Source organism: Macaca mulatta, chromosome 17 (genome assembly GCF_049350105.2).
Source record: "Macaca mulatta isolate MMU2019108-1 chromosome 17, T2T-MMU8v2.0, whole genome shotgun sequence".
NCBI lineage: Eukaryota > Metazoa > Chordata > Mammalia > Primates > Cercopithecidae > Macaca > Macaca mulatta.
This window is the reverse complement of record NC_133422.1, coordinates 20,363,128-20,832,500: the sequence shown is the minus strand read 5'-3', so window position 1 is coordinate 20,832,500 and position 469,373 is coordinate 20,363,128. Positions and strand designations below refer to the sequence as shown.

At 40.0% G+C, this 469,373-nt stretch overlaps 6 protein-coding genes, 1 long non-coding RNA gene, 1 other non-coding gene and 5 pseudogenes across 20 annotated transcripts; 10 read left to right on the top strand and 3 right to left on the bottom strand.

Annotated features, from left to right (window-relative positions):
* Positions 1-37,737: 37,737 nt before the first annotated feature.
* NAA16 (N-alpha-acetyltransferase 16, NatA auxiliary subunit) lies at positions 37,738-104,246 on the bottom strand. Of its 5 annotated transcripts, XR_013407579.1 has the most exons (21): positions 103,916-104,230; positions 98,262-98,346; positions 96,318-96,422; positions 94,414-94,571; positions 92,062-92,196; positions 89,722-89,875; positions 85,834-85,953; positions 82,925-83,020; positions 77,214-77,320; positions 59,699-59,771; positions 56,553-56,722; positions 56,068-56,220; positions 52,944-53,072; positions 52,228-52,370; positions 47,162-47,375; positions 45,532-45,725; positions 42,464-42,572; positions 41,939-42,037; positions 41,021-41,164; positions 39,952-40,049; positions 37,738-39,344 (listed from the first exon to the last, which is right to left on the bottom strand). XR_013407579.1 is itself a non-coding variant. In NM_001266616.2 (20 exon segments), coding segments are annotated over 20 exon segments (2,595 nt in total). In that variant the 5' UTR covers positions 103,970-104,246; the 3' UTR covers positions 38,742-39,146.
* Positions 104,247-109,216: 4,970 nt separating this feature from the next.
* Positions 109,217-285,764, bottom strand: LOC114673428 (uncharacterized). Of its 2 annotated transcripts, XR_013408038.1 has the most exons (5): positions 285,648-285,764; positions 255,204-255,344; positions 118,657-118,748; positions 111,515-111,697; positions 109,217-109,278 (listed from the first exon to the last, which is right to left on the bottom strand). It is a non-coding gene; the product is annotated as an uncharacterized LOC114673428 (long non-coding RNA). The 2 variants fall into 2 exon arrangements; XR_013408037.1 differs by lacking the exons at positions 109,217-109,278; positions 111,515-111,697; positions 118,657-118,748 and adding an exon at positions 232,457-233,658.
* Positions 124,530-126,698, top strand: LOC100424075 (ras-related C3 botulinum toxin substrate 1 pseudogene; annotated as a pseudogene).
* On the top strand, positions 146,180-192,795 carry MTRF1 (mitochondrial translation release factor 1). Of its 4 annotated transcripts, none has more exons than XM_015120894.3 (10): positions 146,180-146,423; positions 148,547-148,969; positions 153,702-153,793; positions 155,294-155,375; positions 155,572-155,679; positions 168,323-168,495; positions 174,521-174,638; positions 182,285-182,421; positions 185,493-185,591; positions 191,942-192,795. In XM_015120894.3, the coding sequence occupies exons 2-10, from the start codon at positions 148,555-148,557 to the stop codon at positions 192,053-192,055; spliced, it is 1,338 nt and encodes a 445-aa protein (XP_014976380.1). In that variant the 5' UTR covers positions 146,180-146,423; positions 148,547-148,554; the 3' UTR covers positions 192,056-192,795.
* Positions 215,552-220,045, top strand: KBTBD7 (kelch repeat and BTB domain containing 7). The gene has a single exon (XM_015120968.3). The coding sequence runs from the start codon at positions 215,861-215,863 to the stop codon at positions 217,916-217,918; it is 2,058 nt and encodes a 685-aa protein (XP_014976454.1). The 5' UTR covers positions 215,552-215,860; the 3' UTR covers positions 217,919-220,045.
* LOC114673630 (small nucleolar RNA U13) lies at positions 230,850-230,945 on the top strand (annotated as a pseudogene).
* Positions 238,410-238,843, top strand: LOC698463 (calmodulin pseudogene; annotated as a pseudogene).
* Positions 285,765-285,926: 162 nt separating the features above from the next.
* On the top strand, positions 285,927-288,779 carry KBTBD6 (kelch repeat and BTB domain containing 6). The gene is given in 1 exon segment (NM_001266403.1): positions 285,927-288,779. A coding segment is annotated over 1 exon segment (2,025 nt). The 5' UTR covers positions 285,927-286,192; the 3' UTR covers positions 288,218-288,779.
* Positions 288,780-293,804: 5,025 nt separating this feature from the next.
* On the top strand, positions 293,805-294,746 carry LOC100423795 (eukaryotic translation initiation factor 3 subunit E pseudogene; annotated as a pseudogene).
* Positions 294,747-323,132: 28,386 nt separating this feature from the next.
* WBP4 (WW domain binding protein 4) lies at positions 323,133-347,407 on the bottom strand. Its single transcript, XM_015120967.3, has 10 exons — positions 347,241-347,407; positions 346,217-346,289; positions 343,869-343,931; positions 343,660-343,783; positions 339,936-340,109; positions 336,515-336,561; positions 335,233-335,308; positions 331,852-332,045; positions 326,928-327,091; positions 323,133-324,413 (listed from the first exon to the last, which is right to left on the bottom strand). Coding segments are annotated over exons 1-10 (1,128 nt in total). The 5' UTR covers positions 347,243-347,407; the 3' UTR covers positions 323,133-324,202.
* A 124-nt stretch (positions 347,408-347,531) lies between these two features.
* Positions 347,532-461,858, top strand: ELF1 (E74 like ETS transcription factor 1). Of its 5 annotated transcripts, none has more exons than XM_077973578.1 (9): positions 347,532-347,815; positions 414,350-414,649; positions 437,530-437,710; positions 442,401-442,508; positions 443,890-444,057; positions 450,523-450,606; positions 451,322-451,514; positions 453,056-453,505; positions 459,873-461,858. In XM_077973578.1, the coding sequence occupies exons 2-9, from the start codon at positions 414,578-414,580 to the stop codon at positions 460,474-460,476; spliced, it is 1,860 nt and encodes a 619-aa protein (XP_077829704.1). In that variant the 5' UTR covers positions 347,532-347,815; positions 414,350-414,577; the 3' UTR covers positions 460,477-461,858.
* On the top strand, positions 348,049-348,120 carry TRNAE-UUC (transfer RNA glutamic acid (anticodon UUC)). The gene has a single exon. It is a non-coding gene; the product is annotated as a tRNA-Glu (tRNA).
* On the top strand, positions 403,365-404,102 carry LOC100423701 (regulator of G-protein signaling 17 pseudogene; annotated as a pseudogene).
* Positions 461,859-469,373: the final 7,515 nt, after the last annotated feature.

Below are 469,373 nucleotides of genomic sequence, written 5' to 3'. Positions count from 1 at the left end.
CTTCACCCTGTCATAGCCATGTGACCTTGCCCACCTGGCCTTTCCCAGCTTCATTTATCCCAGGTCATAGAGAGGATTACAGAGACACCGCAGCGCCAGGCACATAATAGCCAGATGTGTTGAACCCTAGATCTAACACACAGTTTTCAGATGTTCTTCACTCTCACTAAACATGCTCTTAAGGGCAGCCAAGCCTTTCAATTTGAGTGTGATATTAACAGAGCTTCTGCTTAGGTTGCTTTTTATATGCTAGATGTAATCTGCTTTTCTTTGAGAGTTCATTCAAGCTTACATTTTTCATTCCTCAAACCAGTTATTTTCCCCACTTTTTTGTTTTTGTTTTTGTTACTTCACTCCTATGCTTGCCATCTCTGCCACTCCTTCCTGTGGACCTTCTAATCATTTGTGCTGTCTTTTCTATTGGGTATATATATTTTCAATGTTTTCTTTAGGCATAGATTGGTGTATGTATTTTAAACAGAGTTGTATTTGATATGCTGTTTATAACCTGTAACCATATGATCAGTTTCCATGCCTTTAAGTATTGTTTCTCATCATTTTAATAGGTATGTGAATAAACTGGAATTTAATCAGTTCCCCATTTTTCAACATTTGGATTTTTACTTTTTCACTATTGTAGCTATACTCTGATAAATATTCTAAGAGCTATATTTTTAGAATCATCTATGATTGTTTCCTTAGAATAAATGTATAGATATTAAATTGCTGGGTCAGAGAAAAATATAAAATTCTAAGCCTTTGAGTGTGTATTTTCACATTACCTACAGAAAAATTATACCAAATTATGTTATAGCTTTCTGCAGAAAACATAAGGCAATCTTACCATGTTAATGAATTTCGTGTGGACACTCTTTTACTGATCAATCTTTAGAAATATTAATATTTTCAATAAAATATTAACATTATTTCCTGAATATAAATAAAATGCTGAGCTCACATTTTACCAATCTGATACAAAAGAAGTGAATACTCTCTGAAATGTCACCTTTATTAAACCAGTGCTTGTAAGGGCACCTTACAATGTGGTACCTGGTGTTTGTTTTTTTAACTTTTAAATTGATACATAATATTTGCACATATTTATGTGGAGGCATGTTTCATAAAAGCTCATTCAGTTGACTCGGAGATCAGTGTGTGCAGTGACCTGTGGGCATTCCTATCCCCTTGTTGCTCTGATTTGCCTGAGCAATGCCGACTAAGCACTTTGTTTCAACCACAAGGGTCTGGGCTCTGCATAGCTATACCATGCCTTTTAGATTAAATCTGATTTCTTCCTTCAAGTGAGTGCTTTATTCTTATAGCCAACAGGGCACAGAGTTCAGAGAAAGAAGATCATGTTCTATAGTGTTTATTAATACCTTAAAAGCATGTACCCATCTGTTTCCAGTTTGAAAGAAATCAAAGTTAGGCTTATAGAAAATCAGGCACTGTGAATCAATCAATTAATTATTGTGAGTGTTGACAATGTGCAATAACAAAATTCTTGTTATTACATAAACAAAATCAGAGAGTAAACTTAAAATACATTGGTAAATATTCTACTTTCTTTTATGTTTACTTTTTCTGGAATATTGAATGAATACTGGTTGAATTTTTTCCCTAGATGCTTATTTTCCCTTAACCTGGAATAAGAAGACCATAAAATATCCTGTTTTTCCTCAAAGAATTGTTTTTCCTTTTAAAATTGAGGCAATAAAGTGTCTCATCATATAAGTATTAGCCTTATGTGTTTCTTCTGTAAATACCAATTTATGTATTTTGTGTATTTTCCTGTTGAGTTGTGTTCTTTTCTTATTGATTTACAGGAGTTCTTAAAATTATTTTGATATAGAATTTTTGTTAAATGTGATACATTCTCTCTGTTTGTAGCTTATCTTTTTACCTTATTTAACACGTTGCTGATGAACACAAGTTTTTAATTGTAATATAATGAAATTCATCACACTTCCATTCTATAGTGGGCTTTTTTGTGTCTGATGTTTAAGAAAGCCTTCCCTGCCCTCAAGATCTAAAGATATTCACCACTTTTTCCTTCTGAAAGTTTTAAAGTTTTGCTTTTGATATTTGAATGCTTAATCCATCCGGAGTTGATTTGCATGTCTGGTGTGAGATAGAAATCTAATTTACTCTTCATATGGATAGTAACTTTTTCCAGTGCCATTTATTGAACTCCTCATAAATAACTCTGGAAATGGAAATCGAGACCATAAAAAGACACCAGTTTATATCCATTTGATTGGCAAAAATTAAGTCTGGCAACACCAGATACTAAAGTGGATAGATGAATAAGATAGCTTAAACATTGCTGGCAAGGGTATAAATTGCTACAACTGCTTTGGAAAACAGTCTGGCATTATCTTATAAAGTTGACATTCACACACCCTACCACTAACCCAGCGTTCCATTCCTAGGTAGAAACCAAGGAAGACTCCGGCATGTGTGCACCATGAGAGAGAGCCCCTTATGAGAAAGTTCACCACGGTGATGTTGATTACAGCAACAAATGGTAAAGGCTACACTCTGGAGTCAAGAAGGCCAGATGAATAAATTACGGTATATTCACACTGTGGAATACAATACAGCGGTGAAGATGAATGAATCACAGCTAACCACAACAATATGAACGACTCTTAGTAATAAAAAAAAAAAATAAGTGGGGAAAAAGTCCCAGAAGATGATATGCAGCATGATATCTGCAATGCACTAAATTTGTGTGCTTCCCCCGCTGCACCAAGAATTCATATGTTGAAACCCTAATCCCATTGTGGGCCTGTAGGAGATAATCAGGTCATGAAGGTAGAGCCCTTTTGGATGGGGTTAGTACCCTTACAAGAAGAGGCCCAAGAGCCAGATAGTGCTCCTTTCACCTTTTGAGGATACAGCAGGAAGATGGCAGTCTGCAACTCAGAAGAGAGTCCTCCCCAGGACCCCACCAGGCTGGCACTCTGATCTTGGGCTTCCAGCCTCCAGAACTGTAAGAAATAAATTTCTATTGTTTATAAGCCACTCAGTCTACAGTACTTTGTTATATCAGCCCACACTGACTTCAAAAAAATCTTTTTTATAAAAGTCAAAAGCAATTAAAATTAATCATTGTATTATTGACATGCCTATATGTGTGCTAGAAATATATTTGAAATCAGCAAGGAATAAAACCACAAAACTGAGAATACACTATGTCGGGTGGGCAGAGGAGGAGGGAAATGGGCTAGAGTAGGAGCACATGGAGGTGTAAGTTATTCATGTGGTAGTTCTCTCATTGGATAGTGGGTTCGTGGGTGTTCCTTGTGTTATTCACAAATAAACTCATAAGTGCATAAAATGAGGTCCAAGCATGGACCAATATGAGAGTGGGAGATGAACTGAGGAGGATGAGGACTTTGACTAAGTGCACCTGAGGTCCTTGGAAAATAAAGTTGGTGGAAAACAAATCAGCACAAGCCCTGTGAGAAATGAGCTGGTCTAAGATGTGGAGTGATGATATTAAAACCAAAGATCAAATAGCTATTAATCCAACTATTAGTAAATCAAAACTTCTATTAATTTTTTATTTAATTGAGTAATTTTTTATTAATACCTACCTATTAGTAAATCAAAACTAATTGACTTTTTGATTTACAGATAGTTAGGTATTAACAAAAATTACTCCCTGCCACTACAGTTGCAGTGGTACAGCCCTAACAGCCCTCGGGCTGGGAAGAAACAAAGGGCCTAGTCATGACGCTGGCACTTCCAGCACACTGCCACCACCTTACGGAGAAGAGCCAGCCCAGCCCCTCTTCCTAAGAATCCACACCCCTAGTCTTTACCAGGCAAGGCTCCCGGCTCATGAACGCAAAATAGTCACCACACCCACGGCTGAGCATAGCCACTGCTAATGACTTGGCGTTTCCCCCAGAGAGGCTCCCAGAGGCATACAACAGCCCTTCTGCCACTGTCACAGTAACAGTTCTATCCCTGCTGCTCTTGGTCTGGGAAAGAAACGAAGAGCCTGAGAGTTATACCCAAGCTTATAGCACACCACAGCCACCATACAGAGAGGATATCGATCTCTCTTCCCTGTGAGTCTTCAGTCTCCTGCTCCCCAACAAGTGGAACCCCAAGCTCCCGCCAGCAGTGCAGCTGCCCCACCTCACCAGCTGAACACCCCAGTAACAGTGGCTCTGCGTTTCTTGGAGGTGGAGCCTTCAGGAGCCTCTGCAGTTGAACTGCCCTTGCTACCCTCGGCCTAAAAAAAGAGTAAAGATCCTCTTTATCCACACCTCCAACAAACTGTAGTCAACCCAAGGAGAGGAGGCCAGTGTGTCTCCCACAGGTCCCACCTATCCCTGCTGCTCATCATCAGACAGGGAACCCTCACCTTGGGCCCACAGCACAGACCCTCCGTCCTGGGCTGATTGCGCTGACGATTGCTGACCTGCATCTCCGGGGTGGAGCCCCCAGGAGACAAGCAAAACTGGCACAAAGGCTCCCTTGCCAGGGCCCCTTCCCCAGCCCCTGGTCTAAAATGTGAAGTGACCATCTTAAAATCAAAGATCAAACAGCCATTAATGTAACTATTAGTAAATCCCACTTACAATTGCCACAAAAAGAATAAAATACCTAGGAATACAGATAACCGGGGAGGTGAAAGAGCCAATGAGACAAAATACTGCTCAAAGAAATCAGAGAAGTAACAAACAGGCCGGGCACTGTGGCTCACGCCTATAATCCCAGTACTTTGGGAGGCCAAGGTGGGCAGATCACTTGAGGTCAGGGTTTGAGACCTGCCTGGCCAACATGGTTAAATCCCATCTCTACTAAAAATACAAGAATTAGGTGTGGTGGCGGGCAACTGTAATCCCAGCTACAGGTTGAGGCTGAGGCAGGAGAATCACTTGAACCCATGAAGCAGAGGCTGCAGTTAGCCAAGATGGCACCACTGCACTCTAGCACTCCAGCCTGGGGGACAGAGAAACACTGTCTCAAAAAACAAACAAAAACAAACAAACAAACAAAAACAAAACACAAACAAATGGAAAAACATCCCATGCTCATGGATAGAAAGAGTTAATATTGTTGAAATGGCCACGCTGCCCAAAGCAATTTACAGATTCAATGCTATTCGTATCAAACTGCCAATGACACTCTTCAGAGAACTAGAAAAAACTATTTTAAAATTCATATGGAACCAAACAAGAGCTCAAATAGCCAAGGCAATATTAAGCAAAAGGAACAAACCTGGAGGCATCATGTTACCTGACTTCAAGCTATACTACAGGGCCACAGTAACAAAAACAGCATGGTACTGGTACAAAAACAGGCACATAGATCGATGGAACAGAATAGAGAGCCCAGAAATAAAGCCACACACCTATGACCGCCTGATCTTCAACAAAGTTGACAAAAACAAGAAATGGGGAAAAGACTCCCTATTCAATAAATGGTGCTGGGACAATTGACTAGCCATATTCAGAAGATTGAAACCGGACCCCTTCCTTATACCATGTACAAAATCAACTCGAGATGGATTAAAGACTTAAATGTGAAACCCAAAACTATAAAAACCCTAGAAAACAACCTAGGCAATATCATCTTGGACATAAGAACAAGCAAAGATTTTATGGCAAAGACACCAAAAGCAACACAACAAAAGCAAAAATTGATAAATGGGATCTAATTAAACATAAGAACTTCTGCACAGCAAAAGAAACTATCAACAGAGTAAACAGACAGCCTACAGAATGGGAGAAAATATTTGCAAACTATGCATCTGACAAAGGTCTAATATTCAACATCCATAAGAAGCTTGAACAAATTTACAGGAAAAAAATAACCCCATTAAAAATGGCCAAAGGACGTGAACAGACACTTTTCAAAAGAAGACCTACATACAGCCAACACACATATGAAGAAAAGCTCAACATCACTGATCATTAGAGAAATGTAAATCAAAACCACAATGAGATGCCATCTCACACCAGTCAGAATAGCTGTTATTAAAAAGTCAAAAAATAACAGATGCTGATGAAGTTACAGAGAAAAGAGAACACTTATATACTGTTGATAGGAGAGTAAATTAGTTCAACCATTGTGGAAAGCAGGTTGGTAATTCCTTGAAGAGCTAAAAGCAGAACAATCATTCAACCCAGCAACCCCATTACTGGGTATATACCCAAAGGAATATAAATTATTCTATTATAAAGACACATGCACGCATATGTTCATTGCAACACTATTCACAATAGGAAGGACATGGATTCAACGTAATGCGCATCAATGACAGATTGGATAAAGAAAATGTGGTAAATATATGTCATGGAATACTATGTAGCCATAAAAAGAATGAGATAATGTTCCTTGCAGGAACATGGATGGAGCTGGAGGCCATTATCCTTAGTAAACTAATGCAGGAACAGAAAACCAAATACTGCATGTTCTCACTTATAAGTGAGAGCTAAATGATTAGAACTCATGAACACAAAGAAAAGAACAACAGACACTGGGTCTTACTTGAGGGTGTATGATGGGAGGAGGGAGAGGAACAGAAAAAATAACTATTGGATACTAGCCTTAGCACCTGGATGATGAAATAGTCTGTACAACAAACCCCTGTGAAACAAGTTTACCTATATAACAAACCTGCATATGTATCCCCAAACCTAAAATAAAAGTTAAAAAAATTACTAAGGAGAGAAGTTTTGACTTATTAACTATTAATAAATCAAAATCAATAAGTTTATTAACTATTAACAAATCAAAATCTTTCTCATTAACAATTTTTTCACCAGATCCTGATTAGATGTTAGTTAATAAGTCTTAGTATTTGTATTAGTCCATCCTCGCACTGCATACAGAAATACCTGGCCTGGGTAATTTATTTAAAAAAAGAGGTATAATTGGCTCACAGTTCCGTGGGCTGTACAGGAAGCATGGCAGCATCTACTTGGCTTCTGGAGAGGCCTTGGGAAACTTACAATCATAATGGAAGGTGAGGGGGAAGCTGGCATGTCTTACATGGCCAGAGCAGGAGGAAGAGAAGGAAGGGGAGCGAGTGTGACACACTTTTAAAAAACCAGATTTCATGAGAACTCTGTCAGAAGAACAGCACCAAAGGGATGATGCTAAACTATTTATGAAGGATTCACTCCCGTGAACCAATCACCTCCCACCAGGCCCCACCTCTAACAATGGGGATTACAATTGAACATGAGATTTGGGTGGGGACACAGATCCAACCATATCACTCCCTAAACTCCAAGTTCTTTCAGGTTTGTTGGACTACAGTGAAAAATAAGGAAAGAATTTCTCTTTGGGGCATGGGAAAGAATTGGTAGAAAGAGAAACAAGCTGACTAAGAACACCCTAGATTCTTTTAAGGATTTCTGTTATATCACAAGAATAAGTTGAAGACTATGACATTTCCAAGCTTCTAATATCAGCTTACATTTTTCTAGAATTTTACAGTTTACATACAGTTCTCCTGTACACCTTTCATGTAATATGGGAAAAACAGCCTGAGAACTTACAAAATCAAAGCTGTCAGATGTTTGTCCAGGAAAGGAATAACATTAAAGTAAAACCGTTCTGGTGTTATTTCAAAGCCGAGTCTCAATAAAAAGTTAACTGAAGGCCAACAAAAAATGGGACTTAAATCTGTCAGCATCATCTTTTTGTGCTTCAATTTCTTTAAATCTGAATCTAAACTGGAGGTTATCCTACTGTTGTTCTAAAACTCCAGCTTAACGAATATTTTGAGTTCCTAAAATATGCAGACACTGTTGAGACCTAAAAACCGAACAATGAATTAGAAAGATTATAGCTATGGAGCTGTTGATAGTGTTTAATAAAATTAATATATTTCTATTTTGATTTTTAAAACTGCACCATCAAGCATCGTATCTTTTATGAAACTTTACTTGGCTTTACTTGGGACATGGCCATAGAGTATATGACCTCCTTTCTGTCTCCGCGGTCCCTTGTTGTCCCTCCCTTATAGTAGTCATCATGCTGAATTGCAATTATTCGTCTACCCATGTGCAGCAGACATCTGTTACTTTGTTCTGTCCAGAATCTTTTCTTTCCAGGGACTGCCCTTTCCCACCTTCCAAGGCTGTAATTCCATGGCCTCACCTCCCCTGCCCACAACATGCAGGCTGGCCACACAGAGGAGGTGGTTCTGTGACCCAAGCAGAGTCCTTTTTGGAGTCTTAATGCAGATGCTGGAAGAGAAAGAATTTCTCTCCCCTCCTAAAATTACTAGTGCTAATAATGATGGAAGTCTAGAGCTTTGCTTCCATGGGAAAATCTAAGAGCCTAGAGAAGAGCAGAGTTGTGAAATAAAGAGAGAAACTAATCTAATTATATTCTTTAAGCCTAAATCCAGCAGTGTCTGAAACCCATAACCCTGGAATTCCCAGTTCAAAGGACCAATACAACGACTTTTTACTTCATCTTGTTAGGTGTTTTGATTCTTAAAACGGGAAGTCCTAACTAATACTGTGTGTGTCTACTAGATTGTGAGCTTCTAGGAGTACCTATGTGTAAGGACCTAAATGGCACCACTGTTTACCTGGTGGCAGCTCCTCAGGCAGCAGGCACAATGTCTAGATGAAACTTCTCAGCTTCCAGAGCAAATGTGTGTAACCCTAGATCCACAAACTCCTAGGAGCCATCGGGCACTCAAAGGAATCTGAAATCAAGAAAGTCTACAAGCTCTCGCTGGTCTAAAGGCTGTGGCCTTCACTCTCAGCCCGATTTTGGTGATAACAGCCATCACATCTGAAGACGTGGAGCCAGGGGATAAAGGGCTTTGCTAGAACTTTCCTTCAAACCTAGAGTATGCAAAAGTTTCCTGTGTTCCAGGTAAAAGCACGCCGGGTTGGTTTGGTTTTGTGAAGCGTGCGAGGATGTTTTTTTCTGGTTTGTTCTTCTAAGCCCACTGAGGAATACAGATGGGGAATGTGTAGTAGAAGGAGAAATCCAGTCCCCCTCTGGCCACAGCCTTGCAGTGTCTCCCATAACTGGCCTCTCTCCCAACCCGTGGTCTCCCTTAAGCACTGACTTAACCTATTTCCATTAGTAAGCTCTAGTTTGCATTCTTTTCTTTTCTCTTTATTGTGTTAAAATACACAGAACCTAAAATTTACCATCTTAACCATCTTTAAGTGTAAAATTCGATGGCATTAAGTGCATTCACAATGTTGGACATCCGTCACCACCATCTATCTCTACAACACTTTTCGTTGTGCAAAACTCGAACTCTGTACCTGTTAACCAGCAACTCAACCATTCCCCCTACCTCTAGCTCCTGGCAACCACTGTTCTACTTTCTGTCTCTATGAATTTGACTGCTCTAGGGTTCTCATATAAGTGGAATCATATAGTATTGTCCCTTTGTGTCTGACTTATTTCGCTTAGCATCATGTCCGCTAGGTTCATACCTGTTGTAGCCTCTAGTTTCCATTTTGAGCCGCCTCTAGGTGCGATGAGTTGGCTTCCCAGACCTGCCCTTTCATGGCTAGCATGTGGACTGGCTCGCAAAGAGGGAGGACCAAATGCTGAGCCAGACACTGCAAATCCTGCCTACGCCACCCTGGTACAATAAGCCTCTCTCAGAGGGTTCCTGGGGAAAAGAGATGGGAAAGTTCATTCCTCCAGGAGTGTCTGGTCTCCAGGCACTGCCTTCACCATCAGTTCTGCTCTTCCCAAATGTCTGACCTGCTGTAGAAGACTGCCAAATAATCTTTGGATATTCTTATATATATCTGCTAATTCTCCCCATCCATATTAATCAAATATTTATTGGATGTCTACCATGTGCCAGGCTGCTCTGCTGCTGGCCTAGGACATGACATGAGAGCTGGAGTCCCAGCTGGAGACATTGAAGAGAAAAGCCACATTCTGAGGTTGATGGAGCATGAAGACAGGCACCTGTTTCCTTGTTGACACCATGAAGCCACCGCATCAACCAAGACTATCGTAAGGCTTCTGTTGAGTGAGAGAGAAATAATCTATTTTAAAAAGAGTGCTGACCGGACGAAGTGGCTCACGCCTGTAATCCCAGCATGTTGAGAGGCTGGGGCAAGTGGATCCCAAGGTCAGGAGTTTGAGACCAGCCTGGCCAGTATGGTGAAACTGCATCTCTACTAAAAATACAAAAATTGGCCAGGCGTGGTGGCACACGCTTGTAGTCCCAGCTACCTGGGAGGCTGATGCAGGAGAATCGCTTGAACCCGGGAGGCAGAGGTTGCAGTGAGCCAAGATCACACCACTACACTTCAGCCTGGGCAACAGAGCAAAACTCTGTCTTAAAAAAAAAAAAAAAAAAGTGCTATTTTGGGTTCTCTGCTACATGTAGCTGAACCTTATCCCAACAAATGCAGTACTAGCCTTCAAGTATTAAGATTACTTATATCTTGCTACTCAGTATACTGCCCTTGGACCAGCCCAGTCAGCTTCCTCTCTGAGCTTGTTAGAAATGCAAAGTCTCAGGCCCCACCCCAAGCCTACCAAATCAGATTTTGCATTCTCCCCAGAAGATGTGCATGCACAATAAAACTTGAGAAACACTACTTTAAGCCATTTAAGGAGACTGACTCTCCTTCCATAACCTTTTGGTTATGTTTTACTATCTTGCAGAAACATTGGTAATTATCCATATTAATTCATATGGGATTTCTTGATGTTTTGTTTTTCTTCTTCTTTTTCTTTTTGGAGGCAGAGTCTTGCTCTGTCACCCAGGCTGAAGTGCAGCGGTGCAATCTCAGGTCACTGCAACCTCCGCCTCCCAGGTTCAAGTGATTCTCATGCCTCAGTCTCCCGATTAGCTGGGATTACCGGCACCTGCCACCATTCCCAGCAAACTTTTTGTATTTTTAGTAGAGATGGGGGTTTCACCATGTTGGCCAGGCTGGTCTCGAACTCCTGGCCTCAAGTGATCCTCCCGCCTCAGCCTCCCAAAGTGCTGATATTACAGGCGTGAGCCACCGTGCCCAGCGGTGTTTTTCAAAGATGAAAGACTGACCGTTTCTGCACATCCACATGAATCAAAAAGGCTATGAGGTCTTTCATTAGATGAGGTCAGAGCAGGTTCTGGTAACGCTCTAGTGAGCTCCAGAGGGAAAGCTAATGAAGAATCAACCAGGATGTGGTACAGTCTGGAAATGTCAGCTTCCTTCACTGGAAAAGCTGGACTGGAGAACACGGTGAGACCTCCTACTCCAACCCCACCTGATTGAAAGCAATCAGACCCATGGCAGGGCTAAGAAGTTGGAAAGAATGGACCTCTCCTTAGAGGGCCTAAGACTGGAAGCATAAGAGCCATTCTGCCTGAACACAGGCAAGTCCAAGAGGGGACAGGCAAAGGATCATGCCACACAGAGGGGCATGTGGCTCTCGATGCATCATCCCACCCAACTGAGAATCCCGATCAAACTTCGCAATCTATAAGTCACTCCTCTTCTAATAAAAAGGAGCAAGAAAAAGGCTAAAGAGAAGGCGACAGTCAAAGTGTTGGGGCTAGCCACTTCTCTATGGGCTGAGGCAGGAATGAAGAGAAAGGAGGAAAATAAATCCACCAGGCAAATTCCGGAAAAGCCAGCCTAGCCGTGCCCTGCAGCAGGGTCTTCAAACAGGAGGTAGCAAAGGCTTCCCAGTACACTGGCTCATGGGAAGTTTTAAGGAATTAATTCCCATATCCTCGGCTCTAGTTTGGTTTTTTTCTTAAAATTGTTCTGCTGGGGAGGAAGTGTGACCAAAATATTATGCTGGTGCTATATTTCTATCTCCTCATTCTCAATAGTGCTTCTCCCACTTAACAAAAAGAATCAATCTCTGACTCATCTTACTTAGAATGGTGCATCAGCAGAGTATAAAAATCTCCAGGCACCAAAGGGCAGTTCAGAATATTGGTGTTGATGAGAAAATTAATAACACTAAAGGAGTGTCTTAGTTTCCCGTGGCTGCATTACCCCAAACTGGGTCATTTACAACAACAGAAATTATTCACTCACCATTCTGGAGACCAAAAATCCAACAGCAATGTGTTAGCAGGATGTGTTCCCTCCAGAGGCTCTAGGGGGAAATTTTTTTTTTTTTTTTTTTTTTTGCATCTTCCAGTTTCTGGTAGCTCCAGGAGTTCCTTGGCGTGTGGCTGTATAACTCCAATCTCTGCCTCTGATTTCATGTGGTCTCCTCTTTGTGTTCTCTCCTCTTCTTTCTCTTATAAGGACACTTGTCTTCGGATTTAGTGACCCCCAGGGGAATCCAGGATGATCGCATCTTGAGATTCTTAATTATATCTGTAAATGCTCTTTTTTTCAAATAAGATTACATTCACAAATTCTGGGTGTGAGGACACGGACGTATCTTTTGTTAGGCGGAGTCACCATTCAACCCATTGTAGCTGGATTATTCCAGAAGCATTGCCAAGATCAAGACTTGATTGCAAAAGCTATACTAGGGAGGCAATCCCGGTGGCCTGTCTGGAGCAGCCACTGCAGGGACACCAGCTGCAGTAGGGGAGGCACGGCCAGGGCTGTGCACTCTACAGAACCGGCAGGAGCTGGGAACAGGTGGGAGCTCTGCGCTCCCGGGTACAGCTGCAGCCACCCAGCTGTGGCTCTGGTCCCAAGCACCCCTGCACTCTCAGGGGTGCCCTGGAAGTCCCCAGCCCCTACAGGCTCAGAAGTGCCTACCCCAGCTGCCTGGCCTCTCTCTGTTCCTGGCACCCATTCCAGAGCAGAACAAAGTTGTGGCTGAGCCCAGGCAATTGTCATAACCTGGCTGGGTGTGCACATGCTCAGGGTGACACTGACACACCAGCCCCCTGCCACCTCAGCCCCCTCCAGACTTTGGGCACCAACGAGCACAGGAGGGAGGCAAGGTGTGCTGGGGGCAGCTCTGTGAAAGCCTGTAGGCGCCTCTCAACACAAACAGCCTGGGTGACATGGAGGGCATGTTGATGGCAGGAGGCAGACAGGTTCCTGGGCAGAAAGGAGTGGGTCCCTGCAGAAACCCCACCTTCAAGCTGGGAAAGGCCTGCAGCCTGGCGGCTGGGCTGCCAGTTCCAGGTGGAGTCTGCTGCAGCGAGTGAGAACTTATGGTGCTTTTTCCAGGCCCACCCATGGCCACCCATGGACTAATCAGCATGCACTTCCTCCCTTCTGAGCCTATAAAAACCCTGGACTCAGCCAGACTCAGAAAATGTTGGGACTACCAGCTGTGGGAACTAGTTATCCATTCGGTGGGTCCTGAGTTGTTGTCCCACATCTAGGAAGAATGAGATATGCAGACAACTGGAGGGTAAGGAAGGCAGAGAGGAGCTTCACTGGGGGACAGAACACCTCTCAGGAGACCCCAAGTGGGTAGCCCCTTTCCGAAGGCAAGTCATCCCACAGAGTTGAGGACACCCTAAGTGGATAACTAGGAGGCACCAGAGGGGAGCTGGAAGTGATTGTGAAGAGAAGGAAGCTGGCACAGAGTGCCTTACTGAGCACATTACCACTGAGAGGCTGGGCCTAAGCTCAGGTAGGAGACTCTGGGAGCTGCTGTGGAGCACTCAGGGCTACTCCACCTGACAGGCTGGGAAGCTGGGGTGTTCATCCTCCAGATCTCCCTCATCATCCACCGAGGACTGGTCCCAAGGCATTACCTCCCTGCCACTCATCTCCCTCACACTCAGGCAAAGCAGACTCTCTCCCGGGGACAGACATGTGTATTTACAGTCAGATACCCCCTAGCATGTCCTGATATGAACACTGCCAATAGGAGGTGGGTGGGGCACTGAAGCCTCGGCTACCAGGCAAGTCAGGTCACATCCACTTCATTGCTTATATCAAAATTGAAGAAGGCACTACTCAAGTTGTCCACAGATAGATGATTAAAAAGGCATTCGATGGACATCACTCCATAATTTTTGGCATAAAACTGAGAAAAGTTTTAAATTATTGAATGATATTGATATACAAATTACTTCTAATCTTCTCTGCTTGACTTTTTATTGATTGATTGCTTTTTAATATATACTTAAAATTTTTTTTACTGCAGATATTTAAGTTTGACAACATGGGGTGTTTGATATAATGAAGTGGTTAGTACCATCAAGTAAATTAACATAGTCATCATCTCCTATAGTTACCTTTTATGCATATTTATTGGAATAAAGTTAATTTATATATTGATTACAGCTATATCTCTGTAAAAATAGAGATAATAGGAATGAGTGATAGTCATCAGTATGTAATATTTAATCATTGGATACATGAACTAAAAGTTTAAAAGGCCAATAATATTTTACTTTTATATTGAATATTTATGAAAATATGTAGTATATTTAATTTGCTTTTAACATGCTTAGAGTCTTATGGCTACTGAAAAATTTTGAATTTCTAATTTCAGTTTACATAGGAATTTTCATTCTGGAGAATCATGTAATTGTGATCAATTAAACAAATGGAGAATTTGGAGTGGAACTATAGGTTTAAGGAGAAAAAATTATGTAACATGTCCTATTGTAATTCAAAAAAACTGAAATCATACCAACCACATTCTCAGATCGCAGCACAGTAAAAATAGAAATCAATAGTAAGAAAATCACTCAAAATTATACAATTACATGGAAATTAAAATGTCCTGCTGTTAATAAAGTGCTTGTTTTTGTTTTTTTAATGGATGATGAATGGGTGGATTTAATGGATGAATTGAGACTCCACTGGATATGGATAAAAGAGTGATGTCATTATTATATTTTAAAATGTAAGTATATGTGGAACCCAGGAAATCACCTCTTTTGCTATTAATCCTATATGCTTACAATGAAAAAGTTTAAAAGTAACCCCAAAAATATTTTAAGGAATTGATTACCTTTAAATCCCAATCCCATATTCCTGGAAAGTGGGTGTGATTGGCCCAATGTGGACCAGAGAGCTCCCCCTGGTGGAATCAGTTGTGGCCGGGGAGGTGGGGTCACCAGGCTTGCTGCTCATCATAATGAGTCGCAGAGTGCATGATCTAAACAGTTCCCAAAGACGAGGCAGGGATTCCCAGCCAGGCACCCCAAGAAAGCTTGACTATTTAAGAAAGCTTCCTACTTAATATGATAGCGTTTCTTATACATACGACCCCAGTGTACTGATTTTTGTGCTGAAACCATTCTTTTAAATATATATATTATATTATATATTATATTTTATATTATGTATATTTTATATATATAATATTTTACATATATATATATATGGAAGAGACTGTGACCACTCAGTAATACAACTCTTCAAAAACTCTCTTGGCCCAGCGTGGTGACTCACACCTGTAATCCCAGCACTTTGGGAGGCCGAGGCTGGTAGATCACCTGAGGTCACGAGTTCAAGACCAGCCTGACCAACATGGTGAAACCCCCGTCTCTACTGAAAATACAAAACTTAGCCAGGCATGGTGGAGTGCGCCTGTAATCCCAGCTACTCAGGAGGCTGAGACAGGAGAATTGCTTGAACCTGGGAGGCAGAGGTTGCGGTGAGCCAAGTTCATGCCACTGCACTCCAGCCTGGACAAGCAAGACTTCATCTCAAGAGAAAAAAAAAAAAAAAACTCTCTTAGGCACATGGATTTTCAGAGATACTCGAGGGTGCCAGGCATGTGGCCAGCCCCCACTGCTTCTGTTTGCCTCTGCGCATGGTGAGAAGCAGATCGGCTCTGTGTTTACAGATGGGAACACTCGGAGCGTGAAGTGGTACATGAACCTCTCTCATGACATAAATTCCTTCCTTCCATTCGGGCAGTGGCCCAGCGTGTATTTTAGATTCCTTCTTTTGCATCCATCAGCACCTCTACCACTCATTTCATAAGCCAACCTATATTTTGCTCTTTTATTTTTAATCTGATTGAGTAATACAGCTACCAGTCTAGGCCAAAATTGGATTGATTTACTTGTGACTGTGAGTAACACGACAGAGAATAGAAAGGAAACACATACAGACAGTTTGTCTCTAGAGAGGTACATGAGATACCCTGAGGAATGTTACGCTCCAATTCAGAGTTTCCCAGCATTTTGGGCACTTTTGTACTCAATTCATGAGCTTCATTATATCTGCTTAGTACTTTTATTTTAACAGCTGTATTAAGATAGAACTCACCAATTTAAAGTGCACGATTCAATGTTTTTTAGCATATTCACAGAGTTCTGCAACCTTCACCATAATCTAGTTTTACCTTATTTTATTTATTTTTGAGACAGGGTATCACTCTGTCACCCAGCCTGGAGTACAGTGGCACCTTCACAACTTACTGCAGCCTTGACCTCCTGGGCTCAAGCGATTCTTCCACCTCAGCCTCCTGAATAGCTGGGACTACAGGCTTGCACCATCATGCCAGGCTGATATTTATATTTTTTGTAGAAACAAGGTTTTGCCACATTGCCCAGGCTGATCTTGAACTCCTGGGATCAAGCGATCCACCTGCCTTGGCCTCCCAAAGTGCTGGGATTACAGGCGTTAGCCACCTTGCCCAGCCCATAATCTAATTTTAGAACATTTGTATTCCCCACAGAAGAAAGTTCGGATCATTAGCAGCTGCTTCCCATTCTTCACACCCCGCTCTATACACACACCCCTCAACTCTGAGGAATGATTAATCTACTTTTGTCTCCGTAGATATGCCTAATCTACTTTTGTCTCCATAGATTTGCCTATTGTGGATATTTCATACAAATGATTCATATGATTTGTAACTGGCTTCTTTCACTTAAATAACATCCATATTTTAGCATGTATCAGTACTTCATTCCTTTTTATTGCCAAATAATATTCTATTATATGGATATACCACGTTTTATTTATCCATCCATCAGGTGTTGGAAACTTGTGTTATTTCCACTGTGTGGTTATTATGAATAATGCTGCTATAAACATTTGTGTTCAACTTTTTATGTGAACATATGTTTCATTTCACTAGGAGTGCATTTACTAGGTTAAATGATCACTCTTTGACTAACATTTTGTGGAACTGCCAAACTGTTTGTCAAAGTGGCTGCACCATTTTACATTCCCACCAGCAATGTGTAAGGTTCCAGTTCCTCCACAGCTTTGCCAATACTTATTATTATTTGTCTTTTTTATTGTAGCCATCCTGGTTGTTGTGAGGTGGCATCTCATTGTGGTTTTCATTTATTTCCCTGATGATTGATGACATCAAGCATCTTTTAATATGATTATTGACTAGTCTTCTGTATATCTATCTTCTTTGGAGAAATATCTGTTCAGATCCTTTGTCTATTTGTTTTTTGTTGTTGTTTGTTTGTTTTTTGAGGTGGAGTCTTGCTCTATCACCTAGGCTGGAGTGCAATGGCGCTATCTTGGCTCACTGCAACCTCCACCTCCCAGGTTCAAGTGATTCTCCTGCCTCAACCTCCTGAGTAGCTGGGATTACAGGTGCGCACCACCATGCCCACCTAATTTTTTGTATTTTTAGTAGAGATGGGGTTTCATCATGCTGGCCAGACTGGTTTCGAACTCCTGACCTCGTGATCCACCAGCCTCAGCCTCCCAAAGTGCTGGGATTACAGGCATGAGCTACCATGCCCAGCCTTTGTCCATTTGTTAATTGAGTTATTTTTCTTTTTATTATTGAGTTGTAAGAATTATTTATATATTTGGAGTACAGGTCCCATATTAGATACATAGCTATGGGTTGCCTTTTCATTTTCTTGATGGTATCTGATAAGGTTTGGCTCTGTGTCTCCACCCAAATCTCATCTCAAACTGTAATCCCCATGTGTCAGGAGAGGGACCTGGTGGGAAGTGATTGGATCTGATAGTGGTTTCCCCCATGCTGTACTCATGATAGTGAATGGGTTCTCACAAGATCTGATGGTTTAAAAGTGTATGGCAGTCCCCCCCCTTGCTTTCTCTCTCTCTCTTTCTCTCTCTCTCTCTCTCTCTCCTGCTGCCATGTAAGATGTGCCTTGCTTCTCCTTTGCCTTCCATCATGATTGTAAGTTTCCTGAGGCCTCCCCAGCTCTGTGAAACTGTGAGTCAATTAAAACTTTTTTCTATATAAATTACCCATCCTCAGGTAGTTCTTTATAGCAGTGTGAGAACGGACTAAAACAGGATCATTTGCACCATAGAAGTCTTACTTTTGATGAAATCCAATGTATACATTTTTGTTGTTTGTGTTTCATATGTGAGAAACTGTTGCCTAACCCAAGGTCTTGAAATTTACTCCTAGTTTTAGCTCATATATTTGGATCTAATTGTGAGTTAATTTTTATGTGTGATATGAGGAAATAATCTAACTTCATTCCTTTACATGTGGTTATCTAGTTAACCCAGCACTATTGGTTGAACTTATACTTTCATTTACCTAATTTTTCCTCGATTCAACTAATCTTTTTCATGTAAAAAATATTTTGAAGAAAACTTTCTAGCGTTACTATAAATGTAAAATGAATATAATATGCCATAAAAAGGAGAATATAAATACTAAAAAACAACAACAACACTGTGGTGGGGGTGGTGGCTCATGCCTGTAATCCCAGCATTTTGGGAGACCAAGGTGGGCAGATCACTTGAGCCCAGGAGTTCAAGACCAGCCTGGGCAACATGGCAAAACCCTGTCTCTACCCAAAAAATACAAAAATTAGCCAGGCATAATGGCATGCGACTGTGATCCCAGCTACTTGGGAGGCCAAAATGGGAGGATTACTTGAGCCTGGGAGGTGCAGGTTGCAGTGAGAAGAGCAAAAAAAACACTGTAAGATTTTAGTTACAGTTACAAATGACTGTGGAAGGCCTAATTCCTTTGTTAAAAAGGGGGATCAACAACAGTTAGGGAGGCATTAGGGATATACTGTCAACAAGCTAAGATATTTCCAGTGAAAAGGACTGAAAGAGGGAATTGGAAAGGATGCGTGTCTCACTAAGCAATTTCATGTGAATTAGGGCCAGGTCCCCATGCCACTAAGCATGGGTCCCTCCTTTTGGGAGACAATTCTCTGTAACACTGGTGTGTGCACTAAAGGAAAGAGCCTGGCCTGGAGAGGCGGCCCAGCACGGGTTTGAATCTCAGGCTCACCACTTATTGTCTGAATCTGGGCAAGTTTCTCAGCCTCATTGAACCTTGTTTGCTCAGCATAGACAATCTTTTCCTAATGGGTGGTGTAAGGATTCTGTGCTACAGTAGACAGAAGGCAGACCAACATGGGGTAAGCATATGGAAAAGTCAGTGCCCTCTGGGTGTTCTTGCTACTTCAAGAGAATCTGATGCCCGAGCAGTGCTCCTCAGAGTATGGGTGGAGGCCTGAGCTACATAAGAATACCCTGGGGGAGATATCCCCCATCCAATTTGGTGACTATGCTGCACACAGTTTGGCAACCACTCCCGTACACCTGCTGCGGGTCTCAATGGCTGTCCCTGACAGACTGGCCTTGGCAAATTTTCCCAGCAGAATCCGAATCCATTCCACTCCTGAAGGCACAACCTCTGACAACCACTTCCAAGTTTCTCTCAAAGCCTGGAGAATTTGGTTTTATCCATAATAGGAGAAAAAAAAGCTAAAAGCACAGAGAATCCAAACAAAAAGGCTGAAAGCATGAAAATCCAAACACATCACCAAATGATCAGCCTTCCCAGAGGCAGTATGGTGGCTGCAGCCGGTCCCACTCTCTTCCCCTCCCCAGCCTCCTCTTGTAGATACTTTCTGCAACCAAGGTCATCCTGGGCTGCAGAAAGGAGGGAATGGAAAATCCCCACCAATAGTAATCCGTCCCTGAAAAACCACAAGTCCACTCATGCCATGAAGAACTAGTGAGCCCCTCCCATGGCCACAGCGAGGATGTTGAGGGGTCTATATAGATACATGAGGGGATCCAAGAACCTGCATCTAGAACCTCACTGCCTGGCAAGGGAGAGGAAGCACACTTCAAGCTAAGCATTTCACAGGAGAGGCTTCCTGAGGCATGACATCTGATATGGTTTGACTCTGTGTCCCCACCCAAATCTCATCTTAAACTGTACTCCCATAATTTCCATGTGTTGTAGGAGGGACCCCATGGGAGATAATTTGAATCATGTGGGTGGTTACCTCCATACTGTTCTCGTGGTAGTCAGCAAATCTCACAAGATCTTACGGTATTTATAAAGGGTTTCTGCTTTTGTATCTTCCTCATTTTTCTCTTGCTGCTACCATGTAAGAAGTGCCTTTCACCCTCTGTCATTATTCAATTAAACCTCTTTTTCTTCCCAGTTTTTACATATAAAGTTTCAATGCCGCAAAAGAAGTAGCAACTTGAATATAAAATTTTCTTTTAATTCTCAGCAAGCCAAGGTACTTCTACAGAAGGGTGCACCCTTACAGATGGAGCAGTGGTGAGTGCACAAGGGTGCACCTTGGACAAGGGAGGGAAAGGGGTTCTTATTCCTGATGCACATGGCCCCTGCTGTTGTGTGTTCCCCTATTAGCTAGGGTTAGATTGCACAGGCTAAGCTAATTCCAACTGGCTAATTTAAAGAAAATGACGGGCTGAGTGCTTTGGCAGGAGTCAGGGCAGAGCAGGTAGCAATCGGAATGAGTCAGGGTGGAGCAGGTAATCAGAATGAGGAGCAGGTAATCGGAATGAGTCAGGGTGGAGCAGGTAATCAGAATGAGGAGCAGGTAATAGGAATGAGTCAGGGTGGAGCAGGTAATCAGAATGAGGAGCAGGTAATCGGAATGAGTCAGGGTGGAGCAGGTAATCGGAATGAGTCAAGGTGGGACAGGTGATCAGAATGAGTCAGGGTGGAGCAGTTGATCAGAATGAGTCAGGGTGGAGCAGGTGATTGGAATGAGTCAGGGTGGAGCAGTTGATCAGAATGAGTCAGGGTGGAGCAGGTGATTGGAATGAGTCAGGGTGGAGCAGTTGATCGGAATGAATCAGGGTGGAGCAGGTGATCGGAATGAGGAGCAGGTAATTGAACTGAGTCAGGGTGGGACAGGTGATCAGAATGAGTCAGGGTGGAGCAGGTGATTGGAATGAGTCAGGGTGGAGCAGTTGATCAGAATGAGTCAGGGTGGAGCAGGTGATTGGAATGAGTCAGGGTGGAGCAGTTGATCGGAATAAGTCAGGGTGAGGCAGGTGATCGGAATGAGTAAGGGTGGAGCAGGTGATTGGAATGCGTTAGGGTGGGACAGGTGATCAGAATGAATCAGGGTGGAGCAGGTAATCGGACTGAGTCAGGGTGGAGCAGGTGATTGGAATGAGTCAGGGTGAGGCAGGTGATCAGAATGAGTCAGGGTGGAGCAGGTAATCGAAAAAGGTTGTTTTACAGGGAAGTTTAAAAGTAGAAGACAAAGAATTGAACACACCGACATACTGATTCCTTGAAAAGAAATTTAGAACCCATATCTAACACAGTCTTGGGCATGTCTTTATCAGCAGTGTGAAAATGAACTAACACAGTAAATTCGTACCAGGAGTGGGTGAAAAGATAACTGAAAATATGGAAGTGACTTTGGAACTGGGTAACAGGCAGAAGTTGGAACAGTTTGGAGGGCTCAGAAGAAGACAGGAAAATGTGGGAAAGTTTGGAACTTCCTAGAGACTTGAATGGCTTTGACAAAAATACTGATAATGATTGCACAATGAAATCCAGGCTGAGGTGGTCTCAGATGGAGATGAGGAACTTGTTGGGAACTAGAGCAAAGGTGACTCTTGTTAGGTTTTAGCAAAGAGACTGGCTGCATTTTGCCCCTGCCCTAGAGATTTGTGGAACTTTGAACTTGAGAGAGATGATATAGTGTATCTGACAGAAGAGATTTCTAAGCAGCAAAGCATTCAAGAGTTGACTTGGTTGCTGTTAAAGGTATTCAGTTTTATAAGGGAAGCAGAACATAAAAGTTTGGAAATTTTGCAACCTTACAATGTGATAGGAAAGAAAATCCCATTTTCTAAGGAGAAATTCGGGCCAGCTGCAGATATTTGCATAAGTAAGGAGGAGCCAAATGTTAATCCCCAAGACAATGGGGAAAAACGTCTCCAGGGTGTGTCAATTACAGCAGCCTCTCCCATCACAGACCTAGAGGTCTAGAAGAAAAAAATGGTTTCATGGGCGGGGCCCAAGGTCCTCGTGCTGTGCATCTGTAGAAATACCATATAATCCAGCGATCCCACTTCTGGATATTTATCCAAAGGAAATGAAATCAGTATGTGGGAGACATATTAACTTTTTCATGTGCATAGCAGCAGTATTCACAATAGCCCTAAATGTCCATTAACAGAAGAAGATATGGTATATACATACAATGGAATATCATTCAGCCTTAAAAAAGAAGGAAATTCTGCAATATGCAGCAGCATGGATGAAAGTTGAGGACATTATGCTGAGAGAAACAGGCCAGTCTCCTTGCTCTGATAAATTATTCCTTTATGATAAATTCCCAGGAATGGGATTCACAGGTCCTTATGTTACAAGATCATTTTAGAAATATAAACACCAGAGTTAAAATAGACAGTGGAAGGGCATCCCTCTACTACAAGAGAGGAAATCAAGTCTGTCCATCTTGGAAATGGCAAGCTGAAAAGATACCCCAACACCTGTTACACAGACACACACAGACACACACACACACACACACACACACAAGTTGGGTTAGTGGCCCCCCTGAAGGGTGTGAGGTGGTAGCCTCGAGAGGAAGGGCTCCAGGACGGGCATGGTGGCTCACGCCTGTAATCCTAGCATTTTGGGAGGCCAAGGTGGGTAGATCACTTGAAGCCAGGAGTTCGAGACCAGCCTGGCCAACATGGTAAAACCCCATTTCTACTAAAAATACAAAGATTAGCTGGTAGTCCCAGCTACTCGGGAGGCTGCGGTACAAGAATTGCTTGAACCTGGGAGGCGGAGGTTGCAGTGAGCTGAGATCGCACCACTGTACTCTAGCCTGGGCGACAGAGTAAGAATCTGTCTCAAAACAAAAAAAAAGAGAGAGAGAGAGGGATGGCTCCATAGCCCATCACCAAAGTCCCCAACCCTCTAGCTTCAAATATCTCAAATGTGGGTGTTCACCATTATAAGTATTCTGTACTGTTCCTTCCCACCCTGACCCCTTTTCCTTTGGGAAATTAATGGAGATCTCTCATCCGTTCAGCCAAGAGTCAACATACCCATTTGTTGAACTCCTACTATGTGCTATTTTAAATCATCAGTATGGAATTTGCTGTGGATTTTTCATTGTTGTTATTAATAATTCCTTATGTGAAAATAGTGGAACTGTAATATTTCTTCTGGGTACACTTTGTAGTAGCGTGCTGTGGCCAGCTCATGCAGGCTCTGGAGAGCCCACTGTGGCTTCTCTTCACAACTCCCCAGTTCTGTGGTCAGTAACAGTAAGCTGGCAGCTGGAAATCAGCCAGATGTGCAGTATTTATACCACAGAACCAGCAAATTCTCCCTAGCAGGGCTTTCTCCCCTCCCACCCCCTACAAACCCCTAGAGTCAGTTATTAAACATTTACCAAGCTGGGTGTGGTGGCTCATGCCTGTAATCTCAACACTTTAGGAGGCTGGGGCAGGAGGATTGCTTGACCCCAGGAGTTTAAGATAAGCCTGGACAATGTAGCAAGACCCCATCTCTACCAAACATTTTTTTTTTAATTAGTTGAGAGTGGTGGTGCGCACCTGTAGTCTCAGCTACTCTGTAGGCTGAGGCAGGAGGAACACTTGAGTCCAGGAGGTCGAGGCTGCAGTGAGCTAGGATCACACCACTCTGCCTGGGTGACAAAGCAAGACTCTGTCTCAAAAAAATATAAAAAATTACCAGCATATACTTCTTCTTGTATATACTTCTCTACAGTTTTTCTCTATACTGCCCTTTACCATGAACATTTTACTCATGAGAAACGCCAAGCAAAGCCACTAAGTGATTATACAAAACTGAGTGTAAGTCACAGCCTTGCTCTTGTGACTTCTTTCCTCTACACCGCATGCCCTGACTTAAGCCACCTCCTCCCACCCACACCCCCAGGTGCGATCGGCAGTCCCTCACTACTTCTCACCTTTTCCCTTCACCTCTTCCAACTACATTTTTTTATCTTTTAAAAAATAATTTAATTTTTAAGTATTATGAGTACATAATAGTTGTACATATTTATGGGGTGCATGTGATGTTTTGATACACACATACAATGTGTAGCTAGATTTTAGGGGCAAGAAAGCATGCCACCAAAGATGAGGGAGCTAGCTATAGCTGTAGGTAGCTGTAGCTACCTCATCTCTTGTGTCATGCTTTCTTGCCCTTAAAATCTAGTTACACATTGTATGCATGTATCAGTGCAGCAGTGGAAGTGGAGCTAGCTACAACATTTTTTTGTTTGTTTTTTGTTTTTGTGACGGTGTCTCACTCTGTCTCCAGGCTGGAGTGTGGTAGTGCGATCTTGGCTCACTGCAACCTCCACCTTCCAGGTTCAAGCGATTCTCCTGCCTCAGCCTCCAAAGTAGCTCGCACTACAGGCACGTGCCACCACACCCAGCTAATTTTTGTATTTTTAGTAAAGACAAGGTTTCACCATGTTGGCCAGGAGGGTCTCGATCTCTTGACCTCATGATCCACCCACCTCAGCCTCCCAAAGTGCTGGGATTACAGCCGTGAGCCACTACGCCCAGCCGCTACACTGTTTAAAAAATATACTTTTTAAAAAGTAGAGAACAGAAGTAGCCTACGCCCTGCAGAGCCACACTTGTAATGGGCCCCATTATGAATCAGGACCCTCACAAGCTCGTTCTGAGGATTTCATAGTATGTACTGAACAGGGTGAATTTGGACAGTGGTAGTGACAGCTCTAAAGACCAGTAGGAAATGACAACTGAGACTGAGCGCAGTGGCTCCTGCCTGTAATCCCAGCACTTTGGGAGGCCAAGGCGGGCAGATCCCTTGAGCCCAGCCTGGGCAACATAGCAAGACCCTGTGTCTACAAAAAACGAGCTAAGCATGGTGGCATGCACCTGTGGTCCCAGCTCCTTGAGAGGCTGAGGCAGAAGGACTGCTTCAGTCCGGGAGGTCGAGGCTACAGTGAACTGTGATTGTGCCACTGTACTGCAGCCTGGGTGGCAGAAGGAGACCAACCCTGTCTCAAAAAAAAAAAAAAAGTAAATGAGAAAGGAAAGAATTATTATAATAGCAATAGATCATTTATATTTCATATTTCAGACAATAGAGACTATAGGTATGAGAGAGCAACTGACTAGATTTTTACCTATCTCCCCATATCTCTGAATCTGATTTCTTTCTTTTTTTTTTTTTTTTTTTTTTTTTTTTTTTTTAATTTTCTGAGCACCTAAGTGCTATGAGAAATCTAAAGACACAAGCTTAGAATGCCTGGCTTGAAGTTTCCAGACTGGCTCTAGTTTTAGATGATCAAACGTTGTATCAAAATCTGAAATCTGCACATCTTTGCATTAAAAGAAAATTACGGTCAGGCGCAGTGGCTCACACCTGTAATATCAGCACTTTGGAAGGCTGAGGTGGATGGATCACTTGAGTCCATGAGTTTGAGACCAGCCTGGGCAACACAGTGAAACCTCATTCTACTAAAAATATAACAATTATCTGGGTGTGGTGGTGCATGTCTGTAGTCCCAGCTACTCCAGAGGCTGAGATGGGAGGATCACCTGAGCCCAGGAAGTCGAGGCTGCAGTGAGCCGCGATCATGCCACTGCGCTCTGGCCTGCGCTACGGGAGTGAGATCCTGTCTAAAAAACAAAGATAGAAAGAAAAATTATGAAACGTTACCTAAAGCCATTGAATTTTTCTCTTTATATAAGCCTTTTTATTTAAACATTCACAATTTTTTTTTTAGAGATGGAGGTCTTGCTATGTTGCCCAGGCTGGCCTTGAACTCCTGAGCTCAAGGCTTCCTCCCACCTCAGTCTCCTGAGTAGCTGGGACTACAAGTACACACCACCACACCCAGCTTAAACATTCATGATTTTTCATATGCTTTTTGAGGTTTAGTCTGGCTCTTTGGTCTTTGGTTCAGGAAACACTGTCAGGGGTCTTTGGGGCTATGGGAGGAGCCATCTGGAGCCTCTGATTGCAACCCCCAGCCCATACACAAATTGCTTTTAAGACACAATTGCCTCCTTAGGCTCAGAAGGTTCTAACCAGCTACCTAACAAACAAACAAAAAAATATTTTTTTAAAGGAGCTCAAATGCTTACTAAACTAAGGATAACAGCTCCTGTCTATAGAGTGCTGCCAGATGGACTACAATAAGACTACAATTAGAATTGATGCAAATTCTAACTGCATCACTCAGGAGATACAGTGGATAAATGACTTGCCCAAAGTCACCCAACTTGAAGGGCAGCACCAAACCCATCTTACTCCAAAACCTGTGTTCTTTCCTCCACGCCCTAGTCTCAGATCATGTGCTGGGAAGAGATTCAAGAACTAGGAAGACGCTTTCGGATACAACAGTGAATGGCCTCCCTTGATCCTCCTGCTACTCCCCCACCCCCAACCCAACGCAGCCTCTCCACCTTCTGCAAGCTCTTCATCTCCTGTCTTGTCACCTCTCAGAGCAGAGGGTCTCAGTCCCAGCTGCACATGAGAACCCCGGAGGAGTTTTTAAAAACAAACCACACCCAGGTCCCACCCTGGTCAGATCAGTTAGATCATAATATCCGGAGTGAGAGTCCTGAGCATGATACATATATTTTTAACTCGCTCCAAGAGATTGGAGTGTGCAGCCAGCATGGAGAATCACTGTCCCAGAGCCAAACACTGGTTCTCCGCCAGGGCCACACTGGTTTTTAAAAGAAATGTCATTGCCCAGCTTCTATCCCAGGCCAAGTAAGTCCAAACCTCTGATCATCATCTTTTAGAGTATTTCTCTCTACAGTTTAATGTAGGGTGTTGATAGAATCACTAGACTTTGTAAACCTGCTTTCTTTAGTTGGCTTATGGAATATAGTTAGACCATTACTACACACTGATAATTACGAAAAAAATAATCTCTGTGAAGGGCCCGGTATGGGTTTCTTAAGCCCCCGAAGATGTTTTCACAGTGTTCAGTTTCCTTCCGCGTATTAGAGCACTGGAGGCCTCAGAGGTCCCAGGAGAGGGGCTAGCCACGGAGTTCCTATTGTCTAAAAAAATAATAATAACTCAAGGCACAATGGAAAGCCACCTTGATCTGTAGAATCCATTAGGAGCCCAAGTCCTTGTAGGAAGCCAGAGCCCTGGCAAGGCGAGGTGGGAGATACAAAAAGAATAATAACAATGATGATGGCAATTAAAGTGCTTGACATACATTTAGTCCTCACTGCAGTCCTGTGAAGAAGGTACCACTGTCCCATTTTGTAGATAAGGAAACTGAGGCATAGAGATGTTAGAGGCATTTGAACCAGAGTGACTCCATCTTGAGCAGGGGCTGGGTGAAATAAGGCTAAGAGCTGCTGGGCTACATTCCCAGCCAGTTTGGCATTCCAAGTCACAGGATGAGATTGGAGGTTGGTACAAGACACAGGTTGTAAAGAACTTGCTGACAAAACAGGTTGCAGTAAAGAAGCCAGCTAAGACCCACAAAAACCAAGATGGCGACAAGACTGACCTCTGGTCACCCTCACTGCTACACTCCCACCAGCACCGTGACAGTTTACAAATGCCATGGCAACATCAGGAAGTTACCCTATATGGTCTGAAAAGGGGCAACACGAATAATTCACCCCTTGTTTAGCACATAATCAAGAAATAACTATAAAAACGGACAACCAGGAGCTTTCGGGGCTGCTTCTGTCGATGGAGTAGCCATTTCCTACTCCTTTACTTTCTTAATAAACTTGCTTTCACTTTATTCTCTGGACTTTCCTCGAATTCTTTCTTGTGCAAGATCCAAGAACCCTCTCTTGGGGTCTGGATCCAGACCCCTTTCCGGTAACAGAGAGATTCACTAACACGCCAAAGATCACACCTCTGCTAAGTGGCAGAGAAGGGATCCAAAGCCAGGCAGTGTCGCTCACCCTGGCCCTAGGAGCTTACAGTACAGTAGCAGTGATAAGACATGAATCCAGATAACGCCCCAGCAAGGGAGTGTGCGGAAAATGAGGTATGTAAGTGCTGTAAGGTAGCTCAACACATATTTGAAGCAGATTAACTCCATCAGAGGCAGCAGACCAGCCTTAAAGGTTTAATGCAGTGGTCCTCAAGCTCTGCTCCTGGAGGGTCTGGGCAGGTTTTCAGCTAGATACAAATGTTTGCCAATGAAATGGAATAATGGCAGCCTTACTCTATTGGTGGGAAATAAACAACTAATGATGTTTTTCTTCCATTTCAACTTTTTCTGCCACAAAATATTCCTGAAGCTTTTATTCCTGCTACAACATATGTGCTCATAAATGAGGGGGGGGAAAGTACAAATTAATATTAATGAAGGTCACCAACAGATAATCCTGCTTAGTTCTCTTATTTTGTTTGTTGTCAATGGTTGCCATTTCACATTATGTAGATAAGGTTGTTATCATTTCTTCTTTTTTGAAAAACATATTCTTTTGTTATTTCCCTGTTTGGAAAACTCAGTTATCATTTCTGCTAATGAAATGACTACTCTTGTAAGTAGAGATAAACAGATCAGAATCTTACGATGCTCTCAAAGTATACTCTGACTCCAGGTGCCTCTCCCTGACTTAGGTGAGACCCTCACCAAAGTGGTAGTAAGGAAGGAGACCACTACTACTCCTGCTGCCCTCCTCCCCCCACCTTGCCTAGCTCACAAGACAGGAGGAAAGCAAGAAAGAAACAAAAGTAAGATAAATAGCCAGACAACCTTGGCACCACCACCCGGCCCTAGGAGTTAAACAAAGTAATAATAATAACATCAACCCCTGGCCTAAACTACTTGTGTTATCTGTAAATTCCAGACACTGTATGAAAAAACCATATTAAAACTTTTTGTTAGCTGATGCATGTAGCCCCCAGTCACGTTTCCCACGCTTGCTCGATTTATCACGACCCTTTCACGTGGACCCCTTAAAGTTGTAAGCCTTTAAAAAGGCCGAGTATTTCTTTCTCGGGGAGCTCGGCTCTTAAGACGCGAGTCTGCCGACACTTCCGGCCGAATAAAAAACCTCTTCCTTCTTTAATCCGGTGTCTGAGGAGTTTTGTCTGCGGCTTGTCCTGCTACAGTAGAACATGCTCCAGATTAAACCTCTCCCCCACCAGTACGCATGGAGGAAGATGAGAGTGGCTAAGAACCCACCGAATGAGATACTCAGTTATCCTGGCAAACGCGCAGACAATCATCACTTTTGGGAGAGGCTGGGTCAGGTTCACATGACTCTCAGATCCCCCAGCGACTGAAGCTGAGGATGCGCAGTTGTGCTGAGACACATTCCTCAGGACCTGCAGACAGATAGATGCCTTGCAGCAAAGCCAAGAGGTAGACCTGGGGATGCAAGGGGGAACCTAGAACCCGCATGTGCAGGATAACTGTTGGAAGCTAAACTCACACATAGACAGGGTTGCCATATTCTTCTCTGTGGAACAAGTCACATTGCTGCATTAAAAGACTTGGTTCACTTTTGTCCCATATTCATAACTCCCATTGTCTAAACCCAGGAGCCCGGAAGAGGCCTGAATTGACTACATGGTGCACAGAACCATTACTGGCCCTACTCCGTCAATTAGGAGACGGCTGCTCAGGCATAACTCTTGGGGATTATGATTTTGTGATGTATAGTAAGAAATATAAATAGCTGTTCTTTGTTCCGTTTCCTGGCACACGATCCCTGAAACTCTTGAAATCTCCAAAGTGTTGTGTCAGCGTCTTCTTTATGCTAATGAGGTGTCTGGTGGGCGGGGAACGCTGGTTACCAGCCACGTGATCAGAGGATTGGAACTTTGAGCCACCTTCCACCTCCAGGGATAGGGGAGGACTGAAGGTTGAGTTAATCACTAATGCCAGGGATGTGATCAATCATGCCTAGTAAAGAAGCCTCCATAAAAACCTAAAATGACAGGGTTCGGAGAGCTCTCCGGTTGCTGAACACTTGGAAGTGTTGAGTGGGGCACCCAGAGATGGCGGGGAAACTCACGCCCCTTCCCACATCTTTCACTCTGTGCGTCTCTTCATCTGTATCTTTTGTAATGTCCTTTATGATAAATGGGAACTATAACTGTTTCCCTGAGTTCCGTGAGCCATTCGAGCAAATGATGGAACCCAAAGGAGTCATGGGAAGCCGTGACATATAGCTGGTCGGTCAGAAGGAGCAGAGGCCTGGACTTGCAATGGGCATCTGAAGCGGGGACCGTCTTGTGGGACTGAGCCCTTCACCTGTAGGGTCGGATGCTGACTTCAGGGAAACAGTGTCAGGATTCAGTTGAATTGTAGGACACCCAGCTGGTGTTGGAGAATTGGTTCGTGTGTGGAAAACACCTGCACATCTGGTCACAGGACTGTTCTGTGTTGAGGGCTGAGTGAACTGTGGCAGGGAGGGGACTTGTGGCGTAACCAAAATGGGTCTGACACAGTCTTTGACTCTCAGAGCCTTCTGGTTTGAGGGTCCAGAATCATGGGATGCTGTTACCTAGATAATCCTCCTCATGCTACAGGCAAGGAATAGGGGACCAGGGAAGTTGTGACTTGCCTGCAACCAGTCCCCATTCTTTCCACTCTCGTATCAGGACCCTCTCCCACACAAAACTGCACTCAGACACATCAGCCAGGTCATGGGCTTTACACATAGCAAAGGCTGTATCTGGGATGCTTAACCTCTGCAGAAGGCAATGATCAGGACATATTGGATCCGAAATCTATATATTACACAAGGAGGAAATACAGACACTTCCAACACATGGCAACAATCTCATTTCCCTGAAACAATTAAAACAAAAAACAACTCTGGCCAATGTACGGTCCTTCTTTTCATCCCCAAGAAATCAGAAAAGTAAAATTTGAGTTGGAAAGCTTGCCCTCCAGTGGAGAAATAATGAACTAACCACACACTTCAAAGATTCAGAAAAACAATTACCATATGCTAACCAAGTGTTAACTGGAAAATTTTTTAAAAGTATAAATAAAAGCTAAGGAAAGAATATGAGCACCTGCTGTGAGCTTAGCCTGGACCCTGCCTTTAGAGAACCTCTTGTTGAAGAAACAAGACTTTAAACACACACAAGACCAGGAAAATGAGTAAGACACGGCATGATTACTGAGCATCTGACAGAGAGGAAGGAACACTCAATTCAAAATTAGAAAGAGTGGGTTTGGATCCTGCTTTGTACTGAGAAACTGTGTGGCCCTAGGAGAAGCTTACATCCTATCAGTTGAGTGTCATGGAAAATGGGGATGATAATACGACCTCTTTCACAGGGCAATGGTGAAGGCAAATAAGAGATCAGAGAAAATACTTAGTGAGTGTGAGTGTTGATCAATGACATTTATGAATATTTATTTTGCGCTGAGCTCTGTGATTCATACTCAAAACAGACATGGTTTGAGACCTTATGGAACTTAAAATCAAACTAAGTAAGTGGTCATCACAGGGCACCCATAGGTCCTTGCAAGATTTGAAAACAAGCTGAAAAACGATGCCCTTTCTGAACATGCTTAAAATGCTCGTGGAAAGAAACCAGTAGAGAGGAAGAGACTGAAATGGTACAGGACGTGATCAAATCAAGTACCCTAAGACCTGAGGGAAAGAAATTCAGAACACAGGGAAAATTACCCTTTTGGGGAAGAAAAATGTGACAAGAGGAAAGGAGGAAAAAATTCTGCCATCAGAAATAAGTTTATAGATTTAGTACAGGAAAGATTAAGAATTTGAATCTGATGGCTTCTATTTTTTGTTTAAATGGGAAGTGAGATTATAATTTCCTTATCTATCACCCAGTCTGTGGTATTCCATTACAGCAAGAGAAAACAGACTAAAATAGATGGAGATGAAAAGCATTGACACCCGGGAGATCAAGAAACTGAGAGGCCAGAGTATTGAGTGGGTGCACCAAACAGATGCCGAAACCACCTGGAATTTCGGCATGATTGGAGAGAAGGGAAAGTCTGTGAGTCAGAGAGATGTATAAATGACAGCAACAAAGAGTTGTCAAGAGTACAGCCCAATAGTGTTATCCTCAAAGAAGCAAGGATTTGTTTGTACAATGGTGAAGAGTGATGGGCTAGAAATGGTGGAGAGTGAAATGCTCTGAATGCTCTTTCCAGGGAGATGGTGAGAGAATAAACAGTCTCCACTTGAAAGGGCTGCATAATGGGTAGAGATCTGTTACGATTTTCAGTTAAAATTAAAAGATAAGGGGAAATGGTGAAGGCAGAGATTGAAGACGTATGGAACTGCGAAAACAGATTTAGTACAAGGAAGATTAAGAATTTGCATCTGCCAAAGTCATGCAGTTGAATATTTTTAGAGGGTAAATTGCAAAGAACACAAGGAAAGGGTATAGAGAGGGGCTGACCTAAGGAAGAGAAAACAACAGATGGGGATGAGAGGATGGGAGAGGAAAGAGAACCAGAGGGCGCTTATGCCTTGAGTGGAACTCAGAGGTGGTTACAGGTCTGCCAAAAGTATGATCCCTGCAGATCCCTGGTGGATTAGGAGTAGGGGGTGGGGCATAAGGGATAGGGGAGTAGTCCTGAATAAGCTCCAGGGTGGGTTGATCATATGGCTGTAGGTTCACAGACTCCCAGAGGCTGAGATTGAGCCAAAGCCACTCAGGGGCTGGCTGTGAAGCCACTTTAGCTACTTTAAGGTAAAGAACTTTCACTTACCACAACGGCTATCTTACGTAGGGGGTGGGGCATAAGGGATAGGGGAGTAGTCCTGAATAAGCTCCAGGGTGGGTTGATCATATGGCTGTAGGTTCACAGACTCCCAGAGGCTGACATTGAGCCAAAGCCACTCAGGGGCTGGCTGTGAAGCCACTTTAGCTACTTTAAGGTAAAGAACTTTCACTTACCACAACGGCTATCCTACAGATGTAAAGTCACAAAGTGCTGCTAAAATATTAACAGACACCTGTGTTCTAGAACTAATATCTACACATTCTGGGAAAGAAGAAAGGGCTAGTAGGCTTTTCCTACCATCAGGGATTAAAATAATTTTCTTTAACAAGATGTTAACCAAATCTGTTAATGAGACTATCTGCAAGAGTAAAACTCAGATCTCATGACTATCCTCTCAGAGAACAGGAGCCAGGAGGCGCTAAAATCCATTGTAATTCTTATACTAAGCTTCTTAGTTACTTAAATTTACTGTCCAAATGTTTTCTTTCTCCTGCCTATTAAGGAACTTAAAAAGACACACTGCAGGCCAGGCGTGGTGGCTCACGTCTGTAATCCCAGCCCTTTGGGAGGCCCAGGTGGGAGGATCACAAGGTCAGGAGATCGAGACCATCCTGGCGAACACGGTGAAACCCCATCTCTACTAAAAAATACAAAAAAATTAGCCAGGCCTGGTGGCAGGCACCTGTAGTCCCAGCTACTCGGGAGGCTGAGGCAGGAGAATGGCGTGAACCCAGGAGGTAGAGCTTGCAGTGAGCCGAGATTGTGCCACTGCACTCCAGCCTGGGCAGCAGAGTGAGACTGCATCTCAAAAAAAAAAAAAAAAAAAAAAAAAAGACACAGTGCAATAGTAGATATGGAAATAACCCAAGTGTGCATCAACAGATAAATGAATGAAGAATATGTGGAATATCAGCCTTAAAAAAGAATGAAGTCCTGCCATTTATGCCAACATGGATGAACATGGAGGACATTATTCTAAGTGAAATAAGCCAGTCACAGGACAAATTCTACATCATTCCACTTACATGATGTTATCTATAATAACCAAGCTCGTAGAAGCAGAGAATACAATGGTTGCCACGGGTTGGGAGTAGGGGAAGTGGGGAGTTGTTCAATGGGTTAAAGTTTCATTTATGCTATAGATGAATAAATTCTAGAGATCTGCCGAACAACATAGTGCCTACAGTGAACAATATTATATTAGGCACTTCAAATTTTTAAGTGTTAAGAACGCTTCATGTTGTGTTGTTACCACAACAAAAAGGACACAAGGGAACTTTGGGAGGTGCTGCATGTGTCTCTTTCTTTGATTGTGGTGATGGCATCACAGTGTTTGCATATGTCCAAACTTAACAAATTGCATACATTTAATATGTGCAGCTATTTGAATATTGCCACCAGGTCACCTATTCTCATCTCAAGACCTTTGCCCCTCCTAGTCCTTCTGGAACACTCTTCCCCTAAATATCTGATCTGCAAAGCTGGCTTCATTTAGATATCTGTTCAAATTTCATTTCATTAGACAGGCCTTCTTGGACCATCCTACTTAAAAACAGTAAACTCTTTCAATCACTCTATTTTGTGTAGAGGTTTTATTATTTTTATTTTTAATTATTATTAAAGAGATGGGGTCTTGTTAGATTTGAACTGTTGGGGCTCAAGCAATCTTCCCCCATGAGCCTCCTAGCTGGGACTCCAGGTGTGTGTGCCCACACCCAGCTTGTGTAGACTTCTGTATAAATACTAGCTCAAGCTAATTGTACCTTCAGCAACTCTACTCTGCTTTTTCGTTGTCTGCTTTATCTTCCAGTTGAGAGGGAAAGGGGCGTATTACGATCCTCAACTACATTGTTGGCATTTCTATTTTTGTCTTCAGTTGTCTGTTTTTGCTTGATATACTTAACTTTGTGAAACATGGTCTCATTCTGTCACCCAGGTTGGAGTGCAGTGGCACGATCACAACTCATGCAGTTTCAACCTTGTGAGCTCAAGTGATCCTCCAATCTCAGCCTCCCAAGTAGCTGGGATTAGATCTTGCTATGTTGCCCAGGCTGGTGCTTGATATACTTTGAGGTTGCAAGTGCATGTAAGTTAATGATGGTTTGTATCTTTTTGTTTTTGTTGTATTTTTTAAAACCAATGTATAATGTGTCATATTTTGCATTAAATTCTATTTGGACTATTACCTCAACTTTATTCTAGTTCATATCAGCCTTGTGTTGCCAGTCTTTTATCTCAATTTTTGCTTTCAAGTATGCATCTTGTAAAGAACTTTTAATACAGCTTGAGAATCTGAGTCTTAATTGGCTAACGTCTAATCAACGTTTATTGTAACTAGTGCTACATCAGATTTTTTGCCATCTTATTTTCTATTTGTTGTATTTAACATTGCTCCAAAAGTATTTTCCATGAAGATCTTGGTATGTTACATCTTCTGAGATTCATATGCATGAGTATTTTTAACGTGTTGTCACAGTCTAAAGCTAATTTAATTGGATTTAAATCTAAAACTCAGTTATTTTTCTTCAATGCTTTTTAAAAACCTTCCATTTTCTTTTTTTTTTGAGATGGATTTTCACTCTTGTTGCCCAGGCTGGATTGCAATAGTGCAATCTCGGCTCACCACAACCTCCGCCTCCTGGGTTCAAGTGATTCTCCTGCCGCAGCCTCCCAAGTAGCTGGGATTACAGGCCTGTGCCACCACGCCTGGCTAATTTTTTGTATTTTCAGTAGAGACGGGCTTTCTCCGTGTTGGTCAGGCTGGTCTCAAACCCCCAACCTCAGGTGATCTGCCGGCCTCAGCCTCCCTAAGTGCTGGGATTACAAGTGTGAGCCACCGCTCCCAGCCTAAAACCTTCCATTTCCTTACGTTCAGTGCTTTAGAGAAATCTGATGTCACTGATTCTCTTAGAGAGTAATCTTCTTCTGTTATGTTTTTAGACTTTTGATATTCTTGAATTTCACTTTAACCATGTTACTATCTATACTCATACTCTGACTTATCTTCACAGAAATGATCACTGCTTGATATTATGTATTTGTTTCCATCTCTCACCCAACTGGAAATATAAACCCCAGGAGAATAAGGACCTAATTTTCTTCATTACTGTATCTGTCATACCTAGAACAGTGTCTGAAATATAAGTACTCAACAAATACAGACTGAATGATTCTTTCCTTCTTATCACAATTTACTAGAATGTGAGCAATTCCAGTGATTTTGTCGAATTTTTCAGTTATCCTCGACATATAGGAAACTGCCTGGCATGTAAAAGGCACTCAGCAAAACACCTGTAATCCTTAACTTATAGAAAAGTACCTTGCACATGAAAGACACTGTTAGGATGAACATACTGAACAAAAGGAGAGTCCTATCACCTAGCAAAGTGTCAAGATACTTGGATTACAATATATACATAAAAGTCATCCTGGCTTTAGGAAGGAAAAAAATTGAATTCACAGGTATTTCTAATATTTCACTTTGCAGAAACTTTTGTAGCTTTAGGGTCCACAAACTACAGCCTAGCCTGAAAGTCAAATCTGGCCCATAGCTTATGTTTCTAAGTAAAATTGTATTGGTACACAGTCACACCCATTAGTTCTGGCTAGGCTGCTTTTACAGTACAACAGCAGAGTTGAATTGTGAGAGACCAGTATGAGGCCTTCAAAGCCTATTTACTGCCTGGTCCCTTACTGAAAGTCTGCTGGCCCTTGTTCTAGCTAACAACTCAATCCAAGATCTACTATGGCTCTTGACTCTGTAGACTTCTGCCCATTACATTCATTCAGTTCCTCAAGAAACAAATCACAGAAAACCTGAGGCCAAATTCTTAAATTATCACCCTATGCCTGGAATCTTTGTGCCTTTTCCTACCTGTTCTGGTAAACTTGACTGGATCACCTGGAAGAAACGTTTTTCTTGTGAGACTAAAGACTTCTCCTTTGGGGCTGGCCTATTCTCCTTTAACTTTCTGGAGACTAAAAAGGCCTCTCCCAAGGTTGGGGGAATGGTGAAGGTAGAGGGTGGAGAGACACGACACATCCTGCCTTCCTCATCCTAACGAAGATTCCTGCCCATGCCCCAGGTTTATGATGTTTATTTTATACTCGAAGTAGAACGCAGACAGGAAGAACAGAATCAGTATATACTGACCAATACACTGTTTTCACTAATTTCCATATCCCTTTACCTTGCCTCCCATATGTGTACCTCAAATTCTACTACTCACATCTCAACTGCATCTGCCCCAGAACTCTCAAACTCTAAATGGCTCCAATGAAATACTTTTGAAAAGGCTGTCGCTGAAAGCACAATTTCCACATTATGAGTGACATATTTTATGCAAATGTCATTTTGCTGAAAGTAACATGAATTATGTATGTGTCAGGATACTTCTGACAAAGATGAACTACAGATGTTCCTCGACTTATGCTAGGGTTATGTCTCAATAAACCTGTTGTGAGTTGACAATTTCATAAATCAAAAATGCATTTAATATACCTAACCTGCTAAACATCATAGCTTAACCTCGCCTACCTTAAATGTGCTTAGAACACTGACATTAGCCTACAATTGGACAAAATCATCTAACGCAAAGCCAATTTTATAATAAAATACTGAGTATCTTATGTAAAAGTACTGTATTGTATATCACCAGCCCAGGAAAAGACCAAAATTCAAAACTCGAAGTACCGTTTCTACTGAAGCATATCACTGTCACACCATGGTAGAGTTGAAAAATCTTACACCATCCTAAGCCAATGATCATCTGTAGTTACAAAATTATTAAAATACTAAATGACAAGCTACTGCAGCACAAAAATATACTGGGTAGGTGGTTACTGAGAATTACATTTTTTATAAAACTTGAAAAGATTAAGGTGATTAAGTTTTTACTTCCTCGAAGAATATTTTGCAGAAAATATTGGTAGTGTGAAGCAGTAACAAAACACAAACATAAACATAAATAAGCAACTGTGTACAAAATAATTTATTATAGCATTATCTACGTTGGCATTATTTTACAGTGAGTTTTTCCTGTCGCAAAAAGTATGAATCTAAATAGATTAGGGTGAAAGAAAACGTGTGTCTAAATAAAATCTCCCTTTTTGAATGTATATTTGTCTTAATAAAGGGAAGCATTAATATTACAGACATATTTACAAGGTTCTGAACATAAGTGATTCCATTACTGTTTTCTGTACAAGATAGAACAAAAAGCTATTCACCCATCCCCCCCAAAAATACTGTTTAACAACACTATGTTTTAATAGTTAAACTAATGAGTTTCAAATCTCATTCTGCTGAGATATAAAAATGCATTTAATGGTCAATGCATGGCTATAAGAATGTTTCATTTTAATTTGTTTTCTGCCCTATAATGCTCCCCTGAAGCATACCTCAGTATAAGCTACTTGTTAACACTGAAGTAACTTAGTTAAGAAAGCATTAATTCTTGCCTGTGGGCTTTTAAGACTGGGAGAGAGACGCAACAATTTTACCAGTGAATTTCCATGACTGACAGGCAAAACAGCCTTCACATTCTGAAATCATCTACATAAAACTAGAGTACCCCTATTCAACCAGAAAATACAATTTTTATGAATACTACAAAGGAAATAGTAAACCACGAAATATTACAATGAAAAAAAGGGCGAATTAAATTTTAAAATAAACTTCAGTATCTGCCAAGAAGAATTCCTTTTTTATGAGATGGAGTCTTGCTCTGTTGCCCATGCTGGAGTGCAGTGGCGTGATCTCGGCTCACTGCAACCTCCACCTCCCAGGTTCAAGCGATTCTCCTGCCTCAGCTCCTGAGTAGCTGGGATTACAGGTGCGTGCCACCACGTCTGGCTAAATTTTTGTAGTTTCAGCAGAGAAGGGGTTTCACCATGTTGGCCAGGCTGATCTCGATCTTCTGACCTCAGGTGATCTGCCGATCTGGGCCTCCCAAAGTGCTGGGATTACAGGTGTGAGCCAGCCTCCATATTGTTTTTAACATATAGTTAACACTTTAAAACTGATGCACTTTAATTAAAAAGCAAGCAAATAATAAAACAAACAGATGAGGAATCAAAGCACAGATCCTGAAATCAGAATCTAAAGAAAATAATACAGTGGGGTTGTATACAACTTAGCTTAGTAAGAAATTATCATATAGAAGCGACAGCTACCACAAAACTGTGTAAGAACAAACAGGTAATTTTAACAGATGGTTGTGTAAATTGGCAGGTCAGGTAAAGGATAAAATAAGCTTACAGAATATGCCATTTAAAAATCCTAACCAAATATTTCATTTCATACATGTATTAAAATGCACCCTGGAAAAGAAACCCTGATCTCAATTCAGCTTTGAGTCTATAGGTGTCTACCTTCTAGGAGATTTCAAATTTCATTTGCCAAGACATCATAATTAGCTGTATGGTTCAGTGCCACATTAGGATTGTCAACTTCATTCACAGCAGGCAAGAAGGCAGATGTAAAAGGAAGCAGGTTATGACAGGCCATCCTATATTCTTCATATTGGGAACTACAGTTCCCAAAGCTGCCATCAAGCAGTGCTTCAGAAACCTTTATTAATGTCTAGTGAAACAAAGGGAAAACACAAATTATTTAAAAATAATAAGCTCGCAATTAATAACCACTTTAATCAAAAGATGCAATGTGTTAATCAAACTGAGAAAAGCTGCCCCAGTCTAAAATAATGCCTTGCAATCTACACAGCAAGCGATCACCTCAAAAAAGGCACATTAAAAAATCAACCCTGAAAAAGGCAGTAAAATTCCAATAACTGAAAAACAGAACCTTTTAAAACTGTGATCACTAAAAATCAAAGTGTCCTTTACTAACAATAGCTCACATTTACTGAGTACTTAACAACGTGCCAGGCATAATAAGCACTTCACGTTTTATTATTTCAGTTAACTCTTACATGGATTCTGTGAGAGCAGTAGTATTTTCACCCTCATCTGAAAAATGAGGAAAAAGAAGCTAAGAGACATAACTTGCCTAAAGTTACACATCTCATAACTGATAGAGCTAAGAGACATAACTTGCCTAAGGTTACACATCCAGGCATAACTCTGAACATCCAGGTGTAACTCTGAAGGCTTACTTAAGAATTATGCTGTAAAGACACGTTTTGTTAGACCACAGTGTAAGCATAAATCAGCCAATGAAAAAATCTTACCTTTACATTTTTATCTTTTATAGTTTCATCCAGTCTAGTGGCTATAGCAATTGCTTTCTCTTGCCTTGACTTGTCCAGAAAATACATCATTTTAGCACCTGAAATACCAAGGCATTTCAAAATGAATTAAACACCTATACTTTACATTTTATGTGATATCAAGTGGCCAGTGACTTAAAATATGGTTTTAAGTGTTTAAACAGTGGTAAGCTGGAGCTGGCTCCTACCAGCTCATGAGAGCCAAGTGTGACATTTCTTTCCTACCTCCTATTTAGTAGCATCCCATTGATAGCTTAGGCCATGATCAGAGTATTTATATCATGAAAATACACTACAAATCAGAGCTTTTCCCTTCACAAAAGGATGGTTATTAAACATCTATCAGATGAACAGTGATTTAACAACTTCCTTCCCTTAGAAATAAAATTCAAAATGTAAATATGGACTGCCCTGTGGTATCAATCAGTATTTTAGCCAAAACTATGAAAAAAGATATTCTAAAATAAAACATCTAAGGAATTACTGTCACAGAGGAGGAGAGTGGGGGTGGGGAAAACAGGAAAATGTTTGCATATTCAAAAACAAAGTAAAATTTTAAAAAATAAAACACAGTTTATATTTCTCCTATAAATTAGAAGAAAAAATATACTCCAGCTTGGGTGACAGAGTGAGGCTCCATTTCAAAAAAAAAAAAAAAGAAAAGAAAAAAGAAATCATTCATAACCACACACCCCAAATCAACATTAAAGCTTTCGTAGACACTTCCTTTCAGCCTTTTTCCCATGTACAGTTGAGATTACATTGTATGTTCAATCCTGCACATGTATTATGAAAGTATTTGCCCATTATTACAAACCCTTTAAATAAACATCACTTTAAATCTGATATTACATCCTATGAATCCATCACTGTTTCCCCTATTATTGAACATAACATTAAATTTGTCCACATTTCTCTCCCCATACTTACAGTAAGTACTGTTCATTTGCTTTAAATTTTGGGGGTGTCAAAACTTTCTCTTTGTTCGCTTTTTCCATAGGCATTTTAACCCTGGGGGCTACATACAAACCTGAAAGTAGATGCTGAAGAGAGGTAGCATTATGTTTCAGAAAATCCTCATTAAAACTTTCCAAATCCTTGTTGACAAATATTTTCTGCATTTCTTGAGATAGAACTTGGCTCACAATGTCTGGAAGATTACTATGATTAGACACTATAAAAACAAAAACATTTGGATTTTTTGTTTTTGATCTGTCCTTCGGGGGAAAAAAAAAAACCTACTGAAAACCCTTTATGGCCGGGCGCGGTGGCTCACACCTGTAATCCCAGCACTCTGGGAGGCTGAGGTGGGCGAATCACTTGACGTCAGGAGTTTGAGACCTGCCTGGCCAACATGGTGAAACCTCATCTCTACTAACAACAAAAAAATTAGCCGGGCGTGGTGGTACGCGCCTGTAGTCCCAGCTACTCAAGAGGCTGAGTCAGGAGAATCGCTTGAACCCGGGAGGTGGAGGTTGCAGTGAGCCAAGATCATGCCATTGCACTCCACTGTCTCAAAAACAACAACAACAAAAACCCTTTATTATTAAACTTGATTTTACATAGTAAAATTATTGTTCCTTTGGAATATAAATACATCCTAGCAAATGCACTCATTTCTACCATCTCCTGGTAACATGTCTATTTTATAGACACATGTTCATTTAACTATGTAAATTATTATTTATTTTGCTTTATGTTATTGCAAATCTCTTTAATGTCCACCAGCTTAATGTAAAACAACTTATATTTGCTTCTCTCAGTGGCATCCCATTGACAGCTCGGGCCATGATCAGAGTATGTGTATCATGAAAATACAAATCAAGGCTTTTTACTTCACAAAGAGAGGGTTATCAAATATTTATCAGATCAACAGTGATTTAACAATTGCCTCCCCTTAGAAATGATATAAATCATAAATGTAAATATGGGCCTTTTTTATACTTACCAGATTTAGAAAATCTAATTAAACATTCATGTAACCACGGGTTATTACTGTTAATGGCAAAAGCTCGTTTGACAGACTGCAGCATTAACAGAAACTTGCCTGTGTCAGAAAAAATACAAAAGTAATAGCATTAATACTTACATGTTATTTTCCTCAGTTTATTTTAGTCTCACTTAAGTCCAATAACAAAATGCTACCTTTTTTATAACACTCTTAAGCAAAATTTAAAGTTGACTCTGGCTATCAAAGTCAACTATGGCTTTCTAAAGAAAAGCTTGAAAAATCATAAAAAATTGCTTCAGGTAGACAATTTGTATGATTGTTCAAACTATTCTTACACTGGATTTGATAGTACTATTCTAATTTATTACCCACTTAAGTTTTGAGTAGCCAAGGAAAAGAGCCTTTGTAGAAGGCTGAAATGGAAATCTAAGAAACAAAAATAGAACTAACTGACAAAGATTACACTGAATATGGTCACAAGTATAATTAAAGATTAAAAACTGAATTCAAACTATTTATTACCTTTTCTAAAATATATTTCAAATGCTAACAGATGAGTGTCAATGTTATCAGCAACAAGGTTCTTAAGAGGTATAAGGAACTTAACGGCTTCCTCTAATGGATTTTCTACCTATTTTGAAACAGAAAGGAAAATTACTTAAAAAACATCAGCACAAGTCAAATTTCCCCTAAAATTTTATATTAACATATGTCTAAAGTAATTTAGATGGCTTTCTTTATAAAACTAAAAAACAAGAAAACATTTAAAAATCATCTGTAAATAAATTCAAAGTATACAATCAATACTTTTCAAAACAGAAATAGCTTTTTTTCTGGCTACAAAATCAAGATAATTTTACTAAAACAAAAAAATACATAAAGTTATTCCACAGACTTAAAGAGATGGTACATCATGTACTGACAGTCCCTTATATACTATACATATCTAAAGTAAGGAGACAAATAAAATGGCATCAAATAGTAAAGAGACGTTAATAAAATTTAAAATGCTTATAATATAGTTGACCCATGAACAACAAGAGCATTAGGGGAGCTGACCCTCCCCCATGCAGTTGAAAATCTGTGTGTAACTTCTGACTCTCCCAACTTCACTACTAATAGCCTATTGTTGACTGGAAGCCTTACCAATAACATGAACAGCTGATTAACACATATTGTATATATTATATACTATATTCTTACAATAAAGTAAGATATAGAAAATAAAATGTTATTAAGAAAGTCATAAGGAAGAGAAAATATATTTGCTACTCATTAAGTGGAAGTGGATCATTATCCTTGTCTTCATGTTGAGTAGGTGAAGAGGAGGGGCTGGTTTTGCTACCTCAAGGATGGCGGGGATGTAGGAGGTAGAAAGGGAAGCAGAAGAGGCAGGCACATTCCATCTAACTTTACAGAAGTACACTATAATTTCTTTTTTGCTTTTTTATTTATTTAAAAATGTTTCAAATGCTAACAGATGTGTGTCAATGTGCCAAATGTACAAAGATGTACCAATCTTTCCACTGTTTGCTTTGGTTTCAATGCCTGTATCATAGAAGGGTCCATGTCATAAAAGTCAAAAATAGTCTTGAATAATCGGAACTCTTCTGCCAGAATGTCTAATGTCCGTCTGTTTTCCGGCACTACTGCTTCTATGTCTTCTTCCTCAGCATCTGGCAATAGTTTGGAAGCACTCATCTCCATCAAGTTGCCTTCTATTAACTCCTCTGTGGTGGCATTTATTAGCTCTTGAATTTCTCCAGGTTTCCTAATCTTGAAGCCCTTTACCGCCATCTCCACTTTTTTTGTTTGCCATATCCACAATCTCTTTTATGATTTCTTTGATTGGTTCTGTCATAAATCCTGTGAAGTTGTATACAACATCTGGACACCAGCAGGGACTTATTGTTTCAGGTTTGATGGCTTTCAATGCTTTATCTGTTAAAAATGACGGCATCCTCAATGATGTAATCCTTCCAGACTTTCATAATGTTCTACTGGCGTTCTCCTCCATAGCGCTGAAAATCCTTTCCACAGAGTACCAGACATAATGAGTCTTAAAGGTCCTTATGACCCCCCAATCTAATCTAGAGGCGGAATTAGAGACATGTTTGGGGTCAGGTAGGCCACTTATACACTTTTGGAGTTGAACTCATGAGGTTCTGGATGGCCAGGGGTTCTGTCCAGTTATCAAAAGAACTTTAAAAGGCAGTCCGTTACTGGCAAGGTACTTCCTCACTTCAGAGACAAAAAGCATTAATGGAACCAATCCAGAAAAAGGGTTCTCACTGTCCAGGCCTTCTTGTTGTAAAACCAAAAGACTGACAGCTATTATCTTTTCCCTTCAAGGCTCAGGGGTTAGTAGCTTTATAGATAAGGCCAGCCATGGTCATAATCCCAACTGCATTTGCACAAAATGGTAGAGTTAGCTTATCCCTTCCTGCCTTAAATCCTGGTGTTCGCTTATTTTCCTTACTAATAGATGTCCTTTGTGGCTTTTATTTTTCCCTGTTATAGAGCACTTTTTGTCTACATTAAAAATCTGTTCAGGCAGATACTCCTTCCCCTCAAGGATTTTCTCAATAGCATCTGAAACTTCCCTGCTGGCTCTTGGTGAGAAGTTGATTGTTATGTTATCTGGACATTTTTTAAGCCAAACATCTTTCTAAAGTTATCAAACTGTCCTTTGCTGGACCCTCGAAGTTCAAACCTATGTTGTTCAAAGGTCAACTGTATTAGACTTACAGTGAATAAACCAAAAAACTAAACACTTCCTTAAATCTGATCTCAAAACAACTATTAACACTTGAGAAAATCCTGGAGGTACTATCTCTTTGTAGCTAAAACATTTCTAATAAGACATATAAGGTGAAATGATTCCATATGTAATGGACAATTGTACTGCTGCTGTAACAAATTACCAAATATTTAGTGACTTAAAACAACTTACTATGTTATAGTTCTTATAGGTTAAAATTCCAACATGGGTCTCACTGGGCTTACAATCAAGGTGTCAGCAGGACTGCATTCTCTTTGAAGACTTGAAACGGGAATCCGTTCAATGCCTTTTTTAGCTTCTCTAGACTGCCCACATTCCTTAAGCTTGTGGCACCCTCCTTCCATCTTCAAAGCCAGCAACAGCAGGTTGAGTCCTCCTGACACTGCATCATTCTGACCTCTGCTGCTAGCATCCTCAACTTTTAAGGCCCCTTTTGATGATATTAGGACCACATGGACAATCCAGGCTACCCTCTCTATCTTGAGGTCAATTCATTACAACCATAAATTCCATCCCCCACCTTAATTCTCCCCTGCCATGTAAGGTTACATATTCACAGGTTGGGGGGATCAGAACACAGACACCTTTGCAGGGCCATTACTTTGCCTACTACAATTACAATTCTATGTACAACCTGCATTAGCCAAAATTTGTACATTGTCACTCAAAGATAATTGACAGCTATTGTTAAAACCTTGAAATATTTCAAATGGCTTCTTACAGATTTAAATAAATCATGTTAACTGTCAGAACAGAACCAAATAAAATAAATTTTACCAAATAACAAAGACAGTAAAACCCATCTCACCCTTTCTAATTTTTCAGGTATAAGTTCTTCCTTAAGGCCACTGGCTTCTTCTTCTTCTTCATCTCTTTTTTTCTTTTGATTTTTCTGTTGACGTTCTCTTTCTGCATGCTTTCTTTCTTCTTCTAGCTTAGCCTTTTTCTGGGCTCTTCTCTGCTTGCTAAGCATTTTCTTCAATTCTTTGGCTGACAGGTTTTCTATAAATATCCAAATGAACAAAAATTCTGAGTCAATGTTTGCATTTTCCTCGTATTCTTCTGTAATACATACTGTTAGTATGGTTGTCCCTTGGTATCAGTGGGCAATTGGTTCAGGACCCCCAACCCCCCCACCCCAAAACATCCACTGATACACAAGCCTGTGATATAAAATGACACAGTCTTTGCATACAACCTATGCACATCCTCCCGTATACTTTAAATTAGATCAGCTTTTAAATCTTTCACCTTCCTTTTGCTTTAAGTTGCATATAATGATTTCACTTTTTCATAAATTATATTATGGTCTATAGGTATGCCTAAAATAATGTAAATGCTATGTAAACAGTTGTTATACTGCATTGTTCAGGAAATATTAATAATGACAAGAAAAAAGTCTGGACATGTTCAGTGGAGATGCAATTTAAAAAAACATATTTTTGATTTGTGGTTGATTGAATCCACCCATGTGGAACCCACAAAAATGGAGGGCCAGTTGTATACTTTTTTTTCTGTTTTTTTGGCTGGGCAAGGAGGGACGCAGAGGCAACCCATATAAAAGTTTTTAGAAAGTGTATCCCCAGTGACTAGCACAAAGTTGGGCACACAAAGGATAGCCAGTAAATGTTGCATTAACTAAAATTGACCAATTGTAGCCCACTTCTGCCTCCTACACAATACATGACTCCAGGCAAATCACTTTATCCTTTTCAATATCAAGTCTTTCAAGAATAAGTGAGAATACATAAAAACACCTGTGATCTCTAAACACTATATATTAGAAATGAATACCTAGGAATATTTGAGATAGTTATCTAGGCACATTTCATGCTAACTATTTCTCAAATATTCCTAGATATTAACATTCTAGTGAAAACACTGTACAGATATTCTGATATTATTTTTAATAAAGTAGGTACTAGAAATTTTAAGATTATATATTTTTCCCGAAAGAGCTCAAAGCTATTTTCAGTTACAATTTTTTAAAAAAGAAAGAAAAAAACTAGTTCACAGACATATCTATGTTTCCTAAACTTGTCTTTTTAAAATTGTTGTAGCGACAGGGGTAATGCTATGTTGCCCAGACTGGTCTTGAACTCCTGGCGTCAAATGATCTGCCTGCCTTGGCCTCCCAAAGTGCTGTGGTAACAGGTGTGAACCACCACACCCAGTTCCTAAATTGGTCTTTCAGACAATAAAAACAAAAAGAATTCTAAGTTATTCCATTAAACTAATTTAGAAGCATCAGCTACAAAATATCATCCCACTTTTTTCAACTCTCTCCGCAACATTTTTGTTTTTTGGCATATGACTTATCTAATGTTTGTCTTCAACTCCAAAGACAATATATTAATATTTTTCTATGTGTTGTGTATGCTAATGGCATTCTGAAATTTAGTGTCCTTTTAAAATCTTTTAAGTTCCTATTCAGTTACCTGAGTTTATTTCTTGTTGTTTGCTTTCATTGGTTAAGGGATTATCATACAATTTCAAGTATATTTCAATCGCTGATCTAGCAGCCTTGAAATAAAAGGCATGTCTTCTGAGTATATCTTCTAATCTCAAAAGGTCAACATAGGCACGAAGGGTCATCTTTCTCATGCAGTATGTATGGAAGTCGAATTGGTCATCGGTTATCTCAAAAAAATGCTTAAAAACAAAAATCACAAAATTAACCTTTACATTTATGTCAATAATGTCTACCTTGTGAAAAAAAAATTGTAAAAAGCCCAAAAAACAATTTAAACAGTCACAATTTTCACTTAGCTGCCCTCTCCAATGTTTAACACTATAAAGGATATGAATTTTTTTTTGCATTCGACTTGAACTTTCTCTTCCTACAAACCATGCCCATTCCCTACAAATCATGTTTTGTGATGATACTCAACTTCTATATAAGTCAAAAGATCAGGTTATTTTTTTAACCTGAAAATTAGTATATATTAATGTTTTAGTTTTAATGAAATACTCTTCCTCCATATTCCCTAAAAACCAGCATGGCACAGTTAAACAGAACTCTAAATGAAGACTAAATATGTGTAGGTTCACACTAAATATTTACAAATCTACTCAACTCTACGCTTTTCAAGGGCAATCCTTACCCACTGCCTGCCACAGGGCCTAATACATAGCAGACATTTAATAAGCACAGTATTTGCCCACTCAAAAGATAAGCTTCTTATTAGGGATGAGATCTTGAATTAGCCATTTAATTTCCTAGACCCTTAATTATGTAATCTAAGTTAAGAATAAAGAAATCCATACAGCCAATTTCTTAAGGTTGTTAAAAGGATCAAATAATGTATTTTAAAGTTCATTTTCAACAGTAAACTGTTACATAAATATAGAACTTGATGGTTTTCTCTTACTCAATAAGCTCCCATTAACTACCTACATTCCATTTTAGCAGAAGTTCTGAAACTGGAATCTATATATAAACAAGTATAAAAACTTCTTCCTAAGGAGAGAGCTCAAAAGCTTTCATCCAATTTCCAATGGATCCATGGCCAAACGAGGTTCAGAACTAATCCCTTCCATGAAAGGTGAATACTAACCCCCTGCCCCTCCCCCAACAAAACAATCTTACACTTGTACTGTTTCCCTTGCATGCATTTCCATCTCTGACTTCTTTTTTTATACTTTAGTTTTTCCAAAATCATATAGAAAAATGAGTGATTTAATACACCAATATAGATCAAGCTTTCCTACTAGTTCATGTTCCCTCTGTCCTGGGGATAGTTAAGTCACTGTGCAGAGGACACATTAGTAATTATCCATAATCATCTGATAATTATCTTGGTAATTAGAAACACACTATATACAGAATTACATTAAGTACCTGAGACTTTAAGAGAAAAATTATAACAAGAATAAAAATACACAGTATGGAGGGCAAGAAACAGAAAAAGTGAACATTTCACATTAGTTTATGACTAAAAAGCCACGCTTTAATGATGTTATATTTGAAAACTGCATCTTTCCCACCAATAAAATGAAATCATAAATATTAACATGAACTTTTTTTTAAAATCAAAGGATTACATATTTCATAAAGTTGTTAGTGGTTTCTCTTAATGTAAATCAAGTTATAACTAGCACAAGAATATTTTAAAAATTCAATACAGTTAACTAAAGAAAAAAGGCGGCGCTAAAGTCCTGGAACACATAATCAGATGAAAACATCTAAGAGATTACAGGACATTCTTTTAGGTTGAGAAACATCTGAAAAAGGCAGATGACAAACTTCAAGAGATATTCCTAGCAGCATTAATACAGATTTTAAGTCAAGTCTTGGAGGGGGCCGTATGTAACCACAAATATTTAAGCCACCTCTTTATCAGTAACAGCCCATAGGCTGCCTCTCTCCAGTTAATGTCTTCCATAAATTGGGTGACCAACTTATCCTAGTTTGCCAGAGGTTCTCTCAGTTTTTCCACTGAAAGCATTGTGTCTTGGGAACCCACTCAGCCTCAAGCAAACCTGGCTTGTTAATCACTCCATAACAAACTAATGGTGATAGACAGAATATGGCTACATTAAAAACAAGTGGGATACTGCAGCCACAGCTGATTATAATATTTGCTTTTGAAAAAACAGTATATTGCAGAACACTATATAGAAACAACTAAATAATCTTGGGTTGAATTTTTTTTAACTTTTTCTTTGGGGTTATAGATACAGAGGAAGTAGCAAAGATGTATATCCTTCCCTCAGTTTCCCCCAAAGGTTATAGCCTACGTAACTACAATACAGTATCAAAACCAAGAAACTGACATTGGTACAATGTTTGTATAGTTCTATGTGATTTATCATTTGTAGATTCATGTAACCACTACCATAAGAAACAGAACTAATCCATCACCATGAAGCTCCCCCTTGGGTTGATTTTTCAGTCTCAAAACACAAAAATATGCTACACAACATCAACAGATAAAGTTAGTTTCCCTGTACCTTTTGGCCAAACATGAAGGGCGTGATAAAAATCACTTAGCTCACTGCAGAAAACTAAGTATTCAAATCTTAACATACAGCTCATGCCCTTAACTCTCTCCCTCTAAGCAAGAATTAAGAAAAGCCGTTCAGGCCGGGCGCGGTGGCTCAAGCCTGTAATCCCAGCACTTTGGGAGGTCGAGGTGGGCGGATCACGAGGTCAGGAGATTGAGACCATCCTGGCTAACACAGTGAAACCCCGTCTCTACTAAAAAAGACAAAAAAATTAGCCAGGTGTGGTGGCGGACGCCTGTAGTCCCAGCTACTCGCCAGGCTGAGGCAAGAGAATGGCAAGAACCCGGGAGGCGGAGCTTGCAGTCAGCCGAGATAGCGCCACTGCACTCCAGCCCCGGCAAGAGAGCGAGACTCTGTCTCAAAAAAAAAAAAAAAGCCATTCTTTTTTATTTTTATTTTATTTATTTATTTATTTTTTTAAGACAGAGTCTCGCTCTGTTAGGACCTCTCTCCTAGCCCAGATTCTCCTTCCCACTACCTCTCAGGGTTCCCAGATGTGACTAGTAAGAGCTTATACAAAGAGAGGCAACAAAAACCTCTGGATTTAAAAAATAACTAGGTCAACTAGGAAAATAAGCAACTCAATTTACTTAATAGAGAATCTGTTGTTATAAAGCATGTTGTCAATTTGATAAAGATTAAGATACAGTAGAAGACAAAGTTATGATCTTCCTATGTTTAGATCTATCAGAAGTCCTAGGTCTTATTAAAGAATTAGAAATATATATATTGTTGCCCTGTTTCATATCTAAGTCAGCACTCTAAAATAATGATAATCCAATCACCAGAAGTCTAACAGTAAAAGAAAAAAAATGGAAAGAAAGAAAACCCAATTCTTGAAAGATAAAATAGGTTCAAATGTTATTCTGAACACAAGTTTAAATCTAACATTTTGAAGAACGTTTTGTTTTAATAAAACTCAAGTTTCAAACATCAGATTGGGTTGGACTACAAAACCTTAAAATATAACCCTAAAATCTTATGAGGTTGGGCAAGATGAAAACAGAAAAGATACTACACTAGCTTATTCTAGAATTCCAACTTTTCAAATCCAATTACTAAGAGCTCAAAGCAGTATGTATCCTGGCTGAAACTGCCTTCAACAAAAGAACTCCTGAATGACTTCTTCAAAGCAGAATAAAGACCAAACCTTTATTTGAACTTATTTCACAATTCACTAACCTTCTATTTAGAAGGTAAACTGCAAAGTTTTATTTCTGAAAGGTGTACGTGTCCTTATTAAAATATTTAAAACCCAGGCATAAGGTAACTCATGTAGATACCTATTATAATAAATCTGAAGCTTGTAATTATTCCTAAATCCTTACAATTTTATCATTAAGAATTTGAGATATTAGAAATTAAGCATTAATCATTCCATCAACCTATTTAGTCACCCTATTTATACGAAACACGTTTCTACATATAACCACACATGTAGAATATACATAGTATCTACAAAAGAGATGCCTTATTTGCTTTTAGTATGGATATATTCATTTTAGACTAGCTTACAAGTGGCATAAGAGTAGGTTCTTTTCTAATGTTTCTACTTCTTTCTTATCTCAAATGTTAACAGTAAACCCTAAAGCTTCCAGCGACAATAATTATGTAACATGACCAGAGGGTGATGATTTCTGCCATTTTAATCTATGACAACCAATGATTTTCCTATAGTTTCTTTCTTCAAAAATGCTTTTTACCACTTAATTTCTTGAACCATGTCAGTAGATTTTCTGACATTACGGAATTTTTTTCCATGCAACTCAGCCAAAATCACTAAAAATTTAAGGGAAAGTGTAATCTAAATGAAACTTAGTCATGGAAGATCTACTTATCATATTCTAAAAATTCTCAAAATTAAAAAGAATAAAGCAATATAGTCATCAATGTTAGAAGAAATCAAATTTAAGTTCAAGAAGTTCAGAACTATAATGATCCTTAGGATATTCAAATTTCATTTAAACAGAAAATCTGGTAAATTTCTAGTTATGGTCTTGCTGAATTACTAATTCCTAAGTGCCTATAGCAGCCTCTTCATAAGGGAAACAATTTACTTCTCACTGAGAATGTCCTAGTTAATAAAAATGTATCTTTCCTTAATAACAAGCAGAATGCTCTTAAAATAATGGTCCTCTAGGGAGTGTAACAACCTAGTGATCTGCGGTTTCATCAAGGAAACAAGAGCCTGATTTAACTAGAATGCTTGGATATTTCACCTATCATCCCAAGGGCTTCATATTTTTCAAGGAGATGAGGAGGATTTTCCCCAGAGATGCAGCCATCAAGCCCAGGCTTAAAAGGGCATGAAAAACAAACAAACAAAAAACAAAAACAGCGAAAATTAGGTTATTTCTAAAAATGCTTGGGTATAATCCTAGTTCCAGTCCCCATCAAAAGCCACCCCCTAAAATTTAGACTTCCTTGTGGGTAATCTCAGAAGTTTCACATGGGAAAAAGGCCAAAGTGACTGCCACGGTGCAGACATCAGGCTCACCTGACTACGATGCCTGTGGTTCTATACTGCGTCAGGATGGGAACAGTGGTGCCGATTGCCCCCACAACTGAGGGCTGCTGAGGACTGCCTCAGGGGTGCATTTGCGGCTCTTTTCCTCCTGTGGTCCATGTGGAAGGAGAGTGCTTCAGAGATGACAAAGAACAGGAAAACAAAAATTCACACAAAGGAAAAGAAAAGTCCCCTCACTAAGGCACATCACACACATAATCCTAAAAGCAAGCAATAAAATAAGCCTGCAAACTGGCCATAGATTGTTATACAGAATACTGAATGTGAGAGCAAATATCCTGGGAAGACAAACTGGAGAGAGGCTGACTGCGGACCAGATCCTGATGTTTTAAAGGGGAAAGAGGTTGCCATCAGCTGTGTGTCCTCTTAGGGTGGTGATGAATATCAAATAATGGCCTAATTAGGGAACAGAAATTTTGAATTTATGTTAATAGCAATAATAGTTTACTAACAATCTTTTTCCTCCAGACAAAAATATATAGACATGTCAAAAGCATAATCACTTGAGGATCAATAAAGCAATCCACTGTTTACAACTTCTGAATGTAAAGAAGGTTAAAGATCAAGAATTTTTTTCACAATGAAGCTCCCAGAGAAGTTAGAAGAGGCAGATGATCCCGTGTAGAAATCTACCTGCTTTTTATCACCTTACAGAGAAAACTGAAGTCGAAATTCTAACAACTTACCCTTTCTACTTCATGACATTTTTTCAAGGCATCCCCATATCTCCCCAGACGCTGATAAGCTGAAATGCATTCTGTCTGAAACCACATACACTGCATTTCATTTAGATTTTCCATGGCAGATGTCCCTTCCTGAAATGGAAGCATTCAAAACTATAGAGAGCAACAATGAAACAGATCCTAAAAATCATTTCCTCTTTACAACTAGGGCTACAGTACTATCATGACAATAGCAGCAATTAGCAAATATATCAGTATGTTTCCAAACATGGTTTTACATTACAATAGTCTCCCCTTATCCAAGGTTTCGCTTTCCATGGTTTCAGTTACCCACAGTCGACCATGGTCTAAAAATATTAAAGGGAAAACTGCAGAAATAAACAATTCGTAAGTTTTCAACTGCATGCCATTCTGAGTATTGTGATAAAATCTTGCACCGTCCCACTCCATCCCACCCGGGACGTGAATCATCTTTGTCTAGTACATCCACACTGTCTGCTACCGACCTGTCACTTAGGAGCCATCTCAGTTATCAGATGGAAAACACACATATACATGATGTCTTATTTACCCAGCTCTGCTGGGGTATTCAACACTCTTCATAGAAAAGACTCCAAATTACTAAATCTTAGTTTTTCAAACACCAAAGTTTTTATTTCATCTATTTAAGAAAGTGTCATATGAAGTATTGTCTATTTTCTCCCTTCAAGCAAAAGCTATTTCAGCCTTCCTTGCTGACTCGGGGTCACTGTTATGTATATTCAGTATTTGTCAAATCTGTTAGTAATAGTTGCAGGCCTGTTTTTTGGTTTCCCAGTGTCCCTCCTCCATTGTCACTTTCTTTGTGCCCGTGTGTCTGCTTCTATCAGCATCTCCTGTTTCATGCCAACTCTTCTACTTTAATATTTCTCCTTTGCAGTGGGCTGACAAAACCAAATAACTGAATTTGTTAATTCAGGCTCAATAAAAATTTTGAGAGGAGTGTGAGACATAAATTAACCAATATTAAGTGCAAGGATACTCAAGTTTTGTCACAGTTTAGAAGAGACATTTAAAATATATTTTGACCCCAGGAAACGATGGCAAAGGTACGCTTACATAGATGATTTCAGGCTACAGTTTTTACTCACATTTTGTGTATCAGTTCAATTTTCAGAACACATTAAAAGTCTAAAAATTAGTTATCTCTGGGTGAAGAGAAATGTTGATGTATTTTCTGTCTTCACTATGGTTGTGTTGTATTTTCCATTTTGTTAATGGCCACATATTTTTATAAGAGGAATGTATTACTTTTCATTTCAAAAAGTTTATCAACTAGAACTATCCAACATGCATCAGCAACTCTGTACAAAAATTCTAAACTGAAAAATCTGCGAGAAGGAAATATGCGCCCTTCACTCATTTATTAGCAAGCAGATATATCCTGATTATTCCAGGTCATTTGCAGTTTTCTTCCCCTGCCTCATTATGTTGTTCATCACACATTATGGATTTGCCTGGCCAACAAACTAGTGTGGATAAAGTGAACAACCTTGCCATATAGCATGGCAACTTGTCAAAAGTGGATGATCAGACGCAGTTATGATGAGCAAGTCGAGCCACATATTTTGGTGACTACTCTCCTTAAATAACCAACTCTCACCTTCTTTCTCATTCTCCTGTGCCTTTAAAGTCGCATCCCAGTATCTCTGGGTTTTTTTGTTTTCTTAAAAATCACTAGATTTAGTATCACTTATCAGAAATGTCTGGAACCAGAAATGTTGCAAACCTTCTCGATTTTGGAATATTTGCATTATACTTACTGGTTGAGCATCCCAAACCCAAAAATCCAAAATCCAAAATGCTCCAATGAGCATTGACCACCATACCAGTGCTCAAAAAGTTTCAAGTTCTGGAGCATTTTGGAATTTGGATTTTAGGTTTGGGAGGCTCAACCTGTATACTTCATATTTAATTGTATTTTACTTCTGATTGCTACCTTGGCCTTCCATGTGGTACTTTTCTCTGAAAACATAATTGGTTTTATGTTTATTCCTTGTACTCTCTTCTTAATTTCAAACCTGTGATATAGTGGAAAGGGCACTGAAGATTTTGAACTTAGTGCTATTTCCCATGTGGTAGCTGGGACTACAGGCACATGCGACCATGCCCAGTTCAATTTTTCTCTTCTACTTTACATGCTTTTGGTGTCAAGAAATGCTTCCTACCTCAAGCATAAAGAATGCTTCTTTATCCTAAAGATAAACTCATATATATTTTCTTCTATAAGCTGGAAAGGTTTGCTTTCCATATTTGATCTTGGAACTGATTGTGTACAGCAAAATTTTAGATTATGTTAGATTATATTAGAATTAGTTTATCCTAAAGATAAACTCCTATATATTTTCTTCTATAAGTATGAATGGTTTGCTTTCCATATTTGATATTTAATCCACCTGGAACTGATTCATGTACAGTGACAGAGAGGGATATTGGCGGGTTTTTCCCCCAATAGAAGTAACTAATTGTCCCAGCAATATCTTTTCATCTCTGATTTTTATGGTATCTCTGGGTATATCCCATTTTCCAAATATGTGTGAAATCTGCTTCTGAGCTTTCTACTCTGTTCATTAGTCTACTTATATTTTTAACCATAAACATGTATTATAACAGAAAGTCTATGTGGAAAAGGATATAAAGGAATCATGAAGGAGGGAAAAGGGATGGATGTGTAGCCCATCTCAGGAAACTTAAATTCCTGAATGTCACAAAGACTAGTTCACAGCAATTATTTCTACAAAGAAAGAACTCTATGAGCAAGTAAAAAGTAAGACAGAATTAAAAAGCAGTCACAAATTACTAGGGGGACAAAGAATTTGAGATATAAATCAAATTTTACACGTAAGTGCTAAAGTATGGCATACTGTTTATATATGTACCAAGATATTTTGCTCTTGCTATTGTTTAACCATCCCCTGCCAGATACACATACACAGATACACAACCACAGTAAGAAACCATTCTTAGGATACGGGTTAAACGGGATTTAAAAAATAATAACAAAAATGAATTTTTATGAACTTCAGTGGCAAACTTCACAAATCGTCTTAATTTAGACAATTATATGTTCATGTATGCTATTTCCTACCCTTGTGAACTTGGAGCACATTTCCTCTGCTTCTTTTATCATATTTGCTCGAAGCATGTATTTTGCACATTTGGAATTGATGAATCTATCAGCTGTGTCCAAAGACTGTGCTTCATCCATCCACTTTGCAGCTTCTCTGAGATTACCTATATGCTACAAAAGATAATTAAAGGAACCACAATTTATAATCAAGAGAATATGAGTACAATAAAATGGAAAATAATTTACACAGACCAAAAAGAAATCTGTCACCATTTCTGTCAAATTTATTTAGAAATCAAAATTACAGTTCACACTAAGAGCTCAAATGATTACACATCTAATTACACACCGATTATACAATTAATATAACATGAAACTACTCAGAATTATTAGAAAAAGATTATCAGGGTGCCCTAGAACTTATTTCCACAAAGAAAAAACTCCAAAGATTCTTAAAGTAGCTGAATTCTTCAACTACTCAAAAAGCAGGATTCTGATTTTACCTTGTAAATTTTTGCCTTCATATAGAATAATTCTATTAGAGTTGGAGTACTAGCAATTGCAGCATTAATATAATCCAAAGCCAGAGAATACTGTCCAAGTTTATCAAAGTGCTGTGCCAGGAAATACTGAACCCAAAGTAGTGTTGTCGGGGGTTCCTTCTCCCCATCCTCTGCAATCAAACAAATATTAAATTATTATAGGAAGAATGTAAAGCAAATTGCATACTTTCTCTCTCCTAACTCATAATGAAATTAATGACTATTGCAATAATAACAAGCAGGAAAAACTCAGCAAAAACTAATTTCAAAAGAAAGAGGTATGACTTCATAAAATTCAAAAAGTGGTAGCCACGTAGAGAAACAAGATTGTACTTTGACAGGCTTCTAACCCCAATCTCACTCCAAAGAAACAATGCTGGGGAAAAGACATACATCAATCTAATTCTGTGAACTCTCAGCCTGAAAGCAAAAGGGCAGCAAGACCAGGAAAAGTCAAGGAAAATAACTTGGCAAAGAGATTTCCTAACTACCACTGCAAGATTTCGGAAGAGGCAAGAACTGCCAAACTGCCATGGCTTACCATTTTCCAGGCTTCAATACTAAATCAGGGATACCCAAAGTTGAAGATTATGACCTATAGGAAAAAGACACACCTGACAAAGTAGCAACAACCCTGCCATCTGACAAAAACCTAAGTAGAAAAAACACAGCCCAGTCCTCTTAAAAAAGCAGTCATATACATACACTTATCTGAGTTCTATCCTGTTCCCCATCCTGTACCCTCTAACTACAGAGGAGCAGATGAAAGATATACCAAGCTCTCAAAATGGATTTCAGAAAGGAAGACATACTGGTGTAAAAATGAGGAGGAAAGAGTGAATAAACCCACACTACATCAAAACAAACCGGTCTCCTACATAGCTGACCAAATGACATGATAATGTAAACATACAATAGCACACATTAAAACACAAATAATAAAATAAAGGCAATGAGTTAAGCATCCATTCTGTTCCTCTTATATAAACTATATTTCAAGGGAACCAAGTATTTGATGAAGGAAAGTTCTTTATAAGAAAAAATCCAGCTAACAAATGCAGAAGAAATTACTACAATCAACAACAGATCTAGGCAATGATCTTCAATGGCTGAGAGGCCAATGAGGAATTTTTGTCTTGTTCTGTCACCAAGGCTGGAGTGTAGTGGCATGATCATAACTAACTGTAGCCTGGAACTCCTAGGCTCCAGTGATCCTCATGCCTCAGCTTCACAAGTAGCTGGGACTACAGATGAGAACCACCGAACCTGGCTAACATTTTAATTTTTTGTAGAGACAGAGTCTCACTTTGTTGCCCAGGCTGGCCTCCAAATCCTGGCCTCAAGAGATCTTTCTGCCTCAGCATCCCCCACAGTGCTGGGATCACAGGTGTGGAGCCACCATGCCACCCCCTCGGCTGTCATGGATCTTTTTAATGAGTATAACAGGCTGACAACATCTGAATCTTTATCAATGTTAACATCAAAAAAGAGAGAAAACCAGAATGTCTCAAGCTTCCTGATATGACACAACAGGAAATACAAAGCACCACCCGTGTTTAAACAGAACCTGAATCTAATCCAGCATGTAAACCTAACTATAACTTACAAGAAGTATGAATGACAGTGAAATACAGAAAATGATACCATGAGAAAAGGCAATCAACCAAATCCAGAATATGGGATATGTAAGACAAATGACCTTTCAACAAATCACTGTTGTTTTTTTTTGAAAGGGAGGGGAGAGTTATTGTTCTAGATTAAAATAATGAGACATAACAATCAAATTATGGAGACATAATAACCAAATATTTGGTGTGAACCTTTACTGGATCCATACTCAAACCAAACACAAAGACTTCTTTTGGATAACGGGGGAAATCTGAATGCAGACTGGGTATCAGATATTATGTTATGAGGTTTTGTGTGACATAGCACTGCGATGACTTCTTCTGTTTAAGTGTTTTAAATACAGATGCACACTAAGGTATTTACAGATGAAACAGTAAGTCTGGAATGTGCCTTTAAAAAACTCAAAGAGAGTGTGGCGGCTCACACCTGTAATCTCAGCACTTTGGGAGGCTGAGGCAGGCAGATCGCTAGAGCTCAGGAGTTCAAGATCAGCCTGGGCAACATGGCAAAATCCCATCTCTACAAACCCCCCCCCCCACGCCCACCCCCATCCCCCCTCCACACAAAATTAGCCAGGTGGTGGCACATGCCTGTAGTCCTTGCAACTCAGGAGGCTGAGGTGGGAGGATCACTTCAGCCCAGAAGTTCAGCTTGGGCAACAGTGAGACCCCGTCTCTCAAAAAACATTAGAAAAATACTCAAAGAGTAATGACATGTAAGGGACACATAAGGAACCTGGAAGTTACCATGTGCATGATTGAAAACATCACAGAGTGTTTTCTAAAGTAAGCTGCCTTGATTTATATATGCCTCTACAAATATAGAAACAAAGGACCTACCTAACAGGATTAAAAGTAGTAAGAGGGTAGAAAAAGCAGAGAATTTAGGGATTCAGGAAAAACAGGTTCCAATATAAACTAACTACATGGTCTTGGGCAAGCCATTCAACCTCTCAAGTCTGTTTCCTCATGTTAAAACAAGGTTAAGGCCAAGTGTGGTGGCTCACGCCTATAATCCCAGCACTTTGGGAGGCTGAGGCGGGTGGATCACAAGGTCAGGCGTTCGAGACCAGCCCGGCCAACATGGTGAAACCCCATCTCTACTAAAAATACAAAACTTAGCCAGGTGTGGTGGCAGGCACCTGTAATCCCAGCTACTCAGGAGACTGAGGCAGGAGAATCGCTTGAACCCAGGAGGCGGAGGTTGCAGTGAGCCAAGACTGTGCCATTGCACTCCAGCCTGGGCGAAAGGACGAGACTCTGTCTCAAAAACAAACAAACAAAAACGCACAAGGTTAACTCCCATCTCACAGGATTATGGAAAATTTAAATTAAGTAAGATTGAAAGTGCTCTCATTTCATTCACCAATTTATTAAGTAGCCATTAGGTAGCATACACAAAATATACATAAAAGAGCATTACTGTGATTAAAAATGAAATGAGTAATCAGATTCCAATTCAATCTAATTTAAACTTACCATATGGGCTAAAAAAGTCACACGTTTTAAGAGAGGCTTCATAATTAGTAACAAGTTCCTGGATTATAGAAACCTGTTAAAGAAACATATTTTGAAAATTTAAAAATATCTTATTGAAGGTATTTTTACCTATTATGGTTTAAATTACATTTGGAAAATATACAGCTTATTGTAGAACTATACATTAATTAAAGTATTAGGGTATCTGCTTTGTCCCCATTCCTAATATGAGTATTTCCCTTTGGAAAAGGGGTTGAAAAAAAAAACCAAAATAATGGACATTGCTATATATACGGACCACTCACAAGACAAAAAAAATAATAATAATAATGGACCACTGCTATAATGGACAAATGCATCCATTATATAAATATTCAGGTTTTCAAAAATGTCATGCATTACAAAAAAGTGAAATGATTCAAGGTTTGAAAACAAGTGAAATTTAAAAAGACTCTTTTGCTTATTATTGTTAGCAACCCTACAATATAATAATTGTATTGTACTTACTACAATTATGGGGTTTCTTAACCAATTTACTTATCTACCTACTACAAAATAAGGTCTGGTGCTCACTTCAGCAGTACATGTACCAAAACTGGAAAAATAAAGAGACTGGCATGGGGAGGACACACACATTCATAAAGCGTTCTGTATTTTAAAAGAAATAAGATCTGACATATTTCTTAAGTGTTTTGTGAAAACTGGGGCTTTAGACATCTTTATTTTCAGAAAAACAACTATATTTCTCTTATTTCCCTCTTATTACGCCTCTTTACAAACTAACCAAAATTCACTATGGTTCCCCTGACACTGAAGTGATCATGTGTCACAAACTCAACAGATTTTTGCATATATGGCTACAAAAGAAACCTCTTCACGCATACCATTTAATATCAGAAGGTATAATTTAATTAGCTTTATTTTGAATCCAGATTACTCCCTACGCCACAAAGACACGGGACAGTGTCCATGAAACCACTGACCATCCTAGACACTAGTCAAAACACAAGGCCAAATTATAACACTTTTCAGGCCTACATGATAGCTTTCTCACAGGATGCTGCAGTATACAGCGGAATTCTCTAGTAGAGTTCAATGGACAGACAATGCAGAAATAAAGTAGGACTATACATTAACAGTAAGAAACGTGTAAATAACAGAAAAAGCAGAATGTGAAAAAAAATGTACACATACTATGACTTCACTAAAACATGTATGTACAGGTACCACATACTCAATGAAAATATGACCAAAGACATTAGGGTAGGTAGAAAATGGGTATATTCTTTTGAAAAAAAAAAAAACAAAAACAGAGATTGTTTATTTTAAAAACAGTGGTTCAGAAAGTGTGATCTTCAGATTATTAATAAAAATACTGTCAACATTAGTGTCACCATCACCTAGCAACTTATTAGAAATACTATTCTGTACAATCTGTTTTGGGGTGTGTGTGTAAGAGACAGGGTCGCCCTCTGTCACCTAGGCTGGAGTGCGGGGGTGTGATCGTCGCTCACTGTAGCCTTGAGCTCCTGTGCTCAAGCAATTGTCCCACCTCAGCCTCCCAAGCAACTAAGACTACAGGCAGGTATTACCATGCCCTCATAACTTTTTTTTTTTTTTTTTAAGAGACAGAGACTCACTATATTGCCCAGGCTTGTCTTGAACTCCTGGGCTCAAGTGATCCTCCCACCTCTACCTACCAAAGTGCTGGGATTACAGGTGTGAGCCACCATGCCCGGCCTGTACAGTCTGTTTTTAACAAGCCGTCTGTAAATTCTGATACACAATTAAGAATTTTGAGAACCACTGATAAAAACAATTGCAAGAAGACTTTTACTATAAAGCAAAATTAAAGTTAACAGACATTTTTAACCCACCATAACCTCTCCACCAATCTCACCTAGAATATCTATAACTTAAAAACCTTTTTTACAAACTTAGAAATTTAGTACTCGTTAAACTTATGAAGGTAATTTTCATCAGGAACTTGTGCCATCTACTGGTAGTTGCTAAAACTGCAACCTAGAGGTGGCTTTTAAAAAGGCGGACCTTTATGCATCTCTAGGGTGAAATCTATGTTTTTGTTTGTTTGTTTGTTTGTTTGTTTGAGATGGAGTCTCACTCTGTCGCCAGGCTGGAGTGCAGTGGCGCGATCTCTGCTCACTGCAACCTCTGCCTCTTGGGTTCGAGCAATTCCCTGCCTTAGCCTCCCGAGTAGCTGGGATTACAGGCACCCGCCACCACATCCGGCTAATTTTTGTATTTTTAGTAGAGATGAAGGGACAAAACCTATTTTTAAATAAGTCAATTTTAACAATAAAGGGTACCACAAAACATACAATGAAGTTACACATAATCCTTCAAAAAAGAATATAAATACTTCTGAATAAAACAGATCTCCAGATTCAGAATTTCGAAACAAGATCTGATTACGAGGAGAAAAAGATAATGGAAAATTCATAGGAAATCTCCTACATAAAAAAAAAACAACAAAGGACTGATCATTCTGGTTCATTAGGCATACTTCTTGAATATATTATTTATATATATTTTTGTTGTTGTTGTTGTTTTGAGACCGAGTCTCACTCTGTTGCCTAGGCTGGAGTGCAGTGACGTGATCTCAGCTCACTGCAACCTCTGCCTCCCAGGTTCAAGCAATTCTCCTGTCTCAGCCTCCTGAGTAGCTGGAACTAAAGGTGTGCGCCACCATACCCAGCTAATTTTTGTATTTTTAGTAGAGATGGGGTTTCACCACGTTGACCAGGCTGGTCTCGAACTCCTGACCTCAGGTGACCTGCCCACCTCAGCCTCTCAAAGTGCTGGGATTACAGGCGTGAGCCACCGTGCCAAGCCAAAATTTACATTATAGTTACTTTATTTTTATTTTTTGAGACAGGGTCTCACTCTGTCACCCAAGCTGGAGTGCAGTGGCATGAACTCGGCACCCTGCAACCTCCACCTCCCAGGCTCAAGCCATCCTCCCACCTCAGCCTCCTTAGTAGCTGGGACTACAGGCATGCACTACTACACCTGGTTAATTTTTTATTTTTTGTAGAGACGGGGTTTTGCCCTGTTGCCCGGGCTGGTCTCAAACTCCTGAGCACAAGCGATCTGCCCACTTTGGCCTCCCAAAGTGCTAGGATTACAGGCATGAGCCACCACCCCCGGCCTTACAGTTACTTCTCATTCAGTAATTAAGTGAACAATTTTCTAAATTTTCTATGAAAGTGAATCTAAGAAGTTTTACTGAAGTATAAGACTTATTTTGCCCAAGTTTACTTACCATTTATATTTAATTAGGTAGTGTGTAATATGACAAATTAATATGTAATAGCTATTCTTCTTTAAAACAGTGTTTTGCCTCCGTTATTTTAAAATCAAGAAAGCCAATCCACTTAAGTATCTGAGATCACAACAAAAACATAAATGGCCACCTTAAATTTTATGGCCCAAATTTTTCCTACAATGTGAAAAATTTTCCAAGTTCAGCCACCTTCTCCTGGTTTACTTTCTTCTAACAGCTACATTAGATCAAGATAGAAGAAGCTTTTTATCTTGGTTAACAAAATCTAACCTAAGATAGTACTATAACTGTTATAATTTCCTAAAGTAGGTCCTTGGTGACCAGCTTCTACGTAAGAGTTAACTCTTTATTAATCTTAAAGACAAAGTCGCACAACATCATATCTGATACACATTTTTTTCACAATAAAGAGACAAATCACAGGTTTAAAATGCCACTGCAATATGAAAGTTACTAAATTAAGTATACTCGTTTATCAACAAGGACCAAAATTGCTGAATTAGGTTCTGATACAAGCACAACTACTAGTGATAATTTTGGTGCTAAAGAGGCTAGTTACAGAGGTAAACTGTCCAAGAACAGTGACAATAAAATGAAAGTAACTACAGAGATGAGGTGTGAGAAGGGTGGGACTTACCATTTAATTTAGAGAGTAAGGGGAAATTACCATTTCTTGAACATATTCAAACCAAGTACTTTACAAACTTTCTCATTTAATTAAAACACACATCAATGCTTTATGTATTTTCCCCAACTTTGTGAAAATACAAATATTCATATTCAAAGCACATGAGCACTGATGTCCAACTTCAATGGAACCAAAGGCATGTGTACCAACCCAGGCAAGCGTGGATGTTGACTCACTGAACGTCTTCACTTAAGAGCCTGACACTCACAAACGAATGGCTAAAAAACAAGTACTTCCTATCATCAGTGAATATGGAAGTCCAAAATTAATGTACACCTCTTCTTAGAGCCTTTAAACATTTTGGGGCTGGGTGCGGTGGCTCACGCCTATAATCCCACAGCACTTTGGAGGGCTGAGGCGGGCAGCTCACTTAAACCCAGGAGTCCAAGACCAGCCTGCGCAACATGGTAAAACCCCATCTCTACAAAAAAATACAACAAAAAATTAGCTGGGTGTAGTGCCCATGCCTGTAGCCCCAGCTTCTTGGGAGGGGAAGGCAGGAGAATCGTTTGAGCCCAGCAGGTGGAGGTTGCAGTGAGACAAGATCGCACCACTGCACTCCAGCCTGGGCAACAGGAGTGAAACTCTATCTTAAAAAAAAAAAATCAAAAAACTGATTTCCTTTTCTGGCCGGGGAAGCAGGGAGACAGGGTCTCGCTCTGTTACCCAGGCTGGAGTGCAGTGATGCACTCTCAGTTCACTGCAACCTTCACCTTCCAAGCTCAAGTGGTTCTCCCACTGCAGCCTTCCAACTATCTAGAACATGCCACTGCACTTAGCTGATTTTTGTATTTTTTTTGTAGAGATACTGCCTCACTACATTGCCCAGGCTGAACTCCTGAGCTCAAGCGATCCTCCTGCCTTGGCCTCCCAAAGTGCTAGGATAACAGACCTGAGCCACCACACATGGCACATTTTGGTTTCATGTATGACTTTTTTTTTTTGAGATGGAGTCTTGCTCTGTCACCCAGGCTGGAATGCAATGGCGCGATCTCAGCTCACTGCAACTGCCCCCTCCCAGGTTCAAGCGATTCTCCTGCCTCAGCCTCCCAAGTAGCTGGGACTACTCCACCACGTCCAGCTAATTTTTTTGTATTTTTAGTAGAGATGGGGTTTCACCATGTTGGTCAGGCTGGTCATGAACTCCTGACCTCAGGTGATCCACCCGCCTCGGCCTCCCCAAGTGCTGGGATTACAGGCAGGAGCCACCACACCCGTCCGTGTATGACATTTTAAAAAGTATATAGACCGTTACCTCTAGTTGAACAAAAATTCAACCAAATTAAACCAAACTAATTTTACTAATTATCTTTTTGTATACAGATTTTTATTCTTCAAGAAAACCTGTTTTTCCTCACTAAATCAGCAAAATAAAAGACAAACATATGTAATACACAGCACAGATAAGGAAAAAAAAAAAAAAAAGGACCACTGTGGCTCATGCCTGTAATCCCAGCACTTTGGGATGCCTAGGTGAGAGGATCACCTGGGCCATAAGTTTCAGACCAGCCTAAGGCAACATAGCAAGATCCATCTCTACAAAATAAAAAACTTAGCCAAGCATGGTGGTACATGCCTGCAGACCCAGCTACTTGGGAGGATACTGTAGGAGAATCTCTTGAGCCCAAGGGTTTGATGCTACAATGAGTTACAATTTCGCCACTACACTCCAGCCTGGGTGATAGAGCAAGACTCAGTCTCTAAACAAAGATTTAAAACAGAAAAAGAAACACTAGAAAAAAGAACAAACTAAACCTAAAACAAGCAAAAGGACACAATAAATTAAAAATTAATGAAATAGAGGAAAAAAGTCAACCAACCCAAAACTTGGCTCTTTGAAAAGATCAAGAAAATTGGCAAACCTTTAGCTAGACTGACAAAGTAAAAAAGAGAGAACACTCAAAATATTAAAACCAAAAATGATAAGAGGGGATATTACCACTGACTTTATAGAAATAACAGACTATGACACACATACGCCAATACTGTATAACTTAGATGAAGTAGACAAATATCTAAAACCATAAATTTCCAAAAGCCAGTCAAGAAGAAATAGAAAATCTGAATAAATCAGTAATGAAGAGTTTGAATACATAATTAAAAACTACCCACAAAGAAAAGTCCAGGCCCATATGACTTCACTGGTAAATGGTAAGTTCTACCACACATTTAAAAAAGTAGTAATACCAATTTTTCACAAACTCTTGCAACAAAAAAAAGAGAGAGAACACTTCCCAACTCATTATGAGGCCAGTATCACCCTGATAGCAAAATCTGATAAAGACATCAAAAGAAAACTAGGCATTTATCTCTTAGGAATATAAATGCAATATCCTAAACAAAACACTAGCAAATTGAACCCATCTATATGGAAAAAAAACTACCCACCATGACCAAGTAGGCTTTCACCCAGCAATACAAGACTGGTTTAACATCAGCCAGGAGTGGTGGCTCACGCCTGTAATCCCAGCACTTTGGAAGGCAGGGTGTATCACATGAGGTCAAGAGTTCGAGACCAGCCTATCCAACATGGCAAAACTCCATTTCTACTAAAAAACAGAAAAACTGGCCAGGCATGGGGGTGCACGCCAGTAGTCCCAGCTACTCGGGAGACTGAGGCAGGAGAATAGCTTGAACTCACGAGGTGGAGGTTGCAGTGAGCCAAGATCGCGCCACTGCACTCCAGCCCGGGTGACAGAGTGAGGCTCCGTCTTGGGGGGGAAAAAAATTGGTTTAACATCTGAAATCAATTAATGAAAATATACCATATATCAATAGGATTTTTTTAAAAAACCTACATAATCATCTTAATACAAAAAAAGCATGACAGAACTCAGTAACAGACTTTCATGATAAAAATGCACAATAAACTAGAAACTGAAGTGAACTTCCTTGACATTACAAAGGACATATATGAGAAACCCACAGCTAACACAATACTTAGTGGTGAAAAATCTAGATGCTTTCCCTCTAAGAGCAAGAACAAGACAAAGAACTCTCACCACTTCTAGTCAATATTGTACTGAAGGTACCCAAGGCAATTAGTCAAGAAAATAAAATAAAAAGGGTATGGATTGGAAAGAAAGAAGTAAAACTTTCTATTTGCAGATGACATGATCTTGCACACAGAAAATCCTAAGGAATCTATTAAAACATCTATAACAATAAACAAGTTCAGCAACATTTCAGAATACAAAATCAACATATAAAAATCAACTGTATTTCCACATACTAGCAAAGAATAATCCAAAAATGAAATTATGAAAACAATTTCATCTAGACTACCATCAAAAAGAATGGCATGCTTACAAACAAATTTAACATAAGATGCATAAGACTTGTACAATAAAAATTACAAAACACTGGTTGAAAGAAATCAAAGACCTAAATACAATACAAAGAAAGACATCCCATGTTCAAAGATTGACTTAATATTGTTAAGTTGAGGATACTTCCAAATTGATCTGCAGATTCAACAAAATTCCTATTAAAATCCCAGATGGCTGCTCTACAGAAATAGAAAAGCCAATCCTAACACATTCAAATAGAAATAAAAGGAACCCTCGATAACCAAAATAGTCTTGAAAAAGAACAAAGTAGAAGGAGTCACACTTCCTAATTTCTTTCTTTCTTTTTTTTGAGACAGAGTCTCGCTCTATCGGCAGGCTGGAGTGCAGTGGCTCAATCTCAGCTCACTGCAACCTCTGCCTCCTGGGTTCAAGTGATTCTCCTGCCTCAGCCTCCGGAGTAGCTAGGACTACAGGCGCCCGCCACTACGCCGGCTGATTTTTGTATTTTTAGTAGAGATGGGGTTTCACTACGTTGACCAGGATGGTCTCGATCTCTTGACCTAGTGATCCACCCGCCTCGGCCCCTCAAAGTGCTGGGATTACAGGTGAGAGCCATTGCACCCGGCCCACACTTTGTAATTTCAAAACTTACCACACTGCTACAGTAAGCAAGACAATATGGCACTGGCACAGACGGACTTTTAGCTTTTCTTGTATACTGATGTTTAACATGTTACAGAACCTTTCTAGCTATTTGAAAAACTGTCCCTCCAGGGTCTTGGCAATTCTTGAAGATAACAAAGGGTCCAACCAGGAGTATGTCTTTAATATGCAAGCTATTCAAAACCCAGAGACATATCTCCTCTATCTGGCTCTTATACCCCAAGAGGCACTATTCCTCTGCTTAAACATCCCAGGGCCAGGTGCCAGGCAACTAGAGACCACCCCGCCAGTCTAAAGTATGCCAAAATTATTCAAACTAAACTGTTCACCCTGCCCTGCCCTAAGGAAACCTCAATGAAGGCAGCAGCCTAATCCTTCCCCTCCCTCCTAACCACCGTAGTGTCTTCCCCAAGTGGCCCTGCATGGCATGGCACAGCATGCCTCCTGTCTCTAGGACGTGTATGATAAACTTTGTTTTTTTTCCTGAGCCTCTCCAGTGTCTCCTATTTTGGCTGCACCTGAATAACAACCTCATAAAAGAATAATACAAAACAATAAAGACAGTTATACACATCAGTGGAACAGACTTGAGAGTCCAGAGGTGAACCCTCGCATTTATGGTTAATCTCTTTTGGACAAGGCTGCCAAGATCATTCAAAAGGGAAAGAACAGTCTCTTCAACAAATGGTGCTGGGAAACTGGACAGTCACACACAGAAGAATGAATTTGGACTCCTACCACATCTTATACAAAAATGAACTCAAAATAAGAGTGAATGCCTCAATGCAAACTTATAGAAGTAAACATGTTTATAAATCTTCATGACCTTGGACTTGGAAATGGTTTTTAGATAAGACACAGAACGCAAGAGCAACAAAAGGAAAAAAAAAAAAGATAAGCTAGATTTCATCTAAATTAAAAATTTTTGTACATCAAATGACACCATTAAGAAAATGAAAAGACAACCCACAGCAGAACGGAAAATATTTTCACATAATGTATCTGATGAGAGACTTGTATCTAGAATATATTTTTAAAACTTCTGGCCCCGCATGTTGGCTCATGCCTGTAATCCCAGCACTTTGGAAGGGTGAGGCGAGCAGATTGCTTGAGTCCAGGATTTTGAGACCAGCCTGGGCAAATGGTGAAACCCTGTCTCTACAAAAAATGAGCCAGGTATGTTAGCGCATGCCTGTAGTCCCAGATACTCAGGAAGTGGAGGTGGGAGGATCACCTGAGCCCAGGAGGTCAAGGCTGCAGTAAGCTGAGATCGCACCACTGTACTCCAGCCTGGGTGACAGAGTGAGACCCTGTCTCTAAAAAACAAACAACAAAAAAACCTGAAAAAAACCCACAAAAACAAAACTTCCTTAAACTGAACTTTATAATAAAAAGAGAAATAACCTAATTATAAATGGGCAAAGAAACTGAAAGACATTTCTCCAAAGAACATATACAAAGGCCAATAAGCACATAAAAGATAATACCAACAGTAATCACAAAATGCAAAGCAAAACCTCAAGAAATTACCATTTCACACCACTATGATGGCTATCATCAATAATAACAAGTGTTGATGAGGATGTGCAGAAATCAGAACCCTCATATACTGCTTGTGGGAATGTAAAATGGTGGAGGAACTTTGGAAAAAGAGTCTGACAGTTCCTTAAAAGTTTAAACATAGAGTTAGCATTTGACTCAGCAATTCCATTCCCAGATGTACACCTAAGAGAAATGGAAGTACATCTACACAAAAATGTGTACACCAAAGTTCACAGCAGCATTATTCACAATAACCAAAAGGTAGAAACAATTCAATGTGGTATATCCACACAATGGAATGTTACTTGGTCATAAAAGGGAATGAAGTACTGATTAATGCCACAATTGTGAATAAAAATATTAAGTAAAAGAAGCCAGACCCAAAAAGACTATTAATAGATAAGTCCATTTATATAAAAGGTCCAGACTGGGAAATCCATAGACAGAAAGTAGGCTAATGGCTGCCCATAGCTGAGAGGGATATGAAGGTTGTGAGAGAATCACAGCTAAAGGATATGGAGTCTCTTTGGGGGATGACAAAATATTACACTGCAGTGATGATTACACAACTCTGTGAATATACTAAATATCATTGAACTATATACTTTCAATAGGTAAATTTTATGATATATTAATTATATCTCAATAAAGCTGTTACCAAAAAAAAATACTGGTGGGGAAGCTACTGACATCCTGATGGTAGAGGCCAGGGAGTTTGCTAAACATCCTACAATGCACAGGACAGACCTGCATTATAAAGAATTATCTAGCCCAACATGTCGACAGTAGAATTCTTCGTTAGGAAGGCTGTCCTGTGCCTTGTGGAATGTTTAGCAGCATCCCTGGCCTCCACACACTGGATGCCAGTAGCACACCTCACCTCACTGCAGTGACAATCAAAAACCTCTCCAGACATTGTAAAATGTCCCAGGAGGAAAAAATCCACTCCCCAACACCCTCATTAAGAAGTATTGCTCTAAAGAGGACTTTCCAAGATGGTTTTAAAACAACAGATGAACTTTCACAACAGAAATAAAGATTACCAAATCTGGTTCCACTAAATTTTAAACATTTCTATGTTAAAACAAAAACAGAAAAACCAACACAAGACAGGAAATATTTCAGGCACACTGCTAGTGGGAATACAAATTGATGTTTACAACCTTGTGAAAAACTAATTTATCCGTGTTTATCAAGAACCACAAAAATGTTCATGCCCTTTACCCACTGAATGAATCTGAGAGAAGAAAATATGAGAAGAAAATAATCCTAAGCAAAGCTAGTATAAAGATATTTAATAATAATAACTTGAAAAACCAAATTCAACAATGGAGGGATGGTTCTAAAAGGTTATGTAATAACTAAAAGGGATAATGAAGATTATATAACACCACAGTAAAAGCTTATGAAACTGCTGGGGCAGGGAGGTGGGTGCAGGTAGTTCATACCTAGAATCCCAGCACTTTGAGAGGCCAAGGCAGGCAAATCTCTCGGGTCCAAGATTTTGAGACCAGTCTGGGTAACATAGTGAGACCCCATCTCAGGTGCGGTGGCTCACACCTGTAATCCTAACACGTTGGGAGGCCGAGGTGAGCAAATTACCTGAGCTCAGGAGTTCGAGACCAGCCTGGGCAACATGGTAAAACCCTCTCTCTACTAAAATACAAAAAAAAATAAAATAAAATTAGCCAAGCATGGCAGTGTGCGCCTGCAGTCCCAGCTACTCCAGAGGCTGAGGCAGGAGAGTCACTTGAACCCGGGAGGCAGAGGTTACAGTGAGCTGAGATAGTGCCACTGCACTCCAGTCCCTGGTGACAGAGCAAGACTCCAAATAAAAAACAAAAACAAAAACAAATTTTAAAAAAGAAACTGCTAGGGGGAAAAAGAAGAACAAAATTTATGGTCAAAATGACTACAGCTACATAGATACACCATGATTAAATTCACAGTTAAAAAAAAAAAAACTGTGAAAGGAATTACATTAAAAATGTTCTTAGAGCTAGGTGTGGTGGTTCGCACCTGTAATCACAGTGCATCGGGATTCTAAGGCAGGAGAATCACTTGAGGCCACAAGTTTGAGATCAGCCTGAACAATACAGCAAGACCCGATCTCTACAAACTAAAAAATTAACTAGGCATCGTGGCACGCATCTGTATTACCAGCTACTCAAGAGGCTGAGACGGGAGGATCACTTGAACCGAGGAAGTCAAGGCTACAGTGAACTATGATTGGGCCATTCATTGCTCTCCAGCCTGGGAGACAGAGCAAGATGTTATTTCATTTATTTATAAAATAAATAAATAAATGTGTAAATGCCTTTAAATTGTATAGTCATGAGGTGGTTTATAACTGGGTTTTGTTTGGGCTTCCCTCCCATTTTTTAAGATCTTTCCTCTGTTTTCCAAATTTTCTATATTGTGATTATAGCACTTTTTTGATGAAAAATTACTTCTAAACTTTTGTGCCAAGTTACTCAGCACTTTTACTATTTGAGAACATGGAAACTGATGGAAGAGTGCTACAAACTTACACAAATGCCAACAGAAAAGTGAGGAGATAAGATTCCTTATAAATATCATCAATGTGAAAAGTTAATACACAATACATATTAGTTGTGTACCATATCAAACGGCTGGTCAAACATCTGACTCACTGTCCCACTGGACAGCTTATCTATGAGCATTACAGAAATAATTTGTTGGCATTATGACTCAGACCACCAGCAGACTATGGTACATATAAAATCTTCTCATTAAACTGCTACAGATGTTGTGAATACTATGTTAGTCGTTTCCAGTTTTGATTTTTTATTATTGCTGTTAATGCCAACTCTGGAACAGAAGGACTCTGAGGCCCAATCAAAAATACTACTAGGCAAGGTTCTTTATTCACACTTAGAAGAAATGGACACTATTTTATAGAGCCAGTAAACAATTATTTACAATAAAAGTTTGATCTGGGCTGGGCGCAGTGGTTCACGTCTGTAATCCTGGCACTTAGGGAGGCCAAGGATGGCAGACTGCCTGAGCTCAAGAGTTGAAGACTAGCCTGGGCAACACAGTGAAACCCTGTCTCTACTAAACTGAAAAATTAGCCAGGCATGGCAGCGTGCACCTGTAGTCCCAGCTACTCGGGAGGCTGAGGCAGGAGGCTCGCTTGAACCTGGGAGGCGGAAGTTGCAGTGAGCCGAGAGTGCGCCACTGCACTCCGGCCTGGGCAACAGAGCAAGACTCCCTCTCCAAAAAAAAAAAAAAAGTTTGGTCTGATACAATATGTGAGAGACTACAATACAAAACAGATGAAAACATCTGTGCACTTCAAGTATATAACAGTTATTTTCTAAAAGTAGGAGGTGTTCTTCATTTTTTTTTTCCCTGAGACGGTCTCAAGTCTGTCGCATAGGCTGGAGTACAGCGGCCTGATCACAGCTCACTGCAGCCTTGTCCTCCAAGGCTCACGGGATCCTTCCACCTCAGCCTCCCAAGTAGCTGGGAGAGAAGGCACATGCCACTATGACCAACTAATTGTTTTTGTTTTTTGTAGAGATGGACTCTTGTTATGTTGCCAGGCTTGTCTTGAACTCCTGGTCTCAAGTGATCCTCCCACCTCAGCCTCCCAAAGTGCTGGATTATAGGCGTAAGCCACCATGGCTGGCAAGTTGTCCCCTTTTTAACTACTCATAAGAAGAAAACAGTACATATTACCAGAACATTTAAAGGTGGTTATTACCTATAAATACACAACTGATATTTTCAATGAGATGACATCCACAAAAAATTAAGTTAGAAATACTCTTACCATTATCTTTAGTAAAAATGATACGATTTCAGTAAGGCATGACAGACACTGGAATCCCTATGCTATATATAGCAACCTAAATTGTTTGTTTAGTTTAATACTACTTAACAGATTTAAGGTACATAAAAAATATCTTCTATAGGTTAACAAGGATATCCAGGACTTGAACTCATCTCTGTACCAAGCAGACCTAATAGACATCTACAGAGCTCTCCACCCCAAATCAACTGAAGATACACCCTTCTCAGCACCACATCGCACTTATTCTAAAACTGACCACATAATTGGAAGTAAAGCACTCTTCAGCAAATGTAAAAGAACACGAATCACAACAAACTTGTCTCTCAGACCACAGTGCAATCAAATTAGAACTCAGGATTAAGAAACTCACGCAAAACCACACAACTACATGGAAACTGAACAACCTGCTCCTGAATGACTACTGGGTAAATAACAAAATGAAGGCAGAAATAAAGATGTTCTTTGAAATCAATGAGAACAAAGACAAAATGTACCAGAATCTCTGGGACACATTTAAAGCAGTGTGTAGAGGGAAATTTATAGCACTAAATGCCTACAAGAGAAAGCAGGAAAGATCTAAAACTGACACCCTAACATCGCAATTAAAAGGATTAGAGTAGTGAGGGCAAACAAATTCAAAAGCTAGCAGAAGGCAAGAAATAACTAAGATCAGAGCAGAACTGAAGGAGATACAGACACAAAAAACCCTTCAAAAAAAATCAATGAATCCAGGAGTTGGTTTTTTTTGAAAAGATCAACAAAACTGATAGACCCCAAAGCCTCACTCAAAGACTGGCAATTTTTTTTAAGTACTTTTCAAAACAAGTAAGCAAATGTATATCATCTCAGCAAGTTATCTGTTATGGACAGGACATCTATATTCGAACCAATAAGAAAACAATATTAACTTTAACAAAATCTAACTTAAAAGGGGTATAAATATATTTTTAGTAACATTTTATTCTTATTTACAAAAGAAAAGAACACCTTGATATCAGAATTTATAGATTCTATTTCAACATTAAAGAAAGCTGGGAAAATGAAAATTTCTCCTTTTCTTCACCAAAGATTCCTTCCAAAACCTCACTGACAAAAGTAAAATGAGGGCCATTTCAAATACCTACCTATGTTTTAAAAAACCTTATGGAACTTGGCCGGGCGCAGTGGCTCATGCCTGTAATCCCACACTTTGGGAGGCCAAAGTAGGCGAATCGCTTAAGGACAGAGTTCAAGACCAGCCTGGTCAACATCATGAAACCCTGTCTTTACTAAAAATACAAAAAATTAGCTGGGCATGGTGGCAGGCACCTGTATTCCCAGCTACTTGGGAGACTGAAGCAGGAGAATCGTTTGAACCCGGGAGGCAGAGGTTGCAGTGAGCCAAGATAGTGCTACTACACTCCAGCCTGGGTGACAGAGCGGGACTCCATCTCAAAAAAACAAAAACAACAACAAAAACGTTATGGAATTTGTCTGACAATCACTCATTGCCTTCCACTCTACCCAAACTCTAGTTTGTCAAAAAAATTAAAATGCTGGAGACATTTAAGAAATACATTTCTTGCAAATGTACTACATTTTAAACTAACTTCAAAAGACAATTTCATTTTCATGCTACCAACATGAATTACTCTATAATATTTGGAAACTTACAAACAATAACTGTTTATCAGACTTCACCTCCTTGAAATCCTTCCTTGAAAGTTAAAAATCCACCTAACTGCCAAAAACAGGTTTCACTGCTGATTAGAAATGTGCAGTTTTTTAAATGGTTTCATGGGGTGCAGTGTACACTGCTCAGGTGATGGGTGTACCAAAATCTCAGAAATCACCAGTAAATAACTTATCTGTGTAATCACACACCATCTGTTCCCCAAAAACTACTGAAATAATTTCTTTGAAACTACAAAAAAAGTCAAACACAAAACTTACAAAATTTAACTAAAAAATATTAAAAAATAAATAAATAGGCTGGGCGCGGTGGCTCAAGCCTGTAATCCCAGCACTTTGGGAGGCCGAGGCGGGCGGATCACGAGGTCAGGAGATCGAGACCATCCTGGCTAACACGGTGAAACCCCGTCTCTACTAAAAATACAAAAAGAAATTAGCCGGGCGTGGTGGCGGGCGCCTGTAGTCCCAGCTACTCCGGAGGCTGAGGCAGGAGAATGGCGTGAACCCGGGAGGCGGAGCTTGCAGTGAGCCGAGATCGCGCCACTGCACTCCAGTCTGGGCGACAGAGCGAGACTCCGTTTCAAAAAAATAAATAAATAAATAAATAAATAAATAAATAAAAGGTTCTCATAAGTAATTACAGATACATGTGGCCAAAATTATTTGAGAAACAGTTCTTAGACTTGCAAATTTTTTCTCACTATACTAAATTGAGATAACTTGAGCTCAATTTTCTGCAGTTTAATTCATTTTGCAAACACACTTGGTCTTCTGGCATTTCTAATAGCATTCCTGTTGCTTGCTTTAAAATTAAACTAAAGAGATGGTTCCTATATGAATTAGTGTATTCTCAGTGCCTTATTCAAAAATATAATTTTCATGCTTTATATAAAATACCAAAAAAATGTTTAACATTTTTGTAATGGCAACTTTGGATCAATATTGGAAGAATTTTTAAAAAGTAAAAAGCCTATGCCTGCGAACAACACCCTGTGAAAGCCCTGTAATAGCTTAAGAGAAACAAATCCTTTAATGTCCACTGCAGTCAGCAGCTGCTGCAAGACCGTTATAAAAGAAGTACTCTAATTCACATACATAAGATTTCTTTCTATTTCTGACATTTTATCCAACCTTTCTTCTCTGTCACCCTCACCAAAAAGAACAAAAGAATTTTACCCAATGTTAAATAATCTACAGAAATTATTGGCAGGCACTGGGTACACGTTTACATAGGAATCAATCACTATTTCTCAAAAAACTGACAGCAGAAACACTGCAGTCAAATAGACCATACAACAGACATTAAAGAATCGTTAAGGGTTTTGTTTTTGTTTTAACATAAATGATGTTTTATTCTAATTGGGTACTAGAGATCATCAGTTGTTTCTTTTGTTTATGAAACCTGCTGCCACCGGTAGGAAAATGCCAATCAGCTATATCTACAACTGATATTTCCAACATTGTATTATTCACAATCAGTGCAAATTTACAAATTATTATGAATCAAAGCTAAATAAATAAAAAATGAAAGAAGCTTAACTAAAAATTGTTTTGGCATTTCTAATAAAATCTTTTCCTTATCCACTAGTAACTTTAAAAAACTGACTACAGAAAAGACAACAAGATTTTAGACTTTAAAAAGTAAGAAGCAACACTTGGAAATAAAAGTATAACTTGCTTTCTATTAACTTTTAATTGTCTTTCTAATTTAAGACCAAGATTTAAGTGCCTATTTTCTAAAAAAAATTTTTTTTTGAGACGGAGCCTCACTCTGTCACCCAGGGCTGGAATGCAGTGGTGCGATCTCAGCTCAATGCAAGCTCCACTTCTCGGGTTCCCGGCATTCTCCTGCCTCAGCCTCCCAAGTAGGTGGGACTACAGGCGCCCGCCACCATGCCAGGCTAATTTTTAAAATTTTTATTAGAGATGCGGTTTCACCATAGATGGTCTCGAACTCCTGACCTCGTGATCTGCCCACCTCGGCCTCCCAAAATGCTAGGATTACAGGCGTGAGCCACCGCGCCTGGCCTATTTTCTAATTTTAAAAAGCAGAAAGACAATTCTTTATTCAAGAACTAGCTAAATCTGTATTTATTAAATGCAGCCTACTGATTAAAACTAGTAATTTACACCAGTAATTTGACCAAACTGCATTTTACTGTTGCACTAACTCAATTACTCAAGCTCTAACTTTAAACGCATGCATAACTAATTTAAAAATCCATAATCGTACCATAAAATAATAATCATAGAATAAATATATACCTTTGGTAACAATGTCAAATTTAAAATGCTACTAAAAGAAGTATATCCATTAAAAATAAACAATCTTTATAATTGTAGTGCTTTCATAAACCCTCTTACTTTGATATCACTTATACTACAGGCATATAATTTCAGTACATTATTAGACTGAAAGTAAAGTAACATTACTAAAACAGAGAAAATGCTTAAGTAATAGCACATTATTTACATGGACATCTTTCTACAATTTAGTAAAAAGACTAAAGCAAATCTGAATAAATACCAAATTTTACCTTTTCTGTATTGTAATATAAAGATTTCAAAGTAGTAAACAAGGGTGGGCATCCTTTACTGAAGTTAACCCTCAGGAACTTATCCATTAGTTCTCTAAATCTTTCACCTAGAAACAAAAGCATACTTTGTTATTCTTTGGTTCATGCAAACAATTCTTAAAATGATTTTCTAAGCAAAAATAAAGCTCCCTCAGAAACAATTATGCTCCTATCCAATTTATAAACCAAAAAAGTCAAACAGTTTTAAGTAGAGTAAAAGTTATCAACTATCCATTCTGAATTTAGCACAATATCAAATATCTTTCCTAATCTCTCACTGACTAGCACACTCAGTCTACAGCTCAAAACCCTGCAGATATGCAAAAAGCACTCTGCAGCAGACTATTGTAACCAGCACTATATTCAAGTGATAGCCACAAGATCTTTTTAAACACTAAGTTGGTATTTGCAAATGTCTTCCCAAATCAATTTGTCATTTACTTCAACATTCATTCATTCATTCCACAATGATGTGTCAAGCACTTACTACATGCCAGGCACTGTTCTAGGTATTGGGGATATAGCAATGATTAAAATTTAAAAAAAAAAAAAATTAATTCTACCCTAGAGAACTTAACATCTCAGTGAGTGAGGCCAACAATAAAGTAAATTGATGTTAGACATTAGACTAAGCTCTGGGTATTCTAACATTAGAACTAAAATAAACAATCTGTTTGCAACATCAAGTACATAATTCTTTCATTGCTAAACCCCTACAAATGATTTTTGTCATCACCTTTTGAAAGCAGAGAGTATTCAAAGAATTTTAATTTTAAATACAGAGATATAAGAACTTTTTGACAGTATGGACTAATACATAAGGACATGGATTTACATAATCATTTGGGAAAAAAAAACCACATATATGTCATGAACGATTTAGCCTCAAGTAGGATGATTGAAAGGACCTCCTAAGATTTCTTAATGAATCACAACACTGCACAACAAAATCTAACAACCCAAAATGGTTATTTTTATTTGTTGTGACTGACCATGTTGAACAAAACATGCATGCATACTCAATATAATTAAATGTCATACAAAAATTTAACTCGATTAACTATAAAGACTGTATTCAGATAATCTCTAATCTCTTAGATCATACACAAAATACTGGGGTGTTTTTGTTTTGAGACAGAGTCTCACACTGTCACCCAGGCTGGAGTGAAGTGGTGTGGTCTCAGCTCACTGCAACCTCCACCTTCCAGGTTCAAGCAATTCTCCTGCCTCAGCCTCCCAAGTAGCTGAGACTACAGGCGTGTGCCACAACGCCCAGCTAATTTTTGTATTTTTAGTAGAGACGGGATTTCACCATGTTGGCCAGGATAGTCTTGATCTCTTGACCTCATCATCCACCTGCCTTGGCCTCCCAAAGTGCTGGCATTACAAGTGTGAGTCACCACGCCTGGCCAATACTGGTCTTTTGAAAAATCACAGATTACGAAGACAACATAAAACTTCATCCTGGGTTAAATTACACACCATTGCTTCTTTAAAAGTCAAAAATAGTTTCAGAGACTGCATCTTTCCAGTAATTCCTCTGGTGTACGACAAAAGCTAACAATATTGTGGGAGACAATAAGAGACGCTGTTTCTTAGAGGAATGCAGACTTCTCCACTTAATTGTGTGCAACCTTGGGCAAATAACTTGTCCATTAAAAACCTCGGTTTTATCACTGTAAAATGAAGGCAATACCATCACTGGCCTCAAGAGTACACTTGTATGGCTCAAACGAGGTAAGACATAACAATAAACAATGTCTTCCATATAGTAATCACTCAATAAATGCCTCATCTTCTCTGATATCTGACAGTTTTTATATTTTAGAGTTAATATTTTGTTTTCTATACTTGCAATCAACCGCTGAGAAAACAAGCCTTTTATCTACACGGCAGAAGCCACTCTGAACTCCTCCTTGGTCAACTTTCTCAGTCTATTCAGATCACATTGGCAAATCTGATTTATTAGATTGTGCAGGTATGAAAAAAATGACGAAGCTCTTTAAGTGCTGATCCAGGACTAATCTCCAAATACGGAGTTAAGTGAAAAGAAAACCCAGGTTCGCAGCAATCCATCAATCCATGCTACCGCATGTTTGCAAAAAGCAGGGTGAGGGGTGTGACCTTAAACAAATCTCCTACACATTTTTGCTCACACATGCACAACATATTTGTAGAAGAATACACCATCAGCTGATCACAATGGATGTCTGCAGGGGAAGTAAACTTAGTTGCCAAGGGACAGACAAGAAAAAGACTTCATGAACTTATAAACTTTTTACCTAATTGGCAACTGTGTGAATTTATCACCTAAACAAGAAGCCGACACAGCTACCCAACTGCTTAGTCACACACCATATCCCCAAATTACTTATGATTTATCCATCTCATTTTTTTCATCAATTATTATGTGCCTCTTTAGCATTACTGCTCACAAAACAGGTTACCTAAATAATTCTCAGATAGATACACAGAATGATGTCCCCAAAACATGATGTCCCTGTTTATACTAATTCCTAAAATAATTAGTGTAAACAGCAAGAATAGTCTGTTTCTGATTCACTGGAAATCCATTCTAAATAATGGAGCAAAATTTAATTAGTATACTATGTTTAATACTCTGGATTATTTCCTTCCCTCTCTCTACCCTTCAGCCAGTGCATAATAGAACATGATGAATTGAACTAATTATTTTGAAAAGTACCTTTATCCCTTCATTATTTTTAGAGCACTTAATATTTTCGGGTGTTAGAAAATTTCCTTCTTGTTCTGTGGTATGAAGCCCTTTTATCTAAAAAATGGAAAGGCTTTATCAAAACTTTCACCTTGCATTCTCAAGATGCATCATTTTTCTTGAGGAAGATCTTACTGCTTTTGATAATGCCAAAATGGTTTTCTAATTGATCATGAAAGCATTTCTAGACAGGCAAAAAAATCATGAAATATTTGGCTTTGCACAGATAAAATTAAATATTTGAATAATTTTATATATATTCACTGGAGCCTTGTAAATACACATATGTCAGAATCTCAAAGCGATGATGACCTTGAAAGCCCATGCCATCAGACCCCTCCACTGAGACCTGTTTTGTAAAAAGATTTTTATGACATTTCAAAGACAGCATGTCCAAGAGAGTCTAGGATGGTTCCACTTTAACCTAGATCACACTTTACAGTAAAAAAAACTCTAGGCTCTTTCAGTAAAAATGTATTTCCTACCCTATACTGCCACGTATTGAGGGCTTTTAGCAAACTCATATTGCCTATGGAAATAAATGTAGGCAGTATAAATCTGAAGCTCCATGTTCCAAATGAGAAAAAGAGAACAAAGAAGTCTTGTTCGTAATCTTAAAGCTAAGCGAGGTTTCTTTATTTCCCAAGAAGCATATGAATGCAGTTTAAAGCTCCCAAGGAAATATTCCCCCCCACACACAATATATTGTGAAACACAAAATATACGTTGAGACCAATAAAAGGAGGAGAAGTCAGGCACTAAAGACCACATATGGTATGATTCCATTTATTTGAAATGTCCAAAAACAGGCAAATTCACAGGTACAGAAAGTAGACTGGTGGTTGCCAGCTACTATGGTTGAGGGGTGATAGAGAGTGAAATAGGTATGGGGTTTCTTTTTGGGGTCATGAAAAATTTCTGAAAGCAGACAGAGATGATGGTTGCACAACATGATTAATATACTAAAACACTGAATTGCACACTTTTTAAAAGTGAAGTTTATGGTATATGAATTATATTTCAAAAAAGCTATTATTTTTTAAAACAAAGAGGAGAAGGAAGAAATACAGAAATGTAAGCTTAAGCATCTTCCACAAGACACTTTTATTAGCGAAAATACTCCTCACTACGCATATACTCCCATCTTTGAAATTCACAAAGTGTATATTAAAAGCTCTGAGAAGTCCTATAGAAACCTGATAGCTGTGTCTAACCCAGTTTCCCAAACTTACTTGGCTGAAGAACAGCCCAAGCACAAGCACACCAACAACCTCCCCACCAAGCCTATTAATATCCACTTGGACTTAATGTTCCCTGGAAAACATTAGAGAAATTTGCTCTCTGTATTCTACAAAAACAAAACAAAAAAATGGAGGATCAGAAAAATACTATTCTTCATATGTGGAACTGAAATGCAATAGTATAAAATGAATTTTTAAAATCAACTTCTATCTACTGTCTAATCAAATACATTTCTAAAGGGTATTTCACATATTTCACAAGCCAACTAAAAATTTTTAATTTTCATCAATCTTTTGGTAAAAATAAACTTATAACCCAAGAATTTAAACAAATATTTGCCACTCTGAGAATATAAAATATACTCCTTACCTCTCCAGAATACGTTTAAATGATATTAGCTTTGTAGAGTCTGACTTGTATCAAAATACCAGAAGTCCCAATATACAATTCATAATCTCTAGTACTTACAACTAAAAATAAAGACTTCAACAAAAACATATACTTTTTAAAAAAGTCAACAAAGATATTAGCTACCTGAAGAGCTAATATACTGTCCACCTCCTATGTAGCCCAAAAGTAAATGAGTTCAGCTACATACAATAACTCGACTCAAGGTCATGAATATCCTATTGTACAATAAAAGCAAATCACAGAATACGTACCAGAGTACTCCTAGTTATATAAAGTACAAAAGCTGTTTTTATTTTCAGGAATACAAAATACATGGAGCTCTAAAAATAAAAGTAATGGCATGATAAAAAGCAAAACTCAGGAAAGTGGCTAACCAAGTGAATGATGACATTCTGTTCTTAAAACACTGTGGTGGGTGCAAATAGCTCACAACTATTTCTTTGAATGTATGCTCAAAAAAGAAGATATAAAACTGCAAAACTATAGCTTGAGCCCAGGGGTTTGAGGCTGTAGTGATTGTGCCACTACACTCCAGCTTCAGCCTGGTAAGACCAGGGCAAGACTGGGCAAGACCTTGACTCAAAAAAAAAAAAACTTCAAAACTTTTACCACTCAAATCATGATACTACATATAATTTGTCACTAATTACAGGGAATTTACCTTCTAAATATGGTGTTTTAAAAGTCACATAAGACAAGCAGTTTTTCTACCAATACATAATATTTGTACATACTTAGGCAGTACATGATATCGTTACATACACAGAACGTGTAATGATCAAGTCCGGGTATTCAGGGTATCTATCGCCTTGATTACTTATCATTTCTATGTGTTGGGAACATTTCAAGTCCTCTCTTTTGCTATCCTGAAACATACGATATATTGTTCTTAACTACAGTCCCCTTACTCTGCAAACACTGAAACTTATTCCTTCTATCTAACTGTACGTTTGTACCCATTAACCAACCTCTCTTCATCTCCCCCCTACACCCTCCTTGCCAGCTCTGGTATCTATCATTCTACTTTCTACCTCTATGAGATCAACTTAAGAAAAGCAGTTTTATATTTATATAGATAACTTCAAATATTAAAATCAACATTTAGCTACACATTGAAGTATAACACTCTTATTAACAGATAAATAATAAATTCACAACTGTTCACTCCCAACTCCAAGACTGCTGTAGACATAAACTCCCTAACAGAAACACGTTTCCAAAATATAAATTAACATTGAGTAATTTCGGCAAATAATTAGTATTATAAAAGACATCCTAATATTACCTGGGACAAGAGTCAAAGGTAATCTTCTGGGTGTAATTGCTTTGGGGTGCTGCTTACTAATTTCTTCATAAATTTGAAGCCTCTCTTCCAAAGTGCCTATTATCAGTAAATATGGGTGAGATTTATAGCATCAAAACTTTTATCCATGGTAAAATGCTAACAAACTTTTAAAATGTCATATAAATAAAACTGCATTAACAATATTAAAGCTGCTTTCAATTTTGGCAAAAATGACATGTAAAACTCTGTGGTGGAGAAATACTATAATCAGTTAAGTCACTGTTTTAAACTCATCTCCAGAGAAATCCAAAACTTGTTTCATCGCAAGATTCTAAATACAACCCAAATCACATATACAAGCCATCACAGACTCAAGATATGCTGCACTTCTCTATATTCCTTTAGCATACAACTCATGTAAAAGAAAATCTTTTTATAATGTATCTCTAATAACATATCTTACATAAACACTCTGAACCAAAGAAACCTACATATATCCCCATAAAAGCCTATAATGTCTGTTGATTAGGCTCAAAGGAGCAACACTTTTAGGATTATGATTGCAAATGTTTAAAATATAAAAAGATAAACTAAACTTCCATGTTAACATTAACACTTAAAATCTTCAATGAAAGTCCATTATCCTTCCAAAAGACAAAATTATACTTCTAACAGAAAGTTGTATCTTCCCTCCCAAGAGCCACCTAATTTTATAGTACCACATAAAGGATGTATCTATACATAAACTACTTGTTACTCTGAAACAACAATATGCAAGCAAACAGGATCTGGGTGTAGTTTATCTTTCTAAAATAATGTCCTGCATAATTCACAAAAAGAGATTTATAAGCTATAAGATAATTTATAGTGGAATTTTAAGAAAAAGCAAACCTGTTTTAGAACTATAACGTTTTAAGTAGATCTTAATCCAAATTCTGTCGTCTAAACCACAGAAAAATAACTATCCTAAGAATAACCCTGGGTGCTAGCAAACAAGGTATCTCTGTAGTGAATGTAGTGTTTATAAGTATTGACACTCAACATTAATATCAAGCATCAAGATTGTAAACACCATGCTTGAAGAGGTGTGATCTTGTTTAGACTCATTCCTTCCCCCAATAATATGTTTTGGAGCTCCAATTTGGTTGGATTTTAAGACCAAAGATATGTGTGGGGGGAAAAAAAAACCCCTCATTCTCTGTTAGTAATTTGGAGACTTCACAAAATATTAAAGACCCTTATACTAATACATAAATGCTACTGCATATAAATATTTTTAAAATATTCTCATATTCATGCCTCATCTTAGAGAAAGACAAGCACCAAGTATGAAAAAAATTCTCCACTACCCTAGATATAACAAGCCGTATAAATGTAATCAAATTAAGACAAAACTAAACAAATTCAATATCCTAAAGTCACAAGTTGAAGCTCCAGAACTTACTATGAGGAAGGAAAGGTCATAAGCTACCTAAAACAATAAAGTAGTGTAATTAGTTTTGTAATCAATACATTTTATAGTAACCAAGAATCCTGATATATGGAACATATTATTCATTTTAGTAAAACATTAAAATATTTTTATTAATTGTAATGTTACTACTTTAAAGAAAAATCATAGTTAACCCATGTTTTCAACCTTCATGCATATGAATTTTGCTGTTCTCTTCAGATTATTACTTTAATCAATATTGTGATTTTAATCATTTTCTTAAAAATATTTAAGAAAATAAACTTTTAACAATTTGCAGTGTAAAATTTTAAACATAAAAAGAACATCTGAATTAATTAATACTAGTGAGGATACAACAATTAAACTTTTCTTGTAGCTTATACTACTATAAATGAATATGGGTAGCTACCTATTTACCAAACTTTTTTTTTTTTTTTTTTGGAGACGGAGTCTCCCTCTGTCGCCCAGGCTGGAGTGCAGTGGCCGGATCTCCGCTCACTGCAAGCTCCGCCTGCTGGGTTTACGCCATTCTCCTGCTTCGGCCTCCCGAGTAGCTGGGACCACAGGCGCCCACCACCTCGCCCGGCCAGTTTTTTGTAGTTTTTAGTAGAGACGGGGTTTCACCAGGTTAGCCAGGATGGTCTCGAGCTCCTGACCTCGTGATCCGCCCGTCTCGGCCTCCCAAAGTGCTGGGATTACAGGCTTGAGCCACCGCGCCCGGCTTCACCAAACTTTTTAAATTTAAAAATTCTAAAAAATAAATAAATAAATAAAAATAAAATTCTGCTGTTTCAACATCTTTGAGCCAGTTTCATAATTATTTCAGGAATACATTTATTCATAAGTAAATATGATTTTAGGAATATTAACAGTTCCTACCAACACTTAATTATGAAAAATTACAAAAGTCTTGGACTCACACTAGATTTCTAAAAAGGTCAAAGTTACCTAATTTCAAAGGAAGATATGTAACATTTTGCTCTACACAAATTAGCCTAGTTTGAAATCAAAGCAAATACCCTCAACAGTAATTGTTTGGCCCAATTATTATTTAGAGGTTGAGGGTAATGAATGTCTAATGGTTTTAAAATATTAAATAGTTACAACACTTCCCAGAAAGGGAATGCTCATTTTCTTTCCCATGTCTCTACTCTAAATTGGTATTTTTTTTTTTGTTTTGGTTTTGCTTTGTTTTGGTTTTGCTTTGTTTTGGTTTTGCCTCACCTCCCAACACCATCACAGGTAAGGGTCAAGGAACCTAAAATATCTGCAAGCACTTACACTTAAGTGTAACTATTTGAATTCATTTTCACTCCCATGTTTAATCTATAATTTTACTAAATGGAAAAATGAATACTAATGCTAAAATTGTTTGTTCTCAAGTATTATTACAACTTTACATTTTATTATACTTCAAACAGTAGTTATGAGAAAAAGGAGAAAAATCATTACATACTAATTTGTAGAGCTTTTTCCAAGCCTTCATAATAACACCAATTTTCTGCATTCCGATCAATCAAGTTTTTGAACACTTCACTGGCTTCTTTTAATCTTCCCAATTTCAACAGTATTTCCCCTGAAATTAAGTTTAAAGACATATTCATTTTAAACATTACCTATCTATCTGACCCCAGGGACTTCACTAAGCATTATCAATGAAGAGATGGTTAAGAAAACACAACTCTGTATGCTTCCCCTTTGGACGTGTAGCAGTTTATGCAACTAAGCATAGCTTGCCTTCAGAAGTGAACCTTCATTTTTGGCTCCCTGTTACACTCCAAACACTTACGTAGGACATTAATTTGTTAGTAAAAAAACTTTTGCATTACACACATATCATACCCTTTGAATTAACTAAAGACACACACAAACACATCAAAATTAGACTGGCAAATAATTCTAGGGAACATTCCTATCTTCCTACTACAAGATTTGAATATATCTTTCCTATCAGTTCATATATTAATTCTCCACTCAATTCTCATTGTTTCCTTTCAAGATCACTAAAACTGGAGAAGTTTAACTCAGTGAAATTATAACATTAAACACCGCTTTGTAATAGGAAACCACACAAGCCATGTTCATGTACAGATTAGCTGAGTGGGTCGGTAAAAGGTCAAATCCTTTTACTAAGCCACACAAATTAGGAGGAGGTGTGGAGAATGAGGACCCAGACTTCTCTAATACGATGGAAACACACCTAATCCAAGATAAAGGGGACAGTCTCAAAAAAGAACATACCTCAGCTTCCTGCCCTCAAGATTACTCATTCCTCAAACAATCTATTTCAAGCAACCCTTTAAAATGTCTTCAAGTCATCCTATTTCTCCTTTCATCATGTCGGAGGAGGCAGTACATTATAGCAGGTTTTATGTACTATTATTTTACTATTTTTATATATCACTCAAACTCTACAATTAGACTGAACCAGGAATAATTACCAACTCCACCACTAACTAGCTTTGTGACGGGGAGAAAAGTGGGTAGTTAGCACATTGCCTGTCACATAATGAATACATATAAATATCTGCTACTGAAAACTTTAAATGTGCCCAATTCCTCCACGATTATCTTCTGGCCAATTGTTACCCTGCTTATCCCAGATATAATAAGACAACAGCATATTTTTCATTTTCAAAAAACATCTGTTATTTGCTACTACCATGAAGCAAAGGAATGCTAGGACAAATATATATATATATATACATACATATACACACCCCTACATATTCATACATAAGCAGAAATCTCCAACTTTTAAAGCTTTTTAAAGGATCGTAAAAAGTTAATGACCACAAAGAAAACTGTGTGAATATCAAAGGTCTCTGGACCTGCAAAGTTCAGTGAAAATCTAAAAATAATACCATGATCTGTCTCTGTAGATAATGCAAAGCATGAGCTATGTATTCAAATTAATGGCCCCCAAATTACCCTCACTAGCAATATAAGGATAAGTGTGACTATAGGCAATCTGCAGATTTATTTTTGTTTTTTGAGACAAGGTCTTGCTCTGTCATCCAGGCTGAAGGGCTAGTGGCACAATCACAGCTCACTGCTGCCTCAACCTCCTAGGCTCAAGCAATCCTCCCTTCTCAGTCTCCCAAATAGCTGGGACCACAAGCATGAACCACCACACCCAGATATTTTTTTTTGTTGTTTTGTTTTTGTTTGAGACGGAGTCTCGCTCTGTCGCCCAGGCTGGAGTGCAATGGCCGGATCTCAGCTCTCACTGCAAGCTCCGCCTCCGGGGTTTATGCCATTCTCCTGCCTCAGCCTCCCAAGTAGCTGGGACTACAGGCGCCCACCACCTCGCCTGGCTAGTTTTTTTTTTTGTATTTTTTAGTAGAGACGGGGTTTCACCATGTTAGCCAGGACGGTCTCGATCTCCTGACCTCCTGATTCGCCTGTCTCGGCCTCCCAAAGTGCTGGAATTACAGGCTTGAGCCACTGCGCCCGGCCCCAGATAATTTTTTAATTTTTTGTAGAGATGGAGTCTCACTATGTTGCCCAGGCTGGTCTTGAAATCCTGCACCTCAAGCAATCCTCCCGCCTCAGCCTCCCAGTGTTGGGATTACAGGTGTGAACCACCATTCACGGCCTATACTAACTTGAATTAATTTCACTGTACCATATTTACTTTTCAAAAACTGCATTCCCTATTTGTTTTTATTTTTAAGATTAAATAATCTAACTTAACTGCATTCCCTATTTTTTTTTAAGATTAAATAATCTAACTTATGGATTATATTGAATGCATTTCCTATTGATGCTACAGGACAAATATCAAGAAAGAGAAACAGCAACCCAAGGGAGTTAAGATTTAATCACGAAACGACAATAATATTTCAGAAAGGAAAAATAATTGCCTTTTTTCCTCTTTGCTCCCATCAATAAGTAATGGAACAAGAGAGAAATCAGAATATTTAATTATTTACCCATATTTTGTCAATAACTTTTAAAAGTGTCATTAATATTGGTATTAATATTAATAATAAAAACTAAATCACTCATGTGCTATACATTAACCAGAAAGAGTATACTGGTTAAAAGTAAGAAGCTCATGAAATGGGCATAGGAAAAAGAGCATATATTACTAAGTGAAAGAAGCCAATCTTTCTCAGGCAAGAAATGATCTGGCAAAAATAAAACCAATCTGAAAAGGCTACATACTGTATGATTGCAACTATATGACATTTTGGAAATGGCAAAACTATGCAGAGGGTAAAAAGATCAGTGGTTGCCAGGGGTTTGCAGGAGTGAGGGATGGAAAGGTGAAACAAAGGATGTTTAGGGCAGTGAAACTACTTTGTATAATACTATAGTGGTGAATACATGTCATTATACATTTGTCAAAACCCACAGAGCATGACAGTGGGAAAGGCTATGGGTATACAGAGATATATGGCAACTCTCTGTACCTTTTTCTAGATTTTACTGTGAATCTAAAACTGTCCTGAAAATGTCTATTTTCTAGAAAAAAGTAAGGGCTCTGAAGTCAGAAGGATGTGTTGATGTGCTTGGAAACTATAACTCTACCACTTAAAAAGCTGGATGACTTTGGGCAAGTCCTTTACCTCTCTAAGCCTCAGTCTCTTCCACTATAAAATGGGGTTAATAAATAGTATCCATCTTAAAAGTGCTAAAAAATTAAATGAAATAAAGCAGTTTAAGCAATTACCATGCTCAAATAGAAGGAGAGTTTTAAAATATATATTAGCTATTATTTTTATTAAGCTTCAGACTTCAGAGGTCCTACAACTGTATGAAACTTTAGTTCTAAACTATTATTTTAGCTGGACATTCAATTTAATACAATATTGCTCAGGTAAAGAGAACTAATGAGCAAAGCTTTGTGAAAATTTTTTTTGACCCTTTGTTGATGAATGCTGTTAAAACTATAGGGATCCTGTCTTCATAATTAGCCCATAATGAAAATAAATGACCTTTGTGTTCATGATGATCCCAGTATCATCAATTATGGTTCTCATTGTATTTCATTAACTACATATGGATATACAGAGATACATACTCAATATGAAGGCAGAATAATATACCGCTTAAGAGAATGAAATCTGGATTCAAATCCAGCACTCTCCAGTTTACTAAACTGTATGACTTGGGGTTAGTCAATCTCTCAGTTCCTCAGTTCCCCTCATCTCCAAAATAGATATAATAACTACAACATAGAGTTGTTATGAGGATTAAACTAGTTAATAATGTCTTAATAATAAAGTGTTTGGAACCTTGCCAGATACATAACAAGTGTCATGTAAGACGTAGAGAATAAAATATGTAGCTTTTTGTTTTCTGTTTGAGGCCATTAAAAAAAGGGAAGCCAACTTACCTTTAATTTCTTCCACCAAAAGTTTATCACATATTTGTTTCTCATATGTTTCTATATGTTCCAAAGATTCTTGAAATAGATCTGCCTCTCTCATCACTTGATTCTGGTATAGTATCAGTTCACTATATTCATAATCTATTTTGTTTGGAGGAACCTGAAAAAAAATGACCAAATTACTTTAATTGTATAATTATATAAAGCAGTTACAGACCTTTAATTAAACTGCCTTCTCAGGAGAGTCATTCGCACAAACAAGAAGGCAACCCACAAGCAGATACAAACAGAAGAGTGATTAACAGCACCAAAAATGAATGCATTATTTAAAACAAATAATGGGGTGGGACTTCTGTCTACCCGCAAGTGATACAGGTCAACAAATCCTAAATACAAATATAAAAATGGTTGAAATACTACAAAATCTACCAAAAAAAAAAAAAAAACCTACTAGAATTAATAGAAGTGTTTAGCAAGGTCACAGAATAAAAGATCAATGAAAAATTACAGGTATACCTTGGAGATACTGTGGGCTTGGTTCCACACCACCACAATGAAGTGAGTGACACAATTTTATGGCTTCCTACCCTTGTTCTTTGACACCACCAGCATGTAAGTTCCACTGGCCAGGCACGGTGGTGCACGGCTGTAACCCCAGGTCTTTGGGAGGCTGAGGTGGGTGGATTACCTGAGGTCAGGAATTCAAGACCAACCTGGCCAACGTGGTGAAACCGCATCTCTACTAAAATATAAAATTAGCCTGGCGTGGTGCGCATGCCTGTAATCCCAGCTACTCAAGAAGCTGAGGCAGAAGAATCGCTTAAGCCCGGAGGTGGAGGTTGCAGTGAGCTAAGATCTTGCCACTGCATTCCAGCCTGGGCAACAAGAGTGAAACTCGGTCTCAAAAAAAAAACTAAACTAAAAAAGTTTTATTAACACTATACTATAGTCTATTAAACATGCAGCAGCATTATGTCTTAAAAAACCAACGTTGCCAGGCACAGTGGTACACCCGTAGTCCCAGCAATCCTCCTGCCTCATACCTCAGTCTCTGGAGAAGTCCTAGCTAGGATTTCAAGTCCTAGTCGTAGCCTAAGAGTTCAAGACTGTAGTGCATAGCCACAGCACTTCCGCTCTGGCAACACAGTCAGACCCTGTCTCAAAAAAAAAGTAAAGAAAAGAAAATAGAAATTGGCCAGGCACAGTGGCTCACACCTGTAATCCCAGCACTTTGGGAGGCCGAGACAGGTGGATCACAAGGTCAGGAGTTCAAGACCAGTCTGGCCAACATGATGAAACCCCATCTCTACTAAAAATACAAAAATTAGCCAGGCCCAGTGGCAGAGGCCTGTAATCTCAGCTACTCGGGAGGCTGAGGCAGGCAGGGTAACTGCTTGAACCTGGGAGGTGGAGATTGCGCCACTGAACCCTAGCCTGGGCGACAGAGCAAGACTCCGTCTCAAAAAAAAAAAAAAAGAAAGAAAGAAATTGCAAGCACCTAAATTTAACCATCAAAATGTCATAATTTTGTGTTTAAAGGAAAGTTTTTTATCAAGTCCACCAAATGTGATACAGTACTATCTTTCGGTCAGAACTTGATTCTTGGATAAAAACAAAGAACCACTCTAATCAAGAATTCTCTGGTGTGAGGTAAAAAGCTAAAAACCTAAGTAAAGACGGCGGCCTTACTACACAGTTTATTTCCTCCCTTAAGAGAGTAAAAATAGCAGATTAAAAAATATAAAAACTCATAAATAGAAGATACTATATAAGACTTCAACAAATTTCTAGAAAACAGAATGCAAAGCAGTAAGTGAAACAGGATGGAAGAAGCCCAAGTCTAGAGCATCTACAAAGAAGAAATTACTACGGAGAATGCCTATCTGTTCTGGAAAACTCCAGACAGGGTCAAGATTATGAAATGACAGATAAACAGAGGAGTGGAAAAGAGACTCAAGGTTGGGGATTAACTCTAAGTGAAGTGACTCAATCCGCACCATCTCCATCAACTTGCAGCTGAATCCACATGTAGAATACTCTCCACTGAAACGTGGAGGCAGGCGTGGTGGCTCACGCCTGTAATCCCAGTACTTTGGGAGGCAGGATGATCATTTGAGCCCAGGAGTTCGAGACCAGCCTGGGCAACATAGCAACACTCCGTCTCTCCAAAAAAAAAAAAAAAACAGAGAGAAGAAAAATCCTACATTTTAACTGTTTCCAATTATGTAAAAAAGTTTTCCAGTTTTCCATAGGTCTCAAATACTTCAAGTCACATTTGAGGGCAGGGACAATTAAGAAGTCAACTACTCCGTTTGTGAAGGTAGAAGAAAACGTTAAAATTCTTACTTGCTGAGTTTGTCTAAATTCTTCCAACAGTTTTAGGGCCATATCATAATCTTTCAGCAAATGGTATGCAATAGCATATCCAATCCACGAAGCACGCTGTGTGGGGCGCAACTGAAGAAGCTGGTATCTTGTCTCCTAAAAAAATACATTTTAACTTGCTAAACATTCTCATTATTTCATTAAAGAAAACAATCTAACCTTTAACACAATTCTAATGAACTATATCAACAAAGATCAGTTTCAGCATGAAATAAAAGTACTTTTTATGTTTCTTACCTAAATTACTAAAGTTCTAGAATATCCTGTAATAGTCAGTGTGAGGCTGTCACTGAAACATCTTTGGGGCCCATGCCTTTGGACTGCCTTATTAAATTACCTTTAAATAATGAGGTGTTTTTTTTTTTTTTTTTGGTAACTAAACATTCTGTAAGAAGACTAAGATGGTTTTTTTTAACCACATTTTGCTACTTATAAAACTATTATATGAATTACATGTACTTACAGTGTAAATACATTGTAATAATTGGCCAGACACAGGACAGACACAGCCAGGGGAAACACCCAAACATCTGACTATCCCTTATTTTTACTGTTGGATCTCTGTCATTCCCAAATCCTTTATTAAAGCGTAGGTCAGTATTATTTTCTCTGCCAACTCTTGGCGTTACCCTGGGCAAATGCAAAACTAATGTGTATCACCCATCCCACAATCTATCCTCTAAGTCCCAAGATTTTCTAATCTTTAATGATTTTCTCCTCCACTCCATTCAGAGGCCCACTCCCACAGCCATACCCTACGAGTTACTGCCACCCAGAAATCATAAATTTAGGTATCTCACTCTCTACCCACAGCTCCCATGCTGCCAACACTATCATTTGGTGACATTCCTACCCTTGTTCTTTGACACCACCAGCATCTATACTTCCTGGGTCCTTCACACTTTCACCACCAGCTCTCCTTTTTTTCTTTTAGAGACAGAGTCTCCCTATGTTGCCCAGGCTGGACTAAACTCCTGACCTCAAGCGATCCTCCTACATCAGCCTCTCACGTAGCCAGGACTAAGACATATAATACCAGGCCTAGCTCTCTTTCAACTTAATTTATTTCACAATCCACTTTAGCAACCATTGTTTGGCCAATATTCTTAATTTCTATGCCTCATTCCTAAAGATAACTGATTTTAACTCCAACTGCATCTAAGCTGCTAAGCACAGCTGAAGAAAAAAATACACACTTTGAAGAGTGGTGCCATTATTATTACTAAGTTCAGCAGACCCCTTAAAGTGGCTGCAAAAATCTAGGCATGGGGTATGAGGGCTTATATGGCAGTAGAGGGCAAAAGAAGTGTGTAAATAATGTATTTAAAGAAAACTGTTAGAACCTAGTGACCTCCTTCTCATAAGAAAGTAAGAGAATTCCATGCTGGACATAGTGATTCTACGATACTAAGTGGAATAAGCACATGGAGATGTCCAGGAGAGTTGAAGATGCAAATCTGAAGAGGTCTGAACTACAGAAAGACTGATTTATGGCAACCCTTCTAACATTTTTAAAATATCTACTAACCAATAATTTTTAAAAGCTACTTTTATGTTTAGGTTTCAATTATAAAAGCCCTATTCGTTTACCAAATTTGTAAACATCAAACCTACAAATAATCTAGTATAGCAGCCGCACACAGATATTCCAGTTAAACAGCTATGGCTAGGCATAGTGGGTCATGCCTATAATCCCAGCACTTTGGGAGGCTGAGGTGGGAAAATCACTGGAGCCTAGGTGTTCAAGACTAGCCTGGGTAACATAGCAAGACCTTGTCTCTTTTTAAAAAATAATTAATGAATTAAAAATGTTTTAAAAACCAGTTTTGTTTTTGTTTTTTGAGAAAAAGTCTTGCTCTGTTGTCCACACTGGAGTGCAGTGGCACAACCATGGCTCACTGGAGTTTCAACTCTTAGGTTCAAGGGATCCTCCTGCCTCAACCTCCTGGGTAGCTGGGACTGCAGGTGTGAACTACCATGCCCAGCTGATTTTCTTATTTGTAGAGACGGAGTCTGGCCTATGTTGCCAAGGCTGGTTTCTAACTCCTAACCTCAAGCGATCCTCCCACCTCAATCTCCCAAACTGCTGGGATTACAGGCGTGCGCCACCGCACCCCACCAGTTATCCTTTTTTGATACTCAAGTAAAAAGTGCCATAACTATGACTGAGGAGGAAGGTCCCAAGTGACATACACCTTCTAACAAACAATCAAATCTACGTGATCTTGGCTTATGATCACCTCATTCTGAATTCACATGCTCTTAAATTATATCTACTGTAAAGTCACGTACATTTAAGAATGAAGTACTTACTCGGTAACCTTCAAGGTCTCTCATTTGGATCTGCAACAGTGAGAGATCCCTCAAAATTTGCAGGTTATCTTTATCTAATTTGAGGGCATTTCGGTAACATTTTATAGCTTCATCGTATTTCTTATCAGAACGCTGCAACAGTCCATATACATGCCAACCTATTAAGTTAAGGAAACAAAGACATACACAGACACTAGAATACACTATGCTACATATCTAATATAAAACTTACATTAAGGAAATGGTATTTTGCCTGGAATTTGTTTCAGAATGATCTGGCGTCTGGGAAAGGGGAATAGTGAGGGGAAGTTAAAGAGGAAACCAGATCAGGCTTGGTTGATAATTGTCAAATTGTTGAAGCTGGGTAATGGCCACATGGGGAGGGGGGTCATTATTCTGTTCTCTCTGCTTGTGTACATGTTTGAAATTTTCTGTAATATTTTAAGTAACCTTAAAGAATTCTTGGCAAAAATTCTTCACATTTTCTACCCTCTATCCCATCACTTTCCTACCCCAGCAACCTCAACATTCACCTATTCTTCATCATGATGTCTTGAAACAGAATATATACAAAAACTGCAACTACCTTTTGAAACAAATTTACAGTCAACCAATTCTAAAGTAACGTGTAACTATCATCTAATTTCCTAGTTTATATTAAAGGCCACAAAAAATAAGTTTTATTTCTTATAAATTAAAGTCTTAGTATATCTTGGAGTCAAAAGCCCCACAAAACTATCATACTTACATGCCCTTCTCTTCACTCTGGGGTAAGCACTGGGATAAAGAAATAAGTATTTAGTAATTTGAGAAAACCCTAAGCTAAATATGTGAAAACACTACTGAGATTATTTGTGTTCAATACCAGTACATGGCTAAGTGAATTAAATGTAACAAATTAAAATGCAAGGGCAATATGTGAAAAAAAATGCAGATAAACATATAGATAAGCAAAACAAATGAAAGTCAAATTCAATGATCCATCCTTTAAAAAAAAAATTTCTTTTGGCCGGGCACAGTGGCTCATGCCTGTAATCCTGACACTTTGGAAGGCCGAGGAGGGTGGATCACCTGAGGTCATGAGTTCGAGACCAGCCTGACCAACATGGCGAAACCCCATCTCTACTAGAAATACAAAAAGTAGCTGGGCATGGTGGTGCACACCTGTAGTCCCAGCTACTTGGGAGGCTGAGGTTGGAGAATCGCTTGAACCCAGGAGGCAGAGGTTGCAGTGAGCCAAGATCATGCCACTGCGCTCTAGCCTGGGTAACAAAGACTCCTTCCCCAACCAAAAAAAAATTTTTTTTTTTTTTACACACTGGGATATTGCCCAAAGAAAAACACAATTATAAAGATCAAATTAAGTAACAGCTATGTCTCCGTGTTAACAGAAACCAAGCTGAAGAACCAATATCATACTTAATATTAAGCAAAATCTGTTTTAAAATAAGTTTTTCTTCTAAAATGTCTAGAAGAAAGTTTAAGACACACAAATTTTAACATACGATTAACTAAAAGTCAGTATTTGGAGTAATAGGAAAGTATCATCCAGTTAATTATGTTTAAGAAAAAAATGGGTTTCAAGTCACATACAATTATCAAAGTAACTTTTCTCCAACACTAAGCACAACAGAAGTAAACACATTTTATAAAGATTTCCTCTAAAATACTCCAATAAACAAACACAGGGTAGAGAACAAATGAAACTAATATTGGAGGACGGGCACAAGCAAAAACGAAACTAATATTACAAAATGTTGATAATGATTATAGTTGAGTAATGGATACACAGAGTTCATTAAATTCTCTCTTCTACGTACATTTGGAATTTTCATAGTACAAATTTAATTTGAATTAAGAAAAAACTAGTTAAAACAAACTATTTAACTACCGCAAAAGGATACAGACATGACTCTTGACATCATTACGAAGTCCTTTACGAACAAATTCATAAGCTTCTTCTTTTTTTCCTAAACAGTTCAGTGTTAATCCTTTCATAGCCAAAGTCTCTGAAAAATAATTTTTAAACTCTATTTACAAATGACAGAAAATGATTATCTTAATAGTACTTTAATAGTTGAGATCTGAAGGATTACTACAGCTCCAATTCATCTTTTTAATCTCACAGTCTGAACTTCCCTCCAAGTAGAAAAAATAAAACTACATTTAAATAGCTACTTAAAGCTTAGCAGCCGAAGTCCTCTGAAATTCCACAGTTTCAAAGTTGCTAAAATGGCTTCTGCCCTTCACAAGACTCTGTAAAAGTGGTTGATATTACTCTGCTGAAAAAAATTAACAAAGCAGGCCAGGCGCAATGGCTCACACCTATAATCCCAGCACTTTGGGAGGCTGAGGCGGGTGGATCACCTGAGGTCAGGAGTTCGAGACCGGCCTGGCCAACACAGCAAAACCCCGTCTCTGATAAAAATTAGCCAGGCATGGTGGCACGCGCCTGTAATCCCAGCTACTGGGAAGGCTGAGGCAGGAGAATTGCTTGAACCCAGGAGGCAGAGGTTGCAGTGAGTCAATATTGTGCTACTGTACTCCAGCCTGGGCGACAAGAGTGAGACTCTGTCTAAAAAAAAATTAACAAAGCAGACCTGAGTCTTATGGAATTAAATCTACCATAGCAGTCCCACAGCTCTTACCTAAGGTCAATTCTAATCAATCTGATTTACAACCACACAAAAACACTCAATTTACCTTAATAAAGATACATACATAATTTAAACCTCACTTTATTCAATATTGGAACAGACTTCATTTTTGATAGCAAGTTTATTCCAACAAATTCCACTTAGGCTAATTACATCAGTTCACATTTCAAGACCACAACACTGGATGATGGTAGTGGCAACAAAAAATATGTAAGGAAGTTAATAAAAGATGGTTTAGAATGAAATAATTCTCTGAATTATCCACAAGGGAATTACGCAAGAAGAATGATTTTCAAACTGATTTCCGCAGACTCTATGGTATTCAGAAGCTGGTGATCCTGTGGTCCAAACCCCTCTCCAACACCTTTTATCTGTTTCACATATTGAACTTTCCCACAGGCTCCATTTGGACAAAGGTTCCACAGCTAAAAAGCTTGAAAACAAGCTTTAAAATTAATTCTATGAAATGAAGATTTCTTTCCAATTCCTTCAACGAATCTTTTAAATGGTGTTAGAAAAGTGAGCAAGGTCAGCCTATTTTCCCAATAAGATGATCTCAACCATTACCCAAGTCTGATACTGAGTAACCTCAACCAGCATTGCTATGCTACAGGATCGTAACTTTCATGTCTATCCTGATCCATCCTTCTAACACTGGCTATGACTGAAAAACGATACAACAAGAAAATACAAACTTTATTAACACCAGTGTTAGAAAAACAACTCGAAATATGCAATCTAATGGTAAATTAGTAATATCATATGTAAATGTCAGCACATACTAAAAAAAAACCACATCTACCAAAGAATAAAGTGCAGGTGACCATATCTTCATACTTTTATATCGCAAATTTTGTCCTAATTTTACACACAGGAAACCAAGGTATAAACTTAAAATTCTATTCAAAGTAATAAAGGAAATCAGGTCCATAAACATACTGATACATACTTTCTCCAATTTTTCCCCAATAGATAAACCAACCATCCTAATCTTATCCTTCAGTACATATACTTAAAGATAATACCGGTAATCTAGAAGACTCATATAAAGCATTAAAAAAATGCTGAACATTTATGCACTCTAATAGAGAATGGCAAGGCCTTGGAATCTGGGAAATACTCTTCTTTCACTGTTAATCCCTGGTTTTAGAATTTGATTTCCCTAAAGCAATCTCTCACATGAGACAATACCTCCATGTTCAGCAAATTTTGGGTTCGACAGAATCATCTTGCAAAACTTGAGGCCATTTTTGTACTGCTTCTGTTCATAACATTTCTGTAAAGAAATATGAACAAAAGTTATTTTATCAAATGAATACACAACGGGTATCATATATTCTTTTCACGGCATCATATATTCTAAATTCAAGATCCAAAATTAGGTCTAAAACGTGATGGAAAGGATATCACTTACAAACATGCAGTGTACTTTTGTTACCTATTCTTGTCAAATTGTTCTAAAATCTACATATTTTCATTCTTATAAAAGACTATGAAAAAAAGACATTTAAAAAACAGAAAATTTGGCCGAGGAAGGTGGCTCACGCCTGTAATCCCAGCACTTTGGGAGGCCAAGGTGGGTGGATCACTTGAGCGCGGGAGTTCGAGACCAACCTGGCCAACATGGTGAAACCTTGTCTCTACTAAAAATACAAAAATCAGCTGGGCATGGTGGCATGCACCTGTAATCCCAGCTACTCAGGAGGCTGAGGCAGTAGAATTGCTTGCACATGGGAGGCAGAGGTTGCAGTGAGCAGAGATCACACCACTGCACCCTAGCCTGGGCGACACTGCAAGACTCTGTCTCAAAAAAAAAAAATTATAAAAATTAGCCAGATGTGGTGGCGCATGCCTGCAATCCCAGCTACTTGGGTGGCTAAGGCAGGAGAATTGCTTGAATTCAGGAGCTGGAGGCTGCAGTGAGCCTAGATCATGCCACTGCACTCCAGCCTGGGCAACTGAGTGAGACCCTGTCTAAAAACAACCAGAAAAAAATGGCAATTCAATCAATACTGCCACAGAATTTTTTAAATTTTGTTTCCCTTTCCTAGTACACAGAATTTTTGAATTCAAAATAATTCCAATGCTTTGGGAGGCCAAGGCAAGAGGACTGCTTGAGCCCAGGAGTTCAACACCAGCCTGGGGAACAAAGCAAGACCTCATCTCTACAAACAAATTAAAAATTACTCAGGCGTGGTGGTGCACATCTGTGGTCCTACTACTTGAGAGGCTGAGATGGGAGGATCACTTGAGCCCACGAGGTTGAGGCTGCAGTAAGGCATGATTGTGCCACTGCACTTAGCCTGGACAGTAGAGCAAGACACCGTCTCAAAAAAAACATTTAAGCAAAAACATGTGGCAACAGAAAAATACCAGAAACTGCACTAAAAGCCTCTGCTACTGCAAGAATGAAACCAAAGTGCATGTATAGGTGCATGCACACACAAATACTACCACTTATTGAGCAGCTATTATATGTCTGTATAAAATTTGTAATCTCTTAATACCAATTATTTAAAGTAGGTGTCATTACTTCCACTTCAGAGATGTGGAAACTGAAACTCCAGAGTTCAAAAACTTGTTTATAAGCGGCTCAGCTGCAAACTCTGGTCTTACTCTAAAGACCATCATTAGTCCAATGCAAGGACAAGCAACATCTTTATTTCTGAATGCCACCAGCCAGGGTACGCAATTAACATCTCTCCCTGGCAGTCACTGATGCGGACAACACCCCATTGCTTTCTACTCTTCCCTGGCTTAAGTTGTTCAGTCACATTGGGTGTTACGTTACTCAACATGCCAAGCTTATCCCCACCTCAGGCCTCCTATACTTGTGTTCCTTACACCTGAAATGCTTTCCTAGATCTTCCCATGGATGGTTCCTCATTATCATCTAAGTCTCACATGTCCCCTACTTGCCCACTTTATCAAATACTCCCATCCTCCTTCCTTCCCCAACATACTCTCTACCATATTACTCTATTTTCCACACAGTGCTATCATTTCCTGAAATCTTATTTTGCTATTATCTAGTGTCTGTCTTCCCCACCATCATATAATGGATCCTTAGAACAATGACCTCACCTATCTTTATTTATTTATTTATTTATTTATTTATTTACTTTTTTTTTTTTTGAGACGGAGTCTCGCTCTGTCACCCAGGCTGGAGTGCAGTGGCCGGATCTCAGCTCACTGCAAGCTCCGCCTCCCGGGTTTACGCCATTCTCCGGCCTCAGCCTCCCGAGTAGCTGGGACTACAGGCGCCCGCCACCTCGCCCGGCTAGTTTTTTGTATTTCTTAATAGAGACGGGGTTTCACCGTGTTAGCCAGGATGGTCTCGATCTCCTGACCTCGTGATCCGCCCGTCTCGGCCTCCCAAAGTGCTGGGATTACAGGCTTGAGCCACCGCGCCCGGCCTCACCTATCTTTATTTTTTAGAGACAGTCTCGCTCTGATGCTCAGGCTGGTGTGCAGAGACACAATCACCATAACCTCAAACTGCGAGCTCAAGTGATCCTCTCACCTCAGCCTCCTGAGTGGGTAGGAAGGACTACAGGTATGTGCCATCACGCCTGGCTAAATTTTTTTTTTTTTTTCTTGGTAGAGATGAAGTCTCGCTATGTTGTTATGTTGTTCTTTTGTTCCTGGGCTCAAGTGATCCTAGCTCTCACCTCAGCCTCCCAAAGTGCTGGGATTACAGGCGTGAGCCACTGCGCCAGCCTCAGCCTATTTTAAGTACTGCTGCACTGCCATGGCTAAACAAATAAGAAACTGCTCCATAAATACAGCCTACTAAGTTCAAAGCAAAATGCCACTAACAATAGATGAGACCGTCATTAAGCCCTGCAGCAGGGGCTGGATGTGGAAGGAATTAGAAAAGTCTTCACAGAAAAAAAGTTTATATTGAGGCCTCTTGACAGCCTCTGGGGAAGGGAACTAGGTGGCTCTGGGATAAGGATAGGAGAGAAACCTAAATTTTGAATGATGTGAATATACCACCTATTCCAAAAATATTTTAAAATAAAAAATAACAATCTGAGTTTGACTACAAGAGTCTGTCTCACACATACAAGAAAAAAAACAAGTGGAAGGAACTACTGAGAAAGACAAAGAGAAATACTAGTTTTTCTGACTTACCAAGTGATCTGAAAATAATAATCATACTGCCAATAACAGTAATAATAGTTAACACCTACTGGAAGCATTTACTATACGTCCAGACACTGTTCTTATTTTTTTCCTTCATCCCATGACAGCTTATTTACTCTTTATTTAAATCCCAGGAAAGCCTATGAGATGCATGATATCCCCATTTAGATAGAGAAACTGACACACAGTTACAGAGTTTATATAACTATTAAGTGCCAGAGCCACAACTCTTAACCAGGTAGTCTGGTCCCAGAGTCCAAGCACTCAGGTAAAGAAGACAAGTCTACCTGTAATCTCAGCTACTCAGGAGGCTGAGACATGAGAATCGCTTGAATCTGGGAGGCAGAGGTTGCGGTGAGCTGAGATCTTGCCACTGCACTCCAGCCTGAGCGACAGAGCGATACGCTCTTGCAAAACAAAAAAAAAGACAAATCTACATTCACTCAGCAACCATTATATAGTAAATAGAAACGATAGATTCTAGTCTCAATTTTGCTAATACTCAGACAGAGAACCTTAGCCCCTTGGTTATTTACCATCCTTAGGTTTGTCTCTTCCTAAAACAGGGCATGGAATAGCTCCAAAATTCAACGAACTGCAATGCTAATCAATATCCAGTCTGGGGAATAAGACATAGAGATACAAGCCACGTGGAACATGTAAAAAACCAGCTGGTCAGTTTGTGTAGATGTGTTTAAGTTTTTTCAATAGAAAACTTTTACTGTTGGTAGCAAAGCACTTTAACCCACTAAACTTTAAAGATAATTTTATTATAGAGACTTCCGTTTGCTATGGAATTTGTTGTAGCCAAATTTTACCCACATTTATTGCAATTGTGAAATGATAAAATCACCCACTTATGCAGAATCCTCCTAAATTCATGCAGCCTTATCAGAAACATTACATACTTAGATTTAAAAATGTTTAGCTTGGCTGGGCACAGTAGCTCACATCTGTAATCTCCGCAATTTGGGAGGCTGAGGTGGGATGATCACTTGAAGCTAGGAGTTCGACAGTAGCCTGGCCAACAAGAGACTTCCATCTCAAAATAATTGATTTTTTTTAGTGGTTACCATTTCCCAATTTATCTGGGGATAAACTTTACCTTTTTTGTATTTGAGAATAACAAGTAATGTAACGTTTTCCTTATGACACTGATTCATGATTTGAACTACAAAAAATTCATATAGAGAGAAAAGAAGTGCTGTCATCTTTAAAGTATGATGCCAAATGTCCTGAAATCCAACTAGCGATTTATAAATGATATTCTCATTAATGTTTCAGATTCCCGGGGCGAAAAAAAATTAAAAATAAAAATAAATAAGTTACTTCTCCAATTCCATGCTGTGTAAAATAGAAGGGCATGAGAAAAAGTAAAATTTAAAAATACAAAGCCCAATGAAGCAACCTGCCACATGCTTTAATTACTCATATTTTTAATGTTCTCACACTTGTCTCTTATTGGTTCAAAACTAAGCACCACATAATATTTAAAATTTTTATCCCTAACTATGTATCTTAACGTTCTGAAGACTAAGTGTGAAGGTTCTATCGGCTTGAAACAGAACAGCTACTATGAATTATCTGCCGCTGTTAATACTTAATATTACTCTAAAATCAGTATTTTACTTATAGTAAAGTTAAGCAACAACTAACAGCTATATAGCCAACCCAGCTTTCAATAAATTCACCTTTAAACCTAAATGCATGTTTAGCAAATAAAAGCTTTTCTTCCGGTGAAAAGATAAACTAGAAAAGACAGTTACCTACTAACAATATTAGTTTGAAACCTAGGGTAGCCAGAGGATACTGAGGAAAGCAAAGGCATGCTGCCTCTTCTTAGAAGAACAGAACCTGGAAAGCCACCAGGGACGCTGGCACACAGCCCACAGAAAACTGCCCACCCGGCTCCGCAGCGGTCATCACTATGGGGCCATTATTCAGGGTTCTGCTCCGCAATAAAATAAAAACGCTCCCCTTAAATGCAAAACCAGCCAGTCCACGCGGCTTTAATTACTCAAGCAAGGCCTGTGCGACTAGAAAGGAAAGAGCTGTGTTGAAGTTGGTGACAACTCAGTAAAGCACTTCAAGTCAACTATTCACTTCCAAAGAGGTACATTATAAACAGGCAAACTTTTTTCCCAACGGGAGGTGGTGCCAAGCTTGGCTTCCTAGAGTTGCCGGTTTTATTTCCTTGTAACCAGGAAAAATTCCACCATCGCATCGATCCCGCTTTAACAGGTATGCGGGTGCGCCGTGCAATCGAATTAAACGCAAAACAGAGAATGCAGAACGCAAAACACCTCACCGAGGGGAGACTGGCAAAATAAACCAACCAGGGAGGATCCCTGAGGGACTGCTGCGAGCCCGGCGTGGCAGAGCGCACGGCAGCCACTACCAGCCGAGGAGACTGTGCCCAGGCACTGCGGAGGGCGGCGTGAAGTTTCTGGAAAGAGCGCGGCGGGGGTGAGGCAAGCCGCTGCAGACCGAGGAAAGGAAGCGCGCGGAGGAGCGGCGTGGCTGCCCCCGGGGCCGGTCGGAGCGGGAAAGTGGGGTCCCGCGAGCTCCGAGGTAAACAAAGAGCGGTGGGCAGCGGAGGCCAAGCCCGGCCTGCGCCGGCCGCCGCCAGACCGCTTGCCCTTAAGGCCCGAGGACCCGGAGACTGGGGGGCGGCAGTGCGGCCTGTGGTCACTCACCAAGATGCGTTTGAAGAGGTTGCTCTCCTTGGGCGGCAGCAGCACGTTCGGCATCGTGGCCGGCGGGGAGGCTAGGTGCCCGGGCACTCCGTTTCGCGGGGGTGGGCACCGGGACGAACCGCTGCTGAGAGTCGGTCTGCGGGCGATGGATTAGTTCATTGGCCTACAGTTGCAGTTGGGCAGCCTGGCTGTTCGGCACGGTGGCAATGGAGAAGGAAGGCTGTCTGAGCAGGACACGCTTTCGCCAGGCTCCGCTTTTTGGCCAGCGGCGGCGGCGGTTCCCGCGCGCTGCAAGATGGCAGCCAGGGTCCGCCTCCCGAGCCCGACCCCGTGCGCATGCGCGGAGCGCCCTGCGACGAGGGGCTGCGGGTGACTACGGGGGCGTGGCGGGGACCAACTGCGTGGATTTGCCTTGGGCTGCGGCTCCCCTCGCCGCAATCTCGGCGCCCCCTGGGGCTCTGGCGAGCTGTCACCGAAACCTTGGAGTCCCATGGGGTGGTGAGTCACCACCCTCATTCGCCATTGCTCCTATGCATCAGAGCCCCTCATAAAACTCCTACTTATTGTCTGCTTCTCCTTGCAATAAAGTAATAATAAATAAAAATGAGAATTTTCTTTAAGTAGAAAAGAGAAGACACTGACTTGTATTGCACTCCTGATAAGCTTGTGGCCCAAGATAATGTTAGTTATGACTCTGAAGAGTCAGTTTTTTGCATTTCTCCCCATTTAGGAATTTGGGTGTCCGACACAAAGTAGACTTTTGATGTAAGATGAACTTGTTTTCCTTCCTTTTCCTCCTTGATTCAGACTCTGAGGAGAAGCCTTCTCTCTTCAGTGCAAACCAAACAAATATTTACAATCTTTGTTTTTGTTTGTTTGGTTGGTAGGTTTTGAGAGGGAGTATCGCTCTTGTAGCCCAGGCTGGAGTTCAGTGGCGCTATCTCGACTCACTGCAACCTCTGCCTCCCGGGTTCAAAGATTCTCCTGCCTCAGCTTCCCAAGTGACTGGGATTACAGGCATGCGCCACCGCGCCCGGCTAATTTTGTATTTTTACAAGAGACAGGGTTTCACTATGTTGGCCAGAATGGTCTTGATCTCTTGACATCGTGATCTGCCTGCCTCAACCTGCCAAAGTTCTGGGATTACAGGCGTGAGCCACCACGCCCGGCCGGAATTACGGTTTTATAAGGCCACTGGTCTTCTGAGACCTGAGACCAGAAAAACCTACCCTTTCTCTTCAGATGGTTCCCCTTCCTACAAGCCATATAATAATGGGAGAAACAGGCTTCAAATGCGGGATCTTCCAACTCTGGGGTACTTTCTACAACAAATAAAAGGCAGCATAGTGATGGTAATATGTGAGTCTGGAAAGATACAAAGGTGGCAAGAATAAACCATACATACAGTGTAGGGTTAGTATTAAAGTGTGTGTAAACATTAGGTACATAAGCTTATTTATACATGTGCTGAATCTTAATGGGTGCATATTTCTGAGACTATAAAGTAATTGATGAGTAACTGCATTTAGTGGGCTGTAATCAGAACTGGGCTGCCCTTTTTTATTTTCTTTCTTTTTTTCTTTCTTTCTTTTTTTTTTTTTTTTTTGGAGACAGTGTTTCCCTCTTGTTGCCCAGGCTGGAATGCAATGACTCCATCTCAGCTCACTGCAACCTCCGCCTCCCAGGTTCAAGCGATTCTCCTGCCTCAGCCTCCCGAGTAGCAGGGATTACAGGCATGCACCATCACCCCCGGCTAATTGTGTATTTTTGGTAGAGACGCGGTTTCTCCATGTTGGTCAGGCTGGTCTCAATCTCCCGACCTCAGGTGATCTGCCCACCTCGGCCTTCCAAAGTGCTGGGATTACAGGCGTGAGCCACCATGCCTGCCTATTTGATTTTCCTTCTTTCTAGCCTAAGTTGGTTGGAGATGAAAGAAAGAATCATAGGAGTCTTTTTTTTTTTTCTTTCAATCTCCTACGTTTCACACAGGATCATAGGAGTCTTTTAAAATAGGGAAAGTACTGTCATTAAAATTGGGGGTCCACAGCAATTCCATTGCTGGGTATATACCCAAAGGAATATAAATCGTTCTACCATAAAGACACATGCACAGATGGCCAGGCTAAGTGACTCACCTGTAATCCCAGCACTTAGGGAGGCTGAGGCGGGTGGATCACCCTGAGCTCAGGAGTTGGAGACCAGCCGGGGCAACATCACACACACACACACACACACACACACACACACACACACACACACCACTAGCTGGGCATGGTGGCGAGTGCCTGTAGTCCCAGCTACTTGGGATGCTGAGGTGGTAGGATCAATTGGGCCTGGGAGTCAGGTTGCAGTGAGCCAAGATCATGCCACTGCACTCCAGCCTGGGCAACAGAGTGAGACCCCTGCCTCAAAAAAAAAAAAAGACTCATGCACGTGTATGTTCATCACAGCACTATTCACAATAACAAAGACATGGAAGTAACCTAGATGCCCATCAGTGGTGGACTGGATAAAGAAAATGTGGTACATATACACCATGGAATACTACACAGCCACAAAAAAGAGCGAGACCATGTCCTTTGCAGCAACACAGATAGAGCTGGAGGCCATTATCCAAAATGAATTAATGCAGGAACAGAAAATCAAATACCACATGTTTTCACTTACAGGTGGAATTATAAACACTGAGTACCCATGGACACAAAGAAGGGAACAATAGACACTGAGGCCTACTTGAGGGTGGAGAGTAGGAAGAGGGCAAAGATTTAAAAACTGCCTATAGGGTATTATGCTGATTACCTGGGTGACAAGACTATCTGTACACCAAACCCCCACAGCATGCAATTTACCCCTGTAACAAACCTGCACATGTACCCCTTGAGCCTAAAATAAAAAATTGAAAGAAAAAAATAAAATAAAAGTGGGGGTCCAAGGGCCTATGTGTACTCTGCAGAGCTCCCAAGCTGCCCAAACTGTTAGGAAGTAGGCAAGTATAGCTGCTTTGGGAGCTTGCCTGAGGTGCACCTGAACTAGTGGCAGTCCTCCACCCAGAGAACTGAGCAGGCACACAGAAATGCCTCCTCTCAGCACCCTCATACGCAACAACCACTGCCACAATTCTACCCACAGTTTGCTTACCACAGCATTACTAATTCCTGAAAACCCTTTGGCTTCCAATTTATCTAGTCATTTATCTACATCATTGGAAGTAAAGGGTTACTTATGGGAAGAGCCAAACCTTCAGTGCTTCAGTCAAGCCCTCACTTGACCCTCATAGGACATCGACTTTTCTAGACCTATTTCAAAATGACAAATTAGATTTTTTTAAAGAAATATACAAGAGAAGGGAAGAAAAGCATAGTACCAAATGTAAATATTTTGAAGACAAGGAATGTTTGTCTATTATGAAAGTTTCCTGTGGGCCTCTTCCAGCCTTATTTACTACAAATCATTAACTATTTCACTCTCTGTGGTAACAGCTAAATCGTCATCCTCATTCACCATTGCTCTCCCCAACCTCTAAATCAGCAGCCCAGGAAGGTTCTTCATGAGCACTCTGCAGCACCTACCCACTGCCAACTTTCCCTTCCCATGACACACAGCTCTGTGCCAGCATCTCCCAGGGAAGCACAGTCATGCAAAGAAAATCTGCAATCCCAAATACTAGAAAGCAGCACTAGTTTGCTACTAGTCATAAACTATAGTTATATATAGTTATAAATACTCATATTTAATATTTTCTTCATCTGTCTTTCATATACCATACACACATGCCTTTTGTATTAGTCTGTTCTCACATTGCTATAAAAAAATTACCTGAGACTGAGTAATTTATAAAGAAAATAAGTTTAATTGACTCACAGTTCTACAGGCTATACAGGAAGCATGACTGAGGAGGCCTCAGAAAACTTACAATCATGGTGGAATGCAAATGGGAAGCAGGCACGTTCTACATGGCTGGAGCAGAAGGAAGAGAGTAAAGGAGGAGGTGCTACACACTTTTTTTTTTTTTTTGAGATGGAACCTCACTCTGTCACCCAGGCTGTAGTGCAGTGGCATGATCTCAGTCACTGCAACCTCCACCTCCTGGGTTCAAGCAATCCTCCTGCCTCAGCCTCCTGAACAGCTGGGACTACAGGGATGCACCACCATGCCCAGCTAATTTTTGTATTTTTAGTAGAGACGGGGTTTCACCATGTTGGCCAGGCTGGTCTTGAACTCCTGACCTCGTGATCCACCTGCCTCAGCCTCCCAAAGTGCTGGGATTACAGGCATGAGTCACCATGCCCAGCAGTGCTACACACTTTTAAACAATCAGATCGTAAGAACTCATTATCATGAGAACAGCAAGGGGAAAATCTGTCCCCATGATCCAGTCACCTCCTACCAGGCCCCTCCTCCAACACTGGGGGTTACAATTCAACATGAGATTGGGGTGGGGGGGCATGAATCCAAACTATATCACCTTGGTTGTCTACACTACTGTGGGGGTAAGGGGAGAGGGAGGGAATAGAAAAGAACACCAATCATGCTGCTGGTAGTTGTCATCCTGAACCTTATGTGTTTAAAAGATGTAATGTATGCACAATCAGAAAGCCTAGATTAACCAGTAACTTTAATCTTATTACTGACTTCCTGTTTAGTCTGGAACAAATCTTATTTCTATCTTTCAACAGAAAATGGGGTTATAATAACATTATTATAATGTGTTTCACAGCAGGGTTATGTGAATTTAATGCTTAGTCATTTCAAAGCCTGTGATAAAAAACAAATACTGTGTAAATCTGAACTCACTGTCTCTGAGGAAAAATGCCGAAGTCCCTTTGGAGCCATCATGGACATCCACCCAGATGCTCCTTCCTGGCGCTTCAGACGGTGCATACCTCCTTTAGAATCATGCACAAAGTAAAATAACAGTAACCACATCTGTAAAGGCCTTTGCAGTTCCCAAAGCCCATTTTACATATATAGTATGGCCACTGATTCTTCTTATTCAGCCTAGTAAAGACAAGGAAAAAAGAATCTGGAAAAGGATTTTCTCCACCCCATACACATGCATGTCTTCCAGAGCCAGCTGGCAACCTAAAATCAAATAGTTTGCTGCTATTCCCACAGCCAATTTAACTATGTAATTAAAGGCTGATGGGAAAATAACTTGTCAGGTTACACAGCGTGTTCCACCTCAGACTCCCCGATGTTTCTGCTCTCTTCCATGTTCTTGGCGCTTCTTTCTGAGAAAGAAAGGTACTCTCATTCCTCCCTTTGAGTTCTTCATCTCATCCCTTTTTTCTTTTCCTCAAATTTTATTCATCAGTTACTCTCCTCCCAGTTTGCATGTTCTCTCTCTTTAGATAGTTTATATCCTAGTGGGAGGAGACAGATTATAAACGCGTAAACAAATAGACAAGGTAATTCCAAACTGTATGAAGTCCTATGAGGGACATAAAGCAAGTCCTATGAGGGAAACAAAGCAAGATCATTTGAGAGCAATGGGGGCTGAGGGAAGGACAACTTTAAACCAAGTACACAGGAATGAGAACCCTTTGGGGAGGTGATAACGACAATTGAACAGAAACCTGAGGATGAGAAGGATGGGATGGCATATTCTAAACAAAGGGAACCATATGCAAATATCCTAATACAGGAAGAAGATTGGTATGATGAAGGAATAGAAGGGAAAGGTGAGAACTTGTCTCTCTTCTCTGGTTAAAGGTCGTGGCTGGAGTGTAGTGCAGGAGAAGTAAAGTGGTATGCAGTACAGTTGAAAATATAGGCCAGGTTGTGCAGAGTTCGTGGTCTCAGGCAATGTGGATTTGTTTTGTTTTTTAAATCTTAAGTTCAATGGGAATCTACTGAAACATTTTCAGAAGGCAAGTTACATGATCTGATGATTTAATTTTTTAAAAGTCATTCTGGCCAAGCACAGTGGCTCACACCCATAATCCTAACTCTTTGGGAAACCAAGGCAGGAGGATCACTTGAGCGCAGGAGTTCAAAAACAACCTGGGCAACATAGTGAGACCCCGTCTCTACAAAAAAATTTAAAAATTAGCCAGACATAGTGGTATATGCCTGTAGTCCCAGCTACTTAAGAGGCTGAGGTGGGATAATAGTTTGAGCCTGGGAGGTCAAGGCTGCAGTGAGCCATTATTACACAACTGCATTAAATCACTCTGACTACATGGGGAAAACAGATGAGAAATAGTAGGGTATTTTTTAGGAAAGTGGCAACTCTATTTATCCCTTAAGATTTGGCTTCTGTGCCCAACAGTTTTCTGAAAGTGTTTTCTGAAATATCATCAGTTCATTTGTTCTGCGTTGTGAAACCTGAAAAAGCCAATCCTTCAAGATAAATCCTTAGTGTCTAACTGGGCCTGAATTGAAAATAGAGCCAATTGGCCATTTGCTGATTAGAGATCACACATGTACTCTGAGTTCCTTACAGGCTTTTGCTTAACTTTTCAGCTTTCATAGCTGCCAGTTCCTGTTTATACTCCAGAACCAACCAATAAGCTGTAACCTGTGTCAAGCAACCAAAACTCAGCAAAATCAACCAATCAGAACTAAGCAAGTTTGCATCCTTCATTTGCATAAATGGAGGAGCATGGGAACCTGGGTAGGTACTTTCTGTATAAAAACAATCCCTCCCTTTGTTCTCTGGAATGTACCTTCCTTTTGTGCCAAAGGCTGTGTCTCCCCAATTTGCAAACTGTTCATTGGAATATTCTCTTTCTTCTAAATTCCTTTTCAGATAATTTTTGTTCACAGTATTTATTGTTGAGCACCTACAATGTTACAGGCAGTCTGCTAACAGTCAAAAATATCTGCTCTCAGCGGAAGCCCAGGCACATGTCTGTAGTTCCAGCTACTTGTGAGGCTGAGACAAGAGCATCAGTTGAGCATAGGGATTTGAGGCTGCAGTGCACTGTGATTGTGCCTGTGAATAGCCACTGCCCTCCAATCTGGGCAATAAGTAAGATCCTGCCTCTAAACAAACATCTGCCCTCATGGAGCTTATATTTTTAAGAATTGGCCAATTCCAAAAAGTTTCTCAGTCCGCAGGGTCCTTAATCTCTCATTGGCATTTCACACTGTAGACCACCCTCTCCTTCATGAATTTCTCTTCCTTATGTTACCAGAAAGGGCTCCTGATCCAGACCCCAGAAGAGGGTTCTTGGATCTCACTGAAGAAAGAATTTGGGGCCAGTCCACAGTGCAAAGCAAAAGCAAGTTTATTAAGGAAGTAAAGTGGGGAAAGCATAGCTACTCTATAGACAGAGTAGAGCATTTCTGAAAGTAAGAGGAGGAACGCACCCACCCCTAGGTACAATGCTTATTTATATATAGGATAACAACAACAACAACAACAACAACAACAACAACAACAAAAAACATGGGGAGATTTGCTCTGCTACAAGGGTTTGTGATTTAAAAATTAATTTTCTTAATTACTGTATTTTACAAGAATCGATATTATTTATCTTTAAAGCAAAATTAGGAGTGCTTTTGTTTTCAAGATATCAGGACATTCCTGAGTCTGGGTCTGTTTAGTAAACGTTATTAACCTGTTCCGTTAATGTAGCGGCTAGGAATACCTACCATCCTGGGAATGCAGCCCAGTAAGTCCCAGCCTCACTTTTCTTAGCCCTCACTCAAGATCGAGTAGCTCTGGTTCAAATGCCTCTGACACTTGCATCGCCAAGACACTGCAGAATTCTGGGTTTTCTCCTGCACCTCTTCTTGGTCATCCTTTGGGTCCTCAATCAAGTCCTCGTTCTTCTCCTAAATGTAGATTATCTAGATAATTCTGTTTTCTTTTTCAACGACAACAGTAAAACATGTTCATTGAACACCTACTATGTGCAAGACCAGCATGTACAGAATACACTAGCAATACAAAATTAATAAATTCTCTTGCTCCCACAGTGTCATTATTAACACCAAGTAGATGACTTCAAATCTGTCTCCAGTTTCAAGTCCTTTTTTGATCTCTTCTGGCCTTCATTCTCATTGTTTAATATCTCCATCTGGATGTCTTATAAGCATTTCCTACTTTAACAGTTGAAATAAAATGTATTATCTTCCCATCAAAGTAGTCCAAAAAAATAGAGAAAACAACTTCTCTGTTTTTGTTATTGACACCACTCTTGTAGTTAGCATCAAATATATATACATATAAAATAAAAATAAATAAATCAAAAAATATAAATAAATAAGAAAGGCTCTTTCTGGAATTTCTTGTCTGGAATATAGATATTCTAGCTTCTTGAGTAGCTGGAATTACTACAGGTTCCACCTACTCAAGGTGCTCTCTTGAATAGCTGGAATTACAAGTTCCAACTACTCAGGTGCAACCACACCCAGCTTGCCTCAAAATTTTATAATCAACTTTGACTGCTCTTTCTTATTCTCAAGTTGCCAAGTGCTTTAGATTCTAGATCTAGGCCAGGTGCAGTGGCTCACGCCTGTAATCCCAACACTTTGGAGGCCAAAGCAGGAGGAACACTTGAACCCAGGAGTTTGAGACCAGCATGGGCAATATAAGGAGGCCCCATCTCTACAAAAAAAAATAAAAATAATTTAGCCAGACGTGGTGGTGCACACCTGTGGTCTCAGCTACTTGGGAGGCTGAGGTGGGAGGATCACTTGAGCCGAGGAGGTCAAGGCTGCAGTGAGCCATGATTGTGTCACTGCACTCCAGCCTGGGTGATAAAGACAGACCCCATCTCAAAAAATAAAAATTTAAAAAAAAATCCATATCTAGTGTGTTTCTCCCTTTTCTTCCCTGTGTTGGGGCACAGAAATGATTCCCCAAATATAGCCATGCTGAGTGCTTTTGAAAATCCTCAAAAATAAGCCTGAGAAGAAAGGTCTTTCTCTATGCCCCTTCTCCCACCTTCCTGTCTCTCTGATCCTGTTTCCAGAAGCACCCTAAGACAGACTCTTGGCCAGGCATGGGGGCTCGCACCTGTCATCCCAACACTTTGGGAGGCCTAGGTGGGCGGCTCACCTCAGGTCAGGAGTTCGAGACCAGCCTGGCCAATATGGTGAAACCCTGTCTCTACTAAAAATACCAAAATTAGCCAGACATGGTGGTGGTGGGTGCCTGTAATCCCAGCTACTCGGGAGGCTGAGGCAGGAGAATCACTTGAACCCAGGAGAGGGAGGTTGCAATGAGCCAAGATCCTGCTACTGCACTCCAGCCTGGGCAACGGAGGGAGACTCCGTCTCAAAAAAATAAAAATAAAAAAATAAATAAGAAAGACTTTTTCTGGAATTTCTTATCTGAAGAAGAAAGTTTGAATACAATTGTCTTAAGACTCTCTCCCTAGGAATCTCATCAAATAACCAGGAAAGATCAACCACCAGAGAAGAGAAGAGACTGGGGGTCATCCCCACCCCCAGACAGACTTTTCATCTGTTCTTCTGAGAGCAGCACCAAGAGATTTCCCAGGGACTTTATCTACATAATAAGACAGACTTTGTTTCTGTGCAGCTCTGGTTCTTTTTTTGAGATGGAACCTCGCTCTGTTGCCCAGGCTGGAGTGCAGTGGTGTGATCTCGGCTCATTGCAACCTCCACCTCCTGGGTTCAAGCGATTCTCTTGCCTCGGCCTCCTGAGTAGGTGGGATTACAGACGCCCACCACCATACCCAGCTAATTTTTGTATTTTGAGTAGAGTCAGGGTTTCACCCTGTTGGCCAGACTGGTCTCAAACTCCTGACTTCAGGTGATCTGCCCACCTCGGCCTCCCAAAGTACTGCGATTACAGGCGTGAGCCACCGTGCCTGACCTGTCCTTCGCCTTTCTATATCATCTGCCTCCTACCTCCCAAGTCAGTACATCTCTCCCCTCTGAAAACAGGTACATAAGCTTCTGTATAATAGTGCATTGTTGGGTCACCATTCTGTGATTCCCCCATGCTATTTACATGAAAATAAAATTGTGTATGCCTTTTCTCCTATTAATCTGCCTTTTGTCAGTTTTCAGTGAACCCTAAAGGGTGAAGGGAAAAGTTTCCTATTCCCTGGTGAATGCTGAGTTAATTCCACTACCTGTGCTTAGGAGGGCATACATCTTGACCTTCTTAAGGAATTTTACTCCTCTCTCCTATTTCTCCTTTCTCTTCTCAATTACTGCAATCATTTCATCATAACTGTTATTGAACACTTACTCTGTACTAGACACTATATGCAATTTGCTATTTCTTATTTAATCTTTATGAAACCCCTATGAGAAAAATACTATTATCCCTGAGAAAAAGAGAAATAGCTCAGAGCGATCCGATCTATGTGAGGTGTGCAAAATGTATCAGGCCCAGAGAGACATGAGTATGGAGCTTCAGTCATGGCCCCCTGCACCCAGTCAATTGTTTAAAGGCATTTTGTTCTTGACTAGCTGCCTCGCCCATTACCTTCATGTTACTGAAATTTGTGATACAAAGAACAATGTGTAGCCAATCAATAACTTATGTCATTTTAATGTAAAATCTTGGTAAACAATTTAGGAATTGCCTCTTTTTTATTTTTTTCCTTTAAAACCCACTGGTAAGGCTGGGTGCAGTGGCTCATGCTTAAAATCCCAACACTTTGGGAAGCCGAGTCAGGAGGATTGCTTGAGGCCAGGAGTTCAGGCCCAGCAAGACCCTGTCTCTAATTATTTTTTAAAAATGTTTAAACTACTTGTAATTACAGCAAATAGAAGTGTGTATTCAGGGAAACTTGAATCTATGCTTTTGGGTGGCCATCTTCAAACTTTGAGCTCAAATAAATTCTATGCTTAATCATATTTTCTGTATCTCGTTACTTAAGGTTGACATTTTGGTGACCCAAACGGGACCTGAAGCAGACCTCCAGTGATCACTGTCACTTCACTGACAACTGGAGACCTGGTGCCAGTAGTTTATCCAACCTTCTGGAGTCAACCATGATCCCTGGAAAGGCCCCTCTCAAGTTTGAATCTTCCTGACTTGCTTGAGGATTGAGACATTATTTAAGCCTATACACATTCCTAAATTGATAGGGCTGAAATTGAAACTCTACTGTTCGGTAAGAGTTTCATTTGTTGTTCTTTAGTGATTTTGGTGATCACAGATTTGTAAGTTTCACTTTTTCTCTGATATTAAGGTCTTATTTGAATTATACCTTAGAGCTTTTCAAACTTTTCTCTCATTCAGAATTTTGGTCAGGAAGATACCAGTTTATCACTGAAAAAAGAAAGTCTTTAAAACTGGCCAGATTGTGAAGCTCAGTTCAATTGACAAATTTAAACTTTTCTTCTTGAGTGATCAAAATTCCTCCTGCTAGATCTTTTTGGCCATTCAAAAGGAAAGTCTTAGTTTTGGGCAACCTTACTTCTATAACTGAGTCTTCCTCCTGAAGTAGAGATCCACCACTAGAAACACCAGCTGGATTCATGTTTAATACTCACAGCACCTCCTCATGCAAATATCTAGGAAAATGGATCTCATATTACTCAAGATGACCCCAAGTTACAATGGCCAAAATGGGGTACCTTTGAAACACCTAAACTAGTCTATCTGCATGATCCATTAGTAAAAGTCGGCTCTAAAAGAAAAGAAAATAACTGGGAGCTATTTTCAACAATACTTAGAAACCTCTAAAAGAGGTTGTGATAAAGCCGATTCTCTGCAAGAGTAAGACAAAAGTACAAAACAATTTCTGAATTTAAAAATACTGCTAAAATTTTTTCCCCTCCTTCAGCTCCTGTTTCTACTTTTTTTTTTTTTTTTTTTTTTTTGAGATGGAGTCTCATTCTGTCGCCCAGCCTGGAGTGCAGTGGTGTGATCTCGGCTCACTACAACCTCCACACACACACTCCCACCCTCAGGTTGAATCACATCTCCTGCCTCAGCCTCCTGAGTAGCTGGGATTACAGGCATGCATCATGCTCGACTAATTTTTGTACTTTTTAGTAGAGACAGGGTTTCACCATGTTGGCCAGGCTGGTCTCAAACTCCTGGCCTCAAGTGAACTGCCTGCCTTGGCCTCCCAAAGTGCTGGGATTACAGGTGTGAGCTGGCCTCCTCCTTCTCTTTTGACAGAAATTCCTTGTCCAGATTTACCTCCTCTTCCTCTTCTTCCTCATTCTGCTGTTCTGGCTCCATTTTGGAAATACCTTGTGTCCATTAGAGGAGAACCTGACTTGATATATCAACCATGGTCAAAAGTAGAACTTAAAGGCATAATTTAAAAATTCCCAGATCCTCTTCAGGACCCCACTGAATTTGCTAGAAAATGTGATTTAAATGTTTGAGCTTATAATCCCAGATTCTCTGGTTTATACCAAGTGATTCGCATATTAGTGTCAGAAAGTAAAGCCAAAGATTAGATAGCAAAGGCAAATTGGAGAAATTGTTTAAAGGACTTACATAAATTTTCTGAAGCAGATCATGAATGGGCCTGCAATACTGCCAAAGCTTTGCTAAATCCTATCCCCTTTGTTTTCCAAAAGTTATTAATTGGAACAAAATATAACAATACCAACAAAATCTTGATGAGCCTGTAATGTTATACTATGAGAGTGTGAAAAAAAAAAAAACATTTAAACAATATTCAGACCTATCAGAATAAACGTATGCTAACTTACCAAAATGATGTTCTCCTTAACTAAAACTTAGTAAATGGATCAGATAAAGAACTGGCATTTGTAACAAAGAGATAATGCCCCAGTTGGACTGCCTCTCAAACTCATGAGCCAGTTAATTTTGCTGATCAAATATTCCATACTCTACCTAAGGAAGAAAAAGAAAAAGTCAAACAAAGAGGAAAAGCTAAAAAGATCATGAGTTTGCAACTAAAACAATTGTCTAACCTAGTAAGTTCCAAAACCAATCTAATCCTCTGCTTTGCAATTTCTGCAAAAATCCTGGACGTTACAAAAAGGATTGTAGATTATATAATATTCACAGCTCCTTCTCTCAAAGGAAAAAAAGGGAAAATGTATTTAGAATTAAAAGATAAGATTGAATTATTAGGTTCAAGAATTTTTTTGAAATCTGATCCTATTAATTTATAAATTGCAGTTTATATTGTCATAGAGGAAACCAAATTGTTAAATAATGAAGAGTTATAAGAGGAATTAAAGGCTGGGCACGGTGGCTCACACCTGTAATCCCGGCACTTTGGGAAGCCAAGGCAGGCAGATCACCTGAGGTCAGGGGTTAAAGACCAGCCTGGCCAACATGGTGAAAACCTATCTCTACTAAAAATACAAAAAATTAGCCAGACGTAGTGGCATACACCTGTAATCCCAGCTACTCAGGAGGCTGAGGCAGGAGAACCACTTGAACCCGGAAGGCGGAGGTTGCGGTGAGCCAAGATAATGCCACTGCACTCCAGCCTGGGTAAAAAAGCGCGACCCAGTCTCAAAAAAAAAAAAAAAGGAGCAATTAAAAGTAGTACCTGATCTCTTTGGCTTTTGGGGTACCAGGGATTACTTCGTATTGTGAGAGAAAACCTGACTTTTGTATGTGTAATGGGTGACAAGTTATTGGCAAAAGCTGCAGTTTTGGAAGTGGCAGCCAGTGGTTGCAGTGAGTGGTTGTTACTGCAGGGGACTTAGAGAAAAAGGAAGGTTTGAAACCTTGGAGGTTGTGGGAACACTCAACACCAAAAGATAGGACTACAGTGGGCTAATCACAGAGTGGGCTGATTGGCTTTGGGTCACCCACTAACCTTGGGGAATGTCTTTGTAGTGAGATGTACTGTGGAAGTGTTGACTTTGGAAAACAAGATACAAAAACCATCAGCAATATTTCAAACAAAAATTTATGTAATCATTTTAGTGTTCCCATCAGTTCAGTCCCTTGTATTTCTTGTTCTTTTTGATGTTGACATAGCAATCCTCATGAATGAGTCCGTCTTTTATTAGAATTCTGGGAGTTTTTATTTAGCCCATTTATCCTAAAGTTATCAGAAATCAGTGTTCAAGAGTACTTGTTAGTCTTTTCCATGAAAAGCAATTTTGGAATACAGCTGATTGCAAATGCTTTTAGAGAAGAATTCAAAACAACAGCTGTGGATGATAAAAATTTAGAATAGGCATGATTAAAATCTGATGAAAGTTCCAATTGACCAGGAAATTTAGTTATTGCTATTACATGTAGCATTTAAGATATCTAGTAGATGCAACCAGAATTATGACTGATAATGTTACATCAGATCATCAGAATTTTATAACTTTTATATACTTTTTAGAATATTTAAATTAATAACATATTCATACAAATGTAACTTTAACATAGCAATCAAAAATCATAACAACATTATGACTGATAAAATATTTTTATTAATTTGTATGATTTTGGAAACACTTATATCAATAACATACCCATAAATGTAACTGAGAGAAGATCTAATACTATTATTTGACAATGCCTACCATACAATTTACCAAATAATTTAATATCTCTACAAAATGAGAGATACATTCTTTGATGTTTCCAGAGGCCCAACTAGAATATCCCAAAGTTAATTTTAAGCCAAAAAAACATACTTTAGAATTTCAATCCTGGTGAAATCTGCCAAAGACATCAAAAGATTTGAAACATTTGATCAAAAGAGAATCATGGGCTGCGTACAGTGGCTCAGGCCAGTAATCCCAGTGCTTTGGGAGGCTGAGGTGGGAGGATTGCTTGAGGCCGGGTGTTTAAGACCAGCCTGGGCTACATTAGCAAAATCTCATCTCCATGAAAAGTTTTACAGCATGGTAGCTCAAACCTGTAGTCCCAGTGCGTTGAGAGGTCAAGGCAGATGATTGCTTGAGGCCATAAGTTCAAGACCAGCCTGGGCAACATATGAAGACTTGGTATCTACAAATAAAAATGAAAAATGAACTGGTTATGGTGACATACACCTGTAGTCCTAGCTACTCAGGAGACCAAGGATTGCTTGAGCCCCAGAGTTCAAAATTGCAACAAGTTGTGATTGCACCACTTCATTCCAGTTTGGGCAACAGAGAAAGACCTTATCTCTAAAACAAAAAAATGAAAAAAAAAAATTTAATTAGCTGGATGTTCTGGCATGCATCAGTAGTCCCAGCTATTCAGGAGGCTGAGATGGGAGGATCACTTGAGCCTAGTTTACAGTGAACTACGATCACACAACTGCACTCCAGCCTAGGCAACAGAGCAAGATCCTATCTCAAAACAAAAACAAAAACAAAAATCTGAAAAACAAAACAGAATCACAGGTCACTGTTAAATAATAGTTATTCATTTAACCAGAGTGATAATCATAAAACTTCAAAAGCTATATAGAAGTTACATGATTTTGAAAACCTTAGCCCATTTAAAGCTCAGTTTTCCTAAGTAACCAAAATCCTAATAAAGACAACACAAGGATTATCTTGATAAAATGTAAAATCTTTCTTTTTTTTCAGATCTGTTACCAAAAAGGAAAAGAAAAATCTTCTGTTGTGTAATTGCTTTTTCTCATGAGAAGCCCAGTTAGATAACCTGGAAGTCAAACCTGATGAAAAAGGTACTTGAATTTAAGCAGACAGAGGAAGAGTTTGTCCAAGATTATGATGTACAATTTATTATGGAGAAATGTAAACAAGAAAACTAGTACCTTGAGTAGGGACACAAAGTAGGGACTCTTAGTAACAACATGAATGTTTCCTGGTTATAAAGAAAACCCAAGAGTACAGAATCAAGGTATACTGAAGGAAAACATTGCTTTTCTACATCTTCAAGATAAAACATTTCAGTGTTAGGCCATAACATCAGTGTTAGAACCAGAACAAAGGTTACAGGAATTGATAAAAACACTGAAGGAGAAAGTTACCACCCCAGCCAAGCAAAAAGATGTACCTTTCCCAGGGATAAAAAAACAGAAGGCAATGACATGTGACCTGCAAGTCACATGCAGCAAGGTACAGTAAAAGTTGAACTTCTGAGATACAAGTCTGAAAAGTTTTAAAAAGATACAGATTTCAGAATTAAAAATTCAGAACCTCTGAATTTTACTGAAAGCAAATCGATACTTGATGAAAAACTTGTTATTCTAACACAGGGAACCAAAATTTTAGTTTTGTATTAGTATAATTTAATATCAAAGCTCAATCTTTAGAAAGACTTATAAGTAATTTCCTTTTAATTATAGCCAACTTGATCAAATGCAAATTTTCTTTCATAAATTTTCTTTTCACAAACCTTATCACAAAGTACTCTGACAATATGTACCATTGACAATATGCTTGGAATTTCTGCTTTGTCCTTTACTTTTGCTCTCTTAAATTTTACTTTATGACACAAATTTATCATATAAAGTTTTTTCTCATGTAAAATTATTATCTTTTCTTTTTAACCTTTCTTACCAAAAACACATCTTCATATCTATACTTTCTTCACATATCACTCTCCTACTTAACTGGTTCTTTCCTGTCTCTTCTATATTTTGAAAAAATGTTTAACCTACAAATTAGACAAAATTATTTTTTTCTCAATAAAGAACACAACTTTATCCCTTTCTTTCTTTTTCCTTTCTTTTTTTTTTTTTTTTTTTTTTTTTTTTTTTTTGTGAGATGGAGTCTCACTCTGTTGCCAGGCTGGAGTGCAGTGGTACAATCTCAGCTCACTGCAATCTCTACCTCCCAGGTTCAAGCAATTCTCATGCCTCAGCCTCCCCAGTAGCTGGGATTACAGGCACGCACCACCATGCCCAGCTAATTTTTGTATTTTTAATAGAGATGGGGTTTCACCATGTTGGCCAGGATGGTCTCAATCTCTTGACCTCGTGATCCACCTGCCTCGGCCTCCCAAAGTGCTGGGATTACAAGCCACCTTGCCCAGCCACTTTGTGACTTTCTTATAATTTGTTTCTATCAAAAATACATTTTGAATATATATGCACTCTTTGTATACAGAATTCTATATATTGATTACAATTTTTTAACTCTTAAATTTAGTGAAACCTAGGAAGCAAGATCTTGAATTGTCTGTCACATATCAGTATTTTACTTTTAATTTCTTTTCTTTTTTTACCTACCTGATTCATTTTCAATATATCAATACTTATCATGAGAATCATTTTGTAATTTTTAGAAACATGTTTCCCTATAACATAATTTTAAAATCTTATTTGATAATGACCCAGATTTAATTAGTATATATTAATTCAATACAACTTTAAGATATCAAATGACATTAAAAGTTCATTTATGGAAATTTATTTCATTTACCTAATTCATTTATTTTAGCAGATAACCTAGATGATTTCTGAAAACTGAAATATTAGACAAAGTTAGTTATGGTATCAAATTATTTCCTTGTTATCCATTTTTATAGCCTGTGACTATCAGGTGTTCACTTAAATACGAACCTTAAAGTTAAGTATATCGGTATTTTGCTGATAAGCCAGAAGATATGGCTGTTTTCATTAAATCAACAACATTAAATTAGTCTTATCACAAAATTACACAAAGATCATTCTGTTTTAGGCTGTTTATACTTTTATAACCTTTGTGTTAAACCATGACAGCTTCAGATATCTAACAGAGAAAGATATAAAACTGACCAGTAAACCCAGGCAAAGTGTATGCTGACAATTCTGAAGACATTTCTAGTTTTATTTTACCAATAATTTTAAAATCATCTTATTTATTAATGCTTTACTCATTTCACATAAACTAAAAGCCATGAGGGTTAATTACTATATATTTTATATGAGCATTCATTTCTCCTGAAGAGATTTCTGGTCAACTATGCCAGATTTTACCATGTAGACACAATATATAATACATGTATATATGTATAAATACATCTAAACACACACACACACACAAAGATTTCACAACTTTCATTTTAGAATTTTAGTCATGAGATAGTAATAAAAACTCATTGGCTCATAAAAGACAATTGTATCTAAATTATATTTCTGACAAAATTGGAATCTGATTGCCCTTACAGATAATCTAATGAAGACTGTGGACCAAAATTTCAGGCAAGTAAGTTTTTGTGGCAGTTTCATTTTAGTTTTTTGGTGATAGTGTCTCTCACTCTGGCACCCAGGCTGGAGTGCTGTGGCATCATCATAGCTCACTGCAGCCCTGAACTACTGGGCTCAACCAATTCTCCCACCTCAGCCTCCTCCCAAGTACCTAGTGCTACAGGCGCATGCCACCACACCTGGCTAATTTATTTTTGTTTTTATTTTCATTGAGAGGAGGGTCTCACTATGTTACCCTGACTTGTCTTGAACTCCCTGCCTCAAATGATCCTCATGTCTTTGCTTCGCAAAGTGCTAGAAAGGCATAAGCCACTACGCCTGGCTGGAAGTTTGATTTTTGTAAAATCAATTTTACCCTTTTTTTCAGTTTCAAATGAGTTTAAGTTTAATTTTTTTTGTCCTTTTTTTTTTTTTTTTTTTTTTTTTTGAGGCAGAGTCTCACTCTGTCGCCCAGGCTGGAGTGCAGTGGCGTGATCTTGGCTCACTGCAAGCTCCGCCTCCTGGGTTCACGCCATTCTCCTGCCTCAGCCTGCCGAGTAGCTGGGACTACAGGTGCCTGCCACCATGCCCAGCTAATTTTTTGTATTTTTAGTAGAGATGGGGTTTCAGCGTGTTAGCCAGGATGGTCTTGATCTCCTGACTTCATGATCCTCCCACCTTGGCCTCCCAAAGTGCTGGGATTACAGAAGTGAGCCACTGCGCCCAGCCAAGGTTACATTTTTAATATTTACATTTTGGCTAGGACTGGCTGAATTGAATAAGAAAAATAAAATCCCCAATTATCCTTGAATTAGTAACACATCTATCTTTCGTTTACCAGTCTGGTTTGCTTGATTAACAAATGTGGATGGGAAAGATTAGAGCAGTTTCTCTCTCTCTCTCTCTCTCTCTCTCTCTCTCTCTCTCTCTCTCTCTCTCTCTCTCTCTCTCTCTCTCTCTCTCTCTCTCCCTCTCCCCTTTCAGCTTTTTTTGGTGGTTGTTTTTTGTTTTTTTGTTTTTTTTTGTTGTTGTTGTTGGTCTCTGCATAGCAGAAAAAGTAAAACTTTTGTATTGAACAGAGATTCCTTATATTATTGCTCCAAGCTCAAGATTTTGATCTCTTTGATCTAAAAGCCTAACTTTTATAAACACTTATATAGTTCTTTCTCTTTTAGATTTCTAATTTTTCAATTAAGTGTTCCATTTTAATGGGGGCGGCTGATTATATTTTACCATTGTCAGTGAAAGACTAAGATCACAAAAGGTCCAGGAAAGGTTGCAGGAAATCATAAGTGGCATTTATCAGTCCCAGTTTAGAAAAAATTTGTTGGATCTGTATTTTAACAATCTCAGGAGTTTTATTCTTGTTCTGTAGCTGTTCTGTTTGCATATCTGTTCTACATTTAAATACCTTTCCCTCTTTTGAGAGAAATAAATGTATGCATTGTGAAATTCCAAAAGTCTCTACCTAAGAGATATATGAGCACCAAAGGAACAAGCAGAAAGGAATGAGTTCAAATAAGGGAGTGGGGGTGGGGAAGTAGCCAGAAGGATAGGGAGAAGCAGTTGGAGGGGACAGGGAGAAAGTTGCTACATCTTTTTCAATTTAGAAATAGTTTCAGGCTGACCAGGTGCAGCAGTGCACCTGTAATTCCAGCACTTTGGGAGGCTGTGGCGGGTAGATCGCTTGAGCCTGGGAGTTCAAGACCTCCCCAGGCAACATGACAAAACCCCATCTCTGCTAAAAATACAAAAATTAGCCAGGAGTGGTGGCGCGTGCCTATAGTTCCAGCTACTCTGGAGGCCGAGGTGGGAAGATCACTTGGGCCTGGGAGAGCAAGGTGACAGTGAGCTGTAATCATGACACTGTACTCCAGCCTGGACAACAAAGCAAGACCCTATCTCAAAGAGAAAGAAAAGAAAAATAGTTTCTGGTATCCTTTTATTTACCTGTTGAATAGACGCAACTTTTTTTCAAAATTTCTTTTACAGGTTGGTGCAAACGTAATTGCAGTTTTGGAGAGTTAATTTTAAATCATTATAGCTAGGCTCAAATATATCTGTATTAATCAAAATAAGAACCATTACAGGCCAGGCGCAGTGGCTCACACCTGTAATCCCAGCACTTTGGGAGGCCAAGGCGGGCGGATTATGAGGTAAGGAGTTCGAGACCAGCCTGGCCAACATGGTGAAACACCCATCTCTACTAAAAATACAAAAATTAGCTAGGCACTGGGGTATGCACCTGTAGTCCCAGCTACTCGGGAGGCTGGGGCAGGAGAATCACTTGAACCCAGGAGGCTGAGGTTGCAGTGAGCCGAGATTGCTCCACTGCACTCCAGCCTGGGTGACAAAGTGAAACTCCGTATCAAAAAAAAAAAAGAACCATTACAATCAATACATTTTTGCCAATGAGAAATAAGTTTGTTTCTTCCTGTAGCATAAAAATCTGTGCTTCAGGATTCAACAAACTCTTGGAAAGCATTTTCTGCATCCTGCTAGTTATGGAAGCATTTTCCCTGCAAAAAGTTGTTGAGATGCTTGAAGAAGAGATAGTCAGTTGGCGGGAGGTCAGGTGAATATGGCAGATGAGGCAAAACTTCATAGCCCAATTTGTTCAACTTTTGAAGCATTGGTTGTGCAACGTGTGGTTGGGTGTTGTCATGGAGAAGAATTGGGCCCTTTTTGTTGACCAATGCCGGCTGCAGGCTTTGCAGTTTTCAGTGGATCTCACTGATTTGCTGAGCATACTTCTCAGATGTAATAGTTTCACACGGATTCAGAAAGCTGTCATGGATCAGATTGGCAGCAGACCATCAAACAGTGACCATGACCTTTTTTTGGTGCAAGTTTGACTTTGAGAAGTGCTTTGGAGCTTCTTCTCAGTCCAACCACTGAACTGACTGTCACCAGTTGTCATATAAAATCCACTTTTTGGCCAGGCGCAGTGGCTCATGCCTGTAATCCTAGCACTTTGAGAGGCCAAGGTGGGTGGATCACCTGAGCAGGAGTTCAAGACCAGCCTGGCCAATATGGCAAAACCCCATCTCTACTAAAAATACAAAAATTAGCTGGGCGTGGTGGCACATGCCTATAATCCCAGCTACCTGGGAGACTGAGGCAGGAGAATCACTTGAACCTGGGAGGCAGAGGGTTCAGTGAGCTGAGATTGAACTGCCACCGCACTACAGTCGGGGTGACAGAGCAAGACTCCATCTCAGAAAAAAAAAAAAAAAATTTAAATCTACTTTTCATTGCACAAATCCAATCAAGAAATGGTTCGTTGTTGTTGCGTACAATAAGACAGCACTTCAAAAAAATTATTATTTTTTTAAATTTTTGCTCAGCTCATGAGGTACTCACTTATCAAGCTTTCTCACCTTTCCAATTTGCTTCAAATGCCAAATGACCATAGAATGGTCAACATCGAGTTCTTTAGCAACATCTTGTGTAATTGTAAGAGGGTCAGCTTTGATTATTGCTATAAATTGGTCATTGTCAACTTCTGATGGCTGGCCACTACGCTCCTTATCTTCAAGGCTCTTGTCTCCTTTGCAAAACTTCTTGAACCACCACTGCTCTGTATGTTCATTAGCAGTTCCTGGGCCAAATGCGTTATTGACATTGTGAGTTGTCTCCGTGCTTTACAACCCATTTTGAACTCGAATAACAAAATTGCTTGAATTTGCTTTTTGTCTAACATCATTTCCATAGTCTAAAATAAACAAAAAATAAACATCAAGAAATGTCATTAACAAAAGAAATAAAGTGAAAAATACTCACTAAAATGATGTATAACAAAACCACATTATTTAAGAATGTATTCCAATACCAAACGGCAAATTCCAACAATGCAAAAACTGCAATTACTTTTGCACTCACCTAAATAGAAGCTTCTAAGTGCTAGTGACAGTAAGTCTCCCACTCATTTTATTTAAACCCAGCTTTTCCCAATTGTGCACATGAATTAATTATTTTAGGCATTTGCAAAAGATTCCCATTTTGGGCTAAGGGTGAGGTGGCATGGACAACGACCTTGGCACCCCATCCCCTGCCACCTGCAGTCATACACCTGCCTACCATGCTTCTATCCCACCACTTCTTGCCTTAATGCCTGACCACCACTGCCAGGGCCCAGTAAGTGACCCAGGTGGAAGCCATCAAGTGTGTGGTGGTTGGAGATGGAGCTATAAGTAAAACTTGCCTACTAATCAGTGTTACACCCAATGCATTTCCCAATGCATTATCACTATTGTCTTTGACAATTATTCCGTTGCCAATGTTAAGGTAGATGGAAAGCCAGTGAATCTGGGCTTATGGGATACATCTGGACAAGAAGATTATGACAGATCATGCCCCCATTCTGTCGGTAAACAGACATATTTTTAATATGCTTCTCCCTCATGAGTCCTGCATCATTTGAAAATGATGTCTGTGCAGAGTGGCATTCTGAAATGCAGCACCATTTTCCCAACACTCCCATCATTATTGTGGGAAGTAAACTTGATCTTAGTGTTGTTAAAGACACATTTGAGAAACTGAAGGAGAAGAAACTGACTCCCATCACCTATCTGCAGTTTTTAGCCAGGAATAAGGGGATTGGTGCTTTAAAATACGTGAAGTGCTTGGCTCTCACATAGCGAGGGTTCAAAACAGTGTTTGATGAAGCTATCTGAGCAGTTCTCTGCCCACTTCCTGTGAAGAAGAGGAAGAGAAAATGCCTGCCGTTGTAAATGTCTGATCTCCTGACCTCGTGATCCGCCCGCCTCGGCCTCCCAAAGTGCTGGGATTACAGGTGTGAGCCACCGTGCCCGGCGAAATGCAGACATTTTCTAAGTAATTTTCAGATATGTAAAGCAGAACAGCCTTCTTAATGAAACACTGCCATTTAATGCACCAATAACTTATTAACCCGTGTTCATTCCATAATATCGTACTGTCTATCATAATGAAATGAGTACAACAAACTCAGCTCTTTGGATCAGTCTTTTTTATTTTATACTGAATGTCCTAGGGTGAGCTTGAGGGCCTCCTTGGTAAGTTCTGTGGCAGCCACCAGAGCTCGCAGACAAGGTTGCCAGCCCTGGACCGTGGGGTCTAACTGCTTGGAGAGATAGGCCACAGCCTGGTATGTGGATCCAACCGGCTGGGCCAGGAGGCCAGTAGCTACCTTTTGACGCTCCTCGGTGAGTAGATTAAAAGGCCGAAGGGGGTTGGGGAGAGAGAGAGCAGGGGCAGAAAGGAGACAGTCCTGAAGCTTCTTGAAAGAGTTGGCAAACAATGAGGGGTCGGACAGCGGTCCGGTGGGTGCTTCCTTGGCAGCCTGGTAGAGGGGCTTGGCTAGGACCCTGAAGTTGGGAATCCAATGCCTGAAATACCCTACCAGTACTAGGAAGGACAAGATCTCTTCCGCATCCTGAGGAGGCTGGAGAGTTTCACTGAGGCTTATTCTATCTGCCATGAGGCTTTTTGTAGTGGGTGTGAGGAGTATGCCTAGGTAGATGACAGAAGGGGTGGAAAGCTGAGCCTTAGCCGGGGTAACCTGATAACCTCGGTCGCCAAGAAAATTTAAAAGTGTTAGCAGTATCTGCAAGGGAGCTCTCCCAGGAGGGACTACATAGTAATAAGTCATCTACATATTGCAATAGTGTGCTGCGGGTAAGGGGACAGAGGCTAACATCCTGTGCCAGTGCCTGTCTGAAAAAATGGGGGCTATCTCGGAACGCTTGAGGCAAAACCGTCCAAGTCAGCTGGGAAGAAATATGAGTGTCTGGATCTTCCCATGTAAAGGCAAACAGAAAGTGACAGTCGGGATGTAGGGGAATGGTGAAGAAGGCATCCTTTAGGTCAAGGACAGTAAAATGGGTGGTATCAGGGGGAATGCGTGAGAGAAGTGTATATGGTTTAGGAACAACTGGAAAAGTGGGGACTACTGCCTCATTGATGAGGCGTAGATCCTGCACAAGGCGGTAGGCCCTGGAGCTTTTCCGTACAGGCAGGATAGGAGTATTGCATGGTGAGTTGGCAGGGACTAGAATGTGCTGCTGGAGCAGGTGCGTGATGATGGGTTTCAGCCCTTGTTGGTGCTCAAGGGAGATGGGGAACTGGGGTCCAGGGGAAACTTAGAGGGGTCCTTCAGCCGGATGCGGACTGGAGTATGGTGCTGGGCAATGATCGGGGTGGAGGTGTCCCACACCTTAGGGTTAATGGGGACCAGAAACGGGAGTGGGGTGTCAGCCTGGCGGGGTTTATCAGGTGAGAGGAGGGGAAAGAGGAGCGTGAGGTGCAGGGAGGGGTTGGGCCGGAAGTGAACTGAGGCCCCTAGCTTGGAGAGGAGGTCTCATCCTAACAAAGGGACTGGGCACAAAGGAATGATGAGAAATGAGTGCGAGAAAAGGGAGCCATCCAGGCGGCAAGACGGAGGAGGAGTCTGGCGGTAGGTGGAGGGAGTGCTATCAATTCCCATGACCGTGACAGTGGAGGGATGGCTGGGGCCACTGAAGGAAGGCAAAACAGAGTAGGTAGCCCCCGTGTCCATAAGGAAGGATATGGACTTACCCGCTATCTGGAGCATAACCCTGGGCTCGGCGAGAGTAAGAGGGGTTCCCAAGTCTGGGCCTCTTCAATCTTCATCAGTGTTGAGGAGCTGGAAGACGCCTCCAGCACCTGGAGGAGGGTCATCACGTGGAGGCATAGCAACCGTCCTCAGGTTGGGGCAGTCTGACTTCCAGTGGCCCATCTACCAACAGCTTGGACAGGGGCAAGTTGGCTTCTTAGGGTTGGGGCACTGCTTGGCCCAGTGGCCATCATTGCCGCACTTGAAGCAGGCACCAGGTGGCGCTTGGGGAGTACCTCCTCTCTGAGAGCTCCTGGAGCTGGCCGGCCTCAGGGCGGCTACCAAGGCCTGGGTTTGGAGTTGTGCCTTCTGTTTTAGCCTGGCCTGTCACTGGGCCTCAGCTGCTTCCTCCCTGGAGTTGTAGACCTTGAAGGCCAGTTTGACTAAATCCTGGATGGAAGTTTGAGGGCTGTCCTCCACCTTTTTTAATTTTTTATGGATATCCGGAGCCGACTGAGAAATAAAGTACATAGCCAAGATAGTTCCTCCTGCAGGGGATGTAGGGTCAAGGCAGGTGTACTGAGTGAGTGCCTCAGTCAGTCGGTTAAGAAAAACGGCCGGATTCTCATCTGAGCCTTGGACTACCTCCTTTAATTTATCAAAGTTGACTGACTTATTGGAGGCTACTTGCATGCTGGCAAGAAGGCACTGGACCATCATGTCTCGGCGGCGGTGGCCTGCCTGCCCAACCTGGTAGTCCCAGCCGGGCTCGGCCGAGGGCACCGCCTCGGTGCCAACTGGCATGGCGGGGTCAGTTAAATGAACCTGGTCAGCATGCTGCCTGGCTGCTGCTAGGATACACTGCCATTCCTCAGGGGACAGGGTTGAGGTCATAACGACATGGAGATCATGCCAGGTGAAGTCATATGCCTGGCATAGGTATCTGAACTCTTTGATATACAGAGTGGGGTTGGCCGAGAAAGAGCCTGCACCCTCTTCAGTCTTAGACAGGTCTGCCAGCGAAAATGGCACATGGACCCGGACTATTCCTTTGGCGCCTGCCACTTCCCGCAAGGGGCACAGGAGGTCAGTCCTGGACCGGGTATGGGCTGAGACAGGTGAGGAGGAGGTGGAGATAGGAGAGACAGGGCCCGTCAGGTTTAGTGGGGACACAGGAGGAGTGGAGGGAAGGGGTGGCGCCAACGAGGACGGAGACGACGACGGGTCAGGGTAAGGGGGAGGTTGAGCACGGGACCGAAGGGGGGGCAGGGAAAGAGTATAAGGGGCTCAGACAAAGAGGAAGAATCATCCTTCTCCTTGCTTGAGGGAGTGGATTTCGCGAGCAAGACCTGGGCCAACAAACGTTGGGCACAGAGGTCTGGGCGGGAGCGCAAGTCCCAAAAGGCCTGAACGTAGGCTACCTCAGACCATTTGCCTAGTCTCTTGCAGAAATTGGTCAGGTCTGTGAGGATGTTAAAGTCTAGAGTGCCCTCTGCAGGCCACTGAGACTGATTATCTAATTTATACTGTGGCCATGCCACTGCAGAAGAAAATAAGCCGCTTTCGTTTTAGGTCTTGGCTGAGACCTAAAGTCTGAAAATTAGCCAAGAGGCACCCCAGAGGGGATTTTCGGTCTGGTTCGGACTGGGCGGCCCCCATGATCCTGAGGCGGGCAGTCCAGAGGCAACGAGAGCATCCTCCCAGTGCCACGTGGAGTGCGGGGTATGGTGGCTTCTGGGGAGGTTGGACGACTCCTAGTCCCCAGTGCCGAGGTCACAAGTGACGGACGGGGGAAGCCCTGACGTGGCTGTGTTTTCGGGCAGGGACTCCTGGAGCCTGCAGGACGGGGGAAAACTAACCCAGCAGTGATCGAATTGAGTCTTGGATTTGGTGAAAGGGCTCCCGGCTGGGAGAGGAGGTCCTGGCTCGGGGAGAGGAGAGCCTGCCCGAACCGGCAGGGGTCCGGGGGGGGTCTCCTCCCGGGTTTCCGCACTAATGTAATGTAATAGGGAGACAAGCAAAGTCTTACGAGGCAGATGAGAACAGAGGTAGTCTTTATTGGGCTCACGGGCGAGGTTCACCAGTCCCCTAGGAGGAGGACCAAGGAAGTCACGCTCGGGGTGGGTATCGGGGGGCTTTTATAGGGCAAGGTAGGCGGGGTTTATAGGTTTCAGTTTTCCTGAGTTAGGTTTCGATTTCTGAGGAATGATGTGTCCAGGAGCTTGCGCAGAGCGGGGGTTTTTTATCAGGCGTGAGCTTTTTTCATGCCCTGAGAGTCTTAGCAGGAAGTGAAGGGTGGGAAGTCCTAACAAAGGGCCTGCCATGCCGGGTGATACCACCATGTTGGGTCTAGATTCCTGCCTAACATGGGCGACAGAGTGAAACACCATCTAAAAAAAAAAAAGGAACTGATTTGATGAAGATAATTTTAGTGACTTACAATCTAGGCAGAGGAATTAGTAATGTCAAGAAAAATTGTTAAAGACTTTGAAATGGGTGAAAGATTGGCCGGGCACAGTGGCTCACACCTATAATCCCAGCACTTTGGGAGGCCAAGGCAGGCGGATCATGAGGTCAGGAGATCGAGACCATCCTGGCAAACACTGTGAAACCCCATCTCTACTAAAAATACAAAAAATTAGCCGGGCGTGGTGGTGGGTGCCTGTAGTCCCAGCTACTTGGGAGGCTGAGGCAGGAGAATGGCGTGAACCTGGAAGGCGAAACTTGTGGTCCACTGCACTCGAGCCTGGGTGACAGAGCGAAACTCTGTCTCAAAAAAAAAAAAAAAAAAAAAAAGAAATGCAAATTGTGTACAATGGAGGGGCAAGTGATTATGGCTTTGCAGTTGTTCATTATTTAACCCTTTTCCCATTGAGGAAAAATAAAAAGTGCAGCTAACGCTCATTTAATTTGACATAAATATGCTCTTTGAGCCTGGAGAAAATCTGACTGATTTTCAATGTGAAAATAAAACATAAAAACTGTTCTTAGGCTGGGTGCAGTGGTTCACGCCTGTAATTCCAGCACTTTGGGAGGCTGAGGTTAGCAGATCACCTGAGGTCAGGAGTTTGAGACCAGCCTGGCCAACATGGTGAAACCCTGTCTCTACTAAAAGTACAAAAATTAGCTAGGCATGGTGACACATACCTGTAATCCCAGCTACTCCAGAGGCTGAGGACAGAGAATTGTTTGAACCTGGGTAACAGAGGTTGTGGAGAACCAAGATCATGCCGTTGCACTCCAGCCTGGGCAACAGAGCAAAAACTCCGTCTGAAAAAAAAAAAAAAAAAAAAAAAACTGGGTGCTGTGGCTCATGCCTGTAATCCCAGCACTCTGGGAGGCCGAGGTGGGTGGATCATGAGGTCAGGAGGTCAAGACCATCCTGGCTAACACGGTGAAACCCCGTCTCTACTAAAAATACAAAAAATTAGCTGGGTATGGTGGCGGGTGCCTGTAGTCCCAGCTACTCGGGAGGCTGAGGCAGGAGAATGGCCTGAACCCAAGAGGCAGAGCTTGTGGTGAGCTGAGATCATGCCACTGCACTCCAACCTGGGCAACAGAGTGAGACTGCGTCTATAAAAAAAAATGTGATTGGAGTTATTTCTAAACAGAACTAACATCAGAATTGTCTGAATCATCAGAATCAACTAATTTGGAAATACCTAATTCATCAAATGAATCTTCAGCCAACAACTGTTTGAGAACGATGTTAACATCTTGCATAGGAATGCTATGTTTTCTAGGATTTGACATTTTCAGTAATCAAGAATTACTATATTTTGTAAATGGAAGTACCACTACTAAAAACAGAATGCTATAATAAAATGATGCTTTTTGTTTCTAAAGTCAGTACACTAGAGTGATATGAAAATAATAATAGGCTGGGCGTGGAGGCTCATGCCTGTAATCCCAGCACTTTGGGAGGCCAAGGTGGGCGAATCACTTGAGGTCAGGAGTTTGAGACCATCCTGGTCAAAACAGTGAAATCCTGTCTCTACTAATAATACAAAAATTAGCCAGGTGTGGTGCAGCGTGCTTGTAATCCCAGCTACTCGGGAGGGTGAGGCACGAGAATCACTTGAAAACAGGCAGCAGAGTGAAACTGTGTCTCAAAAAATAATAATAGTAATAATAATAATAAAATCAAGATATTTCATGTCAAAAATATCGCGGGGTAAACATTCCAGCTGCAAGCACCGCCAGCAAGTATTCTCAGGGCAAACAGGAAAGGGGTTTAACAGATTTCTTTCAGAATTCCTTATGGTGTACTTATGTGTCTTGGCATTTTCTTTTTTTTTTTTTGAGACGGAGTCTCGCTCTGTCGCCCAGGTTGGAGTGCAGTGGCCGGATCTCAGCTCACTGCAAGCTCCACCTCCCAGGTTTACGCCATTCTCCTGCCTCAGCCTCCTGAGTAGCTGGGACTACAGGCGCCTGCCACCTCGCCCGGCTAGTTTTTTTTGTATTTTTAGTAGAGACAGGGTTTCACCGTGTTAGCCAGGATGGTCTCGATCTCCTGACCTCGTGATCCGCCCGTCTCAGCCTCCCAAAGTGCTGGGATTACAGGCTTGAGCCACCGCGCCCGGCAGCATTTTCTTTAACCAGTTATAAAATCTACCGGTTTTCTGATTTATTAATAAATTAATCATTTTGGCACATGTTCAACTTCATATTTGTACAAGGGTCATAAGTTTACCTTTTTAAAGCATGCTTCAGCAGTATGAACAAAAAAATAAGTTTGAAAGTGTGTTTTCAGGAAATAAGTCATCCTCTTGAGCTGAAACGTGAGGCTCTTGGAGGATGTCATTAAAGTCACCTCACAGTGTTAACAAGAATTCTGGACAGAAACATAGTTATAATTAACCATTAATCCAGCAGTACTTTAGCCTACTTCCTTGTAACCAAAAGTCACATAGCACCAGATAGTGACCGTTTGTATGTATCCCCATTGTTCCTGTGAAAGTAAAATAAAGCTTGGGGTCCCCAAATCACTAAGCTAAAGGGAAAAGTAAACTGGGAACTGCTTAGAGCAAACCTGCCTCCTGTTCTATTCAAAATCACCCGTGGACTCACTAAGACAAATGGATATCTGATTGCCTCCTTTGGAGAGGCTAATCACAAACTGAAGGAATGCAACCATTTGTCTCTTATCTACCTGTGACCTGAAAGCTCTCTCCCAGCTTGGCGTTGTCCCACCTTTGCTTTGAATTGTCCCACCTTACCAGACCAAATCAATGTTCATCTTACATATATATATATATATATATATATTTTTTTTTTTTGAGATGGAGTTTTGCTCTTGTTGCCCAGGCTGGAGTGCAATGACACGATCTTGGCTCACTGCAACCTCCGCCTCCCGGATTCAAGTGATTCTCCTGCCTCAATCTCCCAAGTAGCTGGGATTACAGGCATGTGCCACCATGCTCAGCTAATTTTGTATTTTTAGTAGAGATGGGGTTTCTCCATGTTGATCAGTCTGGTCTTGAACTCCTGGCCTCAGGTGATCCGCCTGCCTCGGCCTCCCAAAGTGCTGGGATTACAGGCATCACCAGCTTCTCTTACATACATTGATTGATGTCTCATGTCTCCCTAAATTGTATAAAACCAAACTATGCTCTGATCACCTTAGGCACTTGTCATCAGGACCTCCTCAGCCTGTATCACAGGTGCACGTCCTCAATCTTGGCAAAATAAACTTTCTAAATTAACTGAGACCTGTCTCAGATATTTGGGGTTCACATTTTGGTAACCATGCAGGGATTCTGAGTGAAGATGCCTCTAACCTTTGACAAATTTCCTGTTGGTGGTTGGTACCAGCATGAGGTAACTTTATGGCTCAAATCCATGGGACAATTTGCTGAGGTCTGGGAGCACCCCCTCCAGAAAATCCCTGATCTCCCAAAATTTGGTCAAGATCTAAAGTTTATTTTGCCGTGCAACTACCAAGACCCCCCCCCCACCCGTTTTTGGCATTTTACTTGCTTCCAACAAGGAAGGCGAAATTTTCTGCTTCCATGATGATGGAAGGTAAGCAAATTCTTTATGCAGTTTGAACTCGCACCCAGCAGGGAAGATGAGGTCAAGTGTTTTTCCTCCTTCTAGGATGGTAGAAGGCAGTCTTTAGCCTGAGACCCATCCCTAGGTAAGTAGCTGAATTAGGATTTTGTCTTGACTGAAGTTTAACAATAAGCTCGTCTTAATTTCTCCTTACCATTAGAGTGCTCAGTGATCATATTGTTGGGTTTTGTTGTTGTTGTTTGTTACAGTCTTTCTCTCATCAGAGTTCACCAACTCTACCTCACTTGGTCAATTCTGAGTGAGAATTCCACGTTATGGGTAATAAAATCTCTCTAATTTGACTAAAATTCCTCACAGCTGCAAAAGAGGAAAAACAAAAACCAAAAAATCATGCGCTTGGTTTCTGTGTTTGCTTCCTATCTTAAAAAACAAACAAATATTCTTTCATTTACTTTTCTTCCACCCTATACCTCCTTTCCCCTTTGCCATCTGCAGTACCAAAAAAATCTAAAGAAGGCTTTTAATGACTTGAATCCCTGTAAAGAATTCAGAACAAAGGCACCACTGACCCTTTTTATGGTGTTCTGTTTTCTTTGTAAAGTTTCAAGAGTCATGAGCAGATTGTTCTTAGGTCTAAACATCTGTTTTTCTGTATTACATGAACTGATCTCTTTGGCTTTGGGGGTACCACAGATTACTTTGCACTGTGAAAGGATTTGACCTTGGTGTGTGTAATGGGAGATGAGAGCTACAAAGTTAGGAGTGGTTGAGCACAGTTTACTGGAAGTGGTCTTGGCTGTTTTTTTTTTTCTTTCCTAGGAAGTTGTTGTTTAAGGATCCTGATTCTAGTTCAGAGCTGCTTTCTAAAGGGTCTTCTCTATTCCTTTTTCTCCCCAAGTTCATCTCAATTCAGCTTGTCTGTGCGTATTTGCATGAGGAAATGAATGGTTGTTTTAACAGGTTAACAGGAGACTGAGTTTTCTCGGTTCCAAAGAGAAAGGGCTTTTGCTCCTTCCAGCAGAAAGGCACCCCTGGGTGACCAAGGGCTTTGTGGGAGTGTCTGGGGGGTTGACCCCTGTGATGTGCAGTGGCCCTACTGGAAAATCCCAAACAAAAATTAGTTTTTAAAAAGGCTCGTCCAGGAAACACATATGTAAGTGTTGATCACCAAGTGTTTTAAGCCCTCTCAGAGGTCAGAGACCTCTGGAGAGAGAAACTAAAACATGAAAGAAGGTGGAAATGGCTCAGTGGTGACACACTGTGTTGTCCTGCCCACAAGCAGCACACATCAATCCACTACACAAAAACCCTAGGCCACAGCTCTGTTCCTCCTTTTAAGAAAAAAAGTGGGAAACAAATATCTATGAATAAGGAGAAAGCAAGGAGAATGACCCCCTTTTGAGCATTCTATAGGTTTCATGGCATCTGTACTTGCCAGAGTTTATGTAAAATGGAAGTAATTATGGTCTTTGTGCACATTTACATTAAGGAAAAAGAGCCCTAAAGTCAACCTGCAAACTCTAGAGTTCCTAAGTTCTCCTTTATATTTTCTTTTCTGCCTGCTTTAAATCTGCTGTTATTTGTCTGTTAAGATAAAAAGCATTATTTGGATCCAACAGGTTTTTTGCAAGCCAGTGAATTTGTATTTATCTCATGTCCAAAGTTTTGAAGTAAAAGCTATATGGTGTGTGTTTGTGTGTGTGTGTGTGTGTGTGTGTGTGTGTGTGTATTTAAAAGGTCTTTAGGCTGGGCACAGTGGCTCAGGCCTGTAATCCCAGCACTTTGGGAGGCCAAGGCGGGTGGATGACCTGACATCAGGAGTTCGAGACCAGCCTGGCCAACATGGTGAAACCCCATCTCTACTAAAAATACAAAAAATTAGCCAAGCATGGTGGCGCATGCCTGTAATCCCAGCTACTTGAGAGGCTCAGGCAGAAGAATAGCTTGAACCCAGAAGGTGGAGGTTACAGTGAGCTGAGATCACGCAATTGTACTCCAACCTGGGCAACAAGAGTGAAACTTCATCTCAAAAAAAAGTAAATTAAATTAAAAAATAAAAAATCATAAAGGCCTTTATAATTTCTATAGTTTTATGTTTAATTAGCAATTAAATTCATTTTTTCTCTAGCATACCAGACTTTTTCTCTCTGTACCTTATCATGTAAATTTTGCTATTTGATTTTCACCTAAGTTGTTTCCTTTAATATGCAAATTTAAAGCTATTTAGCTAACAACTGCCTAGGGTAGTGAGACAGGTTAGCAAGAATTTGAAAGTATAAGACAGGAAAAATAGCTGTTTATGAATCTGTAAGATGTACTTCTATCAGCATCCCTTATATGTCTATGTATTTATGTGTTATGTACGCAATGTTTCACTACTGAAAATATCTAAAAGAGCTCTAATTAATTAAGAAAATAAAAATATGTGAATCAAATACTTTAATCAGGAAAAAAGACTAGTCAAATGCTTTTTCAAGTTTACATAACTTAAGTAAAATCTCTAATAAATAAGCTAGCTTTAAAATTATTGGTAAAGTGATATTAGAAATGTCTTAAAAATTGCCAACATAAATTTTTGTTTGCATTTATTAATCAATAAATTTCATAATTATCCTAAGCAAATACTGTAAAGTTTCAAAATTTGGCATAGGGGTTACAAAACTATAAACCCAGCCCAAGACAGAATAAACTTTGCTTATGTCATTTTTAATAAATAAGACATTGATATTGGTTTAATGAAAATAGCTACATCTTAAATTTAATAAGATTACCATAACTTCTAATCTTGTGGCTTTAGGCAGTCTAGTCCACAGGCAGTAAAGTTTGTTTTGGGAAGGGACTGTTATCTTTGTTTCAAAGCTAAACTATAAACTAAGTTCCTCCCAAAGTTAGTTTGGCCTGAGCTCAGGAATGAACAAGGACAGCTTGGAGGTTAGAAGCAAGATGGAGTCAGTTAGGTCACTGTCCCAGTTATAATTTTGCAATGGTGTTTTCATAACTTTAAATCATGACTATTGCAGTTTTCATAACTAAAATAAGTAAATGTTTAAAATAAAGTAAATAGGTAACTGTAATGGGATAATTGTAGAAAAATTCATCATAATTTAGAATATAAAATTATATTAAATTAAGTAATAGATATTTTGTTATTTGGGTATTTTCTAATAAAAATATATTGTAGGAAAACATTCTAATAAAAAAGTGCCCTTTTTTTAAAAAGTGAACAATTTTTGTCTAATTGCAAGCTTATTTAAAGGTTATGTACAAAACAAGGTAAAAGGGCCAAGCGTGGTGGCTCATGCCTGGATTCCCAGTAGTTTGGGAGGCCAAGGCAGGTGGATAACAAGGTCAGGGGATCGAGACCAGCCTGGCCAACATGATGAAACCCTGTCTCTAATAAAAATACAAAAATTAGCCAGGTGTGGTGGCACACACCTGTAATCCCAGGTACTTAGGAGGCTGAGGCAGGAAAATCGCTTGAACCCAGGAGGCAGAGATTGCAGTGAGCCAAGATCGCACCATTGCACTCCAGTCTAGGTGACAAGAGTGAAACCCCATCTCAAAACAAAACAAAACAAAACCCAAGTAAAAGGAACCAGGAAATAAGAGAGACGTAAAGAAAGTTATAAAAATAAAGAGGTTTTGTTTTGTTTTTGGTATGAACACTTAAAGAGAAATAATTTTAAATAAGAAAGAATCTTGTATGGCAAATTTAGTCCTAGAATAAAATGACTGTTGTTAAAAAAAAAAAAAAAAAAAAAAAAGGGATGTTAATGTCAAACCAGAAAGTCCAAGCATGTCATGAATGGTCTGTGTAAGTCACAATAAGAGGCTTTATAAGAAAAAAACCCAAAAATTTTTATATGATCAAGTTGTCTAAAATTAATGAGAAATTACAATGGTCTCTCTAGGGATTGGGCTTGAAAACACTTATACGCTAAATAATTAGTTAGAACAATAAAATTAATTTTCTTAAAGGATTGATGTACTCAATAAATTACAGGAGATTTTAATTTTTTTAACAGAAAGTTCAATTTGTATTGCATCTTGTTTTTGGTTTTCTCTCCCCTTTTAGTTATTTTTTTTAAATTTATTTATTTTTTGAGACGGAGTCTCGCTTTGTCACCCAGGCTGGAGTGCAGTGGCGCTATCTTGGCTCACTGCAAGCTTTGCCTCCCAGATTCACACCATTCTCCTGCCTCAGCCTCCTGAGTAGCTGGGACTACAGGCACCCACCACTACGCCTGGCCAATTTTTTGTATTTTTTAGTAGAGATGGGGTTTCACTGTGTTAGCCAGGATAGTCTCGATCTCCTGACCTCATGATCCGCCCGCCTCGGCCTCCCAGAGTGCTGGGATTTCAGGTGTGAGCCACCGCGCCCAACCTCTCTCCCCTTTTAAAGGACGTAAAATAGTAACACTCTTCTTCAATTCATTTTCAGCTCATATAAGTTTTGTTTCCCCTTGAGTTCTGTTTGTTGTAGCCTGATGCTAAAATGTTTTTTTAAAGGTCTAAAAGAAATGGCTTCTTTTTCTTTTCCTTCATTTTTTTTTTTTGAGATGAAGTCTTGCCACGTCACCCAGGCTAGAGGGCAGTGATGTGATCTCAGCTTGCTGCAGTCTCCACCTCCCGGGTTCAAGCAATTCTCCTGCCTCAGCCTCCCGAGAATAACTTATTTTACAATGATCTGTGATATCAAATGTGTTTAAACCTTTGATATTTGACAAACTTTCTAAAATCAAATTACAAATTATGTCTTTTTTTGACCTAATTAATCCTTCAAGACATTAGTTTCCCTAAAGTCCAAAAATGACATAATTTGGCTTATTTGGTATAAAAATTACACAGGAAGCATTGTAAAATATGAAATGGTGTTTGGTTACTTACCATTACTTACCTTACTATCTGCCTAAGTGATTTCTTCTTAATTCCTGTATCAATAGCATTTCTGATGTTAGAATTATAAGGCTTTTATTTAAGGATTAATTTACAACCCCATTGTTCTTATAGATAGGATCTCTGATGTTAGAATAATAAGAAATTTGTTTGAGAATTGCTTAATATGGTATTCAGATCCTGAATTTCAGTGGAATAGCTGATGCCAACCAGTTTGAAGATGCCCACAGAACTGAATCAGTGTGAGAACATAGAGAACATTGTTTCTTTTTTTTTTTTTTTGAGATGGAGTCTCACTCTGTTGCCCAGGCTGGAATGCAGTGGCACGATCTCGGCTCACTGCAACCTCCACCATCTGGGTTGAAGTGATTCTCCTGCCTCAGCCTCCTGAGTAGCTGGGATTACAGGCATGCACCACCACACCTGGCTAAGTTTTTTTTTTTTTTTTTTTTGAGACGGAGTCTCACTCTGTCACCCAGGCTGGAGTGCAGTGGCGCGATCTTGGCTCACTGCAAGCTCCGCCTCCCGGGTTCACGCCATTCTCCTGCCTCAGCCTCCGAGTAGCTGGGAATACAGGCGCCCGCCACCTCGCCCGGCTAGTTTTTTGTATTTTTAGTAGAGACAGGGTTTCACCATGTTAGCCAGGATGGTCTCGATCTCCTGACCTCGTGATCCACCCGCCTCGGCCTCCCAAAGTGCTGGGATTACAGGCTTGAGCCACCGCGCCCGGCCAGTTTTTTGTATTTTTAGTTGAGATGGGGTTTTGCCATATTGGTCAGGCTGGTCTCAAACTCCTGACCTCAGGTGATCTACCCACCTTGGTCTCCCAAAGTGCTGGGATTACAGGTGTGAGCCAGCGCACCTAGAGAGAACATAGTTTCTTCATCTCCCTGTCCCATGACTTCACCCTGCACTCTTTGACCAATTAACAATGCCCGAACTTCGGCCCACTCCAAAACCCTTAAAAACCCCAGCCCCAAACTCCTTAGGGAGATGAATTTGAGGTTTCCTCCTATCTCCTTATTCAGGGTCCCTGTGATTAAACCTCTTTCTCTGCTGCAACCCAGTGTCTCAGCATATTGACTTGCCACATGCAAAATCACTGAAAAATCTTATTTGCTATTCAAAAATCAAAATCTCTAAAAATTTAAGGTTTTTTTATAACTTGTTCTGTAGGCAAATTTGACCTAAACTGAATATGTGGCAGGCAAACCTGACCTGGACTGATGTCAATTATTTATATCTTTTTTTATCCTATTTGATGTAAAAGTTCATATATTTCACTGGAGAAATAGTAATGTATAGGGTTGCAGAGTGCTTCCCCAGGGCCTGCTGAGGTGTTAAGCAATGCTTAGGATATGCATTAACCTTTCTTTTTGTTATTTGCTTTTTTTTTTTTTTTTTGAGACAGAGTCTCACTCTGTCACCAGGCTGGAGTGCAGTGGCGCGATCTCGGCTAACTGCAACCTCCACCTCCCGGATTCAAGCAATTCTCCTGCCTCAGCCTCCCAAGTAGCTGAGACTATAGGCACGCCCAACCATGCCCAGCTAATTTTTGTATTTTTAGTAGAGACGGGGTTTCACCGTGTTGGCCAGGATGGTCTCGATCTCTTGACCTCGTGATCCACCTGCCTTGGCCTCCCAAAGTGCTAGGATTACAGGCTTGAGCCACTGCACCTGGCCGCATTAACCTTTCTAAACCCCAAATATTTTGAATTTTGAAATATATTTGGTCCCAGTGTTTCAGATAAGGACCGTGAACTGTAATAAAAATATAGTTGTTGGCTGGGCACAGTGGCTCACGTCTGTAATCCCAGCACTTTGGGAGGCCAAGGTGGGCAGATTACGAGGTCAGGACTTTGAGACCACGTAGATCAGGGAATGGAGCTTTTACGGATACATCACAACAGAGAAATAGGCGAGATTGGAGCCACATCATGGAGAGCTGGAATAATAGTGCAGTTTAGTGTGATGCAGAATACAGGGGCAGATGCAATGTCACAGTGCAACCCAGCTGTCTTGGTTCAAATCCTTTTGGCCACTAGACTGTCCCTCGGGCACAGTCTTGGGCAATTCATCTAGCCATGCTGGCCTCAGTTTTCTAAAATGAGCATTGCAACTGAGCCTACTTCATAGATATGTCATTTTTAAGTGAGTTAAATCTAACACATTTAGAGCATTACCTGGTAGAGAATAAGTACTCAAAGTTAACTACTATTGCAGATAATTGCTGTATTACTAAAGTGAAAAAAATGTAAGATTAGGCCAGGTGTGGTGGCTCATGCCTGTAAACCCAGCACTTCAGGAGGCTGAGGTGGGTGGATCACTCAAGCCCGGGAGTTCAAAACCAGCGTAGGCCACATGATGAAACCCCTTCTTTACAAAAATAGAAATAATAAGATTAAAATAAAAATTGGAAATCCTAGAAATTGTTCAGAAAGCGAGCTTTTTAATTTGATCACCTTTTTTTTTTTTTTTTTTTTTTTTTTTTTTTCCCAACAGTGTCTCACTCTGTCGCCCAGGCTGGAATGCAGTGGTGGATCACAGCTCAGTACAGCCTTGATCTCCTAGGCTGAAGTGATCCTCCTATCTCAGCCTCCCAAGTAACTGGGACCACAGGCACACAGAACCACACCTGGCTAATTTTTTTATTTGTAGAGGTAAGGTCTTGCCATGTTGCCCAGGCTGGTCTCAAACTCCTGAGTCCAAGCAATCCCACCTTGGCTCCCTAAAGTGCTGGGATTACAGGTGTGAGCCACTGCACCTGGCTTTTGATAACTTTTTTACTTTAGCAAAGTTTTTATTTTTCCTTTTAAAAATGACAAAGCAGGCTGGGCGCGGTGGCTCAAGCCTGTAATCCCAGCACTTTGGGAGGCCGAGACGGGCGGATCACGAGGTCAGGAGATCGAGACCATCCTGGCGAACACGGTGAAACACCGTCTCTACTAAAAAAATACAAAAAAAGCTAGCCGGGCGAGGTGGCGGGCGCCTGTAGTCCCAGCTGCTCCGGAGGCTGAGGCAGGAGAATGGCGGGAACCCGGGAGGCGGAGCTTGCAGTGAGCTGAGATCCGGCCACTGCACTCCAGCCTGGGCAAAAAAAAAAAAAGGACAAAGCAAAGACAATCAGTAGCTGATGAAGCAAGGTTTATCTTTATAGAGGTTCTAACTAATCAATGAAGAATGAGTAATAAAATATCACCATTTTGCCACACCTAGTGAAAAAACGGATCTAGGCAATTAAGAGTTTCTAATATCATTTAAAAAGACACAACGTTTAAGAGACTCCCATAAGCAAAGTCCACATAACCACAGAGCATAACCACAGCTATGAAGTAGTTTTGCCAAAAACAATTTAAACCTGAATCTGATCAAGTTTCTAGAGCAGTTTACAGGAGATACAGAGAACAAAGGACACATGATATACCACAAGTCTAGAAAAATCTTAACTGTGTGAAACTTCTCAGGGCTAAGGATCCAGTTTCTTCAACAAATACATTGCAAGGGAAAAAAAAAGGAGAATCTAAAGATTAAAATAAACCAACAATATAACAACCAATTGCATGTATGTACTTTCTTTGAATCCTGATATGAACAAACAAAATGCCACAAAAAAGAGAAAAAAATCTGACACAGGGAAATTTGAACACTGACTGGATATTAGATAATATTAAAAAGTTTTTATTTTCTTAAGAACAAAGGCCGGGCGCGGTGGCTCAAGCCTGTAATCCCAGCACTTTGGGAGGCCGAGACGGGCGGATCACGAGGTCAGGAGATCGAGACCATCCTGGCTAACACGGTGAAACCCTGTCTCTACTAAAAATACAAAAAAAACTAGCCGGGCAAGGTGGCGGGCGCCTGTAGTCCCAGCTATTCGGGAGGCTGAGGCAGGAGAATGGCATAGACCCGGGAGGCGGAGCTTGCAGTGAGCTGAGATCCGGCCACTGCACTCCAGCCTGGGCGACAGAGCGAGACTCCGTCTCCAAAAAAAAAAAAAAGAAAAAAAAAAAAGAACAAGGTCTCGCTGTTTTGTGTTTTGTTTTGTTTTTGTTTTTGAGAGAGTGTCTTGCTCTGTCACCCAGCTGGGGTGAGGTGGCGTGAAAGCTCACTGCAGTCTCCACTTCCCAGGTTCAAGTGAGTCTCATGTCTCAGCCTCCTGAATAGCTGGGATTACAAGTTCGTACCATCACGCTTGGCTAATTTTTGTATTTTTAGCAGAGATGGGGTTTCACCATATTGATTAGGCTGGTCTCAAACTCCTGGCCTCAAGTGATCCACCCGCCTCGGCCTCCCAAAGTGCTGCAATTACAGCCATGAGCCACTGCGCCCAGCCTGAGTTCTAAATTTCTAAGTTGTTCTGCATAGTCGGAACAACTTGGCTGCCATAACAAAAAAACAGCCTGGGCTGGGCATCGTAGCTCACACCTGCAATCCCAGGATTTTAGGAGGCTGGGAGTTTGAGACCAGCCTGGTCAACATAGTGAGACCCCCCATCCCTAGTTAAAAAAAAAAAAAAAAAAATCTGGGCGCGGTGGCTCACGCCTGTAATCCCAGCACTTTGGGAGGCTGAGGCAGGCGGATCACAAAGTCAAGAGATCAAGACCATCTGGTCAACATGGTGAAACGCTATCCCTACTAAAAATACAAAAATTAGCTGAGCGTGGTGGCACACACCTGTAGTCCCAGCTACTCAGGAGGCTGAGGCAGGAGAATTGCTTGAACCCAGGAGGTGGAGGTTGCAGTGAGCCAAGAACAAGCCACTGCACTCCAGCCTGGTGACAGAGCAAGACTCCGCCTCAAAAAACAAACAAAAAAAAACCACCGAGTTGGTGGCCTAAACAACAGAAATTTGTTTCTTAGCCTCTTGCGAGACTGGGAAGTCTAAGATCAAGGTGGCAGCAAGGTAGGTTTCAGTCTGATACCTTTTCTCTTGGTTTGTAGGTGGCCACCATCTCACAGGGTACTCATATAACCTCTTTTTTGTTTGGGCAGGGAGAGTGAGCAAGATCTCTGGTGTCTTTTTAGGAAGGCACTAATCCTATTATGTCAGGGCTCTACTCTTATGACCTCATCTAACCTTAATCACCTTAAAGGCCCTATCTCCAATAGAGTCACATGTATTGGAGGGGTTAGGGCTTCAATATATGAATTTTAAAAATAAGTATTAGTAATATGAACATGATTATGAATATAAACAATTCAGTCCATAGCAGTAAGACTACTTTTTTTGTTTTGTTTTGTTTCGTTTTGAGATGGAGTTTCACTCTTGTTGCCCAGGCTGGAGTGCAATGGCGCAGTCTTGGCTCACCACCACCTCCTCCTCCCGTGTTCAAGCGATTCTCCTGCCTCATTCTCCATGTAGCTGGGATTACGGGCATGTGCCACCACGCCCAGCTAATTTTGTATTTTTAGTAGAGATGGGATTTCTCCATGTTGGTCAGGCTGGTCTTGAACTCCTGACCTCAGGTGATCCATCTGGCTCAGCCTCCCAAAGTGCTAGGATTACAGGCGTGAGCCACCATGCCCAACCAAGACTAATTTTTTAAGGCGAATAAAGCTTTATATATAATACTCAAGTCATATAGCTGAATACACAAATCAAATTAAAGAATTAAATAACTTTTTGGATAACTTAGGAGAATGACTTTATGTAGATCCTTTGGCACTTTTCCCCTACTGGAACATAAGCTCCATGTGGGCAAAGGTTTTTGTCTTTTCTGTTCATTGCTAAATCCTCATGACTAGAATAGTGAATAGCACATAACTGGTGTTCAGTATTTATTGAATACATGATTGAAGGTTTTATTTTCCTTTTTGGAGCAGGGAGACCCTATATCAGAGCTTAGGAGCCACAGATCATTAAAGCAGATTGCCTTAATTGAATATTGGCTCTATCACTTACTGTTTTTTTACCTTGGATAAGCTACTTTAGTTCTATGTGCTTTAATTTTCTCCTCTGCAAAATGAGTATTTTAAGGTTGTAAAAATTAGATGAATTAATAAGGTAAAACCATTTAGAACAGTATTTAGTACATAGAAGTAGGTACCTTGAAGTTGGTTATAAATGTCAGATATAATTTTGCATATATAGTTAATTCTCCTTTCTATGTATGTGATTATAATCTAAGAAAATACTCTGTAAAGTCAGTAATATGGAACATTTTTTGCCTTTTCTTTCAGGAGGAAAAATTGAGGCATGGAGATAGAAAGACTGTAAATGTGATAGCCAAGGGCTGGATCCCACTGGATTAGTCAAAGTAGGACAATATGCTTGCATTTTCCTACAGTTGTTTATTAACTGGAGATTTCATTCTTCACTTAATCAGTGGTTCGTAAGCCATGAATCTAGGTTGAGCCCCTACATTCCCATGTGCAAAGAACATTATAAAATCACTAACATGTGGAAATACACAGTCTCCTAACTTTTGGGTCCTGTTACTACTTTTAAAATACAAATTTATTTGTATCATCCTTTAGTCATTAGGTATTTTCTGAAGCAATGGAAGCTGAAAGTATAGAAACTACACGCAGAATCTTCTACATTTGTGGATGATGAAAAAGGAGTCTTTGTTTCTTAAAAAATCAGAAAGCAGTGCTCTAGGGGCTTCTAATATATAAGGAAATTATTGTAATTTCACATGCAATATGTTCTAAATCTTGATCTCTTAATCAGAATCGTAGAGAATCTCTCTTCTAGGTTTGCAGTTAATGGTGAAAACCAAAAGCTCCACCTTTGGCTGGATAGTGGATAGAGGGGGTTGGAGGCTGCGGCAAGGTAAACTACAACTCCCAGGATTCTTTGGTGGGCTCCCTGGGAGATGTAGTTTAGTCCCGCCTTGGCCCCTCCCTGCCTCACACCATCTCCACCGCAGCTCTGGGCTCACGTTCTGGATAAGGACGGCGCGGGGGCGGTTGTCTCATGACAATTTCATTCTCGTTTTGTCATTTTTCTCATTTAGCTCATTTTTGTCATTTTAGTCCATTGTTAGGCATGCTCGAGGACTACTCCTTCGGAGAGAGGTCGTTGCGGAGGAGGGACCGGGAGCGTGTGTTAACCCGGAAGAAGTGAACCAGGAAGTCAACGTGATTTCGGGTTTGTAGGGCTGAAATGTGGCGGGTCTCTGAAGGTTCCGACCTCAGTAAAGAGAGCTGACGTCTGTTCTTTTTCTTAGGTACTGTGCACAGTTCGTTCCTGATCTTCGCCGCCGCCTCTTGTATTACCTCTTTATGGAATCACTCCATATACTGAGTTACACAGCATGGTTTGCCCGTGCTGCTGCCCCGCGGGCTGTCGCTTCTGACCTGCCTACACTTAGAACTTTCCCCAAAGCATCACAGTAATACTGTTACTGTGATGAGTAATGGAGAAGTCGTGCTGTTCCCAAGTGTAGTTAACCTTGGAGAGCAAACATCTTGGTTTTTTTTTTGTTTGTTTCCTTAATGTTGAGATTCATGACCTTGAAAATTATGCATTCTACTCTGTTCCTAAAATGGAAATTTTAGCAATAAGTATTCGTACAAACATGTATTTGTCATCCTTTTATTCTGTCTGTTAGCAAATGGACACACTTTCTCTGACGTGCTTGAAATATGGGGGTGGTGGAGTGTAATGTTTGTGACAGCTGGCCATTGGTGCTTTCTTCCACAGTTCTTTTAATAATGTGATGCACTATCCTAAAATCTATCAGTAGAACTCTGGAAACTGAATATTTTAAAGACCATTCTGAATGTTTATTTCCTAGGTGATAATGGTAAGTTAACAGGCTTATAGTGAACAAATGAGCTAATATATCAATGCACCTCCTAGCATAGTAGGATCACTGGAGAAAGTAAAGGTTGATTTTGATAAATGTTGATCCTTCTTTTTTTGAGTTGAGTCTCACTATGTTGCCCAGGCTGGCCTTGAACTTCGTCGCTCAAGTGATCCTCCTGCCTCAGCCTCCTGGGTAGCTGGGACAATAGATGCATGCTACTGTGCGTGGCTTGACCCTTATTTCAACTTTGAACCTCAGAGTTTTAGGGGCAAAGTGTTTTTCTTAGAACACTTTATATTCTCCCTTTCTTACTCAGTAAGACCATTGTGTACTTTTGTTAGCTCTTGATTATCTCTGTTGGAGGGGAGGAGAACAAAATTATTGTACACAGCCAATTTCACCTAACCTGTAATTTTTTAAACTAATCTTTTTTTGTGATTATGAATGTATTCCATGCTATATGTGCAAGAGACTTGGAAAACACTGAAAAGTAGAAAAAATAGCAAGCAAAAGGTATTCATAATCTCACAACTAGAGATCATTTTATTAACATTTTGGTATGTTTCTTTTTTTTTTTTTTGAGACAGAGTGTTGCTTTGTCGCCCACGCTGAAGTGCAGTGGTGCGATCTCAGTTCACTGCAACCTCCGCCTCCCAGGTTCAAGCAATTCTCCTGCCTCAGCTTCCCAAGCAGCTGGGACTACAGGCACATGCCATCACGCTTGGCTAATTGTTTTGATATTTTTAGTAGAGAAAGGGTTTTCCCATGTTGGCAAGGCTGGTCTCGAACTCCTGACCTCAGATGATCTGCCCGCCTCGGCCTCCCAAAGTTGTAGGATTACAGGCATGAGCCACTGTGCCCAGCACATTTTGGTATGTTTCTTATTTAACATTCTTTTTAAAAAATACTCTATGTGCTTTTTTTTTCTTTTTTTACATGTATACTATATATTATAGAATATTTTTTAAATGTAATTGAGATTCTATTTTGTTCCTTGCTTTTCTTGCTTAATATAATTGACACCACTTAATATAATTGTAGGGCTTTTCACCAACCCTACTTTCTTGGTCTATTAATACTTGAACTTTTCTTCCTTTAGGATCTCAGCTAAAAGGGAAGCATTTTTGAAAAGTGATTGCAGAATTGAGAGTGAAAATTACTGAGTCCTGAACAGGCAACTTACATTCTAATACCAGCTCTGTCTCTATCCAGCCGACTGAATAGTCATGATTAAGTTACTTGACTTCCTTGGATATCTAGATCCTTAAAGTTAAAGAATTATACAAGATAATAATATTTTCTTCAAACTTTAGAAAATGACTCTGTGAATCACCTTAAGACTGTGTTTGGAGCTGGCTGAGGCAGTAAATGAAACAAGATTTCTTGATGTTCCTTCCAGCTTTATTATGCATGTATCTTTAGAGCTGATTTTTTTTTAAAGACTGTGTTTATTGTATTTCAGATGCTGAGATGAATCGTCACCTGTGTGTTTGGCTTTTTAGACATCCATCTCTTAATGGTTACCTCCAGTGTCACATCCAGCTCCATTCTCATCGATTTAGACAGATACATCTTGATACAAGGCTGCAAGTTTTTAGACAAAACAGGAATTGCATTTTTCATCTGTTAAGTAAGAATCGGCCCAGGAGATATTGCCATCAAGACACCAAGATGCTTTGGAAGCATAAAGCACTACAGAAATATATGGAGAACCTGAATAAGGAGTACCAAACACTTGAGCAATGTCTGCAGCATATACCTGTGAATGAAGAGAACCGAAGGTCCTTGAACAGAAGGCATGCTGAGTTGGCACCTCTTGCAGCCATTTACCAAGAAATTCAGGAGACTGAACAAGCAATTGAAGAATTAGAATCAATGTGTAAAAGTAGGTAAAAGATACATATGTGTCCTGCATAAGGGCTATTTTTATGTGTGTGTGTAAGTACAGATTTGATTTTCTAAGTTAAAACTTTATTGAACTTAGTCTTTTGTTTTTTTTTTTTTCCCACAGAAGCAGGGTCTCACTTGTTGCCCAGGCAGGAGTGCAGTGACTCAGTCGTCGCTCACTGTAACCTCTAAGTCCTGGCCTCCCACTTCAGAATTCTGAGTAGCTAGGGCTGCTGTGCCAGGGCTTTCCAAAGCAATGTGATTATAGCCACTGTGCCACTGAGGCTGGCCTGAACTCAGTCTTTTAAAAAACCTACAAGTAATAAGCCCAACACTTGGAAAGAACAGGACTCTGTACCCAGAGTGTTTGACCCACTTTAGCTACTAAAGATCAACTCTACTAAGTAACGAGGCTCCTCGTGGTACTTGCCATGGTCTTAAGGTCTGGGAGACAAAATGTTGGTCTTTTCAGAAGCTTTATTTTATTGAGCAGAACTTTATTGAACACTGTACCTACATAGTAGGGCTACACACACAGTTCCTACCCCATCAATGAGCTTCTATGGTCTAGTGAGAGAAACTTCTTTAAGTATTGTTTATAATGTGAGACCTGCTGTACTAGAGGAAGGCACAGTTTCATGGGAGCAAAGAGGAGAGGGCCCTCAAACCAGCCTGGATTGATTGGGTAAAGCTTCCTGGAGGGGACCACGCATTAGTGGAGCCAAGAAGGAAGCTTTATATTTCTTTTTTTTTTTTTTTTTTTTTTGAGACAGAGTCTTGCTGTGTCCCCCAGGCTAGAATACAGTGGCATGGTCTCGGCCACTGCAACCTCTGCCTCCCAGGTTCAAGCGATTCTCCCACCTCAGCCTCCCGAGGAGCTGGGACTACAGGCGCCTGCCACCATTCCCAGCTAATTTTTTTTTGTATTTTAGTAGAGACGGGGTTTCACCATGTTGGCCAGGCTGGTCTTGAACTCCTGACCTCGAGTGATCCAGCCACCTTGGCCTCCCAAAGTGCTGGGATTACAGGTGTGAGCCACCGCGCCCGGCTGGCGTATTTATTTTTTATCTTTTTTTTTTTTTAAGGGATGGGGCCTCACCATGTTGCCCAGATTGGACTCAAACTCCGGGGCTCAAACAATCCTCCTGCCTCAGCCTTCTGAGTAGCTGGGCCTACAGGCTATTTTTTATCTTAATTTTCTATTTTAGTATTTCTTAATACTGCTATTGCCTCTACATTTTTTCTCTTATGAAAATTTTCCAAAATTTTTATACAGAACTTGAGAGAAAAGTTTAATGAACTAACCTATGATTCAACATTTATCCAAATTTTGCTATTCACTTTTAGTTTCTAGGTTTTCTTCTGTGCTTCATCTTGTTTCATTTAGCCTTAGAGGTATTATTATGTGACATACAGGCCAGTCACTGTTATACCTGTAAAGTCCTGGATGTTTGAAAGCTTCCATTTTTCTGCCTTCTATTGATGGTGTCACAAGTCTCTTACATAGGTTTAATGGAGGTATTTTTTATTCTTTTGCATAATGCCACACAAAGTTGTAATTAATTAGTTTTGAGAAGGCTGCTTGTATATAGTAGGAGTTTACGAAATGCATTCTAATTAAATTGGCATAACTTCTTTCAGCCTTGGTTGTATCATGTATAATATTACATTGGATTGCATCAGTTCTAAAGGCTGTACTGCCTCTGCAATTCTTCTATAATAATAGTAATAATAGCTACATTTACAAAGTCCTCTTATGTGCTAGGCACTAAGCTCAGGGCTTTACAAATATTATCTCATTTGAATGCTCAGGTAACCTTATGAGGTAGGATATATGATTATTATTCTCCCCCCCCCTTTTTTTTTTAAGAGACAGAGCCTTGCTCTGTGGCCCAGGCTGGAATGCAGTAGCGTAATCACAGCTTACGTTAACCTTGAACTCCTGGATTCAAGCAGTCCTCCAACCTCAGCCTCCCAAGTAGCTGGAACTACGGGTGTGTGCAACCATTCCCAGCTTTTAAAAAAATTTTTAAATAAAAAAAAAAACAGCTTGTGTTTTCCCTCATTTTATACATTTTATAGATGAGGAAACTGAAAGGTTAAATTTGCAAAGGTCACTCAGCCAGCGAGGGGAGAAGCAAGGATTTGAACCCAAGCAATGAGATTCCAAAGCCTCTGCTTTTATCCACTACTCACTGGATGATTCAAAGTCCAGTAGGGTCTACCTCTGTGATGCATCTTGCATGAGTCCCCTTCTATTCCTTCCACTAATTTATATCTTCATTACATCTCTGACTTAGCTGATGGCAATCAGTTCCTAACTTGTAGTCCTACCTCTAGACGTTCCAGTTCAAGTACAGTCTTATTCATGTTACTCACCTGTTCCCATTGCCTATAAGTAGAGATTTCTTGGTTTGGCATTTAAAAGCCCCTGCAGAGTAACCCCAGCCTCTCCGTGTACTATGTTAATTCTCTTTGCATATTCTACCTTCCAACCAAAATAGACAACTTGCCATTCTCTGGATATATTTGTGCTGTCCCATGACTGTATCTTTGCCCACATTGTTAACATACCCATTTCACCTTGTTAAAAGCCAGTCCTCTTACAAAGTTTGGCTGAGATGTCATACTTTGGCTTCAGTACCCTTTGCAAAACAAGTATGGTTACCTTTCTCTGTTTTGTATTATAATCCTTTATGTAACTGTCTTAACCTAAGCCCCTAACCCCATTGTCTGTTCTTCAAGGTCAGGTCCTGTGTCTTACTCATTTTTCTATCTTCTGCAGCACTAAACGTGGGACATAATAGGTTCTTGAATCTTTGTTGATATAATGAAATTGAATTAGACAGATTCTACAGGTTTACAGCAAATAATGAGACCACAAAAATAATTTTATATGGCTGCAAATCAGAAGGTTTTTCTGATACCTTTGAACCAGCAGGTATCTATTAAGTAATGTCAGCCTGGTTTCCATTTGTGACATGTGCACAATGTGGTACTAGTGGTGACATTAAAATTCTACAACAGATGATCCATAATTAGAATTAGTTCTGACGACGCCTTAGCCAGGAAGCCCTCATTAAGTGCTAACGTCTGGTTTAGTCCCCTTCATTTATGCCCCCATGGCACACTGGCACTGCCCCATCACATATTGTAATCATGTATATGTGTTTGCCACCAGACTGGGCCACTTGAGACCTGAAGCTATGTTTTTTTTTTTCTTCCTTGTCTCCCCAGCAACTAGCAGAGTGTCTAGCAAAATGTTAAATGTTGAAAGCTTGAATGAGCCACAGACTCCCACCAGACCCTAATAACTTCCATGACTACAGAATAACTTAAAAGAGTCTTCTCTTCTTTATAATTGTGATTCTTCATTTCTATTTTCTTTATAATTATTATTAAGGGTCAGAATTTCTTACCTCAACTTGTAGCAGTGCCCACTGACGAAGCCTCTAGGCCTCTAAAGTAGTGGAGTCAAAGGTCATGAGGTCTACCATCCTTGGTCAATAACTAGATCATTATTATCTTGTTTTGCTAGAGTTCCATGATTTAACTTTCTGCTTTGGAAATAATAGAAAAAGGCCCATTTTCTCCATACAGGACAGGTTACAAAAATGTATGTTTTGTCTGACACACATGATACGTATTTTTTTTAAGACAGAGTCTTTCTCTGTCATCCAGGCTGGAGTGCAGTGGCGTGACCTCGGCTCACTGCACCCTCCACCTCCTGGGTTCAAGCAATTTTCCTGCCTCAGCCTCCCGAGTAGCTAGGGGTGCGGGCGTGCACCACCATGCTTGTATAATTTTTGTATTTTTAGTAGAGATGGGGTTTCACCATGTTGGCCAGGCTGATCTCGAACTTATGACCTCAAGTGATCTGCCTGCCTTGGCCTCCCAAAGTGCTAGGATTACAGGCATGAGCCACCACACCTGGCCATGATATGTGTTTTAAAGTACCGTACTAAGCCAGGCAGAGTGGCACACACCTGTAATCTCAGCTACTTAGAAGGCTGAAGCAGGAAGATTGCTTGAGTCCAGGAGTTTGAGACTGTAGTGTGCCATGATCGCATCTGAGAATAGCTACTGGCACTCCAGCCTGGGAAAACATAGTGAGTCCTCATCTCTCTAAAAAAAAAAAAAACAACGTGAACTGAGTATGAATGTATCAGGAGGTTTTAAGAATTCTTATTTCTGACTTCTCTTGGATAATATGGAAGTTGTAGCTGTGCTGGACCATGTCACAGTATGCTGAGTTACAGCTGCCACCTTTAGACAGGAAATGCTCACTCCAGTTTGTTCCAAAACTTACCTTATTTGGGTTTATATTTAATTAGCTAGTCCCTTTTTAAACCTGTTTGATTAATCACTTGATTTATGTAATTATAGACCTTCAAATAACGAGCTTTGTAAATGTGGGTTTCTATATTAAGCATATTTTTGTTACTACTGTTAATAGATTGATTTGTTTAGAGATTAAATGTTTTAAGCTATTTTACCTTAAAAAACACACACACAAGGTTTTGGGAGGCACGATTATACTACTTTTCACATTGAGCTTTTTGGAAATGCTTAGCAAATACTTGTTAATTGACATTTTCCAAATATTCTAAATGTTCCCTTGTATAATCCCTTGCATTTGCAATTTTAATAAAACTTAGTAGCCAAAGAGGAACATGGCTACTTAGGAGTTTCTCCAAAACTTTATCATTATTTCTGTTTCTGGCTTTTAGGCCTAAATAAACAAGATGAAAAGCAGTTACAAGAACTTGCACTGGAAGAAAGGCAAACCATTGATCAAAAAATCAACATGTTGTACAATGAGGTAGGTTTTCAGAAGTAGACTAGTTTAGTAGTGCTGTATAAAGGAATACTGTTTTTGCTAGACTCTGCTTTGGTGCTCAAAATGGTTTCCAAACACTATTTTAAGTGTGCTCTTATGATAAGTGATCAAGCTGGTCTCCTATAATTTGCTGCAGAATGAGAATGAAGAAATTACGGTGTCACATAATAAAACAAAGACTCCCAGGGTAAAAAAAAAAAAAAGAAAAATTCAAAGTTGAGTCTGTTAACTTGTTAAGTAAGAGCATACATGCTGGTAAAGAAATTTAGTTCACCACAGGGACGAGTCAGAGGGTTTTAAGAGTGAAAAGTGGAGGAGGAGTTCATGGTGACTGTTAATTAAGGATTGGAAATTTGTACTCTGGATAGAATAGAATAAATCCAAAGGCGTAGAAATAGTTGGTTAACACACATCTTTGGTTAGGTCTAGTAAGGGTGTGGCATACTGGAGCCTCTCAGGATTCATGATACTGTATCAGCATCAGCTGATATCTCCTAGACATGGAAATGGAAGATTTCCCTTCCATAGTGGTCTCTTTTCCTTCTTGCTTAACGGATGGTTTGTCTACAAAGACAATGAAGAACACACTACGATATACCATGTTTCCCTCTGTCACATTTGCCGTCTTCCTACCTTCAGTCTTTCTTACTCTGGGAATCCAAGAGACGGGCTTTTTGAAAAGTTAAGGGGGAGGTTACATGGGATATCAGTTATTTTTATTACGAATTGAACCAGTTAATCAAAGGTAGAAGATGTCTGACTCTTAGTCTGATGTTCTCTCCCATAGATTATATCATTTCTAGCAGAGATGGAGTATTTCAGAAATTGGCAGTAGGGAGAATCATGACACATAGGTACTTTTAGTTTGATTTGAAAAACTTTTTAGTAATAGTGAAATTACTTCCCTTTTCTTCCTAAGAGGAAAGTTGGTTACTTTCTTTATTAGGAAGCCTTTTTTTTTTTCTGGTCACAGCTGAGAAACTCATTTTGAGCCTTATCTTGGGAGCCCTCAACATAGTCTTTAATTAGAGCGACTCTGCTGAGAAGGCACAGCATGGCTGGTGTCTGCTGTCAGTTACAGCAGGAGATAATATGAAATCATTTCTCAAATTGAAGACTTTGAAAGCCTTGCTTCATTCGTTAGATGAAAGAAGCTGCTGTTCAGAACTAATTGTAAGAGCCAGAATCTGAAGAAAATTGAATGGAACACCCTGGACTTTGATCTGAACTTCTGCATTCTAGAAAATTAAGATAATCTGATAACAGTGCAGAAAATATACTGACAAGTAACTCCATTGTTAACCTGAATTGATCACCTGTTTTAGGTCTAATTAGTTCTACTTATTATAGCATTTTTGGAATATCCTATTTGGGATACTGTTTGCCAATTATTGATTTTTTCAATGTTTTTGGGGCCTTTATTTAAATTCAGTAATAGTATGCCGGGGAAAATATACACACAAATGCTGATTTTTATTCCAGCTTTTCCAGAGCCTTCTGCCAAAGGAGAAATATGACAAAAATGATGTTATTTTAGAGGTGACATCTGGAAGAACTACTGGGGGTCAGTAAACTTATTTTATTATTTAAATGATCTAAAAAGTCCTTGAATTTTACCTTATCTGATAACACTAACTTTAAAAGTCCATTAAATGTATTTAAATTTGCAAATAGTTATTCTTTGTGTCTTAAAGGACTTAGTCTTAAGGATGGCTTTCTGAAATTTGTTCTGACTAAATATTTTTCATATTTTCTTTTAGGTGACATCTGCCAACAATTTACCCGAGAAATATTTGACATGTACCAGAATTATTCGTGCTATAAACACTGGCAATTTGAACTTCTGAATTATACACCAGCAGATTATGGTAGGCATACTGAGGAATTTGCCCGTAGCAGATACTGAAAATTATTTTACCTCTGATCTTGATTAGAACCATATTGTCCCATTTTTTTTTTAACTTTTGGTGTATATCTACTAAACACTGTGACATAGGCTCATCAATCACAGTGGCTTTCTATTATAGTAGAGTTGTTAGCTGGGAGAAGAGAGTGGAAATGAGGGAAGCGTTTGTTTAGGGAGAAATATGTGAATTAGAGAAAATTCCCCTGAGGAACTTAGATACGTATCTTGCCTCAAAATCATTTTTCTCTGTTATTGAAAGCAAAGATATATTAAGGTTTTTACTTTAAATAGCTTTATTTATAAAATAATATAATAAGTATTACTAATTAGACTAAGTGGCTAATGTGTTTGATTTTTATGAGAATATAGAAAAAGTTAACCATTTGTCTTTATTTTCAAGAAACTTCTGTTCTCTTTTGGCTGATAAAAATTTATACAACGGCTGGATACTATGGCTCATGCCTATAATCCCAGCACTCTGGGAGGCCGAGGTGGGTGGATCACCTGAGGTCAGGAGTTTGAGACCAGCCTGGCCGACATGGTAAAACCTTGTCTCTACTAAAAATACAAAAATTAATTGGGCATGGTGGCATGTGCCTGTAATCCCAACTACTCGGGAGGCTGAGGCAGGAGAATCGCTTGAACCCGGAAGGGAGAGGTTGCAGTGAGCCGAGATCACCCCAGTGCACTCCTGCCTGGGCAACAGAGCGAGACTGTCTCAAAAAATAATAATAATAATAATACAACGTAGGCAAACAGTGCAGTTCTTTACCTTTAAATACTCAAGTATATTGATTCAAAACGTGATGATAATTCTCTCATTTGTCCCATTCTTTTAATCCATTTGAAAGTTTTCCTCTGCTTGGTTATGCAGTGACACATTGTAGTAGACAGAGGAGTCGTCAATAATAAACCACCAACTATCAAAGTAGGGAGAGAAGATTCATGTAAGTTGAACAGAAAAGGGAAGTAAGAACCAGCATACAGCCTAAGGAAGTTGTACTTGGTACAGATTTCAGATACAACCAGTGGTCAGGAAAGGGGGTTATCTGTGAGCGCAGAGGGAAGAAACAACCTGAGCAGCAGCATGCTGGTGGGAGAGGTCTTGGTGTGTCGGGGAGGGAGTGGGGAGGCCAGTTTACCCATAGCTTGTCAGGGAAGTAACCTCTGAAGTAGGTTTGAGTGGATAGATTTTGAACAGCTTTGACTGATGGGCAGTAGGAAGCTGTTGAAAATTGTATTAATATGATTTGATAAAATATATTTTAAGGAGATTATTTTGACAATAGTGATGGATGGATGGATGGATGGATGCATGGATGCATGGATGGAAAGGCTAGATTTAGTGCAGACTGCAAAAAGGTTATTACAGTAATCCAGATATGACTAAGAGTTAGAATGGGAAGTAGAATTATGTGTCAGAGACCTTCAAAGGATGAATAGGCATAATTTGCTGAGTAACTAGATGTGAGAGGAACTGTTGCTTATCCAGTATGTCCTGTGTGAACAACTTCACATCCTTGTGAAATAGGTATTACTAATCTCATTTTACAGATGAGAATCTAGGCTCAGAGAGTAACTAACTAACCCAGGACCACACAGTAAGTAATGGCAATCCTGGGATTAAATTTTAGTCTGTTTGATCCAGAGCTGCACTACATCCCATGATTCTATTCTGACACAAAGGAGATGAGCCACAGGGAGTCTAATCTTTCTAGCTGAGAAGACTGTGATACTCATTCATGCCATTGGATGGAATAGAAGTTGGAAGGCAGAAACCATTTGGAAAGAATAATGATGAATGGTTTTTAAATTATTAAGTTTGAGGTTATAGTGAGCATCCACTTAGAAATAGTCAGTAAATAGTCTGGGCACAGTGGCTCACACCTGTAATCCCAGCACTTTGGGAGACTGAGTTCAAGACCAGCCTGACCAACATGGTAAAACCCCGTCTCTACTAAAGATATAAAAATTACCTGTAATCTCAGCTACTCGGGAGGCTGAGGTACAAGAATCATTTGAACCCGGGAGGCGCAGGTTGCAGTGAGTTGAGATTGCACCAGTGCACTCCAACCTGGGCAATAGAGTGAGACTCAGTCTCAAAAAAAAAAAAAGAAAGAAATATTCGGAGTAAATATTAAGTTGAGTAACCAGATCTCTGGTGAGAGAACAGAACTCAGGCAAACTATTTGATACCTGTTAACTCAGAGACAATGTCTGATACTGAGAGAATAAGTGAGGGAGAGTCTGTAGAGAGAGAGCATTCAGGGCAACAAGCTTTGGAGAATGGCCACGTTTAGAAGGATAGACCAGTTAGCAAAATAAAAGGAGGATTCAAGATAAGCAGAAAAAGGATGAGGACAGTAAAATATTATGGAAGCAAAAGAGGAGAGAGTTTCAAGGAGAATATAAGAAGAAATAGCAGCATTGTGAAAAGGAGAGTAGTGGAAAATATCGTGAGTGAACTCTGATAGGTGTATTTTGAATGAGACTTTCAAGAATAAAAGGGAGATGACCTCAATAACAGGAAGAGAGATTCTGTTCCAGGTTTGTAGAGCAGCCTAAACAATGGTTGGGAAAACTTGCCTTTAGATACAATAACTCACTGGCAAAATAAAAATATTTTGAAAAGTTAAAAGCCTCCTTTTTTTAAAAAAAAAGAAACATTACAAATATTTTACTCATATACCTTTAAAATTAAAGACTAAGGGCTGGGCTTGATTGAGCCCAGGAGGTTTGATTGAGCCCAGGAGGTCGAGGCTGCAGTGAGCCATGATTGTGCCACCGCACTCCAGCCTGGGCAACAGAGCTAGACTCTGTCCCAAAAGAAGTGGGGAGAGGGGATAGTAAATGGAAGCAAACAGTCATGTTCCAGAGTGGCAGTGGGAAAAGAAATGACCTCCTGACCTCGTGATCCACCCACCTCGGCCTGCCAAAGTACTGGGATTACAGGCGTAAGCCACCATGCCCAGCCTAAAAAAATGATTTCTTTATTAGAAGCAGTTAGGAGAAGAAAATGATGTGGATAAAGAAAGGGCAAAAAGCACCTACCTTATATACATGTTAAATTACATGTGTGTGCACACAGATATATTTTTTTAATGTTTAATTGAAATGGAGAGGAACTCATAGATAACCATAGAGATTCACATAGCACTAAAAGCTAAAGTTGAAAGTTTCATGTACAAATTCATACGTTAAGTGACTTTCAAAGTAATATCATTTTATGGCAGTAGGTACAGATAGAGACAATATTTAACCATTTCAGAAATAGTTCAAACTAAATGATCACAAGATAGTCTATGGAAGCAGTGGAGGGTAATGGTTCTAGATATGTAGTGTAGGTCTGACACTATCGATCTGTAAACCTGGTATCTAATGAATTGAAATATTTTCCACATTAAAGGGATTCTATAAAATATATTGCATGATCTCCCCAGCCCTCGATGGATGAATATTTATAATTATGTTTTGGTATTCTCTACTCACGAGTTGAATTTGGAGAGGGGTGGCTTACTGGAATGTAATTGTGAATTTTATGTGTCCAGATGACTCACGTTTCACCACAACTGTGAGAAACATATTTGTGGGGAGCCCCAGCATCCTTCAGGATCTCTGTGACCACTCTTCTCTCTAGGTCACACCATACAGTGGGGACTTTGGTCACTGAATTGGGAAACCTAAATGTAGTAGGAGTAATTCGATCCCAGGGTGGCAGGGGCCAACTGGTGGTACCCCACTGCCAAATGCCAAGTAGTAGGCGTAATTACCGTGCCAGACAGCAGAGTCAAAGTAGCAAGCAGTGACCGGGCGCAGTGGCTCACGCCTGTAATCTCAGCACTTTGGGAGACTGAGATGGGTGGATCACCTGAGGTCAGGAGTTCGAGACCATCCTGGCCAACATGGCGAAACCCCGTCTCTACTAAAACTACAAAAATTAGCCGAGTGTAGTGCGTGGCTGTACCCTTAGCTACTCAGGAGGCTGAGGCAGGAGAATCACTTGAACCCGGGAGGTGGAGGTTGCAGTGAGCCGAGATTGCTCCACTGCAATCCTGTCTGGGCGACAGAGCAAGACTCCGTCAAAAGAAAAAAAAAAAAAAGCAAGCAGAATAGTCTCACTTTTGCGGACTTACAGCGTTGATCATGGTGTTCCTAGAAGTGAAATAGATAGGAAGCCTACTACTTGATCTGTATAAGAGAAGATTTCTAGGTCAAGTAAACAGAAGGCTATCCTGAATCATAAAAACCGAGAATCACAGCTGCTCAACCAGTTTCCAGACTTGAGCCAATTTCCAGACCCAGAATACCTTGAGTGAAGGCGAGTGTGTAGGTCCCCTTGAGGAAAATCCCCAGGATACTGCCAAAACTTTTCCCCAGCCTCCTCAAAGGGGTTTATAGCCTTTTAGTACAGTAACTATACTTTGGAGAAAAGAAAGTAATCAGAGAGGACTTCTTCTAGTCACTGTCTGTAAGCCAACACTAATTCTAGGACATTCAAAAATGTTACTGTGATCTACTAGTCAGGATAGGGGCTTGTGTGGAGGTCAGGTGATCAATGAGTTTTAGCTCATGCCCATCTCACAGTGGGCCCAGGGTGAAAATAACCAATCCTGTGGTTATTTTCCCAGTTCCAGAATGTAAAATTGGAATAGATATACTCAGCAGCTGGTAGAATCCGCACACTGGTTCCCTGACCTATGGAGCAAAGGCTATTATGGTGGGAAAGACCAAGTGGAAGCCACCAGAACGGCCTTTAGGAAAATAGCAAACGAAAAGCAATACTGCAGTTCTGGAGGGATCGTGGAGATTGGTGCTGCCACCAAGGACCTGAAAAATGCAGGGGTAGTAATTCCCCTCACATCCCCATTTAGCTCCCCTATTTGGCCTGTACAGAAGACAGGTGGATCCTGGAGAAATGATGGATTATTGAAAGCTTAAACAGGCAGTGAATCCAACGGCAGCTGCTATACCAGATGTGGTTTCATCACTTGAGCAAATTAACATATTCCCTGGTACCTGGTATATAGCTGTTGATGTGGCAAATGCCTTTTTCTCCATCCCTGTCAGTAAAAGCCACCAGAAGCAGTTTGTTTTCATCCGGCAAGGCCACAATACACCTTCATTGTCCTCCTTTAGGGTATATCAGCTCTCTAGCCTTGTGTCACAGTTTATCTCATAGGGAGCTTGACAGCCTTTCTCTTCCACAAGATTTCACACTGATCCAGGAAAGCCAATGGCATAGTTCCAGTTACGACTGATACCTCTCGACAGCTAAATGTCAACACTGTACTAAATGTTCTGCATGTATTCATCTCGGTTATGCCTCACAAAAACCCTTGGAGAGTAAAATTTCAAGGCTATGTTGTATGCCTGCATATGCCTTGAGGCACTACTCATATACTCTTCAGTGTGAATGTTTCCCCCTTCAGGTGTGCAGTGCTGTAGCACTACTTATATACTATTATTATTCACATAAGGAAACCAAAGCGTGGAACTAACTTGCCTGTGGGCAGACAGCTAGGAAGAAGAGAAGCTTGAATTTTGAACTCAGGTAGCCTAAGACTGGCTGTTTCAATCTATACCAAATAAGTCACAGTCTTCTCTTATAATATTCAAGTATTTGCACATGAGATGAAGTAAAGAGGATGGAGGAGTAATTTTATTAAAGTACAGTGTGAATGTGAGATGGGGAATTCAAATTTGTTGTGGCGTCACTCTGTTTTAGTTCCTGGATAATCTTTCATAGTATGTCCATCCTACCACGCTGAATATGAATGTTAAACGATTTGATTTTTCTTTTTTTTTTTTATTTAAACGATTTGATTTTTCGTATCATCTGTCCCCTAAATGCATGTCAGCTGCTTTATTTGGTATGAAGATTATTATCCAGTAATATGTTTTATTGCTGGAGGAAGATCAGCTATGATGGACTTACCTAAGAGACAGTATGCCAGTCTCTTATAAGACACCTTCCTAAGGCATTTTCAAGGGTAATCTAAAACTATACTCAATTTTTGTCTAACATGCTGACTTTAGAAACCGAATGGGTCCAGGCGCGGTGGCTCAAGCCTGTAATCCCAGCACTTTGGGAGGCCGAGACGGGTGGATCACGAGGTCAGGAGATCGAGACCATCCTGGCTGACACGGTGAAACCCCGTCTCTGCTAAATAATACAAAAAACTAGCCGGGCGAGGTGGCAGGCGCCTGTAGTCCTAGCTACTCAGGAGGCTGAGGCAGGAGAATGGCGTGAACCCAGGAGGCGGAGCTTGCAGTGAGCTGAGATCTGGCCACTGCACTCCAGCCTGGGCGACAGAGCGAGACTCCATCTCAAAAAAAAAAAAAAAAAAAAAAAAAAAAAACAAAAAAAAAACCGAATGGGTTAGGGTTACTATATCTTCATTAGAAATGCATTAGGAAGATGGCAACTGCAGTAGCAGCATAGTTTTCAGTCTCTCTGAATCCCCATGCAAAAACACATATAGCAACTAGATAGCAAAACCAAAAACCCATGGAGAGCATTGACAGCATTCAGTTGCAGGGTATACCCACAAAACCCTAAAACAAACCACCAGTTGCCATAGAACCTGCATGGTCTAAGCATCTGTGCAGGAGGAAGAAGGAAGCAATGGGGTGGCATCTGCCAGATCTGAAAACTGGAGAACCCCCTCATAACTCATGGTTTTTCTCTGGAATTTGGGAGCCAGTTATGAACATGAGCTGGAGCTGGGAGGAGTTTTACGCTCTCCAATAATGAGTGAGGGTTCAGGCTTTAGGTAAGGAGATTGAAAGAGGCCAGAGCAGTGTAGCCCCCATGACCTCTCAAAACAGATCCACTAGGGCGCCTTTCTAAAACAGGCCCCCACACTGAGGAAGGACTGCTGGGAGGAGTCTCAGAGTTGAGCAGGACAGGGATAAAGAGGGAGGAAGGGAAAAGAAGATCTAATCCAATGTCAGGGAGAACAGCCAGGAAGTCCCAGAAAGCAGGCTGCTGTTTACTTGAACATTACACAAAGTCACAGAAAAGAGAGCTCTGTGAAGTTAGAAGAGCCTTCCTGGACTCATTCTAAAATGTATGGAGAAGTAATCTCACATAAAAATAAACCATAGAAAAGTATTAAGGTCAAGTTCCATACAAAGTTTTATGAGAAACAAGAGAATAAGGAGTAGAATAATATCCCTACAGACAAAGCACATTAGAAAGACATGACTACAAAATAGGTCAAAACTATAATCTACTATTTCAAAATAAGTTAAGAGGCTGAGCACGGTGGCTCACACCTATATTCCTCAGCAGTTTGGGAGGCCAAGGTGGGAGGATCGCTTGAGCCCAGGAGTTTGAGACCAGCCTGGGTCCCACATGGTGAGATCTTGTCTCTACAAAAAATTTTAAAAATTAGCTGAGCATGGTGGCACACGTCTGTAGTCCCAGCTGCTCCAGTGGCTGAGGTGGGATGGCTTGAGCCCAGGAGGTCAACACTGAAGTGAGCTGAGATTGTGCCACTGCACTCCAGCCCAGACAACAGAGTGAGACCATGTCTTCAAAAAAAAAAAAAAAAAGCAATATGAAGTGTCAAAGAATCTGGTAAATCAGGAGTAGAAATGACAGACTCAGGAAATAATTAGAAAGCAAATAAAAATCATTTTAGATATGAATAAATCAGAAGAAACATTCGAGTAGATAAACAGAACATTTAATGCCTTAAGAAAATAGTAGTCAAAAAGGAAAATTTTTTTTGAAATCAAGAAGAAATGAAGACAGATAATAAAGGAGTGAAGAAAAATGACAAATACTGTTGACAGGCAAAAAGATTGATTAGATGATAAAAGAGCAGATACTATATTAGTTATTTATTGCTGTGTAACAAATTACCCAAAGCTTAGCAACTTCAAGACAACAAACATTTTTTATCTCACAATTTATGCGGGTCAGGAATCAGCTGCTTTTTTGAGTGGCACAGGGTCTCTCATGAGGTTGCAGCTGAGCTGTTGGGTGGGGTTCTTGTCATCTCAACACAAGACTGGGGCTTCAGGGCCTGCTTCTAAGCTCACTCACGTGGTTGTAAGCAGATACCAGCTTTTTACCACCAGGGCCTCTCCATAGGGCTATTTCCGACTTAGCAACCTGTTTTTCCGAAGTGAGTGATGCAAGATGGAGGCCATGGTTCTTTATAATCTAACCTCAGAAGGTGACTTAGTATCACCTCTGCCATACCATATGCTGTTGATCATACAGACCAGCTGGGAGGGAACTGTAAGGGTATGAATACCAGCAGGCAGGGATCCTGGGGGGCCACCCTTGAATGTATAGATAAATACATCTATATTTCCCGAGAACTCTTCTGAAATAGAAATAAAAGATCTGAGGCTGGGCGCGGTGGCTCAAGCCTGCAATCCCAGCACTTTGGGAGGCCGAGACGGGCGGATCACGAGGTCAGGAGATCGAGACCATCCTGACTAACATGGTGAAACCCCGTCTCCACTAAAAAATACAAAAAACTAGCCGGGTGAGGTGGCGGGCACCTGTAGTCCCAGCTACTCGGGAGGCTGAGGCAGGAGAATGGCGCAAACCCAGGAGGCGGAGCTTGCAGTGAACTGAGATTCGGCCACTGCACTCCAGCCTGGGCGACAGAGCGAGACTCCGTCTCAAAAAAAAAAAAAAAAGAAAAGAAAAGATTTGAAACCATGTGCACATCTGAAAATATCCAGCTAGAACAACCAACACTAAGCCATCGGCTAATAAAATGTTTGGACTTACAAAAAAGGGAAAAGATCCATTAGACATGTAGAAACAAAGACCCTGAGACTTATAAGGGAAGGATTAGATTTCCTTCAGACTTTTCAGTAACAGCACTTTGTGCCAGAGAGAGATAGAGTTCACTGAAAGAAAGAAAGTTGAGTTAAAGATTTTATAATCAGCAAAACTGACTTATAAATGTGAAGGGAGCAAATTGTTCTCATTATGCAAGAATTCAGGAAATACTCTTCCCATGGTCCCTTTCTCTGGAATCTACTAGAAACAAGCTTCAGACAACTAAAATGAGAGACAGCAAAATATGGAGTGGGGGTGAGCATGAAATATTCAGTTAGACGAAGAACTGGGACTAATTGAGGGCTAAGGAGAATGAATTTGTTACATAAGGACTGTATGATCTGACAGTGTAGATATAGTACAATCATTTGAAAAATGGGAGGCAAATGGCAAGAGCATATGCAAAAAAGTTTTAATGTTTGTAGTAACTGTATTAGTAGAACTAGTATTAGTATTCTGAGACTGTTAGGTGTGTAGCGTAATATAAGAACAGATGAGTAATTGTGGGATATTTTAATTCTAATGCCCTCTCTTTGAGAACCAAGATTCTTGGTGTGGGAAGAAACACAATAAAAGTGTAAGAGAAAAGAGGTTGAATTTAACTTGGAAGTGTCAGTTGTAAAAACTGAAAGGTCTGAGATTTTACCCTACTTGCACGCTGACAAGGTAGCCTGCTGCTGTTTCATGGGTCAGCAGTGAAGGACAGTTTATTACTCAGGGTTATTGCAATAGCCAGAGTATCAGCATTTTTGTGCCAGTTCCCTGAGCCCAGAGTCCCACAGGGCAACAACGAAGAAGACCAGATGATACCTGCCCACACGGTAGGTTGCATTATAGGAGAAGAGCACTGAACTTAAGGAAATTGAGTCTTTTTTTTTTTTTTTTTTTTGAGGCAGGGTCTCACACTGTCTCCCAGGCTGGAGGGCAGTGGCACCATCACAGCTCGCTGCAGCCTCAACTGGACTCAAGCCATCTTCCCACGTCAGCCTCCCATGTAGCTGGGACTACAGGCACGTGCCACCACACCTGGCTAAGTTTTTTATTTTAATTTAATTTTATTTATTTATTTATTTTGAGATGGAGTCTCGCTCTGTCACCCAGTCTGGAATGCAGTGGCACAATCTCGGCTCACTGCAACCTCCGCCTCTCAGGTTCAAGCGATTCTTCTGCCTCAGCATCCCGAGTAGCTGGGACTACAGGCACATGCTACCACGCCCAGCTAATTATTGTATTTTTAGTAGAGACGGGGTTTCATCCTATTGTTCAGGCTGGTCTTGAACTCCTGACCTCGTGATCCGCCTGTCTCGGCCTCCCAAAGTGCTGGGACTACAGGTGTGAACCACAGCGCCGGCCATAATTTTTGTATTTATTGTAGAGATGAAGTTTGACCATGTTGCCCAGGATGGTCTTGAACTCCTGGGCTCCCGCTGTTTGCCCACCTCAGCTTTGCAAAGTGCCAGGGTTACAGGCATGAACCACTGCGCCCAGCCGTTTTTTTAATGGGCAGTAGGCATGCCTGCACATTGCTCTAGAAAGAGACACTATCTCTGTCTTCCAAGGCTGTGGAAACCTATCCTTTGCTCAGGAGGGACACATTATTTTCAAGGCTGTTCACTGCACAAACCACCTTTAAAAGATATTTTAGAGTGAAAGAGCCAGCAGTGCTTCATTTGTAAGATGTGCAGGAACACAAGAGACCCATGGAAAATTGAGTCTCAACGTCACATGAACTCATGAGGTTATTTCCTGTCTCTGGCCACTGAAAAGGCTTAGAAATAATAACCAAATCCAGTAGTAGTTCTCTCGAACCAGGACTTCTTGGAGACATGGCTGATTCCAGGTCTAGGGCAAAAAATGTTCAAGATAATCCTGGAATATCTTGTTATGCCGTACAAATGGGGCATGTCCCATGTAAATGAGGCATGTCAAAAGAATTCAGAAGTCAATTTGAAGAGGCTCTATGGGCCAAAGATGGGACTAGTTGAGCTTTAATAATAACTGTACTTGGTTTAAACATGCTAGATGTGTTTCAATCCTTGAGTTCATAATGATAATTTAAACTTTTAATTGGTCATCTTCAGAGGATTAAAATGAACCAGTTCAGTGTATTACAAAAAATAAAAAAAAGTTGGTATATTGGTAGAACTGGTAAAAGGGACAGAATCAAACATTTATCTTGCTTTTCCTATGTAATTGTATCACTAGGTAATCAAATGGTAGACAAGGAGAAGTGTGTCTTTATTAGTGTATTTTAACTAATAAGTGAGAAAGAAATGATAGAATTAGACTCTCACCATTCAGTGTCAAAGGCTGTCAAGACTGTAAAAAGAGAGACATCCAGACACCGTACACCTCCTATAGTCTTGCCAAGGGGCTCGAACTGAGGTCTGATCCAGTGTCTGCACCCAGCTGCCTAATTGCTGCCAGTACAGAGGGCAGCAGAACAGGGTGACTTGCACCAAGAATATGCAATCCGCAAAAACAGACTGCTGGAAATTCTACAGGTCAGCAGCCCACGTTCAACAGATCATTTGTAGGAAATGAAAGCAATAGATAATAAGCATGTGGACTAATAGACTAAAAAGATACATCAAACATTTTTAAATGGGCAGGACTAAACTGTAGTGCCTAGGGCTACACGTTTAGGTAATGAAATTATGGTAAAGAAAGGAATAAAAGTCAGGATAATGATTACTCATAGGGAAGAGAGAGGATTATGACTGGGAATGGCATTTGGGAGGGCTTATGGAGTGACTAGCACAGTTCTTTTTCTTGACCCAAGTGGTGGACATTAAACCATATATTTGATTTGTGTGTTTTTCTGTCTTCATATATTATTGTATCATAAAAAAGATTTTTAAAAAATCATTAGATAAGAACAAGTGGCCGGGCGCGGTGGCTCACGCCTGTAATCCCAGCACTTTGGGACCCTGACGCGGGCAGATCATGAGGTCAGGAGTTCAAGACCAAACGGGCCAACATAGTGAAACCCCGTCTCTACTAAAAATATGAAAAATTAGCCAGGCCTGGTGGCAGGTGCCTGTAATCCTAGCCACTGAAGAGACTGAGGCAGGAGAATCGTTTGAGCACACAAGGCAGAGGTTGCAGTGAGCCGAGATCGAGCCATTGCACACCAGCCCCGGCGACAGTGCAAGACTCTGTCTCAAAAAAAAAAAAAAAAAAAAAACAAGCTAGCCTAGGTGTTAAGATTCTTTTGTGATACTCTTCCCACTCCACAGATAAGCAAGAGCTGACTTTCAATAAATTCTTGAAAACTTGGGAGGATCTGTGGAGTTACTCAACATTATGAAATTATTCTACTATTGAGCATTTTTTTATATATGATACCATATTAGCCTAAGAATACACAGGGTAGTTAAATGCAGAAAACATCCCAGTATTATTTTTTGTTCAAATAGTATTTTTCCCTTATTATAAAAAGAAAACTTGTTCATTATAAAAAATTTGGAAATAAGAAAATATTCTATTCCCCAAACATAACCAAATAATATTTTGGTATGTTTTCTATTGTTGCATCACTAGCTCCTATAATTAATTAATTAAATTTTGGTATGTTTCCTTTTATATTTTAATACATTTACATTGGGAAACTGGAGTTTTGTTTATACTTTATGTCTTCTTTTCTTCTTCTTCTTCAGAGGCCCTTGTTCTCCCATGCTTTATGTTCTCATCTCAGGCTCTGTACTCACATTCAGGCCTTCGATTAAGGACATTTAGGATCCTGATCTGTTTCAAAGGAGAATTCATTACTATTTCTGGACTGTTGTTCCCCTAGGTGGACTACATCATGCCGCCGCCCGAATTTCTGGTGACAGTGTCTATAAGCATTTGAAGTATGAGGGTGGGATTCACCGAGTTCAGCGTATCCCCGAGGTGGGCCTGTCCTCAAGGATGCAGCGCATTCACACAGGAACGATGTCGGTTATTGTCCTTCCTCAACCAGATGAGGTAACCTCAGCAGGAGGCATGGGAAACTCACTCCATGTCAGCGGGTATTGTGCTGGGAAGCCTTAGCTTCTCGGAAAATCTGTCCTTTTTTTTTTTTTTTTTTTGAGACGGAGTCTCACTCTGTCACCCAGGTTGGAGTGCAGTGGTAATCTTAGCTCATTGCAACCTCCACCTCCCTTGTTCAAGCAATTCTCCTGCCTCAGCCTCCCGAGTAGCTGGGATTACATGCACATGCCACCACGCCTGGCTAATATTTTTATATTTTTAGTAGAGACAGGGTTTCACCATGTTGGCCAGACTGGTCTCGAACTCCTGACCTTGGGCAATCTGCCCGTCTCGGCCTCCCAAAGTGGTGGGATTACAGGTGTGAGCCACCGCTCCCAGCTGGAAATCTGTTCTTTTCATGGCTACAGATTGGACTTGATAGTCTCTAATGGGAAATCTTTAACTCTCCCCCAGGCAAAGTTGCCCCTCTTATCACTGACCAAGATGTTTTGTTTGCTTTTAAATAGAAGTCACTAATTTTCAAAAAATGTTCGTTTAATGTTGCTGCCTAAATTTTATCTTAAGAAAGAAAATGAATTCCAGAGATAATATTTCAGGGTCAGTGGTATAATATCAGTATGGGGATCATATATCTATCTTTTTAGTTGAATACAGCCATCTGCTCTATATTTTTCTTTTCCCTAACCTTTTTTTTTAAACATATAGAAAATTGAAAGGATACCATAATGAAATGTTACAACCTTCACCTGAGGTTGGTTGTTTACATTTTCTCACATTTGCTTGATTCCTATGTATATACATTTACTTAAATGAACTGTAAAGGATACAGCAGACACCATGAGACCTTACCTTCCAAATCTTTCACATACATCTCCTAGGCATTCTCCTATATAAGCACACTACCATTACCTAGGAAAACTAAGCATAATTGTGTAATATCGAATACCTAGTACATTTAACAGTTTCCCTAATCAGCCCCCAATTTTTTTATAGCTGTTTTTAATCTATTTTTGGAGGTACGGTCTCACTGTGTTGCTCAGGCTGAACTTGAACTCCTGGGTTCAAGGTGATCCTCCTGCCTTAACCTCCTGAGTAGCTAGGACTACAGGTGTGCCACTATACCTGGGTATAGTGATTTTTTTTTTTTTTAACCAGGATCCTGTCAAGTTTCACACGTTGCAATTAGTTGCTATATTTCTTTAAGTTTGGAACAGTCTCCCAACTTTTTATTATTATTATTATTTAATGATAATGACTTTTTGAAAAGTCTAGACCATTTGTCTTGAAGAATGTCCCACATTCTGGATTCCTCTGACTGTTCCTCATGGTACTGTTTAACTTGTTCTTTTATCCTCTGTATTATGTTGAAAGTTGTATCTACACATTCCATTCCGTGCAGGTTACACATTTTGAGTGAGAATACTTCATAGGTGTAGTTATAGGCATGTTGCCTCTTACCAGAAGACACATAATGCTAGATTGTCTCACTTTTAGTGTGCCTTAGTTTTAGTAGTTAGCGAAGATGGTGACCACAGAAATATCTCCATTGTAAAAGTGTATTTCTCCCTTTGCAATTACTAAGTAATTTCTAGGGTACATATATCCTGTTCCCAACTACCTTTCATCCATAGTTTTAACATCCATTGGTGATCCTTGCCTGAATCAGTTCTTTACTTTGGGGTTGCGAGATGGTGATTTTCTAATTCCGTCATTCCTTCCACATTTATTAACTGGCATTCTTCTGTAAAGAACTTTCCTCCCTACTACCTTCTCACCTCCTAGCCCACACTTTCTTGCGTTCTTTTTCTAGTGTATGATTTCATTATAAACTCATATATCAAGTTTCACATATTAACCTCATTATAGACTCATGGATTCATGTTTTAATTCACTTATTTATAGTTACTATTCTTCTTTATGTTCAAATAGTCCCAGATTTGGTCTGTAGTAGCCTTTTAGAGTACCCCTTTTGTCCTTTTGAAATGATACCATCATTTGAGCATACTATGCTTTCGGACACACTTAGATTCCCAGGCCCATTTTGTACTATCCTGCCTCAGACTTAAGTCAGCCTGGTTCATTTTAGTGGGGAATGTATCCAGAAATTAAGATCTAGATAGTAGGTCTGTTCATTGTAGTTAGTGTTGTTACTTCTAGACTCCTTCAGTGGATATAGCCAGGAAATACATGTTTTGAAATCACAGTTTCATATTATTACTACCAATTCAAATTTAACATTACAGAAATTTTTGTCACCCCTCAACTTCTTGCATTTTGTATTTATATCTCTCCATTATACAAAAAATCTTGTTTCATAATCATTTTAATATGTTTATTTGGTTTATTATATACTATATATAAAATAGTTTCAAAATTACAATATCAACATTACTAATAGTAAACTACTGAGTAAGTTTAAGATTTTTTTCCTTAGAATATATTCTACCAAGAATGTATAGTCAGGCTGGGTGTGGTGGCTCACGCCTGTAATCCCAGCACTTTGGGAGGCCAAGGCAGACAGGATCATTTGAGGTCAGGAGTTCGAGACCAGCCTGGCCAACATGGTGAAACCCTGTCTCTACTAAAAATACAAAAAAATTAGCCAGGCGTGGTGCCGCGTGCCTGTAGTCCCAGCTACTCAGGAGGCTGAGGCAGGAGAACTGCTTGAGTCTGAGGCGGAGATAGCAATGAGCTGAGATCACGCCATTGTGCTCCAGCCTGAGCGACAGAGTGAGACTCTGTTTCGAAAAAAAAAGAATGCATAGTCAGAGCACTATGCTCAGAGACCATCTGAAATAATTTTTTTCTGTGTGGTTATGTTATTATGATAAATATTTTGGTTCATTTATTTCTGTTTTTATTTAATTTTAGGCTTTGATTTTTCTTTTTTACTTAATTTTATTTTCATATATTAAACATTTACATGGTTAAAAAATCAAAACCATAGAGCTGTCTTGCTTCCATCCTCATTTCTTCTGCCCCGTTCCCACTTACCCTGTTTTTCTTTTCTTTTTTTTTTTTTTTTTTTTTTTTTTTTTTTTGAGACAGACTCTCACTTGGTCACCCAGGCTAGAGTGCAGTGGCCCTATCTTGGCTTACTGCAACCTCGACCTCCCAGGAGCAAGTGATTTTCCCACCTTAGCCTTTTGAGTAGCTGGGACTATACAGGTGTGTGCCACAATGCCCGGCTAATTTTTATATTTTTTGTAGAGACAAGGTTTTGCCATGTTGCTCAGGCTGGTCTTGAACCTCCTGAGTTCAAGTGATCTGCTTGCCTTGGCCTCCCACAGTGCTGAGATTACAGGCGTGAGCCACAGTGCTGGGCCCTGTTTTCATATTCTTGAAAATTAAACTCATTTAGTAGCATCTCACTATTCTAAAAGTACAAGGTTATGTTCTCTTAACTGACATTTAAAATGCTTTATCTGCCCTAAGTCACCATTTCTGTATCCAGAGTTTCCCAAAAGTCATTAGATATTTCTGTAACATTTGGGAGAATGTGGCATATGATATCCACACATTTTCTACGTAACTACTTAATATACTATAGCCACATGAAATGGTAAGTCACTCTTATCTCTTCAGTACTTATTGAAGTCTTAAGGCAGCCAACTCTAACATATATTAACAAAAGCCGTATCATCTTTTTCTTCACTATGTTGCAGTCACTTGAGAGGAAACATACAAAAGAACAATCAGCTGAACAGTATCTTAGATTCCAGCCTTGACCCAGTTACTAGTTACTTTTCAAAGAGAAAAGTCACACTTGCTTTGTCATTCATCATAATAAATGATGAATGTGGAACAAAATGTTAGCTCTCCCCTTAAAAATAGCATATTTGTTGTAGGCTGGGTGCAGTGGCTCATGCCTGTAATCCAGCACTTTAGGAGACCAAGGTGGGTGGATCATGAGATCAGGAGTTCGAGACCAGCCTGGCCAACATGGTGAAATCCCATCTCTACTAAAAATACAAAAAATAGCTGGTAGTGATGGCACACGCCTATAATCCCAGCTACTCGGGAGGCTGAGGCAGGAGAATCTCTTGAACCTGGGAGTCAGAGGTTGCAGTGAATTCTGAGATCATGCCACTGCCCTCCAGCCTGGGCAACAAAGCAAGACTGTCTCAAAAAAAACAAAACATATTTGTTAACTATTTGTGTGTGTGTGTGTGTGTCTGTGTCTGTGTATAAGTTTCCAAAGGCTGCTGTAACAAATTACCACAAACTTAGTGGCTTCGAATAGCAGTAACTTATTATTTCACAGTTCTAGCAGCCAGAAGTCCAAAATCAAGGTGTCAGCAGAGTCACGCCTCTCTGAAGGCTCTGGGGAGAATCCTCCCTTGCATCTTCCAGCTTCTGGTTGCTCCAGGTGTTCCTTGGCTTGAAACTATACCACTCTTCAAATTCACATGGTCTTCTCCTTTACTGTCTCCTCTAGTTGTTTCTTATAAGGACACTTGTCATTGGATTTAGGGCCTATCCTGATAATCCAGGATAATCTCATCTTAACTCAATTACCTCTGCAAAGAACCTTTTTCCGAATAAGGTTCCATGAATTAGAACATGAACATATCTTTTTGGGAGCCACCTTTCAATCCACTAATAAACACACACATACACCAATGAAGTTGATTTTCATTATTCCCAGTAGTTATGTTCTGTAAAGTTGCAGCAAACACTAATTTAGTAGATATTGAACCACTTGGGAGTAATGGTTCAGTATTTGTTAAATCAGTGTTACGAACAATGGTTCAATATTAACTAAATCCAGCTGAGCGTGGTGGCACACACCTGTGGTCCCAGCTACTCAGGAGGTTGAGGCAGGAAGATTGCTTAAGTCCAGGAGTTCAAGGTGGCAGTGAGCTATGATTGCACCATTGCACTCCAGCCCAGGCAACAGAGACCCTCTCTCAAAAAAAAAAAAAAAAAAAAAATTAGCTAAATCCATAAACACACACACATACACACACACACACTGAGCTCACGTAGATTATAATCTTAAATTCTAAAAATAACCTATCCTGGTAGATTCTCTATACTTTACAATAAAGAAAACGAGGCCTAAGAGTGTCGAGTGACTTGCCTGATGCTGCTCCACTAACAGGTGCTAGTGTTCATATTCAAACCCAGTCCAACTGGCCCCAGAGCCAGAGCACTGCTCTGCTCTGCCCCCTACACCTCCATTCTCTGGTCATCTCTGTAGGAGAGCTGCCACAAGAAGGCAGTGTTACCTTGTCCTACTTCAGCTGGCAATGGGCAAGTGTGGAGCAACTCATATTTTTCACTGCCCTATGCATGTCTGCAAATGACTGTGGAAGTGCCTTAGGTGTTGATTCAAGGATACAAATAAATTTTAGTGAGTAGGAAAATTTGCAAATAGACATTCTAACAATAATGAGAATCAACAATATATAGTATATATGTGTGTATTTTATATATTTTGGGGGGTTTCTTACATGTAACTTTGGGATGATGAATGATGAAACTTTTGATAGATTGAAAACTCAGTGATCTCATAACATCCTAAATCAGTGCTTAAAAATGGAATCCCTGGGCCAGGTGTGGTGGCTCATGTCTGTAACCTCAGCATTCAGGAAGTCCAAGGTGGGAGGATCACTTGAGGCCAGGAGTTCAAGACCAGCCTGGGCAAATTAGCAAGACCCCATCTGTACAAGAAATTTTTAAAATTAACATGGCATGGTGGTGCGCACCTGTAGTCCTAGCTACTCAGGATGCTGAGGCAGGAAGATTACTTAAGCCCAGGAGTTTGAGGTTACAGTGGGTTATGATTGTGCCACTATACTCCAGCCTAGGCAACAGAGAGCGATCCTGTCTCAAACAAACAAAAAATAGCATCCTATTGGAATGGGCAGTTTATTGCTCTTTCTTTGGTATAAGTTACTTCTCTTAGTCTAAAGGCTATAACTTAAAACAGTACAGTTTATTTGAAAAATCTTGGAATCGATTTCATATTAAAGTATTCACAGAGTGTAGAATTATGCCATCCCTTCTGTTCTAGGTGGATGTGAAATTGGACCCCAAGGATTTGCGAATAGATACATTTCGAGCCAAAGGAGCAGGAGGGCAGCATGTTAACACAACTGATAGTGCTGTCAGACTTGTCCACATCCCCACAGGTAAGCAAGCCCCTTGGCTTTGTACTTTTAACCATTTTTCCATCTTACTCAGCATTTGGAAGGAAATAATCCTATGTGAGTGTCTGGTTCCTTGCACAGCTCTTTAAAAATGTCACTGGGGTTGTGGATAAGGATGGCTATTGTGTTCATGTTCCCCTTCTGTTTGGAAAGACTCCTTTCTGAAAAGATGCGGACAGTGAGCAGACCTGTTCAGGGAAGCTTCCCAGGTATGCTGTACAGGAGTGAGCAACCAGAGGTGCCCCAGCCTAAATACAAACGAAACACAGAAGCAGCCTTGGACAGGCCACCGCCGTGGATCTTCTGTCACCTTGTAGCATGATGGCTAACTCCATTAGGCTTCGCTGCACTAACGCTTTTATTTTGAATATTGGTAATTTTGGTATACTCTGAGGTAGTTTTGCGGTCTGTAATGTGATTTTAAATATTCCTACCATTTTTCAAATTAAAAATTTTTAACTTCTTAATTTTTTAAAATTAATTTTTACATTTCATGTATATGGTTTTAAAAGTCTAATGGCAAAGTCCTATAACAAAAAAACCAACAGCTATCTGAACTTGTTCCCACCCTCTTCCTTCTTCCTCTACCCTCAGTTCCCATTTCCTAAAGATAACCACTTTAAATTCTTTTAGCTCACTTCTCTAGCTGCAAAAAACAAATAAGCCTCTTTTAGCTATTTCTTCTGGTAATTACCTCAGTATTCCTAAATAATAGGCAAATAGTGCTCTTCTGACCAACTATAAAAGTTATATATTTACGTCTTAATGTTGTATGAGAATTTTGCCCTTCCTGTATACCTTTTCCTCTTCCAAATATTTGTCTTTTGGCAAAATTAATTTTCACTGTGTTCATATAATGAACAGATAGTGTTTGACGCTGAGCCCATTAGTATACAGTCCTGTGATTTCATTTCCTAGAGTTAATAATTACCTCATTGATTTTTCATTTGCCTACTTTTCTTTGACTCTGAGTCTGCCTGCATCTTCCAGAAGCTGTGTAAAATGAAGTCACTCCAGTGCTCTCTGGAGACCCCCTGACAGAGCACTCCATCATCTTGCTCCAGCGTGGACAAGCTGCTCCCCAGGACATTGCACAGGGGTTGTCCTGGTCATCGGCAGTTGGGGAGTTCCTTTCACCTCTATTCTGTGTTGGATCCTCCCATTTCTTGGGTTCCATATTGTCTTTTTCTCTTTGTTACTCTGTCATTTTAACAAAGCTCATCTTTATGTGGTTTCCTGAGGAAAGATTTGTGACATGTAAATATTTCAGGCTTTGGAGATCTGAAAATAGCTTTATTCTAACTTTGCACTTCATCAATCATTTCTTGGAAATAACTTCCCCTTAGAGCATTGAAAGTCTTTTTCATTCCTTGTATTTGTTGCTTTCAGTTTAGAGACTCATGCCTTTCAGCTCTGAAATACTTTCTTCAATAATTTCTTGCATAACATTTTCTTTATTCTTTCTGGGATTTCTATTAGTTAGATGTTAGACCTCTTGAATTTTTTTTTCCCTCATATTGTCTGTCACTTTGTTTTTTAGTTATTTTTCCTACCCTTTTTCTGATTTTAAAAATTTTATTTTTTTTAACTTTTGGGAGCTCTTTCTTGTTCTCAGAATTGTTTTCTCATAGCATCCTTTTCTTATTTTGTTGATACTTATTTCTTTTTTTTTATTGCTCAAGGATATTACTTTTAGTTTCCCTGATGTTCCCTTCTGCTTTCTGCAGTGTCTATGTTTCTTCTGAGTTTATTTTTGTTTCATGCTTGCTTTACTTTTCTTTTTTTCTTTTTGAGACAAGGCCTTGGCCTGTTGCCCAGGCTGGAGTACAGTAGTGTGATCACAGCTCACTGCAGCTGTGACTTTCCCAGGCTCAGGTGACCCTCCCACGTCAGCACCACTCCCCCGCCCCCTGTTCCTGGTAGCTGGAACTACAGGCACTTGCCTGGCTAATTCTTACTTTTTTTTTTTTTTTTTTTTGGTAGACACTGGGTTTCTCCACATTTCCCAAGCTGGTCTCCAACTCCTCGGCTCAAGTGATCTGCCTGCCTCAGCATCCCAAAGTGTTGGGATAACAGACATGAGCCACTACACTCGGCCCATTCTTACTTTCATGTTGGAAATTTCTAGGAATTCTTGTCTGTCTGTACATATTTAAGAGTCAAGTTCTAAAGCTCTGAGTGCACTTATCCACATACCCACTAGTGAGTTCCACGGTAGATCAGTTAGAGCGTTAATCAGCTTTTTTATTAGGGACCTTTTCTCTTGCGAGTTTCTTTTCTCCTGAGAAGGATCTTCCAGGATACAGCTGAGAGTAAGGTCAAGGTCTCACCGTTCAATAGCAGTCGTTTACTTAATCCTCTGGTCTTCCGGCCCATGTTCACACTTGCCCTCCCTTGTAACTAGTCCCAGGTCTAGAATTTTCCTGATTTAATTATCCAGAAATATACCTCCTGCCTTCTGCAGATTGAGGAAGGAGACTTGAGGATCTATTTGTTATTATAGGCTTTCTGTATTTAGCCCTAGCTCCTCAAGCCTGACTTTTAAATACCTGGTGTCTCTATTTCTGAGCCTTTCTGGCACTTAGCAGGGCAAATTGGCCAGTTTCTGGTCAGCATGTCACTCTACAGGGAATTAAGTGTCACCTTCCTTCCAGCTGCTAAGTCATTTACCATTCTTCCATCCACTTTTTGTCTTTAATAGATCATGTTTGGGGATTATATACTTTTATTTCAGATGGAGTTTGTGTTTCTGTGTCTTGTTCTTGTTGTAGTGTGATTTAAAAAAAGGGGGTGGGTGTGCCGGGCGTGGTGGCTCAAGCCTGTAATCCCAGCACTTTGGGAGGCCGAGACGGGTGGATCACGAGGTCAGGAGATCGAGACCATCCTGGCTAACACGGTGAAACCCCGTCTCTACTAAAAAATACAAAAAACTAGCCGGGCGAGGTGGCGGGCACCTGCAGTCCCAGCTACTCGGGAGGCTGAGGCAGGAGAATGGCGGGAACCCGGGAGGCGGAGCTTGCAGTGAGCCGAGATCGCACCACTGCACTCCAGCCTGGGTGACAGAGCAAGACTCCGTCTCAAAAAAAAAAAAAAAAAAAAAAAAAAGGGGGTGGGTCAGGCGCAGTGGCTCACACCTGTAATCGCAGCACTTTGGGAGGCTGAAGCAGGTGGATCCCCTGAGGTCAGGAGTTTGAGACTAGCCTGGCCAAAATGGTGAAACCCCGTCTCTACTAAAAACACAAAAAAATCAGCCAGGCGTTGTAGTGTATGCCTGTAGTTCCAGCTACTGGGGAGGCTGAGGCAGGAGAATCAGTTGAACCCAGGAAGTGGAGGTTGCAGTGAGCCGAGATCGTGCCATTGCACTTCAGCCTGGCCAACAGGAGCGAAACTCCGTCTCAAAAAAAAAAAAAAAAAAAAAAAACGGAAACCATCTTGAAGTCAGACATCATTGATTGTTTATATTGTTTGTTATATGAAAAGCTAAAACAACGTAAATATCCAACAATGGGATAATTTCATACTTTCTCTTAAGTTTCCTTTATTGATTTTTATTCCATAGGAAACTGTTAAAAAAAAAAAAAAAAAAAAAAAAACAGGCTGGGCGCAGTGGCTCATGCCTATAATCCCAGCACTTTGGGAGGTCAAGGCAGGTGGATCACCTGAAGTTGGGAGTTCAAGACCAGCCTGACCAACATGAAGAAACCCCGTCTCTACTAAAAATACAAAATTAGCCGGGTGTGGTGGCGCATGCCTGTAATCCCAGCTACTCGGGAGGCTGAAGCAGGAGAATTGCTTGAACCCGGGAGGTGGGGTTGCGGTGAACTGAGATCACACCATTGCACTCCAGCCTGGGCAACAGTGAAACTCTGTCTCAAAAAAAAAAAAAAAAAAGAAAATAATATATGCATGAGCAAAAGAACATAAAACATCTGTAATAATAACCCAGTAACCATTGTTGGCATATATCTTTGGTATACATCCTTTCAAATTCTTTTCTGTACATATAGTAATATGCCATTTTTTCCCCAAAAAATGAGGTTATACTTTTTTTTTTGCTAGAAGGAGTCTAGCTCTGTCACTCAGGCCGGCATGCAGTGACCAGTGAACCTTGGTTCACCGCAACCTCTGCCTTCAGTGTTCAAGCTATTCTCCTGCATCAGCCTCCCAGGTAGCTGGGACTACAGGCGTGCACCACCACACCTGGCTAATTTTTGTATTTTTAGTAGAGACGTAGTTTTGCCATGTTGGCCAGGCTGGTCTCAAACTCCTGACCTCAAGTGATCTGCCCACCTCCTCCTCCCGAAGTGCTAGGATTACAGGCATGAGCCACCGTGCCCGTCCTGAGGTTATACTTTTTGTAACTTGCCATAATTTATTTCAACAATCCATAAATTGTTGGATACTTAATGTGTTTCACCTAAACCCTGTATTGTTGGATATCATTCTATATTATACATAGTCCAGAACAGTAATAATTAGCTTCAGATGAATTAAAAATTAAAATGGGTAAAAAATTGGGTAAAAGGTGATCAAAACTCTGACAAAATAAACCAGAATACTTTAAAACTTAAAGGTTGTAAAACCACCCTGTGTAGCCATAAATTGCTGACTTTACAAAAAGTGACTTACAGAGAGTAGAACTGTGGTTATTAGAGACTAGGAAGGGTAAGGGGGAGGGGAGGATAGAGAGAGGTTGGGTAAGGGATACAGAATTACAGCCGGTTAGGAGGAATTAGTTCTGGTGTTCTACAGCACTATAGCATGAATATGGTTAACAGTGATTTATTTATTGCATATTTTCAGAAAGTTAGAAGATTTTGAATGTTCACAACACAAAGAAATGATAAATAAATTTTGAGGTGATGGATGTGCTTATTACCCTGATTTGATCATTCCACATTGTATCGAAATACCACTCTATATCCCATATATATGTACAATTATTACATGTCAACTAACAATAAAAGGAAAAGAAAGTGACTTATCATTGTGCTGCCAGACTTACCTTGGGCCAGTTATCTTTTAACCACTTAGATCTGAGTCTTTGGTTTTAAAGAGGCCTGAAGTCCTGCCCTCAAACCTTCCCTTTAGGCAAGCAAGGCATGTCAAGACCTAGCCCTTAGGAAGCCACGCAGTCATAACAAAGTGATTTCTTCAGCCTGCTTCTTCCGTATTTTGAGGATTGCCATAGTTTCAGCATCTGCTTCAAGGAAAACTCAGCTTTTCTTCCATTTCTCCCATTCTTTCTTCCATCCCAAGACCTTAGACTAGGAACTGTCCCTGCTAGAATTCAAAGTGAAAACTATAGCTTCTATTCTTCTATTTTTCTCCATGCCATGGACTCTGAAGAATCATATTTTTTTTCTAACCACTGCTTCTAGATGACTCCATTTTCCACCATTGGAAGAGTTATTCATAGGGGTATGGTTAAATGTTTATACAGGGGAATATTACCTTTCTTGGGAAAATTTATCCCAAGATAAGGGTGAAGACAAATGAATATTTTATGCATTAAAGTGGGCTTTTTAGTTTATTACCAGTTGGCGAGTAAAATAAAAGATGGCCTCTGTAATTCTTTGTCTTCTCTTCTCTTCTCTTTTCTCTTTCTCTCTTTTCTCTTTCTCTCTTTCTTTCTTTCGACTGGGTTTTGCTCTGTTGCCCAGGCTAGAGTGCAGTGGCATGATCATAGCTCACTGTAACCTCGAACTCTTGGCTCAAGCCATCCTCCTACCTTAGCTCCCTGCGTAGCTGGGACTATAGGTGCAGTTACCACGCTGGCTAATTTTTTGTATGTTTAGTAGAGACGAAATCTTGCTGTGTTACCCAGGCTGGTCTCAGAACTTCTGGCCTCAAATAATCCACCTGCCTTTGCCTCCCAAAGTGCTGGGATTGCAGGTGTGAGCCACCGCACCCAGCCCTCTTCTATTATTCAATATATCTTCCCTCCCTCTACATCTTCTATTCTTAAGGGAGTACTTATTATTAAATACTTCTCTTTAGAAAGTATATAATAAAATACATAATCAAGTGATTCCGTTAGTAATTACTGAGCTGGAAAGTAATAGTTTTGATCTAAAAGTTCTAACCTGAGTAAGTAGATAGGAATAATACAGGTGCTTAGGCAAAAATCAGTACAGATCAGCTGACAAGAAGAGGAATGTGGAGGAGAGCTCATGAAAGCCTGGCTGTCTTAAAATGGAAATGTTCATATTCTTTGGGGTAACACGAAAAGGATACGAGAGTCAGGGAAACTCCAGACAAATACCTGGAAGATGGGGGTCAGTCAGTGCCCCCAGTCCAACCAGATGGCCACAGTAAAGAGGTCAGGAAGTGATTAAACTAATAGAGGTGAAACCTCAGTGCCCTACTAAAAATATTAGCAGGTAGTGACTGTAGCTTATTTAGACAGGGAGAAAACATAGTTCAGAGAATAGAATTTTATAGAAATTCTTTAAATCTCCAGCAAAATATTTACCACTGTATCAGTGCAGATAGGCCAAGCTAATGGGGCTTTTGGTTTTTAGTTTTTGTGAGTCAGAAAGAAAACCCCTTTCTCCTCTAATGTACTGAGGAGCGGGATTAGACATGGACCTCAGAGTGGTAGCTACAAAGTTAAGAACAACACAGCCTCAAGAAGTGATCATTTCAGGGCTGGATTTGGGCCAGTAACTGGACGACACAGTGGGCCAAACCCACCCAAATGCAGAAGCTGGCCAGCCAAAACTTGTGTGTGGTTAGATGTATTGATTAGCTGGACCCCAGCTAACTCAGACTATGCAGAACAAGTTAGAAATTTAGAACTCAGACAACTCAGAAACATTCACTATAAATTCTTCTTTTTAAAGACTCTGAGTAGCATCTTTTCATTGGCTTTTTTCTATAAAGGTTTTTTTGTTTTTTGTTTTTTGTTTTTGACGGAGTCTCACTCTATTGCCAGGCTGGAGTGCAGTGGTGTCATCTCGGCTCACTGCAACCTCCGCCTCCCAGGTTCAAGCGATTCTCCTGCCTCAGCCTCCCAAGTAGCTGGGACTACAGGTGCATGCCACCACGCCTGGTTAATTTTTTGTATTTTTAGTAGAGATGGGATTTCACCGTGTTAGCCAGGATGGTCTCGATCTCCTGATCTTGTGATCCGCCCGCGTCGGCCTCCCAAAGTGCTGGGATTACAGGTGTGAGCCACCGCGCCCGGCCATTATAAAGGTATCTTTAAAGCCTCAGCTCTGTGTATATTTGTGACTGAAAGGGGGAAAGGCTAGTTCTTGAGCTGGACAGAGAATGGAGCAGCACAGTATACAGAGTAGCAGTAGTTTGCTGTTTGTTGAGCTGCAGAGATGCCTGGATGAGCGAGGAGGAAGAGGCCAAGCTCGGGGACTGAAAGGATAGGTAAGCATCTGTAGATGCTGCTGCTTTCTGGGTGCTCATACGGAGTTCTCATTTACATATCAGAGTCTGAAGCGCCAACGACAGCTACATTCATAACGCAGCTAGTTTCTGAAGTGTGCCAAACCTAAAATGTTTTTCTCTTTTGTGATATTTTCCTGATTAACCTGTCTCATTTAACTGTTCCTTAGTTCTATCTTAATTTGGTGGAAGCTACAGTTTACCTTCTGATCCTTGTTATTTTTCAGGGCTAGTAGTAGAATGCCAACAAGAAAGATCACAGATAAAAAATAAAGAAATAGCTTTTCGTGTGTTGAGAGCTAGACTCTACCAGCAGATTATTGAGAAAGACAAGTGTCAGCAACGAAGTGCTAGAAAACTGCAGGTAAGATTTACTTGGTGTAATAATTTAGTGACTGTTTAAAGAAAAGTCACTTTCTGTAGAGAATGCAGTGTTTGTTCTTGCTTTTTAAATGGGAATGTTTCAGAGCATAGAGAAATGCGCTCCTTTGTAAATAAGCAGTAACTCAATGCAAATGAACGGATGGTTTATGGCTGGGCATACCAGTTTGCAAGTTAGTAAATGAAAGATGTATAAACTAAAAAGTATTTCCTAGTTGTTTCCCTCTTGTGTTTATATCATTACTGTCTTAAGAGGAAAATGGTTTAAAAGACAAAATAATTCTTTGAGAATTAAGAACATTTTTGATTTTTAAAAATTAAAACCTATGCTTGTGTTATAACTCTATGTGAGATCAAATACAAATGGCACTGCAAAAAACTGGGAACAGTGAATCCTACTGATGGAGACTAGGGATAAGGGGTAGAAAGGAAATTTATTTTTCATTATATATCGTTTGGTACTTTTTGAATTTTGTACTATATATGGTATAGTGTTACTTATTTAAATAGATAAATAGATGAATTCTAAGCAAAATGAATAAATGTCATTATTTTAAGTAAACCTAATATATAAATTCTTTTTTTTTTTTTTTTTTGTGACGAAGTCTCACTCTGTCATCAGACTCGAGTGCAGTGGCATAATCTCAGCTCACTGCAACCTCTACCTCCCGGGTTCAAGCGATTCTCCAGCCTCAGCCTCCTGAGTGGCTGGGATTACAGGCACATGCCACTACACCTGGCTATGCTACAGTAATTTAAATTTGGAAGATTTTGTGGCCTTTTAGGATAATGAATTGTCTAAACCTAAGCATTAGTTATACTTTTCATCTCGATGTGTCCTAGCTTTTTCACACTTTGGTGCTTCTAGCTTTCTTTACCTACGTGCTAACTTGCAGGTAGTAAAAGTGACAGGATAAATAATATTAACACTGTTAGTGGTAATCCCCGATTGTAGAGCATTATCAGTGTATGCATTTGCCGACAGGAATGCTCGTTTACAAACCATAACTTATTTTTGTTTTTAACAAGCAAATAATATACCCTGAGTACACACCATTACTTCTTGGCAAATAAGTGATAACATAAATACTATGAACTCTGCTACATTTGAATTTTTAAAAAGACATTTGGATTTACTTGCTGTTTAACATTTTGGCACCAGAGGTTCCACAGACTAATTTTTTTTTTTTTTTTTTTTTGAGACAGATTCTCTGTCTGTCACCCAGGCTACAGTGCAGTGGCACGATCTTGGCTCACTGCAACCTCTGCCTCCCGGGTTCAAGCGATTCTTGTGCCTCAGCTTCCCGAGTGGCTGGGATTACAGCCACCATGCCTGGCTCATTTTTGTATTTTTTGTAGAGATGGGTTTTTGTCATGTTGGCCAGGTTGTTGTCGAACTCCTGGCCTCATGTGATCTGCCCACTTGAGCTTCCTGAAGTGCTGGGATTACAGGTGTGAGCCACTGCACCCAGCCCACAAAGTAATTTTTAAAATAGGTGTTCAAGATTGGCTTTATACAAATTGTTCATGTGTGTCTTCTTCAGTGGTCTGATTGACGAGCCAAAAAAGACATCACTGCCTCTTGAATAACTTACCCACCTACCTGAAATGTTTTAATAGGGATTTCTAAGGCTTAGAAGTTTTTTTCTTCGATCAAGATATACACTTGGCTTTTATACAGAAGGCATTATGCCACATTCCCAATCCTGGGTCCACTGATCACCTAACAAGCTTTCATAGATGCCCAGGCCCCACCCCAGAAAAACTGATCTGGAGTGAGGTCCTGGCCATTAATATGGCACTTTGGGAGGGTGGTTTCCAAACTTGGCTGATTGTCAGAAGAGATGATCTGGGAATGTTTTCAAAATACATAATTCTGATCCATTATCTCTGAGGTTGGGCTTAGGAATCCATAATTTTAAAAAATTATCCTAATGGTCAGGAGTTTAGTTTCATATCACTTGCCTTAGGGTTTGAGACAATGAGTTATAGAAATATCTTATCTTCTTTTATTTTAAAAAGCGAAAGCATTTGAGACAGGGTGTTGTGTATATCGGGTGTTGGGGAGGTGGAGGAGATGAGCAAACTAGGAAGAATGCAAATAACTGTAGCATGAGACAAACTGTGGTGTGCCATGAAGAACATTCCAAGTACAATGGGTTTCAGAGGAAGAAGAGAATATATTTCAATTGCTGGGACCAGAAAGGCAGAAATGGTAGGAGAGTGTTAGGGAAGGGCATCCCTTGAGATGATGTTTTATAGCACAGATAACAGACACACACATAATAATGACATAGTATTATTAGTGGCATTATGGAGATTCACATAATTTTCAGAAATAACATTGGGAAGATTGGCCACGTTACAAAGTACCTCGAATGCTGAGTTGAGTTGTGTCTGCTCAGTAGACAAGAAGGAACCAAAGAAAATTTATCAGAAAACTGTACTGTAGGAAGACTAAGCAGGGCAGCACGAAGTGAGCAGAAAAATGGGAGATGAATCAGTAGATGTTTGCAGAATTGTAGGTGAAAGTAATGAGTCCAGGAGTGGTAGTAGAAATGGAAAGGGCAGGATATAATAAGAGACCCATGAAACCAATTGGAAATGGGCGGCTGGAGAATGGGATGAATTGAAGATGGTCTGTCCCCCCATGTGCATCTGTATCAAAGCCTGGCATAGTAAACTCACACCCACAAAATGTTTGATAAATTGCAGAATGTCAGAATTTTCTACTTGGATAAAAGGGAATACATGGTGCTGTCATTTATAGAAACCAGGAGGAGGAACTGATTGGAGTGGAAAGATGATTAATTTGATTTTAAGTATTTTGAGTTTGAAATATCAAAGAAACATTCCTTCTTATTCTATAACTGAGCTCTACAGACCTGTAGTGTTAAACATTAAGTTCTGCCCATTCTTGTTCTTTGTCATTTTGTATATATGACTTTTAGAAAATATCTAAATTGTTGAAATAGTCATTTGCCAAGTGCTTTTTCCATTGTAATGAAGACATTTATAAAGGTAAAATATAAATTGCTTTTTATTATGGCACAGGTGGGAACAAGAGCCCAGTCAGAGCGAATTCGGACATATAATTTCACCCAGGATAGAGTCAGTGACCACAGGATAGCATATGAAGTTCGTGATATTAAGGTAATACTACTGCGTATGCTTTGTGTACCTTTGATTTCAGAAGAAAACATAGTCAAATTCTAGAACCTATATGTAGATATTACCAAGTATATCTAAAATATTTCCAAGTAATTTAAATCATTAAGCCACCCAAAAATTTACAAACACTTTCATTAGTTTGCTGGTTAAAAAAATAATGATCTTTATGCCATTTTGAAACAATGATCTTTTCTTTTTTTTTTTTTTTTTTTTTTTGAGACAGAGTCTCGCTCTGTCGCCCGGGCTGGAGTGCAGTGGCCGGATCTCAGCTCACTGCAAGCTCTGCCTCCTGGGTTTACGCCATTCTCCTGCCTCAGCCTCCCAAGTAGCTGGGACTACAGGCACCCGCCACCTCACCCGGCTAGTTTTTTGTATTTTTTAGGAGAGACAGGGTTTCACCGTGTTAGCCAGGATGGTCTCGATCTCCTGACCTCGTGATCCACCCGTCTCGGCCTCCCAAAGTGCTGGGATTACAGGCTTGAGCCACCGCGCCCGGCCAAAACAATGATCTTTTCTAAATTCCAAATTCTTCGTTATGCAATCACAATGTATGAACATATATTCAGTCTGCATATATACATGGGTATTGGTTTTCTATTGCCAGGTAACAAATTACCACAAATATAGCAACTTAAAGCGGTACCCATGATTAAAGTATCTCATGATTTCTGTAGGTCAGAAATCCTGGAACAGCTGAGCTTAGTTATCTTCTCAGGATCTCACAAGGCTGAAATCAAGGCATGGCCAGGCTCCATACTCTTCTGGAGCTTGGGGTCCTCTTCCAAGGTTACGTGGTTGCCAGCAGAATGCCACTGCCTTGGATTGTAGGACTGAAGTCCCCATTCCCTTGCTGGCAGGCAGCAGGAGGCTGCTTTTCAGTGCTTAAATACTGTTGGAAGTTGTTTCCCAGTGGCTCCCTCCCACTTTGAATTTCTGCTTGCAGGAATGACTCAGGCCTTTTTAAGGGCTCACCCGTTTAGGTCAAGCTGACCTGGATAATGTTCCTTTTGATTAACTCAAAGTCAACTGCTTCGTCACCTAGGCACTAGAATGATACTCTGTCATTTTCACAGGTCCTGTCTGCGCTGAGAGGGAGTTATGCACAGTGTGTACACCAGGGGGCATCTTAGAATTCTCCCTACCACAATGTGTCTTCATTAGATTGAGGTGTTACAGTTAGGCTGTTGGGGAAAAGACTCGGTCAAGATTGTTCGAACATTAACCTGTCTAAATCGCATCTAGCAAAGATCACTGACATAAATATATAAATATATTAATGATGAAGCACAGGAAAATGTCTGTTTTGTTGCCACTGAAGGAGAAAGTGAACTGGTCCCATAAAGGACTATGTGGCAGCAGACAGAAAGCTTTGAGCTTTTTCCTTGGTGCCGTATGATACCTAAGGCTTCTTTCACTTGACTCTGTCCCATTCTATACTCAAAATCAAAGTCCTAGTTTTACAAGGGAAATATACCTTGTAAAAAAGTTCTGGTTTTACAAGGTTACTATGTTTGTCAATTTCTGTATGTCTTATGCCACATCCTCCGTCTCCTCAGCAGGATAAGGCTGTCTTACATAGGAACATAGTAGCCATATTGAAAAGGAGGAAAATATTTGCTAATTTCCCTTTCCTCAGGAAACACACAGTATTAACCAAACATGTTTGGCCATATTGCTCTAATTACACCATGTTCTTTCAGTTGTTTTTCTGGTAGTAGTGACAATTTTTTCGGAGATAGCCACATTCTTATGACCAGTAATATCTTTTAGATGGGCCCATAGGTGCATAGTATAGTATTCGGTTGTGAAACAAAGGGAAGGTAACTAACTGGCTTCTGTAGTTATAAAATATCTGACTTTGGCCTAAATAATGATATATCACTAACCAAACTAGCGTGCCAGACTCAGAAGTCATAAGGAAAATAACATTGGTAAGCTCTAATAATCACTAACTAGTCTATTGGAAGGAAAGAAGACATTCCATAGTAGTGAAAGGAAGAAAGTTCGAAAACAGCATGAAAAAAAGCAGCTGTAGTAAAACATTAAAATCTGAGTGAAGGACAGTAAAGAGACTATAGACAGTAAAGAGTGAATAATTGGCTGGGCACGGTGGCTCAAGCCTGTAATCCCAGCACTTTGGGAGGCCGAGGCGGGCGGATCACGAGGTCAGGAGATCGAGACCATCCTGGCTAACACGGTGAAACCCCGTCTCTACTAAAAATACAAAAAAAAAAAAAAATTAGCCGGGCGTGGTGGCAGGCACCTGTAGTCCCAGCTACTTGAGAGGCTGAGGCAGGAGAATGGCATGAACCCAGGAGGCAGAGCTTGCAGTGAGCCGAGATCGTGCCACTGCACTCCAGCCTGGGTAACAGAGCGAAACTCTGTCTCAAAAAAAAAAGAGTGAATAATTTAGGAACCAAATCATAGATGAAGCTGGAAAAGTGATAAGGATCTTAACCCCAGGGCAACAGCTGTTGGACAAATGGAAGGGGTAGATAGGAAAGAATGTGAGCGTCTTTGGAATTTTTGCCTAGCTCTCCTCCCCTATTCTAGAACTTGCCCTTCGTACCACATCCACAGTTTTTGACGGAGCTACTGCATTCTTAAATGATTGTGATCCTGACCCAGGACAGAAGTGGATTTTTTTGGAGTGGACACCTAAATAAGTCCCAGCCCGTGAGTTTCTTCCCTGGATTTTAAAATCAGAGATGGAGAGGATTATTCTCTCTCTTGGTGGCTGAAACTGTAATATATAAAGCATATAAGAGATTAGAAGCCACATTTTCAGCCACCAAGAGAAAGCATCTTCAGTGAGAAAAGAATGAAATTGATACACAGAGAAAAGCAAAAATGAGAAATAGAACCCTGATATGAGTCCCTACATTTATTTATTCCCAAGGCTCAGTCTCATTCCGCAGGTGGTACTCGTGACCCTGCACATTCCACATTCCTATCCTTGGGTTCTGTGAGATCACTGGTATTCTCATTATGACTTCCTCTAGGTAACTTTCTTACTTTTATTTATCTAGCTAATAAGCATAGACTACCATATAATGGATTGTTTCACATTTTTATTCTGTTTCTCAATGTCCTTATGCAGATTTCTTCACATCAGCCTTAACTCCTGCTCTATATTCCAGTTACACTGGAAATTTCCCCTGGCCTTAGAGATTTAAATGTACTTTGTTTTCCTGTTTTTGTTTGTTTGTTTTTGCGACAGATTGTCACTCTGTTGCCCAGGCTGGAGTGCAGTGGTGCAATCTCTGCAGCCTCTGCTTCCTGGGTTCAAGTGATTCTCCTGCCTCAGCCTCCTGAGTAGCTGGGATTACAGGTGTGTACCACCATCCCTGGCTAATTTTTCTGTGTTTTTAGTAGAGAAGGAGTTTCACCATGTTGGCCATTCTAGTCTCGAACTCCTGGCCTCAAGTGATCCACCCGCCTTGGCCTCCGAAAGTGCTGGGTTTACAGGCTGAGCCACCACATCCAGCAGTTTTCCTGTCCTAATACTCATTCTTTTTTTTTTTTTTTTTTTGAGACAGTTTCCCTCTTGTTGCCGAGGCTAGAGTGCAGTGGCATGATCTCAGCTCACTGCAACTTCCACCTCCTGGGTGCAAGTGATTCTCCTGCGTCAGCCTCCCAAATAGCTGGGATTACAGGCATGCACCACCATGCCTGGCTAATTTTGTATTTTTAGTAGAAATGGGGTTTCTGTATGTTGATCAGGCTGGTCTTGAACTCCCAACCTCAGGTGATCCGCCTGCCTCAGCCTCCCAAACTGCTGAGATTAGAGGCGTGAGCCACCGCACCCAGCCTCTAATACTCATTCTTTTGATGGAAATGCCCTGCTCATTTCTATTCGGGAAAATACTATTCTTTTTGTAAACCCAAATTCAAAACTTTCTGGCTTCCTGAATCTTTCCCTGATGCCACCTTCCTGTCAAAATTCATGGCTCCTTACAATCCTTCCTTTCTTCTCCTTCGTTTTTTAATTTCTTGTATTGTTTTGTGATGCTTATGTATTTGTCTGGCTGTTCTGCTTAGCCTCTGAAAGTTAGGAGCTATGACTCATTCATCTTTGACCTTTGTATCTCTTTGTATCTCTGGTTAATCCGGTTGAATCTAATGTGTTTGACTCTCAGTAGAGGGATAATCTTTTTTACATCAGTTCCAAAGATGATTACCTTGGCAATACTATAATAATGTGAGCACCAGGTACACTTTTTTTTTTTTTTAAGACAGAGTCTTGCTCTGTCGCCCAGGCTGGAGTGCAGTGGTGCGATCTCTGCTCACTGCAACCTCCGCTTCCCGGGTTCAAACAATTCTCTGGCCTCAGCCTCCTGAGTAGCTGGGACTATAGGCACCCACCACCACGCCTGGCTAATTTTTGTATTTTTCATAGAGATGGGGTTTCACCATGTTGGCCAGGCTGGTCTCAATCTCCTGACCTCAGGTGATCTGCCCGCGTCAGCCTCACAAAGTGCTGGGATTACAGGCATGAACCACTGCGCCTGGCCTAGTCACACTGATTTTAAAAGCAATTTCATATTATGCTCAAAATGATATAAACCTTAACTTTAAAGTTATATCATAATGCTTTTGCTTTCTGTTTAATTTCAGAGTTTGAGGTTTTACTATTTGCTAGTACTTTGGGGAATACAGAAATAGTAAGATATATTCTTTACCTTAATTTGAGAGATATCTGTCTACACTTACCTAAAGTTCAACTTTAAGACCATTCAGGAAAGACTTAACTATAAGATTAGTTCATAACTGTATCAAAACTTTAAATGTTTTGTGTTCCAGATGCCAGCATTAAAGTATTTTCATTAAGCCAGTGTCTAAATTCCAAGCATTTCTAAAATGGCAATGTACAAATTCATTAATCCCAACAACTTTACTACACAGAATTTCTGTTATACAGGAAAAGTTCTTGAAGTCATTAATTTAGTCATTTTTCAGAGAACTGTAGAGAAGACTTCAGGGAAGTCAACTGAAAACAGTTTTCACCCAGTGGAGTTATTTAGTGGTAAACATGAAAATTTTTTTCTCAACTTTTTATTTCAAAATTTTTCAAGTTTACATAATGTTTAAAGATTGGGTCAGCTGGGCACAGTGGCTCACACCTGCAATCCCAGCACTTTGAGAGGCAGAGGTGGGAGGATCGCTTGAGCTCAGGAGACCATCCTAGGCAACATGGCAAAATCCTATCTCTACAAAAAATACAAAAAAAAAAAAAAAAAAAAAAAAATTTAGCTGGGTGTGTAGCATGTGCCTGTAGTCCCAGCTACCCAGGAAGCTAAGGTGGGAGAATTACTTGAGCCCAGGAGGCAGAGGTTGTAGTGAGTGAGCCGAGATCACACCACTACACTCCAGCCTGGGCGACACAGCAAGAGCCGGTCTCAAAAAAAAAAAGATTAGGTCAGTCAACACAATACAGACTATACCTAGATTCAACAGTTGTTAATATTTTACTGTATTTTCCTTCTCTTTCCCCCACCATCTCTGTCTCTATAAACCCATGTTGTTCTTGAACCATTTGAAAGCAAATTGCAGACCTCAAAGACACTTCACCCCTCAGTATTTCAACAAAAATATTTTTCAGTTACACAGGACTTCTAGGTCACCGTGTTTTTGGTTTAAAAATAAAAAACTGTCATAAACCACTTACAGATGAAATAATCTAAACTTAGAGGATTAGCCGAAGGGTAAGCTGGAATGGTCAGGGGAGGCTTTCTCTCAGCCTCCCCAGAGGAGCTGGCAAGGAGCAGTATGCGCGTTAATGCACAAAATGCTTATGGAACAAAATGCTTGTGGAATTGAGACCTTTCAGTCTTTTTCCTTTGGGAAATAAGATAATGTGAGTGAAAAGGGTAGAATGTTCAGGACAAGAATAAAAGCAATTGTTTTTAGGGTACAATAAGAGAAAGAATTCAGCAAACCTATTCTCCCAAAGATGGTTTGAGAGCCTAGAATGGTGTTGTCATAAAAGCCAATCAATGGAATTTTAAAGGGAGGGAGGTGGTCAATTTCAAAAGTCCATCTAGATATCTTTGTTTTGTTATCTCTGGAGTTGTTAGGAAAATCCAAATCTCAGAAGATTTATTTTAAAATAAAATGCTAACTGAATTCTTCTACAGAGTGGGGATCTTCCCAAGTTAGCAATTGTGTTCATTGTATTGTAGAACATCAGTAGTGCTATATTGTTATTAATAATGACTGCAAAGAAATGAAATAAACACTAAGTCTTTGCTTATATTTCTAATCATCATAATAGCTCTCTCTTAATAGCTTTCTCTTTTACCAGGTTTCATAATAGCTCTCTCTTTTACCAGGAATTTTTGTGTGGTGGGAAGGGCCTGGATCAGCTAATTCAGAGACTGCTTCAATCAGCAGATGAAGAAGCCGTTGTTGAACTTTTGGATGAACACCTTAAATCAGCAAAATAAATACTGACTTATTATTAATTATGATTATATAAATGAAATGGACCTATATCAAGAGGCAGACTGAGGTTTGGAAATCTTTATGAATATTTGTAAATTACAGCTATAAGAACACATTACACATAAATATGTGTTTTTTAATGAATCGAGGTCACATTTCCTAACCTAAGGATTTATTTTAGGTTTCCTGTAAAGTACGATCCAACTCATCAAGTAGAAAATAAGCATGCATCACTGAAAAGGGAAAGTATTGAGAAGTGATTGTGTGATTTAGGACAGGTCACTTGTTCTCTTTATACGCCTTTTTTCCCTGCCATCTATGAATTAATTTAAGCATATTTTTCATCTACTACTTCAGGAAAATATGGTAAAATTTAGTGAAATATGAATGACAGGCTTACTTATAAACCTTTTATTTAAAGACAAAGTACTTTGGCCTACAGTGGTTGCTTATGCCTATAAACCCAGCACTTTGAAGGGCCAAAAGGGGAAGATTTCTTGAGGCAAGAATTTGATACTAGCCTGGGCAAAATAGACCCCATGTCTACAAAAAAATTCAAAACATAAAGAAAAAACATAATACTGTTAATCATGTTAAAGTTAAGACTTAGACTTCAACTTTTAAATAAAAATTATGAAGAATATGAGTCACTCAATAGCAATGAGCATCTAGGTACAGACTGTAAAGCTCTTTGATTACTGTATGAATTCTACACTATATAAACATAAGTTGATATTTTAAATAGACTCTCTGGTTGACTTCCATTTCTTTTTTTTTTTTTTTACTCCTGGCAAGCTGGAGTAAAAAAGTTACTGTTTGCTGGCTCAACTTAATGAGCATCAACAGACATGGTGTAATACGAGTAATACACTGAGATCAGTTTTGTGCAGCATTATATAAAACCCAGTCCTTACGTTAAAGAGCTTGCAGTTGACTGAAGGATTTAAACATGTAAATCACCAACTAATACAAAGTGACATGATGTATTTAGTAATTGTTCCGAAGAAGTTTCAAGTTAAAAAGAGAGTAATGGCTGGGCATGGTGGCTCATGCCTGTAATCCCAGCACTTTGGGAGGCCGAGGTGGGTAGATGACCTGAGGTCAGGAGTTCAAGACCAGCCTGGTCAACCTGGCGAAACCCCATCTATACAAAAATACAAAAATTAGCTAGGCATGGTGGCAGGTGCCTGTAATCCCAGCTCATCAGGAGGCTGAAGCAGGAGAATCACTTGAACCCAGGAGGCAGAGGTTGCAGTGAGCTGAAATCACACTATTGCACTCCAGCCTGGGCAACAGACCAAGACTCCATCTCAAAAAATTTAAAAAAATAAAATAAAAAGAGAGGAATTATTATTTTAGATACCCCTCAGAGAAGAATTTATATGCCAAGAAAGACTAGCTAGAGTTTTAAGGCCAGTGGAATTGCTTAGGTGTACACATTAGAGATAAACGTTTTCCCTAATTTTTATTTTGAAAATATTCAAGCATAATGAAAAGTCTAAAATAAATAAATTATTTATTGATTTTTGAGATGGAGTCTCGCTCGGTCGCCCAGGCTGGAGGGCAGTGGCACGATCTCGGCTCACTGCAACCTCCACCTCCCAGGTTTAAGAAATTCTCTGCACCAGGAACGGTGGCTCACACCTGTAATCCCAGCACTTTTGAGAGGCTGAGGCGGGTGGCTCACGAAGTCAGGAGATCGAGACTATCCTTGCTAACAGATGAAACCCCATCTCTACTAAAAAAAAATACAAAAAGTCAGCCGGGGCCGGGCGCGGTGGCTCAAGCCTGTAATCCCAGCACTTTGGGAGGCCGAGACGGGCGGATCACGAGGTCGGGAGATCGAGACCATCCTGGTTAACACGGTGAAACCCCGTCTCTACTAAAAAATACAAAAAACTAGCCGGGCGAGGTGGCGGGCGCCTGTAGTCCCAGCTACTCGGGAGGCTGAGGCAGGAGAATGGCGTGAACCCGGGAGGCGGAGCTTGCAGTGAGCTGAGATCCGGCCACTGCACTCCAGCCTGGGTGACAGAGCGAGACTCCGTCTCAAAAAAAAAAAAAAAAAAAAAAAAAAAAAAAAAAAAAAAAAAGTCAGCCGGGCGTGGCGGCACACACCTGTAGTCTCAGCTACTAGGGAGGCTGAGGCAGGAGAATCACTTGAACCTGGGAGGCAGAGGTTGCAGTGAGGCAAGATTACAGCACTGTACTCCAGCCTGAGAGACAGAGCAAGACTCCGTCTCAAAAAAAAAAAAAAAAAAAATTCTCTGCCTCAGCCTCCCGAATAGCTGGGATTACAGGTGTGTGCCACCACACCCAGTTAATTTTGTATTTTTAGTAGAGGTGAGGTTTCACCATTTTGACCAGGCTGGTCTTGAACTCCTGACCTCGTGATCCACCCACCTCAGCCTCCCAGAGTGCTGGGATTACAGGTGTGAGCCACCACGCCCAGCCAAATTACTTTTTTAGAGATAAAATGTCACTCTTGCCCAGGCTGGAATGCAGTGGCATGATCATAGCTCACTGCAACCTTGAACTTCTGAGCTCAAGCAATCCTCCCACCTTAGCCTCCCAACTAGCTGGGACTACAGGCAGGCACCATCATGCCCAGATAATTTTTTATTGTTGTAGAGATGGGGTCTTGCTATGTTACGCAGGCTGGTCTTGAACTCTTGGCCTTAAGTGATCCTCCTGCCTCAGCCTTTCAAAGTGCTGGGATTACACATGTGAGCCTTTGTGCCCAGCCACAATAAGTTTTAAGAAATAGTTCAATCAGGAGAGGCCTGAGCAAGATGGCTGAATGTAGAAGCCTTTACCAATCATCCCCCAACGCAGCAACACTGATTTAACAACTATTTACACATACAAAAAGCACCTTTATAAGAACCAGAAATCAGGTAAGCAATCACAGTACCTGATTTTAACTTCATATCACTGAAAGAAGGTAGGAAAGATGGTCTTGAATTGGTAACACTGCTCCTCCCCCATTCCCCTAGCAGCAGCAGGTGCTGCGCCCTTGAGAGACGGAAAGCACAGCAATTGTGGGACCCTGTGTTGAACTCAGTGCTGCCTGGTCACAGCAGAAAGCAAAACTGAGTTAAACTCAGCAGATGCCCATCCACAGAGGGAGCATCTAGACCAGCCCTAGCCAGAGGGGAATTGTCCATCCCAGCAGTCAGAACTTGAGTTTCAGCAAGCCTCAACACTGTGGGCTGAAGTGTTCTAAGGTCCTAAATAAACTTGAAAGGCAGTCTAGGCCACAAGGACTGCAGTTCCTAGGTAAATCCTTCTTCTGTGCTGAGTGCAGAGCCAGTGGACATGGGACACCAGTTGGGTGGCTAAGGAAGTATTGTGCCACCCCTCCCCCAACCCCAGGCAGTGCAGCTCACAGCAACGAAAGCGACTCCTTCCTTCTGCTTGAGGAGAGGAGAGGGAAGAGTAAGGACTTTGTCTTGCGTCTTGGATACCAGCTCAACCACAATAGGACAGGGCACCTGGCAGAATCATGAGGCCCCCATCCCAGGCCCTAGCTCTCAGACAGCATTTCTAGACACACCCTGGGACAGAGGGGAACCCTCTGCCTTGAAGGGAGGTACTCAGTCTTGCAGGTTTCATCACCTGCTGACTAAAGAGCCCATGGGCCCTGAGTAGCCAACAGTGACTCATAGACAGTATGCTGTGGGTCTTGAGTGAGACTCAGACATGCCAGCTTCAGGTATCAGCTTGGCCATAGTGGTTTGGAGCACCAACGGGCTCTTGGGGTCCCCAGGTCCAGGCTCTTCGATAGCATTTCTGGGCCTGCACTGTGCCAGAGGGGAATTCACTACCCTGAAGGGTGAGTTCCAGGCCTGGCAACATTTGTCACAGCTGACCGAAGAGCCCTTGGGCCTTAAGTGAACATTGGTGGTGGTCTGACAGAACTCGCCATGGGTCAGTGGTGGTGGTGGCCACAGGGAGAGGCCCCTCTGCCTGTGGAAAGGGGAGGGAAGAGTGTGAAGGATTTTGTCTTGTGGTTTGGGTGCCAGCTTAGTCACAGTAGAATAAGACACAAGGTAGATTTGTAAGGTTTTTACTGCAGTCCCTGGTTCCCAGACAGCATCTCTGGACCTGCCTGGGGCCTGGGAGAATTCACCATCCTGAAGAGAAGGACACAAGCCTGGCTGGCTTCACCACCTGCTTATTGTAGAGCCTTACAGCCTGTGCAAACATAGGCAGTAGCCAGGTGGTGGTTACAATGGGCTTTGGGCAAGACCCAGTGCTATGCTGATTTCAGGTCTGCCTCAGGGCAGTTCCACTGGTGGTGGCCACATGGGTGTTTGCATCACCTCAGTTCCAGGCAGCTCAGCACAGAGAGACTTTGTTTGGGAGAAAATAAGAAAGAAAACAAGAGTTTCTGCCTGGTAATCCAGAGAATTCTTCCTAATCTTATCCAAGACCACCAAGGTGGGACCTTTATGAGTCTGCAAGAACCATAGCATTACTGAGCTTGGGGCCCTAGTCCCTCTGTATACCTGGAAAATCTTCTCAAGAAGGGCAGGCACAGATTGCAAAGCCCAGATTGCAAAGACTATAATAAATTCCTAACTCTTTATTGCCCAAACATCTACAAGCATCAACACCAGCCAGGAAAACATGATCTCAACAAATGAACTAAATAAGGCACCAGGGACCAATCCCAAAGAAACAGAGATGTGACCTTTCAGACAGAGAATTCAAAATAGCTGTTTTGAGGAAACTCAAAGAAATTTGAGATAATACAGAGAAGAATTTCAGAATTCTATGATGTAAACTTAACAAAGAGATTGAAATAATTAAAAAGAAGCAGAAATTCTAGAGTCGAAAAATGCAACTGACATACTGAAGAATGCATCAGAGTCCAGTCCCTTAATAGCAGAATTGAACAAACAGAAGAATTAGTGAGACTGATAACAATCGATCTGAAAATACACAGAGAAGGCTGAGCGCTGTAGCTCACACCTGTAATCCCAGCACTTTGGGAGGCCAAGGTGGGTGGGCCACCTGCAGTCAGGAGTTCAAGACCAGACTGACCAACATGGTGAAACCCTGCCTCTACTAAAAATACAAAAATTAGCCAGGTGTAGTGGTGCATGCCTGTAATCCCAGCTACTTGGGAAGCTGAGGCAGGAGAATCACCTGAACTTGGGAGGCAGAGGTTGCAGTGAGCCAAGATCTCAACACTGCACTCCAGCCTGGGCAACAAGAGCGAAACTCTGTCTCACACACACACATACACACACACACACGCACACACACACACACACACACAGAGACAGAAAAAAAATACACAGAGGAGAGGAAAAAAGAATCAGAAAGAATGAAGCACATCTACAAGATCTAGAAAATAGCCTGAAAAGGGCAAATCTTAGGAATGACTGGCCTTAAGGAGGAGACAGAGAAAGAGATGAGGGTAGAAAGTTTCTTCAAACTGATAATATCACAGAACTTCCCAAATCTAGAGGAAGATAACCAATATTCAAGTACAAAAAGGCTATAGAACACCACACCAATCTAACCCAAAGAAGACTACCTCAAAGCATTTAATAACAAAACTTCCAAAGCTCAAGGATAAAGAAAGGATCCTAAAAGCAGCAAGAGAAAAGAAACAACATACAGTGGAGCTCCAGTATGTCTGGCAGCAGACTTTTCAGTGGAAACTGTACAGACCAGAGAGAGTGGCATGACATATATAAAGTGCTGAAGGAAAAATCTGTTACTCTAGAATAGTATGTCCAGCAAAAATATCCTTCAAGCATGAAGGAAAAATAAAGACAGAAAAACAAAAGCTGAGCAATTTCATCAACACCAGACCTGTCCTAAAAAAAAGCTAAAGGGAATCCTTCAATCTGAAAGAAAGGAGGTTAATGAGCAATAAGAAATAATCTGGGGCCGGGCACGGTGGTTCACACCTGTAATCCCAGCACTTTGAGAGGCCAAGGTGGGTGGATCACCTGAGGTCAGGAGTTCAAGACCAGCCTAATCAACATGGAGAAACCCCGTCTCTACTAAAAAAATACAAAATTAGCCAGGCGTGGTAGCACATGCCTGTAATCCCAGCTATTCGGGAGGCTGAGGCAGGAGAATCGCCTGAACCCAGGAGGTGGAGGTTGTGGTGAGCCAAGATTGTGCCATTGCACTATAGCCTAGGCAACAAGAGTGAAACTCTGTCTCAAAAAAAAAAAAAAAAAAATCATCTGAAGGTATAAATCTCACTGGCAATAGTAAACACATTGGAAAACACAGAATATTATAATACTGTAGTTGTGGGTTGTAACTTACTCTTAAGTAGAAAGACTAAATGATGAAGCAGTCAAAAATAATAACTACAACATTTCAAGACATAGTGCAATAAGACATAAAGAGAAACAAAAAAGTTAAAAAGTGAAGGAAGACAGGAAAGAAGGAAAGAAAGAAGGGAAGACCACAAAACAACCAGGAAACAAATCACAAAATGGCAGAAGTAAGTCCTTATTAATAATAACATTAAATGTAAATGGCCTAAACTCTCCAACAAAAAGATGTAGAGTGGCTAAATGGATGAAAAAATAAGACCCAATGATCTGTTGCCTACAAGAAGCATTTTTCACCTATAAAGATACATATAGACTGAAAATAAATGGATGGAAAAACATATTTCATGCCAGTTGAAACAAAAAAAAGCATGAATAGGCTGGGCATGGTGGCTCACGCCTGTAATCCCAGCACTTCGGGAGGCCGAGGCTGGGGGATCACAAGGTCAGGAGATTGAGACCATCTTCGCTAACACCGTGAAACCCAGTCGCTACTAAAAATACAAAAAATTAGCCAGGCATGGTGGCAGGTGCCTGTAGTCCCAGCTACTCAGGAGGCTGAGGCAGGAGAATGGCATGAACCCAGGAGGCGGAGCTTGCAGTGAGCCGAGATCACGCCACTGCACTCCAGCCTGGGCAACAGAGTGAGATTCCATCTCAAAAAAAAAAAAACCAGCATGAATAGTTATATCAGACAAAATAGATTTCAAGAAAAAAACTACAAGAAGAGACAAAGAAGGTTATATAATGATAAAGAAAGGGTCAGTTCAGCAAGAGGACATGATGATTGTAAATCTATATGCATCTAACACTGGAGCACCCACACATATAAAGCAAATATTATTAGAGCTAAAACAAGAGATAGAGGCTGGACATGGTGTGTAATCCTAACACTTTGGGAGACCATGGCAGGAAGATCACTTGAGCCCAGGATTTCAAGAACAGCCTGGGCAATATAGCAAGACCCTGTCTCTACAAAGGAAAAAAAATTTTTAGGAGAGATAGACATCAATACCATAATAGCTGGAGACTAACACCCCACTTTAAGCATTAGATGAATCTTCCAGACAGAAAACCAACAAACATCAGACATGTCAGTTGCATTTTTCAACTCTAGAATTTCTGCTTGATTCACTTAGAAACAAATGGAACTAATTATATTTACAGAGTCTTTCATACAATGGCTGAAGAATAGACATTCTTTTCCTCAGCACATGGATTATTCTCAAGGATAGACCATATGTTAGGTCACAAAACAAGTCTTAAAACATTCAAAAAGAAGTTAAACAAAATCAAGCATCTTACCTCAATGGAATAAGACTGGAAATCAATAATGAGGAATTTTGGAAACTATACAAATGCATGAAAATTAATATGCTCCTGAATGACCAGTGAGTCAATGAAGAAATTAAGAAAACAATTGAAAAATTTATTGAAACAAATGATAATGGAAACACAACATACCAAATCCTATAGGATACAGTGAAAACAGTACTAAGAGGGAAATTTATAGCTACAAGTACCTACACCATAAAAAAAGAAAAACTTCAAATAAATAACGTAGTGGTACATCTTAAAGAACCAGAAAAGCAAGAGCAAACCAAACCCAAAATTAGTAGAAGAAAAGAAATAATAAAAATTAGAGCACAAATAAATGAAGTTGAAATGAAGAAAACAATACAAAAGATCAATGAAATGAAATGTTGGTTTTTTGAAAAGATAAAATTGACAAACCTTTAGCCAGACTAAGACAAAAGAGAGAAGACACAGATAGATAAAATCAGAGATTAAAATGATAACATTACAACTGATACTGCAGAAATTCAAAGGATCATTACTGGCTACTATAAGCAACTATATTCCAGTAAGTTGGAAAATTTAGAGGAAATGGATAAATTCTTAAGACACATACAACCTACCAAGATTGAACCATGAAGAAATCCAAACCCTGAACAGACTGGTAACAAGTAACAAGATCAAAACTGTTTAAAAAAAAAAAAAAAAAAGTCTCCCAGTAAAGAAAAGCCTGGCGTCTGATGGCTTCACTGCTGAATTCTACCAGACATTTAAAAATGGACACCAATTCTATTCAAACAATTCTGAAAAACAGAGGAGGAGGGAATACTTCCAAACTCATTCTGTGAGGCCAGTATTACCCTGATAACAAAATCAGACAAAGACACATTTAAAAAAAAAAAAAAAAACTACAGGTCAATATCCCTGATGAATTTTGATGCAAACATCCTCAACAAGATACTAACAAACTGGATTCAGCAACACATTTTTTGTTTTGCTTGTTTTGTTTTGTTTTGTTTTTTTGAGATGGAGTCTCACACTTTCGTCCAGGTTGGAGTGTAGTGGCGCAATCTTGGCTCACTGCAAGCTCCACCTCCAGGGTTCACGCCATTCTCTTGCCTTAGCCTCCTGAGTAGCTGGGACTACAGGCACCTGCCACCACACTCGGATAATTTTTGTATTTTTAGTAGAGACGGGTTTTCACCGTGTTAGCTAGGGTGGTCTTGATCTCCTGACCTCGTGATCTGCTCGCCTCGGCCTTCCAAAGTGCTAGGATTACAGGCGTGAGCCACCATGCCTGGCCAGCAACACATTTTTAAGAATCATTCATCATGACCAAGTGAGATTTGTCCCAAGAATTCAAGGATAGTCCAACATATGCAAATCAATCAATGTAATACATCATAATAACAGAATGGAGGACAAAAACCATATGATCATTTCAATTAGTGCTGAAAAAGCATTAATAAAATTCAACATCCCTTCATGTTAAAAAAAAAAAGCCCTCAGAAAACTAGGTACAGAAGGAACATACCTCAACATAATGAAAGCCATGTATGACAGACCCACAGCTAGTATCATACTCAATGGGGAAAAACTGAAAGTCTTTCCTCTAAGATCTGGAGCACAACAAGGATGTCCACTGTCACCACTGTTTGACATAGTACTGGAAGTCCTGGCTAGAGCAATCAGACAAGAGAAAGAAATAAAGGGCATCCAAATTAGAAAGGGAGACGTCAAATTGTCCTTGTTTGCAGGTATGATTTTATATATGGAAAAATGTAAAGACTCCACCAAAAAATTATTAGAACTGATAAAAAAAATTCAGTAAAGTTGCAGGATACAAAATCAGTAGCATTTGTTTTTTCTATTTCTGTGAAGAATGCCACAGTGAACAATCTGAAAAAGAAATCAAGAAAGTAATCCAATTTATAATGTCTACAAATAAAATAAAATATCTTGGAATTAACCAAAGCAGTAAAAGATCTGTATAATGAGAACTATAAAACACTGATGAAAGAAATTGAAGAGGACACCAAAAAATGGAAACATATTCCATATTCATAGATTGAAAGAATTAATATTGTTAAAATGGCCATACTACCCAAAGCAATCTACAGATTCGATGCAATCCCTATCATAATACCAGTGACATTCTTCACAGAAATAGAAAAAGCAATTCTAAACACATAGAACTACAAAAGACCCATAATAGCCAAAGCTATCCTGAGCCAAATGAACAAGACTAGAGGAATTACATTACCTGGCTTCAAATTATATTAGAGAGCAATAGTAACCAAAACAGCATGGTACTGGCATAAAAGTAGACACATAGACCAATGGAACACAATAGAGAACCCAGAAACAAATCCATACATCTATAGTGAACTTATTTTTGGCAACGGTACCAAGAACATGCACTGGGGAAAAGACAGTCTCTTCGATAAACAGTGCTGGGAAAACTGGATATCCATATGCAGAAGAATGAAACTAGACTCCTACCTGTCATCATGTACAAAATTCAGATCAAAATGGATTAAAGGCTTAAACCTAAGACCTCAAGCTATGAAACTAGTAAAAGAAAACATTGGGGAAACTCTCCAGGACATAGGAGTGGGCAAAGATTTATTGAGTAATACCCCATAAGCACAGGCAACCAAAGCAAAAACTGATAAATGGAATTATATCAAGTTAAAAAGCTTCTGCAAAGCAAAGGAAACAATCAACAAAGTGAAGAGACAACCCACAGAATGGGAGAAAATATTTGCAAAATATGCATCTGACAAGGGATTAATAACCAGAATATATAAGGAGCTCTATAGGAAAAAATTGAATAGTCTAATTTAAAAATGGGCAAAAGATCTGAATAGACTTTTCTCAAAAGAAGACATATAAATAGCAAACAGGTATATGACAAAGTGCTCAACATCATTGATCATCAGAAATACAAAACAAAACTATAGTGAAATATCTCACCCCAGTTAAAATGGCTTTTATCCAAAAGACAGGCAATAACAAATGCTGGTGAGAGTGGAGAAAAGGGAACCCTTGTACACTGTTGGTGGGAATGTAAATTAGTACAACCACTATGGAGAACAGTGTCCAAAGTGTCCATCAACAGCTGAATGGACAAAGAAAATGTGGTACACATACACAATGGTGTATTCAGCCATAAAAAAGGATGAGATTCAGTCATCTGCAACAGTATGGATGGAACTGGAGATCATTAGTTTAAGTGAAATAAGCCAGGCACAGAGACAAACTTAACATGTTCTCACTTACTTACGGGAGCTAAAAATTAAAACAATTGAACTCATGGAGATAGAAGGATAATTACCTGGGAAGGGTAGTGGGGTTAGGTGAGTGAGTGGGGATGGTTAATGGGTACAAAAAATAGAATGAATAAGAAATAGTATTTGATAGCAAAACAGAGTGACTGTAGTCAATAATAATTGTAAATTTAAAAATAACTACAATAGTATAATTGGATTGTAACATGAAGGATAAGTGCTTGAGGCGATGGATATCCCATTTACCCTGATGTGATTATTATGCATTGCATGTGTGTATCAAAATATGTCATGTGCCCCATAAATATATATATAAGTATTAGTGATACTATGTACCCACAAAAATTAAAAATTAATATTTCAATCAACACTGTATACTCTAGATTCAACTACTATTCCCATTTTGCTGCATTTGGCTTTTTTCCATCAGCACACACACACACTTCTGTGGTGGTGGTTGGATGATTGAATAGTTCATTGCAAACCTCAGCAAAATATTTCAGAATGCATCTCCTAAGAATAAGGACATTCTCCTACAAAACCAACTCCATTATCACACCTAATAAAATTAACAATCATATAATAGACCTAATAGCTCTTACATATTAAACTTTCTTCAGTTTTCCCCCAATATGTCTTTTTTTAGCTGTTTTTGTTTTGTCTAATTCAGGATCCAACTAAGATTCACACATGGCATTTGAATGTCTCTGTTTAGATTCTAGATTAATGCCCTGTCTTAGTCTGTTTTCTATTACTATAACAGACTACCTGAGAATGGGTAATTTATGAAAACACATTATTTCTTATAGTTCTGCAGGCTGGAAAGTTGAAGGGAATGGCACTGGCATCTGGCGAGGGCCTTCCTGCTGTGTCACAACATGGTGGAAGATGGTATCATATAGAGAACAGCTCAGGTTCTCCTGTAGCTCAGGTCTCTCTTCCTCTTCATATAAAGCCACCAGTCCCATCATGGGGATCCCAACCTGATAACCTTATCTAATCCCAATTACCCTTCAAACACCCTACCTCCAAATGCATCCACAGATGAATTTGGGAATTAGGTTTCCAACACATGAAATTTGGGGGACACATTCAAAGCATAACATCTCCGTACCTTTTTTTCTCACATGACATTGACTTTTTGGAGTCCAACAAAGTTGTTCTGTAGAATGACCTATATTGTGGATTTGTCTGGCTATTTCCTTATGATATTGGTAACTTTCATCCATCCACTTAATTTAATGTATTTGGTTAAATCAATATACTTGTATTAGGCTGTTTTTGTATTGCTATAAGGAAATACCTGAGGCTGAGTAATTTATAAAGAAAAGATGTTTAACTAGCTCACAGATCTGCAGGCTGTAAAAGGATGCCACTGGCATCTGCTTTTCTTCTTGGGAGGCCTCAGAGAGCTTTTACTCATGGCAGAGGTGAAGCAGAAACAGGGACATCTGAAGAGCAAGAGGCAGGGGAAGGGATGCCACATAGTTTTAAACAACTAGATCTCCTGAGAACTCACTGTTGCAAAGACAGCACCAAGTTGGCTGGGCGTGATGGCTCACACCTGTAATCCCAGCACTTTGAGAGGTCGAGGCGGGTGAATCACCTGAGGTCAGGAATTCGAGACCAGCCTGACCAAAATGGAGAAACCCCGTCTCTACTAAAAATACAAAATTAGCCAGGTGTGGTGGCGCATGCCTGTAGTCCCAGCTACTCGGGAGGCTGAGGCAGGAGAATTGCTTGAACCCAGGAGGCGGAGGTTGCAGTGAGCCGAGATCGCGCCATTGCACTCCAGCCTGGGCAACAAGAGTGAAACTCTATCTCAAAAAGAAAAAAAAAAAAAAAGCACCAAGCCATGCAGGATTTGCCCCCATGACCCAAGCACCTCCCACCAGGCTCCACCTTTAACACTGGGGATTACATTTCGACATGAGATTTGTGGGGACAAATATCCAAACTACATAGGTCCTATAAAGTAAAATTAAGTTTAAGACTAATGAAATTCAGATTAAACGCACCTGGCAAGACTATCTTATAGGTGATGTGAAATTCAAATTGCATCACATCAAGAAGTTCCTCTATCAGTGATACTAAGTTTTGAGAACTGCAGAACTCTTGGCACATGGCAACTGCATACAAACCTCTGCACTAAGAGACTGGACCAAACTCTAGCATGGAACCTAGCAGCATGAGGCTGTGTCCCTAGAATGACCCCCAGCCCCTTCGTAAAATGCCTGCCTGAGAAAGCTCAACGTTTCCAGGAAAATGTACTATTTGTTCTAGCCAACACACATTTGATGATAGGCCCATGACCTCGCTTTCTTAAAGGATTTGTTATAAAGGGTTTGCAATTGTTATTGTGTATCTCTTGCAACTCAGAAGCATCTCTCTCAAGGCCCTGAAAGTTAGTCCTTTGAAATACAATCACCAGGAAGGATAGGCCCTCTATCTCCTGCCTGGGAATCCTGTCTTAGATAACTAGCAACTAGTAGACTCAGCTGGCCTAAGCACATTACACTGACCAACCCTTTGTACTATTACACTTCTCTGACTCTGCTGAGTCCCTGCACCCTCCCCTCTCTCATCCGCCCTTTAAAACACCCAAATCACCTCTGTAAAAATTGGAACGGAGCTACACTCTTTCCGCTACCGTCAGATCACTAAATAAAATCTGTTTTCACCACTTTAAGTAATGTCCAGCTGTGTTTATCTTTGACAGTATGGTCATGAATATAATGATACTAGCACATGTTCTCCTTAATAATTAGTATGAAGTCTGTAGGGTAATACTCTGGCATCATATAAACATTGGTTCCTCATTGGGCTAGGCAGCTTCTGAGAGGACCCCAGTGATGCCCACTGCTGGCATTCATCTGCCGCTGTAATCTCCCCTTGAATGTGGACTGGATCTAGCAACTCTTCTAACAAGTAGAATACAGCAGAAGTTGTGGGATCGTCACCTCCAATATTAGGTTATAAAAATACTGTTGTTTCTGGCTCGGCCTGTGTTTCTCCTCACACTTGTGCTGGTGGAAGCAAGACTGATGTACCTCTATGGAGTGGCTTACATAGTGTGGCAAATCTGAGGCCCTCAGTCCAAAAGCCTTCAGAGAACTGAGGCCTGCCAAGAAGCACAAGTGAGCTTGGAAGCAAAGCACTCCGCCCTAGTCATGTTTTGCAGCGACTGTGGCCCCGGCCAACAGTTTCTATAATTTCGGGGGGAGAGACCTTGAGCCAGCAGTAACTCCCTAAGCTGCTCCATGATAACCTGATCCCTTGGAAACTATAAGTTGATTAATGTTTGTTGTTTCCAGCTGCTAAATAGGCCACAATACGTAACTGATACACCTACCTTTTATTTCATGGATTTAACATCAATTAATGATTCTTGCTTTGCCTGAGTCAGCTGTTGTATTGGGAGTTACAAAATGGTGATGTTCTTGGCTGGGCGTGGTGGCTCACGCCTATAATCCCAACACCTTGGGAGGCCGAGGCAGGCGAATCACCTGAGATCAGCAGTTTGAGGCCAGTCTGGGCAACATAGTGAGACTCCATCTCCACAAAAAAATTTAAAAACCAGCTGGGTGTGGTGGTGTGTCCCAGCCACTTGAGAGGCTGAGGTGGGAAGACCACTTGAGCCCCAAAGGTTGAGGCTGCAGTAAGCTATGATGGCACTACTGCACTCCAGCTTGAGTGACAAAGCGAGACTCTGTATAAAAAAAAAAAACAAAGGGCCAGGCACGGTGGCTCACATGGGAGGCTGAGGCGGGTGGATCACGAGGTCAGGAGTTCACGACCAGCCTGGCCAACATGGTGAAACCCCATCTCTACTAAAAATACAAAAATTAGCCGGGCATGGTGGCGCACACCTGTAATCCCAGCTACTTGGGAGGCTGAGGCAGGAGAATTGCTCAAACCCGAGAGGCAGAGGTTTCAGTGAGCTGAGATCATGCCATTGCACTCCAGTCTGGGTGACAGAGCGAGACTCTCTCTCAAAAAAAAAAAGAGAGAGAAGCAGAAAGAGATAGAGATCTAGGGCCTGTCTAGGGCCTGTGATTCTGCATTTCTACCAAGCTCCCAGATAAGAGTGGATACTACTGGCCCACAAACAACACTTGGAGTAGCAAGAATCCAGGACATCTATTACTCAATTATTAAGTATTTTTAATTGTTCTACACATGATTTTCATACAGTGAAATTTAATTAAACTCGTAATCCTGCTTCACTAAGATAGACCTATTAGTTTCCCAATGTATGGAAATCAACTTGACATCTTTTAACTGTTAATAGAAAAAGGTTAGGAAATGAAAATAGAAGCCGAAACTATGTCAAGATTCTTGTCAAAAATCTGAAAAGCCAAAATTTATTGTCTCATATGCATAACATCTTTAGAATATCAAGGAATAACAAACTCTATATCAAAGTATACTTTAGATATATTTTAAATTGAATTTGAAATGGAGTCAAGCAACTTAGGATCAACAAACTACTACTGACAGTCAAAAAATTAAAAGAAATTATTTTTTAAATGATATTTAAATGATATATTTAAATATCATCTTGTGATGCACAATGGCAATTAGGGGCACTTGGGTTGGAGCTGGGGAAGTGGAGCCTCTGGGATGCTGATAATGTTCTATTTCTTGACCTGAGCAGAGGAGCAGAGGTTACACAGGTGTATTTATTTTGTGATAATTCATTGTATTTACAATCTTTATTTGTCCCATTTTCTGTGTATATATGTATGCTATACTTCATCTGTTTTTTTTGAGACAGGGTCTCGCTTTGTTGCCCAGGCTGGAGTGCAGTGGCATGAGCCCAGCCCACTGCAACCTCCATCTTTCAGGCTCAAGCAATCCTCCCACTTCGGTGTCCTGAGTTGCTGGGACTAGAGGCCTGCACCACCATGTCCAGATAGTGTATGCTATACTTCAGTACAGGTTTTTAAATAATAAAATTAAAAGTTAAGAGGCTTAGGTGGGATAATCGCTTGAGTTCAGGAATTTGAGACCAGCCTGGGGAATGTAACGAGACCCTATCTGTTAAAAAACAAAACAAAACAAAAACAAAAAAGGTAGGCCAGGTGCAGTGGCTCACACCCATAATCCCAGCACTTTGGGAGGCCGAGGCAGGCGGATCACAAGGTCAGGAGATAGAGACCATCCTGGCTAACACGGTGAAACCCTGTCTCTACTAAAAATACAAAAAAAAAAAAAAAACTAGCCAGGTGTGGCGGCGGGCACCTGTAGTCCCAGCTACTCAGGAGGCTGAGGCAGGAGAATGGTGTGAACCCGGGAGGTGGAGCTTGCAGTGAGCCGAGATCACGCTGCTGCACTCCAGCCTGGGTGACAGAGCGAGACTCTGTCTCAAAAAACAAACAAACAAACAAACAAAAATGGTGTATAACAGGTTTGAAACAAGTTAGCTGCTATCAAATAATGTGGAACAGAAGTCACGTCCTAAGGCAGCCCACTCACTAGGTACCCTCCAACTGAGGTAGGGGAGAGTGGACCCATAAAAACTCTCATGCAGCCAATGACTAAAGGCAATGTGGAATTGTATTAGTCCATTTTCTGTTGCACATACCAGAATACCTGTAACTGGGTAACTTAAAAAGAAAAGAAATTTGGCCAGGCGTGGTGGCTCACGCCTGTAATCCCAGTACTTTGGGAGGCCGAGATGGGCAGATCACTTGAGGCCAGGAGTTCGAGACCAGCCTGGTCTCGAACATCTCTACTAAAAATCTCTACTAAAAATACAAAAAAATTAGCTCGGCGTGGTGGTGCACCCCTGTAATGCTAGCTACTCAGGAGGCTGAGGCAGGACAATCGCTTGAACCCTCGAGGTGGAGGTTGCAGTGAGCCAAGATCACACCACTACACTCCAGCCTGGGTGACAGAGCAAGACTGTCTCAAAACAACAACAGGAAAAGGAATTTATTTCTTACAGTTCTTGAAGCTGAGAAATCCAAGGTCAAGGAGCCACGTTTGGCGAGGGCCTTCTTGCTGGTGTGTAATTTGCAAAGTCCCGAGGCAGTACAAGGTATCACCTGAGAGGGGGAGTTGAGCCTGCTAGCTCCGGTCCCTCTTCTTACAAAGTCACCAGTTCGTTTCCCATGATAACTCATTAATCCATTAACTCATTATTCTATTAATCCATTAACCTGTTAACCCATTAACCCATGAGTGGATTAATCCATTCATGAGGGCAGAGCTCTGTGATTCAATCACCTACTAAAGGCCCCACCTCTCAATACTGCCACATTGGGGATTATGTTTCAACATGAGTTTTGGAAGGGGCAGTCAAACCATAGCAGAAATCATTTTGAATACAGAAATAAAGGCGTGAACAGTTTGTAGACTCTACTTAAAAATCAAAGTAAAAACAATACTGATGGGCCCAGGCTGTACAGCTGGCAGTGCCTGACAGCCTACCTGACGCTGAGTTGGATGGGGTACAGCATAGGGAGCAGTAGCTGGGTGAGGTAGGAGAAGGGAGTCGGGGTTATCACTTACAAATGGCACTGAAGCCTAAACTCTGAAGTGAGTAGGTGCTTTGCTTTCATGGGCCTCTTTATGAAGCAAAGTATGTAAAAGTTGCCATCAAGGACAAACAAGTGAAATACTTTATACATTACGGGTGGTTGGGATGAAAATTGGAATGAATGGGCTCCAAAAAGTAGAGTACTCAGGTACATGAACACCAATCTGTAGAAACAGGGAGAACTTGGAGAAGCAAATCAGGAACAAAATTCACAGGAGAAGAGGAGGGGGGCTGCCCCAGCAAAGAAGACATCTGGTCTGCAAGGGAAAAATGTGGAAATCACGTGGAAATGGAAATGGAGAAGTACCAATGACATAGCTCAGCCTCCTCAAAAGAGCCCCAGTAGATGCCACTGTTGAAAACACTCATGAACAGAGTTGAAGTTAAAGATTTCTGAAGAACTAAAACATGTTTTGTTGATGAGTGAGACATAATGACCAAACAAAAACAGCTTTATCTTCCTGCCGGGAAGATTGTGGATTCTATTGTAGAGGATTATGTAAATTACAAGAAAACTTGAGGGACCACAGATAATAAGGAGTATGTTACTAATACAGTTGTGGCAAAAATGGAAAATACTTGAATATAATGCTAGGCACTCAGATACTTTACAAATTTGAAAGACTGCAGTATGCTGAAATCCTTGAAGATTACCCAGAGGCACTCAAGTTCCAGGTGTATGGAAGACCACATCTGTTGATATAATTTGTATGAATTGGACCAATGTTGGCCCAAACACCTCTAGAGGAGAGGAACCTTGCTTTATGACTGAACTATCGTCATAATAACCTCCTGGTAAAGAATTCTGCAATTTTATTTAATGCCAACAGTTATAAAGTGGCTGTTCCTGAGAGGATAATTACAGTACATAAAATGCACAGGTCTGAAGAGTAGTTTATTGAGTTTAGAAATTGCATTCACACATGTAACCACCAGCCCAATCTAGAAGAAAACATTTGCATCAGCCCCAGACATTTTCTCATGTTCCTTTCTAGTCAGTCTAGCAATTTTCCACCTCCCCACTACCCCTTACCCAAGAGAGGAAGCCTCTATTATGATTTTTATTCATCAAAGCTTATTTTCAGTGTTCTGGAACTTCACACAAATGGTCATACAGTGTGTACTCTTGTGTATCTGGCTTCTTTTGCTCAACATAAAATTTTTGAGAACCATCCACATTATTGTGTATCAGAGGTTGTTTGTTTCTTATTTCTGAGTACTTTTACACTGTAGGAATATGCTGATATGGTTTGGCTGTGTCCTCACCCAAATCTCATCTTGAATTGTAGCTCCCGTAATTCCCACGTGTTGTAGGAGAGACCCGGTGGGAGATAATTGAATCATGGGGCAGTTTCCTCCATACTGTTCTTGTGGTAGTGAATAAGTTTCACAAGATCTGATGGTTTTATAAGGGGTTTTCCCTCTTTGCTTGGCCCAATATTTTTTCTCATTCTCTCTTGCTGGCCGCCATGTAAGATATGCCTTTCACCTTCTGCCATGATTGTGAGGCCTCCCTAGCCATGTAGAACTGTGAGTCCATTAAACCTCTTTTTCTCTATAAATTACCCAGTCTCGGGTATGTCTTTATCAGCTGCATGAAAACGAACTAATACATTTGCTACAATTTTTTTCATTCCCCTGTTGATGTATATTTGGATTGTTTCTACTTTTGGATGCTATGGATAAAGCTACTGTTATCCAACATAATGCTTAGTGACCTAAGTGAATTTCTACTCTACCTTAACTCTGCTTATGCCTGAGATCAGAAGTTCCCCATTGTGACCAAGCTGGCAAAGACTGGTGGGATCCAAGATGTCAGCTCACTTGACCTCTGAAGAACTTCTAACTTCATTATGATCTAATCTCTATGTTAAATGACACTCCTGTCAGCTGCATGACAGTTGACAATCACCATGACAATGATCAGAAGAAACCATAAAAGGACAAAAAGTAATGTGGCACTCTGGTTTCCGAGTTCTTCACACATGCCAAGAAAAAACACGAATATTCCTCCCCTTGCTTTTTCTTTTTTGAGACGGAGTCTTGCTCTGTCGGCCAGGCTGGAGTGCAGTGGTGTGATCAGGGCTCACTGCAAACTCCGCCTCCCGGATTCAAGTGATTCTCCTGTCTCAGCCTCCTGAGTAGCTGGGGTTACAGGTGTCCATCACCACACCCAGCTAATTTTTGTATTTTAGTAGAGATGGGGTTTCACCATGTTCCCCAGGCTGATCTGGAACTCCTGGGCTCAAGCGATCTGCCCACCTCGGCCTCCCAAAGTGCTGGAATTACAGGTGTGAGCCACTGTGCCCAGCCCCACCCCTTGCTTTTAATACCCATCCTCTTCATTAAAGATGCCCTATATCGGGGCATCGGGGCTGGGAAGCTCTCAGAAGCTGAGAAATTGATTTGTGAGCCATGCTCCTGCTTCTCAATTCCACGGCCATGGAATAAAACCTGCACTGCTTGATGCTCACTTTCAGTTTCGCATCTTGGCTTCATGACATAGAACAGGGAAAAATATCATCTTCACAGGACCAGCTTTGTCATTAACACTATCATGAAGATACTTACACAGTGTTTTTGTGGATATATGTTTTCATTTCCCTGGGGCACTGCCTGAGAGTTAAATTACAGGGGGTTTAACATTAAAACAAACTACAAAAGAGTTTTCTAATGTGGTTGTACCAATTTATACTCCTATTATTAGCATAAGAGAGTTCCAATGGCTCCATATTTCCACCAATATACAGTATCATTGATGTTTTTAAGTTTAGCCATTCGGGTATTCAGTGTTTTCTCATTGTGAATTTAATTTGCATTGGTCACTGGGTATACATGTTACCAATATTTTTTCCCAGTCTATGGTTTATCTTTTGTTGTTTTCACTGCCTTTCCGTAGGCAGCAGCTTGTAATTTTGTTGAAAATCACTATGTCTTTTTTTTATGACCTGTGTTTTTGGTGTCCCAAGAAAACTTTGCCAACCGCAAAGCTATAGTCTTCCATAGTCTTCTATGTTTTCTTTTCTTTTTTTTTTTTTTTTGAGACAGAGTCTCACTCGGTCGCCCAGGCTGGAGTGCAGTGGCACCATCTCGGCTCACTGCAAGCTCCGCCTCCCAGGTTCACGCCATTCTCCTGCCAAGTAGCTGGGGCTACAGGTGCCCACCACCACGCCCGGCTAATTATTTTGAATTTTTAGTAGAGACGGGGTTTCACTGTGTTAGCCAGGATGGTCTCAATCTGCTGACCTCGTGATCCTCCCACCTCGGCCTCCCAAAGTGCTGGGATCACACCGCGCCTGGCCCTATGTTTTCTTTTTGAAGCTTTATAGTTTCCACTTTTCCATTTAGTATTAAGAGAAATTTTGAATTAATCTTTTGCTTATGGTGTAAGGTAGGGGCAAGGGCAACTTTTTGTCTTACATTCTTGATCCAGTTGTTCCAATAACGTTTGTTGAAAAGAATTTTCTTTCTTCATTGAATTGCAATGGTATATCATGCTGTATTTCTAAAATTTTAAATTTAATTCCTCAGTTGCACTAGCCACATTTCACGTACTCAAGAGCTACATGTGGCTTCTGGCTACTGTATCAGCCAGCACAGATATAAAATATTTCCAAGTTTTATGGGACAGCACATAGATCTAGACCTTAGGGAATAGTGGCTAATAGATATTTTCAATTGTGTGACAGGTAACCTAAGGCAAATAACGCAGTAAGAGGAGATATAAGGAAGGTAAAAATCAGTCACTGCCTATATGAGGTACCTAGAGTAGTCAAATTCATAGAGACAAAGAGTAGAATGGCAGTTGCCAGAAGTGGGGGACTAGAGAGTTATTGTTTAATGGGTACAGAGCTTCAGTTTTGTGATAGTTGCAAAACCGTGTGAATATATTTAATGCTAAAGAACTATACACTGAAAAATTTTAAATGGTTAAATTTAGTGTTATGTGTATTTTACCAACATTCTAAGAAGTTTTTTAAAATGGCCATTCCTGTGCTGGTCATGTGACTCATGCCTGTAATTGCAGCAACTTAGAGGCTCAGGCAGGAAGAGTGCCAGACTAGGCTGGCAGGATAGTGAGACCCCATCTATAATTTTTTTTAAAACATTAACTGGGTATGGTGGCATGCATCTACAGTCCTAGCTACTTGGGAGGCTGAAGCCGAAGTATTGCTTGAGCCCTGGAGTTCGAGGCTGCAGTGAGCTATTATGGTGCCACTGCACTCCAACCTGGGTGACAGGGTGAGACCCCATCTCAAAAAAAAAAAAAAAAGAAAAGAAAAGAAAAGAAAAAAGGCTTTTTTCCCTAGCTGGTTGTTCACTGCAAGTGAGAAAACAATCATTGTTACTAATAATGACTGACTTAATTCCCTCTGGTGTATCTGAGGGATGTCTAACATCTCTTTTTATTTACAGAGGAGATATTGGAGCCCAGAGGCTGACTTAATTTAATGTGTCTACCCTAGAGGATTTCCAGTGGACTTCAGCTGATAACAGAAAAACAATTTGAAAGTTTTTCTCTTGTAATGTGTTATCCATACATGCATATAATACTGATGATTTTCTTTATTGGGTTATGGTAATATAAACTAGCAGCAGGAGCAGTCACTGGTTTTGTAATAAAAGTTATCTGAAAAAGTCAATCTGTTACCAGTGGAGGGTGTCCAGGTTCTTGGCGTTTTGGACAAAGAATTGGAAGAAACACATAAACAAAGCAAGGAAAGAATGAAACAACAAAATCAGAGATGTACTGAAAATGAAAGTACACTCCAGTGTGGGCGCAGGCCCAGCACAGGGCTCAAGGGCCCTGTTACAGAATTCCTGGAGGTTTAAATACCCTCTAGAGGATTCACTGGTTACTTGGTGTATACCCTATGTAAACGAAGAGAATGAATTAAAGTTACAAACTCATTTACTCGGCATACACCCTATGGAGAGGATATTTCTTGTTATAGCTAAAGTGTGAATCGGCCTTATGTTCCCTGCCTCCAGACCCTATTTTCCTGCCTCAAATCTCTAATACTTGATTTTGATGATTTAACTGTTGATCAATGCAAATATAAAAGACTTTTGTAAAGCATAGGCTATACTGTATGTTAATTCAAGGAATGTCAGGGCATGTACTAATGCTGAATTCTGAGAATCACGTGCTTTTGTACAGAACAAAGTCTGTTTCTTGAAATATTTTGAGTTAAATACTCCCTAAAACTCCTTAATAAAGGCAATTACAGAATCTGTTAATTGATATGTGGAATGGCAGTGAAAGAGGCTGTATTAGACGACTTGAAAACACTCATATTTGGAGCTTAATGAAAATATTCCTGCTCCCCAGAGATGAAATGTTAGTGAGAGTAGCAAATAATCTATTTTTATATGCCCGATTTGCATATTTGAGGCCATCTATTAACACCGTTCTTTAGGACCTCAACCTAGTCGTCTAAGACATCCTTATTAAACAAGGCCAATACGTACCATTTAACATTGAAAATAGTTAATGCCCTTCAAAATCTTTCAAAAGAATAAAAATTAAAAACTAAGTTCTTTGTAAAATTTTGCGGTTTAAAATAATTTTTAAAATTTTAAAAATTTTTTGGTTTCAAATTAGTGGGTGCCTCATTTATCATAAATTATAAAAGAGAATCTAACAATTATTGGCTACATTCTAGGCACGGGGTAACGCTTTATTGTTCTTCTAACCAAAAAAATATATGTATCTAAGTATCCTATGTAACGTATCATTCAATCACACAAAACCCTATGAAATACTGGCAGGGCCCGGTGGCTCACGCCTGTAATCCCAGCACTTTGAGAGGCAGAGGCAGGAGGATAATTTGAGCCCTCAGGAGTTCAAGACCAGCCTGGACAACAATAGTGAGACATCGTCACTTCACCATCATATCCAGAATTAATTTCTACTGTTAGGGCAGTCAGCGAAAGGAAAGCTCGCGATATTACACAAACTACTACTCCCAACATGCAAAGCGGTTTCTTTCCCTCTGTCCCCGCCCGGCCGTCCGAGAGCCCCAGCAGGCCTCGGGGCGCGAAAGGCAACCTGGAAGCGGTAGTTCTCCTGGGCGCCTAGCGGGATCGCCAGCGCGGCAGTGGGGCCTTCCGCGGCTCCAAGCCAGCGGGTCCTGTGAGGGCGAGCGGAGGCGGAGAAAGGGCGCGGGAGTGAGAGAGGGTGAGTCAGCCACTGTCTACGCAATAAAGGGAGGCCTCACCGCGGGCTAGGGCTGAATTCAGAAGTGCGGCCCGTGCCGCAGTCTGTTCCAGGACGCGGCTTGTCTTAGCGTCTGCGAGGGAAGGTTGAGGAGGAGCCAGAGCCGGGTCCGGCAGCCTTTCTCGCTATCAGCGCCCGTCGCCATCTCCACCATGCAGTCCCGGGAAGACGCCCCGCGCTCTCGCCGCCTCGCCAGCCCCCGCGGTGGGAGGCGGCCCAAGAGGATTTCCAAGCCCTCGGTTTCGGCCTTTTTCACGGGTCCAGAGGAATTAAAGGACACGGCCCATTCTGCAGCCCTGCTGGCACAGCTCAAGTCTTTCTACGACGCGCGGCTGCTGTGTGATGTGACCATCGAGGTGGTGACGCCTGGCAGCGGGCCTGGCACGGGTCGCCTCTTTTCCTGCAATCGCAACGTGCTAGCAGCTGCGTGTCCCTACTTCAAGAGCATGTTCACAGGTGGCATGTACGAGAGCCAGCAGGCCAGCGTGACCATGCACGATGTGGACGCCGAGTCCTTCGAGGTGTTGGTCGACTACTGCTACACGGGTCGTGTGTCTCTCAGCGAGGCCAATGTGCAGCGCCTGTACGCAGCCTCCGACATGCTGCAACTGGAGTATGTGCGGGAAGCCTGTGCCTCCTTCTTAGCCCGACGTCTTGACCTGACCAACTGCACCGCCATCCTCAAGTTTGCAGACGCCTTCGACCATCACAAGCTTCGATCTCAGGCCCAGTCCTATATAGCTCAGAACTTCAAGCAGCTCAGCCGAATGGGTTCAATTCGGGAAGAGACTCTAGCAGATCTGACCCTGGCCCAGCTGCTGGCTGTCCTGCGCTTGGATAGTCTGGACATAGAGAGTGAGCGGACTGTATGCCATGTAGCTGTGCAGTGGCTGGAGGCTGCTCCCAAGGAGCGGGGTCCCAGTGCTGCGGAAGTCTTCAAGTGCGTGCGCTGGATGCACTTCACTGAAGAAGATCAGGACTACTTAGAAGGGCTGCTGACCAAGCCCATTGTGAAGAAGTACTGCCTGGACGTTATTGAAGGGGCCCTGCAGATGCGCTATGGTGACCTGTTGTACAAGTCTCTGGTGCCAGTGCCAAACAGCAGCAGCAGCAGCAGTAGCAGCAGCAACTCTCTTGTATCTGCAGCAGAAAATCCACCCCAGAGACTGGGTATGTGTGCCAAGGAGATGGTGATCTTCTTTGGACACCCCAGAGATCCCTTTCTCTGCTATGACCCTTACTCAGGGGACATTTACACAATGCCATCACCTTTGACCAGCTTTGCTCACACTAAGACTGTTACCTCCTCAGCTGTCTGTGTCTCCCCAGACCATGACATCTATCTAGCTGCCCAGCCAAGGAAAGACCTCTGGGTGTATAAACCAGCTCAGAATAGTTGGCAGCAACTTGCAGATCGCTTGCTGTGTCGTGAGGGCATGGATGTGGCATATCTCAATGGCTACATCTACATTTTGGGGGGGCGAGACCCTATTACTGGAGTTAAGTTGAAGGAAGTGGAATGCTACAGTGTTCAGAGAAACCAGTGGGCATTGGTGGCTCCTGTCCCTCATTCCTTCTATTCCTTTGAACTCATAGTGGTTCAGAACTATCTTTATGCTGTCAACAGTAAGCGCATGCTCTGCTATGATCCTAGCCACAATATGTGGCTGAACTGTGCTTCTCTTAAACGCAGTGACTTTCAGGAAGCATGTGTTTTCAATGATGAAATCTATTGTATCTGTGACATCCCAGTCATGAAGGTCTACAACCCAGCTAGGGGAGAATGGAGGCGGATTAGTAATATTCCTTTGGATTCAGAGACCCACAACTACCAGATTGTCAATCATGACCGAAAGTTGCTTCTCATCACTTCTACAACCCCACAATGGAAAAAGAACCGAGTAACAGTGTATGAGTATGATACTAGGGAAGATCAGTGGATTAATATAGGTACTATGTTAGGCCTTTTGCAGTTTGACTCTGGCTTTATTTGCCTTTGTGCCCGTGTTTATCCTTCCTGCCTTGAACCTGGTCAGAGTTTTATTACTGAGGAAGATGATGCACGGAGTGAGTCTAGTACTGAATGGGACTTAGATGGATTCAGTGAGCTGGACTCTGAGTCAGGAAGTTCAAGTTCTTTTTCAGATGATGAAGTCTGGGTGCAAGTAGCACCTCAGCGAAATGCACAGGATCAGCAGGGTTCTTTGTAAATAGATTTTGAGACACTAAGATGTTTCTACTGCTACGGAATGTATTTTAAACACATATCCTTTCTTTTTCTTGAAAAAAAAAAAGTTGACCAGGACCACAGATTTGGTTTAGAAAGGGTAATATTTTGAAATACTACAAGGTTTAAACAGTCCACAAAATCGACCTGTTTAATAATATACCTTCCTGAAAGTCCAAAATTAAAATATGGAAGCAAGAACTATGTAATTGACTGGGATGCTTGGTAGGTTTTTTTCATTGTTCAAATATTCATTGCACAGTGGATTGTTTTGATTAGTTAGTATGCTTTTTTTTTTTTAATTAATTCAGTCTTCTGTTAATTTTTAAGTTTTGGTTAGTGCCACAAGGAATTTAACTTTTTAATCTGTACAATAGAAAACTGGACTAGGAATTGTTGGTGGAGTTTTGAAGGATGTATACTTTCCTTCAAAATAAAGTGGTAGATTTTCAAAATTTTACACTAGTCAGTTCTTTATATTCTAAGTTAAATATAGTTTGTAAAATTATTTTGGTTTTCTACAAAGGAAAAAAAATTGCATATATATATATATATATATATATAAAAAGGTTACTGAATAATGATTTCATTTTGATAAATGTGCAGAATGGCCTCACAAGCTCACAGAAAGTAAAAAATAAGTAAATAAAAATAAGGATTCCACTGTTTTAAAATAAATCTGTTTTTATTTTGGAATATAAAATGTGTATTTGGTATATGTGACCAATTTTCTTTCCCAAAAAACACCCATTCTAGTAATGTCATGAATTAAACACCCTTCTAAACCAAAAAAAAAGGTAACTTGCTTTTTACGTTTGTATTTTTAATCTATGCCCAATACATGCTTTATTGACGCAGAAGAACAATTCCTAGACATATAATTGGGTAATGCAAATTTTTATCCACTGGTCATGACTTGTCTTAAAATGTTTATTTGCCTCCCTAAAATATTTTGGCTGTATAGGTTTGGTGTTTGTCCTAGAGGATTCTCCATCAGAAAGTGATTTATTCTTTACTGTTTTGTGAGGTAATATGGTTTAGAACATATATATAAGCTAAAAATGGTATTTTATTCAGATCAGTAGTTATCATGTCTATCAGCTATAAAAAAAAATCAAGTGCCAGCCAAGAACTTTAAAACTTTAAGCTGTGTATTATAAAACTGTTTTGTGTAGCATTGGAATATTGTCCATTTTGTAAGTCACTGTGAATGTTCTTATCAGCTTGAAGGTATTTTTGTATTAAAAGTTGACATTTAAGAACCTAAGTGAATAACGGGGTTTGGGGCCAGTAGTGAAAGTATGTTTCCTCTAAAATATTTCCCTAAACAGTGGTATACATGGTTATTTTATTATGAGATTTGTATATGTTCTGTGTTTCTCTGTGAACCATGTTTCAGTCTCTCTGTCACCATATGTAAGGGAAAGTCCATAAATATAGACTAAATTGCACAAAACTGAAATTGTTAATTACAAGAAAATATAGGTGCTTACCTTTTGAAGGTTTATTAATACATGTGATTGTCACAATACGTATATAAAAGTGGTGTACATATACAGATGTTTATGGTGTATAAATTTTTCTATACCCAATTAGAATTATCTTCCTGATTCTTTATTCAATAACATGCTAATTCCTCTTCTATGTTCTGTAGTGACAGAATGCTAACTTTTCTTACACCCTGGCAGAGGACAGGAGTCTGGTCTAGGATGGGGAACTGAATTTTTGAACGAAAAGGGAAGAGAAAGGATAAAGAAACAAACAAAACGCACAATCATGTTTCTTAGTCATTTTGATTGGCCGTTTGAACAGTCTACAAGTTTAACGTTATTTCTAGTGAAGTAAGATGCCTGCCCTAGCAATACATGTTTCTTCAAAAGCGTAAATGTGCTTTAGTGACCTAAAGCTAAATTCTGTTATAAGTACTGCACTTAATACAAAGCTATTTCTCAGTTGTGTTATTTTTGAGCCAAATTCTTCTTCACCATTTAACTTCTTGTTGGTAGCTTTTTGTTTTGTAAAAATTGAGAGATGGCAATGCTTATGTTAACCAGATTATCCATCTGCAGAATTAAGGTATGCAACTGGTAAATAAAAGACAAATGCTCCAGTTTGTCTTTCTCAGCCTTTGAGTTCTTAACCTTTGAGTTAAAACCTAGCCTAAATAGTGGGAATGTCGTGGTTTTCAGTGAGGTTTTCTTGGGAAGGATCTTGGTTTTGTGATCTATTTGTGAATTAAGAAGTAGATGTTAACCATTATTTTATAGATAAGTGATTTGTACATGGTTAGTTATAAATAAAACTGGTACTAGAACCCAAGTTTCCTGACTTTCTAATTCAGTGGTTCTGCTAAATGTACAAAATTCTCCCTGTGCTGTGAACTAGCAGTGCTGAAATATCTTCATGACAAGAATCCTTTTCTAAGTTTTCCAATTAATCAGCACATTGTTTAACAAATGCTTTCTATAATGTCATTTGTAGGACTGCCATTGGTAGGATTTAGTTTTATTTCATATGCTTTTAAATTCAAACAGTAAGTAATACTGGTGTTTTCAAAAAGGTAAAATAGAAGACTAATTTAGCAAATAACTTGTTTAAATGTAGTTTTAGGATTAAATTATAATAGCCCCTCATACCTCCTTTAGTTGAGCAGTGTTGTTCTGTTTTGGTGCCTGGATCTTAATAGAGAATATCATGAAAACTTTTGACCCATTCTTCAGGAAAATGCCTGTGTTCCTAATTTTATAATTTTAAGGGTATAATGACATTTCTGAAGTTCATCCACACACCAAGGGTAAAAACTCTTGTGACAAGGTCTGAAGAACATATCTACAAAAAGAAATTTGCATTTTTCACAAGACACGTAGGTCAAATGTTTGTAGGGTGAAGGAGTAATTCCCAAAATAGGGCTAAAGAAATAATATATGGCCAGGTGTGGTGGCTCACGCCTGTAATCCCAGCACTTTGGGAGGCCAAGGTGGGCACATCACAAGGTCAAGAGATCAAGACCATCCTGGCCAACACAGTGAAACACCGTCTCTACTAAAAATACAAAAATTACCTGGGCGTGGTGGCGTGCGCCCATAGTCCCAGCTACTTAGGAGGCTGAGGCAGGAGAATCACTTGAACCCGGAAGGCGGAGGTTGCAGTGAGCCGAGATCGTGCCACTGCACTCCAGCCTGGCGACACAGCAAGACTCCATCTCAAAAAAAATAAAAAGAAAAAAAATAAAAAAAGAAATAATATACATTCACCATCTGAAAGAAATGTGAAAATTAGTACCTCAGAATGAAGGCAAAGCTGACATTTCTGAAATTCTAATTTCCTCATGATGAGTAATGGAAGAATGGATAACAAAATGTAAACTATTCAAAGAATAAAGTGCAGTAGTGTATATGAAAGCTTTGAAACTCAAGTGTTATACAAATGTAAGTGATACGATTATTGTCCAAGAAGGCTGTGTATAAGGATTTAAAGCAAAATACATGGTTCAGATGTTTCGAACTATTGGCACCATGGCTCATTATTAAAAATACATCTTAGTAGCAAAAGTTCATTGTCTCTTCATAAATAGGAAAACAAGTGATTGGAAAAGTGCATCTACCTGAAAGGGATCTATAGTAAATGTACTCAAAAAATATAATCAATTTGTTAAACCCTGCTCATTAAACCAGGAACCAGTGCTTTGCCCGATGTTATTTTACCAATTTGTGCTGAAGTGAAAAACTATAAAACACAATGAATGAGTTATAAAATAAAAATTATTCTATTAGATTTGTTTCACTGTTCAAAAATTGGAAATGTAAAAATTCTTCAGCCTTATATCAGTCCCCTAAATACGAAAAGAAAGTCGACTGGTCTTTGAAATCCAAAAATCTGATAACCAGAATGTAAATATCCTTTCATCACATCTCTACTTCCCATATCTATTTGAAACTTCAACACTGTTTCATCTTTACAACTAATTTTAGAAGAATATTTGTTATAGCAAATATAATAAAGCAGAAAGTATTAGGAGGCAAAATTATAGAAAAGGTGACTAGCAATCCCAAGAGAATTAATTGATAATGTATTTGAGAACTATAGAGTGGATTAAGTATATACAAGACAGTTTTTAAATGAAAAACAACAAAAAGGTACTGTTCAGAGAAGCTGCCAAATTTTAGAGGAGTACCTTACAGGCAATAGGTTTTACACCCTTTTCTTAACTCTGGGCTCTTTTGTCACCTAGACCCTTGCCAGCAGCTTCTCTTTGTCACTTTACCCTTGTGGACTCAACATGGTCCAAGGCACAGGGCAGGCAGGGAACAGATATTGTTGCATATTATTCCCTCCATATCTGAGACATTTTCTCCTACTCTGTGGGGAGTCTCTCAATGGAGATCTTTTACACTGTCACTGCCAAAGCAATTTTGGTTACTTGGACCCACCATATCTTTTTTTTTTTTTTTTTTTTTTTTTTTTGAGATGGGAGTCTCACTCTGTCACCCAGGCTGGAGTGCAGTGGCATGATCTCAGCTCACTGCCACCTCTGCCTACCAAGCTCAAGCAATTCTGCCTCAGCCTCCTGAGTAGCTGGGACTACAGGTGCGTGCCACCATGCCTGGCTAATTTTTTTAGCAGAGACGGGGTTTCACCATATTGGCCAGGCTAGTCTCAAACTCCTGACCTCGTGATCCATCTACCTCGGCCTCCCAAAGTGCTGGGATTACAGGTGTGAGCCACCGCACCCGGCCAGACCCACCGTATCTTAATCAAGAATATTCTTTTAGGGAGAAATTATTTGTTAATTTTGGGGAACCTAGCAAATAGCAATGGTTCTCACCTCAAGGCACAGCCTGATCCAGAGTGTCAATGTCTTCAAGGCTTTATTAGTAGAGAGAATATGTCATAGGATGAGGTTTTCTCTCACTTAATACATTAGTTAGCACATAAATTGGTTGTATGCAAGAGAGACCTTATATATCTTTAAATGGATTTCTCATATAAAAGTCCAATCTTTTATGTAGGTCCTGATCTACAAAGTTATCTGAGACCCAGGCTTGTTATCTTCCTGTTGTACTGCCCTTGGGGTGTTACCCTGTTTCACATGGTCCAAGATGGTTCACCCCCTCATGTCCATATTCCAGCCATCAGGATGGCAGTGTTGGAAGGGCATGACCCTGTCCTATAAGGGAAATTGTACATATCACTTCTGGTCACATGACACTGGCTAGCTCTTAACTACATGGCCACACCTAGCTGCAAGGAAAAGGTAGTGTTTATTCTGTCAACATGTATCCAGTTAAAATTCAGTGGTTCCTTCTTGAAGAACGCTGAGAAAGAACATCGGGATACAAACAGCAATGTCTACTACGTCATCTGTCAGGCTAGATTTTTATCACCTGACAGTTAAAATCACTGCCAGAAGTCCCAAGACCTTCAGTGTACCAACTTAGAGAACCCACTGGTATGCTTCTCTCTGTGTATTAGTAATTTAAATAGTAATAATTTTTTTAAAAACCCATGGAAAGTGGCAATATTTTATGTATTCTCTGGCAGAAAATTCCCTGTGAGTTCTAGGACTCTGATCACTTGTAAGAGATAAAGTTGGGAAATGTTGAGGAAGACCAATAGGTAAGCAAATAACCTCAATAAAGGTTATAGTTCCTATTGTGGCAGATTCTACAGAGACAGCAGAGTTGCAAAGGTGGGAATGTTCAGAGTACAGCATGTATTTTGATGTAACCTGATCGATCCTAGGATGGAAGGGGAAGCTTGGCATAAGAACAAGCTGGAAAAGTCGGTAGGCATCAGCTCTTGAAGGTCTTATATGCCGTCAAGGAGTTTGGACTTTTTTTTTTTTGCATACAATGTGAATTCATTGAGAATTTAAAAATAGGGATTTGACAAAATTGGATTTGTTTTATTGAGACCCTTCTGGATGTACTGACAGTGCAAGATTGTGGCAGCAAGAAGAACATTTAAAGGGATGTGTTGTTGTAGTCCAGACAGTTACATAATGTGGTTCTCAATGGGGAGTAGTTATGGAATTGATGAGGAAGGAACAGATAAGTCAGTTACACTTATCTGGACCTATAATTGTATGTTTGGAGACGAGGGAGCTGTAAGGAGTATGAGAAAGGAAGGCCTGTAAGTGATTTCACCTTTCTTGCTTGGATGTTGTGTTAGAGTATAGGCCAAACTTCCGTATCCAAGAGGCCCTGGAATGTAAGGTAGAAACCTTTTTGTATACATTCAGTCCAGAAGTGAACAGCCAAGTATTGCGGACTAGTTCTGCCCCATGGGGTTGTTTACGGGCCCAGGTTCTTTTATCGTTTATCCTCCCAACCCGCAGTGAGCTGTCTGTCCTCATGAGGAAAGCACATTCACCAGAATTGTATCTGTGTTTTCAGCCTGTGAAAAAGGGGAAAGAGGAAATGGAAGGCAAAAAATCTTTTCATTTTAAAGAACTTTTACATCACTTTTGCTATTTTTTTAATTGGGGAGAACTTAATCATATCACCATGCCCAGTTGCAAGATGAACTGGGAAATATTGTCACTAAATGGATGTGCTTAGCTAAAACTCACGGAGCTCTATTAATAAATAGGTGTGAATAAATTAATATATTTTAATATAAACACGTTCAGTTTTCTGTATTCAAATGCAGGTGGTTCACAATGTCATGCAGGCATTATTGTTATCATGGACATTTCAGATATCCCTACAATTATCCTTCCACAATAAATTCAAAGCCAAAAGTTAAATTTCATGTCATGCTGAATAATGATTTTTTAATAAACAAATGGGCCCCTGCATACATTTAACACAGAGAGACAAACACACCTCATATTTTTGCTATTAAGTCTAGTATTCCTAGGAGCGGCAGAAATTAAGCCTCCAAGGGGCCCAGGGTTCTCTTCCTTAATCCCTAAACTCTTTCCAATCCTCTTACCTTCTCCTCTGGGAACTTACTGGCTTAGCCTTCTCACTTATCCCATATCCCAAAAGCTCTATTACTAAAAGGGAGGAGAATGGATGAGGACACAATCAGCAATCTCCATCACAGTTGACTAAACGGATGCTGTTGTTTAATGGATTTGGGAACACAGGAGTCTTGATTTGGAGACATCAGTAGATGTATTTGGTGTCCCATATCACAGGCCTTTGGCCCACCTCTGATTTAAGCTGCAGCTATGGCAGAAAGGAAAGGTTGATATAGATGGAGATGAGTTTCTGAGTATGGCTTTGGACTTCAGGTAGTTTATACCTCTAATGTTTTCTTTCTTTGAATTAGAATGCAAGATTTTCTGCTGAAAGGGGAGCCCCATGGGCAAGGGTACTTGAAGACAGGGTGAACCTACTAACTGGTAAGCTTCCTGAGATCAGGGGATAAGGTCTATTTCATCTTTATAGCCCTCATAACACTAATCAAAGAGCCTTGAACAGAGCTGAAAAAACATTTAAGATTGGAAGTGTTACTGTAAAACAAAACTGCTCATATTCTAGATCTTAACAATATAAGATATATATAGTATAAATTTACGTTTTTACATAATCCTTTAGTGGCTTGAATTTCTGTATATTGTTCTTCATCATAAGTTGATTCTTAATTTTTTTTTTTTGAGACGGAGTCTGGCTCTGCCACCCGGGCTGGAGTGCAGTGGCCGGATCTCGGCTCACTGCAAGCTCCGCCTCCTGGGTTCATGCCATTCTCCTGCCTCAGCCTCCCGAGTAGCTGGGACTACAGGCGCCCGCCACCTCGCCCGGCTAGTTTTTTGTATTTTTTAGTAGAGACGGGGTTTCACTGTGTTAGCCAGGATGGTCTCGATCTCCTGACCTCGTGATCCGCCCATCTCGGCCTCCCAAAGTGCTGGGATTACAGGCTTGAGCCACTGCGCCCGGCCGATTCTTAATTTTTTTGTCAGTTAGAATCATAGGATATTAGAGCCCAGTTTTCTTTCTTTCTTTTTTTTTTTTTTTAATTGAGACAGGGTCTCACTCTGTTGCCCAGGCTGGTGTCTAGTGGTGCGATCACAGCTCACTGAAGCCTCAACCTCCCTGGCAGAGCCCAGTTTTCTTATATAAACCCAAGGAACTTTAAATAATTTACCAAAGCTTATACTGCTAGTTATTCATAAAACTGGAATTAGAACTGTGTTTTCTATCTCTTAAACCAAGGCACTTTCTAGTATACACTCTTGCCTGCTGAGTAGCACTACCTCAAATACAGGACTCGGAAAGTAAAATCACTATTGTTCTTTTTTGTGTGTGTATTTTTTGTAGAGACAGGATTTTACCATGTTGCTCAGGCTGGTCTTGAATTCCTAAGCTCAAGGGATCAGCCTGCCTTGGACTCCCAAAGCGCTGGGATTACAGGCGTGAGCCACCACACCTGGCCTATTGTTCTGCTTGAGATTTCTTTGGCCCTGCAGTCTAGCCCTGATGCACCTTAGGGCACGTGGTCTGGAATTTCTGACTCCTTACTCAGAACTCTGAATTGAGAGAGGGCCCAACTAAAAGTCATCTTAGAACCATGGAGAAAGAGTGTTAAAAATTGGCTTTCATTGAAACTAAAATCCAACCAAACCCTTCAGTGATGATAAGTTTCAAAGTATTAAAACACGGTATTATTTTTAGTATTACATTATGCTTATATTTTAGTATTCTATTTAGTATTTATATATTTTTGTATTTTATTTTGACCATGTCAGTTCAGATCCAGTAATCTCAATGAGAGCATTTAGCTAATTTAATAAATATTAAATTATTTTTATATTTAAATTCAGTTATAAATAGATGTGTGAAGAAATAAATAAATCTTATAAATTCACAGTTATAAGATATAAATATATCAAGGTAATAATAAGACGTACTTTCCCAAAAACTACCTATGTTCTGTGTATTCACTGAACTCTTAAGAATTGAATGAATGCTTAAGGAGCAATAAAATCATTTCTAAATCTAAACAATTTGCACAGTATTACAGTAAAAATTTTAAGATATCATGTCATATTTATTTCAAAATGCAATCTAAATTTTTCAAAAGCCTTTGTGTGTTTACTATCATGAGATATTTAATTATAGCTGGAATCAACCTTAAAGTTACCATGCTGACAGTAACGCTTGAGATCTCTGAAATACCAAGAACTCTTAATACCTGTGTAGCCAGTTCACAATTTTCTAAGAACTCAAGTCCTTTCTTTTTCCCATGTCAGCTCTGTTTGTGAATGTTAAAGAAGGGAGAACTGTTGGGAGGCCAAGGCGGGTGGACTGCCTGACCCAGCATGGGCAACACGATGAAATCCCATTTCTACTAAAATACAAAAAATTAGCCGGGCATGGCAGCGTGCACCTATAGTCCTTGATACTCGAGAGACTGAGACAGGAGAATTGCTTGAACCTGGGAGGAGGAGGTTGCAGTGAGCCGAGATCACGCCACTGCACTCCAGCCCGGGCGACAGAGTGAGACTCCATCTCCAAAAAAAAAAGAAGGGAGAAATGACAGAAAACTCGAATCAGCCAACTGGACAACTTGTCAGGAAACCCAGAAGATTTGGAGAAAGGGAAGGCATACCCTAGTGTTTAAAATGAGATCTGTGGAGGTGAGGCTTTAATGAATTTCACATCTTTTTGGTGAACATACTAATAATATATCTAAAACAAGAATTCCTCTAAATATGTCAAGTCCTCAAATCTTACCATAGATAAAACATTTTATCAACATAGAAGGGTTCCATTTTGCCTTGAAAGTAAATATGACAAAATTAAGTTGAAGTCTTTGGAATAGCATGCTGGGGACGCATTTTATGAGCAGTACCTTGAAATTTCTTCAGATTAGGTATCAGACACCAGAATATGCCATTTTTAGGCTGAGCATGATGGCTTATGCCTGTAATCCCAGCACTTTGGGAGGCCTAGGCAGGATTCCTTGAGGCCAGGCATTCACGATAAGCCTCAGCAACACAGTGAGACCCTGCCTCTACAAAATAAAAATTAAAAAAAAAAAAAAAAATAGGTGTGGTTGTGCATGCCTGTTGTCCTAGCTACTTGGGAGGTTGAGGAGAGAGGAGCACTTGAGCCTATGAGTTTGAGGCTGCAATGAGCTATGATCACACCATTGTACTCCCGTCTGAGTGACAGAGTGAGACCCTGTCTCTAAAATATATATATATATTTATGAATTTTTTTTAGTTACATGAGGGATAAGAAATATACCATATTCAGTTTTAACTCAGTTCTAGCATGTTCCAAGCATCTTGGTGGAGCTCTGTCTTGTTTAGCTTATTACAGAATCATTCATGCCTATACCCGTTGAAACACCTTGATTCTGCAATTCTGTTTTAAATGAATCACATATATGAATGTTTTAGGAAGGGGTACCTCACAAAAGTTAGGTTACAGAGCATTTTCTATGCCTGAATCATTTTTGCAGTGGTATATGGAGTAACCTACTTATCTGCCCTTCTACTGAAGCCCACCTCATTAGCCATAATAATCTATTCAGAACTTAGTTGCTTGCCCAGTTCCTGTGCTGTCTTTATCTTAATCAGGGTATCCTAGTATTAATATACTTAAGATATATTTACAGTATCATTTGGTGTGTTTATAAAAACCTCAAAACAGCTGCCAGAGAATATTTTGAATTGCTTCTCTCAACTATGTAATATAATTTTCCTTATATAATTTCCATTATGAGCGATGATACTCCTTTTTCTGTTTTATTAAAAAAAATTGGGCTTATTGTAAAATCACATGCAGTTGTAAGGAATAATACAGAGAGATCCTGTATATCCTTCACTTGTTTTTCCCAATGGTAACATCTTGCACAACTACAGTAAAATATCACAACCAAGAAAATGACATTGATACAAATCATTAAAATTCACATTCTACCACTTTTACATGCATGTGTTTGGTGTGTGTATATTTAAATCTATGAAGTTTATTAAAATATTAAATATCCCTTGTGCCATGCCTTTTTTTTTTTTTTTTTTTTGAGGTGGAGTTTTGCTCTTGTTGCCCAGGCTGGAGTCCAATGGTGCAATCTCGGCTCACCGCAACCTCCATCTCCCGGGTTCAAGTGAGTCTCCTGCCTCAGCCTCCCGAGTAGCTGGGATTACAGGCATGTTCCACCACACCCGGCTAATTTTGTATTTTCAGTAGAGACAGAATTTCTCCATGTTGGTCAGGCTGGTCTCAAACTTCCGACCTCAGGTGATCTACCTGCTTTGGCCTCCCAAAGTGCTGGGATTACAGGCGTGAGCCACTGTGCCCAGACAGGCCTTGCTTTTATAGTCACAGGCTTTTCCCTCCTCGTCTCCCTAGTCAACCCCTAATCTGTAATTCATCTCTGTAATTTAGTCATTTTAAATTTGTTATATAGGGTGGGCATGGTGACTCATGCCTGTAATCCCAGTGCTTTGGAAGGTTAAGGCGGGAGGATCACGTGTGGTCAGGAGTTTCAAACCAGCCTGGGCAACATAGCAAGACCCCATCTCTACAAAAAAATTTTAAAATTAGCCAGGTGTGGTGGCGGTAGTTCTAGGAGGTTGAGACAGAAGGATCACTTGAGCCCAGGAGTTTGAGGTTACAGTGAGCTATGATTGTGCTGCCGCACTCCAGCCTGGGTGACAGAGCAAGACCCTGTCTCAAAGAAAAAAAATTATATAAATGGAATCACACTGTATTTAACCTTTCAAGATCATATTTTCACTCAGCATAATTCTCTTGAGATTTATCCAAGTTATCGTGTATATCAGTAGATATTCCGAATGGTACAGTAATGTCACACCGAAAATCTGCTCCTCCATAAAAGCAATAAGGACATTAGCAAAAGCTGTTGACATAAACTTATTAGAATTGTGGAAATTAACTAAAGGCTTTCCACATTCCAAGGAATGCTTACCTAAGAAAAACAGCTGAATCTCAGTAAGAACAGAAAGCCTATGGTGTTTTAACTTGCTCTGATCCTATACACCTCTCCCCAGCTCCATGGCAGCCTTGAAACTCAACGGCTTCACATTTATAGTCGTCGTGGAAACCAGAGCTTAGCAGCCACTGGAGAGAAAACAACAGATTTGAAGCCCAAAAAGGCCCACTCTCAGAGAATTATCACTAGTTCACCTAACAGCTCACTGAAAATCTCCATAATCAGGACTTCTTTTAATTTGACCTATTTCAGAGTACACTCTGCAAACAGCTTGATGTACAGGGCATTTATTTTTTAAAAACAATCAGTAGTACAACAAAAGAAATTAGACTTTACCAAAATTAAACTTTTGTGCTTCAAATTATAACATCAACATACATAATGTGAGTGAAAACAAAAAGAAGTAAAAAAACAACTCACACACTGGGAGAAAATATTTGCAAATCATATATCTGATAAGGGACATGTGTCTAGAATATGTAAAGAACTGATACAATTCAACAATAAAAAGACAAATAAGGCCGGGTGAGGTGGCTCACGCCTGTAATGCCAGCACTTTGGGAGGCCAAGGTGGGTGGATCACAAGGTCAAGAGATCGAGACCATCCTGGCTAACATGGTGAAACCCCGTCTCTACTAAAAATACAAAAATTAGCTGGATGTGGTGGCGTGCACCTGTAGTCCCAGCTACTTGGGAGGCTGAGGCAGGAGAATCGCTTGAACCTGGGAGGCGGAGGTTGCAGTGAGCCAACATCACGCCACTGCACTCCAGCCTGGCGACAGAGCAAGATTCCATCTCAAAACAAAACAAACAAACAAAAAGAAAAATAACCCAACTGAAAAAGTGAGAAAAGATTTGAACAGACATTGCTTCAAACAAGATAGACAAATGACCAACAAGCACATGAAAAGACACTCAACACATTAGGGAAATACAAATGAAACCACAATGAAATACCACTTTACACCTACTCGGATGGCTATAATAAAAAACAAAAGCAGATCCTTTTGTAGTTTATAAGCGTGATGATTGGGGTTTCATGTGCGTGTGTGAAATGTGCCTTGTTATGACCTCATTGGAACATTACCCCTTTGACTTGAAAATTCAAAAAAAGACAAAAGCAAGGATGGCAAGGATGTGGAAAAACTGAAATCCTCATACCTGCTGGTAGGAGTGTAAAATGGTGCAATGGCTTTGGAAAACAGTTTTCTGTTCCTCAGAAAGTTAACAGAGACACCATATGACCCAGCAATTCCACTCCTAGGTACATAACCAGGAGAACTGGAAACATACGTATGGAAAAAATTGGTACTAATGTTCATAGCAGCATTATTCATAACCAACAAAAAGGAGAGAAAACCCGAATGCTCATCAACTGACAAACAGATGAACAAAAGGTCAATATTAATGCAATGGAATCTTATTTATCCATTTAAAAAACAGAGTTCTGATGCATGCTATAACAGAGACGACTCTTGAGCATATTAAGTGAAAGAAACCAGAAACAGAAGGAAACATATTGTATGATTCCATTTATATGAGAGACCCAGAGTCAGCAAATCCATAGAGACAGAGAATAGATTAAGGGTTGCTTAGGTCTGGGACACAAACATATGGACAATAAGGTGGAAATGGGGAATAACTACTAATAGATATGGAGTTTCTTTTGGGGGTAATGACAGTGTTTTGGAATGACTGGTGATTTTTGCACAATTAAGTAGTGGTTGTATTGTCAGTGTTCTAAAAACAACTGAACTGTAAACTTTAAAAAGATGAACTTTATGGAATGTGAATTATATCTCAATAAAGCTGTTATTCTTCAAAAAAAGTTCATTTCCTTTTTATTGCCAGAGTATTCCATGGTATGTCTATAACACAGTTTGTTTAATCATTCATCCACCAAAGGACATTTGGTTTTATTTGCTTGTTTCCAGTTTTGGGCTATTATGAAAAAAGCTGAAATAAAACAATACTTTTTTTTTTTTTTTTTTTTTGAAACAGGGCTGGAGTGCAGTGACGCAATCTCGGCTCACTACAACCTCTGCCTCCTGGGTTCAAGCGATTCCCCTGCCTCAGCCCCCCGAGTAGCTGGGATTACAGGCATGTGCCACCACGCTTGACTAATTTTTGTATTTTCAGTAGAGACGGGGTTTTACCATGTTGGCCAGGCTGGTCTCGAACTCCTGACCTCAGGTGATCTGCTTGCCTCAGCCTCCCAAAGTGTTGGGATTATAGGCATGAGCCACCGTGCCCAGCCCAAAACAATACTGTTTTAAAACACACAAACAACTCTTATTTTAATGTTGAATCCTCCTAATTCAAGAATTCTGGGAATTTACGTGTTAAACTCTTGTAATGAAAAATGATCATGCTTCAATTAGCAGTTTCTTCCCTTAAATTATTTTTACTAATAAAGACTGTAAGACTCCATTCTTTTTTTCCTTCACTTTACTAGAGCTCATATAGCCTTAAAGGCAAGATTTATGATATGACCAGGTACTTCTCCATGTCCCATACTGGAGCAACCCTTCTCTGCTTGTCCAGTATCAGAGGCCAATGTTTCTCTACGGAAGGGCCTTTCTCACATGCTGAAATTATTCCATTTATCTTTTTTTTTTTTTTTAACTCTTTATTATTGGTCTTCTCCATTAGATTGTTCACTCCATCACGGGAGGGACCATGTCTCTTTTACCAGTTACTAGCATAGTGCCAGACATGGAGTCGGTGCTTATGAAAGAAAGAAATGAATGCATTTGGTTCTTGTTTGAATTCATATGACAAACACTTGCAGCTATAGCTCTCAGCATTTAGTGAGTTCTCCAGCTTTCAAGAAAAGCTGTTATTACACCATTGTTTTTCTGGTTGTTATAGCAACCCACTGCCTCCAAAACTACAAGTTAATTCTGATGCACTCATTTTCCCAGACAACGAAACAGTATTTTCAATTATGAAATAATGTTATTATAAATCACATTTCTCACACTATAGAGGGATACTGAGAGGTTTTCTCCTTGTCTTTTATGAAGATGGCAGAGAATTTGCAAAGCAACAAATCTATTTGAACCAATAAATGCTAGGAAACAAAACCAAAGCAGTAGGACACACATATTCACTCCCAACTCTTTTTTATTTCTCTCAAATTCTCTAACCTTTCCACAAGCATCTGTAAATTCGACTGGGTTTGTCTGTCCAAGTTATTAGGGAAGTTTTGAAAGGTGATTGTTGCAAAACGAAGAACTCTGAAGAGTTCTGTTACAGTCTAAGTATTTCCTCTATTTTTCCTCATTGCCGGTTGCTTAAATTTCATGTCACATTAGCAAATGATAATAGTACAAAAATTGAGATTTCTACAGAAAAGGTCCAGTATAAGGTACTTTCCCAACTTTCCCACCTCCCATCCCCTCACATTGTAGGTACAGAAACTGAGACGAGTTTTATCCGACTGGATTAGTCATTCTAAGAGTTACTTGTATATTACACTGCATTTTCTCCTCCATAGGTTTTGGTCACAAGCACTACTAAAAGTCATGTTCCTGGCCAGGCGTGGTGGCTCACACCTGTAATCCCAACACTTTGGAAGGCCGAGGCAGGTGGATCATGAGGTCAGGAGTTCAAGACCAGCCTGGCCAAGATGGTGAAACTCCATCTCTACTAAAAATACAAAAATCAGCCAGGCATGGTGGCAGATTCCTGTAATCCCAGCTGCTCAGTAGGCTGAGGCAGAGAAGTGCTTGAACCCGGAAGGTGGAGGTTGCAGTGAGCTGAGATCGTGCCACTCCATTCCAGCCTGGGCAAAGGGTGAGACTCCATCTCAAAAAAAAAAAAAAAAAAAGTCATGTTCCATGGCCTGTCTTGGAATATGCCAGCTCAAAGATATATCCTATAATAAATATTTCACTACACCTTCCCCTATGCAGTTCTGAATGCTCTTCTCATAAACAGGTTGTGATACCCACCAGTTAACAGTCCCGTAACCTTATGGTTATGTGCAATTGGCTTTGACATTATAAAAGCATTATCTACTTCAATACATTCAGCCATCTTCACAAATATACAATGGGGATACTGTCAAGAGAATAGTAAGGAAGGGCATTATAGAGTGCAGTGTCAATATTGCAGATTTTCAGATGGTGGTATGCATCCATAATTCCAGCTACTTGAGAGGCTGAGGTGGGAGGATCACGTGAGCCCAGAAGTTCAAGTCTAGTCTGGGTAACATAGTGAGAACCTGTCCCTAAAAATAAGATCGAAGATTTTGGTGTCATAACTCCTGCTGTATTTTGATTTATGTACTTGTAAGAACTTCATTTTAATCTTCTAAAAGTCCCCATGCTTATTTATGTATGTATTTTTGCTTATTGCGAACCTGTCTTTGGACTTTTCTATTATTTTAAATAAACACTGAATGCTATATAACACTAAGTCATATATCAAACCTTTGAGACAGTTAAACCTAGATATCTGCCTGTTGTTAAAAATTGAAAATGAAAAAAAAAATTGATGATGAACCAATGAAATAGAAGATTTGTCAGGGGAGAATCAGGTGTCCAGCCACATAGGTCTGGTAACAATTTCTTGGTAGAGTCACCATGTTCCAGGTTTATTTCTCTGCTTTAGAAGTTTGGATATTCAGGTATTGCTACACCTTGATGGGATGAGATTTGGGTACTGAATCAGGTTAACCAAATCAATAAGAATCAAATATGCAACGAATATGATACTATTAATTTATAATTATAAAATATAACTTTCGTATCAATTAGCTAGATACTGGTGATCCCTGATTAGCACATATTCTTGTGGCCTAATTTTCATGAGAGATGAATCACTATCAGAAGCTTGCTTGGTGGACATGGACATAGAATTCACAGAGCAATCTGGATGATCTTAATGACCACTATCAAGGTGGTATGAGAGGCAGGTTCATTTGTCTTCACTGTAGGGGGAGACCCAAATGGACAGTTTTTCTGGACAGAGCCAGATCTAAATGTCCATAATTGCACGGCCAAGTCTTTCCTAGGCTTCTGTTCTGGAGGTCCTCCTACCCTCCTCTGGTTGATACAAATTTTCTTGTACCTTTTTTTTTCTTTGCATTATTTCTGTGGTTACATCATTTCTTCAATCAGATTAATATAAAGTAGAACCCATTTTGCCTTTTCCCAGCTAGGCACAGTGGCTCATGCCTGCAATCCCAGCATTTTAGGAGTCCAAGGCAGGAGGATCACATGAGGCTAGGAGTGCAAGACCACCCTGGGCAATACAGCAAGACCCCATGTCTATAACAAAACTTAAAATTAGTTGGGCATGGTGGTGCACGTCTATAGTCCTAACTAGTCTGGAGGCTGAGGTGGGAGGATCTCTTCATCCCAGGAAGTAGAGGTTACACTAAGCTATGATTCCACCACTGCACTCCAGTTTGGGCAATAGACCAAGACCCTGTCTCTAGAAGGAAAAAAAAAAATTGCATATCTGCTCTGATTTGTATTTATTTTCTTTGTAAATGAATTTTTAAAGGTTGTCATACATATTCCAATGTTTAATTTTGTGTGTATTTGGTGGGGATCTGCATGTGCCTCTGGCCTCCATGTACTACTGTGTCTAAATTTATTTTTTTTGAGACAGAGTTTCACTCTTGTTGCCCAGGCTGGTGTGCAATGGTATGATCTCGGCTCACCGCAATGTCCGCCTCCTGGGTTCAAGTGATTCTCCTGCCTCAGCCTCCCGAGTAGCTGGGATTACAGACATGCACCACCACGCCCAGCTGATTTTTGTATTTTTAGTAGAGACTGGGTTTTACCAGGTTGGCCAGGCGGGTCTCGAACTCCCAACCTCAAGTGATCCACCCACTTCGGCCTCCCAAGGTGCTGGGATTATAGGTGTGAGCCACCACACCCGGCCATACTGTGTCTTTAAACTGTCAGCATACCATTAACTATGTATCACTGGTGTGGACGTCTAAGTATTGTTCATTTTCATGAAATGACAATGTGCAGAGAGCACAGGATAAGATATTTATGATGTGTTTATGATGAATTTCACAGATTTGAGGATGATCACTTATGTTATTTTTGTTATAAATGTAATGAAATATTGAACATAATCTCTACTATAATATCATATATTACTTTCCAGATTTCATTTTGCTCAGTATTTCTCAAAGGCTCTTAAGTTTCAGATGAGGATGTTTTATTTAAAAAAAGAACTCAAGGAAAACAGATATGTGAGGCATTGCACCAAGTCGAATAATTCAGTAATGGATTCTGTCCTGTACTTCTCATGGTTGGAACATGTAAGTATTGAAGGATTAACTAATATGCTCAGCTGTATATTAAATGTAAATCCTAAAACACAGTTGGTAGGAAAGTGTAAACCAAAATTATTATTTGTGTAGAAATGCAGTAATTGTGCAAATCTCAGCAAAATATATTTTTGGAGATCTTAGTTTCATTAAAATAATGTAAGATAGCATATAATACAATGTTAAGCATAAACTAGATGATCAAAAACTACTAGTGTCTCCTAATATTACAGAGACAATGTCCACCATATAATAAAAGGCATCAGTCATACCAAGAACCAAGAAAGTCACAACTTGAATGAGAAAAAGACAATCAACTGATACCAATACAGATGAATCAGGTATTGGAATTATTTGACAAGCACTTCAAAACAGCCTTCATAAATATTCTTTAATAGTCTATTAAAAATTCTCTGGAAATGATGGGGAAAAATAAGCAAAAAATCTCAGCAAATAAATCGAAGTAACAAAAAAGAACTAAGTAGAACCTCTAATGCTGAAAAATAGAGCTGGGTGTGGTGGCATGCACCTGTAGTCCTAGCTGCTTGGGAGACTGATGCAGAAAGATCATTTTAAGCCACGAGTTTGAAGCTATAGTGCACTATAATCACACCTGTGAATAGCCAGTGCACTCCAGCCTGGGCAACATAGTGAGACCTCATCTCTAAAACAAAAACAAAACCAAAAGATAAAAATAACAGAAAGAAAACAGCAATAGTAGAATGGACAAAACAGAGGACAGCATCAGTCTTTCAGGACAATCAGTGGAATTCACTCAAATTGAACAACAGAGGGAAAAACAGACTGAGGAAAAAATGAACAGAGGCTCAGAGACTTGTAGGATAATAACAAAATAGCCAACATTTGCGTCACCAAAGTTCCATGAGAGTGGTGGTGGAAGAGAGTGTAACTGAAAGAGTACTTGAAAAAATAATTGCTGAAACTTCCCAAATTTGTTGAAAAACACAAAACTACAGATTCAAGAATCTGAGCAAATCCCAACAGGCTGAACCAAAAGGAATCCATTCCAAGACACATCAAAATTAACTTTTTAAAAACTAAGCGCAAATTTAATCAGTTAAACTTCTTAAAGAAAAAAAATCTTAAAAGCCAGAGAAAAATGACACATTTTCTATAGGGTAATATCTATTTGAATGACAATTTCTCATCTGAAACCATGGAGACCAGAAGGAAGTGGCACAGCCTTTTTTTTTTTTTTTTTTTTTTTTTTAAATAAAGTGGGTCTTACTCTGTCACCCAGGCTGGAGTGAAGTGGCTCAATCACACCTCACTGCAGCCTCCAACTTCTGGGCTCAAGTGATCATCCCATCTCAGCTTCCTGAGTAGCTGGGGCTACAGGTGAGCACCACCATGCCGGACTAAGTTTCCCTCTCCTCCTCCCTGAGACAGGATCTTGCTATGTTGCACAGGCTGGTCTCAAACTCCTGGCCTCAAATGATTTTCCCACCTTGGACTGTGGAGTCACTGGGATTACAGGCCTAAGCCACCTTGCCCAGCTGGTACAGCATTTTTTAATTGCTAAAAGAAAATAACTTTCCACTGAAAAATTCACATTTAGCAAAATTATTCTCTAGGAATGAAGGGGAAGAAAAGACATTCTCAGATGAGTGAAAAAAGAATTTGTTGCTTACAGACTTATCCTTAAAGATTGGCTACAGAAAGTTCTTTAAATAGAAAATAAATGATAAAATATCTCAGAGGATTAGGAAGGAAAAAGGAACAACAGAAAGAGCACAAATACAAACATACACAAAAGCATGTTTTATAAATCATACAATGGTATGTTTCATAAACCATGAATTTTATAAATCATATTTGATGACTGAAACAAAAATTGTAGGCCAGGCACGGTGGCTCATGCCTATAATCCCAGTACTTTGGGAGGCTGAGGCAGGTGGATCACCTGAGGCCAGGAGTTCAAGACCAACCTGACCAACCTGGTGAAACCCCTTCTCTACTAGAAAAGTACAAAATTAGCCTGGTGTGATGGCACATGCCTGTAATCCCAGCTACTTGGGGAGACTGAAGCAGGAGAATTGCTTGAACCTGGGAGGCAGAGGTTGCAGTGAGCTGAGATTGCACCACTGCACTCCAGCCTATGCAACAAGAGCAAAACTCTGTCAAGAGCAAAAAAAAAAAAAAAAAAAAAAAAATTGTATAGGAATTAGTCTGAGTGGAGAGAGCAAGCAAGCGAGCTGAGTGGTTGCATGGTCAAGTCTCAGAAACCAGTAGCACTTGCAGCATGGCTGACCAACTGACTGAAAGGCAAATTGCAGAATTCAAAGAAGCTTTTTCACTATTTGACAAAGATGGTGATGGAACTATAACAACAAGGAATTAGGAACTGGTCTCTTGGGCAGAATCCCACAGAAGCAGAGTTACAGGACATGATTAATGAAGTAGATGCTGATGGTAATGGCACAGTTGACTTCCCTGAATTTCTGACAATGATGGTAAGAAAAATGAAAGACACAGGCAGTGAGAAAGAAATCAGAGATGCATTCTGTGTGTTTGATAAGGATGGCAATGGCTATATTAGTGCAGCAGAACTTCACCACGTGATGATAAACTTTGGAGAGAATTTAACAGGTTGATGAAATGCTCAGGTAACCAGATATTGATGGTGATGGTCAAGTGAACTATGAAGAGTTTGTACAAATGATGACAGCAAAGTGAAGACTTTGTACACATTCTGTACAAAGTATCTGCACACATTTCTTGTACAAAATTGTTGATTTGCCTTTTCTTTGTTTGTAACTTATCTGTAAAAGGTTTCTCCCTACTGTCTAAAAAATATGCATGTGGCGGAGCTCAGTGGCTCATGCCTGTAATCCCAGCACTTTGGGAAGCTGAGGAGGGCAGATCACGAGGTCAGGAGTTCGAGACCAGCCTGGACAATAAGGTGAAAGCCCATCTCTACTAAAAATACAAAAACTAGCCAGGCATGGTGGTGGGCACCCGTAGTCCCAGCTACTCGGGAGGCTGAGACAGGAGAATCACTTGAACCCAGGAGGCAGAGGTTGCAGTGAGCCGAGATTGCACCACTGCACTCCAGCCTGGGAAACAGAGCAAGACTCCATTTCAAAAAAAAAAATGTTTTTTAATAAATAAATAAATAAAAGCAAACAAACAAACACCTACTAGAGATAACAGAGAGAGAGGTAATATATGTTAATGAAAAGTTCAGTTGACAAGGAAAACATAATGATCTCAAATGTGTATAAACCAAAAAACAGAGCCTTAAAATACATGAAACAAAACTGATAGACTTAAAAGGAAAAACAGACAACTCCACAATTATTATTGGAAAATGCAACATGATCTCTCAGCAAGTGACAAAGCTACTAGATAGAAATTAGCGAGGATATAGAAGATCTGACTAATATAATCAACCAGTCATGGAGTGACATATCACTCCACCCAACAAGCAGAGTACACTTTTTTTTTCCAATTGTTCATGGAAGATTCATCAAGATAGACCATATCCTGTGCCATAAAACAACCTCAACAAATGTAAAATAAATGAAAGTATACGTAGCATGTTTTCTGACAATATTGGAATCAAACAGGTAATCAATAATGAAGATAACAGGAAACTCTCTAAACACACAGAAATTGAACAACGTAAGTTTTAAGTCATTACTGGGACAAAGAGGAAAATTTCAAGTTAAAAATGAAACTTAAGGAATATGAAAATACAACATACCAAAATATGTTGGATACAGCTAAAGGATTTTTGAAAGCAAAACTGTAGCACTAAATGTTTACATTAAACATGATAAAAGGACTCAAGTCAATCTAAGCTCCTACCATAAGGCAGAGGAAAATAAACCCAAAGCAATCAAAAAGAAGGAGGTCAGGCATGGTGGCTCACATGTATTATCCCAGCACTGAGAAAAGCCAAGGCAGGGAGGATCCCTTGAGCCAAGATTTCAAGACCAGCTTGGGCAGCATAGTGAGACCTCATCTCTACAAAACATTTTAAAAATTAGGCATGGTGGTGTGTCTTGTAGTCCCAGCTACTCTGAGGCAGGAGAACTGCTTGAGCCCAGGAGTCCAAGACTGCAGTGAGCTATGATCACACCACTGCACTCTAGCCTGGGTGACAGAGAGTCTCTCTTTCTTAAAAAAAAAGGAAGGAAATAATATAGATATCAGAACAATAATTAATAAAATTAGAAATAAGAAATAGCAGAGGAGAAAAATTTAATGAAATGACTGTTTCTTTTTTAAATCAAAAAAATTTATAAACTTCTTTCAAGAGTCACAAAAATTAAGAGAAAACAGATGTCACCAATATGAGGAATAAAACAGTGGATGTCACTTCACATCCTGTAGCCACTAAGATAATAAGAAAATATTACACAAAGTTTTACACTCTAAAACAGTTTTTAACTGAAAACTTAGAAGTAATGAAGCCTTTTGAGGAACCACAAACTACCAAACACAACCAAGATGAAATAGATAATTTAGGTAGCCCTATATTAACCATTAAAGAAACTGAATTTATTTTTTTAAATCTCCTAAAAAAGAAATCCCAGGCCCAGATGGTTTGACTGGAGAATTCTACCAAACATTTAAAGAGATAACAACGCATTTTCACCATCTTTTCCAGAAAAAGAACACTCTCCAACTCATTTTGTGAGGCTAGTATCACCCGAATATCAAAACCAGAACAAAAAAAGAAAAACAACAACACAAAAACAAAAAACTACATGCCAATAGCTTTCACGAACATAGATTCAAAGGTCCTCCACAAAATATTAGCAAACTGAATAAAATAATAAAAACATTATGCACTGTGACTATCTTAATTCAGGCTGCTGTACAAGAATATCAAATGCTGGGTGGCATAAAGAACAAACATTTATTTCTCATAGTTCTGGAGGTTGTGAAATTCAAGATCAAAGTGTTAGAAGTTTCAGTGTCTGGGGAGGGCACTCTTCTGGGTTTACAGACCACCCTCTTCTCACTGTATCCTCTCATGGCTGAAAGAGATATAAATTCTCTCATGTTTTGTCTTATAAGGGCAATATCCCCATTCATGAGGGCTCCACCCTCATGACCTCCCAAAGGTCCTACCTCCTAACACTGGGGAGTTAGAGTTTCAGCATATAAATTTTGAGGGGACACAAACATGCAGTTCATAGCCTTAACCAATAGGGATTTATTCCATGCATACAAGGCTAGTTCAACATTTGAGAAGTTAATGTAATCCACCAGATCAACAAGCTAAAAAGTCATATGATCATATCAATGGAAACAGATAAAGCATGTGACAAATTCCAACACCCATTCATGGTTTTAAAAAAAGGGCAGGGTGCTGGCCGGGTGCTGGGGCTCACGCCTGTAATCCCAGCACTTTGGGAGGTCGAGGCGAGTGGATCACTCGAGGTCAGGAGTTTGAGACCAGCCTGGCCAACATGGTGAAACCTCATCTCTACTGAAAATACAAAAATTAGCCTAGTATGGTGGTGCATGCCTGTAGTCCCAGCTACTTGGGAGGTTGAGGCAGGAGAATCACTTGAACCCGGAAGGCAGAGGTTGCAGTGAGCTGAGATCACATCACTGCACTCCAGTCTGGGAAACAGAGTGAGACTTTGTCAAAAAAAAAAGAAAAGAAAAGAAAAAAGGGTGCGGTGGGGGGTGGGCATTGTGGCTCATGCCTGCAATCCCAGTAATTTTGGAGGCTGAGACAGGAGGATCACTTGAGGCCAGGAGATCATGACCAGCCTGGGCAATGTAGTGAGACTCTGTCTCAATATTTTAAAAAGTTCTTTAGGCTGGGCATGGTAGCTCATGCCTGTGATTCCAGCCCTTTGGGAGGCTTAGGCAGGTGGATCACCTGAGGTCAGGAGTTTGAGGCCAATCTGACCAACATGGCAAAACCCCGTCTCTGCTAAAAATACAAAAATGAGCTGGGCGTGGTGGTGGATACCTACAATCCCAGCTACTCAGGAGGCTGAGACATGAGAATAGCACGAACCCGGGAGGCAAAGATTGCAGTGAGCCGAGATGGCGCCATTGCACTCCAGCCTGAGTGACAGAGCGAGACTGTCTCCAGAAAAAAAAAAATTTAAATCTCTCAAGAGTTACATTATTAAAAATAGTAGAGTAGAAAGATCCAAGAATCAGTCACTCCACTGAAGCAACTGTTAAGTTGGTGGAAAAAAAACAACAGAATAAACGTTTTTAGAACTCTGGAATCTCATCAAAATCTTACCACATTGAGGGGAGTGCTTAATAAAGAATGAGACTGGGCTGGGCGCCGTGGCTCACGCCTGTAATCCTAGCACTTTGGGAGGCCGAGGCAGGCAGATCACCTGAGGTCAGGAGTTTGAGACCAGCTTGACCAACATGGAGAAACCCTGTCTCTACTAAAAATACAAAATTAGCGGGGCATGGAGGTGCATGCCTGTATTCCCAGTTACTCGCAAGGCTGAGGCAGGAGAATCGCTTGAACCCGGGAGGCGGAGGTTGCAGTGAGCCAAGATCACGCCATTGCACTCCAGCCTGGACGACAACAGCGAAAACTGTCTCAAAAAATAAAAATAAAAATAAATAAAGAATGAGACTGCTAAATTTTAGTAAGAAAATGTTGTTTGTATTCTTGTTTACCCACCTACTATTTCCATTCTCAGCTTGGCAGTGGGTATGGGAGTGGCAATCTGAAATCCTGGTGCACCTTGCTGATTCTAGGAGGCCAATATGGACCTTGTTCTTCAAAAATGGTGGTATGCAATCTGACCTGCCTGACAGCTCCTTGAGCAATCAGTATAAAGGCTGACCTTTGTTTTACCCCCATTGGGCTGTAGCACCTTTCCAGGAGGCATGTGAAAAAGGCATTTCACTATAAATGTCTCCTATATTCTCCTGGGGCAAAAGAGAGCAAATGGGGAAAAATCTGGGAATATTCAAAGATTGGTAAACAGTAGGCTATGAAGAAAGATTCTTAAGGTAATAAGAGCTTTGAAACACTACTGCATGTACCAGTGAAAGTGGAATTTAACACACATGCCTAGGACCAGTTGCTTGCTCAGAAAACATCAGAGACAACTTTAGGCTTGCACTCTTGGCTGATCTTTAGGCTCCGTGCAAGCAGGAGGTAAAGGCTAAGGCAGAGTTGAGGGACAACTTCGCATAGTGTTGAAGGAGTACTCTCACACTTAGAGGCAACCTGCAAGAGACTTTTTTTTCTTTTCTTTGGTTCCAGGCATTTAAGGAAATCTCTGCCAGGCCACTTGGTTAACAGCTGAGATGATGAAATACAGCCTTCAGTGAGCACACATTATAAAGAATACAGTCTTTCCTAAAATAGTTTGTGTGAGATATGGCGAAGTTTTTTTTTTAAATAGCCTGATTAATCCTTTACTCTTTAATTCCCAGTACCCCTCCCTCTCTCTTCTTCTTTCCTTTTTATGCTATTTTTGCCCAGGCATGCCACAGCATCAGTAGCATTATTAGCACCAGCTTATATTCCTTTCCTCTTTTGGGAAAAGACTGACTCTCAAATTAGCCAGGTGTGGTGGTGGGCGCCTGTAATCCTAGTTACTCGGGAGGCTGAGGCAAGATAACTGCTTGAACCTAGGAGTCGGAGGTTGCAGTCAGCAGAGATCATGCCACTACACTCCAGTTTGGGCGACAGAGCAGAACTCCATCTCAAAAAAAAAAAAAGAAAGAAAAGACTGACTCTCTAGCTTGCCAGAGACAACCCCTTCCCCGTCTCCCCCCTCTCCCTTACGTGCCCACCTTATCTAAGAAAGAGTTTAGGCTGGGCACGGTGGCTCACGCCTGTAATCCCAGCACTTTGGGAGGCCAACGCAGGCGGATCACGAGGTCAGGAGATCGAGACCATCCTGGCTACCACAGTGAAACCCCGTCTCTACTAAAAAAAAAAATGCAAAAAGTTAGCCAGGTGTGGTGGTGGGTGCCTGTAGTCCCAGCTACTGGGGAGGCTGAGGCAGGAGAATGGCATGAACCCAGGAGGCGCAGCTTGCAGTGAGCTGAGATCATGCCACTGCACTCCAGCGTGGGCAACAGAGTGAGACTCCACCTCAAAAAAAAAAAAAAAATTAAATGTTTAGCCAATTGGGTTTAGCTTAAATTGTGTGGTCTGACCCCCACTGATGGGAAAAGGGCACAGGGGCAGGATTTGCATTTGGAATAAAAACTTTCATCCTTCATTGTTCTGTGTGCTGCCGTGGTGACTGGCCATACAGGAGGCACCCATCTCAGTAGAAGTAAATTTGCTTTGCTGAGAAATCCTTCGAGTGCTCATTTTCCTTACAACTCCGAGCTCTATTTCTAACAAATTCTGATGGCCTGTCAGGGATTACCATTCTCCTTCGGGAGGGGGTCTTTGGTCACCCCACCCAGGGGGAGACGGGTCCCACTGTCCTATTGCGATGGCTGCAGGGGCAGGAGATGAGGACCAAACTAGTCCTAGAAACCCAGTTACCAGGGACTAAATAATTCCTCATTGCCTTGTTAAGATTCAAAATCTCCCCTCAAAAGGATGTTGGTTTATCCCCTTATGAGATGCTATACAGGCTGCCTTATTTACATTCTACTACCGATGTCCCTACATTTGAAACTACAGATCAGTTCCTCAAAAACTATATACTTGGTCTATCTTCACTTTTTCTTATCTTAAAACCAAAGGTCTCCTAGCACAGGCACTGCCCCTAAAGTTCCCAGTACACCAACATCAACTTGGAGATACATCCTCATCAAAGAGTGGAAAAAATTACTCAAGGCAACTTACGAAGGACCTTATCTAGTGCTCCTAACTACTGAAATGGCAGTCTGAACAGCAGAAAGAGGGTGGACCCACCACACTCGAGTCAAAGGAGCACCACCACCACCTTTGGAATCATGGGCCATTGTTCCAGGGTCAAGCCCTACCAAATTAAAGCTAAAAAGTACTTACTTCTTCTATACGTATTATATTGTCTCTCCCTTTTTCCTTACTCCATTGATAGCTACTTCATTATTAATATCACTAAGTCTGGCCGGGCGCAGTGGCTCATGCCTGTAATCTCAGCACTTTAGGAGGCCTAGGAGGGTGGATCACCTGAGGTCAGGAGTTCTAGACCAGCCTGGCCAACATGGTGAAACCCCATCTCTACTGAAAATACAAAAATTAGCCGGGCGTGGTGGCAGGCACCTGTAATCCCAGCTACTTGGGAGGCTGAGGCAAGAGAATTGCTTGAACCCGGGAGATGCAGGTTGCAGTGAGCCAAGATCGCACCAGTGCACTCCAGCCTGGGCAACAAGAGCAGGACTTCGTCTCAAAAAACAAACAAACAACAAACAAACAAAAACAAAAAAAACGAAGTCTGACTCACCCCAAACCATTGTTTTTAATGCTCATCTTGTTATAACTTGTGGGGATTTAAAGGACCAAAGGCAACTAGCTTCTTCAGACAAGTATCTCTGCCCTGGCCCTTTAGTTTCCACTGTTACTCCTAGTTCTCACCATTGTGATCATCTACAACCAAAATGCCATTCCTTTACTCCCACAGCCTGGAAACCTTGTAGTAATTGTAGTAATTGGACTATAGTATTTGGTCCACCCAATACCAACGTTGGATCTCTACGACGGGGTTGTGCATCGATCTAAAGCCCCTCCTCCACTTTACCAAAGGAACTACTCTCCCTGAGTGCCAAACCCACCAATGCAACCCTATCCTTATTTCTATTACTATCCCTACCTCCACCGACCCTCGGCCTGCCCTCAGTCGCCTCTATAGAATAGGGGCCAATGTCAATGGGAAAGATCCTATAGGTATTTTTGAAATACATATTACTCCTACTCCTCCTTCCCCATGCCCAATAATTTCAGCTTTAAACCAAACATCTGTTATTCGTATACCTAATGACAGGACTAAGGTGTCAGCTGTAAAAGTAAATGACTTAAAACAAACCTTAGCAATTGAGACAAGATACCAAGATGCAAATGCCTGGCTAAAATGGATTAAATATTCTGTCCGCACCTTGAACAAAAGTGACTATTATGCCTGTGTGCACGGTAGGCCAGAGGTCCAGACTGTCCCCTTGCCACTTGGATGGTCTCTCTGTCAACTGGGCATGAGCTGTATAGTGGCTCTTTTCCAGAATCCCACAGCCTTGGATGATAAATCGTGCCAAGCTCTCTCTCTCTGCTGTTCCCTGAAGTTCAACACCCTGTGGGTCAGCCCCCGAGGGCCATTCAGCCTCTGCCTCTCAATGCCAGGTTTACCTCATGTCTCTCACAATAGGGGGAAAACTTGACATTTCTCAGAAACTTAAAGGGATGCAAAGAGCTTAGCCCTTCCAAGAGCTTACCCATCAGTCTGCCCTTAGCCATCCCGAGCAGATACATGGTGGTGTGGAGGCGGACTTCCACTGGACACTCTACCAAGTAACTGGGGCGGAACTTATGCTCTAGTCCAATTGGCCGTCCCTTTCACCGGGGCATTCCACCAACCCAGGATAGTAAAAGCAAAACACCACAAGCCAGGAGAGGCTCCTTATGAGTTCTTTGATCCTCAGGTCTATACAGATGCCATCAGTGTTCCACGAGGAGTGCCAAATAAATTTAAAGCCTGAAACCAAACAGCTGCAGGGTTTGAATCTGCAGTGTTGTAATGGGTAACTATCAATAAAAATGTAAATTAAATAAACTACATTTACTATATCCAACAACGTTTTGTTAACTATACCAAAGATGCCATTAAAGGAACAGCTGAACAATTAGGGCCCACCAGTCAAATGGCCTGGGAGAACAGACTAGCGTTAGACATGATGCTAGCAGAAAAAGGTAGACTTTGTGTCATGACTGGAACCCAATGTTGCATCTTTATTCCTAATAACATGGCCCCCAATGAAACGATTACAAAGGCTTTACAAGGCCTTACCTTTCTATCAAATAAATTAGCTAAAAACTCAGGGATAAACGATCCCTTTCCAGGCCTTATAGAAAAGTGGTTCGGTGGATAGAAAAGGTTAATAACTTCAATACTCACCCCTCTTGCAATTGTCACAGGTATACTAATCCTTGTTGGATGCTGCCTTATACCCTGTGCTCGAGGGGTAGTACAAAAACTTACTGAGATAACTCTCACCAAAGCTTTTCTCAACTCTCCCCGACCCTATTCAAGTGGACTTTTTCTTCTAAAAAAATCAAGCCAAATAGCACAGTCAGAATATGCTAAAAAGGTTTAAAAAGAAAAAGTTATTAAAAAAAAGAAGAGGGGCCAGGCGCAGTGGCTCAAACCTGTAATCCCAGCACTTTGGGAGGCCGAGACGGGCGGATCACGAGGTCAGGAGATCGAGACCATCCTGGCTAACACAGTGAAACCCTGCCTCTACTAAAAATACAAAAAACTAGCTGGGCGAGGTGGCGGGCGCCTGTAGTCGCAGCTGCTGGGGAGGCTGAGGCAGGAGAATGGCATAAACCCGGGAGGCGGAGCTTGCAGTGAGCTGAGATCCGGCCACTGCACTCCAGCCTGGGTGACAGAGCGAGACTCTGTCTCAAAAAAAAAAAAAAAACAGAAGAGGAAAGTTGTGAAATATGGCAGTTTCTCTTGAAACGGCCCGATTAATCCTTTACTCTTTAATTCCCAGTACCCCTCCCCGTCTCTTCTTCTTTCCTTCTTTCTGCTGTTACTACATGCCAAGGCAGGCCACCGCACCAGTGGCGTTATCAATACCAGCTCACATTCCTTTCCTTACTTGGGAAAAGACTGACTCTCTAGCTCACCGCAGACGACCCCTTCCCTCTCTCCCCTCTCTCTCTTACGTGCCCACTTATATAAGAAAAAGTTTAAATGTTTAGCCAAGCAGGTCTAGCTTAAACTGTGCAGTCCAACCCCAGCCAATGGGGAAAGGGCATAGGGGGCAGGATTTGCATCAGGAATACAAACTTACTCTCCTTTGTTCTGTGTACTCTCGTGGGGACTGGCCATACAGAGGCACCCCTTTGTGCAGAAGTAAATTTGCTTTGCTGAGAAATCCTTTGCGTGCTCATTTTCCTTACAACTCCGTGCTCTATTTCTAACAGTTTGGAAAAATCACTAAACAAGAAGATGACTGCAGGTTTCAACAATTAACAACAAATCATGGGGAAGGTGAAAATTCTGATTTCCAGAGTTACTTACATTATACTATTCAAAATGTCCAATTTTCAACAAAAAATTACAAGACATACAAGAAACAAGAAAGTATGGTCCACTTATGTGTAGAATATTGACATAAACCATCCCTGAGGACTTTAAATCAGTTGTCTTAAAGAGTTAAAGGAAACCATAGACAAAAGTTTAAAGGAGACTGGGAAAATGATATATTAACAAAGTGAGAATATTAATAAAGATACAGAAATGTTTTAAATGGAACCAAATAAAAATTCTGGAGCTGAAAAGGACAATAACTGAGGCTGGGCATGGTGGCTCATGCCTGTAATTCCAGCACTTTTGGAGGCTGAGGTGGGCAGATGAACCTGAGGTCAGGAGTTCAAGATCAGCCTGGCCTTGAAAGACCCCATCTCTACTAAAAATACAGGCCAGGTGCAGTGGCTTATGCCTGTAATCCCAGCACTTTGGGAGGTGGAGGCGGGCAGATCATGAGGTCAGGAGTTTGAAAACAGCCTGGCCAATATGGTGAAACCCCGTCTCTACTAAAAACACAAAAATTAGCTGGGCGTGGTGGCACACACCTGTAGTCCTAGCTACTCGGGAGGCTGAGGCAGAAGAATTGTTTGAACCTGGAAGGTGGAGGTTTCAGTGAGCTGAGATCGTGTCACTACACTCCAGCCTGTATGACAGAGCAAGACTCCATCTAAAAAAAAAAAATTATCTGGGTGTGGTGGTCCCAGCTACTCAGGAGGCTGAGGCAGGAGAATAGCTTGAACTGGGAGGCAGAAGTTGCAGTGAGCTGAGACGTGCCACTGCACTCCAAAGCACTCTAGCCTGGGTGTCAGAGTGAGACTCTGTCTCAAAAAAAAAAAAAAAAAAGTACAATAACTGAAATTAAACTAACACTACATAGTTTCAGTGGCAGATTTGAGAAGTAAGAAGAAAAGACTCAGCAAACCAAAGATAGCACTATTGAAGTGACCCATTCTAAGGATCAGAAAGCAAAAAGAATGAAGAAAAAATTAACTGAGTCAAAGAGATCTCATGGATACTTTAAAGCCTATCAACATCCTCTTTATGGGGGTTTCAGAAGGAGAAGACATAGAAAAGGAGAGAGAGGATATTTGAAGAAATAATTACCAGAAACTCCCCAATGTTGATGAAATACATGAATGTATGCATCCACGAAGTTTAATAAACTTCAAATAGGACAAACTCAAAAAGTCTCACAATGAGACACAAACTGTTGAAAATCAAAGACAAAGTGAATCTTGAAAGTAGCAAGAGAGAAGGAACTCATCACATACAAGGGGTTTTTCAATATAATTAATAGCCAGTTTGCCATTAAAAACCATATAGGCCAGAAAACATGAGAATAAGCTAAGTACTGAAAGAAAAAAATCCTGTCACCCAAAGATTTCATTTCTCAAAAACTTTCCTTCAAAAAGTAAGGAGAAATTAAGACATTCCCAGACAAATAAAACGGAGTTTGTTCCTAGTAGACTTGCCCTATACAAAATGTTACAGGGAGTCCTCTAGGCTGAAATGAAAGAATGCTAAGCACTAACACGAAAATATATGAGAAAATCAAGAACTCCAATATAGGTAGCTACATAGGTCAGTATTATTGTATTTTTAGTATAAGTCTTCATTTTGTTTCATATATACAGAGAGAGAGAGAGAGAGAGAGTCTGGTTCTGTTACCAGGCTATAGTGCAGTGGTGCGATCTCAGCTCACTGCAACCTCTGCCTCCTGGGTTCAACCGATTCTCGTGCCTCAGCCTCCCAAGTAGCTGGGATTATAGGCACGTGCCACCACACCCAGATCATTTTGTATTTTTAGTAGAAATGGAGTTTCACCATGTTGGCCAGGCTGGTCTCAAACTCCTGATCTCATGATCCACCCGCCTCGGCCTCTCAAAGTGCTGGGATTACAGGTGTGAGCCACTGAGCCTGGCCTCCTATATCTTTATTTTTTAATTTCTTCTTTTTGAGACAGGTTCTTAATCTGTCAGCCAGGCTGGAGTGCAGTAGCACAATCACAGCTCACTGCAGCCTCAAACCCCACTGCAGTTCAAGTGATCCTCTGACCTCAGCCTCCAAAGTAGCTGGGACTACAGGCACACACCACCACATCCTGCTAATTTTTTTTTTTGGTAGAATGGGGGTCTTGCTATGTTGCCCAGGCTGGACTTGAACTCCTGGCCTCAAGAGATCCTCCTGCTTTGGCCTCCCAAATTACTGGGATTGCAGTTGTGAGCCCAGTCTGTACCCTATTGTTTCCTATGTTGTTTGAGAGACAAATGTAGAAAACAATAATTATAAAGTATGCTAATGGGCACACAATGTATAAAAGATGCAATTTGTGACAATAACAAAGCTGTATAGGAATAGATTTTGTGTATGCTACTAAAACTTAGTTGATATCAATTCAAACTGTATTTTTATATATTTAGGGTGTTGTTTGTAATCACCAGAGTACCCACAAAAAGATAATTAAAATATATACAGAAAAACTGAGGAAGGAATCAGAATGGTACACTTTAAAAAACACGACAGACACAATCAAACACAAAAGACAGTATTTGGGGAACAAAAAGTATATGAAACTTGTAGAAAACAATAGCAAATGATAGAAGTAATTGCTTTCTTATCAGTCATCACTTTAAATGTTAAAAAATTAAACTCACCATTAAAAGACAGAGATTGGCAGAATGGATTTAAAAAAAACATGATCCACTTATGTGGTATCTACAAAAGACTCATTTTGAGTTCAAAGAGACAAATATGGCCGGGCGCGGTGGCTCAAGCCTGTAATCCCAGCACTTTGGGAGGCCGAGACGGGCGGATCACGAGGTCAGGAGATCGAGACCATCCTGGCTGACACAGTGAAACCCCGTCTCTACTAAAAAATACAAAAAAACTAGCCGGGCGAGGTGGCGGGCGCCTGTAGTCCCAGCTACTCGGGAGGCTGAGGCAGGAGAATGGCGTGAACCCGGGAGGCGGAGCTTGCAGTGAGCCAAGATCACGCCACTGCACTCCAGCCTGGGCGGCAGAGCGAGACTCTGTCTCAAAAAAAAAAAAAAAAAAAAAAAAAAAAAAAAACAAAGAGACAAATATATTGAAAGTAAAACAATGGAAAAAGATATTCCATGCAAACAGTAACAAAAGGAGAACCGGGGTGGCTATGCTAATATCAGTCCAAATAGACTTTAAAATGAGGGATATTATAATATATTGATAAAAGGGTCAATTCATTACCAAGATCTAACAATTATAAAAATATATTCACCAAACAGCAGAGCCCCATAATATGTTAAGAAAGCATTAATAGAAATAAAGGAGAACTAATTCTACAATAATCATTGGAGATTTAATAACCCACTTTCAATAATAGAACAAAACAAAAAAAAAGAGAAACAAATAATAGATAGAACATTTAATAGCAGATGAATAAGTAAATAGAGGACTTGCAGTGAGCCAAGATCACGCCACTGCACTCCAGCCTGGGCAACAGAGCAAGACTCCATCTCAAAAAAAAAAACAAAAAATTAAAGGCAAAATACAACCTACCAAAACTTACAGGATGCAGCAAAAGCAGTGCTCAAAGCGGAATTATAGTTGTAACTGCCTACATTAAAAAAGAAGAAATATCACAAATCAATAACCTAACCCTATTCCTTAAAGAACAGGGAAAAAGAAGAGTAAACTAAGGACAAAACTGGTAAACTGGTAGAAAGAATAGTCTCTTCAATAAAAGGTACAGGACAACTGGATATGCACATGCAAAAGAATGGAATTAGACCCCCATCTCATACCATATACAAAAGTTAAGTTGCAATGATTGGCCAATGACCTAAATACAAGAACTAAAACTATAAACTCTCAGAAGAGTTAGGGATAAATCTTCAAAACTTTGAATTTGGCCATGGAGTCTTAGATATGACATCAAAAACACAAGCAACAAAAGAAAAAAATAAATTGGACTTTCTCAAAATTAAAAACTTTTGTTTGTCAAAGGATATTCTCAAGAAAGTGAAAAGACAACAACAGAATGGAAGAACATACTTGCAAATTATATATCTCGTAAGAGTTTAACATCCAGAATATGTAAAGAACTCTTACAACTCAACAACAAAAAGACAAACAACCCAATTTAAAAAATGGGCAAAGGACTTAGACATTTTTCCAAAAATGATAAACAAATGGACAACAAGTACATGAAAAGATGCTCAAGATCATCAGTCATTGGGGAAATGCAAATCAAAACCACAATGAAATACAGCTTCACATCCACTAGAAATGAGTATAATTCTGTAACTATGGCTATTAAAAAGGATGAGATGGGGAAATAGCAAGTGTTGGTGAAGATGTTGAAAAATTCAAACCTTTGTACATTCCTGGTAGGAATGTAAAATGGTTCAGCCTCTAAGGAAAACAATTTGTTAGTTCCTCAGTAAATTATATATAGAATTACCATATCACCCAGCAATTTCACTTCTAAGTATCTATCCCAAAGATTTGGCAACAGGTGTTTTAACAAATACTTGTACACGAATGAATGTTCTAGCAGCCCTATTTGCAATAGCCAAAAGGAGGTGGAAACATCCCAAGTGTCCATCAATTGATGAGTGAAAAAAGACAAAATGTGGCATATTTATTCAATAGAATATTATTCAGCCATAAAAAGGAAGGAAGTACTGATACATTCTACAACAAGGATTAACCTCAAAGGCAACTAAAATGTTCACTTCAAAACTGTTAATTTTACATTATGTGAAATTCACCTCAATGTTCCACAGTGAGCAAGCCTATGCAAACCAACCACTAAAATTCCAAGGAAGTTAAGAGCCCAAAGAGGCTTACATACCCAGTTTCTCAGGAAGAAACTTTCCTTCCTTCCTTCTTTCCTTCCTTCCTTCTTTCCTTCTTTCCTTCTTTCCTTCTTTCCTTCTTTCCTTCTTTCCTTCTTTCCTTCTTTCCTTCCTTCCTTCCTTCCTTCCTTCCTTCCTTCCTTCCTTCCCTCCTTCCCTCCCTGCCTCCTCCCTCCCTCTCTCCCTCCCTCCCTCTTTCCCTCCCTCCCTCCTCCCTGCCTCCTCCTCTTCTTCTTTTCTTCTTTTCCTTCTCCTTCTCTTTCTTTCTTTCTCTCTCTCTCTCTTTCTTTCTTGTTTTTTGAGACAGAGTCTCACTCTGTCGCCAAGGTGGAGTGCAGTGAGTGGCATGATCTCAGCTCACTGCAACCTCCAACTCCCTAGTTCAAGCAATTCTCCTGCCTCAGCCTCCCGAGTAGCTGGGATTGCAGGCGTGTGCCACCATGTCCAGCTAATTTTTGTATTTTTCGTAGAGACGGGGTTTCACCATGTTGGCCAGGATGGTCTCAATCCTGACCTTGTGATCCGCCCACCTCGGACTCCCAAAGTGCTGGGATTACAGGCGTGAGCCACCATGCTCGGCCTCTTCTCTTCTTTTCTCTTTCTCTCTCTCTTTCCCTTCCTCCCTTCCTCCCTCCTCCTTCCTTCCTTCCTCCCCTTCTTCCTTCCTCTCTTTTCTTTCTTTCTCTCTTTCCCTCCAGACAGGGTCCCAGGCTGGAGTACAGTGGCATGATCACAGCCACTTGAACTCCTGGCTCAAGCAATCTTCATGCCTCAGCCTCTGTAGCTAGGACTAGAGGCATGTGTCTCCATGCCCAGCTAACTTTTTTATGTTTTGTAAAGGGAGGAGGGTGTCTCACTATGTTGCTCAGGCTGTTCTTGAACTCCTGGCCTCAAGTGATCATCCTGCTTTTCCTCCCAAAGTGCTGGGATTACAGGCGTGAGCCACTGCACCTGGCAGAAACATTTAATAGTGACTTATGAATAGAAACCACGTCTGTGTCTCAGGTAGTGTGGAGACAGGTTGGTGGATCCCCATGCCATTACACCCAGAACCAGGGCTTATATACCATGGGGAAAGGGTATACGTGATACAGAAGGGATGTGTAGGACAATTATTCAAGGGCAGGACGTAAGGTAAGTACACGATCCTACACAAGCAACAGTAAGCAAAACAAACAAACAAAAAAACCTTAGAGGCCTTTTTGGAAATGGGCTTAGTCAGAACTCAATATGACAGATCAATATCCAAGATGGAGTTGCTTTAGCCCCCACACTCCACCTCTCTTAATCTCACACACCCTCCTCTTCTGAGCTTTTAGGGAAAGTGCTTGATATTGTGCAACTTTAGCAGCAATGGGTTGGCAAGGGAAAACAGATCAGACCCAGTAGCATTCCAAATTAGGGAGATTCACAGGCTTTGTTTTGTCATCTCTAGTCATTGTGAAATACCGTGACTTTAGTTTTCTTGGAAGAAGAAAAATGAGAGATATATAACATTAATAATTTGAATAGTAGAAATACAATGCACACAAGGATTACAATCAAAAAGGGCATGAAGACAATTAAATCTCAGTTTTTCTTTAGAAATTTGTAGCGAGGAAATAATTCAGGATTCAGTTTGAATTGTAGGCAAATAATAAAACTCAAAAACAATGATTAAGGCTACAATCTAATAATGAGCATACTATAGTTTTCTTCTGAAACATAGTTTTTCTCAACAGTTTTCCCATTTCTACTAAGGATAAGTCAAAGTAGGACCAATTTACTTGTGAAATAAATTTAGTCTCATTAACTTGACCTGACTATTTGCATAAAGTGCAGGGAGAATAGGGATTGGCCATATTGTCTCCTTTTAAGCTGGCTTCACTGGGACACTTTTCATAAGGAGTCTCAGATTAGACTTCTATAAGCCCTGAGGCTAACCAAGTCAAGGATTCAGTATCCGATTGTGCCTGTCATACCTATATGAATAGGTGTATTCCTCTCTTCTTGAGGCCCAAAAATAACGTGAGTTCCTGGGCCTGCCAGAAAGTGACATTTTTTACTTACCAGAGGTAGGCTGGCCTTTGTGTGGGGGCTTTATCAGCTCTACAACATCAACCTCATTTCCTCAAAGCAATGTGGTCATATCCGAAAACATGCCACTCCAGTCAAGGCCTTGATAAAAGAACCTGTGTCTCCAATTGTGTCCTGTTACAAAAGAAAACAGATTCTTACCAAACTTATGCAAATAACTATATTCCCATATCATAAGAATATATGAATAGTTTCCAGTTTTGCAGATATCAGGTAGAGAGACAGGTAAATTTTGTTCACAATAGTGTACTTTACAATTAGAGTAGCAACCTTCCAAACAGGATATTTTCCTTTCTCACCTTGGAACTGCCATCCACACACCAAGCAGCTCTTTGCCAGTCAGGTGAGAGCTGTTTATTATACAGTGTAGAATCCAGCAGCTCCCCACACAGTTTCAGAGTCAGTCCTAGGGAAAAAGAGGCTCCCTGCTCATATCTCCTCCTTGCATTCTTCAGATAGCATAAATCCTGCACAAACCATTCCCATTTTATTAGTGGGACTCTTTTGGGTGCTGCTATCCTCATTAGAGTGTTTCTCTGACATTCAGACATTATCACTTCAGGTGTTAAGGCCATTTTATGTCCTTGAATTATAGAAGTAGCTTTAGTTAACATCCAATTACAAGGCAGCAAATGCCCCCAAACAAAAATTCTCTAGTGAAGGTGCTCATAGACTTTTGCCATAAGCCCCAATAAACATTCTACAAGGAGCTATCCGGTGGATAATTTGTTCCCTACCAGCACTTCAGCTTCTATTCTACACTTCGTGGGCTTGGTCAGTCTTACGGGTTCCCTCTGAGCATGTCCAATTAATAGTGTCCAAAGAGAAGATTTACATGCTTTCTGCTTCACAGTACCAGGAAAGGTAAACATCCTCCAGTCATATACAATGTCCATTCCCAGAAAACATTTAGGTAAAGGAGACACAGCTACTTTACATAAAGCCTGTTCAAACATTTTAATTCTTAAAATCCTATCGACCCTTACATTTTATGTTGTAGTTCCAGGAACCTTTTTCTCCATCCCTAGACCATTTTACCCTTTCTTGTGAAAAAGGATTTGAGTTCCCAGCAGTGAGTTGAGCCAAGGGACTTGGGCTCATTGGTCAATCTTTATTTTGATTAACTGCCTCAACATTGCCCCAGACAATTTTTAGTCAGCTTTCTCATTATAATCTTTACCTTCTCATTTTTTCTTAAATTTCACAAATTTAGGGCAAATACAGAAAACTGTTTTGGGCCCTATAATGTTTGTAGACAGTCGGGGTTCCCTCTGGTCTACCCAACCTTTGATAGTGTTGTATTAAGACCTTTGTTTTAACCCCATCAATTTCTGTTGTATTTATCCCATTTTTAATAAATATTTAAACATGTTTACCCTGCTGGGATGAGTCCCATGACTCTCCCCTTTCTTTTTCCTTTTAGTTTCACCCTTATCAGTGCTTTGTTTTTTGTTTTTTGTTTTTTTTGAGATGGAGTCTTGCTCTTGTCGCCCAGGAGTGCAATGACGTGATCTTGGCTCGCTGCATCTTCCACCTCCCAGGTTCAAGCGATTCTCCTGCCTCAGCCTCCTGAGTAGCTGGGATTACAGGTGCCTGTTACCACATCTGGCTAATTTTTGTATTTTTGTAGAGACAGGGTTTCGCCATGTTGGCCAGGCTGGTCTCTAACTCCTGACCTTGTGATCCACCTGCCTCACCCTCCCAAAGTGCTGGGATTACAGGCGTGAGTCATCGTACCTGGCCTATTCATCCTATTTCTTAGTAAACATTTAAAAATTTACACCCTTCTGGGATGAGTCCTTTGACTCTCTCCTCTAACCTTCACCACATTCTTGTTAATTAACCTAGCTTTTAAAATTAATATCTGTAAGACCCATCAAAGAAAGCTGAGACAACAAATTTGATAAGGCTTCTAGGACTCTTGTTCCACTTTTCAGGAGTGATGTCATTACATGTGGTACCCATGTAGAGGGGGTCCCCTTACCCAAAGCATTTACCATAACCTGGGTAACAGGCATATTCAGTAGGTGAATATCCCGGTCCTCATAAAGCCAATTACACATGGCTTGTACATGCTTCATCTGAAGTACCCAACTTGGCATTTATAGGGTGAGTTGAACAGACCCCCTTTTCAGAGTAAAAGGATCTTACAGTGGCTTTTATCCAGTCCACCAGCCCAGTTCTTCTCTCAGGAATAACCTCCTATGTGTCTGGATCATATGTATGAATCTGCAATTGTTCTATAGTGACCTGTGGGTCTTGGATCACCCAAACATGTTTTCCACTGTGCAGCATTTCAAACCAAAGCCACTGCTTCCAAAGTAGTTACTCTCACAATCCAATTTTGGAAAAGTTCCTCAGGGAGCTGCTGATACTGTTGTAGGAAATGGAATGATTCCTTCATACTATACCCTATGGTTTCAACTGTTACCTGCTTTTGCCCTTCTGCCACACTTACTAGCCACAAACATTAAAGGTACTTTCTGTTGTGCTGGCTTACTTTTTCTCCCTTGTGGGTACATTTGAGGCTAAGAACCTGAGCTCAGACAGACCCATATCTGAGGTTGGTCTAGGCTCAAGGCCCAACCAGGCACTCTCTTTCACTTTCATTTTAGCTTTTATAGATAACAATAACTAAAAGGAAAAGAAAATCTTAAGTCCCCCAAATCACAATGCCAAAGGTAAACATAAAGCTTGTGAACCGATTCATGTAAAAAATGGCCTTCCTTTTCCTAAATAGAAAGCTACAATGATAGAAGGCCACATATCTCTCCAGGTGGCCTCCCTCACAAATTTCTTACAAGGAAATTCCTTGTGGACCCCCAAATCTCTCAGAATAAATATCCCTTCAATAAATTAACCCCAAAACATAGAGTTCTGTTGAATCTCACCCTGACAATGTAAATTAACAGCTTATCTTCATGGGCACAGGACAAAGATAAGACTACAAAGCATGCCTCTGCCCACCCCAAGACAAATGTAAATGTGACTTCTTCCCATATTCTAGGTTTATGTAAAATGCATATTTACTGAGCATGAGATGAACGTATAAATAACAGTTCCTCTACTGGCTCCTTTCACATATAGAATGTGGATTCAGTAAGCATTAATCAAAGCCTCATAAGAATGTCACTATTTACCTCATTGTTCACCCTCCTGTCTCTTTTTCCCTCATTCCCCTGCTGCTTGCTCTTTCCCCTTTAAATATTGAAGACCTCAAAACCCTCTTTGGAAAATGCACAGGCAAAAGATCCTACTGTGATTGTGCCTCTTTTTCCCAGGTGCATCCTCAACCTTGGCAAAATAAACCTCTGAATTGACTGAGACTTGTCTCAGACACTTTTGGGTTTACATTTTGGCAAACATGAAGGGATTCTGAGTTGACTGTTGCCCTTTGGCCTGCAGCAGCTCTCCTACCAGCTGACTAAAAGCTCTTTATTACTCTGACTGACTGGATGATTTGCTGAGGTCTGGGAGCTTCTTCCTCCAGAGATCCCTGATCTCCCAAATTTTTGGAAAGAAATAGCCTTTTTTGGTGCTGTTTTGTCTTTGTCTTTCTGTGTCAGTCTGTCATAAAGAGGGGTACCATAGGATAGAACATGGGCCTAGAACCCCTATATGCTCACTGTTCAAGCTGGCCCTGCAGACTGGTCAGTTCTGCAGTTCAGACTATACCAGTATCTGTTAAGACAAACTTTGCTGTAGGCCCCTGAAATAAAACCTGGGTGAGGTTTCCTTGTCATTTTGTTTTATGTCCTTGAGAGCTTGACTTTCTCACCAAGTGGGCATATTCTCTTAGTCTCCACTAACTGGAGGGCAGGAATTTTCAGGTTCACATCAGGAAGCTAGTCTGCAAAGACTGGGAATCCAAGACAACTAATATTTTAAGCAGTACACTTTTTGTTTCAAATGTGTCAACTTCTTAGGGAAGTTTTTTCTTAAAAGATCTCATCCCTATGGGGTTTTTGTCATCTTTTGTTATCTTAAATCTATTTCTAAGAGTGAATTTTTAGGGATCATGGGGACTGCCTCCTTTCTGCCCTCTCCAGGAATATAAAATCTTATTCTAAACCTCGAAAAGTATGACCTGGGCTTTACACAGAGAGATTTTTGCACTGAGTTGCTATCAGAATAAAGTACACCACTGAAAATCCTAATTGTCAATGCCAAAAGAAACATAAAAAAGGTTTTAGAGATCTCTTACTCTAAAGAATTGATGGGAAAATTAAATTTTAAAAAGGACACATAATAGTGTCATAGCTAGTCTTGAGAACTTGCTTGAGCAAAATCTAACATAAAAAAAAAGTTTAAAATCTTTAAAAGCTCAAAATTGCTCTAGATTCCCTCTAAGAAAAACAACGGACACCACCCCATGCTGCAGTTCAGTAGCTAAGGTTCTTCCCTTTTCACCTTGGTGACTCGGGTTTGTTTTCCAGCCAGAGAATGAGTCCTTTCTGGTTTGATATTTTTATGATTTTTCAAATACCAGCTGTTTGTTATGGCAAAAATCTGGTGGTAAAAGAGTTTAAAAGTTGTTTGTTTTTTTTTAAAAGAGCTCAATAGTCAAAAGTAGACTTAACTAAAACTGATATCTAGGGTATATATGTACACACACACACACACACACACTAGTTTTAAGCCTCTGTTCTCTCTTTGTAAAAACTTTTCAGTCAGCTACATTGTTTCTCTGTTTACTTCTGCCTGTCCCTCCTTTCTCTTGCCATGCTCAATGCCACATGAAGCACCTAAAAAAAAAGAAGAAGAAAAGGAATTTCTGACAGCCTGGGATCCACTGGTGAAAACAGAAAAGGCACCAAAGACTTCTTCTGTGTTTGAAAGAAATCTGTTTTTCTTCATGTCTCCCAGGAGTTGTAAGCAGACCAATTCACTCATATCTAATAAAACTCTGTTCTCTTTTGTATTTTGTCACCTGATTTTGTTTTACTTTTGGGGGTACCTAAAATTACTTTTGAGAAAGTAACTTTGGTGTATACAATAGGTAAATAAGAAATACACTTTTAGAAATGGCTGATGGCAGAGGCTTACAGTGAGTAGTCATGACCACATTGTTTTACTCATTTCCTTGTGCATGTATATGAGAAAAGTGAGCTTCGGGGCACGTAGAAGCTATGGAAACATCTCCACTCCTGACTGAGAGGTAAGACTCCTGTGGGGGATGAGATGATCAAAGAGTCACTGACTGGCATTGAGTCGCCTACCATCCTTGGGAGAACAGAATATCCTAGCAGTGAGGAGCGCTGTAAAAGCATTGAACTATCTCGTCCCATGGTGTTCCCGTCTCTTTGGGAACCACAGATAGAGTGTAAAAATGGAATCCTTGGTTTTGGAGGATCTGTTCTGCCTTCCAGCTATGCTTGCTTTGCACGTATTTAAATATCAGGCCATAAAAACTGCATATTTTCCTTCTCATATTCATTAAAGGGCTCTACCCTAAAGCCAGTAATCTAATTAAGAAACAAGTCAAGTTTAAAAAGCCAAAATACAACTTTCAGGCATGTAGCTGACTATCTGAAAACTCTTTCATAAAATAAATTTACCTCTTCAAGGAAATTTGTATTTGTAATGGTTATCTCCCTATGTACATTAGAAACTCTTCCCATTGCTTTAAATTCATAAGTCATACCTTTGTTTAAAGTACTTTTCCTGGCCATCTTAACTAAAATTTACGTACACCATTGCTTTTCCCTTGGCTTGAGCAAATGATGGTACAATATTTAGGCCTAATGTGTTAGCTCTGTGCTTTTAAAATGCAAAGTGTCTACTTTGCTTTGCCTAAGAGTTGTCTGTTTAGAAATGCAAATTTTGAGCTGTCTAGCTGGCAATTGCTCAGGGCAATGAAATAGCTTATCAAAAGAATTGATAGTCTAAAGCGGGGGAGAGGTATTTTGAAAACTGACAAATGAACAATCATATAAATCTATAAGATCTGCTCCTGTCTATATGTCTGTATGTCAATGTGTTTATACAAGTCATGTGTATGTAATGTTTCACTACCAAAAAATATAAAAGAGCTCTAATTAATTGGCCTAAAGAAAAAAGTAAGTGCTTAAATAAAATTTTTCATCAGAAAAGTAGAAACTTTAACTCAAATGCTTTTTAGTTCATGTAACTTTAGCAATATTTGGTAAATAAAACTAGTTTTTAAATTATTGATAAAATAAAAACATCTCCAGAATTTAATTTAGACTTTTGATCTAAACTAGTTAGGCAGGTTAAATACTGTGCTAAATGCTTAAAGACATAAAACTTTGCTTCTACTTATCTATAAACTTATGAACCTCCTACGTTTTTCACCAAAAATAAGAGTTACTAAGAGGTAACATTATAATTAATGTATTTAATTAAAACTACTAGATACACACAAAGCGTATTTTAAAAGTAGAATGTGTTTTGGTTAAAAATATGGTTATAAGAAGGCATGGGAATGTGGATTTTTTAAGGGAACATAATTTTTGTCTAGAAGTTCTAAGGATGAATTTGTTTATAAGCTTTTATTAAAAGTAGCTTTTGCATTAATAATAGCGTACGCAAAGGCAAAATTTGGTTTTCTCTTTTGAGTAAGATTTTCATGTAATATTAAGATACAGTGGGCTGGGTGTGGTGGCTTACACCTGTAATCCCAGCACTTTAGGAGGCTGAGGTGGGCGGATCACCTGAGGTCAGGAGTTGGAGACCAACCTGACCAACATAAACTCCGTCTCTACTACAAAATTAGCCGGGCGTGGTGGCACACGCCTGTAATACCAGCAACTCGGGAAGCTGAGGCAGCAGAATCATTTGAACCCGGGAGGCGGAGGTTGCAGTGAATCAAGATCGTGCCATTGCACTCCAGCTTGGGCAACAAGAGCGAAATTGAATCTCAAAAAATAAAAAACAAAAATAAAATGATATAGTAAAATACTTTTGTTTGCCTTTTGAATAAACTGCAAAAAAAAAAAGGGGGGGAGAGAGGAGAGCTAGGATTCAGTTGGCCTCATGCTGACTTTACTAGGTCTTATTGTTTGAGAAACTGAGTCTCCTCTCTATCAAAGAGTAAAGGTTTTTGCTTTTTAAAAATCTTTGAATTATCATTTTGGCTACATGAATGACTTATTTTACAGTAACCTGTCATCGGGTTTGTGACATCATGCGGTTTTTTTTGTTTTTTTTTTTTTAGACAGAGTCTCGCTCTGTCACCCAGGCTGGAGTGCAGTGGCGCAATCTCGGCTCACTGCAACCTCCACCTCCCGGATTCAAGGGATTCTCCTGCCTCAGCCTCCCAAGTAGCTGGGATTACAGGCATGTGCCACCATGCCTGGCTAATTTTTTTGTATTTTTAGTAGAGATGGGGTTTCACCATATTGGCCAGGCTGGTCTCAAACTCCTGACCTTGTGATCCACCCGCCTCGAAATCCCAAAGTGCTGGGATTACAGGTATGAGCCACTGCGCCCGGCCCTGACATCATGTGTTTTAAACCTTTGATATTTGACAAACTTTCCAAAATCAAATTCTAAATCCAGTCATTAAACCTCATTATCTTTTTAGATAGTAGGTCCCCTGCAGTCCAAAAGAGGCATATCTGGCTTATTTGACATGTTCAATCATACAAGAACCATTGTCAAATATAAATTGGTGTTTAATTTTCTTTGGGTTATGTTTATATTAATGTGTTATTAGCATATGTTCCAAAAGTGTATGAGATTCCTATAATTCTGATATGCTTTAGTACATATTATCAATAATAATAACGATCATTATGTGAAATTGTTTTATACCACAGAACTAACCAAATATCTTGGTCAGTTGTATCTTTAACTATGGCTGTTCTAAGACTTTTGTCATCCACAATTATTTGTTTTACCTTGATTCTTCTCAAAAAGTGGTTTCTACAAAGCAAAAACCTAAAATTTGCTTCTTGGTCTGGTGCAGTGACTCATGCCTATGATCCTGAAACCTGCATTTAAGAGCACCCATCAGTCCTTTCCATGAATTCCCTTAAAGAAGCAAGTTTTATGATCTTTTTTTTTTTTCTGAGGCAGAGTCTTGCTGTGTCACCCAGGCTGGAGTGCAGTGGCATGATCTTGACTCATGGCAACTTCTGCCACCTGAGTCCAGTTCTGGTGCCTCAGCCTCCCAAGTGTCTGGGACTACAGGTGTTCACCACTGTGCCTGACTAATTTTTGTATTTTCAGTAGAGACAGGGTTTCGCCATGTTTGTCAGGCTGGTCTCTAACTCCTGGCCTCAAGTGATCCAAGTGGATCCAAGTCAAGATCATGCCACTGCACTCCAGCCTGGGTGACACAGCAAGACTCTGCCTCAGAAAAAAAAAAAAGATCATAAAACTTGCTTCTTTAAGGGAATTCATGGAAAGGACTGATGGGTGCTCTTAAATGCAGGTTTCAGATAACCTTGGAAACTATGTCATGGTACTAAAGAATAAAAAAACTTCCAGGACTCTCATTAAAGAACTAATGTATTCATGAGGATTGCTGGCTCAATATCAAGCAGGACAGGGGTTAACTGCATGGACTGAACCAATGGAAGGCTGAAATAATTTTTCAGTGATTTTTTTGTTTGAAACATTGCTGATTCTTTTTTTTTAAATCAGAATCAAGAAAACTTTTTTCTTTTGAGCTATTTACAGCTTTTAACAATTGAGTAAAGTATATTCTTATAAGCAAAATTTTAAGCGTATTTCTCTCTCCCTGATTTCTTTATTTTTTTTTTTTTGAGACGGAGTCTTGCTCTGTCGCCCAGGCTGGAGTGCAGTGGCCGGATCTCAGCTCACTGCAAGCTCCGCCTCCCGGGTTTACGCCATTCTCCTGCCTCAGCCTCCCGAGTAGCTGGGACTACAGGCGCCCACCACCGCGCCCGGCTAATTTTTTGTATTTTTTTGTAGAGACGGGGTTTCACCGTGTTAGCCAGGATGGTCTCGATCTCCTGACCTCGTGATCCGCCCGTCTCGGCCTCCCAAAGTGCTGGGATTACAGGCTTGAGCCACCGCGACTGGCCTTCTCTCCCTGATTTCTAAAAAAATTTGGAAGCTATCTGTGAATATTCTTAATTTGTGGCAATGCAGTTATTTGCATAAATTAAATGAGAATCTGGTTTTTTTGTAACAGGACATAAACTACTCACCTCCTTGTTCACCCTTCCCCCCTTTTCCCCTCCTTCCTCTGCTGCTTGCTATTTTTCCTTTAAATATTGAAGTGCTCAAGACTCTCTTTGGAAAAAGCACAGGCCACAGATCCTACTGTGACTTGTGTCTTTTTTTTCCCTTGTGTGTCCTCAACATTTGCAAAATAAAGTTCTAAATTGATTGATGTCTTTCTCAGACACTTTTTGGTTTATAATAACCAAGGGACTTAATATTTCACATTTTGCTTATTAGTTTGCGTTTCCTTAGTTTGCAGTTCCATTGGCCCAACTCTCTAGGAGTTGAATTCATCTCTAAATTCCACTGGTAACTTTTACATTTAGTAACTGAATGCAGCGCAGCAGCTCTATGCTGTGGGTGATCACATGGGCATCTGGGAATCAAATTTTCCTCATTCCTCACCTGTTTATCCTTTTCCTTTTTATGCATTAACTTTTATCTACATAATTTATTTCCTTCATTTTGAAACATTTAACCTCTAAATTAGACGAAATTAGTTCTCCTTTACCAAAATCATATAGTCATGTCGTTTTAAAATGAACTTCCTGACCAAAACCACACATTTCTTTATACACTCTGTATATAGAGTTATTTTTCTTGTATCTAGTAGTTTTATTTTTTTTATTTTTTTTATTTTTTATATTTTTAAGACAGGGTCTCACTCTGTCACCCAGACTGGAGTGCAGTGATGCAATCATGGCTCAATGCAACCTCAATCTCCCAGACTTAAGCAATCCTTCCACCTCAGCCTCTTGAGTAGCTGGAACTACAGGCATGAGCCACCATATCCAGCTAACAGTAGTTCTTAATTACATATATTAACAACTGTTCTAACTCTTAGTAACCCTAATTTCAGTAAAAAACCTAGGATTACTTAATTTAACATAACATGACTTTAAGATTTTAAATTACTGAGGAGAATTTTGAAATTGAAACCACTGTTATGAAATTTTAAAAGGCCACAAGATTAAAATTATGGTAGGGGGTTGAATTTTGTTAAGATATTTATCTTTCTCTCAGATCTTTTCCTCCTCCAGGCATGATTGCTTGCACATAGTCATTTCAGTAGACACTAATAATGTATTACCTCCTTGTCTTAGCCCCCAGGCAGGCTGCCCACAAGATTAATGAAGTTTTTTCTTCAAAGAATATGATCTTCCCTATGGCTTCCAGAAGTTGGACTGACCAAGGGAGAAGGCTGAGCAGCTTTGACCACCAGGGATTTCACCTCATGCAAACTTTTCTACTAAGCTATAGCCATGGTTAAATAATAACCTACCATTGTTTCCCAGCTTGCTTTCCATAGTAACCAGCAGTCACTAACATTACTGTGAAACCTAAGACTGGTCTTTGAGATATTTTTCAGACTTTGCCTCTAACAGTCTGGACCAACTGATGCCAACTGTACCTGTGGCCCATGAGGGTAACTAAGGAACTGACTTGACTTGTATTGTGACTTCACCATGACCCAATAACTGATTGAGCACATGAAGGCACCTCCGACACCCCTATGGTTTCATGCCAGACCAATTATCAACACCCATCCCTTAAGCCCCTTCCCACCAAATTATCCTTAAAATTCTAGCCTCTGAATTCTCAGGGAGGCAGCTTTGAGAAATCTCCCATTCTCCTTCCTCAGTTCCCTTGTGATAATTAAAGTCTTTCTCTACTACCACACCTGCTGTCTCAGTGTTTGGCTCTATCTGGGCAGTGGGCAAGAACCTGGTCAAATGGTAACAAAACTAGTTTTATTTATCAATGATTACTAAAGTCATGTGAACTAAAAATCATTTGAGTCTAGTGGCTAACATCATTCGGCCCCTTGCAGGCTCACTGAAAAATCACTGACATGAGGTAGATGAATGGGAGAAAAGGCATATAAATTTATTTAACATGTATACACAGGATCCTTCAGAATGAAGGCCCAACTCCCCAGTGAGTTTTACAAGCTTATATACCATCCTGGCAAAAACAAGTTATGGAAGGAAAGAGAAAAGAAATGCTGTTGAGAGGATTACTAGGGAGAATGACTTACTTGTAAATAGTTCTCTTTGACAGTGAAAAGATCTGTTTGGGTGTGGTTACATTCTTGGTCTTACAGGGAGGGAAGAAAAAAAAATTTTTTTACCATCATGCTTTACGTCCATGTAAAGAAAAAACATTTTTCTCTGCTGGGTCTGGACTTTAGGTAGATAAAGCAACTTCAGCTCCTTTGAGAGAGACAGTGGGTGGTGGGGAGGTCAGAGAGGCCTTGATCAAAGCTTCTTCAGTTCAGCATGGCAATGCACCATATTTTGGGTATTTGTTTCTGAGTCCCAACATGAGCTAGCTTTTATTTTTCTGACAAAGTATTTTATTTAAGCACTTACTTTTCTATAAGCCAGTTGATTAAAGCTCTTTCATATATTTTGATAGTGTAATAGCTCATACAAGTGACATATACATATAGACATAAAGATACACAGAAGCAGATCTTATATATTTATAATATTTTTCACTCACCAATTTTCAAACAGTTTCTTTCCCACTTTTAGACTATCAACCATTCTTAAAGACATGACTCAGGTGAAACAAGGTAGAAAATGTACGTATCAAAGACCCAGAACTTAGACTTAAACACCAATATCTGAAGACAATATTTTGAGGGAAAGTGTCTTTTCAACTTAGCTTGTTTCTTAATTAGATTACTGACTTGAAGTTGGAGCCCTTTTAATGAATAGAACAAAGAAAGCAAGCAGTTTTTAGGGCCTAAACCTTGCTTTCCTCAAATGCGCAAAGAAATGAGTAGGCCCCTCTAGTAATAACCAGTTACTATAAGGAACTGTCTCTCAGCTACCTCTAACACTGTAACTCTCACCTGTGACTCACCAGTCATTACACGTGGCAAGATCAAATCCTCAAACTTACAAAGTAATTTCTTCTATCCTCAAAATCCAAAGAGATCAAGTAATGCAATACAAAAGAGAACAGGATTTTATAGCTGAATCTGTCTGCTTATAATTCTTGGGGTTCTATAAGAAAAAACAGGTTCAACCCCAAAAAGAAGTCTTTGATGCCTTTTCTGTTTTCCTTAAGTGATCCCACATTGTTAGGAATCCTTTTGGGATCTACTCGTGTGGCATCAAGGATGGCAAGAAGGAGGGACAGACAGAAGTAAATGGACAAACACTGAGAAATCAGTCAACTGAGTTGTTTTACAGAGCGAGGGCAGAAACCTTAAAACAATACACATGCATACATACATAGCCCAAATATCAGGTTTAACCAATTTGACTACAGAGTCCTTGACTTTTCACTATAGAGGTCTTTTAAAAAATATATCTTTCCTAATGGTAATTCCTCCTCAAGCTGTTTTATTTTGCTTCTGCTGCTGAGAGAGGAGGAAAGAAGAAACTGGTCAGGCGGACAAGGTGGTTCCTTGGTAAAACTCCTTCAAAGAATAGCCTGAAAATCACTACAGGCCCCACATCCTTGAATGGAAACATCTACACTGTGAATCAAGATGAACAAATTCTACTCCTTTTTTGCTCTGACTTTTCACCTATTTACATATGCCTACCTTTCTGTGATTGGCCACAGGCCAAGTCTTCATTTACATAGGGTGAACATCACTTCAGCCTAATTGGTCCTGGGCCACACCTTCACCTCTACCTCCAATTGGTTCTCCAAGAGAGTCTACAGACCAGTCAGTACATTCCTCCCCTTTCCAGTCCATAAAAACCTGGGACTCAGTCTTATAGCTGGCAACCCTCTCAGGCCCCATTCTCCATTGTGGAGAGCTTTCTTCTTTGGTTTTTTAAACTTTCACTCCAACCTCACCCTTGGTGTCCATGCTCCTTAATTTTATTGGTCATGAGACAAAGAACTCTGGGTAATACCTCAGACAACAAGATTGCAACACTGCTAGGTAGGCTCTCATCACCAAACAGGCAGCCTATAGAAGCAGACATTTTACTGCAGTGGCTACTCACCACCCTTCCTTACAGCAGTATGATAGATGGTTATCAGTTAACAATTGCTCTAAACCCATCAGTGTTTTCAGAGCATCCTCATTCTCATGCAGTGGTCCACAAATGTCTAAAAGGTGATCCACACCACTCCACATGGAGTGGCTGGCCATTGTGGGATTTCCCCCATGGATGCTTCATACCTTTTTCCCATTTATTGATCTCTCAGCTCCTGGCCTGGCTCACCACATGTTCCATGGTGGGCAGGTCTATATACAACTACCCCCAATAGTCTAAGGACATTGAGAGGCTGAAGAAAAAGGCTTAACATATCCATTTTCTCAGAAACAAACATTTAATAGGAACTTAGGAAAAGAAGTAATGTCTGGTAACCTCAGGTGGCAGCAAGACAAGATGGTGGGCCCCTGTACCATTACCCCCCATACCGCTAGGTTATATATCACAGGCAAAGGGTATATGCGATTCAAAAGGGATGTGTAGGGACAACTGCTTAAGGGCAGGACTTATGGTAAGTACAATAATATCAAGATTCTTTTGACCTAATGGCAGGATTTATGGTAAATACATGCTGTTACACAAGGAGTAACAGATAAAATAGAAATCTCGGAGGCATTGCAGGGAGTGGGTTTAATCAGAAGTCAACAAGGCAGATTAAGCATCCAAGATGAAGTTGCTTTTCCCTCCACACTCAATTTTTTTTAATGTAAAAGAAAAAGAAGAAAATGTTTAGCAAACTACGATTAGAAGGGAATTATCTCAACTAGATGAATTTGATAAAGAGCATCTACAACAATATCCTACAGCTAACATTAGACTCAATGACAAAAGACCAAATGCTTTTCCTCTATGATCCTGAACAAGGAAGGGATGTTCTCTCTACTATCTTTCATCTTTTTTCTTTTTGAGATGGGGTCTCACTCTATTGCCCAGGCTGGAGTGCAGTGGTGAAAACACCACACACTGTAGCCTCAACTGTTGCTGGAATCAGGAGACTAGAGAGACTGAAAGGTGGAAGAAGAGGACTTCTTTGAGTGCGCTCAGATGCAGCGCATTAACATCCAAAAATTGGACCCAGAACAAAGACAGCACTTGACTTTTACACACACTTCTAAAAGGGGGTGGGCTAGCTTGAAACAAGCTTACAGAGGCATGAAGCACAGTGGCACAAAAGCAAGCATACAGAGGCAGAACAAAGGCAGTTAATCAAATTGTGACAGGTGTGTAAGGATTACATGTGACTCTTGCTATGTGGCCCAGATGGCTGTTATCTAGGCTTGCTCTAGTGCCTTGCATGGGCTTATCTCATAACGTTCACTATGGCACCTAGATGGCTGCAGCCCAGGCCTGCTCAGGCGTGTCTTATAACCTTCACTGCACTGCTCAGATAAAAACAGCATACCTGAAGTTATTAGTTACAAAAAACAGGAATCTATAACATTATAAAACTTGCGGAGCAAGGTACAATCACATGGAGGGGGGTAGGATTCAAGGGGGAAGTTTCCTTATACTAAATGAGACAGGAAAATGTATTTTTCTTATGCCTATGTTGAGAGTGTGCTGAGTCTCCAGATCACATTCTTTTGAGCTCTGGCTTCTTAGATAATGTTATTGAGACTTCACCTGGGTCCAGGCTTTGCCTGTTACTGCCTTTAGGATGAGTCAGCCTAAATAGAAAGCTTGTTTTTCTCTTTTTTAATTTTATTTTTCTTTCTTTCTTTAATTTCCTGCCTCATGACCTCCTGGGCTCAAGCAATTCTTCTGTCTCAGCCTCCTAAGTAGCTGGGACCACAGGGATGCATCAACACACCTGGCTAGCTTTTTTAATTTTTATTTTTTGTAGAGATGGGGTCTTACCTCAACATAGTACTGGAAGTTCTAACTACTGTAACAAATCAAGAAAAGTAAATAAGGCATAAAGTTTGAAGTGCAGAAAATAAAACTATTTCCAGATGATGTAATTATCTACATAGAAAATCTCTAGGAATCTTTAAAAATTTCCTAGAAGTGGCCGGGCGCGGTGGCTCAAGCCTGTAATCCTAGCACTTTGGGAGGCCGAGACGGGCAGATCACAAGGTCAGGAGATCGAGACCATCCTGGTTAACACGGTGAAACCCCGTCTCTACTAAAAAATACAAATAACTAGCCGGGCAAGGTGGCAGGCGCCTGTAGTCCCAGCTACTCAGGAGGCTGAGCCAGGAGAATGGCGTAAACCCGGGGGGCGGAGCTTGCAGTGAGCTGAGATCTGGCCACTGCACTCCAGCCTGGGCGACAGAGCTAGACTCCGACTCAAAAAAAAAATTCCTAGAAGTAATAAATGAATTTAGCAAGGTCACACACAAAAATGAATCGCATTTCTATCTGCTAACAATGGACAGGCAGAATCAAAATAAAAAACACAAAACTGTTATTAGGTATATTGCAAGATGCACACCGCAAGTCAATACACAAAGACACCAGGTGGCTTCTGAGAAAGTGGTTTAATCCTAGGGCTGCCAAATGAGAAGATGAGAGGAAATCTCAAATCTGTCTCCCTGGGGAGTATGGGAACAGGGCTCTTAAGGGTTCTGGAGTGGGACAAAGTGTGGAGATCGAAGAGTGCAAGGTGAGGTCATGGGACAGAGAGATGAAGAAACTGTGTTTTCATGCTGATTAGGTTCCCCTGTGGGTCGTCAAACCGGGGTCAGAAATCCTATCTACAGGAACAATGGGGATGCAAATGGTCAGTGTCTTGGTAACCCTGGCCAGGTGCAGTGACTCACGCCTGTAATCCCAGCACTTTTGGAGGCTGAGATGGGCGGATCACGAGGTCAGAAGTTTGAAACCAGCCTGGCCAATATGGTGAAACCCTGTCTCCACTAAAAATACAAAAATTAGCCAGGCATGGTGGCACACACCTGTAATTCCAGCTACTCAGGAGGCTGAGGCAGGAGAATCACTTGAACCCAGGAGGTGGAGGTCACAGTAAGTCGAGACAGCAACACTGCACTCCAGCCTGGGCAACAGTATGAGACTCCATCTCAAAAAAAAAAAAAAAAAAAGAATTCTTGGTAATCCTGTGAGGATGGCTTCAAAGCCATTTACAAAAGCTCCAAACAAAATAAAATACTTAAGTATAAGCTTAACAAAATATTTTAACTATGCTGAAAAGTACAAAACGGTAATGAAAGGAATTAAAGAAAACCAAAATTAAATGGAAGGACACACTGTGCTCATAGATTGGAAGACAATGTATTAAAGATTTCAATTCTCCCTAAGTTAATCTATAGTTTTAATGCAATGCCTATCAAAATATGAGCAAGATTTTTTGCAGACATAAACAACCTTTATTCTAAAATATGCATGGAAAGCCACATGCACTAAAATAGCTAAAACGATCTTGACAATGAAGAATAAAGTGGGAAGAATTACTCTGTTTGATTTTAAGGCTTATTTCATTGCTCTGGTAGTCAGCCCAGTGTGGTACTGGCAAAGGAATAGACACATAGATCAATGGAATGGAAGAGAGATCCACAGAATAGAAACACATCCACACCAATACACTCAACTGGTTTTTGACAAAGCTTCAAACGCAACTGAGTAGAAGAACGACGGTCTTTTCACCAATTGGTGCTGGAGCAATTGGATACCTATCAGGAGAAAAAAAAATGGACCTCAATCTAACCTTCACATCTTATACAAGAATTGATTTGAAAATAATCAAAGACTTAAATGTAAAATGTAAAACTGTAATAATTTTAGCAAAACTAGGTAAAAATCTTTAGCATCTAGGGCTAGTGATATAATTCTTAGCCATAACATGGAAAACACACATCAAAAATGCAAAAATTGATAAATTTGACCTTATCAAAATTTAAAACTTTGCTCTGTGAAAGCTCATGTGAAGAGAATTAAAAGGCAAGTTACAGATAGGGGAAATATTTTAAAATCATGTATCTGAAAAAGGACTAATATCTAAAATATATAAAGAACTCTCAAGACACAACAATGAGGCAAACAAGCCAACTGATGCAGAATTTTTGTTCCTTAGTTCAGCTAAAACTGTGTTCTTGTCATATGACCAGAAAAGATTAGGCACATGGACACATTGAAAGGTGAGGGGAGCAGAATGTATTGGGCAAAAAGGAAAAAAGGAAAAAAAAATACTCAGCAAAGTGAGAAGGAGTCTTGCTAACAGGCTCCTACCTCACAGATTGGATACCAGGCCACCATACATGAGCTGAAGAGGCCAGGTTCCTCCCCACTGCACAGGGCGCAAACTTCCTGTGGCTCCACCCCATCTTCCCGGTGCACAGGCGAGTACACAGACCATTGCAGGCATGCCCAGACAAAACCCTGGGCAGGTTCCCTCATCTGCACAAAACCATCTGGTGTAAACACTTGTGGGGCAGGTGGGAAGGTTTCCCAGGACCTCCCTTATCTGTCTCCTGCATCTATCACAACTAGAAACGGGCAAAACATATGAAGAGACATTTCACCAGAGGTGATATACAGATGAAAATATCTTCAACATCATTAGCCAACAGGGGAATGCAAATAGATATCACTATACATCTATCTGAATGGCTAAAATTTCAAAAGGGACAACATCAAATTTTGACAAAGACGTGCAGAAACTGCATTACTTATACATTGCTGGTGGAATGTAAAATGACGTAGCCACTCTGAAAAAAATGTTTGGAATTTTCTTACAAAAATAAACATGTAATTACCATATAACCCAGAAAATGTACTCTTGGGCATTTATCCCAGAGAAATAAAAACTTAGCTTCACATTAAAAACTTGTACATGAACGTTATTTCATCACAATTTTTTTGAGACAGAGTCACGCTGGAATGCAGTGGTGTGATCTCAGCTTACTGCAACCTCCACCTCCCGGGTTCAAGCAATTATTGTGCCTCAGCCTCCCAAGTAGCTGGGACTACTGACGTGTGCCACCACATACAGCTAATTTTTGTATTTTCACTAGAGATGGGTTTCACCATGTTGGCCAGGCTGGTCTCAAACTCCTGGACTCAAGTGATCCACTGGTCTTGGCCTCCCAAAGGATTACAGGTGTGAGCCACTGCACCCAGCCTGCAATTTTAAAATAATAGCTGAAAACTGGAACTAACTAGCCCAGATATCTTCAACAGCTGCTACTCATTCTCTGTTGGTCTCTGGTCTCTGTAGATAGATAAAACTAGTTTTTTAAAAAGCATTTCTCAATTCATTGCACATGACCTGTGCACTGGATTACAACCATCTGTCCATCAAAGTCTTTGTTGCCTCGCCAAATGAGAAAATGAAGCTAGATCCACTTATGAAAAAGGTACCGGGCAGGAATAACTTTGGCAGAGAAGAGTGTTTTGTTTTACAAGTTCTTAGAGACAGACTGCAGTTTTTCAACCACATAGAAATGATCCAGTTCTCCTCTGGTGTTCTGTTGACACCAAGCAATGGATGAAGGTATCTTTTATTTAAAGTCATGATCCCAGGGAGGTTATCTGTACTCTGTGTGTGCTACTCCTGGAAGACACAAAAAGTTGGGGTGATACTTCAGCTAAAAGTCAAGTGCTCGCCAGGTGTGGTGGCTCATGCCTGTAATCCCAGCACTTTGGGAGGCTGAGGTGGGCAGATCACCTGAGGTCAGGAGTTCGAGACCAGCCTGGCCAACATGGTGAAACCCCATCTTTACTAAAAATACAAAAATTTGCTGGGCATGGTGGCTCACACCTGTAAATCCCACCTACTTGAGAGGCTGAGGCAGAAGAATCGCTTGAACCCAGGAGGCAGAGGTTGCAGTGAGCCGAGATTGCGTCACTGCACTCCAGCCTGGGCAACAAGAGCGAAACTCCTCTCAAAAAAAATAAGTCAAGTGTCGGCATAAACAATATACTGACTATATATGTAATCATATGTAATAATAAATGTATAGTATGTCAATATATTAATACATTGTATATCAATGTTTTTATATCATTCTATTCTATTTATATTATATATTATATAATACATATAATTATATACGTTTATGATTTATATTATACATATTATTGTATAATATATAATATTATATTGCACAATATTATATATTATATATACAATGTATTCACAAGATAGATTGGTCACACTGTAATTAAATACATAACAGTGAGTGATAGATGAAGGACCTGGCATTAATAGCTGGGAGGTTTATTGTTTAGTCAGGTTTTTTGAGCCCCTCCTGTGTACTATGTACTATAGGAACTATCATTTCTGCTTTGGGGTTATAGTCAAGTTGGGTAATCAAACTACAAAAAACTGATTTAAAAAACAGACTGCTAATTTAAACAATTTAAGAAAGGGTATGATTTCATTTGTTCTTTTTGACCTTTTTGTTTTGTATAAAGAGGCTCTACAAACAGAGAATCCTTCCCAAATTATCAGTTGTGTTCATTGTATTAAAAACTCACATTGTTATTAATCCTTTGTGGCTATTAAGTAGTAACAGTTAAACAAATGAAATAAATATACACTTGTTTTTATAATAGTTCTTTTACCAGGAATTTTTTTTTGTGGTGAGAAGCCACAAGGATCTGCTAGTTCGGAGACTTTTTCAATCAGCAGACAAAAGAAGTCATCGGTGAACTTCTAGATGACAACCTTAAATCCATGAAACAAAGCAAAGGAAATGGGCCTATACTAAGACTGAGGCATGGCAATCCTTAAGAATTTTGATAAAGAGCAGCTAAAAGTAATAGGACTAGCAAATATATATTTTTGATGAATCAAATCACATTTCTTGACCTAAACAGTTTATATTAGGTTTCCTATAAAGGATAGTTCAACTCTCCAAACATAAGCACATCCCATTGGAAAGAGAAATACAGTACTGATACTGAGTTAGGACTGGTCACTTGATCCTTCTATGAGCCTTTTTAAAAAACCATATACAAATTAAGTTAAACACTTTTTTTTTGGCCAGGTGCGGTGGCTCATGCCTGTAACCCCAGCACTTTGGGAGGCTGGGGCAGGCAGATCACCTGAGGTCAGGAGTTTGAGACCAGCCTGGTCAACATGGTGAAACCCCATCTCTACTAAAAATACAAAAATTAGCTGGGCGTGGTGGCAGGCACCTGTAATCCCAGCTACTCAGGAGGCTGAGGCAGGAGAATCACTTGAATCTGGGAATTGGAGGTTGCAGTGAGCCAAGATTGTGCCATTGTACTCCAACCTGGGATGAGAGTGAGACTTCGTCTCAAAAAAAAAAAAAAAAAGGTAAACATTTTTTTCATCTACTACTTCAGAAAAATTGTAGTAAAATTGAGTGATATAAGACTTATAAGTGACTTTAATATCCCTTGTTTAAAGACAAAGTATTATTAACTATGTGAAAGTTAGGACTGTGAATATTAAATGCTATGTGAATAGCAAATGTGAATATTAAACTTTGTGCAAAACAGCAAAAAATGAAGAGAGTCTATTTCTCATAGTATGGCAAGTATAAAAACATATGTCATTGAAACAATTTTGCCTTTCAAAAACAAAGGTAGATCAAAAAGCTCAAACAGCGAGACAGTGTTTTTCTCAAACTTCAGGATACACAGGAATCACCAGGAGCTCTTTCTAAAATGCAGATTTTGACTCAGTATTTCTGGGGCAATTTCTTTTAACTAGCTCCTAGGCAATGCCAGATGCTGCTGGTCCAGGGACCATACTTAAGTAGCAAGAATCTCAGACATCTATTATTCAACCAATTAAGTGATTTCATATGTTATACTCTTTGACACAGTGACATTCAGTGAAACCACATCATTCAGCTAGACCTATTAGTCTCCCAAAGTACAAAGATAAATTTGACGGCTTTTAAATGTTCATGGAAAAATGTTAAGAAATGGACATATAAACTGAAAATACTTCACGGTTTCTATAAAACTTCTGGAAAAGCCAAGTTTATTACCTCATATACACAAAATCTTTAGAATAACCATGAAGAAAAAACTTTATTTCAAAAAATATAATTTAGATTTTAAAAATTAAATTGAAATTGAGAGCACTATAGGATCAATAAAGTACTAACAGTCAAAAATAATTAAAAGGGATTGTAAAAATAAATTCTTTTCAAAACTCTATGACAGGTTTTAAACAGGTGAGCTGCCACTACATAATATGGAAAAGATGTCATTCAGCAGGCAGGCTCACTCACTAGGCACTCCAGCTGAGGGAGAGAAGACCCATAAAAACTCTTGTGGTAGCCAATAAGTAAAGTAATGTGCAGACTCTGTGGTGGGGATATTCGCTTTGGGTATAGAGAAAGAGGACTGCACAGTTTCAAGACTTGATTTAAAAATCAGATTATTTTAATAAAGACATCTTTCATATTTTGAAGGCTTCAGATGTTCATACTTACATGAGGTGTTTAGTATACTTAGTGATATAGTTTGGATGTTTGTCCTCTCCAAATCGCATGTGGAAATGTGATTCCCAATGCTGAAGGTGGGGCCTGGTGGGAGGTGATTGGATCAAGGGGGTGGATCCCTCATGAATGGCTTAGCACCATCTCCTTGGTGATGAGTGAGCTCTTGCTCAGTTAGCTCACAGGAGAGCTGGTTGTTTAAAAGAGTCGGGACCTCCCCATCATTCTCTTACTCCCACTCTAGCCATGTGACATACTGGCTCCCTTTCACCTTCCACCATAATTGTAAGCTTCCTGAGCCCCTCACCAGGAGCCACGCAGGTGTTGGCACAGTGCTTCTCATACAGCCTGCAGAACTGTGAGCCGATTAAAACTCTCTTCTTTATAAATTACCCAGCCTCAGGTCTTCCTTTATAGTGATGCAGAAATGGCCTAATACACATGTGTTCATGTCTCTAGTTTACATGTTGATTGCTCCAAACCAATGGTCTCATGTATATCATTAGTATACCACTAATGAATAAATTTTTATCATCAATTTAGAGTTTTGTAAATTGGCATTTTTTCATTTTTTCAGATATGTTCTTAACATATAAAATTATATTTTTAATCATCTACGTTGTCTAAAATAGAATGCTGAAATGAGAAAAACTTTACTATACATTATGCACGGTTGTTATCACCATACTGTGGATATCCATGTCTACAGAAACAATGACACAAATGAATTCATCTAACCCTTTTTAAAAATATATAGTTTTCCATTTTAATACCACTAACTGTGGTATAGGATTTAGTTTACAGTGTTTGTAGGTCTGGGGAGGTATTAAGGACTCCACATTCAGATAATCAAACAGATTATCCCAATTTAGATGGGAATTTGTATACCATCTCTAGATTATACACAGCCCTTGCTCTAAAACATATTAAGCCAGAATGACATGCTTATTTCTATTCCTGGACCAGAGTTTCATTTTTAAGTGCAGAAAAGAAGAGGGAATTCAGAGTTTAAAAATTTGAGAGGTAGTGGGTAAGATCTAAACCAAAGTACTCAAATACTTTAGGCAGCAGATCAGTCAATAAGGCTTCTTAGTTGCACTTGGTTATTTCAGAGAAAACAGAACAAGTAGCATATATAGTTAATTTTGACTGTATGTGTAATCATAAAGGAAATAATTTACTAAAACCTTATTGTATGCCAGGCAGTACTCTAAATAATTTCAATTTATTATTTCATTTAACCTTTTAATCACCCTGCGCACTGGGAATTGCTGTCATTTGCTATATGAAGAACAATGTTTGCTTTAAATTCCTAATCACCCTGACAATATATATATTATAAACTATTAAGAAAAATAATAAAATTTACACTAAGGACAATGTTTGCAAATTGATGTTGTATTCTTTTATTGAGGTATAATCTACAGTAAATAAAGTGCATAGATATGAAGAATACATTTCAGTGGGTTTGGCAATTGTATACACTATGTAACTGCCAGCCCAATTAAGAAAAGAACATTCGGCCGGGCGCGGTGGCTCAAGCCTGTAATCCCAGCACTTTGGGAGGCCGAGACGGGCGGATCACGAGGTCAGGAGATCGAGACCATCCTGGCTAACACCGTGAAACCCCGTCTCTACTAAAAATACAAAAAACTAGCCGGGCGAGGTGGCGGGCGCCTGTAGTCCCAGCTACTCCGGAGGCTGAGGCAGGAGAATGGCGTAAACCCGGGAGGCGGAGCTTGCAGTGAGCTGAGATCTGGCCACTGCACTCCAGCCCGGGCTACAGAGCAAGACTCCGTCTCAAAAAAAAAAAAAAAAAAAAAAAAAAAAAAAGAAAAGAACATTCCTATCACTTCTGAAAGTTTTCTCATGTTCCCTTCCAGTCGATCCAGCAATCCATCCCCCTACTTGCTGTCCCAATAGTGACAGACTCTATGACTAATTTTATTTAACGTATCTTATTTTCCCTGTTCTGAAATTTCACATACGTACAGTAAGTACTCTTGTATATCTGGCCTCTTTTGCTTAGCATAAAATATTTGAAGCTCATTTACATTTCTGTATGAGTCAAAGTTTCTTTCATTTTCTTTCTTAATAGTATTGTACTGCATGAACATACCACAATTTATTTATTCATTCTTCTGTTTATGGGTATTTAATAGTTTCCAGTTTCTGGCTATCATGAATAAAGCTACTGTGAACATTCTTGTATGAGTCATTTTATGGACATATATTTTTATATTCTTTGGGAAAATACCTAAGGTTGAAATTGTTGAGTAATTAACTTTAAAAGAACTGCCAGGCCATTTTCTATTGTGAACATGCCAATTATACTCTGACTATTAATGTACAAGAATTCCAGTTGCTTCACATAATCAAGTATTATTCACATAATCAAGCAGTATTGTTAGTCTTTTAAATTTTCCCCATTCTAGTGAAAGTGAAATGGTGTTTCATTGTGATCTGAATTAGCTTTCCCCTGATGACTAACAATGTTGAGACCTTTTCATGTTTTTTAGCAGTGCATGTATCTTCTCTGAGGAAATATCTTTTCAAGTCTTTTGCCCATTTCACATGACAAATGGCTATCTGGAACACATACTTTAAAGTATATTTAAAATATACACTGTACTCTTTGAAGTAAAATATTTCAATATATATATTCCAGACACTCATTTGTCATGTGCATATATAGAGTAAAAATTTTTCCCAGTCTGTAATTTATGCTTTCCTTTTGTATCAGTATCTTTTGATAGAAGATTTTAGTTCTGATGAAATTCAGTTTATCAGATTTTTTTCTCTTATGATTAGTGGTTTGTTGGTTTGTTTCCTACAGAATATTTGCTTACCCTAAAGTCACAGAAATCGTTTTCTGTGTTATCTTTTAGAAGCTTCACAGTTTTAGCTTTTCTGTTCAGTAGTTCTTTTGGGAAAACCCTCAAGCCATGTTTTTCATCTGCTCGCATACCACAGCAACCACCATCCACACAGAAGAAAACTTCTGGGACCAAATGTGTGGAGGTTTTCCCCCACACGCCAAGCAGCACACACCAGCTGGGTGTCCTCCAATTCAAGTCTGACGCTGTCTACCTGGAGATAGTATCACATCCCACAGGTTGAGGATCAGTCCTCAAGACTGCCCACTGCCAGTCCCTGCAACCCCCACTCCCATCGCAAGTTCAGACCTCTGCAACTTCTTTTTAATTATTTTTTTGAGACAGATTCTCACTCTGTCACCTAGGCTGGAGTGCAGCGGCATGATCTTGGCTCACTACAACCCCCACCTCCCAGGTTCCAGTGATTCTCATGCCTCAGCATGGGATTACTCAGTAGCTGGGATTACTGGCATGCACTACCATGCCCTGCTAATTTTTTGTATTTTTAGTAGAGACAGGGTATTGCTATGTTGGCCAGGCTGGTCTCAAACTCCTGGCCTCAAGCGACCCACCCACCTCGGCCTCCCAAAGTGCTGGGATTACAGGCGTGAGCCACTGTACCCAGCCTGGAACAGATCAGCTTCAAGCTGGGGTTCCCACGACCCCCTCTTTGGGTTTGGTTAATTTGCTGGAGCAGTTCACAAAACTCAGATAAACACATTTACTGGTTCATTATAAAAGATATTACTAAGGATATAGATGAAGAGACACGCAGAGCAAAGTACAAGGGAAGGGGCGCGGAGCTTCCATGCCCTCTCTACGTAGGACACCCTCTAGGAACTTCCAAGTGTTCAGCTATCTGGAAGCTCTCTGAACCCAGTCCTCTTGGGTTTTTATGGAAGCCTCATGACATCAGCATTTCTTCCCCAGAGTACAAGGCAGGATTCTCTCTGGAATGAAGGCCTTATGACCCACAGTCAGAAAGGTGAGGGAAAATTAGAGTCCTGCCTTGGGGGAGGTGAAAGGAGAGTAAGAGAAAGTCAGACAGGTTCTGTTTCCTGAGGCCTAACACACTCAAGATTATAACAAAATCTGTAACAAGCGCCATGGAAGTTATGAACCAGGACCATGGATGAAAACATATATACACATAATACCACCACAGTACTGATATTCACCTTGAATTAATTTTTGCATATAACATAAGGTAGGCATTATCAACCAAACAAGCAAATACATTGATTTTATTCAGGCTATTGCAATAGGGAGAGCACCCCACATCCAAAGATTAGGGTGCTTGGCAAGATGCTTTTACCTTATAGTTTATAGGGAGGAGTAGACTTGTTTTAAATGGAATGATTTTTAGTTGGGATTGTTTTTGTAAACAGGGACATCTCCGTCATCTGCACAGAAAATGTTTATCTCTCTGTCTAGCTAGTTTGGGATTGAGGGGGGCATGTGGCAGACTAATAGCTCTAATTTCAGCTAATGATTCACAAGATAAATGACAGGAAGTGGGAGACTCTTGTCTGGTCTTGCCAGCAGGTTCAGGCAAAAATGAAAAGGCTGTGTTTGGCCTTGTCACAGGTAAACAAGGTAGGGAGGTCATCGGTGAGTGAGTCTTACAGTAGGTATGAGAAAAAGTAGACAGAAAGTAATCTACGTCATATGGGAAGGATGGTTCATTGTGTAAGCCACTTCCCAGAGCACAAAAGAGTAAGGAGATTTAGGAAAACAAAACGTTGTGGAATTTCTTAACTCCAAGATCTTGATCTCCATGGGTAAAATTGTCAGTTCAGATTGAAATTCTGTCTGGGAAGTCAGTTGGAAGCAGAGTTACCCTTTCGTCTACCAGATCATGATACATTGTTGAATAATAATTTGTGAGGACAAATGACTGTGTAGTAGCATTTAAGACTAGGCATGATGTACTGCCCAACTGCAAGGTATAAGACTACAAACAGGAAAATTATTAGTGTATTAGGCCAGTCTTTCATTGCTATAAAGAAATACCAAAGACTGGGTAATATATAAAGAAAAGAGGTTTAATTGGTTCACGGTTCTTCAGGCTTTACAGGAAGCATAGTACTGGTACCTGCTCAGTTTCTAGGGAAGCCTCAGGAAGCTTACAATCGTGGTGGAAGACGAAGGGGAAGCAGGCATGTTACATGGTGAAAGCAGAAGCAAGTGAGAGAGGGAGAGAGAGAGAGAGAGAGAGAATGGGTGGGGGAGGTACCACATATTTTTAAACAATCAGATCTTATGGGGATTCAAAGCGAGAGCTCACTTAACACTACGGGGACAGACAGCACAAGTCATTCATGAGGGATCCACCCCCATGATCCAAACACCTCCCACCAGGCCCCACCTCCAACACTGGGGCTCACGCTTCAACATGAGATTTGGGCAAGGACAAATATCCAAACTATGTCAATTAGTAATGTTTGTAATACAGCTCAAAACCAGGATCTTCTATTTCCAAATCTTGCTCAGTAGAACATGTCTCAGGCTATTTGAATCTACCTTAGAAAGCCAACTAGCCTTTTCCTTGAGTTTAGTAACTAAGCATTCACTTGTCCTGTTGTGTTTATTCAATTGCAACAAGAGATTTTGGCTATGGCACCAATACCTCCCTGTCTAGCTAGAAGGAAGTTGAAAGTTATAGGATTCGCCTAACAATTTGGGCCTGTGCGTTTAAACTTACTTTCTGTGCTTCTAGGGCCAAAGCGGTAAAATTTTCTTCTTCTATAAAGGTTAAGGAGAGGCTTGAACTACCTTTTCTTTTCTTTTTTTTTTTTTGAACTACCCTTTTTAACTGTATTAATGCCATAGTGGGTGTTAGGGGCTCTCATGGTGCATATGAAAAGAGAATCATTGATATCCCTAGGAGGTTTTCCCCAATTCCCTGTAGTTGCCTCAATTTGGAGGTAATTCCAGAGGGACACACCGTTGACAGGTGGGATAGCCGCTTTAAATATTTTGAAGTCCCAGACAATCAGTCCAAATGCCCTTGGGGAAGGCATGAAAAGTGGCATCCTATGGGGAAACAGGTGGGGTCTGAGGTATAGTAATTATTAGCAATTACTGGGATTAACAACTGGGTGGATCCCTCAGGAGAGCAGAGTCTTTGTGTGGAACTGAATGCAGTTTGTAAGGCTGGTTGGGAAGTGGTGGAAGAGAAAATGGTTAACATTAGAGATAAAAGTACTCCTACATTTTTTCCTACACTTGATCCTGAGAAAGTGGAGTCATTCAGTTTGGAGATTTCAAGAGACTCATTAATCATGTTTGGAATTAAGTTTCATTCAGTACATGCCGAGAAATTGGGGATAATAGAAGAGTCAAGGGCCATAAGGCATGAGACTCTGGGCAGGTTGAGTTCCTTAAGGAGTTTGGCTAGTTTGAATATAAGAGTACCATTGGCCTGCTTGCTTCATTTTTCCAGAGGACTGGTAAGAAGACTGCAGTTTTTGTAACATTGGAAGTACTTGTTGAAGATCCTGAATAACCTTACTACTGAAGTGAGTTCCTCCACTGTTATTAAAAAAACAAAGAGATTCCTAAGAGGGGAAAATTCTTTCTGGTCTCAGCTTAACTTCAGTGGTGATGGTAGCTTGTTTACAGAGAAAAGCTTTTAACCATGCTGAAAACATGCCAACTATGGTTAGGACATTTTTGTACCCATGAGACTTTGCAAGTTTATATATTTTCCAATGAAAACAAGGACTAGAGAGAGTTGACTCTCATCCTTGTCCCACTTTACATGTTGACTAGGATTGTGTTTCTGGCAGATGGGGCAAGTTCAAGTTAACAGCTCAATATTAGGGCATCTCGAACAATATTTGTGGAGATCCTTCAGATTTTCTTTGCCATAATGTGTAACCTCATGGAGGCTGCAGAATAAATTTTAGGTGAGGGACCGAGAGAAATCAAACAGTTGTCTAGGTGTCTCCAAAGCCCATCTGAGTAGATAAAACATCCAGCTTGTTGCTTTTTTGCTTTTTCAGCCTCAGGTGCTAGCAGCCGTTATATCTTAAGTTTCTTAAGAGTTTCTATCTTTAGAGTAGGTTAAGCAAGGAGAAGTATACATGTGATTCAGGGGATGTCTTCTTGGGAAGCAGAAACCTTAGCATATTTTCAGCCAGTTAAGTTTCCTTTAGCTTTGTTAGTCTAGCCACTAGTGTGAACTTTGATTTTTGAGAACAGCTAATTTCTGGATAGCTGTAAAGACTTAAATAGGAGGGCCGGGTGCGGTGGCTCACGCTTGTAATCCCAGAACTTTGGGAGGCCGAGGCGGGTGGATTACCTGAGGTCAGGAGTTTGAGACCAGCCTGGCCAACATGGCGAAACCCCATCTCAACCAGAAGTACAAAAAAAAAAAAATTAGCCGGGCATGTTGGTGGGCACCCGTAATCCCAGCTACTCAGGAGGCTAAGGCAGGAGAATTGCTTGAACCCGGGAGGCAGAGGTTGCAGTGAGCCAAGATCGAGCCACTGCACTCCAGCCTGGGCAACAAGAGCGAGACTCCATCTCAAAAAAAAAAAAAAAAAAAAAAGATGTAAATAGGTTAGCGAGTTGAGTTCTGATCGGTACTCCTCAGTTGTCATAAACCTCTTTCTTTCCATAGCATACCAAAATCATGTACAATTCCAAAAGTAAACTGGCTGTCTGTATAAATGTTAGTTCCCTTATCTTGTGCTAACATGCAAGTTTGGGTGAGTGCTTAAGAATTCAATGATTTGGGCCACGTTAACTTAGGTGGAGATTTCAACTTAACAGGCTGTTGAAAATCTGCAATAGTGTATCCTGCTTAAAATTCCCCATTTGTACTCCTGAAGTAAGAACCATCTACAAAGAAGGTGATATCAAGGTCTCTGAGAGGAGTTCTGGTGATGTCAGAGTGAAGAAATGTGAATGACTGTGTGACGGTGATATAGTCACAAGGTTGTCCTTCAGAGGGAATGGGAAGAAAAGTGGCCTGATTGTTTTGACTACAGTGGACAGTGATGTGAGAGGAAGACAGTGGCAGGGTTTCACAGGAGGTGAGTCCAAAGCGGAAACGTGTTAGGTGTTCTCAGTGACTTCTAATGTCTGAACTACATGGGTAAGTAAAGGTTGAGTGAATGACTAAAAATAAAGTCAGTTCTGATGGAGCAGCAACTTCATACAAGCAAGGGGAGAAATGCTTGAGCCTCTGGGTCTAAAAGGATGCTAAATTACCAACCAGGCCTCTGGCTTCCCTTGTGTTTTGGGGTGAGGACCCCTAAAGCATGTCTCTTCTTTTATGTAAAAAAGGGAAAGGGGTACTGAATATTGGAGAGACCAAGTGGGAAAAGTGGCTAGAGAGGACTTCAGATTTTGAAATGCAGATATGGAAGGAAAGTCTCAAAGTAAGGTGATTGGAGGTGGTTTCCTTTTAGTCATGGCAAGTAAGGACAGGCAATTGTGAAAAAACCAGGGATCTAATTCCAGCAACAGCCAACCAATCCTACAAACCCTGAGTTAATTTTTGGTATCAGGGAGAGGCATAGTGAGTAAAAAATAAAAATAAAAAAAATTCATTTCTACTGGATGCATACACTAATACAAGGTGTTAATAATAATAAGGGAACTGTGAAGTGGGGAGAGATATATGGAAGTTCCCTGTCCCTGCTGCTCAATTTGTCTGTAAACCTAAAAATAAAATCTAATTTACACACACACACACACACACACACACACACACACACACACACCCCTAAAAAGGGATCTCTGCTGCAATTTGCAAGGTTTTCTGTTTTCGGGGGCTGTTTTTTGTTTTCCTACAGGCTCATAATTTCAAATTAGTGATGCTTCCTTTTTTTCTATATATATAAAGGCTGGAAGAAAACTTGTCGAACCTTTATATTCTAAGAACTGAGTAATTATTCTACAAACCAACAAATATTAACAGCGTCCTATAACCAACTCATTTAATCTTCACACAATCCTATGAAATACTACTGTTCACATTTTACAAAAGAAGAAACAATTCAAAGAGACAAGTCGAACAATACATACTAGAACGAGGCGACTACTGTGGATTCCAAAACCAAAGTTCCAAACCACAAAATCGAATCTAGGAAAACTGGCGCTCTCGAGTGTCGTCAGTTAAAAAACAAGGAACACCACAGAAGGATCGCGATATTACACAAACTACTACTCCCAACATGCAAAGCGGATTCTTTCCCTCGGTATCGGCCTGGGAGTCCGAGAGGCCCAGCAGCCCTCGGGGCGCGAAAGGCAACCTGGGAGCGGTAGTTCTCCTGGGCCCTAGTATTGTCGCCCACGCGGCAGTAGCGGCTTCTACGGCTCCAAGCCAGCGGGTCCTGTGAAGGCGAGCAGACGCGGAGAAAGGACGCGGGAGTGAGAGAGGGTGAGTCAGCTACTGTCTAAACGATAAAGGGAGGCGGCTCCGCAGGGTAGGGCGGAATTCAGTAAATGGGCTCGTGCTGCGGTCTCTTGGGAGACGCTGCTATCTTAGCGTCAGCGAGGGAAGGTTGAGGAGGAGCCAGAGCCGGGTCCTGCAGCCTTTCTCGCCATCAGCGCCCGTCGCCATCTCCACCATGCAGTCCCGGGAAGACGCCCCGCGCTCTCGCCGCCTCGCCAGTCCCCGTGGTGGGAAGCGGCCCAAGAAGATTCACAAACCCACGGTTTCGGCCTTTTTCACGGGTCCAGAGGAATTAAAGGACACGGCCCATTCTGCAGCCCTGCTGGCACAGCTCAAGTCCTTCTACGATGCGCGGCAGCTGTGTGATGTGACCATCGAGGTGGTGACGCCTGGCAGCGGGCCTGGCACGGGTCGCCTCTTCCCCTGCAACCGCAATGTGCTGGCCGCCGCGTGTCCCTACTTCAAGAGCATGTTCACAGGTGGCATGTACGAGAGCCAGCAGACTAGCGTGACCATGCACGATGTGGACGCCGAGTCCTTCGAGGTGTTGGTCGACTACTGCTACACGGGTCGTGTGTCTCTCAGCGAGGCCAACGTGGAGCGCCTGTACGCGGCCTCCGACATGCTGCAACTGGAGTATGTGCGGGAAGCCTGTGCCTCCTTCTTAGCCCGACGTCTTGACCTGACCAACTGCACTGCCATCCTCAAGTTTGCAGACGCCTTTGGCCATCGCAAGCTGCGATCCCAGGCCCAGTCCTATATAGCTCAGAACTTCAAGCAGCTCAGCCACATGGGTTCAATTCGGGAGGAGACTCTAGCAGATCTGACCCTGGCCCAGCTGCTGGCTGTCCTGCGCTTGGATAGTCTGGACGTGGAGAGTGAGCAGACAGTGTGCCACGTGGCAGTGCAGTGGCTGGAGGCTGCTCCCAAAGAGCGGGGTCCCAGTGCTGCGGAAGTCTTCAAGTGCGTGCGCTGGATGCACTTCACTGAAGAAGATCAGGACTACTTAGAAGGGCTGCTGACCAAGCCCATCGTGAAGAAGTACTGCCTGGACGTTATTGAAGGGGCCCTGCAGATGCGCTATGGTGACCTGTTGTACAAGTCTCTGGTGCCAGTGCCAAACAGCAGCAGCAGCAGTAGCAGCAGCAACTCTCTTGTATCTGCAGCAGAAAATCCACCCCAGAGACTGGGTATGTGTGCCAAGGAGATGGTGATCTTCTTTGGACACCCCAGAGATCCCTTTCTCTGCTGTGATCCATACTCGGGGGACCTTTACAAAGTGCCGTCACCTTTGACCTGTCTGGCTCACACTAGGACTGTCACCACCTTAGCTGTCTGTATCTCTCCTGACCATGACATCTATCTAGCTGCCCAGCCCAGGACAGACCTCTGGGTGTATAAACCAGCTCAGAACAGTTGGCAGCAACTTGCAGATCGCTTGCTGTGTCGTGAGGGCATGGATGTGGCATATCTCAATGGCTACATCTACATTTTGGGGGGGCGAGACCCTATTACTGGAGTTAAGTTGAAGGAAGTGGAATGCTACAATGTTAAGAGAAACCAGTGGGCATTGGTGGCTCCACTGCCCCATTCTTTTTTATCCTTTGACCTAATGGTAATTCGGGACTATCTCTATGCTCTCAACAGTAAGCGCATGTTCTGTTATGATCCTAGCCATAATATGTGGTTGAAGTGCGTTTCTCTGAAGCGCAATGACTTTCAGGAAGCGTGCGTCTTCAATGAGGAGATTTACTGTATCTGTGACATCCCAGTCATGAAGGTCTACAACCCAGTTAGGGCAGAATGGAGGCAAATGAATAATATTCCCTTGGTCTCAGAGACCAACAACTACCGGATTATCAAGCATGGCCAAAAATTGTTGCTCATCACCTCTCGCACCCCACAATGGAAAAAGAACCGGGTGACTGTGTATGAATATGATATTAGGGGAGACCAATGGATTAATATAGGTACCACATTAGGCCTCTTGCAGTTTGATTCTAACTTTTTTTGCCTCTCTGCTCGTGTTTATCCTTCCTGCCTTGAACCTGGTCAGAGTTTTCTCACTGAAGAAGAAGAAATACCAAGTGAGTCTAGCACTGAATGGGACTTAGGTGGATTCAGTGAGCCAGACTCTGAGTCAGGAAGTTCAAGTTCTCTTTCTGATGATGATTTTTGGGTGCGTGTAGCGCCTCAGTGAAATGCACAGGATAAGCAGGGTTTGTTGTAACTGAATTGAAACACTAAGTTGTTTTTACTGTTTTGGAAAATATCTTAAATATCCTTTTTGTTCCTAAAGGAAAGGAAAAGTTGATTAGCTGCTGGTTTGGTTTAGAAAAAGTAATATTTGAAATACGAAGGTAATTTAATATTACAAATGTTAACACTCAGATCAACCTTTTAATAATTTTCTGTGCTAAGGGTCCAGTATTTATTTGATTATTTAGTATGTTTATGTTTCATGACACTAATTTAGTCTTTTGATAAATTTTACATTCTGTTTACTGCCACAAGCACTGTGGCAGTAACTTTTGAATTTTAATGTTTATGATAGAAAAATGATTAGGAATTGCTAGATAGTGTTTTGAAAGCTTATCTTTTTCTTCGGAACAATGTAGATTTCCAAAATGGTTAACCTAAGGGGTCTTTGCAAAATGTGTTATAAGTTAAACATAATTTGGGAAGTTTTACTTTTGTTTTCTTCTATGAAGAAAAAAATGCAGGCCGGGCGTGGTGGCTCACGTCTGTAATCCCAGCACTTTGGGAGGCCGAGGCAGGTGGATCACCTGAGGTCACGAGTTCAAAACCAGCCTGGCCAACATGGTGAAACCCCATCTCTACTAAACATACAAAAATTAGCTGGGCCTGGTGTCGTGTGCCTGTAATCCCAGCTACCCAGGAGGCCAAGGCAGGAGAATTGCTGGAACCCGGGAGTCAGAGGCTAGAGAGAACCGAGATTGGGCCACTGCACTCCAGCCTGGGTGACAAAGCAAGACTCCGTGTCAAAAAAAAGTATATGTGTGTTAGGGTGACTGAATGGTGATTTCATTTATAATAATACAGAGAATAGCTATAAGCTCATTGACAGTAAAAACAACAAACCAGGATTCTGCTGTTTGAAAAGAAGTTTCGTTTTAATTTTGGAATTTAGGATGCAGATTTGCAAAGCGACCAATTTTCATCTAAAAAATTATATTCTGGTTGTGTCACCAAATCATCAAAAAACTTTAAAAAAGAAGTAACTTGCTTTGTAGATTTGTATTGTTGATCTAAACCTGATACATGCTTCATTTAATCAGAGGAATAATCCTTTTTTCGCTGGACATGTATAAATTTCACTGGATTGTATAAATTTTTATCTATTGCCTTAAAAATGTATGTGATTCTCAATATGTTTTAGCTGCACAGTTTTGGTGTTCATCTTAGAGGATTCTTCAGCAGAAGTGATATTTCTTTACTGTTTTGTGAGGTAATACTGATTTTGAAAATATATATAAGCTAAAAACAGAATTTCGTTGATATCAGTAGTCATTGTGTTAACTATAAAGTCAAGTGCCAGCAAAGAACTTTAAAACTATAAAGCTGTGTATAGAACTGTTTTGTGTAGCATGGAAATACTCTGTCAGCTTTTTAAAGTCACTAAATGTTCTTGATTATCAGCTTGAAGGTATTTTTGTATTACAAGTTGACAGTTGCTGGGTGTAGTGGCTCATGCCTGTAATCCTAGCAACTCAGGGGGCTGAGATGGCAGGATTGCTTCAGCCCAGGAGTTTGAGAGCAGCCTGGGCAACATAGCAAAACCCCATCTCTACAAAAATAAAAAATTTGTCTGGGAATGGTGGTCCAAGTCTGTAGTCCCAGCTGTTTGGGAGGATCACTTGAATGTAGGATCACTTGAGTCTGGGAGTTCGGGGCTGCAGCTATGATCACATCTCTGCACTCCAGCTTTGGCAACAGAGCAAGATCCCATCTCTTAGAAAAACAAAGTTGATAGTTGAAGAACATAAGTGGATGATGGCATTTGAGGCCACTGGTGAAAGTATGTTTTCTCTAAAATATTTCTCTAATAGTGATATAAATGGCTATTTTATTATGATGTTTGTATGTGTTTTGTATTTCTCTGTAAACCGTGCTCCAGTCTTTGTTTTTCTGTTACCATAATGTAAGAGAAAGTCCAGGAACAGAGACTACATCCCACGAAACTGACATTGTTAAACACACTAAAACAAAAGTACTTACCTCTTGAAGATTTAATATATAATGCTTGACATGATACATGTACATGATAAATGACCAGATGCTTATGGTCTACATTTTCCTTTATTCTGTTAGTATTACCTTCCTTAATCTTTGTTCATTAACACGCTAATTCCTCTTCAGTGTTTACTTTCTAGTGACAGAATGTTAATATTTGTTACACCCTGGCAGAAGGGAGAGAAATGTGTTTGGGGTGGGTAACTAAATTTTTGAGTGAAATATCCTAAGATGAGAATGGAAGAGGGAGACACAAAAAGAGTTATAACAAAAAACAATAGTTTTTTTTAGCCATTGACTGGCTCTTTAAATAGTCTACAAGACATTCATGTTTAACATCACTTTTAGTGAAATAAAATGTGCCGTACTGCTATGTGCTTCAAAAGGGCAAATGTGCTTTAGTGCCCTAAGGCTAAATTTTGGTCATTTGACATCAGAGATGTTATAAGTATTGAACTTAATATGCGCCTATTTCTCAATAGTGTTATTTTTTGGCTAGCATTTTCTTTACCATTATCTTGTTGATAGCTTTTTGTTCTCTAAGGTTGAAACATGACAGTGCTAATCTCAAACAGATTACCCATCTGTAGAATTAAGGAAAGCAATTTATGTATGAAAGACATTCTCCAATTCGTCATTCTCAACCTTTGAATTAAAGCTTAGACTAAATAGTAGTATATCGTGGGAAGGAGTTTGGTTTTGTGATATTTCTGTGAATTAAGGAATAGATGTTAACCATTATTTTGTAGAAAAGTGATTTGTATGTGGTTAATTATAAATAAAACTGGTACCAGAACTTATGCTTCCTGAATTCTTACTTCAGTGATTCCACTAAATGTATAAAACTTTTGTGTGTGCAGTTAATCAGGGGTCCCCAGCCCCCAGGCTGCAGACCTGTACCGGTCTGTGGCTTGTTAGGAACTGGGCTCACACAGTGAGCTGCAGGCAAGCGAGCATTAGCTCTGCCTCCTATTAGATCAGCAGTGGCATTAGATTCTCACAGGAGCGTAAACTCTATTGTGAACTGCATGTGCAAGGGATCTATGTTACATGTTCCTAATGAGAATCTAATTAATGCCTGATGATCTGAGGTGGAACGGTTTCATCCTGAAACTATCCCCATACCCCTAGTCGTGGAAACTGGTCCCTGGTGCCAAAAAGGTTGGGGATCACTGCAGTGAATGATACAACTAGCAGTGCTGAAATCCCTTCATGACAACATAATTGTCTAGTTTTCCAATTAATCCACACATTTTAGCAAACGCGTAATATAATGTCATTTGTCAGACTACCATCTGTAAGATTTAGAATGACATTATCTTTTGTATTTATGTCCCTGTAGTCTGAAAAGCTGAGAACCCAAATTATTGTAAATTCTTTTAGATGCAGATGATAAGTAGTATTAGGGTTTTCGAAAGGATAAAATAGAAACAAATTTAGCCACTAACTTGTCTAAATATGGATTAAAGATTGAAATTAAGTAGTAATAGCTCTTTTTCATCATTTTTAATTGAGCAGGGATTTATTTTTTAATTTTTATATCTTGTTGAGAATCTGAGGAAAGCTTTTGATCCATTCCCAAGCAAAAGGGACATAATTTATAATTTCAAAGATGTTTCCCCATTTCTGAAGCTCATCAGACCCAAGGTAAGAGCACTTGTAATAGGATCTCTTTTGCCATACCTGCTTAAAAATTTCAACACCCCTGGCCGGGCGCGGTGGCTCAAGCCTGTAATCCCAGCACTTTGGGAGGCCGAGGCGGGCGGATCACGAGGTCAGGAGATCGAGACCATCCTGGCTGACACGGTGAAACCCCGTCTCTACTAAAAAATACAAAAAAAACTAGCCGGGCGAGGTGGCAGGCGCCTGTAGTCCCAGCTACTGGGGAGGCTGAGGCAGGAGAATTGCGTGAACCTGGGAGGCGGAGCCTGCAGTGAGCTGAGATCCGGCCACTGCACTCCAGCCTGGGCGGCAGAGCGAGACTCCGTCTCAAAAAAAAAAAAAAAAAAAAAAAAAAAAAAAAAAATTTCAACACCCCTTTTATTATGCTAAATAACCTGATTTGTTTTTAAATAGAGACAGGGTCTGTATTAATCTGTTCTCATGCTGCTAATAAAGACATACCCGAGACCCGGTAATTTATAAGGAAAAGGAGGTTTGATGGACTCACAGTTCCATGTGGCTGAGGAGGCCTCACAATCATGGTGGAAGGCAAAAGGCCAAGCAAGGTGGCTCATACCTGTAATCCCAGCACTTTGGGAGGCCAAGGTGGACAGGATCACGTGAGAGCAGGAGTTTGAGACCAGCCTGGCCAACATGGCAAAACCCCATCTCTACTGAAAAATACAAAAATTAGCTGGGCTTGATGACAGGCACCTATAGTCCCAGCTACTCTGGAGGCTGAGGCAGGAGAATCACTTGAACCCAGGAGACAGAGGTTGCAATGAGCTGAGATCGTGCCACTGCACTCCAGCCTGGGCAACACAGTGAGACTCCATCTCAAAAAAAAAAAAAGTCACACCTTACATGGTGGCAGGCAAGAGAGAGCATGTGCAGGGGAGCTCCCTATGTAAAACCATCAGATTTGATGAGACTTATTCGCTGTCAGGAGAACAACACAGAATAGACCCACCCTCATGATTCAATTACCTCCCACCGGGTCCCTCCTGTGACATGTGGGAATTATGGGAGCTACAATTCGAGATTTGGGTGGGGACACAGACAAACCATATTAGAGTCTCATTATTTTGCCTAGGCTGGAGTGCAGTGGCACAATCATAGCTCACTGTAAACTTGAACTCCTGGACTCAAGCCATCCTCCCACCTTAGCCTCCTGAGTAACTAGGACTACAGGCACACACCACCATTACCAGCTAATTTTTAAAAATTTTTTGTTGAAATAATACACTCCTGGCCTCAAGTTTTATTCTCCCACCTCAGCCTCCCAAAGTGCTGGGATTACATGTATAAGCCACCATGCCCAGCCTTATTCCAACTAAGGCTTTATTATTTTTTTATTTTTATTTTTATTGAGACAGAGTCTTGCTCTGTCTCCCAGGCTGGAACTCAGTGGTGCAATCTCAGCTCACTGCACCCTCCGCCTCCCGGGTTCAAGCAATTGTCCTGCTTCAGCCTCCTGAATAGCTGGGATTGTAGGCACCTGCCACTATACCCAGCTAATTTTTGTATTTTTTGTAGAGACAGTGTTTCACCATGTCAGCCAGGCTGGTCTCTTTTAACCATGTAAGGTCTTCCACGGCTGCATCCCAAGTCTGCATTAAGATTTCAGAGGCCAGCTTTCCCTATAGTAAACTTAAAGCATTTCTCAGGCAGAAGCAGAATCAATTGTGAAGATATTTGAAGATCCAGAAACTACAAGGCAAATGCAGCCAACCAGGGATGGTAGGATACTGTTTGACTACCTGGCAGACCAGCTTGGCTTTAGGCAGGAATATTTAGATTAGCTCTACAGATAGGCAAAATTCCAATATGAATGTGGGAATTACTCAGGAGCAGCAGAATATCTTTATTTTTTTAGAGTGCTGGTGAATTCTTAATTTACAGATTAGCTGTATTTTGCTTCACTTGCAAGTGCATTGAAGGTTCCAGCAACAGATAGATAATAATTCTGTGAGTTCTCCACTCCAGTCTCTTCAGCAGAGAACATGGCTCTTTCACTGGTCTCTGTTTTCTTCAGTCACCCCAAAGGTCACAATAATATTATTAATCTCTTCCTTTACCAACCACAGTATCTTAATGCAATTCAGACAGTGCGTCCACACATTCCTCACTGTTTGACCACAGCAGTTATAACAAAGAAGGATGCTCAAAAACTTCAGCAGGTGCTGAAAGATCTAGTCAAAGTTATTCAACAGGAGTCTTAAACATATAAAGACCCAGTTACAGAATTTATTGAATACTTATGTGTTAACTTTGACTTTGATGGGGCTCAGATAAAGCTGAGGGAATGTGAATCAGTGTTTGTGAATGACTTCTTGGTGGCCTGTCTTGAGGATTTCACTGATAATGCCCGTCTCTTCATATCTGAGACTTTCTATCACAGCTACCAGTATATCGGCATTAACATGTTGGCAGACAAACTAAACATGACTCCAGAAGAACCTGAAAGATAGACTGTAAATTTGATTAGACATGTAAGACTGGATGCCAAGATTGATTCTAAATTAGGTCATGGATAACAGTGCAGTCTCACCCTATCAGCAAGTGATTGAAAAGACCAAAAGCTTTTCTTTTAGAAGTCAAATGTTGGCCATGAATATTGAAAAGAAACTTAATCAGAATAGCAGGTCACAGGCTCCTAACTGGGCAACTCAAGATTCTGGCGTCTACTGAAGAACTGTAAAGAAAAGATGAGAAAACTATAGGCTGGATGTGGTGGCTCACACCTGTAATCCTAGCACTTTGGGAGGCCAAGGTGAGTGAATCACCTGAGGTCAGGAGTTTGAGACCAGCCCAGCCAACATGGTGAAACCCCATCTCTACTAAAAATGCAAAAATTAGCTAAGTGTGGTGGCAGGCACCTGTAATCCCAGCTACTCGGGAGGCTGAAGCAGGAAAATCACTTGAATCCAGGAGGCGGAGGTTGCAGTTAGCTGAAATCACGCCATTGCACTCCAGCTTGGGTGACAAGAACAAGACTCGAAAGAAAGAGAGAAAGAAAGAAAAGAAAGAACTATTATATAAAGGGTGATGTACATTTTAGAAACAACATATTGAGTATAAATTTTGAAGAACTGGAATAAACTAGCTATGATTCATTTGGAAAAAATTAGCTGAATGTGGTTGCACATGCCTACTTGGAAGGCTGCAGTGGGAGGATTGCTTGAATCCTAGAGGTCAAGGCTACAGTGAGCTGTGATCATGCTACTGCACTCCCGCTTGGGTTTCAGAGCAAGACCCTGTCTCATAAAAAACAACAACAACAAAAAACCCTAGTCAGTATGGAGCCACCTTTCTCCAATAGAGTCAAGCTTTTACATTCTTACCTCCAAAGCTAAAATTGCTGCTTGGAACTGCTATGTCTCAATCAGGAATATTCTTTTGGGGAAAACTAATCCTTAATTCTTGGAAAACTAGCCAAATCAGATTTATGTAAGTGGGGCCAAAATATTCTTCTAAAACGAATATGCCTTGAAGGAGAGGAGTCAGGAATCTCAATTATAAGCAACAGAACCTTAATTTAGATAATCTTAAGAAAACAAAATAGGATCTTTTTGCCTATCCTAATGAGAAAATCTGGCAATGGCACTCGCTTCAAACACAGCCTAATCCAGAGTCTCAATGTTTACAGGGCTTTCTCTATATACAGAGAAATATATATGTGTGTGTGTGTATATATATGTATATGTATATAGAATACAGAGACTATATCTTGGGACAGTGTTTTCTCTTACTTTATGCATTAGTTAGCACATAGGTTGGTCATATGTAATAGAGACCCTATAATTCTTTTCTTTTTTCTTTTTTCTTTTTTTAGATACAGAGTCTCTCTCTGTCACCCAGGCCGGAGTACAGTGGCATGATCATAGCTCACTACAGCCTCGATCGCCTGGGCCCAAGTGATCCTTCCAACTCAGCCTTCCGTGTAGCTGGCCCACAGGCATGCACCACCATGCTCGGTTAATTTTTTTTTTTTTTTTTGAGACGGAGTTTCGCTCTTGTGGCCCAGGCTGGAGTGCAATGGCGCCATCTCAGCTCACCGCAATCTCCATCCCCCGGGTTCAAGCGATTCTGCTCTCTCAGCCTTCTAAGTAGCTGGGATTACAGGCATGCACCACCACACCCGGCTACTTTTGTATTTTTAGTAGAGACAGGGTTTCTCCATGTTGGTCAGGCTGGTCTCGAACTCATGACCTCAGGTGATCCGCCCACCTCAGCCTCCCAAAGTGCTGGGATTACAGGCGTGAGCCACCATGCCCAGCCTTAATTTTTTTTTTTTTTTTTTTTAGTAGAGATCCATGTTGCCCAGGCTGAGACTCCCTAGTTCTTTAAATAAGTTCCTTATATAAAAGTCCAGTCTGTTATGTGGATCCTAATCTACAAAGTCATCTGAGACCCAGGCATTTCTGTCTTCCTGTTCTACTATCCTTACTTAGGGTGCTGCCCTGACCCACACGGTCCAAGGTGGTTCATCCTCATGTCCACATTCCAGCCATCAAGAAAGAAAGGGAAGGGGAGGGCATGATTCTCCCCGTAAGGGAAATTGTGCATATTGCTTCGGGTCGCATGAAATTGGCCAGATCTTAACGACATGGCCACATCTAGCTGCAGGGATGTCTGGGAGAGGTAGTCTCTATTCTGGATCGACATGTATCTAGTTAGAATTCAGCCGTTGCTCCTTGTAGGATAGGGGAGAAAGGCTATTCTTATTATTTTTTATTTATTTATTTTTATTTATTTATTTGTGTTTTTTTTGAGGTGGAGTCTCACTCTGTTGCCCAGGCTGGAGTGCAGTAGTGTGATCTCAGCTCACCACACCCTCCACCTCTTGGGTTCAAGTGATTCTCCTGCCTCAGCCTCCCGAGTAGCTGGGACTACAGGTGCATGCTACCATGCCCAGCTAATTTTTGTATTTTTAGTAGAGATGGTGTTTCACTATGTTAGCCAGCCTGGTCATAATCTGCCTGCCTTGGCCTCCCAAAGTGCTGGGATTACAGGTGTGAGCCACCACACCCGGCCGAAAACTGGAAATTTCTTAGAGCTAACTAGACTATCTAGCAATATTCCAGCATTTTCTGTGCCTGAATCATCTTTGCAGTGCTGTGTGAATGTAATCTACTTATTTCCCCCTTTGTTGAAGTTCAGACCATTAGCCAAAATAGTTTATTCAAAACTTAGTTTCTTGCCCATTTCTTGTACTAATTTCAGGTAGATTGTGCTTTACTCAATATATACATATAGTGCCGTTTTTTTTTGGTTTGTGAAAGCTTCAAAACAACTTTCAGAAAACATTTTGGATAATTCTGTCAAGTATGTGACTCCATTCTATATTTCATTTCTACTAATCTCCCATAAACTTAAAGGTGCTGGGTGCAGTGGCTCATGCCTATAATCCCAGCAGTTTGGGAGGCCAAGGCGGGTGAATGGTTTGAGCCCAGGAGTTTAAGACCAACCTGGGCAACTTGGTAAAACCCTGCCTTTACAAAAAATAGGAAAATTAAGCAGGTATGGTGGCATGTGCCTGTGGTCCCAGCTACTTGGGAGGCTGAGGTGGGAGGATCACTTAAGCCTAGAAGGTCAAGGCTGCAGTGAGAGCCGTGATCATGCCACTGCACTCCAGCCTAGGTGACAAAGTGAGACCCTTTCTCAGAAAACAAAAAGTAGGGCCAGGTGTGGTGGCTCACGCCTGTAATCCCAGCACTTTGGGAGGCTGAGGCAGGTGGATCACTTGAGGTCAGGAGTTTGAGACCAGCCTGACCAACATGGCGAAACCCTGTCTCAACTAAAAATACAAAAATTAGCCAGGTGTGTGGTGCGCACCTGTAGTCCCAGTTCAGTTTATTTTAAACTTAAAAGTTTTAATTTACACTTAAAAGTTTTTAACTTAAAATTAAAAACTTAAAGACAACTTTTTTTTTTTTTTGAGACGGAGTTTTGCCGTTGTTGCCTAGGATGGAGTACAGTGTCGCGACCTCAGCTCACTGCAACCTCCGCCTCCTGGGTTCAAGTGATTCTCCTGCCTCAGCCTTCCAAGTTGCTGAGATTACAGACACACACCACCACGCCGGCAAATTTTTGTATTTTTAGTAGAGATGGCGTTCCCCATCATAGCCAGGCTGGTCTCCAACTCCTGACCTCAGGTGGTCCACCTGCCTCTACCTCCCAAAATGCTGGGATTACAGGTGTGAGTCATGGTGAAGACAAGATTTTGTTTATATGATACGACTGGACTCTTCTCCATATTTTACGCTAGTTAGTGCTTGTTCGGTATCATGATCCCATTGCTTGCTTTACGGTAGGGCTCTTCTCATGCTGCAAGCATTCAGTTTATCGATCTGTTTATTCTTTATTATGTGTCTCCTCCATTAGAATATATATGAGGCTGGGCGCGGTGGTTCATGCCTGTAAATCCCAGCACTTTGGGAGGCCAAGGCATTGGATGGCTTGAGTCCAGGAGTTCGAGACCAGCCTCGACAACGTGGCAAAACCCTGTATCTACTAAAAATCCCAAAATTAGCCAGGCATGTGGTGTGCACCTGTTGTCACCAAAAAAGAAGAATGTATATGCCATCAATGCATGAACCATATTTATCTTTTTTGAAGTTCCTAGCAATAGGAACAAGTGCGGCATTGGCACTCAGTGAATATTTGTTGAAGAAATAAAAAAAAAAAGAAATGTGTTTGGTACTTGTTCACATTTATATGACAAACACCTGCATTTATAGCCTCATCTTTTTGTCAATTTTCCAGCTTTGCAGTAGAGCTATTATTAAACTGTTTTGTCTGGTTGTTATAGCAACCCAGAGGCTTCCAGAACTACAGGTTGTTTCTGATGCGCATATTCTACCAGATAACCAAACACACACAGTGTTTTTAATCATGGAATAATGATGTTATTATAAATCACATTTCTCTCACACTGTATGTTTTTCTCTTTTATGAACATAGTGGAGAATTAGAATGGAAACCCAAATCTGTTTAAACCAATAAAAGCTAGGGGGAAAAACAAAGCCATGTGACACACACCTCCACTCCCAACACATTGTTTCCTGCAAGTTTCTCCAACTTTCCACAAGCACTCATGAATTTAGTCAAGTTTTCTGTCCAAGTTGTTAAAGGAGTTTTGAAAGGTAATTGGTGCAAAACAAACTCTAAAAAGCTCTGTTACAGCCTAAACATTTCCTCTTTTTCTCCTAGTTGCCTATTGCTTAAAGTTCATGTTAAATTAGCAAAATGGTAATAGTTTTCTAAAATTGAGACTTGCTCTGAATAAGACCCCAAATCAGGTACTTGCCCACCCCCATCCCTTCACTCACATTTTAGGGGCAGGAACTAAGAAGAATTTTTTAGAATTTTTTTTAATTAATTAAAACAATTTTTTTAGAGACAGAGTCTCACTCTGTTGCCCAGGCTGGAGTGCAGTGGCACAATCGTAGCTCACTGCAGGCTTGAACTCCTGGATTCAGGGGATCCTCTCACCTCAGCCTCCCAAATAGCTGGAACTACAGGTGCAGCCCACCATAGCCAGCTAACTTGGTTGGGTTTTTTTTTTTTTTTTTTTTTTTTTTTTTGGTAGAGACGGGGTCTCACTATGTTGCCCAGGCTGGTCTCAAACTACTGTCTCAGCTTCCTGAAGTACTGGGATCACATGTATGAGCTCTCATGCTGAGTCTAATTGTTTTAAATTTTTTTTTAGGAGACAGGGTCTCGTGTTGCCGAGGCTGGAGTGCAGTGGCTATTCACAGGTGTGATTCCACTATGATCAGCATGGGAGGTTTGACTTGCTCCATTTCCGTGCTGGGCCAGTTCACTCCACCTTGGGCAACGTGATGGTCTCCTGCTCTTGCAAGATCACCATACTGATGCCTAACTTAGTGCAGACACCCAATCAGCATAGTGCACTACCGCCCAGAACTCCTGGACTCAAGCGATCCTCTTCCCTCAGCCTCCCAAGCTGGGACTATAGGTGTGAGCCACCATGCTTGGCCGGAAGGGTTTTATTAAATTAGGTTAGGTTATCATAGAACATTCATTATTAGTTCAATTAACAGCTTATCTGAGCCCATCCATCAATAACGTATATAGTTTTTAAAAGGCAGAGTTTATTTTGTAATGGTAGATACCCTATGGGGAATTTTCTTTTCTGTAGGTTTGGGTCATACATATTAAAGAAAGTCAGGCAGGCTGGGTGCAGTGGCTCACGCCTGTAATCCCAGTACTTTGAGAGGCCGAGGCGGGCAGATCACAAGGTCAGGAGATCAAGACCAGCCTGGTCAATATGGTGAAACCCCGTCTCTACTAAAAATACAAAAATTAGCCGGATGTGGCAGCGGGTGCCTGTAGTCCCAACTACTCGGGTGGTTGAGGCAGGAGAATAGCTTAAACCCGGGAGGCAGAGGTTGCAGTAAGCTGAGATCGTGCCACTGCACTCAAGCCTGGGTGACAGAGTAAGACTCCATCTCAAAAAAAAAGAAAATCAGGCACAACCCAGATTCAATATTCACCAGTGAACAGTCACATAACCTTATCTAAAAGAAGTTATATTGCAATTGGCTTACTTGCTGGACAGTTTTGGTATTGTAAAACTAGTATCCACTTCAATACATCCAGCCGTCTTCAAGATATGCACTGGGGGCACCCTCAAGAGGACAAAGTGAAAGATCAGAAGGGGCAGTATAAGGAGTGGTATCAAGATTTCGGATTTCAAAGTCAGAACCCCTGGCTATTTTGAGTTGTGTATTTGTAAGAACTTCATTTTAGTCTTCTGGAAAATTCCATTCCTTTTTATTCTTTTAAATAAGCACTGAATGCCACACAACACTAGGTCAGAAGTCAAACCTTTGAGACAGCTAAATCTAGATATCTGCTCACTGTCAGAGACTGAAAATGGTCCAAGGAAATGGAAGGTTTGCCAGCGGAGGATCAGGTGTCTGGCCCACAGATCCTGGAGGATTACCTGTCAGACAGCCACTGTATCCCAGGTCTAGTTCTCTTCTTTAGAAGTTTGGATATCCAATTGCTACTACACCTTGATGTGGTTGGATTCAAGTACCGAATCATATAAACCAAACCATCAAGAATCAAAAATATAAAAGCCATAATACCAATGTATTAATTTATAGTTACAAAATACAACTTTTGGCCAGGCGTGGTGGCTCATGCCTGTAATCCCAGCACTTTGGGAGGCTGAGGTGGGTGGATCACTTGAGGTCAGGAGTTCAAGACCAGCCTGGCCAACATGGTGAAATCTGTCTCTACTAAAAATACAAAAATTACTAGAGCATGGTGGCTCATGCTGTAATCCCAGCTACTCGGGAGGCTGAGGCACAAGAATCACTTGAACTCAGGAGGCAGAGGTTGCAGTGAGCCAAGATTGTACCACTGCACTCCAGCCCCAGCAATAAATAAAATAAAACTTTCTTTTCTTGTTTCTTTTTTATTTTTTGAGATGGAGTCTCGCTCTGTTGTCCAGGCTGGAGTGCAGTGACACAGTCTCAGCTTACTGCAACCTCCGACTCCCGGGTTCAAGCAATTCTCCTGCCTCGACCTCCTGAGTATCTGGGATTACAGGCACACGCCACCACGCCCGGCTAATTTTTTTTGTATTTTTAGTAGAGACAGGGTTTCACAGTGTAGGTCAGGCTGGTCTCGAACTCCTGACCTCGTGATCCGCCCACCTCAGCCTCCCAAAGTGCTGGGATTACAGGCGTGAGCCACCACGCCTGGCCAAAATAAAACTTTCAGACAGACGAAATACATTCTGGTTTTCCCTGATCACCGCATATTCTTGTTGCCCAGTCTTCATGAAAGACAAAATCTCACATTTCCTGATATTAAAACTCATTACAAAACTATAGTAATCCAGATATTGTGGTACTGGCATAACCTCTTACTGTCATAAGAGGTGTCATGTAGACCAATAAACTAGAACTGTTAGTCCAGAAATAAACCCAAAGATCTGTGGCCAGTTGATTTTGGTAAGAGCGCCAGTGCATTCAGTGGGGAAAAATAGTCTCCTCAGCAGATGGTGGCTGGGATAACTGCATGTTCACATGCGAAAGAAGGAAGGTGGGCTGGGCACGGCAGCTCATCCCTGTAATCCCAGCACTTTGCAAGGCCGAGGCGGGTGGATCACCTGAGGTCAGGAGTTCAAGACCAGCCTGACCAACATGGTGAAACCCCGTCTCTACCAAATACAAAAAATTAGCTGGGGGTGGTGGCACTTTCATGTAATCCCAGCTACTTGGGAGGCTGAGGCAGGAGAGTCGCTTAAATCCAGGAGATGGAGGTTGCAGTGAGCCAGGATCAAGCCACTGCACTCCAGCCTGGGCAACAAGAGCGAAATCCCATCTCAAAAAAAGAAAGAAAAGAAAAGAAAAGAAAAAAAGAGAGAGAGAATGAAGGTGCAGGCCAGGCACAGTGGCTCACGCCTGTAATCCCAACACTTTAGGAGGCCAAGGCAGGTGGATCACTCGAGGTCAGGAGTTTGAGACCAGCCTGGCCAACACGGTGAAACCCCGTTTCTACTAAAAATACAAAAAAATTAGCTGGGCGTGGTGATGCGTGTCTGTAATCCCAGCTACTCAGGAGGCAGAGGCAGGAGAATCGCTTGAACCCTGGAGGCAGAGGTTGCGGTGAGCCAAGATCATGCCACTGAACTCCAGTCTGGGTGATTGAGCAAGACTCCGTCTCAAAAATAAATAAATAAATAAATAAAAGAAGAATGAAGGTGGAAAAAATAACATTGGACACTCATTTAATAGTCTATTTCTCCAAAGAAGATATACAAATGGCCAAGAAGCACATGAAAAGATGCCCAACTCATCATTAGTCATTAAGGAAATACAAATCAAAACCACAGTGAAATACCACTTTGTACCTACTAAGATCACAGTAATAATAATAAAAGGAAAAAAGCATGTGTTGGTGAGGAATTAGAACCCCCATACGTTGTTGGGGGGAATGTAAAACAGTGCAGCTGCAGTGGCAAACAGTTTGGCAGATTGTATAAAAGCTAAACGTAATATTACCATATGTTAATATGGCAACTCCACTCCTAAGTAGATGCCCAAAATAATTGAAAACAGGGACTCAGATACTAGTACTCCAATGCCCATTTCAGCAAACCACAATAGCCAAAAGACGGAAACAACCCCGTGTCCATCAAATGGTAGCAACTAAAGAAAATGTGGTGTTTATGGGGCTGGGTGCAATAATCCCAGCACTTTGGGAGGCCGAGGCAGGCGGATCACGTGACGTCAGGAGTTTGAGACCAGCCTGCCCAACATGGTGAAACCTTGTCTCTACCAAAAATATACAAAAATTAGCAGGGCATGGTGGCACATGCCTGTAGTCCCAGCTACTCAGGAGGCTGAGGTAGGAGGATCACTTGAACCCGGGAGGTGGAAGTTGCAGTGAGCCAAGATCGTGCCACTCACTGCACCCCAGCCTGGGTGATGGAGTAAGACTCTGTCTCAAAAAATAAATAAATAAATAAATAAATAAATAAATAAATAAATAAATAAAAAGAAAACATGGTATATGTTCACAATGGACTATTATTCAGCTATAAAAAGAAATAAGGTACTGATACATGCTAAAACATGGGTGAACTTTGTTGTGGGGGCTAAAGCAATTCCATCTTGAATGCTAATGCACCATCTGGACTTCTGATTAAACCCAATTCCTAGAATGCCTCTAAGATTTCTATTTTATCTACTGTTCCTTGTGTAAGAGCATGTACTTACCATAAATCCTACTATTAGGTCAACAACCTTGATGTTATTATACTTACTATAAATTCCACCGGTAAGTAATTGTCTTTTACATCCCTTCTGAGTCATCTATACCCTTTCCTTACCATAAGCCCTGTGTCTGGTGAGTAATGGCACACGGATCCGCCATCTTGTCTTGCTGCCCTTAGAGACTGTGGCTACTGTTTTTAAGTCTCTATTAAATGTTTCTTTCTGAGGAGCTTGTTATATCAGCCTCCTTGGCCTCTCAGCTTTCTCAGACTTTGGGGGTAGGTTTGCTTAGCCCTGCCCACTGCAGAACACTTGTAATCATCATGCTGGGTGAAATAAGCCAGGCACAAAAGGATAAATATTGTATGATTCCACTTGTATGAAATGGAGTCATATGAATATTGTTATGAATTATATGAATATCTAGAATAGGCAAATTCATAGATACAAAGTAGATTAGAGGTTTTCAGGGGCTGGGGATAGGGAGGAATGGAAAGTTACTCCTCAAATGGTTACAGATCTTCTGTTTGCGGTAACAAAGATGTTTTGGAAATAGTAGTGATTGTTGTATATCACTGTAAATATAATTAATGCCACTCAATTTTAAGGGCCAATTGAAAACGGTCAATTTTATTGTTGCGTGCAGTGTGGTCCCAGCTACTGGTGAGGCTAAGGTGAGAGGATTGCTTGAGCCTGGGAGTTCGAGTTCAGTCTAGGCAACATAGCAAGACCCCCATTTCTAAGACAACTAAATAAATGAATAAATACAAATGTTATTAAAAATGATAAATTTTATGTTATTTATATTTTACCACAATAAAAATAAATAATTTGTCAAGTGGTAATTTTTAAATGAAGACTTTTTTGTGTTTTTTAAAAGTCAGAGACGAAATAAGAGAAAATAGCTTCTTGGAATCAGTAATAGAGTGCAATTTTTTGTTTTTTTTTTTAATTGAGACAGAGTCTCACTCTGTCATGTCACTGGAGTACAGTGAGGCGATCTCAGCTCACTTCAACCTCCACCTCCTGAGCTCAAGCGATCCTTCCACCTCAGCCTCCTGAGAACCTGAGACCACAGGTGCACACCACCACACACACCTAGCTAATATTTTTGTATTTTTGGTACATGGAGTTTCGCCATGTTGCCCAGGCTGGTCTCCAACTCCCTAGCTCAAGTAATCTGCCCTCCTCGGCCTTCCAAAGTGCTGGAATTACAGGTGTGAGCCACCGTGCCTGGCCTATTTTTAAATTTTAGTTTTAAGCTTGGTAAGTATAACAGCACACATTATAAAAGTATGCATCATAGGATCCCAAAGCACAGTATGTTACAAACTACGTGTATAAAACTATTGTAGAATTTTATAAGTGAGCCCTGCATCTATCTGGTGCTAGGAATCAACCCTCCTGGCTTTCCTCCTTCTTCTCTGATTCTGCTCCGTCTCCAACATCTATTCTGCCTTCTAGTCAATCTTCTCTTCCCTCGAACATTTCTGACCCTCTAGCTCCCGCTTTGGCCGTCTTCTTTCTCTATATTTCTCCTGCTCTCTGTGCCACTGCATTCAAGCATGGTTGATGTTGATGACTCCCACATCTGTATCTCTAGTTCATCTTTTCTTCTGAGCTCCAGAACCATATATCCAGTTATCTTGTTCCACAGCTCTGCCTGTGCTAAGCATATTCCAAACAGATCTCTTTTTCGTCACCTAGTCTCACTTCCCAGAAGCTGCTTCTCTTTCCATGCTTCCTGTTGTGATGGAGGTCCACTCAGATATATGGCAGGAGCCCAGGCATCATCTTTCCCTCCATCTGCCTCACTGTCCACATCCATTCCATCACTAAACTCTACTTACTTGGCTCCCAAAATACAACTACATGCTCCCCATTTTTCTCCATCCCTGCTGTCTTCACACTAGCCCACATATATGCTGGCTTGGGCTTCTATAATAACCTAACTGGTTTCTTCTTTAATTCAGGGTTTATCACTTGGAGTGTGAAGACCCCCCCACACACACCCAAGTATGTAGGTAGAATTCAAAGGACTCATGAACTTTGTTGAGAAAAAAATATATATTTATTTTCACTAATCTATAACTAAAACAATATTTCCTTTTTATGAATGTAAGCAATAAGCCACAATAATATTAGCACTACCTGTAACTTTACTAATGATAGAAATTATAAATATTTCAAGTCTGGGCGCAGTGGCTCACACCTGTAATCTCAACACTTTGGGAGGCTGAGGCCGGTGGATCACTTGAAGTCAGGAGTCGAGACCAACCTGGCCAACATGGTGAAACCCCATCTCCACTAAAAATACAAAAATTAGCTGGGTGTGGTGGTGGGTGCTACAGGCACCCACTTGGGAAGCTGAGGCAAGAGAATTTCTTGAACCTGGGAGGCGGAGGCAGAGGCTGCAGTGAGCCAAGATTGTGCCACTGCACTCCAGCCTGGGTGAGAGTATGACTCCACCTAAAAAAAAGAAAGAAAGAAAGAAAGAAATTGTAAATATTTTATATCATGTTGCAGTTGTTGCAAATATCTCAAATTATCATTTATATTCATTAGTTCTCTGAAATATGGTAGTTATTGATAAGACCTACTGCTAGATCTAGATCTTCTTATGTATAAAGAAGCACATATAATACTATCTTTTTTTTTTTTTTTTTTTTTTTTGAGACAGAGTTTCGCTCTTGTTGCCCAGGCTGGAGTGCAATGGTGCAATCTTGGCTCATTGCAACCTCCACCTCCCAGGTTCAAACGATTCTCCTGGCTCAGCCTCCCTAGTAGCTGGGATTACAAGCGCCTGCCACCATGTCCAGCTAATTTTTTGTATTTTTAGTAGAGACGAGGTTTCACTATGTTGGCCAGGCTGGTCTCAAACTCTTGACCTCAGGTGATCCACCCGCCTCAGCCTCCCAAAGTGCTGGGATTACAGATGTGAGCCACCACACCCAGCTCGACACTGTCTTATGCTTTTAAAATATTTTAGGCTGGGCGTTGTGGCTCATGTCTATAGTCCCAGCACTTTGGGAGGCTGAGGCAGGCAGATCACCTGAGGTCAGGAGTTCGAGAACAGCCTGGCCAACATGGTGAAACCCCATCTCTAAAAAATAATACAAAAAAATACAAAAATACAAAAAAAATTAGCCAGGCCTGGTGGTGGGCACCTATAATCCCAGCTACTCAGTAGGCTGAGGCAGGAGAATTGCTTGGAGGCAGAGGTTGCAGTGAGCTGAGATCGCGCCATTGCACTCCAGCCTGGGCAACAGAGTGAGACTCCATCTCAAAAAAAAAAAAAAAATTGGTTTTTTTGAAAACTGTATTTTAAAATAATGGGACTTGTAATCCTATGTATTTTTAATAGCTTTATTAAGATACAGTTGACATATCATATAATTCCCCATTTAAAGTACATAGTTCAATATTTTGTATATTCACAGAGTTGTACAACCATTATGACAATTGAACATTCTTTTCATCACTCTCAAAGAAACCCTGTACGCATTAGCAGTCACCTCCCATTTCTTCTCAGCTTCACCCCTCTCCCTCAGACTGAGGCAACCACCAATCTACTCTTTGTCTCTATAGACATTTTATATAAGTTGAATTATAGAATATCATACAATATATGATCTTTTGTATCTGGCTTCTTTTACTTAGCATAATGTTTTCAAGTTTCATCTATGCTTTGGCATGTATCAACATTTCATTCCTTTGTACGGTCTAATATTCCATTGCATGTATACACCATATTTAATTTACACATCTTCATTTGGTGGAAATGAAGGAAACCCTAACCCCAGTACAAATGTGACTGTATTAGGAGATACCTTTAAGGAGGAAATTAAATTAAAATGAAGCCAGTAGGGGGTCCTTATAAGAAGAGGAGGCCAGGCATGGTGGCTCACGCCTGTAATCCCAGCACTTTGGGAGGCCAAGGCGGGTGGATCACCTGAGGTCAGGAGTTCAAGACCAACCTGAAACGCCATCTCTACTAAAAACACAAAAATTAGCTGGGTGTGATGGTGGGTGCCTGTAATCCCAGCTACTCAGGAGGCTGGGGCAGGAGAATTGCTTCAACCGACGGGGAAGAGGTTGCAGTAAGCAGCGAGCCACTTCACTCTAGCCTGGGCAAAGAGCGAGACTCCATTTCAAAAAAAAGAAGAAGAAGAAGAGGACATTAGGACGCACAAGCAGCACCAGGAATGCACTGGCACAGAGGAAAGGCCATGTGAGGGCACAGAGAGAAGGTGGCCATCTGCAAGCCAAGGAGAAAGACCTCAGAGGAAACCACACCTGCTGCTGCCTTGGTCTTGGTCTTCCAGCTTCCAGAACTGTGAGGAAATAACTTTCTGTTATTTAGGCCATCCAGTCTGTGACATTTTGTTATGGCAGGCCCAGCAGACTAAAACACTGTGAATTTTCACTTTCTTTATTGTGTTCTTTGAAGCACCAACATTTTTTATTTTGATGAAGTCCAATATATTTTGCTTTCATTGTTTGTACTTTTGGTGTCATGCCTCTCCTTTATTAACTTTATTTATTTTTTCTTTTTTATGAGATAGTGTCTTGCTCTGCCACCCAGGCTAGAGTGCAGTGGCACAATCATAGATCACTGTAACTCCAGAGTCCTGGGCTAATGTGATCCTCCTGCCTCAGCCTCCCAAGTAGCTAGGTCTACAGTCATGCACCACCACACCAGGCTAATTTAAAAAAAAAAAAAAAGTGGAGACAAGCTCTCACCATGTAGCTCAGGCTAGTCTCAAACTCCTGGCATCAAGCAATCAAGCAATCATCCTGCTTTGGCCTCCCAATGCACTGAGATTACAGGTAGGAGATACAACACAGCCCATTGTCATATCTTTCCCTAACACAGGTCATGGAGATTTTCTCCTACATCTTCTTCCCTGCGTTTTCTAGTTTTACCTCTTACATTTAGGTCTATGATTCATTTTGAGTTAATTTCCGTGTATGGCATTATGAAAGAGTCAAACTTCATTTCTTTTGCATGTGGATATCTAGTTGTTCCAGGACCATTTGTTGAAAAAACTATTCTCTCTCCCATTGAACGGTCTTGGAACCCTTGTTAAAATTCAATTGACCATAAAAATAAAAGTTTATTTCTGGAGTCTCAATTCTATTCCACTAATTTATGTGTCTACTCTTATCCCAAGCACCACAATGTCTTGATTACTGTAACTTTGTAGAAGTTTGAAATCAGGAAGTGCAACTTCTCTAAATTTGTGCTTCTATTTCAGGATTATTTTGACTTATTCTTCATCCCTTGCATTTCCATATGAATTTCAGGATCGAGTAGGATTTTGTTCATGATTGTTTTGAATGTAGATCAATTTGGGGAATATTTCCATTTTAACAACATTGTCTTCCAATCCGTGAACGTCATCTGTTCTTCATTAATTTAGGTATTCTTTAATTTCTTTCAACAATAATTTGTAATTTTCAGGGCACTAATTTTATTTATTTATTTACTTATTTATGTATTTACTTATTTATGTATTTATTTATTTATTTATTTGAGACAGGGTCTCACTCTGTCACCTAGGCTGGAGTGCAGTGGCACGATCGTGGCTCTCTGCAGCATTAACCTCCTGGGCTTAGGCAATCCTCCTGCCTCAGCCTCCTGAGTAGCTGGGACTACAGGTGCACGCCACTACACCTTTCTAGTTTGTTTGTTTGTTTGTTTGTTTGGTAGAGATAAGGTCCCACTATGTTGCCCAGGCTGGCCTCAAGCACCTGGGCTCAATCAGTCCTCCCAGTTGGCCTCCCAAATTGCTGGGATTACAGGCGTGAACCACCATGAGCAGCCAAGAGTATGAATTTTATACTTCTTTTATTCCCAAGTATTTTCTTCTTTTTGAGACTATTGTGAATGAAATTATTTTGCTAATTTCATTTTTTTGTGTGTATTCCTACACATTTTATTTTAGGCATTTGAATAATTATTCAAGATGGGATCTGTAGGCTTTACCAGACCACCAACTACGTCCAAAGAACAAAAATAAAAATATTTTAGACCCTGCTTTATGTTGCAGCCAGAGTGATCTTGATAAAATACAAATCTGATCGTGTCTCTTCACTGATTAAAATCTTTAATTGGCTGGCCATAGCAATCAGGTACAAGTCCAATTTACTTAAAATAGCGTACAAATTTCTTTATACATTTTCACTGCCTGCCTTTCTGGCTCACCTTTATACCTCTGACTCATCCTCATGATTTTTTTTTTTTTTTTTTTAACAGGATCCCAGCTCTGTTGCCCAGGCTGGAGTGCAGTGGCACAGTTTCCGCTCACTGCAACCTCCCCATCTCAGGCTCAAGCAATCCTCCCTCCCAGCTCAGCTCCCTGAGCAGCTGGGACTACAGATGCATGCCTCCATGCCCAGCTAATTCTTTTTTTTTTTTTTTTTTTGAGACCAAGTCTCACTCTGTCTCCCAGGCTGGAGTGCAGTGGCACGATCTCAGCTCACTGCAACCTCTGTCTCCCAGTTTCAAGTGATTCTCCAGCCTCAGTCTCCCGAGTAGCTGGGATTACAGGCATGTGCTACTGCGCCCAGCTAATTTTTGTATTTTTAGTGGAGAGGGGGTTTCACCATGTTGGCCAGGCTGGTCTCGAACTCCTGACCTCAGGCAATCCGCCCACCTCGGCTTCCCAAAGTGCTGGGATTACAGGCATGAGCCACCATGCCCGACCGCCCAGCTAATTCTTTATGTATTTATTGTAGAGATGCAGTTTCACCATGTTGCTCAGGCTGGTTTCAAATTCCTGGACTCAAGGGATCCACCTGCCTCAGCCTTCATCCTCACACTTGATATACTAATCAGATTCCGGAAAATACACTGTTTCTTCTTCCCGGTCAGACCTATTCTCACTGCACCCTGTGACCTCACTAATGCCCACTCACTCTGCAGGTTCCAGATTAGACATCACTTTCTCCAGGAAGCCTTTCCTTACACTGCCGTCTGGTTGGTGCTCCTTGGATGGCTCCCATGGTCCCCAGAGCCCTCTTTACCCTTGGGAAGTGAGCACGTGCAGCGTGTTTAGGAAGTTGTACGCATGCCCATCCGAGGCTTTCTTTCCTTTTCCGGTGGAGGGTCCCTAAAGGTCATACTCCGCCATTTTGCCTTTTAATGTGCATGACCGGGAAGTTGCCTCTCCCTGGCACCTGCGTTCGATTAACACTTTACCGTAGCAGCTGTGGAATATCAGGAGCTTGTCTCTCCCTGGTGCCAGCTGCCACATTATCATTTTAGAGAGGCAATGTGGGCCGGGCGCGGTGGCTCAAGCCTGTAATCCCAGCACTTTGGGAGGCCGAGACGGGCGGATCACGAGGCCAGGAGATCGAGAGACGATCCTGGCTAACACGGTGAAACCCCGTCTCTACTAAAAAATACAAAAAAAAAACTAGCCGGGCGAGGTGGCGGGCGCCTGTAGTCCCAGCTACTCGAAAGGCTGAGGCAGGAGAACGGCGTAAACCCGGGAGGCGGAGCTTGCAGTGAGCTGAGATCCGGCCACTGCACTCCAGCCTGGGTGACAGAGCAAGACTCCGTCTCAAAAAAAAAAAAAAAAAAAAAAAAAAAGAGAGGCAATGTGATAATTTTCAAGCCATCACTGATGATCGCCTGACATTCTGGTGAGTGGGGGAGATCCCTTTCCTGCCCCACTCATGCCTGTCTCTTACTACCTGTAACAGTAACACATGGCATCCCAGCTCCCTCTCAGATTGTGAGAACAGAAAAAAAGAGTGCCTTCAAACCACTTGAAGCCTTGATTTTTCCCAAACTTCACCACTAATATCCATCTGCATGGGATATAACATTTGGTATATGTAAAGGGCTGTTTTTGTTGAGAGGAATAACAAAATGACACCATAGAATTATATGACTTCTCCTGTAACAAAACCTTCTTTTGTCTCCCAAATACCAGTGGGGCAATACAAAAGTGGCGGGAGAAATCGATTTGTCTATTAACAAGTCTTATGACAATTTAGACATTAAGGACCAGATGTTTCTCAAATTTGATTCATATTCTCCTCAGGATGTTATACCTATGGAGACTTTATTAGTCCACTCTCACACTGCTATAAAGAAATACCTGGCTGGGCACAGTGGCTCACACCTGTAATCCCAGAACTTTGGGAGGCCAAGGCAAGTGGATCATTTGAACTCAGGAGTTCAAGGCCAGCCTGGCTAATATGGTGAAACCCCCGTCTCTACTAAAAAAAATACAAAAATTAGCTGGGCATGGTGTTGGGTGCCCGCAATCCCAGCTACTCAGGAGGCTGAGGCAGGAGGACCGCTTGAACCCAGGAGGCAGGGACTTCAGTGAGCTGAGATCGTGCCACTGCATTCCAGCCTGGGTAACAAAGCAAGACTCTGTCTCAAAAAATAAATACATACCTGAGACTGGGTAATTTATTTAAAAAAAAAAAAAAAAAAAGAGGTTTAGATCAGGCGCAGTGGCGCACATGTGTAATCCCAGCACTGTGGGAGGCTGAGGTGGGTGGATCACCAGAGGTCAGGAGTTCGATACCAGCCTGGCCAACATGGTGAAACCCCATCTGTACTAAAAATACAAAAATTAGCCAGGCATGGTGGCATGCACCTGAAATCTCAACTAAAGAGGCTGAGGCAGGAGAATCGCTTGAACCCAGGAGACAGAGGTTGCAGTGAGCCGAGATTGTGCCACTGCACTTCAGCCTGGGCAACAAGAGTGAAACTCTCTAAATAAATAAATAAATAAATAAATAAATAAATAAATTTAAAGAAAATAAAGAAAGGAGGTTTAATTGGCTCACTGTTCCACAGGCTGTACAGGAAGCATGGTTGGGGAAGCCTCAAGAAATTTACAATCATTGTGGAAGGCGAAGGGGAAGCAGGCACATCTTACATGGCCAGAGCAGGAGGAAGAGATAGAAGAGGAGGTGCTACATACTTTTAAACAAGCAGGTCTTATGGTAACTCACTCACTAGCACAAGAACAGCAATAAAGGGGAAATCCGCGCCCATTACCCAGTCAACTCCCAGCATGCCCCAACTCCAACACTGGGGACCACAATTTGACATGAGATTTGGGTGGAGACACATACCTAAACTATATCAGAGACCAGTTGGCCAGAAGAGAAATTAAATCTATTGGATTCTGATTTGATGTTGGTCCTACGATCCTCAAATAAGATTTATTATAAGGTTTAAGTGGCCCTTGATAAGGAGGGTAAAGACATTGTCAGTCTGATCAAAAAGCATGATGATGCATGCAGGAGACTTTTTGGCTGGTTAGGTTGTTTATGGCCCTCTGATTCTGTCTATAACTCTCTTGGATGACTAATCTTCACCATTTTTATGATGCTTGTTGTTATATTATCATTATATATCCCCTGTAAGTGTTATACCAGACACAGGAAAAGAAAAGAAAACACACACAGTTGAAGACCTGGATCATGATAGCTCACAAAATGGATCTGATCTGGGATGTTTATTTGGACTGAACCGTGTGTCTGACTGTCTTGCCTCTTAAACAGTTAGGTATTATTTATATCAGGTCAGACTGTATCTTCTCCCATGGTTCAGATCACTAATATTGAAACTACTACCCCCAAGCAGACAACTCTAGGAGTGAACCTTCTGCCGTAGAACCTCCTGCTGGTTGCTGGCCTGCACATGCAGTCCACAAAATGATTTTGGCCAAGAGATGGGACTGAAGACTAAAGTCTGACCTTTTTCTTTTTCTTTCTTTTTTTTGTTTGTTTTTGATTTTTTGTTTTGTTTTGTTTGAAACGGAGTCTTGCTCTGTCGCCCAGGCTGGAGTGCAGTGGCGCAATCACGGCTCACTGCAACCTCTGCTCTGGACTCGAGCAGTTCTCCTGTCTCAGCCTCCCGAGTAGCTGGGATTACAGGTATGCACCGCCACACCCGGCTACTTTTTGTATTTTTAGTGGAGAGGGGGTTTCACCATGTTGGCCAGGTTGGTCTTGAATTCCTGACCTCAAATGATCCACCCACCTCAGCCTTCCAAAGTGCTGGGATTACAGGCGTGAGCCACCATGCCTGGCCTGACCTTTTTCTTCTCTTGCCCAAATTCCTATCTAAGGAGCCAGGGGAGTCACACCTTACAAACCATAAAGTCTCATCTCAGGGGTTTTATTTAATCCTCTATAGCATGACTTACTTTCCAACCTGATTCTGGCATCACGTAACAGATAAAGAAGGAAATAAAAACAGATAAAGAAGGAAATAATCCCTAAATGTTTCTTTGTCATATCTTGAAATAGCCCTGCAAAGCTGTCTTCTGTGGGGAAAAACTACATTTTATAGAGCATCCTCTTTCCTTTCCAGGCCTTTTTCCTGATCCAGAAGAGAATCAACTAACTAAGAGTCTGGCACTTTTTAAAAAGTCTGATAAGAAGCATTTACAATCTATTCTCTCTGAAGCCTGCTACCTAGAGGCTTTATCTGCGTAATGGGAACCCGGATCTTCATGATTCTTATCTTAACCCAGACAGTCCCTTCCATTGGTTCTAGGTCTTCAGACAATAACTTAACTCTTTCAACCAATTGCTAATCAGAAAACTCTTAAATCCACATATGACCTGGAAGCTCCTTGTATGACCTGGGAGGTGGAGGCTGCAGTGAGCAGAGATTGCGCCACTGCACTCCAGCAGGGACAGAGCAAGACTCTGTCTCAAAAAAAAAAAAAAAAAAAAAAGTTAAATTATCTCCACAGATAGTTATTCTATGTTCGCCTTATCTGATGCAAAGTGCCGATTTACTGAGTGTGTCATGAATAATACATAATTGACTATTCCCCTACCTGCGCCTTTTCTCTTGCAACAGGTGGATTCAGTAATGTGATCACACCCTCCCTCTTTCCCCTCCAGCTTGCTTTTCCCCTTTAAATATTGAAGCCCTCAAAATCATCTTTGGAGAAAGGCATACACCACAGACTGTTTCTGTGGTTCCGTGTTTGTTTCTTCCAGGCACATTCTTAACCTTGGCAAAATAAACTTCTAAACTGAGACCTGTCTCAGATACTTTTTGGTTTACAGTGTCTTGCAGAAATATCCTTCAAAAGTGAAGGAGAGGCTAGGCACGGTGGCTTATTCCTGTAATCCCAGCATTTTGGGAGGCCAAGGTTGGGGGATCACTTGAACCCTGTAGTTCGAGACCTTGTCTCTACTAAAAATCAAAAAAATTAGCTGGGCATGGTGGCATGGACCTGTAGTGCCAACTACCTGGGAAGCTGAGGTGGGAGGATCGCTTGAGCCCTGGAGGTCCAGGCTGCAGTGAACCATGATGGCACCACTGCACTCCAGCCTTGATGACAGAGTGACCTTGCCTCTAAAATAAATAAAGTGAAGAAGTATTTTTCTTAGACAAACACTGAGTTAATTTCTCACAGTAGACCTGCCTTATAAGAAACATTTAAAAGAAGTTCTTCAGAGAGGAAAAATGGCCGGGTGCAGTGGCTTATGCCTATAATCCAAGCACTTTGGGAGGCCGAGGTGGGTGGATCACGAGGTCAGGAGTTTGAGACCAGCCTGGCCAATATGTTGAAACCCTGTCTCTACTAAAAATACAAAAATTAGCTGGGCGTGGTGGCATGTGCCTGTAATCCCAGCTACTCAGGAGGCTGAGGCAGAAGAATTGCTTGAACCCAGGAGGCGGGGTTGCAGTGAGCTGAGATCATGCCACTGCACTCTAGCCTGGGTGACAGAGCAAGACTCCATCTCGGAAAAAAAAAAAAAAAAAAAGAGGAAAAATGATATAGGTCAGGAACTTGGATGTACCATAAAGATAGGAAGAATATCAGAGAAGGAATAAATGTAAAATACGTTTTCAAATGTTTTTTTTTCAATAGATTTTTGGGGAACAGGTCAGGGGTTTGGTTACATGGAGAGTTCTTCAGTGGTTACTTCAGAGATTTTGGTGCACCCATCACCTAAGCAGTGCACTGTACCCAATGTGTAGTCTGTTATCCCTCATCCCCCTCCTACCCTTCCCCACTGAATCCCCAAAGTCCACTGAATCCCCAAAGTCCATTAAATCATTCTTATGACTTTGCGTCCTCATAGCTTATAAGTGAGAAGACACGGTACGGTATTTGATTTTCCATTCCTGAGTTACTTCACTTAGAATAGTGGACTCCAGATCCATCCAGGTTACTGTAAATGCCATTGTTTTGTTCCTTTTTATTTTATTTTATTTTATTTTATTTTATTTTATTTTTGAGACAGAGTCTCACTCTGTCATCCAGGCTGGAATACAGTGGCGTGATCTTGGCTCACTGCAACCTCTGCCTCCCAGGGTCAAACGATTCTCCTGCCTCAGCCTCCTGAGTAGCTGAGTAGGACTTTCACTCTGTGGCCCAGGTTGTTGTTGATCTGGGCTGAAGCAATCCCACCTCAGCTTCCCAAGTAACTGGGACTACTGGTGGGGACCAGTGCACCTGGTAAACTATTTTATTTTTATTATTCTTAATTGATACAGCAGACAAATGTTCACAGTAATTGCAACAATGTAATAGCTGATTTTAACGTATGGATAAGTTAAATCAATGGCAATAATGTTCTAAGAGATGGGAGGAATTGTGAAGTGGTATACATATTTGAAAAAGGATTTAGATTTGCTGATTTAGATTGAAAACTCTAGGTAACCACTAAATAAATTTTAAGACCGGGCGCAGTGGCTCACCCCTGTAATCCCAGCACTTTGGGAGGCCGAGGCGGGTGGATCATCTGAGGTCAGGAGTTCGAGACCAGCCTGGCCAACATGGTGAAACCCCATCTCTATTAAAAATACAAAAATTAGCTGGGCGTGGTGGCAGGTGCCTTAATCCCAGCTACTTGGGAGGCAGAGGCAGGAGAATCATTTGAACCCAGGAGGCGGAGGTTGCAGTGAGCCGAGATAAAGCCGTGGCACTCAAACCTGGGGGACAAGAGTGAGACTTCTCTCAAAAAAAAGAAATTTTAAAATGAGGCATAATTGATATGCTAAGAGAGGAGAGCAAATGGACTCATATAAAATGCACTTCAATACCCTCTATCAGTAACTGACAGATCCAGCAGGCAGAAAATCATAAGAACATAGTTAAACTGAATAGCACCATCAGTTAACTGGATCTAATTGTCACGTTAAAGTACTTCATCTAACAACAGCAGAATACACATTCTTCTCAAATTCACATTGGACATTTATCAAAATATGCCACATTCTGGGCTATGAAACACACCTTAACAAATTTCAAAGAATAGAAATAATATAAAGCATGCTTTCAGATCACAATGGAATTACATTAGAAATCCTAACAGAAAGCTGAAAATTCCCAAATATTTGGGAACTTCTAAATAACACATGGGTAAAAAAAGAAGTCTCAAGAAATTTTAAAATGTTCTGGATCAAACAAAAATGAAAATACAACTTAAGACTCGTGGGATACAGTGAAAGCAGTCCTTAAAGGGAAATTTAAAGCATTGAATGAATGTGCTAGAAAAAAAGGAAAGACCTAAAATCAATCATTTAAACTTCTGACTTAGGAACTAGAGAAACAATAGAACTCTAAAACAAGCAGAAGAATAAAAGAAAATTAGAGCAGAAATCAATGAAATTAAAAATAGGAAATCAAGAGCATGTCTACAAAACCAAAGTTTGTTCTTTGTCAAGTTCAATCAAATTGATAAAGCTCATGCGAGCTAACCATAAAAAAAGAAACAAATTACTAATATTTTATTAGAAATAAAAGAGAGGTCATCACTACTACCCATGGACGTTAAAAGAACAATAAAGGAGTATTATAAACAACTCTATGCACACAAACTTGATAACTTAGATGAAATGGACCAATTCTTTGAGGCACCAATTACCAAAACTTATATGCAAAATAGATCCTCTGAATAGGCCTGTATCTATTAATGAAATTGAATCAATAATTAACAATCTTCCAAAAAAAAAAAAAAAAAGCACCAGACCATATGCTCCCTGATGCATTTTACCAGTTAATGGGGATATATGATTCCCATTTATGTCATCCTTCTTTTAAAAAAATATTTTCTAAGTTTGCTATAATTAGAATGTAATGTTTTCAGAGGTCAGGCGTTTGAGAACAGCCTGGCCAACGTGGTGAAACCCTGTCTCTACTAAAAATACAAAAATTAGCCAAACATGATGGTGCATGCCTGTAGTCCCAGCTACTTGGGAGGCTGGGGCAGGAGAATTGCTTGAACCCGGGAGGCTGAGGTTGCAGTGAGCTGAGATCACGCCACTGCACTCCAGCCTGGGCAACAGAGTGAGACTTTCTCTCAAAAAACAAACAAACAAAAAAGAATGTAATGTTTTCAACATAGAAATAACCAATTAAAAGAGAGATAAGTAGCCTGTTTTGAGAAATGAGATGAAAGTCTTAAATGCTAATAGATTTGAAATATTGAGATTAGTGGAGGAGGGAAATTTGCAGAGGTTTACCATGGAAGATTATTCCGTTGGTTCTGTGAAGGATGAGCTAGAATAGCAAAAGTTGGGAGTGCAGTATTATTCTCGGCTTGAAGTGAAGATGGCTTAAACTAGGCCAGTGAATTTACAATTAAAAAAAAAAAAAGTACTAGGCTGGGTGCAGTGGCTAATGCACATAATCCTAGCATTTTTGGAGGCTGAGGCAGGAGGATCGCTTTAGCTCAGAAGTTCAAGACCAGCCTGGGCAACATAGTGAGACACCCATCTCTACAGAAAAAAAAAAAAAAAAAAAGAACCAGCCAGGTGTGGTGGCATGCCTGTATGCCTGTAGTCCCAGAAACTTGGGAGGCAGAGGTAGGAAAATCACTTGAGCCCAGCAGGTCGAGGTTGCAGTGAGCTCTGATCACGCCACTATACTCTGGCCTGGGTGATAGTGAGATCCTGTCTCAAAAACAAACAAAAAAATATTGAATAAATACAGGAGGTTGGCAGAAATAAGTTTCTACAAGCTCTTTTATGATTTAGTAAGGCAGAAGTGATGTTTACAATACAATGTGCAAATTGAGTGCTGTTTTTTTGGTGGTAAAATACACATCAAATTAACTATATATGCATATACATACATGCATATAAATATATAAAGATATATGTGTGTGTATATATAAACATATTTAATATTAACTCAATATTAATCCAATGTTAATTTTAATATATTTATATAAATATAATTTTTTATATATTCATATATTTATATATAAATTAAATTAAATTAATAAAATAAATAAATTTATTATATTTAAATAAATTAAATATATAAATATTTTTATATTTATATATATTCATATATTTATATATATATTTATATAAATTAAATTAATTAATAAAATTAAATAAATTAATTTATATTTAAATAAATGAAATATATAAATATATATTATATAAAAATGTTATATATTATATATGTTATATATTATATATAAATATATATTTATATATTAAGATTTTATATATATATGTATATTTTTTTTTTTTGGTAGAGACAGGGTCCTGCTATGTTGCCCAGGCTGGTCGTGAACTCCTAAGCTAAAGCGATTCTCCCACCTCAGCCTTCCCAAATGCTGGGATTACAGGCATGAGCCACTGTGCCTGGCCTTAACAATTTTTAATGTACTGTAGAGTGACATTAAGTACATTCACACTGTTGTATAACCATCACATCATCCATCTCCAATGAATTAGTTTTAAGCTATTTTAGCTTGAGAATAAAAAATCAAGAGCTTTGTTTCATTTACAAAAGAAACCACACAGAATATCAAGCTATTTAGAGAATATCTAAATTGCAATAATTGGCCTTTGGAGTTGTGTAAGATGAGAGTTTGGGAAGAGAAAAAGGAATGAGTCACGGTGCTAATGGCTAGAAAGTAGATGCTGTTTAGCGTTTTTATTTTACGTTTTGTCTATTTTTTTTTTACACAAATGATACCAAGATTTTGAGTTGTTGCTATGTTACAATGCCTGTCACATAGCAACAACTCAAAAGCTTAGCTAGTATCATTATAAACCAGTGCTTTAAATACACATTAAGTCATTCACTCCTTAAAACAAAGCTGGGAGGTAGGTACACTTACTGTTTTACAAATAAGAAAAGGAAGACATACAGAAATAGAATAACTTGCCCAATCTTACCAGCTATTAGGTAGCAAAAGAGGGAATGGCAATGATTGGTACTAGAACTTCTGATTTAACCAATGCACTATTTTTCCTTTTCTGGATTTTGCTTCTTTGACCTAACAATGTATCCTGGAGATCAATCCATGTAAGTACCTATAAAGTTCCTTTCTTTTAACAGCTGTACACCATTGCACTGACTAGATGTAGCGTGATTAATGACTAGATGTAGCATAATTAATTTAACCAGTTTTGCCCTGATAGACCTTAAGGTTGTTTCCAATCTGATTTAGAAATAATGTCACATTTATTAGTCTTACATGTCATTTCTTACATGTGTGAGAGTATCTATAGGAAATATTTCTTCAAGTGGTATTGCAAGGTCAACAGATAGGTGCTTTTACATTTTGATCTATTGAAAAATTGCTCTCTAAAGAGGTTATATAAGTTTATACTGTTCTAAGAATGTAAATGTTGGATATGGTATGGTAAAGTTAGTTTGGCCACAGAAGGAGATGATATTGATTGAGGCTTGGAAGGAAGAAGTTTATTATACTCACAGGTCCTAAAGAAGGGGTCATCATGTGCCATGCAGGGCCTCAGAGGAAGCACCACGTTTTGGTTAGGTAGTGTAAGACAGGATAGCGGGGAAAGTCTAGCCCAGAGCCTTCATTGTGGTTTCCATGGGAAAGTCAAAGCAGGGCAAAGTAAACTGTTTAGGATTGGCTAATATAATTCTGGCAGGCTTTGGGCTGGCTATAGGAGTGGTCTCTAGTTGGCTGGTATCTGGCCCTGGGATGATTTAGGGCAGAGGAAATACTGGCCTGATGTGTGAATTAGACCAGGTGGGTGTGACTATAGATTAGGGATTAGTTGGTTTGCATAACAAAGAGTGCTCTAGGGAGCCCTCAGTTATCTCTAAGAAGGGACTAGCCCTGGGAGAGGTATCCACTTCCAGGCCAACAAGCTTTTTAAGATGTCAAAACATCAAAGTACAGGAAATTAAGTGAACAAAACAAAGCTCTTGCCCTCAGGGAGCTTACATTTCTTTTTTTTTTTCCGAGATGGAGTCACCCTGTCACCCAGGTCAGTCAGTGGCATGTTCTCGGCTCGCTGCAACCTCCGCCTCCTGGGTTCAAGTGATTTTCATGCTTCAGCCTCCTGAGTAGTTGGGACTACAGGCACGTGCCACCATGCCTGGCTAATTTTTGTATTTTTAGTAGAGATGGGGTTTCACCATATTGGCCAGGCTGGTCTCGAACTCCTGACCTCGTGATCCGCCACCTCGGCCTCCCGGAGTGCTGGGATTACTGGCGTGAGCCACTGCACCTGGCCCTGGGAGCTTACATTTCAAGAAATGTGCAGGGCCGCCCATATGGAGAAAACTACGTTAACTTCAGAAAGACATGAAAGAACTAAATGAAAAGACAACACATGTTGAGAGATAAGATGAATGAATGTCAGAAGGATGGCAATTATTATCAACTCAAATGTAGCACAAAATCACAGAGTTCTTTTGAGGGGAGCAGGGAAAACAACTTGACAAAAAGTTATTTGATATAATGAGTGGATATTTACTATGAACATCTCGAAAAAGTAGTTCAAGTATGAAGTAACATAAGGATATGTGCTGTACCAGAAGTTAAAACAGACTATAAAAACACAGTAATTAAATCAGTGTGGTACTGGCATAATAAAATAAATCCAGAAACAAACTAGTTTATACATAATGTGCATAAATGTGAGCAAGTATTTTAAGGCAAGAGTCTCCCTCTTGCGGCCCAGGCTGGAGTGCAGTGGCATGTTCATGACTCACTGTAGCCTTGACTTCCTGGGACCAGGTGATTCTCCCTCAGTCTCCTGAGTAGCCGGGACCACAGGCGCATGCCACCAAGTCCAGCTAACTTTTTCTATTTTTAGTAGCAGAGATGGGGTTTTGCCCTGTTGCCCAGGCTGGTCTCGAACTCCTGGACTCAAGCAATCTGCCTGCCTTGGTCTTCCAAAGTTCTGGGATGACAGGCATGAGCCACCATCCCCGGCCTTTATTGTATCTTATAGATTTTTAATACATAAATATCTGGTAGGGTTGATTCCCCTAGTACAGTTCTTGGAATATATAAAAAACTTCATTAAAAAAACAAAAACTACTTTTGGTTGTTTGGATGTTTCTTTGAATATGGTTTCATCCAGATAGTGAACCTCATAGGTCCAGATGTCATAAGGGTTACCCATATATACCCAGTTATGTTGAGAAAAATGGAAAACCCCACAGTGGTCATGGAGAGGGGTTGAGAGATTACTGAGATTTCCTTAAAACTTATTTCTCTATTATTTGGATTTTTATATTTATTAAAAAATTACTTTCATGATCAACAAGTATATATATATTATATATACATATATAAATATAGAAAGGTAATAGTAGAAATGATATCACTTACAAAAACATCCAAGTAAGTTAAAAGCTGTTATGTTCTCTATTCCTCCAAAGCAGACGGAATATTATTTTTCATGATTTGATTTACTAAAATATTGTTATTATCAAGTCTTTTCTGAGCAATCCTTAAAACCATACTGTTTAAGGACATTTACCTTGCTTTCAGTTTTTGAGAATACTAATTTCAAAAGTAAAGGAGGCCGGGCGCGGTGGCTCAAGCCTGTAATCCCAGCACTTTGGGAGGCCGAGACGGGTGGATCATGAGGTCAGGAGATCGAGACCATCCTGGCTAACACGGTGAAACCCCGTCTCTACTAAGAAATACAAAAAACTAGCTGGGCGAGGGGGCGGGCGCCTGTAGTCCCAGCTACTCGGGAGGCTGAGGCCGGAGAATGGCGTGAACCCGGGAGGCAGAGCTTGCAGTGAGCTGAGATCCGGCCACTGCACTCTAGCCTGGGCTACAGAGCGAGACTCCGTCTCAAAAAAAAAAAAAAAAAAAAAAGTAAAGGAGATTGTTTTAAAAATCATCAAAGAGAAAGTTTACAAGAGGTCTAATTTAAAAAAATGCCTTCAATTTTGTATTTTTTAAGAGCTAAATGTGGGTAAAGTATAGGAGCACTGCATTTACAGTCCATTATTTTTTCCAGCTGAGAAGAGTGAAGCCCCAAAATGCACTGCTCAGCTAGATGATGAATGGGCTATCAAGAACTATAAAATCTCTCTTCCTAATGAAGGGGAAAGTTTAGGCTTTCACATTCATAAGATACCCAAAAAGCAGACTGAAAAAATGCAAAGACAAATCTCCAAATACTATCTCACCAATGCTAAGTTGATTCTGACTGGAATTAGAATAACAACAATACTTAACTTATTCTTTGACAAAGTTTTTAATAAGCTATTTTTTTACATGTACACTAGTAATCTTAAAAAGACAAATATTAACTATCAAAAGTTAAATACTATACAATTTATGAGAAATATAATTTTGTGAATTTGAAAAGTAAAAAGGAGGTAACTACTAAATGGATTAAATAAGAAAATTCTTTTTAAGACATTTTAACCAGACAGAAAGTGATAAATTACTAATTTAAGTAAACACTAAAAACTTTTACTGAAGCCGGAGACCTTATACTATTTTAGATCAAGTCTTCATCTACACAGCTTTAAATAAACCTTAAAAAATCTTTTCTAGTACATATAAGGCTGCTAAAAAGAGTGCATGACTGGGGGAAAAAGGGAATATGCTAGAATGTGAACTACTGAAGAATAGAAATACATTTCATTCATCTTTATCCCTGGATTCCTAACACAATGCCTGGTTCAAAGTAAAATGCTTAAACGTTTGCTGCTTTGAAGTGAACTGGGGCAAATATACATTTCCACCTCTGGTCCAGTTTTCACTCCATTATTAAGCACCTCTGAAGTACCTGAGCTGCTCCTGGTTGTTGGCTTTTGACTTTAAATTGAGTAAGGTAAGCCAATATGCATTCATTTTTTACATCAGCCTCAGAACCAAATCATCACTGGGCTGTGAATCTTCTCATGTACTCTGATACTTATTTGGACAACAGTTAACATCAATGTGCAAAAGTAATGCATTTTCAATGCAGGATAAATATGTTCAAATGAATACCAATGGAATAAAGGCCCTGTTTCTCCATGTTTTAAATAACAGATACATAGCATCTTAAATTATGACTTAATTAGCAATTTTTAGACACAGAACATAATACACTGTATTACAATGCAATGTGGTAGGCTTCCATTTTAGGAACCAAAATAAATTTCACATGAAAAAATATTTATTTTAATTCACATCAAATACATTTAGAATAAATCTAAATTTTTAGCATCAAAGTACTTACAAACACACACAGATAAACTTTGGATGTATAAGTCTCCATTCTGTCCTAAAAGCATATACAAAAAGCTCTCCTGCAACTATTGATCATCACCTCGTTGCCTTAAATTCCTAGATTTTCCATTTTCAGTTCTTCTCTTTTTGAAGACTGGGGCCACTCCTTCTGCCACAACTCCAAGACAAGTGACTGTTTTTTCTTTAAATACCACTTTGGGTTCTCCACCACCATCAGCTTCAGAAGTTGACACATACTCATTTTCAGTGCTTGGAAGTTCCAAATCTACCTCCTCACTGGAAATAAAGAGTTAAAATAAAACCAGTAATTGACAGGGTAAGACAAACATTTTCATATAACCAATGCCCCAAGATCAGCTTTCTAATGAAAATACATTAGAAGTTGCTCATTTTGGAGCAGGAATTACTTTAAAATACTGACTTTACAATATTATTTAAGATATTGAGCACTTATTCAGGTGGATAAATGCCGGGAGAAGGTCTATGTATTGATTTATTCCTGTTGCACAAAGGATGCATTATCTAAGAAAATGCTTGGTCTTATATATAAGCAGTACAAGTAAAGGGATAAGGCGGTTGGGCACAATGGCCCACGCTTGTAATCCCAGCACTTTGAGAGGCCGAGGCAGGAGGATCACTTGAACTCAGGAGTTTCGAGATGTGCCTGGGTAACATGGTGAAACCTCATTGCTACAAAAAATACAAAAATTATCTGGGCATGGTGTCATGTGCCTATAGTCCTAGCTATTTGAGAGGCTGAGGTGAGAGGATCACTTCAGCCTGGGAGGCAGAGGTTGCAGTGAATTGAGATCTCATTTTCCTTGTGTAGAAGACTGAATGGAGCTGTATGCCTAGCACTCCTTTTCTAAGAACTAGCCCTTCAACCATCCACATGATTAGTTATAAATAATCAGTTGAGTGGTCCTGATATCAGTACCTGATTAAAAAGAGCCTATCACAGTACTGTACTCCCTAGGTAGTCAACTGGTCCGTGAAAGAGCAAGTTAGTCACATCACACCCATCAGTCTCATCTATGAGATTTTGGAACATGGACCAGATAGATCGTTATGTTTAACTCTAAGTAGCTGAGAGCATAAAACCTGTTGAAAAACACGTACCATCCTATTTGGAGAATGGAGCTCTGCAGAAGGCAGTCTATTCCGAGGATTTTTTCTTCTTTTTTTTTTTTTTTTTTTGAGACGGAGTCTCGCTCTGTCGCCCAGGCTGGAGTGCAGTGGCCGCATCTCAGCTCACTGCAAGCTCCGCCTCCTGGGTCTACGCCATTCTCCTGCCTCAGCCTCCCGAGTAGCTGGGACTACAGGCGCCCGCCACCTCACCCGGCTAGTTTTTTGTATTTTTTAGTAGAGACGGGGTTTCACCGTATTAGCCAGGCTGGTCTCAATCTCCTGACCTTGTGATCCGCCCGTCTCGGCCTCCCAAAGTGCTGGGATTACAGGCTTGAGCCACCGCGCCCGGCCAGATTTTTTCTTTTTAAGACAAGGTCTTGCTCTGTCTCCCAGGCTGGAGTGCAGTAGTGCCATCATAGCTAACAGCAGCCTCCAACTCCTGGGCTCAAGTGAACCTCCTGCCTTAGCCTCCTAAGGTACTGGGATTATAGATGTGGGCCACTGCACCTGCCTGGCCATCAAGGACCTTCTTTGCTATCAGTTATCATAGGCTGTTTTAAGTTATAAAACTAAATAGCAACACTGAATCCTATAGAAATGTACTTTGCTGAGTAATACTTGAGTTGCTGCAATATTTGTTTATCTATTTACTTTTTACAAGTTTTTTTTTTTTTTGAGATGGAGACTCGCTCTGTCGCCTGGGCTGGAGTGCAGTGGCCGGATCTCAGCTCACTGCAAGCTCTGCCTTCCACGTTTACGCTGCCTCAGCCTCTGGAGTAGCTGGGACTACAGGTGCCCGCCTAGTTTTTTTTTGTTGTTTTTTTAGTAGAGACGGGGTTTCACCATGTTAGCCAGGATGGTCTCGATCTCCTGACCTTGTGATTCGCCCGTCTCGGCCTCCCAAAGTGCTGGGATTACAGGCTTGAGCCACTGCGCCCGGCTGTTTTTTTTTTTTTTTTTTTTTTTGAGACAAGGTCCTACTCTGTTGCCCAGGCTGGAGTGTAGTGGTGTGAACATGGCTCACTGTAGTCTCAACCTCCTGGGCTCAAGTGATCCTCCTACCTCAGCCTCTCAAGTAGCTGGGAACACAATGTGTGCTGCTATTCCCTGCTAAGTTGTTTTTTTTTTTGGTAAAGTTTTGCCATGTTGGCCAGGCTGGTCTCGAACTCCTGACCTCAGGTGATCTGTTTGCCTTGGCCTCCTGAAGTGCTGGGATTACAGGTGTGAGTTACCTCACCCGGCCAAGCTATACTTCTTTTTTCTTTTTTGAGACGGAGTCTTGCTCTGCTGCCAGGCTGGAGTCCACTGGCGCAATCTCAGCTCACTGCAACCTCCACCTCCTGGGTTCAAGCGATTCTCCTGCCTCCACCTCCTGAGTAGCTGGGATCACAGCTACATGCCACCACACCCAGCTAATTTTTCTATTTTTAGTAGAGACAGGGTTCCACCATGTTGGCCAGGATGGTCTCATCTCTTGACCTTGTGATCCGCCCACCTCAGCCTCCCAAAGTGCTGGGATTACAGGCGTGAGCCACCACACCTGGCCTCAAGCTATACTTTTAATAAGCACAGCATCCTTGAAATTACTTACTGCAATTTAGGGAAGTACTGGGATGTAAAATCACTTGTAATAACAGTGAGATTAAAGCTCCAGGTACTTACTGAGACTCAACCTCTTGTTTAATTTCTTGCCATTCTCCATATGGGTTTGATTTCTTAAAAGTTTTAGAGTTTTCTTCATTTGAAACTAATGAATTCTGTTTCTGAATACTTTTTTCCTTCTGTGTTTCTGGGTCACTTCCTCCATCATTATTTTTATTTTTTTCCTAAAATGTAAAAGCCAAGAAATAATACAGTTAAAGCAAAACTACCAGGACGAAAATAAAACTACTTTAACTAAGGCTTTTAAAGGTATTGTTATAGATTTATAAATAATTCACTAACTCAATTTAAATTTGCACATAACACAATAAATACACATAGAACTTTACTGCTTGATTAGGTTTTCCATGTCTGAAATGTTGATATACTATGACAAAGGCTCCCTAAATCATCACCTTAATGTCTTAAATTCTACAATTAAGGACATATAAACAGGGTTCTCTTAACTTCTCCTCTTTTCTGCTTTCTTACTTTACTTGCATATCCAACAGTGACTCCCTTTATAATTGTGCCTCTGTTGAATTTTTCTGGGAGGTGGCAAGAGTATAGGGAGTTTGTTCTTGCCTATCTGTATTTCGTAATTTTTTCCCTTTTTGTATAATTTACCTTTTTAAAAATAATTAGGGGGTACAAATGCAGATTTCTTACATATATATGTCATGGTGAAGTCTGGGCTTTTAGTGTATCTATCACCTGAATAGTGAACAATCCCAATAGATAGATTTTCAACTCAACTCCCTCTCACCCTCCCACGTTTTATGGTCTCCACTATCTATTAGTCCATTCTGTATGTCCATGTGTGCCCATTGTTTAGCTCCCACTTGTAAGTGAGAACGTGTAGTATTTGACTTTCAGTTATTTCACTTAGATTAATGGCCTCCAGTTCCATTCACATAGCTGCAAAAGCTATCATTTCATTTTTTATGGCTGAGTAGTATTCCATGGTGTGTGTGTGTGTGTGTGTGTGTGTGTGTGTATATATATATACACACACATTTTTTTATCCAATTCTCCACTGATGGACACTTACATAGATTTCAACATTTTGCTATTGTGAACAATGCTGCTACAAACATGAGTACAGGTGTCTTTTTTTATTTAATGATTTCTTTTCCTCTGGGTAGATACTCAGAAGTGGGACTGCTGGATTGAGTAACAGTTCTGCTTCTAGTTCTCTGAGAAATGTTTTCTTTTTTTTTTTTTTTTTTTTTTTTTTTTTTTTTTTTTTTTTTTGAGACGGAGTCTCGCTCTGTCACCCAGGCTGGAGTGCAGTGGCCGGATCTCAGCTCACTGCAAGCTCGCCTCCCGGGTTTACGCCATTCTCCTGCCTCAGCCTCCCGAGTAGCTGGGACTACAGGCGCCTGCCACCTCGCCTGGCTAAGTTTTTGTATTTTTAGTAGAGACGGGGTTTCACTGTGTTAGCCAGAATGGTCTCGATCTCCTGACCTCGTGATCCGCCCGTCTCGGCCTCCCAAAGTGCTGGGATTACAGGCTTGAGCCACCGCGCCCGGCCAGAGAAATGTTTTCTATAAAGGTTATACTAACATACATTCCCAGTAACAGTGTATAAGTGTTTCCTTTTCTCTGCATCCTTGCCAGTATCTGTTTTCTTAATTTTTTTTTTTTTTTGAGATGGAGTCTCGCTCTGTCACCCAGGCTGGAGTGCAACGGCATGATCTTGGCTTACTGCAAACTCCGCCTCCCAGGTTCAAGCAATTCTCCTGGCATGCGCCACCACACTCGGCTAATTTCTTTTGCATTTTTAGTAAAAGAAATTTCACCATGTTGATTAGGCTGGTCTTGAACTCCTGATCTCAAATGATCTGACAGCCTCAGCCTCCCAAAGTGTTGGGATTACAGGCATGAGCCACTGCATCCAGACATTTTCTGACTTTTTGATTACAGCCTTCTGACTGGTATAAGATGGTATCTCATTGTGATTTTCATTTGCATTTCTCTGACGATCAGTGATATTGAGCATTATTCACGTGTTTTGGCCATCTGTGTGTCTTTTGAAAAATGCCTGTTCATGTCCTTTTCCCCCTTTTCAATGGAGTTTTTTTCTTGTTGAGTCCCTTGCGGATTCTGGATATTAGTCCGTTGGATGCATAGTTTGCAAATAGTTTTTCCCAATATGTGGGCTATTTACTCTGTTAATTGTTTCTTTTGCTGTGCATAAGCTTTTTAATTTAATTAAGTCCCTCCCATTTGTCTATTTTTGTTTTTGTGTTTACTTTTGAAGACTTTTGTCATAAATTCTTTGCTTAGGGCAATGACCAGATTAGTTTTTCCTAGATTTCCTTCTAGAATTTTTTTTTTTTTTTTTTTTTGAGACAGAGTTTCACTCTTGTTGCCCAGGATGGAGTGCAATGGCACGATCTTAGCTCACTGCAACCTCCACCTCCTGGGTTCAAGCGATTCTCCTGACTCAGCCTCTCGAGTAGCTGGGCTTACAGGCATGTGCCAGGATGCCCAGCTAATTTTCTATTTTTAGTAGAGATGGGGTTTCTCCATGTTGGTCAGGCTGGTCTTGAACTGTCGACCTCAGGTTATCTGCTCACCTCAGCCTCTCGAAGTGCTGGGATTACAAGCGTGAGCCACCATGCCTGGCCTCCTTCTAGGGTTTTTATAGTTTCAGATCTTTAAACATTTAAGTCTTTAATCCATCTTAACTTTCGTACATGGTGAGAGGTAGGGGTCCTGTTTCATTCTTCTGCATATGACTGGCCAGTTTTCCCGGCATCATTTATTGAATGGGGTATCCCTTCCCCAGTGTATATTTTTGTTGACTTTGTTGAAGATCAGCTGGTTGTAGGTATGTGGCTTTATTTCAGGTTCTCTATTCTGTTCCATCAATCTATGTCTATCTTTATACCAGTACTGTGCCGTTTTGGTTACGAAAGTCTTGGAGTATAGTCTGATGTCTAGTAATGTGATGCCTCTACCTTTGTTCTTTTTGCTTAGGACTGCTATGGTTATTGAGACTCTTTTTTGGTTCCACATGAATTTTAGGATTGGCTTTTCTAATTCTGTGAAAAATGAAGTTGGTAACTTGATAGGGATTGTATTGAATCTATAGATTGGTTTGGCCAGTATGTAATTTTAGTGATATTGATTCTTCCAACCCATAAGCATGAGGTATTTTTTCATTTGTGTGTATCATCTATGATTTCTTCAATCAGTGTTTTGTAGTTCACTTTGTAGTGATCTTTCACTTCCTTGGTTAAATGTATTCCTAGATTTTTAGATTTTTTTCCTTTTGGAGTTATCACAAATGGGATTGAGTTTTTTATTTGGTTCTCAGTTTTACCATTATTGTATAGATACAGGTATATACAAATGCTACTGATTTTTGTACAGTGATTTTGTATCCTGAAACATGACTGAAGTCACTTACCAAATCCAGGTGTGTTTTGGAGAGCTCTTTAGGGTTTTCTAGGTACTAAGATCATTTAATCAGCAAACAGAGACAGTCTGACTTCCTCTTTCCCAATTTGGATGCCTTTTCTTTCTTTCTCTTGCCTGACTGCTCAGGTTAGGACTTCCAATATTATGTCGAAAAGGAGTGGTTAAAGTGAGCATCCTTGCTTTGTTTCAGTTCTTAAGAAGAATACTTTCAATGCTTCCCCATTCAGTATAACATTGGCTGTGTGTTTATCATATACAGCTTTTTTTTTTTTTTTTGAGACAGAGTCTCGGTCTGTCACCCAGGATGGAGTGTAGTGGCACGATCTCAGCTCACTGCAAACTCTGCCTCCCAGATTCAATCGATTCTCCTGCCTCAGCCTCCCAAAGTGCTGGGATTACAGGCATAAGCCACAGTGTCTGGCCTCATATATGGCTTTTATTATTTAATTATTATAAGGTATGTTCCTTCTGTGCCTAGTTTGCTGAAGGTTTTTATCATGAAAGGATGCTGAATTTTAATAAATGCTTTTTATCTATTGAGCTGATTATATGGTTGTTTTTAATTCTGTTTATATGGTAAATCACATTTATTGATTTGCATACTTTGAACCATCCTTTCATCCCTGGAATAAAGCATCCCTTTATCATGGTGTATTAATCTTTCTGATGTACTGTTAGATTCAGTTTGCCAATATTTTGCTGAAGATTTTTGCATCTATGTTCAGCAGGGTTCTGTATTTTTTGTTGTTGTTGTTGGAATACATTAATTTTGATGACAGAAATTAATTATTTCTATCCTAAGTTGGATACCAGATTACCTAAATCTGGCTGGCTATAATCATTGTGAGATGGCAACTACAACGAAGGCTTTGCTGCTGCTCCTCTGTAAACTGGACATAACCCTTAATCTAAGTTCCATCAAGATTTGTGAAGTTGGTAGAGAAACTGTAGGCAATGACAAGATCCTAGGTGTAGCTTAGGTATGTAGGAACTTTTCAATTTTCCTACACTTCTCAGGCCAACAATTGCAACCATTGCTCAATGCTAATAACGTGTCTTCTCTGCTTTGACTCATGGGCTCCTGAGTGTTTCCAGTTTTATTTATCCACTTGCCAAAATATGTCTTAATTTCTATGTTCTATCAGAAGACTTAAGGTCTGTAGAGCTTTTCAAAAATTGATATCAGCTGGGTGTGGTGGCTCACACCTGTAATCCCAGCACTTTGGGAGGCTGAGGCGAGCAGATCATGAGGTCAGGAGATTGAGACCATCCTGGTTATTAACACGGTGAAACCTTGTCTCTACTAACAATACAAAAAATTAGCTGGGTGTGGTGGCACGCGCTTGTAGTCCCAGCTACTCGGGAGGCTGAGGCAGGAGAATCACTTGAATCCGGGAGGTGGAGGTTGCAGTGAGCCGAGATACTCCAGCCTGGGCGACAGAGCAAGACTCCATCTCAAAAAAAAAAAAAAAAAAAAAAAAAAATTTGATGTGAAGAGTAAAAATAAAAAACCTACCTTAAACTTTATTTTTGGTTTTTGCGTCTCTGTAGAGACCTCTCCTTCTTCTGCTTCCTGTTCCCCATCAGAATCACTATGCGAATCTGATGATTTGGATTCATCTAGGGTGCCAAGTGAATTTTCATTGACCTTACTAGAAGTCAGATCACTAGTGTGTGGAATGAAATCATCAGGTTTCTCCCATCTGGATTCTGTTCAACACATTTTAAAGTCAGGTTATTTAGTTATTAATTCTATTCAGATGTAATTTCAACATAACCTTTATCACTTACACTATTAAATGACAATACTGTATGTTAATTTCATATTATCTCTTGATCAAGAAGATAATAAGAGTTCCCAAACCTCTTGCTCTTGTATCTTTCAGAAATTGACTTCAAACAGCCTGGATTTACTAGATGTATAAACTGTAACTCCAATGGAATGAGAGACCTAAGAACGGGGTGAGATTTCTAACGGTTCACAATTTATCTGACACCAATTTCAGGAAACATACTGATAATGAGCAAACAAGAGATTTCCTGAAACTTACTTATCACAGAGATTTCTTTTCCTGGCCCCAGTGTGGTGGCTTATGCCTGTAATCCCAACACTTTGAAAAGGCGAGGTAGGAGGATTGCTTGAACCCAGAAGTTTGAGACCAGCCTGGGCAACATAGCAAGACCCTGTCTCTAAAAAAATTAAAAAGTTAGCAGGCATCATGCCATGTTCCTGCAGTCCCCGCTACTCAGGAGGCTGAGATGGGAAGACTGCTTGAGCCCAGGAAATAGAGGCTGCAGTGAATCATGATCATGTCACTGCACTCCAGCCTGGGCAACAGAGCAAGACCCTGTCTCAATTAAAAAAAAAAAAAATTCCTAAGATTTTCATCGAGTGAAATTACATTGTGAAGCACTGGGTATTAAGTTCTCATTTTTATATGGTGGTTTGGTGGTGGGGGGGCAGCAGTGGGAATCTCAATTGACTAACTCTACTGCCATCCAGTGGTTCATTGGGTTTTAAGCAAACAGTAATATTTCTAATTACCTCGTAATTAATTACCTATTTTCAACTGGGAGAGCTTAAGAGTGAAAAGGGCTGCCGTTAATAATTATTCTGGTCCAGGAATAAACTGTAATCATTCAAGGCAAATCAATATATATGGTACCTTAATTAATACAGAGTTCTTGGCAGGGTTAATGAAAAACATTACTTTTCCTTATCCACATTTCACACAAGTAACAATATGACTTTCAAGAAATTATTTTATTTTTACTTATTTACTTGGCGTGATCTCAGTTCAGTGCAACCTCCACCTCCAAGATTCAAGCGATTCTCCTGCTTCAGCCTCCTGAGTAGCTGGGATCACACGCAAGTGCCACCATGCCCAACTAATTTTTGTATTTTTAGTAGAGACGGGATTTCACCATGTTGCCCAGGCTGATTGTGAGTTCCTGACCTCAACTGATCTGCCTGCCTTGACTTCCCAAAGGTCTGGGACTACAAGTGTGAGCTGCTGCGCCAGTTCAACAAGTAATTTATTAAGCACCTACTATGTGCCAAGCACTGTTATTGGAATTTTATGACATACGACATTCATGGAATTTTATGACATACGACATTCATGACCTTACAGAGCACATATGTTTATTCTATTTCACTGAAGAGTGACTATATAGGCTCAGTGACTTGCCCACAGTCACATCACTGGTAAGGAAAGAAGCTGTGCATTGAACTCAGATCTAACTCTAAAGCTACATTGTATCACTATACTATTTTATATGTATAAAAATCCCAACCTTCAATTGTACTGGAATATAAACATTGCTGTAACTGGGCAGGTTAAATATCTACTTGGAAGTTAAAAGGGCCTTTTCTTCCTAAAAGATTTAATGCTATGCAATGAGCTAATGATAACAGAATTTAAAAAACAAAAACAAACCTCTCCTAAAGTCACATTAATGTTATAGCAGTTTATGTTAAATTAGATGAAACATTAATTTTAAAGTTTTAGATAACAATTAGTATTTATGCATGCTTCATTAAGTATTTATGCAACTGACACATTTTTAAATTTTCACTTTTACTAATTTGTTAGACACTACTAAATAGATTGTTTTATTTTTTATTTTATTTTGAGATAGTCTTGCTCTGTCACCCAAGCTGGAGTGCAGTGGTGCGATCTTGGCTCACTGCAACCTCTGCCTCCTGGGTTCAAGCGATTCTCTGCCTCAGCCTCCCAAGTAGCTGGGACTACAGGTGCCCACCACCATGCCTGGGTAATTTTTTACTAGAGAAGGGGTTTCACCATGTTGGTCAGGCTGGTCTCGAACTCCTGACCTCAGATGATCCGCCCGCCTTGGCCTTCCAAAGTGCTGGGCTTATAGGCGTGAGTCACTGCACCCGGCCTACTTTTTTTTTTGTTTTTGAGACAGAGTTTTGCTCTTGTTGCCCAGGCTGGAGTACAATGGTGCGATCTCGGCTCACTGCAACCTCCACTTCCCAGGTACAAGATTCTCCTGTCTCAGCCTCCCAAGTAGCTCAGATTACAGGTATGCGCCACCACACCCAGCTAATTTCTTTGTATTTAATAGAGACTGGGTTTCACCATGTTAGTCACGCTGGTTGCTTAACTCCTGACCTCAGGTAATCCACCTGTCTCAGCCTCCCAAAGTGCTGGGATTACAGGCATGCGCCACCGTGCCCAGCCACAGTTTTATTTTTTAAAAGGAAAAGGCAAGTTGGGCTAGATGATCTCTAAGCTACTTTCCAAGGTAATGACTGTAATTTTTTTTTTTTTTTTTTTGAGACGGAGTCTTGCTCTGTCCCCCGGCTGGAGTGCAGTGGCGCGATCTCGGCTCACTGCAAGCTCCACCTCCCGGGTTCACGCCATTCTCCTGCCTCAGCCTCCCAAGTATCTGGGACTACAGGCGCCGCCACTGCGCCCGGCTAGTTTTTTGTATTTTTGTTTTAGTAGAGACGGGGTTTCCCGGGTTCACCAGGATGGTCTCAATCTCCTGACCTCGTGATCCGCCTGTCTCGGCCTCCCAAAGTGCTGGGATTACAGGCTTGAGCCACTGCGCCCGGCTGTAATGACTGTATTTCTAAAATAATTATAAAAATAGTAATATCAGAGAAAGCTAAAATGATTCTATTTTTAAGTTTGTGAATGCAGTATCAACTGAGAATAACATTGGTGAACAGCACAATATAACATGAATAGAAATCTTTTTGCTTTTCTACTGTATTGTTTTTAATTTACAAAAAATAACTCATGTTTGCTATACAAATATGTTTATCATATACTAAAATTTCCAAGTTCAGATGATTAATCAGCAGGTCAATAAGCAGTTCCACGTACAATTTTAAATACTTAAGATAATCAAAGGTAATACTTACCTCCTGTTTCTGTATTATAATAATAGGTAAAACCATCTTCACTTAAACCTTCTACCCAAACGGTCTTCACTGCTGTCTAATAGGAGGAAAAAACCCAGCATAAACTGAGGATAACCATGATGAATTTCTATTGAATAACTCAGACAGAGTCAGCCACCCTTGCCTCTCCTCCTGACACCTGGTGATATCTCGATCTGCATCCCCACCCAAATCTCATATAGAATTGTAATCCTCCATGTTGGAGATGGGGCCTTGTGGGAGATGACTGCATTACAGGGGTGGTTTCTCATGGTTTCAACACCATCCACCTTTGGTGCTGCTGTCGAAATAGTGAGCAAGTTCCCCTGAGATCTGGTCATTGAAAAGTGTGTGGCACCTCCCGGCTAACCCCTTGCTCCCTTGGTCTGGCCACGTAAGATGTGACTGTTTTCCCTTAGCCTTCTGCTATGATTTTAAGTTTCCTGAAGCCTCTGCAGAAGCTTATGCCACCAAGCCTCCTGTATAGCCTGCGTTTAACTGTGAGTCAATTAAACCTTTTCTTAAACCTAGTTTCAGAAGTATTTCTTTATAGCAATGCAAGAACTGACTAATATACCTGGGTATTAGGGGTGGTAGTACTAATGATGGCCAGGAAGCTTGGTTTTTGCTAATAATGAACCAACTTTCAAGGACTGAATGTCTCACCTTTGAAAGCCAGGAACAGTTCTTTCCAAATGGACAGCCACATGTGAATGGCAACTGACTGCAAACCAACTAATATTTGCCCTGAATGCTGTTTTTGGATAGATATCAGTACTCTTTTTTTTTTTGAGGCAGAGTCTTACTTTGTTATCCAGGCTGGCGTGCAGTGGTGCGATCTCGGCTCACTGTAACCTCTGCCATCCCGGGTCCAACCGATTCCCCTGCCTCAGCCTTCTGAGTAGCTGGGATGACAGGCACCTGCCACCTCGCCTGGCTAATTTTTTTGTAGTTTTTAGTAGAGATGGGGTTTCACCATCTTGGCCAGGCTGGTCTTTAACTCCTGACCTCGTGATCCACCCGCCTCAGCCTCCCAAAGTGCTGGGATTACAGGTGTGAGCCACTGCGCCCGGCCAGATACCACTATTTCATCTCCATTCAACCTTCTAACAAAAGCATTATGGGAAAAAAAAAGGACACAGTTTCGGGGTGGAGGGAGTGGAGTATTTGTAAGTAAAGTTGCTTTAACAAACCTCTACAAAACCCCAAGAAACCAATCACTTTAAAGAATAAAACAAAAATACTATTAACATGCTTCAGTTACCTTTTTTAAGTTTCCTTGAAATCCTTCAGGTTTCTCCCACTGAGATGCTTAAAGCAAAATATATTGCATTTATAAAATGTTTTTGCTTTAAAAAAATACTTTCCAAAAAATTTGGACAAAACTTACAGTCATTATGTACAAAACACTACAGGTCTACAGTTTAACACATATTTGAAAAGTAAAACAGAACATACACCCCAGTACAGAGAATCTATGTGAATGCTATGTAACCAAGAAGAAAGGACAGAACAAGGGATTAGAAGTTATTGGAACTTCCACGGGAATTTTAGAGCCAGGCAGGGCTTCTCATAAAGGTTTCATAGAATTCAGGTTTGATAAGTTTCAAAGGCCTTTTGATATTTTGGGGCAAGGGAGATTAAGAGATAAACTGAGTAAGGACTCAGAAGAGGAACAACTAGTATGCAGAAATTAAAAACATGTATCATGGAGAGGAAGAGAATATAAAGTAGCATTTGAAAAAAAGAAGCAAGCAATAAACATTGAAGGGAGAAAAGAAAGAATAGTTTCTAAGGGAATTTGACAAAGACTTCTAATAGCTAGTACATCATCATTTATGGTATCTTCATTGCTAAACTACAATATGCATGTCACTTAAAGCTCAGTGCAAACTCTAACAGATTAATATTTCTACATAGTCCAAAGGTAATTATGATCCTAATGATAATAGTCATTACAGTAAGATTGTTAGCCCAAGGATTTCTTCATGATTAACTCTCTGATCTTATTTCCTACCTTCCTAGCATTCTTAACCTTCTTTTGCTGGCTTTTCTTCTATCCATTCCTTTAATATATGTAACACTCACCTTCTTTACTTCTTGCTCTATTCTCTCTGCTTGTGATCTCATATACTCCTAAAGGTTAACATATTATCTACATCCCCAGACTCAATTTTGCTCAACTCCACACTGTAACCATCAATCAGCTACCAAAAGTTGTCATATGAATATTCTGTAGGTACCTCAAATTCAACATATCCAACATATCTAATTCATTATTGTCCCCATTAAACTTATTTTTGGTTCCTGTATCTCATATCTAAGTAAATGGCGCCATCATTCTCTCAGCCCTCCATAATATGGCCCCAGTTTACCTTCCAGTCTAACTCTACTAAGATGTCTTCAAACAACTGCATGTTTTACCTCGACCACTATTTCCCAGTACTTTCAAACCTTTTTTGCGGTTCATATTGTTCTGTCTGCATTCTGTACCTCTGAATAATCTACTGAAGTCTTCTTTAATCAAAACACAGAGTGTCTGCACTATGCCAGGCACTAAGTTAGGTGCTAGGGATAAAATGGTGAGTAAGGCATCATTCCTGACGTCCTTATCTTAATTTAGAGATCAGCTCTAAAGTAACTCCTATGATAATCTCTCAAAGCTACATAATCACAATGAATTCAACATTATTATGAGTTCCCATATAATCTTAATTACACTTCTATTACAGCACTTTAAAATTCCTCCTTGTATCAAGCTTCTGTCACTAAATTTTATGACTCTGGAGAGTAAGATGCTACATAAATGTAGAATAAGTGTATTAATTTATTCCAAAATATATATAGAGTAAAAACCCCAAATACATTTAGTTTTTAGGAAAAACAAAAAGATGCTTTTGATATTGTTACTGTAAAATGACACTGTGTATTTTTTTTTCTTTTTTTTTTTTTTGAGATGGACTTTCGCTCTTGTTGCCCAGACAGGAGTGAAATGGTGTGATCTCGGCTCACTGCAACCTCCACCTCCCGGGTTCAATCAATTCTCCTCCCTCAGCCTCCCAAGTATCTGGGATTACAGGCATGCACCATCACGCTCGGCTAATTTTTTTTTTTTTTTTTTTTTTTGAGACGGAGTCTCGCTCTGTTGCCCAGGCTGGAGTGCAGTGGCCAGATCTCAGCTCACTGCAAGCTCCGCCTCCCGGGTTCCCGCCATTCTCCTGCCTCAGCCTCCCGAGTAGCTGGGACCACAGGCGCCGCCACCTCGCCCGGCTAATTTTTTGTGTTTTTAGTAGAGACGGGGTTTCGCCGTGTTAGCCAGGATGGTCTCGATCTCCTGACCTTGTGATACGCCCGTCTCGGCCTCCCAAAGTGCTGGGATTACAGGCTTGAGCCACCGCGCCCGGCCTTTTTTTTTTTTTTTTTTTTTTTTGAGAGGGAGTCTCGCTCTGTGGATGGAGTACAGTGGCCCAATCTCCGCTCACTGCAAGCTCCGCCTCCTGGGTTCAGTGGCCCAATCTCAGCTCACTGCAAGCTCCGCCTCCTGAGTTCACACCATTCTCCTGCCTCAGTCTCCCATGTAGGTGGGACTACAGGCACCCGCCACCACGCCTGGCTAAGTTTTTGTATCTTTAGTAGAGATAGGGTTTCACCACGTTAGCTAGGATGGTCTCGATCTCCTGACCTCGTGATCTGCCCGTCTCAGCCTCCCAAAGTGCTGGGATTACAGGTGTGAGCCACTGCGCCTGGCCTAATTTTGTATTTTTAGTAGAGATGGGGTTTCACCATGTTGGTCAGGCTGGTCTTGAACTCCTGACCTCAAGTGATCCACCCGCCTTGGCCCCACAAAATGCTAGGATCACAGGCATGAGTCACCACACCTGGCCTTGGCACTGTGTATTTTTCTGTTGGGTATCAGTTTCCAATAAAATACACAATGCCATTTTTCAGTAATAATATCAAATCAATCAAGGCAGCTACACAAAAAAGAAATCAGTTACTGGCTCCCAAAAGAAAATCTCTACCGTAGAATATTTTATTTCAAGTACCCCTACAATTTGTGAAGTGGATTTCAAATTCCTTATTTCTTTTTTTTTTTTTTTTTTTTTTTTTTTTTTGAGACAGAGTCTCGCTCTGTCGCCCAGGCTAGAGTGCAGTGGCGCAATCTCGGCTCACTGCAAGCTCCGCCTCCCGGGTTCACGCCATTCTCCTGCCTCAGCCTCCTGAGTAGCTGGGACTACAGGCGCCCGCCACCGCGCCCGGCTAATTTTTTGTATTTTTAGTAGAAACGGGGTTTCACCGTGGTCTCGATCTCCTGACCTTGTGATCCGCCCGCCTCGGCCTCCCAAAGTGCTGGGATTACAGGCGTGAGCCACCGCGCCCAGCTTCAAATTCCTTATTTCTACACAAAATTCTTTATTTCCATGTAGTTTATACTTACAGAAGTTACTATTGAGAAAATATAAAGCTATAGTTTATTTGTAAGAAAGTCATTATTAAAGGCTTTGACTAAGTATGACACTTAGTTACTATGAGAAAGGTACCTTTTTAAAGGGCACATAATTTTCTTACCTTTGGGGCAAAAATGAAAAATGTTCCAATATTAGATACAAATCCTAACATAAAATAAATTGTTCTATTCTACTAGTGACACTGTTCTTTACCAGTTTTATGCCTAAATGACTTACCTCCTGAGATAAGATCATAATAGTAGTGGTAACCCTCAGAGGTTATGCCTTCTACCCATCTGCCCTTTGAAGGATCTTTTTTTCTTTTCTTTTCTTTCTTTTCTTTCTGTTGATTTGATGTAGAGGTGGGTGGGATAGTGCTGGTTACTGGTGTTATGCTTGGCTCCAAAATTTCTAAAGAGATGAGAGAAGGGTAAAGCAGCCATAGTTAACTACTATTTTTTATTGTTGTTGGCATAAAACATTAACGTTATTTCAATCAAAAACCTAAGATTCTTTTGAGAACTTGACACATTATTATAAAGTTCATTCGGAAAAATAAACATGTAAGGGCAGGAAAATTGTAATAAAAAGAAAAAGGAGAATTTAGTTCTACCAGCCATTAAAACTTATTCTAAAACCATGGGTTAAAAATACAGCCAGCAGTGTGGAACTGACATAGAAATAGGCAAGCACATAATTGAAACAGAATAGTCCAGACACAGGGCCAACTTCAGGTTGGCTGGTATTTCATATCAAGAGGATAAAAGACAGATCATTAAAAAAAAGAGGTTTTCAAATTACCTATTGGGTAGAATGTTCACTATTCGGGCGATGGGTATACTAAAAGTCCAGATTCCATCACTATGCAATATATGCATATGAGAAATCTGCACTTGTTCCCCCTAAATCTATAAAAATAAAATAATAAAAATGGAAATAAAGAAAGCATGTTTAAAAAGAAAGTTTTTAGATTAACTGGTTAATTATTTGGGAAAAAAGCAAAGCTGTTTCCCACTCCCTGCTCTCTTCCCCCTTTTTTATTAAATACTAGGTCAAAGATAGTTACAAAAAGAACACAAAGTAAAATAATGTTAAATTTGACTACATAAAAATTAAGATATTCTGTATGACAAAAATAAAAAAAAATAAAACAAATGAAAAAATATTTACAATAAATATAGCAAGGGGTTAATATTCCTAACAAAGATCCTTTATGAATCAAACATTCTAATAGAAAAATGGACAACAATTACAAAGACAATTCAGATAACTTTTACTTTTTTTTTTCTTATGTTGTCCAGGCTGGAGTGCAGTGGTGCAATCAAAGCCCACAATAGTAGCCTTGAACTCCTCAGCTCAAGCAATCCTCCCACTTTAGCATCCCAAGTAGCTGGGACTACAGGTGCGTACCACCACGCCCAGTTAATTTTTTATTTTTATATCGTAGCAGAGGTGGGGTCTCACCATCTTGCTAGGTTGGTCTTGAACTCCTGGGCTCAAGCAATCCTCCCACTCTGGCCTCCTAAACTGCTGGGATTACAGGCATGAGCCACAGCACCCAGCCAATTAACATTTACTTTTGCTAATATTCAAAGAAATGTTTTTCTGTTGTTTTGCAGAAGATCGGTAAGTACTGAAAAGAATGACCAAATCCAGTATTAGTTTGATGGATCAGGTATTTACACTGGTTTGAAAAAATGGGTAGTTTTGGTGGGGGACGGTGGCTCACACTTGTAATCCCAGCACTTTGGGAAGCCCAGGCAGGTGGATTGCTTGAGGCCAGGAGTTCCAGATCAGCCTGGGCAACATGGCAAGACCCTGTCTCCACCAAAAAATAGCTGGGACTGGTGGCGAGCTGAGGTGGAAGGACCACTGAAGCAGGGGAGGTCAAGGCTACAGTGAGCCATGATTGTGCCACTGCACTCCAGCCAGGTGACAGAGCGAGACCTGTCTTCAAAAAAAAAGAGAGAAAAATAGTTTTTAATGTCTTTACTTTCCAAAGGATTGGCTAGTTACTCCTAAAACGGGTTAATAAACTTATTTTTGTTCTAGTGAAAATGTAAATCAGTCCATTTCTGGAGACAATGTGGTATTAACTATCAATATAAAATATATTTACACTTTGATACTGTAATGTAACTTCTAGAAACTGAATCTACAGAGACAAATAAGTGTAAAAAGATACATGCATCAAGATGCTTAATGCATCTTAGTGAAAAATGCTAAGCAACCTAAATGTTAACCAGGAAAAGATTAAATAAATTATAGTACAGAGACAAAATAACAGTGGCTACCATTTATTCAACATTTGTTATGTGTGCTCACATAGTAAGCAATTTATACCATAATGTCATTTAGTTTTAATAATCTAAAATTATAACTAGCAAGAGGAAATTGTTTGACTCCAAAGTCTGCTCCTAACTACCATATAAAAATGATATTATCTCCCTAATTATTTAAAAGAAAAGATACATTTGATATATCATTGAGAGAAAAAATAAAACCGGCAAATAGACCACAGCACAAAATATGTAATTTTAAAAAAGATCTAAAGAAGAGGTCTGCAGCCGGGCGCGGTGGCTCACGCTTGTAATCCCAGCACTTTGGGAGGCCGAGGCAGGTGGATCACCTGAGGTCAGGAGTTCAAGACCAGCCTGACCAACATGGAGAAACCCCGTCTCTACTAAAAATACAAAATTAGCCGGGGTGGTGGCACATGCCTGTAATCCCAGCTACTCGGGAGGCTGAGGCAGGAGAATTGCTTGAACCCGGGAGGCGGAGGTTGCGGTGAGCCGAGATCGCGCCATTGCACTCCAGCGTGGGCAAAAAGAGCAAAACTCTGTCTCAAAAAAAAAAAAAAAAAAAAGAAGAGGTCTGCAAAAGGTCTTAACAGTTAGTGAGTTTTCAAAATCTCTTTTCTTTGTACTGCATTTTTGTATGTTTAAAGGAATATATATCCTATTTGGAAAAACAAGGCAATGATAATATTTAATAAGAAAAATCCATTTAAATATAAAATGGTAAAATTTATTTGCTCAAAGGGCAGCATAATGGAATCTCTCAATGCATATAATTGATAATAGTTGGACTTTCACCTACTCCTAACTCTCCAGAAATGCCTAAATCCTTTTTCCTTTCAAAATGAACATATGGCTTTATCCTCAAGGAACCAAACAACTTTCCCACCTTTTAATTACCAATGTCCAGGATAACATTTTTAAAGTCTGGCTACAACTGTTCTTATTTAATGAACACAATGCCAATTAACTTAACTGGTACTCTGCTTAAAACCTTAATTGAAAGCTGTTTTTATTAGAGGAATACCATCACATGTTGATGACTGCAACCAGTACGTAAGATCAACTGAGATCTGCTATATGCTTGGCTTAAGGAAAATCGATTTGATATGGAAGAATTATTCACAAAACCTTCCCAGTTTAAAGCCTAAATTCAATGACAAGATAGACACAGTCTAGTTAAATAATGTCTTTCACCTGGAACTTCCTTCTAGTAGTAAAATCTGCAAATTGTCCACAAAAGGTTAATTCATTACATAATCACCCATATAAATATACAAGACTCATAATTTTCACCATATGGACACAGTGAATTATAATTATAATGCAGGGCCTCTTTTTAAATGCATAGTGTCTTTTAGCCAAATAACGAGAATACCTAAAAACCTCAAAGTGTCTCTGAAATGAACCACTTACCTAGGATAGAGCTAGGATTACCAAAGTAGTATGGCTGCTATGAATGAAGGTGTTAAAAGATAAAACATTAAAAGTACAACAAAAGGGCATGAACAAACTTCCATAGTCTAAACAGGGCCATGATGCATAATAAAAGCACTGAGAGTATACTGAGTTTATAACCTCTTTATGGAAACAATCAAAGCTTACTTAGCATGACCTCTGATGTTACTTTTAAAACATGCTGGCTGCTTTTTTTTTTTTTTTACCTGATTCTAAGCCAAGCCTTTTCAAATCCTCTTGGTATGCTTTCAGGGCAGCTGCCTCCATTGCAGCAAACTCCTTTGATGCCTTTTCTTCTTCCTTTGCCTTATCCAGGCTCTTCTGTTTAATCTATGTAAGACATACATAACAGTGAAAGTGAGATAAAGGACTGACATTTGCATAGAAAAATTAGCAAAGAAACAATCTAAATTACCTCACTGATCCTTTTTGCCACATTTTCCTTATGATTCTTTCCTCTTTCATGAAATTCAACACTCTTGAAAATGAAAAAAGAGAAAATACAAAAGAAAACTACATAAACATCATAAAATTCATAGTAAACATAAACAATTTTCTCATAAACATGAGAAAATTAAAATTAAAATGAATGGCAGAAAAGATGAAAACATTAATTTGATGCAAACTGGCCCTTTTAATCAAATGACGCTAGGGAACGACATTGTTTTATTATTATGTCCTCTGACTAGGTTTCCTTTGGTTCTTAAAATAAACCATGACGACCTTATTAATGGAGAAAAATACAAGGTACCCTTGATGACTAATCTAGTGACTATGATTGTAATGAGGACTCAAACACGACATGAAGCCAAAAGATTTTTAAACAACTTTCAACATCAAAAGCCTTTAGAATTTTATTGCTCTATTTGTCGTAAGGAGGGACATAGAGAACAATTATTTTATTGCTTTATTCCTCAAAATTAGGAGAAAAGTACGTATTTTAAGATTCCTCCTAAATTATAAACAAACGCTTTTATACAATGTGGTAATGGTTCAAAATGTACAACTTCTATGGAAGATAATTTGGCAACATCAAGACTACAAATACATTTACCCTTTGACACAGCAATTTCATTTCTGGTAATTTATTCTATAGATATACCTGCACATGTACAAAATCATGATATATACAAGCTTAATGACTGCAGCACTGTTTGCAATAACAATACAGTATCCATCTCTAGGGGACTGATTGGCTAAACTATGGTACATTCTCATAGGCTACAGTAACAGAGAAAAAGAAGCTCTTCATGTATAGATACAAAGAGAGCTCCAGTTACATACTGTTCAATTTTTAAAAACTATAGTTCAGAACAATATATACAGTACATTATCTTTTATGTATGCTGGAAGAAGAACTTGTGTCTACATGCATGTAGAAACAATGGAAGGATAGGCAAGAAAATGAAAAAAAAATAACCTATGGGGAGTGATGGCAACTGGATGACTGGGGACAGGGGCGGGTGAGTGAGCGCAATTATCTATTTAAACAATCAGAAATGCTCCCTAAATTACAAGTTTCTAGTTAAATGCAGTAAGAAATTCCTGGCAAGCTCTGCAAAATAAGTTCTGTCAATCAAATCTTATATGATGCATTAACTGAGCTATTCTAAAATACTACCGTGAATTCATCTTTAAAGTGTGACTTTGTAAAGCAGATAATCCTCCTGTTTTTCATACACTGGGTTTCCTAAGGTTGATTACACTACACAAAGAATACAATATTAAAGGACCATTCAAAATTAAATTAACTTTGTTACTAATTAAAGGTTAAATCAATGTGTATTACCAATTCAATGTGTATTACCAATCCTACACTGGAAGAGATTACTTACTCTAGATAATTCACAAAATTCATTTTACAGCCTAGGTACCTCCAAGAAAGAGAGACCTTTAAGTGATTTGTGTGATTTTAAAAATTCACGGTATTTATTTATAATGATAGCCCAGGTAAAATAAAAGAGTCAAGAACTTTAGCAACTATCCAAAAAGACCAAAACATCAAAAAAATCCAAATCCTAAACACCCTGCAGATAACAGTAAATAAACGTCTACAGAAGAAATCCACAGCATTAAAATATGAGACTACTATTCTTTGTGCATCCAACTTTGCCAAGTAAAAAGGGTATCAACATAAAATACATTTAACAGATACCTTAGTGTTTATGTGGTAGGTACACAGTATTTTGACAGGCAAGAGGGGAGAAAAATCAGTGGTGTGCTTTTTGCTTTACATCTTCAACACTGGATCTCAACTATGAGACAGACTAACAACATACCTAACAGAGTTGTTACTTTGTTTCATGAGAAAGGGCATAATGGTGTTCTTTCAAATTTAAGCATCTAAAGATATACAACTCTGCATTAAATACACTTGATTATTTCTAGAGCAGAAAATATACAAAACTAAAATGTTGCTTTTATATTTTAAAGGCTTTCCACAATTCTTTGTGTATGACAGTACTATGAACACTATCGTTATGATGTAGGTGCTTCATAAACATGAATGAGATGACCTACTCATTGCCCATTTCCCTAAAGGCCACAGAGAAATAATTTCACTTAATACATAATCAAAGTTAGGTTGATGAAAAGGAAGAAGGCTCACAGCTTTCATAGGGGACTGAGAAAACAGAAATCTTTTGATGTTTTTAAAATGCAAGAGCAATGTGCATAAAAGTGCTTTGTAAACTGAGTTTACATAAAAAAGTACTTCATTCAACACAATTATTATTAGAATCTCTAATAGCGGAATTATCATACAGGCCTATTGTCTGCTATCCAGCACTTGCAGTAATCACAGAATTTCTTTGGCTGTGACTTCCAGTAGTCCGCCCTGAAAAAGGGAGAAAACAAGGCTAAGCTCATGTAAAACTTAAAAAGGTAAAATTTTGCATGCTTTACATTTTTTAAATTTTGAAATACATGCCCCTGCTACTAAATCTTGTATTGTTATATACAGCCGTTTTTTATTGTTTATCTGGTTGGAGCAGTCAATTGAAATTCTGTTGCCAGCAGAGCAGGAAAAGTCTGTACCAAATTCACTACAAAACTCCCTTCAATAAGATGGCTTTCAAAAATTCCTCACTTGTTACCGTCATCGTTACGAAAAACTAAGGAACATCTTAGACAACATTTGTCCTTTCTGGCTTTGGGGGAGGTTGATGTAATGGAGACCTGAGGAAACTCATAAAGTTTGTCTTAAATCAAGTTATTCCCACCAAAAGAAAAACATACAAGACTACTCTGGGGGAAGACTGCAGTTCCTCCGAGACTATCAGTTAAAACAAACTGTTCTTGAGCCTCAAAGCAAGAGAGAATTGGAAAAGCCGAGGGACTTCGTAGACAGCCGACCAAAAAAAAAAATCATTACGCTATCCAGGGCTGGCCGCTTCCAGTGGGCGGGGGAGGCCGCAGCCCAGCCCCAGTTTCACAATACCCTAGGGTTCAGGGACTTCGAAGCCCAAAGGGACGCGTGCGACCCCCGACAGCGTCGTGGAGAGAGCACTGCGTCGCTTCACCCGCGGCCGTCCAACCCGCCCCCTGAACCGGCCGCCGGCCTCCCCCTAGAGCCCGTGCCCCATACCCCAGGGCGCTCGGCGGGGTAACATTTCTACCCCGCCCTGAGAACCGGCCCTGCAGGTCTGGGGCCGGTCCCGAGCGAGTTAAGAACGCATCCGTCACGCCCCCGGCCGAAGGGCGGGAGGAGAGGAGGGGAAGACCCGGGCGAGAAGGGGCCGCCCAGAGAAACAACACCTCGTTGTTCAGGGCCTGAGACCCAACTCACATGACTGCGCCAGCCGCTCTGCAAGTCGTCCAGGGTTCCACTCAGACTCGCGCTCTCTCAGCGGGACGAGTCGGGCTCATCCAGCCGCCCGAGGCCCACCCGAACCTCGCTCCTACCCAGACACCTTCCTTAGTCCCCGGGACCAGCGTTCCGCCGTTCCCAACTACGGGTGCGCAGACGATCCAATCCGCGTTCGAAATCGCCTCCTCTCCCCTCCCCCTACAGGGGCGGTACTCCCGGCTCCAAAGAGGTGGGGTCGGTATAAAGAGGTTGAGGTCACCGGGAAGGGGCAAAAGCGCGACGGGACCTGAGCTGAAGGACGGGATCTCAAGCCTCAAACCCCTGCGCCATCCTGCCGTCTCTGTGTCCTCCCCTGGGACCCAGAACCTCCACCCTCCTTCTAGACTCGCTGGCTCCAGGCCAAGGAGCTCGCGCGCCGCCTCCGCCCCAACGCAAACAGCTGTTCCCAGAGAAGTCGCCGCTCTCAACTTTGCCAACTAGTCCGCAGGCACTTTGACCAGCAGACCAACCGGGACCTGTGGGTCAGGGTCCTCTGGCGGAGTTTAAAAAAAGAGGTGAAACTGCGGGGTCCGGGCCGCGAGTCGCTAGGCTTCGCCTCAAACTTTGCTCTGGCGGAGCGGCCCCGCCCCTCCTCTCCCCCGCGACGCCCGCGCGCTCGGACTGGGCTTGTTCCCTAGCTCCGGGAGCGCGTGGGCGGCGGCGGCGACGGCGGTGGCGAGCGGAGGCCAAGGAGGCAGAGGCACTTACGCTTGTCAGGTGGGTCAAGGCAGTTTCTTACAGCAGCACTTCCCATATGGTCTAGCGGTTAGGATTCCTGGTTTTCACCCAGGCGGCCCGGGTTCGACTCCCGGTATGGGAAAGCTGCTTTTTTTTTCCCCTTTTTCCTTTTTTTTAAACTATCGGTTTGGAGGGCTCACTTTTTAAATCTTGTGTTCTGGTTCCTTTCTTGTCCCCCTGTCTGGGTGAGTTTGTAGAAAATGAGCATTACTGTAGTTAGTGGCGCCAGGAGCTGGGCTGTGGCTTTCGGAGTGGCGAGTGCCCCACGGTGCCTGCTGGAGAAGGGAATGCGCTCCGGGTCCTTCTCCCTCCCGCCTCCGGCTCGCAGGGCTGGTGGACCCGGAGGGAGTTTCACTTTCCCCAGGGCTGTTCCCCCGCCCCTCCGGCCCGTAGTTTTCCAGACGCCCGGGAGGTGATGATTAACTCTGGCCTTGCGTTATCTCCTCCCAGCGCCCCCCGCTGGCCCACACCCTCTTCGGCCGCCCTTGCGACTCTTCCAATGCGGGACGAGCTGGCCCCCTGCCCTGGGCGCCGCGGAGCCCGCGCCCGGGCCGATTCCTCTAGTGGTCCTCTGGCCACAGGGTATTTGCCAGGCCCCACGGAACACACTGTGCTTTCCGCGCCCTCCCGGGGGGCGCGCTTTCCCGGCAGCGCAGCCGCCCGGCGCCCCTTTCCGCCGCGTGTGCGCTCGCGTCTCCACCCGCGGCGCCCGTGCAAGCGCGAGGCCGGCTCGCGAGGTCGTCCCAACTTGACATTAGGGGTGCTGGTCGCGGTCACGGAAAGTACCCTCGAAAAAAGGCCTTTGGGAACGAGAATCTTTTTTCTTTCCCTTTATAAACACCACAAGCTGTGGAGAAGAAAAATACCACTATGATGAGATGGCTTTAAATAAGTAAATCGACTTCCTAAAGGGTCTAACATTTTGAGCGCCGTTGATTTAAAAAAAAAAAACTTGATTAAAAACAACAACAACAACACCACATCTTGGGGTGGAGATGGGGCTTGGGAAAGAGAAAATTAGCTGGAGACTGGGGAGGGGACGTTAAAACAACGTTTCACTGTATTTTTAAATATAGAAGCCCTGTGTTTATTACAAAGAAGGGGCAGCTGTGTCAGCCTCATGTGAGCTGTAAATGAAACAAAAGCGTTATCTTAAATGCAAGCTGAAATTAGAAAATAGGGTGAGCTATAATGTTTAGTCTATTGGGCCTCTGGGAACAAACGAAGAAGGAAAAAGTGACTCTTGTAGATGAGTTTCTAGTCAGTGCCATTACTGAGAGCAGATGTTTTGGTTGTTAGTATGTGTGTTCCCAGACTATTTTGTAGCTTTAACTGCACAGTAAATTTGTTAATGTGATCTGCGTGATTAAGGATTAGTTAGGCTTACCTTGTTAAAAAAAAAAAAAGAAAAGAAAAAGCCTAAGTATTTTAAATCATCTTCATTAATTCAAATATTTGTGTATTTGCTACACACCAAGCACCACCAGATGCTTTTGGATTTACTGATGTTTGGGTTCTTCATGTTAGCTAGTGGATAGAATACTGAATGGAATAATATTTTGGTTTCTGTGATTAGCTGTGTGATGAGACTTTTCAGCTTCTCTGTTCTCTGGCTTTAGAGCCATACATTTTCGATAACACATATCACTCAAATTTTAAATAGAGTTACAAGAATTGTTGAGTGATTCTTGAATAGATAATGAAAGTGGAAGTTTCATTTAAATAAGTAATAGTGTGTCATTAAGAAGCAGTTACTAAAGAATTATACAGTGGTTGAAAATTTGGAAAGAAGGAAAGATAACTCGGATAGCTCTGCCTTAATTGTCCCCAGAGAGGCCTTAAGTTTTGACCTTTTTTTTTTTTTGAGACATCTCCCTCTGTAACCCAGGCTGGCGTGATCTCAGCTCACTGCAACCTCCACCTCCCAGATTCAAGCTATTCTTGTGCCTCAGCCTCCCAACTAGCTGGGACTACAGGCACCCGCCACCACACATGGCTAATTTTTGTATTTTGAGTAGAGACAGAGTTTCACCATGTTGGCCAGGCTGGTCTCAAACCCCTGACCTCAGTTGATCCACCTGCCTCGGCCTCTCAAAGTGCTAGGTGCTAGGATTACAGGCGTGAGCCACCATGCCAGGCATTGACCTTGCATTTTGTCATGAGTTTACCACATTGTACCAAATGGTGCTAAAATGGATGTTATTTTCAACTGTGCACTCGGTAATTGCAAATAGTTGTACTGTATACCTGGGGGCAAACACAAAGGAAGTAGTTGGATCATCTCTGTATAAAACACAGATTTCTCTTTCGTGTAGTTGTGCGTTACATAGAATGTCATAAGGCAACGTCTGAGTTGTAGAAGTGCTACTGGAGTAACAGGTGAGGAATCGGTTCTGCTCTAGGGAAAGAATTGGAGAAGAAACCTAGAGGGGAGAGTGGACCTTGAAGAACTGGTTGGATTTCTCCTGTTGGGGAATGTGAATCATAAAGCTGAGGTAGGGGGAACAAGTATGAGGCTGGCAAGTAGTCGGTTTGGCAGGAGCACAGAGTGCCTGCAGGGAGGGCCATGGGAGATCAAGCTGGGAATGTAGAAAGGAATTTTAACTTGATAAAATTTTGAGTAGGTAACAGGTTCTTTTATCAAGGAGTGACATTTTATGTCACAAAAATTTTTTAAACCATTTCTGTCTCTTGGAAAACCCAAAGATAGCAGTGGCATGTGAAAAATTCTTGTTTTAAAAGATTCAAGCAATAAAGAAACGTAGAATGTTTTGTGTCCGTAGATTTTATGTTTAGGAGTTGAATATTAATTTGTAATTAATAGAATGGAGAAAAGCAATCAGTTAATTAGAATTCATTTTATAGGAATGAAATCTAGGTTTAAAGTATGAGAATGATCTGTCTTGCTTTGTTGAAAGTGAACTTGGTATTCGAAGACAGCTCCCTCGTTACTGTCAGTAAGACATGTATTTTAAATTGATTAAGGCTAGGTGATCAATTTGTGAGGATTCATTCTTACACTTGTGCCATTGGCAGGCATATTTTAGGAGCTCTCTCTTGGGCCATAAATTAGTGACACTGAGTGCTGTTGATTTACCCAAATAACCTCTTTAATATTTGCTACTGTTAGGTGTAATTAGAAGATATATGAAAGAGGCAGGGTGTGGTGGCTCATGCCTGTGATCCTAGCACTTTGGGAGGCTGAGGCAGGCGGATCAACATGGCGAAATCACATCTCTACCAAAAATACCAAAAATTAGCCAGGCGTCGTGGCACACGCTGCACCTGTATCAGCTATTCAGGAGGCCGAGGTGAGAAGATCGCTTGAGCCCTGGAGGCAGAGATTGCAGTAAGCCAGGATCTCAGGATCATGCCACTGCACTCCAGCCTTGGAGACAGAGCCAGACTCCACCTCAGGGGAAAAAAAAAAAAAGACGAAAAAAAACTGAGAGAGCCTGGACAACATAACAAGAGCCTGTCTCTACAAAAATAAAATATAAAAAAATTAGCCAGGTGTGATGCCACATGCCTGTAGTCCTAGCTACTTGCAAGCCTAAGGTGGGAGGCTCCATTGAGCCCAGGAGTTCAAGGCTGCAGAGAGCTGTGATGGCGCCACTACACTCCAGGTGACAGAGCAAGACCGGAAGACCTTGTCTCTTAAAAAAAAAAAAAAAAGACATGAAAGTTCAGTAAATGTTTGCCGAGATGAACGCTGGTGTTTAAAGAAGTAGAAGGGATTTTAAAACAATTACTGCATTTCAGCTAAAATCTGAAGACCTTATCATGGTCTCGGAGGTCCAACATTATCTGGACCCTACCCTCGTAACCTCAGGTCCTACCTTATCTACCACTTCATTGTATCTTGGCTACGAAGGCTTCCTTTTTGCCATGCCAAACTTATACTTGTCTTGGAGTTTCGTTACTTGCCTTTTTCCTTTGCCTGGAATATTCCCTGTCTAGCTCTGCACATCTCAGGTCAACATTACCTTCTCAGAGACATCTGTTCTGACCACCTTAGCTTGAGATCCCTCTTCCTTGGTTACTTTCTGGTTACTTTATGACTTTTTTTTTCATTTTCTTAGTATCTGAAACTGACCTGTTTATTTGTTTCTGTTTATTTCTTGTCTTATTCTGTCAATATAAGTTCCCTGAAGGCAAGGATATCATATAATGAGATCGTTCTTGTTCTGTATGTAGTAAAGATTCAAACAATAGTAAAGAAGTTGGAACCCTCATACGGTGCTGCTGGAAATGTAGAATGGTGCAGTTGCTTTGGAAAACAGTTTAGCAGTTCCTCAAAATGTTAAACAGTTACCATATGACCCAGTATTTCCACTCCTAGGTATGTACTCAGTAGAAATGAAAACATGCCCACACCAAACCTTGTACACAAATGTTTATAGCAGCATTATTCATAAGCAAAAAGTAGAAACAACCTGAATGTCCCTCAGCTGATGAGTGAATAGGGTGAATAGGTAAAATGTAGTGTATCCACATAGTGGACTATTTGGGAATAAAAAGGGACGAGGTACTCAATCACAAGAACATTACACTAAGGAGCCAGGAATGAAAGACCACATTTTTATTCCATTTATATGAAATATCCAAAATAGGCAAATCTATAGAGAAAGAGGGTAGATTAGTGGTTGCCTTAGATTAGAGGGGATAGGGAGGTTTGGGGTGAGGTGACTGCCAATGTGGATAGTAAATTTAGGGTGATTGAAAGTCCTAAAATAGATTACAGTGATAGCTCTATAACTCTATAAATGCACTAAATAATGTTGAATTGTACACTTTAAATAGATAAACTTCATGGTATGTAAGTTTTATCTCAACCAACCTCTTAAAAAAGATTGAAGCAATAAAAACCAAATAGAATATTTGATCTCTAGATTTTACATTTATCATTTGGATATTATCTGTTTTAAAATAATAGCAGCCTGGGCAACATGGTGAAACTTCATCTCTACAGAAAAAAAATACAAAAATTAGCTGGTGTGGTGGTGCATGCCTGGAGTCCCAGCTCCTCAGGAGGCTGAGGTGGTAGGATTGCTTGAACCCTGGGGGGTTGAGGCTGCAGTGAGCTGTGATCGCACCACTGAACTCTAGCCTGGACAACAGGGTGAGACCCTCTCTCTAGAAAATGAAAATTAAAATTATAATGGAGTAATTTAATGGGGAAACTTTAGCTCCTAGTTAGTTCCACAGATGTGGCAAGTGCTCAGTAAATAACTGATGGAGGAGGTTAGATAAGTATACAGATAACTATGATATAATACATAGTGTGATACATGCTCAGAGGGGACTAAGCCAGGGATCATAAGTGTTTGATGGTGTTCAAAATCCACATCTGAGTTTGTGTGAGGGGAATAAGGAAAGGCCTCCTGTGGGAGGCAGCATTCGAGGTAAACTTTGAAGGCTGGTTAGGCTTTTGCTAGTAGAGACAGGGACGGGAACAAGGCATTGAGAGGAAGCAAGCAGGAGCAGAGGTACACCAACAGTTACTAGCACATTTTAACGGAGCTGAGGTTGCAAGTAGGATAAGAACGGGAAATAAGGCTGTGAAAATAGATTAGGGTCTGTAGTGGAAAATGTGTTTTTACTATCCTCCCGATGCCTAGTGTGCCTCCAATGGCTCATACTTAGGAAGAACCATACCTCTCACCTGCAGAGAGCTGGAAGTGTCTGGGGACATATCCTCCTCCAGCTCATAGACTGTACTGTCAGGAGTGTAACTTTGGAGGCAGGGGCTTTGACTTGTTTTCCTCTGTATCATCAGACTTGAAGCAGGGCTTGGCACCTGGTAAACATTCAGAGAACATTTGAATGAATGAATGAAAATCAAGAAGTGGCAAAGTCTGTATAAAGCAAAACAAAGTTTATTTTACGAAGACCCTTGACAAGGAGATTTTGGAAGCCCCCTGGATTTGGAGCTAAGGAGTTTAGTTAGGGAAAGAGATTTCTGGTAATACGAGGAATGTTTTAATGAAACGAATTTGGTAGTAACGTGCAGGTTGAACTGGAGGATGGAAGGATTATATCTGTGGTCTCCGTCTCTACTGTCCCTTTCCCGTTCCCTCTCCATTAGGCCTTGACAAAGGTAACAGACTTCCAGCAGTCCAATAATAATCTCCTAACAGCTCTCCTTGCTTCTACTCTCTCCCTAAATAGGGTGGTGGCAGCAGAATAGAAAGGATCAGATACAAGAGATAACACTGAAGGAAAAATCTACGACTTCAGAAAGTAAATATTTCTAACAGAAATAGAGAAGTTATGAAGCACAGATTTTATTGGAGGGGACTGGCAGTTTTTACTCTTAGCATTGGCCAGCTAGTAAATTTATTGCATACCTGCATGTGTCTGTGGCTTTTGAACTCTGAAATTGTGCATTGACTCCATGAACAAGTTAATACTATGAGACTGCCACCCTGTGGACAAAATATCAAGACTAAAACCATCAAGAATTAAAGTTTCATTCATTTGTGATTTACTGTTTTAGAACTGGCTTTGGTTCTTCCACGTTGGTGCGCGCAGTGATGCTCATGAAATAGAAAGCTTGAAATTAGTTTGTTCTCTGAACTTTTTCTGAGGCTTTTAAATAAAGGGAATCTAAAATGGAACCAGTAGTTTTAGAAAGCTGCAATGATTCAAGAATGCTTTTTAGATGGTACTTCTTTGCTCCAGAAATTTCATGTGAAAGGATTGATTTTTTAAAATATTGTGGCATGTAGGCCTGTTGTGAAATAGTCTTTTGTCCCTTTTGTTGTACTGATTTTTTTCATCCCATTTTATAAGACATATGGTATTATCCTTGAGAGTTGTATTTTTTGAGAAATATATCCAACATCCCACTATACCCTTTTTTGGCTAAGTGAAAGTGGCCTTCTTGCCTTGTTTTTTTTGTGGATTTGGTTTTAGTTGTTAAAAGTTCTCTCTGTTTTGGACGGATTGCCTTAATTGTATTTATACAAATGAGTTTGGGTTATATTATGCTACTTATTTAGAAGGACACTCTGCTCACAAATTATACTGTTTTGGTAGTTTCATAAACTACCTTGAATCAAAATAAAATGGTGATTGTGAAATACTTATTTGCTCACTGCAGCTCAGGAAATGTTTCAGTTTTGGACTCATGACCAAATAAAACTTTCCCAAGAGATGAGCTGTTTACAGCCAATAATGTTATGAATGTCTTACACACTTGAATTCCCAGAGGTGTCAGAAGGGGTGGGATAGCCATTTAGGGCTTGAAATTTGTGTCACCAGTAAAGCAGAAGTGGGCTGAAGCAGCCTTCTGAGGTCAGCAATTGTGCCTTCATTAAGAAGGTGATATCCACACTGAGGAGAACAGATGAATCATTGATTGACCCCCTTGCCACTGATGCTTCACCATAGGGACCTGATACTTCACCATAAGGACCTTACATTTTGGTAATGTACTAATGGTCAACTATAATGTTAATGATCTTAATTTTTTTTTTTTTTTTTTTTTTTGAGTCGGAGTCTCACTCTGTTACCCAGGCTGGAGTGCAGTAGCATGATCTTGGCTCACTGCAAGCTCCGCCTCCTGGGTTCAAGCAATTCTCATGCCTCAGCCTCACACGTAGCTAGGATTACAGGCATGCATCACCATGTCCGGCTAATTTTTGTAGTTTTAGTAGAGATGGGATTTCACTGTATTGGCCAGGCTGGTCTCGAACTCTTGACCTCAAGTGATCCTCCTGCCTCAGCCTCCCAAAGTGCTGAGATTACAGATGTGAGCCACTGTGCCTGGTGATTTTCATTATTTAAATATTTCTCTGAGACATTTCTTCTGAAAAATGTAGTTTGACAAATGCAATAAACTTTAAGTGTTTGGTTTTATTTAACCTTTTCAAAGTAAATATATGGAGTTGTGGGTAACTTTTCAAAATTATTTTTTGCTAACGTGTATATCTTATATTCTACAAACAGTACTGTGTAATTGTAAGTGAAGTAGACTATGATGAAAGTGCACATGTTTATGTAGGTCTACAAGGTAAATTGCCATATAATTTAAATTATTTAGATTAGGTTAGTATTATTTAGATACAGTTTAAGACAAGTAACTTACTTTCTTAAATTTATTTTTAAATATTGACTCATTTATTTATTTATTGAGACAGGGAGTCTCTCTGTCTCCCAGGCTGGAGTGCTGTGTGATGATCATGGCTCACTGCAAACTCTAAATGCTGGGTTCAAGTGATCCTCCCACCTTGGCCTTCTAAAGTGCTGGGATTACAGGTGTGAGCTACTGTGCCCGGCCAAGGAAAGTAACTTTCAGAATACTTGGTGATCTAGTTACTCTTCACCTAGGTATTGAATGAAGAGTCAGTAAACTTGAAGATATATTTGTTTTCTAACCTTCTTTAATGGTTTTGCTATGATATCCTTTTTAAAACTATAAATGACAATGAACTTATGTAAATACATTTTTAGTTTAATATTTAACCAACACTTAAGAAACTTTATCACACAATATCTTTCTATATTTTTATGCTATAATGGTTACTATTTCAGGATTAATGGAAGTGTTGACTCCTGAGTTCATTTTCACAAATGTAAATACTAAAACATTTCCTTCTTTGAAAAGTAATTCTGGCCAGGTGCAGTGTCTCACGCCTGTAATCCCAGCACTTGGGGAGGCTGAGGTGGGTGGATCACTTGAGGTCAGGAGTTCGAGACCAGCCTGGCCAACATGATGAAACCCCGTCTCTACTAAAAATACAAAAATTAGCTGGGCATGGTGGTGCATACCTGTAATCTCAGCTACTTGGAGGGCCGGTCAGGAGAATCACTTGAACCTGGAAAGTGGAGGTTGCAGTGAGTCAGTATGACGCCATTGCACTCTAGCCTGGGCAAAAGACTGAGTGAGACTCTGTCGCAAAAAAAAAAAAAGAAAAAGAAAAGTACTTCTAATATAGATGACTCGAACTTTGAAAAAGCAGTAACAACTATTCTGTAAATTTTGTGTGTATGCAAACTTGAAAACATCTTTTATTTTTGGATGCAGACTAATCACTATTGAATACATAACCTTTGATTTAAAAGATTTTTGTGCTTTATTTTAAATTTGTGGGAAGGTGTCTAGCCTAGTGACTTTTCGATCCAGAGAATCATTCTAGATTGTCTTAAATATTTATTTGTAGTTTAATCTTATTACTTAAAGTTTTTTTTAATTTAGAGTCCAGAGACTAAGATACATTTCTGATTTAGGATGTGTTGATATATTGCTCTATATGAAGCTTTTTTGTCCGTTTTCAGGTTGTGTGTGTGTGTGTGTGTGTGTTTCATTTTCAGTTTTAATCAAACATTTAATTCAACTTTTCAAGGTTGTGATGGGATTCATTTTACCCCTGCTGTTCAAACATCTGTGTTTATCATTGATACACTCTAATGCCAAGGTGCACAGAGCTGAAATAGAAAGGAAAGGTACAGCCACAGGCAAAGAGAATGGGAGAAGGTGTCCCGGCGCATGAATCGGGGGCGGTAGTGAAGGAGGAGTATCCTGAAGGGAGGCAAAACATAAGCTTGCTTAAGGAATTCGGAGCTCCATGCAGGCAGGTTTCATCAGAGAATTTCAGATATGAGTGGGAATGCCTTTCCTTTTTTTTTTTTCCTTTGTTTTTATGCCATTTCAATGGCATAAAATGAACTACAATGTTACTGTCCCTTAAAATGCGACTTTGAAAAACTGTTTTTTCTTTTGCATTGCCATTACCTTCTAGAAGGTTATCTGTTTATGGAACATATTTTTAGATGGCTTTTTGCCACAAATTTGTAGGAAAATGAAGGCACATAAAGTTTATGTGAAAGCAGTCACAACCTGATACTCATTAGAATGGGTCCTATTAAAACAAAACAAAACAGAATATAACAGGTATTGGCAAGGATGTGAAAAAATTGAAACTCTTGTACAAGAATGCCTGTGTTGGTGGGGATGTAAAATGGTCTGGCCATAATGGAAAACAGGATGGCACTTTCTAAAAAATTTGAAAGAGGCCAGGCGCAGTGGCTCACGCCTGTAATCCCAGCACTTTGGGAGGCTGAGGTGGGTGGATCACGAGGTCAGGAGTTCGAGACCAGCCTGGCCAATATGGTGAAACCCCGTCTCTACTAAAAATACAAAAATTAGCCGGGTGTAGTGGTGGGTACCTGTAGTCCCAGCTACTTGGGAGGCTGAAGCAGAAGAATCGCTTCAACCTGGGAGGCGGAGGTTGCAGTGAACCGAGATTGTGCCACTGCACTCCAGACTGGGCAATAGAGCAAGACTCTGTCTCAAAAAAAAATTTTTTTTTGAAAGAGAATTATCATCCAGCAATTCTGCTTCTTGATATATACTCAAAATAATTGAAAACAGGGTCTCAGAGATATTTGTACACCGTTGTTCTTAGCAGCATTACAATAATAAATACTTATTATGTTACCAAAAGGTAGAAGCAACCCAAAGATCAATCAGTGGATGAATGGTTAAATAAAGTATGTTGTGTACATACGATGAAATGTGATTCAGCCTTAAAAAGGAAGGAAATTCTGACACATGCTCGTAACCTTGAGGACATTATGCTAAGTGAAATAAGCCAGTCACGAAGAAGATAGTACTACATGATTCACCTTATATGAGGTATCTAGAATAGTCTCACAGAGACTTAAGTAGAATGGTGGTTGCCAGGAACTGCGGGTAAGGGAGAATGGAGGGTTACTGTTTAATGGATACAGAGTTTCAGCTTTGAAAAATGAAAAGAGTTTTGTTGCACCACAATGTGAATGCACTAAAGACTATTGAACTGTGTACTTAAAAACGATTAAGATGATACATTTTGTTCTACTTTACCCCAATTAAATAATTTTAAAAAGCAGATTTCAATTTGTATTTGGATACTGTATGCTCATTATTTATGAGGGTAAAAAGCATCTGTAATGATGCAGTTTCTTATTTCACCAATATGTGAGTGTTAGGTGCTGGGATAAAACAATGATAAAACCTGACAAGATCCTCATGAAGCTTACAGTTTAGTGGGAGAGACAGACATTGATTGAACAAGTAAAAAGTGTGCTTAAGTGTACATGCGTGGCAGGGAGACCCCTAGCAAGTTGTGGGGAAGGGCTGGATTGAGAAGGCTTCCCTAAGGACATGATGTTTCTGTAGAGACCCAAAGGATGACTAAGCCTTATATAAGAGAAAGGGAGAAAAGGGAAGACAGAGTAGATTGAGGGAGTAGCAGTTTGCAAATGCTCTGCAAGGAAGAAAGGGTATACTTTGGGAAATGAAAGGCCTGGAGGGCAGTAATGTAGAAAGTAAGATGTGATGGGAGATAAGGCTGCAAGGTATCAAATAATATAAGACATTCTAGGCCATGTTAAATATTTTGATTTTTATCTTCAGCAGAGTGGGCAGATATTGATGGGTTCTAAATGAGGGATTATGGAGGTGGAATGGCATAGGAGCAAGAAAAATGATGCACTTTTTGGTACCCTTGGTCTTTAACTATAAGCTACCTGTTTAGTATGGTGTTTCAATGTTGGATGAGATTGTATATTGGCTGCCATTGTGGGCTGTTCATATGGTAAAGTGTACTTAAAGGGTGAACTTAAGGGAATTGTCAAGGGTAATTGAGGATCAGTGATTTTCACCTTGATACTGTGACTTGGTAGTTTGAAGCCCTAGAAATTGCTATTTGTCTTGGGAGAGTCTGGAGTAAGAAGACTTTGAGCTTTTAGGACCTCCAGTGGTAAGTGGTGAGGAGGTGGGGCAGAGAAAACTGAGAAAGAGCTGTCTAGAATTGAGGCAAAATCAGGTGAGAGTGTTATCAGAGAAGCCAAAGAAGTGCTTAAAGTGATAGGCCTAACACAACAAGTTCTGAAAGTGTTAACTGGATTTAGCCCTGGGAGGTCATTGACTTTAGTTAGATTTAGTGGCATAATAGGGGCAGGATTAAGTTAGATTAGGCTAGGTTGAAGAATGAGTGGGAGATGAAGAAATGGAGTAGGTAAGGACAGTATATACACATCTTTTGAGGAAGTTGGGCTGTGAAAAGCAGGGAGTGAGAATGAATAGTAGTTGTAGTTGGGGTTGCAGTGTGTGACAGGGTGCCAATTGGGGTTCTTCTTTTTTTTTTTTTTTTTAAAGGAAAAACTTGAATTAAAAAATATCTTCGGCTGGGCGTGGTAGTTCACGCCTGTAATCCCAGCACTTTAGCAGGCTGAGGTGGGAGGATTGCTTGAGCCCAGAATTTGAGACTAGCTGGGGTAACATAGTGGTATCCTGTCACTACAAAATATTAAAAAATTAGCTGGGCGTGGTGGTGTGCCCATAATCCCAGCTACTCGGGAGGCTGAGGTGAGAAGATCACTTGAGCCCTAGAGATGAAGGCTGCAGTAAGCTGTGTTTGCACCACTGCACTCCTGCCTGGGTGACAGATGGAGACCTTGTCTCAAAGAAAAGGCTATAACCCCAGCACTTTGGGAGGCCCAGGCAGGCGAATTCCTTAAGGTCAGGAGTTAAAACTGGGCAACATGGTGAAACTTTGTCTTTACTAAAAATACAAAAATTAGCCAGGTGTGATGGCATGCAGCTGTAATCCCAGGTACTCAGGAGGCTGAGGTAGGAGGATCCCTTGAACCTGGGAGGCAGAGGTTGCAGTGAGCCTAGATCGTGCCACTGCGTTCTAGCCTGTGTGACAGAGTGAGACTCTGTCTCAAAAAATATAAATAAATAAATAATACCTCCTATAGAGTCTACGAAATATTTGAAAAGTATACACTTTACTTAAACAGGACAGAGCCAGATTGTGGAGTACATGCTTGGGGGTGGAATGCCTAGAGGTAAGGCATAGTAAGGTAGACTGAAGTCAAGATGGATAAATGTTTTGTATTGGAATTTATTCTATGGGTGCTGATAGACCAGTGAAGGTTTTTTTTTTTTTTCAATAGGAATATTAAGGGGTAGTATTTGAGACATTCCTTTAAAAATAAATTATTCTTGAATTGGGAAATCAAATGATAGAATTGTAAAAGTTATAAGCATGTATGCTGGCAATGAGTATGGCTAATAAGTCGCATAATATATGGTGGAGTCTGTTTTATCACTTTCAGATAACATATAATCTTAGTATAGGTAAAACCATTTTAATCAAAGTATGCATGATGGCATCAGTTTGTTTTTGAAAGAAATGTATTTTTGCTTTATGAAATTATTACAGACTTTACTCTTTCTTAAAGATGCTGGCATTTTTTTTAAAACTTATTTTGAAGTGATTTTAAGTTTAGAAAAGAGTTTCTTAAATAGCACAAAGAGGTCCTGTATATTCTTTATCCAGTGTCCACTGATGTTAACATCTTATGCAGTCATAGTATAGTGATCAAAACTAAGAAACATTGGTACAGTGCTATTAACTGTAGACTTTATTAGGATTTTCTCAGCTTTTCCACTAATGTCCTTTTTCTGTTCCAGGATCTAGTCCAAGATATACCACACTGCACTTAATTGTTATCTCTCTTATCCCCTCAAATCTCCTTTTTGACCTTGACAGTCTGGAAGAGTAACAGGTATTTTGTAGAATGTCCGTCAATTTGATTGTGTCTCTTGTTTTTTTGTGATTATGGACTGAATTAATGAGTTTTGGGGCTATTGGAGGTTTTTTAAAATTTCATTTTATTTTTCAAATTATCATAAATTAAAGTTGACTTTTTTATGTACAGCTCTGTGAATTTTGACACATGTCTAGGTTTGTGTAACCATCACCATAATCAGGATGTAGAACAATTCATCACTTCCCAAAATCCTCATGCTCTCTCAGTAGTCACACCCTCCCCCTAATCTATATCCCTGGCAACCACTGATCTGTCCTCCATCAATGTAGTTTTGTCTCTTCAAGAAATGTTATGTAAATAGAATCATACAGTATTCAGTGGTCCGTAGCCTTTTTGGCATCAGGGACCAGTTTCATGGAAGACAATTTTTCCACAGAAGTGGGTGGGATGGTTTCAGGATAAAACTGTTCCACCCCAAATCACTGGGCATTGGATTCTCATAAGGAGCGCGTAACCTAGATACTTTGCATGCACAGTTCACAGTAGGGTTTCCTCTCCTATAAGAATCTAATTCTCTGGCTGCTCTGACAGGAGGTGGAGCTCATGTGGTGATGCTCGCCTGCCTTGGGGTTGAGGACCCCTGCAGTATGTAACCCTTTGACCCTGGCTTTTTTCACTCAGCATAACGCTTTTGATTGTCATCTAAGTTGTATTTATCAATAGTTAGCTCCATTTTATTGCTAAGTATGGATGTACTGCAGCTTGTTTATTTGCCTCTTTTCGTTATGTATTTGAGAATATACTATGTGTCCTGGCACTATAACAAGTAATTTAAATGAATTATTTTGTGAAATAAGGATTTTAACTGTCCCTTTCACAGATGTGAAAACAGAGGCTTAGAGAGTTTAAGTAGCTCTACGTTATACAACTAGTCAGTAGTAGAATTAGGACTCAGCCTGGGTCACCCACTCCAAACCCCATGTTCTTAATCATGAGGCTACACGGCTAGTTGCTAATGTTAGCTTCCTCATTTCTGTTATGACCAGAAGTGTAACTAAGAGAAGTTAAAGTTCACATTTTTTTAATGTGTCCTAAAATTCCCTTTCTTTTCTCTTTATATTTGTTTTCTCTTTTACCAAAGAGCAAAAGTAATAATAGCAGGGGTAATTTTTTAAAATCATTTTGGGAGCTAAGGGTTCTGTGATTCAGGCCTAAAGCAAAAGGTTAAGCCAAGTCAGTCATCAGTCCGTAGGACATTATGACTTAACATTTAACATTGAGTGCTTCTATTTATGAGAATTGTAACCATAATACTAAGTTTTTTCTTTTCTTTCTTGTGTTTTTTTTTAGAAACAAGGTCTTGCTGTCTCACCCAGGGTGGGTGCAGTGGTACAACTGTAGCTCATTGTGACCTCAAACTCCTGGGCTCAGGAGAATCTTCTGCCTCAACCTCCTGAGTAGCTGGGACTACAGGCTTGCACCACCATACTGGGCTAATTGTTTTATTTTTTGTAGAGATAGGGTCTCACTGTGTTGCCCAGGCTGGTCTTGAACTCCTGGCCTCAAGTGATCCTCTCACCTCAGTGCTGGGATTACAGGCATGAGACACTGTACCTGGCCCTGTTTTTTCTTAATCTCCTTATAAATAGAATCTTTGTTTTACAGGTAGTTAATAAATATCACTGGGTGCAGTGGCTCACGCCTGTAATCCCAGCACTTTAGGAGGCTGAGGCAGGCGGATCACTTGAGGTCAGGAGTTCGAGACCAGCCTGGCCAACATGGTAAAACCCTGTCTCTACTAAAAATGCAAAAATTAGCTGGGCGTGGTGGTACATGCCTGTAATCCCAGCTACTTGGGAGACTGAGGCAGGAGAATCACTCGAACCCAGGAGGTGGAGGTTGCAGTGAGCCGAGATCGCGCCATTGCACTCCAGCCTGGGCAAGAAACTCTGTCTCAAAAAAAAAAAAAAAAAAAAAAAGTAAGTAAATAAATATCAAATAAAAATAGACAGGCATTCTAAATCAGCCTACTTTAAAATAAGAGGGTTGCCCTCTATGATATTACTTTAAATTTTACTAATGGCAAAGGTAGTTGTCTTTTTTATTTTAAGAACTGAAATTTTGGTGTATTTAAGATGATCGTTTTTGAACTTGCGTGCTAACAGCCCATTTGCTGAAATATCCTACTGCTATAAGATAAAAAGAATGTTTCTAGAATGTTAGTGTGATATTTCTGCTTTTTTTTTTGGAGACAGAGTCTTCCTCTGTTGCCCAGGCTAGAGTGCAGTGGCGTGATGTTGGCTCACTGCAAGCTCCGCCTCCTGGGTTCATGCCGTTCTCCTGCCTCAGCCTCCCGAGTGGCTGGGACTACAGGCGTCCGCCACCACGCCTGGCTAATTTTTTTTGTTTTTGTTTTTTTTAGTAGAGACGGGGTTTCATGTGTTAGCCAGGATGGTCTCTGTTTCCTGACCTCGTGATCTGCCCGCCTCAGCCTCCCAAAGTGCTGGGATTACAGGCGTGAGCCACCCTTCCCGGCCATATTTCTACATTTTATTAGTGAAGCATAATATGTATAATTAAATTTTCGTGGATTTTATAAAACTTCTATGTTATTCTGGGTACCTGTTAACTTTACGTGTTACCTTAGCAAATTTTATAACAATTGGATGAGGAGACTTGATTTTTTTTTTTTTTTTTTTTGAGATGGAGTCTTGCTCTGTTGCCTAGGCTGGAGTGCAGTGGCGTGATCTTGGCTCGCTGCAACCTCTGCCTCCTGGGTTCAAGCAATTCTCTGCCTCAGTCTCACTAGTAGCTGGGATTACAGGTGCTCACCACCACGCCTGACTAATTTTTTTGTATTTTTAGTAGAGACGGAGTTTCACCATCTTGGCCAGGCTGGTTTTGAACTCCCGACCTCGTGATCCACCCACCTCGGCTTCCCAAAGTGCTGGGATTGCAGGCGTGAGCCACTGCGCCTGGCCAAGGAGACTTGTTTTAAGTGTAGCCTCAGTTTGATTTTTTGTTCTCAGTTCTATAGATACTATTCTGAGAACTTGGAGAGGCTATATATAAAATCAAATGTCAGAACTAGAATGGATCTTCAAAATTATCAACTCTCTAGATTGTCCCAATATTTTACAAAAAAAACTGAAATCCCATAGTAGTGTGAAATAACTTGTCCACACTTACAGTTAGTTGTAGAAGCTGCATGATACAGTTCCTGCTCTCAGATAACATTACTGGCTTATCAGTGTAGAAACAGACTTGTACAAAATTGACAGTAATACAAAATGGCATGTTCTAGATAGTAAAGGTACTTCTTTTCTTTTTCTTTTTCTTTATTTTTTTTATTTTTTATTTTTTTTGGAAATAGGGTCTTACTCTTTCACCCAGGCTGGAGAGCAATGATACCATTATGGCTTACTGCAGCCTCAACCTCTTGGCTTCAAGTGATCCTCCCATCTTAGCCACTTGAGTACCTGGGACCCCCCAGTGTGTACCACCATGCCTGGCTCATTTCTTTTATTTTTTTGTAGAAATGGGGTTTCATCATGTTGCCCAGGCTACTGTTGAACTTCTAGGCTCAAGTGATTCACCTGCTTCAGCTCCCCAAAGTGCTAGGATTACAGGCATGAGCCACCATGCCTGGCCAGATACAACTTTTCTTAAAAAGGCGTCACCTCCCCACCACCCCCCCCCACCAAAAACAAACAAACAAAAAACCCAAATCAAAAAAGCTTTATCTTTACCCTTTCACAACAAAATTACTTTATTTTTATGTGTGCGAGACAGAGTCTCACTCCTACCCAGGCTGGAGTACAGTGGCATGATCATGGTTCACTGCAGCCTCAATCTCCTGGGTGTAAGCAATCTTCCCACCTCAGTCTTCCCAGTAGCTGGGACCACAGGCACATACCGCCAAGTCTAGCTAATTTTTATTTGTTTTTATTCTTTGTAGAGACAGGTTCTCACTGTGTTACCCAGGCTGCTCTTAAATTTCTAGGCTCAAGTGATCCTCCTACTTTAGTCTCCCAAAATGTTGGATTTACAGATGTGAGCCACCACACCTGACCCAAAATTACTTTCTGTTTTCAGTTTTTCATCTCTTATTCTCTCCTAAACTTTTTCTAATCAGTTTTTTGTATTTGTTTTTACCTTTGCTGTACCGTGAAAACTTTCCTTTTAAAACAACAGTGACCTCCATGTTGCCAAATTCAACTGTCGTTTTTTTTCTCAGACCTTATCTAACTTGATCTGCCATCAGCATTTGGCACAGTTGCTCATTCCTTATTCTTGGAAACACACATGCTTTGTTTTTTTCCTACATTTCTGAGTACTCCTTTTAGCCTTCTTTGTTAGTTATGCCTCATCTTTCTTAATGATGCCTCATACTTCTAAATGATGGAGTGTCCCAAGAATCTGTCATTGTTACTTTTCTAACCTATAGCTTTAATATTATATACATGTTAATGTAATATAAATATAAATACATATGTATGTTAATTATTCCCAAGTTTATGATCTCTAGCCCATACCTCTAACCTGGGCTTTAGGACTTTATATTCAACTCCAGGACTGCATATCTCATTTGGTGTCTCTAGTCTGGTAACTAATGAGCATCTGAAGCTTAATGTGTTCAGAATTGAACTCTGATATTCCTCTACCTCAAACCATTGCCATTTGTCCTCTTTCCTGTCTCAGTTTTGGTAACTGCGATCTTTCCAGTTGCTGGAGAAGGGGGGTGCCCCAGCTCCAAGAAAGAGAGAATTCACCTTTCTATCCAGGTCCTTAGTCAATTGATGGTGCCTACCCACATTGGATGAGGGCAGATCTTCCTTATGGAGTCCACTGATGGAAATGCTAATCTCCCTGGGCACTTTGGCGCACACCTGTGATCCTTGTACTTTGGGAGGCTGAGGCAGGTGGATCACTTGAGCCCAGGAATTTAGGACCAGCCTGGGCAACATGGCAAAACCTTGTCTCTCCAGAAAATATAAAAATTAGCCAGGCATGGTGATGCATGCCTGTAGTCCCAGCTATTCGGGAGGCTGAGGTGGGAGGATCACCTGAGCCTGGGAGGTTGAGGCTGTGATCAGGCTACTGCATTCAGGCCTGGGCTACAGAACAAGACTCTGTTTCAAAAAAATAAAAAAGAAATGCCAGTCTCTCTGGAAACACCCTCACCCTCACAGACATACTCAAAAATAATACTGTACCAGTTGTCTGGGTATCCCTTAATTCAGTTAAGTTGACATCTGAAATTAACCATCACAAGTCCACCCCTTGTCAACTTGGCACCCATGTGGCACCCATGTGCATCTCCTTAAACCATACTTAATCTCCAAATAGAGACAATTGCGAAATTGTAGTTCTGCCTAAAATGATACAACTACCCTGCATGCAACTGAAAATGCACTGATTTCTCCCCAGAAGAGGAGGTAAAGCTCTTGAATGTTGTTCTCCTCTTATATCCCACAATTTAATTATATGATGTAAAATTAACAATACTTGGCCAGGCATGGTGGCTCACACCTGTAATCCCAGCACTTTGGGAGGCGGAGGTGGGTGGATCATGAGGTCAGGAGTTTGAGACCAGCCTGGTCAATATGCTGAAACCCCGTCTCTAAAAACACAATAATAAAAATAGAAAAATTAGCCAGGTGTGGTGGCACGCACTTTTAGTCCCAGCTACTCGGGAGGCTGAGGCATAAGAATCGCTTGAACCTGGGAGGCAGAGGTTGCAGGGAGCTGAGATCGTGCCACTTCACTCCAGCCTGGGCAACAGAGTGAGACTCCGTCTCAAAAAGATAAAAAATAAATTAACAATACTTAAATACTGACATAAAGTAAATACATCTTATGTTACGTAGTAAAGGAGTAAGAGGAAAGAACACAAAGATATTTGCTTTGTTATATCTATGTGTATATACACACAAATGTATTCTGAACAAAATAGAGAGAACATAGTCACGACAGTTAAAATCCTCATTTCCCCAACTGGTCAGGTGGTTATAGCTGGCATTGATAACTACCTTCATGTACTACACATTCTGTATTCTCTTTGCCTTCAGCAAACGCCTTAGCTGGTCGTGGTTCTTTATTTGGTGGGGTCTTCATTCTTAAAGGGTTTGGGCTATTAGTAGACCTTCCTGGATTGGGTTGTTTTAGTTTCCCGTCGACTTATTTACAGGGCATGATAATACTAAGCGATGCCCCAAGGGATCTCCTGTATTCCAGATATGCTCTTCTTTACCTGCACTGTGAGTTAGTAGTCCAGCTTCCCATTCCTAGTTTAGATTAATCACCCCCAGCTACATTGACTTAGAGGCATGAGGAGCCCAAAGATGCTGGATGGTAGTTTTGACTCCAGTTCCACGGAATCATTGTTGTGTTTCCTGGTGGAAGTATTCCTCTCTCTCTGGACTAAGACTTCTAGGCCAACAGAGCATAAAGTTACGGGAACAGGAAGCAAAAATTTTGCTAGTGGGTAATGGTGAGTAGTGCCATTCCTATTTGTATTCCTTGGTTCAGGAAACAAGGAATATTGAATCCTGGCTATGGGAAAAACAGTACCATGTGGTGGATGCTAACTCAGAATGTATACAGCCTTCTAGAGAACCTAGCACCAGACCTGCAAGGTATTATCACCTAGCTGGCACTGTAACTGCATCGTCTAAGGTCCATTTCAACATCCTGTCAAGCTGGCTGCTTCAGGATGGCAGGGAACATGGTAAGACCAATGAATTCCATGAGCTTGAGCCCATTACCCCACTTTTGTGACTGAGATAAGTTCTATGGACGGGAGCAGTGCTGTGTAGAATGCCGTGATGGTAGATAAGGCGTTCTGTGAGTCCATGGATGGTAGTTTTGGGAGAAGCATTGCATGCAGGAAAGGCACATTTGTATCTAGTGTCTGTTGCAGTAAGAACAAACTGCTGCTCCTTCTGTGATGGAAGCAGCCTAACGTAGTCAACCGGCCACCAGGTAGCTGGCTGATCACCCCAGGGAATGGTGCCATACTGGGGGCTCTTTGCTGGTCTCTGCTGCTGGCAGATTGGGCACTCAGCCATGGCTATACCCAGGTGAGCTGTAGTGAGTGGAAATCCATGTTGCTGAGCCCGTGAATAACCTCCATCCCTGCCACCATGTCCAGGATTAGCCCCCTGGGCAATGACAGGTGGCTGGGGAAAATGGCTGACTGGTGTCCACAAAACAGGTCATGCTATCCGCTTGATTATTAAAGCCCTCCCCGCCCCCCCAGCTAAGGTCACCCTTTGGTGAGTATTCACATGAGACAAATGTCTTCACGTCTGTTGCCCAGTTAGGAGAGATCTCTTCTGCCCCAAATTTCTTTGTCACCAATTTTCTAGTTATGTTCCTTCGAAGTCCCTGAGCATCCTGTCAAACCATTGTCAATAGCCCATGCATAGATGTATAATCACACATCTGGCCATTTCTCCTTCACAGCAAAGTGCACAACTGGGTGTGCTGCCGTAAGTTCTGCCGACTGGGAAGATTTCATGACTGGATGTTCCAGAAAAAGGGCTGTAGCACTGCAGCTGTCCGCTTTTGGGTGGTGCTCGCATATCACGCAGAACCATCTGTAAACAAGGCTCTGTCAGCTGATTGTAGAATATTCCTCATGAGGCCAGAGGTACAATCTGGGTGAGAAAAGACAGTATAGCACCAGGAACCATGGGCATTTGGGCCATTTCATGTAACTTGTGCCTTTAGGACCTACGCAGGCCCAATCACATATATGTTACCTCGGTTTGATGATGGAATGGTGCTATGCACGCCCAGCCTTGTGGCTTCGAGTGGGTCAGGTAACACCCACTTCATGATAGACAAGTAGATTGCATAACTTGGTGGCCCGTGGTGAATGTTCAGTTTCTACTAAGGTCCAGGAGCAGGTCAAGAGCTGTCTCTCAAAAGGGAAGTATTACCTGCAGATGATGGCAAGGTCTTGCTCCAAAATCCTACAGGCCTGTGCTGTGATTCACCTATAGAGAGAGGCCTGCCAACTGCTGATACCTCAAGTACCATTGGATCTCCTGAGTCATAGGCTCAGTCATTTGTTACAGGTTTGTTACAGATTTGTTACAGGTTTGTTACAGATTTGTTACAGAGCCTTCTCTTCTGGGTCCTACTTAAAACTAGCAGCTTTTCTGGTCACTTGGTAGTTGGGCTGGAGTAACACTTAAATGAGGAATGTGTTGCCTCCAAAATCTAAATAAACGACTTCTCAAGTATTGTGCCTTTTTCTTGGTAGTAGGGGGGGCCAGATGCAACAATTTATCCTTTACCCTAGAAGAGATATCATGATATGCCTCACACCAATAGACCCCTAGACATTACACTGAAATAGAAGGCCCTTGAATTTTAGTCAGATTTATTTCCCAGCCTCTGACATGCGATGTGTTATCATTAAACCTAGAGTAGTTGCTACTCGTTGCTCATTAGGTCCAGCGAGCATAATGTCATTGATATAATGGACTAATACGTTACCTTGAGGGGAAAGGTGATCAAGATCCCTGTGAACTAAATTATAACATAGGGCTTGGGGGTTGATATATCCCTGAGTTAGGACAGTGAAGGTATTTTTGGCCTTGCCATTTGAAAGGAAACTGCTTCTGGTGGGCCTCATGGACAGGTATGGGGGAAAAAGGCATTTGCCAGATTGATAGCTGTATATAACAAATACCAGGAGATGTGTTGAGGCTAAAGAATGAACTCATATCTGGTACAGCAGCTGCAAATGGAGTCACCACTTGGTTAAGCTTATGAGAATCCACCATGATTCTCCTAGATTCATCTGTCTTCTGCATAGGCCGAATAGGGTTTATTTATCATGAGTGTGTCTCTTTTGTTTGCTGTATAGCAAGGGGCTAGAACAGTACCTGGCACATAGTAAGTGCTGAGTAAATATTTGTTAAATGAATGACAGAGTCCCTCAAATCAGTCACTAACTTGACATTGGGAAGTCACTTGGTACAGACCTCTTATCTCTATTTTTAAAGTGGGATTGGATTGGATTCGTGTTTTAAGCTTTCCTACAGTGAAGACTTAAATGTATGGAGTGTCAAGGTTCCTTGAAGGCTTTATAAGAATTCAGCTGCTTAAGTAAAAACTTTAGAAACCACTGGACTGGATAAAGTATCTCTAAGGTCTCTTCCAGTTCTGCGATGATCAGTTCTCACAGTAATTGTAAGTGGGGCTGTTGAGGAAATCCTTCTGCAAAGGAGGCATTGAAATTGAGACTTGATGGATGGATGTTCATTAGGCAGAGGTCGGGGACAGGATGGGAAATAAGGCAAGTGCTTTTCAGGCCCAGGGAAGAGTTACAAGGAAGTGAGACAAATAGGAATGGGACAATTCAGGAAATTTCCGTACAGCTGTCAGGGGCTGGGGAGTGAGGGGGAGTCAGGAAGATAGGGCTGGAAAAGTCAGGGAAGTTAAAAGTCAGATTGTGAAAGCCTTGAACACCGTAATAGTCTGGCTTTTAATTTTGCCTCTAAGAAGTCAGTTATTTTTATTTCTTTTTGTTTTTTGGGCCGTAAGTGATAATCATTTCACTCTCAGAGTTGTTCTTAAGGAAGACTTCTCTAATAGCAGAGTGATAGGTGAATTTAAAGTCGGCAGTTGGTGGTAGAGAAACAGGAGGAGACTGTGATATTATTTTTCTGTGATATGATGAGTACTCTTTTACCTGAAGAGTAGCAAAGGAGGAGCTTAAGTTTCATTCTAAACTCAGTATAAAAATTAGATTTCCTCTCTGCAACATTTAGAGATTATTGAATAGTAGGTTAGCAAATGTCTTTGAGTGACTGCTGTGTGAAGAACAGTAACTAGATAGATGCTGGGGCTACATAGAAACAGAGCAGTGGTGGCCGTGTGTGGTTGTTCACGCCTGTAATCCCAGCACCTTGGGAGGCTAAGGCAGGCAGATCACTTGAGCTCAGGAGTTTGAGACCAGCCTTGGCAACATGGCAAAACCTTGCCTCTACAAAAAATACAAAAATTAGCCAGACATTGTGGTGCACACCTGTAGTCCCAGCTACTCAGGAGGCTGAGGTGGGAGGATCGCCTGGGAGGCGGAAATTGCCATAAGCTGAGGTGCCAAGGTCCTGTCACTGCACTCCGGCCTGGGTGACAGAGCAAGACTCTGTCTCAAAAAACAAAAACAACTGTCCTCTGCCCCCCAAAACAAACAAACAAAAACAGCAGTGGTTCTCATAAGCCTGACCTCCACCTGTACTACTGAATCCATTTCCAGGAGTTGGCATGTGTCTTCATGAAGTTCCTTTAAGGGGTGCATTCCTGGTTACAGGCTCCTGAAGTAAAAGATAAATTATTTTTAATATTGAATTTAAAATTTAATTATGAGAGATAAAATATCTCTATACAAACAACTTGAGATTGCAGTCAGCCTATTACCTGGGAGCTTTATAAAGAATATAATCATACCATCAGTTCTTGGTTATTTTTAATATCAGAGGAAACGGTAACACCCAGAATAATACCTGCAATAGAACCTTGAATTGATCTATATCAAGTCATAGGGGCCAAGTCATGTCTTTAAAGATATTTCAATGTTTACTAAAATCCTGATATACTACATTTTTCCCCTCAGTGAGCAGTTTTAGGAAAGTCACTCATTCATGTCTGAGTTTCTGCTGAGTTTTGGGCCCTGTCCTAGGTGATGAGAATATAGTGTAGACAAAAGCCATGGCCCCTTTTGCCTTTGATAAGCTCCTGAAAATACATAGACTGTTGTCTAAGAGGACCACTTTTGGAGGGTAGTAAAATGTACCACCTAGTTACCTGTCCGTGCAGAAGTGGGAAAGAGGATTTGGTTTAACAAAGCTAGTGATAGAGCATAGAAAATTAACTATGTTTTACGTTTAAGCTCACATGTAGAAATTCTGCACAATTCTTGGAACCTGGAATTATACTTTTGAGAGGCATTAACATCAACAAAATAAATTCTGCTTGATTGAAAGATTTGTAACAATCTCAGTCTTTTAAATTTTATTTTTCTATTTAAATAGTGGGAAACATTGATTTTGATCATTTGCCATGTTAATGGTGTGATCTTTTCTTTTTCCATCTCTGATAGTGATAGCATGTTAGCTTCCAACCTATGGGATGGTTTCAAACAAAGCTTTTTTTAGCCCAAGTTTCCTAGATATGGAAATTAGAGTATTCTATATTTTTGTACTAGAAGTTTTCAGATTTGAGTTCAAAGAGAAGAGGTAACGATAAAAAGGAAAAATAAGCCCTAGCACAATAAATTCTTTTTATAAATTCTGTTTCAGTGGAGGAAATAAATAGTATCTGAAATTTAGTTGGCATTTAAATTCATTCAGTTGACTCAATCTCTCTAGCTAATAGTTCAAATATACATGTTGACAATTCCAGGAGCAGCCATGAAAGCTTTATAGTAAGATATATACTGACTTGATCCATATCTAATTTTAGAAATAAACATATCCACAGTATGTACATTTCATATACCTAAACGAGATTTCTTTTCTTTGTCTTCCTTTCCTTTCCTTTTCTTTTTCTTTTTTTCTTTTTCTTTTTCTTTTCTTTCTTTCTCTCTCTCTCTTTCTTTCTCTCTCTCTTTCTTTCTCTCTCTCTCTTTCTTTCTCTTTCTCTCTCTCTCTGTCTCTGTCTGTCTCTCTCTCTTTCTTTCTTTCTTTCTTTCTTTCTTTCTTTCTTTCTTTCTTTCTTTCTTTCTTTCTGTTTTGGGGTACATGTGCAGAACTTGGAGATTTGTTACAGAACATGGGGGTTTGACACAGTCTTGCTCAGTCACCAAGGCTGGAGTGCAATGGTGCAATCTTGGCTCACTGCAACCTCCGCCTCCCAGGTTCAAGCAATTCTCCTGCCTCAGCCTCCCAAGTAGCTGAGATTACAGGTATCTGCCACCACACCTGGCTAATACCTGTATTTTTAGTAGAGATGGTTTTGCCATGTTGGCCAGTGTGGCCTTGGACTCCTGAACTTCAGTGATCCGCCTGCCTTGGCCTCCCAAAGTGCTGGGATTACAGGCATGAGCCAACGTGCCTGGCCTAGATTTCTTTTTTTTAAAGTCAGTTTTATTGAGGTATGGTTTATATGCAGTACAATTTGCCCTGTTTAGTTTTATAGCTCTATGAATTTTGACAATGTACATAAGTCATATACCAGTACCACAATCAAGATACAGAATGTTTCCATCGCCCTATAACAGTTCCTTGTCTTCCTTTGTAGTCAATCCCCTCCCCTCATTTCCAGCCCCTAGCACTGATAGGATTTCTGTGCCTTTTATTTTGCCTTTTCCATTATGTCACATATAAATGGAATCATACAGAGTCATAGAGTCAGTCTTATTTTGTTCAGCCTAATGCTTTTAGGTTCATCCATGTTGTCACATATATCAGAAATTCAGACCTTTTTTTGTTGCTGAGTAGCGTTCCATTATATGGATATATTATACCATTCCATTACATGGATTTATCCATTCACCCATTGCTGGACATTATTTGAGTTTTCAATATTTGGTGAATGATAAAACTGCTATATATATTTGCATAGAAGTTTTAAAATAGACATGTATCTTCATTTCTCTTGGGTAAATGCCGAGGAAGGGGATTACTGGATCATGTGGTAAGTGTATGTTTATAGAAACCACTAAACTATCTTCCAGAGTGGCTAAACTTTTGCATTCCCACCAGCAATATATGAGAGTTGTAGTTGCTCCATGTTCTCATCAATACTTGGTATTATTGGTGGTTTTTGTTTTGTTTTGTTGTGGTATTGTCACATTAATTTGCATTTCCCTATTGAGTATTGATGTTAAAATATTTTCATGTACTTTTTTGCCATCTGTGTCACTTCTTTAGTGACGTGTCTATTCAGATTTGACTACTGAAAAACTGGTTTGTTGGCCGGGCGCGGTGGCTCAAGCCTGTAATCCCAGCACTTTGGGAGGCCGAGGCGGGCGGATCACAAGGTCAGGAGATCGAGACCACAGTGAAACCCCGTCTCTACTAAAAAAATACAAAAAATTAGCCGGGCGCGGTGGCGGGCGCCTGTAGTCCTAGCTACTCAGGAGGCTGAGGCAGGAGAATGGCGTGAACCCGGGAGGCGGAGCTTGCAGTGAGCCGAGATCGCGCCACTGCACTCCAGCCTGGGCAACAGCATGAGACTCCGTCTCAAAAAAAAAAAAAAAAAAAAAAGAAAAACTGGTTTGTTTTCTTGTTTTTGAGTTGTGAAAGTGCTTTATGTAGTCTGGATAGCAGTATGTGGACTTATTTTAATCCTCATACTCTGTGTGGTAGATACTATTAGGCTAAATAATAGATAAATAAGTTATGATGCAGGATTGTTAAGTAACTGCCCAAGATTACATAGCTAATAGGTAGCAGAGCTGGGATTCAAACCCAAATAGATTGACTAGAACGTGTGTCAAACTGTTTGCCTTTTTTTTTTCTTTGATTCTCTCATATGCAGAGATTGACTTATTGGGGCTGTGAATAGAACAAGGATCCAGTTCCTGTAGGTGATAGAATAATGCTAATAGGGACACTCCTGGGCAAAGGGATAATATCTTGTAATGGCAGCTCTGGAGTCATCTCCTTAGGAACAGCTAAGATATTTGTTTCTGTTGGAGAGGTATATAATTATTTTTCCTTTAATTCTCTTCACATTACTGGTGGCCAGAGTACTTCTTTTAAATTATGTTTGGAATATTTGCCATTATTAAGTAATGGGGTGCTTTATATAAATGGATTTTCTCAATAGCAGAAGCTTATCCTTTTAGGTATCTGTTCTTCATAAAACATCTCACACACTTGATGTTACCCACTTTGGCTTTCGAAGGCCTGTCTTACACTAATGCTGACTTGGAGACACTTAGTGTATGGTAATATACTTAGGGAATATTACAACTTATTGACCTTATATAATGGCTTCATATGGAATACTTTTAAAGTTATATTTATTTTTAGTTTTATAAGGTGGGTTTTTTTTATGTCATTATCAGCTCTTTCACTTTTTCTGACATCTTTTATAATACTGTTCCCCTCTTTTACCTGTTACAATTTTCATTTCTAATTAGCCAAAAGAAGATAATCACATTGTTAGGTTTACATTAATATTATCTAAAATAAATTTCAGATATGGAAAATTACTTGGGGGGAACTTTCCAGTGAACAAGTGAATCTCCCGTGACTGCTCAGCGGACCTTGTTTCTTGGTGCATGGGCTCTGAATAGTCATTTTGTGTAAGTGAGCTAAAGTAAGCTAAATATGACATTTGACAGGAGAAAACATGATCTATATTTCTTTTTAACAAATTTTTAATTAACAGTTTGTAAAACCATGGAGATTATTTTTCAGTAAAAAGATAAACCAAGCAACGTTCAGTGTAAGAAATAAATAGGCACTTAATAGGCAGAAAGTCGGTTCACAATCGTTGCAGTTTTGCAGCATTTTGTAAAGTTCCTAAGTCAGTGACAGCTTGTGCTCTCATCTATGCCTCTGGTAAGCCAGAATAAACTCCCAACTCATTAACTAAAGGGAGCAAACCTTGCTAAATCCTATTTACTTTTTGTAAGATACCAGGATGAAGGCTGTCTATTGAGCTGCATTTATCATTTCAAGCGCTTTGGAAGTACTTAGTGCTTTCAAGCCATTTTGATTAATTTAAGCTCTTAGAATAAATTAATAAGTATATTCACCCAGAGGCCAGGATAAGTAAGTGTAGTAATATTTCAGTGCTTTGGGCACTTTGTCAGATGTATTCTGACTTGGAAGGCAGAGCTTCGCTGGCCACAGTTGTCCCCTTAGGCTGGCCTTGCCACAAGTGCAGCGGAGCTGTAGCAGGATGCCTGGCACAAGAGGCTTGAAATACACATAGAACGTTTTGCTTGAAAGGTAAATCAAACTGTGGCTATCATTTGGAAGTAGCAGAGTTATGAACTATGATCATACCGATAATTTTTAAAAAGGGTTTTATCGAGCTTGCAGTTTATTTAAAATCATTTTGCTTTGTTGGACTCTAAATTACTTTCTAACATTGGGGTGTGGGTTTTTAAAAAGTCTGTAAACCAGTTTAATTCACACTTATTTTTCCACTGAACTTTGAATTTTCTAGTGGATTTTATCTGTTTAGTGAACTTATAGATCTGCATGTGCCTTTGTAGTTTGCTAGCCTTTCCAGACTACGCAGCAATATAGCTCTTTCATAAAAGGGTTAATGAGTAGCCAGATTATACTCACCAGTCCATTGTTACATTAGGAGCCACCGAGTTTGCTATCTCCCTTCCATCCCCTTTCACACTTTATTCATTTCACAGTTTTATTTGGTACAGTAAAGTAACTTTTAAAAATTGAGATTTTTATATTTTAAAACAATATATAGTTTTAAATTTTGCTCTCTTGTAGATTCTTACTCTCTTTTATTGTTAGTTTTAAATTATGGCAATTAATATGAGCTTAGTAATGGTCTAATCAAGGTAGATCTTGCACCTTGCCTCTTCTTCCCCACTTTCCTATACCGTTTTTACCTGCAGATTTGCATGTTTGACCTAGCAGAATAATTGGGTCCACAGCAACATGGGCGTGCCTCCCTTAGAAACACTTGGTTTCATGTATGACTCATAAGCTGAAGCACAGACACCACTTCCCCAATCTACAGGAGCCATTTTAACAGCTAAAACTTGTCGGATTGCTTTTTATTTTCAAGCCCAAAAGACGATAGAGAAAGAATACTTGAAGGTAACTTGTTACGATTTTGTATGTTTGCTTCTGGCTGTTTCTTGAGCTGATAAACAGGGTGGTTCTTACCTGTGGAAGAACATGGCTGAATGTGTTCTTTAACTCTGATAAAATGTGTGTGGTCAGTCACATGCCTGATTGAACTTAATTGCTAGGAGGAAACAAAGCACTGAAATTCTGGAAGGTTTTAGATCTTCTTGTTAAAGCATTTTATATGTCTTTGTGATTTTTTTTTCTATGTAATTTAAGAATAAAAGAGGTTTTTTGTTTGTTTGTTTGTGTTTAAGTACCACAAAGCAAACTAAGGTCAAATTTTAATTTAAAGAATCTAATTGTATTTTTTGGGGGTAGTTGAAGTTATAATTAAGTAAACCGTATTACTCCTGTGTGATATGGATGTTAACAATCCAGGGGCAGTGGCTTTGTTTTGGCATTTTAGCTAAGGGTGAAGTTTTGGGACAACTCAGTCATAAGGTGTTGCTCATTGACTGTTACGGTTTTTTTTTTTTTCCTCCCTCTCTGTTTTTAAAGTTAATGAAATTTTATTACACATTTCATTTTGGAAACCCAATAGAAGTTTAAGTAAAGTGAATGAGTATTTAGATAATAAGTAAAAATGAATATTAGATTATTTAGATAACAAAAGTGAATATTAAATAAAGAGGAAGAAAGACGAGCAGGATTCATTTACTATTAGGAAAAAAATGAAGTTTTATAATTCACACTGGAAACTTGTTCTGAGTAACAACCTTAGAGGTAAAGCTGTCTTCTGAGGAAACGTGGTTATTTCAATTTTGTGTAAAAAGAAAAAGTGATGCGTATTGGCCTTCCTTCTGTGTTACTGTACTTAAAATTTGCTTGCTTTGAATAAAAAACCTTCTGTAAATGAAAAGATTGCTCAGTCTTTTCCTGAAGTACTTGTCATTGTAGTTACGAGATTTTGGCTGGTGAGTATACATCCTGCTGTGCCTTAAAGTCCTAGGTGCTCTGTAAGGCTGAGTGCAGTAGTATTTCATTTCTGAAACATATTTATGAAGATAAAAATTGGAATATGCAGTGATTCCAAAAAATAGAGTTTTTGGATATAAAACTTGCCAAATCATTTCTTGTTGATCAAAATGATACTTAGCTAGTTCTTTGAGAATTTGCTATGCACTTTCTAAGTGCTTGAAGGCCTGTCAGATTACAGGGAAGACAGAAAGGCAATCAGTTATTATTTCTTACTCTTTTGTAAGGATTGTTGATATTAACATCTCAATTTTGCGGTCTTACAAGAAAGACACAGCGGACATTTTACCAATTCATCTGAGCCATTTGCTATCATCTTTGTATATTGCTGGTTTAGTCAGCCTTTGAGTAAGCAAAAGCTGTATTTACCTCTAGTCTGGTCTGTGTGAAAAATCTAATGAAGACTTTTCTATTTTTTTTTTAAATTTTTTTTTAAGGTGGTGATCCATAAGAGAAAAATCAAGAGGCACACAAATAAGCGGCCATAATTAAGATCTTATTTATTAAAGAGAAGTAGAGGAAATTGGTTTCTTAAATTTAAGAAGCTGGTACAGTTTAAGTAAAATAGATATTGTTTATATATTTTCTTATGTGATAAGGACTGAAGTGGAGCTTCAAGGAGAAGGGAGAAGGGGGAAAAAAAAGAGAACCAAGAAAAGACCAGAAAAATTTATTCAGTAGTTCCCTCTCCACGTTTTTCCTTCCATAAGGTTGAATGTAAGTTTGAACTGAGACATCAGAATGAAATTTAGAATTACTGATTTATAGAACTTCAGTGCTGTAAGTGACCGAAGATTGTCCAACTGCCTCACTTTTGTAGATGAAGAAACAGTGGCCCACAGAGGTCCTGTGATTTGCTGGAGGTCATGCAGTGCCTCATGGCTTCCCAGTCTGGAACTGCTCGTGCCAGTGCACAACAAGTGATGCTTTGTTTGAAATGCTCTGTGTTTCCTTAAGAGTAAATAAAACCTTAATTAAGATGTTTGGTGATAATCTTGGTGATAAGTTGCAACCAAATGGATCAACCAGTGATTTTGAAAATGTAGTTAGTTTTCTTTTTCATCAGAAAGATGATGCATTCATTTTATTTCTACAACAACTTTTTGTTTTTCACTGTTATAATTTTTTTGTTCATGACATTGCTTATTTTAAGATGGCTTTAGACGGAAATATAAAGAGTTGAGAATTTAATTTGAGCTTCTAGATACAAAGACAGTTTTATTTCTGCTTTAGTTTTACCTCATTTTTTTTTTTTTTTTTTTTTGAGACGGAGTTTCACTCTTGTTGCCCCGGCTGGAGTGCAGTGGCACAATCTCGGCTCATCGCAACTTCTGCCTCCCAGGTGCAAGCAATTCTCCTGCCTCAGCCTCCCAAGTAGCTGGGATTACGGGCATGTGCCACCACGCCCGGCCACTTTTGTATTTTTAGTAGAGACAGGGTTCCTCCGTTTTGGTTAGGCTGGTCCTGAACTCCCGACCTTGGGTGATCCACTCGCCTCGGCCTCCCAAAGTGCTATGATTACAGGCACAAGGCCACCGTGCCCGTCCTTACCTCATATTCTTTTAGGAGGGCAAATATTGTTTAATGTGATACCTTGTTGTACTAAAGTATGTGTATTTGTAAAACTCTGCGTGTGAATTTACAAAATCCAGAGGTGTCTAAGCTTTCACATTACACTTATCTTAAATTTGACCTTATTATAAGGTAGTTAATCTCATTTTATCTTTGTTACATCTTCTCCTCCTCCTTTGAAATAAGAGAATTGTTTGGTATCTACAAACTCTTTTGTCTGTTAACTTTTTGGTATGTTTTATTGGGGTGGTTGGAACATCTCTAGGTTTGAAATTTGGATTTTTAATAGTTTATGCATAACTGCTGAATCTCCTAAATGTCTGAGTGCCCTAACTCAATTCAGTGTGAAATCGTCCACAGTGTGGCCATCATTGTTCTAAACAACAAAAGGCACAAAAGGCTAGGAACATGGACTTTATCCTCATAAACTTAAATTCTTGTTGGGAAAACAGGGCTTGTTAACAAGTGAAGTAAAGAATGGGACCAACCACTGACTAGGTAAATTCAGGTTCAGATGGCCTAGAGATAAAAGATGACTGAAAGAATACTCAGGAGAGTTTATCTTGAAGGAATGATGAATGTTGAAGGTCGAATAGCATTTACTATGTTAAGAAGAGCGTCTTCAGTAAGAATAAGAATATATGCTGTTTGAGAGGAGAGAGGTTTTATTCTGTTTTTTCTGCCTTTTTCAACCTTTGACAAAGTACCAAGCACATATGAGTAGAGAGGTATTATTTGCTGTAATAAACCTTTGGCTACTCTTTTTTGCCATCTTATGTGACAAATTCAGTTGGCCATCTTGCTGAAGTTAAAGATGGCACATCTTTAAAAAGCACTTGGCCCTCAGCTTAATCTCTGACTGGTGTCTGCGTGTTGTAGGTAATACTATCTGATAGTATTACCTTTAAAGCTGTAATTGTCAACCTTTAGTGTAACAAAGAATCACCCAGCTTTAACTCAGAAATTCTGATTCATTAGGCCTAGGATTTGCTTAAACAATCAGCATTTTTTCCTGTGTACCCTAAATGATTATGATGTAGGTGCTTATATGCCACACTTTCACAAAGAGAGGTTACAGGTTTAAGGCTATGAAGAGGAATTAGCTGTTTTGCATTTAAATATGTGAGATTTTAGGCAGCAATGCTGTTTTGAAGCCCGTAGCCTCTAGTAAGGAAGGAAAGCAACTAGGGTACTTTTTTATCAGTGTTGGAACCCATTTAGGCTCCTTTCCCATCCCAGTTTTCCCTTTCTCTAGTCCATTTTTTTGTTGTGCTATATGTTGTTCAGCCATGCGGCTATCCCTCTTTCCTTTTCTCTGATCCACCCCCGCAGCCTACTGCCATATTGACCATAATAAATAAAGTAATCTTTGTTTTTTAATGAAATTAACCTATTTTTTATTTCTCAGTGAACTCTTTCAGTGTTAGTTGTTTTGGTTCCAATTGTTGCTTCTTGGTTTCCCTCTCCATCCTCTTGTTCCTGGGGCTTTAGGAAAAACACCCCCTTACTGATTTAGGGTGGCATTTACAGCTTTTTGAAAGCTCTTCTCTCTTGGGAAATACACTATTATTATTTGTAATATTTTTCTTTTCTTTCTTTTTTTTTATGGGGGGGCAGGGGCGACTTGAAGACCAGTGTGATAGTATGTACTTGTTTGAGTCTGGGAGGAAGTAACTTTTTTTAACCCTGTGATGCTTGGGTATGAGTTTTGAAGCTTCTTCAGATATTTAACTGCATCTTTGATTGCATATTTGTAGGTCTGCCTAACATTCCATCTCACCTAATGGGACATTGTTCGGTATTCACTGACTTGTATAAATGAGAAGAAAAGTCCCCTCAGTTGAATTGTTTGAAGATAATCATTGCTTTCACAAATTAACCAGCATGTTTTGCTCCTTTACTTAAGAGCTGCTTCATATAAATGGTTGAAATTAAGTTAGTAATATTATTGAGTCAACTCCAATGATTAGGACAGTTTCCAACTATCTGAACAATTTTTCTTCCGTTAGTATGGAGAACCTACAAGAGAGTTTTTTGTGTCTTGTCAAATGAACTGTATACTATAATAAAAGTGGCTGTTGAGCAATACTACACCTGTCTTTTCTGGTCATGGTTCTAAGCACCTTAAGTTATTATATGAGAAAAATAACTCATTGTGTGCTATTTGCTTTGTTGACAGAGAGGGAGAAATTATGCAGATAAGCTTCAGATGTACAAATTTCTATGCAGAAACGTTTTGATTCCTTCTCTTCCAGGTATTAACATCATCCTCATTGTCAGAGCCCTCTTGCCTTCCATAGTTTGTATGAAGATTGGTTTAACAATTTTTATATTAAAAGCTATCAAAAGTGATATATGCACACCATTCAAAATTTAATTCATAGGTCTATAATGAAAAGGAGCCTCCCTCCTCTACCCCTTCTCACTCTCAGTCCTGCTGTCCAAAGGTAACCACTGAGAGAAGTTGTTTTTATTTTTTAAGTTTGTGTTTTCATGTGATTTGTCCTCTTCCTGTGTTCTACTCTGTATATTAGAAGCTCTTCAAAGTAGCAGGCACCAGTGTGACTTTACATGCTGCAGTATCTACATGATAGATGCCCAGTCATACAGTGATCATTATGTCTGTGCTGTTACATAGTGCAATTTTAAAAATCTAAATATAATTAAAGAAAATTAGTTTCTGGGTTTAGAAAACAATCCTATAAATAGTAAAGCTATAAAATTTTATAATAAAACTATTAAAATGAAGTGATTTAACAATTTATATACATCTTATTTTTTATATCAAAATACTAAATGAGAGTTTAGTATTGTAATGGGGCAATTCATTATTTTTTCTTTAAAAATGAAATGCGCAAGTAGGAGAATATATAAAAGATATAGAGTTTAAATAAAATTGTAAAGTGTTACAACATGGGTAAACATTTCGTAATGTTATTTAAAGTTTTGCCTCATATTTATAAGTATTTTCAGAAACAACCCGTGTTAAGAAATATAGAGTATGTCTATTACCCTAGAAGGCCCCCACTCCTATTCGTGTTTGTTTCCTTTAAAAAATAACTACTATCCTGACTTTTGTGATAATCTTTTCTTTATAGTTTTACCTCTTTGAACTTTATACACCTGAATCACACCATATATTCTGTAGTGACTTTGCTTCTTTCATTCAGCTTTGTGACTTATCTTACTTTTCATTGCAATATAGTATTCTATTGTTTGTCTATACCAGAATGTATTTATTCTCTCTTGTTGATGGCATTAGATTATTTTCAGCTTGGGAACACTTGTACATGGTTCTCTGGAACATAAATGTAGAAGTTCTCTAGAGCAGTATCTTCACATTGAGGGATGTGAAGGCTTTGCAGAGTATAGATAGTTTAATGTAATTTAGAGATCTTCATTATCTTTCCTAGGATCAGATACCTGCCAATGATGACTTCTAACCCATTCAGAATCTTTCTATGGTGTATTGCCCTGGGGTGTAAAATCCACCAGGACCCTAAACAGATGGCAGTTGATGCATTACAGAGTAAGCTGTAGACAACAATATATTTGACCCCTAAAACAGTTCAGTATGCTTGTCATTTCTTAACTAGAATTAAATTATTTCAAACATAATTTTGAATAAAAAATAAATTTTAATAAATACTTGTTCCCAATTACGCATATAAAAACAACCCTACTATATTGATATACATGTAGTAAAGTTATACAAATACATAATAGGGAAGATATCAATTTTAGAATAGTTGATGAGTGGGCACTGTAGCTTATGCCTATAATTTGAGCACTTTGGAAAGCCTAAGTGGGAGGATCACTTGAGGCCAGGAATTCGAGACCAACCTGGGCAACATAGCAAGACCCTGTCTCTACAAGTAGAAAAAAATTTTTTTTTTAAAATTAGCCAGGTGTGGTGTCACACTCCTGTAGCTCCAGCTGCTTCGAGAAGCTGAGGCAGGAGGATTGCTTGGGCCCAGGAGTTAATGCTGCAGTGAAATGTGATTGTACCACTGCGCTTCAGCCTGGGTGACAAAACACGAACCTGTCTCTTAAAACAGAGAGAAGAAAATAAAATCAAACTTAGAATAGTCCAAGAAGGGATGAAATGAGACTGGAGAGGGATATTAGAGGAGGCTTTAACTGTAGATGACCTTTTTTTCTTAAAAACAAAACAAAAAAAACCCCAAAAAACCAGAAACAAGCTATGGTAAAATATAAAGCTAAGTGGTAGATAGATGAATCCTCTTTGGTTTAACTGTTTCATAATACTCTTTTTTTTTTTTTTTTTCTTTTTTTTTTGAGATGGAGTCTTGCTCTGTCGCCCAGGCTGGAGAGCAGTGGCATAATCTCAGCTCACTGCAACCTCTGGCTGCTGGGTTCAAGTGATTCTCCTGCCTCAGCCTCCCAAGTAGCTGAGATTACAGGTGCCCACCACGGCACCCAGCTAATTTATCTTTTTTTTTTTTTTTTTTTTTTTTTAAGTAGGGATGAGGTTTTGCCAGGCTGGTCTTGAATTCCTGACCTCAAGTGATCCACCTACCTTGGTCTGCCCAGTGCTGGGATTACAGGTGTGAGCTGCTGCGCCTGGCCTCATAATACGTTTTTATCTGTAAGCTGTAGTTTATTTTTGCCTCACATTGTAAGTATCTTGAGGAATAATATTTAATTTGACTGGTAGTAAAAGTTGACTTAAAAAAAAGTGGCAAATAAACTTTGCATCAGAGCCAGGGGCACTGAGATGCACCTGTAGTCCCAGCTACTTGGGAACTTGAGGTTGAAGGAATGCATGACCCCGGGAGTTTGAGACCTGGGCAACATAGTGAGACCCTCGTCTCTCAAAAAAATGAAAACTCTGCATCACTTAAAAATGGGGTCAGGCACGGTGGCTCAATCAAGTCTGTAATCCCAGCGCTTTGGGAGGCCAAGGCAGCTGGATCACTTGGGCCTAGGAGTTTGAAACCAGTTTGCAAAACATGATGAAACCCTGTCTCTACTAAAAATACAAAAATAAGCCGGGCATAGTGGTGCATGACTATAGTCCCAGCCACTTGGGGAACTGAGGTGGGAGGATCACTTGAACCCAGGAGGTCAAAGCTTCAGTAAGGCATGTTCGTGCCACTATACTCCAACCTGGGCAACAAAGTAAGACCCTGTCTCAAAAAAAAAGTTAACTGCCTATTTCAGTGAAAGGGATTGGGTAGATTCAGATGTAAGTGTTATAAGACTGTGTGTCTGTCGCAAATAACTAAGAAGATCTAGGCATACTTCTGGATGGATAAATAGTAATTTCCAGTTGAGATCCATTAACAAATTGGAGCTTTAGTTACCTAGAAGTAATTTAGTTAGGTTTCATCTTCAGAATTATCCCACATTCAAATATTTTTCAAAAACACATTTCAAAACAAAAACGTTCATAAAATAATTAGTATAGTATTAACATCCATGAATGTTTAAGTAGCTAATAGATTGTTGCATCTAACCAGATTTACTGGCATATTCAGTGTTTCATCTTGCTTCCTGATCAGTGTTTCATGTAGCTTCCTTAGAATTCTTACTGTAATGATAGCAGTTCCTGAATCTTTAGTGATTTTTGTTGTTACCGTTACAAACTCCTGGGCTCAATCGATCCTCTTACCTTGGCCTCCCAAAATGTTGGGATTACAGGCATGAGCCACCATGCTTGGCCCAAAGCATGTATATTTAACACCATTATTTTTAATCAAGGAAAAATTCCCAGAGAGTTTTTTTTTCAATATGCTATTCTGAGAAAAGACTCCTTTAAAGGGGCATATAATAAATAATAATATTCTATAAGTAAAAAACATATATTGATAAATATGACCTAGGAAAACAAAAGCTCTTTGTGGTCCTCAATAAATTTTAAGAACATAAAGAGATCTTGACACCAAAAAGTTTGAGAACTGCTGCACTATTGCAACTAGTAATTTAAATATCTTCTTAGAGTTTTACATTATTAAATTGAAGGTAAAAAAACACAAGCTTTCTAAACCAAACAACTAGAGTAAAAACATTAATTTGAAGTTTTTTTTTTTCCCAATGAGAAAAATCATAGACGGTCACCTTTACCATTTATTTACTTGTGTCTCCTAGCCCTTTCCACAAAGAATAACCAATTCTTTAAAATTGGGAAGTATATTAAATTATTACCTTTAAAATTAGGCCGGGCGCGGTGGCTCAAGCCTGTAATCCCAGCACTTTGGGAGGCCGAGACGGGCGGATCACGAGGTCAGCAGATCGAGACCATCCTGGCTAACCCGGTGAAACCCCGTCTCTACTAAAAAATAGGAAAAACTAGCCGGGCGAGGTGGCGGGCGCCTGTAGTCCGAGCTACTCGGGAGGCTGAGGCAGGAGAATGGCGTAAACGCGGGAGGCGGAGCTTGCAGTGAGCTGAGATCCGGCCACTGCACTCCAGCCTGGGCCACAGAGCGAGACTCCGTCTCAAAAAAAAAAAAAAATTAAATTAAATTAAATTAAAATATATTAAACTTTGTAGCAAAGGAATGCAAATTAAAGTCAAATAACCCCCCTGTGTTTTTATCTATCATATTGACAATAGTTTAAGTATTGTGGGTCGTTGCAAATGACATTAAATGTCCATGCAGGTGTTCTGTTGCTAACAGTATAAACTGAAAAAATCTTCTGCAGGACAGTTGGCATTATGATGTCAAATGCTTGGAAAGTCTATGTTTCTTTTGATAGAATTCAGTTCTTGGTAGAAAATTTAAGGATGGGACCAAAGATTCAGTTATAAGGATATTTGAATCATATCCTGTGATTGTGTAGCAGTTCTCAAACCTTACACTTTTTTTTCCCCCAAGCTTCATGCTCTTTGTATCATCTTTATACTATTAAAATTGAGGCTCCGGCCGGGCGCGGTGGCTCAAGCCTGTAATCCCAGCACTTTGGGAGGCCGAGACGGGCGGATCACAAGGTCAGGAGATCGAGACCATCCTGGCTAACACGGTGAAACCCCGTCTCTACTGAAAAATACAAAAAAAGTAGCCGGGTGGGTTGGCGGGCCCCTGTAGTCCCAGCTACTCGGGAGGCTGAGGTAGGAGAATGGCGTAAACCTGGGAGGCGGAGCTTGCAGTGAGCTGAGATCCGGCCACTGCACCCCAGCCTGGGCGACAGAGCAAGACTCCGTCTCAAAAAAAAAAAAAAAAAAAAAAAAAAATTGAGGCTCCCAAAGAGCTTTGGTTCATGTGGGTTACATTTACCAATATTAACCAGTGTTAGAAATTAAAACAGAAACTTGAAAAATATTAATGTATTTATTTACAAATAATACGCCCATTACATGTTAACATAATTATTGTTATGAAGGACAAGTTTGAGCCAGGTACAGTGACCCAAGCCCAGCTACTTGAGAACCTGAGGCAGGAGGATTGTTTGAGCCCAGGAGTTCAAGTCCAACCTGGGCAACATAGCAGGACCCTGGTTTTTTTTGAAAAAACACAGTGTAAAAAAAGACAAATATGTTTTCCAAAACAAAAGCTGTACCGAGAAGGGTGTAAATCTTTTATCTTTGACTTCACAGAAGACAGCTATATTCTCATACCTGCTTTTGCATGAAATCTGTTAGAATACGTTGCTTTAGTTGAAGAATATGAAGAAAATTCGGCCTCACACAGATGTCTAGTTGCAAAAAGTAGATGTATTTTAATGTCCACTTCAGATAATTGTGGATATTCTTTGATACTACACCAAAGCTCATCAACAAATGCTAGTTTTTTAAAGGTTAGAACAATGAGATTCTGAAAACCTATGAATGAACTTTTTGTCCCCTGTAACATTAACATCCATGGGTCTGTCTTGTACTTTGAATGGATTGATTTTTTTTTTTTAACCTAAGCAAGATTTTGTAACATCATGCATGAGTCATTTGTGTATTGCAAATGTTGACATAGTATCAGAATCACACCAGTCTCATCGGAAAAGCCTTTTAAATGCATTGAGAAGTCAACAGAGTCAAAGCAGTAGATACAAGTTTTCTAAAATTCTGATTTTCAATTGAAAGCTTGCATTTTATAATTGGTGACAATTGCTGTTGTTTTCCTTGACGTGATGGGCATGCTTTATTCAGTTTTGGAAAAATTTCTGCCAGATATCCAATTCTGAATAATAATTAGTTATTTTAAGTAAAAATTACATTCATGAAAGCAGCAGCTAGTTTTAAGCTCACACGTCGAAGAGTAATAGCATAAATGCTTTTTCTCAAGACAACAATGCTATTTCTGTTTATGCCAGAAGTAGTACTTTATTTGTACCTCCCATTTTATCACTCAGAATATTAAAAACATGTATTTAATGGTTGAGATTCAAGAAAATAGTTTTTACTCTTCTTCAAAGACATTCTTAAGTGAAGTCACCTTTTTAAAATGTGAGTGCCCAGTGGTAAGGAGTAGACTCGTGGCTTGAGGGTGCAGCCTTGGTCAGGGCAGAGACACTTGCAGTTTCATCCTCTTTTGCTTTTGCATCATCAGGGCAAGTGTCAACACAGTGGAAAAGCCAAATAATACCTTGCCATTATTATGAAAAGAGTTGTGATCTCAGGAGCCCCCTGAAAGAGTCTCTGGATCCTTTGTGGGTCTGAGGATTACATTTTGTGAATCACTGTTAATAGTGCAACATTAGAAATAATACAAATGTCTAAAAATTAGGGGTGGATTAAATAAATGTTATATGGCAGAAATATAATTTTATTAAAGTTTATGTTAAATATAAGGTTATAACACAATATTTTTCTGTTTTTGGCACCTCTCTAATGAGGAAATCAGCATTCTTCAAAGAAAATGAAGGCGTTGGTTCTGAGCCTCAGTGCTTCCATTTAGTTGATGCCTTTGTGATTAAGAAAAGGGAAGTTGAAAGGCAGAAGGTGGCAGTTACTGTCTTCTCCAGTAGGCTAAGGGATGTTTGTACAGCAATTTTATTTTTACAGTAAAAGGAATTGGCAGTGGTATCAATCATTTTTAGATACTTTATAATAATAATAATATGTGGAATGTGCCTTCAAATGAAATTCTTCCAGTAGACTCAATTTCTCTTTAGGCATTTTCTGATCTACATTTTCCCGTTGTGTTCTTAACTGAGAGAGCTTTCAGTTGCTGCATATTATTTAGCTTCAGACTGAATTAAAGAAATGAGTTATAAGCAGGTTAGAAGGCTACTGTTGAGTTGAGTCCCTTGGGCTTCCTGCTAAGACCTCCACACAGGGCGTTCCTGAGGTGTATTATCTGTGCTCTGCAGCAGGGAGGAACCCTTTTTGTGAGCGGCATCATTGAAGATTGGCTGCTTTGTGCATTTGAGGTATTTCTCTTTGTTATAATGGAAGCCTAATAATAATCATGACTTGTCTTGAGTAAGGTTTAATATTTTCCTAAGTACCAAGTTCTAAGGAGGGTTTGATGTTTAAAATTCCTTTCCAAATAGCCATTGTGTTTATTCAAAATTGTATGTCTTAGATAAACTTGTTAAAGTGTGCTGGAAGAATATATACAGCATGCTGTGTATATAAAGTTTTAAAATATACTATACAAAATGTATGTACTAAATTATAAGGAAAAATAAGATTTTAGGTTTAAGTTTGAATAATTCATTGGAATTAATGTTACATGTGTTTTAGTTTGAAGGGCAACTTAAAAAGTTTGTATTTAGACATAAGGTATATTGTGTAAATTACTTTATTCAAAATGTTTTCGTTGCAAACTGAACATCGTGCCTGATCCTTTTGATCTGTAGATCAGAGAAAAACTTGCATATTGTTATAGGATAATTTACAACCTTTTAGTCTTAAGAATAAACTGAAAGGAAGATGTAATGCTTATCTGCCCTTGGTAGAACAGAACAGTTACACATGGTTAACTGTGTTTGATTGTTGGGTAGGTGATGGACACTAGGTTCTCCGCAGCTGCTCTGAGACTCCCCCACTCCCTCCTCGTCCCACCCGCCGCCCCCCTCAACCCTTAGGGTTATTTCACTAAGCATCAGAGCCAGAGGATAGGGGAGGGGAGCTAATGTGTAAGGAAATGGATGTTCTTCTTCCTTCATTTTTCCTTCATGGTTCATGGAGCACTTACTCCTTATTCCCTAGATACTGGGGACAATTTAGCTAATACATTTACCAGTGAGAGCAGAGATATACTAAAGATGTGCTAGGAAGGCACTAATAACTCTTAGACTCCTATAAAGAATGAGCTAGATTCTTCTGGTTGAAAAATACTGGGTAAAAATGAAATTGTTTTTCAAAGCCACTCATTTAAGAAATGTTACTTCAGGAGTCTACTACCATGCTTACAGGTGATTATTAGGTATATGTTAAGTTCTGTTTAGGGAAGAGAGGTCACGGGAAGCTCAACGTGGACTTCCGTGCAGTAAAATATGAAGAGTGGTTTTGGACATTGACCTAGAATGGAATGGCACTAAACCCTGGTGGAATTGTAATTGTGGCAACTTATGCTTATTATAGCATAAGTAAATATTGACCAGTATGAATGGATAAGATAGCTGCATTTTGCCCAAGTTTATGATACAGAATATGAATCATATGAGTAATGAATTGAATTCATTCTTAAGGATTATTAATTTGGGAGGCAGCTTGGCATGATGAAAAATGCGCACCCCTTAGTTATAATTAACTGGAAGTTTGGTTAACATGACTTGAAGCAGGCAGGATTCACCTATGGAGAACAGAGTTCTATTTGGTTGTATATAGTTGAATATATATGAGTAAATAACATGAGCCAAGTTTGGGATATACAGGAAGTGAGAAGGGAGTAGAGATAGTTTGGTTGGGGGTTACAAATTGTAATCCAGGAGAGTGCTGATAAGAAGCCATGGTAAAAATGACCGAAGATGAAAGATGCAAGTTATCAGTCCTGCTTTGTTGATAGTCAGTTGCTTAAAGGTTTTTTTGTTTGTTTGTGGTAGTTTTTTTTTTTTTTTATAGGTATAGCAGGGGTTGTGGGGGGTCATATATCAAGGTGGTCAAGTGTTACTCATGTAAACAGTTGGGTAAAATAGTTTAGGGGCCTGTTCTGTTATTTAGACACTTGGTTTTTTACTCAGTCATTGTGGTTTTCAAATCTTAATTTGTGTGGTGTTTGCTCCTAAGAATACTTCTTCAGAAGACTATAAATGAGTCTTTGCATGCATGTTGAATCTTAGATCCCAAGACTAAAATACTTTTTTATTGGCTCTGTTTGTATAAACACTCTTCACCATTTATATGTTTCTGCTACTGTACGTTGATATATTTTCACACAAACTATTGGACTATTTATAAAACAAGACATAAAGATGTAACAGAGAAGGCAGGAAATACTTGACATTTGTGTGCCATATCTTACTCTCTGCTTCCTGTCAGTTAAACCACGATGAGAGGAACAGAGACACAGATGTACAATTGCTGCTTTAATTTGCCACTGGGGAGACCAGTTAAGCATAAAGCTAGTTTCATTAAACTTCTGTCACTTGTTGATTCGAAGGACATTGTAGGCTTCTTTGGTACTATATGGATTGTATGCATCATGTGGTGGCAATTAGATGTTTACTACAGCACCTAGTAGGAACATATATCTTTTACATATTTAAAAGGTATTTACTTTTGTGACTTTTTTAGGCAATAAAAAATTGGCATTTGAATTCATATATATGGCATAAATTCACTGTGAAATGTTGGGCTAATATTTTGATCTTGAAATTTTAGTATCTAATTATTAACTTTTATGTATTAGTATATCAGCATTCTGTAAAACTTTCAAAGCATTTTGTAGCTTACAAAGTAAATTCTTACTTGGTACAACTTCAAGATGAAAAATGAAATGGAAAGTTATAGAGGTTGACTTATCTAAGAAAATACAGTTAGTAAATGGCATTCAACTACAACTTGAATGCAGGTGTTCTGATGCTAGATCCTGTATCCCTAATGTTAGGGAAAAGGTTTGTTTTCATTAAATTACTATTCTACCTATTTCTCGGTGATTTTAACTTTTAGGGTCACCTTTGCTTATTTTTCCTAGAATATCCCCTACCCCCTTTCCTCTCATGTTCTCTCCTTGGAAAAAATAGATGTTACTTATTTCTAAAGAAATAGCCCACATGTCACTTACGAAGTTTTTTCAGGTTCTCACAGGTATTTACCCCTCTCTATTCTATCATCTTTTGGTTGACTTGTTTATTTACATTGTTTTGTAGTTATCTGTTTACATTTTTTCTTTTTAGATGTTAAACCACTTTGGGACAAGGATCGTATCTTATTTGTCTTTATTTTTGTATACCCAGTAAATAGCATATAGTAGATTTCATAAATACTTGTTGGGGGAATAAGTATGTGCCTGATATTTATTTTCTTTTTTCTAGAATCATAAGCTGGTTAAATAACTATAATGTGGATCTTTTCTACAAGTTGCCTTTATGGTTTATTTCTAAGATAATTTTATTTTAAAAGTTATTTCCTACTTGAGCTCCACCAACCCCCAGTTCGTTTTTGCTGTTTATGGAAATGAGATATCCAAGTGAAATTATTAGTGTTTTCATCCTAGTTAAAAGTGGAGATAACATATTGGTCCATTTAAAAATGTAGCTGAAGAGCTTAATTATTTTAGATTGCTAAGCATCAAAAATCTCTTACTTTTGGCTTTAATCTGGAAAAAATGTCTAGCCCTTCATTGTGGTCCTGATATCTCCACTGAATAAATGGAAATAATAATTCTCTTTATTACTTTTTGCCTTTCCCTGTATTATTTTCTGTTGTCACCAAGTTTTTTGTGCCTCAGTGATTGGAGGGTTATAAATTGCAGTTGTCTTGTCAACAGAGCAATAAATTTCACAAATAGAACTTTAGCTTAGATCTGGCCATTCTAGGAATGTCTTATAAAGTTTATATATTAACAGTTTTTCTAGCCAAAAATTGATAGAAGTTACTATATCTTTTTAAACAATAAATCTAAATGATCAAAGTCAGATTTAAGGGTTTAACTTTTAAAGATTGAAGGAAAAATTATGAAGCTATATGAGTTTAATTTTTAAGGAGTTTTAGAAGAACCAAATAGTTATTTTGTTTATTAAAACTTAGGTAGACATGTGGAAAATAGTTTATAGGGTTTTTGAGTGTCCTTTTAATGTGAGACCTCCCTTTTTTGTGCTGTTTGTTGGGGGGCGTTGATGAATTTCTGAGTTTGAATCAGAAAAATACATGTTATGTATGTCCCTTTGAGGATAGTCAGTGAAGCTTGGCTTACCACCAGTTGGTTCTGGGAAGCGCATGCATGCATCATGTGAAATTCTATAGAATGCTAAAACAAACATATGAAAACACTAATCTTTTACTGTCTCAATGAAGAATTTTAGTAAGTAAAAATTAGGAAAAGAAAATGTCCTTTGATCTTGACCTAGCTTGACTTTTTAACACACACTGTACTTTTAAATTGTGTTTATTAATAACATATAGAAAAATGTATTGTCTTTTGTTTTCAAGTAGCTTATAATCTTTAGAGATAGGACATAGTAAATAATTACTGAATTACATGAGAGAATGAACTTTGCCCACTTCTGCTATAGCATACATATTACTGTGATTTGCATTTGCTTAGTTGATAAATTGTGATCATCTGTGGGGAAAGTCTTCTTTGCTACTTGTTGCTTTCCTAGCCTTTTCCCTTACCCACAAGTGCCTGGCAGATAGGTCCCTAAAGAGTGCTTGTCCAAAAGAATATAGACAACACTGATTGATTGATTGATTGATTGATTGATTGATTGATTCGAGATGGGACTTGCCTTTTTTTTTTCTTTTTAGATAAGGTCTTGCTCTGTGGAGTGTAGTGGCGGCATCATGGCTCTCACCTCAGCCTCCAAAGTAGCTGGGACCACCAGCTCATGCCACCATGCCCATCTAATTTTTAATTTGTGTAGAGATGGGTTCTTGCCTTGTTGCTCAGGCTGGTCTTGAACTCCTGGCCTCAGGTGATCTACCCACCTTGGCCTCCCAAAGTGCTGGGATTACAGGCATGAGCCGCTGCACCTGGCCCTGATATGATTTCTGCAGGCCATCTACTATTAATATATAGGAAAAGACAATATAGAAAGAATTATTTCTTCTTCTCCAAGGTATTTCTATTTATAAAGGGGATGTTTTTTTAAAATCCCAGTACACTTTTGTTTGTTGTCACATTTCAGTTGGCTCAAAGTCAAATTAAATCAAATGAAGGCTTTGAGGTTGCCCCTAAGTAAATCAGCTTTACCTGGAACAGTCTCCTTTCGGATTTATCCGTACCTGTTTCCTCCCCAGATTTTCCCTTTCCCTCACCTTATATACTCGCAGATTGTCTCTGAAAGGTAAAAAACTTCTTCCCACAACTCTTATTCCCCGACTTAGTGTAGGAGACGTCACATTTTCTGTGTCCAGTTGTCAGGGGTTGGATTGTAACTAGGAGTTAGATATTGAACAAGAGAGACAGAAGTTTCTATTAATGGGTTTTGAGATAACAGCCTATATTGCCTGACAATCCCCATTTTTTTTTCCTTTTCTTTGAAACAAGGTCTTGCTGTTTTGCCCCGGCTGGAGTAAGTGGCTGTCTATAGGTGTGATCACAGTACATGGCGAACTTGAACTGTTGGGCTGGAGTGGTCTTCCTGCTTCAGCCCCCTGCTATGGGAGCATGCCACTGCACCTGGCTTCACATTTTTAAAGCAGAATATTTTGAGGGGAACAGAATGTTGTGATTAAGATCACTTGATGCTAAGTCCTATAAGGGCAGAAATTTTGGTCGATTTGTTCACTGCTGTATTCCCAGCACTTAGAACAGGGTCTCACACATTTTATGTCTGTTCTTATGCCAATCATGCTATTTTGGTTATAATAGCTTTATAGTATATTTTGAAGACTTGTAGTTTGGTGCTTCCAGCTTTGTTATTTGCTATTTGAGATCTTTTGTGGAACCACAAAAATCTTGGCATCTCAAAGTGCCGGCATCTGGATTACAGGCACGAGCCACCATGCCCAGCCTCCATATAAATTATAATAATAAAAAAAAATGTTGGCCAGACACAGTGGCTCACGCCTGTAATCCCAGCACTTTGGCAGGCCGAGGTGGGTGGATCACGAGGTCACGAGTTTAAGACCAGCCTGGCCAACATGGTGAAACCCCATCTCTACTAAAAATACAAAAATTAGCCTGGCGTAGTGGTAGGCATCCGTAATCCCAGCTATTTGGGAGACTGAGGCAGGAGAATCACTTGAACCCGGGAGGTGGAGTTTGCAGTGAGCCAAGACTGCGCCATTGCACTCTAGCCTGGACGACAGAGTGAGACTCTGTCTCAGGAAAAAAAGAAAAAAGAAAGTATTTTTCCTATTTCTGTGAAGAATGTCATTGGTATGTTGATACAGATTGCACGGATTGCATTGAATCTGTAGATTTCTTTGAGTTATATCTAATTATTTATTTTATGATTTATTATTATCATCTCTTTCCTACTCTCCTTGAGGACATGTCCGATTTTTGTATCTATGCAGAGATTTCAGTAGTTATTAGAGATGTTTAAGGATTAAATAAAAAGCAGTATACTCTATATGTTTTACTTTGGAAACCACAAAGAACTTACTAGACATTAGGTATTGCTAGCAAATAATATAAATAAACCTTATTGTGATACTGTACAATTCCTAGATGTGTCTTTATAGTAAAGTTTTTTTTTTTTTTTAATCTGGTAAGTGCCCATTACATCTACTGAGACAACTTTGAATTCTTGAACTTTCTAAGAGTACAACAAAGCTGTAAAGCAGAAAACACCTCTAGTAAAGACTCAGGTTCGGCCTGGCGTGGTGGTTCACGCCTGTAATCCCAGCACTTTGGGAGGCCAAGGCAAACGGATCAGTTAAGGTCAGGAGTTCAAGACCAGCCTGGCCAATGTGGCGAAACTCTGTCTCTACTTAAAATACAAAAATTAGCCGGGCGTGGTGGCGTGCCTGTAGTGCCAGCTACTCCAGAGGCTGAGGCAGCAGGAGAATCGCTGTAGATAGTGATACTGTGCTTTAGCCTGGTAAACAGAGTGAGACTCTATCTCAAAAAAAAAAAAAAAAAAAAAAAAATAGCCAGGTTCAATGCAGCCTCATTTGGTCAACTAATTATTTTTACAGAAGCATCTTCTGAATGTCACCTTGTAAGAAAATGAAGATTTTGTGAATGCTGGTGATAGCAGTCTCTATTTCGGTGACGAAGAAAGGTGGATCTGTTATTTATATCACATCTTTCTTCATTGAATAACTAAGTCAGCATCATCTATTCAAAATACTTAATACTGACAAGATACAGTCATCCAAAGATGCAACAGTTCATATATTTCAAAGTTATACTGGTGTTCAAGTGAATGATGGGTAGTTTTGATGTTCAGTTGAATAATAAGAAAGATTATGTGGTAAGTAGTCATACGTTTTTGAAAATCTTATTTTCCTATTTCTCCCCTCTTCCAATTCTTAGGTGAAGAACAAAAACATGGAGTAAATTAAGTGATTTAAAGAGTTTTGCCACACCCTGAGCAGAATAAAAACCACGGTTGAGAATCTCTATTTTAAGTAATTAATGAAGAATTTAAGGAGGGCAGTATACACATCGGTGATGGGAAGTTTTCAATGTAGCAGTCAAGCTGTGGAATGTCTGTTTAAACTGTCCTCATCGTTTTTGGATGGTGGTTGCCACATCCCACTTACATGACTTGCATTGGGCTTTGTAGTCATAGACCATCATCTGCTGTTGCAGCCCAGTTTGATAACCTCCAGGAACATTTTTACTTCTTCTCAAATCATGCCTAAATTTTACTGCCTGACTTTCTATTTCCCATTGTGAACTCTTAGCTCTTATCAGGCTGTTAACTAGCTCTAAACTTTGGTCATTTTTGAGTCTCTGCGTTCTTTTATGTCGGCATTCACATATGCATGCACGCACACATACGATGTATTTTACTATCTTTTCCTTTCCCCTTTAGTCTCTCCAACTCTTGCCTTCCTTCTGAGGTTCAGTTTAGTTCCCACATTATCTGTGAAGTGTTTTCTTTACCTGTTTGACCATCTCCTCTTCTAAAATAACTGCAATACTGACCAGCTTTATTAGCACTTAATACAACCTTAAGGCATTTAGTTGCTTTTCTTGGTCTTGTTTTCTGCACTAGATAGTAAGTTTCATGGGAACAAGGGCCATGCATTATCTTTATATATTTTCCACAGTGCTGAGCCTAGGGGAAATTGAATAAATACTTAACAACATTTTACCACAAACTCCATCAATAATAGCACAGGTGCCTCTAAAATTAGATATTTGAGATCTTTTGATTAGTTCTGGATGCATCACATAAGCATAACTAAACTACTCCTTTTTGTTTGTTTGTTTTTGAGACAGCGTCTTGCTCTGTCGCCCAGGCTGAAGTGCCTCAGCTTTCCGAGTACCTGGGACTACATGTGTGCACCACCATGCACGGCTCATTTTTGTATTTTTTAGTAGAGATAGGATTTCACCATGTTGGCCAGGCTGGTCTTGAACTCCTGGCCTCAAGTGATCTGCCTGCCTTGGCCTCCATAAAACAGTTTCTTTTTAAAGAAAACCGAATGCCAGGGTATTTGATGCACTTTAGTTAACAGTAACCGTAATGGATTCAACTGATTTAAAAATTGATTGAGAAATTTTATTATGAATGGTGAAGGTCTAAATCTTTATTCTGTATATGTTTTACTTACTAATTGTATTTAAAGTTTGCTTCTATCTAAGATTTGTACAACAGTTAAATATAAAGTTAATGTATAATTTGTAAATACCAAATACGGGCATACATCAGTTAATGACTGGGATACATTCTGAGAAATGAATCATTAGGTGATTTCGTCCTTTTGCAAAAAATCACAGAATGTACCTACACAAACCAAGATGGTATAGCCTACTGCACACCTAGGCTATATGGTATAGCCTGTTGCTCCTAAGGTACAAACCTGTATAGTATGTTACTGTACTGAATAATATAGGTAATTTTAACACAATGGCAAGTATTTGCGTATTTAAACAAACATAGAAAAGGTGCAGTAAAAACACGGTATTATCATCTTAGGGGACTACTGTTGTTTATCTGCTCCATTGTTCACCAGAATGTTATATGGCAAATGACTGTATATATCTTATATATATATATCTTATATATATATATATACAGTCATATATATCTTATATATATCTAAGCCCATGGCCTTCCATATTTTCATTTCTCATCTTGTGGTTTTGCTGCTTCTTTTGTTTTGTTTTTTTGAGACAGGGTCTCTCTGTCTTCCCTGCTGGAGTACAGTGATGCTATCTCATCTCACTGCAACCTCCACCTCCTGGGCTGAAGTGATCCTCCCGCCTCAACCTCACGAGTAAGCTGAGACTGCAGGCTCACACCACCACACCCAGCTAATTTTTGTATTTTTGTAGAGATGAGGTTTCACCTTTTTGCCCAGGCTGATCTCAAACTCCTGGGCTCAAGTGATCTGACCACCTTGGCCTCCCAAAGTGCTGGGATTATGTGCATGAGCCACTGCGCCCAGCCTGCTTCTTGTTTTTTGGGTTCATTTGAGTTTAGAAACTTAGCTGATTGCCAGACAGTTGCAAAGATGATTGTAGGAAGAACCTCATTTTAGAGATCCTGACATGAAACATCAGAACTCTTTTGATGATATCCAAGCTGATTTAAAATCGTTTTATGTAATTTAAAGAAGAAAAGAGGATACTGGGCGTGGTGGCTCACACCTGTAATCCCAGCACTTTGGGAGGCCAAGGTGGGAGGAACGCTTGAGCCTGGGAGTTTGAGACCAGCCTGGGGAACATATCAAGACCCCATCTCTTAAAAAATAAAGAAAAAAGATGGCTGGGTGCGGTGGCTCACACCTGTAATTCCAGCACTTTGGGAGGCCGAGGCAGGTGGATTATAAGGTCAGGAGTTCGAGACCAGCCTGGCCAATGTGGTGAAACATCATCTCTACTAAAAATACAAAAATTAGCCCTGCGTGGTGGCTGGTGCCTGTAGTCCCAGTTATTCGGGAGGCAGAGGCAGAAGAATCACTTGAACCTGGGAGGCGGAGGTTGCAGTGAGCGAGATTGCGCCACTGCACTCCAGCCTAGGCAACAGAGCGAGACTCCGTCTCCAAAGAAAAAAAAGATTGAAATAATAAATGAAGAAGAAAAGAGGTAGACTGTGAAAACAGATCATTCAGGGTTTTTTTTTTTCACACACACATGGGGAGCAGGAAGTTTTGTGCACAAGGAATCTTAAAGTCTCAAATGTATTGGTAACTTGGGAAAAGATGGAAATGTTTATTTCCCTGGAGATTACGTCCTTAAACATGGTTGCACTGTGACTTGAAAGAGGATCCTAAAATGTCACAGGAACAAAAGGTTGTGATTGTCAGAGAATAGTTGGAAAGGTCTGGATTCAGTGGCAGTGAGTACAGACAGAAAGCCTGGAAAGAGGTTGTATATATTGGGTTCTTGGTGGGATTAAGGCAGGGCTGACTTCGGCTTCTTTAATAGTGGGATGGGGAAGTGGGGGAACTATAAAATGCAGAAATGCTGGAATGTTGTTTTTGAGATGATAGTGAAGAGTTAAAATTGTGTTGGAGCTATACTTAAAAAAAAAAAAAAAGACTTTATTTTTTAGAGCCATTTTAGATTCACAGTAAAATTGAGAGGAAAGTACAAATATTTCCCATATACCTCCTGCCCCTGAACATGCATAACCTCCCCATTATCAGCCTCTCGCTAATCAGCACCTGCACCAGAGCAGTGCACTTGTTACAGCTGATGAACCTGCACTGACACTTTGTCACTTGAAGTTCATAGTTTACATTAGGGTTCACTTGTGATGGTGTACATTTTACGAGTTTGGGCAAATATCACTTAGTAATAGGCATTTAAGTTTCCACATGTCTTTTTGTGGCTTGATAGCTTGTTTCTCTTTAGTGCTGAATAATATTTCATTATGTGGATGCACTACAGTTTGTTAATTCACCTACTGAAGGACATCTTGGTTGCTTACAAGTTTTGGCAGTTATGAATAAAGCTGCTATAAACATCCACGTGCGGGTTTTGTGTGGACATAAGTTTTTACTTCCTTCGGGTAAATACCAAGGAGCACAGCTCTGGTGTAAGAGTGTGTTTAGTTTTGTAAGAGATTGCCAGACTGTCTTCCAAAGTGTACCATTTTCTATTCCTACCAGCAGTGAATGAGAATTCCTGTTGTTCCACATCCTTGCCAGCTTTTGGTGTTGTCAGTGTTCTGGATTTTGGCCATTCTAATAGGTTTGTGGTGGCACCTCATTGTCATTTTAGTTTGCATTTCCCTAATGACATATGGCGTGGGGCTTCTTTTCATATGCTAATCTGTATACCTTCTTTGCTGAGGTGTCTGTTAAGGTCTTTGGCCTGTTTTAAAATCAGGCTATTTTCTCTGAGTTTTGAGAGGTCCTTGCATATTTTAGATAACAGTCCTTTAATCTGTGGTTTGTCTTTTCATTCTCTTGACGTTGTCTTTCACAGAGCAAAAATTTTTAATTTTAATGAAGTTCAGCTTACAGATTCTTTCTTTGATGAGTCCTGCATTTGGTATCTATAAAAAGTCATCACCAAACCCATGTTCATCTAGATTTTTATCCTATGTTATATATTAGGTGTGCGATCCATTTTGAGTTAATATTTGTGAAGAGTATAAGGTCTGTGTCTAGATGATGATGATGATTATTTTTCTATGTGGATATCCAGTTTTTCTACCACTGTTGGTTGAAAAACTGTCTTTTTTTAATTGTATTGCCTTTGTCCTTTGACAAAGATGGTTGACTATATTTATGTGGTGCCATTATCCGTGCTCTCCTGTTTCATTGATCTATTTTGTTCTTTTCACCGGTACCTCACTGTCTTGATTACTGTAGGTTATAGGTGTACTTTTAAGCTTGATCCATAGAATATTTCCATTCACTTCTCCAGTGCAGGTATTCAGACATCCTGTCTTACAAATCTGACTACCATTTCCTCATACCTTCCACATCACGAGGAGCTATTTTAGCATTGTTAGTAGATTTGGAGTTTTGCCTGTAGGCGATGGAAGCTATTAATTACTTGTCAGAGAAGTAAGTTGATCATATTTTCACTTTTGCTGAATGACTTCTACTCCAGGCTGAAGAGCCACTGGAGTGGGGCTAGAATAGAGGTAGTAAGGGCCGATCAAATAAATATGTGAAAGAGCATATCACCTAATAATGAGCATGAAGTGATTTAGATGACTTTTAAATCTTGCTTTCAGTTGTTGGTGTGCCTCCCTGTAAGAGTGAAACTTCTTATAACAGAATACAGTTTCTACCAGAAGAGAGTTATGCTGTGTAGGAATTGGAGGTGGGGGAGGCGTGTCATGTAGCAAAATCTCCTGAGGAACTTTGAAACAACATATCCCTGGCTTTTCACCCCCAATCAGTGCCAGCATGAAACAGTTACTAATGGGAATCTGCTGTATTCTTAGATGGGGGAACCAGTGCACTACAGCATGTCTTTTCTAAGAAAATGAAAATATTAACTGGGAGAATAAAGGGTCACAGAAATGAAACAATTTCCTTGCAAGTTAAATCTTGCTTGTTGGAGAGAGAAGTTTTTTAACTGCCTGAACAGGTTTTGCTGATAAAGATGTTTTAGCATGTTTATGTTTTTTTTTTTTTTTTTTTTTTTTTTTTGAGACGGAGTCTCGCTCTATCGCCCAGGCTGGACTGCAGTGGCTGGATCTCAGCTCACTGCAAGCTCGGCCTCCCAGGTTTATGCCATTCTCCTGCCTCAGCCTCCCGAGTAGCTGGGACTACAGGCGCCCGCCACCTCGCCCGGTTAGTTTTTCCTATTTTTTAGTAGAGACGGGGTTTCACCATGTTAGCCAGGATGGTCTCGATCTCCCGACCTCATGATCCACCCGTCTCGGCCTCCCAAAGTGCTGGGATTACAGGCTTGAGCCACCGTGCCCGGCCTATGTTTTCTTTTTAATGAACAGAATTAAAACAGTATCTCGTAACTGTTAGATATTTCTCTTGTTTGTTGATTTCATTAATTTTGAGACTGAATCTTGCTCTGTCACCCAGGCTGGAGGGCAGTGGTACCATCTCAGCTCACTGCAATCTCTACCTCCCGGGTTCAAGTGATTCTCGTGCCTTAGCCTCCAAGTACCTGGGATTACAGGCATTCCCCCAACACACCTGGGTAATTTTTGTATTTTTAATAGAGAAGAGGTTTCACCATGTAGGCCAGGCTGGTCTTGAAGTCCTGACCTCAAGTGATCTGCCCTCCTGGGCTTCCCAAAGTCCTGGGATTATAGGCATGAGCCACTACACCTGGCTGATATTTCTCTTTTGATTTTGAATTCTCTTTGTTTTCAGAACATGCTCAAAAAAAGAGTTAAACTTGAGACCACAGGTATGGACAGGTCTAGGTATTCAGTCTGTTTGGCTGTTTTGCAGGGTGCTATAAATGCTGCCCTGGTTGGTATCAATGTATTCTGATACCAGGTTTGCCCAAGTGGCCAATGATGGGAAGTGAAGAACTATGTGAAAGAACTGGAATTTCAGGTTTGGGTAGTGAGTAATTGTGGCCCTGCCTTCAGAGTCCTGGAACTGTTCACCTGGTTGTCAGCAAAAAGGCAAACACATAGAGAAATCAGTCTGTTTAGTTTCATCATATATATATATATATTTTTTATTATTAGCATGGTTGAAGCTAAGGTGACCTTGATCAAGTTGCCAAAACCTGTTTCAGGTTTGTTTAAGTCACCAGAAGTTTGATTGGGACATCCTATACAAAAAAACATTGATTTGTGCTTTATTTACATAAAAATAAAACTGTACTTTTGATAACATCCTGGGCACTTCCCTCTGCTTACTCCCCCTCAATTAAAAAATGCCTAATTTAAATTAACCCAGCCAGGTGCAGTGGTTCATGCCTATAATCCCAGCACTTTGGGAGGCCTAGGCGGGAGGATTGCTTGACCTCAGAAGTTTGAGATCAGCTTCGACAAGATGGTGAGACCCCTTCTCTACAAAAGAAATGATTAAAAAATTACCCAGGTATGGTAGTACATACCTATAGCTCCAGCTACTCAGGAGGCTGAAGCAGGAGGATCGCTTGATGCCAGGAGTTTGAGGCCATAGTGAGCAAGGATCATGCCACCGCACTCCAGCCTGGGCAACAATGAGACCCTGTCTCTAAAAAATAAATATAAATTAGCTCCTCACCCGCTGGGTGCTTAAGTTGAGCGGATAGTAGCAAACCAGCTCCACTAGAGGACCGAGCCGCCCAGCCCTGCTACCCCAGACCCATCGGTGCGCTGCCCACACCTCCAGGCAGCTGGCCAACTGGGTCCTGAAGTAGCTGAAATGTGAAAAAGGCAGCAGTCCCAAAATGAAGGAACACCTGCTGTGTCTCAGGCACCTGGAAACCAAAGGCTCAACAACATCTGTTGCTTTCGTTGGTGCTGTTGTTTCAGCTGCTCCTGCCTCATTGTTAGGAATGAAGAAAGAGGGGAAAATGCAGGAATAACCACACACACTACGAAAACGGAGAGTATCCAGGTCTTAGAGGAATGCCAAAACCCCACTGCAGAGGAAGTCTTGCCCTGGTCTCAAAATTTTGACAAGATGATGAAGTCCCCAGCAGGGAGACACCTTTTCAGAGAGTTCCTCTGAACAGAATACAACGAAGAGAACCTACTTTTCTGGCTTGCCTGTGAAGACTTAAAGAAAGAACAGAACAAAAAAGTAATCAAAGAAAAGAGAGAAGGCTAGAATGATAAATGAAGATTACATTTCTATACTATCACCAAAAGAGGTCAGTCTTGATTCTCAAGTTAGAGAATTCTCCAGTTAGAGAGGTGATCAATAGAAATCTGTTGGATCCTAATCCTCACAGGTATAGTCCTCTCCAACCCCAAGTGACACCGTTTCAGATGAATTCAAGGGGATGTTCAAGACTTTGACTCTAATGAAAATACTACAAAAGGCGAAATACTGCCCCAACTGATAGAAGGTCCCAGTTTGGGAACTGATTTTATTCCTATGACAAAAGCTCTTAAGACGAGTAGGGAGAAGGAACACTATCAAGCATTGATGACAATAACCAAATGTAATATTTTAAAATATGTCATATGTGCAATGTGAAATTCATTCTTCTTTCATTATTTCTCATATTAAATCTCATTTCAGAAATTTTAGGATTTTAAAACTGTTGACTTATACCTAACTGCTATCACTGCATTATAGCTTTTAAACAGTTAGAAATAAACATTTTAGAATAATAAACAGATTGTGTTTCTGTCCTAAGCTTAGATACATTTCCTTTCTAAAGATCTAACTCTTATTGCTGTATTAAAAGAATGCCACATACAGTGCTTACTAAAGGAAATGTGTGTCCACAGGTGCACTTAGGGAGCATAGTGTAAACACATCAGGAACTTAAAATTACAAATTTTATTTCGAGTTACATTTCTGTCTCAGGTGACTTTGGGCAAATCATTTATCTTCTCTGAGTTCATTTTCTCATCTGCAAATGACAAATATACTTAATTATCAGGATGGCTATGAGCATTAAATAAAACAAACATGGAAAGAATAAAATATGACATTATTTTATCAAAGTTCTTCAACTCAATAGTTATTTTATGCTTGTTTTAAATGTCATTTTAATGCACTTTCCCCTATTTTTTCCAAAACATACATTAAACATCTGATGTAGCTATTCATCAAAACATACAATCATATTTTAAGATGGAACACTGTATCAGTGTTATTGCTTTGCTTGTGATCCCAAATCACTTTCAATTCACCATCACCTCAAATCTATAGAAATGTTTCTGAATGACATAGATAGATAGATAGAGAGATAGATAGAGAGATAGATATACAATTGTAGGTTAAAATTAAAGTTTAAATAAGATAAATCATTTGAAACTTTTATTTCCAAAGGAAATAAAAACAACATTCCCAAGGACAGAAATAATACCAAGTTATTTGCTAAATATATAAATGAGTTATAGGCCCAAGACTAAGATATAAGAGATTGACAATTAGAAAACACTTTTTAATATTAAGGTAGTATGATTTTCTTTAACAATTTTACAATGAAAATAAAAACTTAATAAAAGGTAGTAATGGGCCGGGCATGCACTTGGGGAGGCTAAGGCGAGAGGATCACTTGAGCCCAGGAGTTCCAGACCTGTCTGTGCAACAAAGTGAGACCCTGACTCTAAGAAAAAATAAAAATGTTTAAAATAAAAATAAAATTTTAAATAGTAATGTGTCCACGAAACCTTTAATTTTAGAGTAGTTTTATATTTACAGAAAAACTGCAAATACCCATAGAGATCTGTGGGACATCTGTCAAAATTAATGAACCAATATTGGTCATTAAGTTCATACTTTATTCAGATTTCCTTAGTTTTTAACCAAATGTCCATTTTCTGTCCCAGGATCCCATTCAGGATACCACATTGCATTTAGTTGTTATGTTTCCTTTGGCTTCTCTTAGTTGTGACAGTTTCTGAAACTTTCCTTGTTTTTGATGACAATTTTGAGAAATAAACTGGTATTTTGTGGAATGTCCCTCTGTTTTCTTTCATTTCATGATGTTTTTCTCATGACTAGACATGGGTTTGGTTTTTGGAAGAACACAAAGGTAAAGTGCCATGCTTATCACATGATATCAAAGGTACATGCCATCATCAGGATTCCTCTTAGCTGTGACAGTTTCTCAAACTTCAGGCTACTCTTAGCTGTTGATGTTAACCTTGATCACTTACCTGAGTTAGCATCTATTATGTTTCTCCATTGTAAAGTAACACTTTTTTGTTTGTTTGTTTGTTTGTTTTTGAGATGGAGTCTTGCTCTGTCTCCAGGCTGGAGTGCAGTGACGCAATCTCACTGCAACCTCCGTCTCCCGGGTTCAAGCAATTCTCCTGCTTTAGCCTCCTGAGTAGCTGGGACTATAGGCACATGCTACCAAGCCCAGCTGATTTTTGTATTTTTATTAGAGACAGGATTTTACTCTGTTGCCCAGGCTGGTCTCCAACTCCTGAGCTCAGGCATTCCACCTGCCTCAGCCTCCCAAAGTGCTGGGATTACAAGTTTGAGCCACTGCACCCGGCCGAAGTAATACATTTTTAAAGAGATTATATTGAAGGTAAATTTTGTGGACATTTACACTGAGCTAAACAAATTCTGAGCAGATTCTTCAACCCTAATATTAGGTTCCATTAAGTGATTACTAATAAATGCTATAAAGAAAATACAGTAAAGTAGAAAAATAAAACTCCAAAAGTCTTAGCCTGAATATTCACCTAATAGAAGTGAAAGTGAATTTTTCCCTTGAACTATCTGCATAAATAATTACAATAGTCCTCCATATATTTTCAACATTAAATATCTTAGTCTTACTAATTGTCATAAGAGGTAACTTAAATTTAAACTGGCCATTTTGCTTAGTGCATTTCTATACTGCCCTCCACTAACCAATGAACACTGAATATTGAAATAATGTAAAAGGCCTGATGTATTTCCCGCCGGCTTTAACCAATTTGTCATAAATATGTTTCTTGTATGTGATTTTTAAATGTTTGCTAAATAATGTGTCTGGTTTTGTAAAATGATGTATCGAATGTGTATAATTTTTTACTACCATGTTCATCATACTTAATCTATATCCATATATTGTACTCCACCAATATTTATTAGTGGACAATAAAGAAGTTTTGAATGCATGAATACAGCTTAAGAGGCACCACACTTGGTTATTTTGCAATACCAGAATAACAGTGGGTACTCATAAATTGAATAGATAATCCAGATTATGTTTCCTCCAACTTAAGTTTTTGTTTTTTTTAATTTCCCTTTCCTAGAATCAATTTTATCATTTTACCTATGTACAATAACATACTTCTGGAAAATGCTAGGATTTTCACCATGTAGTAGAATTTGAGCATAACAGTAATGTAAAATTCAGAAGTCTCAAACTAGGTAGCTTTCTTTGAGTTTTCAAAGTAAATCAAAATAGAGCTGTTTTCATTTTACTATATTGTGGAAATCTATGAATGTTACTGTAAAATGCATATGCATTACACTGACTTAAAATGTTTTGAATTAATAAAGAATTCAACAATGAAAAAATTTAATTAAAAAATAAAAGTGCTTAATTTTAAGTAGCTATCTTGCATAGCTACCTAAAATATATTCATAGTAAATACATGGTACCTGTTTAGATTGCAAAAAATGTAGTTTTAAACGTTTTCTCAGCTTTCTTAAATTTGTTGAATATTTGAAAAAAATTAAATGAAAAGTTGGGGTATAGAAACATTTTCTTTTTCAATTATGAGAACACTGAGTGCAATGAAATGATTTGTTTGCCTTGTGACATTAACTTGTGTTTTTTTTCCTTCAATTTTGTGTGTAGAGTACCTGGTTTAGAGAAAGCAGGAACTGAGAAAGTATGACTATTTTTTGGGAAAGTTCAAATCTGGTTACTTAACTATACCTACGTTTTGGGATGTTTCTTTTTTGTTTTTTCCATATTCACATATTTTAATGTAAATTCTAGCAATACTGTACTTAAAATAACTAGAAAGGCTGGGCACAGTGACTCATGCCTGTAATCCCAGCACTTTGGGAGGCTGAGGTGGGCAGATCACTTGAGCTCAGGAGTTCAAGACCAGCTTGGGCAACATAGTGAGACACCACCTCTACTGAAATTACAAAAATTAGCCAGACGTGGTGGTGCACACCTGTAGTCCCAGCTACTTGGGAGGCTAAGGCATGAGAATCGCTTGAACCCTAGCGGAAGTGGCAGTGAGCCAAGATCGTGCCACGGCACTCCAGCGTGAGCGATAGAGCAAGACTCTGTCTCAAAAAGAAAAAAAAATAACTAGAAAGAAAAATGTCAGTACAAATCTATTTTGAAGTATTTTAATGAGTTACTAACTTGTGGTAGCCTTCTAAAAAGGCTATATATGTTTGCTTTTTACTTTTTAGGCTGAGTGAAAATGTAAGGCAAGGTGATATGATATAGTAAACTTGGGAGATAATGATAGTAAAACTTTAAGATTTAAAGCAGTAAATAGGGAAATCTACAAACCCCCTGCACCAGTTGTTTCAGTTAAAATTATGGTTGAAAATGATTTATCCCGAGTATCAAGAGGTTGCATAATATATAAAAGCATTTTAATTGACAGTTGTACTGGGGTATGGTAAGGTACTTTTGCTAAGTATTTGTCTAGGAGATTTCTTATTTTTCCAGATATTTTGCTATGGAAAAAATATTAATGAAGTTCTATTAATATAGATACAAAGATACCAGTAGGAAATCTGGGCTTTTTCTTGCTTTCTTTGCCGCTAACTAGCTGTGTGTCCTTGGACACATCAGAATGTTCTAGGCCTAAATTCCTTATCTTTTCGGTGAATGTGTTGTCCTAGGTAATCCTTAGATCTTTTTCAGCTCTAATATCCTGTGATTTCACACTTTTTAGACTGAGACTTGGCAATCTTTGGAAGGCTGTGTGCAATTTATCTTCATACCACTGACTTCATATCTGCTGGGAGCTAGTATAGAGCATTCTACCGTATTATAATAGAAAACAGATTTTTTTTTTTTTCTTTTTTTAGGGGGAATCTCCCTCTGTCGCCCAGGCTGGAGTGCAGTGGCCGGATCTCAGCTCACTGCAAGCTCCGCCTCCCGGGTTCACGCCATTCTCCTGCCTCAGCCTCCCGAGTAGCTGGGACTACAGGCGCCCGCCACCTCACCCGGCTAGTTTTTTGTATTTTTTAGTAGAGACGGGGTTTCACCGTGTTAGCCAAGATGGTCTTGATCTCCTGACCTCGTGATCCGCCCGTCTTGGCCTCCCAAAGTGCTGGGATTACAGGCTTGAGCCACCGCGCCCGGCGAAAACAGATTTTTTAAAAGGCCAAACTATGGTCCATCCCACAGGAATTAAGTCATTACAGATTATGGATTTATTGCTTGCTTCTCATTTCTACTTTGTATAACTTCTCTTCTCTCACTTTCTTACTCTGTTTTCTTTCATTTCTGTTATATTTTTTCTAATGGTCTTTCCAAATACTGCATTTCTTATCATGGCTATCTGTATATATTGAAAAGAGCCCTTCGTTAGGTTACCACATCTTGTGAAAGTTCTTTCTGTTCAGTTACTTGGTATCTAGAGTTACTGTGGCATTCTAGTTTTTTAGATACTGCCAACCTACAAACATAGCATATGTATATAAACAGACACACGGTCTGAATTACATATTTTATTGGAGAAGTCATTCAAGCACCTCATTCCTTTAAGCTGGAGTATTTCACCTTTATCCCAGAATTGTCCGATCTAAAACCTTTTTGCTTGTTTGATTGATTCTCTTTATATATTAGTTTTCTTTTTTTTTTGAGATGGAGTCTTGCTCTGTTGCCCAGGGTAGAGTACAGAGGTGCGCCTTGGCTCACCGCAACTTCCTCCTCCCGGGTTCAAGCAATTCTCCTGCGTCAGCGTCCCAAGTAGCTGGGATTACAGGTGCTCACCACCATGCCCGGCTAATTTTCTTGTATTTTTGGTAGGGATGGGGTTTCACCATGTGGTCAGGCTGGTCTCAAACTCCTGACCTCAGGTAATTTACCCGCCTCAGCCTCCCAAACAAAGTGCTGGGATACAGATGTGAGCCATGGCACCGGACTAGTTATTAATTTTCACCATAAGCATTTGGTACCATAGTACCTTAAAAGGAGAGCAATGATTTTCTAAAAATATATTTATGAATTCATGGGTTTAATATCCTTGTGTCTAAAAACCTTTCTGAAGGAATCTTAAATTTACATTCAATCATTGATCAATTTTGACTATCATATGTCTTTTTAGTACCTAAAATCTTCTGTAATAAATTAAACAAGTAACCATTTGAATTGGTTATAGTAGCTAGTAGTGTGGCTGAGGGTACTGTGTTCACCATCAGTGAAGTCATTTTGTTTGGAATGAGGCATAATGGGACTCTGTGTTAGGGAAGTTTGCCAGACAGAGTGAAGTCCTAGCTTTGAAGCACCAGGATTTGTTAAAAAAAACGCCAAACTTTTAAGCACTGGAATAGAATTACACTTTTGTTGATAATGGGCTATAATGTTCTTTTTTTGGAGTCTGGCGAATAGCTGTGGTAATGGAGACCTCCAGGGAGTACAGAAATGAGACTTAAGGAATTATTAGTTACCTAGCATGCACCTGTCACATATCTCTTGCATATACTTACAGTGCTAAAGAAGCTCATGTTAACTCAGTGCATGTTATGTGCCAAGTATTCTGCACATGCATTTTTGCATCTACACAACAGCTCTAGGTTTTAGTATTACTTACTTCACCCATTTTACAGAAGGAGGAAACTTGAGACTGATACCTATTTTACGGAAAGAGGAGACTGAGCCACCAAACAAGTAACTGATCCAAGGTCACACTGCAGAGGATTGCCACCCAAGCAGTCTGACTCCAGAGCCTGTTCTCTGAACTGCTTTGTGTTACCATTTAACTCCAAAGCTTATCTTAGGGATGAGAGGTTAGGAACCTTGTTGCTAAGTATTCCTGTAGCATGTCTCCTTGGAGAATAAGAATATGGTCTTGCCCCAATTAGGAGACATCTGAGCCAGCCTGAGATTTTTTTATTATCTCGTAGATGTCTGCCTGGATGCCCTCTGAAAACTGTGCAAATAAGTTGACTGCTTATGTCTGTGTGATGAAGAAGTAGTTTCACTTATATTTTTTCTTGTTACTTTATAAAGACTGACACTTTGAAAAAGCATGTTTGAGAACTATTAATACAGCAAAGTCCTTCCTAGCTATAACAGATAATTAAGGACCTTTCAATTTGTTGGGTTAGAACAGAAACCTTTTTTCTGAGTGGCCATATTTTTTTTCCATCTAAGAGCATATTTGAGGAATTAGATGATGCATTTAGTTTTAGACATGTTTTTTACACACTGACTTCAAGGGGCACTGATGTATATTTATCTGATAGTTTAGTGACTGGATTTGGAGCTCAAAAGCTGAACCTAGAGATGAAGATTTAAAAATTTTTTGATATATGCATTTACTTAATCTGTTATAAACTGTTATAGCAGAAAGGACTTTGGTGGATTTTAGAGGCCCGGCTGTATGTTATAGCTTAAGTCCTGATTTAGGAAACAAAAATTCTAGTTTTAGTTCTGTTTTGCTTGTAGACTGTGAGAACTTGCCCACCCCAATTTACTAATCAAAAATGGATTCATTGATTTAGATCTTCAGTCTTATCTATTACTGAAAGAAATGTAAGATACCTGGGCCTTGTTAGCAAAGATTGTAAGAATCTTTGGTGTCTCTGGGTGCTCCCTCTGGATCAGGTATCAGAAAATGTATTCTCAAGAATCACGTTGATACCATAGGGTATATAAGTACACAGGGGAGAGGAAGAGGAGCAGGAAAGATGACAGAGCATCAAAGACATGATTAAGCCAGTAAAATGCTTTTCTTTACTTACACATTTTCAGTTTATGGACTTCTCTATAGAAATAAGCAAAAACGACATGCCTGAGCAAACGTGTCTTTTTCTGCGGCAATAAGTGGCTTAGTGATTGTGGGAAGCCATTTCAGTTTTGATATATTACTGTTGGTTGTTAGTGTGTACTATAAGGTGTGGGTATGTTGATTACTTATCCTGATTTTTTAGATTTCTGAAAGACAACTGTTTAAAGCACAGTAGCAGTGTGGAAGTGCTGATACGAAAAGGTACATGATAGCAGTGGAAAAGAAAGTGAAACTTAAATTTACCTAGATGTATTCACACTGGCCATTGGCACAATGTCGTTTTGCATTTATGAACAAATGGATTTTGAAATAGCCTTCTGGAACCTAATCTTTTACAGAGAAACTTCTGTATCAGCAAACATCCCTTGATTCTGGTTATATTTTCTTACTCTGGTTTTTCAAACTTATGATAATAGTTTCCTCTTTATCAGGAGTACGTCAGTTATTCTTTTTAAAATAAAGGATATTTGTAGAAATAGCTTAAATATCTAATTATATTTATTTATTGAACAGAGTCTTATTCTGTAATACAAGCTGGAGTGCAGTGACAATCATGGCTCACTACAGCCTTGAACTCCTGGGCTCAAGCGATCCTCCTGCCTCAGCCTCCTGAGTAGCTGGGATCACAAATGCACACACACCAACACAGCCAGCTAATTTTTTATTTTTTGTAAAGACGAGGTCTTGCTATGTTGCCCCGGCTGGTCTTGAACTCTTAGTCTCAAGTGACTCCTTCCCCACTAGCCCCCCAAATTCTGGTGTTACAGGTGTAAGCCACCATGCCTGGCCTGCTAAGATATTTAAAACAGTATTTGTCATTAATATAATCCTTTTTGTCATCACTGTGGGCACACAGGTTTGGGAGGTACAGAAGAAATTTTAGACAATGGTTATTTCCTCAGAAGAGGTTTTGCTGCAATTGTCTTGGTGACTGGCACATTGCCTTGCAAATAATTGGCACTCAAACATGTATTCAGTTGAATTAAGGGAACACAGTTTTCAAATGTGAGACAATGTACTACAATTAATGCTAAATTGGTTCTACAGACAGTAATTGCTGTGTTTTTGAAAGGAGCAGTCCTTACAGTTTGAGGCATAGATGTTGGGAGGCTTTGTGAAATAAATGGGGCTTGAGCATTGAATGGAAAAGATGGGATTGAATGCTGGCAAGTTGAAGGGGGGTGTGTTGCAAGCATGGGAAATAACAGAAGTTGAGAAAAGAGGCAAGATTGAATAGTTTGTGTGGAGGAACATAAGGCAGGTCTGCTATAGGGAATTTGGTTGGATAATTAAGGAGAAAGGTATTATAAATAATAATAAGTACAAGACCAAATGTATCTATCTGTGATCAATTTAGATCAAAACACTTTTTTTTCCTCTTCTAGATACGGTACTTGCTCAAAAACCACCTGAATGTGCTAAAAATACTTTCCCAGTGTTGGAGTTAAACTTCCTGTTAAAAGGGAGTGGATGAGAGTGGGAAATTTGCTGGGTTGGAATTTAGTGTAGTGAGTAGAAATGTCATCCTTAATTCGTACTTTATTTTGAGTTCCTGCTAGGAAAATCACAGTCATCCATGATGGCCCTTAAAGCCCAGAACACACAGGGACTTGGCTTTACAGAAATTAGGCAGTCGATTAAGGGATTTGGCTAGCACGTACTAGCTGGATTTATGTTTTCAGGGAAACTGATTCACCAGGTCAGCTTCATCCCCAGACTTATCTCTTTAAAATTATTAGGAAATTACTGGCCATCCTTTCCTTGGAGTCAACTTCTGTTTTAAAGTGTTTGTATTAAAACTGCAAATGCTAATTCAAAGAACTAGATGTTATTTAATGTGATTATTTTTATATCTTTCTTTTTATGCCACATTTATGGCCATCATCATTTGATGAAAATGTAATAAGATTGTGCTAAACACCTGAAGAATTTTTTCCTTTTGTTAGTATTGATAACTTTTTTTTTTTTTAAATAGGCAAACATTTTTGGCAGACATTTTAAAAGCCTTTCTCCCTTTGCTATGAAATTGGTGTTTTCACTGCTAAGTTGCGTTTCTGTTTTTCTGCTATTGTAAAGTGCAGCTCTTTGCATGTTCTAATTTGCCATGACGTGGTCAAGTGCTGTTTCCTTCCTGTTGCTTGCAAGCCTGTGCTAGAGATAAGGATACATTTCAGTGCATTAAAAAAGAAGCCACTGAAGACAGGCTTAAGCATGGTAATTTTTAAAACATTTTACTTATCAGAAGGCTTTTTAAAGAACAGAAAGAGTGGGCTTTAATTTCTGCTTATTTTTAACAGATTTAAAAATAGTTCTTACTAAACTTTAAATGTATTCGATTTTAAATCCTTATATAAATCCTCTATTAAAGGTGAAAATATATATGTTATGAAATTACTCATGGGGTAGCAGTTTCTGTGTGTGTGCTTTGCTGAGTTGGTGAAAAGAAGGAAATTGTTTATATATCCTTTATTGCGATTACAACCCTCATTATTGCTGGGGTTTTTGACCTTTTTTTTTTAAATATTGAGTACTTTAACAGTAGTTTAACTGTAGAGTGGGGGAGAGGCATAATTTTCAGTGCTGAGAGATGATCTTAGCAGGAGCAAACTCTTCAAAGAAAATATGTAACTTTTTAAAAAGAGCATATGTTCGTTAGTCATGTCCATTTTATTTTAAAACGTTAATAATAAAAAAAAAATGCTTTGGCGATACCACCCTCTCTATCAGTTATTATATCCTGAGTGGCTGATTGCTTTTTCATAACTAATCTAAGTTTTTGTTTTTTAGGCCCAGAAGCTTGAGAGAAGAAAAATTTCAGGAAAATTGTCTCAATTTGACTAGAATATCAACAAACCAGGAAAATTGAAGCACCTTCCCTGAAGAAAACTTGGGTGTACAGTAACTCCACAGACAGAGCTGAGGGTTTTTTACCCAAATCAGTCACTGGATTTTGCTGCCTGATACAGGAATCTGTTTGGAATTTTTCTCATGTGGATCTAAGGGGAATGCTTTATTATGGCCGCTGTTGTCCAACAGAACGACCTAGTATTTGAATTTGCTAGTAACGTCATGGAGGATGAACGACAGGTATGAGATCCAGAGAAAATTTCATTTTAATGATTTTATTATGATTTTTCTATTCATATCAGAAAATTACTTCCTTTAAAAGACAATAAGAGAAACTTTATTAAAAGTGAAAATTTATAAATGAAATATTTGGAGGAAATAACGATACTGTGTTTTAAGCACCAGTTAATTCATTAAGAATAAATCTTATCCTTAGCTTTGATATGGTAACAAGGAAGTAAAACTTTTGGGTTTAGCTTGTTTTTCTGTAAAATGTAAAATTTAGTGTAAAATTACTTAACACTAAATGCCTTAAGTAATTATTTTTAAGTACTTTGAAAAGTTCTAGAGAATATACTACCTTTTAATGCATGTGGTTAATTAATGTTTGTAATCGTGGGCTACTTCTTCAAGTAGATGAGACAACGTTAGTGGTCCATAATCATACATCATTTCAGTCCAAAGCATGTGACTCTGAGGAAGTTACTTAACTTCTAGATCTAGATTTCATCATCTGCAGAATGAGGGAATTGAACTGAAGAATTTCTAAATCGGCTTTCAGTGAATTTATATAAGATGTGCAAATTACTGTTTTCAGTATATAAAAAAGATCTAGGAGATACTGAGTAAAGGATCTAAGATTAATTTTAGTCTCCTTCCCCTCTCCCCACAACACACACACACACACAAAAGAACTGCAACGAGGCTAGAGTTTCTTGGGAGTTTATAGTTAACTTCATTTTAAACAAGTTATATAGGGAATGTAAGACATGATATGGGAGAATTAGTGTACATGTTGGAGAGATTCAGGCAGGGTACTAGGAAAAATATTTTGAGAACCAGCCTAAAGTTGATTTATTACTGAAATAAGCCTAATACTAAACACCTAATTTTAATAGGCCAATTATAATATGTAATGCCTTTATTCTGGAAACATAGTTACTGCAAATAATAAAATTCTTACTTTTGGCAGAGTGAATTTAATGATTTTTATAAAATTAAAAAGTTTTTTAGCTGTGTTGTCCATTGAAGTGACAGAACAAAAAGTTTATAAATAAACCTACAAAAGGTGAGGATTTGGATTAAGTTGCCTTAACATCAGGGTGAGCTTTGGCTAGAGAGGAAAAAAGGTTCAGGGAGAGGATTGCTTGGTCTTGACTAAAAATGTATTAATGGTGATATGGATTTAATCTAGAGACAACAGAAAAGATATTTTAGGACGAAAGGTGTTTTGAATTTGGTTTAAGACAGGATGTTTGTGCACATATTAAGGTTTGAAACTGTGTGTTTACTCTGCAGCCCTCTTAAATGAAAGATGCTGTGATAGATGCCAGGCTTGATGTGGTGAGGTTTCATCTTGGGATGTAGCAGCAGAGGACAAAGCCCTAAGCCACTCACTAATATGCTCTAGTCATAGTGGATTTGATACTCTTTGGAACATGAGAAGTGAATTTTACATTATGGTACCATATTCATATATGTGTCTGCATAGCCTAAAAAAATGTTTTGCAAAACAACACTTATACACTTACTATATATGATACACTTTGTTTTGCAGAGGTTATTTATGTTTTTGGAAAGGGAGATGGTACTGTTAGGTTAACATCAGCATGTACATATATGTATTTTCTTAAGTTATTTTTGTTTAACAAAATGAATCTATGTGCAGGTATTATAAGGATTTTATAAGTATTAACCATATAAGGTAAATACTAATCCCTATTTTATAATGAGAAAATTGAGATATCAAGAGGTTAAGTCACTTTCCTGGAATCATACAGCCAGTAAGTAGTAGAGCTGCAATTTGAACTCAGCCAGTTTGATTCTTACTAATGATGTTTTATATATTCTTGCAATAATGTGTGAGAATCTTACTGTGTTATAATCAGCATCAAAATGTTTAAAACTCTTCGTGAGTTTTGGTGTCTTCAGTCTGTGGCCATCAGCATAGCAAATTTAACTGCTTTGCAGGAGGGTAGATCCAGTGCTGTTGGTGATATTAGCATCTTATCTAACCTGGGGCTCTACCTCGCTGTTTGCTTATTAGCTTAATTTGTTTTTAATAGAAAAGCAATAACGTGCCATTTATATTAATAAAAGAAGTCATCTAATACAAAGATATGTAAAATAACTAGTGAAAAATCTCTCTTCACCCTTACTCCTAATCTTGTTCTCCTTCCCAGAAGAAACTAGTATTAAGTATTAATATTTTGTGTGTAATTTTTTAGAAAAATGTCTGAACAAATGAACATACATATATATAAAACTGCATACAGAGGTTGCTTCTAAGACACAAATGAAGTTATGCTAAATCTTTTTTGTGTCTCATTTGTTTTCACTTAATGTATTATAAATATTTGTGTATATGTTGATTCTACATCATTTACTATTTTACATCATGAGCAGCCCATTATTTATTTTACAGTTCCTGATCATGGCTGCTACCAGTATTTTGCTATGATGTACAATATTGCAATGAACATCCTTGTTTGGAAGGCAGTAGATCTACCTAGTAGTAGCGGTGGTTAAGAGCTCAGGTACTGAAGTTGAAACGCCTGGGTTGAATCCTGGCTCCGCTGCTTACTGTGTCTGTGACTTTGGGCAAGTTACTCAACCTTTCTGTGCCTTGGTTTCCTCATCTGCAAAATGGGGATGAAAATAATAGAACCTAAATTATAGGATTGCTGTGAGAATTAAATGAGTTGATGTTTCCAAAGCTCTTAGAACTGTGTCTGGCTCATAGCTTATATTTACTGAGCACTATAATTTTGTCATTATGTGTGTGTGTGTCTGTGTGTGTGTAGTCTATCTTTGTACACTTAAAACGTGATTATATCTGTAGGATTATTAAAAACAATTACTGAGCTTACTAAAAACATAAATACAAATAATTCTTTTAAAAGGCTGTGTAACATGGACATAAAGATGGAAACAGTAGACACTGGGGACTACTAGATGGGGGAAGGAGGGAATTGGGCAAGGGTTGAAAAGCTAACTATTGGGTGCGTGCTCACTGCCTGGGTGATGGGATCAATCATACCTCAAATGTCGGCCTCACCCATGCAACAAGCAATATACCTGTGTAACAAACTGCACACATATATACTCTCTGAATCTAGAATAAAAGTTGGGCGGGGGAGGGAAGAGGGGCTGTGTTAGTTTCTACTACTACTAATAGGGTATTTCCCAAACCATTATCAACAGAAGTCCTTTTTTTTTTTTTTTTGGCCAGTCTTTAGGGTGGAAATGACATTTTACTATTTTAATTTGCATTTTCTTGACTACTAGTGGTGAGGTGGTTTATTATTTGTAAGTTTTATTTATTGTCAACTAGAGTTTTCTTTGATTTACTTATTAATATATCCTTTTGCCCAGTGGAAATTCTTTAAATATTATGGTTATTACATTAGAATCATTGATATTTTCTCCCAGTCTAGTATGGTCTTTTAACAATGTGTTACCTTGTGCTCTATAGAAATTTTAAATATTTTTAACAAAATATATCAGTATTACAAACTAATAATATTAGTTTTGGGGGCTTTTCTTGCCTTCTGCTTAGGAAAATTTTCTTCAGTCCTATCACTCCTAAAATTAGCATATACTCTCTTTACATTTTCTTTTTTCTTTTTTTTTTGAGATGGAGTCTCACCTTGTCACCTAGGCTGGAGTGCCATGGCATGATCTCCACTCACTGCAACCTCCGCCTCCCAGGTTCAAGCGATTCTCCTGCCTCAGCCTCCCAAGTAGCTGGTACTGCAGGCATGCGCCACCACACCCAGCTAATTTTTGTATTTTTAGTAAAGACAGGCTTTCACCATGTTGGCCAGGATGGTCTCCATCTCTTGACCTCGGGATCTGCCTGCCTCGGCCTCCCAAAGTGCTGGGATTTCAGGCGTGAGCCACTGCGCCCGGCCTACATTTTCTTCTAGTATCTTTTAAATGCTTAGCTCCTCAGTCCCTCTGCAGTTTATTTTTGTATGATGTGAGGTATTCATGATTTGAAGACTCCTCCCCCATTCCCACAAATAGTGGCGTTAGCCCTTCGCCATTTATTGAATGTTTTATGTTTTTCACACTTAAACTGCCACCTTTGTTAATACTAAATTACCATATGTACAGGCTTCAGTTTTGAACTTCCTAGTGTATTCTCCTTCATTGAACTGTTTTTGTATTGTGCCAGTATCACATTGTTTTCATTAGAATCATTTTATAGATTTGATATCCTATAGGATATCCTCCTCCCCTGAAATTAGAATAGGATTTTGAATGCATTTTAGAGTTAGCTTGTAAAGTACATTAAAACCCTGTTGGGATTTTAACTTTTTAAAGTTAAAAAGTATTTATGACTTTTAAAAGAATGTATTCCAAAGTTTTGACTGTTTATAAAATCACTGTTTGAATCACCAGATTAGAATATATTTTTCATTTGCAGTTATGATCTAGGTTATAAATATATTAGTCTAAAGAAACTGATACTATTAATATGGTTGCCAGCATTTTGATCATCTTCCCTTATTCAGTTCCTATTTTTCAGACTTGCTTGGCACTCTTGAGTGGAGATGGCAGGGGTCATGGCGGGGGTGTTGGAAAGGAAATGTCAATGCTGTTGATGCTGACAGTTTAAAACTGTTCTTGCTGTCTGTTCTAAACTGGGAATATTTGTAGCTGAGAATGAAGCACTTCTGTGGGAGAGCAACCCCATCAGTATTGAGTGCAATATCCTTTTATGCAGTGGTGCTTTGGTTTGATCTAAACAAGTGTGTTAGCGTGGTGAATGTATGAGAATAAAAAGCAAGCAGAAGTCTGTGGATACAAGTTTCTAAAGAGAAGGAGAACTATTTACTTAAATGGTCCAGGGGTTAATTTAATGAAGAACAGCCGGTAGTTCAATGCTTTTTATAATTTTGATGTATTATATGAAAAAAAAAAACACTGTATGTTTTTTTCAGTTGTTGGTTTTAAAAGTAGAATTTCTGGCAAATCATATTTATGTTTAATAGACTTAAGTCACTAAGAGAGAAGTTTGGTGACATGGAAAAAGTGAACATGTGGAACAACAAATTTTTCTAGACTCTCATCACAATATAAGAAGGTAGTCTCAGCACTTTCCTCTCTAGGGTGTAAATTGGCTTCCTCTGACTGCTAATTCCTGGAGGTTAAAGAGTAACAGTGCTGGGCGTGGTGGCTCACGCCTGTAATCCCAGCACTTTAGGAGGCAGAGGTGGGTGGATCACGTGAGGGCGGGAGTTTGAGACCAGCCTGACCAACATGGAGAAAGCCCCATTTCTACTAAAAATACAAAGTTAGCCGGGTGTGGTGATGCATGCCTGTAATCCCAGCTACTTGGGAGGCTGAGGCAGGAGAATTGCTTGAACCCGGGAGATGAGCTGAGGTCCCACCATTGCACTCCAGCCTGGGCAACAAGAGTGAAACTCCGTCTCAAAAAAAAAAAAAAAAAAAAAAAAGAATAACACTTCCTTGCTGTCTTTTATACAAGCTACCCAGTGATTTTTTTTTCATGCAGTGTTTGGGAAGCACTATTCAGTGTAACAGAGATAAATGCAAAGTGCTCTGGATACTGAGAATGGATCATTGACTGCACTACAACTTTGAGAATGCTTCATCATGGAAGTTGAACTGGATCTCAAAGGAGGATCTAGTTTATCTGACAGATGAATAAGAGGACGTGTTCTAGAGCAGCAGAGTGTACCAAAACTTTTAACAGATTATCTTGACTTCATTATCAGTCCAAACATCTTAACTTACGGTTAGAAGCTTTTCACAGTATGCCTGACTGTTTCACACTATGTAATTTTCCAGAATGCTTTCCTGCTTCCCCACTGTTTGCTCAGAAATGATCTCCCACATTCGTACCTGTTGCATATTGAAGTCTAATAATCTTTAAAGATTTTAGAACAAAACATACTTTTTCTAGGAACTCATCCTAAAATAATTCCTTCAAGAATTAACAACTTTATCCTGTTATTTCTGTGTTGCTTATTATCAGTCTCACGTTTGCCATGTTACATTTTCATATATACTTTACTAATTTTTCAAATAAGTGCTAAATTATTTGAAGTAAGAGATTGTCTTTTTTCCCCTTAATATTACCAAAGCCTTTAATATCATTGAGTCCTCTTAAAGATTTTTTTTTTTTTTTTTCATTTTTAAAATCTGTTGAATAGCCGGGTGCCGTGGCTCACGCCTGTAATCCCAGCACTTTGGGAGGCTGAGGCGGGCGGATCACGAGGTCAGGAGATCGAGACCATCCTGGCTAACATGGTGACACCCCGTCTCTACTAAAAAAAATACAAAAAACTAGCCAGGCGGCCGGGCGCGGTGGCTCATGCCTGTAATCCCAGCACTTTGGGAGGCCGAGATGGATGGATCACAAGGTCAGGAGATCGAGATCATCCTGGCTAACACAGTGAAACCCGGTCTCTACTAAAAATACAAAAAACTAGCCGGGCGTGGTGGCAGCGCCTGTAGTCCCAGCTACTCGGGAGGCTGAGGCAGGAGAATGGCGTGAACCCGGGAGGCGGAGCTTGCAGTGAGCCGAGATCGCGCCACTGCACTCCAGCCTGGGCGGCAGAGAGACTGCGTCTCAGAAAAAAAAAAAAAAAAATCTGTTGAATAAGTGATCTCTTCTGTAAAATAGATAAAACTTACCTGTTGCTAGATGATCTGGGATGTATATGTGTTCAGTCATGGTTATGGTCCTGATCATATCAGAAGATCTCTGAATGTTGAGAGGGTGATGCTTTGCGCACAGCTCTCTTGACTGCAGAATACTTTTTCCCGGAATCTATTGTCCGCATTCTCATTTGGTGCAGGGACAATGTAGTCATGTCACTACAGTTCTAAGACCAGAAACAGATGTTCATGGAATCTTTTTTCTAAAGTATTTAGAACTGTTCTGTTGTACATTTAGTGAAAAACACTTCAAGTAACTTTTAAAGATTGTCATTGAAATTGTAAATAAATAAAATGCGTTAAATGACAGTTGTTCACATTTATTAAATCTGGTTATGGGCATGTGGATGCTTTTGTTTTTCCCTCTACTCTGTTGTATATTAAAATTGTTTTTCCAAAAAAGAAAAATCAGAGAAACTAACATTCATATAGAGCTTTCCTTTTTCCTTATATACCATTTCCTGTACGTAAGAGGGTAACACCAACTTGCCATTTCTTCAACTGAAATAGCAAGATTCTGTGAGGTCAGAGATTAGGTGTACCTCATAAAGTAAGGCAGAAGGAATGAGTTGATAGTGTTTAATGTGTAACTTACTCAGCACCAATGATGTGAAGGGCAGGAAGCTGGAGTGTTGCTACTGATTTGTACATGGACTCAGTGCATCCTCTGTTATTTACCTAAAATTCCAGATTCTATCTGCTTTGGTTGCCTTCTCTTTAAATCTTGTCATATCAAACTTAAGAAATTCACTAAAAGCTTGGCCATTTGTGAAACTAACATACAAAGGTTGCTTATTTCTTTTCAGTATACTTGGAAAAGTCTTTATCAAAGGAGTTATGTCTTAGAGCCCCCAGGTACAAGCCTGATTGCCTTCTGGGGGATATCTGACTTTTGCATAAGGGCTGAGGCCCTCTTCAGGTTAAGTGAAGGGACAACCCTGCCTGTGGTCTAACATTTGGCTTATCTCTTTGCCCATTCTTGGCAGCAAGGAAGCTGATAATTGTTACGAAAGAGGAGTCAGTGTGGAGAGTAGGAACTTATTACCCTTTTTTGCAATCTTCCTTTAACGGCCCCCTAGCCATCCCACAGAGGCCCAGGGATAACGTCCTGAAATGAGTAAGATGAGATCATTGTATAGGGTAGAACATGGACCAGATGGGCTCCAGAAACTTTCAGTGGTGAATTTTAGTATCTAGTGTTTACTGAGCATCTTGCCCCATGCACTGTGCTTTACAGGGATTATCCTATTTAATAATTAACAATCCTAAGAAGTAGTTGCTCCTAATTCTCACTACAAAAGAGTCATGTGAGGCTCAGAGAATGGAAGCAACTTACCTGTAATTTCATAGCTACTAAGTGATAAAGCTAGGAATTGTAACCCAGCCTGTGCCTTTAACCACTAATTGAATCATGCTAGCCACTGCAACATGTAAGTGGTGAAAAGTAGTTTAAAATATGGAAGAATTATTATATTCTGTATTTATGATTTTAGTAAAAAAGTAATTCTAGCTAATTTGTTAGTATAATTACAGGTAGATGGTTCTTATGCCTGGCATACCTGTGTATGTACCTTTTTTAAAAAAAACAGTTTTATTGCAATGTAATTCACATACCATATAATCCATCTAGTTAAAGTGTACAAATCAATGGTTTTTAGTTTATACAGAATTGTGTGTTTATCTCCATAATCAATTTTAGGACATGTTTATCACCTCAAAGGGAAATCTGTACCTGTTTGTAGTTATGACCTATTCTTCCCCACTCTTCCTAGCCCCTGGGAACTACTAATCTACTTTCTGTCTCTGTATGTTTGCCTATTCTGGGCAATTACATATAGTAAATGGAATCATAGAATATGTGCTATCTTGCGACCAGCTTCTTTTACTTTGGCATCCTGTTATTAAGGTTCATCTGTGTTGTGCCATATATCATTACTCCATTCTTTTTATTACTGAATAATATTTTATCATATGGATATACCACATTTTATTTATCCATTCTGTACACGTTTTCAAAGAACACTTTTTAAAATGAGGTTTGTTTTGGTCAGTTTCTTGTCGGAAATAGAGTTGGCAACTTCTCCCAGAAAATACTCAATCACCTGGAATATCCTTGCTGGGTAAAAAAAGGAAATTAGCACCTCTGTTGCTTCTAAATATAACTTAAAAAAAAAAAACTCCCCCTAACATCTGACACCTTTGATGTGTCTTAGTTTTGCTATGTGATCTTGAAAATTTTTGTCTCCTTTCCATTTCAGTGAACACATAGCACATAAAAGATGGCAGTTATATAAACAGTGTTACTGGCCTTTTTTAAAAAAGAGGGTCATTTTCAACATATTTAAAGAGTACTGATGAAAATAATTGTGTGTGTGTGTGTGTGTTTCAGAAATAGTAACCAAAATTCTCAATATTAGAGCAATTCTTCTTTTGGAAAATTGCTAAGGAATTGTTATTAGAAGTGCTACATTATAATATTTTGACTGGTAAACCTTTCTAAGCTGACCCATTTACTCTGTTACCACTTAGCGTAATGTTGAGAGAAAGTACTGAAGATATGAGACCAGGAAACTTATTAGCAGGATGATATGCAAAGATTAAAGTTAGGAAAGAAGTTTCCCTCCTAAAAGGTGATCTTTTAGGTGACAGTTTAACGATTTATTATATTTTGTGGTTTTACGTGATTTCTGCATTTTCTCCATTCTACTTTATTTTGTGGCGTATGCAAAATAAAAACAAGAACATTTAGAACAAACTTCCATTGTTCTGTTGGAAAGGAGCTACTGGGAAGCCCAGCTATCTGTAATCTCCTCCCTCCCCTTTCCTACCTCAATGCACACATTCGGAAATAATTTATTATTTAAAGACTTAGGTGGGAGATAATTTTTTAAACAGTGATTGATCAGTGTGTGTTCAGTCCACTGCCTAAACTTTGACATAACATTTAATCATGAAAACTGATGTTTGTCAGTCAAGAGTCTGTGTGATATGGCATTAAAAAAAAAAAAAATCAATTTGGGAACCTGGCTCTAGCTGTGTGACTTTAGACAAGTTTTTAAATACCATTGAGCTTTATTTCTTTCACCAAAAATAACAGAATTACTTCCCAAGGTTATGAGCATTAAATGTTTATGCAATGCATTTACCTATAGCATGGCACATGGAAGTCGTCAATAAATGTAGCAGTTGCTGTTGGTCCCGCAGTTCTCATATTAATGATCTGAGATAAATCAAGAAAAAGCTTTAATAGCTCTTGTCTTACACTGGATAATCTCTATTACCCAATTGGTAAGTGAGTGATGAAAGTGATTTTTGTGACTTGCGTTCCAGTTACACAAATTCATTCAGATTGTTTTGTTCTGTTGTCACATTTTTCCTTTGATAATCCAGAATGTCTGGGTTGATTCTAGAATAAGCCAATAAACTTGTGACTCAGGATTTTAAAAATCTGATAGACTTATGCTGTAAGGGAGCATTTCCCTTTAACATTTGTTTTGACATAGTTTGCCTTGGCGTTGTTCAGTTGTTTTGGAGTACCACTGATTTCTCCCATACCTATGAGCAGGTAGCATGAATCTTCCATTCTGGGACAGGCTCTGTTGGAGCTAAACTGCCTATATTCAAGGATGCCTTGCCTCATTTTATTCTTTGCTGTGTACATGCTGTATAAGATTCTTGTCAAAGTCCGTCTTTTTGTAGTAGAAATTGCCCCTTTATGATTTTATGTAAATTATTTGAGTTATATGGAATCTGCATGTTTAAAACACTTACCAATCTGGTAGTGACTACTCTGATGTTTATTAATCTACTTAGTTTGTAAGTTTTGTAAGTAAACATTTAAACATGGTTAATATTTACTATATCCCCCCCAAAAAAAATCTACCGGTTTGTTTACCTCATAACTGATTCTGTTTACATATACCCACACACAACAACCCACCAATACTATTAAGCTTTCAAAGTGGACATTCCAATAAGAAAACAGATCATCCCATTGACTCTTACTTTTTGAGATGTATGGCCAAATTGTAATTTATCCTAGCTACAAAAAGAGAAATCTAGGCAAAGACTAAAGAAAGCCAATTGTCATGATACAGTTATATTAGGATTAGACTTTGTTAAAAAACAACTCCGCAAGGATTTGCAATGGAATTTCATACATTATCTTGGGGAATTCTGGAGAAAAGACGATTTTACTTAGACCTTTATGTTTTTGATGGTGCTGTGCAAGAGAGAAGCCAGGATTCTTTCAGAATCACTCGAACACTGGCCAGGCGCAGTGGCTCACGCCTGTAATCACAACACTTTGGGAAGCCAAGGTGGTAAGATCACTTGAGCCCAGGAGTTTGAGACTAGCCTGGGTAACATAGGGGGACCCTGTTTCTATTTAAAAAAAATAGCGGGGTGTTTTGGTACCTACCTGCCTGTGGTCCCATCTACTCAGGAGACTGAGGTGGGAAGATCACTTGAGCCTGGGAGGTGGGGGCTGCAGTGAGTTGTGATCCTGCCACTGCACTGTAGCCTGGGTGACAGTGAGACCCTGTCTCAAAAAAAAAAAAAAAAAAAAAAAAAAAACAGTAAAACAAACTTGTTTCAGTTGTAGGTCTAATACAGTGATCATTTGGAAGATAACTATCAATCTATATGTAATATAGATTTTTTTATCCAAGCGTTAATTGAGATGAGACTTTCATTATGACTTAGTAATAAATTCTAAGTAGTTTATCTATAGGATCCTGTACTGGTAGTGGTTAAACTTGTGGACTCTGGAGTCAGATTGCCTGGGTTCGGATTTCAGGTTTTCCTGGCTGGTTGACTAGTAAGTGTCAATAATATATAGCCTAGTGTTGCTGTGGGGATTAAGTGGATAAAGCCATATGATGTCTTAACATAGTAGCTGCTTCCATTATCACCACATTAGGGGTACCACTGTATTCTATTTTATAGTTTATTATATTGAAGAACTCCCAAAGACAGAGCCTAGAGAACACTGTTTACACGGCGCTGTAGTAAGTTTTTGTAGTTGAAAGCACTTTGACTATGTCAATGACCAGACACTTGAATTATTTTTTCCCCTTAATTAAACCACATGTTTATCTACGTGACATTTATAGCAGGTACATAATACATAAAAATTAGGATATTGGAGAACAAACACCATTGGGAAATGAGGAGGCTAATAGAGACAAGTATGTTTTCTTGGCACGGATATTAATCTTTGGATGTTAACCTTTTTGCCAAGAAAACATTACTTGCCTTAGTCTTGAATACAGTGTAAAGATAACACTGCCTAACATCTTGTACAGCTCTTTGTAGTTTACAGTCTTTTCTGTATACGCTTGGATTCTTACAAGTCACTGTATGATAGAGATCATATTCTTCCCGTTTTCTATAGTATAATGTTATCTTGAATTTATTACTAAGTAACCAGAGACCTGTATTAGAATCTTTCACCTATGATAGATTTGTAGGGCAGGGTTACAAAGGCATCCAGAGTAATTACTGTTCAAAGTAACCTAGCTGAATTACTAAATAAGTCTAGATTCCAGTTCTGATTTACTAATACTCTTTTAGAGTATCAACTGGAGGATAATTTGTCTTTTAACTATTCATTAAGTTTCTCATTAATCTTGACAATACTTGATTTGTTTGTTTATATTTTAAGGGATGATGGGATAATGCAGAACAGTATAGGGATTTGATATATCATTTGAACTAATGCATTGAAATATTTTAAGTTTTTGGAATGGTAATAATGTAGATTTTTTTTTCCTTGAAAATGTGCCAGTAACAATGAAAGAAACTGAGGAAATTGCCAGGGAACAATCCCCACATACACAAAACCAGTAGGCCCAGATAGTTTCGTGAGTGAGTTATTTTTAACTTTACCAGCCTGGACGACATAGTAAGACTCTATCTCTACAGAGAATTTAAAAATTAGCATGGTGCGGCAGCCTGTACCTCTGATCTCAGCTGCTTGGGAAGCAGAAGTGGGAGGATCTCAAGCCTAGGAGGTAGAGGCTACAGTGAGCCATGATTGTGCCACTGCACTCTAGCCAGGAGTCTCACTGACAGAGGCCCTGTCTTAAAAATTTAATGAACTAATTTAAACAGTTTCAGTTCAGAGAGAGTTTCCTAATTCATTTTTACAAAACTGACATAACAAACTGATACCAAAACCTGGCAGAATGTGCATACACACATATAAACAATGGTCTAATCTAAGAATTGATATGTTGTTTAATAATTGATGAACATTTATTGTCTGTTACCCTTGCCAGGCCCTGCACGTGATATGCAATTTGTATTTTCATGTTTAAAAGCCTGTATGGTGTGACAACTCTTGTTATCCCCATTTTACAAGTAAGGAAAACATGTATAATGAGGAATCTCAAAAGAGGTTGAAGGGGAATGCATGTTACCCAGAAACACACAACTGTAAAGTGCCACTTGTATTGAAATTGACTGACCTGAGAAAGCCCAAACTCTTAACCATTATGCTAAGGTATAAGAGAGAAAAAGAACCATAAAGGAAAAAGAGAATATGAAAGACTGTTAAGTAAATTGTCTTTTACACTGATTATATCTAGGATTAGTGTGATTTTTTACTTTTTCACAAATACATTTATGTATTACACTTTTAAGAACTAGACTCAGGTACTACACCTGTAGTGAGTAAAACTATGATGTTCTTATAATTTAGACCAATGTGTTGAGCAGTGGATACTACAACTACATAGACTTTTCTACTTGGTTGCTAAAACTACTTTTTATTTTATAATACAGAATAGGACCCTGGGTGCAGTGGCTCACGTTTGTAATCCCAGCACTTTGGGAGGCTGAGGCGGATGGATTACTTAAGCCCAGGAGTTTGAGACCAGCCTGGGCAACATGACAAAACCCCATCTCTACAAAAAACACAAAAATTAGCTGGGTGTGGTGGCACATGCTTGTTGTCCCAGCTATTCATGTCGCTGAGGTCAAGGCTGCAATGAGCTGTGATTGTGCCACTGCTCTCCAGCCTGAGCAACAGAGCAAGACCCTGTCTTAAAATATAGATATAGATATAGATATAGATATAGATATAGATATAGATAGAGAGAAAGTGTTTACAGGGAGCTTGAGTTAATCAACAGAAATATTTGGAGCTGTTTTAGTGGCAGATTTTTTTAAAGTATGTGGAGAATTTGGCTGTCAAGAATTCTTCACAGAAAACTTCGTACTGGGCCTTGGAGATCTATTGCACAATCCTAGCTTGTTTTGTGTAATACATCAATTCCTGAAATCATTTAAAATACACTTTGGAATTTAGTAATAATGGAAGCCATTGGGGAGGGGCACTATATGGAAAGGAAGCAATGACGTTTTATACTCTTGGAATACAAATATGTTTTGTATTATTTATTCCCAAAGATAATTCTTAAAAATGTGCCATGGGGATTTGCTGAAAGGATTTCAACTTTTCATTTTGTTCACCAGTCACCCTAATTTTTTGTGTGTGTTTATCCATGTATATGTACTGTGTGCAGAGATTTCCTTTAATTTTATCATGGTTTATATGAGGTAATGAAGGAATACCATCATAGTATTTTGAAGATGTTTTGAAGTTTTGTTTCTCCTATCAGAGGGACCTGATATAAAAAATAAGAAGCTTTTAAAACTTCTTATTGAAGTGTAGCATAAATACAAAAATATACATAAGTAATAAGCATACAGTTTATGAATTTCACGAAGTGAACCACACGTATGTATCAACATTTGCTTTTAGTTGAAACTAAATGTTGTTGCTAAGTGTGATGGTTAAGGTTTGTTCACCAATATTTTGAAAAGACTATTCTCCTTAAAAATAAAACAAAATCAAATCCCAACAAAGGTTAAAGAAAGCAAAAGAAATAATAAATAAAGCAAAAAATAATAAACAAAAGGGGTCAGGCATGGTGGCTCACACCTGTAATCCCAGTACTTTGGAAGGCTGAGGCAGGAGAGGATTGCTTGAGCCTAGGAGTTTGAGACCAGCCTGGGCAACATAGAAAGACCTCCTCTCTAAAAAAAAAAAAAAAAAAAAAAAAATTAGCCACACATGGTGGCACACGCCTATAGTCCCAACTACTTGGGAGGCTGAGGCCGGAGGATTGCATGAGCCTGGGAGTTCACAGATGCAGTGAGCTGTGATCACGCCACTGCACTCCAGCGAGGCAACAGAGCAAGACGCTGTCTCAAAAAATAAAAACAAAACCATGCCTGTCCATGTGGGATTGTAGTAAGTCAGTTTTTGAGAGTGTTTATTTCTATCTGTATCAAATGTTGAAGGGCTTTAATCATCAAAACATTTTATTTATTGCTTACTAGAAGCCATGCATTATCACAAGTGATTTAATTACACATTATTCTTACAACAATTCTAGAATATATTATTATTCTTATTTTGGATAGACGTAGAAAGTAAAGCTTAGAGAGGCTGGATAACTTGCCCGAGTTCAGATACCCAGGCATGGTGGAGTCCTACCTTAAATAAGAACTTGCGTTTTTACTGTTGCACCCTGTTCACCATGTGTGTATGTAGTGCATTTGCTGCATGGTAAAGTATTGCCAGGTCGTGTTGTAATGGAGTGAGGTGCTGGGTTTTTGTTTTTTTAAATCAAATGTAAAAGGAAGTTATTTCAGGAATAATTCAGAGGTCCTCAAAGCAGTGTCTTCATAGGATAAGGCTTTGGGGCCTCAGCCTGATTCGAAGTCTGGGCACAGGAATTTGTGTCAAAGATGTGTTTTCATAGCAAGTGCAGTGTTTAATTTGTATGCTTATTGGAGAGGCTTTGGGGTCAGGGGAGCTCTTGAAGACTATGGGAGCAATAAGGCACCAGACCCCTCTTGGTGTTTTCTTGCCTCAATGCAAAGATATTGTGTGAACTACTTGAAGGTGTGCTCATTTTGCACCTGGCTTTAAAAAGTAGTGTCTGCTTTGGAAAAATGCTAAAGACTAAATTTAACTTGCTTTTTGTTTTGGGAAAATATTTTGTGGGTATTTCGTTTTAAGCTATTTTAGAGAGAATTTTCATGGGATGTTTCACAATCACCATATACGAGATTGAGTTCTGCTATTAGAGAAACTTGGTAAACAAGTTATATGAAAGTTCTTGTGCTTTTTCATACCCAAAAACCTGATGAACAGAGTTATTAATAAAGTTGGAATAATGATTCATGGTTTCTGAAATATCCACATAGGACATGGATCCACATTGGATTGTGGTATATGGAACAAGCAAGCCTAGTTAGGGAGTCACATATTGCCCTGCTTACATTGGTCACTTTCCTTCTCTTTTTTTTTTTTTTTGAGACGGAGTCTCCCTGTGTTGCCCGGGCTGGAGTGCAGTGGCGCCATCTCGGCTCACTGCAAGCTCCGCCTCCCAGATTCCTGTCATTCTCCTGCCTCAGCCTCCTGAGTAGCTGGGACTACAGGCGCCGGCCACCTCGCCCGGCTAATTTTTTTGTATTTTTTTAGTAGAGATGGGGTTTCACCGTGTTAGCCAGGATGGTCTCGATCTCCTGACCTCGTAATCCACCCGTCTCGGCCTCCCAAAGTGCTGGGATTACAGGCTTGAGCCACCGCGCCCGGCCCCCTTCTCTTTTTAACTTGATAGTATTGCCACATACGTGATCAACCACAACAAGTGGAAACTATATCGTGGACAATGTTGAAATTTGGGGAACTGTGACTCTCTTCTGCTAAAACTTGGTTTGAATTTTACTATTGCTGCAAAAATGTTTGCTGAAATTTTGCTTTCAACATATATCCTAAATTTATCTATAATTAATAGAAAGGGGAAATCTCTTCGGAGCTGTTAAGACGTTCAAGAAAGTTATGAAACAATTGAAAATCACTTTATCACTGCAGTTTAATTTGCTTCTACATATTGAAGCTTTGGAAACTCTGATCTTTGATAGATTTTAATTCCAGGAGATCTTCCCTCTCCTGTCCCCTTGGTTTGTGGTTTATTTTGGTTCTGTTCAAAAACCAAAGGGGAAAATAGTCTGCAAGTGAATAGCAAAAGATCTAATAATTTGCGGCCGGGCGCGGTGGCTCAAGCCTGTAATCCCAGCACTTTGGGAGGCCGAGGCGGGTGGATCACGAGGTCAGGAGATCGACACTATCCTGGCTAACATGGTGAAACCCCGTCTCTACTAAAAATACAAAAAAAAAAACTAGCCGGGCGTGGTGGCGGGCGCCTGTAGTCTCAGCTACTTGGGAGGCTGAGGCGGGAGAATGGCGTGAACCCGGGAGGCGGAGCTTGCAGTGAGCCGAGATCAGGCCACTGCACTCCAGCCTGGGAGACACAGCGAGACTCCATCTCAAAAAAAAAAAAAAAAAAAAAAAATCTAATAATTTAAAAATGTAATTGTTTGAATTACTAATATCCCAGATCTTGGCAAGAATAATTAGAGCTAACTCAACTTAGGGAATGCAGTTTTGAATGTTGTCATTCTTCAGAGCAGTGCTCCTGAAGCCTGGATGCAAATTGGACCCACCTGGGGAGCTTTAATATCAGGCTCTGGCCACACCCTTAGATAGTCTGATTTATTTTATCCCATGCGAGGTCAAATATTGATATTCTTAAATGTTTCCCACTGTACAGCGAAAATTGATAAGCACCAGTAGAATTTAATTTGATTTTGTGATGCAAATAAAAGAAAAGATGCTTAATCTAATTATTTAAATGATGAGAGTTTTTAGAACTGTTTTTTGAAGTAGCAGCCACTCAAGTGGAATGTAATGTTTTTGTTAAATCATCAAAGAAACATTGAAACCTTCATTTCGTTTTGTTTTGAGATGAAGTCTTGCTCAGTCACCCAGGCTGGAGTCCAGTGGTATAATCTTGGCTCATTGCGGCCTCTGCCTACCAGGTTCATGCTTCTCATGCCTCAGGCTCCTGAGTAGCTAGGATTATAAGTGCCCACCACCACACCCAGCTGATTTTTTTATTTTTTAGTAGCGACGAGGTTTCTCCATGTTGGCCAGGCTGGTCTCCTCAGGTCATCCACCCGCCTCCGCCTCCCAAAGTGCTGGGATTACAGGCGTGAGCCACTGTGCCCAGCCAACACCTTCATTTCTTAAAAGTAGGTAACATCTTATTGCTTACTATTAAGGAGTGTGGCTATTTTACGAATATCTGCTATCTTCTTCCTGAAGCCCATCTTTTAAATAAATCTTGGGAAAGGGTCTGTTTGAAATGGTGTGGAAAAAACTGAGGTAGGTAAGATTTGATGATCTTCATCTAAGAAACCTGAAGAGTAATATCCAATCTCAGTTTAGAAACAATGAAAAGACTAGTTTATAGAAGTTATTTCAGGCAGGGGGAACAAATTGTCAAATGACAGACTTAAAACTAAATTAAATTAAGTCCTATTATTGGTTGAATTGTGCGTGTGCACACCCATACGCCAATTCATACATTGAAGTTCTAACCTCTAGTACCTCAGAGTGTAACCTTATTTGGTTATTGGAAATAGGGTCATGGCAGATGTAATTAGTAAGAAGTTACACTACAGTAGAGAGGAGCCCTTACTCCACTACCTGGTGTCCTTATTAAAAGGGGAAATTTGGGCTGGGTGCGGTGGCTCACACCTGTAATCCCAACACTTTGGGAGGCCAAGTTGGGTGGATCGCTTTAGCTCAGGAATTCGAGACCAGCCTGGGGAACGTGGAGAAACCCCATCTGTACAAAAGATCCAAAAATTAGCCAGGTGTGATGGTGCATGCCTATAGTCACAGCTACTTGGGAGGCTGAGGTGGGAGGATCACTTGAGCCTGGGAGGCAGAGGTTATGGTGAGCTGAGATTGCGCCACTGCACTCCATCCTGTCTCAATTAAAAGGTCAGGAGGTGAGTGGAGTTGGATTTGGACACAGAGCCCATGTAAACATGAAGACCAGCCATCTGTAAGTCAAAGAGAGAGGCCTGGAACAGATCCTTCCCCCACAGTCTGCAAAAGGAACCAGCCCTGCCAACACCTTGATTTCAGACTTCTAGCCTCCAGAACTGTGAGAGAATAAATTTCTGTTAAGAGACCCAGTTTGTAATACTTTGTTGCAGCAGCCGTAACAAACTAATATAGGTCCCAATATTTTATTTGTTTTGAAAATCTAAACCTAGGAAAATTCAGCATTTGAAATTTTACTATTTCTTTAAAAGGTAGGGAACCAGTTCTCTGGAATGAATTGTAGAATGTGTGGTTATAGAGTTCTTAGGTTTTTGATGACTCATACTTTAGCCAGTTACTAGTCAATCCAGTTTACAAAGCAGTTTATCACCAGCTCAGATCAGCAGCTGGAGTTTCAGGAGTGTGCATTTTTTTCTATTTATGGTAGTAGAGTGGTAAGAGTCTTTCTAGTCACCTGAGAGGTGTTTCCTAAATGTATTTTGTATATACAGATTCAAGCCTCTTACCTGACTATTCATTTTCTTTTTCTTTCTTTTCTTTCTTTCTTTCTTTTCTTTCTTTCTTTCTTTCTTTCTTTCTTTCTTTCTTTCTTTCTTTCTTTCTTTCTTTCTTTCTTTCTTTCTTTCTTTCTCTTTCTTTTTCTTTCTTTCTCTTTTCTTTCTTTCTCCTTCCTTTCTTTCTTTCGTTCATTCATTCGTTCTTTCTTTCTCTTTCTTTCTTTCTGTCTTTCTTTCTTTTCTTTAAGTCTCACTCTGTCACCCATGCTGGAGTGCAGTGGTGTGATCTTGGCTCACTGCAACCTCCGCCTCGTGGGTTCAAGTGAGTCTCCTACCTCATGCCCCTGAGTAGCTGGGACTATAGGCTCATGCCACCATGCCCAGCTAATTTTTGTATTTTTAGTAGAGATGGGGTTTTACCATGTTGGCCAGGATGGTCTCGATCTCTTGACCTCGTGATCCACCCACCTCGGCCTCCCAAAGTGCTGGGATTACAGGCATGAGCCACTGCGCCCAGCACCTAACTATTCATATTCTTACGAAAATCTGAAGTTGATCTTTTTCTTGTATATGGATTAATAGCACCCCGGGGAAACTAGAGATGAACAGCTTTGAATATACATCCCATTTCAGTGGACTAGAAAAGAATGGACCATGCTTTTCATGATAAGAGCAAGAACCTCAGGAGAAGGCTGCAGGACTAAATTAGGAGTGATCATGGGAAGTGCCCTGCTGACCAAGAGGAACTGGCTATTCCCATAAGAAATTTTATTATAGACTGATTGGTGAAGCCTTGGAAATAATACTGAAAATCATACCTCTACCTTAAACACAGCTCCTTAATTATTCTGGTTTTCTAAACAGAGCCAAGTAAGTATGCCAGCAGAACAAATCTACCATGTTTGAAACTGACTACAATAGTGTATAAGTAAAGGACATGGACCCTGGAGTCCGTTCAAGTTAGTGTTATGATTAGGAGTAGATTATTTCCCTTGCTTCTGGTTTCTCATGTGTAAAATGGATAGTCCAATGTGTCTCCATCATAGCATTTTGTGATGATTAAATAGAGTGATAATTCATGTAAAGCAGTGTGCGAAATGACTGGTGCATATTAAGTACAAAAAATGTTGGCTAATAGCAATGGCAGCAGCTATGTGGCCACAGTGCATGCTACTCCCTCTCCCATTTCAGTGCATGAGAGCGAATAATCTCTTTTTGTGAAATGTGATAAGCTCAGACAGTAGAATCCATGAATTCAAAATATTAACAAAGCAAAACCTGGAAGGGCCTGTGGGATCAACTGGTGCTCTTTATTCATTTAAAGGTTCAGAAAATAAGGTCATGAAATCAGGGTTGGAGAAGGCCCTAGATCTCCTGGTTCCCAGTTTTTCTTTTCTGCTGCATGTTGCTGCCTTCTATATCACAGAACCATGTGTCTCTTTTAATTCTTCTCTCTTTTTTGTTTTTTTCTCTTGAGACAGAGTCTCCTTCACCCAGACCAGAGTGCAGTGGTGTGACCTTGGTTCACTGCAACCTCCGCCTCTCAGGTTCAAGCCATTCCCCTGCCTCACCCTCCTAAGTAGCTGGGATTGCAGGTGCCCGTCACCATGCCTGGCTAAATTTTTATATTTTTTTAGTAAAGACAAGGTTTCACTGTGTTGACCAGGCTGGTCTCGAACTCCTGACCTCAAGTGATCCGCCCGCCTTGGCCTCCCAAAATGCTGGGATTGCAGGCATGAGCCACCACGCCTGGCCACTCTTTTTCTTTTTTTAATCCCAAAGACTTCAAAACCATTCTTAATAAACTTTTTGCTTCAAAAGAAACATTTTTTTTCTCTTGACGTTTGTGTGTTTGAAATTTTTCTTATTAGTTTAAAAATTATTAAATTTAAACTGAATTTATGATTGTTTAAAGCATTTTAGCATATGCCTGACTCTATATTTACTGTGTTATGGAACAAAGAAATTGGTAGCAGTGATTGCCTCTGGGAAGGGCACTGTGGTAGAAGTGACATTGATTATAATGGAGAATTCTGGAGAATACAGTAATTACCGGTTAGTAGAACTGGACAAGGAATAAAGTAGGAACAAGTATCTGTGGTTAACCGAAACTCAAGAACTGTATAGATTCAAAATTTTGGAAGCATCCCTTGTTATGTACACATTAGCACACTCTACCCAAGCTGCAGGAGCCAAATAGATTTGGATAGGGAGGAATACTTTGGTTTCATTTGGGTGAGAACTGCTCCTGTGAATTGCATTTTACACGCCTGTCTCTGACTTATCAGTGGATGAAGTGATGAGCTCTGTTCCTACCTTGTACATAGGGTTTTTGCAGCATAAAAGTGCTTAACTCTGGACTAAACCTTGAGAAGACCAGGAGCTTAATTGAGCTCTTAGAAGAAAAGAAAAGGAAAAGTGTTTTTAACAAATACATGTTCATGCTAGGTGGGATTGCATGTCTACAGTTTACCTGTCAAAAAAGGAAAAGGGAAGGCTAGCTACACTTTGCTTTGGACATTTTATATATTTTCTCTAAGGTGTGTGAAGTGTATTTGTGTGAGTTACAGTATAATTTTTTTCTTTCGTTTTTTTTTTTTTTTTTTGTGACAGGGTTTTGCCACGTTGCCCAGGCTGAAGTGCGGTAGCTATTCACAGATGTGATTGTAGCACAGTATAGCCTTGAACTCCTGGGCTCAAGCCATCCTCCAGTTTCAGCCTTCTAGGTAGCTGGGACTACAGGCACATGCCACCGTGCCTGGCTTCTATAGTATAATTTTTGAGCCTCCTAGTTTCTGTTTTAAAATTTGTTTTACTATTTGAAGAGCCAGTTACTTTTCTAGCTAGCTTCCTCTTTTCTGAAACAGGAAGAAATATTTTGAAATAAAACGATCCAAATGTGTTTCAGGATTATTAACCATAAATTTCAGAACATAGCATTGTCGAAGGCAAGGATATTATCTGTTTAGCACCTATGATATATATTTAATTTGGGTAATTAAATTCTTATGACAGAAGTAATGTCTAACCTCAGTGCGTAGTTCAATAAACATTAATTTCAAAAGATGGAGGCTTAGTTGTAATGAAATCATAAATAATATTTTGAATATAACAGACTTACTTAAGGAAAATAGTAAGGTGCCTGGCATTATATTATCTATGAGCAGGAACTTTTTCTTACATTTGAGAAGATAGCTTGAACCCAGGAGATTTTATTTAATTAACATTTTATTTTTATGTCACTTCTTGGTCCATGCATATCCATTAATGGTATTATTATTATTATTATTATTATTTTTGAGATGGAGTCTCACTCTGTTACCCAGGCTGGAGTGCAGTGGCACAATCTCGGCTCACTGCAGCCTCCACCTCCCAGGTTCAAGTGATTCTCCTGCCTCAGCCTCCCTAGTAGCTGGGATTATAGGCGTGTGCCACCATGGCCCAGCTAATTTTTGTATTTTTAGTAGAGATGGGGTTTCACCATGTTAGCCAGGATGGTCTTGATGTCCTGACCTCGCCATCTGCCCACCTCGGCCTCCCAGAGTGCTGGGATTACAGGCGTGAGTCACTGCGCCTGGCTTTCATTTTTAAATTTTAATGCCATTATTTGGTTTTAATAGACAGAAATTTCCTAATGCCTAGAAGGATTGTAGAGATACAGCCTAACAATCTAAAAATTAAATTGATGGCTAGTATAAAATAGTTTTGAGCAGTATTTAACAAAAGCAAAACTGTGTTAACCCGTTGTTTTCATTTACCTCTTCCTAACCCCTCAGCTTGGCGATCCAGCTATTTTTCCTGCTGTAATTGTGGAACATGTTCCTGGTGCTGATATTCTCAATAGTTATGCCGGTCTAGCCTGTGTGGAAGAGCCCAATGACATGATTACTGAGAGTTCACTGGATGTTGCTGAAGAGGAAATCATAGACGATGATGATGATGACATCACCCTTACAGGTGCGTGTGTCTCCATCCAGTAGGACCTTGCTGCAGCACAGCGTTAGGCAGTGTCCTCATCCTGACTTTGTGGGGCATAAAACGCCCCTAACTTGGTTTTGAACTGTATTACCTTCAGAAGCTAGAGCCCTACATGGAGAAGAAATTTACGTTTTCTGTTTCATCTGCTGGTTTTAGTACTGTTTGTCATCTCCCATTTCTCCTTTCCTAAATATATTGAGATGAATATGACAAAATAAGAGGCATGTAAAAGGAACCAAACCTACTCAATTCATCAAGTCTTCACTGAGCACCTTTTTTTTTTTTTTTTTTTTTTTAAAGAGATGGAGTCTTACTGTATTGCCCAGCCTAGACTTGGACTCCTGGGCTCAAGTGATCCTCCTGCCTCAGCCTCCTGAATAACTGGGACAACAGTCATGCACCACCCCACCCAGCTCACTGAGTACTTTCTTATATGCCTTCCTCCATATTCCTGTGAATAAAATGAATTGTTTTGTAGGGAAAGAGAGAGGAATGTTCTTTTCTTACCACTGCCACAGGAAGCGTAATGGTGGGCCATGACCCAAATGTATGATAAGGTCCTGGTATTTATAGATTTCTTTTCTGGTTCAGTCGGAACTAGCAAGATATTTTAAACTTGAAGATTAGCCTACATAAATGTGAGATTGTAGTAATAATACTTTCATCACTTAGAAACTGGTACATGCTTTCTCTTTCTACTCATTTACATTCCTATATCTTGGCCAGGGGTGTTGTGGATATTTCAGAAAACTATTTGGAAGCAAATATTTGCATCTTTATTCGTAAAAGAAAGTTTATCAGAAATAGGCATGACAAGGTATATCTGTAGATTTCATAGTGGCAAGTACTGGGGCTGCCTTGTTCTCAGCTTTACCTTAGCATATAGCACAATGCCTTAGAACTGAATAATAAGTCTAAATGCAAGTTCTGATCTATTTAGGAAGTTAGCATATGATACAGTAACATTTTAAATCAGGGGAAAGGTAGAATGACTGTATCCATCTGGTGGGGGAGGGGCCCCACTGATAACATTGGTTGTCAATACCTCATCTTTGTATTGTCCTCTGTTTGTGTCACTTCTCACACTGATATAAAGAACTACCTGAGACTGGGTAATATGTATAAAGAAAAGAGGTTTAATTGGCTCATGGTTGTACAGGCTGTACAGGAAGCATGGCTGGGGAGACCTCAGGAAGCTTACAGTCATGGTGGGAGGCGAAGGGGAAGCAGACACATCCTACATCGCTGGAGCAGGAGGAACAGAAAGCAGAAACCACCAGATCTCATGAGAATTCATTCACCATCATGAGAACAGCAAGTGGAAAATCCACCCCCATGATCCAGTCACCTCCCACCAGGCTCCTCCTCCAACATTGGGGTTTAAAATTCAACATGAGATTTGGGCAAGGACAAATGCAAACCATACCACTGTCTTTTTTTTACAAAGCATTTTTTGCATATATTCACATTTTTTGTTCAGAACAAACCAATAAAAGTTTTTTGTTGAATCTAGAGTTACTTCTCCTTTACCAGTAAGGGAATTAGACTAATGAGGTTAGAAGTTTCTATTCATTGCTCTCTGATCTGTTTGTGTAACAGAAGAAACACCACTATGCATGTATCTGGCTTGTAGTTAGTGGGGGTGTAGCAGTGTATTCTGATGTAACTTTTAAAGCCTTAGGGTAAGGCTACAGTCTTTGCAAGTTGAGGACCACTGTCTTTCTGGAAGGAGTATTTCTTCCTAGTTCTAGTCATCAGGGAAGGCATTAGCCCTCAGAGAGGACATTGAATCTAGGAAAGCAGGTATTAGATCTTTAGGAGAAGGAATTGCCTCTTCCCTTCAGTGCGTCACTCCCTTGCATTTAGACCTGAAGACAGCAGATGACAAGATGTAGACAGGTTCTTTCCTAGAAAATAGAACTGATGTGGAGTGGGTCTAGAAGGCAAGCCAGATCTTGAAAACCAGATTCTCTCTTTGCGTTTTTTCTTCCCTTTCCCTTACCTCCCAACTTACCAAAACTTTTTAACTCTTCCATCCTTTTCTGAGCAATGTCATAAAAAAGGGAAGAACCGGCCGGGCGCGGTGGCTCAAGCCTGTAATCCCAGCACTTTGGGAGGCCGAGACGGGCGGATCGCGAGGTCAGGAGATCGAGACCATCCTGGCTAACACGGTGAAACCCCGTCTCTACTGAAAAAATACGAAAAAAAACTAGCCGGGCGAGGTGGCGGGCGCCTGTAGTCCCAGCTACTCAGGAGGCTGAGGCAGGAGAATGGCGTGAACCTGGGAGGCGGAGCTTGCAGTGAGCTGAGATCCAGTCACTGCACTCCAGCCTGGGTGGCAGAGCGAGACTCCGTCTCAAACAAAAAAAAAAAAAAAAAGGGAAGAACCTCGTAATCTTCCTTATTCCGCAGTGGGTACGATGGGTAGCCTTTGAGAAGCTCTAGGGGAAGAAAGAATAAGGATAGGACATTTTTGTTCTTACATGTGTTAGGTGGCACTTCAGATGATGTGTTAGTTTGCTAGGACTGCCATAAGAAAGTACCACAGACTGGTGGCTCAAATGAGACATTGATTTTCTCACAGTTCTGGAAGCTAGAAGTCTGAGATCAAGGTATTGGTAGGGTTAGTTCCTTCTGAGGCTTCTTTCTGGACTTATAGGTGACTGTCTTCCAGTGTCTTCCCATGGTCTTCCCTTTTGTACCTGACTGTGTTCATATTTCATCTTAGAGGGACACTAACCATATTGGATTAGGGCCTACACTAATAACCTCATTTTAACTCAGTTATCTCTTTAAAGACATTCTGAGGTACTGTGGGTTAGCATGTCAACATAGAATTTTGGGGGATACCATTCAGCCAGTAATAGATGATATTAAAGAATTACTGTGGGCTGGGTGGCTGACACCTGTAATCCCAGCACTTTGAGAGGCCGAGGCGGGTGGATCACCTGAGGTTGAGAGTTTGAGACCCGCCTGACCAACATGGAGAAATCCCGTCTCTACTGAAAATACAGAATTAGCCGGGCATGGTGGCGCATGCCTGTAATCCCAGCTACTCCGGAGGCTGAGGCAAGAGAATCTCTTGAATCTGGAAGGCAGACGTTGCGGTTAGCCAAGATCACGCCATTGCACTCCAGCCTGGGCAACAAGAGCGAAACTTTGTCTCAAAAAAAAAAAAAAAAAATTATTGTTAGTATATTTAAGATATGATAGTAGTATTGTGTTAGACATCTTTAGGATACACATGCTGAGGTATTTAGAGATAAAATATGGTATCTTAGATTCCTTCAAAATAATCCTGTACAGAGGGTAAGGACTCGGGGGCAGTGAGTGGGGTATGGTTGAAAGAAGATTGGCTATTTGGTGATAATAGTTGAAGCTGGGAATGGGCACATGGGGATTCATTATATATACTATACTCACAATTTTTTAATTTTGTTTAAAATTTTCATAATAAAAAATTTGACCAGATGCAGTGGCTCACACCTGTAATCCCAGAACTTTGGGAGGCCGAGGAGGGAGGATCACTTGAGCCCAGGAATTCAAGGCCAGTGTGAGCAATATAGCGGGACCCTGTCTCTACAAAAAATTTTAAAAATTAGCTGGGCATGGTGGCCTGAGCCTGTAGTCCTGGCTACTCGGGAGGCTGAGGTGCTAGGATTACTTGAGCCTAGGAGTTTATGGTTGCAGTGAGCTATAATTGAGCCACTGCACTCTGGCCTGGGAGACAGGGTAAGACCTTGTCTCAAAAAAAAAAAGCAAAACCAAAAAGATGTAATGATTTTATGAAATTTGAGGCTTAGATTATATTTTGAGCTGTCATCAAAATACATAAATTGTTTCTTAGTCTTGCCAGAAAAAATTAAACTTGAATTTCATCAAGCCTCCATATATGACTACTCAGTTAGAGGGGGTATAGAAAAACATGTTAAGCTACACAATAGGAATATAGTTGGCAAAATCCAAACTGGGAAATTCTACATGAATAAACAGCCTGATTTCTTCAACAAATAAATTGCAAAGTAAAAAAAGCTAGACAGATGAATGGCAACTCAGAAATGTATCAGTCAATTGCGATATGCAGACTTAATTTGATTTTTTTTAAAAAAAACTGTCTTGTCTTTCCTTGCGCCACCACCATTTATGATTTTTTAACACAATTGGACTTTTGAATGCTGGTTGGCTATTTAATATTAAGGAACTATTGATTTTTTAATTTTTTTTTTTTTTTTTTTTTGGAAACAGAGTCTCGCTCTGTCACCCAGGCTGGAGTGCAGTAGTTCAGTCTCGGCTCACTGCAACCTCCACCTTCTGGGTTCAAGCAGTTCTCCTGTCTCAGTCTCCTGAGTAGTTGGGACTACAGGTGCATGCCACCACACCCAGCTGATTTTTTTTGTATTTTTAATAGAAACGGGGTTTCTCCATGTTGGCCAGTCTCAGACTCCTGACCTCAAGTAATCTGCTTGCCTTGGCCTCCCAGAGTGCAGGATTACAGGAATGAGTCACTGTCCCTGGCCAGGTTTAGTATAATTTTATGTGTTTATAGTTTATATGTATATAAACTAAAATATTAAATGATATATTCTGGTTCTAGAGATAAGCAGTGTATGACGTTCAGAGTAACAGATGTCTTGTGGCTAATTTAATTTTCTCTTTAAATGTGTTGCAGTTGAAGCTTCTTGTCATGACGGGGATGAAACAATTGAAACTATTGAGGCTGCTGAGGCACTCCTCAATATGGATTCTCCTGGCCCTATGCTGGATGAAAAACGAATAAGTGAGTGGTTATGGTTACGATTGTTCATGTTTATGTACTTCGTTAAGTCACTCCTGCCATCTTTCTCTATTAGATAGTAAAATCAAGAGATTAGAAATGATGTTATATATTTTTTGTTACAATCACATTTTAAGGTATAGTAGGAATTGGGATGCCTTTGCAAAAATGTAGAGTTAAAGGTGACATTTTAATTTGAGAATGAAGCCTTTGGGAATAAAAAATATATAATTTATTAGTTACCAAATAGAAGATCATGCAGAATTTCTTCTCCTAACGTATTGATCAGAGTATTCGGGTATCAAGGGCCCAAATGATTATAATTTAGTCATCTCTGTAGTTATTTATCAGCAAATAGGCAATAAGCTATTGAAAATTTTACTAACATCATGGCATAAAATTCACTGCCACATTATTGATCTGCTTTAAATTTCATATTCTCCTTTGGGCTTTTCTGACAATCAAATTCATAAAGTAAATTATTACTAAATCATTCCAAAATATTTATTGAATATTTACTATATTCACAGCAGCAATAATTAGGCAATAACATGAGCTACAAATGAGTAGATATTGTTCCTTTCCTCAAGCTTACAGTTTAATTTTGAAGACAGTTACTTATGTAAATAACTACAAAGCCAAGAATAAAGGCCATGAGTGATAGCAAATTGCTGTAGAAGCAGTGAGTATTCTAGCTGAGAATATCAGAGACTGGCTTCATTAAAGGAGTATTCTGACGTGGGCTGTAAACAATAAGCTTTTAATAGGTAGAAGAGACAAGAATGGTCATTCAAGCTGGAGGGAATAGAGGTAAACATACAGGACACAGATCTGTTAAAAGAAAATGAATGAAATCTTTGAGATCAAGATGTTTTGGTGTGGTTGAAGTGTAAGCTTCATGGTGGGTAGGAAATGAGATTGGAAAGGTAGGTTTGGAACTAGATTACAGAAGTTTTGTAAGGCATGCTGTAGAGATGGGTTGTGCTTATGTTGTTTTTTGTTTTTCCTATGAACTATGGAAAGATATGTCAGGTTTTTTTTTTTCCCCTAATTTTCCAGGTATAAAGTTTTTGTGTAGAGGAGTATGGTCAGGTCAGACTTATGTTTCAGAAAATAACTCTCACAGCAATGTGAATAATCAAGAGGAGAAACGAGACACACTGGTGATAGGAAGTCAAGTAAGAAAGACATTGAAATAGCTCAGCTGCGCCTGGACTGGTTTAGGGTATTTGATTTAGGGAAGAAGAAATTAAAAGCAGGAATAGATTTCAAGATTTTATTTCTACTTTAATCTTCTAGTCATAATAAAAACAAGAAATTTTGTCAATCGTTTTTTACTTATAATACACAGTGGACTATAATTAGTTGATTTTATTTTCATTAGATAATAATATATTCAGTTCACCTGAAGATGACATGGTTGTTGCCCCAGTCACCCATGTATCCGTCACATTAGATGGGATTCCTGAAGTGATGGAAACACAGCAGGTGCAAGAAAAATACGCAGACTCACCGGGAGCCTCATCACCAGAACAGCCTAAGAGGAAAAAAGGTAGGTGGGTTACTTCATTTAGGGCACACAGTCAAGTCTTGATGTAAAATCTAGAGATCGTTTTTATTCTACGTAGTTCTTCCCTACAGCAGTTAAAACTTATGTAAGAAAAATATTGAAGCCTCAAAATGGAAATACGAGGTATTTCTTGGCCAGGCACGGAGATTCATGCCTGTAATCCCAGCACTTTAGGAGGCCGAGGCAAGAAGATTGCTTGAGGCCAGGAGTTTGAGACCAGCCTGGGCAACAAAGCAAGACCTCATCTCTACAAAAAATTTTAAGAATTAGCCGGGCATGGTGGGCACCTGTAGTCCTAGATACTTGGGAGGCCAAGGTGGAGGATCCCTTGAGCTCAGGAGTTACAGGTTTCAGAGAGCTAAGATCATGCCACTGCACTCTAGCCTGGGCAACAGAGTGAGAACCTATCTCTAAGAAATAAAATAAAAGAAAATAAAAAATAAATAAGAAAAAGAGGTATTCCTTCATAGTAGGGTCATTTCTTTTAAAAAAAATTAAATTATTGGGCCAGGTACGGTGGCTCACGCCTTTAATCCCAGCACTTTGGGAAGTGGAGGTGGGCGGATAACCTGAGGTCAGGAGTTTGAGACCAGCCTGGCCAATACGATGAAACCCCGTCTGTACTAAAAATACAAAAATTAGCCAGGTGTGATGGCTGGTGCCTGTAATCCCAGCTACTTGGGAAGCTGAGGCAAGAGAATCACTTGAACCCAGGAGGTGGAGGTTGCAGTGAGCTGAGACCACACCATCGAACTCTAGCCTGGGCAACAAGAGGGAAGCTCCATCTCAAAAAAAAATTATAATAATTAAATTATTTTATACTTTAAAAATGTTTGGTCTATCTTACAGAAAAAGGATTTTCCAACTTTTTAAAGCCTCAGATTTCTATCTAAACCCTTTCATCCTTGGGTAAGAGCTAGTCAGCTTTCTTCCCAGGGGTTATTGTTTGAAAGCCTCCGGTCTGTACCGGTGATTCCAGTATAATCACTGTACTGGTGATTCCAGTATAAGAATCCAGTTGGAAAAAATACAATGGGTTGGAAATCAGCAGGTAAGTAACTGAAGAGGAGTATGTTAGGATGTGTTGAATGGGAATTTTTAATTTTTTGCCAATTAGGACCATACTTGCATTCTAAAGTCTGACACCTTTTCCATTTTATTGCCTTCTGATTCTATTCATGCTTGCTTAGTATTTTGAGTATAATGTCTTGATTAATAGCATCACCCAGTAACCTAAGTTCATGTGACAGTCAGGGAAATTCCAAGAGCCGAAAATGAAGAGGAAAATAAAAATAGTTAACAGGAGCCGACACTGCAGCAGCTCAGAAGGGCTGAGAAGGATATACCAAGGGGTTTTGGTTTTATTGCTTATGTTGAGGCAGAAGCTTAGGTTTCTATGTTGGACTGTGCAAGATGGGGTATTGGACAGAGACCTCCGCATGCAACTGGGACCCTTGAAGGGATATACCCTCTTGGGGGAAAAAAATCCACCCATTGGCGCAGACGGATGTCAAGGAAGCTTGGGTCCCATTCAGCCAGACCTCTGAGTAGAGAAATTCTGGTTTAATTTCTTTTGGGTAAATACTTAGTAGTGGAATGGCTGGATCACATGTTAAGTGTACATTAAATATTTTTCAGAATATTTTCAGAAACATTACTTTCCAAAAAATTTTTTCTTCATGTATTAAGGTGGGGCAATCATAGGACTTGCCTCATTTATTTCCTGTCTCTTGGGGATCACTGACTTTTGTTGATCAATGTCCAATTTCTTCTGTACCATTGTTTCATGCATTTTTTCTGTGTTTTTAATTGTTTCAGGTGGGAAGATAAATCCATGTTGTGTTATTCCATCTTGACTAGAAGAGGAAGTTCCCACCTAGTCTTTTTTAATAGCCTTATTCTTTGACACTGTTTTTTTTTCTTTTGCTTTAAAAACTCTAATCATACTATGTAAAGTTTCTATTTAATGATTCTATTATGTGTGATTCTTAGAGAACTAATCCTAGGGTTTCCTATGTCTGCTGCTTCTCACTCATGAGAAAGTGTCTTCCTCATGTATTCTGTGATACCAAAATGTGAGTTCACCTTCAACAGGGCTTTATCTGAGGAAATCTCGTATGGCCTGGGTTGAATGTATAACCCACCTGAGCAATTCTGTAAGAGCTTCTGCCTGTTGCCCCATAGTTGTTACAGCCCTGGGGCTACGTCTTTGTTAATTGCGTGGCTGGCAATTCCTAATGTCAGTGGTAGTTTAAAATCTAGTTGTAAACCCAGGTTAAGACAGACCCAGGATTCACGGTGTTTATAGAAAAATTTGTACATAAATGGCTGATCTCAACTCACTGCATCTTCCACCTCTTGGGTTCAGGTGATTCTCCTGTCTCTGCCTCCCAGGTAGCTGGGATTAAAGGCACGCGCCACCACACCTGGTTAATTTTTGTATTTTTAGTAGAGACGAGGTTTCACCATGTTGGCCAGGCTGGTCTTGAACTCCTGACCTCAAGTGATCCACCGCCTCGACCTCCCAAGTGCTGGGATTACATGGATGAGCCACCATGCCCGGCCATTTATATACAAATTTTTCTTAAATATGTAGTATTTGTTTACCCAATCAGCAGTTAATGGGATTTGGGTTGTTTCCAATTTGGGGCAGCTACAAATAATGCTGTTAAGAACATTTGTGTGTCTTTTTTTTTTTTTTTTTTTTTGAGATGGAGTCTCGTTCTCTCAAAATAATTGTGCTAGGAGAAGGAAGCCAGAAGAAAAAATATGCTTCTACAGTTTACCCCCAAACAATGTGGGGGTTAGGGGTGTCAACCTCTGCAGCCAAAAATCCATGTAAAACTTTTGACTCCCCAAAAAGTTAACTACTAATAACCAACTGTTGACTGGAAACTGGAAGCCTTATTGGTAACAGTCAGTTAACACATATTTTGTATGTTATATGTATTAAATACTGTATTCTTACAATAAAGTAAGTTAGGGAAGAGAAAATGTAATATTAAGAAAATCATAGGCTGGGCGTGGTGGCTCATGCCTATAATCCCAGCACTTTGGGAGGCCAAGGTGGGCGGATCACTTGAGGTTGGGAGTTTGAGACCAGCCTGACCAACATGCAGAAACCCCGTCTCTACTAAAAATACAAAATGAGCCAGGCCTGGTGGCACATGCCTGTAATCCCAACTACTCGGGAGGCTGAGGCAGGAGAATTGCTTGAACCAGGGAGATGGAGGTTGTGGTGAGCCAAGATCGCACCATTGCACTCCAGTCTGGGTAACAAGAGTGAAACTCCGTCTCAAAAAAAAAAAAAGAAAGAAAGAAAATCATTAAGAAGAGAAAATATATTTACTATTTATTAAGCAGATGTGGATCAATAAAGGTCTTTTTTTTTTTTTTTTTTTTTTTGAGGCAGGGTCTTGCTCTGTCACCCAGGCTGGAGTGCAATGGCAAGATCATAGCTCAGTGCAACTTGGAACTCCTGGGCACAAGTGATCCTCCCACCTCAGCCTCCTGAATAGCTGAGACTACAGGCGAGCCCCACCACACCCAGCTAACCTTTTATTTTTATTTTTGTAGAGATGGGTCTCGCTGTGTTGCCTAGCTTGGTCTTAAACTTCTAGACTCAAGCATTCCTCCTGGTTTGGCCTTCCACAATGCTGGGATTACAGGTGTGAGCCACCCTGCCTGGCCAAAGGTCTTTATGCTTGTTGTGTTTATGTTGGCTAGGCTGAGGAGGGAGGAGGAAAAAAAGAGTTTGGTCTTGCTGTCTCAGGAGTAGCGCAAGTGGAAGGGGAGGCAGGAGACACAGGCACACTTGATGTAACTTTTCTTGAAAAAAGATTCCTATATAAGTGGACCTGTGCAGTTCAAAGCTGTGTTTTGTTTGAGGGTCAGTTTTATATTTATATAAAGCTCTAGAAACTACAAACTAATCTATAATGACAGGAAACAGATGAGTGGTTGCCTGTGGATTGGGCAGGGTGAGGAAGGGCGAGATGTAAGGATTACAAAAGGGCACAAAGTACTTTTGGGGTGATGAATATATTCATTGTTTTGAATGTAGTGGTGGTTTTAGTATACATAGTCACAACTTGTCAAATTATAAACACCAAACATATGTAGTTTATTATAAGTCAGTTATACCTCAACAAAGCTGCTTAAAAAATAAAAGACTAATATTCTACTTAATGTTGAAAAACTATTGGTATGATAAAGAACCAAATGGAATTTATAGAAATAAGAAATGAAATTGGGCCATGCTCAGTGGCTCATGCCTATATTCCTAGCACTTTGGGCGTCTGAGGTGGGCAGATGACCTGAGGTCTGGAATTAGAGAGCAACATGGTGAAACCCAATCTCTACTAACAATACAAAAAAAAAATTAGCCAGGCATGGTGGTACATGCCTGTAATCCCAGCTGCTTGGGAGGCTGAGGCACGAGAATCGCTTGAACCCAGGAGGCGGAGGTTGCAGTGAGCCAAGATCGCACCACTGCATTCCAGCCTGGGCGACACAGTGAGACTCTGTCTCAAAAACAAAAAAATGAAATGAAATTGAAAACATAATGTGTGGATTAAAACATAGACTAGTCACTGCTTAAGAAAGAATTAGCAAACTCCAGTAGATTTGGTGTGAATTAAAAAATATGGAAGAGTTACAGACATGGAGAACTAAATGAAAAGGTCTACATGTTTAATCAAAGTTCCAGAAACAGAGAATATGAAAAGTGAGGAAGAGACAATATTCGAGAGATAGTGACTAAGAATTTTCCAGAATCACATTAATCCTCAGCATTGTAAATCCTGAGTGGGTCAGCTACAATAAATCTAGGCCTAAATGCGTTGTTGGTAAAAATGCAGAACACCAAAGCCCTCTCTCAAGTTCTCCCTGCTCCAAAAAAAAAAAGAAGCAAACCAGGGAGAAACTACACTACTTCAAGAGGACTGATTTTTTTTTTTTTTTAGATTGGCAGTTTAGAAGCTCCCAGGAGAGACTGGAAGAATTAGACATTTTCAAAGAGCTGAGAAGAAATCATTGTCAACCAAAAATTCTATAACCAAGATATAATTCGTCTGAAGCTTTGTACATTGCCACCTTGAATGATTAGGAAGATGTTGGAGAGGATGGATACTGGGTTGGGAGTTTTTACTGGCAGCATCTGTTGTGACTAAAGCTAGTGGAGGAAAGTAGTGGAAATAAAGACGATATCTATTTTTTTTAAGCTGGTATATATTAATAGCATAAAATAAGGTGGGAGTTACTGAAGTCTTGGCTTCTGATACTTGTTATCATGAACACAGCCAGAAGAATCTGTCTCCTGAAGGGTTCTCTGCAGACGTCTGCGGTGATGAAAGTCGGGATACCTGGCTGACTAGCATACATTTGGCAATCTTAGAGACTGAGGAGTGGGCTTTTTGACACTTTCCTTCCTTCCTCTCATTCACCCAAATGACTTCAGAAGCGTTTTCCTATTCCGTTTCTGGGGATAGATTGTCACTGGCCTTGTGATTTTTTTTTTAGCTGTAAAATTCTGCTTTTCTAAGTTATTGTCCTGCCCTATATTGTATTTACTTAGAATTCACCACAGTAATCCAAACCAGAGTGGCAGCCTCAAGGGTAGGAGGTAGTAACTCTTCATTGTTTCTCACCTATAGATTGGCAGTATGTTCAGACAGCATGATCATGATCTAAATCTAAATACAAGGCAGTGGTGCTACTAGGCCGTGGTTCTAGATACTTGGCAAAAGAAGATCACAAATAGGGCTTTAGAATAGTTGATCGACCCCACTCTGAGACTATTGGGATGGACTTATTTAGACATTGATGGCGGGTAAGATAACTATTAAGCTTGTTGTGAATTGAAAGGTACAGAAAAACGAGATGTTTTTAGAAATACACAGAAGGATAGTATTTAACTATGTGGTTCACCAAAATTTTGCCTCACATATTTTCTGTATTTCTAGAGTTTGGGAAGTTTCTTATACTTGAGAACTAACTGTATACAGAAATTATTTAATAGAGAAAAAAGCTAAAAATCCACTTCTCCTACCTTAAAAAGCTGGTATAATCAATAGACAGACAGAGCTATGTGGCTTATTTTTGGAGCGCATGTTCTACCAATGTCAAAAGCATTCTCCGAAAGTTTAAGAAAGTGCTACCAGTATGGGTACTTCAAAGGCAAGCTATAGTATTTTTAATTAACTTCATTTTTACAGATATAAACTGAGGTGTCAGAGGTATCATTTCTTACCTAAGTGTGTTTATGGTTTAACCTGCATTAATGTCCAAGTTTTATTAAAGTTGTTTTCCTTTTAGCAAACAGCATTTTAAGAGACCAGTATATGTGACCCATGTATAAAAACATTTGGCACTTGACCAAATAGCTGAATTGTCCATTTTTTGTCACTTTTGAAGGCAAATATTTATGCAGAGCTGTTTTTATTTCAGGGAGAAAAACGAAACCACCACGACCAGATTCCCCAGCCACTACGCCAAACATATCTGTAAAGAAGAAAAACAAAGATGGAAAGGGTACTACTGTAATTTCCGTGTAATACTTATAGGTCAAGTAACACTCAGATTGCTTTATAGCGCCTGCCTGTTACAACTAGAAACCACCAGCTCTCTTGATATACTGCAATGGATCTTATTGCTGCCACATGCGTATTAGATACATTTGCCAAATTCTTAAAGGAAAACTGATAATAAAGTAGACCAAGAAACTCATTTGAGTGATTTTCACTTACCTGTCCAAATAATCTATTCTTTTCATGTAATAATGAGACTCTTGGAAGAATTTAACCAGGTTAGATTTTCAGTTCATAGGCCCTTTAACATGTTGTCTTGAAATTCAAGCATTTTTATAACTGTTGCCCAAATTTGAAGAAAACTGTTATGGCTGACCTGCTGGCTCTAATCTAAAGAGAACAACTGTTGAAAGGAGAGAGTTCACAAAGAGGCAGAAAAAAATTATCTCAAAGTACTTTCTCCTAATTCATCACAAATCTTATGACAAGATTGCTTTGTTCACATATTTTATATGGGACTAATAAAAAGATCTTTATAGATGCTGAAAAGTATGACCATTATACCACCCATACTAACTAAATTATGTCACCAATACTAACTGAATTATGTAATGTTTTTGTATAAATATGAATGGCACTTCCAAGACTTTTAGTTGTCTTTTATGATGGTCTTTTACATGAAATTTTGGTCATTTAGAAAGAAATTGTTTTTGTTTCAGGAAACACAATTTATCTTTGGGAGTTTTTACTGGCACTGCTCCAGGACAAGGCTACTTGTCCTAAATACATCAAGTGGACCCAGCGAGAGAAAGGCATTTTTAAATTGGTGGATTCTAAAGCAGTGTCCAGGTTGTGGGGGAAGCACAAAAACAAACCTGACATGAATTATGAGACCATGGGAAGAGCACTCAGGTATGCGAAGTTTTGGTATTTTATTGTTAAGAATATCATTTCCTGAATCCTAAAAAAAAATATCAAGCTTAAATTCAGCAAAGCACCAACAGTGGTAATGCAAGTACATAATAAGAGGGTACATTTTCAGTCGGGTGCGGTAGCTCATGCCTGTAATCCCTACACTTTGGGAGGCTGAGGCTGGTGGATTGCTTGAGTTCAGGAGTTTAAGACCAGCCTGGGCAACATGGCAAAACCCTGTCTCTCTTAAAAAATACAAAAAATTAGCCAGACATGGTGATGTGCTCCTGTGGTCCCACCTATTCGGCAGGCTGAGGTGGGAGAATCACCTGAGCCCGGGAGGTTGAGGCTGCAGTGATCGAGATTGCACCACTGAACTCCAGCTTGGGCAACCGGAGTGAGACCCTGTCTCAAAAAAAAAAGAGGGTGCATTCTCAAACATGAATTGCAGGTATGATATGTTAGTTATTATGGTAGAATAAATTAGTGCTTCAAGAGTACTATTAGACATCATGAGAACTTTGAACAAGCGTAACATTTTATTCTTAAGCTCACTTTTAGTTCATTTTTTGGTGACTCTGTCATTTATTTTTCAAGATATGCATGTATTTGAGACAGATTTATTGAAAAGAAGAATGATCTGAATGACTTAGGGGATAGATATAGATATTAAATTTGGCAATCTTAAACTATAATCCTTTAATTACAGTTTTTGGATTTTTTAACATACATTTTTTAGGTTCTTGATTTTATTAAAATAGATGACAAAAAGTTGGATCACTTCTATTGCATATCATTAAGTTTTATACACAAAAGTCAATTACATTTACTGAATCAAATTTAAACTGATACAGTTTGCCTAGTAGGAACATTTCTAGAAAGCTGCGGAGGAGAAACAATTTATTGAGGCTTTTCGTAGTTTTGATGATCTTGGCAAGCTGTCAGAAAGGGGCCGAGTGTGGTGGCTCGCTTCTATAATCCCAGCATTTTGGGAGGCTGAGAAAGAAGCATCGTTTCAGCCTGGGAGTTCCAGACCAGCCTGGGCAACGTGGCAAAACCCAGTCTCTGCAAATGCAAAAATTAGCTGAGTGTGGTAGCATGCGCCTGTGGTCCCAGCTACTTGGGAGGCTGAGGTGGGAAGATTGCTTAAGGCCAGGAGTTCAAGGCTGCAGTGAGCTGTGATCATGCCACTGCACTCCAGCCTGGGCAACAGAGCAAGACTCTGTCTCTAAATAAATAAGTAAATAAATTAGCAGAGAGAGGAAGAAAAATGAAAGACCAGAAGATTTCACATACTCTATCAACAGTCCCCCAATCAGCATTAGTTTTAGATTTAGTTGGTAATAAGAACTTATCTCTATCTGTGCATAAATGTATGTTTATCTTATATGAAATAACTGCCCTTTATTTAGAAATTCTTTTCTCATTAGTTTGATTCAACTTTAAAGTTTTGTTTATGATTAGGGAAATTTGATTTTGTTGAATATTTTAATTGATGTTTGATTGAATAAAATATTGATGAAATTGTCTGCTTTGAATAGGTACTATTACCAAAGGGGTATTCTGGCAAAAGTGGAAGGTCAGCGCCTGGTGTATCAGTTTAAAGAAATGCCAAAAGATCTTATATATATAAATGATGAGGATCCAAGTTCCAGCATAGAGTCTTCAGATCCATCACTATCTTCATCAGCCACTTCAAATAGGAATCAAGCCAGCCGGTCGAGAGTCTCTTCAAGTCCAGGGGTAAAAGGAGGAGCCACTACAGTTCTAAAACCAGGGAATTCTAAAGCTGCAAAACCCAAAGATCCTGTGGAAGTTGCACAGCCGTCGGAAGTTTTGAGGACAGTGCAGCCCACGCAGTCTCCATATCCTACCCAGCTCTTCCGGACTGTTCATGTAGTACAGCCAGTACAGGCTGTCCCAGAGGGAGAAGCAGCTAGAACCAGTACCATGCAGGATGAAACATTAAATTCTTCTGTTCAGAGTATTAGGTGAGAAAACCAAACTACTGATGCTTATCACTTCAATATGTTTCTGACCAGAGACATTATTTGTTAAGTGGGTCAGGATTCAGAAATGAAAATAAAAGTATATAGATTTCAAGCTAGAACTCTTGGTTACCAGATTTTTCAGGAGCAGTATATATAACGTCAGTCCTCTAATTATGCCACTGGTCCCTTTATTTACATTTTGACATTGTTGACATTCTGTCAGTTTAAGTACAGTTCACTATACCTTTGTATAACTGGATTGATCCATATAAGAAGTTATCTAGATGTGAGAAAATCCAGGGAATGGTTTCAAATCTTTATTCAGGCCAAGTCAGAAGCTTCAAAAATTCAACGTAAATTGACATATTAGGACATTGAGTGTGCATGGAGTTCCAAGCAATAAATGTTGTTCCTTGGAAGATCCTATCTTGGAACAATTCTAAAGTTCAAATAGGAGGGGAGGCCAAGAATCTAAGATCCTCTTTTTCAGGCCTTTAGAGTGGCAGAAGTCAGAAAAGTAGGGTTTGTTTTGTTTTTTGTTTTTTTCCTTTTCGGTTAAATCAGATTTGCCTCAGAGCCCCAGGAAAAGATGCTAAACAAATTGACTGAGAGAACCTGTCTGCCTTGGACTGATCTTCAGCAGAAATTTGGGACTAGTTTCAGCTGATTTAGAATGGGGGTATGGGAGGAAGGCAGAAAATTATATGGATATTTGTAGCATTTTTCTGTTTATACTGTCATGAATTTCTAGAACATGAATTATAATAAAATCTAGCAGCCCTTTCAAAGCCAATACAAACTACTATTTGATTACTTTTATTAGCAAACTTCAGTCTTACATTTTTCTATTCCAGAATATAAATGTGGAGGTTTTGCTCAATTGATCTTGAAGTAAGGTAACATTACCTAGAATCAAGGCAGACTTCGATGATTCAGTCTTCTTTGTATAGACAATTTAAAATGTTTGACCTTGTGAAAATATTCTCTTAAATCTTCAGTTGATTTGCGAGGAGTGCAAAGATGACCTTTAAATTTTTAATTGGCTGCTGCTACATCTTTTAACTGTTTTTAAAGGAGTATATCTTGAGTACCCTTATCCGAAATGCCTGGGACCAGGAATATTTTGGATTTTGAACTGTTTCAGATTTTAAATCGTTGCATTATACTTACCCAGCACATCATCCCACATCCAAAAATCTGAGATCCAAAATGCTCCAGTGAGCATTTCCTTTGAGCGTCATATTGGCACTCAAAAAGTTTCATATTTTGGAATGTTTTGGATTTCAGATTTTCAGATTTGGAATGCTTAGTGGGTGCTTATTTAACTCTTACTGTCTGTATTCTTCCCTTAATGTTTTATATTTCCTTAGGCCCTGTGGGTTACACGTGATGACTGGGTGTCTAGTTGGGAGTGTGTGGTTCCTCCCATTGGTTGCTAGGCTGTTTGTTGTTTGCATTTGTGTTGATAGGAGACCTATAATGGCCACAGCTGATTCCATGGAATTTTTTAGCACCTGTATTCAAAATATTCTTTTCAGACTGTGAGAATAAAACCAAAACAAAAACTCTTCCTTTGTTTTGTTTTTTTTTTTTTTTTGAGGCGGAGTCTCACTCTGTTGCCCAGGCTGGAGTGCAGTGGCGCGATCTCGGCTCACTGCAAGCTCCGCCTCCCGGGTTCCCGCCATTCTCCTGCCTCAGCCTCCCGAGTAGCTGGGACTACAGGCGCCGCCACCACGCCCGGCTAATTTTTTTGTATTTTTAGTGGAGACGGGGTTTCATTGTGTTAGCCAGGATGGTCTCGATCTCCTGACCTCGTGATCCGCCCGTCTCGGCCTCCCAAAGTGCTGGGATTACAGGCTTGAGCCACCGCGCCCGGCCCAAACTCTTCCTTTGAAAGATACTAAATTGTAGATATTTTAGAGCAGGTTTTTGTTTTGTTTTGTTTTGTTGTTTTTTTGTTTTTGAGACAAAGTCTAGCTAGCTTTGTTGCCTAGGCTGGAGTGTAATGATACCATTGTAGCTCACTGTGTCCTTCTGCCAGGAGTCAAGCAATCCTCCCACCTCAGCCTTCCTTATAACTGGGACTACAGGCATGTCCAGCTAATTTTTTAATTTTTGTAGAAATGGGGTTTTACTTTGTTGCCCAAGTTGGTCTTGAACCAAGTCCAACCAAGCAATCCTACCACCTCGGCCTCCTGAAGTGCTGAGATTATAAGTGTGAGCCACTGCACCTGGCTTAGAATGGTTTTTTATTAGGACAAGTTCTGGTTTTGTTATTTCTTATATTTTTTTGTTTGAATTTTTGTAATTACCCAACCTTTTACTATGAAAAATTTCAAAGTATGGAAAAATTCAGCTAGTACTATGAACACGTATTTACTATCCACCTAAATTCACAAATTGATAGCATTTTGCATTATTTGTTTTCTGTTTATTTATACTCTTTTTTCTCTTTGCTATATCTTTCTTGATTTTTGATGACTTATTAATAAAATCAGAGGCTTTTAACTTTTTTCCCTGTGGTTGAGAGAAGATGGAATATATATGATTATATATATAATTAGATAAATTATTAATATAACAACAAGAGCTGACACTTATAGAGCAATCTTTGTATTTCATACACTTTACGTATAGTGAGGTATAGAATCCTCATAGCTCAGTGAAGAATAGATAATATCCCCGTTTTATAAATGTGGAAACTGAAGCAAGGAGAGACCAGGGAACTTGGTCACATCTAGTAGATGGTGAGATAGTATTTTAATGTAAGTTGTTTAGCTGCAAGCAGTGAAGTTAATGACTTGCTACACTGCCTACTGATTTACATAAATCACAGGAATTGTCAGTTATTTACAGTAAAGCAGCAACATCTTAATTTTGTCCTTCACTCATTTATTTTTATTTCATGTGATTGCATGCATCTATGACACCTGAGTAGATCCTCAACAAAAGCTAAATGTTGTATGGTCTGTGTTAGTTTCAGAAATTTTGGTAAATTGTAAATTACCAATATTTTTCCAGTTGTTTACAAGCAGCTTAGGAGATTTTTTAAAAGTAGTCAGCTATAACAGAATCTGTATTACATAATATAACCAGACAGTTTAATCATTAACTAAGAAAAAAGTAATTTTAAAATTCTGTGGTTAGCAAATACTTCATAATATTTTATTTAATCTCTGAATTTGTATTATTGAAAATTGTTTTAGAATTTGTTCCAATAAGCCAATATATTTGCATTGTAGATAGTATAGATAAGTATATGTATTTTGTGACGGATGGCAGTCAGATGTCTAAAAGAAAAGGACTTTTTTTTTTTTGAAACTGAGTCTTGCTGTGTAACCCAGGCTGGAGTGCAGTGGCGCGATCTTGCTCACTGCCACCTTCGCCTCCCAGGTCCCAGTTCAAGCAATACTCCTGCTTCAGCCTCTCGAGTAGCTGGGATTATAGGCACGCGCCACCATGCCCAGCTAATGTTTGTATTTTTAGTAGAGATGGGGTTTCATCATGTTAGCCAGGCTGGTCTTGAACTCCGGACCTCGTGATCCACCCACCTTGGACTCCCAAAGTGCTGGAATTACAGGCGTGAGCCACCACGCCCGGCCAAGAAAATGACATCTTTTTCTAATTTAAACAGAAGCATCGAAGTCCTAGTGGTAGCCCTGATTAGCAATATGGAAAATTTCCAAGTACATTATTGCTTGTGTCATACCTTAGAGAAGGAAAGAAGAATGAGAGAGGCGTATATTGAAGAGTTGTAACTGCCTGTTGTTTAAGGATAGAATAGTAAATACTCATCTTTAGTACTTACTAAAGATGAAGTTGCTCAGGACTTAAGTGGCGGCAGTCTGTTGTAATGGTTCGGCGGCACATCGGCTCTGCAGTCAGATGGCCTCTCTTCTTCTCTAATTGGTCACCTTATTCAAGCTGTTACAACCTGTTTGTGCATCAGTGTTTTCATACGTAAGATGAGGATAATAATATTTGTAGGGTGACAAGGTTATACATATCATAAGGTTATGCATATTGATGTAATCTGTGTGCTATATATGCCAAATATCTATGCGTATGTTATGTAAACTCTTGTCATGGGAAGCCCTTGGGACTTTTTTATTTAAAATGGTATCTGGGCTCGGCATGGTGGCTCACGCCCAGAATCCCAGCACTTTGGGAGGCCGAGGTGGGTGGATCATGAGGTCAGGAATTTAAGACCAGCCTGGCCAATGTGGTGAAACCCTGTCCCTACTAAAAATACAAAAAAAGTAGCTGGGCATGGTGGCGGGTGCCTGTAATCCCAGCTACTCGGGAGGCTGAGGCAGAGAATTGCTTGAATCTGGGAGGTGGAGGTTGCAGTGAGCTGAGATCGCACCATTGCACTCCAGCCTGGGCGACAGAGCGAGACTCCATCTCAAAAACAAACAAACAAACAAACAAAAAACGGTATCTGGCTATAGCGTCAGGTACTATACCCAGACTCCCATCTCACCCCAGATTTCCCTGAATCAAATGGGCAAGAGAGCTTGGGTGGCCATCTAAGTTTGGTAATCCGTATCCTGTGTGAATGGACGGCTCTAGTCATCCTGTGCCTTGATTCCCACTTCTTTTGAACCTGTGCTGAATTGCTCTGGGTCTTTGTTTCATCTTTCCACCAAGCCAACTTGTTTTTCTCCTCCACTATTTTATTTCTCATATGTGGGAAACAGACTGCATAACTAACTTTCAAAATGTAGCTTTAATAATCTAGTGGTAATATGTAACGCTTGGTTTATGGAGACTAATCTAGCTGTTAGTTGTTTGAAATAGCAAGTATCTTTCATTAAATAACTTTACAGAATTCAGAGAAACAGTTGACATCCAGATGCTGAGATTTTTCAACGACATTTGTTTTATACTGTATTAATAACCATAACTATAAATTTTAGAGCGGTGAACTTTTTAAATTAGATTGGCTCATAATATCATTTATGTAACTTTCTCTTCAATGAATGGGATTAACAACCTACACAAACTAGATTTTTCATTAAAGGATTTTATGTTAAACTGTAGCGTTATGACCAAAATTTGTGAAAATTTGAACGTGGAAAACTGCTAAAACATGCTTCTATGTATTTTTCCAAAGCTTAGCCATATTTTCTCTGCCAGTCCAAGAGCCCTGACAGGTTAATTATAATCATGGCTTGTTTCATCTAAATATGACATGAAATGTGAGCTATTAAAATTCTAAGAATTCTGTCATATGGTTAAGACTGAGGTAGGTTTTTTGTTTAGGTTAATTAAGCACTTCCCCCTTTATATATAAAAACAGGTTGAGTACAATTATATGAATTTTTGTAATTATTGTGGATGAGCATGTTGATAACATTATCTCTCAAGTATTAAAATAGCAGGCCGGGCTCAGTGGCTCATGCCTATAAGCCCAGCACTTTGAGACGCCAAGGCGGGTGGGTCACCTGAGGTCAGGACTTTGAGACCAGCCTGACCAACACAGAAAACCTGGTCTCAATTAAAAATACAAAAATTAGCCGGACGTGGTAGTACATGACTATAATCCCAGCTACTCGGGAGGCTGACAGGAGAATGGCTTGAACCCAGGAGTTGGAGGTTACAGTGAACCAAGATCACACCACTGTACTCTAGCCTGGGCAACAAGAGTGAAACTCCATCTCAAAAAAAATAGCAGGAATGAATCAAACAGATTTGCTTTTAAATTCCTAATTTTAAGAAGCTCAAGCAAACTTCTTGCTAAGCATTTTTTTTTTTTTTTAAAGACAGAGTCTCGCTCTGTTGCCCCGGCTGGAGTCAGTGGCGCGAACTCCGCTCACTGCAAGCTCCGCCTCCCGGGTTCACGCCATTCTCCTGCCTCAGCCTCCCAAGTAGCTGGGACTACAGGCGCCCGCCACCATGCCCGGCTAGTTTTTTGTATTTTTAGTAGAGATGGAGTTTCACCATGTAGCCAGGATGGTCTCGAGCTCCTGACCTCGTGATCCACCGGCCTCGGCCTCCCAAAGTGCTGGGATTACAGGCGTGAGCCAACACACCCAGCCCTTGCTAAGCATTTTAACATCCTCCTCCTTCCCCAACAAAATTAGCTCCTCATTTGTGTTAATGTGACCCTATGTACAGACCTTTCTTCCGTAGCACTCAGCAGCTGGTATCATAGTTAATGGCCTGAGAGTTTTGTGTTAGGCATCTCTGTATGTAGTGTTTAATACAAAGTCTGGCATGATGTTGGTCATGCCGTGTTGAAAATATGGGAAGTAGCATTTTGAAACATACAACTGGTATTTTGTAAAATGACTTCTCAAGTATTAAAGTGTTAAATGATGTAGAATATGCTAATTGTCTCACTTTAATTTCATCATCTCAATAGGACTATACAGGCTCCAACCCAAGTTCCAGTGGTTGTGTCTCCTAGGAATCAGCAGTTGCATACAGTAACACTCCAAACAGTGCCACTCACAACAGTTATAGCCAGCACAGATCCATCGGCAGGTACTGGATCTCAGAAGTTTATTTTGCAAGCCATTCCATCATCACAGCCCATGACAGTACTGAAAGAAAATGTCATGCTACAGTCACAAAAGGCAGGCTCTCCTCCTTCAATTGTCTTGGGCCCTGCCCAGGTTCAGCAGGTCCTTACTAGCAATGTTCAGACCATTTGCAATGGAACCGTCAGTGTGGCTTCCTCTCCATCCTTCAATGCTACTGCACCTGTGGTGACCTTTTCTCCTCGCAGTTCACAGCTGGTTGCTCACCCACCTGGCACTGTAATCACTTCAGTTATCAAAACTCAAGAAACAAAAACTCTTACACAGGAAGTAGAGAAAAAGGAATCTGAAGATCATTTGAAAGAGAACACTGAGAAAACGGAGCAGCAGCCACAGCCTTATGTGATGGTAGTGTCCAGTTCCAATGGATTTACTTCTCAGGTAGCTATGAAACAAAACGAACTGCTGGAACCCAACTCTTTTTAGTTAATATACCAAAGCTTATGGATGATTGTTTGTTAATTGAACATTTTCAATTATATGCAAACTGATTGATTCTAAGATAAAGTCTAAGGAGGTTTCTAATTTTGTAATTGTTAAAGATAGAGTTAATTTTGATTTTGTTAGATGAGGGAGGAAAACTCAACTGTTTCTCTTTGTTATCTAAATGTTTCAGAATTCAGTCGTGAAGGAACAGGCATTTTACACTATGAAGACATGCTTTTGAGATTCTTTTTTCAGTTGCTATATCATAAGCATTTTTAAAGTTCCTTTTCTAATTTTACATTGTATTAGATTTTCTGATTCTTTTGTAAATACAGAACTTAAATAGAAGGCAACAGGAAATTTATATAGGAACTATTTTCATTCCACTTGTATAAGTTAAGTCTTGACTCTTTCAAATGCAAAAAACCTATTTTATGCTTTGTTAAAATTATGGTGTCACTTAGATTGACTTTAGCTGGCTGTACTATATAATATAGAACTATGAATATGTAAAATAACATGAAAAATTGGAGGTGCTGGTAGTGTGGCTGACCCTGTTTCAGAAACAGGATAGTGTAAAAGCATCAGCCTAAGAATGGCACTCCCACTAACTCGCTATGTAATCTTGACCTCTTTGGGCTTTAGTTCTTCTCATAAAAGGAAGAGATGTGTTGGACTAGACTAGATGATCACCACTGTCTCTTCTAGTTCTAATCTTTTTAATTCTAATACCTGTATTTTCAAGTTATGTCAATTAAATCATTATCAGGTTATTTCCTAATGTAAGAATAGCTGAAATGTTGCAGAGAAATAAGTGACCCAACAAAATTTATTCATCTGTGATGGGTAAGATTTGCCATAAATTCTTCCTAAATAATTTGTTTACTAACTCTTTAGGCCACTGTGCTTTGCAGTCCATTAGTAAACCTGTGTTGCTAAGTGCTAAACAGAATACTGCTATTTTGAGAGAGTCAAGACTCTTTCTTAAGGGCCAAGAAAGCAACTTGAGCCTTGGGCTAATCTGGCTGAGTAGTCAGTTATAAAAGCGTAATTGCTTTATATTTTGGATCATTTTTTATTGGGGGTGGACTTGGGGGGTTGCATACAAAGATAACATATATATCCAAGTTTCTGAAATGAAATGTTTTTAGATTACTTTTCAACTGTAAATAATGTACATTTAATGTCACAAAAAAATTGTCTTCTGCAAATTTTCTAGTATAACAGAAATTTTTGTAGATGAAATCATTATGTTTAGAGGTCTAATGTTATGTTTTCATATTACAGAGTGAATTTGTATTTAAACAAAAATTTAAATTTTGGAATCCTCTAAACAATTTTGTATCTTTAATTGGTTTATTATTAAATAAATCATATAAAAATTCTCAGTGTTTCTGTTTTCAGGCAAAAGTTTCTTAAAGAATAAGTGTACAAAGAATATTGCTAGAACATTAGCATTACTTAATGTTTATAAATAAACAAACTCCAGTAGTCAGAATTGTAGGATATCATCCTTTCACTTTTCCTTTATAGCAGGCCAAATGGCAGTTTCTAAACATCACACAATGGATTACCAAGTTGTAAAAATTAGACAACAATAAAATATTCCCAGCAAAAATATTAAACACACTTTTGTTTCGTTTTGTTTTGTTTTTGAGACACAGTCTCAGCTCTGTCGCCCAGGCTGGAGAATAGTGGCATGATCTCGGCTCACTGCAACCTCCACCTCCCAGGTTCTAGCTATTTTCCTGCCTTAGCCTCTCAAGTAGCTGGGATTACAGGTGCCCACCACCACATCCAGCTAATTTTTTGTATTTTTAGTAGATACGGGGTTTCACCATGTTGGCCAGGCTGGTCTTGAACTGATCTCAGGTGATCTGCTCGCCTTGGCCTCCCAAAGTGCTGGGATTGTAGGTGTAAGCCACCACGCCCCACCTAAACACACTTTTGAAAATAAGTTTTCTAGTTAGAAACTAGGTCAGTTAATAGTTAAACTTGGAAAACATCGAAAAATTTTCTTATGAAAATTAAAGTCTCTGTAATCCAATAAGAAGTAACTTTCACTTATTCATTTTTTCATGTTTGTGAATGTTCTTCCAAAATGTGATTTTAAAGGCCGTGTAATATTATATTAGTACACCAAAATCCAGTTAAATAAAACCTTTTTAACTAGATAAGTTAGTTTTATAGTTTTTCACCACATAGTGAATATCAGTGTCTTAGTTTGTCGTCTTCGTTGCTGCTATAACATAATACCTGGGACTGGGTAATTTATAATGAACAGAAATTTATTTGCCCACAGTTCTGGAGTCTGGGAAGTCCAATATTCATGCACCAGCAGGTTTGGCAGTTCTCATTCCAAACAGTGCCTGAACACCGTGCTCTCTGGAGGGAAAGAAGGCTTCATCTTCAAATGGCAAAGAGAAAAGCAAAGAGCCCACTTCCACTTCCAGAAGACTTTTATTTATTTATTTATTTATTTTTTGAGACAGAGTTTTGCTCTTGATGCCCAGGCTGGGGTGCAATGGCGTGATCTCGGCTCACCTCAACTTCCGTCTCCCGGTTTCAAGTGATTCTCCTACCTCAGCCTCCCAAGTAGCTGCGATTACAGGCATGCACCACCACACCCAGCTAATTTTCTATTTTTAGTCGAGGCAGGGGTTTCTCCATGTTGGTCAGTCTGGTCTCGAACTCACAACCTCAGGTGATCTGCCCACCTCGGCCTCCCAAAGTGCTGGGATTACAGGCGTGAGCCTTTTTATGAAGGCATTAAACCCATCCATGAAGGTGGAGCCCTCCTGGTCTAATCACTGCTTAAAGGCTCCACCTCCCAATACCTTTACTTTGGCAATTAAATTTCAACATGAGTTTTGGAGGGAACAAACATTCCAGCCATAGCAGACAGTACATAATGATTTTTTGAAAATTAAGGATCTTGCACTATTTTTGAGTCAGTTATCCATAAAGGAGATACCAGATAAACTCTCTTTATTTATAATAGTAACACCATTTAAATTGTGTATTTTTTTTAAGTTTAAAAGGTATAGTATAAGAATTTTTAGAGACACTATTATTTAAGGTTATTGGAATAGTGTACAATTACCATGAACACTGAAATTTTAAAGATGGGAAAAGAAGCCCAGATGTGGTGGCTGTTGCCTGTCATCTCAGCACTTTGGGAGGCCAAGGTGGGAGGATCACTTGAGCCCAGGAGTTTTAAGACCAGCATGGGCAACATAGTGAGATATCATCTCTACAAAAATTCAAAAAATTAGCCAGGTGCAGTGATGCACTCCTGTGGTCCCAGCTACTTGGGAGGCCAAGGTAGGAGGATCACTTGAGGCAGGGAGATGGAGGCTGTAGTGAGCCATGATCATGCCACTGCACTCCAGCTTAGGTGACAGAGGGAGACCCTGTGTTCAAAAAAAAAAAGGAGAAGAAAGTCATGTAGTAAGAACCTTAAAACTTCAAAAGCTTAGTCTTTTGGTTTGAACTAAGTATCAGCTACTAAGGAACCTGTGTTTCCCCCATTAGAATGTCTTATGTATCCATATATTCCTTTTTTGTATCTATAGCTACCATCCTAGTTGTAGTCTTTTCTATGTTATTCTTGCCACAGTTTATTCACTTAATATATGAGTGTGTATTTTGTGGCAGGCAGTATTCTCTGTGCTGGAGATAGGTCAGTGAACAAGAGCCTCCCAAGTGACTTCCTGCTTGTGAACTCTTAGTTTGTCAACATGAACTGTTTTTATTCACACTTCTAACACAAAAGCTTGGGATTTTTTCACACCCACTCCCAGTTCTGATAGCAACTGGGTGTCTTTGTCCTACAATTCAGTTCAATTCTGACCCTAACCACTTGGAGTTAGCACAGACCCCACAGGTTAAGGGGCTTAGTCTCTCAAAACCGCCCCTCCTTCCGATGCCCATTGCAAGTCCCAGGTTTCCACTTGTACTTCTGACCAGCTGGCTATAAATCAGTGGTTCCCATGACCCCCACCTGCTTAGGTTGGATAATTTACTAAAAGAGCACACAAAACTCAGGGAGCCAATTTACTGGTTTACATTGATGTCAGTTTATTATAAAAAATAACAACTCATGAACAGCCAAATGAAAGATACATAAAGCAATGAATGGGAGGAAGTGAACAGAGCTGCTCTCCCATCTCATGGTGTGCCACCTACCCAGCACCTCAGAGTGTTTACCAACCTAGATGTTCTCCAGACACCAACATTTTAAGAAATGAAGCTTTTATTACATAGGCATGCCTGATTAAATCACTGGCCATTGGTGATTGAACTCAATTGCTACACCCTTTCCCCTCCCAGGGGATGGGACTGAAAGTTCCAACTCTAATTACATGGTTGGTTCCTCTGGAAATCATTTCCCATCCTGAAACTATCTGGGGACCCATGAAGTGTCCACCTTATTAGCATAAACTCAGGTATGGTTGAAAGGGGCTTGTTACGAATAACAAAATATGCTCGTATCCCTTCTAAATGCCAAGGGTTTCAGAAGCTAGGGTGTCAGGAACTAGGGATAAAAGCCAAATAAGATGTTTTTATTGTATCACAATCATGCACCTACTTACGGAATAGTCTTTCTAAAATATCCCTTGGCAGTTTGGGCAACATAGTGAGACCCCATCTCCAGAAAAAGTAAAAATATTCACAGTGCATGGTGGCAAGAGCCTGTAGTCCCAGCTCTTCAGGAGGCTGAAGTGGGAGATCTCTTGAGCCTGGGAGGCTGAGGCTGTAGTGAGCTGTGATTACAGCACTGCACTCCAGCCTGGGTAACATGAGACCCTGTCTCAAAAAAATCAAATAAAAATATACCTCGGGAATGCATAATGTTCATGTATGGAAACCCTCAATACCTTTCTAGTTGTAGGATAAAGTCCAAAATCCTTAGCTTAACATTCAAATTCCTCCATCAAACTGGGTTCTTAGGCCAACTATTTCAGTGTTACCCTTTTTTTTTTTTTTCCTTTGAGACAGTGTCTCACTCTGTCACTAAGTCTGGAGTGCAGTGGCACAATCTTGGCTTACTGCAATCACCGCCTCCTGGGGCTCAAGCGATCCTCAGCCTCCTGAGTAGCTGGGACCACAGGTGCGTACAGTGCCAGGCTAATTTTTCTTGTATTTTTGTAGAAAGGGTTTTTTGCCATGTTGCCTAGGCTGGTCTCCAACTCCTGGGCTCAAGGGATCCCCCCCCCCTTAGCCTCCCAAAGTGCTGAGATTACAGGAGTGAGCCCTTGTACCCTGCCGATGTTTTCCTTAAAATGCAAATTTTTGGTTCCACTCCATACTTACTGAATTTGCATCTCATGGGAAAGCTGTACAATTTGCATTTTTTGTTTTTTTCTGAGACAGTCTCGTTCTGTCACCCAGGCTGGAGTGCAGTGGCACAATCTCGGCTCACTGCAACCTCTGCCTCCCAGGTTCAAGCAATTTTCCTGTCTCAGCCTCCCAAGTAGCTGGGACTACAGGTGCCTGCCACCATGCCCTGCTGATTTTTGTATTTTTAGTAGAGACGGGGTTTCACCATATTAGTCAGGCTGGTCTCGAACTCCTGACCTCAGGTGATCCACCCGCCTCGACCTCCCAAAGTGCTGCGATTACAGGTGTGAGTCACCGTGCCCAGCACAGTTTGCATTTTTAACTAGTATTGTATATTCCTTGCTACACAGAGTAGCCCTAAATTAGCAGCAACATCATCTGGAAACATTTTAGAAATACAGAACTCCAGGCCCTGCTCCAGACCTAATGAATCAGAATAATATAGACATTCAAGTTTGAAAAGTACTAGGTAATCTTAATGTACTCTTGGAAGTTTAAGAACCACTGATCTAGCCCCAACGTATTCTTTTAAGCTTATCCCTTGATGTTGCTCTACATTTATTCATTCAACCAACACCTATTGGGTAGGGTATCAAGCATGGCTTTACATAGTCATGGAACTCGTTGTACAAAGTTGAAAAAGTATGATGTCCACGCTCCAGAGACACACTGGGATTAATGAATGAAGCGGCAAACTGCTGCGCGTGACCAGCCAGTGGCTCTCACCATCCACTTAGAATAAAGGGATCAATATTTTGGGCACACCCATAACCCATTCATGGTACATTAGCTAGGGAGCTCTCCCTTATGTGCTAGTATTTCTTAAGATTTCATTCTTGGCTCTCTTCCCACTGCACATGCTTCTTTGACAATCTCATCCACTTCTATTGGCTCAGTCACTATATTATGTCTTGACTCTCTCTAGCCCTAACAAAACCTAGTCACCAACTCCTGAACAGGACATGGCTGTCTGTGCTAGGCCTCTCCACGCCAAATCATTGACTCGACATTGTTTATTAAGGAAGGACCTGGGATACTACTGTCACTGTCCTTAACCTATAAACTTACTGCCTTCTTCACTTTCCATTTATGCTGTAACCCTCTGTAGTATTGCGTTTGCCTCATTACCCTGAAATCATTGTTACAGAGGTCACTAAGAGTAACCAATCTCTATATTGCCGAATTCCATGATCCTTCCATTCGTGGACCTCTCCAGCAATTGATAACCTTTTGTAACCCACATTTCCTTTAAACTCTCTATTGCCTTCAGTTTTGCCCAATCTGAAGTGCTCACCTCCCCTATCGTTCTGCTTCTGTAATATTTCCCCATTTTACCATGTGAATAATAATTTCCTAATGTTCCCCTTGGGTTGTTCCAGAAACTTTTTCAAAGATTGGAGTTCCCCCAAGTTTTATCGAAAGGTCACTGTTCTTATGTTCTGTTTTCACCTTATCCCTTTCCAATCTGTTCTCCCCAGTGCAATAGGAGCGTCAATTTAATTATGTCAGTCCTTCAGTGGTTCTTTCATCTCAGACGGAGTTGAGGCCCTGTGTGGTCTCACCTTTTCTTTATCTCACCAGCCTGATCATCAAGTTCTACTCTCCAAGACATCACATCGATTAGAATAAGGATGCTTTCAATTGCAAGAAACAAACAGAAAAACCCAACTCAAAATTATTAAATAATACAAAACAAAAAGTCTGCAGTTTAGAGGCTTCTGGGTTGGTTAATTCAGGAGCTCAGTGGTGACATTGAGGTACCAGGTTTCTCCATCCTTCTGCTTTCACTTTCCTTGGGATATTGGTTTGGTCTTCCAGGATGGCTCTTGCTAAAGGTAGCTGCAGTAGTTTATTCTGTATTTCTGTTTTTCAATAAGGAGACCTTTCCTGGAAGCCCTGAGCAGACATCTCACACATGGCTCATTGACTACATGAGTCATATACCCCTTCCTAAACCATACTGCTGGCCAGCCATGTGGGATTACCACAAATCACTTAGTCATGTGCTGGAGAATCAAAATTGGCGCTCCACAGCAAGGAAGAAGGGAAGAATGAGTATCCTACTGTTATGTAAGTCCATCTTCCTACACATACACTAAAACATGCTCATGTTTATATGAAAAATGTATTTGTTTCCCAAAGAGAATCAGCCAGAGTGTCATCCGGATACTCTTATCCAGCTTCATGTCTAAGATCTCTGGTATGATATGCAGCCTTCTTTGTCAACTGGTGGCTGTGGCTCCCTGGTGTTGTCCTCAACAGCCACATCTAATATGAGCCCTGGGAAGAATGCTCTTATCTTAAGGCTGCTCCCCTTGCCCTTGCCCTTGCCCTTGCCCTTCCCCTTCCTTCTTTCTTTATTATTTTTTGAGACAGAGTTTTGCTCTGTTGCCCAGGCTGGAGTGCAGTGGCACCATCTCAGCCCACTGCAACCTCCACCTCCTAGGTTCAAGCAATTCTCCTGCCTTAGCCTCCCGAGTAGCTGAGAAGACAGGTGCACGCCACCACACCCGGCTAATTTTTGTATTTTTAGTAGGGACAGGGTTTCACCATATTGGCCAGGCTGGTCTCAAACTCCTAACCTCAGGTGATCCACCCACCTCAGCCTCCCAAGGTGCTGATTACAGGCTTGAGTCACTGCGCCGGGCCTTAGAGTACATTTCTTTCTTCCTTTTTTTTTTTTTTTTGAGATGGATCTCACTGTCGCCCAGGCTGGAGTGCAGTGGTGCGATCTCTGCTCACTGCAAGCTCCCCCTCCCGGGTTTACGCCATTCTCCTGCCTCAGCCTCCCGAGTAGCTGGGACTACAGGCACCTGCCACCGTGCCCGGCTAATTTTTTTGTATTTTTAGTAGAGATGGGATTTCACTGTGTTAGCCAGGATGGTCTTGATCTCCTGACCTCATGATCCGCCTGCCTCGGCCTCCCAAAGTGCTGGGATAACAGGTGTGAGCCACCGCGCCCGGCCCTTTCTTTCTTTTTCTTTTCTTTTCTTTTCTTTTTTTAGACAGAGTCTCACTCCATCGCCCAGGCTGGAGTGCAATGGCATGATCTCAGCTCACTGCAGCCTCTGCCTCCTGGGTTCAAGTGATTCTCCTGGCTTAGCCTCCCAAGTAGCTGGATTACAGGTGCCTGCCACTACGGCCAGCTAATTTTTGTATTTTGAGTAGAGATGGGGTTTCACCATGTTGCCCAGGTTGGTCTCAAACTCCTGACCTCAGGTGATCCGCCCACCTCAGCCTCTCAAAATGCTGGGATTACAAGCATGAGCCATCGTGCCTGGCCCCTATTTGAATTTTACAATCAGTTTGTCAACTTCTAAAAGGCAAAAGCCTCTGGGATTTTTAGTTTTATTTCAGAGAAGGGGTCTTATTATATTGCCTAGGCTGATCTTAGACTCCTGGCCTCAAGCGAACTTCTGGCCTCCTGCCTCACCCCCCAGTAGCTGAGATTACAGGCATGACCATGCCCCACTTGGGATTTTGATTAGGATCATGTTGAGTCTATAGGTCAGTCTGGGAAGATCTCAACAATACTGGGTCTTTTTGACTAATGG

Coding starts and splice junctions, on each gene's coding strand:
- NAA16 (XM_077973580.1), bottom strand. CDS start 103,969: ATGCCGAACGTGCTGCTGCCGCCCAAGGAGAGCAACCTCTTCAAACGC. Junction 59,772..77,213: donor TATATTACAATACAGAAAAG/GTAAAATTTGGT, acceptor TTTCTTTAACAG/GTTTCTATAATCCAGGAACT. Junction 59,480..59,698: donor TGACTTTTTTAGCCCATATG/GTAAGTTTAAAT, acceptor TTTTTGAGACAG/AGTCTCGTCCTTTCGCCCAG.
- MTRF1 (XM_015120894.3), top strand. CDS start 148,555: ATGAATCGTCACCTGTGTGTTTGGCTTTTTAGACATCCATCTCTTAAT. Junction 148,970..153,701: donor ATTAGAATCAATGTGTAAAA/GTAGGTAAAAGA, acceptor TCTGGCTTTTAG/GCCTAAATAAACAAGATGAA. Junction 185,592..191,941: donor ATGAAGTTCGTGATATTAAG/GTAATACTACTG, acceptor CTCTTTTACCAG/GAATTTTTGTGTGGTGGGAA.
- KBTBD7 (XM_015120968.3), top strand. CDS start 215,861: ATGCAGTCCCGGGAAGACGCCCCGCGCTCTCGCCGCCTCGCCAGCCCC.
- WBP4 (XM_015120967.3), bottom strand. Junction 335,309..336,514: donor TTCAAGGAAACTTAAAAAAG/GTAACTGAAGCA, acceptor TCCTCCTATTAG/ACAGCAGTGAAGACCGTTTG. Junction 324,414..326,927: donor AAACAAGAGGTTGAGTCTCA/GTAAGTACCTGG, acceptor CTTTATTTCCAG/TGAGGAGGTAGATTTGGAAC.
- ELF1 (XM_077973578.1), top strand. CDS start 414,578: ATGGCCGCTGTTGTCCAACAGAACGACCTAGTATTTGAATTTGCTAGT. Junction 444,058..450,522: donor ACAGCCTAAGAGGAAAAAAG/GTAGGTGGGTTA, acceptor TTTTTATTTCAG/GGAGAAAAACGAAACCACCA. Junction 453,506..459,872: donor TCTTCTGTTCAGAGTATTAG/GTGAGAAAACCA, acceptor TCATCTCAATAG/GACTATACAGGCTCCAACCC.